The sequence below is a fragment of the Phalacrocorax carbo genome, chromosome 13 (genome assembly GCF_963921805.1).
Source record: "Phalacrocorax carbo chromosome 13, bPhaCar2.1, whole genome shotgun sequence".
NCBI lineage: Eukaryota > Metazoa > Chordata > Aves > Suliformes > Phalacrocoracidae > Phalacrocorax > Phalacrocorax carbo.
Window position 1 is genome coordinate 12516041 of NC_087525.1, and position 576716 is coordinate 13092756.

At 39.0% G+C, this 576716-nt stretch overlaps 1 protein-coding gene across 3 annotated transcripts; it reads right to left on the reverse strand.

Annotated features, from left to right (window-relative positions):
- Positions 1-14717: 14717 nt before the first annotated feature.
- NRG3 (neuregulin 3) lies at positions 14718-432214 on the reverse strand. Of its 3 annotated transcripts, none has more exons than XM_064464849.1 (9): positions 430519-432214; positions 258971-259100; positions 128950-129023; positions 90028-90051; positions 46305-46407; positions 41044-41170; positions 32044-32171; positions 22686-22856; positions 14718-17113 (listed from the first exon to the last, which is right to left on the reverse strand). In XM_064464849.1, exons 1-9 carry the CDS (start codon positions 431204-431206, stop codon positions 16606-16608), a joined length of 1953 nt encoding a protein of 650 aa, XP_064320919.1. In that variant the 5' UTR covers positions 431207-432214; the 3' UTR covers positions 14718-16605. The 3 variants fall into 3 exon arrangements, with proteins under 3 accessions (XP_064320919.1, XP_064320917.1, XP_064320920.1); XM_064464847.1 differs by having other exon boundaries at positions 90028-90054; positions 430519-432213; XM_064464850.1 differs by lacking the exon at positions 90028-90051.
- Positions 432215-576716: the final 144502 nt, after the last annotated feature.

The following is a 576716-nucleotide window of genomic DNA, read 5'->3' on the forward strand; positions in this document are numbered from 1 at the left end:
CATTTTACATTTCTAATAATACAAACAAGATAAATTCAGCCTTTGACATTGTGAATTTTGGCCTCTTGGCAATCTCACGGCCTTCAAACATGCCGTAAGTCATCATCTCATTTTTTCACCATCAACCAGCTAAAGTAAATGGCTTATGATTTCTATCATCTAAAAACAATATCTAACACATACTAATAGCAAACCCTTTCTTCTTCTCAAATAGGCATGTGATTATGAGGGGAGAAAAGAATACTAGCACATTAGGGTATCTTCAGCTGTTGCTCTGATAATGCTTATTGAAATTCCCTCTGTGCACTGTTATTCCTTCCCAGTATTGGTAAGATATTACTGGAAGCAGTAAATTTCAGCAGAAGACTGCTAAACAGAAGGGTTTCAAGTAATACTGGGGTTGTAATTACTTCAGGCTATTGTAGCCATATAAAAATAGTAACTTCTTGAGGAAAAATTAATAGCCCAGTACAGTATTATAATTAGCAATAGCTTTCTAAGAAAGATTAATCCATTTAATTCCTGGAAAGTAAAAGCTGTATGTTAGAGAACTTAATCTGTATTGGCTCAATTAACTAGATAGGAATCAAAGGTTCATTCGATTTGAAATCAAAAATTACATCTTTATATCTTGCTGGTCTACATTTACAGTAAAGGTTGTGACCAGTAAATCTATAAGCACTGCTCAACTCAAACCGAGAAAGCTCCCAGAGCAAGGCATACCCTGTGGCGGCTGAGCCAAGAAGCCGTTACACCCAACGGTGAAATACAGACATTAACAAAGAGCAGCGACCAAAAAGCACCTGATCTCTGCAGCACTCTGGAAAGCTCGCAGGCCAAGCACGGCTCAGAGGGAAAGGCAGGATCTCCCCTGCAGCCAACGCCCCTGCTAGCTGCAGGGCTCCTCAGGCACCTGCATCCGCCTGTGCCCCCCACCTCAGCCACCGCGTGCACTACAGTGGCTTCACGTGTTCCTTACGCTGCTGGTTGTGAAGAGGACTAGTGAGGTCCATAAACTGTCTTTTACCCTAAACTCTTCCCTACCAAAACACAGCTACAACACCAACTCTTGGAACAGCATTGGCTCAGCAGTGATTTCACCGGCGATCTCAGCAGGTGAGTCCCCACACCCCAGCACCTCCCAGGAAGGCCCGCAGAAGTTTGACACCCCTGCACAGATACCTCCACCCAGTGCAGCTTTCTGCTATCAGGACCAACCTTCCACATTTCCTGGAGACTTCGGCAAAAATCAGAACCACTTTTTTTTAAAAAAAAAAACCAAACAACCTCAACATCCTGAATAACTGTCATGTCTGTTATCCCAGGTATAAATCACAGCCTAGAATAGCAGCACTATTTTTAGAAGAATAGCAGCAAACTATCAAGCATGACACAGAAAAAGAACTAGAGCATGATATACCATAGGAGAAACCCTGAGAAGGACAACTAGAGACTTTATATAAAAGATACCAAAAAACAAAGGAGGAGACATACTGCAGCTGTAGGAGAGAAGCCATATTCCCACCAGCCCAAGTCCACTGCATTAGAGGATCCTCTGAATGAAAAGAGAAATAGAAGGGAGAGACTGTTATAAATGAGAGATGCTGGAGTGGAGGAAGTCAGGCATACACAACGCTTGCAGTACTCAATCTGACTGTAGAATCTGTAGTCATCCACCATCCCAGGCTACAGGAAACAAGCTTTTTTAAAAAAAAAGTTTTCAAAACACCCAAAAGGTTCTTTTCCCCCAAGTTAGCCCCTACAATTAAATCCCTGTGACTTTCTCTGGCCTGACTTCAGGAGAAAAAGAATAGATAAACATCTCAAACTGGAAAACTTTTTTTCCTAGCAATAACACTGCTTTTTTTCTCTAGCCACTTTGATTCCTTAAAAAGACATCAGCTCTGCTGGAAAACATCACCTTTATAACAGATTAGTCAATCTACTTCCTCCACTACACCTGGCTCAAGCCATTTGTCAGACTGATGAGTTAGGAGGCACAGCTGTGGGTCAAAAACACCCAGGCACTAAACATCAGAGGCTTTACCTGCAAATCCCCCTCTGGTTTTGCTCACACACGATTGTGCCAAGCAATTTTTATTTCTAGCCACCTCTTTTTCTGGTAGATAAGTGCCAAGGAAAACAAGGACTTCTATTTTCAGAATAGATTCCCCCACCTAGTTTTGCAAAGTAGTTTCCCTTTACTGACCTGGATCTGTCTGGCTGGCTTATATCCATCTGAATACAGAGGAGGTTCACAGAGTGTTATTCTCCAAATCCTTATTAATACTTGGCACACAGTGCTCCCAAAAAATCTGTCTGAGTTTACGTGACACTCACTCTTTCCCCAGGCCTTAGCTTACTCAATTCCTGTGCTGCAAACAGCCAGAGCCTCCCAGAACATCAGCCTTTTACTTGGGTCTTTGCATCTGGGTAAATCTTACTGTAATAATGTAATACAAATAATGTAATTAAAACAAAACAAACAGCTACAAACTCACCAGAAAGAGTAAAATCAGAATTTTGAGTGGTTGCTCTTTTGCTGCCTGCCCACCTATAGTTTCATATCTCGCTGTTCTGAGGGAGAAAGAGAGAAACAAGCTCTTCTACTTAAAAAAGAGTAAGTGAGAAAGCATCCAGAACCCATAGACGTAAATGCAGTATTTCAAGTAGTATTAAATTAGTCACAAACCCTTCATTGTATGGAGCAGCACTACTTCTGAAACAGAATAGCTTCACTATTATCTTTGCTTCTTCAGCTGTGCTAAAGTGGAGACATTCTGCAAGTAACTAAGCACTTCACTGTGATCTGCCCGTGCATATGCTCGCTAAGTCCTGGCAAAAATGGTGCTTACAATGAGACATATTCTTATTTTGCATAGTACCAGTGACACTCCTATAAGGATTTTGCTGGGAAGTAGCTACAGTGTTTGCCATTAGCAGTAGATATAACTTTAAATATAGCTTGAGAGGTACTTGCTAGCATTTTTAACAGCTTGCTATGGATCCGTGAAGAGCGTGAATTAAAGTATTTAAGTGGCTTGAGGAAAGTTTCTTTTTTTTTTTTCCTGCAGACAACTGCCTAAGCAAAGTGGTTTGAATTATTGGGATACAGATTGGCACAGAAATCTTCTGAAGCTGTGTAATAGATGATATAGCTTTGCTTCAGAAAACAGTCATAATTAATGTGTCCTTAACATTGGCAAATGGCACATGAAATTTTAAACAAGTATCAGGCATGACCCTTAATGGGAATGTCATAAGCCACTCTCATTACAGTCTTATTTGTTACATTTTCAGTTGCACCAGTGAAAGTTAGCACAGTTCCTCAACACGCAGGCTGCTTTATTGGGTGGTTGGACAGTATGTAGTGCTTATTGTGGCATAAACCATGCTCTAAATAAGCTCCAGGTTTTCCCATTCTGGAAAACCGCAGACAAGAAACTTGCAATTCGCCCTTGGGTGAAGGGGAAACAAAGGAGATGCTCTCTTACCAAGCAAATACATTTTCAAAACAATCAACCATAGCTGTGAAGAGAGCAAAAGCTTTACGATAAAGCTATATGACTATTGCACTCTAATACCTTAATGCCCGCTCAGTCTAATAAACTCATTCAGTATGCCACAGAACAAATAAAATAACCACTACAGAAAATCCAGCACAAACCAAAGGAGAAATCAGGAGAATGAAAAAACACACCCAACCAACAACAACAAAATATTTCCCTAACACAAACATTTTCTCAGAAATGGCACATTTAGGAAACCAACCTCCTGCTGCCAGAGCCGTACCCCAAGAGCTGCCTCCTCTCAGCAGGACAGGACCCTTCTGGGGAAGGCACACAACGAGGGGAGACCTGAATATGCAGCCACTGGTGGGGAGATAACGGGTGTCCTCAGTGATTTCAGCTGTGACTGCAAACCAGGTGAACAGCTTCATCTAATGCAGGCGTGTGGGTTGCCTGGGGGTGGGAGCCTTACCTGGGGCAGTGTTATACTCCCACTCACGCATCTCCTCAGCCCTGGGCAAAAGGGAAAAAAAAACCCTTCTTATTAGACCAATGGGTTTCAGCATCAAACTCATCCAAGTGCCTGCGCCCAGGAGATGAGGTGCCTGGAAGAGCAGCTTTGAACATAAAACATTTTTCTGCTATTTTGTAAAGTGGGTGCGTTCAAAAGCGCTTGGGCTGACACTGCTAAAGGCAGGCGGGTTTCAAGCAAAAAGCGTGCGTTCCCTTGCCTGGGAGCGGGCTGGGCCGTGGCTGAGATTTAGGGTGCTCGGCGCCCCGTGAGCGGAGCCGGCGGTGGCAGGGAGCTGCGGCGACTCGAGGCTTCGCCTCGGGGCTGCCTGGCGTCAACAAGAGAGGTGTTTTTGGAGGCATTGGAGCAGAAAGCCTCTTTGGGGTTTGGATGAGGAGCAAGCTTGGCGTGGAGAGGTTCAGCACAAACTGCTGGGGATGAGTGTGCAAACACGATGCTGGGCCCGGGGGGAAGGGGAGGGACGTCCACGCATGGAGCGGGGGACTGTGAGGAGGGGTGGGCACCGCGCCCCCAGCGCCTGCCCCAGCTGGGGCACCCTGGGAGGTGCCACCACCCCAGCGCGGTGCCCTGGGCCAGGCGCACGTGAGTGACACAGATTTCACCCCATCCCCACGGCAGCTGCTGGGACACATAGATCTGTTTCGCTGTGTTCAGGTGGAAAGCCACTTTGCAAAGAACGTGTGCTTCTGTTTGCTGGCACTCCAGAGTTCACGATAGCGCCGCCTCTGCCTCTCTCCTCAGCTGATCCTCCCTGCAAATGCATTATTTTGGACATTTCACCCTTTCTACCTGGTTCATTTAGCCAAAAAGTGAGAGGCTTGCAGGAGAGACTGGAAGGATTGACTTCAGCAGCAGAAGACATGGACTTCCCAGGCAGGTGCCGCTGCATGTGCCGCGATGCCAGAGACCCCTGAGCCTTGTGGTCTCAAACTCCGGCTAATCCCAGCTGACCCTCCCGCCAGCGAGGCTGAAGGAAGAAAGCTTTTGTCCTCAGGCGCGTTACTCTCGTCCCTCTTTGCAGCTCTGCTAACACATCAAACCTCTGCTTTAAGAGAGAGATCACTGGCGTTAGCAGGAACACGCCACTTCAGTATGGAAAAAGGACTGAATTCAATAACACACAATACAACTAATTTGTGACACGAAGTAGAGAGATGATACTGTTCAGCTTCGCTTACACATATGGAAGAGCAGTCCAGGTGTTGGGAGTATAAAAACGAGTCAAAATACAGATTGATTCTGAAATCAGTTCTTTTTTATCCTTTAAAACCATGGACAGGAATGTACAGCTCCACAAAAACGGAGGCCAAACATACTGAACCAAAACATTTTCTGGGATGCTGCATGACAGTTTTTCTAAGGTTATTTCCTTTCAACCACACTCAGTCTAAAAACAGCTTCCATTTGCAGTTAAAGTAATCGTGGTACTCATTGCACACTCCTTGAAGCACAATCTTTGTTATAGGCACTATGATTATTTTTCTTCTGTTTTTATTTCTGTTTTCACTGGTGAAAAAATAAACGACAGTTGAAAATAAACTACCTTTTTCCCCCTTCTTCAATGTGTTTAGGCTATGTGGTTAAGTGGATATGCTCTCCATCTATTTCAATGAATAAACTTTAAGTTGAAGCATTCATTTCTGTGTTCTAAAAAAAGTTTGTGTATGTAGTGTTACACATATATATATATTACTCAGAAGCCCCAAATCCAACTCAAGTGTCTATCAGTGATTTTATTGACAGCAGAATCAATTTTGTTGATATATTAGTTGTCTGATTTCAGTGAATGGTTCAAGACTTTCAGCTGCTAAAAAGTTTTCACAAGACTCGCCCTATGCATTGAGACCGCTCAGACTTCATGTCCACATTAGGTGGAGTTTCATGCATATCTACAGATCAGTTTTGGGGTAAACACAATTTTATGTGTTATGGAAAAGATCTAGTGATCAATAAAGGAAAGCACAAAATCAGGTATAGTTCTACAATAAAAGTTAATCTATTTAAATGAAGCCTGATTGACTCTACTCAATTAGTGCTCACCAAGAAGTCTGAAGTATTGGATTTGTGACCGTTAAGACTAGTCCTGGGCACCAGTCATTCAACTTTTACTTTTGGACATCCTGACACCCGTGTTGACTAAATAACGAGGACTGAGAAACTAACCAATAGTTCAGGCACGTGATTTGCAAAGGCAATCCTTCCCTTGCAGTTATTCCAACTATCCCAGCTGGATATTCACAGTGAACAAGCCATGTTTCCATCACCTCCATTCCATCTCTAAGTGCTTTTAGTACAGGGATTTTTCTCCTGGTCGCACTGACAGCCAGAGAGGGAGGAGTGCAGGGCTCTGCCTGGTCTCGTCTCAGCTAACTAAGGAAGGCAGGCAAAGCGCTGCCACCCAGATCCTACCCACGAGGACGGAGAGCTGCCCGTGAGCAACTGGACCTTCATAGAGCACGGGCGTTTGCACAGTGCTGTGTTCTCATTCTCTGAAGCCACCTAGAAACAGCTTGAAATTAATGTAAATGCAAACCTACTCTGCTACTTATTGGAGAAACTGAAAAGAAAATCACAGCTTTGTTGCCCATCTACACAGGGTTACAGAGGAGCCTTATTTTAAAGGACTGTCATTTGTAGTTCTTTTCCAAGTCACCCTTTTGTCTCGGTCCTGGGAGAGTTTTTAATTTCTAGCTTAGGAGGCCTCCCCTACTGTGAGACCTGGTGTCGATTCCTCACCTGACGAAGGGGCCGAGCCCGCAGGATGCTCCCGCACAGCCCAGAGCGCTGCCTGCAAGGCTGAAGGAGGGGCTGGTTTGCCCCGCTTGCGGGAGGGTGATGTGGGGCTCGGTGTGACACCCACACCTCCGGCAACGGGGTGTCACTGCCACCTATGTAACAGAAATGTCTATTAGTCGAATGAACTGAGATGGAAGGTAAGGACGGTGGGAAATGCTGTCCTGAGCGCTCTGAAAGTCCATCCTGAGAAACCACAAACAACGGACAATTTAAAACAGGCTACCCGTTTATCTATATCACAGCCTGCAAATGTACGTGACCAAACCCTACAGAGTCATTTTAACATTACCAGTCTGTGCAAATACTAGTGGAACTAGCTGGAAAGGATTTTGGTGATTAGCCCTTGCTTAGGCTCCTGTCCCCTCTTGAAGAGACAGCGGAGCACATCTCTTGCCTTAACTTTACTTAAAGTTTTAAATGTTTTTAGGTACATTGGCTCTCGGAAGAAAAGAAGTTTCTTAGGAAGAAAGACAGACTAAAAAGCACGCACATGGACAAAACCTGTTCAGAATAACCCTCCCCAGCCAGGGTATCAATTTTTCCTCCGAGGTCAGAATTTTAAAGACTTTGTCTCCTGAGCTTTGGAAAAAACCCTACCATCATTAGCCCAGATGAAAATGCAGACAGGCTGAATTCGCCTTCGCTGCTTCTCTATACAACATACAAAGAAGTGGCATAGAAAATAATATTTCAAAGACAGTTTTGTTAAATAAAATGGATAATATGAAAGATCAGCCTGGGAGCTGATCCATGCTTAGCTCTGAATGCATACAATGGATGCAGAACAAGTATGGAGTGTATGCATGTACATATGCATGATTTTGAACTGCAAGACCCAGCTTTGAGCTGCAGAGTTGGAGGACCTCACGCCACCGTCAGAACTGGAGCCGAGGGATCAAAACCAGTTACTCTGGCAAAGACAAACCAGCAATGACAACTTTAAGGAGACTTTGGAAGCAGCTTCACCTCTGCGATAATCAAGGAGAATATGCAATGAAGTATAAAAAATGAGGTTAGTTGGAATCAAACTGCTTTAATGCTGTTCTGAAGTTACTCTGATGGGCAGAGAGATTTCTGCTCGGATTGCTCCAGCTCAGGTGGTGTGAACTAACGGGTCAGGACATGGAGCTGTTAGAGCAGGTCCAGAGGAGGCCACAAAAATGATCCGAGGGCCGGAGCACCTCTCCTACGAGGACAGGCAGAGAGTTGGGGTTGTTCAGCCTGGAGAAGAGAAGGCTGCGGGGAGACCTTATTGTGGCCTTTCAGTACTTAAATGGGGACTATAGGGAGGATGGGGGCAACCTCTTTAGCAAGGCCTGTTGTGACAGGACAAGGGGTAAGGGTTTTAAACTAAAGGAGGGTAGATTTAGACTCAATATTAGGAGAAAAAATTTATTATGAGGGTGGTGAAGCCCTGGCCCAGGTTGCCCAGGGAAGTGGGAGATGCCCCATCCCTAGAAACATTCAAGGTCAGGCTGGACGGGGCTCTGAGCAACCTGATCTATTGAAGATGTCCCTGCTCACTGCAGGGGGTTTGATTAGATGGGCTCTGAAGGTCCCTTCCAACCCAAACCATTCTATGGGTCTATGATTCTATGAAACCACGAGCCACAGTCTCAGAAAGTGGGATAAGCACCAGTGCTGGAACTCCGTATAACCTGCCAGCAACTGAGAATCAGTCCTGCCAATTTTTAGTTCATATTATTTCATCTGGATTTAATGAGAGGAGCCTTCATGGAAGTCAGTGCCATCACCTGCCTTTTCGTACAGTCACTAGGGGAGGAGCTGCAGGGGCTCGGGGCAGGCCAGCTTTAGAAGGGAGTATAGCTTAGCACTGCAGAAACCTGGGGTGATTTCAGTCAGCTCAACAGCTGGGCCATCATAAATGTCCTCCTCTGCGAGCCTCATTCCCTTCACACTAACTGCGCTCTCAGTGAAGCAGCTGCCGCTTGTCCAACACCAGAATTTGACCTGGAAGTTTTACATAGTCCATTTTTCCTTTGCAAATATATTAGTTTTGTTTACATTCCCACCTAAAACCCAAAGTAGCCATTGATGTGCACAGAAATCTCCAGCATTTCATGGACAATTTCATAAATAAAAGAAATAAAACTAACTTGAACATGCTTCTCAAAGAATGGTTAGAATGGTTTGCGCTAGAAGGGACCTTTAAAGGCCATCTAGTCCAGCCCCCCTGCAGTGAGCAGGGACATCTCCAACTAGATCAGGAAGGAAACATGAAACACATTACCCATGCCCTATTATTGTGATGTAAATTTAAATATTTGTAATTTAGATTTGTAACATCTAATTTTTAAAAAAGTAATTAACATAATAAGAGCATTTCAAGTAAAGGTGATTTAAAAAAATCACAGAAGAAATTTTACTTTTTTTTTTTTTTTCTGAGAAGTTTCTGCTTCCAAAATTCAACACTTTAAAGGATCTCAGAATCTGGAAATCACTACCTTAATAAACAAACTAGTGCTGATAACCACAGTTTCACTGACACGAGAGAGGTCTGAGAACAAAATAAAAGTAAGGCAAGTTTCTCAGATGGCGTGACCTGGCACAACTCGAAATCCATCCCTCCTCACCCATGGAAGAACCTGTGCCATAGCGAGGAGAAGCTCCCTACCCTCTGTAAGAACCAGGAGAAGCTCCCCACTCTCTTCTCCAGGAGAAGCTTGCAGTGTGCATCTTGCTGGGGTGGTGGGGGTGGCAATACTTCTGCTAGCTGCTGTTTCCCCCATCACGAACAGTCAAAATCTCAGCTATTTCTGGAACATTCAAGTTCAGCAGATGGCTCCAACCTTAGTATCAACTGGTAGATTTTGGGGAAAAAAAAGGTCTTTGAGTATTCATACCTCTTTTCCTTTTTTGGGACACTCATTCTTTCCTGGAAGAGATCAGAGATAATCGAAAGCAAACGAGTTTAACTTGAATCAGAAAGCCAAAGTGAAACCTACGCCATATTTCTGTCCTGCTTACGCTGAGGTATGCGACACTCGCCTTGGCTCTGTACAGGGGTAAGTTTTACATTATGAAAGAAACATCACCTTAATGTACTGTCAAGCAAGGGAAACTCTAAGCCTGAATTCCTGAAAAAAAGGTCTTAGACATATTGCTGGCATGACTTATAGAAAGGCTTCACTGAGCCTTCTTTCATTTCACTGATGCATCTCGATAACCTTCAGCTACTACTGTTTATTTCGGAGAAGGCAAGGAACTATCTTTTTGTTTTGGAATATTAGTTATTCTTTGTATTCTTTTCTATTCTTGCATTATTATTTGTATTTTCAGTTTCCAAATATTTGCAGAACTGGGAGATCTCGTTCCATATTCCTTAAAAGCAAGACATACACTGGAACAATAATATTTGCCATATAACTCTTATTTTTATGTACTTTGGCATTATTTATATTACATAATTTAATGCAATGCATGCTAGAGGTCTTAACCTTTGGAGACATTTTAGTATTAAGAAGCAGAAAGTCGCATCTGAAGCTATAGCTCAGGACGCTTCAGATGCTTCTGGTCTTTGGTACTCTGAAAGAGGTCAGAGGCTTCTGCTCTGAAATCTCGCAGTACTTCCCAGGGCTGGGCAGAAGAACCCCAAGAGAGCGGCTGACTGGAAACGCTGATACCGGCAGATATGAAGGAACAGCAGGAAAATGCCTTGCAGCACAGGCTGCATAAATCCTTCTGCAAGGGAGAGATTTCCCGCTAGGCCTACGCAAAGCAGACAAATTTAAGTGTATAAAATTTTGAACATTTTAGGCCTTAAATTTACTCAGCGGACATCCCCGGTGCCCCAAACGTTAGGCTGTAAATTATACTCTTGATTCTGAGGGTAAGGTAAAACTGCATATGAATAAAGATGCTGAACCATTGCAAATTCAGTGATTTCAGTAAAACCAGAGCTGGCATAAGACGGCACAGAAGTCGGCCTTGCAATGCGAAAGCAAGGAATAAGGACAAGAGCACATCAATGCCCGGTCACGGCAGTGATGTGGTACAGGCCCTAGTCACCATTAATGAAAAAATAAATATAAATTGCACGTAGGTCTCCTCCTGATGGTGTTAGAGAATATATTACTAGAAGCTACAGTACCAATACAGGATTTCCATGCCACTTACATACGTTATATCCTATACTTTATTTATATTATTCAGTCATCAATAAGTCCATCTCCGCTACAGCTATAAAATATTATAGCTCCTTACAGGAAAAAAAGAAAAAAATTATAGGTTGTCTTGCAGTATTTTTACTTTATTATTTATCTGGGAACTTTCACAAGAATTGCCACGTGGGGTACTAGGAAATCACTCCTTGTTCACAGAACTGTTAGCCAAAGAAGAGGCTGCTAAATCTCTTCAAGAAAGCAAGGGTCAGTGCAGGCTGCCGGTGTCGTGTGATCGCGCTGTCCCTGCAGCGGACATTGAAAACTGTCCTCTAATAATAAAGAATCAAGACATAGTGACCTTTGTTCCAAGGGACAGTACAAGCATTACGAATTTGGAAATTTCTGCCCCTTTTTCCTCTCTCAAATACTACCAACACAGTCATTAACAAATTCAGGTAGTTTAAGTTTTTGGCAGTTTCAACAGATAAATAGATTGGTTTTTCACTATTGAGCTGAAAGCACTTTTACCCTCCACAGCGTACGCTGTGGGTGACTGTCTCCTCCGCCACTGCGGATTTCCCCAGTTCTGGGCTACGGCGATGGCTTTCCACTGCCATTAATATATTCAGTGATTGTATTTCTTGCAAGAAACTACCAATTTCTATGGCCTAATCCATTACTTGCTAAGTAATAAAAATGAAACCACCCCCCTCACACACACCTTATTAATAGGTTTACTGCTGTTGTAGCTATTTCATTTATATCTATCAATGTTGCTATTTAAAATACAAAACTCCTATTTGAGATGGTGATTTGGAAGAACCAAGTCAAAACCTGGAAACTGGGTGTCGCAGTTGTTTTCATGTGAGCAGAGACCAAGACAAAGGGAGCATAATCTCACCCTGAACTTAGAGTAATAATGTGGTACAAAAAGAATAAAGTTTGCATCACCTTATATTTTCAGCAAGCTAAAGAACTACATTATTCTATGAATCATTCTTAAAAATAATTTAGATAAAATCTTGTTTTCTTTGAGGAAATCTAACAGTCCAGCATCTGGGCCGCAAAAAGGGACAGGGATGGCCTTTAAGACTGTGTGTCAGACAATACAGATAATGGGAACATTGACCTGTCAGGCTACTAAAATAAAATAAAAAAAAATAAATCACAAAAGCTGACAAATCTATACTAAATATTTGCTTTTTCCCAATCTGCTTGAAGATGAGCATTTTAAAATTAATGCCAAGATAATAAATCACTTCATATAAGCTGATTTTTTTCCCAAGTGAAAAACAGTTTATAGGGAAATTTCATTTTCTTGAAAACAATTGATATTTATGCCATTTTCAAACCCAGTTTTTATTCCAGGTCTGCTCCTTCAAGCTTTAGTTTTATTTACTGCAGCTAGGACTCTGAACGAGTTCTTCTTTGGTATTCATTTTCGTAATTCCTTTTAAGAGTAAGAAATGTTCAAGTAATGTCCAAAATTGGGCTAAAGGAAGCTGGGGTTGAATTGGGAAGGAGAATCCAAATTCTTTGCCTACTTACAGGAGAAGTGAACATTTGGATTGAGGAGGACGTCCAGCATGTGCCTGTCATAAGCACGTGCCATCGTCCCCTTGGATTTTTTTTTTTTTTCAAAATTTAAACCTAAAGGTTTAGGATTTTGATGAACAACATTGGAATTAGCCACATGGTGGCAAGTTCATTGCTGTCAGAGCCTGGTCAGTGATATTCAGCCCTTGTAAAAGATAGACCCGACAACCCAATCACTCAGCCAACGAACCTTGCGCTGTAGTGAGGGTGTTCACACACCGATATGATTTTCATAAGCAAAATAAAGGTAGCTCCATAAGTCCGTGTAGAAGTCCTTACGTCACGTGGTAGGCTACTAAGCTTTGTGACACTGCATTGGACAGCGAGCAGAAAAGATTTGGGCCATGATCCTCTATTAATATAAACTGTCATTCCTGCATTGACTACATCAGTTGAGAGCGTGGCTAGATACCAGAAGCATTCTGAAGAGCTCTTTTTTGTGGATGTGTTTGTTGATCTAAACACGATCCAGCAAGAATTGGAATATTTCAACTTTGAGTCATGGGTGTACTGAAGAGTCTTTCAGTGGTTAATGCTAGGAAATGTGCCCATACTCACCTACATTTCCTATTTCAAACCTGGGATGAGTCTACTGACCGGGTTTTCTTAGGGTTATTTTGGATTCTTCTGAAGAAATTCTACACAGGGGAAAAAAAAAATCAGGATACACACCTCTCATAGTACTGCTCCACAGAATTATGCTGAAGAGACACAGGCTTTCTCTCCTCAGTTCAGAGAAAGTTCAATTTATTTAATTAGCTCTTCCCCCAGTTTACTGGAGTGTAATGCTGTGCGTGCGAATTTTCACACCAGACTACACTTGAACTTCATAGGTCAGATATAATTTTTAATTATGCTACAGGTAAACGACTGAGTTCAGAGCCTCTTCTAGGGAGATTACAGTCTTTTTCTGAGGCTGGGAAGAGATGTAATTTTAGGAATGAACTGCATTTTGCACTGACTCGCATCCCTTCTGATCCACTGAGTTCAATGCGTTAGGGTCAGAAGTAAAGCAAAATTTGGCCTACCATTTCGGCTGTTTCAGTACTACTTTCTTTTGTGTCCTCTACATAATTAATCGCCAGACATCAGAGAAAATGTTGTCCCATTCACTGTAAGGTAGGAGGGTCCACAGAGGAAAAAGTTGCATTAGAGAAACACACAAACGACATTAAGGCTACCTAGTTTGATGTTTTCAAACCTTTTTCTTTTCCTCTGCAAAGAAGTTTCAATAGGATCTGAAGCGATACTCTTTGCAAATAATACACTAGTCTGTCATAGGGTTAATATTAACATCTCTCTATTCAAACATGCTGAAAACTGAATAGAACAGTTAACATATAACAGTCACACATCCTTTGCTGAGTACAAGATCGCATCTCTAACATGAACTGAAGATATCCTCACCATTTCAGATCGTCATCTCTCATTCAGTCAAACATTTCATTCTCTTAAATACATTGCTCTTCCCCTCTTTCTGGGGCTTTCAGGGGTGCTGAGCGAACACATTCTCTCCATAAAGGCATTGTTATGATACGGTTCTTTCTTCAACAGGAATCTTGCCGTGTGTTTCCAATACGTTGCCAGAGGTGAATTTGCACAGTTTGGTAGGATTTGGGGGCAAGGCAGCCTTACATCTGGATTGAAAAGATTTAATTTTGAAACATTTATTTGGGCATGATTCTGCACTTTATTGCAGAGAGACCGCCTCTTGATGAAATCAATGTGAGCAATTAATTAATTGTGATCACACTTCAGAAATTATTGAATCAGAGCTTTATCTAGTAGCCATTCTTTTATATCACAGGTATGTTCACGAGGCTTATGGGCAGAGGCAAGCTCACTTTGCTCATGTCCTGAGCTGGCGGGATGTAAACAGCGTTGACAGAAATGTCACACGACTGTAGGGATGCGAAGCTGAGCCCCACCTAATACACCTCTTCTTTCAGAGGGTTTATTTGGCGCGGGCTTGGGGCCGTACCCACCGCCGACAGCTCAGCTCACGCACGGTGAGATTGTGCCCAGCCACAACATACTGTAGGAACACGTCAGGGTGGGACCACTCACGGTGATCGCGCCTTCCTGCTACAACAAAAGCTCTGTGTCTTTGAAGAAGGGAGTCTGAACGAGGCATGCTCCATCCTGGGGCATAAAGCATAGTTTGCCCTCAAATGTATATTTATTGAAAACACACAGCAAAGATTACAGCCATAGAAAGTTCTGTAAACAAGACAATTTCATCAACTTTATCTAAAAAAAGCCATCCAAAAACAAAACCGCAAAAGAAACCCAAAATAAGACTTGCTGAATGAAGACTGTGAATAGTAAATTTTTTTTACTGCCTTAACAAAAAAAATGACATACACCTTCAGCATTTCTTTTCCAAATTTACTTGACAGAGGTTAAAATATTGCTTTATTCTGACTCAACATACAACAGCACTGCTTGATCGATTGTGCTATTTTGGGAAGTCTTGAGACTTGTGAACCGAAACTCTGGGGCACATTAATAAATTTAACAATTAATTTGCTGCAAAGGAATATTTTAATACATTCTGTATATATTGTAATTTTTTTTAATCAATCTTCTGACATTAACCAGGGAAGGCTATTTAGCGATCGTTTATTATAGTTCATTTTCATTTTCCCCACGAATACGCAGATATTTTGATGCTAATAAAGACAGTAATGTGTGTGTCACTGAACCCAATTCATTGCATTATTGGCATATTGTGTTACAATTTATGGGGGGAAGAGGGACTCAAAAGAAAGCAAACGCAAAAAATGCTTATAATGTGACTGGGATACGGCAACCAGGAAATGACATTTCTTCTCTAAGGCCTTGATCCCCTGCAGGGAGCAATTTGGTGGAAACCATCTGCTTTTATATAGCCCCATTAGAATCAGATCTGTGCATGCTTGTGGGTCTGCCCATACTCAACCATCTGCAGGGCTGACGCTTTGAAGTTCACAAGCCTAAGCCACGATTAATTAAAGTGACTGGAGAACTGAAAGCGGGAACAAATCAGGGCAGCGTGGACACTTATCAGCTGGATTTTTATCATATTGGATCTCCCTGACTCTTCTCTGAACAGCCCATAATAAAAAATAAGTTAAAAAAAAAAAATACACACACGCTCAGAAGTCCTCCTTGAGAGCTTACAAATGCCTTCAAAGTATAGCAGTTTAGAAATGTTGAGGGGTTGGCAACGAACAATGGAGTTTATGTTCCCACTCAAAAAAAACGCAAACCAAAAACCAAAACCAAACCTGCCATAATACACGCTTTTGCACTTCCTCTTGTTCTTCCTCACTCTCTGCCAAGGCAGCTCTTACAGGCAAAGCTCAGAAGAAGGAGCAACCGCGGGCTCCTGACCACTGCATCTCTACAGACCCCAATCCCCCTCTACACTTGGCCAAACCCAAAGCTCCTAAATGTTTCCATTGACTTTCCTGGCCTGACTGATGCGTTAAAGTAAGGTCGAGAGTTAAGCATCTGGCTCAGTTTAGGGATTTATTGTCATTCCACAGTAGGTACGAGACCACAGGAGCAGGCGCCTGCGTGCCTGTTTCCACGGTATGAACCTGGAACCAAGAGGAGAGTGGGAGAGGGGCCCAGGTCTATGCTGGGGTGACAGGACTTGCTCCTCAGGGTCTGAATCCCCGGCCAGCAGCTCACTGCAGCGGTGCCCTGAAACCAGAAATGAATCTAAGAATGGTCTTGGCGTTTACTGAAAAAAAGATGCATAGCCTAAGCCTTCGGACAGCCGAACGGGACCATGGTACAATGCTCTGGAACTGAAACTGTATGAGTAATCCTGCCTAGAAAGCACCTGATGTACGCTTCATCCCTCCTGGAACTTTTCCCTTAAAAAAATATTTTGTTAAAAAACACTATGATATGAGGGCGATTGACTATTTGGTTTCTTCTAAGTAGATGCTCTTAAATTAATGCATATAAATAATTTGTATTTAATCTCCTCCCTTCCTGTTTAGCAAAGCATTGAATGCACAGATCTCGTTTCCCCTCCCACAACCCCCACACAAAGTCACTTGGTTAATACCGAGTCTCTTTGCGTCTCGCTTTTTAAGACAAATTGTGCCTCTCGCTCTGACTTGGCCATGGGGCTCATGGGCAGGAAGGCCGTGTTTTCGCTTGCGCTGCTCTCTGCTTCTCCGCTGGCCAGTTCATAGTCCTCCGACCTCCTCGCGTCCGTCAGAATCCGAATCTGCTCCTGCACAGTTTCTAGCAATATTTTCACTTCGTGTTGTTCTGCTATAAGACAATTACTGACTGGGGAACTCACATTGACAAGTTCGGCTGAATAGGAGTTTTTGCACCATTTGATGCCTGTTACTTCAGAAACATTTTGCATCTGCATGCAGGCTTCGTCCAAGCCCACAGACGGGATGATGGGAACGGAGTTGGCCCTTGAAGATGAATAGCCGACCAAGTCCTTCTGATCCACATTATTAAAATAAGGGGTTGTCTCTCTTGAAGGCAGTTGCATATTTATTGAAGTATTCTGAGGAGTTTTTAAACCACTGGGTGAATACCTGGAAAGAGTAAAAAGAAGTTTTTGTTGTACATCAAGCGGGCAGATGCAACCGGCAGCGGGAACACTGTACGAAATTCAGTGAACCGTGCTGAAAATATACATGTCATTTTTCTCTCACGCTAGGAGCACCTGGTAATAGTGTGGCCCTGGGGAAAACAACAGACTCTGGAGACCTGGTTTTGATTCTCAGATCTGCTGGTGGCAAAGCACAGCTTTTCTCTCGGCCTCATTTAGCCCACCAGTGTATGAGGATAGCGACAGTTCCTTTTAAAAAGCTTTCAGGAGTTATACTGTATTATAGTTAATTTTGTTTGAAATTAAATTTGAAATTCCATTCGTACGTTCCCAGCTGGGGAAATAGATTGATGCTTTCTTCAACGTCAGAACTCTCAATGTCAAATGGGTATTTTAGGAAAACACTTTAAAAAGGTTGGCCTGATTTGTTTTCTTAGAACTCATCTGGAAGTAGAGCCAGTGCAGTTGGCTCAAGTGTTTTAAAAAAAAAATAATCCTTTATCCTCCATTAATACTCATCATAGGATGATTTTATGTATTGTGAGGCAACTTTGGTGAATTTTTATTAATATTTTCATTTTGTTTCAAAGTCAAATTCATTATGCTTATCAGCAAGTGTTTTCGCTTACAGGAAATACTTATAAAACAGAAATGGAAAGTATATTGAATATAAAATAAAGGAAACAATGACCAAAAAAAAAAAGATGTTTCCCATCTGAGAAGCAGTTTTACAAGAAGTCTGGTCCTCTAAGAGTTACAATATCTACTAGTCATGATTGCCAAGGACCACAGACATCACCTCGGTACCAGAACCCGTTTTAGTTTTAGTTATAATCAGCTTTGTGGTCATATCGCTATTTAATAAGGCAAGCTAATGGTGAGGTCTAATGTGTTTTGTCCATGGACAAGGAAAGCAACCTTTAGATCTGGTGTGGAAGCTGGTGCTTTGAGCTCTGACTTGAATGGTATTTTTCTGAAAGCTCCATCCTCCTGGCGAGCTGTCAGGCAGGCGAGAGAGGAGGAGATATCTGTAGGCTCGTTTCCAGCAGAGCGCCTCTGACTTGTAATTAACTTGTCTGTGGCGGCACGGTGCTCGTACAACTGCTTGACACATTAACCTGTACCCGAGCACGCGTGCAGCTCTGCGCAGCCCCTGTACAAAAAGTCTCAAAGCATCCCCAAAAGACCACGAAAGGCAGCTGGGAGCTCTGCGATAAGGAGGAGGTGTTGTGATCTTTGCTGCTGTCTGATGGAAAGAGATACTGCTTTGGGAAGTGGGACCCAGGGGAATAATATAGCAAGCGGCTTTTTTGGATAGGTGATAGAACTTCTTGTACATGCTGTACAGCTGCATTTATGTTTTATGTCTGAGCCAGCTGAGACTCAGCTTTTGGTTAATTACATTTGCACTACGCTTCGACACACTTGTAGCCACTTACGGAGGGCCTTTTTAGAACAGTTTTCAAGACTCAGTATGAATGAAATACTGATCAGAGATATTATTCCCGAGGGAGGACAATTAAAAAAAAATAAATGAAAACAAAACAGTGCAGACCTTTGGGTTGTGCCCATTCTTGTTTCCTTTGCTTATTATATAATTGTTCAAACGACTATAGCTGGAGAGATCGCATCAGTTGCATTATTCCCTTTTTTGGTAATTCAGGCCCTAAATATATTCTGGGCTGCACCCTGAAAACAAAGGGAGTGAATGTTTTTAATGAATTTCACATGCAATGGATGTATTATATGGATGATATATATGCAAAACCAAGAAAAGACTGAATTAAGATGGGTTTGGTGAGAAAACAGTAACATTTGCCAATTCCATAATAGAGATTCAATTATTCTTGGTATTTTGAAAACAAATTGGCAGCAACAATAACATGTAATGCAACGCCTGGCACATTTCCATAATATTTTTTGAAGTACAGATAGACACACCGCTTTCATGCCAGAATTACATGTTTCTGCCCTGACCTCACAGGGCTTTCAGAGGAGGACTGGGGAGGAATTAAAGCACATACACTGTGTGCAATAGGCAAAGCATTAAGCTAGTAGGGCTATTACATCTGAACCATGTGAGACCCAGCTTTTGGTTAATTACAAACTGATCCATGCGTCTACTTGTGGCACCAGGCTGCTGCTGTTTCCAATTGACTGAGACTTAGACCAATAACTGCAGAATCTTAATTACATTTTCCTATAATTAACTTTCCTAGAACCATAGTTCCTCCTAAGAAAGATATCTGGTTTTTTATCTGAAAAATTATTTCATTTGAATAAATTAAGTCATGTGTGCGTATTTCAAAGTGCAACCCTCTCTCCACCCTCTTCCTAAAACCAAGCAAAAAAAGAAACTCAAACACCTATAAATATGCAACAGTAATTAGATTATACAGTGCTTGAGAGTAAATTAAAGAATGAAACTGAAAGAAGCATAATAATTTTCTGCCCCCTTAGAACAGATATTAAAGAGAGACAAAAGGGATCGGAACTTGAAGTACCAAATGGTTTTTACCTGGCACAGTAGCAATAGCTTGGCTATAAGCCCTGCCGCTATAGGTGCTCAGTAGCCTTCAGTCAGAGCCTGACATCAAGGTCCATTGAGATAAACGGGAGTCATTCAGTGGCATTGCCAGGCTCTGCCCTGTAAGCACATATACCTACACCTACACACCCTGTTTTCTACCTGTAGATATGAAACATTGGGTCGTATCTATATGCACATTTATATCCGCATATATACACATTCACAGGCTATAAGGCACTCCTAGCCCTTCACACCGCGTCACGCGAACAGCTGTCGCGTGCGATCAAACTGCCGTCCGCTTAAACTGCACGTCGGCTCCTGACACCCTCTGGGACTCGAATCGGTCTCTGAGGTGTGACTGGCATGGTGGCGGTTTGTGTTCCTTCAGCCTCTCACTTCAAGCAGGTTCTTCTACTCCTTCAAGTAGCAAAATCATTAAATAACGGATACTAGCTGGATTTGACTCGAACTCTGCGAACACTAGATCCTGTTGCAAATAATGAGACCTGGTGTTTCTCGAAGGCAGTTTCTTCTCAATGTGGGATGGGAAGAGGAGCACTTTTACAGGACTAGACAAAAGCTAATCAGGTAAATTAGCCTCTTTTCTATCAAATTTAAACATACAAAACCTGACTAAACTTCAGCCAGAGCTGCTGATGGATGAACTTCAGAAGGCCCACAGAACTGGGGAGATAAACTACTTCTTTGATTTGTGCATCCCTGTGGGGAAAGATGGAGGTGAAACGGGAGAAGAAAGGAAGGAGCATAACTTCTGCAGGGAACAAGGGCTGGAAATCTAATGAGAATATCAACATTATGAAACTAGCAGATATTTAGATTGTAAAATGTCATCTGATTTTGGGGAAACCTCTTCCTAAGTTAGAAGAATTCCACATAAAGTAGAATTAGGGGGTTTTTTTGTTCAGAGATAAGATGCATACTTATATTTTGAAGAGATTACTTCATCGCTGCCATACAAAATAACTTGCAAAAAGTTTTGTTACACTCTTAAAAAACTTAACTTTCACAAAAACTATCATCATTAAAACGTTGTAATAAAACAAGATCAAATAATTGCTTTTGTTTCCATGCTTAACATGGACATTTAAAAAATTCATTTCCATGGGTACCAGTTGAAGACTTTTGGTATCATATTTGTGATATACACAAACTGCCGTGACTCCCTGTCACACCACCACCTGCTGATGCACTCAGAGAGTCCTTCAGAGAACGGTCCCATCGTTAGAGTCGGTATTAGGAAGGTCTAATTCTACAGATATCCCTAGCGCAGAAAATATGGATGAAGTGCTTTAGTGGGTTGAGGCCACAAGGCGTCACAGTCTGGTCCCAATGTCAGCCTTTTTCAGAAGTGCAAATTTAAAATATAGGCCAGCACAAGGTGACGCTTGTAATATCACCCGCTGATTTCCTAGAAAAGAGTAAATACAACTACCCAACAAGACAGCTTTGCTGGTTTCAACCTCACTGCTCAACCTAGGAAGAGGATGCAGAGCTCTCCAGAGCCCATGTGGCAAGATACTGCCGCTGAAGAGGGATGGCTGTTAGCCTGCCCTTTTCAGGAAGGGTTGCATTCGCAGTCGCTTGTCCTTACAATTGGAAAATTGCCCTTACAATTTTCGCAAGAAGTCTTACACACGTTATCGTGCAAATGAACAAGCATATATTTACTCAAATGAACAATCATATATCTACTGCAAGAAGTAAAAAGTTTTCCCTTAGAAGCAGCAAACAGTAACAATGAAAGAAGCGTGCAACAAATTTCTACTTTTTAAAAGAAGTCACCAGACACCCAAACCTTTTGCCGCTTTGCTTTCTCCCTTCCTAGGTAAGCCCTCTTCTTGGTCTGCCTTGCCAAGTTACCGTGGCCAACTTTGTTAGGTAGATTCAGCTACAAAACATTCAGTGAGCCCAGTCCCCTCTCGCAGAGTACCCCAGACCGGGCAATCCTGCTGCAGGCTGGGAAGCGTGGCGAGGGAGGCACGGGGGGAACGTGAGCCTGCACGCGTGCCCACCTGTCCAGCCACACACGCGTGTAGCAACCCTTACTCTCCGTCAGCGCTTGTGGCTGTCGTTTCCCTGGACAGAGGGTCAGAATGGATGGTGATAATAGCTCCTTTCTTCCCTGAGGAAAATTAAACACGTAGGTGGCCTCAGTTCTGAACCCCATAAAGCCAGTTCCGACACCAAAACGTACAGCTGCCTTCTCGTGCTGTAACTGTTCGCTTCGCTGCCCTTAGCTGTGACGTACACGTGTCCAAATGAAACTGGTGTTGTTTTATTCTATTCCAGATATTGCTCCTAGTTTCAAACCTAATGTGCTCGTAGTGATTCTGGAGAGCCTTTGGAAATCTATAGGGATATGTAAATATTATGCAAAATATCTCAGCAATTGCAAAAGACTTCAAAGGCAGCTGTAGGTGCTCAGGAGCACTTCTGAAATTCAGACCTTATGTACAGCTGGAGCTCACATTCAATATTCTAATAAGCTGAGTTAACAAGGAAAAATATTGGATTCTCTGTGCATTTTCAAAGACAAACCCATGTGAAGTGATCGGTCATCAGTCTACAGCAAACATACTTCGCAATGTACATAGATTTGTTTAAAATCATGACAAGCTGAACTTCTGAATTATTTTATCTTAGTTGCCCAGTGCTGATGGAAGAAAAAAATTCTATGCAAAAATTACTGGAAGTGCACATCACGGCACCGCTAGAAAAAGCATCATTATGTTACCACATAAAGAGTAACGTTGACGATCACTTGCAGTCCGTTCTGACCACTCCTCCTACCGCCTTTGAAAGGCTTAAAAAGAGCAGCCAGCCAAACAAAAACTTATTTCCTTCAAAGAGCCAGTAGGCTGAAAACATTCTTCTGCTTTCAGGACTATAAACGCGGATCCACAGCACACTACACAAAGCTGGAAGGACTGTAATGGCAAAGCATATTAACCACGTAACGGCAGCCACTCACACACCGGCTCGCTGCAGTTGTGTTATTACTCACCCGTGACAAGGTACTGTGTCCTGGTCTGTGATCCTTGACTCTTCTAGCTGTTGGTATGCTGGTCCTGTAATTCCATTGAACCTACCCCGAGGTAAGGGAGGAGTCCTCCGAAAGGCATTTCTATGTAGCATCCCACTTTTTTGTCCGGGGCTGCAGCATGAAGAGAGACTTCTAGGAACAACACCAAAAGTACAGTAAAGATTATCACAGCAAAAGCGTCAACTTCTGCAAAGTAAATATTCAGGATTAATAACACATGAATTACTCTTTTTATAAACTTTGTGGTGGTGGTCTATGATGTCAGTAGACATGATGGAAATATAGTACTATAATCCACAGTTAGAGGCTGTTTACGCCGTATTTAATACACCACCTCTCTTCTAGGAATGAAAATAATTGTCTGGTATATTAAAAGCTTTCTTGTGCTTGATGAAGGATGCTTCTTTTTTCCCATGCTGTGTACCATAACCCTGCGATACAGAGTCGACTCCTCAGACAGCATAAATAAACAGCACAGCTCCATCGCACCTACAGCTGAGCCCAAAATCAGATCTTAGATTTAGAGCCTATTGTATCATCTATCAGCCTACGGGGTCCTGCTTCCTGATACAACAACATTAAATTGGGAAAAAATATTAAGTGAAGAATATAAGTGAAGCTTATGACCTGCAGCTTGAAGAAATCATCTATGACACAAGTTTTTTCCACGTTGAACAAGATTTCTCTTCTATATTGCTTTACTCTTCTTTTATATACTTTGATTTTCTTCTTTATACATAGATAAATCGTGTGTTGTTTCTTTATGTGATATAATAGAAACTTGAATATGATAAAAACAAGTAATAGTTTTCTACTTATTTTAGAAAATTGCTTTTCTAAACAACATTTTTATACTGTTTCAGAAGAAGAATGGAGTTTTCCCATTTTGTGCAGAAATGAAGAGGTGTCTAGAATCTATAGTTCTGGTATATTAACCATAAATTCAGCTGTTGCTAATGGAGAAATAAGGGAACACAGAATTAAGGCAAGACACAACCTATTTCTACTGTTAACAGGTCACAGCACTGCATGGTGTGACTGGCTATTCATTTTCCAGCTACTCCTATTTCTCTTGGCATAACCTGGGTCTCAGAAATGCATATGTATTACCTAATATACTGTTACATCCCTAATGATGTTTTAATAAAAGTTTTGTAGATGCATTTTAAGAATCATTATTTATTGGTTAAATGCACAGTTTCAACTTCTGATACAATCCAGCTATGGAAAAGACTTTTCATAAGTTTGCTTCTCTTTTCCCATTATAATGTGACTTACAAGCATCCTGCATTTTATAGCTACTGGGAACTTTCTTTATTGTTAGGGCCACATCTACTCCCAAAGTAATCCATGCTTGGACCAAGTATGTTGGCGAGATTCTCTTGGAGCGGACGCTTCCATTAAAACCGACCTTTTCTCCCCAAAGTCAAAACATAAGAAATTCAACAGTCTCTGTCCTACTGCTCAGGCTAGCAGAGTTCCATCACGGTCTCTGCGCTGTTCTCTTCCACACTTTCACTTTCCTGGTGCTTTTTAATCGAAAAGATCAATAACTCATAGCAATAGCACTCCCTCAGGGATTTCTGAAGCGTCCTTAAATAGATCTTTTCCTTAGCTAATAGGGAGGCTGTGAAAAAACTTTTTTAAAAACCTGAAGTACTGGCCTTTCAATTCTGAGGGCTGAGTTCAAGTTGTGAGTTACGGTTCATATTCTGTAAAATAACACTACCAATCACAAAACAATTGACAATTTCTGCTCAGGAGAGCCTGAGATTATTACAGCAGGGGATCTTAAAAGATGCAGCTGAATGAATAATTTGTGATGGATAATGAATTTCAGGGTTTTTTACTGATTGCAGTATATTCATCAATGCACTAGAAAAGTCAACAAACTCATTACCTTAACAGACTTTAGACTGATTGCAAATATTTGAAACTAGACAGGCGTTGTTTAATTGTGGTTGGTTTGATGCCCTTGCCCACCTTCCTTGTTGGACGGGAGCACATGGTCTCCCATCTAAAAACGTGCACATGCAAATTCTCAAAAGCCCTGCGTTTGTAATAGATGTAATTGCAACACGCAGCTGTACCTGCAGTGGCTGGTACAAACCGCAGCAAAGACGCGTGTGAGTGCCCTATCTGCGCTTCAGCTTGCCCTGAAACGCTTGGTGCTACACCTAGCGCTGGGCGCTGCGGGCTGCTGAAGGTGTGCGGGCTGGTTAGCCTGAAGGGGTCCGGCACACGCCAGCGTGCGACCGCAGCAGCTCCAGCACGACGGAGCTTAAGCAACCGATTTGTTGCTAATGGGAGGTTCTTGTGCTTTCAACGTTTCTGACAGTAAAAATGGAGGGGAAAATGGACAAAAATAATTTGTGGGCATTGGACAAGACAAATTCACTCAGAAGGACCAGGAAATATCTACAAACAGTGCAGCTGCAAGCTGCAGGGTAACACGCATTTCTTGAAGGACCAAAAATAAGATAATTTTTGTTAAAAGTGCTATGAAAAAGTAACTCCAGCATAATAAAGTTTTTCCTTTTTCACAAAACTGCTATGAACGTTAGTATACTTTTCCTCAAAAATGTTAATACAGTCCCTCTCAGGCTTCTGCTCTATTACTCACGTGCAGCGTTCCTCTCCCTGAGGCAAACAATGCCTTTCAGATTTCCTCAGGCAATTTATCCTCCTTTAGCCACCATTACGGTTTCCTCCTCCCTGTACTCCAGTCTAACTGGGTGAAAGAAACCAGCCCATGTAACTGAGCTGTTCAATACACAGACCAATAAGGAAAGCTGTAGCAGGTATGTCTTTACAACCTATTAATGAGTTACTACAGAATAACAAAAATCAGAATATGCTTGAACCGGTTCACAGGTATTGCATAAACTAGGGACAGATACAGAGACTGATGAATTTATGGTTTGAAAGAAGTAGTTCAACCATCTCTAAAGTTAGTTAAGAACTTGGGATTCATTGTAGCAAATTGTTTTGTGTGAAATTTTTCTTTAGGTCGAACAACCGAGTGAAAACAAAGTCTGTCTCGGGAGGGGCAGTAATTCTCTTCTCAAGGCGCACACACAACTCCCAGGTGCAGTTAACCACGCTCATGAAGAGGATAAGACTTGCAGTGAACTTACAGTAACTCTGGGAATTCTCCTGTGCTACTTTTTAGTTAATTACTAAACAAAATTGATTATACATCACATTATGAACACATTCAGAAGTAACTTTGTCAACAGGAACATGCAAAAAAATTAACAAGAGGATGACAATGAAAGCGTTAAAACTTTACACGGGACCCCAATCCTTCCCTTCTTGTTTAATAAGCACAATGGAGCTACAGAAATAGTGCTTATAACCATGGTTCTGTACTTATTCTTTTCCCTTTTTTTCATAATTGTAATTCATGAAAAGAAAGATGCAAAGTTGAAAGTTGAGGGAGGAAGGAAAATCTAAAATTAATTGTAAATACTCTGGCTCCGTACCTGCAAAACCTATACAGGGAGGCATATCGCATTACATCCTGTATTACCTACTGATCACGAGATGCAGACATTAGTGTTGAAGGCATGGTTTTTGTCCTTGCAAGAAAGAAACAGTAAATACACACCTCAATGACAGAGCTAGCTCCCAGATAGACAGTGTCTTCTGATGTTCCCTAGGAGCCACATTCTTAGGCTAGGTTAGACAAGCTACTGCTAACCTTTGTACAGATCGACTACTCAGACTTTCAACCACTTTTCGGTTTTAATAAAAAGGACCTGTTATACCTGAGAACATAAGCATCTCAGTAAATACCATGCAACAATAATAACGTTGTACCACAAAGCCCTTTTGTCAGGCTGTTTACAAGGACGAGATGACACACAATGAGCGCGTCTCTGTTGGAGCCTGTGTTACAGATGGCTCCCCAAAGGGAGGAAGTTAACATAATGTTTGGGACTTCAACAAAGCTGTATGTGATTAAAATAATCCTAAAATTGTAAAGAGATTATTATGCCAAAAAGCTGTGGCATAAGAGAACTGAACATAAGAGTTTTACCCTTTTTTCTCTATAGCGTCCTGTATCCCAAGCATTTAAGCATCACTTTTCCTGTGTCTTTGCAAAGTAATCATGTACTGCCTCAGTACATGATCACTATTTAGGAAAACATCTCATCCACAATGGCACGATGACCTGTGTTTCCTAGCTCGTGTTTATGAACCGTTACAGCTGGTCAGGTTCTCAGCCCAGGTGATGGAGCGGGACTGTGGCCTGATGTTTGCAAAACTCTCTTCCCCTTTTGCATAAGCAGGAGAAGCTTTCCGGCAGCCAGCCCATACCTACAAACCTGCTCTTGATTTCTGTAATGGGAGCATTTTCGCTTCCATGATGTATTCACGTATTCAGGAATAGCATGTGCCAGGGCTGATGCGAAACTTTACAACTCTGCATAAATCCTTCAACACTACCTATATCATCTGGTCACCATCCCGGTTCCACCAGACAGATACATACAATAGGGAAAGGGAACAGAGCATTCAAAGGTACCTCAGTGGCACTGAGTTTAATCATCTGTCATAACTTCACCATATACGCCCTGTAGTGCATGGACCAACCTCCATCCTAAAACTACCATGATAACCAGGCTACTACTGCAGATAATTGTTCTATATTGAAAACTTCGAGGCTTCTTTTCAGTTTAGAATTATTTTTGATGAGTATACATCTGTCATATGTGCCACCATACTTCATTTGAACTAGGTCTTTTACTTCTCGTTATGCTTTCTCTGATGTATTTATAGGCAGCAGTCATATACTCTTTTCAGTCTTCTGAATTGAAGGCTGGAATGAGACAGACTCTAACATTTCCTGTGGAACACAGATTATTCATTCCTCATGTTAGCTCACGAATGCAATTGGAGTTCGTAGTAATCAGGAGGCCATTTTAACCAGGTGAGATAACAGTGGTGTATTCTCCTTCTATATTCAAATGAAGTGACAACAGTGTCTCATGAAGCGGTTTTAATGTTTCTGACTTTCTGATGGAAATGCCTTGATTAATACTCCCTCTCGCCCCATTTATCTTTTGCACAGCTGCATCACTTTGTGACTTGGCTATTCTTTGACCAAGTAGCATATACTGAACCTTTTCTCCCTCATTTGTTTCTTGAATTTCGTTATTAGTTCCCAAATGCCTGACCTTAGCACTTAGTACTGCTGAGCTTCAATCCACCTCTGTTATGCCACTCTTCAAAGTTATTCAATTAATATTTGATATTTAGATCTTTATCTGCACCGATCTTTTAACCATTTTTTTCAGTATATTCCAACTTTTTGCACCAAAGTCATGCACAAAGCATTAAACAAAATTTGTCCCCAGTGCTGGCTATTTCTCTGAGAGCCCCATTAGTGCTCCACTGGTGAATGTCTTCAGCCCAGCACTTACCTTCCCAACGTAAGTCCTTACTATGCCCCTTTTCACCAACTCTGTGTATCTGCATTTTAGTTTTTCTGCCTCTCTACTTTCTCCCATTAAAGGCATTAGACACATGTGACAACAAATCACAAACTGACTGAGGCTGTGCAAAGATCTAGCTCACCTACACCAAATACAGAGAAAGTCATCAGTGTAGTGTTGCAGGAACTGCTGCTGGTAAACCTCATGATAATTTTTAGCCTTTTTTATATCTACCCAAAGAATCTGCTTCCCTGCATTTGTCCTAAAGCCTTGATTAGTCTAATTCAATGTAATAGGTCTTCAGTTCCTTTGACAAATTTTTCCTCATCTTAAAGGTTTGACATTTGCCATTCCATCATCACATCGCACAGCTCCCATTTTGATAGATTTTGCTACCAGACTTGACAATTCATGAGCCAATTCTCCTTCCAGACTTCTTTGATCAAGATTAACCAGACCATCTTGACTTGAGGGCTTTGATTTCTGCATTTCACTTCCACTTTGACAATAGTAATGTCTATTTTCATATATTTAATTCTATTTCCAATTCTACCTTTATCCTCAATCATCCAAACTGAAAAATGAAATATATTCATTCAGGATTGCCCTAACTGCTTTACGTATTGTCTCTGTCCTACCATCAGCTTTGCTTCTTCCTCCGTAGTTCTCCTCTTTATACAGCAAGAACAATTGATTGGTTTCAGTATTACCAGTAATTCTTAACTCTCAATGATTCCTGGAAATGTTCACTTCAAGCATGATTTCTTGCCCTCTGTAATACAGTTCGTTTCTTCCCCTACACCCCGTTCTTTTTAGGCATCCTTTTTAGTAAATGTCTCCAGAAAACAATGTTCTTTCCTTGGGAAAATATTGGATTCCTTATACTTTCTTGCTTTCAGGCTTCCTCTGCCCTTACATTCTTAGTTGCTTTGATTTATCAGTACTTGTTCTTTGAAATTCAACAGCCTTATTTACAGAATAACTTTAATTTACTCTTTAATTTAAACTGAATCTATTATATTGGAACATAAAGAGCAAAATGCTTACTAAATAAAAAATATTGTTTTTACTCTGGTTCTCATGGTGTTAAAAGTTAATTAAAATGCAAACACAAATTATTTTAAATTTCAGAGTAAGTTTATCCTATTTCGGCATTTTTGTATGACAATGCAACTGCTCTAGGCTGAAAGCCTCTGCATTTGGCTTTCGTCATGGTGCTCTCTCGAATGAATCCCTCTAAAATCAATGATGACTGAATCAATGAATGAAAGTCAGGATGACTAATTACCAAAAAAACTGCCATTGAAAGGGGTCACAACTCAACCCCCTAATTAATGAAATTCTAATTTGTTTCTATCTGTTAGAAATTCAGACAGTCCAGGTTTTCTTCCTACTAAAATCAACAGAGGATCCAAGATGAATTTTTGAGCGCATTGTATACTTTTTAAGAAGTTTACTGGTCAAACACATTAGTTACTTCCCAGTTCTGATGGCACCAAGTTGTTTTACATATGCAAGCAGACGATGTAAAGTTCTTCTACTGTAATAACAGCACCTAATAGAGGTGAAATATTTTAGGGGTAAGATTCAGTGGAGATTCAAATTTTCAAGCCAATCTCTGCAGTAATTCTTTGCATGCAGCTGAGGTTGGCATAGACAGAAAATTGCTATTACCTAGTAATCTGAGTGAAATAACTAGGTGATGTCTGTCAGTCAATTTTCAACAACCCCAAGTGATTCCCCAACTTGATAATCTTACTGCCAGGCCAAAACTGTATTGGTTTTAGGAACTGGAAACAGGCAGTTCCTGATTCGAAGAAATAACTACCCATTATTAGCGCCCTTGAAAACACCAGCAGAGAAAACAGGTCTGGATGTGGAAGAAAATACTTCCATAGTGAGGAGAAACACAACAATAATATTTAACAGCAGCATAAAAATGAGAACCTGCAGAGCTGCTGTAATTTTTCCAGGCTCATGCCAGGTTTGGAACGGAATGAAGGGATGTTTAGGACAAAATGTATCCCAGGAAAAAAAGGTTTCCTCATTTGGCCACATTTGACCATTTGGCCACATTGAACATTATTTAGAAACTAAAGAAACCGAGTAAATTAGGAAGCTGTCACACGGTGCATAAATTAAGGACAGCCTTAGAAGTATTAAATATTCAAGTCTGTTGCATGTTTTATAAAGCAAAGGCCTTGTAAAATAAATCTTAAGTTATAAAACTACAAAAAGAATTCCACATCTTAAAACTTAATTCTGAAGCAAAGACTCTTAAGACAGTCTGGTGCTTGGCATCTGCAAATAAGATGACTGTTGGGTTGTTTGGTTTTTTTGGTTTTTTTTTTTTTTTTTTGTGGGGGGGGAGTGGTGGGTGGTGGTTTGGTTTTTTGTTGTTGTTGGTTTTTTTTCTTTTTTCCCGGGAAAGAGATTTTGTGTGCAAAAGTGTTAAAATGAGCAATCTGGGATTCTGCGTTAGTTCACTGTAAATTCAGTGTGGCTTATTCTGCAATTTCCCTGTGGAAAACAGGGAGTCCAGAGAGCCATTCAGCTTTTCCTTTAAGTGACGTTCATGAACAGAAGAAATATTTTAATTCCTTAATTTATTTCCACATTTTTAAGCTTAGGTAACGTCATGGCACAGCACCTAAACCATTTCAAACTTGGATATTGCAATCATGTTATTAAAGGTAAGGGAATGCCACTGTTTTTTCTGAACCTCACCTTCTGACTAAATGGAGATAAAATTCCCCCCAGAACCTCAGTGGAAAGCATTCTAGGCAACAGTTCTGTAGTACAGCTATGTTCAGTAAAATTCTTAAGCAGATTTTGAATATCTCTGTGTAATAAGGAAAAAGCCCTAATAAATGGACCTGACACGACAGTTGGCGTTATTTTTTCATGCCAAATTAAAGGCTGAGGTAAGGTAAAAGTAGTTAGGGCCCAAATATCCCTTCCTGGCTCATAGGTTGCACCTTTGTAGGTTAAGCAAATCATTCATTCGAAAGAGAAGGAACACGTAGCTGACTGGGGACTGCAATGAAAGGGCACCAAATGCTGCAGAAGCTAGGTCATAACCTCACGCAGTCCCAGACTTCTTTTTTAGTAATTTTTAAAAATTATCCTTTTAATAAACAAGCCTTCCCCTCCAGATTGCCTAGCTAAAAAAAATCTGAACTCTTTTTTCTCAGCGTGCTCTGGACCAGACATTACCAGTGCCATTCCACCAACACTATTTGCTTACACCAGACACCAGTTTGGTTTCTAGTCCCATAATGAAGCATCTGCACTCTTTTTCATCCAGAAAGACTATAAGCAGAATTCTAATCCAAATGCCATCCAGCGATGGGTGACTTCCCTCTTTTTTTTCCTCTTGGAAACAACCATCCAAACTTTTTAAAGACGAGTTTTCAAAGGCCAACATGTGTTCATAAATAAGTTGTTATTCGTTTCAAGTATTATTTGTTTAAAGAAACAGTGAGAAAGGCTGGAAGTTTGCAACCATGTCTTTCTGCAGCAAATGAGTCATTAACTCCATGAACATCAATAAGGAAAGTCTTGTTTTGAATAGTTTCTCAGACTACAGGATTTTTTCATTCACTGGTCTGTGTCTACAGCTTGGATGGTGTCTTTAAGCGCTGCCTCTAGGACTTCTACAAAGCACAGATAAAGTCGGTGAGCATTGTTATTGCCTTTTATGTCTGCAGCTAAGATGCTTGGACATCTGCTCAATGAGTCGGCTGAGGCTCCGTTGGTAGCACATCATTCAGCATCTCCCCTGGGCACAGCGCACAGTAACCCTGCACACGTATCACTAGTTCAACGACGTCCCTCGGCAGCCCGCCGAGCCCCCCACCACACAGATGTTTGCTTACCTGTGTTGCTTGATGGGCTGGGTTCCTCTGTCAGGAGACAAGGCCTCTGGGAAAGACTGAGGGCCTGAAAAACTAGACTCCATAACTTTGTCCAGGATAGGCCGAGGATGCCTGTCTGTTTTTGAATACTGTGGCACAGAGAATAAAATTAATTAATACACAAAAGGCAAAGTACGCTGTTGAAGCTATTCAATCAGAATTCATATCGGAGTGGGGTAAGAAGTGCTCTGATGCTTTTTTAAATTGAAATTAGGCATCGCAAGTAATACATTCATTCACTTATGTTTACGCAGCGGAAAGCACCGGTACTCACGATCCCCGTTACCTTCCCCGCATCAAAGTGCTGATGTCTGCATTAGGAGCAAAATTACTGACTGCTCTGCCCACAATGATCGGGAACAGCGATCCCTTTGAATAAAAGCCTGGTTTCATGGCTGTCATGCAGAGACTGAGATCATGAAACACATCTCAGAGGACAGTCAGCACCTTCTTGGGTCCTTTGGGGATTTTGGTCAAACACTGCTTTTATCAGCATGTGTAACTACAAAAACGGCACCGAAACAGCATCTGTATCATCAGATAAGTACGGAAGATATTTGAATCGTATCTACAGAGCCAGATATCCCTTCTGAACAAGTCTGAAACTTTTGACCTGGGAGTATCTGTGCTAGTAAGAACAGTGTAAACATAATTCTTCTTGTGACTGTTGTAGGCGTAGGGCAGCCCCTGTGAGACACAAACGTCTGTAAAGCAGGCACCGGACACGAACAAGAACAGATTTTCTTCTGGAAATTCAGCAAAAATTGTGTCTCTAATCCTGAATGAAGCCAGAAATTCAAAGTATAAAAAAAGGTGCATTTTGGCTCAGAAGAAGACTCAATGTTGTTAGTGGTTGCTGGGCGATATCTCCGAGTTACGAGAGGTTAACCCACACTTCCACTCAGGTATGAAAAATACGGCACTCTGCAGATTTTTACATTGCATTACAATGACCTGCACTAAAACTAATTGGTCTATTTTTCTTTAATCCATTTCTTCCTGTATTGAATTTGTATTTTTAGTGTTCGATACCTAGATATCCATGTTATCTTTACAATAAACTGGTATTGCAGAAACTGTTACATGATTAAATGTTTTAGAACGAAAATATAAATTGAAATAATAACAATAATATAAAAAAAATCACAGTGCCAAAAAAATGCCATACAATAGCATAAATATTCGTGGAGAAGACAGTAAGATTTCTTCTAAAGTACAGTTCCTTTCATAAGTATTTTGTTCTCTAAGAAGAGACCAATAACTCCTTAAAAATACAGAATTTTTTTCCGATTCTCACTTATTCTTACCTACATTCCCCCAGACTTCAGCAAAATCAAAAGGGAACGTCATACAAGATTGAGGTCTCTTAAAAATGGGTTATATGCAATTTTAGTCCGTCTACTCAGGCTTCTTATGACTGATTTCTATAAATAAAATAACAGATCTTCAAATTCTTCTCCAATGCTTTTCTCCCTCTTTCTGTTGTGTGAAATACCCACATAAACAGGGCCAAAATCACTCCTTACGTGCTTCGGCAAAGCTACGAGAGTGACAATACGCAAATGTTGCTGCATGCATGGAGTAAACACAACTGAAACAATAAGAAGAAACATATTCCACTTTTATTTCTTTCAGTCACCGCAATCTTAGTTGTCACTTGTAAATGTTGTAGATAAAATATTCAGACAGAAGTATGATTTTTAAGGTACTCACGCCTGTGAAGGTTTTAAACTTTAATAGTTACCCTGCCAGCTGCAGAAATGAAACTATCTTTGATTTCTGACCTGAATAAATCAATTTGAGCTATGTAAAGTATGGGTTGTTAGTGCCAGGAAGTTATTTCTGTCCTTTTTTGTGCTTGTCATGATACTAAATTGAAGGCCTGAATGGCTTATAAGACCCTGAGCATGAAGCGAATCATGAAAGGTAATTAGAGATAATCATAGGATCATTAAATGTCCTTTGGCCACATCCATGGTTAAGGTGGACGTGGGCTGGAGCGATGGTATACAAAGCCTTTCCTCGCCACAGCTGAGGAAAACCAGAACCCCTAGAAGCTGCTCTGATGCTGACTAGCAAACTATACTGAAGGCTCAGCACTCAGCACCACCCAGGCACAGCTTGCAAAGGATATTTTTTCCCCCAACGGAACATTTCTTTTATGCCATTTTCAGACACACCGCGTACCAATTAGCACAGCAGCCATAACATTAATTGCAATGAAAATGTGAATCATAATTTAAATTGAGGGTGTGAATATACAGAGAATTTGAACAATGTAATTGAACTTATTTGGATGTATCACATTATTCATTCATTTTAATATGTTCAAACGCAGTTGGGTTTATTCTCCTTTAGCTTAAGCATTAGTGCCGCATCTCTTCTCTGAGATCATCTCTGGAGAAAAATATCTTCAGATTTCTGTGAGGAGTTTACAGCAGTATCAGTTGGTGCCCCAGAAGTACAATGTAAGTTCAATCCTCATCTGTATCCCAGCAGAATCCATCCCGCTGCTTCCGCAGCCCAGTCCTCACCTGCGCTGAGCTCTGCAGAGCCCTTCTGACTTGTGAGCTGCTGAATACTCAGCCGTGATAGAGAATAAGCTGTGAAACGCTTTTGAAGGACTGTTACAGAAGGTTGAAAGCATCACTGAAAGCTTAGCTGCATTATTTGGTTTTTTAAGGGTTTATTGTCTTCTTGCTTAATTATTTGTGCTTGTTTGAGCAATGACTGAGAAATGTTGATGCATATGGCTAAATAAATTAAAGAATAATGATAGCATATAAAAAGAAACCATTTTGCAAATTTTCAATTTTTCACGGTTTCATGGAGAAAATCATCTGTTATATACCATTACTCAACTCTTTGCCAATAAAATTCCACTCACCGCTAGTTAATGCTAAGTGAGTCTGCGATGGCAGCCTCGGCCAGGAGACAGGAAATCAGCCTCTGCCACTGACCTACTGTACGATCGTGAGCGCGTAATTCCCCTGCTCCATGCCTTGTATTCTTTATTCTAAAATGCAGGATCCATGGATAACAAATGCCACTCAGGCGCCACAGACAGCTTGACACTGTTGCCCTAGTGTTACGCAAAACAAAACACAACACCCATCCCTCTCCCCACTTTTCTTAGCTCTTCCTCCTCTATGATTTTCCCAATATGGTAATAAAAAAGTCCAGAAACGCATGTGGCATTGGAAGAGAGGCAATGTGGGGATCCCATTTCAAAAAGTACTGAGAAGGCAGAGGGATCGGCTTTAAATTACATTCAGAGAGGGTGTCTCAAGGAGTTGAAGAGCCAGTGATGTTCCTGGATGGGCTGACCTTGCACAGAAGTCCGTCAGGCGGTGTATTTAACGTCCCTACAGCTGTTCCCATACACTCTATACGTTTTGTTGCCAACCCTTGCTCTAGACAGAGGCCAGTAAATTCAAGTTTGTCTATTCTGGCAGTTCTTCCTAAGTAGTCATGCGATACAGAAATGGGAAATTCGCTCTTAATCTTGGCTGATAAATCACATTGTAACTCAGGCAAAAGTACACACTAATCTTTTAAAAGATTTAAGTGTATCTGTTGCTCATCATATATTAATTACATTTCTATCACAGGGTCTAAAAAGAATTTGTTTCCTACTACTATCAACCAAAGGCAACAAGACACAGAAAAAGCACTGTTCCCCCTCGTTATAAGAATATCAGAAACCTAGAGCAAGTGATTGCAAGCTATTAGAAACAAGTGTAGTGAGAAGTGAAACCACACACTACAGCATGAAAAGCATGTTAACCACCTCATGGGGAAAGTGATGGGGAATTAATAGATCCACTTAGGACCATGGGAGAGGGTATTAAAATCCACAAGGGTGAAAAAGGCCGCTTTAAATAACCATGACAACGCTCAGAATCACTGAAGGAATGGCAAGGCTGCAGCTGCTTTTCTTTTCTTTTTTTGGTTTGGTTTTTTTTTTTTGCATGACATATTTGTCAAGTTATGAGAATTTAAAAAAACCCTATAGTCAAGGTGGAAAAAGGAGCTCGTAATCAGGAGCACGATTAAGACTCATGAAGACGGCTGAACTACAGAAAAACAGGAGGGCCCCAGCGCGTCCTCCCGCCCTTGCACGGCGTATGAGGGGGCACAGAGCACCTGCCCTTCTAAGAGGGGCAGCTGAGAGTGGCAATTTACTGCCTTTTGCCCACGAGGACATCGGGCCGTTTGCTGCAGTCCTGTGGAACACAGTTGTTAAATATCCCTTGATGAAATAGGTATGAAATATCTCTACTGCAATCTCTTTAGGAGGGGGTAGGTAATACTAGGAAATCCTAAGATTCATGCATTAAGTGAAATAATTCTGATTCTCCTGTGTACCTCAAAGATCCTGCATTAAAACTGCCACATCCATCTCTTCCTGACTGAAGAATTGCAGCAAGGTTACCAGTGCATTAGTATCCAAATCCAAGACGCTAGAAATCCTCGCAAGAAATTAAGTGTGTTGCTGCCAGAGTATTTGGGAAAAGCCGTGGGCTTGAAGGAGATTCAGGAGAAATACTAGGAGCTGTGTTCAAACAGTTATTTATGAATCCTGCTTACAGTATACAGAATTTTTCATCTGATTTGTATCCCTAACAAAATAATGGAATCGATACTGAGAGAACTACACTCGGCACAGGTGAACACAATTACCAGCTCTGAGCAGGAGGAGTTCAGAGAGACTCCAGCTGTCCTGACAAAATCTAACTGGTGTGGGGTTTCTTTTTTCACTTTACAGAATCACAACGGAGCAGAGGAAGGAAGTGGGGGAGATGTAATGCATTTGAGTGTGGGAAAGAAAAGCATATGATACTTCAAAATATTGTCAATGCAAACAAAAAGCTTTATTCCCTGCAATGTAGCATCTGTGTTTTGACTTAGATGCCTAACTCTCCCTGTGTTCTTCCTCAACCTCGGGGCTCGCCAAGGGAGGAGCTGGGATGTAGCGGTTCCTCCTCGCTTGTGTGCACCCTGCTGATCAGAGAGGGCAAAGCCCCAAACGGAGTTCTAAAAAGCCTACATTTTTCAGTTTGTAACCACAGTGATGAAATCAGCCAACCAGGGATGTTGCTATATTATAGGAACATGGAGTGTACGAATCAGTGTATCTGTTGATCTGTATTTTAGTCCCTAGGTAATCATTTATGTGAGCAGAACAACAGACAGCGTGCTTCTGTCAGAAAAGGATGACAAAACACGGTTTCGTGTAGCGGACTGAGAAAACTGGCCAAGACTGCCAAGCTTAAGAGCTAAGAAGGTAAAAGGTAAGTCCGGCAGGGGGAGATCGCGACCACTGACTCCCAGATAACACCACCTACTCAAAAGAGAACAATGGAAAAGGACAACTGAGTCTGCGCAGTGATTTACATATGAAGCGAGGAACTTTGTACCAATCACCAAAGAGAATAATATTGAATATATATGGATAAAAATGAATATGTATATTTTTGATCTATAAATCCCATGAGAAGAGTGTGTAAGGTATGCACACTTGGAGGAGTGATCCCCCGTGCACCCAGCGCTGCAATAAAGGATGCCTGCTCTTTAATACTAAATTGGTGTTAAAGAGTTGTTTCTGATTTTACCGCGTTTTTTGGTAACAAGTTGGCCAGCTCCATTTTTTTCCTGAATAACCTGTTGCTTAACTTGAACGCCCACATCTGCAAGTGCGACCCTACCATGTGGACGTTTTAGTGAACTTGGGTGAACGTCCAACACTTCGAATCCATTTCTTAAACACTGCCCATTGAAATCAGCATTGCTGCGAGGTAACCCGTAGTCTAGGATGCAGCAGGAGAACTCTGATACAAAAAGGAGAATGTTTTAAAAGCAAACATTCAGAGCTTTTAACCTTGTATATGGTTCTCATAACCACGCTATAAAGAAGCTTTAATAGGCATAGAGGTGGGATATCATGGGGACTGGGGTCTGAAGTCCTTTTCTTTTCCTTCTGCAGTAATGCAAAAAACTGCAACTATAATGAGTTAGGCTAGAAAAAAAAGCAAAATTAATTTTAATATTTGTTTCAAAAATGAAATGTGTGGTTTTCCTGTTAACAGCAATTTTCATACGTGCACATGGCTTCTTTCATTTATAAAAAGAGTCAAGACTGGCTTTGAAATTAAGTAACAAAAAAATATTTTTTTTCCTAAAGTCCAGTCAAAGGTAAAAAGGGGGAAAGGAATGATGAGGAGAAAAAGTACTTCACTGAGATTGGTCAAGCTCTTTATAGCCCCAAACCACTTGAAATGGTACCTGCTAAACCCTGGGTCTTGGGAAGTAAGTGAGACCTCTTTCTAGAGCAACACAGCATTTGGAAAGATCCATGCCTTCTTTACTAAATGTACCAACCTCCGAGTCAAAATGTGACGGGCCTTTCAGAATAGAGAGTTTTGGAATAGTCATCAAGAATAAGGAACCTTATGCAACTCTTCTCAGGTCTACACTAATGTATTCTTCTCTATAGAAGAAGAAAAAGCAGGTCAAAAAACCTGAAAGCATCGATTCCATTCAAAATAGGCAGGAGAAAAATATGGGAGAATCTTTTAGGGAAAGAGAGAAAGGTGACATACAAGCAAACCAGCTTCCCCATGTAAGAGGAGCACTTGGAGTGGGAAAAGAAACAGCTTCCAGGATTACCTGAACCAAAATGCCAAGCTGGAGGACTGTCTCCAGAGAAGAACCACCTCATTTATTTAAGGTACTTTATTGGAAATGAAGAGAACTAAGATTTCTACCCAAACCCATGTGGTGGGAGCTGCAGATGGGAGGAGCAGAGAGGTCACATCGGGGCAGTGACCGGCATCCGCAGAGCCGCAGGAGCGAGCAGCGGGGGCTCTCCCTCCCCGCACCACTGCCCATCCCTCTCCCGCCCAGCAGATACGCCCGGGGCAGATACTCTGGTCTCTGTTGGGAGCCACTCGGCCATTCCTACAAAATACCATTTCCAAGCTCTTTTCTGCTGCCTCCCCGTACCCCTGCCCCTTCCTCCCCTCCCCCAAATCCGCCAAGTTTTGTAAACATTTCACGAACTGCCTGCATGCATTCCTGCACTAAACTCTTGCTAACAACAGAAACCGTTATTACCCTTCACTGTTACGCTACATCCTGCACAAGGTCATTCTGCTTTTCTTCCTTGGTATCTTTGCTCCCAAAGGGAAAATGCATTAATGGCAAGGAGAAAACAGCTGCCTGCAAGCAGGTACAAGAACAAGAAAATGGTGTGTTAATTACCAGCTCTGATAATGCCAGTCTGAACAGCATTAAGAGCTGAAAAGCATTAGGAGCTGAAAAGCAAATTTGGATTAAAATACTAAACAATAATAATGGTTTTCAATCTCTAATATCTGGAATCTACAAACTGCTACTTCAGCCATTGTGGCTATTGTTATGGCAAAAGAAAAGACTTAAATAAAGCTTGGTGATGTGTTCCTCAGCTGCTCAGAAGACATTGAATAGTTCATTGTGATGATGGGTTGACAAAATATTGCGCTGGATTACAGTAAGAAAAGGCAAAGGACATATTCTTAGTGTTAACTAAGACCTACTTTATATGTTAGAAGAAAAGGATCACAAGCTCTTTATAACTTTACCTTTTGTTGCCATGATTACAACCCAACAACACTCCCAACAGCTTTTTTTTTTTTCAGGGGCTAATGCAATATGTGACTGAATGAACGGAAAGTGAAACACAGAACTGCACAAGGTTCCCTAAACTGTGATAATGCCAGTTTAGTGGAGCTGCCTTCCTCCTTGAAATAGCATATTTTTCCTGAACCACAAAGCATACCACCGTGGTGGTCCTATAAAACAAAACTTTCAGTGAACACAAGCAACGCTCTGACAACTCCTCAGCCATAGCACGGAGGCTCTGCTTACTCTGGATCGGTTAAAAGGGCTTATACTTATTTCTGCATTAATGGGATGTAAAGCAGGAGTGGAGTCATCTGTGGCTAAGCAGGCTTGAGTGCTCACTTTTGCTAAACTCCCACTATTTTGATGGAATCTGGCAAATAAGATAGTCAGCCTTTAAGCAAAACTAAGGTACCTTTTCTTTAAAAAAAGAGTTAGGCATTTAGAAAGGCTTCAATATATCTTTTATGATTTCCTATTATATTGCTACCAGGATCCTTCTCAGATGTTTCAAAGACTTTGTTCAAAATAAGACAGCACTAAATGTGTATGACCAGGGGGAAGAAAATGACACGCACTGGAAAATACCTTCCAACCCGGCTAAATACATTGGTTGTCTTCAAGTTCCTGAATTCAAATATGCTTTATGTATTTCCTAATTGTGGGATTGCATTAACTTACATATACCTATATACAGAAAATGACTAAAGACATTTAAAATTTAGTTTGAACAAACTAATCTCTCTCTTTCTGGTACCAAAAATCCCTTCAACTCAAAGCCCAGGAAAATGAGACTATCCTCCCTTGGGCACGAGTTTATGTGTGTAAAGTTAGTCCTAGAATTAGAATTTACTCTGAATTAACTGTGGAAAATCTCTACATTTCTTTCATGCAGGTTCATTAACTACTGGAAGACTTGAAATCATTTAAGATCAACGACCCCCATTTCACCTATAAACAATACATATCAGCTAAGGTATCGCTGGAAACTATAATAGCAAAAAGCAAAAAAGTAAAGAATAGTAAAAGAAACTCTAATTTCCACTGCTGGATGCAGAGCTGGGGGCTCAGCGAGGTCTATTACATGAACAAAATGGACCAGGATCCATTGAAATAACTTTAGCAAAAAATCCCTGCTTGGCGTTTTCCATTAACAGGCCTGATAGAAAACATTTTATGAGAGAGGTGCGAATCCTTGTTCCCATTGCTCAGATGCTAACAGCAACGTGGCGATGTGCTGCCATCAGCAGCAGGATCTCAGCCAGGCTAATAAGTGTTGTAGCTGGCAGGATTACTTACGTTTTGCAGCTGGACTCGGCTTTGTGCCATACACTCTGACTTTGCCATCATGCTGGAAGCATTTAGGCTGTAGGTCTTCCTATTCTGTGTTTCTTTCAGCTGTTCATGAATTTGCTTTGTTTGTTTCCTGCAGAGAGAAATAAAATTCATCTAAGGAAGAGCTAGTTTGATCTTCTGCTATAGCCATGATATTTTTATAGCCACGGTTCCCTTTGTTCAAAACTTCACCATATTGGATTAACCAGCTGAGCTAATTCACTATCGTCTAATATTTCAATGCAGTGGTCATTTTCTGGTGAGGCTTAAGGAGGGGAAAAAAAAGCTCTTCTGTTTAAATTATATTCTATTCTCAGATTACTATAATAGCACGCTAGTTGTTTTAGTGCATATTGTAAAATCATCTATTACATATTCAACAGTAGCTTGCAAGTAGGCCTGAATATTAAAAAAGCATTTTGCTCTGATGTGGAACAAAGATTTTGGCAAATACAGCAGGCATTAGCCCCTGTTGGCTATAAAAAGTGTTGAGGAATCAAAGATTTCTGCTAGTGGCTGATTAGACTTGACCTATAACATGGTATCTTGTATAGACCAGCTTTTGCTTACATGCTTAAACCTGGAAAAAAACCTTTAGTACGGTATCTGAGGCTGTGTTTTTGACATATTATGCTATGATCCGCTATGCCAGAGCTAGGAATACCACTCGATGAATCACTTGCAATATTCGGGAGATAACTACGCTGTTAACAAAGGCTTTCTGTTTCTGCCGCGCTATACTGGCCAACTGAGTTTTAAAGTTCTGTACATCATTGAGGATATGAGGCAGCAAACTTTATTTTAAATATTTTTTTTATCTCCTGCAAACAGATGTCTCAGCTGGGCAAAAACTGTTAGCAAAATATATTTAAGGTCTTTTATCAGTCTCCATTCTTTTGATAAACTACATTGTCTGAGAATATCAGTTTTAAAAGATCATGAGAAATAACTCCCCAACGCTATTTTAATTCTGTCTTTCTTCCTGTCTTTCCCTTCTTCCTTTTTCTCCCCAGAAGATGCATCTCCAGCAACGAACCTACAAAGGCCCTGGCAACTGCCCAGCAAGGTCAAGGACTCGTCCTTGTGTGCAGCAGCACTTTGTTATGCCACCAGCAGCTTTTGGCCAGCAATTGGAGTGGAGCCAAGTTTCAGAAGGAAGTGATTTCAGGGAAGTGTCGATAAGAAATAAAGGAAATATAGTCTTTCTATAGCAAAATTTGAAATTTTAGCAAAGAAGCTTCACGAACATTTTGAAAAATTTTCTGGTGATTTTGCTGCTGAAAGCCTTGTGACACCAAGTCTGACAGCATCTTACTTGACTCAGGCTGATGAATTTGACACCAAATGAAATATAAAAGTCATTTTACTGTCTTTCAAGTGCAGTCTATGTCTAGTGCAGGGAAGTGTAAGAAACCAGAGGAAAATTACTGACTGAAGTGATCAAGGGGGGAAATTGTGAGAAAGGACAGGTTCTCTCAAAATGAAAGAAAGCAGGGAGAAGTGTCACAGTTCAGATATTCAATTTTAACAATATCATTTTTAATACATTAAAATGGGATTTCCTCTGCCTTTGAGTCTCTTAGTTCTGATTCAGCATTGCACAATTTAAGCATTTGCTTAAATTGAACAAGCTGTAAGCACCTGCTTAAAGTAGGTATTTGTTATAGCATGTTTCCTGAATACAGGTCATAAACTATAATAAATCTTGGACTCGCTAAGTATCTCTTACGCTTTCTATTTACATCCTATTTTGAAACAGCATGGCAAATGAAAGGGAGTGAATTTACATTGTAAGCGAGTTATGGATATTAGTGGCATGTTTTAAGTATAGCTAGGAGCTCATAATTAGTAAGGTGTATCAATATGAGAGGGTGAGGAAATAATTTCTCAAGCACAAAAACATCTTGAACTCTTAAAATTCTCCCTTAGCCAAAACAACTTGTAAAGTTAATATCAGAATAATCTGACTAGATATATATAATCTGAAGGATTATAGTGTCAAATTAAATTAGTTAGTTGATACTGAAACATCTCTTTCAAAAACATTTTTTGATATCTCTACTCATTTTTGAAACCAATGACATTGAATAATTTAACTTGTAAAACATCAAAATTAACTCTTCAGCTTCTCATAAAATTCCAGGGGAAATTAATAAAAGCAACTCTAGAGTTTGCATGAATAATTATTTTATGACCAGCTAAATTACATAAACTGAGGAAATAAGCATACATAGCTGTGTGTCCTACTGGAAAGCCAGCCACGTGCGTGTTGGTCTCTCCATAATGGTTATGGAACATCCAGTCTGTTTTGATGACTGTTTTTGAGTGGAGATTTCATATAAAGTCTACAACACGACAGCAAAACACCATCACAGCATCAGACTTTGGGAATCTCTCCTATGCATACAATGTTCTTAGAATTTATTCAGGAAAATAACAAAACAAATTAAAAATTTTTGGAACTCTAGTTTATTTAGAAAACCTGAGTTCAGAGTTGTTTCTACATCTATAAACACATGTAAGTAAACTGGAATATTCAGCTCCACTGCTGCAATCTTTAACATTACAACTGAGATTCCTGAAGGTAATTAACTGGGAGAGACAATCTAATAATTAATTTCCTTTTATGATCATGCAACCTACCATTAATATTAGGTTTATGCATATTCATTTTGCCAAACTATAGCTTGCATAATTATAGAACTAGAAATATTAATAATTCAAAGTTACTCACCAATTAATATATTTATTTTATAATTTTTGATTTTAAATCAAATGGGCCTTATGTGTTCTACTTTAGAGATATTTGGCAATAAAGCATTGTTACCTCAGCAAGAAATAAAGTCACTAGCCATCTATAAAATCTAAGCCGTAAAGAGCAGCCCATTACTGTACTCTCCCTCTGTTGCTAACACTTACTGCACTTTCTTGATTACTGTAAGAGGAATAATTGGAAGGGCATAGAGTTTAATTGTAGTTCTAAACTTCCTTAGATTGAATTTACTTTAAAGAAGGACTTTTAATTTAACGGTACATAGGGAAGTACATATTTCTAGCAGCAGGTATCATACCATTGTCCCACTAAGAAAGTCAGGGTCAGTGTCTTCATGGAAACTTTTTTCTTAAAGGGTGCACCATGCAGAGTTGCTGCAGCTGTTAGCAATATTTTGCATTTTTGGTACATCAGATTAAGCCCAAGGATTATCTCCTGTGTAGGAGGAATGCTTTGATAACTCTTAAGCATGATCAAGATACACCTGCCTGATGAAGCTGCTCCTAAAAATCTGTTGACTAAAAGCTAACGTATCATAAGGGTTGAGGCACTTTAAATCTGTTGGGTTTTACACCCTTAAGACACTGGCCAGTGTCACAGTTACGATACTGTTTTATGTGGCCTCTATGCAACCCAGTCTAGACACTCTTATTTACTTCTTGGACAGTTTTCCAAATGGAGCCACAGCCAGGGCGTTAGGGATTGATTAGTATCCTACCATTACTGTGTTTCATATATTTGACAAGACCTCTTGACTGAACTGGAGGTGCTCATTTTCTCATCAGTCTTCAAAATTCTGGCATAAGCACACTGCAACTCTTCCCAGTAACTCCTAACTATCGTATTTCATAATGCGGATAAAAAAACCAAACCCAACACCTCCACCTCCTGCAGAGACATGAAGCGCTATTGCCTTGTGAAGCATTATTTCTACTCATTATTTTTAGACATAGCGCTCTGCACAACCTCATCCAAGTCATAGTATTTGGAAGGCTGTTCCAACCCAGCTCCCCACCACTCCCTACAACAGTGCAAAACCAAGAGGGGCACAGCTGAACAAGAGGGATATTTTATTCACACTATGCTCAGTTGTTGAGTGCACGTTCTTCCAACTGACAGTCCCATTCTGCCTTTTCTGAATCTCTCTTCATCAGCAAAAACTCCAAGCCTTCCCAGGAAGAACAGGAACACCTTATTCTCTCTTTCTTTCTTCTGCAGATCTAAAATGCATGACATTTCTAATGCAGTGGCAAAATGGCTGTCTGTGCTCACAATTTATACTACAACACAGGACTCTGCAGAGAGGCACTCTCCCGCCGCAGCAGCCTCCCAGCTCGCATCGCGGTCATACTCTAGGCCCAAAGAACAATTAAACAAAATCCCTCCACACATTAGAACAGGTAGGAGTGTTTAGCTGAAACATGAGTGAATTCAAATTGTCACTCAAATCACGTTTGGGGGACGAAAAAGATAAGAAAAGATCTGGTGACTTTCCAACTTTTTTTTTTTTTCCTGATAGAAATGTCAAAACATTTTATATCTTTTTAAATAAAGAGTAGTCCTTATCAGGTTTCCTACCCAATTAAATAAATTCTAAAAAGGGGGATTCAGATAAGCATCCAAACTTTTAAAAAGTGCAAACCTACACATTCTTGATAACCAGCCACCGTGACTAACCTCATGCAGGTACTATTTATATTGATATGTGTTCTCTCAGTAGCTCCAGCTGGAACAGGAATGAGGGATGACAACCATACAGAACATATTTATAGATATGGTGGCACTGACAAGCATGTCATGTAATTGCTGTGAGGTTTTTGCAAGTCAAATTACACACATAACAATAAATACTGTAAAATAATGTTTAGCTGGGAAGATACAGAATAGAGTGGAAAGTATTTAACTTGAAAAGAAATTAGTACAGATACCTGCACCGTACCTGGACAGTTCAATGTGCTTATGCATCACAGGTACTCAGGTATGCAACTACATCAGTGGTTTACAACTATTAGCTACCCGTTACGGATATCTGCAGAGAACTTGTCTCTCTATTTCTACCTTTACCTTTGTTCTCAGTGTACAGAAACAAAAGGGACACTCAGGGATATGAAATGAAATTCAAAAAGAAGATGGTATGTTTGACCTTTTATTTTCAAAAGAGGAAAGTGATTATTGCTTTGATAGTAAACAACACAAAATTATTATTGTCAAAAAAAAGAAGTGGAAAGGACACAATCTCTTCTCCCCTGATATCAGAAAATAGAAACAAGAACACATATTACTCCTGTTTACTTTTTCTTTCTTGTTTCACCTAGATAGTGTAGCCACGGGGAACTGTTCTAGCCCGTCCAGAGATAATGACAACTTCAAAAGGAAGGGAGAAATTGAAGAATTGTAAAGCCGTAAAAAGGACAGAAGCTAAATAACAAACACACTAGACGAAGGCTCTTACTTTGTTTTGAAGTAGAACGCTGCACAAAGCATGCCCACTACGACTATGCCAAAGACGATACAGGAAATAGACAGCACCTGGCGCTGGTACACTTCTTCACTCTCTGTGAACAGCAAAATTGAGAATTATGAAAGCATCAGAAAACAATACTTGCGAAAAGTGGATTTCAGCACATCATGGTTTCACTAATGATGGACAGATACAAGAGATACAAGGTCTGGATTGGCTAATTCTTCAACAGGATGGATGCTTCTCTGAACCTCTCATCTCTAGATGTATATAAGGTTCATAGAGTCATGGCCCCTAGGAAAGCTCTAGAAAATGGTTCCAATACACACTGAGAGATACATAGTAATAAAAATCAGGATAGTTTTATATTTCCTCTGCCCAACATGCTATTTTTTAGCTTTTTTAGAAAGCTTCTACTGTCAATAGGATAAAGAGTCCTACAATTGTGGAATTTTTCTGGCTTGAAGGAAGACCCATCAGAGCTCTCACAAGGTCTTCAAGATTCAGAGCTCTTTTTTAGCGACCCAAAAAATGTAAGGTTTTTTTTTTTTATTGAATGGTGATTACAGTGCCTTACTCCGATAGCATTCCCCGTACTTGAAGCTTATGCAAAAGGTACCACAGTAAAAAATTAATTCAACTTGGATGGAAACCAACAACTCCTATGCTACAATGCACCAGATATTGCTTTCATGGGAGTCTATTTTTTAAAAGAAACTTCCTTAATAAATCTTATAATCTTCTAATTAATTTTAAAACAGGAACAGAATGAAAGTTAAAGCGAAAGAAAATAAGCTAAGGGAAAACACTCGTTCGTGAGAGCAGGCAGAAGCTGATAGGCAACTGGGGTTTCACACACTGACTTCATCAACAGCTCCTTAAGTGCTGCATTTTATTTTTACTATTTCAACTACTTTTCTAGTCCAAAGTGCTAATTTGCTAAACAGATTGTTATTTTTTAAGATCAGTTTCTCTAAACATGCAACATATAAACCAGTATATTTATTCATATATTTTAGGTAGACAACCAACGTGTAGGCTTATCAAAGCACAGTACAAGCTCTGCACACTGGTAAACCTACGTTTCTTTTCTAGGTTGGAGATCTTCAGTGCAGACCCACCCACCAATATGAATACCAGACACGTATGTCAAGTAGGTGACAGCAACTCTAAGTTCCAGGTTCATAAGTCTCAGGTTCGTAAGAAGAAAATACTGTATGACATCATCAAGGTGAATCTAGGCAAATATTGAAAAAAATCTACACCTAACTGGAACTTGAGTCAGATACTATCTGGTGTTACAATTACTGAGGACTATGTGCAATATCTTAATCAGTATTCATTATTAATTTCTCAAGAATTAATATCACAGTGCTGTTACTGAACATTTGGAATCTTAAATACAGTTGTCTCTTGTAAAAGTCCCAGTCCCTTTTCATAAGCTATTTCAAATAACATTACAAGTACCAAATCTTTATTTCTTAATTACTTATTTTCTTGCTTGAAGAAATTCGCAGTGATTCAAAAGCCATTTCTGAAGTGCAAAATGTCCTTAGTTACTGTTGACTTTTTTCTCTCATTTAATTTTGAAATTCTAAAAGCTGTACTTTAAAAAATTTATCTTAAAATTAAAAGAAGCAAATACAGTAACTTACACTTTTTACATGTCTAAAATATATCTGGAAAGGTTGTAATTCAATAGGGAATCCTGGTAATGTAGCAGTAAAGGTTATTCCTGTAGAGCTTTAGGCCTGTTCCTCATCGGCACGTTTAAAATGTGGATCTAGACAGCAAATCCTCATTGGCAATGAACTAAAAGTGTGGGAGTTTAATGACTTTTTTTTTGTTTCATTTGTTTTCACTAGCCTTTATCCACCTTCCACTTCCACTGCTGCATAAAAAAGGACTAGTCCTACAAGTTTTGAATTCTTATGCTGAGGTGGATCACACTGCAAATAGTTCAAGAACTGATCAGTTCAGGAATTCTTAATCTATTCCGCTTGAATACCAATTTCAACACCTACTGCCTAAGACTACAACTAAAACATACATCGGAACTGTAATGTCACTCAAACATTGCATGTAATTAAAAAAAATCTATTAAAAGAAATTGATTTAAGTAATGTGTGTAAACAGGCTTAATTTTGCTCTTCTTTCAACCTAAGTCCTCACTAAATGCTTCCTTTCTTTTTTTTCCTTTGGTTTTTGTTTTTTTGTTTTTGTTTTTTTTTTTTGAGAAGCAGTGAGTTTAATGCAGTTATGGTCTTCTGTCAGTCCTGAATAGCTATCACTGTCTTGTTAAAGATGCTTTAGAATACGTCTTACCAAGATAAAAGCACTTCAGAGACTGGACAATATTATCTTGCTCAAACAACTATGTGAAGATTTAAGTCTCTTGTGTAGTCAGATTAATCCCTGTCACTAGCTTTCAACACATGCTGATCAATGCTTTCCTTCCTTTTTGTTTATTTTGCACAATGCATATTTAAAGAACTACTTATTGATTAACTTTACTCCATTTCTTAGACACCTTTGTTCATTTTTTTTTATATCCTTTAAATCTGTATTCATGTATTGGACTCCACCATTTTTTGTCTCCAACATCTTAAAATGTAATCAGTTCAGTGTTCTTCCATTCTCTAATCTTCCACATTGGCATTTCAAAAAAACACAGCTTCTTACTGATAGAAATGTAATCTGTCTCTCTGTGCAAACTTTGAAGGTCTCCTCATTGTTGCCTTGACTTAACCTCACAATTCCCCTAAACACATATGGCACAGCTGAGATCCCCTCTAGCCAAGGTGTACCCTACAGGACCTTTACATAAGGCAGAAGGCTACAGCTGAGTACTGCAAAGCACTTTTGCTCTCACAGAACAGAAAGCTACAGAAATTAAATGTGTAAAAAGGAAAAGAACTGAAAATTCCTTCTCCTCAGTTGAAGATGTGCATCAACCTTTGCATACAAGTATTTACATCCTGAAACAAACTTCCGAAGGTTATGCGAAGTGCGACTGAAATTATGGTAAGTCTCTCTCTATTCACATAGATTCATATTCATATATCCCTTATGAAGTAGATCACCTTAATTACATTCTACTGAAATAAATACTTTAGGGAGAGGATCCCCCATCTAATGAGCAGCCAAGAAAATACTTCTGCTAAAACCCAAAATATAAACTGCCATGGATATTCCTGGATAATCCAGCTGAGGAGTTAAGACTACAGAACATTAATTCCACCCAGCATTCAAATTACACAAACTACATAACCTACACCAACAGAAATACAACCACAGAACTGGAAAATAACATAGTAAACTGTCTAGCTGCAGACTATTTTGTTTAACAAAAATTATGGAAAGAAAGACCTTCCCAGAACACAAAGACGAGACAAACTCACGTGGGACATGAAGCCTGCTGAAAGGCTGGGTTCCCACAGACAAGTCCCCGTTCACTGTGTGTGCTGTTACATGTGTCGTCCATTTTTATTTATGCTAGTGATTCTTTCTTATTCTCATTCCAACTACAAAATTGTCTTTCTCCCTTCCTTTCCGTCACATCGCCCCACTGAACATCAGCATGTCGTGCCTTAAGTAAGTGCTCCTTTTTCTAAGGTTATCTCACACGCTACCATTATGACACATAAAATGACTACTGGTGACCCACAGAAGCAAAGTTTCTTCCAGGACTCACATCACAATCACGTTTCACCTGTCCGTTACTATAAAAAAATGTATGTGCCATATTCCAGGTACTAGGGTCTTAGGTTTTTTAAATGTCTTGCTCTTTAAAATTTACTCTTAAAGGCTGTCATCTGTCTGCTTTATGCATGTGGAAAGACCCACTGAAGCACACGTATAAGTCTTTAGAGGATTAAAAAGTGTAGGGTAGACACTTTTTTTTTTTCATGTTTGTTACTTCTAAAGGATATGGTAAGTTTTGTTGTTTAAATAAGCTGAAACTTGCCTCTGTGACTTTATCAGAAAAGGAAGAACACTGGTACAAGGTCCTTGAGAAACAACCATGTGTGTTTCTATTACTGAGAAAAAATTATTTAGTTAATTAAAACTGATTATGTTAGGCTTTGTTAGCACCTAAATCCACAATATAATTACCAGCCATAATCACTCGATCCTTTAGTTCTATTATGCGTTTTCTGAATTCATTGAAATATCTTTGAAAGGTATTTCAAATATGAAGAGGAGCATTGTGCATGTGGCCTAAGCAAAATGATAACAAAACCAAAAGAGGAGCTTTCCCCCTTGCAGTGCTTATTTCAATGGCTCTTGAATAAAATCTCAATATGGTCACAAGCATCACAGAGCATAATTACTGAATCTTCAAACAGAGCTAGCTGAGAAATTATGACATTTACCATACAAATGCATTACTTAAGCTTTGTTCTGTAAAGAAAAAAAAAAAAAGAATACATGTGCAGATTCATTTTTCTGCTGAAGTTTTTACTCCCAGCGCAAAAAGCACCACAAACCCTAACAGCACTCAGCAGTCCCTTACCTTCCGCACTCCCCTCCCCTAACGGACGTGCTCTGCATTGCTGCGTGTAACAGCATGCTATAGAACAAATACGGAAAGCCCAGTATCTTGTCATTGGTGTGTACGACAATTCCTTCCCACGTGCTTTCTCCCATTGATAAACATCAATGAAAGCTTTATGAAAATAATTTTGTGACTTGTTTTTCACCTGATAATTTAGAGATTTTGTTCTTTACCCTTTTCTCAATCCCTGCCATGAAAGAGTCAGCAGAAGCAGCGTGGCCTAACGGAGACAACATAAAACCAGCTTTTCCTCAATAAATTACAAGACAGCATGAAAGCAGGTTTGCTTTTTGTCCCCGTGCAAAAACTCAGCCGTGCAGGTGTAGCGAAGTGGGCGCTGCCACCTCTGCTGTCACCTCATCGCCACACACATTTTTCATTTCTGTTCGTTCCCGGCCACGCGTTTCCTCCAGGCCTCTTTGCACACCACATTGCCCTGCGACGTCCTGCAGAACCAGAGCCTCGCTGCCGAGACGAACCTCAACAGTCTCATTTGCCACTCACGCTCGTATGTGTGTCCTGCATCCTCAAAGCCCCGTGCACAACAACAGAGGAGGAGTACATGGAAACCCCACACACAACGTCAAAATTTCCAATAAAAGACGGATTCCTCTCAGTTAAAAGGCAAGAAAGTAGTTAAAGTGTATTTCTCAATATACTTAGATTGATGTGTGACAAGTGCTGAACTATATAAGGCATTCTAAATTTAATTCATGAAGAGAATAAAAAAAGCCTGCGTGTTCCACAAAATCTGTGATTGCCTCAGCATCAGACTTCCAACCCTCTCAAGAGTTTTCTCTGTTCTTTCACTTGCAAAAACCCACCGTACAGATTCACTGCCATATGCTGCGGCTTGTGCTGAGGCAGAACGATTTAACAGTTTTGAAATGCTACAAGCCACAGTTCACAAATTTCTTCTTTGACCTTGGGTAAGTCAAGATCCTTGTTCTTTCTGTAACCATGAGGATAATATTGCCTTTTCCACTTCAGCGAGTAACGTGATAATATTTAATATAAACATATTAACCTCAAAAGGAACGAAGTCGATGCAAATACATGAAATAGATAAACCTGTCCCAGATATTTCTGTTCCAACATCTTTAAGAGCATATGCATTACTTCACATAAAATACCACGTTTTATTCTAATTCTCAGCTACCTTTATTAGACACGGAGTTTTCTTCTTTCAGCTTTTGCCTGACTGGGTAGAATTTCCCTTTTACAAGGGCTTCAGAACACTTGGGTTCACAAATTAGGAGGGGAAGTTTGTATCTGCTATCGCTTACAGGAAGGGCAGAGTCAAGGTTAATTGCACAGATCCACATTTCAAACTGGAATCAGAGCAAGCCGACTTCAGCTGGCAAAAGTTCATAAAGCATTTCATAGTTTCGATAGTGATTCTCTCTTGGGAAGAACTGTTCAATGATTCTGATTGTAACGAAGATTAACAAAATACATTTTCCTGTACTTGTGGAACATCCACAGCAGAAGGATCTTAATGAGAGCAAAGTGAAATAAATGTAGCCCATTAATAGATTATAATTGCACAATATTATGCATTGTTTGCCTATTGGTATTTAACACTAGCGAGATTATTTTCTGCGTACACAGAAGGCAGAAAAGGAAGGGATGAGCATTGAATCAGACTGACCTATTTTGAGTACTTGATTCTACAATATTAATGCTGCATTAGCACTGGTTTTGCATGGAATATTAAAAATGGAGCAATGAATTAAGTATAATGTTATAGACTCACCATGAAAAGGCACGCAAAGGTATGTGCTCTGAGCTTTCAACAAGCTATTTTAGGTTGGTAAGTGAAAGGTGAAATATCATTCAAAAATTAATGAACCAAGATCTCCTGAAAAGTTATTTCCAACAAACCCATCCTTAAAAAACCCCACGAAATAAAATAAGCCAAACAGTGGAGAGGTATCTGCAAAAAAAGAAGAATGAGAGGCTAACCTTACACAAGAATGTCTGGGGTTGTCTATGGTTACAATAATTGAAGTGTAATAATCTAAGTTAAGGTGCCAATATTCTTAATAAGTGCTAGTTGTTATGAAGTGAAAATTTGATAAGTACTTTTAAACAGCAAGATCACAATTCTGAGGGTAAATTAATTTTAACGTTGGTTTCCTAAGAAACAATCATTTCCTTTTATCTGCAGGGAACTTGTGTCAGCCACAACCAGAACTCAAAGCTAACAAGCTTTCATAGCCTTAGCTAAGTACATTCAGAGCAACACATTTATTAAATCTTATGCCTGAAATCACTCCATAGGCAGCTAAGTGATGGGAGGTAGATTTTTCCTTTTCAGGAAAAAGTCTGGTTAGGACTTTTTGCGTACTGATAATTTACAAGTAACACACAACCCAATTCTATTCCAATTCTATTACGAACTTTACCTACTTTCATTCTATTTCAAAGATGGATAAGGTCAATCTATCATGAAAATTCATGATGAGAGATAAGTCTCATCAGCCTCTGTGCGCGCGCGCTCATTTCCTTTTTTGAAATATTCAGTTTTAATATATATTAGAGCAATTCTAAGTTTCTCTTAGACCTCCTATGATTGCAAACTCACCCAGAAAGCTAACTGTACTACATTCTTATTATATACTAATAAGAATTAAAATTGCATATAAAACTTGTTTTTATCTTATTTATTTTTGATACAACCTGAATATAAATGTTTTAACTTCAGTTTGCTAAGTATAAGAGAAAAACAAATACGAAGGCCATTCTTCCTCCCTCCCCAACTTAATGTCGAGTGTTACTTGATTAGTAGAGGTTGACAGCTAAAACTCTATGGCAATATTTTAGACAATGAGCACACTGGAAAAAAAAAACTTCTGATAAAAAGGGTAAAGCTGTCTAAAACTGTGATCCCCTGACAGCACCCTCCCTGCCTGATGGCTGCCTGCATTTCTGCTGACGCGTGAAAGGGATGAGCAGCTAAGGAGCTGCCTCCTAAGGAATAGCAGTCCCGAAGGAGAGAAACTTGATATCTGGTGGTGAGAAAAAGAGCCTACTAAAAGATCTGAAACATTTCATTTCTGTTTTGTGTTAGACCATGGTTGAAGGCATTTCTTCTAAAAATGCATCAGGTTGCTGAAGGAACAGTACCGTGGTCATACGCTGTGAAATTCTGGGCAAACCAGCTACATCTAAATGAGATTAACTCTTGCCCTAATCTCATGTGAAAACTTGCAGCTTTGAGATACAAAGCTAAAGACTTACTGAAGTTTTTCCTGGGCGGTAAGGATTGGACGTGGCCCCGTATGCTGCAACTATATTCCTATGCTCCTGCAACTGAGTTACAACTGAAAAAATAAATGAACAGGTCTCGGCAGAAAAGAGCCGGGAAGCAGCAGGCATTTTCAAAGAACTGTGCCCCTTTCCCCTGAAAAAGACTGTGTCATGTCTGAAATGGAGGGGGGTGGGACCCCACAGGGCACCTATTTTTTGTCATCTCCTACTGTTCGGTGCAGAAGGGCACTGACCAACAACAATACTCCAGTCACCAAGCCAAACTCATCCGACTTAGTTATAACTCAATCAGCCATCGGCAATCAGTCCCATAAGCAGCACTCCAGTTACTGGTTTCTGGACACAGAAAGCTCAGCCTTTATTACCACAAATAAAAATAAGAGATTTGAGGATAGCAAGACGAAGTAGACACTGGTGGATAGGAACAGCCAAATCTTAGCAGCACGATGAGGCAGAACAATTTGCCCCCTCAGTCTTTGATTGTGAAGAAAGTTTGGAGCCTGATACCCCCTCTTCGTACGCTTTTTCTTTGCATTCACACTGCACAAGAGAACCGCAGCGGCGATGCTGCGTGAGCGCTGTTCCTGGCACAGTGGATGGCACGGCAGGCAGCACCGACAAGCCGTCAGGGACGGGACAGCACTGCCAGCACAGCAGCGGCAGCTCTCGCAGCCAGCAGAGAGTGAATAGCGATGGAGTGGTACCAAAGAAGCCGGCTACAAAAATACTCTGAAAGAAAATCCCAGAGGGACAGTTGGAGGTTTTTAAACCTTTGCAGTACTCTGCACGTCTAGGCGGTGCAAAACTTCTTCACAGTACGGTTGTTATGCTCGCTAATACCTCAGTACCGAACTGATAGCTAAACCTAATAGCTACTGAACTCACAGCAAAAAACACTTGTGTTTTAGTTACTAAAACCTCTCAGCTAATAGCTAAAACTTCATGATCTAACACCAAGCCTTACTCTCTATGCCACTTCTGCTTACTGAGAATCGTGGCTCCAGGCACTCCAGCTTCTACTGCAAGTCCAAGAGATGCAAATTCAACCCCTTAAACGAGGTCTTTCGCCACCAGACCGCTCTCGGCGGTGGGATCGCACCAAGTCAGCAGGCAAGGAGGGCGTGCAAGTTGCCGATAATTGTTTCACAGCCAAACCCCAACCAAGCAGGTAGTCTGCACGGTTCCAGCTACCTTTGTGTTGACAGCACTGTTGACTCGTTCTCATAGGGTGCTTTTGAAACCGTTTGAAATGTAGGTCAGAAAATCCATATAATACCTTACAGAGCGTGAGTGTTACCTACCGGTCTGCCATTGAACAAAGAAATTTGCAACATTTTCTGCATTGTACAGAAAAGAGCTTCTAGTCTTTCACAGATATGCAAAAATCTTCAAAGCATAAATCACAAAAGCTTAAAGATTGGAAAATATTACAAATATACAGTGATTTTCTTTTTTTAACTCAATAACATTCTTTCCAGAAGGCTTTAGTTTTGGGATTTTTTTTCAGTGATTACGTTTTCATGTATATTCGTACAGGCTACGAATTATTTACTGGGTCCTGGAGACCTTTCACACCATAGATTTCCGCCAGAAGGTACTATGTCCTCGCTCGCTCTGTGACAGAGTACATAAACTCCACAATTCTGTATGAGTCTTAAGTGGGGGGGGGAGGGGGAACAGCATACGATCCTGCTCCAGAACGACTACTCACCCCTTTTTCCTATCTTAATTTTTGGTTGCTTCTTAGCACATCGCTTCATCTTCCCTCTCTGATTTTGTTATCTTCCTTACCTTTTCTTATTTTTTTTTAAAGGAAAATATTATAACCAAACATAGTTCTGCACTTTAAAAATGTCTTTGCTATCATCTTTTTTCCCCTACCATCAGCATGAAAAATCTTCCGAAGTGAAACTTCTGTTCAGCATTCATTCTTCTTGTAACATGACCTTCTATTTCTGCAAAATCCATGCTCAACTGAGCTTTCCAGCTCTCCTGAGGCCCTGGCTCAGCCATACTTTGTGCTGGTAAATGGAGGAAGAAGAGGGAAGGACATTTAGAGACAAGCTTCCTGCATGAGTTATTGTAGAGTGTATCATGGTTTAAGATATATGCATATATAGGAATGAATTCAAAGACTGCTAAGTGCAATAAGCATCGGATCAGATACATAATCATCGTATTTTAAATTGTTTTATATGTAACTCCATAAAGACAGTTTCTGAAAGGTTTATTATATAAAAATATTATGGCTTTATAAAGCAATAGCATTCTTTAATTCTGCCTTAGAAATTTCTTAGCTGATGAGGGTTATTATTCCTAAGATCCTAAGCATGGCTAACATCTAATACAATAATGTCTTAATTTCCCAGCTGATATTTTATTTGATCTCAGACTTGCATTGCTATTATCAACAAAGCCCTGTCACTGGAATTTCTCCCACAGGTGAGCCTTACATATTTTGTATTTTGCTCACTTGCCGGTATTGAGCATTCTACTCAAATCTCAGGCTAACATCAAAGATACCAAAGTATATTTGACAGTTATTGGTGATGGCTACATTGTCAGAAGCTCACAGTAAATCAAGCAATATTATAATTAAGCGCCATCTCTGTTTTGACCACTGCTGTTTTAACCAGGGTGCTTTTTTACAAAATATGGTGGGAGCAGTGACAGGAGAGCCATAGAAAATGACTGTTAATAACATGAAATATTTTTTGCTTTTCTTCTCTATACACTGAAATAGCAATGTGGTGTCCTACCTGGGAAGGCTTTGGAGGGTGAGGGCACGGAGGACAAGGACAAGGGCGTAGTCAGCTGCAGAAAGATGTGCCAAGGGACCCTGCATTGCTACCGAAGTATGACAGTTTCTGAACAAGACTCTGCAGGCACAGGACTATGTTTTTATGCTTTACCTTCTTTTTGTTCCAAGCCCCAACTCCTTGACCTGGCTTCTCACAAGGCAGCGACCCGGGGTGGGTGTGATGACAAGGACAGAGATGGCCCGGAGCCAGAGAGGCGTCCTTCCTCCCAGAGCGCTGTGTCAACCTGTGTTCCCCTTGCAGCCAGCCCCACGCAAAGCTCCCAGATACGTGGAGGATTAGGGGACTCTATACCTGCGCACCTATTAATTCGTCTGCTGATTTTCCCTACCTACTCCATGAGGCCGTGGAAACTGGAGACAAATCTGGTTGGTGTGTGCTGTCCCTCAGCTCTAGAGGTGCACCAGCATCCCCTCACCTTGTCACAAAATATTCATAGAATCATAGAATCGAGAAGGTTGGAAAAGACCCTTAAGATCATCAAGTCCGACCGCTAACCTATCACTGCCAGTCCACCACTGAACCACATCCTCAAGCACCACCAGTCAGGTCCCCACCGCAGCAAGTGCACGTTCGCTGACCATAATGACTACAACGCTCAAGTCTAGGCTGGATAAACGGTCAGAGAGAAAACCAGACTATGCTGGCAGAGAGAGAAAAGCAAATATGGTGACTGCAAGCCTGCAAGCAGCTATACTCTTCCTTTAACCCTCCAGAGGCTTTTTGCCAACATGACGGATAACGCACCCAGTTGCTCACACCGAGCGAAGGCAGATGCTTAGAGCCTACTAATGTGAGTAGCAGTGTTAAGACACGGTTAAGCCCTCAGCCCACAAAACGTCTAGCAGAGCACTCCCTGCGCTCGCCCACGTTGAGGGATCGCTTCGTGTATTTGGCAGTGGCCGCAGGTAGGCAGCAAGCTGCCAGAACCAAGTTGCTCAAGTGCCAGCTTGTACACGTATGTGACTGCTGGGACTGCCGCAGCGCAAGCCTTGTCACATTCCTCTGCTTCAGAAGGACTGAAGAAGGGGATTAAAACCTTTAGCAATCGACATATTGCATGGCATCAATATTACATCCTAACTGTGTTCCTAGTCAAAAGAAGGTTCTTAAAGTAGTTGAGAATAGAGTTTTACTTATTCTTGGAACTCCTTTTCCTGGCCTCCTGACAGATATATACAAAAAGCAATATATAGTCCAATCTCTAGATATGAATATATTTAGGTGGGTTTTAAACACGTGTCAATTGTATCTCCGATGGATGCAAACACACGCTTAAAGATAGGCGTGTACATAAACACAAATACGTTTTTTACTAATAGATTTTTAAATTTCAAAATCCCTTACATATGCTGATTTTTATTTCAAGAGTGAAGCGCATGGAATGTCAGAAAAAAATCCATAACCTTGCCACTTCAAAAAGATGCAAGGCTATTCAAAACCATACAGAGCAATGTAACTTCTTACAATCTACGGAAGAATATGAAACTGAACTCAGCAATAGGAAAAGTATTTTCAGAATGACACACGCAACAAGTTTAAAGTTAAAATTGACTTAAAAAAAATAAAACAAATATCAAATTATCTCTGATCCTGAGGAGGTTATTGGGAGGATGGAGCCAGCGGTGCCTGGCAGGAGGACAAGACGAGACAGACAGTATCTGAAACAAGAGCTTCTCACTGGATATGAGGAAAAACCACTTCCCGTGAGGACAGCGGGGTGGTGGACCAGGCTGCCCAGCGAGTCCGTGCAGTGCCCATCCGTGGAGGCTTGTGGCACCCAGGCGGTTGACTAGGGAGCTCCTGAGGTCCCTCCAAACCTGAACCATTTTATGACCGCAGTGTGCGGCAAGCTGAAGGACATTACACCAGTGTCAAACGTTTTCAGGTGAAGCCTGACTTGGTGGTACCAGTAATAAACGTTTCTACACAGAGTGCCTGGGTGGGTGTTACAAGCCAGGAGCTGTCACACACGATAGCTATGCTGGCAGCACAGGGCAGCTTTTGATGCGCTTTGTAACTTCTCTGGTCATGATTTTTATCTAAAAATTGCAAATGGAAACACTGTGCCAGAAGTAAGGACTACCTGTGGTTCATGACAACGTTTTAGCATAAAGCTTACTTTGCCGAGCAGTCGCGGCAAAGTGTTTTCTGACTCACGCTTCATACGGCAGCCCTTTCTGCACCCCTAAGCTTCACGTCTTTTAAAAATATTCACATTATTTTCTGTGTCAGTCACAATGGACAGCTTATGACTATAGGGTCAAATGGGTGCTGAGCCTTGAACATCGCTGAAACATCACAGCTCTGCGTAGGGCTTAATGAAAAGACTAAGCAGACGTGGAAAGGCTGATCAGAACAGCCCAAACAACGGCAGCTGAATAGCACGCAATAACTTGGCCTACTTGCCTGTGACCCACTTTTATCTTGTGCCTGGGCAAGACATATTTTGAAGAGCTCAGATAGTGCTGAGCACCTGAGGGTGGGCTGATGGGAGGCAGGGGGGTGACAGCTGCTGCATTCCCGTGGCAGGAAAGCGAAAGGTAAAAGAACACAAAAGACTAGACCGCAGAAGACAGTGCCATTTATGATCCCGATGCTGTGCAAGGGGTGTCAGAGTTCGTGGAGATGCCTTTATGATTGCAACTGAAATTCCACACAAAAAGGCTTCCTTGCTGGCTGACCTGCTGCCTGTGGCTCCAAGTCATTGTTCTCTCCCCTACATCTGAAGTTACTCATGTTTTAAAATTATATGCCTTCATATTTCCTAGCAGCTTTAAATAGTTATGATTAATTCTCCTGTCATTAATTCAGGAAAAATCCAGTCTGCAATATTATGTAGAAGGCAGCTAGGTAAAATCTCTGCACATCTTAACTGTCTCTGAATTTTTCCTTTGCTGTCAGGTGTTGCTAAAGCCAAGGAAAACGCATTGCCTTTCCACATTGCTCTTCATACATCCTCTTTGACAACTCCTATCTGTTTTGCTTCTCTGAGCAGGACTAGCGAGGAGATTCCTTCAGATGACCCTTCTTTACTCATCGTCTTAAAGGTATACATCTTATGCCTATTCTGAGGCACAATCAGAAAGCACACCATTCATCAACTTGCCAACATATTGCCATCATCAATTTCAATTTTCAGAATATTGTCAGAGAATGCAGAGGTGGTATGCAAAAATGGTAGTTATGAACCAAGAGAAATGAATTAGATAAATTGTCATTAAAAAGGTAAGGGCTTACAGCTTCCTCAGTTGCTAAGAATAAAGGAGACCTCAAATCTCAGTTTAGATGTCTTTCCTTTAAAACAGCTCTGTTTCTATGTTATATATATAACAAACATATAAATATATATGCTTCTACTATATTAATAGCTGGGAACTAGAATCAAGAACCCGTCAGACTAACATTCCTCAACGCACAACTCTTCTCACTTGAAGCTTTTATGAAATCTTTCTGGGTGCTTCCCCTTGTTTAAACTAATTTTCCAAGTTGGAAACATTTAAGCAGTGTTTTGGATGGATTAATCTGGGAAATCCATCTACTGTGACTCTTGTGCAGAGGAGAGCAAGAATTGCTAGGAATAGTGGGACTGATTCTGGTCTACAAGAAAATTTCACTGCAAGCGTAGAGTCATACTGGTGTAAACCCAGCCCGTGCATGACCTTCCATCACTATAAGTTGGCTGGAACGAGATCTGTCATTCAGATGTGAGCTTTCCTTATTTTGCCTCAAATGGTTCTTATTGAACCAAAAATCCATTTCCAGGTACTCTTAACTGGCACATGGAACATCAAATGTTCCAATAATGCAGAATCAGACCTTAGAAAATACAGATAAGAGAATCAACTACCAGCTACGTGTCCCAATTAAGCAAATCCTTCACTGATCATGCCTCTATTAGGTAATGCCAGATTTCAGCTCATTAAGAATATTTTCACAGATGTAATGGCAATATTTGAAGAAAGCAGATACTTTCTGAGGCAAAGGCTTGTGAATCTTCTGACAAGACGTTTTGAAAGGATTTAGAAGTCCTGCCCAGGATGGTCCCTGAATATATTGTGTATTTATGCTGGCCTGCTTCTTGCTCCTTGTTTTACTGTTAACCATCTCATAATGAAATTACATACTGATTTATTTCTTCACTGAAAACTTGGTTTGTTTTTTAACCTTTTGACAAAAACAGTACAATATCTTACGTGTTCTAAAATCAGCCTAAATTTCATAACGTTATGAGGCAAACTATGTCCTGCAGAGTAACCGTAACACTGCAATGATTTCTGATGTATGTTACTTGAATTTATAGAGAGAAACAAAGCTGACATCTCCATCAAATGTCGTGGATGCCTTCAAACTCATTGAGTCATTGAGGTCATTTATGAGATGCTGAACTTCAGTAAGTGACTGCGTCAAAGTGTCAAAGTGTATACTTTTGCTTCAGTGAATTCACAGGCATAAGCCAGTCAATAGGAAGCAGCTCACAGGTAAACTTCTGTATTTGCACAACACTTGTGGCTTGCTATCAGGTTCATCAGGTGTTTTTTTTTTTTATAAAGACTAGTAACTGGTAGTGTATGAACACTATAGAAATAATCCAGTCTTAGAAGCTTAATGATTTTAATCATCATTGACAAAATTCAGCCTGTGCAATTACTCTCAGTTATATCCGGCTCAAGTACAAAATACTCGGGAAGCCAACTTTCCCTCCGGCAGGCCCCTAATTAAAACACATAAATACAAATCACCTCATACATTAGCCAGGACTCTCCATGTAATTTTTTTTGGGGGGTGTGGGGGTGTGTGTTCAGTAAATCAAGATCTACTAGAGAGTTTAATGAAAAAGTTGCTTTTCTGCAAAAATAATGTTGAAAGTGAACCCCTTTCAAATGCTGGAAAATGTAAAAAATGTACTTCAAATAATCAAAATATTCCATTTTTATAAATAAACCTATTGTGTAAAACCGTTTTTCATATTCTCTTACATTTTAAAAAATAATTTAACATTTCTGTCAAGTGCTCACTGCGAGTCCTGATGAAACAGTACACTAAACCAGTAGGAAACTTCCCACCTACTTGAAATAGATTTTTTTAATTACTCATTGCATATCGCTAGTGATGTCATTGCTTTACCTTGTTAAAACTACCTATGATAACCAAGACCTATTTATGGTAACCAAGGCCAAACCATTGGAAAAACAACAGCAATTATTTTTAGTAGTATTTAGAATTATATGAAACTGCCCTCTTTCCCCCAACAAAGTCCGCAAACAGGATAGAGACAAGCTATTTGCTGATTCTTCTCACAGAAAAATCAGCGTTTTAAATGGTGGACAAAGACGTGGGGTTTGTTTTCAGAAGAGTCCTTAAGTTTTATTCAGATAAAAACTAAACAAACTGCAACGTCATCATTTCTCTATTAGTCAAAGACCCACAATCCAGAAAAGGAACATAGCAGATGCTTTTGAAAGAATTTATCTGCAAAATTAATTTCCAACACTTCATAACTAACATCCAATATCACAAAGATATGTGAAATGCTCTTCAGATGCAAGGTCAAAATCTACCCTGGATCAAAGCCCATCCTTCTACTTTCTCTAGCTTAGCCTTGGCTTGTTATCAGGAGACTGTTCCAGAGTGCCTGGGAAAGGAAAGAGCACAGCGAAATCACCCTCCCAAATCAGCTGAAAATCAGGATGTTTTGAAAATCTGTAAGTTCTGCTGAATCCTACTGGTACCTTCACTATCTTGTGTAAGTCCGTGTGGTCTATGCGTTGCAATTACATACACACGCTAGATTTTCCCCAAAGCTTCCTCGACAGTTAAAAGAAAATACAAATTTTGCTAATTAATCTTTAATATAAAAGGGATTAAAAGTGGAAGAACAGATTTGTGGCCGGCTAGATACAAGTGATATAAAGCCCTCTCCAATGAATAACGGAGCAGAAACATCTGAGATAACGAAAATAAGATCTCAAGGTTTAAATTCCTGTCTAGAGGCGTTTGGTTTTGCTTTTTATTTATTTTCCTGCTTTTTTTTAATTTTTTAATAACACTTCTGGAGCCTAAGAACAAAAATTTCAAATAGCCCATTAAGAGAAGCGTGTAAGCGTTCCTCTAATTTAGGAACTTAGCTAGCATGGGGGTGAAATTATTACAGACAAGGACCAAGGGTTTGAAGAAAATGAGAAACCTTGATTTCCCCGAGCTTCCACCACATTTACCGGTCACTTCTCACATTGCTGAAATGCAACGGACTTTACTGCTTGCATGTTTGTAAATTCAGTAATCGTGTTGCTATCAATGAAGAGAGGCTGATAACATGCACATGACGTATATGATACGGACATACACTAGCTTGTCTTTAAGAAAGGTTGGAGCTACCGAATACTGAGCTTAACACCAGGGTTTTTCCAGTTGGCATTACTAGGTTTTAATATATATATTTTTATATGTGTGTATATATAGACACACACGCGGAGTCCTCTCTATCTGTGTCTTTCTCAAATGCTTTTGCTGCTCTGCACTAAATCTCCTCTGGCAGTATGGCTCCATGACTAATAATTTGACCAAGTTTAGGTGATTAAAGCAAGCACCCGCAATGAAGGCTTGCCCTAGCGCAATCCAAACAAGTACTGCATTTCCTGACAAAAGTCAATAGTCCAAAAAGCCATTGATTTTTTCCAGTGGAACAAAGTATTTCAGTCCAAGTCTTCCTTTGCGTGTTCTGTGAACTTGTCTCATAAAATATTTTCTTTTAGAGGTAATTTTTATTCTCTTAGTTGCGTGAAGAGAGGCTGAACTATCATAATTAAAAAATCATAATGTTAGTTGAAGTGTGGATTGTTTTTTTCTTTCCTGCTCTTCCTAACATGAAAATCATATACATTTCTGTGAAAAAAAAAATTGCACATGTAAATCACATATGATTTTGTGCAACAAAGAAAATATATCATATTTCCATGGCAAACAAAGTTCCCTAGCTATGGCTAGCGCCGTGTTTCCTGTACTTCTGGCACAGTACTATTGTTTGATACGTAGCTCTTAAACTCTGTGGAATATACGAATAGACTCTGTATTTAAGTGAAAACCTGCAGCACTGCCTTACCAGTTGTCATATGACAAACCGAAAAGAAGTAAGAGACATTTATTGTAGCCTTATATTTAATATGCTATAATTACACAGTTATACAGCTTGTACTTACAGTAAGATGAACTCAAACAGCAATGAGATCAACAGTGAATTTATGTGACCTTTTTTTTACAACAATATGTTGGAAGACAAATCTGCCTAAACAAAAATCCTTTAACGTCTTAGAGTAAAAGCAGACATTTCTAAGAAATAATAAAGGAAAAAAAAAATTCTTTTACTGATTGTGTAAATTTTCGCTCCTTCCCATCTGCCGTGGTTCCTGCCGTTCCAGCACTACTTGTAAAGCCTCTTGGGTTCAGCAGAAAGAAAATAAAGGGTGATGCCAGAAATGGCCCTTCAGAAAAAAACCAACTCTTTCTTCTTCTAAATAAACACATGTACGTACGCATTTTAAAGGCATGCACTGATACAACATGGTACCCCAATGTATCTTACTCTATTTGGTTAACATTACACTTGCCTCTCTCCTAAATGACAAACACCCTTGAAGGCAAAGCATCAATAAAGTCAAGTTTTGTATGTAGCCAGGAGGATATCACCTGACTTTTTAATGCCTTCTAAGTCCCCTCATACTAAAATGTCTTATCTACCCAGTTTACAAATCAAAAGACAACTTGCTTTAATACTGCCTACTGCTCTCCAAGGAGCAATGCAGCTCGCTCAGGAATAAGGCAACATTTTATATTGAAGTAGTTTACAAATTTATTTCAACCTCTCTGTACAAGATCTTCACCTGCTGTTAAAATCACCAAACATCTAACTGCACTTCTCACAATATTAGCTGCTTTTTATTTGTACAGAAAAATAGGATGCTAATATCTTATAACAGTTCAATTAATTATGAATTAATTATCAAATTTTTTTTTCTATTTTGGGCAGAACAACAAGACTTTTACCTATTAGACCACAAAGATGCTGCTCTTAAGAGAAACATTAAAAAAAAAAATCTCATAGTTGAATCCCTGTATGTTTCTTTTTAATCCAAACCTGTTTTCTGTGTAAACATCTATTGCCTTTTATAAAAAAAATAAATAAACTGCAATAACTTCTAATATAAGAAGTCAATTCTGATGCTTCCAGCAATCATTATCATTTTAGCTTCCCATTTAAGAATTCAATTAGATATTTTTCCTTGGTTTGCAAGAAAGCTGGACCGTTTCGATATAAAAGAAGTGCCAGGACACAAGAACTTTGCAAGAGCTACAAATTCAACAAGCCCCAGAAACTTTTTTTGAGTTTAGGATTTGCTGCATTTCCTATCATCCATAACCTGTATTTAATATATATTTTAATTCAGTATCAAAATTTTGGCCCTAGAGCAACCAGTTTATATTATGATTCCAGTGAAAAACGCTGGTGCCTGTAGAACTATGTAAGTTCATAAGATCCCTTTAAAGACAAGAAACAATATCGTGTGCTCCTCCCTAATAGGCACAAACCACTCTTTTTATACCATAAAACTAGAGATTATAGAGACATTCAGCAATGCAACCAAATGCAATTGATTTGGTTTTTTGCAAAACAGCATGAAATAGGCTTTTTACATACTCAAAAATATTCAGAGATAAAATGAGGCAAAAGCTTTTTTCTGTTAATCAAATAGCCTAATGTCAGCAATACCTCTGCTATCCAGCAGCTCAGGGAAGCTGCGACGAAGGAAGAGGAAAAATATGCCTGAATAAATCCAATCCTAATAAATTTTACCTCTTCAGCCAAATTGTACCCTGTTAAACTCCCTCTACTGAAACATTTCAAGTCTATGGGAAACTATAAATAGCACCATTAAATAATTTTTTTTTTATCTTTTATATATACATATATATAAAGTAATGCCTAAGCACTGCTCGTGGGACCACTGAATACTCTTATATGTTAAAAAAAAATTCCTCTCCAGAGAAAAACACAGCATCAAAAGAAATATTTCAGAAATTTATGGCCATGCGACATACAAGATGTTATGAAGAAAATTATTTTTTAGCTTAAATTGTAGCAAATCTTATCAGGTAATAAAACACAGCTATCTAAGTGAACTGCCAAGAGAGGAGAACTTTAGAAAAATGCTACAGTAGGGACGTTAGGTTTTGGTGCTATTTCTGTGACATTAACGCATCGATTACAACTTTTTTTACTAATGAGCAGCAATTATCACTAATGAGCAAGTGAAGCTATTTGGGAGATGCAGATAATCAATTTACTTGGTTTACCATGCAACTACTTGGATTGCATTGAATAGCTTTTCCTTCTGTTAATTGAAAAAAGAAAAAAGAGCCCCAATACCAACCTATATACTAACTGAAGAGAGAGTAAAAATTGAGTTCATGTATTTTGCTGAAAACTGTACTTCACATACCTTTAGAGATACTTGTTATCTCATATCCTAATTATTTTTAACTTAACAGTTATTGCACTCCATTCTGGTAAGATGTGCATCTCCTTCCTGGTTTTGTTTTTTTTAAATGCAAATGATCTTTCAAAATTGGGTATTAATTTGTATGACCTTTTCAATATTCCTTGAAGAGCAGGTTGATTAACTAAAATTGTCTCTAAATATTTGACTAAAGAAAGAAGTGAATTAGCTTCAGTCGTATTAATCCCGTTTTGTTTTCCCTGCGAGTACCTACTGCTTGCCTGCACAAACAATTTTCTAGAACTGCTAGTATTTGAAGCAAATTTTAATTTGTTTTCATTTAACTTCCTATGAGATGTACGTTTCATATGGTATGTGATGGAACATGGTAAACACATTTCCAAAAAGCAAAGCACAGAGATCCTGCAGGATCCTTTTGGGGAAGCTGAGAAGCAGCCGAGTGAACCACAGAAAACCCGCTCTTTTAAGAAGAATCCGCCTTCCCAGCTTTAGGGTTTTGGGATACTGAAAAGGAAGCAGTGCCATTTAAATCCCTGCGGCTAACAAAGAAACAGGTTAGAATCCGTCCTGCTACATACCTGCTTCTCTCCCATCTTCTTTGGCACAGAAGTAAAACTCTCAGTCTGGCCCGAGGTCTCCCCCCGTAACAGGTTTCCGTATCTGCCACGCGCAAGGTTCACTCCCCATGCGGGGGGATACTTTAATGGCACACGAGGAATTCCTCTGTACAGCACCCCAGGGATAAACGTCACTAGCTCCCTTTGGCGCCAGGGCACGTGTCCTACCAGAGGGTCCCACCATCTGCTGCTACTCCTTCTGAATCCAGTCAGGAGCTCCTCAGCTGGCCAGCAGGGAAACTTCAGTTCATAACGCAGGGAGCGCTGCTTTATGCTGAGGATTTCAGTTAAGCAGTACTTAAGACACTATTCAGTTGAGTTCAGCTAAGACATCATTCTGGCAGCATGATCAGCGGCATCCGATCAACCCAGTTCAGATATTTTAAACAAAAATCACTGAATTTTTCCTAAGAGCTATTTGTAAGGGTAGCGATACAACAGGAGCAGCAAGCATTTGAGATTAAACATAGAAAACACACACAAAAGGTAATTCTGTTCTACTAAATGTTTGCTCAACTGCTGTTAATGTTAGGAGCAATTTGGACATAGTCAGTGGACACCAATCACTACCAGGGTTAACTCTTCAACTGAATGGCAGATTGTTAGTACCTTTGAGACAGGGAAATGGCTCAAGCTAAATAATCAGTGAAAAACATGCTCTAATTTACGGTACTTTTCAGTACTCCTGGGCTAGCGGGATCGACATTAATTCTCACAGTAACGTGGTTGATAAAGATCACAACAACATTGGAAGCTCTGTGAAAGCAACAGTGAGTTAAAAAGTCAGAACTAATATTTTTCTAAGTTATTGTCCCAAGGTGGGACATGATATTTTCAGTACAAAACTGTAAAGCAAACAGCCGACCTTTCGTCCCCAGAAAATTTAAGATCTCAAACTTCAGTCAAGGCTTCAGAATTAGTACTTTTAACTATTAAAAAAAAAACCAAACATGAATATTCATAGCGATTGTAGTGAGGTTATGAATGACAAGATTCAAACCAAAGGTGCTTTATTCAGCAGCAGAAACTCCAAATTCCACCAATAGGCTTTTTAAAAAATTCCTTATCAACTTCATTTCAAATAATTAAATCCTCTCAGATTCTATTGGGATTCGCTTCCTCCTTCACGAAGCAAACTATTCTCCTTACTGTTTGCAAAGCTAAATATAAGTAGCCTGACTGAGTACATGTGTCAAAGCCACCGAGTATTTTCACAGGCACGTTGCTCCCACCTACGGCTCAGACTCTTCCATGCTGAATAAAAAAAAAACCCACAATAGGAAATAGAATATGAAAGTGAAGTGCAGGTACTGTGCTGGTTCCTGGTTGATCAGATTCCTATGTATAATAACAAACCTGAGAGGAAAATACTGCACCCCTGCTATTACTGGATCAGTCCTGATCTTTTATTTTAGTTTAAGGTGGAGAAAAATATACATCTGTGTGTTTGCAGTGTCAAAAACACATCATCTGAATAGCACCTAACGATTTGCACAACGAACTCTCTGGAGCATTGAACACAGTTGTGTTGTGCCTGATGTCCTGGACTCTCACTGTGGCTCCTACACATTACATAAAGCAAATAAACAGTTATAAGGACCTAAAACATTTGAGGAAAAGCGGCAATAAATTGGTCTCTCCACCTCAAGCTCAGTGGATATTTGTTGCAATGTACTTTGCATAGAGAGGGCTTCAAGTTCAGAGAAAGCTGACTAGAAGATAGAAGGTCCTGATAACCTTCAGAGCTCTGCTCTGTCACTGAAAAATGAAGGTTTCCCACGCAGGTCTCCAATGGATTAGCAGCTTCGTTGTGTGCAAGCCCTCCCCATGGCTTTTCATTATATTTCATAGTCACTTAAGCCTTTTCCTAATAAAAAGACAATGCCAAGGGTGAGATTATGAAATACTCTAAAGTTAAGTTGATAACACTTTAATTAAATGTTGCTCACTAACAACATTTCTGGCATGACTCAGACAATAAAAGGGAGAAATGAATCCTGTAATTGCTTCATTTGCTGTCTTTTCACAATCTTTTGAGACGCTCTTCCCATGACGTTGCCTTTCAGCGCGTGCTGCAGAAGATCCGGTTAAATGTCACGGTTGTTCAATTCAGTTTTACGCTGAGCATGAAGGGTTCATTATGACCCCGGGTTTGGTCCGGACCAGGCGCTGCATGATCAGACTTCTGTCTGCTGCTTTTTAATTAAAGTAAGAGGGGCAGGTCCTCAAAGGGAGCGAGCATGGCTCTACTGAAGCAAGCATTTACCAAGCCTTCTCCCAATATCAATAGCAAAAATCTTCCTGTTAAATTTAAGCTGTGCTTTCCACGGTGATGCACATCTCTGTACAGAGAAGGTTCACGGCACTTCTCATAACCAAGATCCATTCACTTAATAAAGACACTTAATAAATGCACACTTCTTTTGTGCTTTTGTTCCTTTAGATGTCACTTCATTCCTTCAGGCTACAAGTACTGCAGAGTTTGTGCTCTACGCGCCACGTAGCATGCTTTCACCCTACAAGTCACCCATGATGGACAGGCAGATAAATGGTTTCCTTAGTATCTCCTCTATTATGAATTCTCCTACAGCGTTATGTTTCTTATATGCCATATTCTTTCCATATGTAAAACAACTCTGATTCAATGTCAGCTTGGAAATTTTACTTTGAAAAGTAGTTTGGGGTCAGTGCCTGATCATCTGTTGCTGTCGAGTCAGGCAAGTTAGCAATATGTTCCAAAATGTGCATAACTTCATCTATTTTCTGTGGGGACGAGTGATTAAGTTTACATTTTGCCTTAAAACTGGACTGCTCTTATGGCTTTGAATTACATAACACAACAATCTTGTACATTAAAAACCTATATAGGCTTCTAGTAGATGTTCAGCATAATTATCCATTAATAAAGCCCAACAAATAATGATGATGTACTTAGATTGTGTTAAAACTGCAGTACAAGGAGGTATGTAAGAGTTTTACCTGGGCAAACTGGAAATCTAATGAAAAATGCATAACATCAAGGAATTAAAAAAGGGAAAAATATGAGTAGGTTTTCAGTAACAGAAATGCGTATAAAAACATGCACAAGTAAGAAATACTATCTCATGAAAAGCAAAATTAATTAAATCCCAATGTGAAACTTGGCAATGATACATTTACCAGGTACTGTTCAAAGCCACGAACTGCTGGGAGTCAGACGCTCCTACGTCACCTACAGAACAGCCAGAAAAAGTGTCCCTGGTGTTCGCAAAAGCAGAAACTTGCAGAAGTAGCTCAGTGTGCGACAGGTCACCATCCACGCTAGAACAACCTTCATTTGTCTCCTGGTCATTCACATAAATGCATATTTTATTGATTTTTCCCCCCAGATCAGCACTGATTTTCTGACTCAGAAGCAGACTGGCTGGAACACCTACTGAATTTTTTCCTCAGCAAAACTCCAGGCTCCACTTTTGCCACGAGGGCCTTCGTTCCCAGATTTTGCTTTTAGGGTAACAACAGAAAACAAACTGTTTTCCTCTACGACAACAGAACCACGTTTCTCAGGATCACTGCTGCTTTTCCCAGCAGAGCATGCTACCTCCTGACCAACGCTGAAGTGGTTTCTCCTTGTTTTCTTGAAGAGGCGCTGGACTTTCCCCTCTGTTTTTAACTTTACCTTTCCTGCCTACATCAGCTTCTGTCTTAATCGATCTGGCATACAAACACGGGTCAACAGGAGGGATTAAAGCATTTTACAGCCCTGATCCACGGTGCCCCACGCTGAGCAAACAACCCTGGGAAGTAATCCAGCAGACAAGGCTGTTGTTCAGATGCTACTTGTCTCCTCCGTAAAAAGCAGCAATTTAGCACTAGGTGCCGAAAGGCACAGCAGCAAAGAGAAGGGCAGCAGACATATCATCTGCAGTATTTTAGATGACAGAACTTTATTTCTTTGCTGTATTCATAACAAATGCACAACATTAACTGTGTAAACTAAATGGAATGTGCTTATTTTATAAAGGTACCCCTGTGGTTTTGGACACTGCTTCAATTGATTCTTTATCCCTACCTAAGACAAACTAGGCAGATGCTGGGGGATATACGGTCATATAGGAGCGACTGGTGCATCTTCCCTATCAGGAGTTATGGAGATGTATTTTGCTGAGCCAAAAAGTATCTATCAGCAGTTTCACCAGAAGGCTGGCAACTCTTCCTGCGAGCGCTGAACCTACTACGACCATTGAAACCTACCCCCGACGGTACACGTGAACATACCCTGGTACGTGTGGCAAGCGGGCGAGCGGCTCAGCCACCCAGCACAGCACTTGTGCCTCTTTAGGGAGGTGGAGGATTCCAAGCACAGCTGCCAAAGCGGTCCTTACACCACAAACTACATGCGGCAAGAGCTGTGTTTAGCGGGGGGAAGCCGGAGAGCTGCTGGGCATATGCACGCTTCGCCTCAGGAGAGGATGGGGGGCACAAAAAGGCACACCGAAAAGCAGGCGGGTACTGTTATGAAGTAACTGCAAAGCCCTCTAAAAATCAAATGGCATCTCTATATGAGTAGGTTGCTTTCACATCAGCCCCTCCATCCGCAGAGGAGGAAGTAAACTTTAAGTTATGCTTATCCACCACAGCCAAACCTCACAGGCAGTGGGAGGATCAGACTTTCTCTAGTAATGGACTATGTATGACTGGTTCATCTCGGGAGCTGAGGTCTTCTAAATCAACACATTAAAATAATGAACTGCGTAACCTCTTGGTACCTGTGTGCTACTTTAGATCTTTAGAGTAATAACAAACTTATTAATCAAGAACGATTAAATTTAGAGTAAGAAACCATTTACTTTGTAATATTTCCTAGCAGTAGATGGCCTGAAATGGTTCCTTTCTGCTTTCTCTTCAGAGAACACAAACAAGAAGCAGCGCATCTGTAACACGATCATCCATATTAATAACATTCTTAAGGGAAGCAAAATGTACTTTCATAAATTGCTGTAATTGTGCCTGGACAAAACGGGGTGCATCATTAGATGACACACAATTACATCAGCAGGTTAGATTAGAATGACAGTATATAGGGATTTTTCTGTGAGTTTGTGTATAACACAAATGAAAAAAATATGACTTTAATTAAATGTGTGTGTAGGTATGTTAGCAAAAACAGAAATCAGAATAGGCAGACAGAAAACCAGAAGGGATTCCAGAAGATAGAAGAGGAATCTGTACACTAGATAGCTGGTTTAGATATTTCCACAACGAAACATTTATGAGTTCAGTAATTTTCTATTAACAACTATATTTCATTTTACTCGAGTCATATTTTAGTTCATGAAACTTTTCATTTTAGAACTGATTCCTCTGAGATTTTCTGTCAGGAATTAAGCTTTGTCTCATCTAACAGTCGTGTATTTATACATTTAGCCACTTAGCAAATTTTCATAAGATATAGGTGCCTTTGCAGGTTATATCTTTCAACCCCCACCAGTGTAAAAGGAAGCTCTCTTGACAGGTGCAATGATAAAAGACGTGAATGCCAGGTTACACAAACAAAGCACAGTTATATTATTTCTTGGAAAATATTTGTATTACAAGTGTAAGTTAGAGTCTATTGTGGTATCTGGGATACAAAATATGGTTTTGATTATTTTTTTTTAATGATACATTCATTTCAGGGGCAATTCAGTCAGCTGGTGAACCAGAGCACGTTATCTGAGATCACTTTTGCTCACTAACTGTACAAACAGGCTCACACCAGGCTGCAAGCTTGCCACGTTATCGTACCGCACAACGAAACCTCGCGTTCATATCCAGGACCACGGCAGAACCAAATTCTGCAGAGATCGATCTCTTCCTGGTTGAGAAAGTAAAACTGCGGTCAAAATTCTTTATCTGTTTCTTGCCATCTCTCTTGCAACGAATTCATACCCGCCTGCAGTTCTGTTTCTGTTCTTGTCTGTGCTACTGCACCAGCTCACCTTTTCATTAAACCCAGCGGAAACCCTGCCTGCTGGCCGGCAGCCCTCTGCCGTGCAGAGGATCGCTCTGGCTAGATCGCCCCGTGCTGTTCCCACCTAACGGGGCAGGCCAGATATCACAGAAGATAGCAGAGATTTTTACCATCAAATATCTCTAACAAACTGCAGGATAGATTAAAAAAAAAAAAAAAAAGAAACCAAAAAACCACGAAAAAACAAACCCAGCTAAACCCAAAACCTAACATACGTTTACAGTCATTAAAAGAGCAAAAGGTTAAACCTTGGTTTCCAAAATGGAAAGAACTTCTGTGATTAATTTTTTTGGGTGGCTGACTAAGACAGCTCTCACAGTTGCATTCAGACTAATTAGTGAATAAAAGACCTTAATGCGTGATCACTTGCTGAGGAAAATGAAAAATACTATTAATGAAAATGACTATATCCTTTTACATTCAAGTTAAATGACAGGAAAAAAGAATCAATATGATTCTGTCATAAAAGATCAATATGATTCTATGATTCAACAGAATCATATTTTCTGCCTTTTCACTGCATATCATGATTATGAGGAAAACAAAGGGGTTTTTTTAAACTACCAAAATATTTAATAGCATTCTTTTAAATTTAAATTTCCAGTCTTCAAAACTGTTTCCCTTTAGGCAGCTGGAACAGATCTCACAAGTTTCTTATCTTCCATTTACAAAAAAGTATTCTTTTCTTCAGAGCGTACTTATTTCTATAACCTACTCTTACTAAAATAATCTCAAAATAATCATCAGTTTGATACCGGTTCAAACTGTAAGTGCTCAAGACTATCTAGGCCATGTAACCTATAATGTAAATCCTCCCTATGCATTTAGTTAAGAAAGATGCTCACCAACCTCAGCTGCACCAAGCAATAATCATACAGAAGCTACTTTGGAAGAGGCAGGCCATAGCAGTGTTTACAAAGTCTGTGGCAGACAAAAAAGAAATCAAAATGACCCCATGATGATTCAAAAGAGTGTTTAACCTTGAAGACATGGAAATCAAACAATTCTAAAATGGTTTGTAGAACTTCAGGAAAACAAACCAAAACAAATCACCAGCCCCGTGGCAGGGTTAACATGGGCTTATATTTGCATTGTCAGGTCAGCGAGAACAGCACAAATATCTCTGATTAAAACAAAAAGCTTTACAGAAAGGCACTATCCTTACAGAAGGAATTCAGTTGCCTTCTGGATGGACTTGCTACGTAATAGATTTCTTGCAATCAAAAAAAGAAACAAGGAAAAAAAAGCTAAAATGACCAGCAAAAAGAAGTCCCAAAAGATGCTCAAAAGCCCTCACCTTATTCAGAGAATCTACTGGGGTGTAAATGACTTAAAACGTAAATGCCACAGTTTAAGGCAAGAACAGTACTGAGAAATTAATTATGGTAAAAGGAAATGTCTGATTATCCTCCTTCACATCTCAGCTCTAACACTGACGATCTAGATCAGTACCAGCAAACAAGTGCTTTAGAGTGACGCTACGTTGCAACCTGCGGCATCAGTGTAGTGTAAAATCTGGGAAATAAAATCATGGAAGGCAACATAATTCTGTTTGAAATGCTTGCAAATTTCAGTTTTGGGGTTTGTTTTGGTTTGGTTTTTGTTACTCATCTCAGTAAGAGTAAAATCCAATTTTAGGACATTTACGTTTGCTCACGAATTGACTGGACACTTACACGCCGCACTGAAAAACTTTAGTATTTTTTATTTTAAAAATTTTATTTTAGTTTAATCTAATGCTACTTCCACATTTACGTCTTTGAATAAATACACTATTAATGAAAAAACTAATTCAATCAGGTCAGTTTTTTGTACTATTGTACTTTTATCTGCATAAGTTATTACATTATTAATCAATACTAGAGCACATTATGAACTTGTGTTTGCAGTAGCTAAACCACAGCGCAAGGGTGCTGCAGGGTGTTAAAGAAATCAAACTATTGATCAGTTAGACTGCACAATGAGCTAAGAAAAGATTATCAATCACTTCTGCAAAACAGCATTCCTGATTTATATCCCACTTTTAAATTACTGTAGAAATGTGTCCCAAAGCATAAAGCTATCCTCCTGCTACAGTGTGGTTTTGGTAATGCATCGGAGCTGGTATTTCCGATGACTCCCTGACAGTCGCATTAGCCTTTCATTTCATTGGCGGAATGCCGAGTTGCCCACCTGCCCTGTTACAAAAGCCAGAGACGACAACACCATCCTGAACGCAGGCGACAGCAAGTGGTACGAATGGGGAAGCGCGATGGGACGGCATTACTGGGGTTGTTAAGCAGTATCTGTGCAGAATGGCACAGTGATCACTGATAAGGTGATCTCAGGGGGTTTCAGAGGTCAAGATCTGCATCTGCCATATTTCAGTATATTTTAGTTACTACCATTTGATCTCGCAACCTATTTCACTGTGCTAGTAATATCTCAAGCTTACAGCCAACACGCATTCTTAGCTCAGGTTAAAACCATGGATGTTCACCTTCATGAGCATCGGCATATTTTCATGAGCATTATCTGTGCAACATAACCCAGAACCTTGCAATGTTCTCATAGGGGGAGTCAGATCAGCAGCCCAAAGGAGCCAGGTTATATGCTGTCGTCTCACCCAGCTTGACACACTTGGTTACCTCTTGAGTCTACTTGTTTCTTAGGGTAGTGCAGAGCACACATCCATGCCCCTTCTTTTGTTTGAGAAGTGACTAGCACTTTTGGGTGCTACCAGACATTCATAATGAAATAATAATCGTAATTAATAATCAAACTGCCTTTTTACATACTTTTTAAGCATCTACTTTATGAAAAAGTTCTAAAAAGAAGTTTGGCCAATATGTAAGATGATGTAGGGAAAGGAAAAGTTGTCCCTAAAGGGAGATCATTAGTCTTTTCTTCCTTTTGCTGATAGCGTCGTCATAGAAACTCCAGAAAAGAAAGAATAATCTATTAACTTCACTTGGATTTATTGAGTTGCCTGCTCACTGCCACCATTCACCATAAAAATGGAAAAGATGCATCTCAGTCTAGAAGAATGGTGTTGCAACACGTCTCATACAAAGCATTTTCATACTATTACAGTCATACTTGCCATGTAAATATTCACTAAAACACAAAGATGAATAAGATATGAAAGTAGAAATACTATCTAAAGAGACATTTTAATTATTTTAAACGTTATTAAAATTCTCTTAAAGCTCATAGATTTGGAATATGCAATACAATGAAAGCAATTTAAATACAGACAATATTAGAAAGGAAACAGCATAACAGTAATCAAAAAAGAACATATCACAGATTTCCAACACTGAGGCATGAGCCAGTCCTGAATGGAAATCCACCTTTCACCATTATGCTCCTGATTCAGGCTACTGCAGAAGTATACACCTATCAATAAAAGCCCTTATGGAACAGACCGTTTGCTTAAAGCTAGGCCTGTGCTTTAAATATCTTTTCAAGCTTATTTTGATGGCATTCGCTAAAGTTTCTAACTCTTTTGCTAAGGCTCTTTGAAGATAAGACTGCCTTGTTGAAGCTGTTTCAAACAGTTTCTAATTCTGTCGTGCTAGACCCAAAAGATCTTTAAAGAATATGGATAAACTGGTGGTGAGTCCTACTATTCCTGGCACTGTTAAATGGTCTTATATCAGGAATCACAGCAGATTTCTGCAAACTGTCTGTCAATACTGGTAAACTGCTCTGCTCATCTTTGCGGCCATTAGAAATTTCAACATTTCCAGTTAATTCTTTATTTTGCCTAAATACAGAATTTAATGTGACATCAGGTACTAGGTGAGAAATGCTCTACACCACAAACCTACACTACATGGGCAAAGACATCTAAAACAGAGTAACTTCCTAGTTTTTCAGTTATGATGATCTAACCTAAAACAATGTCCTGCAGCTCATCAATTTTAGAACCTGCTTTTGCATAAAGCTGATCAAATATTATACAGTAGGTCTGGATAGTTACAAAGCCACAGAGGGAGCTCAACTTTAGAATTATATCACATACTTTTTCCAGGAGTAAAATGGCAGAAATAAATAAGGACTAGTATAGTTTTGACAGGGCAAGAAAAGAAGGACTACCAAAACTAAGACTAAATACTGTCTCACCTACCAAAAGCACAACATTCTAAATAAGCAGAGAACTGAGTATGAAATATAAAGTATGAAGAGTAAAGAAAAGAGTCTGAAATGTAAAGTATCAAAATATGTAAGTCCAGAATATTTCTACACAAATAATAAATGAAAATGAGACATTTTAACTAGATATAAGGAAAACCTTTCACCGCTAGGACAGTCAAGCATTGGATCAGATTGCCTAAAGAAGCTGTGCAGTCCCTGGTGGCACCTGAGCTGACCTTGCTTTGAGCATCGGGTTGGACTAGAGGTCTTCAGGATCAAACCTGGATTATTCACTGGTTGTGTGACTTCCATTCTACAAATACTCTCTTAAGTAAACAGGAAAACTCAGAGGCACACCAACTAACGCTCTGAAGGACAGAAGTTTCAGACAAGCGGGGAACAGAAACAAAAGAGTACACGAGGGAGAACAACAGGTGGCATAAAGGAAAAGAAAAATTTTTTAATTACCATCCCCTTAAAGCTAAAAAGGCAATACGTATCAAGTCATATTCTCAGATAAAAAGATTAATAATTAAATAAAAGAGATTTGTATGCTAGTAAATAATATGTAATAGCCAGTAAATAATACATTCTAGATCAGGAACTACTTAAATATATTGCACAGAGAGGCTAGTGCATAAAGACAGAGATAGCAAAGAGGGAAGGGACACTAAATTATTTTAACAAGTATGTAGCTCCCTGCACTGCAGTGCTCCTCACGAATAACTAAAAGACAGTTGGGACCTTGGAGATACGCATGAGGTTGGCAAAAAGAACTCTGAAAAAACTGAAGGCTAGCATTTATTATTGAATTGCAAAAGAGGTTTTAAGCTCTAACATAAAAGAAATAAAATAAGTTCTGAATAATAGATTCAGGTGTTCATATACGGACTTATGAATAATGCAGAAAATTTGACTTTACAGACTTCTGGTAAGTTAAAAAAAAAGAACATCAACAGCAGAAGTAATAGCAAAACCAAAATAATCGGGGAATAAGAGATGGCTGCAAACAGGAGTGCCAAACAATGAAAAATAAAAGGAAAAAACACCTGAAGGAAGTAAACAGCTAAACAGCTGTTCTGTCCAGAACAACTTTTGACAGCGACACGAGAGTAACGGCAGCGAGGGACGGACCCTTTGAACAGCAGAAGACCTCGCAAGCAGGTCTATCGGCACAGCTGTGCTATCAACCCAAGCGTCGATATTTTTTAGAACTCCGAGAGCAAAAGAATGAAGGATAAGATGAAGGTATCAAAGAGACTGAGCAAGCAGTAAAGATGACAAAAGGATAAATTAAATGATTGATGGTACAAACCTTGATACCATAAAGAGTATAGAATGGGAGAAAAGAGTAATCTTACATCATGGGATGTATTTATGGGAAGATAATTCCAAGACAATTGAATCATAAACTGGTATTTTCATGAATTTTTATTAGCATACTTTATCGAAGGATGAAACTCTACAAATTTAAATTGAAACTTTAAATTTATAAAAGAATTGGGGAAACTGAGCATGTTTTGGGGGGCAGGGGTAAGGAATGGGTTTCTTAAAAACTGAACTGTTTCCCCCCCACATTCTTCACAGTACCAAAAAGGGGAACACACTATGTCCCCGTTTTTGCTGCATGGGTGAGATGGTAAACTAGCACCACCAGAACGCAGGAACACAGGCTAGACATGCAGCAATGTATCTGGAGCACACTTCAATCCTAAATTCACAAGGCAGTTTGTCACAATAAGAGTTACAGCTACAAACGTAAAGGTGATTCTGAATTTTCTTTGCGCAAGGACTGCTAGATCCTCACTGCACACGAATGAGCAGACTGAACGGGATGATTACTGAACTGATTCATGGCCTACAGATGCTAAATCCAATCCATAAAGGTATTGAGGCAATAAAATGATAAAAATAGCTGATACATGAATACTACCAAGTCATAAAAGATATAGAAGAAATTACAAATCACTTGAAAAAGCAAGCCAACGGCATTACATTACTCACCCCTTGAGCAGAACAACACCTGCTATAAAACCTGAATAAAGCAGCATCAATGACAAGACATGCATTTTAATTGTCTTTCAGCTGTCCTCCATCCACACCGATTGCATCAGAGTCAGTTAAGAAACTTTGACCCAATACTGAGGACTAAGATATTGCCCTTCCAGCACAGGTCTTGCAAATCACTAGTCGTCTGTGGCAAACCGCTCATGAGTAACAGAATTTCCATATTTTCGTTGAGGTTTTCATGAGATAATCTAGTCTTACTGTAGCAAAATCTTGAGTAGCACATGTAGCTTAAAGCAGGTAATCTTGGGAAAAACACATGAATAGCTATTTAACTTCAAAGAAGCAGCATAACGAGACAAGTACATTCACCTTTTTTCTCCGGTTCACGCTTAAGTCACTTCTTGGAATAAATTAATTTGAAATGGCTTGATTTCTTTCCATAGTATTTTTATTATAGGATTCACTCACCTTTTCCCACTAATGTTTAGTCATCTTATTTCAAGACAAGATTCACTACTAATTGAAGGAACGAGACACACTGGTACCACCTTACCTTGAAAAGAGACTCTCCATCAGGCAAGAGAAATTTCAAAAGCACAGTAGAGAGATTTACAAGAAAAAAGAGAAATGACTGAAATAAAACCTTTACTTGTTTTGGTGATTTTTCTCTTCAGCATTCATTAAATGAGCAGTTAACTGAGGACATTTTCCTGTTTTTGTCTTAAGCGCATAACCCAAAGTACAAAAGCATAAAAAAACTTCAGGCAGCACAATTAGGAGGAGTCACAGTGCTATTCTCACTGAGGCAGGTTGTTAATTTGAATTTAATAAAGTCTTACATTTTTATGGTACACATTCTAGCAATGCACTACACGCAACTATTTATAGCTCAACAGTTTTAAAGGTCTACCCTGTAAGTCCACTGTAATACACAAAATTTCTGGCACGGCTGCCTTTATATTCAGTGCATAAACTCTACCTTACAGGCTCAAAGGAAAACGTAGCACAAACGGCATCTGAACTTTTCTCATCAGAAGCAAATTGTCCTTATCCTGAAAACAAATTTAAATTAGTTGAATGCGAGTAACGAGCACAGCGTAGAATAAATACAGAAAACAAAGTAGCTGGTATGTTTTCATTAATATCCCATGCAAGTGTATATTATAGTGATAAATACACATTTTTGTTTTTCTAAAGCTGATTAACTGTATTAACGGTGCTGTATTAATTTTCTGAGCATTCATATTTTATGAGCTGGGCAAGTTAGTGTATATTGCAACTCCCATTTTTCAAATGCTATATCACTTCTGGATACAGGAGGGGACATTACAATTATATACGAGTAAAACTTCAGTGCGTGCTTGTCATACTCTCCATTAAAGGTAAACAGAGCAGTTGTGATACTTAGAAATGATTCCTAGTTACTCCTGTGAACTGCAACACACACTTAGAGTGAGTTACATTGATCAGTACATTTATGAAACTAATGGAAAAGGAAAGTCTGCAGGGGTCTAGAAAAAAGGATGAGATGGGTACAAAAGAGAAAAGGTAGGGAGAAGAAGAATGAAGGTTCAAGAGAGGAAAGGAAGGTACTCCTAGCTTTGCACAGTTACACAAAATTACTTGTACAGGCCAGGTTTTGTAACTACTGTTGAGGGATTTATCTCTTTTTCAGTCTCAGGTGATTTGGAGCCAATCAGGAAAAGGACAAGCTCACTTCACATGTGACTCAGCCACACACTCGATCTTGGTTTGAAGTTCTGTAGATTACATTAGAAATAAAGGAAATTACATTAAAATACCCATTGACTTCCACGTGTTTTAGTCAGAAATCACGAGCAAGACAAAAGTAACTCTAATGAAGTTAAACCATGCAATTCTCTAAATTTCCAGTCAGCTAACACTCTGATAACACCCGAAGTCTTTGTAGGCATCCATTTTAAGCATTCTTGGTGTGCACAGAGATACTGAAGTCTTTACCGCACTGAGGAACTTGGTTCTTATCCCATGCCAGAATGGACTGGCAAGAGAGCTGCAAGTACCAGTGGGCACCGCAAAGGACGGAAGTTGGGCTCAGGCAGGGCAGCGCCCGGCACTGCAGCGTGGAAGTTCTTCCGCCGATTTAACTCCATGCTCCTTTCATGACTTAAAAGCTTGTACTTTTGGAGACTAAGGTCATTATTTCAATGGGAGAAGGAAACAGCTCACAGTCCTAGTCATTAACAGCAATGTGTGGGAAATTACTAGTGGAATCATTAATGCTCTTAATTGCAAATAAACTTTTATCTCAATTTTGTCCCCTCTATAAACTGTTTGCTCTAATTCCTTCTGTCTAGCTCTTCTCTATCTGTTACGTTGAGCGGATTATTTTTTTTTTGTATTTCACTGTCAAAGAGTGAAGATCCTGAATTGTTTCAGTTAATTCAGCTGAGAACTTCAATACTGTCACATCTATGCTCCTCCGTTACCAGGTCATTATTTTCTATTTCCATTTTGATTTGCCTTTCTATTTGAATGTGAAATGCAAAATTACCAAAAGACCTGAAAGAATAACCATAGGGTAATCCTACATTATAACAGAGTTTACTCGCTAACGTAGGCATGGAGTGGTACATAATTAACTTACCAGAAAAACAGAAAAGGATCATATTAATTCATATGAGAATTCCTGGGTAACTGATACAATAAATATAACCTGTGATTAAACTACATGGACATGATCCAAATGGTGTTTTAAAATTCTGAATCCATACTAAATGAAAATACCTCATGGGAATTAATTTTACCGTTACCATATTACCAACTACCAAGAGTCAGCACTAGTAAACAACAGAGCTTGTCTGTCATCTGCATGCAACAGTTTGCAATTCTGTGACTATTTAAGCTGTTGTTAAGAACTGAGCATATAAGAACAACACATGCACGTTAATACTTGTTTTTTCCCCCTCCTTTTCTGCTGCTCAGGCTTGTTTCCCAGATAACCGTTGGGGTGTCTAGTCAGAAGCAAAGACTGATAGACACCCCGGGTAACTGGACAAACAGCGATTTTCAGCACAGACAGGTTAGGTTTTCAATGGGGATAAACTGACGCTGATAGGGACAGGACAATTCTCAATTATTATAAAAACAACTTTATTCAAAGCAATCAGCCAGAGCAGGAATAATATCTCTGCACTCCTCCACGTGCCAATATCCTACAGCTCCTGCAAAAGAAAAGAAAAGGAAGTACATGAAAAAAATAATTCAGTGCTTTACATAGCACACTGTCAATTTTTCCACACTGCTTACCCTTCTCCTCTGCTTCCAGCAATTACTGGCAGGACACTGTCTCTACTCATTCTAGGCACAGAGGACACAGAAAGATTTAGTTCACTGTCAGAAGCATCAATTTTTCTATACAACCATAATATACATTACAAGTGCACCACTGTCATGGAACATTTATTGCGATACTTACCTTCTGCTTTCCGAATCCTTGCATCATTTACTGGATGAGACTTGACATCTACATAACATCTCCAAGTAGGAAAAGGGCAAAGTAACACTGATTAATCGTGGCTGCATAAACAGGGCACAGCTCTGGCATTTGGAGCCTCTTCTCCTGTAGCAAGATAACTTCAGTACATGGTAAACAACCTTCTACTAACAAAAAAACCCCACCCTAGTAGCCTACCAATGGATTCCATGTCCTCATGGGCATATCCAGAGCGTACTTACTACTTTGAAGTCTCCTCCCAGGTCCTCTCACAACTGGAAGTACAAAGCCTCATGGTCAAGTCTTCTGGCAGCTGTCTCTGCCGTCACTTTTAACATGCAGATCTCACCTTTGTCCTGCCAGGACAGCTCCAGTCGCCTACAATGCGAGTCACCGTCTACATATTTTTGCACCTGGTTAAACTGCAACTGAGCCCGAACAAGGCCAAGACTAAAATCTCTACACTGCAAGTCATCTAATTGCATTAGCATACCCTTGTGGTGTCAGTTTTAACAACCCCTCAAGCTCAGCGAAGCATTTACCTAAATACCACATTCAGAGTGCAGGTTATGAGACTGACTGCGTATAAGGTCACATTTAAATACTCAGCTGTCTGTTCGGTGTTGGTGCCACCCAATTACCTGTATGTCATGATAAAAAGTGTTTATCGCTGAGATACACCAGCCATGCAGGAACCTAGGGCACACGCCCAATCCCAAACCAGAGCGTACACGTGATTTGTATGCATAGGGGCATAATACAGCAAAACCCCTCTGTATGCAGGTGAGATGCTGTCCTCACTTGAAATCCAGCCTCAGAGCACCGATCCTTTCTCCCCAAGGTGACAGTCCAGCTCAACTGTTCTTGAAACCAGCACCATGCAGAAGAGGTTTGTACCTGGAACTAGGACTTACACGGAAACTCACCTGGAGGCTGGTACGCAATACCCATTTTTAAGGCTTCACAAATTCTCTTTTCTAACCCACAGGTAACACTTTGACCTTACCAGTACCCCCCAGTCAGCACATGATGATACACATTCACATCAGAAGTGACAGGCAAATGATTATACATAGCAGTACCGCTGACAAACACCCACTTTTACAGACTGACACCCTGCTTAATGAAACTAGCTTCTCCTCCCAACCCAGCCCCAGCAAAACAGAGAAACCCGGACCAATTCTGGCTGTCTAAACTTGTCAACGTCTGGTGTTATGAATTTCCTTTTTTAGTTTCCATAGTTTTCATCACAAATGATTAGTAGCTTCAGTTAGAGAAAGCAGAAGAAACCAAACACAGAGGAAGGTCACCAGAGTAAGTTACATATATTAACATTATTTTACCCATTTTACCCACACAGTTCGCAGCATGACTATTTTGATAAAGCATTACAGGCTATTAACAGCACACACAAGTTAACCACATGGCAAATCTTAGTCTTGCCTTTTGAACATCATGCAAGTTAATCCAACCCAGTTCATTGCCAATACAGAAAACGGACATAAATTGGAAAAATGACATGCTGAGAAAAGTACAGGTGGTAGCACCGAACCAAGATGGTAGCTAGGTCACAAAACATCTAAGGATAAAACTCCCCTCTCCATTAAACCAAAACCAAACCATATCCCCCAAACTGAGCAGAGATGTTGTAAGGCAGTCTGCAACACGTTCACCAGACGCACGTTGGCTTTCATTTTAAGAGGCACGTTTTCCTACAGAGGTACAACCACTGGCAGAGCTTCCTCCAGCCCCTGAGGAGCCTCTGCTTCATCCATTACTCTTACAGCATGCAGACGTCAGCTGTTTCTATAAACTCTCTCTTCTGGTGCTCATCTCTCTCTTCTCCAGAGGTGATAAATGACTCTTCTTCCCAGTTAAAAGAATCCCGTGGAAAGTGCTGAAGATCTAAAGCCGTTTCATGCCTCAGGATACTATTGTTAATTTTGCAGCATACTTAAAAAGGACAGGCATTTCACAAAGCAAACAGAAAGACAAGGTCTCAAGAGCAAATCCTTTACTAAATTGATAAAAGTAAAATCGGCAGAAGGTAATGAAAATTTGGGGCAGGATGAACAAAGGGATTCAAGGAGCGATGACAACAACGGTTGTAAACATTGCAAGTATCCGTGCCTATCAGAATAGCCCCTCCTAGTTCTTCGGGAATTTACTGAAGGAGTACAGGTGAAATATTTTAAATGGTTATGATTAACAATATTACAATGATTAGGCAGATAATCTTCGATAGTACTGGGGGATGATTGCGATCAGAATCTCTAATAATAGATTTTGTGCCAACGGTCAGCGTGCCATATTACCAGAAAAGGATCTACCTGCTTTATATTTTAAAAAAGCAATACAGGGAAAACTGAACTTTATTTTCTAAACTTATGTCCTTTAGAACATGTACATTATTTGCTCATGTAATGGAACATTCATCCTCTCTTCCAGTGAGGACAGGAGCGTTACAGGGTTTTATAACAGATAAGAGCTGCTAAATGGTAACTAAGGCTAGGACCATCCACGCAAACACTGGTTATTTATTTTCATTGTCTGTTTGCTGCTACAAGACATTAGGTTTCAGAGGACAGCTCACCAGCTGCGCATTTTGTGAGCTGTGCAGGAACTAATGAACTTTGCCTTTTTATTCCTCCGCAAACAGGAAAAATACTAAATTGTTGCAGCCTCGCTCATACAGCCCATCAGCAAAACCAGCTTCTGTGGTTCGGAAAAATCAAATCGCGTCTGTCTCGGTCCATGACACAAGGTCACAGAGTCAGTTTAGTTAACTGGATCATGTGTTCCTGGAGTCTTCGGCATACAACCGTCTTCTCGCAATGAGGCGGCAGTGGGAGTCAGCACAGTGCAAATAAAGCATGCACCATCTTCTCCAATATTGAAAACTGAATGCATTTCACATTGTTGTCAGTGCAAGAAGAGATATAAATTTTAATAGGATCCCATTCTTGAGTTACTTTATCGCTCTGCTCAATTAAATGTTATTTAATGATTCACCACTTAAAGGGTATTATATATCATTCTTACTCCGTTGACTTCAGCAAAGCTTCTACTGATAGCTAGTTCTAAGGAAAATATTTATTTCCTGCGTAAGGCCTAAGTATCAGCAAGTTAAAAGTAGTGACTAAATATAGCAACTGCTATATTATTTTGCAGTTCACGCATGGGGAGATTCAGGTTAGCACATCATAACTGTTTACACCATTGAAATTGGTTTAACTGCTAAGCAGCCTAAGGCTGAGAACTGTTTCACGTAATGACTGCATTTCCATCAAAACTGTAGCGACCTGCCTATTGCGCTTTCTTGGGGCGCTTCATTTTCTGCTGTATCCATCGTACATTACTGTTACAGAACAAAAGGTGAATATTCTGGATCACCAGGTTAGGTGGTGTGAGTGAATTGCTGAAGTAGTCATGTTTGTTCATGTATTGTCACAGCTTATTCCAATACTCACTCACCTTCACACTTCATCCCTTAACAGACCTTAACTCTACTCATTCTCAGTGTAAAAAATGAGTAAAACTGATGACTCCTTGTCTCGGGCACTGATTCTTTGCCCAGAACTCTTATTTCCAAAGATCACTCTCAGGCTTTTGCATGTCCTCGTATCTGGCAGTTAAAGCAACGACTTCGCTCTGCAGCTGGGACCCCATGCACAAGGTCAGTCTCCACAGCTTTCAGCCGTTACCTGTTGCACCAAAGTAACCTGATCAGCCATGCTGGCTGTCAGAGATATTTGGCTTCAGCATCAGATTTTCCATCAGACAAAAATAAACCGTTCAGGCCCAAAGTGCGGTTAACCACCTTGGTCAAGAAATGATAATAAGCTGTAGAAATTCATACCCCCATGCTATCTAACGCTAACAATACATCACCTAGTTTCCTCATTGAATAAAAGCTGCTTCTTTCAATTGCTCTTTTTTTACAAACTCGCTGCCTCACGTGAGCATGACCAACAGCCAGCCTGCTTTGAAGTGACATAAAACTGTTAATACGATGAGTAGATTTTCAGTTTGTAGGAACATTGTGGTAGCATTTACTTACCTTTGTGTTGGAAATTTAAATCAAATTGCATGCCTCATCGTTGGTGAGCCACTTTGGGAGCCATGCAGACATCTGCACCAAGCCAGCCCGTGTGCATTGCACTCCTGCGTGAACTGTGTGTTTTCTTCCCAAGCCCCGCGGTGCTCTCTTACGAGGAACCAGGGAGCACAGGCAAGGAGGCAGCAAAGTCTGCACCCTCTTGCAAGGAAGAAATAGTTTCTGTGTTACACACTATGAAAGAGATTCCCCAGAGAGCCAAGGAATCTAAATGCAGAAAGCCTGGCAAAAATTACTGTAACTGAGAATCTAAGGCACAGAGAGATTAAAATACATTGCCCAAAGCTTTTCCGGAAGATCGCATCAGAGATGGAAATTGAATCTAGCTCTCACAAGTGAGTATCAAACACAAGACTTATTTTTTTTCCCTTTGAGGTACTAGAATGTGTAAAGCATTTCCTTATCACCAGATATTTCATAAAGCTTGGCCACTCTGATCACAATACTTAAATTCACATTCTTAAGGACATGTGTCCCTTGAACACATATTTGGCTTTCATGTAATTCAAGGGAAACTGCACGTGCCTACATCAGAACTGTACGTCATTACATTTGCAACGTTTTTAAGCAGATATGCCGCATTAACATGCCTGCATTTACCTCTGCTATCCATACGAAGAAACAGACACTGCAAACCAAGGCCAGCAATAATATTGAAGTATCAGGTATTCATGTTCGGGAACGCACAATATTGAATATTGTACCCTGACAATATCCAAAAGGGGAAGGGGGCATGACAACATGAGAGAGGTTAACACAACCGTCAGTGTGGTGGCTAAACTGAACACATAACTCTTGTTCAATAAGTCCTGCAGGTGAGCACTAAGGATCTGGTAGGAAGCGGATTTCAACAGGTAATGGAAAAGCAATGTGCACAGCCTCTAACTACCGAGCTCTGGAAACGGGTACTACAGGAGCTTGTGGGGGAAGACGACAGCAGCTGGTTCACAGAAGAATATACAGATTCATGGACAAAAGATCCCTAATAGGACAGTGAAAGGACTGTTTTGTCTAGCAAAAAAAAAAGCTATGCTCATCTACTTTCCTTGGCAAATACACATGAATCTAGATGTGTAGTCAGTGTACATTTCATCTGGTCCCTGGGGCACCTGTATAGACAGATGTTCCTGTCTACATAAGATTTTAGCTTTACCTACTGTGGAAGGGGTTCAACCTTCCCTGGGAATCCAGGCTTACACGGTTTTCAAGCAAAATTTCTGGATGATGATGATGGAAATGGAATTCCTAAGGCAACTGAGCACACCCATGCAATGGAAACATTAGAAAGAGCGTGCCCTGGGTCACATACAACCAAGACTAAGCTCTGCAGCATCTACATGTTGGTGTTTTTTATAACTGGAAAATATGCTTCCCACTAATTGCAATTATTTTCCACAGTACAGATTATAGGAGAGGCTTTGCATGAGTGGCCCTAACTGGATGAGCGTATTGTCACTTGATCTCTCCACATACAGGGTGGGATTTGTACTTTGCTACATGTGCAGTAATGTTTCCATATGTGCTTATGTTTCAAGAAGACTGGAGGAGGCTTTAAGAAGCACAAACATTTCACTCTTGTGTACGATTCTGGAACTTGCTTTTTTTCTAGCCCACAGAAAACCACCTCAAGCCTCATTTTAGACTTCTGTCATAATATTTTCGGTCTTGAGACACAAATTTCATTAATTTCTACACTGTCAAGTCTGTTCTAATATTAATTAAGACAATCAGAAAACTACTCATATGAGAAGACTATGAGCCAAGATGTCAGGGCTTGGCTTTATTTCAAGCCTTAAAGAGATGTCAAAAAAAAAAAAAAAAAAAAAAAAGGAAGCTAGAATGCTCAAAATAAAGTTAAAATAATTCAGCTTTGCCTCCTGGGTAACACTTTCCTGCTTCCTGTAGAAAGACTCACTTTAAGAATCCTTATCCCGTTTCTTTTATGTGTATGCTTGTCGTTCAACTCGTATGTCTCAAGATTGCTGCTTAGAAGTTAAGTTAAACAGTAAAACTGGGATATATGCAGAGCCTTTAAAGTAACCATTTCCCAGTTGTGCTTGTCCACTAGGTCTGTGAAAACACTTGCATCAATTCCACTGGTACTTTTAAAGTTTCACATAAAGTGAAATGAAAGACACAACTTCTGGAGATCACAGGATTGTACTCTAGAGAGAACTCTTCTCTAGAGAGGAGGCAGTTCTCTAGGTATGCCAGATAAGTCCAAAAGCAGTAGGAAAAAGTCCCTCAACCCGCTGGCTATCCTCTTGCTAATGCAGCCTGCCATGCAGTTAATACTTATCACCATATTGATTTCATGACAACTTATACTCACCTTGTCAACAAAATCCCCATATCACCACTTACAATCACTAGGCTACCATATTTTTATTTTTAAAATCTAAAATAAATAAGTAAAAGTCAACCTAGGGAAAGGACATGTTAAAAGTAATTTTTTTATGATCTCCATATAAGTTTGCAAGCTTTTTATTACAGTGTTTTCAGTCGTATTTAATGGTTTATGCAAGCTGGTTTTACACAAACGATGCACCAGTCAACTAACTTTGCTATGGACAAACCTCAGCTTCCTCGAGGAAATTACCTATGCTCTCTGCAGACCATTGGCCGAAAGGTAAAGTGGTGACCTGTAAAGCCCATCAGTCCCTCAGGCTATGAATACATTACAGGGCAGCAACTGAGTCAACAGAACACCATCTTTTCCCTTCCAAAATTATAAGAAGCAATTATTCACTCCTGCTTTAGCTTTTTCCTAGCCTGAAGTTAACTTATTTGTCCCTTTTCTTAAAAATATTCTTCTGTCTTGTCTGTTAAAAGCTAATGAAATGGTTCTTATTGAACCTAGTTTGTAATCAACATCAAATTTTGAAAAAGAAAAATATTCTAATTTAAAATTTACTTTCCTTTACATGAAGATAGGCATTAACTCTTCCCTAAAATCTCATATAAAATTCTATTCGTCAAATGTCATGATAGGGCCACATAATCTTTATATCATTTTTCACTGAACACCGATAAAATACCAAAACAAGAGAAAAATGAAATCTCCATATAATTTCAAATGTAATCAGTTAACATAATAGGGGCCCAATCCAAAATCCACCCATGGAGGTCATGGGAATCTTCCCATTAACTTCCATGTGCTTTGGGATAAGGCACCGAGATAAATATTAGCAAGTGAAAGGAAGAGAAATGAAAACTTACCCATGAATTCAATTCCTAAATGGTCTGCTATACCCCAGAAAGCATGTAAAAGAAAAGAGAAAAAAGAGAAGGAAATGTTAGAAATAGACTAAATGTAAATATCACCTTTATCATCACTGGTAGCATTCAATGTTTATACGGCAGAGCTGCAGGATGCAATGCGGGGGTCGGGGGTCCACTGTGTGGGTACTGGTCGAAAGGTAGAGCCCTGCCCTTCCAAGGGCAATCCAAAGGCGGGAATTGAGGGCACTGAGCTGTCACAGAAGGGAACTGTATTTGGGGAAGGACACGAACGACTTCACTCATTATATTTATATTCGACTGAAGTGCCTGAAGCCAGCTACCTTCAGGAATTTCATTTTCTCTTCCTCCTGAAACTCCTCTCTCAACATGCTAACTATTATTAGTTAGACAAGGTTCTTGCTTCCATTTTCTCTGACAGAGAGCAAAACCTAGTGATGAATGGAAGGCTTTTAATAGGAGTTACGTGTAAGTTTCTGTATGATTAAAGAATAACAAACTCTCCATCCTGCAGGGACAGGGCAACAGAAATAATCATAACTGACTTTTCAGAACTGAGCATGTAACAAGTAGTAGCTTCAAGTCCAAACTGAAACTGTGGAAGGCCAGACGTTCAGAAAGGCTGCAAAATGCAATTCTCTTCCACGCCAGGCTTGAAATATTTTGCTTTTCACTGGGAGGTAATAATTTGCATTATAAAGAACAAAGAAGGAGGTTTTTTTCTGAGGAAAATGCAATGTTTCCCTTTAAAATATAATAAAAGCAAAATATTTTAATTGCATTTGTTTTCCTTTCAATTTACAGTCACATTTCCTTAATACAGAATAAATCAATAGATGATTTTGCCGCGGTTCCCAAGAGCAATGTGTGCGGAGAGGAGGGCAGTAGGGACAGAGCGGGAGGGCTACAGGAAAGGCAGAGCAGGGCTGATGCGTCGGCTCACGCTCGGAGCCGGGCGGTACCACTGCGAGCCGCGTGAAACACTCGGCCCCCTTCACTAACGTACTACAACTTTCAAAAGCCCACTTAAGAACTATACAGTGAAGTTAAAAGAAGATTTTCCAACATAAACCAGCAGTAATTTTAAACACTTTATCGTGTGGATTGTCAGCTCTGGTGAACGTGAAATATTTGGGTTTCTGTTGAAAATACTGAGGGTGAATCACCTTTTGCAACCTTCCAGTCCTTCCAGGAGAAGGCATGAGGCATCAGCTTGATCAGTTAACTTGGCATACAAATCTATTTAATAGTTGCTAAACTCTATATTTATCTTCATTCAGAAGAGACAATATGATTCTCAAAAGAAAAGAACATAAGGTAACACTACGTGGTATAAATACCTCGTTGGCACGGCGTTAGGACAGGTGCAAGTCTGGTGACACCCGAACGAATCTTTCTTTTCAGTATAAAATACATCACTCAAAACCATACATATATGTATTCAACATTGCGATCTTCTAATCCATGTGCTTGCACTCACGTACAGCCGTCACACACAAACGTCCCTGGTACATTTGACACAGGGATGTAATTTTTGTAACTGCATGAGATCAGAGATACCAGAAGCGCATTCAGCGTACTACCTGCGCAGAGGTTTGTAACTTGGGTTGTTTCCGCTGATTTTCTGTACCTGTGAAATCTGCAAATATCGTCTGTGTGCAATTCACACCTTGCATCCTTCTGTAAACTAAATCAAGATGCAGCCACGAGCTGCTTACTTTAAAAAATGATAATGGAGATCAAAGCACTGTAATTTGGCCTCCAAGGAGCTAAGGGTATTCGCACACGAAGCGAGATCATGTAACATCACCTTTTTAAGTCTATGTAGAACAGCTGATAAAACAATCCTCCTTTCCCAACTGGGCTATACACATTCTCTACACGTTTTCCATTTGCAGCCTGCAATCTCCTCACTGAGTTCACCAACATGGTTAAAAGCCACTTTCTCCAAAAGCGCATGCAAAATACACCTTTGCTTTAAAAAAAAAAAAAAAAGAAAAGAAAAAAAGGATTTTAGTTCATCTTTGAGTGGCTTATACATAAGTGAGAGTCAAGGGTATCTGTAGCCTTCCTGGGAAATGCGCTCAGTTAGAGGGTGGAAACATGTCAGTTTGTTTATTTTTAATACCTCATGAGCCTGGAAAGCAACTTCAGCAATCAGCGTAATAGATATCGCTGACAAAGCTGATTTACCCAGATTATGATGAAAGGATGTCTAATGGGATAAACCCTTACAGTAAAATATCCAAGCTGCCAATTTATATCATTAAGCATAGTTCAACAAGCTTTGTGAGCAACTCTCTGGGAATAGAAAATAATAAAATCATAATACTTAAGGATTCACACGTGCTGGCACTGGTGCTGCCCTCGCGGCCGTGGCACGCACAATACCAACAGCGCCCAAACCTGGGAGCTGGCCTCTGCCCTCACCCTCGTGTGCGGGGAGCCAGAGCCGGCGGCGGCGGCCGGCAAAGGCAGCTCGGCTGGGAGCCAGGCTAAGCCCGCTGGCTGCACGCCGGGAGACGCCACAGGCGATAGCAGCGCTTCAGGGGCTGCAGACATTGCAACCAAGCCTTCCCTGCCACCAGGAATCACGCAAGCACTGCTCCAATGCAGTAAACACCATGGGTGGTGGTTTGGGTTTTTTTTTTCCCTTTTTTAATCCCTTTCTAAGTGTGAAAAGACAGTCTGTAACACAACCATTCCCTCCTTCCTTCCCCTCATTCCCTGGTCTGAGTGTCAAGCCTCTGTGTCTAAAAAACCAAAAGGCATTCTGACCCCAGAAACAGCAGCGCAACTTGAGCTGCCCTGAGACTTCAGAAGCAAAAAAGAAAAGCCAAACCAAAAACCCTGAAGAGCCTAAACGTACTGACGTTCTTCCCTTCCTTCCCCACCTCGCTGCAGAAACCCAGCTGCACTCGCGAGTTATCAAAACCCGACATTTGAAACTTGTTTTATTTAATACAAATATGGTTCCTGCAGCAACGGCGCCTACCAAAACGTTCAGCATATTGAACAGGGGACACAAGGCAAGGTGCTAGAGGAAATGTCAGCAGTCATGCGTCATATCCGTTGTTTGGCTTTTAATGTTTTTACTATTCTAAGATGTTTACTCCACTATAGTTGCAGGAAAAAACAAAACCAAACCAACAAAACACCACGAAAAAATAAACAAACCCAATCCCCGCATCTTTGCATTTGAAAAACAATCAGGAAAGGGGAGAAAATGACTGCTTCCAGGCCCAAGCCCAGGCCAACGGCTGCCTCCGAGGCGCACACGCACCCTGTCAGAAGGCAGGAGGCAAATGCCGGCTCTCTTGGAGAAAAGCTTTTATGCTGCGGCTTGCCTTTTCCAGCAGAGGAGTGACTGGGCTCTCGTACAGGTAAAAGGGGTGAGAAACCCCCCTTCTGGAAATGCTCCCCCCCGCTGCACCCCGCACACGCTGGCGGCAGGGGAAGGAGGGGTGGGCACGAGCGCGTGGCACAGGTTGCGGTCATCGTCAGGCTGCCCCTTGGTGACCGAGCACCAGTCCAGCCCCACCCTCTCTCGCGCTGCTGCGGTGAAAGCTCCGGCTTTGGGGATGGGTTCCTCCCCCTCTTTAGCAACAGCAAGAAACTCTCCCAGCAGGTCCATGTGAGAGAGGGGCATGGTGCGAGGACCGGCACAGCGGGGGCAGCGGCGAGGGGGAAGCGAGCTGCCGTGGTGGGCCAAGACCGAACCAAGCACAGCAACCTAAGGTGCCGCCCCGACACGCCACAGTGTGACGAAGGACCGTTATATTGCTGTACAGTCGTAATATATCAATGATAAATTGCCCGCAGAGCACTTCCTGGACACAGCGAGTGCAATGCCAAGCAATCCACCATCAAGCAATGCAGTTTCTTTAAGGACTCGGTTCAACAAAAATGTATACGAGAGCTATTAACGTGCTGAAGCGCGGGCGCTGCTCCACAAGATGGGGTCATTAACCAAATAATGTGACTGTATTTTATTTTTGTTGTTGTGATTTCTTCTTTCTTTTTGGTATTGTTATGTTCTTAGGAACTAATATATTACTCAGACAGGAAGATTATTCACTTTTGTATTTTATTTTATGAGTATTTCTGTATTTTGTTGTTGGAGTGGGAAAAATACTGTGCCTCATGGTCCTTGCACTACGTGAATTTGTTGCTAGTATTAAAGCTATTTTAATTTATACTTTATGAATACATACACACCTGGGAGTACTTGATAACAAGCACAAGAGAAGATAAATTCGCACTCACTAATGGATTAATTTATTAGTGGTTCACGCAGAACACGCAGCCTTGTGTCTGGACTGTGGTTTGCTGGGGATTTTTTTCTTAGTCATATTAAGATGGAGATTTTTCGCCAGTTAAAGACAGGTTGCATTATCCCAGCTACATTCTTAGCTACACTATGAATAGAAATACAAACTCGACATGTAAATCTCACTGATTAATAGAGAAAAAATCTTGAACATGAAAATACTCATTGTAGACCACTACATTTTAATCTGTTCTAAGCAGAGGTTGACTTTGGCATGAAGGAGACAGCTTTAGGAAATCGTGCAAAGTATTTTGCTGTGCAAATGAAATTTATCGGTTCCAATAAACTCAGAAGATTTGTTAAATTGTCCTTGGTAGATTATTGTCTTGAACAGAAAACGCAACACGATAATATGCTGCAAGCTACCTTGGGACAGCTCAAGTACTCTGAACAGATTATCTGGCTGGAAGGATCAGGACAAAGTTTAACTCTTAAGTATTAGACCGATTAAACTTGGTCTGAAATGAAGAAAAATCTTTCCATTCAAAAGGCAGCCAGATTAGGATACTACCTAAACGTACAAACTGCTACTCTCTTATCCATTGTGTTTTATGTTTGACAGCACACAGTTGTCAGCCTAATGAAGCTAAAACCATAACTGGTTACATATATGTACATATGAAAGTATATTATTTTTTGAATCCTCAAGCGTATCATTTTTTTGGTGCCTCATTTTGCATGTGAGCACATCAAGTTATGGGGCAAGGGATTCCTCTATTCAGTAGGAAGGGTGCCTTGCTCCCTTTTTCTCCCTGACATCCACAGGAGGTTATCAGCCTTAGCAAACTGGCCAAATGCTCTCAGAAGTTGGCTTGGGTTTTTCTTCCAGTATCAAAAAGAAAAATCACCAGCATGTATTAATGTATTTTACAAATCTCAGTTATTAGAAAACACAACATTTGATTTTGTTGTTTGCTTTAGAGGGAGTCTGGTAATTTGTTTCTGTAATTAATTTACACAAAAGTACTCTTCACAATATTTATTTGGGATGTGGAAGAAATGATTGGGGCAGTTCAGGGGAATCAGAGACATAAAATCAAGCTAGTTCAACTACTGGTTTTTCAGAGCATCTTCGCTGAAAGACATGATAGACATTTCCTTCTGTGGGACATTTAAAAATGGACCAAACTAAACCCGGAGAACGACTTTGACTAGACTAATACCTGGAGCTCCCTTTTACCCTCTTTGACAAAGCGGACCACTAAAAGTTTCCCAGATGTAAAATTTCCCTGGCAATAGGTAGGCTGTTCACTACCCGTTAGCTGGTGTAATAGTAAGTGTACAGAATATATCAGTAATTTTACCCATTATGTCAAGACAGAGTGATGAAAATCACACATACACAGATCCCTTACAAGATACTTGGTCAGTTTTCAATGAAATTATAAATCACAGTTACAGAAATGACAACTTAAAGAAAAAAAAAGAAAAGAAAAAAGGTCATAAATCTATAAAAAACTTCATAATCTCATATATTCTAAGTATAAACAATGAGAGATTTACATTCTCAATTTCTAAAGGTAGGGTTAATTTAATATTAAAGCAAATTAAAATCCTCAATCTGCAAAATTAAATATAGAAGACAACATCTAGAGGTTATTTGCTTATCCATTCCTTTTTAAAGGAAAAATAAAATAAACCTGGACTTGCTGTGAGTATTTGTAGGGCTCTGGAGAAGCTATTTTGTACAGCCTCAGGACAGAACCCCCCCACCCACTACCAATTCCATAACAATGGAACTCCTGAAAAACACCATGCAAAACCTGGTGTTATATAAATAATACACAGTGCTGAAAAATGGCATAAACTATTGATTTTCTTTCTCTCTGAATGACAAAAGCTCGTGGCTGTGGTTTGCATGACCAAAGGTGAAAGTTTGTTTCTAACTTCTAAAAATAAATAACAGGAATGCTCCCGTCTTCACAGGCTCAAAACAAGTTGGAAATTTCAACTACTTACCTCATCTGCAGCTTGCAGGCTCAGGGGATTAAGCTTGTCTCCTTCCTATCATTTTAAGACCTTAAATTATCATCTCTACAGCTAACAGACTAAATTACTTCTCTTTGAGGCCCTATGTTGGATTTTAATGAAAAAATTTAGTCTCATCGAACAATGTAAGCAATCCCTAATGATATCCACAATATTGTACATCAGTACAGATTTTAAACCTAGGTTAATTTTTGCTACTATACCTAGAAATTCAGGTATGAGCAAATGAGAAAATAAACAGGCCTTTAATTTCAAATCTATGAATAGACTATTGAAATTACCCCACTAAACTTACTAAATGCCCAAAGAACGAGTTTAAGAATTTTACCAGATCCAGGACAGACTCTTTAGCGTTAGGTGTCAGCCGACTGCAGCAGTGCTTTATTTTTCTCTGAATGACCCATTGTTTTCATCAATGAGAGGAGAGAGCAGGTGAATGTTAGATGCTGCTGCTGTATGCAGATATATTTTTGCTGATTTCCTTAACATTCGTAAATTGACAGAACTGCTCAACACATACAAGGACTTCAATTCATCCCAGAATATCAGCGTGTAAACACAAGTTTACACAGAACGTTTTGTCTCCAGTCAGACTTGAAGATGCTTTCATATTTTATTTGCTAAAAATGTAACGCTGTTTCAATGGAATCAGTAACTATAGCAAATGAAAATGAAGCTGCCTGTATAAAGCCTCATAGCTCACGGTGACACAGTTATTTACAAAGTTTTCTCTAAATATATGCTGAAAATGATAAACCAATGTGGCCGCTCTGGGATCAACTTCCTCCCCTACTGCAGTGAGACTGCAGTAAACATTGCACAAGATATCCTGGTTACGTGACTACTGACATTGGCATCGACTGTTGTAACCAATGATTTTGCTAGATATTCCTAGAAAAATCAACATTTGCTGATATTCTGCAGTTTTGGCAGATCGGTAAACCCTGTATTAGCATTGTAATTGCAAAACCTGTAAATTTTCTTTTTGTTCTTCTTCATTACTGAAGCCTTTCATCTCCTGTAAAGTTCCTTTTTTTTATCTTGGCACCATACATCACACTTCTTTCATATGGCCACCTAGAAGTCCAACCTCACAGACCAGGATCTCTGACTGTATTAAGGACTACGCAGAGAGAAAACACTGATATTTGACCTACTTTTACAATTCTGAACAGTTTTGCTGGCTCCTGCCGCAACTATGACAATGACCACATGCAGCGGGTGATTATGGCACTGCCGCAGCTGAGGAACCGTCAGGAGCAATATAATCCTCTATCCTTCTCTGTGCCATTAACGCAACGGTTCCTACAGAGCCGAAACTCACACTGTAGGACCGAAACTGGTCCTTTCCCAGCTACGCTGTGGCAAGGTCTCATATAGCTAAATAGGAGAGGGAAGGGGAGCCATATTTTTGTCAAAAAACCCAGAAAAAAGTACAAACCATACCCCAAAAGCATGTCCAGGACTTTAAAAACATACGGTCTGGAAAGTTTTTGGAACCAGGTATGAATTAGATTATTTATCTTGTCATAGGCATGAAAGGTTTCACTTGAGTGCAATGTTCTGTGGGAGAAAAAAATCCTCTTCTGGTTAAACAAATGACACAAAAGGTCTATTAAGGCAGAATAAGTCTATGAGTTTCTTAGAAATTACTGTGGGGATTTTTGCATTATTATTTCCAAATGGGTATTTGATAATATGGGTCTGTAAAATATAACCAGCCTCACAGAAACATTAAAGGAATTGCTAATAGCTCCCTCAACTTAAGAACACGTGACATTTAATAAACATTTCTCGTGCTAAATATTACTTTATTCCTTCCACAGATCATTAAGCTGTCCTTCACTTGCCTGCTACAGGAAAATGTTTCCGATGCAATCGTGTTTACTGCTCTCTAAAGGCACAGAAAATTTTCTAAGTTTTTGTCAATTTCTTAAAACCTAATTACTTTCTTCAACTTCAGGACAAGGAATGTACATCAATTTGTGAAAAAAATTGTAGCTTTATTCCCTAACGCACCAAGTAATTTAGTTTTAGTGCAGTCAAAAAAGCAAGCGCAGTCTGGCAGCAGCAGAGTACAAGTATTTACACCAAGATTTTTACAATATTGACTGGAAGTTTTAATGGCTGTGAATTATACATCTCTATTCTAATGACAAGAAAGATGCGATATTTAGTTATATCCATATTTAGATAACTGGCCTGAGTTTTGCACAAAAGGACTTGTGAGGCTCAAAGATGTGGGATTCTCAGACCTTTTTAGGAAGATGTTGGGTTTTTATCTACCTTGATTTGGGAAACTACATTTCTTTAAACATCCAATTTTGACAGTTGTAACCATATTTGCTATACTCAGAAGACACTTTCTCCTGTTGTTTCATTTTAAATAACACAGACTGTAGCCAGAGAATTACTTGAACTTGCTCTGACTACTCTGTGCACGAGCCTTGCACTTCGTGTAAGCAGCTGCCGTACGCAGCAACATTACTGAGCCTCATTTCCAGCAGTCCTGTGTTTCAGGCTCAGATGATGATAAAAGGGCATAAGCTTTAATCAAAATTTTCCCTGTTTTTGTGGCATTTGCTGCCTTACAGGCTCCCTGGTCTCCTGTGCAATAGGTACTCCTGCGGGTCATACCCACCTTCCTGAACCATCAGAAGTGTATTAACCACCAAGATCTCCAACGTTCTTCCAAATCTTACTGAGAGTCCTTTCTCTAGGAATCCAGGCATGGAAGTCCCTTTACACCTCAGATCCAGCTGCAGGCGAGCAATCCACACATACGTGGTGATCAGAAAGGTTTTATTTAAAAGAAATCGCGCTCACCTACAGATCTCTTCCCTATTCAGTGACGAAGAGGAGAAACATCCCTCCTGTTAGCTATTGCTTTCAATTTCACAGGGCTATATACTTGAAAGCTTTAAAGAACTTACTGCAGTGAACCTTTTCAGAAAACATAGCGTTTGTCCAGCACCCCTTATGATCAATGGAGTTCACAAAAATACTCCCGTTTCTGTGCAGTTCTCCCATGTCTGCAAGAAGGTAACATGTCTAGCACAGGATCAACTCTGAATCTAGGCACACGTCTCCTTTTTTCCAATGCTAACTCCTTCTCTATTAATTTTACAACTCAACTAATAGTTTTGGTTGCTTGTTTGTGTTTTTTTTAAGCTACTGCGGGTTTGTTGGCTGTCATGGTGTGCAAAGCACGCACACGTACAGCATTGCTTGCGTGGCCTTTATGCAGTGTGCGGTAGTAAACATGAGAAGGACAAAACTTCAGGTAATGCTAGAGAAACTAATGACTTTATTTTTAGCTTCTTTTTGTTACCTGGGAAATGTCTATCAAAAAAATTTGTGACTCCACCAGAACATTTGAATAGCTACATTTTGTTTAAAGCTCGTGACTACACAGACTCTTAAGGTGATTATTTTACTCTATAGTGTTTTCAGGTTCAAGGAAAGGCCCCTTGAAGGACAGGAACACTTCAGTACTCTAATTGGAGGGCTCTCTCAAGTCACCTACCAGATGCCTTCCCCAAACCCTGTCCTGTGAGGTTGGCGCACTGTATGAACAGTCTTAATGGAAATATACTGGTAATTGTCAGCTTATTTATGGTATCGCACCACGCAGCAGATGGGAGCAGAAGAGCTCTGTTTTTCTCCAAGTTAAAATCCTTTCTTGACATCTGGGAATAATTTCTTCAAGCTAATCGATACCAAGCCAGGTATGCTGGAGAAGCGCACTGACTTGGACAACAGCTCTGCAGTGTGCAGAGCACTGTGTCTGAATCCCAGGATTTTTGAAGTGAAATAGTGAGATGAGTTATTTGGTGAGATGTGAAAACTAGGGAGTTGAGGTATATTATCAAGGCACCACGGAAACGTGTCTCTTACCCGGAGTTGTAACAGTTCAAATGGTGTTATTTCCATTTGATTGTGGGTGTTGGCACATGTGCCCTGACAACATCAGAACAACTTGCATTTATGATCCCACAGATAGTATAATAAATAAATCCCCATATCACGCAGACAGATACAGTACGTGCAAATGGAATCATGGCTTTTTTCCATGCCTAAGCTGCCTTGATCATGGAAAGGTTATGGAAATATATTCTGCTTAGAAGCCATTAGCTAATAATGTAAACAAACAAGTAGCAGCAAAAATGGACGGCAAAAAAATGACCATCTCATCTTCCTCACAGAGTCTGAGCGTCTTGTGTAATTTTGGATACGCGACATGAATTTATGACTGATATATAGGTAGCAATCTGAAAAATTATTTATTTTTGTGTTTGAATACTGTAGGTGTTCAAATTCTTTACTACTATAAATACATTAAACCAACAGTAACTACTATAAACAGATACAACAAAGGTGGTCTAAAAATGTCAACGTTTGAGATGGATAATATGACTCATCCATGAGATTGGAAACAGACATAGAGGTATGATAAAAAAGAATTATTAGCTACTATCAAAAGCATTAAAAAATAGCATACTGGAACAAAAGCACATGGTGCGCACACGACCCAGAATCACCTACAGCGAGAGCAGCAAAATTAAAGCTGCTGTTTGCCCCCATTTCTGTACGGCGATACACTGCAATTAATTGTTAGGAATAAAATGTGAGAATAGTGCCAAAGGGCCCTGTATATAGAAATATTGAACTCATTGGATGTAATGACCCTGGCAGAGGCATTCAAACAAATGAATAGCTGTGCACAGATGAGATGTAAACCAAAACAACCAGAATAGAACCATACACTTATACCTGCAGCGCTGGTGGTTCGCATCTGGCCCTCAAGCCAACTCACAAATGACTGCAGCACCCCACACCGAGCAGCATATTTTTTTTTTAAAAAAAAAAGTAACAAGAAACAGAATTTGTTCTGTGACCTTCATAAACACGAACCGTTATTTAAAAGTGATGCAAAGAGGTTTGGATGAATGTGGAGCTCATTTGTTAAAAGACTTCACAAAAAGGGCAACAGATTCCTACTGGCGCTCTGTGGGTAAGGTTGGAAGAGCCATCATGGCCTGCCCTCTGTGAGACACCTCAGTGACACTTGTGCTTCAGTGACCAAAAGTGCACTTGTTTTCTTTCTTATTGTTTCTTCTCCATAATACAAACATTCAGGGGCCTCAAAGAATTTAACAGTTACCAACAAATCTGGGAGAATGTTCCCCCATCAAAGGTATTTTGAATTACTCTTTCATTCCATGAAAGATACAACTCTATCCTACATTCAATTAGATGTTAACAATATTAAGGAATTAACAAAGTCCCTTATAACACATTATAACTCAAGAAGTCCCATTAATTCAAGAAGTCCCTTATAACACAGTCCCATTAATTCAAGAAGCCCGTCATAACACAAGTCCCACATTAATTCAAGAAGTCCCTTATAACACATTAAGGCATAAATTATTTTGACAAAAACAGGGCAAAAGGAAGGTCTGGATTCCTTTTCAATGCACACAAACCAGGTATGTTAGTGATTTGTGTAGAGTGGTCTAGAAAATGGAAAATAATGTTATCAACTGCTTACAGTTTGTTTTGTTTAAGTCAACAGACCTTTGCTCAGAGCAAAGCTGTGAGATGAAGCAAAAACTTTTTACTTCTCCGTGGGCTATTTAACTTTCATGAATTATCACCGTGGAAGGGGGGGTGTTGCTTTTCCATGCTTCGCTCCCCCTCTGCACCTTGCTTCGGGACTCGAGCAACTCGCAAGCTCTGCAGAGCTGGTCAGCCACCGCAGCCGGTAACACACTGCTGGGCAGGCACGGCTCCGCAAGTGCTGACCCCGCGCAACTGGGCTCAAGGGGAGGGTAAACAGTTATATACATGCTACAGAGGGTAGGTAAATACCTAGGTGGGATTAAAATGTATTAACTGTTCCTATACTGTCCAAAGCATTTATATATTTCAAAAGTAAATGTAAAGCTAATACAAAAAACATCTGGGTTTTTTTTCCTCTCATCATTGATGAATTAGAGCCAGGAGTATGGAAATCATCCTTTCCATGAGACCTAAATTAATTTTGAACCAAGGTCCGTACATGAGGAATATGAGTGAACACTACTACAGCTTCGACTAATACAGTCTTCAGATAATCTGCTACTCGGATAAAATGGGTTTACCCCCTTGAAGCGTACTAGTCTGAGAAATCAGATGTGTATATGGTCACCAAGTAAGAGCTACTGCATCTCACATGTAAATTCCAATAATATCTCTAGAAAACATTACAAGCAGTTCCAACCAGAAATACAGGACACCTTACTGAAAGGTCTTTGTTTTTCAGCAAGTCATAAACCCAAAGCTTTATATGACCCAACAAGAAGAATATACTTTCAAATTACAAGAGAAATACATAATATATCAGCATTTCAGGAGGAAGGTAAACAATCCTGCTACCTGTTCACATTGCATTTTATTTTTGCTAAATGAAACTGCATCATGAATTCATTCACTTACAAATACAGTTACACTGACCAGAGCAAGGCGGGAAAAGCTCTGGGTTATCAAACGGACTTGCACGTTATCTGCCAATGCAGCCTGCTAAAATGGAGGCACAAATTGGCAGGTGACCCCTCAACTGACAAGACCGTAGCTACTGGGCTGGGAGCCTACACGGACAATTCCTTTTTCGGAGTGGCAATATTACAGAGCAAATAGTTATAAAAGTGTCAGACACACTGTAAAATGTTCACAAAGCTTAATACAGTGAAGGGAAAAAGAGACAAAGGCACTCTTCTATTGTGATTTCCAATATATCTATACCTGAGGGTTGGACATTCAGGTATAGAATGAGACCAGGTAGGAAAATTAACCCGAAGGATGGCGAAAAGGTGCCAAAATTGAGTAGCCCCATTTTCCAGTGCCTGCTCCAAACCCTGCTGAAGTAGAATTGCTGCTGACTTGAGATGAAAACTGTGGTTTCGCAGCAAACTTTGGGAAGCTGAGTCTGTTAAGCTGAGTCTCATCAAAATTGGGTTTTGGGGGTTTTGGGGTTTTAAAATTTATTTTCTTTTAACTGAATACGGTCTCGAAACTGGGAAGTCCAGCTGTCACCTCTTTTTCCTCGAACTGCACATCTGTCTTACTGTCATGTCGGTGGCAGGATTGAGAAGGAGCTTTTAAAGGGGCTATAATCAGCGAGAAAGACAAGCCTCCTTACGATGGCATGAAGATGCCAGACAGCAGTGAAAACGACAGCCTAAGGTTTGTGTTCAGTGAGCGCATCCCACCCACATCGCTCTAACCCAAATTCATTAATCAGATTGTTAAACAAGGTACTTTTTCTTTGGAGCATGTATGTGTCAGCGAACAGCGGAAAGCAGAGGTCTAGAATATGCTTCTGACCCAAATCTACCCTTTTCCATAACATTTAAAGAAGGGAAAATATTTATTTTCGGAGGAGCTGTAAGGCTCCAACAAAATATCAGTATTTTCTGGGACTCTGGCTGCAGATATTTCATATATCACATTTTCCAGAGGCAGTCTTTCTCCCTAGAACACTGTACAGAATAACAATCTCATCCTGGTGTTTCCTCAGTTTACTGCATCAAATGTGGTCTGAAATCTGTGTTACAGAAGGGGCCGTACTGCTGCTTGAGCTGACAGCAGCATCAGAAACAGGTCCTTACATTTCAGAGTAGCTTTACAAAGGAGCAGTAAATATTCTGGAAATAAGCTGATATCAGTGAAATAGTACTTCCTACTATTGCTGTAACACCATTACCTCTATCAGGTATGCAGAGAAAAACAATGGTTTTTTTTCAGACAGGTTTGTGAAGAATTCAGTATTTTGCCTAAATATGAGAGAACACTGTCAGCAGCAGCAATATGGTTTTCCTCAAAGGAAAGCTGCTGTCCACTGCGAACTGTAGTCCCCTCCTTCCTTCAGCAGCTGTGCACTACGTATAACAAACTTTCAAGAATATTTTAAGCTGAAAAAGCAGCTGTCTCTATTTTCCATTCGCCAAATGCACCTGCCATTGAGGATTAGTGATTCCCTTTCCTTAAATAAAACATTAGAGGCTAACACATGGTTCAAAACATATTTAGGCACTGTTGTAAAATACAACACCCACCCCCCCCACACCTTTACCTTTGTAAAGCAAAGCTGAAGTCACTTTCAAAATGGAAACCAGTCATCTTAAGCTCTTCTGAACATTTTATTTCTTTGGGGTAACACCTACACTGTAAGAGAGGTGAGTGGCTCTTGCACCAAGCCTTACATGCGCACGACTCAGCAGCAGGAGGTATACCCGCATGTAGTTAGTGCAGCATGGAAGAACAGCCACACATGAATTATCACGGTCTAGGAACACCTTGTGGTCTTGCAGCTGGTTCTTCCATGACTTTGCTATTTTTGCTTATGCTAAGTAGGTCGGGTTAGCTTGGAGACACCTAGGTTTGCTATGAGGTATCAATTTTGCTGAGACGACTACTCCTGCTTTTGCCGAACAGCTGCATTAGCAGAAAGCTAGCAGGGCAACCACGGCAGGAAAAAGGCAGGGAATCTGAGTCACTTGTACCATCACACTGTTACGCTGGCCAGCTGGGGTCTCAAGCCTCACTTAGGCTCCAAGGCACAGCACCTGATTTTTCTAACGCGTAAGAATTTTCTTTTGATGTTCAGTCTAAATTCACACTGCACCAATTTAACCCCGTTCATTCTTGTGCCAAGATATCTCCCAGCTTCAATCATTCTTATCTTTCCTTTATATTTATCCACTTGACATATTTATAGACCCAACGATATCTCTCTGACATATTTCCCAGGCCATCATTCTATACAGCTGTAATTTCCAGACAGACACCGTAACATCTATCAATTACTGTACTGCATCAGCAATACATTCATTCAAACAATGGCGTTCAAATACTTTGAAAAAACCCTAATCGCTGCCCCTACCGTCACTTCCTACATTCCTACAAAATACAGCTCGTGAAAAGACCAAAAACCACACCGTGTACCTATTGGTGCTGCCAGAATCACTAGAAACAAAACAAAAACACCCCACTAAGCCAATAAAAGAGGTAGAAAGCTTTGACTAGTGCCTTTGAGTCAGACTCCTCAAGGGAAAGGGGAATACAAGATCTGCCACTGCAAGTGCAGCCATTTCATCCCAACAGGTATGTTAAGGACTGTGCTGGCTGGCTGCTCACCCCACTGCTGGTCCAGCTGCGAAAAAACTGTCATAATCGATCTGGAGATGTTCCTTAAATCCCTTTTGCCTAGGAAGGACATTTCTTCGCCACTAACTGGATTTTATCTGGAATTATCAAATGGAGAGAACATTTTTAATAGAAAAAATGCTTTCCCATCATAGTGGTATGACGACATCCAGATAAAATAAATCAGAACAGTTCAGGAAGATCTAGCTCTTTTACCATAACCGAGTTTTGCACCAAGGAAAATTTTTGAGAATAAAAATCTTTTGGTTTTAGAAGGGAATATAAAATTCAAGACAGAGGTCTTAAGACTGCATTTCTAAAAGCAACTTTTACAAAATGATGCTGTGATCATTACGGGTTATGTCTATCTACAGTCATACAAGAAACACAGGCATACGCTGTGCTTTCCTCCGTCTTTTGTGTAGGTGCTAAACACTGGTGCACAAGACTATCATAATATAAATACTTTTTTTCTTTATTTCCTTTATTTATTGTTTTTGCTAATGCTGTTTAGATTGTTTGGACAACTTACAATAGTAATTTTGACATCTTGTTGACTTCTCTTCCCTGTTCAGCGGGCCTTTTAAGCAAGTTTAAATACGCGCAGAGTAATCACAAATGAGTTGTTAAATGCTTGCCTAGCAACTGCCACGGTACCTGGAGAAGAAATGCTTGTTGAAGAATTAATACAAGTTGCGGCCTGCAATATGAACCTTACTTCGGGAAGGTATTCTCAGTCAGTGGCAGAGCCATACGTTAAGCACTGCTATAAGTGGCTGAAGACAGATATGCCAAATGCCATAAAAAGCCAGGCGCACAGCCCCAGCCTGCCTGGGCTGGAGTCAGCGTCACTGTGATGGAGCCTCACGAGCTGCTCTGCAATTGCATTTTCATTTCCTTACAGTCCATTAGGCTGACTTTAACAAAATTAAATATACTCCAGGGCAAAATAACCAAGTAACACAAAACAAAACAAAACAAAACACACTGATACTGTTTATAAACATATTCTTAAAAACTTGCAGTTTTGAGGATAAAGGTTTCTCTCCTGAGCAAACCAGAGACCATTCCTCCCTTTTGGATGAACTGGGATGGAGGAGAGCGGGCGTCTTTTGTTTCTATGAAACACATTCACGAAAAATACATTGCATTTAACTGGGTATTACTAAATAATATCTCCACCAAAATAAGGGAATCAGAACTATAATAATCATAAAAATGATAATACAAAGAAAACTTTACTGTGATGAATAAAATGAATTAGATTAATTAGCACACATCTGAGCTAAGTTAATGTCACAACTACGTATCCTATTCACCACCTTTCATCGGTTGTGCTAATTCCTGCTTTCTCTGCCCATGGCCATTAAATGCAAAGTATGTTAGGTCAAAGAATCAGCAGCAGTGAATGATAAGGAATGAACCACACCTTTTTAACATTATTGTCTTTTAAGCATTCAAGAGGATTACAGAGTAGGTCAGATATTGAATGACATAGATAAGGCTTCCTCATTTGCTCCACCTGCAGCAGACAGGCATAGCTTACATCTGGATTTGATCTTCTACATGTGTTACCAGTAAACGTATGTTTTGTCGAGTCACTGGTACCAATGACAGTTTTCTCTTTTTTCAAAAACAGTGTTTATAAGCAAATTAATTGGTGTGCAGGATGCGCCCCCAGGTCAGGACATTTCATCCATTTTGATGGGTATTTCTAGGCTTTAAAGACACCAGAGCGTACCGTCACGGCGGGATGGAGCACCAGCTGAAGGTGTTACCAAAGCAACTCTGAAAGACGGGGCTCCCCCAGTGCCACGGCACAGCCACCTTGCGGCACAGAGCCCGTCACGTGTGTGATAAACCAGTTTCAAAGAATTCAAACTCCAATTCATGTACTTTTGTCCTCTTCGTAACAAATTTCTCTGACACAGCTAATAAACTTGACTTGAGGGCTTCGTCTATCGTGACCTAACCTGAAATGATGATGGCATTTTTCACAGGCCACTCAACATTTTGAAGTGCATGTGGTCTGGCCAGGATATTTATACTACTCAAAGTATAAATATCTACTACTAAATACTACTACTACAGAATCAGAGTGATGAAAGTTAGAGGTGCCAGCATGGACTGTGCTTAAATCAGCTGGCAGCCAATGTCAAACTGACGTGAAAATCGACATGGAAATAATTTTAATTCTAAATTGTTCCACTGTTTTATAGTGAATTCGTGCAGGAAATCTGGGATCGAAGATCGGACTGTTCAGGCTCTGTTCTCCCTCCTCTCCACCTTCTACTGTTTATTTGCATATAAAAACCCACTGGAGTGTGACTTCCCACTTTTTTACACGTGCTAGTGGGAGAAACGCGGCAGTGGTACCTTAAGCGTCTGCAAAAGTTTCGGCGTCAGGATGCTCTGCCACGAACCCGCTCCTCTGCACAACCAAAGCGGAACAGCAACTGTGCTAAGCATGAAAACGGACACCTCACCTTGTGCCGCCTCTTGTCGGACACTGTCCCACTCTCACTTTGAACGCTGGGAGGGAAAACCCCAGAAGGCACTCAGCAGCGAGCGCAGGCAGATTAAGTTCATCCCGTTTGTACGTGCTGGCCCCTCACTTTCAGGTAGTGTTTAATGTAACTGAAAAAGATGCTTTTGTGATTGTGTCGGAAAGGTAAAATCTTTGCAGTATTTTTGGATCACAGTTTACTGTTAAATTGTGTAGTTAAGTGCATTTTAATCTTAAAAAAGAGTCTGACTGCTTTTTCCCCCGCCTCACGTTATACCATGAAGAAATATGATTTGCCTTTTAATAGAACTGTCAAGGACCCATTCTCTCCAGTTTACTATATAGATTTGTGTGCCCCATACAAAAACGTTATGAGTTTAATTGGAACAGACAGCGTGACAGCATAATTTTATACAACTGTTTACAATTACTACAATGGCAGCTTCCACAGAGCTCTCGGTGATTTTTCAAGAGCATTTGCAAGAATAAAGTGTGTGTTAGAAAAAAAAAAAAATAGTAATTTGCTACAGCTGTGCAAAGTGGATTAAGACAATCTATCAGCAATGACACAGATATTTAGAAATGGAAGATATTTTGCCCATCTGAGCACAACTGTAAGATTTGGTGGTGTTAATAGTTTTTTTTAATGGCTAGATTACATAAAGCATTCTGGTTTAGCCTCAGATATATGGTACGTAAGAAAAAGGCAGACTTACAGGTTAGGAAAGTATTCCGGTTAGTCTTCACTTAAGGAGAGAGAGAGATCGATTAGACAGAACCAAAGACCTCTGGGTCCTCCAAAGCAGAAGAAAGCACACAGTGCACGTGAAGTTTTGGCAAGTTATGCGAGAGAGCAGCAGTAAGACAATTATCAAAGGAGGAGTGTAAAAGGCAGAAAAACACCGAGGATGGGCCTAGGAAAAAGTGGTGGGAAAGGCGCTTCTCTGGCAGCTTTAGTGCTGGAGCTGTGAACAAATTCCTTGTTTCACGTCCCCCCAAAAAAGATAATTTTCTCATTCTTTTGTAAGCATAGCTGCATCAAATATGTCTGTGTATTACCAGCTTGTCTTCCTAACTGCTAATCTCACAGAATCTTCAGTGCTGCCTAAGCCCTTGGGTCAAAACTAATGTTATTATTATGTGCAACAGACATGAAACCTCTATTTCATCAGATGATGCAGAATGGAGACTTACACGGAAGACTAGGAAAACAAGCAAATTTATTTTCTAAAGGGCATGTTGAACACGGGTACTAAAAGGAGCTTTGTGAGCATAAGGGCAATAAGAGAACAGAACACTTTGCTTAATTAGCCAATAATGAAAAAAGCTCATTAGGGAAGTCTAATGCACTAACAGAGAAGTTTATAGAAGACAGCAACCCAGCTCTTTTCCTGAAGTGATTTTATGGTGATAGAAGTTCTTCAGAATCATTACGCTACAGATTTATTCTCTATTTACTTTTGAATATATTCTCAAGACCCAAAAGATCCTTTTTGACCTTGAACTTTGTGCTTTTGCTGTTAGATTTGTCATCCACTCGAACCAGATTAGAATAATGCAGTAATACAGGGAAGAAAACTGGGCTGTGATTAATACACGTAAATTATGTTGAAAAAGGGGCCCATGAGAGTTACTGGGTTGTAGATGGACAAAATTGCTTTTCTTCTTTAGGGAGAGGGGCAGGCAGAGCAGTATTTATGCAGGCAGGCAGATTAATTGGCTTTTGCTCAGCTCTGTGCTGCTGCAGCTAAACTGCTTCCACAACCTGACCTAATTAATTTAGAATTTGCTTGGGTATTTCCTCATTCAGCGACAAGACTAGCGTAGCACGCGGTGCACTGCAGAAATGATCGTGGAAAGTCACACAGCCCCATGCCAAATACATTTCTCGTGAGCAAATTAAATCTTCATAAAAACATTGTTGCAGCACAAAATTATCACTCAAATCAGAAAAGGGTAGATTAAAACTCATATACTGTAGTCAGAAAACTGGCATAGTAATTTAAACGTACTGACAATGGCAATTAGCAAGAAGCTAATAAGCATCTAAGTTACAGGACACTCCATATCCAAGTGCTTCGCAGCATTAGTGACCATCACATTTATATACTAACAGGCCTCATTTTCTCCACCGTACTCATCAGGCTGATTTCTCAGTCCTTGTACGAACAAGCTAGAAAAGCCTGTGAGCTGCTTTGCCATTCACAAGATAACTTTTTTTACAGATTTCTTGCTCCCTGAAGATGGCCAAAAAGAAGCTGCTGCTATTCCCTTGTATCCTGACGGGTTTGATAGCAGAGAAGCCGCACAAAGACAGAATTTCTAGATAGGGGAAACACACTGATTCCATGCCCTTTGTGCCACTTGAGTATAGGAAAGCGATGCTATGAGGTGGAAAAATTCAACTTTTTGTTTCTAGATCAAGCTCCTGCACCTGCGCAGGACATTAGTGAAGGCAGCAGAACAGTGAATAAAGAGCTTATATATATGTGTGTGTATATAAAAATAATCAAATAAATATAGATATTGAAAAATGTGGCCAGGTCTTATGGTTCTACTGAGCATCCTTCTGAAAATTTCAGCTCCAAGAGTCACTATCTCAGCTTTTTGTTTGTGTTTTGGGTTGTTTTTTTTTTTTTGTTAAATACAAACGGTAAACATGTCTATCCTCTGTGAGAGCACAACTCCCAACAATCCAAGAAACGAGCAGAGAAATAAAAGAAAATTCAGATGTATTAGGTTTTCAAAGCGTACTTTAAAGCAGATGCTACGGTTTTTAGTTGGCTCATGTATTGCAAAGGTAAGTTATGAAAAGGTAAGAATAACTTTGTGAAAATAACTGGGTTGATTAACTAAAAGAGAGAAAAGGGCTTTTGCTTAGAGTAAGGGCATAAAGTAATGAACGTCTATGTACCATGCACAAAATTAAATTTATTTTTAAAACGGTAGGTTTAAAAACAGAAAAAGCCTACACTCAGTGTGCTTATCACTGAAACCAGACGGCTTAGAAGCGCCCGGTGCAGTACGAACACATCTCTAACATGTTGCCGCGCTGTCGAGTTTCAGCAGCACGGCGCGATGCCATCACGGACCGGCCTGACCTACGCTACCACTAAACCTTAGCACTCGCTGATCACATTTTATAACTGCAAAGAAGATAAGTTACGACCGTGCCAAGTGGTAGTCCTGCAACTGTCTGTTCATACTGCAGATCTCCTGGGGAAGAATTATAATCAGACAAGTCACATTACTTGACTTTGTACGACAAAACCCACCCAAACAAGCAAAAAGGTGCACACGGAGCCTTTTGTTTCCCAGCTGATGCTCCTCTCCCTCCCCCTCCTCCCTGTTCTGCACTGGTGGTCCTGTGGCTCTTCTCTTTAATGTGATGAGTCAGTGCTGAGTGTCTCTCTGGCTTTCATCCAGCTTCGATGTTGAGAAAGCTAGTAGCAACAGCTATTAATTAACATCACTGATAAGAATTTCCACATCTCCACGCAGAGAGGCTTGTACACCAAACACCTGGGTACCGATTTAGTATCTGTAACAACATCCCGTACGACTACTGAAAACTTGTCACTCCACATACCTAGTGGCACCCTTTCGAAAGGGTTGCTGAGCTCCGGGCTCCAACACCTTTCTATGAGTTGCACTCAGGAACAGTCACAACTTGCACATGAAAGTTAAGGACAGATTCTAGGGAAATTCTTTATAGATTTTTGGGTCAGCTGCTACTCCACAAGCCTGCATATGTCAGTAAGGCCTCCCAGTAACAGCCTCTCTCCTTGTGACAACCAGATGCTGCAAGGAATCACGTACAAAGAGTTGCCATCTCACCCACCAGATCCCCTCCTACCCATTAGCAGTTATCCAGCCCAACGTCTGCTCTCAAATAGCCTAACCGCTCTCAAGCTAACCAAACCGAGGCACGTAATACAAATACCATTTGGGCCACAAAAGAAAGAAAAAAACTAAAATCGCACACAAAAATTTTCATCAACCATTCATTTACTCCCATGTGTTTCAAAGGCATTAAGGAGCTAATTTTCACAGAGCCTAAGTATCATTTCAAAAACGGACAAGACATATAGGTGCCTAAATATTACTAAATGTCCACAGGTGCTGAAATTCCGCTAATAATTTTGCATTCTCTGCCTTTACTTTTTCCTTTCGTGTAAGAGATTTTGCATTCTTACACAGCAGATGTATTGTTTTACATTCAAATAGCGGTGCAGCTGCTAGTACCTAAGGCTCGAGAGATTTATGGATAATAACGGGAGCGCACAATAAACGAACACATTTGGATGCATACCAAACAGAAGCTGCATCACTCAATCAAACTGCTGGACAACTGATCCAAGTTTACAGATAAATGTGAAACAAAACAAAATTGTCCAGTCAGCCCAGCTTCTTCTTCAGAAAAATACGTTATGCGTTTCACGGTACTGACATGGGTCATGTAGTATTTTCCTCTTTAACCAAAGCCTAGTATAGAAATTTGTTTTCTAAGCCAATGAATGTGTTAAAGCAGAAAAGAATTGTCATTCTTCTGCGTTGCCATCTATAAAAAAAACAACACCCGTATCCATCAGTTTGTGTAACAAGATGAAAAATACACGGCGATGTCAGGATCTCGGCACATCCCACTTTGCGCACAAAACAACCGCGCTTCACCTACACGGTAACTGCTGTACTGGGCACACACTGCTTCTGTCCCGGTCACTTCGCTTACCCTGTCACCTAATTTTTGCATTTTTTTCTGGTGTAAATACCACATTCTGAACAAAGGAAAACAGTAAAAACTTCTGTGTATGGTTTTTTCATGAATAAAAGAGACCAAAATAAAGAACCATAGCAGTCCCAATCCAAACTTGACAACTTTATGCAGTTCTTTTTCAGTCTTTATCAACCAAAACCACTGAAATAAAATAATGGTATAGAGAAAAGCTCTGAACTGAGTTCTTGATTGTAAACCTGTACCAAAAGTCAAATGTGTCTGAACACAGCTCTCATGGGGGAAAATGGCATTTTGAGTTGAATGTGCACCAGGGACGAGCAGATATAAATCAGGGCACCGTATGGTCAAAACATAGGGAGACACATTCCTGCTGCGTTGATCAAAGCAGCTGTGTCTATTCTAGTTTTCCTTTCTCTTCTAGCTTTTTATGGCCAGAAATTCAAGACACCTAGAAATCTTTCAGAACATCTCAGTCAGCAGTCTGCCTGACCCCGGAGCCAGACCCTGACCATTGGCCGAAGGCAGCGTTAGCAGGCAGGGCTCCGCGGACCTGAAGTCCAAGTTTGTTCATGCCCATCACCTTGAGAACAACTTCCCACCTGCTCCTCCTGGCCTACCCCCGACTGCTCTGTTGTCTTACACAATTAAACCCCCCCAAAACTCACCTGAAAATGTCTTATTTTTCTTGTATGCACCCCAATTTGGTTTTGTCTTTTCTGACCCAACCACCAACTACTTAAATATTTATCTGCTCCTACCACATATACTGCAATCTGCTGGTAAGGGAATTTGTGTACATGCATACAGAATAAAAAGGGACGTTCTTAGGCAGTAATCGTTAATTCCTTCTCTGATTTTGTATTTTGACAAACTCCCTCCTCTTAAAGAACCTCTTAGTTAATGCCTAGCACACAGATAAGTTTACTGCTTTTTAAACTTTACTATCACTCTTGGCAATATTATTTCCTTTGCTGCTGTTCTTTCTTCTGCTCAGACACGGACCATCTGCCATCCTGCTCACCAGTTGCAACTGCTTGCAGCTTGACAGCTGATGAAAGACAGCATTGTCAGAAGTAATGCACATTGTAAGGAGGAGCTGTAACTATTAAAATTTTTGTTTTACATCAGCACATACATATTAGATGTTAGGAGGAACATTTATATATGAAAGGTCAAGATGGGAAAAACTTTAGAGCTCAGTTGTTCTAAACCACTTGTCCCAGACTCGAAGGGAGGGAAGATCAACCGCCTTTTTACAGCTGTTGACCACTCTAAACTTGAGTAATTCTCAGTTTAGTAATTCTCATTCTCAGTTTAAGCTTAAGTAATTCTTATTTTCAGGACAAACTCATCTGGGAAGTTAAAATATACAGCAGACTTTCCAGGTGTTCTTTTGGGCAAGCAAAGACTCATTGGGAATTCATTTCAGCAAATCTCGCCTCTTGTGCAAAAACTGATTCCACAGAACATTACACTAAAAAACCCCAAACAGAACAAACATTTAAAATACCATTCCTTGGATTTATGTTTTTTTTATTATTAAATAAATCTCATCCACACTGCACCATCTTGCCAGCCCTGTGCAGGGTAGAATAGAAGGATCTGGATATTATGGGCAACACCAGAATGAGAGTGGTTAACTATTAACACCCTGCCAAGATTTAGAAAAAGCCTTTGATTTCACAAGTACTGAGCAGTGTCAACCCAAGAAGCAGGTTGCTGATGTTGCACTATTCCATTCACAGGCACGATATGCCTAAAGTATCCTAAATTAAAATCTAAGGAAGGTCTAGTTCAAGTTACTCCAAGACTACATATATGTTTGGTTTGGTCCCCGCCCTTCCCTTTTCTTTATTAGTCTCCTTTTGTGGTAACTTTTTAATAGGGAGGGGAAAAAAATAGAAAAAAGAAAGATATTTTCAGTTCTGTATGTGCTGAATTCTGGCAGTCAGCTTTACGACGCTGCCAGCTCACTGAGTTCAGCTAAGCATCTCTGGATTTGAGATGCTTTGCTGACTCAGCAGGGTCAACATCTCTGCTCAGCGCAGATCTGCCCTGAATAATTTCCCTCTCTTAAGAAGCAGCCAGACATAGAGCAGCTACGACATCGAGACTTCCACAGATTGTTGTATTAAAGCTCCTTAAATAGTCAGACGAGCTAGTATCCTCTGCATGTCACCTTGTAACATCCAAGTTCGGCTTTTGCCTGATCTGCCATATTCTAATTAGCCTCTGGTGGAGCAGGAGAGAACATCTCTTCCATTAAGTACACAGGGAACTTAAGGTTATCTTAACTCAGACGTCTGCAGTGTGGTATAAAGAACCGTGTAGCGTCTATGCTGCTTTCACAAAATCTGCTGGCACGAGGCTCCTGACTGATGCAGGGTTGAGGAAAGGAGAACTCCTGGAGGGAGAAATGGGGACGTACCTTCAAAGGCACTGAGAGCTCACAAAAGAAGCACCAACTGAAATAGGTCTCCCCAAGCAGATGCATCTCTATATTTAGCAACAAATATTGTAGTTGTTGACACCTTAAGAAAGTGTCCTTGTCACTACCCCAACCGGGCCCGACTTGTTATCTTTCTACTTACAGACCCGTGTAGCAGCATTGTCCCTTAGTCACAGAGGTGGCAGCTATACAGTGCTGTAAATATGCCATACTACTTTTCAAGTAAAGAGCAGGAAGAGAGTTTTCTACAAAACCAAACTGGAGAGCAAATATTGGCTTATACAAAACTGAGTCCAAATTCTGAAAATTCTCCTGCTTGCACGACCCACTGTGACAGACAGTTAGCTAATGGTTTTGCTTTTTTCCAGGTGGCATTTTCTTTTGTCTTTAAGGAATAACTTCTGAAAACAAATGTACAGGTTATAACTCTAGTACTCTATACAGCCCCGCTATGCTCAGCTCAACATACATCCAAATTAGAATTACTCATCACTGCAGAGTCAACAGCTATATGAAAATAAAAGCTTATGAGATTAATACTAGGTCTGATCCATCAAATTTCCCTTATTTCCCCTCAGTGAAAACATGTACCGTGTCAAAAAACTGTGGTCTTCCAGAAAACATCTGCCTTTGTCCATTTATCAGCTTGCTGCCTCACACATTGTCCCTGTTATCTATTTAAAAAACAGTCATTTCATTGTTTAGTTTGGACAGAGAATCAACTGAGCAACCAGGATCTAACAGGACATCTCAGAAGAGCTGACATGGTTTGTACCATGAAGTTTCAGAACACGTGCTTGGCCACATACAAAAGCGAGTTTTGCAGTACTGCATCCAGGCTGTAAAGTACTGGAGATGGGCAAGGATAGACTTTATTTTATAGTAGCCTAACCTTTTTTTTTTGGTGGTTCTGACAACAGGAAACACTTTACATGTTTGACACGTATTAAGGAACAGGTTTTTATTTTCAAAAATAAGCCTCGGCCTCTCTTTGCGTGCAGGGATTTATGTTCTTCCTTTTACAGTAACTGCTACTCTCTTGGATGCTCCCACTTGATAAGCTTAAATCTAGCCTATGTCAGACAAACAAGATTGCACTAATCTGCCAAAACAGGCTGATTACGTACAGATTTTGACACACAGGAAGTAAAGCTTGGTCCAAAGACCTGCTGCTATCTTGTAAAAGAGCCCAGGGGCAGAGAGTCATCTCATGGAGCCCATTCAGCCAGCGGTCCTTGCTTCCACGTGGTACCTGACTCAGAGTAACTTCAGTTAATTCCTTCCATCACTAAGCTATAAGGACTCTTCCTAGAAAGAGCTCTTCCCAGAAAGGTTGGACTAGATGATCCCTGAGGTCCCTTCCAGCCTGGGATTCTGTGATCTGTGACTTTGTTATTTGCCAAACCAAACCAGTTACTGAGCGTAGCCATGTTATAAAGTTATAAAGACTTGCCCCGACGCAACTGCAGGGCCCTGGCCTGCCTTTAGCACACAAGCAGGCAAGTTGCCGCAGAACAGCTAAATCCACTGTAAATCTACACCTTAACTGCAGTAACTTGTTACATAGGCATAACCTAAACTCAAAACTAATTTACCTGCCATCTGCTTTTAAATGTTGCAGCAAAATTTATAACAACATTACAGAACTGGACATGATCTTTCATCTGTGATAGGCAAAAATCTAGATTATTCTAACAGTCTGTTCTAGCTTCCAAAAGAAGTTATGAATTTATATTGACTGGATTTGCCTTAAATACATAAATAGCCAAATATTCCTATATTCCAGTACATTAAGACATTCACTACTATCATACCAGATTGAATCAGTTCATCTGACTTTTTTAGTCACCGTGTTTCCAGAGCCTAGAAAATAAAGAATAATTTTCTGAGAACGAAGCACTGCATCAGTAAGTTGCTTTTCTTCCTTGCAGTTGTTCCGGCATCTATACATATGGCTTAACCAAGCTTCACAACTTTCTTCTGAATCAAGTCATCTTTTCTCTAAAAGTGTAAAGAGAGCATTTTAACACTTACAAAGCACTTAAAACTTGGAGAAGGATAAAGACAGCAAATTAACTTTTGAAGACAACTAAACCAGACCGGAATACTTAAAGCCTTTACGGTAACAACATTACTTTTTGTTTTTATATATTAAGAGATATATACATATTTATAATTACACCTGTTAATCTCCACAGATCAACAAGTTCTTTCAAAATGACACTCTCCCCCCGCTGTCGGCGTACTGAATTGTCCATCGGCTGCAGATGGAGCTGCCCTGGGGGACCTCCTCCACCAGCGCGAGCCAGGCTCCTACCTCAGAGCTGCTCAGCTTCATAGAAAAACTCTTTCCAGAAGGACTCATTTAATCCAGACAATTAAGATATGGCAGACCATCTCACTATAAAGAAAAGTGCAAAGCGGTGAGGTAAACCCCTGATTAATGCAAATAATTCACCTGGATGCTTCAAATGTGCTTGGTACGTTTATATGAGTAGTTTTCCTGAGAAACAATATGCATCAGTACAGTTTTTTTGCAGGATCAAGACTTAGGTCAATATCATATATTTTGTAAACTCCAGCACCTTCTATAATATAGATGAGCATTATGGCAAAATTTTGTTTTGTGCTCTCTCTAAGGTAGGGAAATACTGTAAAAATACAGGTTTTGCTATACCAGAAATGACAAGTCTACCAGTTCACCCCTAGAGCTAGCTAGGAAACGGCAGAAAAAGCCTGGTCTTTCCCTTCCAGAAAAGAAACAAGACAAGACATTGACCCATTCTGTGGTGTGATCTAGGCATTCGTCTGGAAGAGAGGAAAATCAGGTCAAGCAGAACAAGGACTTGAACCTGTGCTTCACCTCTTATGAAGAAATAGTCTGTCCTCTGCTAATCTGGGGCCTCTTTTCCTGTATCAGATCAGAACTGTTTTCTTCTGACCCTGAAAAAGCTTTCCCAATAGAAGTTCTGTCAAGGCACATAAAAAGCTTCAGTGATGAAAATGCAACCTTTTTTTCAAGAAAAAGTCAGTTTTATTAAAAAAGCCCTCCAACAATCCAGGTTAAATTTAGACACTGCCTTTCACAAACAGCCTACACGGTGGCTATTTTCTCCTGATAAGCATCAGGTATTAACCTCTTTCCGTATCTTCAGAGATAATTGGAGCCAACTCCTTGGGAGTCAAAACGGAATGCGAACATCTGTTCCCTGTAAACATTTTTTAAAAAATTTTGGACACTAAATTAAACTGCAAATTGTATTTATTTTATTTTATTATGTGGCAAAAGTAAAAATGATACGTAAGGAAGAAAGGAAAGCCTAAATAAGACAGACCAGACAGCACGTGAATTGCAATTTGTGATGTAGGCATTCATCCGGAAGATGGGGAAACAGGTCAAGCAGAGCAAGGAGCCAGACCTTGGTTTCAGAGAGGGAGTGACGGCCACTGGCAGTGGCAACGTGGGCAGAAATCACAGCAAAGGCACGTGGCAAATATTGAGTGGTAGCAGTGATTAGCAGAGGGTGAAGAGTCACTAACAGAAACGTAAATCAGGTGCTGAAGGGGAAAAGCCCCTCAAATGAGGAAGGAAATGAAGTAGATATGTCAGAATAGAAGGTAGGAGAGAAAAAAAAAAAAAAAGAAGAAACTAGAGAGTGGGAAATCAAGGCAAGTGGGCCAAGAAAGAGAGAACTGGTACCTTAAGCAGCAGAATATGTAGTAGACATGAATCTCTTTCTTTTGATGATAACCCAGCTGAGATGCTAAAATGGTTGGGGAAAATGGAAACAAGACCAAAGAGCAGAACTACTTGCAAAAACCAAACGGGGAATGACTGGAGAGGTTGGCTGTTATGTTCAGCCGTTCAGCAAGTGCAGTTCAGTTTCTTCACACGACTGTTCAGAGATAGACTGTCAAACCTATTACTCAGGCTGTGCACAGAAGTAACAAGAGAAGCTTTCTGTTTCCCAGGCTCCTTCTTAACCTGCGACTGATGATGGCAGCAAACAATTGGACTTTTAGTCTACAGCAAGCTGGTTCTTGCAGCTAGAGCAAAGAGCCAGGAGCCCTGGGAGCAAGGTGCTCTCTGAAGAGGTTGGAAGTGAATCAAGTCCTCCAAGTATAAAACAACTCATCAAGAACTGCCCGTTACAATATGTTCTTTTTTTGCTCCTGGGACAACACTGATCTGGTTTCCCTTTTAAGAAACCATTTCCATGATCAAATTTATCACTGAAGAAAATGAATACATATCCTCACGGCTGGCAGTTTCAACCCCGCAGTGGTCAATACAAAAATCTCTAGCAAAATAGTAGTCATAGGTAGAATAGATGTCACCATAGGACAATGTCACCTTGAAGGAATAATTAATAAAACATTTACTGGTTTCAGTGAGACTAAGATTTTCCCATTGGATCTTTTTGATCCAGGGAATAAGTGTTTCATAAATTGCTGGGTTTGCATAGTAAAATTTTAGCCAGAAACGGATGTTCCCTGTTGCCAAATATGATTATTAAGGAAGGCCTGAGAAATGAGCTTGAAAATGCCTTCAGGAGTCTCAGTACTATCTTTCTCCTTAGAAGAAAATAATTACCTCATAAAACTCCTAGTAATGCTGACCCCTAATGTTTCCAGTAAGACTGCCATTATCCTAGGAAGATACATATATACACACATTACCCCCAAAGCATCTTGGCTTCACAACAACACAAAGCACTTACTGTATGAATATTGAAAGATACGCTTATTCCAGGTTTTCCTTAATCAGCAGAGATTATGAGCTGAATCAACACTGGCACAAAGCTCCATGGGAAGTGAAAAGTCTAACAACAAATAATTGCCTTAATAAGCATCCTTACAGTGGAGTATGGACTTAATGCAAAGAGTGAAGACTAGTGAAGGGCACAGAGGCTCTTACAAAGAATCAGTTTGGGGAAGATGATCAGGACACTCAGCAGAAATCCTTTCACAGGAAACTTGAGCTCTCAAGTCTTTACTCTCAAGATAGTTAGTGTGTGTTGGATTGATCTTGAGCTTTGTGCCTGTAGGAATCAGTGCAGAATTTGTCTTCCTGCTCATTATTACTTACAGTCACATAACTGTACTGCGGGCAAGGCAGCTCAGAGTATCGGGCACCCCACAACTTCGTGATTTATCTGCACACGCACTGCTGCATTTTTTATTAGAATCATTTTAACACAGAACACTCACAGGAGAAGGCAAAACAGCCAGTTCAGACTTAGATTTAATACAGACATATACATTCAAAGGTATAAGACTAGTTGCAATAAGAGACATCCATCTCTTTTCTCCATATATTCTTACTGGCTCCTGCAACAGGTTATGACATCTTTACGAAACCTATACCATACCATCTCAACCAATCCCGAGGCATTTAGCATCAAAAGTGTGACTAAATCACTGAGATGAAGTGCAGTGGTACTGCTGAAGTGAAATGCGATTTGGGCAACCAAGTACCTAAATTACAAAGACAGAACCCAAAGAAAGGAATGCTTTCCAGCTAAATCACTGCCATGTTTTGTGCAATTTTGCTACACGTCATCTCACGATGACCCATCTTTGCTTATACTTTTCTGCCTGAGCATGAAGAACTATGGTTGCTGCACTGCTGAGTTTTCCTCTCAGAAGGCCTCCAAGTGTGATCTGGCAAGTCAAATGACTGAGTGCACCTCGTCCATCTGGGCAAAGGCCTCCTGAATGACAGTGGCAGATTGACACCAGCAGTAACATATCGTCAGTATGAAGAGTATGCAAGACAGAAAAGTTACTCAGCCCAACAGGCTAAATTAGATGCTTCCAGAGTGTCGCAGAACTTATACTGCAAGCTATATTTATACCTATGGTTCTCCAGACACGGGATGGCCAACAGCAGATTTAGGAAATCATAACGTGTTTGTAAGAGGAGCTGATAGGAGGAGTTGATGTTTCAGAGGCTCATCACTTCAGAAGGTGCTTGTTTAGCAAAAGTGCCGCACCGCCTCTCATTCAGGCACCGAGATGAACCCTGCGCTCGTGGCAGAGCAGGCTCGCCAACGGCAGAGCGCGATTCACAACTCCGTCCCTTATATAAGACTGTAACCTCTATTCACAGCCATCTGCTGTGGCTCTTGTGTAACAAGCCCTAGCTGAGTGTTTCTGCCATCATATGGTAAATTTCCTTAAAATACACGTGCAAAAGTTGCTACACAAAGACCTAGAAATTCTTTAACTAGATGCAAGTCCCAGATTTCACAGATGAATGGTAGTTTGGAACGGCAGCCTTCCAACTCCTCTGCATGGGGTGGCTGTAATTTCCTTCTTGATTTCTAGCATCTATGGCTTACAGGAAGATACACCGATTAAAACTTTTGGCTGACTGGGATTTGCATGACTAGATACCTCAATTTTCTGTCTTCCTTGGGATTTAGACTGAGCTTAAATAAAAGGAATTTTCAATTTCATTATTATCCTTCCACACATAAGCAGTTTTTAAAGAAGGAGAAGGAAACAAATGGTTTTGAGGTTTGTTTGTTTTTTTTTTTTCTTGCTGTCAAAGATGTTGCATCTACCAGATTCCAGCTTCTTTCCAAGAATTTCTACAGACATGCGATCTTCACAAGCTGAATTACAGAAGACCACCTATGGCCTAAAAGTCATGGCAAAACCAGATATACTTCAAGACTTTAAATGAAAAGTTCTGAAAATAAAACAATGTTGAGTAGCCAGATGCTAATACATTCTTGTCTTCCAGGAGAAGAGATGAACAGAGAAGAATAAAGACCTGATGTTTCTTCCTTTATAACTAATAAAAGAATTTTGGTCAAATTCAGACTGATTTTTTCTGCTTTTCCAAATGAACCTGTGTGACTTGTTAATTAATGTTATTTTAGCTAATGCTAAATATAGACAGACATGAATTTGGTAAAGGCCGACAATTCATCTAAAACTGAACTACGAAACTGACATAAACTGTAAATCCCCTTCATTCTCTGCAGAAAAAAAGCCCTATGGGGGCGTGTATGTGGATGGAAACCTACGCAAACTCGTTGCTGGTTATTGTTTTAAAGGATTTGGAAGTCAATGAAAATAGGGGAAAAACACTCTGTTATTGCACAGAAAAGTAATTAAAGCAATTTGATTTAATGCTGTTTGGAAACTGCTCTCACACTAGTGGGGTTTTGTTTTTTTTTTTTTTTTAACTCAAGAAGAGCGACACAAACTTAGAATCCTGGAAGTAATTTAAAATTAAATCACTGAATAGCATCTATAATGCACATTTGGTGATTTGGTGTAAGTCACTTTTCGCTTACCTACAGAAACAAATATTACTTCCAGTTTTTTCCTATGCATTTAAATTTTGTTTTTAAGATAGTAAGAAATTATATTATCAAAACTGATAGTGATTTTGAGTGTGATTTTCTTTGCTCACTGCATTAGTAGCAAATTTGTGATTTCACTTAATCCCTCTTGGACTTGAACTTTTCAATATGTTGTGACAAAGAACACATTTGCGCTTCCATTTACCAACGATGAACTATTTTACTAACACTTTGTTCATGTTGCACTTCTGGTTTTAAGCATTTCATTCCAGTTTTGTAGAATAAAGCTTAAATTCCTATTTTAAAGCAAAGGGGAAAAAAAAAATCCCCAAACAAGATGATCCATACTATTCACACTAAGTAAAATTTTACACCATCAGCACAACTCATATTTGAAAACGCCTTTTACAGTTTATATCCTGAGGTATCTACAAACGCTTGATCAAAGAAGAGGGAAAACACGTCCTTCATTCCCCCAAGGATAGCTTTTCTTTCTTATTTCACCTTGCTGAGGTTTCATATTCCCCAGCCTGTGTCTCATGTGATGCATCTTTTCTTGTCTATAGATAAATTCATTAAAACTTTTGAAGTGACTGTGTCGCTTTTCTCCTTTTTTTTGCTATTTCTATTAAGGTAATTCCTTCTTTCCTTCCTTTCAATCTTTAATGCACCAACACTAATCTAGGTTGATTTGTGATGCAGTTGAATTGAATGAACTCTGTTTATATATCCTTATAAAGAAACTGTAGTTAACAGAAATGTTGCACCCACTTGATGGAACTAACAGATCTTATAATGACTTGTCATCGTCAGGGACTTCACTTGACCATTGTCACCACACAGGTCTTATGCTTTTCTTGAATACAAAACAGTCTTAAACAGATGACATAATTACTGCAGAAGGGCTTTAAAAACCTTTTCTTTCTGAGACAAAGTTAAGCCACAAAACTCAGATTTAGATCCAGAGTTCAAAAGGTCTGTCTGGGGTCAAACAAGCCCCATGTGAAATCTGTTTTAGAAGGACTTGCCCTCCCCAAAACTCAGCTAGCCACCTTGAGCTAGGCAGTCCTCCTATTTTCCCTAAGTACTCTTCCACTCATAACTGCCCCTACCTACATCCAACCTTCAAAGTATTTCTCATAGCAATATCTTATTTTCTCCTATGCCTTCTAGAAATCAAAAAAGGAGGAAAAAACAAATTCAGGGACAATATTGACAAATTCAGAAAGGTCAAGTAAGGTTGACAATAAAATTATTCAGGTTCTAGAAAGATCAGTAATTCAGTAAGACTCAGAAGTTTTAGTTCTTTTATGCATCCAAATTATTTGAAAAAATATTCTATAAACGTTTCACAACTGTGATGCATTTTCTTCTAATAACAGTCCCTTTACAGGCTACCTTTGTGGTGTCCAGTGCAGTTAGAAACTTCAAAGTTCACCTTAAAGTAGGAGGCTGAACCTCCAGAGCTCGCCAGACTTCTCTTTTTCAACCTAAATTACCCTATGGTCTTACAAATACAAAATGGGGGCAGGGGTGGGGAGAACAAAAAAAGAGAAAGAAAAAAGAAAAATAAAAAAAGCCCAAGATTTTTGCTTGGCTGTTTTGAGGGTTCTTCTTTTGGAGGAGATGTGGGGGGGTGTTGGGGCTCTGAATACATTTCTGGAAAAACAGTTTTTTCATTTTTATACTATCTGGAGTTGTTTTACTTATTTACAGTCCCAGGCTTCAAGGAGAGGGGTTTTGACCCTTTGCTACATAAAAAGGTAATCTAAGAATGAATAACTGCAGGTTCCAGACATGACACTTGAAGGTTTCTCTTTGATGAGATTCAAAAAGAAACATGATGCATGCTGTGCTGTCACAGGTTAAAGTATTATATGACCAGAGGCTATGGCTAATGCTACAGGAACAAGACTTCTGACATTTGAAAATGCCAGTCTAACAGACGCAAAGCGTAACATGGTGGAAACAGAAAAACTAATAACGTAGAAACAAGGTGCATGTTTTAACAAAGAACATAACTGACAAACCGGGGCTGTGCACAAATTTTAAGCGGAAGCTGAGAACTCTTGAAACCCTCAGAGCAGGGATGATAAAACCCGTTTCTAGTGTGCAGTTCACGCTAATTTTAAGTGGTTTACAAATGAAGTACGATCAGCTTATGGAAGGAATTACACGATGGGGTGGACTGCAACAGCAGGAGCATGGCTTAATGACCTCTAAGCTTTCCATCCTATTTTCCTCCTTTTTGAAAATAATGCATTTATTTTGAAACAGGATCAGATAACATTCCCGATATCTGACAGGGCAACCCTCTTTGCTTAAGCTTCTGAGGTCAAATGGGACAACTCAAATGTTAATATTTCAAATATAAAATTAATACTGCACATTATAAAACTGAAATACACTTTCTGAACAGGAAAGTAGTTTTTGATGCTCAGTTAAGAACAACATAGTTGAAGGTGGAGTTCAATATAATTTGATTAAAAAAGGGTAGTGTGACAAATCCATTCCCAATGCCTCGTTCACCACCTTGGAATAGCTGCTCAGAACAGTCAAAGCTTTACAGGTTATACTTTGCCTCAGTATAAAAACTGATTAAAAAAAAACATCTGGAGCCTACATACAACTTACCTTTCAAGACTCGTTGGGCCAGGCAGGTCTACTCCAGAACACTATAAAGGATAGTACATGAGTGCATTTGTACAATTTATGTCGTATATACGTTCCCAATCCTATAGATACACACAGGACTACACATGCCTGAAAAATTACTTGAACGTAAAGTTATATTAAAGTTGGATTTATAATGTTGAAAATACTATTGCCATGAACTGTATTTATAGAGAAGTTAGCCCAGATGGAGAATGCTGAAGCAACGTTTCAAATATACTCCTATCCTGTCCTTTCAGCATGCCACTGCTATCTCTTTTCTCTTTGTGCCATTAGTACTTCCTCCATGGCTGAAGGAGATAATGACTGAGAGAGAGAGTGCAGGGACTTGTCCTACCCAGAACTAGCAGAGCTGACATGTTCCCTCCTCTGGGCAGTGACCGTGAGCTCGGGTCGCACTGTCATGCAGCCTTTTCCCTTACTGGTGACATCATTAATTTTCTTAGGTTCCCTGTGGCTCCCATGATTTCACCCATACTCCAGGATTAACAAACAACAACTCCAACTACTTGAGTTTGGGTAGGGTTGGGATGGTTTGTTGTTGGGTGGGGTTTTTTCTTTCTTCTCTGTTTTTTTTTTTCTTTTTTTTAAACCATCTTTTACTTATAGGCAGAAAATCTGGTTAAGAGTGGAGACATTAAGGAAAATGGAAGCTTTTAACACCTGTGATGCTTGAAGGTCCAGTAAAGGCCTGTGTCTGGGGTGTTTTGACCTCTTTTTGTGTGTCTTACAACTGTTTTCTTAGGATTTTGATCCTAACTTTGACCTGAAGGAAGGTAGCGGCTGGCAGATCTGACTGCAAGAAGCCACAGATGCCAATTCAGGAACCCTGAAACACCATCAGGTAGTTTCAAGAGGTTTCCTGAAAACAGAATCTTAAATATGTTTAACAGTTCGGTTTAATCAAGCTAAATGGGCATTATTTAGCATGCATTAATCTACGTTAAGTACTACATAATTTGTATTCATATCTGTGATGTAAAGTCAAGACCTGCCTAACATACAGCTAAAATGAGGTAAGAAGCTGGGTTTGGTCTGGTATTATTAGAAATACTGCAGACCCATACCACGTTATTTGCTACTACGCAACCTCAGCTAGTAGTCATGCTGAACAAGCTTGGTTTGTTTTAAAGGGCTATTTTTTTAAAAACGGCTCTTGCACGTGTAAATAACTGACAATTTTAAGGCAATATTGTCGCTATTTTCTGAGTGACTGTGGTCCAGGTTCACTTCCCATTTAATGACAAGTGACAGTTCCAAAAATGTAACCTGCGCTATATCACAGGCAAGGTAAGATTAAAAACATATTGCTTCAGTATTTCATGCTCTTACACTTCAAATGAGCTTATTACTGTTATCAGATGAGTCATTAGCAGTTCTGAACGCATTTACTGCCGAGAACCCTAAGCAATCCCACAAAACTCAAATGAGCTGGACTTGATAAAGCCTGACTGACACCAGTCACTGTTGGCTATGAGCAGCCCAGACAAAAGAGCACTCATCTCGGTGTTCAACTTTTAGAAATTAAGCCTTGCACTTCAAAAATTGCTTTTTTTTTTTTTTCATGAAGCCACATCCAAATTCACCCTTTAGTGCCCTTCAGCAGTTCTCTTCCTTATCCAAACACACATTCAGCCACAAAACAAAGTTTTTGCAAAGCAACACCTTCGGAGATGATCACATTGCACTTCACTACTGAGTCAAGTACTTTTTACACTCCTCAGGTTTGCAAACAGCAAATATTTCTGGCACTGAGTGCTGTGGTATTAATTTTTTTCCTCTCCAGAGGGAAGATAAATACATTACTGATTTAACTCCTGAGCAAAACGTTCACGTTATCACTGTCCAGCTGCAGCAGAAAGTTCCTAATATCTCCCTTTCAGGCTAGCCATGCTTAGAACAAGTGCATATGCGTGTTCATACACAGAGATATATTACATTATACCGACACACAGAAATGTACCTGAACAGAAGCTTCTCCTCTTTTGAATGCAAATGAGGATTAAATAGAAGTTAAATTTCAAAACTGACTGTGAAAGTACCTAACTCACATTAACCTTCTTTATTAAAACTGGAAGGGAGGCCCTTCTTGGGCTATAGGTACGTCCAGTGGATCTACATCAACATCAAGCCAAGGTCCCCTGCTCTTACACACCCTAAATAATGTAATTTTGAAAGCAGGCCTCAATAAAATAAAATAAAATTGCCTTTGTAGTCAGAAGGAGTGAAAAGCCCTTTCCAGCAGAACCTTAGCTTACTGAGCAGGGTCAGGTGGCTGAACAATTCTATGGAAACAATGCAGTCAGAAACCAAAAGAAGCAAATAAGCGTCTCCCAAGTAAAGAGAAACAAGTCTGTGCAACCAACACAGTGCTGCAAAGAAACAACAATACCTTCTGCAGTATATAAATGCTGTAGGGCTTTTGGCCTTGTTAGATGCAGCTTAATCTGGGAGTCTTTTCTGGGCTTGGTATTGAATCTATATGATTTTCACCTCTACTCTTGAGAGATCAAAGCTACAGTTCCCTGTTAAAACCAAGTCAGCCAGGTACCGCTCTGTCCCGTTGTTAACTGATATTTCTTTCCCCCACTTTCAGGATGCAAAGTACCTTTTTCCTTGACATATACCGAACTTCTATGTTTACACATGCACATAAAACTTGGCAGAGGTAAAATCTGCCTATTCATTATAGGCTTTGCAATTTATCATTAAAGGTCAAGCAAAAGGAAAAGCTAAACCAAATACAAAGCAAACTATAATGGGAGCTATACGACACAGAGAACTATAAAACAACAGGTGTCTTTTGCAACAGGCTTTCACACGGAAAAAGCACAAGAAAATAAACAGAAAGCACCAAAAAAGACTAGAAGAACAGGCATTATTCTTCAAGAAACACAAAACGAGCCAAATCAAATTTTAAAGAGCACCCAAAAGCAGAAGACAATGCATTACAGTTTCCAAGTATAAGAACAGAAGCAAGAGATTGGATATGACCCTTTGTTCTTTGTCACTTCATTTAGAAATTTAAAGTGAACACCATTAATTAGTAAATAGATTCACTTCTGTGAAAATCATCCTGGCTAATATTTTAGACATAGTTTTGTTAGTAAACAGAATTTTAAAAGTGCAACAGTGGAGTAGGAGAACGTCTACACAGATGGCATTCCAGCACAAACCGAGCCGTGTAATACATGGCTCCACATCACCACCTGAAAGCAAACCTTTACTCTGCAAATACAGAGCGACTTTGGTTGGAAAAGTGAAAAAAAAAAAAGGTTTTGTGTAAGCTGACATCACATATTTCCACGGAGATTATAATCGCTGCAGTTCCAGGCAATCTGAGATTAATTTTTTTTTTTGAAGGAACCATTTTGCAGCCTTTACTTGGTTTCCTTTTAGATTATGTAATTTTATCTGCTCTTGAGTCAAATGTAGAGAAAAGTGAATATTTTGGCTTTAAGCAGGGACAGTATTATTCCAAACCATAAGGAAACAAGTCCTTTGGTGGCCTGCTGTGCTGCAGCAGAACATGTTTTATAAGAACAGAGACTGGAGAATGTGTTTTTATCCTACCAACAAAAGCACCACCGTTCTCCAGACACAACGGCAGCGGCCCATAATACGCTTTCTGACAATAGGCAAAGGGTCATCTCGCATGGCAGGAACAGCCTCCAGCATGGATTGAAAATATAAGAAAAACATTTGACGTACTTGGATCTGACAAGATTGAGTCGGTTTTCGGCAAAAATTGGTCACAGCGGACTCCTTGGTAGCCCTCTTTGCACCTGAGAAAAAGGGGATAAATGACAAACATACGCATGCGATAGTAAAAGGTTAATTTCAAGGTAGCAAAATCAACTGAAATTCTCCCTGCCAACGCTGCGAGGGACTTGCATATTTACAGTTACTTTGACTACTATGGAAGCAGGGTTATTACTGAAACACAATGGAAGCATGTAAAATCATTTGTATTTCAAAAAACTCCCCTCAACCCATTTTGATTATTTCAGAAACTATGAAAAGAAACATTACTTAAGCACAAACTTTTTTTTTTTTTAATATCAATTCAGTGAAACAATCCAAGAAAAATCCTCCATAAAATAGACATACCCGTAATGAAAAAAAAATCATTAGGTAACAGAAAGCTTTATAAAGCTTCTGCACTGTACAAGGCATCAGATTAACAACTTGTTTATTTTGGCTGTCTGAATAAGTAGGGAACACTTGCCTAGCCATTTATTTTAGACCTAGTTTCTACTGTGCTTAAAAGATAACATGTTTAGGCATGATAGACAATGTCAGGCATTGTTTGTAAACTAACGGTCTTAGATGTCTGTGGGATTAGATTTTAAAGCACAGAAACCAGAATACCCTCCTGCCTTTAAAAAACATGAACTGGCTTTGAGAATCTAATGCTATTATTTATCTTGAATCCTTACTTTGAAGAAATTCCATTTACTGCATTTGAACCATACTCAGAAGTCTCTCTCTCACATTTCAACTAAGTGTATCAGGATCAGGCCTTTAATTATTTATTTGCTAAGCAATTTTTCAGAGAAAAGTGATGGACACTTTAATTATAAATGATAGCAACAGGGACTCCGTATCTCCCAAAGCTCCTCCATATCATACAAACAATATGCTCAAATCAGCATCACCACCTTCATTAGGATTGACAACTGCAGCTTGTATTATGTGATAATGCCAAGAAGAGAGGTTATCTGCTCCTTCACGATGTTTCTACTCAGGCTGCCTCTAAAAGTTGCCTTTTAAAATGCTTTTGGGTTAATAACTTAATGCCTCAGTGAGAAGTACATCTCACCAGCCTTGATTGAGGGATTAGAAAGCCCATTTGTGAGCAAATATGTAAATTACAAAATTGCCATCAGACACAAAAAAGTAGTAAAAAACTACAGTAAGAAGAAGATAAAAAAAAGATACAAATAGAAAAAGAGATATTACTTTAAAACCTCCTTTTTGGCCTTTTTCCATGAAGTATACTGAGTGCTACTTTGGAGATCAGCTTCTTACCAGTACTCGTCTATCTACAAAACGGCTGACTGGGAAAAACTGAATTCAGATCCTATGGTGGTAGTCAGAAGTTATCAGTCAAGGAAAAATGTTCTTCTCTTTTTTTAATGCAGAATGTTCAATTAAAATTGTCCAACAGTCAGAAAAACTGAAGAAGTCTCCATGTGCTCATGCATTTTTTGGCCTCTGATTATGAAATATCAGAAGTTGCCTCACATCAAACAGAAACTCTTCTTTGCAGTCTTGAGAAGAGTTGGTAGACCTCATTTCAAAGCTTAAGAGCAACCTACACGGGCTGGGGATATTGTCGTCTTTGCATTAGCATTTTCTATTAACTTTCTGACACACATTTGCACCTGCCTCGCTTACTATTACGCTATTACAGGCTTAAAACCCTCTGTGCTAAACTGTTGGGTCTGCGAGCCATAGAAGCGTTCATCCCACAGCCTAATTCCACAACTGAAAACTGGTGCTGCGTGTGACGATGAGGAGTCACAGAGCGATAACTCCTGTAAGAGCCGTGCCGAGCGCTCACCAGCTCGCGCGAACACCCGCCAGCCAGAGGCGGGCAGAGCAACGCGACGAGGACCCTCACGCCAGCGGAAGCAGCCCCTTCCCTTCATCTGTGATGGTCACGGGGACACACCTGAGCCAGCAGCTCTTCTGCCTTCCTTTCCTTAGCACTCCATCCCTCACATAACGGAACAGAAACCTTAGACTATCTTCACTTCGCAGCTGAGAAACTGAGTCGGCACCATTCATCCCCTGTCAGATGGTTTAGGTAATGAACTGTCCCTGCCAGAATGGAAGGAGAGAAATTTTGCTGCTGTGAGCTGCTAGGGTAGATTGGGGGGGGGGGGGGGGGTGTCTCTATTCCAATCCTTCCAACTGGGTCATGGTCCAAATCAAACATCAGAAGATATTTTTTTTTTTATATCTTGCAAAAATGGCAGAGGGTGCTGTGGATATTTTCACCTTGCATTTAATGTTATTCACAAGGGTTGCATTTTATCGGTTGCAAATACAGCAGATGCCGATAAAGCAGGTGGCCTCAAAAACAACCTGATGAGAGACTCCTGTAACCAGTAAAGTATCACCCCAGTGCAAGACACTAAGTTAGATACGTTTCCATGTCTTTCTTCTCCTGACTTTGTAAGAGCAATGGGTTGGAGCAGAATATATCACAGAGTCACTTAGATTTACAGCTTGTCCCTTGTAAAACTCAGCATCCCCCGTACCTGACTGCATTCCACTTTGCCATAGCTATGCTGCACAATCTGGAGATAATGATTGGGATGGATTTCTTCTCTTAAAAATGTATTGGCTATCATATCAAACTATTATTTTTACCCTGATTATATCATACATATACTGCTGCTCGTCTCCATCACTGCGAAGCTGGAGCATGCAGCCACCAGCTGGCTGACTGACCTGGATGAGTCTAAAGTAACATTTTCACTTACCTGTACACTTCGATGAACATGCCACAGGAGAAATTTATTTTTGTTACTTTCAAAATTTAGTACAGGGGTGGCTGATATATCAAAGAATAAATATAGTCTTTCAGTGTTATAACACAATCTTACACTAAGATAACGGCTACTATGGCCATACATAGTTTGTTTTTTAAATTATATTAACTTTTTCAACAAAGATAAAATGTAAGTCTCCCAGTTTCATCAACAAATGATTTTTGAAATCCAGAAGACACCAAGTAATAGCAATAACTGCTCTGCTAATATCACACCTGAGTTTAAACTTTCGATATTGTCTTGTGAAATTGAAGTCTTGTAGAATATACATTTGGCAGTGATAACGTTACTGTGTGATAAAAGCTGACTACGTTGTGGCATCCTATAATCGTTGCTAAAGCATCTGCCATCCATTCTAAATGGGCAGATGCGATAATAGTGCCCACAATACCTGACATACTGTCCTGGTTTCAGCTGGGAAACACATGCTGCTAACCGGCATCACAACTCTAAGGTAAAAAAAATCATCACCCCCATGAAAAACCCTATTAAAACAGCACCGTTGTGTCACATACAGAAGTTCAGGGAAGTCCAACTGAGGTCGTTCAATATTGCCATATGCAGTGTGAATGATCACGTCCATATTTACGGATGTATTAAAAGAGCTGTGAGTAATCAGAGAAATCTTGAGAAATGCTTTGATGCAGCTGAATGTTTCAGAAATTATCACTTCATTATATGGCAAGCAAGTATTTATTATATATACTTTTAAGAAAAGAAAAAAAAACGAACTAGGATCAGGAATTGCTCGTAGTGAAGTGAAAGCTCTGGTGTGCGTGTGGCACCCCCGCAGCAAAGGACGGAAAGGGCAGCCGAGGCTCCATCCCAGCACCAGAGATCGCTTCTGCGCTGCGCTGTATGAGCAGGCTCGGGCACGCGCTTAAGCACAGACCATGCTGAAGGGCTTTAATAAATAGTGTTAATTGCAGCCTCCTTGCAAAGTAAAGATGAAAATGGAATTAAGTATGTTGCATTCAGATTTTCACCAAAATAACTGGATCTGTCTAGGCTCTAGACCAAAAATATCAAAAACGTATGAATTGAATGTTTTAAATATTTCAGATTCAATGGTATAAAAAGAATCACAGGTAAAGCTAATCTGCAGCTGCTGAAGCGCTTGCAAACAGTACAACCCCAAATGGCATCTGCTAAAATTAACTAACGTTATTTTATCATGTGTTTTCACATATTTCATTGGTGATGCACTGTCTCTAGGTTATGTTTTGTAAGGTCACCAAAGAGCAGCTGCACTGTGCGCTGCACTTTACAGAGTCACCCATGATGTCCTTTCTGTGAAAACATACATGCAGAAACACATTTCTCATTCTGGTGGGAAGCTTTTTCTTTCTACTCAAGCATATTTGCGCTTAAGTATTACAAAGTAAGCAGAGTATGAGCATTTATTCAACCCTTTTGTCTCCATTTTAATATTAAATAGTATTAATACATGTATATTCTAGCCCAAGAGATCACAGGCAATTTCTCAGAATTGTTTCTTGTGCATTCAAACCTTATGGAGCCAAGGGAGATTTCAGAGAGATGACTGCATCACACGTAGGAATAACACAGCACACAAAACCCCTAGATTTCGGATGGGACACACCCGTAAAAAAGTAAAGGGAATGGGGGGGTGGGGGTGGCTGTGGCAAACTGCACGTTAAGTAAAGCTGAAGAATAAAATGTATCTAAAGCCAGCAGGGGAAAGGGAATATATTACAAAGAACCTACTTAGAAGAGTTAGGGAAGGACATATAAAGCTTACTGTCAAGAAGCCATTACCATCGCAGTTTATATTTTCCCCAAATACTTCCATATAGAGCTCCACATCCCTGTTAAACAAATATTTTAGCTCTCAAGGGACAGTAATGTACAGGAGGCAGGGGAGAGAGCGGCACCAGCAGACTCCAGAGGCTATGAAAGTTGATAATGCCGTGAACCCCCATCTCTTTCCTCTGCCCCTATGATACTGCCTATCCGTTTGAAATGGCATAATTCTTTTTCTTTCTTAAGTGTGGTGACCACATTGCCTTTGACCATGTGAGGAGGCACGCAGAAAATAGCCTGTCTGCACAAAGTCCAGAATTTCACAATCAGAACTTCCTCTGAAATGGAAATTTTAAAAATATGGCATTTGGAACCTCAGAGACAGACTTATGCCAGAAGACAAAGCTCTAATACTGTACGTCAGGAAAATAAGCGTATCCTAGGCCAAAAGTGATTTGTGACATTTAACAGAAATGTCTTAATAGTGCAGTGCCCAAAAGATGAACTTGTATAAACCTATAATCTCATTCTAGCCTCATAAACAAGAGTAATCCTATTTGAAAGATGGAATTAATAGTACCTATGAGAAATGAAAGTTAATTTTTGCGGTGTATCCAGACCAACGCATGCTTCCTTCCACTTGTAAAAGCTACAAAACGACAATCTCAAACCCGCTGTTTATTAGAATGATCCACCTCATAATTTCACTGAATCAGTTACAAATTATTTTCTCACGACACCGTTAGAGCCGTCGTACTGACCATCAGATGCCAACAAGAGTACCCGCTGCATCTCTTACTTACTCTCTAAGGGAGGAATCAGAGATCATGACAAAGAAATATTCCAATGGTCTAAATGTTTTGATCAAATAGTTATTTTCACACAGAGAATGCAATACGCTTTATCCTGGGTTAGAAAGCCAGTTACCCAGTAAACGTACAGTAGCAAGCCATAACATTGTACAGGCCCTTGGGCTGTCCCACAGCCTAGCCTGAAATACGCTGTAAACCATGAAAAATAATTCCTCTGCGTTACAGGTAAGCTAAATACAGACTCCTCTGCTTGCAACTAGAATGACCTTAACTGGAATCAATGGAAATTTGTATTTATTATTGTGACTGTTATTAGGTGAAGATTTTACTCACAAGGGAAGAAAAAAGTAATCTTAACAGAGAGGGTCAGACAGGATGTCTTGTCATTTAACACGTGCAGCATGACACTACGAGCAGAAAACAGGCTCCCTAGATTCAACAGATTAGCCCACTGAATCACTATTTAGAATTTTTCTCAGTGGATACCATGCTCAAAGCCAGACAGAAAATGAACCCTTCTTAAAAACCAATAGCTTGTTGGTCAGGCACTCACTGGAGAAGTAAGAGATTCACATTCAGTTTTTGGTGTGAAAAGGAAGAATGAGAGACTTGAACCCAGGTTTTCCATATCCACAGACATATCCTGATTATTTGATTATTACCTGTTTTAGGAAGGACTGTTCTTATATTGTTCTTGAGAAAAAAAAAATATCAGATTTAATCTCAAAATAAATTAACGGAAAAAAAAAAGCAATGGAAAAGTTTCCACCATGGCTCTAATCATGCGTGAGTGAAACAGCCGCATGTCGAGCCTTGGGCAGAGTATTACTGTTATCAGGCAATTGTTTACACCCAACAGAGTTTGTAGTGAAACACAAGCCAGAAGTAATATATTTATGGCAAATCAGCTAGCGATTATTGGAGACTTTGCAAGAAGTTGCAGGGCTCAGGAGACAAGGTACGTATCGAGCACTACTGGCAGAGATGCCATTGTTCTCTTTGCAAATCTGATTCTGTAGTTTCACAACGGAAAGGTTTTTCCAAGTTGATGTGACTTTTCCAATACTGTTTCATAAAAGGACCATGCGACAACTTACGAGCAAACTGTTAAAGGAAAAGGCTTTCCTTAACCGTGAGAGTGACCGCGGGCGTTGGACCACAGGAGCTCCAACTGCACGCAGTCTGCTGGCAGTAAGCGCGCGGTGCAGGGGGCACGGACGGGAAGAGGAGAATGAGGAAGAGTGACAGCCCCTAACACAAAACCAGTAACAACAACCTACCACAGCAACAGGGAAAACTGCCCTTCATTAATCCCTCCCCTGATCTATTTAACACTCCAAGATACATAACTGCATGAGGCTCAATCTCTTCCTGAAATGAAACACTGGACTTTAAAGCTAGATGAAGAAAAAAGCAGTTTTTCCTCAACTGCTTCCAGGAGGGACGTAGCGCATCTACCTCATTGCACTCCAACCTATTAGAGGGGATCAATTTTAAAAATATGCATTGCACTGGCAGGGTCTATCTGTCGTCCTTGTCCAAAGATGACAAACTGTAGCTATTTTGTAATTGGACTTTGAAAGCGCACCGGTGTGATCTCCCATTATGGATTCACTATCTGACACAGCATCCAGGTCTTGGTTGTGGTAATTTTATTAAAACCCATAATGCAATCGTCTAAGTCATATATGACCACAACAATCCAGTTGCCTCTCCTACTTCATATCAATATAGGAAAGCCATTTCACCAGGCAAACCATCTAGTTACCCAGTATTTACAGACACCGTCAATAAGCAAAGCAGAAAAAGCAACCATGGATTTTTGACCCCCCTTAATAACGTGAAATGCAATGAGCCAGAGGCTTTTAGCACCAGGAAGCAAAAATGATACCTTTTCTGCAAGAAAGTGTAAACAGAACCAGCCATACAAAGGTATGTTTAGACAGTTGGGTCTTTACTTTAAAACACTGTGGATTTATGACTGCAGCAATATGTGCAGCTCTAGGAGCAGCATACTCGCGGGCTCTCCTTGCGTAAAGCTCTAGACCCTACAGTCTATGTTACACACAAAATATAACCTAACTAAAATTAAACTAAAGGCAATATAAGCAGATAAAATCAACTAAATTACAATGAATGCATGCCATTAGAAAGAACAAAACTGGGGACCCAATAAGGAGTTGGGTAAAGACACAGTATTTGTTGAAGACAAACATGAGTGCCTTCAGATGGGAAGACCAGAACACTTACCCAGGATACTCACACCCCTTCTCTTTTTCTTTTAGATTATTTTAGAAAAAAAACAAACAACAACCCACAAAACAGAAAACAAACAAACAAAAAAACACCAAGAAAAAAACAAACCCAAACCGGTCTCCACAACAGAGATGCAACTTAGCGTACAATAAAGATTTCATATCAGGGTTTGAACATACTTTATTTTTTAAAGACCTTGCAATCTATTATGTGATTGACTAAAGATATGTATCTGTATGAATGAAAGAAATGTATCATTTTCTTTTTCTTTTCTTAAAAAAATAAGGTTCACTATTGTGTAAAGAAATAGTACAATTCTTACAGAATAGACAGTATCAACTTTAAGAAAAAAAAAAATCACTTTTCTGTCAGTTTTCTCATAAAATGTCACAGCTGTTGAAAATAAGTAGACCAAGCAACACAAAGGAAACTACATTGAAAAGGCAGCCAAAGAAGGGTAAGAAAGGGGTTTTTTCTATATCATTTGCCCTAGAAGCGGGCTAGCTGAAGCACTCTTAACATCGATAAAGAAATTGAATCAGACTCTTTAAAAATCATACTTATCATGGGTATAATTCACTATATTTTTTCAGGATGTAAATTGCAAGTGCACCTCTCTGAAACAGGGAAGTACTATTATGCTCCTGGTGCAAATGGCACAGAGATTAAAGGTCACAGCTACAAAAACCCGAGTCATTGCTCAGATTTAGATAATACAACTTTCAACTAATTTGTTGACGCCAGTGTTTCAAGTGCCTTTAGCCTTGGAGAAACTAAATGGGGATACTTTAGTAAAATCTGAATTCTGTAAATCCTCTGTAGGAACCATTGAACTAAATGAGGCTTTTAACATTTAAAAAGGAGTTATGTGGATTTGACTTAAATACCTCATCCAAATTTATGCAGGAACTACTGAATTACCATTTCTCTCCTGATCTGGATGGTTTTCCTTCTTTGTCTGTCATAAAGGTAGGTCAGAAAAAGCAACAGAAATTAACAAGAGGTGTTAGCAAAGCCATTCAAGCGGCCCAGACATATGGCAGCACCTAACCTAATAATCATTCCCCTCCCCTCAACAGCAGACCAGGGTTTTTTTATTTGAAGATGTTCCCTTTTTAAAAAAAAAAAGTTTTATATACTTAACCAATGCACACAGCCCATGCAGAATTGTTACAGAGTGGTTCTAGACCACAGTATTCACTTAAAACTCAGGTTGGGTTTTGTAGCCGAAGATACAAGTTGATAATTACTTGGTATCAAATCTAATTGCAGCATATCCACATGCAGGTCAACATTCCACACTAATACACAGGCTTTAGGCTTTTCATGGGATACGAGCTATATTCACTCACTGAGGATAATGAAATCCTTAAGAAATTATTTTTCCCTTTGTTTCCCTAATACATATATCTGGATACAAGTCTTACACGTAACAATTTGAAATGGGAACATACCAACTGACTGTAATTTAGTTTCAACAATCAGAGTCAAGATCAAAAAAAAGCTTTGCATTTAATTTTTTTATCATAGCGAGCATGTGAGAGTTTGAAAAGGGTACAGTCCCACGTCAGCAACAGGTAGCCAGAATACAGTCATGCTTCAAACCCTAGTGAGTGGCGTATAATCACATACGTAGAAGGCACTGGGATCTAGACAGACCTACTTATGCTGCTTGTCCAATCAAAATCAAGGTATTTATTTAAAGCCATATAAAACAGACAGATGCTTAGCTTCAGTGCTGAATGAAGCCTAACTGATGTGAGCTTCCATTTCTGGGCTGTTATGTAGCTTCAGTGAAAAGAATAAAATACACTTGTGATTGAGCTGGGATGAATTCCATGATTTCAAGAGATGACTTCCTCTCCTGTCCTTTATACTTCATTTTCCATTATATATTTTTACAAAAAATTTCCAGTTTTGAAGTCCTTTGTTTTCCGTTCAGCTGAAGAACAGTCTTTAAGTAAGACTGTATTCAGGAACTATCAAACCCAAGCTCATTGGGGTGACTAAAGAACAGACATCACAACGATCTTCTGGCTTGATCAGTCATCAACAGAAATGAAATCTTTCTCTCTCCATTCTTAGCTTAATAATATAAAGCAGTAGTCTATTGTGCTGGAGAAAAAATTCAAAACCGATAGGCCTGCATTACTCTGCTACAAAAAACATTGCTGGAAATTTGAACTCAGCACAGACAGAATTGGGCAGACACAGTTATCAAAAACAGAGGGGCCAAGACTGGCAAGCATTTACATGCCAAAAATAATCCATCTGTAGAAGAAATCTAAGAATCCCTCTGAAGTATTGCCAAATGTTTAGCTCGCGACACATTCCCAGAGACAAGGAAGATGAAAGCAGCAAAGATGCAACACTTCCTTCTGAGATTGAGACTACTATTAAACAACACAATAAAAACCCCAAAACTTTACTAGAGCAGGGTATGGAGGAGCACTTTAACTTCTAGTTTTCACAATAAAAGTGGATTTGGAACAAGACCGGAAAGAGCAATCAAGAACACGCAGTCAATGATGACGAGCACAAGGTCACACTCACCTTATGCTGCATCTTTTAAAATCATGGTCTCAGGAGACTTATCCTTGCTTATAGCAATTAGAAAATCATGCTTAGTATCAGCTCAATTTTTCACAGCTGTGCTTTAGTAAAATAAAATGTTACAAGGTTGACAAGTGCTAACTTTTACTCAAAAGTTCATATGGACTTCTAATTCCATCTGAACAGTGCCTACAGTACTTTTATGACTCTGTCTAGGTCAGACAGCCCTGGACAGGCAAAACAATTTTTTCATGATATAAGTCTTGATCATTAAAAAAAATACTACTCCAAATCAAATAAAATGTCAATACCTGGAAAATTCTTTTTGAAAAGATAGAAATGTGAATAGGTTTAATTAACAGTATTCTTTTGAAGAATTTAAATTTTTCCATGTTTAGCTTTTGTTACTCTATATTAGTGTTGAAATAAGGAAACTTCCAGTCTGTGCTGCATAAATTGAGTCCTGAGTGCCAGTATTAACTCTAAGATCTGCAAATGCTAGATTAAATTCAGCAGAGGTGGGCAAATGTTTAACAGGACCTTTCAGAAGCAACCCTGGAAGTGACTGCACTTCAGAACTGCACTTTCTACATTCTCTTTTGCTTTTTGAAGGAAGTTTTAGTGCTGACCTGTACCAGGAGAAAGTTACCACAGCCTGTTCATGCTAGTAGTTCAACCCAAGTTCATCTCATGTATCCATACCGAGCCAACTTACCTATGGCAGCATTTTGTCAGGTCCCATTGCATGGCAAAATACAATGATACCGCCCCGCCCCGCTGCTTTATTTTTCAAATTTAACTCAATAGGAAGATCAACGCAGACTTTCCTTGTTGTACCATTAAAAAAAAACAAACCAAAAAACCAAACCCTCCTCCTTAACAGCAAAATTCAATCTGTAAACCACAAAAGCATTAGAAACTGTCTTCAAATATCATCTGATAAAATGTTTAACCAACTAACCAAGCAATCATTTCTCTGCTATTCTGGATTTAACCAACCAGAAAAAACTGAAAAGCTTTGATTAGGCTTTCCCACAATATACCTCTGCTGTGTGATAAATGATTTACTATGGATGATAAATGAATATAGTCTTTCATTATGTATGGCATTCATCAGCTATGAGAAAGCTTTTGAATAAATGGAAAGTGATTTCATACCATATTCAAAGCCTCATGAAGCTAAGGCAGAGATGAAAGCCACATTCAATACTTGAAAAAACAAATGCAAATACGACTTTTGCTTTACATTATGTCTGCCCAAGATTACCATCTTTATAAAAGCTCTTCAAAACTCTTCTTGAAAACACCTTTCAGGGACTGGACTTATGTAGGAAAAAAAGATGTCTGAAAATCAATACAGAAAGTACTAAAAGATGTAAGATTTATAGATGCTATCACAGTGTTCGGTAGGAAACTCCCTTACCTTCAAGTGCCTGTTTGTTAAAGATGGCAATTATAACAATAACTGAGGCAATTCTAAAGAGAGGTGCAAAGTCACTAGTAAGTAGTGTGGTAGTCTGGATAGGTTTCTTTTCCCAGTCTCCTCCCCACACATATCACAAGCTCAACAGTAAAGTCTTTAATGGAAGCAACAGCCCTAGACTCTTTAAAAAAAAAAAACACACCACTTTAAAATGTTTTTTCATTTTGTTTCACTGACTATTTCCCTATTCAAAAATAGAGCCAAAAATACTCAGAGAAATTAAATTCTCTGTTTCAAGCCGAAGCTAGAAGTACAATAGATCCTTTGCTTATCAGGAAAAAGACATGTAAGATTTCCAGTCCGGCCCTGCAGATTCAAAAACATTTTTCAAGTTTCAGCAAAACTTTCTAATTGAAATGTTAAAATATGCATAGGAACTCAGATGTTTGTCTAGAAATAATATCTGTATGGAATAACGCTTGTCACAGAGTCCTCTCCTAAACAGCTCAAGGCCCCATCAAGCCAACACTTATCCACAAAGACAGAGGGCTTCTGCCAGATACTCAACCCCCCTCAGCAATTCAGTGAGGTATTTGTTTTGTACCTGTTTTTATACCTGGTTTGGAAAGAATAACTGAAGCCACTCTGGCGGTACCAGTTAAAACATCCTTAACTACTAACAGATGGTCTACACAAATGACGCCCTCTCACTTTACAGCAGGAAATAAACATGCCTCTGCTACTGTATTTTATATGACCAGCATACTTCGCATTTTACAGATAAGAACAATTTGACATGCAATGTAATCGCCTAGCAAAGTTCAAATAGAGCAACATTTTCCAAACTAACTCTTCCTTAGCATATTAAGTATAATTTAGAACCCAGAAAATGAATGGTGTTAAAATTCAAGCAAGCCATTTTCTGGAGATATTTAAAGTTGCTAACTGAAAATCCCCAAACCTTTAAGGTTGCCCCATGCAGAAAGGGATAGTAACAAGTCTTGTGTAGAGTAATTTTTTTTTTTTGAAGAGCCAACTATATGCATTGTAATGACACTATGGCATACGTATCACTATGTAGGTTTAGCATAAAACTAGGAGCTAAAGCTCTCCTGCTAATGGATCAGGAGCTTACCAGTCAACAAAAAGCGTTGGTGCCCGTTGACTGACCCTAGCAAGCTCAGCTCCTACAGAAGGCAGGAAGCTGCAGCCTCCATCGCATTACAGCCCCTACTGCAGCTGGCGGCCCACTGGCTTAAAGCTTCAAAGCATGCCATGATGCTCCAGCCCGAAGCCGTTCTGAGTTTGCTCTCTCCTGAGGTGGCAAAAGAAAAAGTTTGTAGGAGCTAATGTTGGAGCAGCACAAACTTGCAAGAGGAGCAGCACCACCCAAAAGAAAAAACCCCAGTTACGTTATCATTCTTAATTAGTGTCTTGCTTGTGAGTTAAAAGAACCCACATCACTAAAAGGTACCAGTGAGTCCAAGACTTTTGTCCACAAATCCACAGGTTATTAATGTAAGTTTATTAAGTTTTACCAGTCAACTTGTCTGTAATTTAGTAGGGTTTGGATGAGCATGTTTCAGGCTACAGGATGTGTATCAACTGCAAGAAATTCCCTTCGACTACTGACAGTGCCTGACCCATCAGTGACACTATTATTTGTGGAAAATGGAAACTTTTCCAGTGGAAAATAAGGAATGCCAATTAATAACTGTAAATAGCAACACAATTCTAGGTTATGAATTCAGCCAAAGTTCCATTTTTTGCAGATCTGTTCAAGGATCTTTTAAAATTATAATTATTTCATTCCTTCTTGTGAACATGGTTGGTACTTCACCACTGCCCGTCAATTGCGGAGGGTTTGTTTACACGACACCAAGTCTTGTAACAATATACTTGAATGCGGTTACTTTCTACACAGGATAAAAATTCCAAGCTTTTTAAAACGTATATTTTCTTCAGAGTGAAGAACTGAACCATGCCAAAGCCCAAGGCTGTTATGATGTTAATTAAAAAACAAAAAATATATCAGGATAATGTACGTTTGCTCAGCTTGCATTTAAAAATAATAATTCAGTTACCTGGCAAGTCTTGATTAACACAAAAATCGCTGAAATATTTGGAGACATGCCAATGATCACAAGCTATGCATTATTTTGAAGAAACGTACAGCTTAGTTTAAGACTAAGAATGACCCAATACATTAAATATTGTTAATAGAAAACATTTCTAACAGGGCTGGCCAGTGGATTTTTTTTAAAAAAAATATAGCAGAGATGAAAGCATGGTATTTATTTCTGATTCTAATATTTTCAAAGCTATTTTTAATACGTTACCTCCAAGTAGGTTAGCTACCCAAAACACATGATACGCAGCAAGTGGGGCTGAATTGATGTTGTTCTATGTGCATATTAATACTTGCCCCACACGCGAAGCAGCTCGCTGGCGGACACAGTTCTCACTACCGGCTATGTGCTAATGCACAGGAATCCAAAACACGCTATTTCATGGTTACTTGTGAGCAGAAAGTAGCATAACCAGGACATTTTAATTCTCTGGCTTTCCTGCAGCTTTTGTAAGAAGACAGCAGAAACGGAAACATTATTAGAGACAAGGGAACTCCCACGAATTGTGTCAATATTTACACCTGGGTTAACACTACCGAGAGTATTAGGTCCTTCCTAGCAGTTCAGCTCTGCAAAATGCCAAACTCTCTTACACTGAGATATCTAAAGGGTTTAAATTTAAGTAAATAAGTGGAAGCTACATAAAAAATAATCACACTTTGAAGAGAACAGCATTCACAAAAAGACCGGCTACATTCGAGTTGACAATTTGCATCTCCTCCCAATACTTTTTTTAAAAAGTAGGCAGTTGCATGAAAAGTCACTCATGTTCTGCCATCGCCTACCAAACCCAACATAAAAGAACACTGAGAGCTGGAATCTTACTAAATAACGGTAACGCCAACAGGTAGCACTGCTCTGACGTGCCTGGTGCCAGAAAACAGTGGCCGTACGTACAAGACTCTCGCTTGATTCCACTTCAAAATACTGGCAGCTGAGGGCATTAATCGGGAAAGTCGTCATGTCCCAGGTAAGACCATTTTGCAGATCAGGATTAGTCTCTGACAAGACATCCCTATGAAATCTGAGGAATACGTTTGTTGCTCTTGAATTCCTAATCATAAATCAGCTGAACTCAGCGACGTGTTTCTGATAACTCTCTTCCGAACCCAGGTGAGAGGAGAGCAGCACAGCTCATACCGCCTCTAGAAGGCGCTACCAAATTTTTCTCGTCACATCCACACAAAAAGAGCAGAACAGGTCATTCCGATCTTATTCATTCTTATTTCAAAGGAAGTAAATACTAAAGACTAAAGCCTTTATGGGGAAGAAGGCCGAGGATGTCTGCTCCGCAGCGCTGCTCCCGGAGCCATGCTGCTTTACTCCTGCCTGACCTTCAGCCGCTCCCTTAGCAGCGTCACCACTCACGGCGCTTCTCTAATAGCAGCAGAGTAGGAGCAGCAGAGCCTTCCCCTCAGCTGGAACTTGGTGGGGAGAAATTATCAGAAAACACGAAGCAGTGGTGGTAATATAAGCATCAGAGCTATACGGGTAATAGAATAAATATAGCTCTGTCATTTTCTGAAGAAAGCAGAAATCTCGCATTGTCAAGCTCACGCATTCAGTAAGCATGTTTTTCTTCAGAGAAAAAATATTTTTAAAGTTTTTTAAAAATGAAGCTACATTAATTAAACATGCATTAAACATTGGTTATCAGGAAAATTAGGATATTCTAATTTCCTTTTTAAAATTTAACTTCTAAAATATTAATACGCCAAGTAACAACAAAGCAAAGTCTGGCATTCCCATCCACTTTCATGCAGGATATGAGTTCCTTCCTAGAAACAGGATACTTTATATCCTGTCCTCATAATCTGGAGCACAGAACAGTAAGAAGGGAGGAAAGCCTTGACTGAATGACCTCTGAAGGCTGGGTGATGAATGCAGACGTTGGGCATATCAGCTAAACCATACGCATGCCAAGGCCAGCACAGCTATGTTATCTTAGACATGCGTGCCTTTATATGATTCCAGCTTCAGGACTTGTACCATTTTTCCTCCTTTGTTAGGGTCTTCATGTTAGTAGGCCCAAGGAGATTCAGAGGCAAACGGGAGCAACTTTCAGGGGATGCCTGTTGAACAGAGCACCGCAGCAACGTAACCGCAAACAGCGCGGCCCGGGGCCCCTGCAGGCGCGACGGCCAGCTGTACGCTCGGGGTGCCCAAAAGGCACCCTGAAACCAAGGCAGTCCTGTATCTGATCCGGTCTACAACACATCAAAGAGATGGCGCTAGTGCCTTTATAAGTTATAAATCAGTCAGATTTCACTGTCAGGATAACCACCGTGACAACCCACTTCATTCTCATCCTTCTACCTCTCTTGAGACTGTGTTCAATTCTATAATGTCTCAGAAACTGATGAGTTTGTTGTTTGTGTAACATTATACTAATTTATTCAAACACTGTTTACATCATGACCCAGTAGCATACAGCTCATTACAGATTACTACCCACGTATTTACTGAGCTTCTTGGTAGAGTTTGGCAGCCAGAGTTGTGTTCCACGATGCAGCAATTATTTTATTAGGACTAACCGAGTTAGGTAATCTAAGGTTAGCTCGGACATTTCTTCACTCCCTCTGTTACAGACTATTCTAAATAATGTATTGCCATCCTTGATATTTTCACACCATTGTTATTTATTGGTCTTTCTCCCCTTATAACTGCACAACTAAATAACTGCACTTATATGTACATTGATTATTCAGAAGTCAGACAAGCCCTGCAGTGAAACATGTTTATGCCACTTTTGTGCATGGAATGTGTATCTTTTCATATACCGATTATGACATAAGTCATTACTCTGCAAGCTCATCATCATCATAAGTTTACCTATGCCTCTAACGAGGTGGATTTTTTCCCCCAGTGGTATGTATTTAGTAAGTTCCTTTAAACATCAGTACACAGATCAGAAAATAAAAAATGATCAGGCTTGCTTTTTCCAATAATACCACATAGCCTTGTCCTTTTTAGTTGTCTTCACTGCCTTTCAAATTTATTAGAAATGAGATGCTCATTAATTTTATTTATCTTTACTAAGTGTGTTTCTAAACAGAAGAGAACCCCTCTAAAAAATATCCTCATCATGTTGTGCTTATTGCCCAAATATGTTGGCTTTTCCCGTTAGAAGTATCCACCCCTTTATGCCCCTCCACCACCACCATGTAAATGATCTACATGGCAAATTTAATTTGGATTCTGTCCTGTTAAAATTATTTATAATATATTTTGCATACAAAGCAATGCTTATGTTTTGGAAAATTTGGAAATTTGGAAAAAGAATAAAGAAAAAGAATAAAACCAGCTTTAGAGCTATGCTGCTGCCTTTCTACAGAGAAAAGACAAGATTCAGTAACATAATAATGCCTTCTTGTGTCCGCTTGAGGAGCTAAAAACCCCACAGTTCTCCAGCCACAGTATGTTCGTGCCAAGTGCTTAGCGGGGAAGAGAACTTCTCAAAATATTTGACTATGAATAATTTTTTAAAGAAACTGAAAAGACATCCAGCTTAAAGCAAGTGGGGGGATCCACATACTTGCAGTTTAAAAAACTCTTTTAATTTACCTAATAGGAGTTTGATTTCAAGATTTATAAGGCAAGAAAAATCAATTGTGCTTAAACCTGGTGCACCTTTCAATTTGTTTAGTGCTAAACAATCAGCAAGCATTCACATGGGATTTACAGTGAAACGGTTTCATTTGATTTGATATAAAACTAAAAAAGGTACCCTGATGCAACAGAGAGCGATACAGCGGAGTTTCCGACTTAAAGCTTGCAAAAGGATTAATCATTTGAAATAACATTAAGGAAGATACATGCTGCTGTCCTTTCCTTTTATACGCTTAATGAACTTCTGAAAGATGGCACTATTGATTTAAATCCATGTTTTTTAAATCCGTGTTCTCATTAATTTCGTTTGTTTCTAGTGTTCCTCTGGAGTTAGAATAAAACAACATGAATGAAACCAGATATATTGGGGTCAAAAGACAAGTTAAACCAGAGCTAGAGACCAGCATTTTAAAGCCTCATGTTAACATAATCTAATGTGATGCACAAAATTAAGTACTTGGGTTTGTTCTTAGTCATTTTTGCCATGTCAACTCTGACTTCATAATTTAACTTACACAGTCTAATTACAAGATAAATGCTAAAAAAAAAAAAAACAAACAAAGAAACAAATGAAAAACAAGCCAATAAAAAAAACCAAACAACAATAAACCCACCAAAAAACCTAAACCCATCTTGGCTTCTAATACATAAGAAACTGGCATCATTCCCTTAATTTCAGAATACATTTCATGCATTCCAAAGCATATCAGTACTCCATTTCACAAAAATACTATTAATAAGCATATCTGCATTAATTTTAGACATCAGACAGGTAAGGATATTTTTGTGTATTCCAAGTAATTCTTTTCAAGAGTCTTGTCTTTTGATGGTAATCATAAACACAAGAAAATTGTTCACCTATATCATCTACAAAAACATGTTCTTGGTTTCATAAAAAATGGTTTTCCCAGATATGAAATATAGAATTATGCCTTATTTAAACAAACTCAACCTGCAAAGATTTACAACTTAATATAAAGGCTTCTGTCTGTACAGCCATATCATGGAAAATTAAATCCATCAATCCTGAAAAATGTTTTTCTATTTCACTTTACTTCAAATTCCGCCAGAGTCAGGGAAAAAAGTTTCAGGTAATTAGCAGAGTTTTGCATATCTATCAGCGTTAATAACCTGAGCCCCAGAGTGCTATGGAAGGGAATCAATTAAATTAACAAACAATACAGGAGTCACAGGAAAGAACCGCTTCCTCCAGCACCTTCCAGGAGTTTGCTTTTGGATGACCAAGGCCTTTCTGTCTCCTCCTCTCCCTCCAGCTTTCTCTAGTCACCTTTCACCAGTCCTTACGCTTAGGAAGAGAGTATCCCTGGTAGCAGGTTTGGAACTCTTCCCCCCCTACCACTTTCTTTCTTGCAAACTGGATTCATTCTTATCCTCCTCTATTCTACAGGTTTAACAACCTGCCTCAAAAATAATATACTCTCTGAAGCGTCCGATCACCTACACAGCCTAGACTGATCCAGACTTTCAGCTCTCAGAGATGCTCTCTAGGAAGAATACTGCGTACGGAATTTCATTGACAATGTCAACACGGCACAGAAGCAGCTGTATGGTGACTAAAGGATTGACATGAGGGCATGGGGAGGCTGGGAGAGCTGGGATTGTTGAGCTTGACGGTGCCAGAGCAGGGGCACAGGCTGCCCAGGGAGGCTGTGGGGTCCCTTCCCTGGAGACATTCACCCCCCGCCTGGACGCGGCCCTGTGCCCCTGCTCTGGGGGTGCCTGCTCACGCAGGGGTGGGACGGGGTGAGCTCCAGAGGGCCCTGCCAGCCCCTAACATTCTGTGAGTCTGTGAGCTTGAAGACAAAGCTCAAGGGGGTTGTTATCGATGTGCACAAATGCTGAGGGCAGGGAAGACAGAGTCAGACTCTTCTCAGTGATACTCAGTGAAAAGATGAGACAATGGGAACACATTAAAATATAGGAGACTCCACTTAAATATGAAAAAAATTCCTCTGTTTTACTGTGAGGGTGGCAAGACTCTGGAGCAGGTTGCCCAGAGCATTCAGCCTTCGAGGTATTCAAAACTCAAGTAGACAGTCATGAACAACCTGCTGTAGCTGACCCTGCCTGAGAAGGGGTTGGACTAGATGATCTGCAGGTGCCTTCCTACCTTAACGATTCTGTGATAACCAAAAAGATCAGTTCTCTGAGAATTACAAGAGTTCTCATAGTAAAAAAAGAACCAAAACCAAACCAACAAACCCAAACACCCCAAAAAAGCCCCCAGCAAAATCTCCACAAATGCAATCTTTCCTAGTGAAGCAAAACTTACCTGAAGCCCAGCATATTTCCTAAAGCCCAGTAAAAATTTTAACAATTATTCAGCATCATGACAGACAGATGAGAGGAAAACAGATTTCCGTATCTGAAAACAACATTCCCTGCTTTCTAAATGAAGTGCTCATATGAGTCATGGAAATTAATCATACAGTCTTCTTTACTTACTAAAGAAAGGCCTAGGATCTATACATAGACATCGTTTTCTCCTCCCCGTGCCCCAAAGCTTGGGGTCTGGTTTCATCATCTTTACTTTAAAAGTAACTCACCTCACTTAGAGCCATAATACAAAGAATAAATGACATAAATGACATGCCATGTGTGAGCTGATTATATTATAGTTTCATTTTTTCCCTTTTTTATAAAAAAAAAAAAGTGAAGACTTTTGACCTTTTTATCCTATTCTGATTGATACAGTAAATTGCACCCTAAGGAGATAAAAAAGAGGAAGCAAGAGCGAAATCAGAGACAGAGGCAAAGCAAAAGACTGCATACAGCTTGGAGAAAGCATTTTACAGCAAAGCAGTTGGCTGTAAAACACAAGACATTTTTTCTGAAGTCTAGCTGTCGCAGTCTGTACTAATTCACTATTGGAAAGCAACAGTATCAGTACAGTCCAAGTATCTGTAAAACATTGCACCTATTTTTCAATCCCCTCTGTCAGAGGCTTACTGATTTTTTTCCTCAAGAGGCTGATTTCAACAATGACCCCTAACTTCGTTCTGTATGTTCCCGCTATCTCAGTATATGAAGCTGCAGATTTCAGACAGAGGAGAGCTTTTAATGATTCATAGAAGTAAAGCAGCACTAGTTAGATTAGAATGAGAGTAAAGCATAACCAGTTCCAAAGTTCACTGTGTAAAACTGAGCTCTTCCAAGCCTTACATCTTCCTTAGGAAGAAGGAACATGGACACAGGACAAAGGTTTCTCAGAGGAAGTGGAAATTGAACTAAGAATTAGTCATGGGACTTCTATTCCAAAGTAGAGCCTCAATTTTTCCCACCACCACCGTAATGTCCAACCACTATCCAACATTATCTTAATCATACATGGAGAATCGAATTTACTGGATAGCCTTTCTACTGCTCCTGTATTCCCATTAGGAAAGGATACCTATGTACTCTCCGCTGCCCTTCTATTCACAGGTTTTCATATGGAGAGGATATGTGAATAGATGTGGATAGTATGTGACAACGTCCTATCTATGTGATAAAACCTATCTAATATCACACCACAGTGCTCACCTAGCTCCAGCTGGGCTAAAAGGAAACTGGAATAGTTACAGCTCTTGCCTACTAAATGGAAGCTTGCCTAGCAGTCAAACGGTACCATAACGCAAGTCTCCTCACGTTACCTGCAGTGCGTTAAGCACGGTGCCTACGTTTCAGCCACCGCAGCTGATACTACTCGGCAGCTCGGCACAGCCATCAGAACTCTCTAAAGGCTTTCCACACTCTAATCCCCTTCTCAGTCTTGCACCTACTCTTCCCTCCCCAACCCACCAGGGATGGTTAAGTAACCCCCACATGGCCCAATATTTGCCTAATTCAGTTTTAGAAGGACATGTGGTTCTACTTACTGATACAGCCACAAAAGCTGCCATCTGGTGGTGGAATTTCAGTCAATTAAATCAATGTTTCAAGATTTTTGGCCATCTGGTAAGACGATAAAGTTTCCTTGCTATGGCAGAGAGGAAATATACCCAGCTGAGCCCCACATACTTACCAGCACGATGCCTCTTGAGGGAAGCCAGTTCTTCACTCTCAGAGCTTTCTTTACAAGCAGCCCGGCACGACCCTCCCGAGAGGCGGGAGCTCAGGCTGCAGCCGCGCAGGCGGCTCCGAACCAGAATTCACGCTATGGCCGCCTCGACAACTGTATTTAACTTCGAAAGCCTGCAGCTCAAATGGGCAAGTATCTCTGGGTAGAATGAAGTCTAAAGATTAAAGCGTAGTGTGGACCCACACCTCCCATGGGAACATCAAGTTTTTAGTATCCAATAAAAATGCACAGACTGTCACGGATTCAGCAGAGCTATCACCTGATTTTAATACCTCCTCCAGGCCCGTGCACCCTGGTAGGAGGCTAAGCACTTACACCACTCGGAACTCTCTTGTAGATGAGATTAGATTTCCTTACGTGCTGCAGGGTGGATCAGGCTCCTTTCCTCCTTGACGTGAGTCACAGCCCTCTCCATAAACCAAGTAACAAGATTAAGAAAATCAACAACTGGTGAGAGAACAAAAAGCTCCTGATTTTTTTTTTCCTTCTCTTTTCATGCTAGCACTATACTAGTTACTTTGTATTCTATCAGTTTTGCTTGTCCGCTTCTGTGCCTACTTCAGCTCACAGTAAACACAAGTTTCACAACTATAAATAAAACATACATGAAATATGTTGCTCTCTGCAGTTTCATCTCCCGCTGCGTTTCCCTAATCTTCTGTGTTTCACGCACCTACATTCTGTAAGCACAGATCCCATGGCACTTCAACAGACTTCTGGATGCTCTAGCAGAAGAGGAGCATTGTAATTTCTAACACTTTTAAAACTCTGAACAGATGTTAGACTGCACAAGATAACAAATAACTTCAGACGAGTAAGATGAGATGATTTTTCCAAGATATTCATAAAATTCCACTATGCTTTTTTAAAACCCTATAACTGTTCCATGGCTGAAAACTAAATTTTACAATGATGTGGATATTCTATAGTCTATCTGAATTTTTTATGATCCTTTAAATACTCTTCCTTAGTGACAGAACCTACAGAGATTACATAAATAACTTTTTCAATATGCAGTGTCACTGAAGGTCCCAAAATGATGGTTTCAAAACTGTTTATTTAAAACACCACCCCCCCCCCCCCCTTTTAAGCATCTGAATGAGTAGTCCTTACTTTCAGAGCTTAAATGTGTGAAGGTCTAACAGACAATGGAACTGGCACTTGGCCTCAGAGGCTGATCCCGTCAGCCTCTGAGCATATTTCCTTGCTCCAAACAAGCACTTGACCACGTTTAATTTCCAGCGTGAAGTTTCAATAGGAGCACTCACACCCCCAGAGTTGAAGTGATTTTTGGAAAGGTTAGATGGGTAACTTCCCTTGTATTACAAAAAATTTCCCAAATATAAACTCTCCCCCAACCCTCTCATGGACAAAAAAGGCTTCCCCAGGGGAAATAAAAACCAACAAACGAAAACCAAAATCTTCATCAAAGACCAAAGGAATCAACATTTCTGGAAAGGAAATTAAAGCCTTTAAACACACATTTGGGGGGGGGGGGGGGAATAATCACAAAATTCTTAATACTTGATGAAAAAGTGTCCATCATCCATCATTCTTGAGAACTGCATTGTACATATTTATACAGACAGGGAGGTTCCCACTACTTTAGAGAAGACTAATATTAATAATGAAGCCTCAGTACAGTTCAAGTCATAAATCTAGGACTTTGAGTTAATCTAGGACTTAAGCGGACTGTAATCTAAATCTTTAATGTAAGACTGAAGTGGATGGGAGTTCATATCTATTCCCTTACATATTTCTGAATTTTCTTTTGGAAGAATAACAAGAAATAATGTATGATTCTAATACTTGTTACATGTTTTATTTTATATTCAATTTACCTTGCACAAGTAAAACAGTGAATCACTGTCTTTGTAGCCTAACTTCAGCCACTTTCGAGTGTTTAGTCAGTAATCTTTTTTTATATAAATAAAATATACTTTGTCTTTTGCTCCCTTTTTCCAAGACCGTTTTATTTTAAAATACTTTCTCAGAGAAAAACGTCTACAATAAATGTTTTTATATGCCTCACAGTTCTCTTACAAAGTTTTTAAATCAGAAGCCTCAAACTCACAAGTTTCATCGTGGGGAACAACCTCCCCATATTTTCAACCTCTCAATTTTTTCACAGGCCAATTATGAATTTCACTACATTCCTGTCCTAAAAAAAAAATAATGTATCGAGTAATAAAATAAGATACCAGAACACAGGCTGATTTTATGGATTCTTGAAAGCTTGAAGTTATCAATCTGTATAGCAGAAGAGAAAGAAAAGGATTGACTCACTGGAGATGAGAAGCAAATGCTGCCAGCAGCAAGGACTGATGTAGTCGTGAGAATCCCAGACTGGTGGGGGTTGGCAGGGCCCTCTGGAGCTCACCCCGTCCCACCCCCTGCGTGAGCAGGCACCCCCAGAGCAGGGGCACAGGGCCGTGTCCAGGCGGGGGGTGAATGTCTCCAGGGAAGGGACCCCACAGCCTCCCTGGGCAGCCTGTGCCCCTGCTCTGGCACCCGCACAGGGAAGGGGTTTGTCCTCATGTTCAGGGGGAACTTCCCGTGTTCCAGCTTGTGCCCGTGGCCCCTTGGCCTGGCGTTGGGCACCACTGAAAAGAGCCCGGCCCCACCGTCCTGACACCCTCCCTTTAGATATTTATAGGTATTGATGAGGTCCCCCCTCAGCCTTCTCTTTTCCAGGCTGAACAAGCCCAGGTCTCTCAGCCTTTCCTCACAAGGGAGATGCTCCAGCCCCTGATCCCCTTGGCAGCTCTGCGCTGGCCTTGCTCCAGCAGCTCCCTGCCCTTCTTGAACTGGGAAGCCCAGACCTGGACGCAGCCCTGCAGGTGTGGCCTCACTGGGGCAGAGCAGAGGGGGAGGAGAACCTCCCTCGCCCTGCTGGCCACGCTCCTTTGAATGCACCCCAGGACACCGCTGGCCTCCTTGGCCCCAAGGGCCCGGTGCTAGCTCATCATCATATCATCTCTCTCTCCCCCTTTGGTTTTTTTTCTTTTTTTTTTTTTTTTTTTAGTAGTAGCCGTTTTCCTGCTTGAACAACAGTTTTACCTATTTTAGTGATTTCCTTCAGGTTTGGGTTTTTGATTTTGTTTTCTTTTAACTTGTGCGACAGCTAACAGCCCCAATAATTATCTTGTATGTATATAGCGATAGTCAGCGGGATAGCAAGCCAATTATTCAAATGACACAGGTATTTCTATGTAGAGGATAAGGCCATTATATCAATGTAATCTCCAGATGGATGCACAGGCCTTGGAAAGAAATTATGTACCTAACTTCAGCTCCATTCACTTAAGAAAATACCTGGTAGATATGCCCTAAATTCCACCATTAATAAGAGACAGAAAATAAAATGTTGTATTCATACTTGTCTCTGGGCATTTTTAAATTATTATTTGCTTGCTATTTTCAAAGAAATACTTGTACTGTATGAAAAGAAAGTAGAAGTAGGAAGCTTATTTGGGCAAAATTTGATTTCTCTATATATCACTGCACCGTATTTTTTCTGACTAGAGGTAAATTCAAATGAAAACTGGATGCAAATCAAACTGGCAACAGCGGAAGACTGAAAACCAGCAACTGGATGAGAGCTCCCGTTTTTCCAAGAGCTCCCTAGAATTTCACCGCAGACCCAAGGCAGCTAAGGCTCCTGTGGAGTACGGCAGAGCTTTGCGTGCTTGAACATGATGAGAATTATATGGCAATTGTACCAAACACAGATGGGCTGAACCGTTAATATTAAATTGGCATTTTTCCTATGGCAAAAGCAGTACCTTTTTCACCAGCAGTTCTAAGTGAAATTTACAGCTACCTATCATATATATTTATATATATTCACATATATATATACACACACACCCCACATCCCCAAAATACATATTTTTTATATATATCACAAAGATTGGAGGAGGAAAAAAAATCCCTTGTGTAAAGGGCTAAGATGTCTCTGGCTTGCAAGCTGTCAAAGTGGCTGTAAATCATATAAATACTTCTGCTATTTTACAGCAGTGGATAGGTTTACATATGCAAACACCAGGAAAAAAAACAAACAAGAAGGAACTGAGAAATCTTACACTGTCATTTTCTTTAATAAAATGTAAAAATACTTCATCCTGTACTGTATTCTTGTACTTAAAGAAAATATTCATAGGGGATAAGTGCTCATAATTTACTCTGTAAAGCAAAAATGCCAACAACCTCCCCTCTCTAAATTTTATTACAAGAACTATAGGATCAAACAGCAAAACACCTTGACAGAACTGCGCTTAATTGATTTGTCTAAGGCTGGTGGTAGACAGCTAATCACAGTTTACTTATAAGAAAATTAAATTATTGCATTTGGTAGAACGAGCGTTCAATTGAACGCGCTCGTAGCCCTCAGACAGAGGGCAGAGGCTCAGACTTGCTGGCACATAATGGGAGTTTTCTGTCAATCTTAGCCTACCCTGAGGATCGCCTCCTGGTCCCAGTTGCTTTATTATTTGTTTGATTTTCCAAAAGATTATTTTCCGTCAGCTCCCAGAAACATAAAAGAAACAAAAGATTCCATGATGTCAATCACTACACGTAGACTGATTTCATTTTGGCATCTTTGCGACGTGACGCTGATAAAAAGCAACAATGACTTTGGGATAACTATTTAATCCCAAAGAAATGCACGAATACTTCTTTCTTCACTGAGACCACACAGACCCAACAAATTTAGAATTTCCAAAACATTCTCATTTTAAATCCGAAATAAACAGGTGTTTGGCAACGATACATTCAATATAAATATTTGATGGTTTTCCCATTGCTGCTTTTTCCAATATCTATTGATTATCACTTAACAGTATCGATAAAATGCATTGTTGATTTTATGGGGGCTGTTAAACTTTTGTAGCTTTATCATGAAACACTAGCTAAAGCATCACTTCCATATCTGGTACGGTCAGGGGTATAATTAACGCTAACTGAAAATACAACAAGTATTTCAGCTACGCGCAATGAGGTTTTTCTTAGCGCTCAGACTGAATGTTAGCCCCAGCTTCAGGAGCTGGAACTTTCCCTCATTCTGCACATTTTCATAGCTAATGCTGTAGATGTGAAATGGATCCATCTTCCTAACTGCAACAGCATTAGTAGCCAACAGCAATTTGGTGAATTTTGTTCCTCTAGAAAATCTCTCATCCAAGAGAGTGAAAACAAAAACCTGTGTATGGATACCAAAGCATATATATTTTATAAAGTATATACATTTTTTAACAAAACACCTGTTGCTTTCACACAGACTCATCCCTACCCTAGAAAAGTCGCCTTTTTATCAGTGTACAGCAATAAGAAATTAAAATCATGTGTTTGCCACTTTTAAGTCTTAGTTTAAGAGAGGCATAGTATGCACTGTCGCATCGCCATGCCCTCACAGTTTACCCATCGCCTGCCTAGGCACAGGCATTTCATACAACATAAAGGCATCGATGAGCATCAGAATGGGAAGGCCTAGAAGAATCTTACTTCTCTTCACTTCCAGTCACCATTCAGTGCACAAATGGTACTGACCATGAAGTTGCCAAGGCCTAGCAAGTCTTCTACGTGGAATTAGTTAACGCCCTTTCTCCAGCTGGGAACCGGAGCCGTGTATTTTTCTGAACCTCCCACCAAAACCTGCATTAAGAGGGCAGCATGGGTGAACTGAAAGATATAAATCCCCATGGTCAGAAAGTGCTGTAATCACACATAGAATAGATCTGACAGTCAGAGCAACGATATCCCGAAGTGGGAATGAATACCGCATTTGGCTGTTCATGCACTTCATCGGAAAAATAAAAATATTCTCAGATGAAATGAGAATTCAAACTTCTTTGTATTTCAATGATATTAACATAGACTTGGAAGATACATTTCTTGACAGAGGATCCTGCAAGAAGATAATCCCTTTCAATATTACAGATCTATTTAATAAAGGTTATTGTATACCTGGATTTCTGCAAAGTATTTTATGTAATAGCTCCTGACATACTGATTAAAACTTTCATTATGTGGAAGTAACTGCTCATATGTTAGATTAATTAAGAGCTACCTCTCAGACCTTAGTAAGTAAAATTACTCAGGTCTTCTGCCTTGATTGGCTGAGTGGCTCATATTCGTTGAGCTTGTTTGGCAAAAAAAAGGGGTTACTTTAAAAAAAACCACCAAAACACAGCAAAACAATTACAAATAATACCCAAAACTTTAATGATGAAAGATGAGCATGGCAGAATAAAGTAGGTGTCTCAGAAGGAAACTGGAGCTGGGCTAACACGAAATAATAAAATTAAAGTCTGACTGAATAATAATATTTTAATAAATTTCAATTTGGAATAAAATTACATTCCAATTAATAAAGAATAAAAATATTTATAATAATAAAATATTTAGAATAATAACATTCCATTTTGATTAATAAATCCTTTATAGCTATGAAAGAGAAAAGAATAGTAAGAAAATGCCCTTCTCTGTACATTGAAACTTATACTGGAAAAAGAAATAAATCACTTGGATAAAATAATGTAGAAAATGGCAAAACTACAAAGGGAATCAGCCTCTTCTTTCCAGTAACTTCCTCTAAGTTCTCTATTGCACAAACGCTTCATAAAACTGGTACAAGGTTTACAAGACAGAATAATAATTTTACGTTAGAAATGTTGAAAATAATCTACTGCTATGTAAAATACAACAAATCTCACTGCAGTTTAGCTACTATTGTTTACAGTTACACAAATATCTAAAAGACATGTACTTGATGCACCTTCCTCCTGTTCTGGATTGCTCTTCTTGCAGTTGGTTTCCATTCAGGAACCACTGCTGCCGGGAACTTCCAAATCATGCCAGCGAGGAAGTTTCAACTCTCCCTCATCTATCTCTCTCACAAAAAGGCAAATCACAATAAATACATTACATGACCTTATATCAAACGGGGGAGAATAAAAAAAAAAAGGTATTAATGACACTTTTCTCTAAATAGATGATTTAAAGAAGGATAAATGCTCAAGCACCACCAGTTTTCTTTTTTAATGCATGCAGCTGGTGGATTTACACTGTATTTCAGTCAAACGTTTGGCTGTAGTTGCAAGCAGATTTGAACTTATATATCAGTTCAGTGCCTAAGTCTGCTTAAAGTTTGTTTTGATCTTTTAATGAAAAGCCCTTTCTAATGTAGCTTTTTAACACACGCAGGATTTTTAAAACATAAAAGACATGGTTGAAGGATCTCCACAGATAGCCATCTAAAAAAATTAACATGTAATTAATTTGAAAACATTTAACTTTAATAGGCGTTGCTTCGTCTTCTCCTGTAATAAAGACTAAATTAATTCCACACACCAAAAGGCTTTATAAGTTAGACATTTCATCTTGTTTAACTTCAAATACAGAACAGACTTACTAGCTGGGGGTTAGTATTGTAATAAAACCTAACAGACATAAGATGCTACCTTAAAGCTGGTTTTCCCTAATTTAATCTCTAGGAAGAAATACTAACATTATTTATACAGTTTTGGAAATTACTCTTTGGGTGCCGGGACTGTATCACCAGTGACCTTGGGGAAGCCTCATGGCAGAGTGGTAGGATTCGTTGAAACTGGGAGAACAGAGCTTGCTTGGGTTCAGTAGTTCCCTGATTCTCTCCACAGAACTTAACAGCTACACTCACTTTTCCTATCTGTTACTTATTTTCAAACACTATTTAAGAAAGAACTGCTTAGATGGATGTGTTTTTAAAATAAATAAAAAAAATAAAATAAAATTTAAAAAATAGGGAAAAAATGGGTCTTAATCCAACAACATGCCTAAGATTAAGTTAAACTTTAAACAATTAAACAGTTACTTTGGGTAACACTAATCCAAATTTTTCGGCATACTGGATTTAACAGACCCGGGTCTCTATTAGAGACGCTCTTGGCACAGCACTGGACACGGTGGTGTGCAATCAGCAGTTACTGCAAAGGAGAATTATTCCTTCATTCCGGGCTTACAGAAATTGTTGAAGAATAATCAGCTTTTTTAATTATCACACTTCAAGGACATGACAGAACACAAGCACAAAAGGGTTATAATTAAAGTTTTAGTTGTCAATGCCCTTAGACAAGTGTTTTACAGAGACAAAAGCTGTCACCAGCTACCTCTAGAGCAGCTGATTCCAGAAGGAAGGAAATCTTACCCTGAAAGAAAGTGAACTATAATGTGGAGAAATTTCAAGAGCATGAGTCAAAGAACCAAAACCACCTAATTTGTTAATAAGAAAAGCCTGTGATCAGAGCCAATCACTACTGATCTGTCACGTCAGTGAAAGCTGAAAACATACTTCAACAGTGTGAGATAGTCCCATATCCACAAAATAAATTATTTTCCTGGGTGCACATAATTTCAAAGAAAAGATTAATAAAAGATGATTTACTTAAAGATCCTTACGCACATTAATATTTTCTGTATGTTTTTGGTAAATTCAGTTCTGTTAAAATACAGAAGGAAAAGGTTAACGTTCCCATGTCAGCTTTCTGACAGATTAAATCAGCTTTTGCCTCAAATGACAAAAAGAATGGTTCTGTGACATTTTACAATCTGGGGAAGGAAAAGTTGAAATAATCAGCTTCAGTGAGAGTAGGAAAGTCAGAGAGAGGATAGGTTTTGAAGTATGTGCACGTGAGGAGGCACAAACCTTACCAGAGAATAGGGACTGGAAATAAGGGTCTTAATAAAAAGGAGGAAAATTGGTTTTGAATCTCTCTATCAGAGAAATAAAATGAGGTGGTGGAAAATACATACGAAGGAGAAATGAAAGTACAAGGAAATAAAATCTGAACTTCACAGAAAAAAAAGAACAGAAAGGAATCTATTCCTTTTTTTCCTTTTTACTCTCTTTTATTCTATTCTACACGCAGGCAGTAATCAATGAGAAGCCATTTTCCAATATTTGGAACTGCAGATCGACAGAATCCTTTGTTTTAGCTGAGAAGTATCGAGGACCACACTCATTAAAACCAAAAAGAATCATTAAGTTATCTACCTAAGTTCCACAGCTGTGAACTCTGAACACTGAGGCAGTAAAACCTCAGCAAAACCAATCTTTCGTGGAATAGGTTATTCTGCGTTTGGAAATACCCATATTTAGAAATCAATAACAGCACAACTTTTCTGAATGTAGATGGCTCCCACAGCCTACCTTCCTCCACAGGAACACATAAACCCCTTCCGTGCTCAGTGTTTCATCATCAAGTGACTCCACGGACTCATGGTTCTCATTCCCTTCACTGTTATCATGCAAACGAGTTAGGTTTCCAGAGGGTAGGAAATCAATTTTCAAAATACAGAGTTTAAGACCTCCTGTTGCAGGAAAGCTTTTTCCTTCCCACCCATTCCACACAACAGAGCTCCAGATTCTTCTACAAAAATAAGAATAGACTGGCTCCTACCGAGCCCTTGCTGCTGCTTGCCTAACTTTGCTGCAGAGGAATTTCTGAGCCTTTTAAATCCCAGCAGACACAAAAAGATGGACATGTAAGAGAATATGCTTCTGTCTAGGTTTAATTCCCTTCCTACTGACATTCAGAAAAACGAAAGTGACATATACTGGATTAAATATCGCCATTGCTGTTGCACGGCTACGACTATGTTGGATTAAACATGTGTTGTAAAGATATAGCAAAACAAGTCCCATGTAAATGGATCAATCTTAGATTTTATTTTTCTCATGGAAGCTCAAGAAAGTAGTTACATAACATTTAGAAAATACAATTGATAGTTCTCCAAATCTTTCTTATTTACAGTCTCATAACTTGAGTACGTAATACCTTACGGAGCAACACTGCCAATTCTGCTAGGTGCCTTTCTTATTTTTTAGCTCAAACTAATGGAGGCCTCAAAATTGTTGACTGTGCTGTACGACCATTTATAAGTATTTTAATTTCATTCAAAAAGTGCATTTGTGCCACATCACAATGCTTGGATTTTTCTTTTTAAGCTGATACACAAAAGCACATTTTTCACGCGATCGTTTGTTGTCCAAACACATCCGGTATCATCTTTTTACATTTTTTTTCATTATTTAGAATTTTTGAAGAAAAAAATCTATATTAGGTTTTTACAAAATAGCTCTTAAAACACTTCAGTAAAATCCTTTGGGTTTTTTGAGTTACCTACGTGAAAATAATAAACAGATATTAAAAGTCTCTAAAAACTGTCATTAAAAGAACTATGAGATGTGTCTCTTAGCAACAATGCTCCAGGGTTCCAAAACTAAACTTACTCCTTTGGCGTGAAAACAAAACCTGGCAGAGGTCAAAATAAACCCGACTGCAAGTGAGAGTGAAAATGAGACACATGAATTCAGCCCAAACGCAGAGCGGTAGCACAGCTGTAAGTCAGGGCGAGCTCAGGAATCCCAAGGCAAATTTGCCGTCACCCTAATGCTTCTGACACCAAGATCCATTTTGTGTTCAACACTATTGACAGTATTCTCCACAACCTTTCTTTCCATTTCATATTCCTGAGAAAAGCTCTGGTGGCACGAGAGGCTCGCCCTTCCGCCTCCCGCCGGGCTGACGGTCACGGTAACGCGTGGGGAAGGGGCACACCGCACCTGCCCGGCGTCAGCCTCAACCGCCTGCGTTAGCCAGCTCCACCTCGTCCACTTGCTAAAGAAACAAGCACAAAACAATCAGAGAAAGTATTTGGCCGAGCAGTTTTTCAGAGAATTTCAGACGGCGGCGGTGACTGCTGCGAGTACACCACCTGGAATGCAGGGTGGGCGCGCTCCCAGCAGCGCCGCAACGCCACGCTCTGCTCTGGGGGCCTGAAACGGCGGGGGAAGAGGCTGCTGAGGTGACAGGATCCTCACGCATTGGAGCTCTACTATGGCAAGTCTGCTCCGTGGGGGAGCTTCAGCAGAAAACCTACTCTAACAGCATGTTTACAGCAGCCCAGAAGCTCCTCTAAATCCTACTGATATTGCTGACAGGCCTGAGAAAAGGTACTGCACTGTTTAAGCCAGGAATGTGATTTTTTTTTAATAGGACTTCATATAGGCAGTGTTAGAAATCAACCAATATAAGAGACATTATGTGGCTACATGACACACAAAAAATAAATACGCTTTGGTTTTCCAAATTACGATGTTCCTACCTTACTACATCTTTTTTCCACCTTGACTAAAAAAAAATAATAAAAAAACCCCAGCGCTAACTTCTAATTTTGAGATTTCCATCAACTGCCATCATTACTGATTTTATTAACCTCTTACTACGTTCCTGCTGACAAAAATCAAGGCTCATTGATAGCCATGCTGGTGAGTTGCTGGCTCAGTGCAGCCAGGTTATCTTATTTGGTTGATACAATGCGGCTTAATTTTCTAAAAGAGCAATCTTTTATCTTTTTCTTTTAGGAACATTCAATGCTGTTGATCCCATCAGGGCAAAAGAAGAAAAGGTTTTTAACTGAAGATGTGGCAACAGTGACTAGAATAAGGTCAAAATTTAATACAGATTCCATGGCTGTATCACTCCAAAAGGGAAAAGTGAGTTGAGTGAAAACCCATCAAATGCAACTGTACTTAGAGGAACATTTTGTGAATTACTCATCACTTAAGCCCTACTTGTCCCTCAGAAAAGGAGTTACTCCGCAGAATAAATCCACTGCTAACCTTATCCAAATGCAAATATAACCCAGAGGGAACAAGCTGTTAATTGAACAAAAATGTATGTATCCGCGATATACGCGTCACATATAAACACCAGCATCACACACCTGACGCCACCCCCAGCCAACCAAACGAACACAAAATTGAAGCAACCATAGGACTGAAAAGCATGTTGTTTATTTGGCCAATTTGTGAATGAAATAACATAACATTGGCGTCTTTTAGTGTTACCCTACATGACTAAGAACCTGAACTAGCAGCAATGCCAAACAAAACAGAAATTATTTGCTCTGTGAGGGATTTTGTAAAGATTTCAGCCTTGACCTCTCTGTTGTTGAATGAATAAAGGACGGGTCGTTTCAAAATGGAAAGACAAAGTGAATGAAGAAAAAACAAAGTAAATCTTTAATTAAGTCAGTCCTCTTTTGTTGCCTGGGTCAGGCAAAAGCAATAGACCATATGTTTCAAGTGACTAAATCTGCCTTCAGGTTTCTGATGAATACGTCTCTGGGGGGCTGTTTCTGTCAACGACAACATTTTCTTTTTTACAGCTTAGAATTTGCTTACTGGCAGTGACCTGCTAATAACACCGCTATAAATTAGTAAGGTGCTCAGGAGTTTGGACACAGATGAGAAAGTATTTGAGAGGGTGGGCTAAAAAACATCTAGAGACCATAACACCCACTTTAACCCACTACTTTCTTGTTTTGGAAATCATTTCTCTTTAGGACATTCAATTCATCGAACAATGGCTGGAAATGTGAGTTATTTTCACTTCTGTAACGGAGTACTTAGCAAGCCCAATTTCCAATTCCCTTTCCATCACTGCCACACACCCTTTGTTTCAGGCATGCATAGATACTACACCAAATTTTGATCCAATAACTCAGTAGTGAGAATTACTACGAATAGTGGAGGTGCACTCCAACTAGGTCTGCCTCTCCTGATTGAAGTCTCTTTTCACTAGCTCCTGCCAGTTACTACACTTTCAAACCTGTTTTGATTAGTTCAACCTTGCACTTGGCCAGGGAGCAGCACTAACCAAAGGCACCATCACACCACTGTGATTTATTGCTCCTAGTACTCAGTCAGCCAGCACCCTCTCTCAAACCTCTCTCTGCCAGATGGACCTCACCCTGTGCATATGTTTGTGATTTAACTGACTTACCTTGAATCTAAGCATCATTTTTTCACAGAGCAGATATGTTGGCGACCACAAAAAAATGACGAAAAAGAAATGGAAAGACTTGTGGACTATTGAAAGAACACTGGAAAGCCTTGGGTGTTTCACTTTAACAGTATTCAAAGGAACATAATGACTGTCAGTAATGGGCAGCCTCCACACCATTTATCCCTCTCTCCATCACACACATTTCAAAATGTATTTTAAAGATTTAAGTGTCATAAAACTGGTCTTAAGTGACTTTAGTTTGAAAAACAAGTCGTGTGAGGTTCAGCAAGCACCCTTAGATCAATGCTACAGAGTTTCATGTGACAAGTTTTTTCTGTTCTTTTTTCTTGTTATAATCCAAAAGTTTTCTCCACTTGTATTACAGAAATAATGAAAAAAAAAAAAACAAAACCGCCACCTCTTTAAAGTTCAGCAGGAAATGATCTGTTTTTACAGAGCAGATGAAGTATAGCTTATGGAGTCCCTTCCCTGGAGACATTCACCCCCTGCCTGGACGCGGCCCTGTGCCCCTGCTCTGGGGGTGCCTGCTCACGCAGGGGTGGGACGGGGTGAGCTCCAGAGGGCCCTGCCAACCCCTACTGTTCGGTGAGTCTCTGGTAGGGTTTTCAGAGCCACTGACCTCTACACCTGCCCATAATAAGGAGAAATAAACACTGTTTCTGCAGTTTGTATTTTTCTAGTGATTGGGCACAATTTATTTGGGGGGAAGTCAGTGGTTACACCAGCTTATATCCAAGTAAGGCTTATTTCAGCAGGTCAATACTGATGTACGGTGCAGTAACCCTAAAGAGAACGCAGACCACGGCTGTGTGTGAAACAGCCTTCATCCCTGTTCCAGCACCCCTGCTAACAGTATCAGGAGCTCAGAAAAGCCCAGACAAGACTAGTTTCCTAAAACACAGCACCTCAATATTCTAGATGTTACACTTCTACGTACAGTTTATTTTACCTGCTTCTGCCATGAGAACTAATATCTATTTTGAGACCAGTAAACTGCAGCTTGCTGTAGCAAAAAAAAAAAGCTATGTCTTCCACTACCACGTTAGCAAGGAAATGTAGTGCATGCTTCAGTTTGACCTGTTCTGCCTCCACTATAGTGCTACTGCTGCAGACAGATGTCTTGGAGTATTTGTTATTTCCAGAAGGGGTCCTAGAAGCAGCGTCAATTCAATGTGCTCTCACCACTGTGCAGACTAGACTTTCTCTATAATTTTTCTTTACCATTTACTTTGTTTCACTTTTGAAGACTTGACATACCCAAACACATCTGAAAAGAAAACCTCATTTCTCAGAAAACAAGATTTGGGCTACTTTATTTTTAATTTGGGAGAAAGAAATGCACCTTCAGTTACTTTGGCACAATCTTGTCAGAGAAAAGGTAATTTATGATTGACACACAAAGGAGATTGGAGTTAAATATAAGGATAAAAATGGGAATTCCAGCTTACGGAAACACAGATAAACATGTGGGTCAAATTAAATGACTTAACTAAGCTAGCTGTAAATGACCATTTAAGAGCAGTCTTTAAGAAACTGGGATATTTAATCTCAGGCCCTAAGGATTACAAGTATGGTCCAAAGCTCAGGACCCAGACTTGCTTTGATTGAGGCATATTCTACCTGGGAAGTTTCAGGAGGAGTCAGAAACATATCTTCATCTTAACACAACAGCATCTCTCAGAGTCAGAGAGGCAAAAAAAAAGACCTCAAATGCTGAAGTTAGTTTCTATTACAAATTCTTGCACGTGAAGGTTTATTCTTTGCTAATTATTGACTCAACTATGATGATGATGAATTCATTAGTAGTAGTAAAAAATAATATTTCAGTAACACGATATTATTATGGTTCACTTTAACTCAACAGATTAGTAAACAGTGAAAATCGGTGCTAGAGTGTAGGTGGGGTACTTAACTGAAAAGTAAATGAATACAGAAACTTTCTCACTGCAGGACAACACACAGTCTGCTGCATTTGGCTGATCATTATTCTGCAAAATCCCGACATTAACAGCCATGCAAGTGATACCTTAATTACTGTCTCTTTACTGTTTTTCGTATATGATTTCCCTTAAATTGATAAACTGATAAACTGAAGTTACAAATTCTACAGCAACTTTCACCAAGGATGTCAGAGCACTTTACAAAGTGAATTAATCAATTAATCAGAGCACCACAGTGAGGTATTTTATGCAAGGATGTAGCAAAGTACAAATGCAAATCTGGAATACATATAAAAGGAATAAATACAGATGTCATCATAACAGAATTGTACTTTGTAAATGGGGGTAACTGAGCCTGAAAATTGGTGAGTACATAAAAATAGAAGGGTTTGGGATGGGTTATTTTAAATTTTTTTTTAGAATTACTCCTTTTTTAGCAACAATACAAACAGAGAAAAATAAAGGAAAATGAAGCTCTGTGAAAAGTAAATTCCATTCTTTATAGAATCATAGAATCATTTAAGTTGCAAAAGACCTTTAAGATCATCAAGTCCCCCCAGGGATGGTGACCCAACCACCTCCCTGGGCAGGCTGTGCCAATGCCTGACAACCCTTTCGGTGAAGAAATAATTCTTAATATCCAACCTAAACTTCCCCTGGCACAACTTGAGGCCGTTTCCTCTCATCCTATCACTTTTTCCTTGGGAGCAGAGACCAGCCCCCCCCTCACTCCAGCCCCTCTCAGGCAGTTGCAGAGAGTGAGAAGGGCTCCCCTCAGCCCCCTCTTCTCCAGGCTAAACCCCACCTTTACCTCAGACCATATTATCCCATGTCTTAAAGTAATCAGCAAAATCTGTATCTTTAATAAAAAGACTCCTGGGTACTTTGAACTCTGTAGCTGACCATAGACTCTGCTTTACTGTTCACTTGTTTGCCTTTTCTAGATCCTTGCAAGGACCAGCTACGCCTTCGGCTCCCTTATCGCAACCCAAAGCAGGCAGCGCTCCTCCAAAGTCAGTAACATGATGCTTACCTTGGACAGCAGTGGCACTGCGAATCAGCCTTAGTATTTGCCACTCATACTATGATGATTAGCAATCATACAATTAATAAAGACATTACCTATCTCCAGAGGCTTCATGGAGGCTAGCCTTATATACCGATATTCATTTTGCTACATAAAAATTTGTCCAGAAAGATAAAGTGATTTGTCCAAAGTTGAAAAAACAGACCTACCCCCGCTGCAACTGCAGGATACAAGCAGGAGCGTGAGAGACTTCATTGTACTTACAGCACCATAAAATGACAATCATTAATGAAGTTCTCCAATTTTTCTTGAAAGTGTCGACATTTAATATGCAACCCTGCCACAAACACATTCTAGTTCAACAAATTCACAAAACAATAAGGCTTGCTAATTCTCAAGGTTAGCATAATAAATAAAAGAACAAATTCCATTTTTTCCAAGGGTTTTATTAAGAGACTTATGAAAAAGAGTAAATGCATAAGTTTAATATTTTCCAAAAAATTTTGTTCTTAACTAATGCTCTTTTATTAGAGAAGTATATCATGAGAGAATAGTCCTTAGAACAAGTAGTAAAAAAAACCACCCCAAAACCAAAGCCAGGATATTACTGTAAGGAGACAGCAGAAGTCTTCCTTATCAGCAGAAATGAATCAAACTTGAAGGAAACCTATAGATTTTAATTAACTTTCTGTCTCTGCACGTCATTGTCCAGAAGGTTTATGCAGCCGCGCAGGTGACCAAGTAACGGGTTAAAATGTGTGTCACAAAGAAACTTCTACATCAAATTATAAATCAAGACTTTTCTTTTGCTTCTAAGGTAGAGTCTATGGTAGCTCAAAAGCAGCTTGTTTTGCTTGGCAGATTTCCCATGAGAGCTATTAGCATAATATTTATCAAAAGTATTTCAATGTGTGAGGCCCTATTTCAACAAAACCCAGCAAAACAGGTTAACTTCAAGCCTGTGAATTCAAGAGAGCTATTTATTTTATTTAAATGATTTACTTAGATTGGGACCTAAAATCCAAATCCCAGTCCCTAGCCTCAAAATGTACTCAAAATTCAACCAGACTTTCCTTTAACTCTATGCACCATGCATATCGCACACAGATGCCTTTCCAGCCTTTCTTTATCTTGGCTGGAAGCTAACGATCCAAAATATCCCATAAAAAGAGAACGCACAATATTGCTATTCTGGACAAGATGGGATGAAGTGCATATCTCAACACTGCTCCGCGCACCATTGTCTGTTTTAAAAAATGTGTTTAAGCTTCAGAAAGCTCTAATTACCTACTCCCCAAATCAAAACTATTTAGAACCACATTCATCATTCAAATAAGTTTGTCTGTCAGAAGACGATCACACTGTGAGTCACCATGACTCTTTCTTCCTGTTTTTCTAAGCAAGACAAGCTATATCCAAAACATATTTATGCTCTGCTGACCAAAAAAACCCAAATCGGCGATGGAAAGCCATGCAAAAAGTGGCATCTCCTACACTCGGCACCACTCTAAACAAGTAAACATGTTATTTAGAAAGACTTGCAGGCTGACTAGATGTGCTTGCCAAAAAGCCTGCAATAAGAGATAAAATGCTTCATAACAGTAAAGTGAGTTTATAGTTTTCTCTCATTTAGCATCATTTCTGCTCTGCACTGCACGCCAAGGACACGGGGAAAGAGGCATGTTGGCCCTGTCATAGTGATCTACTGTCAGATATGATAATATCTGGTGAAACACCGAGAAGAAAATGTTGGTTGTGGTTCTATTTCACAAACCTTAAAACTGCAGAAATAATTTATTTCTGTTGCACAACTACTACCCACACGTTCCTTCCCGGCTACAAATTTTGGCTGCCACAGAAACCCTGTCTCACCCAGTGCTCTGAAACCCAACAGCGGCACCTAGTGGCTTTATCTTTATCACATCTAAGAACCTACAATATACTAGGGGAGTTTGTGGACCACTTAAAACTAGCCTTCATTTTTGCAAGTGTCTAAAAAGATGTACAAAATTATTCTCATTAAAAAGGCTCTGCTATCTCTGCATACCTAGCTGTATAAAGTTAATTTTCTCATTTCAATTTTCAGTCTTTCAGGTTCTATTCGGCTTTTTTTTTTTTTTAATACGACATCTCCTTTCTAATCAGCTGGGCATTATTCTAACAGCCCTTCTCTGCTCTGTACAATGACAACAGGAGCTGTTGATCAAGGCTTCCCCCCAGTTTAAGTGTATTTCAGATTGGTGTTTTGACTAGAGAAATTTAAACAGAGCGCTAAAAGCTTATTCTATTTTTTATACTAAATAACGTGCTGGATCTTTTCTAGAGCACAAAGTTGAACTCCTGACCCAAGGAGTTCACAGTCAAGGTGGCAAAAGGGTGGATGCTAAAAAGGTATGACAAAAATATATAAACCTGCACAAAGCCAATGTATATGTCACCAGTTTGAGCGTATAAAATTGCATTTATATGTGCATTTGCTCTAGTGTCTAAAATCTTACCATCTTCTTTGAGGTAGATCAAGCTTTACGCTCAGAACCAAACATGCCAGGTGACAACTGTGCACATGTTTAACGTATGAAGGAAAACCTCTTCTGACAGTCTCAGCTCTATACTTACTGTACAAATTTGTATTTATTAGCTCCATATGGAGTTGCCAGGCATGTTTTTGCTTCTCTCCATTGCTAATTCCTTGTAATATCTTGTTATTGTTTTCACAAAACTTTTGCAATGAAGAGATGGTGTAGTAAAATACCTCCTCCTCCTCATCATCTATATTGTAGCAGGACACTGGGGAAGGGCTGCGGAAGGCTGTTGATGAGCTAAGCTGGTGCATGTAGGTGTGTGAGAGCGCGCCCTTTCTTCCCTAAATTTTCCAGAGCATGATTAGCTGCCCACGCTTCCAGCCGCATGTAGTAGTACAGTTCCCTGGGCAAAAGAAACGGGCTGCTTGCAAAATGTAGACAATTCACCTGGCTGTTCTTCGGGAGGTCGAGCGGCCAAAGCCTCTTCCCCCTGGAAGCTGTACTTCACCAGTCCCCGCACATGAGAACACAACATGACGAAGGTTTCCACGGACGTTGGCTAAAATTAAACAGTGTATTGGTGACACCAGCAGTTCTTCACTAGTGAAGATGGCAATTTTTACTGAGCTTTCTCCAACTCGCTCAACCTACTGGCTGAGGTAAGCCCCACACTATCTGGGCAAAGAATTAATAATCTACCATCCATATAAGTAAAAAATTTTTCTTTTCTCATTAAAGGTGCTTCTAAACATTTATAAACAATAAGTAACTCAAACAACATCAATCTGAGTGGTGTCTCATGCAAAGAGGTCTCTAGGCTCGCCGTATTACCACTTCATTACATAAAAGCTAGAGTGAATAGGCAAACCTCATGTCATGCCTTAAGGCCACTAAAATATAGCATAACCGGAGGAAAGAATTCCAGAGCTGATGGCTCTCCATTGAGAAAATTCTGCTTTTAGTCCTTACACATTTTAATTTACAGGCTGCATTGAAAGCAACTCATTTACTTCCAATATGCCAAGCACTGCAATAGTAGGCTTTACAGGTAAAGCTCATCATCACCTTGAGTTGTACCCAGAAGCAATTAAAAGAGAGTGGCACAAGCTCTAATGAGCAGAGGGGAAGCGCGGGGTTTACCATTAGCACTGCCAGCACAGCGCGCACATCCCCAGGTCACGGATCGTCACTGCACGCCAAGTCCCTTCCCTGCAACGCGGCATCCATTTGAGCATTCCCCACAAACATGACCAGTAAGCAAGGTGCGGCAGGTGAGAACATACCATTGTATTCAAAACGTATGTACGGATGCTATAACGACTTGTCATAATATTAAAAATACACATCCATATTTAGGACAGCAGTCTAAGGAAACCCAGAACAAGTGCGGCTTATATAAAAACTGCCAAATGCTTTAGACGTATGGTAAAATATTACGCAAATACCTGTCTGTTTTAAAAGTATTCTCCTGGAAGGAGTTGCCTCTAAATGCATTGTAACCCCTTCAAATGTATCCTACTCTTAATCAGAACCATTACACTAGGTGGAACGCTCCTCACAGGAAAAAACAGCCAGGACCACCAAAACACCAGAAACAAGATATGACACAGAACCTGTGGGCTCAGCAGCTGTTTTCCAAATGCAGTTGTTTTGGAAAATGCTATGTATTTGGAGTAATTATTCCAAATATTCATAGCAGTTCTTTGCTATGGTTATAATGAAAACCTGTGTATCTTTTCTCTACTCCTAGATATTTTTCCTTGAACAAACTACATTACTATCACCTCTTCTAGCATGAAAACAACACTTTATAAACATGTCCCTAAAGTAATCTGACTAGACTCTTAATCCAAAGGAGCTTGACATGCAATTCCCATTGATAGTCAGTGGATTTTTTCTGAAAAGCCCTGTCCTAAACTAGCAGGACCCCATAAATATAATTGCATTTGTAAAGATGCACACACAACCAGGATTTTCTGAAATAATAAGTGTTGACATGACAATCTCATTCAAATTATTGAGTTCATTTTAGCTCTTGCTTTGCACCAAAAGTATATATAAAGAAATCTTCCATCTGCTACTGCAGGAATGACTTCTCTCCCTAAAATACCTTACATGTCCATAGCAAACTAGGCATAAATAACGATTCATTGCTATAGATTAAGCGCACAAAAGGCTGCTTTTGTATCTGCATGTGCTTATTTCAGAACAAGACACTGTGTAATTATTCAAAATACATTAAAAAATCCAGTGTGCATTGATAGGATTCCCAAAGGCATCCCATTGTAAGTGAAATATGCCTCTATTAAAGTACTCCCTTTTCCAATTAGGAATCAAATGCAAAATTCAGTAGGCTTCCAAAAAGTTACAGAGTACAAATACGAGAGCTGTTTTCTATTATGCTGATCAGTAGACGGGTATGCCTTAATCTGCTTGTTAGAAGAGAAATACCTTGCCAAAATTAACAGATCTAATACCTTAATCTGTTGTACCACACGCGTTAGCCTATTAGTGAGTAAATTATGGAGAAATGCAGACAGAGAACCACACACGATAATGTGCTTAGCAAAGACATGCAGTGCCTTCCAGTATCTGCAATTAACTATGAATTACAGAGACCTCAAACACCAACAGCTTGCTCAGTTAAAACCTCATTTTGCTTCCATGCTGGTTTCATTGCATCTCAGAATGACTTGAGCTCTTGAGAATACAGTCCAGCCCAATCTTTCTTAGGCACAGTGTGCACTAGTACTTGCAACAGGTTCAATCCTACTGGATGAAAAGAACCAGATTAAAATCTCGTCAGTAGGGTGAGAAGAAAGTAACCCCAAACCCCTAAAAACTCACGATGCTCTCACCCAGACCTCTGTATCCCCTGAGAAAGTTGCCTCCAAAACATAACAGAGTTTTTTGCATTATTATTAGAATTCTTATTGCTGAAGGAAGCATGGAGAACTAGTACGCAATGTTGTGACAATCGTATGGGTCTACTCTTCTGGATTCCTAGCTACTGTTTCCTCCTGCACTGTGTCCATCACTGGATGGCTGAGGACAGTACCAGCAGCCTCAACAAGTTGCACAGAGCTCTGATCAGCTCCTCCAGTTCGTGTCCTGTTATCAAAAGCGCTATGACAAACAAGCTTCACACAGTAAGACCTCCATCTTCAGAAATGTCAGCGTGACACTTTTGTAAGTACTAAAATTCACTTGCAAAAGTGAAAGTCAAAGGCTCCAGTGATATAACCTCATCTGTTGAAGCTGTTGATTCAATATGATGGAAATGTTTCATACATTTGTATTCATATCATATTCATAATGGTTCCAAAGGAGCTACTTAATGTCAATTAAATGCTATTATAGTGTCAAAGGGAGTTCATTTTCAATATATTTTAGTCTTCCTTAATACTTTGTTGCAGTACTTCTACACTTTTATTTCAATAACAGTACAGCAAAGTTAGCTGACTACAAATGAACTGAAATATGAACAATTTCCTTTTGTTCCTAAAGCAAATTATATTTGCACCTGCCTGTCTGCCTGTCCAGTCTAAGACATGGTCTCTTCTCTTTGTCCTCCAACACTGAACAGCCAAAAGGAGTAACTGCATAAAAAGTGTAATAACATACGAGCTACTGTTTGAGTAGGTCCTCTTCCTCCTCGATATGTTTCTAATGATGTTTGTCTCTTTTCTGGCTTCTACACTTAACTACTGAGGATAAACTCATTCCTTTTTGTCCTTTTCTTTATCAATACTTCATTCTCCCACCCTGCAGCTGGTTTTAGGCTCTCCCTCAGTGTAACCATTTTTCTGGTATCTTCCTAGCAGTTCCCTGCTTTAATTAACAAGTCACAACAGTTTTCCTCTTGGTTACACACAGACACACACACACGCACACACTCCCCATTAATTGGCAGACCACAGTTCTGGCAGTCAAACTCTGGTTTTTGAGCTAATTGTGATGTAATATCTCTTTTGCCCACCCCTCACAATTGACTCTCACACAGATCTGTGCCCTGTATAGATTTATTTAGTTATTATTACGTAACTAAACCTGTGTTTTTCATCAACTTTTTCTTACAGGCAGAACCCGCTGCTATAGACCAGTACTTGTTAACCAGTCCCAATGTGGGGGGGAGTTTCTTTTATTATTTATTTATAAATGCTTTCAGGTTTGTCTCACATCTGTTCCATATGAACTGGCACAGAAATGACTGACCCTGTGGTGCAACAAATCTGATGGAAAAGCATGAAGTTCTTTCCAGGGTACATGTGGTCTGACTGATGAAGGTTAGATTGACGGGGGTGAGAGAACAAGACAGTGAATATTTTTCTCCTACAAGCCCTAGAAAAGACCGGTTAAGTGTGAATTTCACAATTTGCTGCCCACTGTCACTGTTACAAGCCATGTTTCAAATAGCGGGTTTTTTTATCTCTAGTGACATCCTCCTTTCTAATTTTGTGTTTATATCCACCTGCTTCACACAGAAAAGCACTGGTTAGGAGGGCAATAGGGGATCAGTTACTGGCAAAGGGTAGAAAGGGTCAATCTTGCAGCGGAGCACCTCACTCCTGCGGCACAAGACTGTCCGGCACCATCTTGTTTTTTCAGTAGAAATCACCCTCTGTGGCAGGAGAGGAAATTGAAAACTAGGTCCCATCCTGACATACCAGAATACATTTACATTTTAGGTCAATTAGCCCCACTGCTTGCAACTTCTTCTCTCTCCTGTGGCTGAGATACTGCTACTGTTAGCCCTTTTGCCTAAAGAAAGTCACATATTTGAGACATCACCATGTGCTTGGTATAAGGAATTAATGAAGTTCATTCTTTTTAATTTACAAGCAATTATATGAAGTCCAAATTTGCAAGCCTAGCACTTAAGCAGGGCGATCACCCTGTTCACAGTTTCACATCTTTTTCCAGACAACGTTTTGTCCAAAAGCGGCTCACATTTCCAAGAGCCTGTTCTCAGAAGAACAATTTTCCATGGGAGTCAGTGAAGGCTCCGTTGCCTTTGGCCAGCTTTGCGATCCAGAGGTGCACATCCTCCTGGAGCCTCTAACTGCATCTCCAAGACATTTCTTGTCTCTGCTCCTTACCAGCTTTTCTTTTAGTCTAGTACCTTGACTTCTACTTTTATACTAACTTTGTTAACAAAGGGTTTTAATGATGTTTTATGTTGACAAAAGTATAAACGGTTTGCTCAGTATCTTCAAGACGATCTGTGTTTGCCTGAAAACATTCCTACTTTGAGCACCTTCAAACATAATAATGTATAATTTACCGAGATGACCCATTAAACTGTAGCATGGATACATTTATAAACATTAAGTCACAGTAAAACAAAGGCATATTCAACTGAGACAACAATTATACGAAATTACAATGATAGGGTTGTGTAAAGGCAACCATGGAATTTAGTTCTGAATACAAAATTCTGATCAAAAGGAAGTAAATTGGGAGGTCTTTCTTAAATATTCCTACAGGTAGAAATGCCAAAGTAACTTTGTACCTGGGGCTGCAAAGAGAAGGTGCCATTTTCCAGAAGTGATTACTGATGGATACAGAAAGACCATTCATGGTAAAGGACGTAGCTAGGAAGCGTTCAAGATCTGGAATATACAGGATAATACTGAATATTTCAACCAGAATTTCCCTAATTCAACAAATGCCAATATGCTTTACACTCTCTCCTGTTCTCAAGGAGGTAAGGATGTTCCAAGGTGATCTACAAGACCACTTGTCTTTGATCAATTATTCTAAGCATGATGCTGAGTCTCCCAAGCGCGTGCACACAGTAACTTAGGCTCTGTTTCTCAGAAGAGGCTTACTCCAACATTCACACCATGCAGACTTGAACAACTTGGTAAGGCCAGCTGCTTCTTTATCATAAGGCTTACAAAACTCATGGCAGGTATTTTAAATAACAGTAACTGTATTCTGCCATACGCCTTTCAGAGCCTTAGCGTAAGCTTTTCTAAAAACCGGAAAAAAGAGAGGTATTGCAAAAGTTAGTCAACCAAGACAAATATGTAATTTTGAGAACCTTCATAAATACTCTTTGAAAAGTGTTTATTTTATTAAGTTTTTGAATAGTTACTTTGAACGTTCCTTTCTAGTTTCACAATGGATTCCAGAAGCTCTCATTTCAGACACAAGCTATAGCATACCACAAAGGTACAGTAACCTTACCAAGATACTTCTTTCCCAAGTGGAAAAAAACCAACTCCAAACCGGTTTCTGGAGTTAAAGAAACAGTTTTTCTCCTAACAAGTCAGATTTGTATCTCTATAAAGATGCAATGGACACAGTAAGGTTAAGCCACAGTAAAGAAGGATCTCTCATCATCTCCAGCTTTTAAAGTAGCATTTTCTGAGGGTTTTTCTAGCATGCTGTCAGCCATTAGACAACCAAGCACTCCTAATGCTCCCCTGTTCTTCCCATGCCAGTGGCAAAAATGTTCTATTAATATAAAAATGAAACTGGGCGGCAGGGTTTATTTGCTCAGCGCCGTCCAAGGAACAGAAGAGTAGAACGATCTCCCGTACAGTCAGAAACCAGAATAAATAACTAAGAAAAACCTCCCCGAAACAGCTCAAAGTGACTTGCTGAATAAAGACAGCAGTCGTGCTGCTTCCCTGGCATTCTATGAAAAGATGACCTCTCTGAAAATTTCACATCTTTCCTATGAACAAACACAATTGTTCCAAACAGAAAAAGCTCCGAAAATTATGATTGCAAAAAGGGATAAAGACAAAAGATTTTAACTAGTCGAGCCTGTATTTAATGCCTTAAAATATTGATTTAGCAAAAATACCATTATTGCTTTTTGAGTCTTCTCTAGGAAAAAAGCAGTGCATTTCACAGAAAAGCATGCATAGTCACAACACCAAGCTCACTGCAAATAAATCTTTCAGTAAACTCACTGTATGTGTTAAAGCCCATTTCTTAAATGAATTGTGTTACCTTAAAATAGGAATTCTACAAAGTTTGCTTATCTCCCTTTATGCTGAAGGACCCTTCAGACCACACTCTCACTTTTCCTGCTGCCAATCTTTTTGGAAACAGCAAAAATCATACAACTCTGCGTTTAAACATAAGCTTTTCAAGAGTCCCTTTAAGACCCTGCCTACATCGAAGCATATTAGCTAAGTCCTATCAAAGTGGATAAAACTGATGGGATTTGGTACTACAGAACACAGTACTACTATCAAGAAAGTTTATTCTTTTTATTTTTTGTTCCTTTCTCTGAACACATCCAGCACGTCACAGTAAAACACTACACAAGCGTCTCCTCCATTCTGCCCTCTCTTTAGTTAAAACACCAACTCTTTGCATGGTTCTATGCATTTCTGTGATGTAAATACATTAGTTATATCTCTGCCCTACACCTGGGATAAGTAAATGGGTTTTTGTCTGGGTTTTTTTTTTCCCTGACATGTCTATCACTCTGTACCTTTCCTAAGCCTGATACAGGTAATGGAGATGGGTTTAACACTACAGTAATAAATGTCAAAGAAATTTGCTCTTTACAGAGATAAGCAACTCTCTTCAGAAACACTTTCCAGCTATCTGGAGAAACATATACTTCATAATCTCAATTTATCATTGCCTATTAATTTCAAATGCAGAAAAAGCCTATGTATTAAACTCAGGTTTCTGGTATGTGGAATACACATTATTTTCTTTTTAAATTATTACTACTGAATATCTACTGCAATGTTAATATTTTATTGTGATACATGGAGATCTGCAAATCTCTCAGCTCAACATGACTGAGAAGGCTAGAAGGAAAGTGAAAAATAAATACCTCAAGACTCATAGCTAGGGTTTCAGCATCTGTTGATCCACTTGGTTTCCCACGGCAATCTTTCATTACATGACTGCAAATTACTCATGCATATTCTTTCTTCCTAATTATGGGCCCGAATTTTATGAAAGCCTCTAATTCATAACAGGTTACCCTTTTAGATTCAATGCATAACGAATCACCCTTGAAGAATGAATCTCCTGTAGCTCAAATTGGTTTTAGCCATATAATTTGACAGCAATATTAACTCAGGAATATTTCTGGTTTTATTCTTGTGAAAGGCAGTACCAAGGAAAAACCCAAAGAGGCTGACAAGCAGTACATATAATGCACAAGAAAATCTAACACCGAAGAAAACAACTCTGAAGTAGAGAAAGAACTACTGGACTAGACCTGATACATAAGAACATCTCAAAGCTCTTAAAAAAAAAAACTCACTTCCTATGATTTCCACATTGTATGTAGGAGAAAAGTAAAAACAATGGTATCTGCAGAATCTCTCTTCTACTTATTATCCAAAGTGTATTGTTTTGCGTCATTTTAAAGGTTGAGACAGCTGGTCCAGCTCCTTTTGAAATACAAAGGAGAAGGTAGGGCTGTTTGTGCATGTGAAAATGAATCTATGAATAGGATTATTACAGTGAGTCTGGATGGTTGACTTCCCCCCCCCGACTTTATACTGTGCCCATGAAAATAAGGCTTTGATACAAGAATTGACTCCCTAAGGCTATCAAGTGTTAAAAAAGAAATCTAGATTCACATCTGTACAATATATTATATATAACTGCATGACTGAAACTTACAGTAATTCTTCCCTGGAGTTTCTGTTTTAGTACTTTTCTACACTCTGGAGGGCTAACAACTCTGAATCGGTTTACATTATGAGGCAGTAGATGAGTCAGGCACTTAAGAACGAACAAGAGCTCTAGTCCCAACCACGCATCGAAGCCTGCAGAAATGCAGGTCTCTCCACCTGCGTGAGGTTCTAGCTGAAACCAGTTTGCAGGACTGAGCCCAGTGATCGAGTGTACCATTACAGAAGAGAGGCGATATATATGGGTTCAAGTTTTTATTCTTTAAAAAGTTACTGCCTGGTTGCCTGAACCACTTGAATTCTTTTGAAAACCCAAACAGGCATCTATCTGCAAAGACTCCGGGCTTCCCTAAGCCTGCAAGTCATTTCTTCATCTTCACTGGTAAGATTTGAGCAACTTGACTAGCTCAGCCACAGAGACGTTTCCTGAGTATAAACACAGTGACACCGATGAGTATAATGGTGAGACTACGGAGACTAGGTAACTACATTTTTGGTTTTCACATGGATGGATTCTGTCTTCAGGGTGCTGCCTAAATTCAGGGAAAACAAGGTTATTAGAAACGTGGAGCTTGCAGCTCTTCTGCATCTTTGCTTCCTGAGCTTCAAATGGTGCACTGGTTCCTCAGGCATTTTTGTTCTGAACCAGTGAGGAAGCATTTCCAGGGCACTGAAAACACACCAAAGTGCTGACATGAGCTGAGTGCTCCACACTGACATTTAGGGGATTGGAGAGCATCAGGCTAAAGCCCTTCTGTGTCTGGAGAGACTTAATTTCAGCCACGTGGTTGTATCATGTGTTCACCGCATTAGTCCTAGAGAGTTCTTCCAGATGCATTTCTAAAACTGCGAGTGCATTTAAGATAAAGGAAATTAGCTCTGCCAGCAAAAGTAATGAATAATATATTAATCAATTAGAACTTTTATGGGATAGGTAATTACCCAGACCTTTAAGAAGGTACTAGAATATCTAGTATCACCTTCAAATCATTGACATCTGGAGTCACAGATTTCCAAATCCTGACTGGCTACTACAGGTGTACCAAGTTTTAAAGTGCCCTTAATTATGAATCACAAATGGTCTAAAAACCACCCAAGTAGGAAGACTTTTTTTCTTTCATGGAATCACTACACTTTGCCTACAAAGATGATAAATTAATCTGATGAGAACTGAAATAGAATAGAATTTCAGGTGTTTTTTCCAAATAATCTTCCTCCAGTAATCATCTGCTACAATTACGTATAGTTAGAATTATTAAATGCAAATGTGTAATGTCGATGTTTAATTTTGTCTGCTCCTTTTCTAAAACATGCAGAAAAATCAAAATTTTAGAGAACTCATACTAAAGGTACATACCAGAAACACTCTTAAACTGTCAGATTACCTCACAAGAAAATCTGACTCTCATATTCTGGCCTTTTTTCCTTTACACACTTTTTATTTGGATTCAAGTAGCAGTATGATGCTTCTGTTCCACCTACCTGTCATCTTTGAAGCTGATTTTTAAACCGTTAACCTGATTAGTCAAAGTAAGCGGTAGCCTGAATAGTAATTTAAACACAGTGTAATGTAATTTGGAGAATAGGGAATTTATTTTAAATGACAGTGCATAGAAGTGTCTATGTCTGCCATACATACTAAAACAGGCACGGCATTTTAAATTCTAAGGCTAGTTCTATATATTCATTTAGACCTAGTCAGAATTTATTAGGGAAGTTATATTTTTCCAAAAATAGATTTTAAAAAGTAACACCAAAGATGTATTTATGGAATTTTAAAAAGTAACATCTCAAATGTATTACAAATTTAATGATGATTGTTGGCAGACTGTTCTGATTTTGGGGGGAATTTTGCCAGAGACAAAGCAAGTAATGCAAATGCGCAACACCTTCAAGACATCTTTCGCACGATCCTTGGGCAGACACACCATACGCAACCCTGAGGTCCCTGGGATCCTTCTCCAAACCTGAAGGCAAAGTCAGATGGTGACGCACAAGAGGTTGCCTCAATCCTTGAGGAAATGTTGGACTGCAGTGATTTTAAGTTTCCAGCCATAAGGAAGTCAGGATATAAACGAAACTTACGTTAATAGATGTTTTAAGTGAAAAAGTTGCTTTCTTTACAAAATCTAGGCAATGTAAAAAACCTCTTGTTGTCAAGTGTTTTATTTCCAGCAACACTGCTCTCCGCGGCCCCACTCCGCCTATTGTTTGAAATCTCTTCACCCACTGCATAAAGCCTGTGCTCGCATTCTTGACTAGTATGAGGGGTTTATTTTTAAAGCACTCCTACTAGCTGGGGAGATTAGATGCATCAGAAATGAGATATTCGGAGCATTTGCAAAATCTGCTTTGGCAGCCTCATGAACTCTCGAAGCAGAACTAGAAGAACCCAGGACTTGGCTGGGTTCCTCAGCTAAGATTCAAGCGAAAAGGAGCGTTCGCTCAGGTGGACAAGCTCCTCTCCTGGATCCCAGTGCGTGGCCACCCCACTGCCACTTCAGTAAAGACTGAGCTGCAGCTTCCTTTTCACCCTGTGCTATCTGTTTAGACCATGGCCTCCTCTGCAGATTTATATATGGCATATAGAGAAGAATGGTGCAAAATAATTTTATTAACAAGTTCACTACTGCTGCAATAAAAAAAAAAAAAAAGAAGATTTTAACAGTGTCATGCTTTTAGCTGGGACAGAGTTAATTTTCTTCCCTGCAGCTGGCACAGGGCTGTGCTTTGGACTTAGCATGAAAACAATGCTGCTGGTTTAGTTGTTGCTGGGCAGCGCTTGTACTAGGTCAAGGGCTTTTCCAGCTTCCCACGCTCTGCCAGGGGCACAAGAAGCCGGGAGGGGAGGGGGCACAGCCAAGAGAGCGGATCCAAACTGGCCAAAGGGATATTCCATATCACGTAACGTCATGCCCAGTGTGTGACCTGGGAGGGGCTGGCCGGGGGAGGGAGGCAGCAACCGCGGCTCGGGGTCGGGCAGCGTCGGTCGGTGGGTGGTGAGCGGCTGTATCGTTTGTGCTTCTGGTTTTTTCCCTTTTCCTTTTTATTATATTATCATTATTGTTATTACTATAATAATAATCATTATAATCTTATTTTAATTATTAAACTATTCTTATCTCAACCCACAAGTTTTTTTCCCTTCTGCTCTTCCGATTCTCTCCCCCGTCCCACAAGGCTGGGGGGAGTGAGAGAGCAGCTGCGCCGTGTGTAGTTGCGACTGGGGCTGAACCACAACAAACAGATATAAGGCTACAGTCACAAAAAGTTTCCAGAATCATGATACCGGGATAGTCAGTGTATTCATCAAAAATTATTTCATTTCTGCCAACTCATACAGTGATAGAATTGACTCTCTCTTACTTTAAAAATGGGATAGGCCTTTACCCTACAAACCTAATGGCACAGAAATCTGACCACAGACTTGGAGTTCAGGACTTGAATTTGATAGTTGATGCCAAACCTCACCCCACTTCTTTGGCATTTCCGTCATAATACATGGCAATATTTTTCATTATTTAAACAAAGCTTTCCCAATGCAAAGAATGACACCTCTCCTCTTTGGAAAACGAATGAATGAACTGATATTCATAGTCCACAATGGTCAGCACTAGACATACTGGCTCTTGTGCTGCCTAAAGTCTAGATTTTCTGCTACTTTAAGTTCTTTTTAAGGCCTGTTTTCAGGCAGAAAGAACAGGACCTTGCACTGCAAATTATCTCTCCTTGGATCAGGACATTGGCCTAAATACAAGAGGATTTTCTTTTAAAATTAATTTGTTTTAAAGCTGAATTTACAGAACAAACTATGGTGCTAAAATAATCTATTGCTTGTTGCACACCAATTTACAGAGAAAAATTTCTTAGGCTGCATAACTGACATAAATCTTTCAAGTTACTCCACACATAGCAGACCCCATCCCATTCCAAAGAAAACAATGCCTAAATAATTTTCACTTCTGTAACAGCCAGTGACATTTATTAGCAGCAGTTTTATTTTAGTCTTCAGAAATTTGCACTGAGATCCTCCCAGCAGACCTGTACAGTGTTGTCTTCCAAAGAGAAATAAATGAATATCTGGTATATCTGATGTCTCATACATTGTTACGAAACATCAGGTTTCTAAGAAAGATACTTAATTTTGTGTAAAAATTCAACAGTTTTAGCCCTTGGTCTCCGAGGCTTTCATGCAACTGGGATATACTTAACTACATTTCGTGCGACCATAAAAACTCAGAAGTCAGAAATGCTTAGCTAAGCATTTTGAGATTCTTATTTCGATCCTGCAAGAGCTCACAAATTATACCATTTCATTCAAATATGTATGTTATGTCATGCAATGCAAGGTCACTGCGGTAAATTAAAGCAAAAACTCAAGCTTTTAATGGCCAAGGGAAGTAAGACAAAGAATTGCAAGGAATGGCAATTGAGCCAAGATGCAATAAACCAGGAGAATTCTGACAAAAACAGGGAAAAGGTTTTGTATAAAATCTTTCTCTAAGGGTCCTGCAGAGCTGCTCAGATTTTGTAGAAAGATCCTGTGTTAGAGGATTCCTAATCCTTACCATCATCTTTATTAAAAGAGGTAAGAATACTCATCAGGATTCTTCTGTCAAATGGATCTTCAAGTGGTCTGTTTCTTCCAAAGATACCAATTATAAAAACTGTGCGCCGTTTCCTTCCAGCGTAAGATTGCTGGAGTCTTCAGTCTGGATACTTCAAGAGCTCTACTCAATAGATTTAGTTTTGAGTGGTAAGTGGATGAGAAAAGTCAAGTATGTCAGACACAAGATATTTTAAAATCTTAAAAGAAGAAATAGCTCAGAAACAACAGAGGAATTAACTAAATTAATACAACTCTTACACCCTCAAAGTCCTTAGTAGGATGTTGGAGACAATGGCATTTATTCAATAACATCCATTAACATATTCATATTCAATTAATTAAAAATATTTCCCATTAAAGTTTTCAGGGGCATTTCTGGAAGAATGCAAACCTGCAATCCTTAGACAATGCTCGTATGGGATCAAACAAAAAACCAAAAGCTTTATGCTACTTGTTACAGAGCTCAGAAGGGTCACATCTGTGAGCCATCCCACACAGGCTTCCCTTTACTCATCGTGGAAAAGCGCTCGGAATAAACAAGTCTCTACTGACAGGGATGCTACTGGAAAGCACACCTAAATCCATATGAAAATAAGGCCTACGGGAAACTTGTGTGGTTTCAGAAACTGTTCTCATTCCAGCAGGCTGTAACTGATACCTTTCACACCTAGCTGTAACAAAACAGGTAGGAGACTGGAGAGAGCCACCTCACCCTTGCAAAGACCAGAGTGCCGCGATCAGGAGTCCCACCTAGCACCTGCGAGGTGTACGCCACAGGCACTGCCCTGCTCTTCCAGCCTTTTGTGCTACTCAGGGGCTTGAGACTGCTCTTGAGCACACATTTTTGTAACTGAAACAGTTATGATGCCAAATGTGGCTCCAACAATAAGACTTTCACTTCCTGAATGTGAAGAGTTAATTCACATCTCCCCAAATTACTTTTGAGGTGAATCAATCTCTCTCCCTGTTTTAACCTCATCTAGAACCTAAAGAAATTCCTGAAAGAAATATGCTCACAATAAATGCCTACTGCAAAAAAAGTATACATATCTGCCAGATTCATTGAAACATTCCGGTCTAGCCTTTTACTTTCTGCATTCCCAATTCAATAAATCAATTATAAAAGTCACCCAGACAATTTATATAATAGCTCTATGAATCACAGTATTATCGAAGTTAATTTAATTTTATTTATCTTCTCTGTGTTGAAGCCCACATCTCAGGTGTGGAGGACATCCCGCAGAGAGGAATACATCCAATCCGCCTCACAAAGAAAGGTTTGGGTGTGGTGCATTTAAGAAGGTGGTACTTGTGTTTTCAGACCCTACGGAGCAATCCTTCCCATTTCCACGAATCCTTAACAACACTCACATAGCACAGCACTTTTTTGCTTGAGCCCTAACATTTCCTGCTTAGCTGCTCTTTTGCAATGATTACTGTTTATTAGATTTTGTAGGGTATATGTTCGTCTGTACTATTTGTGACCTGTAGCGGATGCACCTATGGTGTCCTGCAATATGTTAGCTGGCTGAAATGATACCGCTTCACTGAATATCACTAATTGATTATAAATGTGATGATCATGAGCTGTCAGACTCTTCCCTCTAGAGGTCTGCCTGATTTAACAACAGAATGATTAGACTACGATATATTAAATTCTTTCATAAGCTGATTAAGAAATCCTATACTATACAGAAAATAGCATCTTCCACAGCAACAGTATGAAAAATGAGAAATATCACTATCTTTAGTTATTTCATAAAGTAAGCACACTATCATTTAAGACATTGTTCTTTTCTAGTTATATGTTTCTGAAATGACAGATTATATGGTTGCACTATTTTAAATACAAATTATTTTTTTACCTATCCAAAAATATCACTGCATAAAATCTTAACAAAAAATGAACAACGAAAAACCAACCTTTAACCAAGCCCAAAATCATACACCACTGCTACTGCTTTTCAGGGAGCTTTGGACTAATGTTAATGTTAACACTAAATAACATTAGAATTACGTAATGCTGACAACCATATTTAATGAACATTTTGTCATTGAAAAAGAGAAAATAATATCATGAAAGAAACAAAAGGAAAAAAAGGAATCTGTGACTAATCACCAGAAATACATTGTTTAGTACCGGAAAAGGATGATGAGCGATCAACCACCTCAATGCTCTGCCTGATATTTAACTAAAAATCTCAAACACGTGATAATTTCCTTATTTTTTTTAGATATTTGGTTTTTTGAAGGTGAATCTTCTCCTAATATCCAAACATCTGAGCTAGTGCCAACAGACAATTTCTTCCCCTCCCACACACAACCTCCTTGGAGAACAATCAATCACTTTACAAGATTATTCTGTATTTTTAAAGTTCTGCTAATATTCTATGGAGTCTTTTATATAAGACAAAACAAATGTAATCCATTAATGTCTCCTTATGTATTACTTTATTTAAGTTGCCAGTTGTTGCTCTTGCTCTTCAGTGGAATCTATTCAACTTAGCAGATTTTTCATTAAAAAAGCGGCTCAAAATCTGGACAAAGCCTTCTAGCTAAATGCAGCCTGGAGTGCTGTTAATATATCCTTGGATGGTAGCTACCTTATTTTCCAAATATCACATTATTAACTTATTTAGGAGAGCCAGACATAAAATATTCAGAACCATTTTACTACTCAGCACTACTTAGAGTTCACCTTCCCAGTTACAATATTTTGCATTTTCATGGACCGTCCTTTCAGTTTGTCAAAACTGTTATTCCTTAACCAAAAACGTTTACAACTCCTTCCACATTAGCATCATTCATAAATGCTAAGCTTCACGATTGCCATTGACAAATATAAATATAAAAATGAAACATTAGAACAAGATCAGAATACTGGTCTTGGTGTAAGAGAAAACTGCTGACGTTTACTCCTTGACATTCATTTTCCAACCAGACGCATCTTTGCTTTATTGTGCTTCATCTTGGCTTCTTAATTTGCTCAAGAAAAGCAGACAGATCCTTACTAAAAGTGAGGTACTGACACACAGGCTCTCCCAAGTTATTCTCTGGAGTACATACTCCAGTACAGAAAAAGAAGTCACTTACCTCCCCAGATATGTTTATTCTATTATCGAATATTTATATAGTAATATAACTTTTATTAAAAAAATATAAAATTAATGTAGATTTTACAGTATAATTGTACCAAAGCCCCTCCAAAAGAGTTGACAGCAATGGCCCTGACATCAGGACTATGCTCAAAGCACAACTTCTCCCCCCACTGGTAAAGAAGTGCTTACGAGCAAACCAGTTTTCAGCATTCATTACACGCGTATGAGCTAGTGCCATTTTTAACAGGGAAAGTAAGTCTGTTAATGCTTAATATAAATGAGATAATACTTCTATTCACCAACCCAAATTCATATGACACAAATATTGGTCATTACCTATATTTTTCAGGAATGGATATTATCTCCAACTATAAACTGGGCAACCTTCATCATCAGCTGAAGGTTATACTTCATTTATTTTGGCTAAAGGTTACGTTTCTGTCAATCAAAGTACGGACAAAGGTGACCCACTGCTTTGGGTGCCAGGGAGGGATACAATGGAGTATCAAGGTATAAATGGAAATAAATGACATTTAGGATGCTTCATTATCCCGTTAAAATATACTTCCCACTTCACCAACAGGGACCCCCATTCAAATTAATTCTTTTAAAAGAATAATCCCCACATGCCTTTACATGCCAGGTTTTTTTTTTTTTTTACTTATCGCTTCTAGCAAAATCTACCAACTGTAATAAAAATGACTAATGTCCTTTTGCCTTGAATTAGTTCACATACCGCATGCGGACAATCAAATCCAGCTCTGGATGGCTGCATAGCTGTGATCATGTCACATAATATAAGAACAAACACGAAGATGAGCAAGGAGGGATAAAACCTCAGAAACCCTTTTTCGTGACTCCACAGTCCTTTCATTAGATAACAAGAAAGTAAAAAGGATGATGTGCTGAGGTGCATTTTAAAATGTTACTGGAATATTTGGTAAGGCTGTTATTCAGTTCAAGCTGCGATCAACAGGCTCTAGCTATCTTTTTTCTACATTCTCCATGAGAACAGATTGGAACACAAACTGCTACAGTGACTTGAATTAAGTATAATTACAGGTTCTTCAGATCTATTTTCACACTTCACAGGATCAATATAAGTGATGGATAAAGCCCCAGCTAAGTTCTTACTCCCACTGCATCAGTTTAGACACAGGACTTACCCGAGAACCAAAATATTAAATAAAGAACATAAACTCTACTGGACTTACAGTTTATCTGCACGGGAGGGCAAAAAGCTCACACTATTATATAGTTACCATCATTAGTTGCTCATCTTGCATTTTTCTGTGCCTCCTCAATGCGTTTCCTGCTTAAAGTGCAGAATCTAGTGGACAAGGTGTCACAAACTTTGTGCAGCTATTTAACAGACTGAGACAGCTTTATAGCGAAATAACAGGCTCTGAACAATCATGAAAAGAATAAAAATTTACATTCATTTTCATCTTCCCCTTATTCTTGATCGAAGTTGTACTTTCTAGACTAGTAACGGAATTGCTAATAGATCTAAATTCTTTGTGTCAATCTGTGGTTATCCAAAGATATGGCACCGACAACAGTCAGTGACAGAATGGCTGTGTGACGACCACCTACCTGACTTTCATTTACCCATGGGGGACAGGCAACAGCAAGTCTGCCGAGACTTGTACTACTGGTACCAAGCCTGCATTTTCTGCTTCCCACCCTCAAAACCAAACGTGAATTTGTGGGGTAGTGAGCCAGGTTCTGCCCTGCCTTAACTGGACCCTGTGCAAGAAGCTGTGAAGGAAGATACAAAGTATGGCACCTGGCATTTTCTCTCCCCCTGGGAAATCCTGCTCAAGGGCACGATCTGCAGACCAGAGCCAGAACAACAGCCTCTGGCCAACCGCGGGACACAACACACCCATCCACAGGTCACCCCGACACATCGCAAACCACATCGTGCAGTCGAGGGATTCTCATACCAAACAATCAAAAACCGCCGCTCGCACTTATGCTTATAGCCTAGCATTTAAAGATGAGTAAGAGTCGCATCAGTTCGCATTAGAAAAGAAAAAGGATCTTAAAGCACATCTATTTTTGAACAGCTTTGCATAGTCTAGGACAAAATGAGCACCTGGCCCTTATGGCTGCAAAATCTGTATCCTCCTGCTGGACACGATCAATTCCAGCCCGAAAATACAGCAACTCTGTAGTGAACAGCCTGCAAAACATTGAAGTCCACCTATGGGTTAGGTCAAAGGAAGAAGAAATGTCTAAATTTAAAGTAAAAATTGTTCCCAACATGCCCAGACCCAGGTCTTTACAGGCTCAGTGATCTAGCTTCTTCTGGGGAAGAATTCCTCCACTTAACAGACCAACTCTATCCACTATCTTCCTGGGTAAGAAGAATTTATGGTTTGTCCTAAAAAATAAAAGAATCCCAGTAGTTGGTAAATTATGCTGGAATATAGTTCTACAAAGTTTCATGAATCACACAGATGCAACTCCTCTACTCAGTTATCTCCATTAAGCTACATTTACTTTCACCAAGAGTATTTCTTCCAAAGCAAAACACTTGATATCCTGATCTCCTAAGCACACACCAGGTGAATGAAAAGTACCGTGCGGCTTGAAAAAGCCTGCATACACCACTTCTTACATATCAATGAGAGATGGGCAGCCTACCAAAACTTCTGAAAACCTCTCCACAGGGAAGGACCATTTTTGTACAAAATTCTAAGATAAAAATAGCAGATTTGGAGTACGTTTATACGACAAAACATACTACTTAACAAGGCCTGTGACTTTACAGAGAAGGTCCACGCTACATCATGGGCTACGTGCAGTATAACTTGGTTCTCCTGTTAAGGTATCCGGTAGCATGAAAAGCAAATGCATTTCCACAACGGGTCTCACAGGCACTGTCATGATGCCTTGAATGTGTCTCTGTACAGTTATATGTAAAAAAAGTTGAGCAATGCCTCCCTGATTCCATGAAATCATTGCTCCAAATTCACGACCTCGACTTGCAGGTCCTAATAAGTATTTGAGAAAGGACGTGGCTGAGTCTGCCTCATACCCTGATACCCTGGGTGTAATAGGGAAAGAGTGAGAGAGCACCATGCACAGAAAGCCGTCTCCTCTCGAGCTGCCCACAGCTTCAAGGGTTTTTTTTACATCAGGAACAATGACTGGATCTAGCCTCACGCTGTCTTAGGCAGGGAAAGGCGTCAGAGAAGAAAAGCAGGGACATAACCTTTTTTACTACGTTCTCTTACACATATTGTAATTAAAAGAAACTCTTTGCTTTTCTTCTCCCCAAAGTTTAAAATTTCAAACGGTGATGCCAACCTAATCTTTGTGATACATTTAAAATGGGAATTCATAATAAGACAAATACCTCAGAATATTTCAAATTTATGCTACAGATTTATGAATAGAAAGAAAATGAATAGTTTCCTTGTCAGCAGCATGAAGCATACTGGATGAAATCAGGATTAAGTCTGTCAAAACCTGCCAACAGCATTTAGAAAGAACCATATTTTTCTGTGTATCATTGCAAATCCAGATAATATCCTCAATGACTGGAGACTAGATTGGGATTTGCATATGATGTCAAAAACTGTTTTGCGGCATGATCATAAGCAAAATAGTTTATAAAGACCTTGCACTTCCTACGTAAGAGCAAATCTCTGCACTGCTTTGTACTCACTAAATTCAGAAATTTATAAAAAATTGGATCGGCAATTAAAACAAAATCCCTTCTATTTCTTCTCTACTGTATGAATCAAAAGCCAATTGCATATAAGAGTACTCATAACTGCGTATAGGATGGAGCATATATCAGCAGCTAATGAACAACATGCCTCGCAATGACGACGAAGATGATACGTAACTGTCTGTCCGTTCTGTAGGACTCAAATCATTCTGATACACAAAAGCAGCTTTCGGAGCACGGCTCTTTGCACAGAATTTCTGTTTTCTCTCAGGAGAATAACACAAGCAGCTTTGAGATGAAATTTTGGGTTCAGATCAGATCATCCAACTTATTCTGCCATTGCCTGCATTGCCTCGGAAGTCGGCTCTGAAACCCTCGGCGTTTATGAGCATTTCAGTAGCTCCAGAAGGACGAACAGCTTGTGTGACCAATGACTAACAATTTTAGCAGGAACGTGAGAGCTTAGCCAAAGAGGATTAACATTAATAGTGAAAACAATTATTTCTATTGTTTCTTTAACAAATAAGAATAAAGTCCTACACACACTACATTGTAAATAGGTGGCAAGTATTTGTCATCCCTTGCCACGACCAGAGTCGGTAGCATCAAGAGACATTTAAAAAACTGCCTGAGCACCTCCCTCCTCAGCATAGGCACTGTCTCTGTTCAGCTCTTTATCCCATCACTTTGTTATCCAAGAGCACACAACGAAGTAAAGACTCCTCTTTGGACTTATGAGAGGTACTTCCCTACTCTGGAGTTACAAGAGGTACTTCCATACTGAGAGGCACTTTTCAACTAAGGAGGGAAAAATTACTATTTTGATGGAGAACACCTCTCTCTCCTGAGGCCAAAGAAAATGCTTTCCTCTGCTGAACGAAAAAGCTGATCTAGGAATACTCAGGCCATTGTCAGTGAGTTAAAGAATCAGTTATTTTGACATAGTTCTATTAACTGAAAAAGCTCAGTTTGGCTCTAACCACGGGAAGGGACACAGAGCAGCACATTTATTGCAGTGCTTATCAGCTGCACGCTTAAGGAAGGATTAATGTTAACTGTGCGTGTTTGTACGTGATCGGGCAAGCGATTACACAGGAGTAACGTCTCAGGCAGAGCGGTATGACAGTTGCAAGCAGAATAAAACAGTCCATGATTTTCATTATTGTTATCGGTCTTGTGTGCTTAAAAGCAATCATACTGCTGGACAGCAGTGATTATATACAAAGGATTTGTTATGCAAGTAAACTGAAGTTTCTGGAAAGTTTTATTTGGGGACAGTTGTTTTCGTGGTCGTTTTTGTTTGTTTGTTTTTAATATATATATATTTCTGCTTTCAACTTGATATAGGAAGACATAATAAGTTTGCCTCTTAACAGAGCAGTGGTAGGTCTTCGATAATCCCGCATACCAGTGAATGAGTTATGAAGGTAAAATTCAGCTGCATTTCCACACCTGAACATCTTCTGAGAGCGCAAGCTGAATAAGCACGGCTAATAAGAGATATGAAAATAGAAGCCTTATGCACTGGCAGCTAACCAATAGGTCACTGCAGGTGAACCAGCAATATCTCAAATCAGAAAGCCTGAGATTTATGCCAATAAACAAGACTGTCTTGACTGACAGTTAGTTTCTTTCCCTAGCAAACCCCGAACCACCTGCACTTCAACATGTGTTTTAGGCAACTTTTTCCTGCATTTCCTTGATTCTGTTTGCAGGAATTAGGTCGCTTGGAAAGAACCAAATGATGATTTCATGTGTAAAAAGCTGTGGAAACCTCAAATTATCTATTTCAGAGACAGTATTTACATGTAAAAGGTGACATTTTCACAGATAGCTGCTCATTTGATACATGGCAACATCTTGTTGCTTGAAAACAAAACCAAAGCCTCTTTCCGCTGCAGAGAGGGGGAAAAAAAACATAACCCAAAACACTTTCCTTAAATAAAGTGCCCTCAATTTTCACCAAAATTCTGAACTGAAGAGAGATTGTGTTTTTCTATATAATAGATTATAACACATAATTCTAAATGATTTAGAAAGCTCCATGCACCTTTAAAATGTATAAATATATGACATACTTATTTCAAGAACTGTTATAACAAGTACTGTTAATTTCTCTATTTTGATTAACAACTGTGAGGAAGATTAAAAGGCTTGCTTTTTTTTCCAGGCACTTTATTCCCAGGCTCAATTCTACTTACTCAAGTAAGCTGTAGCACTTGAATGAAGTGGAGATTGATATTCCAGTTTTCACAAGTTCCAGACATTTTGCGAGAGGAAAAAGTGGAAACGTCTCTCTCACTGCACAGGTTTAGCAGGTTTCATTTCTCCTGGTGCATTCTAAACCATAATTCTGTATGTGTATGAATACATGTATATATATTTCTGAGGATGTATGTCTGTAGAGATACACACATAAATGGGTGTATATATGTGTGTTTGTGTAAGTATGTGTGTATAAAGTATACACATATAAAAATACTTCAAAAAATATATAGAATGCACATCAAGCTTAATTTATACAGAGTAATAAACAATAATCTCGGTTGTAAATAGTACTAAAAGACAGACGCAGGATGCCTGCATACAGAAATGCACGGAAAGAAGACAGTTAAAAGTAATCAGCGATTGTTTTCACCCACTGTTTCCGACGGAGAACATTCTCCATTACAGGCACGCCTGTACACACCCACACCTCCACTTCTGCAGTGGCAAGTGGCCCATTCCAATTCACTCTAATACGCGTCAAGCGGCTTCCAACAAGGAGGCAGCATCCGCAGGGCAAGGGACATGCAGCGCCAGCATCAGACTTGGATGACAGATCGAGATTTTCATGCCAGTCTCACCACTCTGAACCTTTGGGGTTATTTAAATTACATTACTTCGTATTTATTTTGTATTAATTACCTGATAAACCTGATTTTGACTTTTTCGGCTTTTTAGAAATGTTATTTCTATAAGAAGATAGTTGCTGTAGCAACACAGATTGTCACTGCTGTTTATTGTAATTTTACCACTTTATTCATCAGAAGCAAACAAAAATTATGCACAGAAATCCGATCTAGCAACATTACTGTTGTTTATTCTATTGTATAACATTTTTGTATTGTAACTTACTGTAGCATTTCTAGGCACTCCTTTTGCACAAAGGGAATGAAGAGAGAACTCTGGGGCAGAACCTGTCAATTCAACAACTCAACAATATTCAAATTTACTAAGAACCCATTATTTCTGAAGAGATTGCCTGTTTCATCTATTTCACTTTCAACAACGCCTTTGCTTTGAACCATTAAGAAATACATTTTAGTGTCAAAATTCTTCCACTGATCTTTCAGAAATTAATTCCTTTTCAAAATGAAGCAATTAAATTTGAGTTCCATTGTACTATGGTTCAGACTGGGGCACGACAAAGTGGCCTGAACATTCAGTTATGAAACCTCTCCAAATGAAACACACTAAAAACCAGAAAATAAAAACAAAAAAGTCGGACTAATCATTTTCAAATGCAAAGCCAAAATGAAAAATCAACATTCAGTACCTCACAGTGACTGGAAGCCTTATGTGAATAAAACTCCAGGGCATATTTAAAGGACTACTAGAATTAAATTCTTTTTTTTTTTTTTTTTAAACAAATCAAATCTTTTACCTGCTAACATTTTCTCGGTATTTAAGAAGAGCCAGAGAGAACAGAGAAATTCTGCATGATGAATCCCTTTTGGTTTAAACTTTCATCATAAAGAGGGGTTGGTTTCTTTTAATACTTCAGAGTGCACGACACTGCTGCTTTGGTGGACCTGCCATGCATTTGCTTAGCCTTTAATAAGGACAATTGGAAGAAACACTCGTTTTCTATGGCCTTATTGCCACCGTTACCCTATGACACTCCCTCGTCTTCTGTGACCAGAAGTGAATGTTATTTAGCCAGTAACAGAGTAGAACAACATTGCAAATAAAATTATTTTAAGCTGCCAAGCTTGCACAGTCCCTTACTAGAGACAAGTAATATAGGTCATCTGCAAGTGACATGGGTCATCCTCTCAAGAGTGAAAATATGCCGCCTTCTTCCCTTACCAGCAATAATGCTATGGTCTTCTATTCTTCATTCCTTTCACACAAAGCAATTGCTTCACACTTTTTAATGCAGAAGATGACCTCTGATAATGGATGCGCCTCTGGTAATTGTTTCCTCCTCCGTCAACAGCCAGAATGCAAAAGCTAACCCTCTACAAAGATTCAAATGCCAGTCAATTAAAAAAAAATAAATCAGAAATTACTTGAGTGAAGCTAACAGTGCACCACAGTATCATATCTGTTGAATTATTCATCCTGAGATGGTCTTCCTTCACTTTTGTCCCCTCACATCTGTGATGTAAAAAAACAACCCCAATACTATCATTTGATTTCACTAACTTGATCGTGGATTTTTCTTAAAGAACGTTTTGAGTGTTCTTCTATATCTTTTGTGCATTCTCTATTCAGTTTCTCCATAATTTGATCAGTAATAAAATATATAAGATGGAGAAGGGAAAAACTTAGAAAACTAATATGAAACAACGAAGTACGTAACGAACAAGTAGGTGGTTTATTTTTCCCAGAGACTGATAGTCTACAATAAATACTTTCAGGTGAATCGTTAGTTTCAGTGATTTCCAAACCATTTCACTTGTAGTCTTAAAGAAAAAAAAAATAAATCAAAATGCTTTCTTCAGTAACAAACATGACAGAAGATCCAGAATTCAGTAAGGAAACAGCAGAAAACTAGATTACAAACCATTCAGAAATTGTGTGTACAAGAAGGTATTACAATGAGAGACTGGGCATCAAACTCTCAGTACCTGAATCCATGTAATACAGAAGCATAAAATCTACAACCTATTGAAGTCCTATTGTACTGAAAAACTCCAGAAAACTTAACTCTCCAAGAGAATTGGGTTAAGATGCAAGTATTTCATTCAGAAGATGAAGTATTTCAGAAAACTATTCAGAAGTCAGGATTCAAAGGTAATTGTAGAGCAACCCTCCCAAAGTTCTGGAAACATTCATATCGAAAATGAGAGTAGGGTGACCGAAAATAATGGAAAATAATGGAAAAGGGAAAACATTTATGGGCAGCCATCTCACAGGATTCTTTTGAACTCATTTTGTAAAAAGCTAAACTTGTGGGCAGACATGCGCGTACCCCAAGAGATTATTGAAAAAGGTGCTTTGAATTTATAAAGCCCATTTTCTCAGAAGTCCTCATGTTGCTTCACAGCTGAAAACAGAAAACATCAAGAACTGCAGCAGAGTGGGTGGTAAAGCTGTTATCCCTTATCAGGTTGCAAAATGACGGAAAAAATATAACCCTAGTGAAGATTATGACCACAGTATATCTGTACATAAAAGCTTCATTATTCACTCAGCGATGGACTCAGAAAACATCCCACAAGACACGCACTATTCTGGAGAATCACAAAATCCTGTAGGATTCAGGAAGCCTCTTTCTATTAATTTCTTTCTGCCTAACAATAAGAGCACACAGACTAGCTTTTATTAAGCAGAATGTTATAGGATTGCTTCCTTCATTTCAACATTGAGCTCTATAAAAAGCTATTCTGAAACCATATTAAATACAAGTTTATCTGCCTGCTTCATTTCTGTAGTGACATATGAAATAAAGCTTATTGTACCTTGGCTCCTCAACTATCCGTCCAAAAAACAAATATACTGCCCAGTACTACAATATTTATTATTCAATGTCTCATCTTTCCAAACTTAGTGATAGCTGTGCTGCAGCATTAACAAGCAATACACTTCCTAAGGCAATCTTCGGTAACATTCTATCACATCACCAATGGGGGGCTCAGGCCCACACGGCATAATGGAAGTACCTACGACAAGCACGCCTTTATTCACTTGCCTAAACTTTTCAAGGTAGTTTTAAACAGATATCCTCTAAGAACCAATACTTTCAGAAAATTAGAAAAATAAGAATGCTTCTTCTTCCATTAGGACATGGCTTTTGCTTCTAACATATATATAGGTCAAACCAAAACACTGAAATATTATTCAGGATAAAACTTATTTTGAGCAGGTTATTTAAAGGTCTCAGAAATGTCCTATTTTTCTTTCCCCTTCCCATCTCAGAAACCTATATAATTGATGCATGACACCAGAGTCCAATTTTTTACAACAGAAAAAGCATTAAAAAAATAGCAAAAGTAAGACTAAGACTTTTTCAAAGTACTGGAATACTTACAGAAGTTGAGAAGAGTTTTAAACAAAATTGGTCTCAAAGGCAATAGACTGCTGATCAGGACGTAAGGCAAAACTGCCAGAAGCAAGACCTGTCATAAACTTTCTTTTCAATCTCCTTCTCTCTTACATGTCCCAACACTTAACCTTAATGTATTAAGCTGATGGCATACACCTATTTCTTTGGGGAAATGCAACGATGTATTTTCTAGATTTATCACAATAATAAAACAACCCCCGGCTAATTACAACCATAGAAAAGAGGGGATGAACTAGAAGAGGCACTGTATTACAATTAACTGTGATTTATGGTCATTTCTATAAAGTAAAGCAGATAAAGGATGAGCTGACAAAAAGTCATTTTTCAAACCGCTTTATTTTCATGGAAAAATAATGGAAAAGGTATAATGTAAAAATGATAGTGAATAAAATGTTTTGGTTTTACCAGTTCTGCAGAGATAAGGAAGACTACTCCATTCATCTACAGCCTGTGCTACTCTAAATAAACCACAAAATTTAGCTCTTACTCCTTCTGAGATCATGAGCATAGAGTTTTGTTTGATATTGAAGTGATAAAAACAGAAAGCGTTCGGGAGATACTGGAAAACATTTCACACAATAGTGGCTCTAAGCATTTTGACAGTGTGCAAACACAGCCAAGTTAAGCTTCCCATAAGGGTTTCCATGTGTGGAAAGCATTTTCTTGAAGACTAAAACACAGCACTGTATTTGCTGGAAAAGATCCGACAAGTATTCTAGGATTCAAAGAAAAGAAATGACAAGATTTTATTAAAAAAATGGAAGAAGTGGTATTCAAAACTCAGTATTCACAACACAGTCATCTATAACAACAGCTCAAGAATTCAAACAAGGAGTTCTTTGCATAAAGAGGAAAAATTATTCAGATAATTTAACTACAAATCTCTCTATGGATTTGCACTTCCCTCTACAGAAAAGATTTTATTCAAGCCAGGGAACTTTTCTGAACAGCTACTTATGGACTTAGCGAAAACTTGTCCTCTAAAGGCATTACGCAAGCAAATCCAACCACAACCCATCATAACAGGAGTGACATCTATTGTGCACTTCTTCCTGCAGACCCGTTTGAGAAAACTGTCTTTAAGGTGTTTTAGGACATGAAATCATTGATTAAGAACCAAAATAAAACCTGGAAGTACAGCCAGGCCTGGAAAGGAATTGTATTTTTCTAAGTTTGGATGACACAAAATGACTAGGCATATCACCTTTCTGTTCTTGAACGTATTTAAATAGACCTTTTAGGAATGTGTTAATATTTGATAAATGTGGCAGGGAGGTTTGTTTTGGTTTTCTTTTTAAACTTAAAATGGTGTTTTCTTTCCATTCAATTTCCACAAAGCTGCCTGCTGGAGCGCAGCAGTCAGCTACAAGAAGTATTTGGAGTAGTTCAATACTACTATTCCAGAAAACGTTTCAGTCTCATTTATTAAACAAGCAAGCTGAGATGGTTTCCCAAGTTAATTGGTCTGACTAGTAACTGATCGGGTGTTTCATACTTCTGCTCGAGGTGAACATTCTTAATGATGCCCATTGAATGTAAATCCCCCCAAAAATGTAATTTCCGTCAGTAAACGGAATTTCATTTATTCCAGCTACCAGTTTGGACCAAATGTAGTACTCACCCAAATTCTGCACAAGCTGTACAGCAGCTACGGACGCAAAGGCAGCAGGATTGTAATGCTTACTTATATTGCCCTTACTGAAGACTGTATGATACAGAGAGCGGGTCAGATCGCGACTTCTCTTGCTTGTGTACAAAACTGCTTGTGTCCTGACAATATCTAGTTCTTTGGTTTGCAGTCATCCTCTAAACATTAATTGAAATGCAAAAACTAATGTGAATGTTTCACGCTAATAACCTAAGTTACATGGATATTGTTAAATAACTATTCAAAATTAGAATGTATCTTTGCAAACAGGAACTGTACATAACAAGATATCCTCACCACTATAACACCACCAGGTAAGGCTCTTTTCATGTTCAAAGACATCACTTTATCAACCTATGATAGCAAGAAAGTTTGAGTATTTCAATTTTTGTTATTGCCAGTGGTTTTCTTCTCTCCTGCCCTCCTCAAAACAATCTCTTCTTCTCTTGTTCCCCGTCCCATATGTTTACTTGACTACAAGAGACTGGATTATTGGAAAATTGACAAAATGAAAGCTCAAAGTAGAGCCAGAGCTGCTGTGTCACCTTGATCTAACAGAATTGAAGAGTAAAATTCATTTTGTACGTGCCATTCAGAGCTGGAACACGGACGGTACAATGCATATTACACCAAACCTGAGCGCAGTTGAGCTAGGCGGTAGCTGATGCTGCTTGCTCGCTGTTCATTCCAAGGAACAGAGAAGGCAGGCAGAGATCTGGCAGGAAGAGCCAGAGAGAAAGCCGACTTGATTCAAAAAGCCATTCAAATTGCTAGTACAAGCGAACAGCAAATTAGTCCCAAAGCATGAGACAAGCAGGACAGCAATTACGCATCTTCCAGAAGTGACACGTCAGATGTTGCCTTGCACATGGTTCTTTATTCAGGCTTCTCATTAAAAAACATAATCTTTGGCTATCCCTATACCTTTCTTACATTGTTAATGCACTTTTTTTTTAAACATAACCAACTTTCTTCTTTGGGCAAGCCATGTAATATCTCTTTACATCTTTAATTCACTTTTAAAAAATATAGTCAGCTTGTTTTTTACTTTTCCCAGCAATCCACATAATATTGCCTTCACTTCTTCCCTGTCCCTTCTTTCCTACAACAAAAGTCAACATGATTTTATATTGAACAACCTTCCTTCTTTACTCTCTCCTCTTCAAAAAGTCCAGTGCTCCTGAGGGTTTCTCTGAATAAGTCATATGAATACCTCAGCCACCTCTGTGGTTTTATCACATAGCTTTAGCGAAAAGAAACTGATCATAAATTGTTACCTACAGTTTGCCACCAGAAATGATCCCTATAATTCAATGCATAAGAGACAAGCATCATTACCTCAGAGATTATTTAATTAATCCCTAAGTAGAGTTGGTGTTAAGACTCTCCTACTTCCAGTCAGAGTGATATTCTGCATAGATAGGTATCTAAGAGGGATATATTTTCAAAAAACCTTGTATTTCTTCAATTTCTGGTTTACTATCTTTTTTTGATTCTTTTACTTTCCTTCCAGAGCAAGCAACAACACAAATAATGTATATCTAATCTCACACTGAGCCAGTTACCCTGCTGAAAGGCTGTCTAGAAACATTCTCCTTAGCCTTTTTACCTAACTCCACATATTCCCTTTGAGAAATTCTCCAGTGTTTTGACTTACTATATTGCATTAATACCAATTCATGTTTATATGACTATATCCAGAAAAAACCAATATACTACTAATGAATGTCTTCGATGTTCAGAAAAAAAATCCTTTTCCAAAGGAAGAAAATAAGCAAGGGAGAAAAATAAGGAAAATATAAAATACCAAAATAAAATAACTTTGGAAACTACTGCAATAACCATAAATTCAGTCTTAAATATTGGCTAGTCTTCCGTGTGGGACTGAAGATTAATAGCCTGAATATTATCTTAGCAAGTCTCACATAAGCCCATCGACTTCACTGAAGTCATGTGCACCGGAGCAAAAAAGAAGACAGTCAGTCTCATTACAAATACATACTGTAACATGCCCTGAAGTAAAAAGTTATGCTGTGGGAATGCATTAAAAAATAATATAAAACAAAAAAATCTCAAACATGTAAGAAATAAGCATTCAGTAGTCTGTCAGTCTGAACATTTCTTTTCAGTTCTTTTTAAACTACTTCTTTTTGAGTTTTCAGAAAGTCTGAGCAGAAAGCAATTAAAGGCATCCCAGGTGTACACTCTGTAACTGATAATAGAAATAATGATAACTGAAAATGCTGCAGTGAAGGCACCAAAGTCTTATCTTAATTGTTAACAACAGTAATTACAGCAAGCGTTAACAGTAGGTTAAGGATTTGATATTCATGAAGCAGCTACAAGTGAAAAGAATTTCTGACTTATGAAAGTTTACTTTTCCTAGAAGGAGAATCAGATTTAAAATATATATATGTTTCATCTCTGACTTGAGAAAGCCTCTGCACACAGATACCAACACAACCAGCCAAGCTGAATTCTACAAAGTCTTTGCAGGGCAAGGATTTTATTATGGAAACAGATCTGAAATTAAGGAAATGCTTCTAATACAATAACACAGGACAGCAATGAAAGCTTTTTCTGTTTTGAGAGTAGCAGAAAAGATCAAAGCTTAATTCAATGTGGGTGCAGGTGGGAGGAAGAACCATGGAGAGTGGGAAGCACTAGTATGAATTTATAGGCAGCTGAAGCCTTCTGTAAGTCAGGTTTTTGTTTTTGTTTCCCCCCCTGGAACAATATCTATATTGCAGGCAGCATTTATCAAATGGACATTTTACAGATGAGTAAAATAACTGATTCAAAACAGCCTTTATATAATCTTACCAGAATAGTGCTGCTCTGACTCACCTGTCATAGTAAAACTCAAGATGCTTTTCTGTCACCGGAACCCACCCCCTCATCTGCTTCTCCAGACTACCCATTGCCATTCAGCTTCACATCACACACTTAATAAAAATTACCTAACATTAAAATTATGAGCTAATCCTGAGCTGAGTTGATCAAAGCTGAACACAGATTTCTTTCTCAGAACCTGTCTGTAGGCCTGTTTAATCATCTTTTGTCTAACAACAAATAATTTCAGTATCTATTTATAAGTTTTGCATGAAAAGTATGTATGGTTGGCACCTTAATTTTCTAGGTTGAAATTATATAGGGCAGACATGGTGGAACTTCCAACTTGCATCCCTGATTGCAGCATTCTGACAGTAATCACTGGGTTTTCACATGCAAATCAGGATGCCAATCTTACAAACCCGCTTTCCATAGGCATTAAGATCCACGTGGCTACGTTTGGGCACAGCTGTATGGGCCACATGCAAACGGCATGACTGGAACTGAGACACATTAAAAACAACATCACCCACAAGTTTTTAATTATATATGACCATACCCACACGTTTCATATCTATCCTGTTTCCAACATCTTTGTTTCTGTTAACAAGGAGGAAAATAGCCAGAGCTAATGTTCACACATTGCAGTATTCTGAGGGGTTTATTTTGTCATTTCCCTCATCCTCTGTTCCAAAAAGATGTCATAGCACTGAACTATTTTAACAGGATGAGGAAAGTTTACTCTTCAGTTTAATAGAACAAGACATAGGGACAGCCCCAGACTGGATAGCAAGACGATCCTGATACACAGTGGAAATAAAGCAGACATTTTAAACCAAGATAAAATGACTGGATTTTCCTTTCACTGAAAACTTTGAATTCAAAGTTGAACGCTTTCTGAAAGATGTGTTTTAGTCCATTTGCTTTGTTGGGGGAGACCTGCCCGTTTTCACACAAGGTACGCTTTGTTTATTCTGCAGGTGAAAAGAGCTGAAGTGGTGCTTTAAATGGGCGGCCACGTGCCAAACCAACCACCTGCTGCAATTTCAGCCTCAGACCTGTCCACAGACGCTGTCACCATCTTTAGCTCAGTCCAAGAGTTTTCTTGTTCTCAGTAACTGATAAAGCAAGCTCGGATACACGCGATATTTACAAGAAGCTTACAGAGCACCGAGGCATTTGGGAACCAGAAGCAAACGACTTGACTTTATTCCAGTATCGTCTTTCTGTAATTTCCATTCCAAGTTCAACTGCACCACTTAAAGACCGTTCTTAAAGTCAGAATTTAAAATAGCACAATCAGATTAGACACTTTTGAAGTTAATAGCAAGTGCAAAAATTGCAAGGTAATCCAGTTATTATTTCACTTAGTTTTTGCTATATAGCAGAAGTCTACCATTTGTCCTTTATACTCTACCTGATGTTCAATGTATGAGAAAAACAAATATGCAGCCATTATTTCTTACAAACTAAGGGAGAAAATGAGAGTCTCATCCATTTCAGTAACATCTATTGGATTTCTTGATATGTGCTCTAACTAATTTTCTTTTAGACATATACTGACCTGTGAATCCAAAGAGACACCAAGAAACGAAACTGAATGTAACAAGAATAAAGCCTTGGGTGTGTTAACAGATTACAAGGTTGTTCTGACCTTTAATAAAGTATTTCGGGGGAAAAAAAAAGACAGTAATTTTGTTAGCCTTATTTGAGACTTTCAAGTAAGAGTGGGGGATCCCAAAGCACAAGCTAGATTGCTGACAGGTCAAGAACGTTAACCTGATTTCCTCCTCCTGGGCAAGCTTTTGCAGCTCAAAGCTAACTCACTCAGGTGGTGCTTGTACCAGCTATGGAAAACCATGAACATGAGGGGGTTTCATCTGGGCATTTTTTGTAGCTACAACTATGAACACATGGACAGATGTAGCAAAATAATTTGGGTATACTCACACCATCTGTAATTACAAGAACTGGAAAAAGTATCCATCCTGGCAGAAACATCATATACTGACAAACTGGAAAGGCGGTGGGGTGAGCTTAAGGATAACTTCATAGTCACATAAATACCACCGAAAAGAAAATACACTCCTCCTCACTTGATGAATATAATTCTAGGGTATTGCTTTCTAGCCTTAGATGGGTGCTATATAATATTATATCTGAATGAAACTAAGATCACAGAATCCCAGGATGGCAGGGGCTGGCAGGGCCCTCTGGAGCTCACCCCGTCCCACCCCTGCGTGAGCAGGCACCCCCAGAGCAGGGGCACAGGGCCGCGTCCAGGCGGGGGGTGAATGTCTCCAGGGAAGGAGATCTTAAGTACTAGAAGTAGCTTCTGAATTCTATGTTCAGAGTTAAATTTAGCCACGCTGTTATATATATATATAGAAATCTCTCAAAATATTTTGATATATGTATCAACATTGAAATAATAAAAGCATAACATTTTATTTCCATGCGCTTTCAAATACCTTATCAATGGCACTGGTTTTCATGCCTTTACCCGCTCACCACTTTCAGAGCACCAGTGAATATTTCAGTAGGTAAGATAGCTGACAGCCAGGTCACCGCTGGGCATTTTGACTGAAGTCAGAAGTGGTGATTATAGAGTTCGAAAAGATTTCTGTACAGAAATCTGGGTCACCACATAGAAAAGATGATGAACCAAGCTTAAAGCGAGTGCAGCAGTGGACAGAGGAGATGCACACAATAAAGAAACCCCTAGTGTCTGAAGTCAATAGATACTGTAAAATTGCGGCCATACAAATCACACCAGAGCATTATCATAAAGAGGGTATTTCATTAAAAGTTCTGAATAGATTTATACTTTCTAAAAACATTCATTCATTTCCTTTCATGAAACTGTGAATTTCTATTTCCCTTTCAAAACTTTCACACAGAGTGATTTAAATCTTTATATGATGTTTTACGGTTAAATGAGCTCTTCAGAACTATCATGGCAAGTGCTTAGAAAAGCTTATATGAACAATGGCTACAACAGAGAGCCCTACCAGTACCTTTTACAAACACTCTTTACTTGGCCACATACAGTCCGGCTTTGCAACAAAGCCTCTGAATAAATAATTTTAAAAATTAAATCCAATGCTTCTTTGAATTATTTGATCTTTAAAAGTCACCCAAAAATATATATATATATATATGTAAAAAAAAAAAGGAAGTTCAGAATGCCAAGGAAGTTTGGCATATAAAAGTAGCAGACTGAAACCTGGAAGGCAGCAATTAACTAGGATTTCAAAAAGACTTTTCAGGAAATTCAGCGTCCAGGCATAAAAAAAGATTGTCTATCCTTGCCAAGATAATTATCAGTAAAAGACAGTAAACAACCAGTGGGAGCGAATGGTTGGTTCCCACAGCAGAAGGTCTCTAGGATTGGAACTGCACAAAGGTCTGTGCTGGTGCCAGCGATGTTCAGCCCTTTCCTACTGAAAACAAGCTGAATAGTGAGGTTCCAAGTTTGTCTAAGAAGTTATAAGGAAAAAAGATAAAACTCAATCACGAAGCTATGCAGGATGCCGAGTGGTCAATAAAACAACAGATAAACCAAAATCCACTGCAGGCAAACAGAAAGAGGTACAAATGGGGTGTGTGGGGTGTGTGTGTGTGTATGTAATCTTAACACGTCATAACGGTTGAGAAAAGTAAACGAGAAGTTAGGGACTTTCAGGAAAGGAACACGACACCGCAGCACTCCTATTGCTATTGTAGAAACCCATGGTCTGCCTACATCAATGTTGCGCGTCACCTTGGTCCCCTGTCTCAAAAAACGATACAGCAGAACTGAAAATGATTTGGAGAGGGGAAACTTAAGAGGGACAAAGGTAAAAGAATAACTTCTGTGCAAGAAATCACTATGTACAGCAAAGACACTTCAGTCTCTTTCCAGAAAGACAGAGCTGAGGGGAGAAATAAGAAATACCTATAAAAACATGGTCTTCAAGGTCAAGGTGATAAAAATTGATTCTTCGCTCTGTCTTCCAAAATAAGGAGCAGACAGCATCAGCTGAAACTAACAGGAAATTGCTTTGAAACTAGATGAGGTAACTCATCACCCGACAAATAGTTGAGCCGTGAAGCTCCTTGCTAACGGATGTTTAGAAAGGTAAAGGTTATAGTGAGATTTAAGGGAGACTGAACACTTCTGAGTAGGAGAAGGTTGTTAAAGATTAATACATAGAAACCACATCCAGCCCTGAAGCGCTTGATCCAAACAAGGGCTGGAAAGGTATTAAGTAACAGATACTTCAGCCATCTCCTTACAGCGTCACTGTAAGCAGAGTAAGGGATTAATCGGACCTCCAGACTGACCCACTACGGTCACCCTGATGCCACTCCGGATATAAAACTGTAGTATCACAACAAAGGTACAACATCCTTTTGTATAATTAAAGGAAATGTAACAAACAAAAAAATGCTACATTTAATGTGGAACAGATTGGTAACTACACGGCTTGATAAAACTCTGCCTGCAAAAGGATTTTGAAATGTTACATCTTTGCCATGTATTTAAGAATTTTATATTACCCTATTACAGGCACTCTAAATGTAAAATTTTAGGGTCATTTATTTTAGGAAATCTATTTTTTTTTTTTTTTAAGAAGCACAAACAGAATGTTAAATCTAAAATTCACCTAAAATCATTTTGTCATAAAAGCTGAAGTATTTAGGAAAAGACTACAGATTTGCTTCTAATTTTCATAAGCAACATCTGGCCATCTCTCATCACACTTCTGTGTTCTGGGTTTGGGTGGGTTTTTTTGGTGCTGTTTATTTCATTTCTCTGCACAGTAAGATAGAGCAGAATCTATCAGCTACTATTAGATATTGTTGTTTTCTCTCTGATGAAACGTACAGTCTTCACCTAGATCTTACAGACTATCGAGAGGAAGCTACATACAGCTAGATGTTGGGGCGATGGGGTGGACAGGGGAGCTGCAACATTAATTAATGTTTTCAGCGAACTTTCCAAGACCACTCTCTCCCGGACAGATTTCTGCTCTCATTTTTATGGCAAAAATGGATGATCATTATGAAGTACTGACAAAGCCAACCGTTATTTTTCACAGAAACAAAGCAAAATAGATGGAGCATGTCAGAACAACTGGAGGGGTTTTTTATTATTATTTTTTTTTCTTTTATGAGGTACAGAATAAGTTTTGGGCAGAGGAATGAAGGAACACTGAAAAATATCTCCCCCAAATTATGTCTTCTTGCAGAAGATACTAAGAGGCAAACTATCATATCCCATCTACCTGTCCATGCCCCGAGCATTTCACATTTTAGTAACTACAAGACTGCATTCTGAAATATATTCTACAGAAAATGAAGCAACATTTTAATGGCTTTTTCTCATTTTTTGTTGCTATTTTCTTTACCTAACACTATCAAGCATATGACAGCTGGAAACATCACTTTTTAGCTAGGAAGACACATCCTGAAAGCAGCTGGTAAACAAGCTGACTGCAGAATCATAAGAGACTGCTAGAAATAATCATGTCAGCAAAGCTACCTCAGAGCTAGACAAACACAAGAAATATTTTTATTGCAAAGCTCACAACAGAGAACATTTTCTCCACATTACACAGCAGGTCCTACAGCAGTGATAGAACCGAGCCACGTGCACCTACGGTTTTATTTTATTTATTTTAAGCAGACTATGCCTTGGGCAGTCACATGCCTACGGAGCTGAGGAGGAGGGTAGTGTGCAGGATGAGGACTGGATTCAGAGGCCACCTCAGGATCTGTGAAGAGCACAAACGGACATCTCTGGTTTGGAGAAGTCCTGCTCAGGAAAGGACAAGAACTGCTACTGCATGCGGTGCTAAAATGCACCCTGGTTATATGCCACTCCCTGCTCCATCCCCACCTTCATGTATACATGCATCCTCCGTGTAGGAGCAACGGAGCTCTTAGTGCAGTTGTCTTCACAGCCTAAATGCCCCAGACCGCTACAACACATGTGAAGGAATGTTTTGTGCAGACAGGTAGGCTGAGAAACTGAATGTGCTTCACATGCAAATTGTAACGCTCTCCCCTCAGCTGAGAAAAAAAAAGGAAGGACATAATGATGCTTTTAAGAAAGCAGCTGTACATTAAGGTTGAAGCACTCACTACCTATGCTTCTTGTGGCACTTACTGGAATTCTTGGGTACTGATCCTTCCTGTGGCAGAATTATTGATCTTTCTAACCTCAGATCATGTGACAATGGCCAGGATTCTTTCTTCTACAACTCCCCTTTCCTGGTTGGTTCATAATATTTTTTTAGTTTATTCTTTTTTTATAGAATACCACCAACTTCATTATCCAATTTTGGAAAAAAGTACACTTAGAAATAGAGAATATAAAATATTTCACATGGCTTTCTATGTAGTCACATGTCACCTACCAAAAACTCTAAGCCACTGAGGAATATACAGCATGGCAGGCTGTCAGGTTACTCCCGTGTTAAAGTGGAACTAGCTCTCTACTTAAATACTCTCATAACCGCAGCTCACAGCAAATGGGAAAATTCAGACAATGCTTTTCACAGTCCCCCTCAAAGAGATTTGATCTGTGTAGCTCAGAGAAATTAATGACCTGGGTTTTGTAAGCTGGAAATTTATAATTTGGTTAGTGCAACGTTTGCCTATGGATCATTTGTTACAATTATGCTACTTAAGAATGTATTCTAATAGGATTCATCTTCCTAAGGCATCTGAGTTCTTTATAAATAGCCTAGATGACAGGATGACAAATACTACTACATGTTTACAGAAGAAAAAAAATCATTACTTCAGCTCAAAATACCTTACTACAACCTTACTGCAAACTTTCTAAAAAGTCAAAGTGTAACATCACAAAAAATGTTTTATTTAACTTAACCTACATTGGAGGAAGTTTCTGGAGAGATGTTTTCCAATGCCAAAACTATAAACCACTAACTGGACAGGTAAGAGTGTTTTTATCCACCAGCTGCGATAAACCTCAGTTGACAAAACAGAAGAATCAAATCCCAGAAAACCCCTTTTCTCCAAAGATTCAGGGACTTCTCATAACTTGCAAACTGTAAACTAGATCATAAATAAAGGACCTGCTTCTGAAACTACCTTAAACTTCATTCCCCCCCCCCCCCTTTTTTTTTTTTAACATGATGGAAAACAATTTGGGTTTTGACCTACAATGATGACAGATTAAGGTTCCTGTGGTTTTGTTAGTCAATGTGAGAAACACAGAATTTACTTGCAGGGTAAATAAATAAATAAAGAGTAACAGCTAGTAACAGAGACACCTGCAGTATGCTGAATGATTATAAAATATGTAGAAATGCATCAGGCCTGTAAAGCAGGGATGATGTGGATAGCACGGCAGACTGAGACATAAAATAACGTTGTCAGAATCAGTTAATGAAACTGGTGCAACCACAAAGATGAAGAGCAAAACAAAACAAAACACCAAAAAAGAGGCAAGGGAAACCAAGAAAATATTAGCTTACTTTCAAAAACCTAAACAAGCTAACTTTTTTTTTCCCTCTCTTTTTAATTGCATACAGTCGTGGCTATTTTTGACCCAAGTAAAGACCCTGATATACTGAAATTAGTCCAGCTGAGGGCCGCCACATTGTCAGACTGCGACAGCACATCACCTATAAGGCTGGGGGAGCTTAAAAAGTTAAGTTTCAGGGAAAATCCCATTGTTGTCTTCCAACTATGTAGTGAGAGGGTTTAAGTCTGACTCTTCTCCGAGGTGCAGACTGACAGGATGAGAGAGAAGGGACACAAGTTGGAATATGGGGGATTCCAGTCAGATGTATGGAAATTTTGTTCCCCTTGAGGCTGCTAACACACTGGCACGGGTTGCCCAGAGGGGCTGCGGAGCCTTCATCTCTGGAGATATTCAAGACCCTGCTGGAGACAGCCCTTGTAAGTCTTAAGCTTTAAATAACAAAAGAAAGGAAAACCAAAATACCTAGAAGACTGTGATATGTTCTCAAAGATTGAAGTGCTAGACCCCCAGCACCTTAGCTAGCGATCATTAGTTAACAACACAGCGTATTTGGTATTTAATTCCAGCGTATGGTCACACGCTGGAACACAGCGTAGATACAGCTTGCTAGAAAGTAGAGCCCTACTGTCAGTGATGAAAGAGGTGTGTTGATAACACAGTTTAGGTTACTAATTACACTAGACAAGCAGTGACCAAGTAACGCAACTAGTCAATAAATCAAAACAGCTCAAACACCTCTTTCTTACTACACTTTCCTAGGAAACTACTGCCAGCTCTCTCAAAGAGAAAGCTAAGAGACCAAAAGCTTCTTCCTGCTCTTCAGAAAACGAGACGTGATGAATGAATCAATTCCAAAGTCTCTGGAGCCATCTTATGAACTACGACAACGACACCGTTTATCCAAACTCAAGCTCCTGTTCCCACCTAGTCTGTTTTGTCTCAGCACTAGAATCATGCCAGTCGAATCTAGAAAGCCAACGAGCCACAGTATCACACCTGCCCTTTGCTCCACTACATTGGGCGTTGTGTGTATTGGAGTGAAAGCTGCCTACTGGAATGAATAAGAATCCAACGCCAGAACTCCCTCTCTCACAGAAACCTCATACATATGGACCAGTGGTTTCTGAGTACATCACCAATTTCAACAGGATTTCTTAGAAAATAAGGCAAGGAAAAAAATAAAACTACAACTGGGAAGAAATCTATGCAGACACTAATAAAACAGTAGAAAATGTTACGCTGGCTTGTGTTTAAGCAAGAATATTACAATGAACTTTCAGCACCAAATTCAATAAAATACAAGCTCAGATCTTCATTTTTATTAACTCGACTATACTTTTTTCCTTAAAATATGGAAGACAAAGGGAAAACATACTTTTTTTTTTAAAGCAAAGAAACAACTGCCATTTTCATAAGCACTCAAATTACCGAAAATATTTTGCCAAAGAAAATCAAAATACTCATATGAATGAGTTGAATATTGGTTCACATATTTTGATTGCCTTCAGAAAAAAATTATGCCTACTTAGGATGGAAAAATAGATTAGCAGTTATTAGAACAAAATTCTCCCTCAGTACCACCACCACCACCGCCAAACATTAGCACAAACCTCCTTTACTTTACAGAATTCTGTGTCTGCATTAAAAGAAAAAGCGGAAAGAACATCAAAATGCTAATGTTAAACAGTGACCGCAGCACATTCAGGCTAGTAGGTACAGAAATCCTTTAAAGGCTATCTTTTCCTTCCTTTTTACAGTATACGTACAAAATTCAAAGGATGCTTTAGCTTTTATGAGGAATATAAACCAGCAGCTGCTAGTTCCGCATGCTTGTCTAAATGTAAATGTAATGGCATGAGACTATTACTGTTCTCATACATTCAAAGCCATTTGACAAACCGTCCCAACTGCCAAATCAATCATTGTATTATTAATGTCATGTGTGATGTCTTTGAAAAACTAAATGTATCAAAAAGTATAAATTACTCTGTTTTACTGTTCATAACTTTTATTATATGTAATAGGCTTCAAAGCTATTTCTATGTATGAAAGTAAAGCCGTTTTGGGAAAACCAACAAAACAGAGAGTCTCTACATCTAAAGTTACTGGAGTTGATACAAACCATCCATTTTAATACCTATGATAAAAACTAGACACAGCAAAGCAGGAAGGTTAATTCACTGTTACTCAATCCTGCGGCCTCTCTCTGCTAATTCATCTTGAGTTCATTCAAGTACCCAAGACTAAGCAGATATTGAATAGTGTCCAAAGCTGAAAAACCCTTTCCCGTGTGACAACCCCATTCACTCCGTTAGTGTGAAAAAGGACTTTTCCAGTGATTGGGTTAGCCACCCAAAACACAGATACAATTTCAGAAAGGAGAAATATAGTTACTAAACTACAAAGATTTTTTTTGCTAGCTGAATGTCATGAAAGTAATGTATATAAATAAGAAACACAATTCATCAACAGTTTTTCTACCCAAAGCATGATCTGAATAGAATATTCAAAGCTAATTGTTATGCAAAGTCTTTGACAAATCTGCAAGCAGGAACAGCCAACAGAATATTTCATTTTATACACTTAAATCAACAGCGTGGCTTCCATTAAGCGTTTGTTATTTAAATGCTGGGCAAAAGAATCACATAAAACAACTGCACAAAGTTAAGATTTTACTGATGAAAGACATCAGACCTTCCCAGAATAAACGAAGTGAGAAAAATCAGAATACAATTATTCACAAATATTAAAAATATACAAAACCACTAAGTACCAAAACTTCTGAAATCTTGCAAGACTGAACACAACACGGAGATGTTCTGTGGCTTTCATGCTAAAGATCATCCTCTTCTAGCAGCCTGCAAAAGTCCCTTTATAGTGCATCGTCCCTGTGTTTTCCTAACTCCACGATTCCTTCTGGCACAAGTAGAAGAGATGGGGAAACCACCCCAGGAGCGATGGAAGAAGGCAGCTGGCAAACTTCAGACCTGCTGCATCTTCCATCTCTTGGATGCTGACCACAGCTGATGACCAGTCAGATGCTGTTACAGCAGCAGATGTTCCTGCTCTATCTCCAATCTGGTCACATGTGCAAATATCTTCACCACAGACAAGAAAGTATATAATTTTTATTTAGATAATTATTTAAAAGTTATTTTTTTTTTTTAAATATGCTGGAGTGAAATTTGCCCTCCTTGGTTAAAAAAAATAATAGCTATCTCTACTTTTAGAAGAAGCATTGAAAAAATTTACTGATTAAGTGCTATGTTCAAGTAGAGCATTAGGTACCTACATTATTTAGGAAACACCATTTTTGCTGAGAATAGGAAACTTGCTACGAATCTGCTTACTGCCCAGTGTTCTTTCCCGTTAATAGCTGTTCATCTTGTCCTTATTTTTCCACATGTATTTGTGTGATTTGAATTCAGTGACCAACAGAGCTTTGCCTCGCTCTCATTTTGTGGTCAGTAATCATTACTGGAAGGTTGTTATTTCATAATGACTAGCTGTAATATTGTAATTCAATATACTTGAAATACTAATTTGCAGCATTCTGATCCTTACATCTTATTTCTTTTGACCCAAATATACACTTGAAGACTAGTATCAGATATGATAAGTGTATTTTTAAACAGCAGTTATCCATCTCTCATTGCCAAAATCAGGCACTAACTCTGTTAAGAAGATTCAACACATTAAGAGCAAAAATTGACACAAACTTATTCATAAAAAGAAAATAATTGTATGAAGACCTTGGAAAAGAAATGAACAAACTCATCCAATCTTCATACTAGATGAGTCTATCAAACAGAATACTCTGAAGGATTTAAGATAGGACTGACCAAACAGTGTGAGTCCACACTATTAAGCTTACAATTATTCCTAAAGGATTCTTTTCTGCTAAAGACAAAAAACAAAAATATCTAAAGATTGGCAAAACTCTTCACAACACTCAGAAGGTTAAAAAATAAAGAACAAAGTCAGTCAGATTCTTCTTATACGTATTACTGACACCCCACCTCATGGCGTGTCAGATTATTCAGTTCTCAGTGCAGGAAGATTTATGTATAAATATGAATATATATAACAGGAGGAGGTTTTAGTGCAGAGGTGATAAAATCTTTTTTGGATAACCCTAAAGACTTTTAGTTGTTCTTTTTCAGATGTTAGAACTGTTCTTTCTTCCTGAATTCCCCCACAGCCCTGAAGAGGTGCGAAATAGGACCCCACAGCTGATGAACAAATTCAGTGCACTCTGCACAACGAATTAAAACTGACTCACATGATCTTTTGGTCAGATGTATCTGAACACTTCACAGGTAATATTAAAAGGCAAATTATAACGTGAACTTCAAGGGCCTGCTGGGAAAATCTAAAGCTTACTAACATAATCTGTTGTTGCATTACAGTAACATTAAGAGAAACCTGAATGACCAATTACAGGGCAGACAGTAGAAATAAGAACAGGTTCTTAGAAATAACAACCTGGCCAGATTTTAGTTTTTCTCCTTTTTTTTTTTTTTTTTTTTTTTTGAGATAATCTTGTTTTATTTCTTAAATACAATGATATTGTTTAAAATGAAGTTTGATTAGTAAACATTAGTAAACATAAACATTAGTAAAAATGGTTAATTAATTATGCTTGGGTTTGTCAAATATTCTTCTTCTATTTACAGGTCAGAAAGTGACTCTTCAAGCATTTAAATTCTAGTTCTTATCCTAGAAGATGTAGGATCTTATTCCCAACCCACGCCAAGCAAACTTCTGCATGAAGTCTTGTACTGAAAGCTACTCAGCAAGGCTCAGTACATGACAAACAAAAAAACCCACCTTGCTTTTTGGTATCTTTGAATTTTATTAATGAGAATGGTTAATTCTTATTTTATTTACCATTTTATCATAGATTTCTGATCACTTTCGCAACAGAGTAAGCAGAGTAAAAAATGGAATGAATTTTTTAAGTTTATCTAAAACCGACATTTTTATTTTCCATTTACCTCAGGGTAAACTTTCAGATGGCCTAAATTCTGGATACATGTCTCAGATATTTATTCTACGCTTCCTGAAGGGCTTCTGGATTTAACACTGCTGACACAAGCTCCTGTAAGAAGAAAACCTCAAATACTGACAAGCAAGTCAACAATTGTTTCTGTTTATCATCTCGAACACCCAACCCCTTTGAGACTTCCCTTGCACTAAGCAGTTCATTGCCCAGTATAAGGGCTCTGCTTTGTTTTGTTTTCAAGCCCTGCTAGATTATCCCATATGTACACACACCAGTTTAATGAAAGCAACTTGCAAAGATGACACATGCAACAGAAAAGCAGTATTTTAAGTTGTTTCCAACTGCAAAATTCAGAACACTTCCCTTACACTCAGGGACTTCAATTTCCAGTATGTGGGATACACATCTCCTTTTGGAAAGGCACAGCTGGGGAAAGAGGTATAAACTCTATTCTTTTAGACAAGTTACAGATAAATATAGCATACATGGAAACCAGATTACACGGGGAAAACCCGCTTAAGAGAATGTATGTTTACGCCTTTATTAAAAATTAGGAAGTGGCAAAATTGAAGTTGTCTTCAAATTTCAGGCTCCTAATACTGCTCTGGAACACCTTTTTTGTGCCATTTCCCATAAGGAAAAAGAAAAAAATCCCAACTTTTACAGAGTGGCTTAGCACTGCAACAGGCTGTTTAGATCATGTGGTGTTATCTTTGCCCCTCAAAGTCATCAAAGCTCAACTGGAAAAGGTCCTGGGAAACCTGATTCAAACTTTGTATCATCCCTGCTTTGAAGGGGAGGTTGAACAAGATGCCTCCGAATTCAGAATTCTAGGGAAGTTTTCCTAAGTAACCATTAACCACTAATTCCTGATACCCTAAGGACTAAGGCTGACTCACAAACTGCTGTATATCACCCCTCGTAGGGTCAGCATTTTAAGTCAGGCAATCAGGAAATGCATAATTAGGGATTAGAACAGAAAAGTCTGGTATAAGTGATTTTACTAGGACTCGTGGGCACAATGTCACAGAAATGGTGGGGAGGAATTTCAAAGGTCAGCAATCCAGCATGTTCCCCAGCTCATGTCTTTCTACCTTAACGCTCTGTACTCAACCCTTCTCCACCCCCGCCCCACCCCAGTTCAACACCTCTCATTCTCCCAGTCCTTCCTCAAGGAACAGGGAATCTTATTAAAAAAGTATTAGAACATAAATAAGATGTACTAGACATACATATATGTATGGATATGTAATGTGTATATACAATAATCCTGATGAACTAGTGTATCTAGTTAGTCTTTCTTTTGAAAAGAAAGAAATCTCCCCACCAAATGAATATTCCAAAAGTAGAAGAACTTACACTAAAAGGAGTCTCAGTGAAAAGACAATTACTCAAAGCATTTATGTCAAGCTCTACTTCAAGTACAAAAAATACAAGATTTTGACTACAATTCCAGTAAATATCAGTACTTTCCTGTGCTTTGTTTTATACTACAAATTATATTCTAAACCACATTCTATTTGGAATGAAGAGATGTGTCTAATACTCCCTAGAAACACTTTTCAGCCACAAATCTGCTAAATGCCAGCCCTGCCACTCTTACAGAGCTAGCTGTAATTAAATACACAGACAACTTAATAGCTGTACCTATTATACACCAAGCATCCAGTTGGAATTATACCAACAGAAAAAGCAGGACCATATTCTCAAAACTGACCAGAAAACAGAATGTTTTATATTCTGTAATCTCCCAAAGTAATCTATATGTTAACAAAAAAATAAAATAAATGAACTTCCCTCCCAAAATAACCTACGTGCTTAAAAACAAAAAGCCCGGACAAACAAACAAAAACCACTAGTTCCTTCCAACCACTTGAGAAAGGAGACCAACCTCTGATTAAGTCTGCTCTAATTTTTCTCTTAACCTTACCTTCTGGGTATACGCACACATACTTATACTATGAGAACTTGGAAGCAAGTAAGAAGTTGAGAAACATGAACAATATGCTGGCAGCGAAAAAATGATAAAATAAAATGGGGGTGGAGGGTGTTTTTTCAGATTAATCCAGCGAATGTTTGCCATTGCAGAACACATCCCTTTTACAAGGTATCACAGTTACTATTGGACTTTCCTTGCTCTACTTGATAAAAAAAAAATAAAAAAATCCATATTCCTCTGCTTAATTGGCCTTAGGCGTAGGTTAAAGGATCTGGAAGTTAGGAGAATTTGCTTAAGGTTTCAGTAAGACTCCCACCTCAACATTCTGTGCAAGTACCAAGAGATTCATTGGTACCAGTGCTGTGTGTGAGACAGTTCTGCTCCAGAAACGCAGCCCCAGATTACAACAAAACTGTTCTGGATCTAATAAAGCCCTACTGAGTAAAGCTGAGGATGTAGGTAAGGGTAAACAGACAATTCTTTTGCCACTTTAAGCAAAAAGGAGCTTATTCACTCCTTGTTACCTGGGCATTAGCTACTCAGTGGGAAAGTACACCCAACTCTTCTGTTCATCGAGGACAGCAGACATGTTCCTTCGGTCTCCAATCCTGCCCTTTTAGTAGTACTTCAGGAAGTAACAGGTTCCATTAATTTTACTTTGGTACCTCTAAAACATAAACATACCTTTTTCACTAAATCTGTCTGCTGAAAGTGAACTAGCCTCTTGGCCTGTCAGTGACCTTTGGTAAAAAAAATTATAGTAATAGCTTATGTGTCTTTCAGAATCAGAGAATTTGTGTCTTTGGTATTTAATTTTCTTAACATACATTTTTATATAAATATTACATACCTAGATATTTCCTATTCAGGCAAAAAAAACCCTATTACTACTTTTTTTTTTTTTTTTTTTTAAAAAAAGAGGGCAAATGAAACTTGCCAAAAGCTGGTGAGCCAACAGACTCGGAGTGCTCTTTCTCCTCAGGTTGGTGCTGCAGGACATTAGCTCTGCTGGTCACTTTGTACCTGTATTTATATTCTCCCGTCACAGAGAGGATTATCTGGCAGTGTCTTACCAAGCAAAACACACTATTACAAGCAATGCATTCCCCATCAGGAATTACAGCATCACTTATTTTTAAGTTCCTCTATCAGCAAAGCAGCATTGAATTTCTAATTAGAAGGCAACTATAAAGCAAAGTGATATTTCACTAAAAGGATCCAAAAAGGCCACCTCATGTCACTAGACGGTACAAAATTGAAGTGCTGCTTTGCCAACTAGCACATATAACTGCCAGGGTTTCAACTGGCTAGTGCCACTCAGCCGGTAGCCACAGGCCCCCACTGGTTTTTGTTTTCTCAGAGACCACCTACTGCTCAAAATCAGACTACTTTACAAAGATTTTTTTTTTGTTCATTATCTTAAATTTATGATTAGTATTTTACCCCCACCTGAGGAACTCCAACACAATTTATTCCCTTTCAGTGAAGCTGTATTTGGTCCTAGCCCTATGCCTATCGTGAAATCTATGAAACACAACCCAACTGGTACAAGTAAGCAGAGCTCTGCTGAGATTAACAAAAAAAAATCCTGATGGTGCTTACAACGTATATTTTTAAATTATATGAAAATTGCTTGAAATGGCTGAAAAATTGAAAAAACTAGTCTTTATAAAAATGAAAGAAAATTAAAAACACTGTAATTGGAAGGAAATTGAAGTAGCAGGCATCTAACTGAAATTTATATTTTTATCTTCTAGCAAAGGAAAAGAGTTCCTGGTTATTTGTTTTGTTCAGTGCAGAGTTACACCAAGGTGTCGTTACAATGAACCTTAATGGTAACTCAACTTTCTTTAAACATAAACCCAAGAACCCCCCCCAAACAGTAATGTTACCCCTTCCACGAGGATAAATAAATGCATGGTACTCAAGTTCTCCTCAGTAAACACTGCTCAAGGGCATACTGCTGGACATATCCGCAATCCCACGTAAGGCGGACAGAGAAGGATAACAACGACCTGAATGAAATCGATTTCTCATGAAGGATCAAAGACAGCTTCATAACTGAAGCCTCAAGATTAAGCAACGTGAGCCACACTCAAGCTAGTCTTTTCAGGTTTTACGTTCCCTGTTCAGAGAAACCAGCGGAGCACAGCATACTGACTCCCAGGCAAGCCGACAGCAAATAATTCCAGGTGTGGAAGGCCTGCGTTAGCCAGCACCGCACTTCAGCTGATCAGACTTCAAAAGGTTGAATATCCGCTGAACCCGATTCTCTAGGAGAATTCCCTTCTGTGTGTGGAATCTACACCTTCTTTCTTTAATTCCAGCTCAGAAGTCTGGCACTTCCCAAACATGCTCAGAATCGCAATGACCTCCTCTTTCTTTCCCAAATCAAGACATCCGTGAAGTCCTCTGTATTGTCATCATCTCTGGTGCACTGTACTGTAAACTCCCTCAAAAACTAAATGTAGTCCCAACAGCCCTGTAAAGAAAAATTACCCCCATATAGGGACATCGTGTCCAATTGTGTACACTACAGCCCCAGAAGCATCCGCCAGAACACTACTGCCATATGTAGCATCAAAATATATACGCTATTAGCCAATTTTTCCAATTTAACTTCACCATCATCTTAATTTTAGATTTAATTTATACACTACCGAATAATTCAGCTGCAGCAAGCATTACACATTAAGTAACATGAAGTAACTCACAAATGTCTCCAGAGGTCAGATAACTTGAAAGAAGGCTCGGTATGATTTTATTTTTATGATATATGGAATATGATATGGACTATCTGCAGAGACCTGTACATCCAAAAAGTGTAAATGTTTTGCTAGAATGTGGATCAGAAAAAGGTTTGAAATAATAAAGGAAAGGACAACATTACTTGCAAGAGCAATTTATGAAGAAGGTATCTTTACAGCCCCCTGGTTAGAGGCTCTGACGGCCCTAGCTAATCTTTAACTCTCAAAGCTATACAAGAATAAAATTTCACTAAGCTTTCAACTGCAAATAGATACTATCTTTCTTTTTTCTCGTGTGGCTGTAGGATACCTTAGGCAGGTTAGAGTCTAAAATATTTTATGTTTGCAGTAGCAGATGGGCTCTGTCTCTTGGTGAGTTTGGATGAGAGAATGTGTAAACCTGGAACAGCGCACACTCATCTAAATGTAAAAATGCACAACGACCCTTTATGTGTGTCATGACTGCACAAAACACTGTCAAAGCTGTTTATCAAAGATGATGCAGAGTAGAGGGACTAGATTAAAAAGTATAAGCAAACTGAAGACACTTTTTTCTCTTAATAGCTCATAGAAGACACGCACATTCATTTTGAGATTATGTATCCACAGCAAGAGCTAACCTGGGGCGTAAACCTTATATGAAAATTCACTTAGTGATTCACTTAGAAAATTACTACAGTGATTTACATCAATTTAAAATGTGGCTAATAATGCATGAGGTTTGAAAAATCATGTACTTTTTTTTTAAAAAAAGTCGAATTAATACTGCAAATGAATATGAATTGTATGAGTGAATACAACTCTTCTAGTATGCTAATAAAAATAATTTGAAACTCTGCTCAAGAAGGAAGAATAGCCAATAAAACTTATTACCAAATTGTATCACCTGCGAATAACTGATCTCTATACAAAGGACCATTGCCTACATGCTCTTACTTTTCCTCATGTGGCATGAGGACAGCTTCCAGGCTGTAGAGGTGTCAAAAATTTCAGATCATATAGTTTTACCTGTGGTTGAAAAACTATGAATAAATTAGTTCCTGAAGAGGCTGTGGAGAAGATGTACAGTCTGTAAATGAGAGTGGCAAAACAGTGGCTGTTAAACACGACAAAATTCCTGTTTTTAATGGAACTATCCTGCACACTGGAAAAGTTCAGGAGTGCTGCCTATCACGTCATGCTTCCCTGTCCTCTACTTCTTTCCTCCCTGTCACCGATAGTCAAATGGGGCTCTACGACAAATCAAACTGCTTGTTATTCACAAGCTAAAATAAAATAAAATAAAAATCTCCACAATGACTGGCAACGCTAAAGCAACAAGAAACAAACGCCCCCCAGAGCAAGCAAGTCACAGCTGATTTATTTTTTACCAGCACAGAATAAGCTAATGGTGCCTAAAACTAAACCAAAGGTCCACCAGGACTGCTGGTTTCAGCAGATGGATGTGCTCACCTCCACAGCCTGGACAGCTACTTCCGAGACAGTGAATTTCAACCGACGTCAGCATGTAGAAGCCTGATTTTAATCCATTACAAAATGAAAGGCTGTAACATGACAGCGGCACTATTCTTGCCGTGTGGTTCATCAGAGAAATATACTGATTCCATTTTGAGAAGAAAAGACCAAGTATATCCCTAAATTGTAACTTTTACTTTCCATGTATTGTTTAACATGCCTTATTCTTGAGGCAAAAGTGTTTTAGCTTTGAGGTAGTGGTGTGTTCAGTAAAATTTCAACAGGATACCTTTGACTCTGTAGGAATTTGAGTCAGGCATTCCTCACTCAACACTTTATTCAGATTTCAGTAAAAATGTGACCACATGGACCACTGTCTCCCAGTAACACTCGACCACAGGGTGGACAGTGCTCCAGCTCACATTTCTAATGAAACTCCCCCACTCTCTTCATGCAGTTGTCTGATAAGTCAGCTAACTTTGCTACATTCACCCTCAGTAATCTCAAGCTAGCTCGGCTGATTTTGAACTGATCAGTGTTTTCACACAATCCTCCACAACATCTCAATAATCACAGCTTCCAAACAAGGTGGTCTTTCACTTCAGATGTGTTCAAAACATCTGTATGATCAAGACCTAGATAACTGAGAAAGAATAAAAATCAAATTGCACACTCATTCTTCTCTTAAAGATAATGACACTTTCCTCCATTCCTCTCTCATTTTTCATTTTCACGTGCACCTTGCTTCTAGGTTTTAGGTCCCACCAGCGGCACAGCTGTCAATAATACTCCCGGTTCCTCTGGAGGCTCTTATGGCTCAATTGTAAATACAAGAATGAGCTGATATAATTTGTTAGCTCCATTTTTTCAGGCTTAACTCTGCAGATTCAAAAGGTAGGGAAAAAAAGCAATAAAGTTGTAGTCCACCTAAGGACCCCAAAACAGACAGGGAGATGGAGTTAGATGTTCACTGAACTGTAATCTGGAGCAGTAACTGTAACTCAGCAGCTCAAACTCCACGCACTCATAACCCAAGGTGATGGTAAGTCCTCTGACAGTCACAGTTAAACACATAATACAGAAGGGAAGAAGATTTGCTCCCCGTGACTTGAACAAAATGCAGACACTGGAATAGAGTAGTTATTTGAAATATTTCAGCATAAGAAACATCACACAGTCAAATCAGAGTTAAAAATCTCAGAGAGAAGGCCATGCTGCTATGATGAAGCTCTGCAGTTTTGCTCTGCAAGGCAAGGAGAAGACGACAGTCCCAGTGTCACTGCTTGAATCCGTTTATGGGCTTTCAGTTGTATGACACCAGTAATTCAAACTGAAGGCAAGAAATGTCAGCTCGTAAAAGTCATACAGAACAGGCAAGTGCTGGCTCAGTGTTGCTAATGAAGCTGGGTGTTGATCCCTCCCTTAAGTATGCAGAAAAAATCAATATAACTGAATTCAGTAGCTGATTCGTGTGCTCTCAGCAATGAATCTGGTTGTGCTAGAGGCTTTCACACGGGGGATTACTAGAATTAGAACAGAAAGCTTTTATTCATGAGATAAGTGGATAAATGTTGAAATTATAACAGAATCCTTCAAGGTTGAGGCTTCCTAGTATGTCCAGAAGGAGCCTTTATCTTTTACAGTGGGAAGTAAGTCTAAATTAAAATGCGATTCTATAGTTTAGGCAGCTCAAATCTAGCACCAAAGAGAATTGATTCCTCCTACTTCTAGCAATAACTCAGATCAATGCCACGGGATAAAAGCCCAAACATCCCTTCTACAGATTAAGGCACCGTGTGCCAGGCTGATTGAAACGCATCATTGCTGACTTCGGGTCCACACCTCAGCCTCTGATAAAAGGGTAGGTTCTTGCAGAGGATACTCTCTTGAACCTTGACACCGTTTGTGCAGGGCTGAAAATACAAGGCATATAGCCTATTATTTCTTCTTCCTATTTGTATATGTGCACTGAAAGAGAGGCAGGCACCTACCCAGCAGCGGCAAATTATGAGGCACCAGTAGACAGAACACAGCCCAGAACCCTACAGAGAAAATAATGGATTTAGGTCTAAAAACCTCAGAAGACCACGCCAGGGTTTTGCATCAAAGAACGGCAGCAGGAAACTGAACTTCTGATTGCCAGAGGAAGCTGGCAGCTAGGTTACAAATTATACTTTTACAGCAATTTTTCAAAATTTGCTTATAAAATAATGGATGTAAATTCTTACGCCCTCCTGCTTTTCCATATACCAGATTGAGGCTCAGCCCTTGTAAACGATGCCATTTGATTCTCTTAGACAGTACGTATAACACAGGCTGGAAGACGGTGCAGAGGTATTACAGGGATTAAAGCAAGCCTCTGATCTTCAAACATAGCTCGTGCCCACCATGGGGGACAATTTGTTAGTTATGTTGATAAGGGAACACAGATGGGCGTTCTGATAAAACGTGGTGTGCATCGGTAAGCTGCCAATACAGAAACGAGTGCATCACACGCGTGCGTAACACAAGAGTGAAGCCTTCCAACATGGAATTCTTCAAGTGTGTCACTGCTTGCAGCTTCAGAAGGGTTTGGAAATTATTATTTAATAGAAGAAACACAAACAAAACCCACACGTGCAACACACATCATTAAAATATATGACTGGTTTCTCATTTTTTTATTGCGGGTGCATCTACTGCTGTCCTAACAGAAAAGTCACAGCTTGACCATCCAGGAACACGTGTTTGCCATTAATGAGGCTGAAAGGTTTCTTTCAGACAGTTAAGTATAAATATAAAGATAAAATATGCATCAGATCATACACATATTAGTTGCGTTGTATACAGGAATGTAAAAAATCAGAACTGGATTCAGAAGTAGATTAAGATGACAAACTTCAGCAAAGGAAATTATCCATGTTATTTTCTCATTACATTTTCACGTATTTGACTTCTTTCAATAGTTCACCCAATCAAGAACTCTTTGTGCAATAACAAGTGTGTTCAGAATTCAGGTACAGGTTCATAATTGACACCTGAGGTCCCTTTTCAATGTACATTTTACAAAAGTTAAAAGGAAAAAAGGTCAAAGAAATCCTTCCTGTGAAAATCCTCAGTACTATGTGTAATGGCAACACACCTGTTTATCATATATAGCATGATCAACAAGGTTGGGTTTTTTTTTAAAAAAAAAAAAAAAAACACAAAAAAACCCCACCAAACAACCAAAAAACACTCCACCACTGAACCAGGAAATAAAACGCGAGAGGAAAAAAGAATTTTAAGAAATACGTGGGAGTATTTTCCATGCTAAAAGGCCTCACTCCTGGATTATGTCATACAGTGCGATGCCTAACTAAATTTACAAAAGTCAATTCTAGGGAGAAACAAAGAAAATATTTTGCTGTAAATAAAGCTCCTAACACACATTTTAAAAGGTTTTTGCTAAACACACTCTAGAAGACAGACAGCGGTCAGATTAAGATCATTACAATTGCCAGAATGACATGGCAAACCAACGGCATGAAAACACTGAGCTCACACGCGGTGTACTCAACATGAACTGTTCTCTTAGATCTGATCTGCAGCAAAATGGAAGAGATGTGAAAATATCCAGCCCTGCTACACACATGGGAAAAAAGCCACAATGAAATTGTGGAGCATTTGGGAACTGAGACTGTCACCTGTTGTCGCTGGAGTACATAAATACACTCACAAACGCCAAGTTAAATCCTACAACTTATCTGAGACAACCTAGAAAAAGAACTGACTTCTTTAACACACTTAACTTCACAACTAAATGTTTTAAAATATACCATGTGGTAATGCCTCTGCCACAAATGCAAAGATACTTCAGAAAAAAACCAAAAACTCAAAATTACAAACAAATTGAAATCATAAATCCACTTTATGAAGCCTATGTGTTCTTCCCACAGTATATCTGATTAGATGTGTAACTGCAACTGCCATTGCCAGAGAGCATAATCCACCTTTTAAAAAAAATTATTTGCAATGTTTTTAAATCTACACCCTGTCTGATGAACAAGTAAGTCACTTCTCTTTAATGAATGACACTGTTACTAACAGGAGAGAGGTGAGGTTTCCTTAACCAAACATAGTCCCTTCCAAGGTTGCTGCCACAGCTCTTGCCGAACGCAGCTGTCCTTCCAATGCAAGCGCAAGACAGCGAGCGCCAGAACAGGCAGAGGTTCGTTTTTCCCAAGCAACCGTTGCTCCTTTATGAGTCCCCTCTGGGAGATTCAACTGATCAGAGACACCCAAATCACGTGCAATGGAACTGAGCAGCAAGGCAGGCACTTTGTATTAATGCTCCCTTTATTCTTTCTAAAAAGGCTGGGTAGGATGTGACAATCAGTATCTCTTAGATAGTGATTCTCTTCCTTTTATCTTTTCAGTGAATATTATAACTAACATTGACTTTTGTATAAATATGCAGCTGCTCTGGACGTTCTCTGCACCAGAGTGGCCATATATATTTGCCTCTGTTGACTCAGAGGAGATCTAACTTTCGCCAGATGTGATCAAAACACATTTATAATCCTATCTACTTCTTTCAAAAAAATAAAAAAATTGTAAAAAAAAAAGAAATATCCAACACCAAAAATAACAAAAGAGCTTTGGCAAAGTGGTGAGAGGTTATGGACCTGCACCCTTCTTCAACCCTTGACTCTTTCGCTTCTCCTGATACTTCTTCCATCATATAAGTAAAGGAAGTAATCAAACTTAATCCAATCAGGTAATAGAAGTGCTATGTTTTCTTAAAATACCTTACCCTGAAAGGATTTTATTGGACAAGGTGAGTAAACACCCTTTTCGGCAAAATAATGTATTTAGTATAAAACCAACAAAAGTAGGCAACCATAGAGAGCTCTGAGAAATCCTCTTTTTCACGTGAATAGCATCAGGGGGCTGGACGCTGCCTGCCTTAACAAACAACTCTCCAATACCCCAAAGGACTGTCACAACTCTGGGAGGGCTTCCGATTCAATTAAGTACCTAAGCGTACAACTCCCTTTAAACAGACCAAGTGTTTTCAGTGATGTGAGACAAGCCATGTCTAGGAATGTATATAAATAATCAAATTACTTGCAATTTCCGTTTTCCTTGAATACTTACTGTGTAAATGTCAGATGCTCTCGCATACCATACTGACACATCTTAAGTAGGCTTAATAATTTCTGGATTATGGAACGGAAATTTTAAAAATTAATTCTAGACTATGAATACTTTGAACACTTAAAGCAATGCTGTTTGTCCTTAAATTTACTAACATTTCATTCTGTTTCCTTTTTGAAGCCCCAGTATTACTTTACAAAGAGAGTAATAGAAAGAGGTTAAATTAGCAATAAAGACTACATTTCTTCAGGAACTAGAGCGGGAAATAAAACCCAGGAGTCCTATGTGCTCATCGCTAGTCAATGGGTCTGGCTGCTAGAAGAATAACAAGGGAAAAATAAAAGAAAATTAAATATAAATTACTGTGTCTCAAATTAGATACATACACTGCAATTTTCCAAAAAAGGAAAGCGAAAAACTAGAGGTTTTTTTTCCCAAGAAACGAAACCTATTACCTCTGGATGAAATTATCCCACTTGTACTCTTTCTCTCCACAAATATTTTGCACAGAGATAGAACTGCATTATATGTCAGAAATAACAGCTGCATATACCGCCAAACCTTTGAAGTCATAGTTTTCTCTCTTTCACTTCATACTATACAATGATATGCCTAACATACGCAAATATATGCTCAGAAAACTGTCTTATGTAAGTACTTTTTAATCTTATATCAAACAATAACATAAAAATATCACATTAATAGAGGCTTTGTATTCCTTTAGGTTCAGAGAGGAATTTGTTCCATCTTAAAATGCTGACATATTTTACAATACTGCTCTATCATGAGCACAAGAGTCCTAGTTCTCATTCTTTCTCCTCACTTGCTGGTTTCCCTGAACAAAACTTATCATTATTAATTTGACCATGAGAACCTGAAGCTATTCTTAATATTTTATATGTCAAGCTCCTGAACAAGACTTTTTCCCCCACTTTTAAACCTTTAGAGTTAAAATTAGGCAAATTATAATTTATTAATACTAATTGTGTCCCTTTTTGTTGTTAACAATAGTTTATCATAACCAAGAAGCTTATCCAGGATTCTTTTGACCTGAAAATCATAGATTAAATAGCTCATAGCTGAAATCAGTTTAGAAGCTATGCATCTACCTTACTAACTGACAACGACCTGGATTAGAGATTGAAAATGCTGCGGTGAAATCCAATGTTATCCTCTCAGAGCATTTGGCTTTAAAGTCAGATTACCTGATGTGTATCTAAGGAAACAACACTGATACTAATCTGTCTATTTAAAAGGTTTATTTATGTTTTCTGGTGAGAATCAGGTAGGGCTGTTCAGTAAACAGAGTTGGAAGCATCAAAGCAGTATGAGTTTGGAACCATAGATTAAAAAAGGAAAAAAAAAAAAACCACACCACCATAATTTACACAGAAGAGTGATTTAATTTTACAAACATAACCAGAGGTCAGTAGGAAAAGGACCATCTACCTCTTTAAATCTCCATCCTCCCAGATTCCCGAGTCTCCTTAGGCATAGGGAGAGCTTATTTGGCTGCAGAAGAAGGGGCAGAGCAGGCAGTACCAGTTGCCCAGGAATCACAGACAGCCCAGAAAAACTGCTGCCACAGAAAAGCTGTAAACTGTTTTGGACACCTCATAACGTTTCCTTTGTACCTCTGCTTCTTCTTTCAACAACGGACATTTCCAATCTGTAGCCATACACCACACTATAAAGACGGGGTCAGTCTCATTCTCATCGCAATTTTCCTACCCCAGACTAGAAACCTGCTGCAGCTGCAGAGGGCAGTACCAGCTCTGCTGCAGCGTTAGGGAAAATGCAGCCTTTTCTTTTACTGTTTTTAGGGGAATACCACAACATGCTCTTGCCCTGAGCGGCGCGAACTTTTTGCAAACACACAAGCACACAGAGACTAGTCGTTGGTTACGACCCGACACTTCAGGTTACTGTAACTTCACCTTCCTTATGAAGACAATAAATGCTTTTTGAAACTACCAGCTGACAGTGAAAGTGCCATTACTTCCATGTAGAAACAACGTTCTAATGGAAGTTAGAAAAATAGAGCAGAGAACGAGTTCATCCAATGTGGAACACACCCTACCTCTCCCGTTCTTCCCCCGCCTATTTTTGTTAAGCTTTCCCTGCCTCAGTTAGGCTAGAATGCAGAACGAACTGATGCTGCATCTGAGGAGAGGTTTCACCAGAGTATTCTCACTAGTATTCACATTACGCATGAACACTCGCTAGCTGTGTCAATTGTTAAGATAAAGTCTGAGAGATATAAACAGAAAAGGATGTAAAATATCTGTCTATAAAACATATTCATGCCCAACCTCCCAATATCTTGACTAAAATGATATGCAATTTCCACCTCCATCTCTTTTCCCTTCTTAAAGACAAGCATGAAGTTCATCCTCTTCTAAAGTTCAGCATATCCATGAGTTCACAAAGGTAATTCCCAATGGACCTGAAATTTTATTAGCAGCTGTTTAAGTACTTACTCAACCAACTGAATACATTTAACTTACTGAAGTGTTCTCTAACCGGAGACTGAATTCTTGTCCCTCACTATTAATTGCAGCAGATTCACTGCAGTTGACCTTATTTATAAAGATTAATGAAAAAAGGGGTTTGGAAACTTGTTGGCATCATGCATACATGGTTGCACCCTGAGCCTTAGAAACCATCTGACAAGGTGAGATAACGAAAGGTGCCATATATGGGACACAAGAAGGCTGTTTGAGAAGGTTAGTAAAATCACGTAAGGTTTGCCAGTAGCATCTTCAACACTACAAATAAGTTTGCATAATTAGTGGCCTTTCCTAATTTTTTTTAGCCAACTACATTTTATAAGATTTTTCTGTAGCAGCTCTAAAGCAGAGTGCATCAACCGACGTGCAAAACCTGATGTGTTGTTCTGACAGAATGTACAATTTCTGTTAGAATAATACCACTTTTATACTCAATACTTTTTTTTTTAAAGTTTATATTTGGGTGGAGTTTTTTTGTCATAGAGAGTGGCTTTGGAAATAGGTCAAAGTAGCAAGCCTATTTCACACCCAACATACATCTTCCTTGCCTCTTTTGTACTAGGAATGGAAATTACCAAGGGGGTCTGCTCCTGCGGTACCCCCAGGTGCAGGCAGAGAGCAGGCTCCCTGCTCTGCCAGGCTCCGCGCTCATCTGCTGCCTTCCCGGTCTCCATTTCCTTCAGGCCGGGCTGCTCTCCTCAGCAGAGAGGTTCAAAGTCTCTTCCCACTTCTAGATCCTCCTCAGCAAAGAAGCAAATATAAAATAGGCTTTTCCATTCTCTACACCTGGAATGGAATCTCCTGGAATTTTCATTTTTATTTATTTGGGGGGTGGGGGGGGGTGGGCTGGGAGGAAAAAAAAAAAAAAAAGAGTGGTCTGAACCTTCCACGATTGTTAATACCATTCAAAAAGAAAAATGGAATACTTTTCAATAGATTAAAAATGGGGGGGAAAAGCCACATCAGAAACCTGAAAGCTATTTCCATACATATAAACACAGCAGCTGAGGTGGACTCCTCACTTCCCCTTGTTTAATGAATAGAATGAATGAATTAGTATCCGTATTTCTCTCTCAGTCATAAGGATCTGTTTTTCTCAAGTGCAGCAAGCTGAAGTCAAAACAAAAAAATCTTCAAACTTACACCTTGACCCTTTCTATATCGTGTAATGGAGGAAAAAGAAGATAGCTTTTCCAGCACAAGCAGCTTGGGTGTTGAACTGTAATCCACCTCCTTAATTATTCTCAACACTAAAAACAATTTTAAAAGATTAGACAGTTCCCCCTTTTTTTTCCTGCTTCTTTGTTTACACTTCTATGAAATATGAAAGGATATAACAAGGTATATACACAAGCTTTTAAATTAATTTTCTAAACACTTAGTATCTGGGATTGTCGGCCTGAGTTTTGGACATATTTTTTCAAGCGTCTGCGTACAACCAGCCGTGATGGGCCACGTACAATTTATGTCCCTATTACCCATTCTAATGACAGGTAATTACAGATTAGAATGACTGGTAAATACAGAAAAAAATACCTTAAAACCCCTTATTAATTAAAAAGCATGTAAGAGCACAGAGTAACCCTTGTAATTTCTGCACCGCTAAGTGGGGAAATTTAACAAAATAACTCTCATGAGCTTAATATTTTACCACAAAAATAGCCATAAATAGAGACATTATTTAAAAAAATATATATAAGCCTATACAAAATGTACACATTAACGCAGTTATTTAATAATCCCACTTTATAACACGGCTACTACTCTAGATTTTCTTATGTAAAAATATCAAACTAATGTGTTACAAAGTGAGATTAGCACACGTGTACTGCTTAATAAGAATGTCATGCACTACACGGGAGAAATCTGACCTTTCCCAAGGGCAAATCAGGACTCAACCAAACCAATCTACATCATACGTTAGAATTTACATGAACAATCCTGAACTTGCTGTTGGAAATTAGAAGTAAATAGATAAATCTCTCTGTGTAGTATCTATTTTTATTAAGGTGTAATAACCTCTTTAGTCATACAAAGATTTAAGCAGTTTGCAAAACGTAGCTACAAAATTTACGTGCTTTGGTGTTTGTAGTACATCACTGGTATTTTTCTAAGTCCAAATACTAAAATCTAAAACACTAAATAGCATTCCAAATACTAAAAGTTACAAAGAAACAAAACTAAACGGGCACCAAATAAAATAGGAAAGAAATTATTTTCATTATTTCAAATTCGGTTTCTAAAAGTCTCTTTCACTATAATTTAACATTCTATTCCTTTTAAAATATTCGATTCCTATCACAACAAAACCCAAGCTACCTGGTAAATGTACAAGACTACCTTTCCCGTGTCTTTTACCAATTTGCTATCAATATCCACATCAAATGTAAACACAAATTTAAAAATATATAAAATAAAATGCATTTCAGGGTTTTTAAACTCCTCTGTAAAATTTTAAATTTGTTTCACTAGTAATTACTTGGTCTTTATTTTCACAAACAACACACACAGGAAAGAATAATCTTGTTTTCTCCTAGCAAGGAAGGTGGGGAGAATTACCAAAATAAATTACATACTGGGATTATCAATTTGTGTTAACTGGGCAGAAAGCACCTCTTATGATAGAAAACCAAAAGATTTATTCTGCTATACAAAGATACCATTTTCAAATCAAGTACATGAAGTCCTCTCAAGGACTTTCTTCATGACAGAGGAAAGAAGTTACCTACCAGCGTATGATCCCATTATAGGTAGATATCTACCTTGTGAAACCTGATAATGAAGCTCCGTGCATTTTTGTCACTTGGCTTCAAGTTTTGTTACAAAGTCAGGAAGAGACACGCTGAACTGCTCAGTGAGTTTATGACTGATTTGTTTTATTTGGACACATTTGTGTCTCAGAAAAGAAATTATGGTAACTCCTTAGTTGGATAGAATTGCTGCAAAAATCAGATGAATGGAAATAACTTGCATTTATTTTCATTTGAATCTGAAATTCAACAAAAAATTCATACCGATGAGTTGCTCTATATAAATAACCACACAGTACAAAACCTAGCACCAGATTTCACAAAGCACTGTTTACCTAAACCATTTCACTAAGACACCCTAGTACTGCTAAACCACCCAGCCACCCCAGCCGCACCCTCCCGGGCACTGCTTGCGTCTGCCCTTCGGGGTCCTGCACCCATACCACAAATGCTTCTCACCGGATCAACATGAGCAGAAAACTACTGATTACATCACTCCATTGAACTTTCGTCCCTCGACTGAATAACCCGGCAGGGCTTGATTCTGTGGAAAATATGGCAAACACCAAGTACATATGATCACTGATGGTGACCCTGGGCTTCCCCGTATCAGTTGTCCTTCCCCTGATTTTAGTTAGAAGCTGGATACGGTCCATGGGTCCTGCTTAACCCCAAAGTGACAGCACCTGCGATTTGAAAAGTTTTGTCTTCTTTTCTTGGGTTTTATGCCTCTATGAGTATTTTGAAAATGGAATTTATGAGGCGAGCAAATAATCTGAAACAGGGTTTTCATTTCTAACACACACAGACATCCCGCACAGCTTCAGGGCTCTGCAGTTGTGGTCTAGAAATTAAATTATTTCTAGTCAAAACCAAACACAAATGTACTGGGTGCTTAGAGAAGCCTTTCAATATAAGCCGAGTGATTAAAAGACTTCAAACTATGTGCTATCTGTAGGCACAGGCAAAAGCAATACAAACTTATCCAACGCCGTCCTAAAAATGGGTTTCAAAGCTGATCAAAGGTATCAATGGATTAGATTTTCAAGCTCCCTTACTTTCCCGTTCAAACTGAAAAGCAATCATATTTTACTGTAACAGGGCTACCCTCTCAAAAGAAATAGTCTGCTTAACTTGTTTAAATGGACATGGAAGACCATCATAAAGGAATAGCTTCTGGCAACAATCAACCATGAATACTTTTAAAACTGTAACCTCCAGCAAAACTGTCTGAGCTCCTCAATTTCCCTCTTCAGTATCCTCTGGCCAGCATCAGTCCGACACCTGCTCCAGTTACACTGGACACATTTTTCAAATGTTTACCAGAGCTGCAAACTTCAAACCAAAACAAGCGCATCCGACGCCATCCTGTATGCTTTAAAGCTGGCTGTCAAAAAGCTTTGTAGAACTGTTAAATCTAAACTAAATAAATGAAGAAAGCTGCTTTATTTTGGGAGCAGATATTCCTGATCATGAACAGATAAGTACCAATTATACAGAACCAATGTACTCTGTATTGCTATTCTCGAAAACACCCATGAGAGATTTATGGATAGCTGTTGTATTCACTTTTGTCCTGCAATAAACATCTGTGTGCAGGTCATGTTTTACTGCTTCAGAGATATCTCTTTCTGTATTGATTGAAAATTAAAATGGCAATCTGTGTCCTGCGCTTCCATACTGGACCACTGCAATGTTTTATTTTATTGATTTCCTGGTGGTTCTTTGCATACACTTAACAGCTTACGTGAAGCCCTGACAGCAAGGTCATTTCAAACAAGCCTTTCCCAGCTCCCCTCCCTCCACCTCCCCACCACAGCAAATTGTTAGCTTCTAATTAAATCTTGCACATTTGGGGCTTTTTTGATCTATAAAGGTTCTTAAATATTATGTCAAAATTTCTCTTTGTCCTCTGGTGTGTGCCCCGTTTCCCTCATATACTCAAGCCCAGCAAAGCTTTTCTTTAAAGGGCTTTGCTATTGATTGAGTGGGTTTTTTTTTTTTACCCCTTCTAAGCTTTTAGCTGCTGTTAACCTTGTATGTCAGATCAACAGTTTGTTACAATTAGGCTGACAAACTTTCAGCTTTTAACTCCAGTCTCAGAGCTCATTTACTTGATCTACTGTAAGCTTAATTACCTGAGTTGCTAATTCTGTTTAAAAAAAACAAACCTGAAATGTTGTACCTGGCATTAAAAATCTCCCAAAATTACACTTTGATAGCCTGATAATTGACAAGGCTTTGATTCTTCTGAGCATGTACTGACTCAAAGGACCAAGATTCAATGATGATCCTTTTAATAGCATAGCGGGTGCTTGCAGGGCCCACCCCTGGCAAACGGCTGGGACAAAAACACCTACTAAAGTAAGAGCATTGCTGTAAATAGCACATGTGACTGAATACACAGAATCGTCCGCAGGGTGTTCGCCTAAAACTGACCATGTCCAAAGAGGCTATGTTGAGACCCTGCGTTTATAAAGCAGCTGTTACACATAAACGCACACACAGACATTGCACTTCACAAGCAACCTTCCACATCTGATTTAGCATCTTTCCTACCATTAAGAAAAAAGTAAAAGATTAAGACATTCACCATATACAAGTGAGAAATTAAACAAGTGCAAAACCTAATCTGCTTTCCTCAAGTTCAGATATTCAGCAATTACTAAAACTAGGAGTATGTTGTCACTGGTCTATAGCGTTCATAGTCTGCAATTCAGGAATTAGTTTTCATACAAGGAACTCTCGCAGAAAAAGTGTGATAAAAAAAGAATAATTAGATCAATTTTGGATGGTAATGGGATTATTGAGTGAAATTTTCTCCCACATATTAGATATTGTTGCTGCTCCACACATGTACTTCACAAAAGCGAAATGTTTGGTAGGCAATATATGGGTATATCACTTTAATTTTATTTTACCATCTTATGCTCCACATTACCACCATCATTATGGATGCCATGCTCAGCTAGAGTAAACTTGCAAAGCGACCGTTTTAACCGCGCTCTGCTGACTTCCACCAGCTGCGGAACTGCCCAGTGAACACAGCGGAGGTGGCAATGGGTGCACTGAAAAACTCACAGCAACAGATTTCATGCACGTTCAGTATTTGTGATTATAATTTGTTTTAAAATTACCTATTGACAACACACAAGTCAAAGCACTGAAAATTTGTTTGAGAACAAGGCTACATTCAGCGTCCACCATGAGGACATAAAGATAAAAGAGATCCCCAAGCCCCCCTCCAGTAAAGGCTGAATTCCCACTGCTGATGGCTATTGGAACGTGACATGGAAAATTGTACACCAACTACATAAAGATCTAAATGTGACACATGCTCATGGAATACTTTTATGCAAGGAAGATGGTTTTCATTGGCTATTCCTTGTTTATCAGATTCATATCATAGTTAAAAATGAGATTGGTTTATTTAAAACACACTTTAAATAATTAACATATTTCATGTGTTTACACAATAGCATGTACAGAAAAAGAATATAGGAATATCTAGCCCATCAAGGAAAAATATCTCAGGCTACTGATGTTTATCACTGCATTTACTAAAAGAGTGATTAATCTTTAATTAACTAGATGCCTCAGGACATGCATGACTAATCCACAACTGTTCCACAAAAGAAAATGGAACATAAGACAAAGTTTTGTGGTCCTTTTAAGAAATTCTTAGGGCTTCTTAGAAATACAATTTCACAAGATGAAACGGAATCTTAATTTCCTTTTTTGACACCCTTTGGTCTGCACAGAGAATGACAGAACTACTCACATTTGAAAGGAGCTCAGAAGGTCACCTAGTCCAACATCTGCTCAGAACAGGATCACCGCTAAATTCAGACAATGTTGTCTTGAGCTCTCTCCAGTCAAGTTTTGAACACCTTCAAGAACAGAGATCGCACATCCTCCCTAGATGGGTCTTTCAATTCTTAATTATCTTCAGAGTGATCTTTGGTTTAATTACAATGAAAAACAAAAAGCCCATCTTGAAAAGACTGCAAATAATGAGCAGTTTCAATGATAATTACTAAGTGTTGACAACTGTAGAAAACAAGTATTTCATAAATATTAGTTTATGCTGGTTTATGTGGTCGATCTTATAAAGACGCCAACATTCATAGTTACTGTTAGAACTATTCATGATAGCTAAGCAAAGCAATTAACCATGACTACAGAATTACACCTTAAATACCATGCATAAGGTGAGACATGCCACGCTGACTACTTGCAAACATGGGCTTGAAACCCTACCCCACCATCCTGGTGCTTAAGCAGAAGCAAGCATTCATGCACTTGGTGTAGAAGAGCCGAGTGGGACTAAATAGAATACAAGTCTGAGGATGTTCTCAGTATTACTGACCTGGGACCAGCCAGCACTGCTGTGCAAAACATTCACAGACCAACAAATGTATATTGCAGGGGCTGCCCTCAATTAAAACAAACAAAAAAAACCCGACAGAAAACCCCACAAGCTCCTAAGAGGCTGTATAAAACCTGTTACTATGTTGATTAACCCGAACTTTTCAAGCTGAGAAAACAAGTAAGCCTGTTTTCATTTGTTTCTGAGACCAGATCCTGAAAGAGACAAGTCAAAAAGCAGAAAATTGATTTGGTGTTTGGTTTTGAACATCATCTATTTATGCATAAAGTACCCTCTCCCTGCCTGATTATATCTAAAACAACAAAATTTCAATCACAAAGGATTCAATTCCAGCAGGAGCTGAAAAAAAAGATAATACCTACAGTAAACTATCTATAAAGTCTGAAGTCAAGAGACAATGCAGGCTTCAGTCATGAATATTTACATCTGACCTTGTTAGGTTCAATAGACTGGTTTATAATACAAGGAAAAGGAAAAGAGCAGATAAACGGGAACAGGCTAAAAGAACAACTCCCAAAATATTAGTGTCTGAGAAAAGAGAGCAGACAAAAGAATCCAGCAAGTGATACATAAGCATGTAGACTTTTCATTCCATTAAAAGCCACTTCTTGTTATTTATTTAGCTACTGCTGTGATTAAATAGTATTTAAGACACCAAACAGGCTCAGCTTAATTAATTTTAGTTTCAGAGGAAACTAAAATAATTGCAGCAATCCACAGTGCAGCATGCGCCTTCCACGTCGAACCGTACGGCAGCAGAGACCAGACAGCTCCCCAATTAGAGTTGCGCGTGCATCAGTCCTTAGTAATCAGCAGCGAGCTAATTGCAAAACAAAGACCTGCCTGATAATGATTTATCAGGTTAAACTAGAGATCATCAGTCTGGCTTTCAAAAGTATATTAGGTAACTCCATCTAGTTTTGCCCATTAGACAGAAGTCTAACGCATAATCAATTTCAAATGCAATTAATAAGCCCACTTCACGCAGCCACTGAAGTTGTGCATTTGAGAGGTAACAGTACAAAATACTCTATATTGAAAGGAAGGTGTTATGGCAAAAATGTATTTTAGGCACACAGAGAAACCAAGGATGGGTTGAGGGTACCTGGAAGTCTCAGACTGTGGCACTGTTGATCTACAAGTCCCATGAGATCAAGGCCTCCCTATTGCAAGTGCAAACTTCTTCTAGAAAGGACTCAAAGTCCCAGATTTACTGCAGTCGAAATACCAGGACAGGCAAAAAGGCAAAGACAAAATGACTTTTCCGAATGAACTTTGACTGTCTATTCAAAAAACAGGACAGGCAAGCAAGTATAAGTGTCGCCTGGTCAATAAACATTAGAGGTTAAAAGCTGTAGCCCATTTTATGCCTGAAAAGTTCGAAATTAAGTCACTCCTGAAAAGAAGGAACCAAAATAATGAGCTTTAATGCATAGCACAGATTCTTCCATCTGATACCCCAGGAACGTGCCTCTGGATCTAGACAGAAGAGCAAAAGTTCTCTACCAAAATGAAACGCAGCATAAATGTCAACTCCAACAAATGCCTTGTAAGATGATGGATATGTTTTAATTTTTATACTTGTACACCTTTGAAGGAAAAATAATAATCTAGTACTTAATTATTATAAAGGATAATACACAGCTCCTATTAGCTACACATAAACTGCCTAATCATTTTAGGAATCAAAATTGTAAATCTTTAATCTGTTTATTAGACCTCCCTGTTATTCCAGCTGAGTATAAATTCAGAGGAGAACAGGGCTTGCATACTCAAACTTTAGAGACGATAGAGATATTTATTGCTACCGTTGTTTAACAAAAATATAATACAAACTAACAGCTATGCTGTAAGGATGAATCTAAAGAAAAATATATCAATCTCCTTATTCTCCTCAAAACACTAAGAAAGCATTAAGGTCACAAAGGCTGCAGTTACCAAATTTTCTCAGGGTGACGAGACGCGGAAAAGCTTACAACTGTCAGTAATTAATATGAAAACAAAAATGGTAAAGAATAATGCAATCTTTTAAGTGACTGAGGACCCATTCAGCTAAGTTTTTCAACAGTTAGCTTGTATGGTACTCAGTCTATAAATGCCATATTTTTTATTTTATTTACAGAGGGGAACAAAATTACATTTCTTTTTCAAGCATTTCTTGCCTGTTTTCTGAGATGTCAACAGATTAAGTTAGTGAAAACAGCTGATGGGTACTACATTTTACTGTTTTTTCCTCTAGAAAATACCAGAGTTTCAGTGCTGATGTATTGGAAAAGCTTGTCTTCAATTTTGGCCGCTTACAGACATTAGGGGACTTCTCCTGGTTAGCCTGTAAACATTTTTCAAGCAGTAAAAGGCTGAGATTTTAGGTTTTATCTTCCACTACATAGTTGTATTACTCTGTTCCTGTTGCGAACAATGATTCATTAAGCATGAATCCATGTTTTCTCCCAGATGATACAAGTTCATGCTGTCATGTAATGCTGTAGTTCTCTCTGTATCTGTTCCACTATTAGCATGGTTACTTTTTTAAGGTTACACCGCTTAATCCCTAAGTAAAAATAAATTATAGCAGTACCAGGAGACAATTTAAGAGAAAAGCCCTTTACCATCCCACTTGATCACAGTCACTTTTTATCCATTCCTACTTTCCTCTGTAATTAATGCTTGTGAACTACTGGGTCCTTTCAGTAACTATCCACAGAACAACAGATTTTAAAATAATTTGGAATTACAAAGGAGGCAGACAGAATTTGCAGGGGAAAAAAACAGAAAGGAGGCTTGGATGTCATGGTTTAACCCAGTGGGGTGGGGTGAGGGGCAGGAAAGGCCTTGGCTCTGTGCAAGCCCTGCTCAGCAGGAACACAAACACCCCTGGGTTATCAACGCTGATTTCAGCCCAAATCCAAACCACAGCCCCGTACTAGCTACTGTGAAGACAATTAACTCTACCCCAGCCAAAACCAGCACACCGGATAAATAAATAGTCCCTCAAAGTTTCCAGAAAGAAAATACAATGTTATCTAGCTTTCCTTAACATCACCACTAAGAAATTTTCTATATAAGAAGAGCCTGACACTCGGAAGAGCCACAGGTACTTGTAAATCTGCCTGTGAGCACTGTATTCTTGGGCGCAAGGCTTAGCATTAGAATCTTTTTAAGAATTTAGACCCTGTACATAATTTACTTCTCTGCTAACTAATAATGAGTTTTCCAATTTGTTGCCACTCGAAAAGTCTTGTATTTGTTACGGATCACTGAAACACTGGGACTGACCCTTCTGATAAATATGGATATATACACATATACATACATACATGTGCGTCTACATACATACAATTTTTGTACATTAAAAATATAAAATATTTACTCCTTGACACTGTATTGTCTTGAGTTACTAAATATTTTTCTCGGTTATTGGCTTTCTGATTATTTCTTCAGGGAACCTAAACATTTCAGAAAAAGATCAGCAGATCAGCAGAAAAAGATCAGCAGCTAACCTCCAGTGTAATTTCGTAATTATGGAGACCAGTAAATAATTAAGCAATATAACCCCTACCTAAGAATTTATGTCAGATTGCAATTATTATGCTTTTTAATGTTACCTTTCTCATGCTTGGACAGTCTGTTAGTCTGACAGGAAATTATCAGGATTTAGAAGTGAAGAATAGGAAAAGGGTGACAACATATTCCTGCATATTCCAGGTATTTTATTGGAAAATTACAAGTCACTTCTCTAATCCTGTCTGGTTTTAAAATACTTTGACTGGCTTCACACTTTCACATTTCCATGAACAAAAAAGTTTGCCTTCACAAATCCTGATTCTGAAAATGTTTGTATAAGCAGGATTCTGCCATTCCTGGCAAACATGCTCGGGAGAACCCAGCTTTTCCGCCAATAGAGCTTCGACCCTCACCCGGTGAAGACACAGCTGAGAATAAGGCATCAAAACCTGCCCCTCCCAGCTCTTTACTCCAGGCTACCCCCCCCAAGGTTCTACTCCTAGGACAATTCATTTACACCTCTCAGGTGATTCAATGCAATTTTCTCAAAGATTTTTTCTCTCTTTTTTTTTTTTTTTTTTTTCTCTGTGGGACTAATGCTGATTAATCTTCTTTGTGGGGAAAAAAAGGCTTTTGCCCGATGAGTACATTCACCAAGATAGGAGCATAGCACACGTCTCCCGATGTGCAGCATAAACTCAATAAGTATGGGGGTGAAACTGCTATGTCGGGGATACAGTGCCCATTTTCGCTTCAGACCCTGGGAACACTATGGCTCTAAGGATGCACTGCCAGGTTCTAGTTCGGAAAGGGATTTAACTGAACAAGTAATTAAAAGATTAAGAGCAACTCGGTACTGTGGTGAGCCTGAGATTAATACTAGAAACCTATGAAAAAAAAAACCACAAAACTAATAAGCCAAAATTAATATTTAAACAGGAGGAGAGCACTTCAGACTAGAGAGACTGTGATCTCTTTGGTTTCACCAAACATTCAGTGCAATTATCGATTATTGCTTGAAAATAACTGGAGGAGGGGGACCAAAACAGTTAAACTTATGCTTCAAAACTATGACAAAATTACCAAATGCAGCTGTAGACACAGCCGTGTTTTCCTTCTATCAAACCCAACAAACGACAACATTTAGAATAATTCTGCAACAATATCCAAACAAATTCATTAATTCAATTTCTGTCAATATGCAACATCTTGTTTTCTGATTTACGTTTACAACATCAACAAATGAAACTACACAAGGGAAGTAAGTGCAACAAAGTCCCTCTGGAGAAGAGCATGAGTACCTAGATGCCCAAAATTCAGCATATAATAAGGTTTACTGGGAACTTAATCCCTGCAAATATTATCGTTACCCATCATACATAATGAATTAACACTGCACTTCATTTAAAATTCAGGCAGCCTGTTTCTCACTAACACGGTGCATGTTTCACCGCCACCTCATCTGTTTTCTTGTATTCGGGAACATTCTACTGTGCGCCCCTCATAACAAAGGGCTACAAATGAAAATCTTCATCGTGCAGTGTACTAACCATTTCCACTGCTGTAAAAGTCCTTACCTCTCCAAGACAGAGTGCTCAGGTTTTTACAGGAGCAAGCATTTGAAAAAAACTGCTATGAGAACTTCATAGCTCTTTACAGAAAACAGTATCTTTGCTTCTTGCTTTGTGATGGTTTTTATTTTACCTGTATACACAGAAAAATCACATCACATTCTAGTTGTTGCCGCTGTTCCCTGAATGTTCTTTCATCCCATTTACTTAGCCCCACCTTGCAATCACAAACACGTGCCTTTCCTTAACCAGTTACTTCTCCTCAATTTAAGGAGACATCACCACAAAGGATCATTGAATATAATCAATTAGCTTTTGTCCTTCATAAAGTTGCAAACTATTACAGCAGAAAGTACAGTCCTTGCATGGTGCCATCGTACTTTCTTCCTTCGAGAAAGTTACTTTTTACTCTTCTTTGTGTTGAACTTCTTACTCTTCCTAGCTTAACAAGTTTGTATATCATATTTTTAAAGTATGTGTTTCCTGTAAGTTTTGAATTAAGTCATCACCACAGCTCGCACTCACAAGCAGAATGCATCCTTTTGCACATTAGTGTGTTCTAGCAAGTGCTTGCACACTCCATAGCTATTCCTAGACGTTGAGTTCCAAATGAGACCTTTGTTTTCAGTATTTTCCTCCCAATGGATTAATGATTAATCCCAGTAGAGATTTCATCAAAGGGCTAGCACCATATTTTTTTGGCTTTAAGGATAACAAAAGCAAAATTTAGACAAAGACACACACCCCTACATATTATGTCTTTTCATGGCATTGATTTTGTCCTGAGGGGAGGTGACATACGAATTTTCATGTGGTTACCCCTAGCTCTAGCTTCTATCACAATGACTATATAGACACCAGGCTGCATATAGCTTTAATTTGGAGACAGACATAAATCAAAATATTTTCAACTTGACTGAGATGTTTTAGAAAGTTATAGATTAGAATAACTAATTATTATTGCCAAATTAGCATACTTTGTTTCTGACTTCTAAAGCATAAGGCAAAATGATTGTGCCTAAAAAAGCTAATCCACGAAAATCTACCAAAGCCAAAGAACTGAGTGTTAATTATAGGTTGATGTCAGATGCTGACCACATTGCTCATGCAGCAACAGCAGCCAGCCACCACCAGACTGCCTGCCTGCTGTCAGCTTTTGACATGAATTCAAGTTTTTCAAGGAAGTTGAGCTTAAATTACTGTTAAAACTAAGTAACAGCATATCTGGTCATATCACCTGTAATATCACCCCCTCAAAATTATAAAAAATTAGAGGACAAAGGGGTTTGAAAAGAACCATTCTTGCTTGACATGGAATTTTTAATCTGGGTTATCAATCTGAAACATGTGAACTGCATAAGGAACTACTGCAAAGACCGCGAACGTGCTAAGATCTATTTATAAGGAATTCTTCTACTCAGAAATAGTTTATAAACTGCTGTAACAGCTTTCAAAATACATACAGCAAACTGATCTTTTAAATAAGGACTGTAATCACACTCTTGGACATAATGCAACAGGTATGGCACAGTCATTCCTATCAGACTAAGAACTCTCTTTTTAAACTTTCATCCCTACTGAATAAAAGAACAGAAAGAGAGCTGTGAACAAAGATGATCCTTCGCAAGGAACACAACAGTTAGGTCAAAGAGAGCTCCTATAGTCAGGTGTTCTTGGTGGAGGAGGAGATGGGACGGAGTGGATAAGACACAGGATGAACGTACTTAAGCATAGCATCAGATCAGTTTACTTTTCACTTTTATTTCCAAATCTTTAATTGTAAACTAACTCTGTATAAGTTTGGGGTGCAAAGGATTTTGCAAAATTGAGTTAGCAGATGTAAGGCACAGATGCAAGAGACCTGAAAAAAAAAGATATGCAGGTGCTGGATCTACTAGACATACACCCAATTCAGTTTCACAGGTTATTATATGACTATTCCAAGTAGGAAATAGCTCTTGCATTTATGAAAAGTGTTAGCTCCCTTACAGTGATGCATTTCTCTAAAGTCAGGATTAAAATATGGGAAAGACGCACCCGCACGTAGCTACTTGGATATACAGCAGCTAGGGGAAAGGAGATATTTGCCTTCTTGCTCAATCACTGATAAACCAGAACATGCTGTTACAGTTAGTTACTCTAGAGGACCCCATATAATTCACAGGTTTTGTCTCAAAAAAAGGACTTAATTTAGTTTTTATTAATAGTTTTAATTTGATATTTAACAGCATTTGGTTTGTAAATAATTTTTTTATGTATGCATTTAATGTTTACATCAAAGGGAAATGTTAAGAAATTGCTCATGCAAAATGTCTAAGAACCCACGTAGCTGTGTTTCCTTCTTGCTTTTGAAAAGCTCTCTTGACTTTTATTTAGGCGTCTTTTCCCTACAAGACAGCAGGGACAATTTCTGTCTCTCACACATCATGGTGGCTTTTTTTGAATTCTGACCTAAAAGCAAGAAAATCCCACAGTGCTCAATGTTAAAAAGATTAACATCATTACTTAGATTAAGTTTGGTCATCGCCTTAGGAGATGACTGACACCAGCATGACCCAAAGAAAAGGCTTGGCATATTTACCACTCGCAAATTTCTTCCCACCAGCAGCTGGGTACTGTCTTTTTTTTCCCCAAGTCCGGTATTACATCAGTCTGTAAAGGATTAATCACAAGCGTTCACTTGTCATGAATTTCCCAGAGAACTTCCATCACTGACTTCTACTTCAGAACTAGCAACAATAAAATATCAGTAATCAATAGCTCTACATTTACTCAGATTCATTTTTCTAGACCAGCTGACAAGCTGTGTAAACTGAAACACTAACTATTCTTCACAAGTAATGCAGAGTGCCGAATAACTTAACTATCTTTGAAATGATGAAGAAAAATGAAGCTGCACTGGTCTGCAACGTAGAAACCAGTGAGTTCTACTGCAGATACAGGACTCTCAAGGTTGCCCTCCTCTGTTAAATATAAAAGCACGGTCTCTAATGGCAGTTGTGGGTGGCTTTGCTTGGCCTTTTGATTCACCCCTATCGGATGGTGGCCGATGTTTGCCCTCTTCCCTCTGAAGCAAGGTGGTCCTCGTTACCTGACGGGAAGGCAGTTAGTCAGGTAACGATTCATTAGTCACCTCAAGAATTCATTTCTTTGAAAAGAGCAGCAGATCTCAGAATAAAACAGTGATTTGTTCATAGTTATGAGAACATCCACTACAAGCTTACTCTTCTCAGAAACAACATACTAACTTTAAGGTATTTTAGAACAGATTTATGTTTTTGCCACTCTTGTGGGAGCTTCTTTTTTCATCATCACAAGTCACATATAAATCCTGTTTCTGTCCTTAAATAGGAAGCCACCAAGCTACTGCACAAAAAATAAATATTACAGTAATAACTTGTCTTCAGTTTTAAGTGCCTGCCTTTATCAAGCCACTCATTTATTCTATTTCCTTTTTTTTTCTTGTTTCTTTTTTATTTTACTTTTCAACAGGACAGATTAATATGCTAAAAGGAGCCATCTTCCTTAACTATTTGGCGGTCTTCTCCAGCAGGTTCCTCACTGTGTAAATTCAAGCTGGCAAAAACTACACAGTGCAGAACCTGGAAGAGCAGATGCTACAGTAGCTGGGCAAGGAAGCTAATGACAAACACAACCCAGAGGGCTGGTCAGCCTTAGCCAAAATGTGGGGGGGTCCTGCCCTGTGGGATGTGCCAGTCAGAATCAACGGGTCAAGGATCCAGGAGCTTTTGTGAGGGAAGGAGGGAAAAGCAACCAGAAGCCCTCCACAACTATTCAGAAAAGACTGTTTCTATCAGTTTAGCAGAATTTTTGAAGAACATGAGGTGTTTTAAATAAAACATTTGGGTTCAGGAAATCAATGTGTCAAGAGGATGGGCCGGACCCTTTTCAGCGGTGCCCAACGCCAGGCCAAGGGGCCACGGGCACAAGCTGGAACACGGGAAGTTCCCCCTGAACATGAGGACAAACCCCTTCCCTGTGCGGGTGCCAGAGCAGGGGCACAGGCTGCCCAGGGAGTCTGTGGGGTCCCTTCCCTGGAGACATTCACCCCCCGCCTGGACGCGGCCCTGTGCCCCTGCTCTGGGGGTGCCTGCTCACGCAGGGGTGGGACGGGGTGAGCTCCAGAGGGCCCTGCCAGCCCCCACCGTTCTGCAGTCTGCGATTCTGTTTTCTGACAGAAGTTTGTTTTGCTAAGTTAGCAACCCCTGGTTCCAGAAGAGTGGGCAGTTCTCAGGCTTCACTATACAGATCTAAACTCTCAGCCCCACTCCAAATGCAGTAACAGCAAAATAATAAATTATAATAATAGAACCCCAAGTATTCAGCTACCGGCTCTACAGACACCCCCAATGAGTCACACACCTCTTTCCTGAATGGAATGATCAAAATGGTCAAAGTAATGCAGAAAAGGAAAACCCTCAAGCTTTCCCCTCCCCAGTACCACTACCCTTTTTTATAACATCTTGTATAATTTGAACCAATACTCCAATACGGCGATAACGCTCCTTCTCTGAGCCCATTTTAGTAAAGCTTTTCTCTATCCCACTAGATCAATATCTCATTGATACATACTCTGTCAGACCAGCTACAATGTCGTTCTTTCTGCTGCTCAGTAATATGAACTGATTTAGTGCATGTAGCTGAAAGCTTTTGCAACACGCTCAATGATTTATAAAACAAATGGACCACTGTTCTAATAAGACAAAAATTATGTAGACCCTGGACAATGCAGCAACATGAAGTTCCAATGATTTCTGCACTGTTTTTTGGTCAGCGAGCCGTGCTGACACAGAAGCAATTCAGCATGAAAGTAGCACCACAGATTTACTGACAACATTCCCTTATGTGTAATTTTCTTAGCAAATGAAAACTTCGATGGTGCTTGAATACAAAAAATTCTATATTTAGGCAGTTCAGCTTATTTAATTGTTGCTGGCTTATTAATTCACCACATTCTAATTTTTGTTTCTCACGTTGTCTGTATACTAACTCATCAAATTCTCATTCTCCATCTCTTCCTCTGGAGTCCTCAAAGATGATCAGCATATATTCACGCTGCTGCCCTAATCATGTCCTTCAGCCAGCAACCGCAGTCTTTGCTGGTAGCGTTGCTTACATTTTCTTATTATTTTGGCAAGACAAGGTTTGAAGTGAACTTTTCCCATTGGAGAGGGTGGGGGGATGGAAACCTGTTTCAGGCTTTTGCTGGTGTTTTCCTAACAAGATTACAGAAAACCTAATTTTTATGATTTGGACATCATTATGAGCTCTATTGGGAGCCTCCGTCACAGTGAGAAGTCTAAGCACAAACTTGAAAATCCCCCCAGAAGGCAGTCCAGTAGCAATGCTCCAGCCAGGACAGTCATCGTATGTGCACTTCACACCGCTCTCCTCCAGACTTCTAAAACAGTAGTAGACCCAGAAAACCAGAACCTCGCTACTGCCTGAATGGTACCAGAAGGGACTTAAAGATACAAGAAGAATGGGAAGAAAGGGACACAAAGAAGGGCAGAAGTAAAGGGGCAGCGTGACTCGAGTGCAGACCCTGCGCAAAGTTCCATTCTGCAGCATCAAAGAGTCTGCCAGAGCGAGCGCATCAACTCCAGCCCCCTAAGCTTCACTTTAATTATAGTATTTGTTACTCTAGCTTTTACTTTTCAATATCAAAATAACATAAGGAAAGGATGGAAGAAAAGGCCTCACATATTTTTGTACGAAATGAGGCCAAAGGAATGTGGCCTGTCTGCAGGGACCTTCCTGAGGCCAGTAAGATCAAACTGAGGCTTCACTCCATTTCTAAATTTCTCCCCTTGTCCTCAATAAACTTTTTAGAAAACCAACCAACCAAAACATATTATTTTCCCTTTTTTTGTCAAGATGCATTTAAAAAATGAAATTGCCCCATGGAGTTGGGATGAAGCATCGTAGGATAGGAAAGGGGCAGACAAAATGCCTGTTGCAAAGACCTCATACATTCACTAAAAAGACCAAGTCCTACTGTTCTCGAAGAAATTTGCAGTACCTGATGGAAAGCAGCTACCGTCTCTTCAGCTGTTCCAGTCAGCTAGTACTTTAGTTATAAGGCATTTATCTGCTCAAGTTTGAAAAGTGTATTTGGTTTCCATGATACTACTGAGATTTATTCAGTCACCAAAGTACGGAACTCCAAGCAAGACGCTTCCTGTGAAAGAACTAGCAAGCACATCATCTAAAAAAAGATACTGTACTGAGAATTCAGTTGCCTCATGAAGAGATAATGAGGCAAGCTTAGAGTTTAAACTCAAGAGTTAGAAAAAGGGGTTTCAGTGAGTTTTAAACTTAAATCACAACGATGATAAATTCTGTCACATGCATATAAACTTAGCTTTCATCAAAACACGAAGGCTTTTAAGACAGATCATGCTTCATTAAAAATAAAACACAGTCCCACATGGCTTGGAGAACACATCCAGTACGTCTTATAATTTATCTTGCAGAATGTTCTTTTTCTTTGTTCCAACTATACATTACAGGCAGTCTTCTTTCTTGATATCGTTTCTTTAACAGCAATCTACTTCTTTCATATGACAGCTCAGACTTCAAATTTGTATTCAAGCAAAGAACACAAACTACAGGCTTGACTAGAATATCCAATACAAAATGAAATTCAAAATTATTCCTTGAATACGCTGAGATGTTTAAGTTATCTGCATTTCAGGACCTTTCTTTAAGGAAATTTTAATATTGTTTAACCTTCATTGTTTCACTGTATTTTGACCCAAAAGCAAAAAACTGTTCCCATGAAAACTATATATTGTGATTGGAGATATTGAGTTTTCATGTACTGATTTTAATATTTTTAATATGTATTTTCTATCTTTTTACAAAAATATTTATAAAAAGGCAAAAAAATATACAAAATTTATAAATTTCGTATTTCCTTGCAATTAATCACAGTGTTGTCATTTCCAGTCAAGGTGTAAAGGCTAATTAAAATCATGAAATTTCAGCTTGTAAAAAGAAATCCAGTGACTTATTGTGTACTCAAAGTTTATGATTTACTAGACATTTTTAATTTTTCTCCTATCACTGTATTATTGCTGTTCAGCATGGAGTCAGAAGGTCTTGATCAGGACTACTGAAATCAGCTGAATACTGCAGAAAAATGGCACAGCCCTCCTAAACCATGCAGGCTCTGCACTTTCAGGGAAGGAACTGCAGCATTTGCAGGTCCTTGCCCGGAGAATAAAGGATATCAAGAAATACAGACTCACAGGTATGCAGAAAGCAACATACATCAGCAAGTTGATGAGGTCAGGACAGATTTCCTTTCAGATCTAACAAGGGCAGATGACAATAATTAAAAATGCAATAATCTGTGCAGAGACGTTGAATTTTCTCTTTGCATTTATTTCAAAGCTAAAACAGCGTTAAGTACCGTAACTCAGAAAGTCCAAATTTTTGTTTGTCTTTGGTCATCTTTCTAGAAGAACATCGTGATTTAACAAACAATCTAGTTAATATCCAATGCTTCCTTTGCGCCTTCCAACAAGAGGAAAATAAATAAGCCAACATTAAGTGATATGTTTAAAGGCAGCACTTTAAAGCTAAATTTCATATTCAACAATCATTGCTGATAAAAGAGAAGGCATAATTTAAATTAATTTGATTGTGGTACCCTTCAGAGATTTAAAATATAGTTGTTAAATAAAATATTATGCTCTATTCAGAATTAAAGTTCTGCTTAAAGTCACCCAACTAAAGCTCTGCTGAGTGTTATGGTGCTTTTCAGCAGACATAGTCACGACCTTACACTGTAAGGATTTTCTGACAAGCCTTAAACATCCATAGTCTATACACTGACCTATTTGCAGGGTTTTTTGTTCTAACTTGCTCAGTTACAAGGTTTGGTACATGATCTAGCACATTCACAGATCACAAGCAGCATGCCAAGCTACATGACAGAAAATAGGATGCTAGGATACACAGGGATCCTCGGGTTTGCTTCCAAGAGGAATTGATTCTGTGTTAATGGGGATTTAAAGTACAACAGGAGGCTACACCCCTACCCTAGGGATGATCACCTTGGAAAGCAAAAGATGAGCAACATATGTAGCACTAAGATCACAGCAGGTCATCTCTGGGGCTAATACGACTCGCTAACGGCATGCGCATGCGGAAGAACTCAACTTGCCCAGCAGGCAAAAACCAGGTTTGAAAGTTTGATGTTTTAGAGCTCCTTCATAAAAATACAGTCACTGGTATTACAGTCACCACTGAGTTTTAAGTAACAGTCACAATGCTGTTGGTTCTCCTTCTACAAAAGAAAAAAAAAAAATTGGTTAAAAAACCAAAACAAACAACCTTGAGAAAAGGAGGCTCAGAGGGGATCTCATCACCATGTACCAGTACCCTTTTTACACGGAGTTCCATGGAGAGGACAAGGGGGAATGGACACAAGTTGCTCTTGGGGAGATTCCGACTGGACACCAGAGGGAAATATTTCACAGTGAGGACAGTCACCACTGGAATAATCTCCCCAAGGAAGGGGGTGTCTCGGCCACGTTGGACACCTTTAAGAGTCGTCTGGACAGGTGCTGGGCCATCTTGTCTAGCCTGGGCTCCTCCTAGAAAGGTTGGACTAGATGGTCCCTGAGGTCCCTTCCAGCCTGGGATTCTGTGATTCTGTGAAACTGGCAGGCAAGAACCAAACAAAAAAGCCTGTTCAATATGCAGAAGTTGGAATTGATTAAATAAGCTCAAAATTGTCACTGAAGGCAATTTCATTTGAGAAAATAAAACCGATTCCTCAAGAGTTTTTGAAGAAAATATTCTGAAGCTTTTTATTGCTTGCAGTCCTTCTTTACCCCATTCTTTATTATTTTTAACATTCCAATTTGAAATATTTTGGAGAATGCAAACATTTTTTTCCCCTATTAATAAACATTTTTATGCAGGCTAGCCATCTGAGTGACTCTGAAAGCATCGGCTGACCCTACACTGCACAGGCAGAGTTAGTTCAAAGTAAGCTTTGGGGTGTGGCTCCAAAGTTAGGGCACCTGAAATCGGAAAGCAACTGTAACAGCTACGCGGCCAGTCCGCATGGATGCGGCCAACAGCTACTAAGATTGAATCAGTCTTCGTCTTCTGCCTCAGAAGTGATATAAACTCCTCTGTAAAACCATTCTCAGGAGTTAAGCTTAAACTTTGTAGACCAAATATTCAAGATCTGAAAAGCGTCACTTTTGAGGTAACACTGGAAAAGTTAGCCTCCAGAAAGGCATTGAGCAAATGATAAATTTAAACAAGGTGTAAAAAGAAGTTACAAAGAAAGTGGTAGTGTTTCCATGGTGAACAGAACAATAGGCTGAACATCTCCTAAAAAAGCATTAGACTGGACCTCACAAAAATCCTTCCAATGGAAAGACAAAAGATCACCCAAATGTATTGCCTGGGAAGAGTATAAAATCTCCAATCTGAGAGGTCTTTCAGAAGAGATCAAACAAACATCTGTCAGAAGTTCACTGCCTTCACATGACCACGAATGACACCCCCAGATCCTTTCTGAGCCCAGTTTTCTAAGAATCTATTAGACATCTACTAAAGATGACAGAACTCTAAAGAGAAGAAAATTCCCATTAATAGTGATGGCTAAAAATAAGACTTTAAAAAAACCCATAACAAATGTACACTGTAAAGACCATTTTTTGTTGGCTCTATTCGTTAGGTACATACTACATGTATGGCTTTTTTACATCTGTCATCAATTAATTTTAAACACCAAAGTGATTCTAATAACATGACAATCCCCTCATTGAAACTGCAGATTCAGTATCAATCAGGTTACTGCAGACAAATGTCTGTTGTAATGTCTACTGTCAAGACATGTTCTCATAGTGCTCATCTTCAAGATCCCTCCTCTGGTTCAAGGCACATGCACATTCATAATATATCGTAGCACCAATAGCCATGATTTTCAATAAATGCATAATAAAAATAGGAATTCACATTTGGAGTCAAATAGCCTGAGACACTCAAAGGGTCCCATCGTACCCAGAGAGGCCTTAAAGACACCAAAAATCTTGAGCGTTTCTGGCCATGTTTTCATTACTCAGTAATTTGTAACTTTCTCAAAGTACTTACATAAAAGACCTACAAATCTTGACAAATCCGAAATTTATTTCATACCATAAATTAAGAGTTAGCTCTGCTCTTGGTTATTTTCCTCTTTTTTCTCTATTCCTCTATGCAGAAATATGGTCCTCCATGGTTTACAGATTCAAAGAAACCAAAAGCCTTGGGGTTTGGGTTTTGGATTTGGTTTGTTCAGTTTTGTTTTTTTGGGTTTAGGGGTGGGTCTTTTGTGTGTGCGTGTGGTGGCAGGGTTTTTTTTGGTGTTGTTTTTTTTGTTTGTTTGTTTGTTTTTTTTTTTAAAGAGGACAAAATAACAAGCTTCTGCCTTTGAATTTCCCACAGGACAACTTTTAATTTGACAGCAAAAATTAAAAGAAAGCTGGGGGGGGGAACAAGGACAACATGTAGAGAAACAGAAAAAGTCTAGGTATTTAAAAATAATCTGATTCCATCCTGCAAATACAAGAACAAAAACCATATAGCATAATCAAGAACATATCAAACCTCTGTACCTTGCTTCTATTTTCTGCAATTCAAAGTAAAAAATTTCTGAGATAAGTTCACTCCAAGTCCCCGCTTCCCTAAAATCACTAGTACTCTTTTCTTTGCCTTCATGTTGGACAACTTTAATATAAAATTTTTAACTTTCAGGGCATAAGGCAGCAAGAGATGCCAAGTGATCACTTCAAATCTAATTATTCTAGCTACTGTTTTTCAAGTTGCTCCTTTAAATGTGAAATGAAGAACACACAGAGAAGAAGGAAGAATGGGTGGCTACACATAACCAGACACGCAGAAGTCACTCATAACTAAGATTGCCATGACTGAGGAGAACAGAGAAGTGCAGGAAAAGGAAAGTGTAGGCATTTGTAACATCTATCAGTTTGTTTAAACTACTTATCCAAAATATATTCTAACACACAACGGAAATTTCAAATTTCATTCAACTCTGGTATTACTGCTGAAATCAGTCTGGGGCATAATTAAGTACATGTAAGACCAGTTATGAAAGTTTAACTTCTAGAAGTGACCAGAATCTTACTTTCAGATAACAACAAACTCTATTTAAAAGTTATTCTGATAATTACCACAGTGAGGTATAAACTATAAAATCATATACACAGACATACCACGGCCTAAAATAAATCTTCCTTGTCCAACAGCCATGACATTACATTAAACGACACACATCAGAAGTTTGTTTTCTGCAATATTCCATGATTTATGATGTGTGTCTCTGTTTTCCCAATATGCAAAGTCCTTTAAATACTTAATTTCATACAGTGAGTGCCTGGCAAGGCATTAGAAATATAAATTATATATTTATATTTTAAATATATTAAAATATATAAATTTATAACTATCCCCTTAACAACATTCTGCCCTAGACCATAGCAGACACTGTATCTGAAAGATACGTAATTGAAAAGTCTCTGAACAAAGATAAATTTAATGCTTTTTTTGTCTCTAGATTGGCTACTATGGATTGAGCTTGCCTGAATAATATAAAGATTTAAGGAAAAAAAAAAGATTTAAGGAAAAGTTTTATATAGCCTTAGTCATTTACAGCAGAGGCTTGCCCTTCAGAAGTAGCTCCAGAGGTAATCTCTGGTTTTTACATTCCGCTGTCATATATCCTTTATATCTGAGAAATGCAATTAATGAGATATCATTGGCACATCATAACGATCTTAAGCAGCCTGGAGTTTGGCCTCAGATTTGTATGCTTATTCAAGTAGGAGTCAAGTTATTACTCTAGGCTTCTGACACTAGCCTTCTTCAACAGCATAATTCTTGTAAAAATTGCACTTTGCTACCTAACAAAGTGGCTGATAAGGCACAAATACAGCCCCAAAGATGTTTCTTTACAACCTTCTGGAGATCTCTCTGAATACACTTTATATAAATCTGCTTCTCCTGAGATACTGTTGGCAGGTTGCTTGAAGAGTTCATTCCTGTCTGCACTGGACTAACTTCAGGCACTTGTTTCAAATCCAAACCATCCATTCACTCCTAGACACTACAGTAATGGGTACAGGGTAAGAACCAGAATATTCCTCCCTCTAATGTAACTCTCCTAAGACAGTTTACCTGACTGTCTAATCTTATGATACCTCAGTTTTTGCAACAATACAGAATCCGCACATTTTCACCTCACTTCCCTTCTCCCTATCCGAGATAGTCGGAAGGGCTTCCTCTGCAGAGCGAGGGAGAGAGGAAACGGGTGGGTTGGTTTGTTCTTCTCGTTTAGATTAATTCACCAGAGTACTGGTGGATTAAAGTTTTGGTAGTTAGCATTTTGATATAGTTGGCATTTGTTTCTATTTAAATGACTCAATTGTCCAGAGTTTATATCTTCTCCTAGCAAGACGTTTTCCAGCAGATCTTCTGGGAGAACGTCTGCAGACAGGATTAGATTGGAAATGCTATTGCTTTCAGTGTACTTAAGACACTGGCAAGGATAAGAATTTAAATGAGAGATTTCAGATGTCTGCATTACGCACTTCACAAATTCCTTCTTGCCTAAGGGAGGTAAGAACAACAACAACAAAAACCCTAACTCATTTCCAAGTTAATTTAAAAGCAGAGGTTGATGGCACAATGTTTGCATGCATTAGCTTCAAGACAGATGCAATATGCGCCATCAACAGTTGCACCCATACTTTTGAGGGTTTTTCTTTTCTACAAATATTTTGTGTCTACTATAAAAGCTATACAATCCTTTTTTCACTGGCAGGTTTCGGGGCAAAACCCCATTCTTAGAAACTGAAGAAATATTTTTTTTGCAGGGGAAGGATTTTATCGTTTTGTATTTTTCCACTTTTCAGAATATATCTCTTCACCTTGTATTTAGTTTCAGACAGCGTGTACTGAGCAATAGTTTTCTGTAGGTCACATAACTTTATTTTCCTTTCAAACTGGGAAACAGGAGGCAATTTAGAGGCAGTTTCTTCCATTAACAGATGAACTTTCTTCATGGGAGTTTGTATTTTATATAGAATGGATTTGAGTCATGTCTACCAGAGGAGATGCGCTATACAATCAAGATGCCTTGGTAACCTATAATGACAAGATACAGCTTTAGAAAAATGTGTAGGCACAAAAAAAAGGTGGTGATCATTTAAAGGATCCACCAGCTTTAAGTGTTCTTCCTAGTGAGACGTGAAAATAAATGCTAGCGCAGCATTGCTTCCTAGTCTCCCACTGAGGTGCCAAATCAAGAAATCCAAGAATTATTAGCTTTTTCTTGAGGCTGTTATCGTGGCTGCTGAGCCGGCAACTACATTTCTCACCTCTCCCTACTGAAATTCCAGGTTCTAGCCCATCTCTTACTTCAGCCAACGGAAGCGACCTTGCCAAATGCAAGGGGAGCTGAACCGGGTCTCTCCCAGCCCTCCAGAACCAGAGGATAGCTTACTGGAAGCTTCCAGAAATAGTTTTGTTTCACTCACATTACTGGTTGTTCTAAGAAATGAGACTCCTCTTACCTTTGGGAAATAACTGTACATAAAGGAAAGAATTAACACTGTTTGATTTGACAGCTGTTATCTGTGAATTACACACGTGTGGCTTAAAAAAAAAAAGAAGGTAGGGGGGACTTGCTAAGCCTGTTACTATGTTTTCCCACACTTTATGTTAGCTGGAAATGGATTTTCATTAGTCTTTTAGTATTCTGGGAAAGAGAAACAAATTTCACAGTTTTTCAGCCCTCTATACTGACATAAGTTTAAAATATCTACATTCTCTTAAGCTTCAACATTAACTTTGGATGCATTGCTATGCAACTTCTCCTTTATTTCTTCTTCCTCAAAATCTTTCCAAAATATTAATTTGAATAAGCATTTCAAACAAGATGAAATGGACTATGATTTTTTATTTTTATGGATGTTTGCTTAAACCAAGTGAATCACAAGTGAATTAAGTTAAATTAGTGTGTAATTGAAATATCCAGGCATGCATTTTGTGTACTGTATTGTGGCTTTTACCTTATTGCTCTGACTGGAAAAGTGCATCTTTATCATAACCTGAAGCAGGAGTGTAAACTTCATGGCTTCAAAAGACAAATGTGGAACCAGAAAATTCTACTGTTTAGTAATGACAATTTTTTAAAGACAAATAATTAGAAAATCTGGCCTGTTTAAGGTGCTCAGCAGAAGGCAAATAAAACCTGAAATACTATGAATACAGACCACAGCATCTCAACAGAATCTTAAAACTATCACTAAATACATAGCTTTATTTTATTCTGTATTCTTCTTACCATGAAATTAAGTTATCCTCCCCCAAATAAGACAACTAACACAAATTTGTTTTCAGAAAATGTTTAAGAGGGATAAATGGATAATAGATGTTTTGCCAGTGACTTCTCTGGTGCATAGAGCTCGCTTGAAGGAATGATACTATGCAAACGGCAACAACAGTAATAAACACGGATTTATTGCAATACTCAAAAACTTAAGCATGTGCTGAAGGGTGAGTTTTTGTAAACACATCAAGGGAAACGTCTGTCGTGATGCTTGAAATATGGACTGTTACACTGCTGCAGTAAAACACCCAGTTTTGTAGATATTGGAAAGTAACTGAACTTTGGAAGGCATTTCATTTGCATATACTTTTTTCCAAGTTAAAAGTGTTTTCTACTGCAAAAGTTAAAGATTGAAGAAGGTAAGTATCTGCTAAATGCAATAATCTAGGGGAAAACCTGTAAATAAAAAACACTGTGAAGTAGAGTGTTGAGACTGTGAAAATTAATAATTAAAGTACTTTGACATGAAGCTTTCTTGAGAGCCTCTATCTTCTGAATGCTGAATTATGAAAGCATGAATCAGGTGTTATTGAATACAGCCGTGTTTAGTGTGCATATCACATAATATCTTCTTGCACTGTTTCACCAGGGGAGGATGCTAAAAGGCTCAATCTTCAAAATTGAAAACCATTTGTTATTTATTGAATGCTTATACCATAACATCAGACTTGAAGGGTTTTAATTTTAGAGAACTATTACCAAGAGTACGGATAGCTGAGAAAGTACTGGTTTTATGCAGGTGAAGTTTAGTATTTAGACAAAATAATTTAGTTTTGATTCTGATTAACTGATTCTAATTACATGAGCGTAAATCTCATGTGTTGATTACAGAAAATTTCAGACTAAATGGTAAAAATCATGTAAGTTTAGGTAATACCGAAAAAGTTACAATACCTAGGTAACAAGTCCTACAGACGCCTTGGGTTTTAGACCATTTCATTTTGAGGTTTAGAAACCATTTTTCTTCATGGTTTGTATCTAAAAAGGTTTAAAAGGATAAAACAGGTATGTGACAGCAAAGCTATGCAACATCTTTCTGTAATTTCAAGGGGTGGGAGCTTGAAAGAGAATGCACGGAAGTAGTTTGGTTTTTGGGGTTGTTTTTAGTATGAAGGAAAAGTAACATCTAAAACTAGAGAAGAAAAACATGAGGTTTTCCAATTAAAAAGGGAAGAGCAGTCAAACTGAATATTTGTTATTAATATTAAAGAAATAAGGGCTTTTACTTATTTGTTGTTTTCTAGCATTGTCTTAAGCATATGAATGTAACCAAGATGATTCTACCCTTGGGATGCACAGTCCGTGTGAGACACCTCTTGGCCAGAATTTCTGCCCCCTGACTTCCTACAGGCCTGAGTTTTGAAGAGCATCACAACCACAATGCTTTAGGCACACGGGCTATTTCATTTGAGCCAACAGAAATAGCCACATTGCTGAAGGCAACCGCAAGTTGTAAAAGCACCGCTGAATAAGCGGGTAATGTAATAAAAATGCAATGGGATACCTATATTAAAATATGGTTGCTCAACAACGGCTTCAAGCTACCTAATGTGGTATTTCAAGTTCACCCCAGCTTTTCTAAAGTAACCATGAAAGTAAAAATGGCGGCATTTCCAGCTAATGCTGTGGGCGACTGTGCAAATACAGTCTAGAAATGTGCCACAGCTATGCTCATAAGCCAAGAATTTTCACAACAGGAGGTCTGTTGATTGCCCTTGACATGGAAAGTATCCTAAATATTAAGCACAGCTTTCTTCCTCCTTTAGATCTTGTAGCTGTATGTTACCTTGTCAGCTTAATGCAATGGATTATTTTTTTGATGAAACTAACCTTGTAATACTTACCATCGATGAAATGTTTTCGTTATTCAATAGCGAATAATTTTCTGGGTTTTGCTTCACTTACGTGTTAGAAGCATACTGGAAAAGTGTCACTAATACAAGATGGGGGAACACATGAAATGGAGTAGTTCATATTTTAAAACATCTAGGTAAAAGACTAGATAACAAGCCACGTATCTAAACCAGGGAAATTGTATTCTTATCTTTTTAGACTTTTTACCTTCTGGTATCATGTGCCATGCTCAGAGCTGTTCTGAAGTCCGACCTGTTCGATCCCTTTCTCCTGCTTTCACTGACAGCAAGGGCCATGCCTGGATTACCGTTACTACTGTGCAAAAGGCTCAAAATAAAACCTGACAGTATATACACATTTATCCAAATTAGACTTTCACTAAAAGGAAATTCAATCCTTCTGGCCTCATGACAGATTTTAAACAAAGCTGAGCAATGCTGGTATCATTTTTTATCAACTAAGTGTAAAAATAGAAATGTTTATGCATAAACATGAGCAAGATCATCGAGCTCAATATCCATCAGAACGAGATGAATGCATCAAAAGTAGATTGTCCTATGAAATCTGAAAACTCTGGGACAGTCACCACAGCAGTGCTCTTTGGATGCATGCGCACAACCTGCTGCAATTTGGTTAACTGGGAGTGATGTTTTGTTTACTGGGCATCTGTGAGTCTATTCCTCTGCTCTCTGTTGTTAGAAAACTTATTCAGGTTTTACACTGCTTGCTTCGTGAAGGAAATATGAAGGACAGGTACAAAGGACAAAAGGAATATCTCACCCAACACACTCACACCTGTGAAGAGTACATTAGAGTTCATTGCAACTGCCAGGATTTCCAGTGCGCACACAATAGTCTTAACAGCTTCTTTCAGAGGAGAAATTTAACAGTGCAATCCTCTTCTCCCCTCAAAAGTTTTAGCAACTCATTCATCCAGTGTTTTCCAGTCCTAAATGGGTAATCAGAAGAAAATAAAGGGACTAAAAAGAAAAAAAAAAGTAGGATTCATGCCAAAAAAACCCCAACCCCAAAAATCCAGAGCGACTTGAGATACAGTCTTCAATATAAAATTGTAGAGAAAACCTACGACTTTTTTTTAAAGCCTACATTATGTAATACCCAGTTAAATGCCAATGTGTCAATGTTGACTATGTGCTTGATTTGTTTTGTGTAAATAACAAATAAAAGCACCCTCACCACTCAGCTTAAACTCTCAAGAAAGCCATAGGGGAAAAAAAAATTCAGCATATGGAGAAGCTAAATATGAAGTTTCTCTACTGTTGACCTACCCTATTCTTAACACAAGCTCGTGTTAAACCATTCACGAAAATAAATACTAAAGTCACACCTTCAAAATAGCACAAAACATCCAGTATATCTGGTTTGTTACCTAACCACATGGGAGAACTCCACCAGTTTACATCCCCAGGCAAATTTTCACCAAGAGACAATGAGTAAAATGTAGAAGTTCAAATAAAAATGGAATTATAGAATTTGAAACTATAACCATTCTTGTATTTTTAACTCCAGTTGTCAACTACGCCAAAAAAAAACAACAAAACCCCCACGACTTCAGGACGCCTCCTGTGTAGGTGGATAAGAATGAATGAACGATGCATGAGCAGGGTTGCTTCAGACCTCCTCATTTACTGTATTCCCAGTAGTGTCCCGCAACACGGCCTCCCTCTTGCCCTTTGCCAAGGATGCACGGTAGCCCCACTCTCCACAATTACAGGTTCAAACTAGATGATGCCTGTATCTCCCAAAACAAAGGTATAGAGCCAGTGCTCTCCAACATCCAGCTGCCAATGACACTGCTGACTGCTGGAGTTCGGCACGTGCTCATCACTTCCCACTGTCCAACAAGGCACGATAAGTTTTGTCAACTCTGAAAGGTGCCGAACTGCCGGTTGAGACTGTTTGCATTGACAGTACGGCTCATGAGGACAGAAGAGAGGTCCAGGATAGAACTCAAATATTTACTAATTGCTATCAAATTTTTATTTTTTTTTTTTGCTTTAACGGTCATTAGCATATTTGACTTGAATCATGTACACACAACATGCACAACTGCCTAAGCGTACCATCTACTAACACTCTTCAAACCTGACAAAGTGGGACGAAAAGTTTTTTTTGCTACATCAAGGTCTTCTATCTGCAGCTGTTCCACATGGCAAATGCCCATTTCAGTAAATTGGTGCTCTGTTCCCAGAACAGATGCAAAATCAAACTCCCAATGAGAAAACACAATGCCGCTTGATTCTAGGAACAAAGTATAATTTCAGTCTCTAAGTCTTCGTAATTCTGTATTTAAACAATTCTTTTAATTGCAATGGGAATTCCATAACCCTTTCATTCTCAGGGAAAATGACTTTTTCCCAGTTAGAGGACAAACACAGTACATCAATATTGTATTTTTCTATATGTACGTTCTAGCTGCTATTTCAGAGCACGGTTCAAGGCTACAGATGGAAAAACACTGCATCCCACCCACTACAGCACTGGCACTGTCAGAGAGACATATTCTGTTACCAAGGTAGAGATACAGAATTTGAAGGTCAAATTAAAAGGTTCCTCTTTGTTAATGACATATGTATCAGTATCATAAAAGTGATTCTGAACAAGCTGTTGCTTTCAGTGTTGAAGGTCCTTATACAATAAAACAAAGCATCGTAACTAGTTTAATCACCTTTTAAATATTAAAAGGTGTCTTCCTGTGCTATATGAATTTTTATTGCCTTCTACATGTCTTTTTGCATTGCACACTTCAAAGTACTCACTGAAATAAGAGGTTTAATTCCCAGAGAACGTGTCAGTGTCTCAAACTCGTACAAGCAATGCACACGGGAGCTAACAGACCCACAAATGACACCTGTATTTCCCTATGGAAGAATAACACATGAGAAGGTGATGAAAAAATTTCACGCTGCTGGAAAGAATGAAAACTCAACACTGGCTTGTTTAGTGAAGGGGAAAAGCTTGGATGGAAAAGCTTCTAACCATTAGTCCGACGGAGGCATTAGAATCACAGCAAATAAACAAGAATTTGGCAAAGGCAGACAACAGGAAAGATCTTGAAAGTCAAACAAAAGAAGGAAAAATAAAAAGACAGCTCTAAGACATACTCCTGCGATGTTTAAAAGTTTAATCCATTCCATTTACCAAAACGGCCTTACCAGCCCAACTGAAAATTCTCATATATCCATTTCTCCCTGCTTTTAATTTGTATCAGTTTTATCCAGTTTGAATATTCTGACAAGGAAAAATGCTGAAGCGTGAGTGATACAATTCCCTTGTTAACAGCTCCTGACACTTCCAAGAAAGACTGAAAATCACACACTTGCTTTGAGAAAAAAAATACCTGTAAAGTTCTATGATGGAAGTTGAAGAGTCATCATTTTTTCATGATTAATGACTCATAATATTTTATTTAAGACGCATGCCATAAGAAAACATAAAATAAAAAAGGGAAATGAATGGTCACTGAAGCCTATAAAACTGAATGGGAAAAAATTACTAGCACAGTATTAAAAAAAAAAAATCTTAGGAATACTCTTCTGATGATAAGTACATTTACTTACATCAATCTTTAAATCCATATTTTCCCACTTCGAGGCCAGGCACATATGATCCTGTGACTTCTTTCCTGTACTTTCAGTGGGATTTAAGCAGCTTAAGTCCCAAAACATTCAGGAAAGATTCTGAGTATCTTAGGTGCTTTTTATTATTTATATTAGAGATATCTACATGTTTAGATGTTTTGTTTAGAATTTGGGCAGGTATTGTCTTAGATGTATCTTCCCTACACCATATACAATATCTTGATGTTTCAGATTTACTTTTTTTTAGTTTTAGTATGTTTAAATTTAATTTGTTTAATTAGAGTAACTGAAAACATCACAAGTATAGGTTTTCATTTTGGACCTCTTCTATTTAAAAGATTGTTTCAGTAATTCAGGTTTTATTTTGCTCTTATCTTCAGGAAGGCGTTACAGTATTGCTTCTGCACATCACTCCCTTTTACTGGCCAATAAGTACAGAAAAATTATATTTGGTGACGTGGTTTTCTTTTCTGATATTCTTTAAAATACATTCAAGATGGCCATAGACATTAACAGAAGTTCAGGACTCTAAAACCGTACAACCGCTGTCTAGCAGGCTCAGGTGGCTATTACAGTCCATTTTATCTTTCAGCCATTAAACCTAAGAAACATTAAACCTTAAAACTACTAACTGAACTCTTCCTCTCTCTCAACGAACAGGGCATGCAGCTGGGGTCAAAGCTCTGCTTTGAGTACTCAAAGCAAAGGAACGCTTCAGGTATGTAGAGGAGCATAAGTTATTAATATGTAAACACCAAAACAAAACATTAATCCTTACTTGCTTATTTGATTAGAAAATAGAATATTGAATATTTTTCTTACCTATAAAAGTAATCAAAGTGTTGCTTTTTATATTTCCATTTTTGCATTTACAAATATTACAGACTAATAAAAACCAAACCAACCATCAACTGTGAGGGATGCAATCCAACTGGAGGCAAACTCCACTGCTTTATAACATTCTAAGTCTGATGTTTATTTTTTCCAAGGCTATCTCCCTTGGACAGAAGACTTTTTTTGCAACTTCTTTGCAAATGACTTACCGGCAGTGTTTATGCGATCCTGTTAAGGTTTCAATCACAAAGCATTCCCCTTCGTTGAGACAATATGCAAGATCCTTGTCTTTGCATGGCTTAAAGTGCTCAGATCGCTCAGTGGAATACGTTGTAGTATCTATGGAGAAAGCAAAAAAAAAAAGGAAAGAAATGCTGTAAGGCTAAATATTGAAATTTCTTAAAGTATGTGTTAAATAAATTTGATCAAATTGGTCTCAGTAACAACAACTGATCAAGACATACTAATTAACAGAAACCAGAAGCACAGGGCAAGCGAATTTCAATGTGACTGCAACATATTTGCAATCAAGCTTCCTAAAAAGATTCATAAAAGGAATCTTATATTTGGAAATATTAGCAGAAAAACAAACTAGACTGCAGCAAAGTTGCGTATAATTTCAACCACTTCCCACTTCCAAAGTATCCCTCTGAAATGTAAAGACTATTTTGTATTCTTTAACCAGAACAATATTTTCATATTAATACACTGAAATATGGTTTTACATAAGATACACAACTTTTTTCATGAAAAATGAGTAAAAGCAGTTAATATAGTAACAGCCTAAAAAAAATAAAAATAAAACCCACAAGATGAAAGAAAAAACAAAGCCAGAAACCTAAGGGCAATGCCAATTTGATTCATCAGTCACAAAAACCGGCCTAGAACTTCAACACAAGCAATGCACCATAGATTGTATCATTTCAGGTACAGCATCTGTAGGTTTCTATAGGTCCCATCTGAATATCCCTCAACACAGTTCAAAAACTTGATTAGAGCTTGGGCTGTTGGCTGTAACTTCGGTATATGTAGTTAGATAACGACATTTGGAATAGGCTGACAGTACGTCAGGGTGAGCTACCATTCCTGCCTTCTAATAGGTCTCTAACTTTTCAAGTCCAGTTAGATTAATCAACAATAAAGTGAAATTTTCAGCAGAAGACGTCTGACTGACAGATACTTTAATTTTCTTCACTAAGTTAAGGAATTTTCTAATGAAGTATGATTTTCAAAGTAGACAATGATTTCCATAGAGCCACAGCTCAGCCTTCATATACAGTCTTAATTCTCAGAGTTAACATTCCTACTGACTTTGCAGGGACAACGACCTGGTTCTAACACACTAATATATATTACATTATAAGAGAACATTTCATTATGTACCACAGGCTATCACACAATATGCTGGTGCCTGCTGTCAGAGAAATGAAGCTGTGCTCAGTGCACGTGGAACTTTGCAAACTCAAAATTATATAAACACATTAACTGGCTTTTTGTTCATAACTCGAGACAAAGTAAATATCTGCCAAGCTAATAGCAAAGTTGAAAACCAAAACACTGAAATATAAGACACATGTAAGCACGGCCTGCAAGAATTCAGATATTCCAAAAAATCTTTTAAAGTAACTCTTTCATTCTTAGTGTATTTTAAATAAAACAGTGCTAACAAGTTTTCCTTGTCATCCAGACTAAGTGAAGGAAAATTAATACATTTGAAAACAATAAGAAAATCCACACCTTAATCTTTGTATACACACTTTCTCCCACCAGTGAGAAAATATTTTAGTTCAAAGTTTTCAGTGGAGAGAAAAAAATCCTGGGAATAAACTCCAACAGCCTCGCTTCAAATGGTTTTGTATATTCAGTATGAAAGGTCCTGCTGGTTTCCCCAATAGCAGCACTTACTAAAAAGGTGCAGGCGATATAAAAACTACTGTGTCTATAATGACCACAAGCAACCCTGAAATGAAATGTATCAAATTCAATTTTGGAAACAATACAAGACGTCTGTAAATGCAAACAGACACTAGCACATCACTGTTGACATTTCAAGAATGATCAAGTTTTGTGTAACAAAAATACCTTCAGGTAGAAAAAAAAAAGGTAGCCCAGTTATCCTTTAAGGTCAATTTTACACAGGAGCACTTAGATAACCATTTAAAATTTGCTTAGGGTTAAAAAAATATAAACAAGAGTAATCAGATATGAGATTTCTATCCTTTTTAGATAAGGAAAACTGAAGATAATAGTATTTGAAAGCACTTGTGATAATTACAAAAGGTAACAAAAACTGTTGGATGAGCAGCAAGTCAACTCGATACGGCTTTGGAGAACAGAACACTTCTCTTTGCCAGCCTGCTCTGAAGAAACAATCCATGCAATTACCTTTATGAAGGTAGTCGCATTACATAGACCAAAGGAACCTGAGATGTCCCTGAAGGACAAGAGGAAATCTGAGGAGACCAGCAGCATCGCAAAGCGTGTCTTTGCAGCAGGGACCCACCTAATTCTCAGAGCACAGCGTCTGACAGGATACTCCTCTTCTACCATAATTAACTCAAAAATACCTTGCCAAGGTCAGCATTTTAAAGTTTTAGATTAAATATATGCATCAGAGGTTTTGTTCTGTTTTATTTTAATCATTTCTCTGTTCAATATTATTCAAGATTAAATGAAGTCCACAGCATAGCTTAATTTGAGTACTCATGGAAATTGCACAAGTAACTGGACGTCTCTGCCGATATGAATGGTTAAACGCCGGCCAGCCGCTGCAGCAAGCCAGCCTTCCACAACTGGGGCTCCTGACACTGCCAGAGGAGTGGTGTGGTGCTCTGCCCACGAGAGCGATGCGGGGCTGGAGTCCAAACACTCCCCTCATCGCCCTGTTTTATTTATAAACAGGCATAAGCTGTGATACTTCACGTTCTGCACTTGGACATGATTTCAAGATTTACTCCCATTGTTTCCAACTCTGTCTCCCATCTTTCAAACTAACCACAAGAGTTGTAGGTAATGATGCTGACGGCTTCCTACCACCGCCCTGGAAAGCACTCCTTGTGTTGAAAAGTACACAGTAATTGGTAACTTTTTTTGTGTGTGTTTTAAACTAATACAGTCTCATTAAAAGTCAGTTTTAAGTTATAGCCTTTTCTGTCTTGGAAATAACTGTTCAAGTCTAACCAGTTGATGCACATGGAAACATCTGCCTATGTACAGCTGATCTCCAGTCTGCCAAGATCAGATGTCTCAGCTACAAAGTTCATTCACCAACATTCAAAAGCTCAAAAGCTGTGTTAATTGATATCCTACATATGCCTAGAGCTGCTTGGTATTTGCTGCTGGACATACTCACATAGAGAATATACAGTTTCCTGAAAGGTTACAATTCTGCTGTCACCTCATGTTGTGCTCACGACGAAACAAACTCTGTTACAGCTTCATTAAATATTGAAAAAAACAAAATCTAAGAACTTCCCGTGAACAGAACTACAGAAAGAACAAAACAACAGAAAACACTGTAGAGACTCCATAGCTTTCTTGATTCTTTTTCTAATAAATAATAAATCCTATTGTTTTATTTGTGTCATGTTCCCCTCCCTCCATTTTTTCTCCAGACTCCTAACTAAATGCTGAATTGACTTTTCCACAGAGGAATTGTCCTTCACAGCTTCAGAGGCCTGCTAAGGATATACCATTCTATTTTAAAGTTTGATTATTTTTAATAATTGATAAAACCCAGGCATTCACAAAATTACTGGTACAGCCCATTAATTTATTTCTAGCCTTTGAACATGGGTAACAGCGCCAAACATTTATAGGTAACAAAAGGGAACGTCCGTAAGCATTCAGACGTCCTTGAATTGAGTACCTAAATGGCAATAATCCATATTCCCTTAAGGTCTTCTTTTTCTTTTTTTTTTTTTTTTTTTTTTAATTGCCAAGTGTCCAGGTGTTTCATGCGAAAGCAGCAGGGGCTATTGATTTCTGCTGGAATCTTTCCGGAATAAAGAATTTCTAGGCACTTTTGCTCTATTTTTCTTGCCTCAATTTATCAGCAAAGCCTTATGCATGATTCCCATACTCCAAAAATGGATATATTGTTGCCAAGTGTTGGAAATCACTGTTTAATCAAATGAACAAGGATTCAGTTCACATTTCAAAGACAGGCTTCAAAATCTATTATTTAGAACCATGGAGGTGGTCAAAAAAACACAGTCTTTTGGAACATTGGAAAAAAATCAGCAGGAAGTTTTCAAACGTTATTTTATTTTGCTAAGGTCTAAAGAGGTGTTAGTGACTTTGTATTCTTGCCTCGTTAATCTATTTCATCAAGTTTATACCAGCACAGGATGGCTCATTATAGCTAATTTATTGAATGATCTTCAAGGCATAATATGGATACTATAAATACTACCTCCTTCAAGGCTACCAGATTCATTGTTTCCAGTACTATGCTCTGATATTAACAGACCTGTAATTGCAAAGGACAAACACAGGAAAAGCTAGAATCCAAGATTTAAAATATCCTGAGAAAGTGGCGTTCGCAGCAGCTGTTTCCACGCAGACTGCAGCGGCCACTCCCACGCAGCCCCATCTGTCTGGCAGCACTCCCGCTTTCGAAACAGATTTTACTGGACACTTCTCAAATAAAAAAGTTTTCCGTGCTAGCTTTAAACGATACCCTGCTGCAAGCTCATTGTACTGCATTGCACCTCGTTGGTAACTGCCTTAGCTGCTAGAGAGAGAGTGAAAAGAATGATCTAAGAGATTAAAAGATCCTGCTTAACTTGTCTGAAGTCACTAGTGGACAAGGACCCAAATTTTGTAGCTCCACAGTAACATTCACTTGTTAACCTCGGTATGCATTACCAGGGAGGAATATTTAAGACACCATATCTGGGTTAATGCCACAGCTCACACACCGAAAGAGATTTTATAAAATACTGCACATTGTGACTACCATTGGGTATTACCAGCTTTACAGATTCAGTATCAACATGCCAATTAGCTCTTTCTTTATCTTGTCATCCATTTATAACTGATCATTTCTCTGAGAACCACTGACCTACTGAAGCATCAAAAAAAATGAGATGCTTATTTTAAATCACTGCTCCCTTTTTAAAATGTGCTACAAAAAAAGTAGAGCCAATTACAAACCGGACTTCCTCTGACAATGCAACTCCAGTTGCTAAATAACAACCTTCTCAAAAAAGCCTAACATTTTTTTTCAATATATTTTTATATCATTATTGCATTCTATAAAGAAGGTAACATTAAAGGTCATTTAATAGCACACAGAGTAACATTTTATGTTCAGTGAAATCAATGGCAAAATATTTACGATGACTCCATATAACCAGGGTTCTCTGTAGTTCTTATAGGATCATGTAGTGCTTCACTCCTGATATTTTAGAATTATGTAGTAGCTCTACTAGGAAGGGCCTTGTAAAAAAATGAAGATTGCACACAGAATAGTTTATATATGACTTTGTTGACTCAGAACACCCTGAATCTTAAAAAAACCTATAACTCAAAATTTTTATTCCTGTGCTTTTAGAAGTAAACAAAGGGTGGGTAGGGGGAGAAGATACTGAGCCCTAATGAGATATTAATTAAGTGAGAAGGAGTAGAAAACTTAAATATTACTTGCAAGTGTTTGTTATGATCTACCCTTAGCTGGGGGTAACTCTTTCCTAAGTTGTCAATATTTGCAAAGTAAGCGTTCAAGACATACTAATTTTTAATGCAAAGCAGAGATCTTCCTTTATCAGTGGTAACTGAACTCTAGTTGGTGCTAGCCACGGGAGGCTGCTGGGATAGGTGAGTTTAAAAATTCTAGTAAAGAATTATGAGCAAAACCCTAAAGATATCTAGAAACTAAAACTCTATTTTTTAAAATAGTAACAAGTATCTTGTTCTAAACTTACTTGAACTGTTTGCATACAGTTATCTATGATTTAAAAGCTTAATGAAAGTATGAAAATATTTGATTGCATTTACAGAGACAGTTTTGTTTTAACTAGCTATCAAGTTCTGAATGCTGATTATTCAAGAAGCTACCCCTTCACTGTTTCGTGCCAGACAAAACCTTATTTAATCCAGTAACACTTTAAAAGCTTTGATTGCGTCGTGATATAAAGCAAAGCTGTGCTATAGATATGGGAGTACTTAGAGCTTTCCTATTATCCCTCAGATTCAAATGAACAAATCAGTATAATATAGCAACAAACTGATAAAGCAGCAGATGCATCAAAACATTCCCACTTACACTAGCTGGCTTCTGGCTTCCCAGCCAGGTTGTGGAGGTGGCTGAAACTGTTATCAGTGAGAGACAGTCTGAATGGTTTCCCTTTGTATTTAATTCCGAGGATCATGTAAGAAAGCTCAGGTGATCTTAACTCAACAAGCACACTCCTGCAGACCATTTCACTGGGGGTACAATCAAGCACATCCTTGAACAGCCTGCTTTTCTCCATGCACCGCCAGAACGCAGCATCACATCTACCACTGCATAGAAACAACAGCTTAAGCTCCAGAAACATACAAGAAATCAAAGAGAGACGGTCACCTCTCCAAAAATCAGCACACGCTCCCCATCAGTGACACCAAAATTAATTCTTAAAGCATGACCTTGTTCCAGAAATAAGTGTTGTTCACGTTTTCCAAATGCTTTATCAGTTTGAAATCACAATACACTGGTACTAATCCATATCTTGAAACATACACTGAAGGGTTTTCAAGCTACTAGTGCATTATTGGCAAAATATCATGTGCTATTAGAGAACTGCTTGCTTGCTGCAAAACACTCACATATTAGTGTATGTCTTTGCTTTCATGACTTAAAAAAACAAACTAAGCAAACGCTATTTCTAAAAACAATATACAAAAAAATACCCACCTAATGATATCCTGCAGCTGAAACTCAAGAGCAGAAAAGCAAATCAAGCTAGCATCATTTCAGAACGCATTATCTGATCTTATCTGTCAGAACTTAAATACTGAACCCTGAATACCAATGAAATTCCTCTGCGCATGCAGAATTCCACATCAGAGGCTGCATCAGCTCAAACTGAAATCAGTGAAAGCTGAACAAACGGGAGGTGACTCAGGAGAGAGCCCTGGGAGACACAAAAGGCCAGGATTTTTCAGAAGTTCAACACCTAGGAGCTAAAGGAACAGGAGCGACTAAAACTCTAAAAGGTTTTACCATTTAATGCGAAGAGTTATTTTGAAAAGTGAGTCATGACAGAGGTGATGGGCACGCTAGGTGCAGAGTGCTTTTGCCAATCAGACAGGTATTCAGGTGTCCTTTGGTAGAACTCATTAATTGATCAAAAAGAAATTCATAGAGGAATTCAGTGAAAAAGCAGTGTACTCAAGGTTATGCCAGAAGTGGATCCACACCCCCACCAGTGCTTCTCTCTCCTTTGGCCCCTAGCAGTGTCTCCCCTCTCAGTATACCGACATCGCTGGGGCCACCAAAAGCCCTTGAGACTGGATGGCACCATTGCACCAAAAGGAAATACCCTGCTGGGGATGTGGAAATAGCTCTAGGAAATAGTCTCCAATAGACTGAGAAACTGAAATACAGTTAACTTATATTACTACGCAGCACAAAAGCAAAATAGTAAATTAAAAAAAAAAAAAAGAAAGAAAAAAAGACAGCTTTCAGGGGTACAATCAAAACCGGAAGAGGGGGGATGGACCCAGAACAGTACTCCATAGATTAGAAGATGCTAAAAGAAAGCAAGCATAACACGCTAGATCTGTGATGCCTGCAACCACCAGTGCTCTACAATGGGGGGGAAAAAACCACAAACAAAACCAAAAAAACTCACAAAACCAAAACAACCAACTTCAAACAAAACCTAGTGTATCAAATCTAGAGTAGAGTGCATCAGAAAATTTGTGATTAAACACTTTTGGCTCAGTTTAGCTACTATTAAAAAAATGTTAGTTTGGAGCAACGATTAATCATTATTTATCAAAAACAGTAATAAATATAAAGTTGCCTTAAACAAATCAAAACCATTTTCCTTTATTTTTCACGCACAGCTTCAAGTGATCTCAGGAGGATGCAAATCTCATTGCTTAGGGGAGACTGTTACTTTAACTGGATTTGGTTGGAGTTCCTTGTAAATAAGTTAAAGAGTTTCAGAACTTTGCACTTTCAAATCTGACATATTTGGAAATATAAAGAAGAGGAAATTTAAGAAAATACAAGAGAAATGCAATGACCTAAATAACTCAGTATTGCTACAGAAGAAATATAAAAGTGGTGTTACAATCATTATTACATGTAGTTAAAAAACCCCAATTAACAGTCCTCCAATCTTTTTCTTCCTTAGATCACAGATGTGTTCTCTCTCCTCCTACCTGTGAAGCACAGTGTGGGGGTGGGACTTTAGATGTAAGGACCAGGGGAGAGAAAGATGACGATAGAAACCTGGGATTCTGCAGGTAGTTCCTCCTGCACCCTCCTGTGCTCAGAGGTAACAGCACTGGAATGAGCTGTAGCCTAATTCCAGCAGACCCCACATGCAGCTCTGTCTGGTCCCGTGTTCCCTGATTCTCATCACAAGTCACATCAACAACCTAGTTTCTTTATCTTTTACACATATGGGTCATCATAACCCAGCAATAAACCTTCAGCTGTTCATTCTACAAACCCCAGTAACAAACCAGATGTATTGGGTTTGCATGGCAAGGGTTTGGTAGCAGGGGGGCTGCAGGGGTGGCTTCTGTGAGAAGCTGCTAGAAGCTGCCCCCATGTCCGATACAGCCAGCGCCAGCCGGCTCCAAGATGACCTACCACTGGCCAAGGCCGAGCCCATCAGTGACGGTGGGAGCACCTCTGGGGTGACGTATTTTAAGAAGGGGGAAAAAACAAAAACAAAAACATGTGCAGCTGCAGCTGGAGAGAGGAGCGAGAATGTGTGAGAGGAGCAGCCCTGCAGACACCCAGGTCAGTGAGGAAGGAGGGGAAGAGACGCTCCAGGTGTCGGAGCAGAGATTCCCCTGCAGCCCGTGGGGAAGACCCCAGTGAGGCAGGCTGTGCCCTGCAGCCCATGGAGGTTAGCCGTGGGGCAGAGATACACCTGCAGCCCGTGGGGACCCCACACCAGAGCAGGTGGGTGCCCGAAGGAGGCTGTGACCCCAAGGGAAGCCTGCGCTGGAGCCGGCTCCTGGCAGGGCCTGTGGCCCCGTGGGGAGAGGAGCCCGCGCTGGAGCAGGTTTGCTGGCAGGACTTGTGACCCCGTGGGGGACCCACGCCGGAGCAGCCTGTCCTGAAGGATGCACCCTGTGGAAGGGACCCACGCTGGAGCAGCTCATGGAGGGCTGTCTCCTGTGGGAGGGACCCCATGCTGGAGCAGGGGAGGAGTGTGAGGAGTCCTCCCCCTGAGGAGGAAGGAGCAGCAGAGACAGTGTATGATGAACTGACCACAACCCCCATTCCCCCTCCCCCTGAGCAGCGGTGCAGGGGGATGAGGGAGAGAAAATCAGGAGTGATGTTGAGCCAGGAAGAAGGGAGAGGTGGGGGAAGGTGTTTTAAGATTTGGTTTTATTCCTTATTACCACACTCTAATTTGATGGGTAATAAATTAAACTGATTTCCCCAAGTTGAGCCTGTTTTGCCCATTACAGTAACTGCTCAGTGATCTCTCCCCATCCTTATCTCGACCTGTGAGCCTTTCATTATATTTTCTCTCCCTTGTTCAGCTGCAGAGGGGAGTGATGGAGCAGCTTTTGGTGCACACCTGGCATCCAGCCTGGGTCAGCCCACCACACCAGATTAGTTAGACTCCACGGACTCTTCACTTTTATGTGAAAAATCTGTAATAGTTAACTATGAAAAACATTTGTGCAATGGACAGATACTGGTAAACAAGAACAATTACCTTGTATTTTAGATTTATTTCAACATCAATCACAGAATCCCAGGCTGGAAGGGACCTCAGGGACCATCTAGTCCAACCTTTCTAGGAGGAGCCCAGGCTAGACAAGACAGCCCAGCACCTGTCCAGCTGAGACCTGAAAGTGTCCAATGTGGCCGAGTCAACCCCTTCCCTGGGGAGATTATTCCAGTGGTGGCTGTCCTCACTGTGAAATATTTCCCTCTGGTGTCCAATCGGAATCTCCCCAAGAGCAACTTGTGTCCATCCCACCTTGTCCTCTCCATGGGACTCCATGTAAAAAGGGAGTCTCCATCTGCTCTGTAGCTGCCCCTTAAGTACTGGTACATGGGGATGAGATCCCCTCTGAGCCTCCTTTTCTCAAGGCTGAACAAACCCAGCTCTCCCAGCCTACCCTCGTATGGCAGCTTCCCAGTCCTCTGATCATCTTGGTGGCCCCTCTCTGGACCCCTTCCAGCCTGTCCACATCTCTCTCGTATGGCGGGGACCAGAACTGTGCACAGTGCTCCAGGTGTGGCCTGACAAGTGCTGAGTAGATTGGGAGCAAGAGCTGAGTAGAGTGGGAAAGTGAAAGCTTAATAAATCACATTTTCTTCTTTTGGATGAAGATATTAAGATTTCCTCATTTATCAGCATATCAAATAACCCTTTTCCTTGGCACATGGTGAGGACAGAGGGGAGAATAAAAGTTTCTGTAGGTCTCAGGGAGTAGGTGGGTGCCCTGTTCTGGTGCCCCTTTCCCAGCCTGCTTCACCCTTCCTTACCTCAGGAAAGCTGGGAATCATGCATAAAAATCTGGGACAGCTCTCATTCCTAGTTGAAAGGTCCTGAACAGGGATTGTCTCAGCTCCTGGACCTTAACTGACCTGACCTTTGTCACCCCCTGTGTCCTGCCACCCAGCAGTTGCTCTGCTGCTGCTATCACCAAGTCAAATTATGCTGCAACAGCTGAGAAACCTTCAACTCACTCTAAGGCACATAACTGCCACTTGAGAGTTTTACAGACGAAAAAAAAAAGTACAAAAAAGTAAAAATTAATTACTGCTGATATTTCTGCAGACCAAGCTGTTGCCCACCTGTTTTGTCCACAAAATGATAAATAATTTAAATTGGAAGGTATCTCATCAGACCTCCTGCTCAAAGTACGGTTAACTTTAAGATCAGGATGCTATAGGATTTTTTAGAATCTCCAAGGACAGAGATTCTATGACCCCTTATAGCCACCTGTTGCACTGCACAGTCACTCTCATTCACAGTTTTTTTTGCCTCCTTATACCAGACTCTGAGACTAGATACGGCAATACTCTGGAGCTGATTAATGAAAACAAGCCAAACGGAAAGCTACACAACTGAAATAGTTTTATTGATGTATGAAACAGTTCCTTAGAGGAGTTTTTTAGTAGAAATTAAAAGTTCAATATATGCCAAATAAAGGATAGGAACTGTTTTGTTTTATCATTTTATTTTTTCTGACTTTAATACCTTCAAAGAGCTTTCCAAAGTGATGAGAAAATGAACTATAACATGTAAGATTGAAGTTATGCCTAAACCACTTCCCAGAAGAGCAAAGGATTTTATTGCTTAGTATAAAAGGACTCTATGCTATTATCAGCAATGGGCATAGTGTGAATTCTGCTTTCAAAATCTGTCAAACTAATAATGATGAATGCTTGAGCAGCCATTTACTCATATTAATGACTCTTGACTGCTCGGGCCTCTCCAATACTTTGTGTCCTTACAGAGTAATCATAAAATAGTTGAAACTTCTTTGTTTGGCTTCTTACTATCAGAAAATAGACAGCCTTGGTGTACTAAAATTTACATGTGCAAGTCTTGCTAACTGTGAACCAAGGAGCAAAGGGAAGAGATGACACGGAGTTTGCAACTATAAGGAAAGATGCTTTCGTAGAGACACAGCATAACGCGCTCTGAAATCTGCCGTGGGACCATGGCCACTACGAACAACATTCAGTCAGGGCTCCTGTTTTTCACTTCAGTTCCCACAGGCCACAGCGCTCTGTAAAGCTGCATCTGGAACCATGCTCTCTACATCCACTGTGCTCTATCATTCTAATTTTATAAGCTGTCAGCTTACCCACCCGGAGCAAAGTCGCACAGTCCTTATTTCTTAACAACTCAGCGCTTGATTAGCAAGATTCATGAGATGTAATTATTAGGTAAAATCTGCACTTCCCGTTGCAGTGGGTTTAATTCATTAATTTTAAAGTTACATTAAAAGTTAATATATATTTTCTTCCTAAAATGCAGGTGGTTTACAGCACAGCTGACTGGCAGGCGAAAAAAATATGCACACAGCTCTTTTATATAATGCTACTTAGAAGATTATAAAGTATCAGAAACTCAATTAATACAGAAGCTAGCTACCTAAAGGTAGTCTAACTTATTTGCCTACCACATTTAGTAATCTCTACGGCAGCTATATCATGCCACAATCATCAAGAGAGGAAATTTAATTCAATCTTTCGACAGTGACAACAAGCTAGTAAAGTAGTAAGTCATCATCATTATCACTCTTCCCGGCATCTTTCAAGTTCTGCTAGCTCCTTCTGAGACCTAAGCACCAGAAGCACACAAAGCACTCAAGCATTAGAGTCTAATTTTATTCAGTGGATTTAGAAAAAGCTAACGCACTATCATCTGCTCCTTTGTAGTAATTCCTTACTTATGTACGCACACAGAGATTATAACATTGTATATGCACATATAGGCAAAAAAAAAAAAAAAAAGGCATCGGCTGCCACAGGGGTCTGATTACCATTAGCTACAGAACTTATATTTCACTTCCAGGCACCCATGGTGTAAGAGCCTGGCACCCTGGTTTGCTGGTAGCATCACCTCAAACCGTCAATTCCAGCTGCCAGAGCATTTTGAGGTTGCCGTTATTTCTGGGCAACGTATCTTTCATCCTTAATCAGTTTGGAGCAAAAGAATTATTATTGCAGGCAAGCATAGTGCTATGCAGTAAATCCAACTTTCTCTCGGCTTTTTACTGTGTAATGTGCTTCTTTTGGTATGAGTTATTATTTTCTGGTTTTAGACAACCTTGTCAGCCTTTACAGTGCACCCTTCAACAAAATAGTTGTGAAAGCTATGATTAAGAGCATTCCAGTAATTATTAAACTCCACTGAAGATCATGAAGAAAAAAATGCCCTTGAGAATTAATACCAAGTAGAATTTTAAAATTCTTAAAAACATTCAGGTTAATTTTCTATTCATTAATGACTAAATAAGTTTTGTAGGTCTTATCCTGTCCCCTTACCCCCCCCCCTTTTTTTTTTAAGGAAAAATATTATGTATTCTTTACAGCTTAAAAAACCAACAACTCTAATTTCATGTACCTCATAAGGCAACATCACTGAGGGAAAATAAATGAAATAGGCAGTTTTCCCCGCCAATGTTATACAAATTCAGAAAACGCGAGGTCAGCAGGGTAGGCTTCTAGCAGGTAAATGCCAATGCTACACAAACCCCAAATCTTCGTTCACACTTAAGTTACAATGAAAACAGCACAACGGAACAAACTGACCACTACTTGCATGTCAAAAAGGGTAAAGTCGATGTCAAAATTGCATCAACAAATTTGCACTGTTGTGGTATTTTATGAAATTCACTATTTTCCCCTATTCCATATTAGGAAAGAAGAAGAATTAAAGATCTGTATCAGCTTCTCTTCTCGCTCCAAGGAGCATTAAGATGCAGCCCTTCAGTTCTCTCTACTCTGCAATTAATTGGTTTAGATAATACAGACTAAGCACAATTGTAGAAAGCATCTTTCAGTAAAAATGCCTTTGCAAGAAACTAGCATTGAAATAGAAAACAAAAGTATTCCTTAGCCCTCCTGCACTCCTGAATCAAATAGATGTTAACCTAGGCATCTACCAGTGTTAGCTAGCACAGAACATGACATTTCACATATTGAAGTTGCATCCTTGTTTTCTTACTCACATTAATTCAGTATATAATTGAAATTTAAATGATATCTCCTACCTTTACCCATGAGAAATTTGGGCACGATCTTAAGCACTTTGTGTCTCACTGTACCAGTTTGATGGTTGCAAAGCAGTCGGCTTTCCGCTGCTAAACAGAATAGCTCGAGGTTCAACAAATCAGCACTGTTGGCATCTGATACAGCTAAAGTAAGGGGGAGGAGAGGAGTTGAAGTTGTCAGTGCCATCTCGCATTTCCACTTCTGTGCAAATTAAATGTAGGCTGGGGCACAGAAATGGAACATAATTAGACATAAAAAGTAGGACTGCAGGCTCTGGTTGACTGAAGATATTAGTACAGTGAAGAAACAGTCAATTAAACCAGGAGTTTAACTTACAAACTGCAGCATTAATAATGCTCATAGAACTACAAGACAATAGCAACAGAAGTCCAGTTGTGGAAATGCAACACTGAACACCACTAATGGTAGCCTAATTCCATTTTACAACCCCTCCATTTGAAAATGCATCTTATTCACTCCTCTAGTGCCACAACATCGGAGCAAAACATATATAGAGGTTAAAACAGCTGTGATCACTGAAATATAAGAGTACAATATGAGCAATTAACAGCTGAGTAATAAAAGATAACAGAAAAAGTGCATCATCTTCTTTTGATGGTTTCTAATTCTTCTTTAATGCTAATATATACAACACATGTAGCCACAACTGAATGACTGTTCCAACCTATATCACTTACACATCTTTCAACATGCTAACCAGAAAAATAAGCACAATATTTCACAATCATCTATTGTGTTAGGCTATTTTTAATGACATTTTATAACTAGTAGGAGATTTATTGTCTGCTCAGAAGGTGCCCAATAGGCAGCGAACATATCATTGCTGCAGCTGTCTCCGAATTTGTCATGTTACAAAGCTGACTCAGACAGCTATTTTGTGCCAGAAGATTTTTGGCGGCAGTAGCAAAAATCCTAGTAATATTCCTCTGGAGAGCACAACTGCTACCCTTGGAAGTGTGGAAAAGGCCAAGAAAAAAAAATAAATCAGCTGACAGAACAAATAAGCTGGTTCCAAAATGCTTCAGTAATCATTGTCAGCAGCTCGCGGGAGATGAACCCTAACGCTAATCAATTCTGCTAACAGCATCCCATTTCAGGTTTGTGGAAAGAAGTCCAGACACAAATACTTGCTCATTGCAGTACTTCTGTCCCTCCTCTTCCAATGAATGATTAATTTTTTACTTTGTTTCCCCAGCCATGTTGTTTTTTTAAATAATTCTCGTGTAAAGCTGCCGAGTCACACCCAGAAACGCTTAAATAACAGGGAAAGGGGGATTCAAACAGTGGTTCTTTACAGCAATGTATCACCGAGCTCATACAGGTTCATGTTTAGTGCTCAACTGGGAGAGACAAGGAGACAAATGCCTGCCCTAACCAAGATGCATTTGCTTCTCAGCCATTCCCAAGGAAACATGAAGATCATTTTCTTTACAAACCACCTGCCCTACTGTTCTCCCATGGAAATCTTCCCAAGGCAAAGATTGTTTTATCTGTACGACTTCTGACCAAGGGTAACAGGAATAGGTGTGGAATGAGAGGGCCAGGGAGACACAAAAGGAAGAAGGAACAAAAATTTTTAAAAATCAGATGCTAATGCATAATTTCTCCAAATCTATATGACATAGGGTAGCAGGTTTTAAAAGCAACATAAAATAGGAGGAAAAAAGAAAGCAAGGGAAAAGCCTAACAAAAAATAGTGAAAATTCAGGGTCCCCAAAGAAAACCTGCTCACATGAACAGATAACAGGAAAGGAGCACTGAGAATTACAAAAAAAACCCCACGTAACACCTCTGTGTAAGCCTACATTTTACATAACAGAGGTGCAACTTGGATTACCTCAAGACTGCAAAAGTCTAAATCCTTAAGTAGCAGACTACAATAAGTTTTTAAATAGCAGGTATATATTTAGGAACTGAATATGTATCAATATATATCTATACACAAATATAGTTTCATAAATCAGTTGAAGCTTCCACTTATACCCCAGTTTAAGGCAGGTTAAGCGTACCACGGCTTTCTCTCTGATTAGACTTGCCTATGAAACCAATTCATTATGAAACCAAGGTTACTAACATCACTTGTTAGAACGGACAGTCCATAGCCTAAGGTGAACCTAAAGTGGTTCATCTTGAACCTGGGATTTTATCGATATATATATATTTCTTTTAAAGGAGTTATTTTTGCATTGCCCAAGTGCCCAGTTTCTTTTTGCAACGATAAATTCAGACTGAATGCACTCAAAAGCAGCAGAGGACGTGTGACCGTTTGGACCTCATTAAAACCTGAGCAAAAGCTTGGAAAACTTGGGGGTGTGGGGAATCAAAGTACACCATCAGAAGTTCTCTGGCATATAGGCAAGTGAAAATCTTTGGCTTCAATAGTGCCTTGGATTGAATTAGCCATCTTTTGCGTAGGAAAAAGCTTTGTTAGTGCAAAAGTTGTTTAAACAGATCCCATGCCAGCCTCCTTGAACAGCCACTGGTATGTATGAGACACACATATCCACGTCTAGGAGAAGGATAGAGTCAGAATTTCTTTCTTCCAAGCTGGTCTCAGTTTAGGTGCAACAGCCTCTGCAGGGCACTGGAAGTTGGAGTAAGCTAGAACAATTTTCAGACTATCTAGGTTGCATGAGCAATGTGGCTGGCCTCTGGTGGCTCTGAGAAGAAATTTTTCTTTTTTTTTTTTTTTTTTTTTTTTAAGAAAAAAAAAGAAATCAATCCTGAGATGGTGGAATTAATGTTTCAATGTCCCTTTTGGCACCTTGTATCTCTCTCCATTTGCCAGCTACTCTATTTTCTTTTTATATTCTCCGGTGGAGTATGTTTCATGGTTCTTCAGTAGATTTATGTATTTTCTTATGCTATTGCCTTAGTACTGTCAAACACTCAAGATGATAGTTTCTGCTAGCTAATTCTCTTCCTACTAGATGACAAGGACTTCAAAGACAAAACGATCATCATGCCTTTTTATTATGCAACTTTCCCACTTGCGCATACGCTGCATGTGGAGTTTGAGGTGGCAACTTGATAGCAAAGACGCAGAGCGCAGCAGTACCTGCAAATCCTGCCAATGCAGACGAGCTGTCGGAACTCAGCAGCAAACAAAAGGAGCGGTAGGCCCTGCCGTGCACTTAATCATAAGGCTAGTAGACTTATCTATGAGTACACATGAGATATAGATATTACTGATATACCACTAAAATGTGTAGAGATTTTCAAAGTTCAAATGAGAATGCAGCGGCTTTTGAGTACCAAGATGTAAACAGCACCTGAACTGACTATTTAAAAATGAAAAAAATTACAGAATCACCAAAAGCCAGTATGGAAGAAAATTGGGATTTTCAGCCATCCTCCATGGATGGACAAAGTCTCAGCAAGGATCAGAAAAGCCCACAGATCTGTCTGTCCATGTTGTACAGACCATGGCTACATAGTGAGATCAATATCTGAGCATTGGTAATATTTGCAGTGTTCCAAGAAACATTTTAAAAATCTCTGCATCCATAATTAGCTTAACATGGCCAGTTAGTGTTGCCAACGATTGTTTCAGAAAATAAAAAGAACAGTGACGCTGCATTTTTCCACGCCAGCACAACTGCACGCGCATCATGGGAGCGTGGGTCTAAGAAATCTCACTTCATACAGCACTTCTCGGTTCAGAACCTGCAGCAACGCAATCTAACAACTTCTGGAGATTTTCCTAGGCTCACGCTTCACCACGGCATTATCAAGCAGATGCAAGATTTCTGAGGACAGCAAACAACCAGGCCAACAGCTGAAAGCTTGTACGTTTATAAAATTTTGGCTGAACGTCAGCCTTCTAACAGCTGCAGCCACACTAATGACATTTGGAAAAAATCTGAACTTCAGTCCTACAAAGATTTGCTTTTGTGTGCAACTTTTTGCTGCCCTATTTTAGGACTCAGAAAGGACTCATCACTTCACAGCTCGCTCTCTCCCAGGGTGAAGCTTAATTTTTAATGAATTGTAATTAAGAACTGAAGCACCACCCTCTGTCCACCCCCGCATGGCTAACCACTCCAGCAACCATCTCTTCACTATTCCCCTTCCTCCCTCTTCAGCACTGGAGGCATAATGTACATAGTGTAGGACCCTCCCATCTCTTCATAGATTTAGACAGATGAATAAACTGGGGCCAAATCAGGAAGCAATTCAGATTATGGCATTATTTCATAAGCTGTGTACTTTGAACATTCCTTGAAGTGCCAGCAGAAATCTGAAGATCAGTAATTTTACCAGTTTTCATATCTGGGACATATTTTACATAGCAAGAGCTTTCAAGGGTTGAGGGTTTAGCATTCTGAGCTATCCTAAAAACCAGAGTATAGCAAAATCCAGGAAAGAATGGATTCTAAAACCAAGAACCAATTAGAAGTCTCACATTGTAAATCTTAATGTTCTCCATATTGCTGTGAGCTATATTTGATGTTATTTGTCTAGCGCCAGAGCTATGCAAAATTCTTCACAAAATACAGGAAATCAAGATTTACTCCTAGGAAATTTGACTCTCCAGCTTCAGGAAAAAAAATGTAACACCATGTAGAGGTTCACAAACTGTAGGGGACTACTTAGGCAGTGTTCCACTCTCATTATTATTTGAGTTGTCCTTACAGGTGGCCTTTAACAAAGGATTTATAATTGAATAATTATATATGCAGTCATTTCAAACATCTAAGCTTTAAGTACCGTATTCATAATTGTGACATATCAATGAAAAAACACATCCTCATTTTTTCCTGCAGCCTCACAGAAGTCCCATGGCTGAGGGGAACCTCATGAAATTCAACAAAAGCAAGTACAAGTTCCCACACCTGGGGAGGAACAACCCCATGCACCAGTACAGGTGGGGGCTGAACTACTGGAAACCGGCTCTGTTGAGAAGGCCCTGGCAGTGCTGGGGGGCAGCGAGGTGACCCTGAGCCAGCACCAGGCCCTTGGGGCCAAGGAGGCCAGCGGTGTCCCGGGGTGCATTCAAAGGAGCGTGGCCAGCAGGGCGAGGGAGGTTCTCCTCCCCCTCTGCTCTGCCCCAGTGAGGCCACACCTGCAGGGCTGCGTCCAGGTCTGGGCTTCCCAGTTTAAGAAGGGCAGGGAACTGCTGGAGCAAGGCCAGCGCAGAGCTGCCAAGGGGATCAGGGGCTGGAGCATCTCCCTTGTGAGGAAAGGCTGAGAGACCTGGGCTTGTTCAGCCTGGAGAAGAGAAGGCGGAGGGGGGATCTCATCGATACTTACAAATATCTGAAGGGCGGGTGTCAAGAGGACAATGAGGCCGGACTCTTTTCTGCGGTGCCCAGCGCCAGGCCAAGGGGCCACGGGCACAAGCTGGAACACGGGAAGTTCCCCCTGAACATGAGGACAAACCCCTTCCCTGTGCGGGTGCCAGAGCAGGGGCACAGGCTGCCCAGGGAGGCTGTGGGGTCCCTTCCCTGGAGACATTCACCCCCCGCCTGGACGCGGCCCTGTGCCCCTGCTCTGGGGGTGCCTGCTCACACAGGGGTGGGACGGGGTGAGCTCCAGAGCGCCCTGCCAGCCCCTAACATTCAGTGATTCTGTGAAAAGAATGTATAATCTCTCCCATTTTAGGCTTTAATTTCGCTACTGCCACGCTCACCGACAGACACACCCACACTTCCCAATTCCATTCGAACTGCAGGTGTCTTATTTCACAAGTTATGCTTCATTGGTTTACATTTGTTATTGAGTCTCCTCCTCATAAAATTATGGTATACAGAAATCCATACATACACAAACACTGTTGCACAGTAGTTTCACTAGAACAGATGATAGAGCTGATATTATATATTGGTTGTTTGCCGCAGTGTGAAAATCCAGGCTGGTGGGTGCTCTTATCTGCTTCTTATTGTTTATGGAGCCAGACAGATGCCATCAGTAATAACTTTTGACAGTCATTTCCAAGATTTGTGCTTGATAAACTAAAGTTATAAATCTGATTATCTTATAATTCACTTGGTTTCTAATCAAATTTCAGTCACACGCATGTATGCGTGCACACAGCTACGTATGCGCACTCTCGGCTCGCTTGCTTAGGAACACGTCAGTTGCTTGGGATAAGATTTATGGGGTGGATCGCTAACAACTTTGGCATCTCATTTCAGTTTTAGCTGGGGAGAGGCAGTAACATGAGAAAGACTAAAAAGAACTATTCTGTACTGCAGCTAGTATTTTAAAACTATAATATACACCACCTCCCCCACCCCAGAGCCTTAGATGCCTCTGGCAATGTTAGCATTTCAAGAACTACAAGTTCACTTAGATAGAGATACTCAAAAAAACAGCAAAAAGCTACTTCATGGACTTTCAGTCCCAACAATAAACATGGTATGTAAAAGGCATCAGCACATCAAGTAATGATCTTAAACCTTTCTAATGACATGAAAGATTTTGAGATCCACTGTCCTAGATAGAATGTTCTGAGTTTATTTGCTATAATCTAAACTTTCATATTCAAGCAATGTTTGTAAAACAATGTTGACAAATTAAAACAAGCCTAGCATGTTAACTACTAACTAGAGAAGGCAAACCTCTGTATAGATAGCACTACAGAAAATGTTATTCCACTAGGCGCAAGTTTAGTTAGAGGTTCACAGGGGAAAAACCAGCTTGAATAAATCTCCATACCATCAGAGCTCCTTGGCCTCATTGACTGATACACTACAGGACTATGAAGGGCGTGGAGAGAATACAAAAAGAAAAATCACCCTTTTCAGGCCACATCTGTTTAGAAAGGTATGAATTTAAGTAGCATCATTTTCCTGCCTTCTCCATCTTTTTTTTTTGCCCTTAGTTTTATGCCTTCAAAACGTTAAATATAGATTTTGATCTTTGAACACATCTTTTACAGAGACTTCTAGCTCTACAAACTCAAAACCAAACTTCGGCCATCCCAGGCGCATGAAAAGGCAATGGAATCAAAGTGTCAATACTGTGCATGACACAAAGCAGCCCACAATTCGGGGATGGGGGGGGGGAAGGAAATGAAAGCTTAGCCTATTTTGGAAGAACAGCTTTCCAAAAGTGCCCTTTTTGCTCAAACAGGATCACTTTTGAATGGCATGTTGCAGCCAAACTCATGCCTGGACTACTCCAAGCACAGCAGCGACAGCAGCTTCTGGCAACCCCCAGCACAATTAAGAGGGAATCACAATAAGTTATCCCCCCCAGCCCCTCAAGAAAGTATGAAGAGACAGACCTTGTCCTGGAAAAAAAAGTAATCTAAATCAAAATAGAGAGGTAAAAAGTATCATTATTAACCTTCAACAGAGATATGAGTAAGTAAGATGAGTAAGAGTCACAGAGAAACGCAAAAATTCACTGGACGTGGCACACTGTTCACAGCAGAGCTAGGAAATAAACCAAGAATATATACCTATTCTAGATCTGCTGTCTTATAAACTTATTATTCTTTTTCAACAAAGCTTTAGTAAACGAGAACATGCATCCCAAACGCCAGACCTTCATAAAATTAAGTGTAGTTACAAGCTCTTCAAAATGCAAAAGTAATCATCAAGAGATCTGTAAAAGGTACTGGGAATTAATCAGCTATTTCTCACCCTAAACCACAGAAAACAAAGTTATACAATCATCAAAGCTGGAAAGAACCTTGGGAGGTTAGCTTCCAGCATCCCACTCACAGCTGGGTCAAACACTGAATTTAGATGGGGATGCTCAAGGCTTTGTCCTGAACAGTCTTGAAAACCTCCAAAGAATTGTGTATTTAAAATGAAGATTAAATATATGAATATTTATATCTATATAAATATATCAAGGAGAAAGTATCCTGAAGAGGTATCCTATTAAACATCTTTTGAAGGAAGCAGGCATGTTCATTCTCATCATAGATGATACTATTTCACATTGCCTCTTTAAAATAGTTGACCAGGCTTGGCTGGGCAGCAAATGAGGGCAACAGAGGCCAAAAAGGCAACACAGAACATCAAATTATAAACCCAACCTGTCTGCCTTGAGGTATCATTTTTCTTTTAATTTGAATTTAGCATAATGGCAAAAACTGTGTTTAAATTACAAACCCAACCTCAGCCCCAAACCAAAAAGGCTTGTATAAGCTAGATTTTTCAGCAGAGTGTGTGTGTGTGAATACACATATGTGCACCCCTAAACATGGTTTCTCCCAAACACGGGACATCAGAGCCATACAACATAAGGTTTTCCAACCATTCAGTTTGGAAGCATCTGGAGAAGCAACAACTAGGGCACAGAGTACTATGAGGAAAAAACTATGAAATAGTAGTTGATTTAAGATAAGTGAGCACAGATAGCCTTAATATATTCAAGATCATGTATTTTGTAGTATTTTGGGTGGCAAAGTTTTTCTACTAGGAGAGCTGTATTGTTATTCTTTCTTCCCCTTCTATTAAAAAAAAAAAAAACAACCGAAAACCAAAAAGGATTGTTTTAAACAATAACATAAATCAATACTTTAAGAAAAGCTTCTTTCCCAGGAAGTACGTTCTTGAGATAACCCAATGTAATGGTGGTGAACTGTAAATCTTAAAACAAATTACACATTGACTTTGGAGAATACTCTCTAGCAATCATTGTCATTTATGTTTTTTAAAGAGCACACGATGTTGCCCATGTAAACATTATTTTGTACCTCTGATTGGTTTCAATAAAGTAATTTTTTCCCAGGCAGAACATCTAAATTACCACATATTGAAAAGCGTAACGTCTTACACCCATCTGGTTTGGATTTGTGAAGTGGATTGTTGTTCATACATTTTCACCTGCGTGGAATAGAACTATGTTGATGAAGCAGTAAATATTTATTAGACACAATGAAAGATGAATTGTGAGCACAGGCCACCGTTAATTACTACAGGTACTCTGCCAAATATTTACTTAAAAAAAAACAAACATCAAACCAACGAGACAAAACAGAACACACTTGCATAGTGACCCATGGGCTCAAGCACACAGCCCGGCATCTCACCGCACATCAGCTGCCTTTTTGGTTACCATCTGCAGCTGAAATACCCTCTTGGTTTTTGACCTCTCTTAGGCTACCTTTCATGCACCTGAAATGAAATCTATTCCTCTCTTCCTTCTGATATGCTGGAGAGCTATGGACACATATTGGGGTCCCAAATTTACGGAGTTGCAAAATAGCTCTGCCAAATCCCTGGATAAGTGCTTTGTAATTCAGTTAAAAAAAACAAAACAAAACAAATAAAACACAAACACAATCCACCCCAAAAATCCAGCCAGTAAAGCCCACTCACCCACAAAACCTACCCCCCAGCTCAAGAGAAATACAAGAAATTTAATGAGAAGATATGCAACAAGGTTACATGGTAATAAAAGAGTTGGGTGAAAAAAGTAGTAAGAAAACCTCCAACTCTCATATTCTTTTCACTAAACCGAAAAAGGAATATTCTCATTCTCCTCCTCTTAGCCAGCTGGCATGCAATCGCCTCCAAACAATGCAGAAGCCCTTGTTTCCCTTTTTGTACAGAGGTACAAAAGGTTATCTATCTTTACATGCGTATCACAGAGATCAGAATCTCCAACAGAGAATGCCCCCGCTGCTGAGCTTTCAAAGATTGCTGAACATCAGCCTAGTCTTGATTTAAGATGCTGATTAATGAGGATGTGCTTAATTCAAGGCATCTAGAAATGACAGTGAACTACAAAAAGCAATTAACTTTATGCATCTAGTCAGGAAATCTTACAGTCCAATCGTTAGTTAAGGATCATGCTAAGGATTAGGTTACCTGCATGAAGAATACTGTTGGTTTCACATACCTAAAGTTAGAACTACCTTTGCAACTCGGGGTTTAGGTGTCGTTTTTAGGACAGACTTTTACAATACACTAGACTGTGCAGTACATACGGCACAGAGATGCCCAGCACTTCGGTAATAGCAGGCAAGCGTGTTACCGTGTCCTCTGCTTTCCTGGACTTCAGAGGATGCAAGTCCCTTGGAAACCCACAGCAAGAGCACCCTGAGCGTCCGCTCAAGTTAAGGGAACAAATACTTTGAGAACTATCCACTGTCTGAAAAATGTTCGCACGGAAAGCTGATGCCTTGCACATCTGAAACAGAGGTTATTATTTAGGAACTTTGGTTTGCACATGTTCATTTAAACGCTCTTATTTTAAAAATAAAATCACATGACATTCTATTCCAGTGCATCTGTACAGTCAGTGACTCAGCTAATCAGTTTGCTCTTGTGCAGTCTGATTTACTAAGTAGCTGCAAGCATAAGTACCTCTTAAATTATTTTACTGAATTATTCCATGGCGGTTACATGAGGATGAGCTGCAATTTAGCCCTTGTCCGAAGGCAGAACTCCTGAAAGCATCACTTCTGTTGGGCCATGCCCTAACTTTCATTGCCGTACCATCAGCACAGGAACCTTAACCCTGAAAGGTCTCTGGATTTGGGGAACAGGACTGTCTTTTCAGTGTGTTAATACTGGTTCTGTGGATAAGGGGTGAAGAAAAAGCCACATCAGTGCTCCTAAAATTAGCTAGTCCTGATCTAGCATTCTGGCCTTCATGTGACGGATATTCAGAGAAGTTTTTTGAAGGACAAAAACAGTATAATTAAGTCATATTAGTATTCATATTCAGATTGCATTTACTGCTATTGTTGCTCCTTGATACTGGCACCTCTTCATCAGTTTGCTGCCTGCGGATCTCCGCATTGAAGGTAGGCTAACCCAGGGCTCTCTGCACCAGTCTCCACCACAGACCATTCACAGGTTTGAAGATCCACGGGAAGACCGTGGAACCGATTACTCTGCTACAGGGGCTGAGCCCAGCCTCCAGACGCCGCCTCTGGCTCTGCGCGCTTACGCCGCAGCCACTGCGAGGAGTTCTAAACCGATTAGTACACGTTCTGCCGGCAACGTACGCTCGCAGAAGCATAAAGCTCTGGACAACTGAGCATGAAAATGTTTACTCAGTTCTCAGGTTACTGCAGCATGTGATGAGCTGCTGTGGTTACGAGCAAACTCTATATGCGAACTCGCTGAATTCATTGCTGCTCTCATCTGCTGTGAGAAGATAGCAAGACTGATTTCAATCAGCATTTTTTAGATGCAAATTGTTTACATTACATCCCTACCGTTTCTAATGACAATCAAGAAGCATTTTAGCGTACAACCTTCTTTCCCTCCTCCTCAAGAGTTTTAATCTAGAAGAGATTAAAAAGAGCCGGCACTGTGCAAGGTTTGTGACTTGTTCAAGGCCGCGGAGCAAATCCGCGAGAACTGCAGTTATCTCGCCTGACACCCAGCCCAGCACGCAACCAGCGTACGCTGGTTTGAACGAGCAGAGGTAAGATCCCATGTTTCAGCACGGTATCTGCTCATTGATTACGTTCTTTACATTTGTTTGGAAACATTAAGGGAAAACCAAATCATCACTGTCCAAAAAAAAAAAAATAATTAAGTATCAGGACATGGAGTAGCATAAATATTTATGTCCATGCTAATGTGTCTCATTCATAGGGACTTGTTAGTGCAGTTATTATATTGTACCAACACGGCTCTGAGTTAGAACTAGTCTGGAGTAAAGACAGAGTTAGTGTACATCTATACAACAGTACGGGTACCCTTCCCACTGTAATTAGGAGTCAGTTTGTGATACACAATATATTGTTCATCATTTTATGAGATTATCTAGTGAGCTTTAGAGGAATAATTGTATTCTGAGATAATAAGAAGTTTAATTGAAATACAGTGTTTTCTGCTCCTTAGTACTTAGTAGCCTGGCGTACAGATCCTTTAAATATAGTTCTAACAGTTGTTGTCTTAAAGCGGTTGTGTTAGGAGTACACAGAGAAGTGTGGTATAAAACACACTGTGTTGCCCCTAGCCGTCAGTTAGAGCCAGCATGATTTTTGAGGGCCAAAGTCATCTGAATAGCTTGACACTTAATACTTTTTAGTCTAGCTAGAGTTTGAATGGCAAGTAAATAGTAGGGCTTGCCCTTATTTTTATGAAACAATTATGTAATGGAGATCTTTCAACTTCACATTCTTCAACAAGAAAACAACCATGGATTTTTATATTCATAACCGAAGAAATTTTATGTATAATATTTAAGAACTCACTGTTCCAGAAATTAAATCACTCTTCATGAAATAAAAGCAATAAACTGGTATCACCCGACATTTAATGAGATGTGAGACAATTGCATCAGTCAGTAACAGAAGCGTGTGTCTGCAGGCAAGTGATACTCGGTTCATACTTGCTGGTTTAGCATAATATCCTAACAAAACGCTATGCGTCAAGATCACCGATTTGGTGGTTTTGACATTGGTTTGTTTGGGTTTTTCACAGGTTCAGATTTTAGAACTATTTTTGTACTTTATTTTATATTTGAGTAATTGGGATAAACAATCACCCTCCCTATGAAAGCAACACTTAAAAATAGGATACAGAAATGACCTATTCCATGAACACTAGACACCAACCGAGATAACATTCTCTGAAATAAATAAGGCCCGTTCACATAATGTTAACGTTTCCTTGCCAGTCAATATCCAAACGGTAGGTTTGGAAAAGCACTCAGTATGCCTAAAGTACATTTCCACTAGTCAAAAGAATTCCCCCCCGCCCCCCCGGAAGAAGCTAAAATGTTCTTTCTGAAACCCCTGGCCCAAGTCTCTGTTATTAGGCAGGTAAATTTAGAAGTTAATCCCTCTCACGACATGATTGAATTTTAAGTAGTTTTTAAGGATCAAAAACTTGGGCAAAAAAAGCACTCAGGTGTATATGCTTAATGGTTGAACAGGCACCTCATAATGATCGTCCCCGCCAGGGGCTGCACACATGGCTGAAAACAAAACAGAATCCTCTACTGTCTACTCAGAAACAGTAAAAGTCAGAGTAGCTCCTTCATATTAGACACATGATGAAGCAAGCCTCTCCCAGAAAGGTAGTGCATTGAGCTGAAAGTCTCCCAAGCTTTTCTTGAACTTATTTAGACTGCAACCCATTTTATAGGTAAGATTTAAGTTTCAGCCAGCCAAACCTGAACATCTGTATTTGTGATCCAGAAATTCATTACGGGTGTTGTGGTTCAGCCCCAGTTGCAACTAAACACGGCGCAGCCGCTTGCTCACTGCCCCCAGCCTTGTGGAACGGGGGAGAGAATGGGACGAGCAAAAGCAAGAAAACTGGTGGGTTGAGATAAGAACAGTATAATAATTAAAATAAAATAATAACAATAATATGATAATAATAACAATAATAATAAAAAGGAAAAGGGAAAAAAGAAAAAAAAAAAACCAGGAACAAAAGATACAGCCGCTCACCACCTGCCGACCGACGCTGCCCGACCCCGAGCCGCGGTTGCTGCCTCCCTCCCCCGGCCAGCCCCTCCCAGGTCACATACTGGGCATGACGTTACGTGATATGGAATATCCCTCTGGCCAGTTTGGATCCGCTCTCTTGGCTGTGCCCCCTCCCCTCCCGGCTTCTTGTGCCCCGGCAGAGTGTGGGAAGCTGGAAAAGCCCTTGACTAGTACAAGCGCTGCCCAGCAACAGCCAAACCATCAGTGTGTTATCAGCATTGTTTTCATGCTAAGCCCAAAGCACAGCCCTGTGCCAGCTGCAGGGAAGAAAATTAACTCTGTCCCAGCTAAAACCTTGACACGGGAATTCCTAACAGAAGTCAGTAACTTCAACTGGCTAGCAGCATGACACAGCCCTGACTTCACCGCATCGTGACAGGAGGGTCACGAGCACTATTTTCCCGACAGCCTGAGGATGCCTGGCTATCACGACAGTCCATCTTTACGCACACCTTTGGCCTCAGGCCATTACACGGCGCATCTGCGGCTCCTCACCATGCAAGATCAATCCTGTGCGCATTCAGCAGCGCCTCTGAAGGTACACGGATGTTTTGATCATGGAGCACCACAGTGCTCTTTGCTAAGCAAAGCATAACGGTGTGAATTAAATTAGGAATCTTGAAGTGAGAAGTTCCATGGAACTCCAGGCATTATCTGTAGCCTTAAATGCCCATTTAAGGGCATAGCACGGGTGTTGCTGTAATTCTATAACTCTTAAGAAAATACATATATATGCACAAGTACTCCCATTGACTTAATTCTGAACATTCATCTGAATGCTTCTTCGTATGAATAAGATCCGAATAAATATATAAGGCCATAAATAAATTCAGCATAAAATATAACTAAGATACACATCGCATTAGTCATATAGCTTCACTGGGGTTTAAGATTCACTGTTTGGATCTCTTGCTGTCAGACCTCTTGTAACTCTAGTTAAAAGTCATGTATAAATCAGCTAGGAAAGTAGCTGTGTCATTAAGGAAAAGCTAGTCTGATGTTGTCTTCAAAGAAGCTTAAATCTTTATAAAAGCAAATTTGTGGGGGAAGAGTTATAGCTTCCTGATGTGTATTATTACCAAAAAAAAAAAAAAAAAAGGCAAACAAAAAACCCAAACAAAGCCCAAACAGTCAAATTCAAAGAAACCAAGAAATTGCTGAAAAGTTAGGCAAAAATATAGGCTATAATATTCACACACAAAAAAATTTGGTGACCAGACATCTATTTGACATTACTTAACTGGTTGGGTTAGGGAGAAAAAAAGGTAGAAGGCTGGTTAAAGAAATTCCGAGTCTATTTTAAAAGGAAAGATTAATTTCTTTCCCAGAGTTTTCCCACTTGTAAAATCAAAACGGTATACTTAGTTTGAGGTCACTTTGTCCCAGATTCCGCTACTTCACTGTGCTATTCCAAATATATCAGATCACTGTAAAGATCTGTCTGTTTGCAAAACACTTGTCTAGATGTTTTACAGCCCCCTCTCCTCCTCAGGACCTGCGCCTCTTTACTCAACATCTCCTTTGATCAGAGGCATCCACTCGACAACTGCTTATCCGCCTCGTAGCTCTGCATCCTTTGCCTTCCCTCAACGCCTTCAGAAGTTGAAGGAGATAAACTTGCAGGCGATACCCTTTCCTGCTGAGGGCTGCTTAGTAGACCATTTCTTATCTTCTGTTACAAATGCCCGGCCTCAATGATCCATGCACCCAGACACCGCTACTGAGCTCTGTTTATTCGGGAGCTCAGCCAGGCAGCTGAAGAGGCAGAAGGAAAAAAACCACAACCATCAGCTGGCGCAAAACACAGCCGCTATTTGCTCAGCAACACAGGTTGTTCTAAAACCAGCGCAATTCTTCTGTTGCAAAGCAGGTCTTCACTCGAGCAGTGAATCAGAGCCTGCCTCTGACTTTTCCATACCCTGCAGAGACCTACCCAGAGGTAGCAGCACAATTGCCTCTCCAGCCACTGTGCTGATTTCCCAGCACTCCGCCAGAACAACGAACAAGTAACCCAACTGCAGGAGACTGAGGAGAAAGGTCACGTGAAAGTGTTCATTAGGTACAAACATAATGACATAATAATGGGGGGCGGGGGAAACGATGGTTAAATTAATTCCTTGGACTTAGCTTCTCTACATCACCCACAGACAAGAAAAGAACCTGACACTTTAATTTATAAAAGCGGTCAGAGTATCATTGCACATATACTTAATTTGTGAAAAGAAATTGATAGCTTTGAAGGCAAAACAGAGCCGCAGCTAAGGGCGTAAGAAAGCATGCACTTGTGTCTCTGGATTAGAGACTTTAATCATCAGGGTTGAGTGCTCTTGGGAGGTCCAACGTCCTGCTTAAACAGGGACTCCATCAAACTTAACCAGGTTGCAGGTTCCTCAGCGCTTGTTCTGAGCACATCTCAGAAACATCCAGCAAGAGAGAACCCACAACCTCCCTGACAACCTGTTCCAATGCTTCGTTACTTTCAAAGTAAGGATATTTTCCTTGTAGTCCATCACAGCCCTCCTGTTAACATTTCTGACCCCTATACCTTGTTCTCCTGCTGTGCGCATCGACCAGGGGTTAGTCCACCCCAAACACAGGGCTTTGCATTCTTCCTCACTGAATTCCATGAGACTCCTGTTGGCCCACTCCTTCAGCCAGTCTAGGTCCCAGTCAAGGAACAGTGACAAAGGTAATTTCTGAGCATACAGATAGCAACATAAATAAGATCTAGAGAAGAATCTAGACAACTTCAGAATACAGTCTTTGAAGGACCAACTTAATGGCTAAGTAGTATGACTTTTCATAAATATAAAAGGATATTCAAGAATTAAGAAGCTTATATTACAGCTAGACATTAGGGGAAAAACTTTGTAATGACAAGGACAGCCTACTGGAACAAATTACTCAAGGAGGAGGCAATGACACTTTCATCAGCCTAGATGATCTCTTGATTGCTACATTATTCTATTATTTAAATAAGTGCATATAAAATAATTATAGGAATAGGAAAAATAGTGTATTTTGCTTTATAAAGGAATGGGAGTAATCAAAACCACCAGAAATGCTTTCTAAATGAAATTGCTGGAGGTTTTTGTCAGTTTTGGTTTGGGTTTGGTTGGTTGGTTTGGTCCCCCCCAATGGTTTGCAATGAGTTTGCCCTCTTACCTCATCAGAGCGATAACCTCTGGATAGAACATCTGAAATAAGCATGTATGTGGCAGGGTTGCTTCACAGTACTACTGTTGCTAGTTTAACTGAATAATAATAATTGAAAAAAATTACTTTCAAAAATTTTGCCTATTTACTTTACATTCCAAACAAAGTACAATGAAGATCTAATAACACTTTTTAATATACACATTTTGATAATTTGAATGGGATACTATTTATTTTCCAACCTATTCTCTTTAAATAAGGTCTTTATTGATTTTTTTAGCAATGAGAAAATCCATCAGCAAACTCCTTCAAACTCAGAAGTGAACTAAAAACAAGTCTAAATGTGTTTTTAAATACTCCTCAAATTATTTTTTCCAGATGCTACAGACAGTATAAATACTTGCCTATATTTTTACTTCTATCCTATATAATGACATATATATTATTTCTTTTGTACAATTTATGAAGCAAAAAAATAAATCTGCATGGAAGCTCAGAAAACATGCAGAGATAATCAGTGAGCTGTGTGTGACCAATGGTCAGCTTGTGGAAGCTGCAGTCTGACAGCATATATTTTAGCAGACCTGCAGGTATTCTTTGAGCTATACTGTGTTTACCTAGAAAGAACCCATCCAAAACCAGGAAATTCTTAGCTTTTGAAATTGTACTGAGGCCAAAAAGTAGCCTTTCATTTGCCTTTCATCCAAGCTAACACTGGCATAAGAATTACAAGTAGGAGGAAAACTTTTCGTTCTCGCTTCCATAGGAAACTAACTAATGCTGCCCTCAGATGTACAGCAAATACGGCAAACTGCGCTGCTCTTTCTGAACTCATTTTTTAACAACATAGTGTGTGGCAGGATGAATCCACGTGTCCTTGAACACCAGCAAGCATCACATGTGGTTTGACAAGCAAGTTTGGCCAACGTGCCGTACAAGGCACAGTGACTTCAACAAACCTGACAAAATTGGCATGGCGTGATTTACCTGCTGGCCCTGTTCAGCTGCAATTAGGCCTTCTGGAGAGCACATCTCTGGAGACAGTGATTCGCAAATGTGTCTGTCTGGATAATGTCTAAAATTATTATTTCTCCATCATTTTGTTCTCTTGCCTCACCAGTCTATAGATGGGGATAATAAAAAATTTTAATCTTGCAATGATTTTCCTATTTAAATTTAACTTTGATTACACTGAAATTTTATACCTAAAATTTTGGGTTACCTTTTTACCATTGCAAAATAAACAGACCAGATATAATTTCATTCTCAACTGCAACACCGTACTTGTTCTTTGTACATTCAGAAAATATTAAATATAGAGAAAAATTACAGGTTTAGAGTAGTTACTCCCTTATTTCTTCTAATGTAATCTCTGGATTTATTTCGGCCAGTTTCATAACACATAAGCACATCGAACTTTTTAAAATAAGGTAAATTCACATGCACTAAGAAAGCCTATTTTATAAAAACTACATACAGTCTACCTAAACTAACAATAACGTATTAGTACTATAACTGGAGATATTTCAGGAAATATTTATTATCATGGATTTCCTACAAGTGCTCTTGTAGCTCTGCAACGGCAGGTAGCCTGTGTGATGCCAATGGCTTGCTGAGCCATGTTTGGAGCCTACAGGCGAATTGAGCTCCCTGAAATGGGTTTCCCTTTCTCCATTTACACATATTGAACCTTCCGTGAAAGATACCATATAATAAGGGCAAAGCATTCTGGAGAATATCAATGAACTATCTCCGAGACAGAGAGGGCAGATAGCCATCCTGTAACTGGAATAACTTAAAGGAAATATGAACAAAGTGAGTCTGTATTTAAAAAGAAAGTGATACTCGTATCTTTCAGTAGCTAATCTTTAGCTTTAAATATTAGACACGGATTTATTGCTGAATGAGAGTTTACAGGCTTGCTTTTGTTCTTATTTTTCTACTCCTCTCTACTACAACTGCAGTTACAGTACAGGAGTAATCTTCAGGACAGCAAAGCAAAAACTACAATTAAAAAAGTACTCCCCCTGTCCCCTACACACACATATGCACACTTAGAACTACTTTTTCCTCAGCAAGAAGTGGGGAGCTGACAGCTGCCCTCACCGTCAACCAAGAAAGCACGGTTACTGCTCTGAAATCCATGACAGCAGCTAAAATACCTGTTGCTGAGCCTTCTGAAATTATGCCACCTTCTTAAATAATCCCCCATCTTCCTCTTTCTTCCAGAAAATTCCCAACAATACAAGCTGAAGCAGCACGTAGGGCTTCAGTCATCAGTGAGCATCTAAGATTCTAGGAATGACCATAAGTACCCAACTTTCAAATCCCAAATCACACAACAAAGAAATCAGAACTGCATATTCATACTCTTAAATTCTACAGATACCAGAACAACGCATTCTAGCCTCTCAGGTACTTGAGGGTCCCACCGCAGTAGTGCCATCATTTTCATTTTATTTATTATTACAACACCTCTATGAATACAGTAAGTCCTTTCTTCCCCCACTCCTTCATTTAAAAAAAATGGAAGGGCAGCTTTGTGTCTTGCCCAAGGTCCTGAAGGCAGTTTCTGAAAAGGTCTGCTGCTCTGTCCAAATACCTTCTTTCCCTTTAATTTCTGTAGATTTCATCCCCAAAATAAGGCAAACACCACATATATTAATTGTGGCTTGAAACAGGCTATGGGACAGGCACTAAAATTTATTCTGAAAAGAGGAAAGGAAAAATGTAATCATACAATTAAAGAACATGTCAAGCAGTACACTGATCTATTCATTTAATATCACTCAGAGAAATAAAACAATTTAACATAGCACTCAAACATCTGCTTAACAAAGTCACTGCCTCCTGTAAAGCCCATCTGGACCACTGTGGGGATGATCGTGTTTCAAGATGGTGGTCCCTATCGTTAAAGCAGCTATTAAGAAAAGTGTATTAGCCTTCCTGCTTTCATGATGAAGACCTCATTAAGTCTCCTGTGATATTCTTCTGGCTTGTTTCTAACCTTCACAAATGTAATCAGAGCTGCACCTGAATCTGCTGTGGGCTGCAGAATTGAGTACCATGTCTAGAAAAAAAACATGCGCTACCCACATCTCTCCTGCAGCTCATTATCTTGAGAAAGTAAAAATCTGACTTACACAATGAAATATAACCATTTTTATGTGGCAGAAAGAAATATTAAATCTATCATTACTGTTACAATGAGAAAAAACCCTATGGTGATACACTACAAACAAAACTAGTCATCTTTCAGAAAATTTTAGTGTGTTAAAAGGCAACACATCTAAAAAGACTGGAAAGTAAATTCCCTTATTCATCCGCAAAAAAAAAATCTACACCACAAGAACTGTAGCTGTCAGTCAAGATAGTACCTTTACTTAAAGAAGGCATTTATATGTATAAGCAATGAGGAGAACGTTATAAGCAACAGCGATATAGATTGCACACAGGTTACTGAACAAAGCTACGGTAATGAAGCACAGAGGCTGAACAGTTTGCCCTATACCTGGTGTGCCTGCCAATCTCTGCAAGTATCAGAGGTAACAGGGAAAATTTAAAATAGGTAAATTTAATAGGTAAAATATTTGTCGTATCACTTCAGTGATTCTATTAACTCTCGCAACTTCTCAATGCTGGAGTTTTCAGAAAAAGGGAAAATAAGTACACATACTGAGTAGCAAGCAACTACTGAAAAGCCTCTTCATTTTCCATCCTAACATTTTCTCTCACATATATACACCATGCAGGGTGAGGTATGTATAATCCTGCACACTTTGAAGTGTTCTGGAAAGAATTAATGGCCATTACTAGAAGTATTTACTTGTGTTGAAGTACTTGCCTTCATTAGGAACATCAGCTGCTAAAATAAGAATTCACTAATTCTTTGCCTTATGCCAAATTCTCAGTTTTAACACCAAAGCTTCTCTGATGACCTGAAATGCTTCGGTGTTTGACTTAATTCATGATTATGAGTTTCGTACATAAACGGTTCAATGACTGATAACTCACGTGCAGAAAACACAATGCTAGACTGTTGGGTTGTCTGCAAGAATTGCACATAAAGATTTAACACTTCTTTTCTAAGGCTTCCAAGAGAAGGGACTCCCAAACACCCCACTGTTTGATGTGGATCCTGAAGGCACCAATTTTAATTTTGTTTCCTAAAATATCTAGAAAGGAATTGCATATTGATTCCCTCCTTTCCAGGGCAGAAGAGATCTGCCACAGGTAGCTGCAGATGCTTCCATGGGATTGTGATCAATATAAACCACCACATGACTAACTAAGAACAGCTCTGGGACAGGCATCCTCATTTCAAGATGCTGGAGCTGTGTTATCAAAACATCTAAAAGCTCTCTGCCGTGCTCTGACTATTCTGACCTTGGCAAAGGAAGCAGTGGCAAGCACACATCCACCCCCACCCCCTTTTGCAACTGCCCGTTCCACGTAATTGACTTTTACCACATACATGATCAGAACACCACCTGTCAATCTTTCTACACATTTCATGTACATCTGATGCAAGAGGTTAATTAATGTTAATTATATGATATTGAACAACGGAATACACATCAGAAACCATATAAATACTTAATCTGAAGAAATACTGAGAAAGTACATTTCTGCAGTAGTAAATAATTAATCCTCTCTGATCATTACAGAAAATAAGAGCACTGAAACCATCAACATCCACTATTTTAAAGTTGGCTTTTTTTTTTTTTTTTGATGCAGTTATCTTCTTTGCTTACTGTAAACTTAATCCAACAGGTACAGAAAATCTCATGTTTTGGAATGTTAAAACAATCTAATGTTTGTTATAACCGATGTTTCCAGAACTTCTGCGACTTGCCAAAATCTCCCAGTAAGTTCTCCACTATTTATGCAGCCCCTTATGTCCTGGGGTAGTATTCTCTGTTCCTATACATTCCCTAGGATTTAGAAGGAACAACTTTGCATTTTTGGTAACATGCCACAAAATGGGCATTTTTCTTTTTATTCCTGAATTGTGCAGAGCAGTCTCTTAGGCTGGCGCCTTACTGATGATAATTTTTCCTTGCAACAAATAAGATACACACAGCAAACTCCTTCAGCCCTAATGAAAACAAAACCAAGAAATCTCACCATTAAAACGGCATTTATCAGTAGTCAGACTCATATGTGAAACATTTAGTCCAGGAAACAAAGTTAGTATTTCAAAGACCAGTCTATGCAAATCGAGAATAGTTTTAGTCCCCTCACTGTGCTTTTTCTGTAAATACGAATTTAGCTGCTGGAACTATACAGCAACAAAACGTGCAGTTCAACTACAGCTTTTCTCATAAAGTTTGCATAAACATACCAGCAAACTAAATATAAAAGGTAAGTCTATTATTACTTTTAGTCTTTAAAACAAAATAATTCCTTTAATTTTCCCTTGAACGTATTTGTGTATCTGAAGAATGGTTTCATCCTACTCCAGCTGAGTTTAAGAACTTTCAAACTGCGGTTGCTGCAGTGCACATATAGAAAGTGATCAATTCCAGCATATACAAAGGAGAGAGAACTTAAGATCTGAAGTTGAATAAGAGGAGTTAGCGTATAGGGAAAGCAAAGCAGTAGGATTTCATTTTAATAGTTAAACCATTTTTAAAAAAAATTCTGAAAATTCTTGGTCTGTTTGGAGATCTCACCGTCACGGTCTCATTGTGCGAGTTCCCATTCCTCCGTTACCAAATGAAGGGCTTATAATCCCACAAAAATTTAAACACGGGTTTAACATTAGTTTGGTGTACAAAGGAAACAAAAGGCAGTGCCACGTGCCCATACTACGTACCCAAGGCACTTCAAGATCCGGTATTACATTTACATTTGAAGATTAGCAGCTAGTCCAGCAATACCCTGACACTTGAGGATACTGAGACAGTCAATAAGTAAACATATTTTAAAGGGAAAAATAGCAAAAATCAAGCCTTATTCAAATCTTGAACATATTATAGAATACTTTTAAAGGGAAGAAACCAATAGGTATATAATATAGCTTTATTATACAAGGAAGTTTTAATTAATTGCTGTATGTTACCAGAAGTCATACATGATCTTTATGGGATAGTCTTTGGACTTGCCCACATTGACAATCAGACCAAAAATTATTCCGAAGCAATCTAAAACAGGAATTTGAAGGGAACTACCATGTTATAGCTAGGTACTTTGATACAGTGACACAATCCACATACTTTTAAAAGTGGAAAATAAATCCAAGATGACAATCAACCACAAAAAAAAACCAACAGGTTACCGAGATAAAGGTCTGGAATGTGGCAAAAGTTCCCCAAAGTACAAGTGGGTATGAAAACAAAATGGGCAATGGACAGAAGCAGCTCCCAGTGAAAATTTGCCTTCACATGTTTACACTTACTTGCAAGTTCTCCTTATAAAACAACCACAAAAATCTCATAAATCATTACGTAGAGTTTCTCATACATAGAGTCCTTAATTCAGTTTAATTCACCAAACTAAATTACAGCCATTTTGATTCAAGTAAACTTTGAAATGGACTAGCTAAACTGCAGCAAAGCCTCGTTTAAAACTTGAAGAACCTGACTCCATATGCATTGCTGTGTACAAATTGCGCAAGTGTTGCACAGAGTTCATTTCTGTTTACAGTCATTGTGCAGAAGAACAATTCCAAAGTATATCGCACACGTAAGTCAAAAGCACAGAAACAAGCATCCTTCATTAATTATATGTGGCCATTGAAGAGTCACTTGGATTTTGGTAACATATCTGCCCTCATATTATTTTTCTGAAGATGTAAGCAACAAGATAAAAATGAATAATTAAAAAGTCATTCAATATTGCGATGTCTTATAAGTTTGCAGCATATTCTGACTGACCACTTACTGATCAGGAGAAAAATCTATCATCAATCTTGCTTGATAAGATCATAACTTTACTGGTTAAAAATCAAAATGAAGCAGTTAGATTCAGCTATGAGATTTACAAGCATTTAGGGTCAAATCTATGCACAGCCTGATCGTCTACCAAAAAAAAAGTTGCAAAGAATCAAATGATTCTCTGACAGGTTTAAGCACATCTTTGTAAAAGCAGACTGTGTGTGAAACGGGAATCCCAGCAGTGTTCATATTCTTCACAGTGAGAATTAACATAGAAGTTTTAATAAAAGCTAACGCAATCATTTTTGAAAGTGAAGGAACATACTAAGTTAATAAAGTAGAAAAACTATGGATGATATTCAAATTACGGAGCAAGGGAAAATGAAATATTAATACAACCTTGCCTTTAATTGATATATTACTAGAGCAATAAAATCATTCCACCCCAGCAAAACTCTTTGTATCACGAATACGCTATTACGGTCCCAAGCGTTTATTTAAGTCTATCCTTCAGATCAGTTTCAACTCTGATTTCACACACGCACTTTCAGGATGGGCCTCCACTTCACAAAATTTCTGCTAGAGTTCAAAAAGCACACGATACCAAGGCACTAGCTTTTTCTTTAATGATGAGAACTTTTGAACATCAATAACTTTCATTATCTTTTTGTAAAAAAAAAAGCATTCTTAGCTCGTCTAATAATTATTACAATTCTCTTCTGAACATACCGACATTTTGACTGGAGGAGAAAAAACCCAACATCTGTTAAGGCAAAGGTTGTACTGCTCTGTGTGTGGAACATCATAGGAGATGACCACTAAGCTACACAGCTGCATTTGCCATCACACACCCTTATGGAGATGTAATGTTCACACAGCGCAGAGAGCAATGACATATTTGCAAAGTAACCAACTCCAGAGATGTCAATGGTAAAGTACAGAATTTCAGCACAGACTCCTCTGCAAAACAATTAAACAGACAAGTAGAAAAATTGGCTTTAAATAGTAATGGATTGAAAACAGGCAGGTTGGCATGTGTGTATCTGAATTGCAGCACACTGCAAGCACGGCTTATTTTTGAACTGAAATTTAGGTGCTGTGTTACAATGGTGTGAGCAGAATAATAACATGAGATGCTGAAGATCACAGAGCATTCTCTGAAGCAGGATGGTCATGAGTACGTGGGAGCTGATGGACTGACAAGCACCACCAGATATTTTCATCCTTTTGTTACCAATACCAGCGCCAAAGGAGGGGGGGCTCGAGATTGGTAGGATTTGGATCCTCTTGTCAATCAAGGCTATGAAGGGCAGCTTTAACCTTTCTCCAGAGTGTCTTTTACTATGGTTTTTGATCAGCAAATCTACAAAAATAAGGTTTGGGATCCTATACTAGGTTCATTGGCACAGTGTGTGAAATACAGCTAATCCAGGCACACCTGAGATAAACACTGCGATGCTTCCTCCTCTAAAGGCTATAGCGCAAAAGAAGAAAAACAAAATCCCCCACAAAAAAAACCCCACCACCCGAACAAAAAACCAAAACAAAACCCAAACATCTCAAATGAAAGTATTGTCTTCAGTTGAAGGGCAACAGATCATCCCCAAGGTTTCACAATGGAACACCCTCTTCCCTCAGAGAAAAAACCCAACCATTCCACTCTCCAGTACCTGCTTTCTTCCTGCGTATTTCCCCCTCCTCCGGCAGTACAAGGGACTCTACTTGTTTTTCACTGCTGCTGTTCATATAAATGAAACAAAAAAACAACAACAAAAAACCAACAAAAAAAAAAAACCAAAATACACCATCTAGCACTGTCAGTTATAGAGGTTACTAATTAATTAATGCTATGCTCATGCTATATTCTTTGTTTCCAGTATTTTTGTGCAGCTCTGCTTATTTTTTGAACTCATTTATCTACAGTTACTGTTAATTTGAGGCAGGAAAAGGTTCAGCCTCCCTGCTCTGCAGTTTTTCCGATTTACTATTTTTGTGGTTGCTGCAGGGATTCAGAGCCGTCACCCTGTTGACTCTGAAGTTCTGACATGGCGATGTTGAAGAAGCAGAAGAGGAGCATGTATGCAAAAGAGAGGCAGCAGGGCAGGGATTGAAACACAGTCACATTTTGCCTTTAGTGGTCTGGGAGAAAGCGCGGCATACCGCAGGTGATAAATGAGACGAGTCTAGTGCTGCCAGCGTAATCCAAGACACATCTGTTAAAAACACAAAACGCAGCAGGAGTGGTGTTGTCTGAGATACACACCTCCTTCAGAAAAAGGTCAATAGTGATGAGGACTGAGATACGGTGGCTGTACAATACAGGTATATCTGGATTTACCTTATCAAATAGCACTGAGAAATCTGACAGAAGCCAGTGAAGAGCAACTTTATCAAAAGCAGACAGACTGATGCAAAATCACTCAAAATGATTTTTTTTTTTTCTAAGCTAACAATGTTGTTATGTTCTCTGAAGTGATTGCTAGGACATCGGTGCTTTTACTGCACTGCTGAATTGAAAACAATTAAAAGTGCTTTTAATGTAGCCAATCTGCAATAGAAAGCACTAACTTAGGGTTTAAAACCCATTTAAAAAAAATATCTAGGTGTAAAAGAAGCGCTACACAATGTTAAAATAAAAACTTCCTTAGGTAAACAGCCAAGGGAAAAGGCTAACGAGGGCTGAAATATTCAAATCTGGGTCTCGCTGCAAGATTCAGAAATTTCATTAAAATTGAATCTCACCAAATGTAGGAAACATACCCATTCGATCTGTTTAAGCGATTACTTTTGTATTTTCAAGTATGTGCTAACAAAAATAAAATAACTAAAAATCTATTAGCATTACTAAATTGCAACTCTTCCCAGGCAATTTGTTACAGCAATGTAATAAACGTTAAAATACAACTCAGGAATACATATTTCCTTCTCTTCCATAGGCCTGCCCGCAGTGTGGTCGGGTTGTCACAGATAACCACAAGCTGAAAGGATTCCTGCCAAATTTTTTCATCAAGAAACAGACCTGGAAGGAAGCTCAGGAGGACAATTAATCCACCCTTTCCCCAAGAAGTTCAACAATATCCACATTATTTCTGATAAACGCTTGCCTAGATTTTTTTCTTTTTCTTTAAAAACAGGCTTCAGCATTAATGATGTTATTCTGGCGCTGTTATCATTCTAAACTGCCAAACTTTCTGCAGAGCTGCTGCCGATCTTGCTTCTCTCCAGCCTCTACTGAAGACAGTTACCCTGAACACACAACTTCGCATTTGTCCTTCGCGCTTGGTTTCTCTGCAGCCATTCCTGCAAGTTGCCAGAACTGTTTTGGATTGCGGTCCCGCCTTCTACAACGCACCGTCCTGCCCAGTTATTAGGTGTAATATGTACATGTAATGTATATGTATATGTAATAAACAGACTCCCTATTCCCCCATTCAGATTGCTGATGAAAATATTGAATAACACTGGAACCAGGTTAGATCTCTAATTTTAATACACCTCTAATTTTGATAACAAACCTAAGAATTATCCTACAGTATTTTTCTAATCAGTCGCATACCCATCTGCAAGTCATCCCACCTATACTGTATTTTACTACTTTGGTTTCTGGGACTAGAATACCCTCTCCAAACAGAAGAGGAGAAAAGGATGACTTCAAAAAAAAAAAAATTACTTTGACCCAGTACAGAGTCAGATGGATTTGTTAAGAAATTACTGCGTTAAAGGCAAACAGGTTGATAAAGATTGGGTGCATGATGTTTCTTGGCCTACTTACTCTAGCATTTTGATCTGTGTGTGTTTGGTTTTTATGACATAAAAACCATGAGCACTTTCTTGAGTTTAAAAGGTAGTCAAGAAATCAAAACCTTTTCTAGAACAATCTTATTTCCTATACTGACAAGGTGAGCGTGTAGAAATAGTCTTGATGACAAGAATAGCGAGGTCATCTTTTAATGTATATTTTGACTTCTGTTTGCATCTGTGTACTCATTTAGTATTTTATGCTTTTTCTTTGACTACTGTTTTATTTTTTAAGTATGAAATTCCTATTAACTGCTTGTGTCTGAGAGGTAGAGCTTCAAATTCTGCAAGAGTATTTGCATATAATCGAGCAGGATAAAGTTGGCAAGGAACACTGCAAACACTTGCCCTCAATCAAGGCAACAGCAGAATACTGCGGTACAATGATGCTGTGAATACCTCCAGGGAACAGATGATATTTCTCCCTTCCTGAACTGAAGGATAGGCCTTCCACAACTCCATGTGCCAAGCGAGACTTTTAATTAAAGGCTTGTGTTATTAAATAGTCAACAGGACCTTTTGCCTCTGAAAGTCCATTCCATTGACCCTCCAAGTCTCATCTTGAGTCTCGCATCTTCTCCTCCATTCAGTTTGAATTTCTGGGAACTATTGGAAATCTAGCTGAAAGAGGAAAGGTGTTTTTTCCCCATATCAAAAAGGCTATGCTGCTGTGCTTGCATGGGTCTCTCGAATAATAGAGGTGCCACATTCATTCTAATCATATTAGTCTATCACTCCGTATGCTCCTTTGATAAAGCCAAAGCAAAGCAAAGCAATGTCGTCCTGCTGAAAAAGAATAACCTTTTATTTTTCATACAACACAATGCTGTGCTTTTGTCATTATAAGGCTGGAGCCCATTTTATCAGCTATCATTTTATCAGCTATTCCTAGTGTATTTCTTTGCAGTGGTGTTCTGTGCTGTACAGATACTCCATTTGTTTCTCTGCATCAACTGGAAATTCAGGGCAAATTTGCCCAAATAGACAAACACATTAAAGAAATGCAGGTGAGTATTTTAGCCCTGGAGTTCAAATCTTATTTTTCTAGTGCTTCCTCTGTTCATAATTTTTATTTTTTTAAAAAGTAAATAGACTGTTTTCTATGAAAATAGCAGTTAATCTTGTATATCAGTCAGAAGGCAGCACTTCTATATAGGAGCACCAAGTTTGTCCTCTGTTGACATAACTTCTTTATAGCCATAAATGACATCAGATATGTGATTTTGCCACAAATGCACCATTTGGCCTTGAGTGAGATTTTAATACTTCTGTCTCCGTGCCACCTCTCCAGCAGAGCCGAGAGAGGAAGTAAACTTGGAAATGAATGGCTCAAAACCAAGATATTAAATACCGCGACATACAGGCTAACAAAACCAATAGGCGGTTATTACTGCTGAAATATAACCACATCATTTAAGATCGAAAAGAATGCAGAAAACAGGAAAGTATCAAGTTCTATGAGCTCTAGTGGGAATGAATCTGTGACTCTGAGAACGCATTACACAGTGCTAGTATGTAAAGGAGGATGGGGCATCTTATCTGCAACATTAATATTTTAATGTTATTTGTATAAAGTGAAATAACAGAAATTGCTCTGCAGATTCCTTTGAAAGTAATCATTAGTGCTAAGAACAAAATGTAGAAGTGTGAAAATCCTTCCCAAAGATACCTAGAAAACCAGATATTCCGAGAGAAACCATTGCAAGTGGCCTAATAAAGCATTCCATTTCAATGGTAACTTTTTATATAACACAGAACACCAAAATGAAGAGTTGTGTCAAAAAAAGAGAAATATCCAAAATTCTTTACAAAAATGCTGATATATGGCCTTTTAAAGCTTTTTAAAAGATGTTCTCCATTGTCCTTCCAACTCTATCAGAAACTAGTAGAATTTCAGGACACATTAAGACTCTAAAGGAACAGCTTTCTCCAGGTGTAACAGCAGTACAATTTGCATCCAGCTCTAACAATAGACAGCAATCCATTCCCTACTGTTGGCACTGTAACAGCAACGACGCAAGACACGGCTGTTGTAACCAGACAGCAAATACAACTCGTCAAAAATTCTGCTTCTCCATCTCCTTTTCAAAGAGGCATTAGCTTTTGCTGCTGTCCCTTATCTCATCCAAAATGACCACAAATCACCTGTTATTACAAAAATTAAGTGCTTGTTTGGTCAAAAAGATGCTCTCCTCGACACACCAAGTGTGCTGTTGTTATTCCTGCTCCTGTTGTACCGTATCTAGACTCACCCGCATTTACATCAAGAGTAAACTTCAGCACAGTGCAAAAATCACTATAGTGACAGCTGACGGTTAACGGCACTGTTTGCACATGAGTTCAGAAATACGTATCCAGCATTTGTCACGGTTTACATAACTATATTATCTTTACACAAAGACTTCCAGCAGAAAGCGTGATCAAGTAAGATGACAAGTAAATTAACATCTAAATTCACTGCACAGATCACATTTTATGAAAGCAGAAAAACCTTGGGAGGTCAGAAAAATTAATGTAGCACCCAGAGTCTGGCAAGCAAAGCTGTACGATGCCGAGAGCGCCTCACCTCAACAGCCTGTCTGAGCAGACTTCGACTCTCAGCTAACGTAAAGAGAAGATGAAATCAGATTAATTGTTACAGAACAGTAAAATTCTGGACTAATATAGAACAGCATCACTCCTAGTGAGGGATCTGGGAAGAATATTTGTGTTCCCTGTTGTATACATTTAGAGGATCCAACATAAAATCTTTCAGGCTGTATTATTTATTACTTTGCACCACACAGAATACTTCTATCAGACACAGGGAAAGGAACAGACCGCCTGTTTTCCCTTTATCTCTAAGTTTCCTCACCACTGCAGAGAAGCTCTCAGACAAGGACTCTATTACACTTTTGAACAAAACTGTAAGGGTTTGGGTAAGAACTGTAGACAACCTAAACCTAACTTCATTATTTAAAGAAGCTCATCAAGTGAAAACAAACCAGATACCAATTTCACAGGTGATCCAAAATAGCGGGGAGTCTCACCAATGCCAACAGAAAAGAATGTACAACAAAAATTGAGGCTAAAAATAAATCCCCCTGCAAAAAGGGAACTGGACTGCAAGAAAACAGTCTTACTAAAGGGCAAAACTGGAGGACAGGATAAAAAGAACATATTAGAGTTAACAGCTAGAGACACAGAAAAGATGTCTATGACCATGTTGGTAACACAGCTTAACAAGGCTAAAACACATCTCAGCTGTACACGGAGACACGTCTGCCTCTTAAGGCAGACAACATCCCTTCTGCGTGGTTCTTGGTGCTGTGGCACTGTTAAAAAAGCCTGGACAGCTGAATGGAGAAAAAAAAAGATTGAGAAGATAATCTGTTTTTTTAAGGCCAGTTCCTTCAGTCGATACTCAGTTCAAGGGCCTAACTAAGCCTAACTGAAAAGAAACAGTGAAGTGCTCTACCCACAATAATTTTTATGAGCTTTTCAGCAGCAGATTAGCAACATAACCGAGAACTAGGAACAGAAGTAAGACCAGGAAGGTGGCTGAGTAACCTATGCCCAAGCAACTACTGATGTCAACCATTTCTGCTGTGTTCTGAGACAGAAGTCCAGTAACTGATATATTTGCATTTAGACAGTTAAATGCTTGTGTGCTTTAATAAAGAATTTGGAAGAAAGATGGACTGCTTTGAAGAGTTTTCCTTAACCAATACTCTCCTTTAAAAATTTCATATCTATGGCAAGGGGGCATCGGATTTTTTTCGCCACAAGTGTCTCGCATAACTTGTAGGTAAACCAATCCATTTTAATACATATTATTCAACTCCATGTCTTGCAGTGGTTGAGAAAATTCACTATCATTACATAAAATCCATTGACAGCTGTTCATATGACGAGACAGATTGAAAGATTATGATAAAACATCACTGCCATCACAGCAAACAACATAAAGAACCCTGTACAAGTCATTTAGTAAGCGACCAAAAAAGTAAAGATCTGAAGGCAAATCTAAAATATCCCATTATATTAATTCCTATGACATTTCATCTATCATAAAACAGTATTGGTGGCCAGACTCTAGCAGTTACTATTGTAGTTTAACACACACACACGAGACACATATACAAACAAGGGAAAAAAAGAAAATCAGTACCGGCAAAAAAATGGAAGCAAATTTCTACCTTACAAATGGTTTTTAAAAAATTGCCTGAACTCAAACCTTCCCAGCAAAGAGCACTGAAAGACATTACTTCAGATGCAAAAGCCATGCCTATCGCACCATTTTAACATGTACCGTGTGCTACACCTCGCTGATGATAGTACCCAAACCTGTTCCAACTACTTCATATCATTGTTCTCCTGCATGAGTCAAGAAAGAATTATTTGATAATTGTGTGGGACAAGTAAATTTCCAGTTAAGCTGGGATTGAAACAAAAGGTCTGTAAGTTATCATTAAACAATGACCTTGCTCACTTCTAGAATGGGTTCCCTGTAATTTTACATCTCTGCTAAGCCAAATGAACTCCAAGTGTGGGGAGGAAAGGGAAGAGCAAAGACCACTAGTTTGGCCTGCAAATAACAGAGGGGAAAAAAAACCAAGACAAAACAGTAATTTTACATGTGTATACAGTAATAGCAAAATACAGAACCGTAGCTGGTACAGTGCTGTGTTTTGGACTTAGTATGAAAACAACATTGATAGCAACAACTAAAACATGAGTGCGTTATGCAGTGCTTACACTAGTCAAGGCCTTTTCCAGCTTCCCACACTCTGCCAGGGGCCCAAGCAGCCAGGAGGGGAGGGGGCACAGCCAAGAGAGCAGCTCCAAACTGGCCAGAGGGATATTCCATATCACGTGACATCATGCCCAGTATATTAACTGGGGGGAGCTGGCCGGGGTGGGCAGCGATCACAGCTCAGGGACCTGTGGCATCAGTGAGTGGGTGCTGAGCAATTGCATCACTTGTTCTTTGGGTTTTTTCCTTCCTCCCAAGGTTTCACCTCTCTCTCTCGTTATTTTCTTTTTCATTATATTACTATTATTAATGTTTTATTTTAATTATTTAACTGTTCTTATCTCAACCCACAAGTTTTCTTGCTTTTGCTCTTCCGATTCTCTCCCCCATCCCACAGGGGTGGGGGGAGTGAGCAAGCGCCTACATGGTGATGAGTTGCCAACTGGTGCTAAACCACGACAAGCACTCATAACTCCTTTTATATCCAAAAGCTTATAAAGGATTTGAAGCACTGTGAGCATGTAAAATAATTTAGAATCACTGAAAAGTTTCAGATTTTCCTACCCAGAGAGTCAGGAGAGCAACTTCTCCCAAAAGGAAAGGGGAGGGGAAAAGAAGAAAAAAGAAGAGCAAAAAAACCCCAAACATTGTTAGTTGGAAAGAATACCATACACCTCATTTCAGCAACTGTTCCACGTGGGTTTGATTTCTTTCTTTATGTTTCCCTACAGAGACTATAACAATAAACACCAATGAAACAATAAAAAACAAAAATTCACACGGGGAGCCATCAACATAGAAAGCCACTCAGGCCCCAGCAATGCTTAATCCCTGAAGCTCTCACCGTCGTTAATGGGGTACACTGCCGCCTGAACTCATGGGTTAGAAGGAAAAAAAAATCCCACAAACCAACCCACCAGATCCCTTAGTCAAGTGTCCCACTAGGGATTCAGGAGTCTCCACCTAGGCACACTGGCTTGAGATTGTCACATCAAGGAAGATATTTTATGCGTTTGCAATGAAAGTACAAGGTTGAATACACAAAGGCCAATTCTGACAAGCTCGGGAATTACGGCCGAGTGTGACAGCTGTGTTTGTACTCCTGGTCTGCAGCTAAAGCATGTCCTGTTTTGATGCTCAAGAATTTCCCTGAAAGTTTGCAACACATTCTTAGCAGTTCCCTGGATTTCTTGTGTTTCTTTTTTCCTTCACTTTTGCTGCCTTTTTTATATCACTTTTATTCTTCCGCACACTTTAATTAAACTCACTGAGCTTTTGAAGTTGGCTGTTAAATAAAAGCATATCTTGCACACCAGGTGGGCAATTACAAGCACTCACTGCTCTGGTCGGCTGGTGAATTTTTCAAATTAACACGCCTAGCTCTTATAAGAGGAGGAACACATCATTAGACAGCATTCACATTCAAAGCAGGCATTAGGAAAAGTGCATTTCACTTATTTTTAAGATGTAAACAAAACTGATGATACAGCCACTTACAAGTTATCAAGTAAAAGAGGTGAATGCCAATAAGATATGTGGAGGAAGTTTTCGGGACTGCAGTGTTTTGACTATCATATTTAAAGACCCAGTTATTGCTTTCCCCTGTTTCTGCCAGAACTTTTTGGCAACAGTAGTAGACTTTATGGAGTCAAATGAGATACCTACCAAAAGCAGATAACTCAAATGAAACCACTATTTTGGTTTAGATTTTTTAAGTTCTGCATATTATGAAAGCATTTATCTAGTATTTCATGCCTAATAACTAAGGTTAAAATCAACCAAAAATTAGCAAATTTTGTATAGTATCAGTAATTCATTGGGCCAACATGACAGGGCCTTTCTGCCAAGACAGGCAGAAAATTCAGCTTGAATAGACCTCACTGGACAAAATCAAGCAGCAAGCTGTTTATGTATTGTTTGTCCAAGCAAAAGAAAGGATGCCAGCATCTCACTCGGCATTTTTCTTGGATGTCCTCCTAAACCAAACATCCAGCTATAGGTACCGAGCATTGGCTGATACACAGGTGACGTAACTTCAGGAAGAAACAGAAAATTCATGGCAATTCATATGAGCAGAGTCTTTTAATCTCAGCTTCTGTAGCCCTGTCAGATTGATCATACCGTGTATAAAGCTGTTAGAAAGAGGGCATAGAAGTCCAGAGCTGTGGCGATCAACACCGCTGGACAACCAGCCAAAATGTTGACAGGGAAGTGGTAAATGCTGACATTTATGTAAACTTGTTCCAGCTCTTGGGACCTACAATCCTGCACGGATGTGCATTTCTGTTGAGGCTGGTCATGAACACATGACATCTCAGAGAGGCAACAAGACTGTTAGCTGCTCTGAAAAACTATTTTTAAACTGAAATGAAAATACACTTTGCAAGGATACGTGGAATACAAGGATATCTGAATAAAGGTAATTCAGCAAAAGAAAAAAAGACAGGAAAAATAATAAATTAACCACACCTGGAGCACTGTGCACAGTTCTGGTCCCCGCCATACAAGAGAGATGTGGACAGGCTGGAAGGGGTCCAGAGAGGGGCCACCAAGATGATCAGAGGACTGGGAAGCTGCCGTACAAGGATAGGCTGGGAGAGCTGGGTTTGTTCAGCCTTGAGAAAAGGAGGCTCAGAGGGGATCTCATCACCGTGTACCAGTACTTAAGGGGCAGCTACAGAGCAGATGGAGACTCCCTTTTTACATGGAGTCCCATGGAGAGGAAAAGGGGGGAAGGACACAAGTTGCTCTTGGGGAGATTCCGATTGGACACCAGAGGGAAATATTTCACAGTGAGGACAGTCACCACTGGAATAATCTCCCCAGGGAAGGGGTTGACTCGGCCACATTGGGCTCTTACAAGACTCAGCTGGACAGGGTGCTGGGCCATCTTGTCTAGCCTGGGCTCTTCCAAGAAAATTTGGACTAGATGATCCCTGAAGCCCCTTCCAGCCTGGGATGCTGTGAACCACCCAGCTGCAAAAACCTTAAGAAGCAGGAGATGACAGAGACGATAAAGCAGTGATGGCACTACTTTCAGGCTCTGTGCTTTAATCTGTGTGGCTGTGCAGTGCACATGCCCACCAGCATCTCTGCAGACTGTGCTCAGCCTTGTTACTAGCTGGACCTACAAACGGCAACAGCACAAGGACCAACTCTGTGCAAATCACAGAATCTAGCCATACTGCCCAAAGACCTGTACCTGGAAACAACTCCAAATAGGAAGGGAAGCCAAAAGGCTCTGCCACGCTATTGCCTTCAGAGGTTGCATAATCGATAAAATATGAGGATCGACACTGATTGCAACTGTGAAATTGGCTTTTAGTGGCAATAAGGGACTCTGAAATCAATCTGAGTTATAACCAACTGCTCTAAATTAAGCAGTGTGACAGAGTACAGCTGAAGTTTCTCTGCACACAACCAACTTGTATTAGCAATGTTATTATATCCTTAAGTAGAGAGCAGCCTCTCCCAGGCTACTGCTGTAATTATAAATGCCTCTCATACTGTGAGCAAATTTACTTACCCATACTCTCAAAGAAGTTCTCTAAATCTTAAAAATATGTCACTGAATTAAGCGGTCATTCAAGCCGCTTATCTCATTAACCATGAGGAGGAAAAGATCTTATGATTTTCAAGACAAAACCAAAACTAATTTTCTCTCAGAGGCCAGAACAACTCACTTGAACATCCTTAAAGAAAACATAAGAATGACACAGTTTATAATGGCTTCGGACAAACCTACTGGGGTTTGAATGTTGATTGCATTTGGATTATGTGACCGCATTTTTTTCTTTTCAAAACCTCTCTGCATTGGATAATTAAGGAACAAGTCTTGTCAAAGACTTGAGTGTTTTGTGGCCCTTCTGGTCTACAGCTCTCCTATGCTACCTTTTTTTTTTTAAAGCACGTCTAAACATTTAAAAAAACCACAATTTTATAGGAAATCTGGCTGAACTTATTTGGGCCTAGTCAGTCTATGTAGGCAACATCACAAATGACCAACAAGATAAAGTCTACAAGACTATAACTCATATGAGAGCTGTGTGTAGCCTCGCCATTACATCATCTTTTCAGCTATATTGTTTAATCTTGAAGGATGCTTCTCACGAACTTGCTTGCAAGCAATTCCTGTCTTTCTATATGGTCTCACTGGATTTCCTAGTCGCTGAATTTATTGCTGAAAAAATAAAGTACATGTATTGCTGAAGTGTGATAGTATCTAATCAGTTTGTCAAGGAATATGATTCCTATAGTCCAACTGTTATTTATAGAGCAATTTTTGTATAGATCTTCTATATGGAAGTCTTGTTGAATCTCATGGAAATATAAGTTCCAAAAATAGATGAAAGGTCCAAAAATCTACTTACAAATCATTCCATACCTACTAAGATTTTGCTGGTGGAGACTTCCCCCAGAGTTAAATTCTAAAAATATATGTTACCTGTTTAGGACACGTTAAAGATAAGAAAACATTCTACATGACTGAATTCTGTTTTAAGAGAAACATGATGATGTTCAAAACACCTTTTCTTTTTCTCTGCCATTTAGACTATCTTCAATATCTACCCTGATACATTTCAAAGAAAGTTAATTTGCCTTTGCTGCATACCCTCATCCAAGCCAAACAGCAAAGCTAATAGAATGGAGTTAATTTAATAAGCACAATAGAATCTCATAAGCCAGTGCTAATTGGGATATAGATGATCCCATAGCACTATATTACACTCTCTATCACAGGTGATTTACCCCAAATATTTCTAATGTAAAATGGATTTAAACATTATTTTCTTAACATTTGTCCCCTTGAAAGGCTTCATAGAGATGGCAACAGCAATTAACATTTTATATTATTCTGCATAATAGTAATAAAGGTCTTCTAAACTAACAGATATAGAAAAATCAAAATTGCATATTGCTTTTGAAAAGAGAGTTTAAAAAGGTAAGTCACACGCTATTTGTTGAATAGGCACATTGATAAAATTTGGTTTTAAACTACTTCCAGCCCAGCTGTGGCTGCCTGTTACAACAGGTTAATTTGCCCTTTTCGGACCACCAGGCTTCTACCATTTTTTTCTATCAGGTTTTTCGTAAGTCAGTTGCCCTATATGCTCTGCTGAACTTGTTCATTCCTACGCTTAGTGACTTCAAAGTGAGTGATGTAAACTGCTCCCATGGGAACTTTTGGAAGCTACACTATGATACATGCTGAATTGACCCAAATGACAACGGGTGGCGAGTCACCTCAGCACTAATCCTAAATCACTGAGGTATATCAAGTGTCCTCCAAATAAGGGTTAGGCAACACATGTGCACTATGCGATCCCACAGAGCTGGGCTGAATTTCTATCGAACAGCGAGATTTGCGTGTGTATACCTGTGGGTGCGCACACATATACCCACGGAAAAGGTTGACCTGCTTGTGTTAGCACAGAAGTGTGCTTTCTACAGTGTTTCTAACTATATTTAGAGAGTCAAATTTGATTTGATTCACAAAAGCAGCAAGGAACACATGGATCATGCCAAAAGCTAAAGGTTTGGTTTATTTCTAATCAGCTTTACTGAGACCCTGAGCCTATGGAAGCGGAATACAGACTTCGGGCTGGTTTGAGTTTTTTCCTCTACATAGGTAAAATTTTCAGACCTGACATTCAGAAGTAACATGCATTGCTTAAGGTGAACATTAAAAAAGACAGCCTTATAAAGTGGCTAAAACTTCAGCTTGGTACTCGTACTCTTCTCATTAAAAGGTTGTCAGTTTTTCTAGTGATAAATGAGAATAGTTATAAAAAAATCTATATAATTATCCATTTGAAATAATTATTTTCTGCTTGATTTTCTAAAGGTTTTGGTCAGCATAAACATTAGTGCTGCATTCTTCATTTCAGTTCTAATCCTTTTTTCTCTATTTCACATTTAAAAGTATGTGCAAATATAATTTTAGCATTGTTTTTCTAATGATTGTAGCCACTGATTACAAAGGAGGATTAAATTAACTAAGTCCTTCTACGCTTACTTGTATTTTAGCTATAGACTTTATCTGAGAAAACTACTGGGAAATATTTTTCCTTGAAATTTACTTCATACATTCTGAGATCTATATTTATTTTCAACCCTTACCCATTACATCAAAACACAACAAATCTGATATTGTCGTGATGTTTCTTACAGTGACCAAGAGAAGCACTTAGGTGAAATATATGGAGTTATGAACTCAGAACCAACACACTTTAAGGGACAACGAAGTGTGAAAAATATACAGCCTTTTACAACTACAAACCCTCCTCAGTGGGACTTGATTTTGGGGGGGTCTCACTGGTGTGACAAGATCGACGGTAGAAAGTACTCCAAGGCAAGATAGGATAGAGAGGTCATTTAGTCTTGAAGACATCTTTGTACAAAGTTTTGCAGCTTCACAAATTAAGACCATAGCAAAATAATTCTGGAAACAAAGGGTGTATTTGATTGTCACTAAATAAACAAAGCACTGCTGAAATGAGTTCTCATCGGGACGTAACACAGAACAAATCACTCCTCAAAATTTTCTCCAGCTCCTATTTTTAATGGATTTCAAAAAAGAATCAAAATAAGCATATCTAAAAATAAGTCAAACCGTACTTGGAAGCAGCTCAGAGGTCTCTCACAGACAGCACGCAAAAGGTCACAGAAAACCCTTTGCCTCATATTTACTGCAGAATTTGGAAGCTTAAAGTACTTACGCTGCTTTTATGAAGCATGTAACACCAAACTTTCATCCAGCTCTAGTCTTTAGGCTACACACTGTGATAAGATTGAAGGAAAGGTGGTCTGGACGAAAATCGATTCTTTTTGCTTGCAGCCAAATTTACTATAGTGAATGAAAGCTAGAACATATTGACATTTCTGGCAGAAAGTTAAAAAAAAAAAGCTGAAGAAAATAGAGACTTTTCTTTCTATTATGAGCTGAGCAGCTGAAGACAGCACATATAGAAACAAGAAATCACTACTAAAAGAGAACATAGTGGAAGCAATTTTAAGATATTAATTTTGCACCAAAACAATGTTTTCAGTGCAAGGAATCCAAGGTGGTCTTGTTCCTTCCCTTGCTTAAGAAGATAAACAAGATCCTGCAAATTAATGAAGCAAGCTGTAATAGATCAGAGTCTGACACCATGTGAAGGACTTCGTCGTAATTACATGGAAGCAAATAACTATCTGACCCTGCTAGGAAAGAGGGCTCATGGTTTTACAGGCTACATACCTTGAAAACTACAATATAAATCGAAACTGATTCTTCCTCAGTTAAATATCATCAGTTCTATTTCTTTTCAACAAATGAGCTCTCTTGCAATACAGGTTATGTGAAACTATAGGACTAGGTTATGTACTGAAAAGGCAGCACACTCAACTGTACTAATGTACTGCTAATGTAATTGAAAATTCAGCAATACTGTACAGAGTAATTGAAAGACTCAAACAGCTTTGATCTAATATTGCCGTTATCTAATATTGCAAACATCAATCTCTGAATCACACACACAGTAGTATGAGTTGCTTTAAGATCATAAAAACAATTAAAATATAATTATAATGAATGTTCAAGTCTTCTAATTTAATTAGCCTACACCTGGTTTTACTGCATCAAATTTATTTTAATGTTTTATATATTAAAAGCAATTATGAATTTACAAGCAATACAGTTTGGGGAAAAATCTTTTACCAGAAACAAATTTTATTTGTTTAGAAGTCTTCTTACAGTAACAACAGTTATAATACTTACATTGAGCAACACCCACCTTTGCCAACTTTTAGGCTAAGCATAATGACTTTCGGCAGATAAGAACGGGAGAGAGACAATGGTCATGGAATATTTTGAAGACTGAGAACCTACATTACAAGCCCTCAAACTGGGCACAAAGAAGGTAACAGCAAAGCTGTAGGGTAAGACGTCCTTGGCCACAAAAGCCGCAAGAAACAGCTCTGCTCATCAGCTCCGACATGCAGGTGAGGGGTGACATGGGCACTGGAGAGAAACACACAGTGATAGGCTGCAATGTGCTTTGTAACCAAACTATATATAATTCAAGGCATAAACTTTATCCAGCATTAAAAAATTTCCTTGGTCCAAGAGGGATTACGGTGGAAAAAGACAAGGAGATCTAGTGCCCACGAATGCGGAACACCTGAGTCCACCTCCAGCTGCTCTGGAACGGCCCCGGCCATCGCTCCAGCTTTGCCACCAGGCTGTTTTCTTTCACACCTTTGTGTGACATGGCCAAGGGCCCTTTAACCTCATCTCCCACTTTCAGATATCTTGTCTTCTGACTTATGCCTGTCCACTCTTGCAGCTGAGGCGATTTCTCTCTGCACATACACCCTTCCGGCAAACACCGAGCTCTTTGGCTGAACAGCTCCATCGCAGTCCATACGTACCACCAGCAACGGGGACAAAATGAGACCGAGCCTTCCGTTTGCTTTAACCTCCTTCCCCACCCATGCGATGCCACAGTGCCACATGTCCCCTGGCATGGTGTAAACCACATCCAGGAGACAGATCAACATGCTCTCCATTCTACACCAGCTATCCTCCTGGGGCCATTCTTACCTCAGGCAATCAGGATTTTGGCAGGCTGATTATCCTGTGCCCAGGACTGACACGCAAGGTGGTCCCAAGCTGCACTAGTACTGCCAAAGCACAGTAGGCAATGTGATCCTACTGGCAAGTCCGTGTGGCTTCTATGTTGATGACCTACAAGTAAAATTCAAGCTGCAATGGATTTAACAGCCACTTAAAACTTAGGCTGCTAAGATCCTCAACACTTTCTATTTTAAAATAGATATTAAATGATGTGAAGGAAGTTTCGTGAAGAGCCTGCCTAGAGTGAATCTGTCATTGAAGCATAAATTTATGAATCATTTTAAGTGATATGCTACCAACAAACCGCCAGCTGGAGTGAAAAAAATCTTTCAGCTTCATGATAGAGAACAGGTAGTTAAACTAGAGCTCCCAATAAAAGTATTTCCATAAAAATATAAAAATGTATTGCACAGGATTTTCAAAGGGCAAAAATCCAGAAGACCAACAGCTTGATAAAAGTAGTATGAAAAAATACCTGTACAATGATTCCAAATTAATATCCTGGTAAGATAAAGAAAACAAAGACAATGTACTAGAAGTATTGTTGATCAGCTATTGACATGTGGGTCTTTTTTCAGTATCACTTAAAAAGCATTGTTCCGTATGCCAGTAAACACTGACTACTTATACTTGGAGTCTGGCCATAACAGATTTTGTACAAACTAACGTCAGGCTTTGAAGCCAGAAGAAATAATTCCCCAACTGCTTGAGCAGGCTGTTGGAGATGACAGGTGGCTTCACCATCAGAGGGGGACAAAGGAGCACATTTCCTTAACTAAAAGGCATGGTCACTGTGCAAGAAAGAACCCAATGACAGGCATTGTCACCAGCTGTAGAGGCTTTGAGGAAAATCGGAATGGAAAAATCAACAAGAGGAAAATGTAAGAGGCCAATGTATTACTTCCCTGATCCTTTCCTCTCCCTCCCTCTGTTCCCCCAATAAAACATGCACACGTCAATACTGGGAAAAGTTACCTCTACATTTGTTTCTTTCATCGGTCTGGCACATGCTGTAAGATAATAAGGAAAATAACTATGTCCTCCTCTTTCCAGATGTGATCTGGAGTCAGAAACACCTCAGCTACAAATAAGTTCTACCAACTCTGCAGGAATCCTTTACTTAAGTCACTTAAAAATAAAATAATCTGAAAGTTATTTGCATGCACAAATTTTCAATCACTGAATGGTTGGAGGCTAATTAGAAAATTACCTTTCCAGCAGGGAAGTATTCACACTTATTTTGCATTGGCAGGTTCTGCTCACTGTTTAAGTAACGTTTGCATATTTGTTCTAACAGAGCATATTAATAATGCATGGATTTTGAAAAAGAAGATAAAAACCCGTGGAAACAGAAATCCATCCACCAATGCACTTACATCCTGATGGCACCAGATCCTTCCAGTCAAAGAGCTGGACACATTCAATTTGCCATGCCTACAAATAACCCTGCCCTTCTCCAGAATCTTCAGATAAATGCAGACCTGAAGATTTGTAAACATTCTTTCTTAGATTTGTCAGACAAACATTTTTGTTCTTTGAAAACGTTCTCTTATTACTTACTCATATTGGCACAATTTTTGCCTCTTTGATTAAAACTTCATGAGGATACTATGCTGTGGTTTCTAAGTCACCTGATTTGTCAGAATAAACAAGAATTCCAGCCCAAAAAACTTTAGCTCCATCTAAGCTTCAGCAGAAACCAGAACAGCTGCAAGATCTTTCCCTGTTTGCATTGTCTACCCAAATTCCCACTAAGGTAACTTAGCCAAGTCTTCATTTTCCAGAACATGTGGATCAGCTCCTCTACAAAGCTCCCTATTCTGGGCAGTTACAGCTCAAATCAGAGAAGATATTTAACCTTCACTTTCTAGCAAAGTTTTCCAGTACTCTATGCAACTCGAGTTACAAGGACAAATTATATTCTAAGTTTTGTAGATGCTTTTGATGTCTCCAATATAAATCAATCCAGTTCTTGTCTACTACTCATTTATTTAGACAAGGCAGTTCATAAAGGCCAGCTTGTAGCACACACCACAATTTTCAGAAGTGATGTTACCGCACGGTTCAGCGGGGGTCAAGAAAGCTTGAGACTTCAAAATAAAACTGTCTGTAGCAAACAGGATCAAGCGTTCTTTCCCATTGCTGTGCTATTCTCTATCCCCCTTCAAAATGAGGTGGAGAAACAACCCGAACATGATTTCAACATTAAACAGACTTACCAAATAGAACTTAGTTGCAAACTAGAACATAAACTTTTTGGAAAACAAAACAAACAAACAAAAAAAAGTATTTTGGTGCTGACAAAATGTTGCTGAAGTTTTGATGATACCATTCCATCAAAACTGACCTTTTCCACAAGTATCCTGGGGGGTAAAAAAAAAAAAAGCAATCTAACATTCTATTATAAAAGGGAGGGGAAAAAAAAAAAAGGCAAGGAGGCCCTATGAGATTCTCTAAATGACTGGCAAGTTTTCAGAGTGCATTGGCACCTTGTTTGCCCAGGGCACTTTTGCAAATCTCCAGTTCCTAACATGACAGCCACAGTTTAATTGCAATACCGTGGAATTTGCTACGGCCGCAAAGTTTCTCACCTAAGTCTTGGGTGGGTTTTGCCACTACACAGAGAGCTTGGAACCGCGCTATGCAAAGTTGTTATTGAAACCCGAGCTAGGTTATGTTTGCCCACATAAAGGGCTCTCAGCAGCAGCATAGACAGACCTCAAGATCTCATTAGCCGTTGCATTTCAACACCACAAACAGAATTGCATTCTCCCAACAAAATAAAAACCAAAACCCCACAAGATAATGTATTATTCTGTAACATCCTCAGACTTTGAAGATGCTAACTCAGAAAAGGACTCAATTTTATCTTTTGAGAGAGATCAGTTCAGAGAGCTTAGTTTCACTATCCGCCCAAGCAAAAGAGCCGTATGTGATCTAAGACAGCGTATTCTAAAAGGAAAAACTGCCAGAAGGGTGAACATGAACATAAATGAGGAGTGGGACTAAAATGGCATTAACTTAACTTCCCTTACAAATGTGGATCACAAATTATGAGGAGGTTGATCACATTGGGGAGCTGAAAGATTTTAAACAGGATAACACCAGTAGCATATAGCAAAAAGAAAAGAAATATATAAAAACATGGAACAGCTTTAAGAGAGCACAAGGAAAAAGCTTGATAATGACAAAGTCTTAGAACATAACGATGAGGGGAGTGGTTGTGCTGTATTTGTCTGAAGTTAAAGCTATTAGTAGCATCATTAATTGTATTAGAACACCACTTTCAGGTCTAATGTCACACTGCATTAATTCGTATAAACTCAAGGCAAAGTCTTGAGCCCCCACTAGACAAAAGGAGAGGTGTATTAAGAGCTGAACGCAGTGGATATCTCATTGCTTTGGACACATGGGAGAGCTGGTAGATTTGCTATCCTTCCTTTGTACTGGACTATAAGAAAATATCCAGAACATCTCAAATGTTAGGCACACACTGCAAGTATGCAGAGACTTACAAAAGCTTTGTGCAACCTCTCTAGCAAGAATCACCCTGTCTACAAGAAGCAGACTTGCAAATAAGCAGTGAAACGTCACAAATATTCTCATATTGTCATTCAATTAATGCTTCCAGTAACACAATATTACAAAAGAAAACTCTACATGTACGGTGATATCAATATTAGTCATTAGGAACTTTACATCAGCACTTTTACAGCTAGACTCATGCAATAAATATATCAATCTCCAAGTACTGTTGCATCTACCTGATCTCTTGATGTCATTATCTGAATTAAAGATTACACCTGATTATGTAGAAAAAAATAATGAATGATCAAAAGGAGTGAAACTGCAGGCAAGGACTTTGTACTTCTCAAATTTAGCACGGCACATATTTCAGAGGACTAGAGACAAGAAGATGAATGAACTCACTTCGTGCTAATCGCAGTGGTAGCCCATAACTCAGTGACTTGCTACAGCACTTGCACCAGCCCCCTGCAACCTCACCATACGGCGTACTTTTTACCAACAGCCAAAGAGCAGGTGTCCCTGTTTTCATATATGCTTCTTCAGTAATCATTAAATGGAAATATCTAGCTTATACTAACACGATGAAACTACCTTGTTTTTCATGGATGCTATGTGCTAATAGCTAAGCAGTTTAATATAGATGGACAAACCAAAATTCGAAGTGATTTCTAAATGTTATCTGTTAGACTACATAGAAACCCTTTAAAGTTCTAAAACCAAGAAAAAAATATTTAAGAGCTTCCCTTTAGAGTCAGAAATTCACAGCAAAGTGAATTCTCAGTTATACAATGGGTTAAAACATTTTTTAGTAATTTTAATCATATTCACCACATTTCTATTGAGTTTAGAAAGAAATAGATGTGCCATGGTTTCTATTGTAAAATGAAAAAATATCAGTTTATCTGTTTGCCATATACATGAAAATAAGCCAATGTTAATGAGTCCTAAAGGCTACTGCCTATTTTCTGCTTTACTACAAAAGCCCTTAGAAATTAGCAGGTTCCATAAATTACTGAGCTATTCTGTCTCTCTTGTGCACTGCACTCATAATTTCTTGCCTCCCTTTGGGCCTAAGGTAAGAATCTCTTCATTGCTGATAATACTTTGCAGAGGTTACAAGCATGAGACTGTGCGAGACAAAAACACAGATGGTAAAAAGCAAAATTCTCTTCCCTTCAGCCTATATTTCCTCGTTGTCTAAAGCTGGTAACGCTATTTATTCATTCCTTGCTTTTATGAAATCAGAGACATCAGAAAAAGAAAAGAGTAGATTTTCCTGAAGGTGTGTATAATTTTTTCAGAGTACGGATCAAAGCTGGAGTAAATTTCTATAAATACTTCTCATTATTTTTGCAGCAAATACCAACTCTTTCAAGCACGCTGGGGATTTCAAATTGGCCAGTAGGAGATGTCAGTGGATCCAATTCTATGGTTTCACAGACCAATTTACCTTTTTTTTTGTTTCCTTTCAGGTAAACAATTACACAGCAGTCGTCCACCACCAGCCCCCACTCCCCATTTTTCCACTGTAAAACCATACAGTGCAAACTGATAATGACCGAAGGCGCTTTGCTTTGAGCTGATCACACTGCAGCACAAATAAACATTCAAAGAGTCTAAATGCCGGCCAGTACTTCCCTAATATGCACTCCCATAGCCTGCTGTTCGGCAGCTTCATTCCCGTTAGGTGAGGCCACAGGAGAGAAAGACATCAAGTTGCAGGGGAAAGTTCAACAGTCGAAGGGATCAAACTCCAATTAAATGTCCTTGCAGTGCTCATTGCACATTTTATGGACATTTTACAACAGTGAAAGCTATGACGGTACATCTCAGGTTACTGGAACGAGTTTGTACATAAGCCATTTTCCTTTTTTCATTTATAAATAAAGCTAGACACAATATTCTCAATAAACAATCTTGTGTGTGTCTCCCTTCTACACAAAATCAAAAATAGTGAGAGAGAGAGAAGAGAATGCAGAACAGTCATTTAGGTAAAATGTCTCTGCACAAAAAGAAGCTGCATTCGGAGGCCCAATTAACTTCTTCAAACAAGGCAGCTGATTGTAACTTCAGAAAGCACTGCCAAGTGGCTAACATTGAAGATCAAAGCACTATAACGTCTGCCTTGAGAAGATTACAGCGTTAGAGTAAAAGTGATACAAAGACTGATGCACGATGAATCAATTTTCTCTTGGAACTGAGCAGTTTGGACATTAAAGTATTTGGGCAATTTTACATCAGAAGTCCACATCAGGCCTGGCAGTCTCAGTTCTAACATTTAAGGTCCTTCCTCTGCTTAGTTCAGAAAAATACATCTAAGTCAACGTATATAGTATTATTACATAGCCGAAAATAAAGTTGTAGCAGAACTCCTTCCTCAGCTGCTCTTTGCACTGTTATACCAATATCTCTGGACTCACAGGGGTGAACCAAATTCTCTCTCCTGTTCCAATACAAAACATAGGCATATTATAGCCTATCGGTTGAGGTTTGCACCTCTTTGCCTAAGAAATGAAGGACTGGATAACGTACTACAATAGAATCAGGTTTGTCACATCTGTGAAGAGAAAACCCTTACTCTGACCTCAGAAAATTGGCCGGTTCAACTGTACTACAAGAAACACTGCACGCGCTGGTACTTGCACGTGTTTATAACAAAAGCATAGAATCACAGAACATCCCGAGTTGGAAGGGACCCGCAAGGATTATCAAGTCCAGCTCCTGACCCTGCACAGGACAATCCCGAAATTCACACCATGTGAACAGAAGCATAAAAGCTGCAAAAAGGAAGTGGATAAGGCTCTCTAAACAGGAGCCAGGCAGCACAGGCCTTCCAGAAAGATGGCCAGCTAAGCAGGGAAGCGGAGAGGTTGCTGCAGTTTCACATCAAAAGCATTGAAAGACGGGAAAGATAACTGGAGAACATGAAATTGCCCAGAGCCTTCCAAAGTAAGATGCTCATCACCTGTTCTCTCACCTCTGGCAGGTTGAAGATGCACACATCCTTATGTAAGTTCATTCATAAGTGTCAATAATATTCTTGACCTCCTTTTTTCCAAAGTTCAACTGTAAATATTTGTGTGCTCCATCGTAAGCACTGTGATGAAATGAGACCTTACACAGAAGGTAACAATATTCTCGCTCCATAAAACATGATTTTGAAACTATGCTGAAGGAGCTTCTGTACACGCTTGCAGGCTGCCTATTCTAACCAACTAAAGAGCACAATTCACACGTAATTGCCTAGTTCATTACATCAAATCTTGTAAATATTTTATTACAGTGCTTTACAGAAAATGCTTTCTGAATCTGCCACTGCCGCATATTCTGCACTACTCAGCTATTACGCTCAACAGAGGTGAGTGCCATCATCCACAGCCGAAAACACGGCATCAGAAGCAATACAGCAAGAGCAAGTAACTACAGAGAATTTATCCTGGATAGTTTCTCTGCATGGCAGCCTAAGGGTATAAGCATGTCTCGTTTGACATTTGGTTGTCAGTGGTTCATTCCTTCAGCAGCACCCCTGTCCTGCAACAGGAGGTCTAAAAAACAGGCAACAGAAATAGCATGAAAGCAGCTATAACAGAAATCAGCTACATAAGCTATATATTTTAGATGGAAAAATAATACTATATTGGGATTTTGCCTAACCATTCCAGCACTTCTATTCTACAGAGTAAATAATGCTCTTCGCTTCCTTGGTCCCGACGTCTCCTATGGAAAGCAATCAACAAATCAGGCATGCCCAGAAATGCTTAATATTTTTGCATTCAGTTCCAGTCTGCTTCTCCTGACTAGAGCATCACACAGTCAGAATTTATACAAGACTACCCTTCCACGCTTCCCTCACAACCCTCGTTCATTAGCTTGTCTTCTCCCTCTCTTTTTCCCAGTTGGCTAAAAAGCTATTAAAAATTTATGGCTAAAAATGATTAAGGTGCTCCCTTTCTATGTACATTGATTGATGCAGTATATTGGAAAAAGACAGGTATCAAGTTTGATTAGGAACAGTTGGCTGTATAGCTATGCTTTTGTTAAATAGAAATGGCAGATAAAGGCAGCAAGATTTCAGGTTTCATTTGCTTTTACTAACAGTTTTCTTGGACTGCTTACATATAAAATGCTACTGTAATTGTCACATGAATGTTTTCAGTGTAGAACTGGTCTTTACAAATGAGAATTTGTGAAAAAGATTAAAACTAATAAATAGTTGTGATAGTTGAAATAAGGACTGAGCTATGAAACTGAAATCAATGATTTAAGCATCCATATTAGTTACAAGCACAATTTTTCAGTTAAGGAATAAGATGCAGCCCTGTAAAGAAAAGTCATACATTAAACCACTAAACCCCTTAAAAATACATATGTTAACTATTCAATCATTACTGCTCGCAGGATGAAGAGTCTACAAGCAGAAATGCTTTGTTACATCCTCACTTATTACTGGAAAGGAGACTGGTCTTGGGTTTACTAAGCCAGTAACAGTGGGTTGTACAACAAGACACGGCATATTTAATAAGACAATTTCTGAATATACGACATAAAAACTCCCATTTGTCTTAGTTGGCACTTAGCCCCTAAAAAACACTGGTATACTTCCAGTGAGCCAGTATCTCACCTGTTCTCTCAGGCTAGGCTTATCGATGGGAATAATACTCGGGGAAAAAAAAATTGTGACCAGCAGAAATATCCAAACAGCTGGTGGAGTTTGAAAGACAGAAAGGCAGAGCTGTTACAACTAAATTCAAGCAAAATCCCAAAGCACACATTCTGTACCATTGCATGAGTATTTGCTAAGATTGGATTGTCTTGCATTTAGATTTTTATGGTTTTGGGACTGTACTGTGACCATGTGTTCAGTATCACTATTTTCTGTGGCACAGAAATCCTGTTTACAGCAGATATTCATTTACTTTACTATTGCTATGACTGATGGTTCACCCACTACATGTGATCACTTCCCATCACCCAACTGGTGGTGAACAGGACTCGGAAAACTCCTCTTACCCTTCTCATAATCTCTCCGTAGGTTTTTCTAAATATGCACCTTGGTAACTAATGGAACAGCCAGTCAACACGTTTACTAGAAAAACACAAGCCTGCTAAAGCAAGCTGCAGCAATACTGAGCTACGTCCCATAAAGTTAAAAGTTCTTGCAAAACTAGAACGACTTCTCACGTCACCACCTCCACCTGGATGTTATAAGCAGCTATAGAGGCATTCAGAGGCTAGGAGTAAATGCCCTTGTAGTCCCAATTACAGAATTAAAGTGCTTACAATATTCCTTGATTTCTGAAGCCAGATCCTTACAGCTTTTAATATAAAACATACAAGATACATTGTGGAGTAACCGACTTCAGTCCAATTATTTTTGCCTACATAGCCTAAACATTCTGCATGTGCTGTTACAGCAGCTACATGATACGTACTGTTAGAGTTGTGATAGCAACAGCTAGACAAGAACAGCAAAGTCAGAGTCTGGAAAGTTTAAGTTGAAAAGAATACTGAAAACCTGGATTATGGAAGTCAATAGCCAAATTTATGACGTGACCTTTGCTACCTAAGAAAGATGTTTTGAACTGGGAATATTAACTGTTAGAGGTTTGATGCTGACTTAACTGTATAATTACAAAACATGAACATTTAAAGACTACCCACTTATTTCACCCAGCACTATAGTGTCTTCCTTCTTTAGGGTCAGGAACAAAAACCTCCTTTATCTTCTACAGTCCCTTGTAACAGGCCATTTACATCCACGTGTATATTCTCATAAGCACTTCGGGGTACTTTTAAGCCTATTTTAAATACAGGAAGGATTATTTTAAACAATGAAAGCATAGGTGCATCTATGAAGCTCAGAAACATGTATGGCAAAACCAGCTGAACTCTCGGTGAGGATACAGAGGGTATGTACATAAACTTCAGCAGCATGAATCAAGGTCCAAACTATTTTGACGAAAAATTAATTTTAAACAAAAAGCACAACTTGTTCTAATTGCTTGGTAATGACAGCTTCTTGTCAGTGATATAAGCCACTGCAGGTTTGTTTTTTTTTTTAATTAATGCAAGACAAAGTTGGATGACTTTTCTTACCTGGACCCTTGTATCTAAACTGTCACCCAAGCAGTTCCCTTGTTCTCCAGTTACCAGAGAAAACCCTCTTAAAGTCACTCTAATCTGAACCACCACTTAAGCACAGGCGAGTGCTGGAGAACATCATTCATTTCACACAGGCAGTGACTCAGATTTCTGTCTATATCAGTACTGACATGCGATCTACATACAGCAACTTGGTCTGAAAACCTTGTTAGAATCAAGTTAAAAGGTACCCATTTTCAAGTGCATGTTAGTATCAAGTTAACTGTTAGTTGCTCGCGATTTCCAGAGACAGGCATGCCTCCTACAGGATGCGCTCAATAAAGCAGATATTACACGAGATTATTATTAAATGTCTCCATCATAAACAAGAAGTAACATTAACAGGTGCTTGTTAGGACTGAATCACATCTCTTTATTGCAATGTTTCTCTTTACTGCAATATAGTTTTAATTAGCACTTACAAGACAGGCCTGTGAGATCTAGTGAATGGGCCACACAAGGTGGGTTCTTAAGGCATCCATTTCTGTCTATTTAATAATTATGGTGATATACCAAACACTATGCAGGATATTAGACACATTCATTCACTTATTATCTTTGCTCTCCAGGAGGGATCTTATTTTTTCATATTGCTTAAATATATGCTGTAGAGTTAGCTGATTTTAAATACTCATAAAAACAGGGAAGATTATGTTTAATCTGTGTTTGCATTTCTTTAACTTGCACTGTTTGAAAAACTTCGAACTTTAGATAAAACCCCATGCTTTTCACTCATGATCTCTGTCCTTAATCCCCAGAATCTAGCAAAAGAGCAATAAATAGAAAACTATTTTTCTACTTGTCCGAGGGCTGGGAGGGGCAGGGGGGAAGTCCCTATATATCTGCATTTCATATGTAAACTTTGAATCCCAGGGAACGAATACGGAAACACCAGTAGTTCTCTATCACTACAGGGCAGACAATAAAAGCAGATCTTATAAAGTCTGTTTCTGGCAGGAGAAGCTCCCTAATCTATTCCCAGCAGTAATCTGATTTAGCCAACCTCAAATGAAACAAGAAGCTGAGAAGAAATTACAACTCTCATGTTTTTCTCCAAGTGTTCCCCAGGATTCCTCTGTTCAACTACCCTTGCTGAAGATTGTACCTTACACCATGAACTAGCCCTTAATTTGCAAGTTTGATCCTTTATAGCCTTTCCAAGTGCTCATTTCCCCTGACTTCTCAGGTATCATGTATGAGTTGAGAGTGCTGGATAGAGCTGGGGGGCATGGGAGGAATTCAGCTTGTAAAACCTACTTTCACAAAACGTGAACATTAGTACAGGTTTGTATCAGCCATGTTTCACGATTTTCTCATTCACCTAGAAGCTTTTACCTTGAAGTGTTTCAGAAACAGATTTATAAAGAATATTTGTAAATATATCTTCTTGATCAATTTTTCCGCTTCATTCCTCAAGTCATGCATATTTTTATGGTAGACTATTCAGAGTAGGGCAAGTCTTGAGTCACATAGTAGAGTGAATCTTGTATTACAAAAGCTTTTCCGGATTTAAGTTGTCAGTTAAGGAAAATAAGTTTTACATTCACACTCTGATGATGTAGAAAAAAAGAGCATGACCAAACAACTTGGTTGAGCCTCATATTTTTCCTTACAAGCATGGGTGATTTGTTCTGCTCTGCATTAAAAGCATACCTGAGAAATTTTCACATCTGAGCAGGTTACCTTGAGAAGACAAATGGAAGGACACAAACTTCATATAGGGAAATGTAAACACATTTTATTTTCTCTCTTAAACCAAAAAACATTGGAACCTTACTGGCTTTGTACAAAGCACAGCTCTTCTCTAGCATTCAATTCCAGTGAAGCTACAATTTTATCCCTCTTACACAGCTTTTTGTTTAGAAATGGCCATTTTTAGAACTCAGAAAAATCAGCAGAGAATAAGCTGCAGCTCAAAAATAAAACATGTATCTCCGTTTCCCAGGATTACTCCATTCCAAGTACCTTAGCTGAGGCTTGTACATTAGCTCAGAAGCCAGCCCTTAATTTCCAAGGTTGATGCAAGCCTTTCCATTTACTTCTTTTCCCCAACTTCCAGGTACCAGCTGACAAAATTGTATCCCTGATCCAAGCACAAGAGAGTTTACTCCTTCTACGAGTTACTTAACGTTAGATTTGAAATATGCGTTACGAAGCTACGCTGAATCAGGAAGCTTTATCCACAGCCACAGAAGGTGGCACCTATGCGTCTGAGCACGTAAGGCAACAGTGGTCACACATCTCTACTTTCCCAGATCATGTTTAAGGTGAAGCACATTGTGGCTGGGCAGAAGTTGAAGGGAGACTCTCAGTAATGGAAGACTTGTCCATAAAAGCTAAAGCAGCTGCACAGCTTTCACCAATAACGCTTCTAGATTCAGGCTCTGTACAGTAAATCTCTTCACCACCTTAGGTACTGTGAAGAGGGATACTATGGTAATATTTTAATATTTATGAAGAAATCAACACAATAGAGAGATTAAAATATTTTCCTAGCAGTTTACTAGGTTTTAGACATATCAACACCCACTAGTTTCTATATTTTACAGACATCACTATTTACCCAGCATCATGAGAATAATTCAGTGCTAGTGATCTCCTGAGCTGCATTTAGCTGATGTTACACAAGCTATAATAAACCCTCTACATCACCACCTGGCAGGACATATTAGGTCCCAGATTTTCCTAACCTGCTCTCAGAAGTAACTCCGCAGTAGCAGTGCAGCATACCTTCAGTCACGTTTGGCATTTTAACAAGCTGTCTCCTACAGGCACATCACGCTAGAGCAATGGGACTAGTAAGAAGGCAGAACACAACCATCGGTCTTCATTATACTTCAAGCATCGGTAGCAAAGGCAGAGGTAGCAGCGTCCTCTACTCAGACACAGCACACAGATACCCACGGTAGACTTTCTCCTTGCTGCTACTGCCAGGGACGACTGTTTCTGGGACAATCCACAGGTTTTAAACGACAGTGGATTTCGTGACTTGCACCAAATACTTTCTCCTGCTATCATCTCTCTTGCACTGTAACCCCCTCCAGGCATAGGGCCATATTCACATTTACCACGTTACATGTGAGGAATGAACACCTACTGCCACTGCCACAACAATTCATCCAGACCTCACTTCAGCATAAAAGATCTGCAAGGAAAGAGGGCTGAAGGACAAAGAAAATGTCATAAAACATAGCCTGTGGGTCACTGCATGAGCACAGCTATAACAAGAGAATAAATGACAGCACCACAACACAAAATAACCCTTACTTACAACAGGATCCACAGGCTGCTCTTCTTTCACACTCAAATTGCAATGTAAGCCTCTGCCAGGGCTGCTGTGGCAGCTCTAACACCATCAGTAATGCCTCTGAGGGTGAAAGATGTCTCCAAATCCACAAGTCATGTTGCCCATCCTGGTCAGGGCTCCAGCTCACCAACACCCTTAGTCATCCAAGTTTTAATTTTTCCTTAAGAGAGGCCAAAAGCCCCTGCTGTCTTTCTCTGGCAGGTTTCCTACAGGGGCAGGTCAGGAGCAGTGCTCCCAGCCGACCCTGCTCCCAGGTGTTCCCAGTCTCCCTCTGCACAGCTCTCAGGCCAGCCAGCAGGTAATAAAGGTCATCAACGACTTCACCTGGGCTGTTCTGGCAACACGTAGAGCAGGCCTTCCTCTACAAATAGTCAAATATTTAAACACACCACTAGCACACCTGGGTAGCGAGGTCAGTAATCGTCTGAGACTAAAGCACTGGCTATCAAGGTGCAGAGGAGAAAATGCTTTCATCCTGAAGACAGCGATTTTGATTTTGAACAGGTGACTTATCCTTCAAGGTTATACATCACAGTTATAGTGCAAACAGGAAGGAAACATATCTTCATAATTATAGAATCATTAAGGTTGGAAAAGACTCTAGGATCAAGTCCAACCACCAACCCAACACCACCATGTCTCCTAAACCATGCCCTGAATTGCCACGTCTACACATCTTTTAAATACCCCCAGGGATGGCGACTCCCCCACCTCTCTGGGCAGCCTGTGCCAGTGCCTGACCACTCTTGCAACACAGAAATATTTCCTAATATCCAATTTAAACCTCCCCTTACGCAGCTTGAGGCCATTTCCTCTTATCCTATCACTAGTAACTTGGGAGAAGAGACAAAACACCCACCTTGCTACAACCTCCGTTCAGGCAGTTGCAGAGAGCGAGAAGGGCTCCCCTCAGCCCCCTCTTCTCCAGGCTAAACCCCACCAGCCCCCTCAGCCGCTTCTCATAAGACCTGCTCTCCAGACCCTATCTTAATAATGGCATTAACCGAGACATATCAAAGCCTTCTTTCACAGAGACTCGGTATATCCTTACACACCCAAGGCCGCAGGAAAAGCTGTCTCTGTGAGGAGAAGGTACTAGATATGCTCAGCCCTCTTTCACCAAAAACTAAATTGGGTTATATGAAAACCTTCATCTCACTAGACATCCTGGAAAAGAAACTACAGAGCAAAACTTTGCTAAATTTCACTGATTGCTTGTATTTTTAGCAAACTTTGGATGTAAAAGCAACTCCCTGAAGACCTGTTCAGAGCAAAAGTATAGGAAACAATAACGAGCGAGAATCTATCTGCTGACTTTAGTGATTAATCACACCTGTGAGTAATGCAGGGCATCTGCTGGGGCTGACACTTCAGGGCAGGTTATTCTTACGCAACAACGTCCTCACTAAGCCTGGGGAGAGCACAGAAGTTCTTACCATTTACTGTCCTATCTACTCCACTCCTAATTAGAGCGAACCCTACCAGCTGCATGGGGTTCACTCATAGAAAATAAATAAATAAATAATGGTATAAATAAATACATAATTAAAACCAATACACTCAGACCCAACTGTGGATGATTTAGTATATAATTTTACAAATACCTAAAACATTTTCATCAAAACAACCTCAATATAAGCTTACATTTTAAATCACACAATTCCACTACATCTATGAAGTTGGGGACAAATTTCAAAGGGAATATATGTACCTATAGGCACCATTTTTTTTTCCTCTTTATTATTAAGCAATTCACAAAGTTGATCTATTCCTTGCCTCTGAATTCATACCCATGAATTTAAATTATGTATTTAAGATAAGTCTTGCTCCTCAGAAACAAGCAGGGTTAAAAGATTTTTACTGCAGATAAAGCAACATGAAATTCAAACAAATCATCATGTTATTTTTATAAATATTGTGGGTTTTTTTAAATTTATACACAAATATTTGTCCAAAGAAAAGAGATTAAACCCAAATCTCACTGATTTTCTGACATGATGGAGATTGCCATGCAAAAGTTTGTTACAAAACCCGCCTCTTCCCCAGGCAGATTTTATTAATGGCTACGCACAGCTCTGACATCTGCTCTGCCATGGATAAATTTAAAAAGCACTCCCACAGAGCACTCCAGAAATTAGCATAGAAAGGCCAGCCTAACGGTAACTTCTTCCATAGGAAAGAGACATTGCATGTAACTGCAGTGTTTCTTAAGAACATACAGCTTTATATCACATTTACTTGCACTTGCATCAATTATTATGCAAAATTTTCACATATGGCTTTATCCATCTAAGTAGAAAAGCCTTCAATCAAATGCGTGACGCCAGCTGTATATCGAAGCAGAGACTTCCTTGATGCAGACAGAAGCCTGTTGTTTAAATACAAGCTTTGCCATAAGCAATCGTTATGATCTGAGGCATGACAGAGAGGGACCAGAGCAAAACATAGATTATCCTGTTATACAAAACCGTTTTCATTTAACTTCAGCTTTTAGCGCCCCAAAATCAAGCCCCACCAGATGGAGGTGGGGTGGAAAAAATCCTCCATTGTGCTCAGGTTATTAAAAGGAGCAGCACAGAACCCTTTGGTTTAGGCTTCCTCAAGACTCAAGAGATTTTATAAAAATTACTGGTGGTTTTATAGGTAAAATGGCCTATCTGATCATTTTCCAGATGTTCGGAATACCAAAGCTGCAAATGCACAATAACGTTTTGTTGGGTTTGCACATGAAAGGAAAAATGATAAAACCATTCCTGAGCCTTCACATTACTGTTCTGACCTGCCTGGTCTCAGAAATCGTACTACCTTCAAAGATTTTTAGAATGACTTTTTTTTTTTCTTACTGCCTATCATATATTTTACAGAGTATGGTATCTGGGGACTTTAATGCTACTACACCCTTCAATCCTTTAAAAAATAGGATTAATTAATTTTTAAAGTTCCAGTAAAGGACATTTTTGGCACAATCTGCAAAAGAACTTGCTTCCTGCTTCCCAGTTCAAGCCACCAGATCACACCACCCACCACAGGACAGAGAAGGTTGGAAGCACAAGCAAATCCAGTATAAAAAAATAATTCTAAAAAAATATGAGGAATTTAAGATACTGCCCTAGTAATGAGTCTGTTATGTTCTGTAAACTTGGGAGTTTCTTACAGGAAATTCTGCCACTGAGTTTGCTGGAGTAAGGGATTTCTTTTTTGTTTTCCTACTCTTTACCTTGATGATTAATAAGATTCAACAATTAACAACTATTTCTGTGCTGCCCGTCAAAAATGTTACATGGATCAAAGATGAGCAAATATTTCATACACGAAAGCTGCACAACAGAGATGGCAGAAGGAAGTAAAGGAACGAGGAGCAGAGATATCACCGTGTAGGCAAACTATCATCATCATTTGGGATTAATTTATTTACGTACTCAAACTTCAGTTGCACCAGAATTCCAGAAAATTATACTTTAAAAACGCACACTGACATCTTGGCTGTAGCCATAACTCAATCTTCAAAAATTAATAAAAATTTCAAATTGTTGTTCATCTCTTCAGACTTTAAATATACACAGAAGTATTGGAATGCACTTGTTCTTCATAGCTGTCCTAATATTTGACCAATTGTTAACATGAGTTGATTCATTCTGGCACAGCAGTTTTCAAGTGGGCTGATTTCACTCAAAGTCGTTAGCGTTACTTATATGGCTGACCTGTGTTTATCATGTACACAACAGTTAACGTTGCAAATAGTGCAATGGAACATTACTGACGTGACTGGTTACAACATCTGTAGGACAAGTAGCCTTTATATATTTTAAAGCCATTAAGCATTCCCACATTGAAACTAGCTGGTACCGTTTATCAGCTAAATGGCTCTTTCGTCTGTACCTCCCATGTTAGCTCAGTAAATTAATGCTTTCAGGGCAATTTAAAATGTAAATTAATCTGGAAGCACAAAGTCCTGCTGAAAATGCAGTAATACATTAAATGGATGTTTTGTTCTCTGAAGAATCTGCTGTTTTGAGGAAGTTCAGGCAACAATTTTTTGTCACTTCTGACAGAATAAACAAACATAGCCACGCTTTTCAGAAATTATTTTCCAGAATTTGGTGTTTACATGGACCCCCCGATAAAGAGTTAGGGAAACATTAGGTGAGCACTGAAACGGCTAATGATACATATCAGTGTTATACTAAGTTTTTTGCATGTTTTTTCTATCACATAAGAGCGCAGAAAGCCCATTCTTGTCAGAAGACGAGAATGTTAAACAAGTCATGCTTTTCTTTATAAAAATATGCACTATTTAACAAAATAATAGATGTAAAGTACAGCATTTGCTTCATATAGTAACTCTACCTAAAATCTGGAAACACTGAGATGTAATACACACACAGAAATAGAACTTCTGTGATTATCTTTGTCATAGTTATTAGTTTAAAAGAATGAGCTGAAGCAGAGAGAAGCTACGTATGGGCGCAGTGATGTTTAGGATGCATTAAACATACGGACTCAGCAGTCGTAATAGGCAAGGTAGGGTTTTCAAACCTCTTCTGATTTGAGACACGACTCTGCTCCCAAGTTAGAATGAAGGAGAAATGCGAACCTACGCTCTTACAATATCCATATGCAATACACTCTTTGTTGATAGTGGTGTACACGAAGTTGTACAGCTAGTAAATACTCCATTCTAGCAGCACAGGAAGAGACAGCATCTGCATACCCATAACAATCTTTCAAATCACAGAATTTTTTTCTGCCCAAAGTCAATGGGTTCACATTCACCTGTGTCTGTAATGAATGCATAAATTTGAAGTTTCAACTCTCAAAAACAGGAGAATATTTTAAAAAGTAATTTAGGTTACCTTAACAGGACAAGTTATAGAATGTTTCACCATGTAGAAGACTTGCCAAAAAAATAAGTGAGCAGAGACACGTGAAAGTGCTTTGCTTTCAATGTTACTTTTCATAACAAGAGCTGCAATTACTAATCAAAGGACATCAAAGACAAAATGCATACACTCCCAGAGTTTACATGTAAATTACTCTTTCAAAAAGCCACAGCTTCATGCAATGTAATTAGATTCCTACCAATTATAGCATTACAAGCATAACAGTAAAATACAACACATAAGTAGGAATAGGAACACACAGGACACAACAGGAACTTGTGTTTTGCTCTTTTTCAAAAATTCCCTTCCCTATTTTGATTTACCTTATCAGTTAACAGACAGGCAGAAAATGAGGGCAAGCCAGGGCTATAAGACCAAGATTTTTGTCTTCATTTCTTCTCTTTGGTTTTGTGCTGTTATCTTCTCAACGCCAACACCTCTTCCTTGAGGCTGTTCTCTTCCAGCCCTCGCTCTTCCTCAGACCCATCTTCCTAACTAGATCTGCCTCTTTATCTAGCCCAGAAATCCTTCCTTAAATTAAACAGTGGTGTTTGGCTTATGTGTGACATGCTCTTTGCCGCAGATTTTACAGTTTCAAAAAAACCACAGAGGGAATCCTGACAGAACTTTCCTTTAGTGGGTATGGGAGAGAACGGGCTAAAATGAATACAAACAAATGAAGCCCAAGACTTAGGAGCCTCTATTACAATATTTCTTCTATTCATGGATCAAATGTAAGACAACTTTGATTAATGATTTTTCTTCTGCATCTATCACATTAAACTTCCCTTCAGTTAAAGGTAGGTTTTGAAGTTCGTGGCTTGACGGCACAGTAAATCTGGCTTTAAAGCTGACAGTGCTGGATCAAAATCAATACAGTCATACAAGATAAAGTGCTGATCCAGCACAGGCTCAGCCTGCCCATTCAAATTCATTCTGAAGTGTTCATGGAGTAGTTTTATACTAACCACCTTTCTGCTGAATAAGATGTTTCAGTAACACTTTTCTACAAGGCGACATCACAGAATGAATCTCACCACTAACCAACGAGACATAAACTCCACATCATGTATCCCTTGTTTTATAATCTGCCAGACAGATGATTTCATTTCCCCATCACACCTAGATCAACTTGGTACATTAGCGCACTATTAAATTACGTGGAGTAGCCTGTCCCCAGGTTAGACAGAAACACAGATGCTTCTTGGGTAAGAAAGCAGCAGCCAGGTCTTCAGGACCAGGAGTGCAAAGGAGCTGTGGCTGTGGGCTAGAAGTGCAGCCAGTTACAGGTACTGGATGAACTGCTGATGTCTTTGATTACGGACAGCTCCCTGGTTAGGTAAACACCTGTTACCAGCACATTCTCCATTCCCTGCCCTGGAGGAGCTGAGCCGCTGCTATCAAAACCAAATCTCAGCATGCCTGTGGAGGTGGGCTGAACAGTTGCGCGCTTCCAAGTCTCAGGAGGACAAATGAGCCAAATGATTGTTGTTCTTTGTACAAGTTTGAGAAATATCAAACTAAAAGCTGTATCTCTAAAGACCCCAAGAGGACAGTGGGTTTACATTGCCCCAGAAAGAAAGGAGAGAGAGAAAAGAGTCCCAGTCTGCACACAGCATCTGTGGGATCCAGTAGGCTCCAGGTGCCCTTGGTCACCCGCTGCTGCAACAGCAGCACCTTTTGGGAGTAATGAAAAAATCCTGGAGGGCTCCAAGAGCAGGACAAGGCTGCTGATAAGCTCCTTGCCTGAAGCTGAGCTATCTACCTAGGTGTGAGAAACGCCTGGATGCGAGGGGAGCCCGTCCCAGGCAGCAGGCCCCAGGAGTGCACGTCCCTGCTCACAGTGCAGACTCAGCCTCAAAAGCTGCCACTGCAATACTGTTGTCTTCTCTGGAGCTATTCACTAGTGTCCACTGTGGAAAAATGTTACTAAGTACAGTCAGCTGAAAATATTCACAAGCAGGTCCACAAAAATAAACAAGAAACCCAGTAGCAACCTAAAAATCATGTTTATCTGGGAAAGAATGTGAATTAAACTTTAAGTGTCAGAATATGCAATGTCACCTTGAGATTGACAACAGTGTGGAAACTGAAGATTGTAAGAAGTATGAATTTTGCTTTTAAATTGTTTCCTACTGTCTCAGTTTATAGACATAGAGAGCCTACAGCTTGGCAACGTAATTCAGTTTTATCTAATATGTTTTTTCCCATCATCTATCTCCAATTAAATACCACGAATAATGTGTAAGCATTTTACCTAGAATAAAAGTCTGTAATAGTTCTACAACATAACAGTGGCATTCAGTAAATGCAGCCATAAAACAGAATGTGATTCAGTAAGAATTAATATCCTAAATTGATGCACAATGAAAACACATTTTCCATCAAACCTATTTAATGCAGCTTGTTTCTTCCAGTGCACCAAGGCAGCAGAGCTAGCTGGGATCCTGTGGGAAAGAGCCTACAGAGCTGTTACAGATTTCTTGCCTATCCATATTCTGGCATAAGGAATTAAAAATATTCACATCACTTTGTCCCTTGATTTTTTTTTTTTTAATTCTTAGATTATAAAGTTGGTCAGATGCCTTTAATACTTCCACCCTCTCCCCTGACTAGGCAGAAGACAGACGATGGCCTCAGAAGCAGGATAGACCTGGGGAAGGGCTGGTAGGGGTTTTGAATTGGTGAAATGCAACAGGCTCTCCAAATATTCAGGTTTGACCAGTGGGAAGTCCCAGTGTATAATTAGGGAGCTTTAGTCCCTCTTTCTAGCTTAGATATGTGGAGAAAAAAAAAAAGAAAAAAAAAAAAAGACTTTGAAGAGCCATTTTGCATTTAGTGTCAATGAAGTGATGGTTTTGTTCTAGGACAGAGACCAGACCCTTCACCAATTTTTAAACAGAGATAAGTAAAGAAGCAAAACTCTAGATTATCAAACCCTTGTGGAGTTGGTGTTAAGATCCAGCCTTTGCAGAAAATTCACACATGGATTTCAGAAATTGCTAGTTTGGGGTTTAGGCCTCTCTTTAATCCCTGTACCTTATCACTTGTATCCTATAGATTACACTGAATATATGCCAAGAATAAAAACAACAAAAATTTTTATAACTCTCACACCATTCTATTTCTTTCTTAACTTTATGTGGATAAAAATGCTTTGTGTCATAAATGCTATATATTTAATAAAACAAATGGAAAGAACCTTTGAAAATCAGGTATAAGATCAGCCATATTTCACTGAAAACTTCAAAGGAGTGAAGAAATTACTCTTAACAAGCTAGTAATAAACCTGACTTTCAAAGAAAAAGGGCTGAATTTTTTGAATTAAACGTTTAGAAAATTTTATATAATACATCCATTTTTATTAATCGGTTGCCTGCGCTACACATACTGCCTGCTGACTTCTGCTCTGCTGAAGACAATGCTCAAGAAATAAAGTGCCAAAGGTGAGCATTCTCCCTCTGCCTCCTACGTACCATTTAGAACCAGCAGAGCAGCACTACAAAAACCCTCCCAAACAGCAAGATAATCTAATCTATATGCTGCCAAGAAAAGAATCCAATAGAGCAAGTACACGGGGAGCTCCTTATGGGTTCTCCTACGTATGTCAGGGCGTTGGGGATGGGATTGTGGCACAGTCACTTGTGTCTTCTGGCAGCCTGGGGAAAAGTTGTCACAACATCAACAGATCCCAGAACTGTCAGTAAGAAATTTTTTGTTAGGGTGGGTGGGCGGAGCCTGCCTTAACCTATTCTCTAACATCACCCTCAAAATCCCCATCATTTACACAGCATCCCACCTTAGAGTATCCATTTGGAAAGGTCAGTCACAGTATGATTTACTTCTGTATTTAATAGGTGGAATATGATTCTGAGCCCCACTCTACATAGCATTAGGCGTGAAAACAAAAAGTGTAGATCAGGAGCTGTTACGTGGCCCAGAAACATGCTAACATGCATTTCCTTCCAGCCCACCATTTTGTGTTTTACATATATTTTAGACAAGGAAATTGAAGATATGGAAAGTTTCTCTCTCCCTTTCCCTTCTGCAATTTTATCTGGATGGCATTCACTTTTATCTATTTTATAACATAAAAATGTATCAGGTGAGACCAAAAGTTTATTGATCCCACTAGTTTGCTTCAGCGGTGGTAAAGAGCCAATGTCTGAAAAGTGTAACAAATATAATGCAATAGCAGTGATATACGATACAGCCTCCTTTATGCAAAACATTGTGGATGGAGGAAAAAGTTTGCTTCAGCCTCCTTGGCTGTAGCCTTGATAAAGCTTTTGTCAGAGTGGGAATTCAGGCCTCTGAAATGCAGATGTCTACGTCTAAACCTGTTGTACAGATACTCTTTCCAGTCAATCAGAGAAACTGGCACGTACAACGGATGACCTATTTTGGGTGTCTGAAGAAAAAAACCCAAATAACTGAAGTTTGTAACAATCAATAGCGACAACTAAACCCTCCAAACATCTTTAGTGACCATTTTAAGACACTTTTTTTTACTGTGTCTAATAATGTTTTGTAACAGAAAAGGAATGTGGGAAAAACTGAAACTAAAAATTTGTTAATAACTGATTTTATGTAAAAACGTAGACCAAATTCTAAATTATTTGCTTATTAAACATAAAAAATATTAAAATTCAAAGCCCAAAGTGATTTTAAGCGGTATCTTTCCTGAATTTTCCCCTCTTCCCCATAAAAGCAGTGTGTGCTTTTTCCACCCAAAGGCAACTACCTATCACACTTTCAAAAAATGCTCATTGGGAAGAACAAATTGGTGGACAATGTTTTAGTTAGTACGCTATGACAGGGCCAGATTCTGAGTCTAGGATCTGGAACTCAGCTAGCCCAATTCTTCCTCATCAGCACTTTGGATTCATTCTAGGGACAGAGTGCCAATACTCTTACCAAAACTCAGACCAAAACAGCTAGGTAAGAGAATTTGGAATAATGTATTTGAACCTCACACATACGAAACATCTTTTAAATTACTCCACTGGAGAATCTGATGGCTAATTCTGGAAAATATAGTACTGTGAGGTGACCCACAGTGCTAAAGCATTTGAATAATTTCATTCCTCTTCAAGAAAGCACATAAACATATGTTTAACTTTAATCATAGATCGTCTTACTGCTTTCATCTGGACCTAATCATTAACCATAAACACGTGCTTAAATGCTTCACTGGAAAAGGATTAGATTACTCACACTCTTCCAGTTAATTGTATGCTTAGATATTATAGTGGCCTCTTGGCAGGCTGCACTGTGTGCTGTGACTGTTCAAAGCAGGAGTAAGCTGTCATGCCCTGCAGCAAAGATTGTGATTGCGCCCTTCTTTCCTACTCCTCAATAAGTTGTGTGGGATAGGTTATATAGGACAGTCTCTGCATGGAGTTCTCCAGTGAGACTTGGCCAAAAAAGCCCTGTAAAAAACGTACATCTAGTGAATTGATCTAATTCCAACAAATTTTCTAACACTGAAAATTACTTCTTTCCCAGTAAGAACACTGATTAAAGTTAATAGTTATTATCAAGTCCACTTGTTAGACTCTAAGATTAAAGCCTAGTTATTAACTAGCCTAATCAGCTATTGTGAAGGCTGCAAAACCATGCTTTTCGTATATATACAAAGATTATCTTCTGTACAACATCAAGCTTATTTTTCCATAGAGCCTCAAGCCATTGTATTGGAGATGCAGCCTGTGTGTCAACTCTCCCTCTCTTCTCTTAACATACCACGTTTACGGCCCTTATGACTGCAATGTCTAACTGCCTTCCCAGAAATTGGAAGATAAAAGTAAACCAGACAGAGCTCATAGCAGCAAGCTGAAATTCATTTCCAGGGAATTAATTTCAGTTCAAAACATGCATCAAATATCAAGTCCTTCTTCTTGGAATAAAAACTATGTTACAAAAGGACCAAGCAAATTTCTTCTAAACCTCCCATGATTTCATATTCAGTCATGTCAAATTGCTTTATCCAGTAAAAGGCTGGTAACCAGCACAGGGATAGACAAACAAGTATATGAGCACTTTAAGAAGAAAATAGGATCTGTAAAACTAATAGAGATCAACACCATAACACAGCTGTTTGGTTTGTAGCCACTCACGGAGCACTGCATTTAGCATATAAGCCACTTGTCATAGCTGTTCGTGCACACAGTGAAGTATTCCTCCTAACTGGATTGCTGTACTGTAATGCAACGCTATGCTGACTGTCATGATTTTTTTACATCTGGGCAAGTAAATAGCCTTTGATAAATGCTACCACTTGTTATGAAAACAAACATCACATGTCCCAGGGAGCAATAACACTGGACTATGTCCATCACTTGGAAAAGATTTCAGCCTGCTGTCTGCCACTCCTCAGTCTCAGCTCCTGAAAAATCAATTACCTGCCTCATAATACTTCTGCAATTAAAGCGCCTTTCATTTTACCATCTCAAAGCAAAAAAAAGATAATTTTAAGCGTGCACTTTAAAAAGCAATGCATTTTGAGTAGCTATTTTACTAAACTGACAATATTTTGTAGCATCTACATTGACAGGAGTGGTTTTGTTCCTGTAGGTAACCTCATTTCCAAAATCAATTATACTTCTTACAGGCCAGACTAACTTGAAATGGGATATTCAGGTTAAAACAAGGTAGTAATCCAGAATTAGTCTTCTGTTTGTCATTTGGTTGTCTCTCGGCATTTAAGAGGTATACAAAGTCTGCCTGCCAGTTTTCATCTGTGCAATTCTCTAGACAGCTCAATTCCAGCCTGGCTTACAAAGCAAAAATTTAGACTTCCGCATTGTTAAACATTTTTTTTTTTCCCAGCTAAACCCTGCAGTAAAGATTTTGGTAAGAGTAAAACCAGTAAGTGATACCAGTTAAATATTTTTAGATAAACTTTGGCTCGTAATATGTGAGGAAGAAAACATTCGGTGAGAATGAGAGGGTATAACACAAACCAATCAAGCTGGGGGAGCAAACAAAACAACACCCAACCACTGCAGCTCCAAAATTTAAGACAGTAATACAATAGATTTGAGGTCCTAAAGCTGAGAAAAGCATTTAATCTCTATGGCAGGCACTATACTGTCTATATTTAAACTTGGTTTAAAAATACCTGCATAGGTTCACCCATGCCACAACATTACTATTTTCTTAATTTGAAGTTGCAGTGGTTGCTTCCGTGTGTCAGCCTCTTTGGCAATCCCAGAAGGGAGGATGAACAATGGATAAACACAAGCAGAACCTGCAACATCTTTTTGGATCTTCTACATCTAAGACTTTTAAGGAACATTAGCCTCATGGTGAGTGAAAGCCTGAATTGCCTGTAGCTTTATCGTAGTTAGCACAGTAGTTGTTTGTAAATAGGATCTCAGGGGAGAAAGCAATGTGTTAGGTTCTAAAAATAAAGGAACAACTTAATTGAGGAAGGGGGAGCGCTATCTCTTTGAATGGTTGCAGGGCACAAAAAGGATGGAGTACAATTTAAGCGCAGAGGTGGACTCTTGCCAGGGGGTAACTGCTAGTAAAAAAAGTCTGATGACTGGAGACGAATACAGAATAATAATTACTTCGATTCTGTCTGAAATGAGAGCAGAAGCCGTGCGTGGCATCGTGAGCCAAAACGTGGGCTCAGACATTGCCATGCTGTTGTCACCCACTGGGAGACACGTGTGGCTTGGAGGTGATCAAAGCAGACAGTACTGCCAGGATCTTTAGGGCTAGCATCTAGCATAAACCTCTTAAAACTGTATTCCACTCGACTCTCAAATTAATGCAGTTTTCTAAACACACAAACAAGTAATTTCCAGCAAACCACTGCTCCCATGAGGGGGGAAAAAATAAGATTGTGACCACAGAACATAAATCAAGCTGATGTAATCTACCTTGACAAATTTTACCCTGCTCAAAAGAGATAAAAAAATCCACGACCTTAATTATTTTTTTCAGATTAGTCTGCCTGTGAAGGGAGAGCTGTGGCACAGCTTCCCAAGCAGCACTTTCCAAGATATCATAGCAAGGGTAAAAAGCATACTATCCAAAATTCCTTCTTGCTGATTCTTCTGTGAAAGAAGTTCTTGGTTCATAGAGAAGTGAAGATGCCTTAATCTACCTAAAAATCCTTAAAATTACTTTATTCTGAAATAGCATTATTATTTGCAAAAACTGTAGGGATTGAGACTTCAAAAAGTAAAGAAAAGAACTAATTTTCTGAAATAAATGGTTCAGATCTACTGACAAGGAGGTGAATTACTAATTGTAAATTTTAAGGTATACAATTAATCTAATATAATTTGTCACTATCAAATGTGTTAAACCTGTGAGAAACAAAACGTACATTTTTTCCACTGAGTTCATGAAACAAAAAGATTTGTTAGTCTTTTGAGTTTAGGTAACCATCATTTATTTAGATAAATAAGTATTGCCAGCAGCATAAAAACAACAGTCCTTCAACCAGCCAGCCCTGTCAGCTCCCAGCTTGGGCCCAAAATAAAACACATATATAGATTCACTAGCATAAAGCGACAACTCTGTGACTCCAGGCTCACTTGGGAGATTTTAAAGCCTTAAACTGAAATGCACTTCTTGAATTTAATTTAGTCACTTATAATTCAAACAAATGTCTTAGATGGGATCACATGAATTATGTAAGTCCAAATTTGATTCCCAATAATACCTCAAATCAAAATGTTATTGATAGATGATTGATAAAGCTTAGATTGATCGTCATGAAAATTAAATGCAGTTTACTTTGACTAGCATCACAAGCTCCTATAAATTTCTTTTACAGATCTCTACTTTTCTAAATAAATGTACTGTATTTGCTGGCATACAAACAACGCACATTTCATTTTAAAATATACAGGTTCCTCTAGATCTGTCCAAAATTCTTTCTAAAAGCTACTAAAAATTTATGTAAGACACACTAAAGGCTGGTTTATAAAGCTAAAAATCCAGAAAAGAGCCCATCTCTACTTATTCACCTCTTCTAAGTGGAAAGCTAGGTCCTGGTTGTCCCCCTGCTGCTAAGTCTTTGTTTCCTGTTAGGGTTTTTTACCTTAATAACAACGATAAGTAAACATAAATGTACCACAGGAGCAAGGCACAACTGAATTACACGCACGAATGTTGGAAAGGAACATGACAACTCAGCATTCCTGTGACAATTCAAATCAAACTCCACGTAATATTAATTCAGTTCTGAATCAGCCTTAGATGGGAAAGGGAATCTATAGTTTTGTTTTAAACATCTCCTTATATCCATTCCAGACAAAAAGAACAAGGCTGAAAAATTAGTTCTGTTTCACAAATTTAAAAAACTGAATAAAAGTATTTAGAGAAATAAAAAATAATTTTTTAAAAAGCTGGAACTGAACAGCAAGAAAAAAAAAGACTTTGATGGGGGTAGGGAACTAATTGGAAATTACTGGAAGTTTGGACAGAGGGAAGGGAAACACCCAGCATAAAAACAAACTTAACATTTCATAATGGGTGCACTTTGGAAAAAGGCAATATTCACACTTGTTTTCTATAACATCTATACCTTTCCTTTATACAACAGCATACACACCACCCGTCCACAGGAATACTACCCACAACGCATGGCTCGCTCTGGTTTCTGCTGTATTACAGCTTAAGGTTTAGTAGGCTTATTGCTCCATGTCATCTCCTGTATTTCTGAACAAAGTACACAGATCCTTACGGAATACTGATAGCATTTGCTGTGCACATCTGTTTTTAAGAGACAAAGAAGCCATCTATTTTTATAAGTCACACCGCATCTGCCTGGTATCACCATTCACAATACCTGTTATTTCCAAATGCTTTGCTCGTGTTTTCTTTTTTCCTGGTGTTTAAAACTGCAAGTGAAGAGGCAGCTCTTCCACATTTCAGCCATCTCTGCAAGCCCAATGGGACAGCAAAGCGCATGTCTGTTAATGAGGACGATCCCAAACGGACTGAAGCTCCAGGTTCAGGTAAGATGCTTTTGTAGCACTTATACGTAATAACTGTATCACCAGGATCCTTCGCTTCAGCTGCTACAGTCAAACAAAGAAGCTCTTTTTGACACGTAAGATAAAAGCCTTGCTCTAGTCCTTTGGCCTTTCTTACCAAGTAATCAAGAAAGTGAGGACCTGAAGTATTCACCAGAATAATTACTCAAATCTGCCTGACTTTGCTGAGCAGTGAAATTCAAACTTCTAGATAAAATCTATTATGTTCCTTTAGTTTAACTCCAACTTTTCACTCTGCCTGCCGGCGCAGGCCCTCTGTTTACTTGCCAAGTAGCGCTGAGTCCCTGAAAGACGTCAGCCGTTTGTAGGCCCGCTGCAGGCCCTATGGGATGTTTTTATTCATTCTTCAGTAATACCACTGAACAAGAGTTAGAGCTGTCTTGATTTAGATCCTATATAAACACAATATTTAATATAAACAATTGTAGGAAAGAAAGGCAGGCAGGCAGGCAGGGAGGAAGGAAAGAAAGAGAGACTTGTAACATCTGAGATGCAGGGAAACTGCCAGTGAAGTGAGAGCTACAACCTTCATTTTCCTCTGGGCATTTGCCCTATGTTGACCCTCAAGCCGTGTTTCAAACACAAGACGCTATGTACACAAGCACATATGGTGATGATCAGGTCAAAAAGGAAAAGCATGCTCAGTTCTTGAAGAAATCAATCTACCTCCAAACCTCCTTTCTATCACGTAACAGCTACAAAGAGAGAAATGTTGGTACTTATCATCAAGAGCTTGTCTCTAATGCACATATGTGGGAGAAGACTAGAAAGCACACTGTACCGGGGGACAGAAGAATGGCTCCATGAAGCCTTACCAGCCAAGCAGCTTCGTAGGAAGGAGGCTGCTGGTGCTAGTAGAGGACGTACCAGCAGCTACGTGGGACCGATGCCCCAGGAGGGAAGCTCCTGGGTGCAGATTCTGCCTGCCTGCAGCAGAAGCCTCTGCAGCTGCTCCGGGCCTCTCTCAGGAGCACAGTGCCATCGACCTACTTCCATGCCATCTGAGCAAGGGAATTTTTTGCTTTGGGAGAAAAAAGACAAAGTTGTAAGTCCAAATACAGAAATAAAATAATTAATCTGCTTGGCTTTTAACTTTTTTTCCCCCTTTATAGCTAAGCACAGACAACTGTGTAGGACAAATGCATTCACACAAATCTTCATAGGCATACAACAATACCTAATTTGCACTCAACCATTAATATTTGTGAATAAAAATAAGGCTGCACACAATGACCATAAAATACTCTGCAGCCTCCTCTCTTATATTCTAATTTTTTTTCCCAAAGCAGAGTGACGCAGCCAGCTGCTGACACCTTCCTGCCTCCCATTTTCATAAACAAACTCTTTCCAAAAATTGTGGTTTGTTTTCAAATTAGATACCACATTCTTGCTAATTAGTTATTTACTCAGCTCATGCTTTGTGTGTGAGATAGATACTCACAAACCAAGCTAGGAAGATGAAGATTCTTGTACAGGGTAAGAATAAAAAAGAGAGACTTTGATCTCCAGCTCTAGTCACAAGCATCAGACCAAGTCTGCATGGATAGCAATTACTCAGAAGCAGGTGGTATCAAGCTCTGTTGTTTCTCTAAATAAAAGCCTTCATGGGTGGAATCAGCAAACTGCCAACTGATAAACAGGACACAAATAGTTCTTCCTGAAATACCTTTATAGTCCAAACAATTCCTGGAGAAATTAACAGCCAGCCTTTATAAAAAAGCAAAGCCTACATAAAAGCAGTGATGATTATTTTTCCTTACGTTTGAATTCCTTCATCTTTAAAACAAAGAAAAGATTAAAAACATTATGTAAGTAAGTTTATGCTGGCTGAAACAGTTTATACAAAATGCAAACAGCTAAAGAAAATATAACAAGCCTGTCAAAATCTTAAAAGCAGGTAAAAGAATGATTACTTACACAGAAGAAAGCTCAAATTTTTGTACTTATCTGGGGATAAAAAAATGGAATTATACTAATAATCTTATACTTTTTCTAATATAAAAATTGGTGCCTGGCTTCTAACAGTTTTTCTCCTCTAAGGGAAGGAAGCTGCAGAGCAGGGCAGGCTGAGACAGTGCAGGCACCGGTGCTGCCTCCCCCACCGCCGGCACAGGCCCCCGCTTAACCGCTGAGCTCCACCTAGCAGCCCTGGGGGCTGCAACAGCAGACGGACAAACAACTAGGAAAAGTAAACTAATGGAGTAAAAATGGTTTCACAGGGACCGAACATCCATTTTCCCACGATACAGGGAATTATAACGATTCCCTATTGGGTCAGGGAACATATGACTCCAACGGCAGTTGGACTAGATGATCACTGTAGGTCCCTTCTGACTGAAATAGTCTTTTCTATTCTAAGTGTTTCCCACTTGGGGAAAAAGGTTAGAAGGATAATTCTATCAGAAGGCTAATTCATGTGAACTCCTTAAGTAGGAGCCCAATACCTCATTGTTTACATGGAAGATTGGAACCATGTAAAACAACTTATGAGAGCCTACTTTTAGTTACATCTTTAAAAGGTACGAGCTGATTAGAATAATGCAATTGGTTTAAGAAATTAAAAAGGAGGTAAATCGGATAAACCGGTAAAACACCTATTTCCTCCAGAGCTGATAATTAGCTATAAATAGCTTCCTTTGGTTAAATAATGGCAAGAAAACAAAACAACAACAACAAAAAAACCCACACAATAACCAAGAGAACACACGTGTAACTTTCAGGTGCAGAAACGGGCAGATAAGGTGGTGTGACACCACAAATCTCAGGAAAATCATAATTTACTCGTTGTCTCTATGATTCCAGGCAGAGCTTTTGAACACGAACATAATTTTTCAACAGGTTTGCAAATCTCTGAAAAGTTATTCAACTACAGGGAAAGGCTATGTAAATCTCTCACATCAACTCTATTTGATAAGTTGTTGCTCTTGTTCATTTAATATGGTAAATTGTACTCAGCACAATGATCTGTTTTAGAATTAGTTTCTTTTAGCATAAATTGAATTTTCTGTGTTACATTGTACAGTGCACAACACAGGAAATGCAGCCAAAATTCAGGTCTCTGAATGAATTTCTCACGTAAGAACATCTTTCAGCTCAGGTGATTGGGAACGCAATTATGCGCTCTCCATCTCTTTGCTGTACTAAGCATTCATCTTTTATGCTGGTGTCAGCACGAGGGCAGTTTTACTGCTTTCCTATTTCTTTTGTATGTAAATCTCCAGAATAATGAACTAGAAGCTATCACATTGTTTGAAAAAATCGCCACCAGATATGAACTGTGCTTGTCCTGACTAGCCATGATTTATCAAGACTTGGAAGGTGGCAGGTACTGCCTTAAAAGTTTTGACTAAAAACTCAGATTGCTTTAAAACAGATGCCACTTCATAAGCGTTGTCCTATGCCAGACGTTGCAGAGCGTATCAGACAAATCTATCCTATACAATGCAACACCTTGACTGAAGAGATATTTTTCTCGAAACCGTGAGTTGCCAGTCCAATATTATAGTTTGATTATAAATGTCTGCGCTTGTTCATCAAGACTGACCTGGTAATACGCACCTTTGCTTGCACACAGGCATTTCCCCCCTGCCCACAAGTAGATAATGTCCCATTGTTGCGTTAATGAATTTTTGAAATTGGTGGCCCGCTTCTAGATTTAAAGTATTTTTTGGCTTGCCTCTTCAGCGCCTACTTCTGCGCATGGACAGGTGAGACGCTACCGTTCTGTGGAAGTGAACTGAGCAAGCACGCAGTATTACCTCAAATGCGTTTGGCAAGCTGTACAGATCCTTCTTGTTCCACTTCTACTAATACATCACAGTTTATTTAAATACCTACTTATTTAAATACTGCCACTGCTCACACTGAAATCAAGCTCATGTTAACACAACATTTTTCCTTCCCCCAGATCATTATGGCACCCTGTGCAACCCATACACTCCTCCTCAGCTACTCCTGACTGCATTCATTCCCAAAGTGTTTACAAGCGGGTTTACAAGGCATGCATGGGAATTGCTAACCCACCACTGAAATGCAAAAATCTCTCAGGTGAAACAAAGCAATTACTTAGGAATGCCCCACTCACTCAATTTATCAAAGCTAATTATTTGAGGTATTAACTGATGTTTCACAAGGTAATTCATAGTTCCTTCAGAGGTGTAATTAAAACTGTAACTCTGGGCTGAGTTAGAGTATCAGGGCCATGCCCTGCCCTTGTCTATATGCTTTCTTGACAAGCAAACAGGCGTATTTAAATGCACACAGCACACTGAATCTACTTAATGTATTTTCTGGAGGCTGGATCGATAGACTGTTGCATCCATTTGTCGTTTGCTTATCCCAAAGAAAATTAGATACTGTTAGAAAAATAACAGCAAATTTTCAGCCTATTTATTTAAACACTAAGAGGTCATTCCTAGGAAGGTTTCCATAGCAACCACCACTGTCAAAAATTGAAGAGAAAGGTGTTGGTTGTGCTCCCTCCCCAAAGAACTGGAATTAGCCACCCTCCCCTTCCCAGCAGAAGGCTGCTCAGCCCCTGTTCGCTTCATTATTGATGCATCTGCTGAGACCCTGCCTGGAAACGCACCTAAAAGGAGAACTGCAACCTCGTGAGCACATACAAATATGAATTCACTAAAATTAATTTCTTCTTGCTGTGGAGAAGGCTTATCCTGATGGTAAAGAATGATCAACAACCAAGTACTAGACTGAGAATCCATAGCTGATCTGAGCAGAAAGCAAGAGATTAGAGTAGTGCTTAATATTTCCCAGCTGGAATGGGGTATTATACACATTAGCTCTTTTCGTTCAATACTACTAAGGCCCATGCAGCATAATATTATTTCTGATTTGTTGTATCTAAGCTTGAACTCAGTCCCTGATAATAAAAGGACAAGTCATTAATCCTTTGCATCGCACAATTGCTATCACCTGACAATTTTATATTCATACTTTATTGATTCCTGTGAAAAAAAAATATTCTCTGCTGATTTTTAAATTACATACATACAAGAAATGGTTCAGCCTTATCTCAGCCTTTGGCTCGATACAACAAAGCTATGAAATTATTTTTTTTTAAAGGATGATAGTACAAAGCAGTGCGCTGACAACGTGATTTAGATCTGCTTAAAACCTGAGTAAAACCAGAGAGTAAATCCAGTTCATGACAAAGTTGAAGTAATAAGTTCATCTTATCCACTAGAATAAAGAGGGAGTGGGAGAATAATCACGTTACTGGCAGGATGCGGTTTGGAGAATGACACAACATCTTATTTAAGATTTTATTCTTTCTGAAAGACATACATGTTTTCTTCTGTCATCAACACAAAAGCTCCAAAAAAGTCAAGCTTCTATATTGAGTGTGTGCGTGTGTAACAAAGGAAACAAAAAGCAGGAGAAGCTACCTATGAAGTACTAACTTCTGTTACAAAAGCACTATGTGAGTCATCGGGAGTAGTAGCACTGAACTGTTTGACTCGTCACAGAGAAGAGAATCCAGCCTTATGACATACAGTGTTTTTTCCAGAGAAAAACACCTGGTCCTGCAAAGTGTCCTGTAGATGGCCTGTATCTTTGCTAGCATCTCCATATCTCCTGGAGGTTAAATTTCAAACCACTCTTCAGTACCACAACAGTCAGCTTCTGAATAGGCTTATAAGTAAAGTATCCAGAATTTTAAAAACCCTGAGCACCCCAGCTGCTTTCCATCAGAGCGCTGGAAAATATTGTACAAATCTGCCCTAACATAGCTTTAAACATCAGCTGACAGCTCCTCATGAACCTTCTCTTGAAACTCCTTTCATTTGTTCTTCTGACAGAAACGAGCAAAACATCCTCGCAACGCACAAACACTTCCAGTACTGCTAAAGGTTTCAGCCCCATCAACCTTCCTCTATGCTTATATTACAAATGTCTCCTTTCACCATTATGCAGAGATCAAGCACTCCAAGGAACAACCCTCTTACTAGGGGTCATACATGAATAGCTGGATCCTGTTCTAATTACCGTGATGGTAACCCAATGTGTAATTCATACAGCGAAGAAACAAGAGTCTGGCCAAGGCAGCAGTACCAGCTCCCTTCCTGATTCATGACTACCTCCAGAGCGGTTCTTTCATTTGTGCTCATCAAGAGTAAGGGAAGTTCAGGGCCAAATCAATAAAAACCATGTCCTCCCTTTACAGCCTGGGCAGAAATAGCCACATCAATAAAGAAAATCAATTCTTTTTTTCTGCAGTTACATAGGATTAGCACCAAGGAAGACTAGACACATTTGAATTTTAAAATAAGCTTAGAAAAGGCCCAAAGAACCACCTATAAATCTGACTTTTATGAAAAATATTAGCATGTCTCCACTCAGAGGTAAGTTTTTGAAAGTACTAGAAAAATTCCATTTTTAGTGATCCTGTACTTGAAAATCTCAGACCTCTTTACCCTTGTTATTTTGACATATTTTTATTACTACAACCATATAAAAGGCAAAATTCTTTCTATGCCAGCATTGTTTACTGAAAGCAACTGCAGCCAATGGCTTTCCATGTTTTAGCCATTCAACTCAATCTTCTTTCCCAGCCAAACAAAATTCAAAGTAGCATTCACAGAAGATAAATCACCTTCTACGATCTGATCCGAACGCAAGACGCCATGCGTAAGCGAAGTCCATATCCTTTCAGAGAAGGCGGCTGAGAAGCGTGCCTGCTGCCGGTACAGAGGCTTCCAGTTCATTAGTCGCCACTCGCCAGCGCGCTGAAAGGCTGTAACTTCTGAGGCATGAACTTCCAGGTGAGTTATGAAGTCCCTCCTGTCACAAAGTCTGCTGTTCATAGCTCTGTGTTTCTAGAGGATGTCTCGGTAGCATTGCTTAAGCAGGAGAGAGAAAGCTGGAAGTTTTCCAATGGAAACAGGTAAACAGTGGAACTACTTTTAATATATCAGTATTAAAAAAAGCAATGTTCTCTCTAAATTAAGCACTCCTGCTCATCTGGCTAGAAAACGCTAAGGAGAATTTTTGGCATAGCAAGGAAAATCAATAGTGGAAGAAAAAAAAAATTCTTGAGTTGAAATGTCACCGTTCCAGCAAGAAGTTCTTAATTTTACTCAACTCAATTCTTTACAGAGAAGTAGCTACACAGTGTAACGTTATATCTTGAAGAAAGCTTACATGGTAATTAAAGAACAAGAAACGTATTGCAATGAGGCTTAAATGACTTTAAAAAAAGATGCATTTTATCTTGCAGACACTGGCCTGTGGCCAACACAAATGGCCTGGACTTGCTGAGCAGATGCACAGCACAAACTATGCGGTGCATCACTAGGGCAGAGACAAGGATCTCCCCATCTAGGCTTCCTCCTAATTATCTAAATGACCACTGAATTGACTGCTGTGGAACATCACACTTCAATTAGCTTCCACGTCTTGTTTTTTTGGGGTTTCTTTTTCCTCCCCAGAAAATTTACAAGATCCTTCATCTTTCTTATTCCCACCACATTCCCACCTCAGTTTGAAATTTTCCCTCTGGGGATTTCTCACACACACAACTCCCCACCCATCCACATAGTCCTTCCACAAGCAGATTATTTTAATTAATATTTAAGCAGGTGGATATTTTATATTTTATATTACGCACCCTGTAGTCATCCTGTAGAGCGTATATTTTGTGAACATGAATGGAAAAGCATGCATATTTGTGAACTGGAAGATCTTCATTAGCACCGCTCTCTAGAGGGACGCTATCAAGCACTAACAGTCCAAAGATGCGAACAGCATGCATCGTCAGCAGTTGCCGCCAAAACCCTCTATTTCTGGAAATTTTGATTGATGGTATTTTAAAGTATCTGAATGTTATACGTACATAACCATTGGAACATAAAAGTTAAACCACATAGGGATGTCACTAGAAAGTATGCTATAGTTCTAATTTGAAGTGATAGCAAAATATATATAATTTGACCCAATGTATTTTACTGCACCTGGACAAGTGATTTATTACATAATTTGAGATATGTTGGCCATAAGCAAAATGCTGCTTTTGATGCACACTAATCTGATGAGTTTCCTTCATTGCAAGTGTTGCATACAATTAAAAAAAACCCCCAAACAGCAATATTGGGGTTAAAAATTCCTAACAGTGTTTGCAGAATGTCACAAGTTTCATCATACTGTACTGCAATGGCAGATATTGTTATTTAGACATATTGCAGCTCCCAGAATAACCTGGTCATATGTTTGCTAAGCAAGAAGAAGAGGCAAAGCAGACCTTGTAACACAGCACATGTTCTTTCCTTTAACTGAATTCACCAATAACATGAACTAGATTGAGCCAGCCAGATGACGGCAATAAATGGAGGAAAATGTGAAGAGACTCAGCTGGCTATGGTGGACGTTGACTGGACAGGGTAAAAATTAGTTTAACCCAGGAGCCTATAATATTGATGGAATCAAGGGAGAGAAGAGAAAACAAAAGAGATGGTCCTGACCTAAAGACAACAAGGACAGAAGGAAACACCACAGCACACGACTTAAGATCTGATTGGATCTCAGTTAAGTTTTGCTTATTTGTAGCGGGCGTTTGTTAATTTAAGTATTCTGCAGTTGTTGATGATCAAGTCATACATTAGGTGACTTGGTGCCACAGTGTTTGAAGTGTCACAGTAAGCTGGAATAGCACTTTGCCCTCTCGGTAGTGATTTTCTTGCCCACATCCTTAAAACCAGGTAGTGAGTAGACTGAAAGCATTTTGACGGGTGGCTGGCCAGACTGACAACTGCAACAGCCCCCAGCTGATGCGCGATGTGTAAATTCCCATACATCACGGTGTCGTGCGCCGACTGGACAAAGCCACTCTGGTTCACAGCAAGCAACGCATCGCAAAATATAGACAACACAGGTTTGTATGCTACAATATTTTCAGCTAGGTTCTTCCCTAGATTCAACCCTGGGATTGATCATCAGAGAATATAAAAGGACAAACTTCCAAGTCAGCCAGTATAGCTTGGCTGAAATAAACCCGAAGACCTCATTCTGAACATTTACAACAAAATTGCACCAGAAACACCAGCGAAAGGTATTCTATCATCATCCTCCACTTAAAGAAAAATAACAGAAATTATAGACTTGTAACACTCATAGTAGGAAAGCAAGAATTGCATTTTTAGCAGTGGGAAATAAAACACAACTATTCATTCATTTTTAGCAGTGGGAAATAAAACACATCTATTCATCGCTCCTTTTACATTTTTAAAGAAACTATTTAACAGCCATGTCTTTTCTTCAGCTTTCTTCTTACTCGCTCACAGCATCTTTCACTTCAAACAAGAGCGAAGTTCAGCAACCCATAGGCAACTATTTCCAACAATTTTGTAACAATTTTTGAAAGTGTTATAGGATGTTCATGAAGCAGAGAATTCACAGAACACCTTTCACACAAGTTTCCTCTAATTTATAAGTGGAATCAACAGAATTCGGATTCATTCATATTTACTGCAGTGTTTTGTTTATCGAAGAAACAACTCTAAGCTCCTCATCTCATTATTCTCAGAAAGGGCTTGTAGCCTCAATATTTAATGTTAGGGAGAAAGAGATGGAGTTATAAAATAACCACCACTTCATTACTCATTCCGTGAGTATATGAGATGAAGACGTAGCGATGTACATGGTAAATTATGAACAGAACAACTGGTACTGCATTCCCTGCCTTAAAATGGTTCTTGCTGTAAAAACAATTTAGTTTTCACCTCTGGCAATCACACTTCAAACCTGGTTGGGATCAAAGACAAAACTGAATATAGCAGTGATATCTAGTCTTCCCATTCTCCCAGGACAAATACTAAACCTTTTTAATATTTTCATTTTTATAGGAATAAAATAATAGGCCTCAAAAACCTTACCATGTTGTTAAAAAAAAGCAATAAATAAAAAAGGAAAAAGCACAAGTATGGGTTCCAGGTTAAATACTTAGAAATATTAAAGCAGCAGATCGTAACATTTCCTATTTTAAGTAGTTTACCTTTTTGACAGGCTGATATCTTACAAATGAATGCTGAAGGTTTCTTGGAAAGGCTACAGGTGCTCCAGGGGCTATGAGGGAAAAAGACCACTGCATTCCACACAGCCATTGATGCATTACGGTCAAACCAGCAAACATGTCATGCTCCTACAGCTCTCAATGAACAGAAGTCACAGCAACTCTTCTAAGGAAACTACGTTCATTTTTTTCTTTGATGATTTTTGCAATTATTATTGAATTTGTTATTATTAGCGTGCCATAGCCCAAGAGAGCTCTAGGAAGGCCAGTATGGTAGCCTGACCTGCATATCCTTTTTAGCCACGTTTTACCACATCGGTGAGAACCTTTCGAAATGCCATGACACTGAGGTCTGATGCGTACGACAACGGGGCGGACTCAAATCATGGTTTAGGCATGGAGCACAGGGCCTAATTATTTCTGTGTTAATCCCACCAAAAATCAGGCCATCCACCCTTGTACAGATGAAGATGCACAAAGTCAAATCATTCTTCACAGAAATTTTACAATGTGGGAAAACAATTGACCGTAGGCGGGGTGGATCAGCTAAGCAAAATGGCTTCAAGAATAACAATATTTATTTAGATTGATAGGAGTAGGCTTGAAAGGTATATGGTCCAATTACTACCCACTCAATTTATGCAGCTATGGCTCTTACCCACATTTTACTCAGCACATGCAAAATCCAAAATTCAGTGTTTTCACTGAATTTTACCAGATGGTCACTTAATCAAATGTATTTGCTTGCTAATACAGAAACTTTGCAACTACTAGCACATTTTTATAACATCGACATATTTATAAATCTAAAAGCTGTTTCAGCTCTTTTTATAAAGTCAAATACTGTACAATAAATACTGCAACAGAATTCTCAGTTTCAAAGAGAGTAGTTCTAATACATTTTGCTTTAGAACTTTTCCCTCTACGCTTAAGGATTTGCAAGTTTGAGTACATAAGAAAAAATTATTTTCAATCTATTATCTTTGGAACACACTAAGAACATAACCCTTGTCTGCAGGCTTAATTTCGCTATACAGAGCTTGAAGCGCATGAAGACACCTACAGAACTTTTATGCTGGAGGACAGCGCATCAGAGGCTATACCTGCAAACAACAACCTGCCAGCCGTAAGGCCTGCTGCTTACTGCTGTTTTACACCACAGTCAACTTCCATGCTAAAAAATCTCAAGTGTAGGAGTGGAAATTAATTTTTAGGGGAATACTCCAGATGGACCAGTTCAGACAGGCTGATCCAGCCAAAACTGAACTCATCCATCACGCTAGGTTTGTATTAGGACTACTGACATATTAGAATAATTTGGTATTATATAACATCAAACTAACTATTATTTTAATTGTTACGTCTCATACCGAGACATTGGAAAGCTGACACACGTAAGACTCATCGCAGAACTTACCAGACCAAGACAAAGGATTTTCCATGGCCAAACACATCCATTCACTTATTATAGCTTTTCAGAGTCTTTAAAGTGATTTTCTTCTCTACATAGCCCAGAATCATCATAAACTCGAAAGACAAGAATAGTCTATCAACAAAATTACTTTGATGCATATTATCAGTGCATAATGTTTTCTGGGTTTTGGTTGGGGTTTTTTGTTTGATTTTTGCAAGTTTTAGCTTTTTTTTTGTTTGTGTGTTTGTTTTTAAAGGTAGGATTCTCTGTGCACTGTGATTAATTAAATGGAGTTAAGTTCTAGTCTCCATTTAAAAAAGTGTGACTTCATATGATGGACATGTATCAATATATCTGTCCCGCCAGAATAATATTTGTCCTATTATTTTTGTCATCGACTCCATCTTTAGTCACTGAGAAATAAGCTCAGAAAAAAAGGGGTTTAGAAACCCCTGAAAAGATTATTTCCATCCTGGACCAGGTAAGGCTAATCATACAGATGGGTATAAGCAGCATCACTCGGACCCTTTGTGTCAGCTCAAGAAGACATAGCTCAGAAAAAACAGGAACAAAACAGCCACCCAGCAACAAAAACAACCAAAAAGCATTAATGCTCTTTCTAACAGCGCCAGCAGGTTTCAGCTCATGGTTTGAAAGAATGAAACCCACGTTAAAAGGAATTTGTACACTTGCCTGCCGCAACAGTCCCAAGTTAACATCGAACACACTTTTTACAGTGATCTGGGAAGGAAATCTGATTTTCCATTTTAGTCTGCATACCAATACCATCTTCCTGTGGTAAGCCTAGCTCTCTTATTCTCATGCCATATGGCAAATCAAATTCACAACTGAAAGTCAGGCAATCGCAATCAACTGACTGTAGGCAGACTTTAAAATAGGAAAGTCCTGTTCTCCTATATAGCCCTCTGCATTATCTCTCTTAAAATATTTATTAATTTTAGCTAATATTAATTATTAATTTAGCTCCAAATGCGTTCCTTTTCTGGCAACAGTATAGCTTCAGCTTAAAGTGTATTCAGTAAATGTTTTATTGATCAAATACCAGTTCTCTTTAGAAACATCCTCAGTGATATGACAGAAAGAAAACTTCAGAAAATCCTTTAGGATGCAAAAATTTGAAGCCACTTCTTTTAACTACTTCTTTTCAGCATGATGCCTGAAGTGAGAATACAGAAAGATTTTACAGGAGCATCGAGCCAAGGAAATGGTTCTCCTCAACATCTGAATTTGAAGCCAAATTATAATATTCAAGACAGACTCTTTGAGTGCCCTTGCTTTGCCTTTATTTAAAATTGTATATAAAAAAGGAGAGCAGGCACGTTTTACTGTTCTGTTTTGTGCCATCATTCCTTCTCTTCCATGGAGGCACAGAAGCAGTGTAAACTCCAGGAACTTAACAGGCAGCAAATGTTTCTTTCATCTTTACACTCCTCTGTCTGCTCTCTCCTCACATCCTTTGTATGCCAATATATATTTGTACTCTTTTTTTTCTTAATGAATCAGATAAACAGAATTCACTGGAGGATGTGTAAATATTTTTTGTGGGTGTCAATATTTACTACCATCATTAAATTATATTGTTTACCACATTACATACAAAGATTATTTCCAATTAAAAGTATTTAATCTTAAGGAAGTCTTAAGTGGTGTAAAAAACAGGTATTTTAATTTCTCAGGAAGACATTCCAGGAGTCTTCCCTTCATCAAGTTTTTCTTGACATTCAGCCCATATTTTTCCACTTTTTTTAGTAATTAGTGGTAGTTTTTTACTAGTATCATTATATCATTATATTGTTATATTATTATACTAGTATCATTTTGATGCTTATATTCTTCTACTACTCACAGAATGTTACGGCTCCCTAACTCCCAGACATCACTACTATTATTCTTATTATTTATACCAACGTAGAACTAGAGAGATTTCTGGTATGGATCCAAAATATTTTGGTACGGCTTTACAAAAACTTAAGTCAAAATATTATCATTTACGATATGAATATGTGCAATAAAGACATAGCTTTAATCATTCATTCTAGGTTAAATCCCTCTATTCTCCTACAATTATTTCCCTCTGAATGCCTTTCAATTTGCCAATATAGCACGACAGTCAGATATAACATAGCAGTTCGAAAGGCCTTCAGGCTTCTAGGCGCAGTGGGATCACTTGCACACAGACTGTTGTCGTCTTCTTCAGAGCAGACAGAAACCAGAGTGCATAAATTCCTGCCCAGAAGGTGCACACCCACATGACAGAGTCCACTGCCATGAGGTCAAATGTAATTTTTCCATTGATATATTGATTTGTATTTTTGAAAGCAGTCTCTCAATTTGTTATGTTATGCCAATATTTCAAAGCTCACTATTTTTCCCTGATGATGCAGAATTATAGTCAAACATCTCTCACTATCAATTTTATTCCAGTGATATGTCTGTGGTCATACAAAGCAATCACTCTGGTTTCCTCAGAGCTGTTTCCAACACTTTTTTATCTTTACAGCGTACCCAAGGTTAAATGCTGTGTTCACCAAATGCTAATATGGAAGTGAGAGAGGGAACCTGCCACAGCTGAAAGGGAACACCAGTATTAAAGTCTGATGATTCTGTGCAGGAAGCTAAATCATTAGGCCTTAAGATTTAGTGGCCTTAGGAACACAAAACAGCTTATATATGTATTAAAGATGCAATATATTTACATTTTTCCTCTTTTGAGTTTTTTGACGACTTCCTGTCCTGCACTTTGTCTCCCTTACGGTCTGTATAAAATGGACACGCTCTTCATGTTTTGGTAAATATAATAAAATAAATACTACAGCAAGAAAAAACCACCTACATAATTTGGTTGTACAGAAAATCTGAACTTGACAAATTGGTTAAAAACTATTTTTATCCAAAATCCTTTTTTTTTTTAAACTACATCTAAAAAGCTGAAGCAGTATTATGCTGAGCTACCCTTTCTTCCTACAAACGTTTCAAATGTCTCAAAATGCAATGCAAAATGATGGCCTGCTTTGTCATCTTTTTCCATGACCTTTTTTGGATCAGCAAAATGCAACTTTTTTCAGCATTCTTTCTCAAAGCTGGCTTTTATTATGCAGTGCTCTGATGGCAGAGGCAGGGCCAAAGGCTTTCGAAGTACCACGCTATTTCAGTGATGAGTTATTAATGCACTTACAATAACTATAAATGCAAATGTGAAGGCAATCATTGTACAACCACAGAATTCACCATGGTGGTGTTCAAAATGACATGCTACCCACATATAACAGACAAGAAATTCACCTGGATTCTAGTCAGCTATATTTACTGCTGCTTCTCTAGATCATGCTTAGCCATTTAAAAAAACAGTATTCTCACACACAACAGCATTATCCATTACCTTTAAACAGTGTCACAACTGAAAGTGGTGGTATTCAAGAAAGTGTTATAGGTTAATCTAAGGACTTGTGTGAGATGAAGCTCTATTTTTCTTCCGTGGGCTTAAAGCACTGTCTGACGTCACTATATTTTATTTCATTAACGTATCATCGCTGGAAAATAAAGCATTAAGTACAAAAATACATGGCTATCTAAAGTTAAAACAGAATGACACTGAACGGAAGAGCTAATACCTTCCCCAAATGCATTTAAACCAGCTACAATTGCACTAGCAGATTCAGGGAGGTTGTAGTAAAAAAAATTTATCATCGTTATCTAATCACATCACCAGAAATTTTCTGAGGACTCCACTTTACGTATGTTCAACAGGATAGACTGCAGGAGAAATGGAAAGTTACAATAACTGTTCTATAATGATTTCCTTTTAGCCCACTATTCCAGCTGCTCAAAGCTTTCTAGAATTTCAGCTTTCTAGATGTAATTTCAATAAACTGGAAGCAAAGAACAAACAGATCTAGTGTCTGACATCTGACTACAAGTAGAGCTAAAAATGAAAAAAAAAAAAAGAAAGGAGGAAAACGCAATTCTCTCCCATGTTCATTTTGAAGAGGAGATGACAATCTTCCCAGTGCTTTAAGAAGTCTGGAGATCTTAATATGAACGGTTATGTTATATAACACTATGTAGGAAGAAAGTTTTGGAGAAAAATGGCTATTTAGACAATAGCATGACTTCTGATCTGAAAACTCTGAGCAAATTTTCAAAACATTATTTGCCATGTTCCCAATACAACCAACTTTAACGATACTATTACAGCTTCTGAAGTTGGATACCTTTATAGATAACTGAAAGTGATAGAGGTTCAGCAGTGAACGGAGAGATGATCATTGTTTTTGAAGGACATTGCGTCGTATCTCAAGGAGGTAAAGTAAGGGCTCCTGGCAGCTGGTGAAAGAAATACAAATATATTGTGGCAAGGGGAAAAGCCTCTCAGGGGAGAGTTGCAGAGCTGCAGCTGCTCCGCTATACAACTGATGAAAAATCAAGTTATTCACCAAGATGAAAGCAGGTGAACACCCTGCTAGCTAACAAATCCCTACCTTGCACTTCAACACAGAATTCCAGAGCTTTATCTTTTCACAGTTAAAGAACCTCAAATTACTGAATATGTCCTTAGTTCAGTTACTCTCCTGACATAAGACAAAGTTATAGAAGCAGAAGATGCGCTCAAGTCCCTTTGCACCTCCCCTGTGTCACGCTGGAGTTCCCAACTGTGATTCTTCTTTGCGTAAGGCAAACTGTAATTGTTTTCTTTTCCATTTCAGTGGGAACAGAATTAAACCCCACGCTGCTCAGTTATAAATGTTGCCCATGCCTCACTTCCGCTAACCATTTGTGATGACCTACCAGTCTGCAAGTGCCCCACTTGTGCCTGAAGTATTTTCAAATCCTATGAACCCCACATAGCAACAGCTTAAGACTTGCAAGCGAAAGCTTGCCATCTGCATGATTTTAACTTTGCCATGAAAGAGGTGACATAGCAGGTAGATCTTGTAATGATTCTGCAGGCAGCTAAAGGGTGTATCTCCCTCAATATAACAGGCCTGAGCTTCTAGCAAAAAATCACTTTTTTTATGCAAAATATGACTGTAGAATCCTTTTTTTTTTCTTTTTTTTTTTTACTAGAAGTCTGTCTCTGAAAAGTCCTATTACTTGTTTCACTGTTGGCAACAGAGCAGAAAGTCCATTATGAGAGGTTTCCAAAATGCTGTTAACGAGACTGGAGAATAATTCATGCAAATAATTTTAATTTCTGAAAATATTTTTACTCCACTAAGGAAATTTTCCCATTTAGTTTCACTGATGGTAAAAGCCACCAGTAAGAGATGAAACCAATTAAGGAAGAAGCAATTGCTTTTCTACTGCTGATCAGACAACAAGCTGGAGCCAGTCAAGCTTCCGCTGAAGCATCAGACTGCTGAATTAAAGAACAGCACTCTTAACTGCTGATTCTTGTCAATCATGTGGCAACTTTTTCCAAAAAAAGTGTTTAAGGCTTCACTTTCCTAAGCTGCAGAGATGCTACAGTAGTATTTTGAAACACTGCACAACGTTAGGCTTGAAATTATATACATATTCATTTTTGTCTGAAATACATAACTGAACAGACCACGATGAAAGAATCAAATTTCATGGCTAATAGGTTCACTGATTACTATGAATTGTTGGTATTTAATTAAAATACTTTTATTCAGCCAAGAAGGTCATTATTTTCTAATGGAAGTTGGAATATTCCGTTGCACACTCTCAGTCGTCGTCACATCTCTGGCACGCTAATTATTTCTCTCAATCCAACTACACTTGCATTGGAGTTCTGCTGTGAATGTAAACATAATTAGAAAATTTCCAAACGTGTTAAACCTGCATGACTCAGTTCTGGTATTTAAATGCAATAGGCTTAATGGGGGGGGACACAGACAAGTAGCGTGTCTTATTTTAAAGTTACACAGAGTTACACTTGAAAAAGAGCAAGAATATTTTTTTTAACAGTTTGTTTAAGCACAGCTAATGGTCTACCTACGCAAGCTGGAACAATACCCAAAACGATAGTTACACATGCATATCAGATAGCTGAACATCTCATCTGGGACTTCTAAAGTTGCCTCAGAAATCCGGCTGTCTGGTTACACAAATATATGGTAATTGAGTGTTCAAACACCCAGGTACAGATGAATTATTGGTGGATCTGTGAGGAAAAAGCTGGGCTTTAAGTGACTGTAGAGCAAGCACTCCGCTGCCAGGGCCGACATTAACCGCGCACCTCGGGAGCGGCAGAGTCGGCAGCCCACCCTGAGCTGCCGGCTTCCCCTCGTGCCCCTCGCCCGAGCAACGTGCTCCTTGCCCAAGGGCAGCCTGGCACCTCGGCACCCGCGCAGCGCCGCCGCCGCTCCCGGGGAAGGGTTGAAAGGCAGAAGCACGGGGAGAGCTCCGAGACCAGTTTGGGGGACACTGGGCGCACAGAGTAACTCGCAACAAAGGAGGATCTAGAAAAAGCCGGTGTTTGCACTTGCTCCCTGTGACCCTGACACAGGATCTTTGCAGCACTTAAACCTGTTGGACCTCAATCCGTGAAACTGCCCTCGATGTTCAGTACCTGAACGAATGATTCCTTGAATCACAGCGTATATATGTGATAAATCATAACACAAGACTCTCCTCAAAGCACCCACATCACCACTCTGCTGTAGTTCTCATACATTCAGCAAGGACAATACGTAGTAAAGAAAAAGTGGAAATTTTAAGAAACTGACGCTTCCTTAAAAACCTCACCTTTCCCAAACAGGCTGTGCCTGGCAGCGGACGGTGTCTGGCAGAGAGGCATCATTTTTTAAACAGCACCTGCTGCCTGATTCTTCCAATAAGTTTCAAACAAATGCACAGCTAATAGAAAACACTGGCATCTGCACAAATCATATAGAAAACTACTCTAGAATAGCAATTTTGTTATTAAACATTTATATCTCTCTGGAACATCTATGCTTACTGGGTTTATCAGATGGCAGCGCTAAACACTAAGAAACTGAAGATGGGATAAAAATCTTTGGTTTAAGTACAAAAATTCCCAGAGGCAGCAAGTTAGTACGATTGGCATTTATATAAAAATAATTTTAAAAATATTATTTTTAGCTTTTTTTTTTTTTTTCCTAACAGCAGCAACTGAGAAATTCCAAATGCTATCCATTAGAATCGTTAAGAAGTGACAGATACCAGGCCAGGTTGTACAGTATTAACCCTGACACTGCTTTCCAGAAAGTACCTGCTATAAAACCATCCAGACTTTTCGATTGCCTGTCCAGCTAACATGGAGTGGAGAACAAAGATGATTTCTCCTCTGGTATGATTTAACACTAATAAATGTGTGCACTGGCATGAGAAAGCTGTATTTCAAATACCATGCTGTAAAACAATAAAGTAGAAATTTCTGCTCCAGTAACACTGGCAAAAATCAGTTTTCTGGCTTTCATTACTGTTGTCAGAGGATTTACCTGTTTGCAGATCAGTACTGCTAATAAGATTTATCTCTAACCTGGTTTAAGGTCACAGTGGCTGACAATACTGCAAAGTAGCCATCATTCATTTCTGGATCCAAGCTGCTTGCCTTCTCTCTTTCAATCTGAAATAAACCAGCTGAATCGAACATAAACATCCTTGGCCACAATTTCTTTTCTAAAAGAGATTAAATCTGTGACTGGAATTGAGGATTTCATACTGTAAAATAGCAGGTGATCAATGCCTGAAGTCCATGTGACAGAAAGATACAGCACTGAAAGAGCACTGGGATTTGAAGGATGCGTAGAATGAAAAAGGCACAAAGCTTTCCTCCACATGCCACATAATCCTCATAAATCACAGAATCATTAAGGTTGGAAAAGACCTCTAGGATCACATGTCCAACCCCCAACCCAACACCCCCAGGCCTCCCAAACCATGTCCCCAAGTGCCACGTCTACATGTTTTTTGAACACCCCCAGGGATGGCGACTCCCCCACCTCTCTGGGCAGCCTGTGCCGGTGCCTGACCACTCCTGCAGTAAAGATGTTCTTCCTAATACCCAATCTAAACCTCCCCTGATGCAGCTTGAGGCCGTTTCCTCCTGTCCTATCGCTTGTTACTTGGGAGCAGAGACCAGCCCCCCCCTCACTCCAGCCCCTCTCAGGCAGCTGCAGAGAGCGAGAAGGGCTCCCCTCAGCCTCCTCTTCTCCAGGCTAAACCCCCCCAGCTCCCTCCGCCGCTCCTCATATGACTTGTCACACCTTGCTGGTGGCTCTCCTGTGTACGTTGACAGACAAAATCTCCAGAAGTATCCAGCCCAGCTTCAGATACAAAATTTGTACATACTTCAATGGCTTTCAAATGGAATCATCTATTGCATTAAGATGGCTTAATAATATGACTAAATTGATAGTTAAAAGGGTTCAATCACCCTTTTTTTTTTTTGTGCATTTGATTATAAAAAACATGGGGAACGTAAAAAACAGATTAGGAGGCTACACTAACTGATCATAGAATCTGTGAGAATTACACTTTTCTAATCCAAACTAGGCTACCTTTCATTTAAATAACTCTGTAGGATCAGGGATGAGAGCGATTAGAACATCCTTTCTAAACATTTACAGACTGGCTGCAGATGGGGATTGTGTTTTGGATTCACACTGCCACACTGGGGGGAAAAAAATACAAAAAACCCAAACACTTTTACACTGTTGTAGTAACTCCTGAACATTTGTCTGTTTGCTTTATTAAGTTAGAAGTTACTGTCTGTGATATAACCAAACAAATAGATACCGAAGTTGGAACAGCTCTTTCAATTAGCATCGTCACACAAACAAGACCATTTGCGCTGTGAATGAGTAAGTGGCTGGTACAGGCAAGAAGAGCGACTGCTGCCTGGGGGAGACTGAAGAACGACTGCGACGTTCGGATGCGATCGCTCATGCCAGCTCCCCCCACTCACGCGCATCCCTTTCCAAGACTGCATTGCGTACGCGCTCTCAAATCAGCCAAACGTTATCAGTCGGAAGATGGGGAAGTATGACTGACATAGCGCAAATGGCTGGCTCCCTTCCCTCTCTGCAGCGGGAGCAATCCACAGCATCAGATCTCGAGCAGGGGAAGGTGGAGCTGGAGCGGCTGAACACGCTCACGCCGCAGCGCGGCGGAGAGGAGACCCCGCAACACACTGCCCCGCGCCTCCTGCGCGCCCGTCAGCCAGCCCGCCCTACGCAAGGGGCCCCAGCACTCCTCCCTCTCACCAGCACGGCCCTTGCACTGGGACGTCCCATGTGTCCAGTCCCTTCCCGTGGAGACGAGGAGAAAGGCCACAACGTTAGCCCGGTACTGGGGAGGGGAAGCACCCTAAGGGGCCTTCGCAGGAAGACCAGCCTCTGAGGGCTCCCCAGTGCTAGGGCATGCCAGGAAACCACCGACCGAGACGACCAGCGCACCTGGCACACAGAGAAAGCTGTGGCACCGGGTGGCAGCTACATCCAGCACCCAGCTGTTGCAAGGACTGCCTTGTGGGATGCGTGCCTGGGACTCCCAAACCTGCTGGAGGTTTTAGATAATCAGTCAGTGGGAAGGCAGGGTATTTATTCTTGAGAGGTGAGTACAGTCTTCTCTTCCTCCTCCTCCCTGTCCTAAAGTGACAAGCACACACACAAAAAACCCACCCAAATCTTAATGGAAAATCATAAGGTATTTCCTAAAAGTGTTCACCTTTCCTAAAGGTGAGAGCGGCCCAATGGCAATAAGGCATATCAGAGAAAATGAGTGGAAGGAGAGCACGAGGGGAAGGCAAATGGAGCCTGTAGAGCAGGAAGGCAGAAAAGAGCTTAAGATGTCAATAGTCATGTGCTCAATTAGAATAAGAAAGTCTTGTTCCCAACCCTAAAATTACAGCATGCAAAAGAAATAAAGTAGTAACATCTATCTTTGTCCTTCTGATTCTCAATGTGTCCTGACAGACCAAACAGAAATTACCTCCAATGGTACTGAGGCACTGGACTAGCCAGATTATCCCTCCCAACCTGCACAAACGCATCAACAGGCTGGACCAAAGAGTCTTTATTCAGGCGGCCAATATCTGGCTCACTGTAAGCACTTAGATGCTTAAATGTTTAAACTTTGAATTGAAATGATCAAATTTTTAGACATACCTAACTTGTTCAGATTGAAAGGTATGCCATGTTATGAGAGTGGGTTTAACGAAGACTTAATTATATCACCTATTCTATTTTAGTGACCTTTAAGCTCCGTGACAAACCACTCTGTTGTTAGAATTGATAGGACTGGTTTGGCTTTGCTTTAGATGAAAATGAGGCCAGGTCAGTGCCTGATTAAAGAGAGGGGCAGCAGACACCACTGTACCTTCCCATTAAAAGTGGAGCAGCGTATCTGACAAGTATGCAGGCGCTAGGGTCAGCTCCTCTCTGAATACTTAGCAAAACTCAAACGGAGTCAACTGAGTTGCTAATCAAAGGGGAAACTGGGAGGGCGGGAATCACGTAATATTTAGAGGAAAAAATGTTGTTATAAATAAATGCATTAAGCCCCTCCTAGTAGTTACCATACCTATTGGCAGCAGGTAAGGACTGTCTTGTCAGATGTCACAGAAATTTATGCTTTTATAGAGTACAAAATATAAAACCTCTCAAACTAAGGATATTATCTCAATGCAATACATTTACTACTTTGATCTTTCACACAGGTTATGATATTTTTGGTACGTAATTGCTGTTATTAATTTAATTTATTAAAAACTATTCTCCTACTTTATCAGGTTATTCTTGTGCCACTGTAAATCTTATCTGAGGGTGTACTGATCAAAGCGTCTTCAACATAGATTTAAAGCTGCCTGTAAATTGGAATGCTAAACCTACTGTTAACGCACCCAGGGAAACAGCCTCAATAATTACATTACTTAATTATTTATGATGGGTCAAATCTGAAGTTAGCATAATTTAGTATTTCTCTGAAGAGCTCCCAGCTAGGATACTTTAGTTGACTTAGTGAGTAAATGAAACCAGATCTGATTGATGAGGTAGTAACATTGGAGATGTTCAGGCTTTGCAAGAATGGTGTTTTCTAACGCCATGCCTCACAGCACTCTGTAGAAATAATGAGATCGCATTTTCACTTCTTATTGTCTGCACTGCCTTCATGCTGGGATAGCCACTGGTATGACTTAAGGACAGTGCTATAGATTAGAAGTGCCCATTCCCTCCTCTGTAATTACCTCAGCATGTCTCTCCCAATAAACAACAGAAATGGGAATTGTTACTATGAATAACGGGCTTGGATTCAACGCTGAGGAGGAAACATAAGCAGGCACAATTTAGGAAACACTGACAAACCTGAAAGCAGAAGATATTGGCTTCCCCGCCCTTCTTTTAAGATAGAATAGGACAGGCCTCACTCTACAGTCACATTTGCATTTACCACGTAAACACATCTTGCCTCTATCTCAGCAGCAGTCAATATGTTAATAACTGTAACTGTAAAAAAAAAAATAATCAAGCTTTAAATTACAGTAACTTCTATGACCCTCCAGTAAACAATTCAGCCTTTTGTATAATACTGCTGTCTGTCGGTGAACAGTACCTAACATTTACTTCCAGTTTGACAGACCCAGTTAGCTTTGTTTGTTTGACTCGGGAAGTTTTTCAAAAATATCACAGAGCAGAAGCTATTTTTCCAGGAGAACTATACAATACTGTGTGTTACCTGTCAACATAAGAAGAGATCACACAATTACACTTGTGTGTACTATACTGACCGACCTCAGTACAATGTGTTTGGTAGGGAAAGATGCAGGTGGAGATAGAGTCGATTAGTACAGGACTACAGAACAAATTAGGCTGGAAGAGATCTTTGCAGGCCATCTGGTCCATCCCCTGCTAGCACGGCTAATGCCAGGTTAGGTACGGGTGTTCAGGGACTTGTCCAGCCAAGTTTTGAATACCTTCAAGGGTGCTGATCCCACAGACCTGGGTTCTTGTCCACAGACTGCTCTGCTCATTTTTAAGACAGCAAATACAAAGAAATCTTCCATGAGATCCTGCGATTATTGAGTTGCTTATTAAAGCCTACATTCACAGCATAAATTGGTACAACTAGTTCACCTCAATGAATTTTGTTCTATTCTGATTTGTATCCAATACTTCTTATTGAGACAGAGATCTTTTAACGGACAAGCAAAGTAGTTTTCTACCCAGACAACTTTACTGTAAGTTTTTACACTGCTGTTTTCCCTTGAATTCCCAAATAAACTCAGCAGAAACCAACCCTCCTAAGTAGCCTGTGAAGGAACCAAGACCATTATACCCATAAGATTAGAAGCTTGATAAACCTCAAACAAAAACACATCAACTTGTTCGCTTTATTCCGTTTTCAATTCCTTTTGTCTTTTTCTTGTTGGCAGCAATCAGAAAAATACCAGATACAGCATGTGCAAATGTTATTTTCTTAGACTAGAGTCTAGCATTGCCTTGTAAGACTGAACAGGGAACTATCCTAAATCGGCTTTTCTGAGAGGAAATGAATATATTTACCACAGAAAATGCAATTCAATGTCTTTCTTTAAGTCTTGGGGCTATTTTCCTATAACATCTTGTTTGTCGGCAACACACTCCAGTGGCACAGCTTTGAATCTCTTTGTAAATAATGACACTGAGAAAAAGCAACTATGTTTAGTTTTAACCAAATGAGATTTGGTTTGTCATAGAGGAAAAAAAAAGGGATCAAGTTTTTGTTCCTCTTATTACACATATAAATTGATTAGAAAGCTATACAAGCAAATGTTTATGTTACATGGTGCAAATACAGAGGCAGATTTCATTAGCGTGGTTGTATCCCTCGCTATGGAAAGCAACATTGCCGTTTAAGAAATGCCAATTTGTGTCGTTCAGTGGGGACTGTAAAAAGCCTACATGGCATCTGCCCACTGCTCTGCCCTTTCTCTGACTTCTGAAATATTGCGAAGCATCGTCCTGGAACTGCCTGCTGAAATAAGCACACATTCATCAGATTTAGCACCAACTTCCACCTCTTTAGTGAACTGTGGAGCGTAAAACGACACAGCACCAATTAGTGACAACAGATGTGACTAGAATTTCATAAAAGCTTTCAAGAAGTGACCTTTAAATAATAAAAATATCCCATAGTTTGAAATATCTGAGTCAGATATAACAGATGAGATGACTCTTCTGTACCCCTTTTTCCTGCCTACTTCTGGATACGCACTAATGAACTGAACATAACTGCCATCATGAATTCAATTTATAAATTTATACACACAAGAACACAAGCAAAAATCCTAGCAATTAACAAATAAAGCATCATGATTAACTTCCCCCAGGTTATCATAGAATCATAAATCATAAATCATAGAATCATTAAGGTTGGAAAAGACCTCTAGGACCATCAAGTCCAACCACCAACCCAACACCCCCAGGCCTCCTAAACCATGCCCTGCAGTGCCACGTCTACACGTCTTTTAAATACCCCCCGAGACGGTGACTCCCCCACCTCTCTGGGCAGCCTGTGCCAGTGCCTGACCACTCTTGCAGTGAAGAAGTTTTTTCTAATACCCAACCTAAACCTCCCCTGATGCAGCTTAAGGCCGTTTCCTTTCATCGTATCACTAGTAACTTGGGAGAAGAGACCAACTCCCTCCTTTCAGGTAGTTGCAGAGAGCGATACAGTCTCCTCTTCTGCTCTTATCTACCCACATTTCCCTATCTTTCCATTAAAAAAAAAAAAAAGATCCTTCTAATAATTCCATATTCCATTGGTATGTGGTAATTTTAGTGGTAGCGACCTAAAGAAATTAGCAAGGCAAGGTGCTTTTTAGATTAGCACTTCTAAATCATCAAATATAAATGAAGAAATGCAAACACACAAACCTTGCTTCTCTTATTACTATCGTTAGCAAGTTGCTTCAAGATGTGAAAATTTCCCACTAAAAATGTCAAATTACATGTGTTCTGCCTAAGTCTAGTTTTCGTTTTATAGACCTGCTGCAACATTCACAACGTCTAGCACTGTCCCCCAAATCACCAGTGCTACGGTGCTGGCATGCATCAAAACCTTGCAGCGGGGTTGGTGCATGCCATATTAAATGGCATTTCAAATAATATTGTGACATGTGCAATCCCTGGGAACGTCATCATTGATTTTTGGACCTGAAGTCCTCCAACAAGGTGTTACAAGTATACATCATGTTCTCAAGTGATACATTCAGCATTTAAGTATCTGATTTAAAGAAGAATTAAGGAAAATTGCCAGCACTTTATTACCCATCCCCTACATATCTGAGCTGCTCAAGAGCTCAAGTCTTCCTTCCACATGCCAACAGAGAAATTACTTTAGAGCATATCCTTTGGTATCAGTTTGTCCTGCCTACAAAGATATTCTTGTGCTTTCAATAAAAAAAGTTCCAGTGGATTTTCAAATCAGGCACCTAATGGACACACATAGAAAGTAGATTCTGCAAGGCATGGAACAGACTCATCCTTGTCCACCACATCCTCCCCCATTAGACACTACTGGTAATGGGATAAGTAGACCTCTAGATGCAAACCACAAGAAATAGCACGTTCTCACTTTGGCAGTACATATACCTGGGTCTCCCCTAATAACGAGGTTGATTTAATTCTGCCTGTACAGCTGCAGTTGGTTAGCTTTATCTGCAAATATGCGTACTGGCTGGAACAGTCTCGTCTAGAGGAAGAAAAACCCTTTATTGTATCTTCACCTAACCTGGTTCTTCTGCCAAAGTATTGCACTCAGGGTATTTGCAGACAGGTGGGAAAGAAATTACAGAGATACCTAGTCTATTTTTGCTTCTTTTTTCTCCTCAAAATTTAGCCATTTCAGAAACCAAAGGAAAGGCTTGGAACAAGTAATATCCTGGGCTTCAAAACACATCTCATTTTCTCTATCAGTAACACAGAAGTTGTAAGAAATCTGGTGCCACTCAAGAATAGCAACAGATAAAATTATAATTTTTGCCACATTTTATTCCATCATTATTGCTTTTTCAAGAATGACAAGAAGAAAGGGATTTCCTTCTGGTTTGTCAGAATATTGCTTCTCGCAGCCTGTAGAAACTCAGCACAGATATTTTGTTAAAAACATTTGGTGCAGAGGAGACCCGAGGACCATAGGGTTTACTGCAAGAGACTTCTCTCTACAGCTCTGACACGTCCTCCCCAAACGTCGATCTCGTTAGTCTGTGGCAGGGGCCAATAACCCCAATGTGGAGGGAGCTATCCTCCCAGCGAGGCCCAAGGGCTTCAGAATCTGTGATTAGTTGCAGCAGGAACAAGAACTGGACAAAGTAAGTTGCCCCAGCAAATCTGGAATCCAAGAGTGAAAACTCACCAGGAAGTAGCTGATGGTCTTGTAACTGAAGCTCGCAGCAGCGGCTGCTGAACGGAGACACTGCAGGGTGCCGCCACCTCCACAGAGCTACACGTGCCACAACTGTGAAACATCTGTCAGTTCTTCCTGCTGGCCACCAGCCGGATTTTAAACACTCCTCGTGTTTTTGGCATGTTTAAAGGACAGGAAAAACACCCCTTTGGCACGCTTTACATCAAGTGATTCTTTTGTTTCAGTCACAAAACAAATCGCAGTTCAAAAACAAAAATCAGGCTACTCCCAAACCAAGAGGACAGACCTCACAAGAAGTTTCTGAACCTGAAAATGTGACATCTGTAGCTCTGTTACATACTTGATAACCCTAAAGTGGACACAACTGCTGTATTACGAGGAGAGATGATTCTTCTACTTACGCCTGTCTTACTTGACATGAAGATTATCTTTAGATCTTTAGTTTTATTTGCTTACTTGCAAATAAGGATAGGGTAATTCCAAGCACCGCAAGTATATAGTGAATTGACAATTAAACTCTTAACTGCAAATCCCAAATACTTCCAACCGTTTCAGACGTCAGCTTCCCTTCTCAGCCTACAGAGCCTGAGTCTCCTGGAAGTATGATATTTCTTCTTTATGCATTTCTTAACAAACATTTTGCACTAGGAAGAGTTACTCTGATTAAATGAACTCCATTTATGGTATAAGGTTGATTTGGTAAGTAGCCTGCTTCTACATTTTGAAAGTAAAGCTAGCTCAAATGAATTCTCAAGTTAATACAAACTTCAAAGCCTGTTACATTTTAAGGAAAAAAGTTTAAGTTTAAATAAGAAATATGAAATACATATTCACAACACACATGCTAACCATAATCATTAATTTTTCTTTATAATGTTCAGGGACATAAATTTTTGAGAGTTGACTCTTCATGACAATAAAATTTCCTGAAACACTGAAAATTCACGTGAACTGAGAATGCCATTTCTTACTCAATTCATATCAATAGATATTAACATTGAAATACAATCACCATTGTCATATACATGTGAATGTTAATCTTTGTGGCTGGTTATAGGTATAAACATTTGAATCCTTACCTTCCTCAGTGCCTCTGAAAGGCTGTCCTTGTCCAGGTTTACAACTCTATCAATCTGAAATGATACCGCCTATATTTAACATCCACTATTAGCCTGTATTGTCTACCTCTATTTCCTCCATAACAGTTCAATGAAAAATGAGTGCTTTGTGAAGGCATCACTTTACTCACATTGGTATTGGAAAAACAACAACAACAAAAAAAACCCCAAACCAACTAACACCAACAACAAAATCCACCCCAGCAATGTAACCTCACTGGTTTTCCTGTGAAAACACTTACCACGGTTGGTTCTTTCAGCAATCAAAAGTCATGAACAGATGAAGAAAGTCCTATAAATTACTTTGAAGTTGTCAGAGATTTAGATTTCAATCTAATCAATTATTTCTGTATTGTACACATTGAATCAGCTTTGGCTTATAAAAGTACCTTGCATAAATGTTGCACATGCTACGATACACAAATTTAATAAAATAGGCGTGAAACATATTAACAGGAGCATGACAATATCAGCATTATCCCACCTTCTGCAGGACGCGTTCGCAGAATTCCATAATGGATATTAACAGCAAAAGTTTGACCCAAAGATGTTTATCCTCATTCTTGGCTATCACAACATCAATCCTTTAAAAAGCAATTTAGAAATACAAGGAGTTCATGTACATCTAGGCACTTATTTCATTACCTGCCACGAAGAAAGGCAGGGATGGGAGAGACACGACCTCCTTTCCTCCTCTACAGCTTGCCCAGAAAGGCACTAAGCTGTTCTGCAGCTGTCCTGCCACGTGTCACCATGTGTTTGGGAAGGACCAGGCAGCACCTCTTTAAAGACAGCTGACCAGATGCCTCCCAGAGGAGGCTGATTAGTCTCCTGCAAACACCAGCAAAAAACTCAGCCGTACTTGAGTGCAAGCCAGAGCCCAGCATAAACCCCAGAGCACAGGGAAGGAAGACAGGTCTCTTCAGACCTGCATATTGAATTAGCTTTGTTATATCTTTAAATAATAAAATGAGCCCTGAAAATTACCTAATTCCATCTCTTGGTTAATATCCTCCTCAATTTGTCTTGTGAATGAAATGAGACAGTTTCTCTCTCGAACATAAAGAACACAAAGCAATTCCTGCTCTAGCATTACACCATGCTTATGGCCCTTAAAACCCCCCGGTACTCAACAATTATTGTCTCCTAGATCAGTGAGACACATGGAAATGATATAGCGATGTCCTCTGCAATACTTCCTTTACTCGACAATCATGTTATACCAAACTGTTTTACACCAAGGTTACTAAATAAGTAAATCAATACCTAGTCTAAACAAAAACAGACACATAAAAATATTCAAGAATACTATTATTAAAAAATAAATTTTAAAATACCCCCTACCTCCACTCCTCTGTCTCCACACTGCACAGAGTTGGTGAAGCACTCACAAGGAATGCAGGATGGCCTCACTAACCTTGAGAAATTTAGAAAAGAAATTTGCCTGCCCAAGCAAGTGCTTGACATTCAAAAATAACTTCCTGAAACATACCCAGCGTGCAAGAGTTCAGCCAACTAATGGGTTTTAACTAGGCAAAATCGGTACATTTTTATGACGAAATTGACAGCTTTGGCTCTACACTTCATCTTTTAAATGCCACGTACACCTGAGCTAGAGCACATCAATAGTACCATTGATTTTTGTTCACTTCAGTGAAATTACTCATTTTCTGAAGTTGCAATGATACTGCAAAATTAAAGCAGCTATTTAGCTACTTGAGACCATTAGCTCAGCCCTCTTTAAGGTATGTGCCTTGACGGCATAAGGCTAAAGCTTTAATGATACCTCTTCACAGTTCCTTTCCTTGTCACCTACTGAAACTCTCACTCAAAAATCCCAATGCGCCAAATAATAAAGATATGCTTTACAGATTGAAGAGAACTTGGAGGAAAAATGTAATAAGGATCAGGCTTCATGCTGGGTTTTCCTCCTCACTGTTGACCATAATCTCAAACATTACCCACATTATTACTAGACAGGTTTTGTGCTTCCGCTGCTCCAAACTTGCTTCTTCCATAGCCTAAAAATCTTTTTAACTGCAAGTATATTATGGAAACTTAGTTTTGACCTAACATTCATGCCTGAATCCTATACGTTCTCTGGCCTTCACTTGGTAATTGTATTCTGTTAATAATGGCCTAATGATGTCCACAGGACATCCTACCTAAACACAAAACCTTCTTCATGAGCCGAAGTCTGCAATGGTGTTGGCTGTCCCCTTTCACTTCTTTCCTCTCGTTTGGATCTCACCCCATAAGTGAGGTGTTAGAAGCTGCTACTTCATCATCTATTTTCCAACCTTTCAGTGCTGTCCATATACGTTGCATTATGATCTTAAGAAAACGTGGGATTTCAAACAGGAGATGGCGAGAACACACAGACGATGCCTAAAAGTTCAACAGGACTGAGTGTCTCAGGGTTATAAAGCAGGGATGTGTTTTTAATTGAATACATCACTCTCCTGCAACAGTGAAAGGGAATTCGTTATTACCTAAATGAAGTTAGAGATTTTCTTTTTTTTTAATAAATTGCTAGATGCTAACTGAAACAGAGGTACAGTTACCTTACAAATACGCTAATTAATTTTAAATGCATGCTTTGCATTGTTCAGAAGTCTAAAACTGTTGCAATAATTAAGCATGAAACCAGTATTTTCTCCATTCATAGTGCATAGAATGAATAATAATTACCAAAAAATAATGTTTATATTTCATTATTTACATACAGGTAGGTATTTTAGGGTACATAAAGGTAAATATGTGGGATGGAATCCATAAAATTTCACATCAAATTTTATTTCCCAGTTTCTAGGTCATTCTTAACAATCAGACTTTCTTTTAAATGTCATTCCTCAAAAGGTCACCACTCCCTCCCCACTTCACACCACACACAGCTGCTATAACAGTTAGTGAAATTTATTGGATTTGCCTTTTCCCCCCTGCATTTCTTTTCTGAATCTTTTCTTTAAACAGTAGGGAAAACACTGGACACAAGGAAATAGGTGGGGTTTTTAAGTTAATTTTGTTTGCCCATTTAAAAGTTAGACTGGAACCTCAAGGACATTTCGTAAAGCCCAGCTCGTATCAGTACAACTGTTTCTTGTGTGCTTTTGTGTGTTCATAATGAAGTTTCATAACACAGGCAAAATAAGCTTTAAATTATTTCTTCTTCAGTCTTACTAGGTGACAGGAATCTCTAAACCATATTTACAACAGAAAGTAACAACTTAGATTTTTAATATTAGCAATGTTATCTTAGGATTAATCCTTATCTTACACAGAATGCTTAATTACTAAAGTATGACTGATCCCTAACAACTACATCTGCGTTAAATTCAATTCTCCTATGATCAACAGGCCACGCTCACTTCTGCCTTTTCTTTCAAGAGGAAATAAAATTGCCAGTCCTTATAATCACAATAACATTTGGACTCCGATCTCAAGTCTTCTGTAGGCTTTTCATGGTATTTTTCATGAATTAGACTTTGTAGACAGGCCTAATTTTACACAGGAGAAAAATACTGATAATGGGCAGAATTAATTAGCAGATAGTATCATACTAAGAAGGTTTTTAGTGTACACACTAAAGAACATATGCCCTAGCAACATCCGCTGAAACATCACGTTCACTTACATTTCATTGGAAAAAAAACCCAAACAAACATTGTTTTGTTTGTTTTTACAAGGTGCATGAAAGTTGTATTCCTTAGAACATCTTCTACGTTCACATTCTTTCCTAATCAGCAGTACTTTAGATCAATGTCAAAACAAAAATAGACATTTATTAAATGCAAGCAGGCCACAGAACTAGCCAGAACGTTCTGGGAAGGGGGTGGGGAAAGGGGATGGGAAATGCATCAAGCTGCTACACAGAATCTCATTGCAGTCGGTGGGTTCATCAGCACCCAAAGCAACTGCAAACAAGCAGCTTTCTAACATGTATGGTCTGAAAAAGAAAATTCATTTATTATGGCACTATGTTTTGAACATTTTTTTATATGGAACAAAATTTCCTCCCTAAAGCTAGCAGTTACAGTTTAAAGTGAATTACAGAATATGATAAAAGCCTTAAAATCACAGGGAGTTTTTCAAATTATTATGCTGGCTTTGGAAAAAATACCTCGTGCAGATAATTACTTGCAGCTTGAATACCTCAAGTTCATGTAGCTTTTAAAAAAATTCCCATCTATTCATTTTGCTTGTATCACTATCACAGAGTCACAGAATCCCAGACTGGCAGGGGCTGGCAGGGCCCTCTGGAGCTCACCCCGTCCCACCCCCTGCGTGAGCAGGCACCCCCAGAGCAGGGGCACAGGGCCGCGTCCAGGCGGGGGGTGAATGTCTCCAGGGAAGGGACCCCACAGCCTCTCTGGGCAGCCTGTGCCCCTGCTCTGGCACCCGCACAGGGAAGGGGTTTGTCCTCATGTTCAGGGGGAACTTCCCGTGTTCTGCCTTGTGCCCGTGGCCCCTTGGCCTGGCGTTGGGCACCGCTGAAAAGAGCCCGGCCCATCCTCCTGACACCCTCCCTTTAGATATTTATAGGTACTGATGAGGTCCCCCCTCAGCCTTCTCTTGTCCAGGCTGAACAAACTCAAGTCTCTCAGCCTTTCCTTGTAAGGGAGATGCTCCAGTCCCCACTCATCTTCGTAGCTCTGTACTGGAGTTCCCTGTCCTTCTTAAACTGGGGGGCCCAAAACTGGACACAGCACTCCAATACTCAACATCCTGATAACGTTCCTACTTTCTTAGGTCCACAGAAACAGACCTCACTCAGCGACACAGCACATGCTCTCTCCCACAGGGAGAGCAATTCTGCTGGAGGACTAGTAGTTGCCGCCTCCTCCAGAGCAGACGGAGGTGTCAGATCCGTCCTCTCTCTGACCTGACCTCTACTTTGAGGAACACTTTTAAGACTGTATTGCTACTAACATAAGGAGTTCTGTCATTCCTTTGAAATTTGTCTTAAACTCTGTATGTTGAAAAATGAACTAATAATAATCTAGTATAACAACTCTTACTTGATTTCAACCGCTCCTTTCAAAAGAAAATTGTACGCCTGACTGATTTCAGTATGAGGCTTTTTATTTTCAATACTTCCACCCAGAAACTTCTCCTTATTCGACTGTTTGTCCCAACTGTTAATTGTTTATAGTTCAGCTGCACTGAATGCATCCTCCCCTGTATGCTCCCACCCCAGCACTGAGACAAGCTGCACCAAAATCTTTATAGACCTTACAGATGTTTCACAGTTATTCACACGGTGCAGAGGTAGTTATTTAGATTAGTCAGGAGACAAACAAATTGCTAGCTATATACATAGAGATTCCTATCTGTCTGTATGAATACAAGGGATTTGTGTGCTCCAAAAGCTTCCAAATTTTGATTACCCTGACTCTGCCATAAAGGCTGGACACGTGTGAGGATTTGTCGTCAATCCTTACTGAACGCGAAGCTAACTAAAGCAGCTTAGAAGAGATCTTTTAGTTTATGGCAGAGAACTAATCTTGGATGCAGTACAATGTGTACAATCTCAAATCACTATAGAGATTTTATCACCCTACTCTTTTCATCATCTACGCATTATAATTGCAGCCAGACTATAACCCCATACCCCTAGGCTGCAGCGTCCCAGCAATTTACAGTACCCAGAGCCAGCACCACTGTTTGAAAAAGGCACGGTCAGATCTCTCACTCATCTGTGTCTCAAATAAAGCTGTGGAAATCATCCATCTAAATCCTCTCTGATCGCCTTGCCGTGATCTCGCTTCCAGAGCTGTTCAAACATATGGCCAGCTATCAGGCCGTATCTGACCTCACATTCACCAGAAATGTTCAGAACAGCTCAGCGTCCTCTCTTTGTCTGTAAATTCAATTTATACATATGTCATTCCCTTCAGACATTATTACCCACTGGAGTGGAAAATCATATCTGTACACATGAGAAAAATAACACTGCTACAGAAAATGTGAAAACTATTGCATGATAAATCCTCCGTGCTGCCTGCAAGAAAAACCACAACTCATAAAACGGACGAAGTCCTTATAAATGCACATCCTGTAAACTTCGTAAGCCAAGGTTCCTCATACATCAAATCATAGCAAAAAGGTGCAGGAATGACTGTGAATTTTTGCCTGTTATTTCAAAACCAGGTCTGTTGAGCTATGTGCTTATTGGAGGAGTTTAGCTTCCACAATGGCTAGAAAACCTCAGTTTCATGAAGTCAGACGGGAATCTGATGAATCTGATTCTTGGGGAAAAAACCCAAACAAACAAAGAAAAAAGAAAAACAAACTTTACCTGTGCAATGGTAAAGGATTGTTACACCTCACTGTCCTATCCGAAGAAAATGGAAATATATTACCTTGACACAAGAAAATATCTGTAACATGATAAGGGAGGTTCTCAAATTTCAGGTGTTTTCATTAGGAAGCTATATTAAATGAACTAACCAGATATATAACATTTTTAAACCATCTGAGAAATTTTTGCTTTATAATCGAGATACTTGAAACTACATTTAACAAAAAATACTTTGCAGAGAAGCAAATTGATGATTTGGTGGCTTCTAGAAGCTGCAGCCCTTGTTCCAGCTGACTTCCACTAGCTTTCCTGCCAGCCAGTGAGAACTGTGTGACAGAATTTGTAGAGAAAACAACGATGCCGAGGGGCTGGAGTAATTAGAGACTGAAACCATGTTAGGCTGGGTATGCTTATGCTCTGACTATTCCAGCTCCAGGAGTATTTACAGAGGAACTCTAACAGAGAATAAATGTATATATGGAATAATTATTGCTGTATTTCCTGGTGAATGAATACATGAAATACTGAAGCATGGATTCCATACACAAGGAAAGCTTCTGAGAGAGCAACAACTTCAAAGGAATAGAACAGAAATGATAAAGTTTATTTGTTACAGTAAAAGTCAAGATTGCATGCAGGATAGCCTAGAGCCGCTACTTATTTCCTGATTTTGTTTGGACACGCTACTACTGGCTAAAGGTAACGTGAGCACAAAGCCTGATCTGGACCTGGGCTTTAACGACCTTATTAGAAAAGAGCTAAAAAATATTTCTAGGAAGAAAAGAATTTTGTTACCTTCGCTGAAATGTGTACAAATACACATACATATAAAAATAAAATATACAGAAAAGTATACATACCTACAGTTTAAATACATATACTTGTATTTATATCTCTGTATAAGCAGACTATAAAATTCATAAAAATTATGGCCAAATATAAAAACATTCAGACATTTCTTTTGTATTATGTATCTGAATATATATAGGCTTATGTATATATAATGAAAAGTTAGTGCTGATAAGCAGTTTTATTTATGATTTTATGTCAACTACTAGGCTAACTTCAATTACAGCTCAAGCGTTAATACAACCATAAAACATATAGCAGCAAACACAGTGAAGATGATTTTAGGCAAAACCAATTTAAGTACTCTGATTTATCCGAGTAACGCTGCACCCACTGTCCCACCACCAGGGCAATTTGTTTGTGAGGTATTTGTGGACTCCTCATTAGACATTTCTGAGTTTAGGAAAATACGGGATAGAGAAAAGCTGGAGCAGAAGATCTGCAAAAGCCTACCTGGACCTTCTGAATGAAGATCAAAATCATTCTTTTTGTACTGCAGATTCCATTTCCTCTTACTGCTTACAAGTTCTAGTTTCTAAGAGCATATAAATTAACACTGCATTTCCTATCTTAATACTGGTAGAAATTGCCAAGGTAACCTTATCTGGTTTACAATTTTTAATATTCATATTTCCAGAGTAATATGACAACTTTTATGTATTTTCAAATTGCATATTGTTTTCTATATCTTATCTGCATGTGTGATACACCTTCATTTTATCTTTCATACTGAAGCAATATAAACTTGCCTTCCTCGTATACGTGGATTCTCCAGGAACAGAGGCAAGATGCCAACAGCATCATTAAATCCTGCTGTTTTACCAAGAGCAGATGTTCAGACCACAAGGACCTCAAACGTCAGGTTTTGTTTCTTTGTCAAAAAATGCATTTTATCATCCTCAAATTGCAAAATGAGGTATAAACTGCTAAAGGTTTCAAACACCAAGAGCTAAAGAGTTCAAGGTACCCACCGGGAAATGTACCCTCTCGTTTCTCATCATTGGTTGCAATATCTCTAATCACGCTATGTATGTATGCCTTAATTGGATTCAGCAAAATCACTCGAGCTTTTTGTGTTCTGAAAGCCTGAACAAATGGATTAGCATACCGAAATCTGCACCTAAAAAAAGATAAAGGAAGTATTTTTATTTCCCTTTGCTTAGCCCAATGAGGGAATTAAAATTATATTTGGAAACTAGAATTATAGCAGGATCCCAGGCAGCTAACTCTGAGAACATACAGTCTCAAAAGAATATTCCAAACAAACAAGAAGTTATAAAATAAACATATTCCCTCTAGCTACATAGGAAGAACATATGCAACGTGCTCTGCATCAGCTCTGGTTCTATCAAAATTACTTCCATGTCACAACTTTCTGCAGATATTCTAATTTAAATATGTTAAAAACAAACGAAAAAAATGCCACTGAGTTTTGTGCCCTACTGAAAACTTTTCGTAAAAAAAATATAACGTCTAGACTTTTTATCATACAATTTGTATAACTAATAATTCCTTGAAACTTGGTGTGAGAATAAAAGCTTGAGTGAAATCCTAGGCCTGGAAATACTAATTTTTAATTTCATACTAAGTCAGCGAACCAGAAACCAATAAAGTTTACTCTAACTAAACAGAAGAAATGGAAGCGGCACCTCTGCCAAACTGCTTTGGCTAACGCGTGAGATACTCCAAGCACCCCATCAGCTCAACCAGGTACGGGTAACCGCGCCTTCATGCGGGAGGTGTGTACCTGAACCCCTGCCAGCAACCCTACGCAGCTGAGCGCAAGCTGCACCGTGAGGCGCTACCTAGGGGGAAAACGTCTTAGGCGTGCTTATGTGTTTCAAGTCAAGATGCAGTCATAGCTTCTGCATTTTATTTGTCAGAGTTAATGCTGATTATCAAATAACAGCTCTTTAACTGCCAGCTGGAGGGAAATACAGACCGATTTGGAATAAAGTAATTGACACAGATCTAAAAACATCGCTTTGCCACGCACAAGAGAAATGATGTTTGCTTATTTTTCTACGCATTGAAGGGCAGCTTGAATGATTCATCCTTAAATGAGTAAACAAAAGGGGAGGGGGCGCCTCTGGATTGAATTGCACCACAGTTTCCTTTAAAAACTTGCTGTGGACATAGAGCTACGCTGTGCTGTGACAATGAATGCGAGCAGGACAAACACCACACGCACGCAGTCAAAGTATAAATGCATAGGACTAGACTTTGATATTGAAGATGGGGAAAAGCGCAAGCAAGAATTTCTGGTTTCACAGTATCATCTATTTTGAAAGTATAATTGCTTTGCAGCATCGACGGTGGACTCCCTCCAGCCATGCTCAAGACTTCTTCAGTAATTCACAAAGTGATTTTGTTCTCAATTTAGAAAAATGTATGGTAGCAGTTTGGTATAATTTCTATTTTAGGACTAAACCATGTTCAGCGCACATTTGCACATCGTATAGCTCATTCAGTGTTTAAAAGCCATATTGCAGGGAGGAAAAATAGCTAATTTATTCAGTCCTTTTAGAATTAGATTTCATATTGAAAACTTCTGAGAAGCACTAAACACCTCCAGCTCCCATAGGCTTCAGTGATGCCTGAAATGCAGGAGGACTGAAATCATCTGCAGAACCTAACAGGCACAGATTAAGATCCTCATATTTGAACTTTTTCATGCAGATAAATGAAGAGGCTCTGTATGAACTAAGGCTCATAAAAGGAAAACCTTCAAAATTAGTGTTTATTCAGCAAGAAAAATAAATGTTATATCTACCTCGAGCAAAGGAATAAATCTACTTAAGTCAATAAGCACTAATGAAATGAATGGAACTAACATTGATTTCAGGGCAACCAGGACTTCACGCAATGTATTTACTCTGAACAAAACCATATAAACATATTAATTGACTGTAAGGTTAGGGATTTAGAAAGATACAATATAAATTCCACTGACATTTTTTTAAACCAATACTTTTGACTGAAGCCTTATTGTTATTTGAACTAATTTTCTCTTTAAGTCCTACATGCTGAATCGAATCAATAAACTATTACTACCAAGTTTATTTCTATGAAAACCAAACCATACTTTATTCAATAAAAACATAGGTGCTTTCAGTTTATTCACAGCACATGACCAGCCATGAATACTGGTCAGATGTGGAACTTTTTTCCATTCAACATACTTTGAGTTTCCATTTTATTACTCTGAACAGTTATTTTGTAACCTGATTTTTCTTAAACTACTTAACACTTACCAATAAACGTATAACTCAGAGAATTATTTGTAAATTATATCAAATCTAGGCTTAGGAAAAAAGAAAGATGCAGAATTACCACTTCTAAAAAGAGTGAAAAAAATGTGATGAAGTGCAGCACGAATAGCAGTGGCAGACTTCTTCCTAACTTGAGACTCTACATAAAATAGACATTGTAAGTTTTGAGGCAATACAAGTCAATCTCACATCCAAGAACTGTAACGAGAGAAGAAATGTATCAATCATTGATACATAAAGAAGTGTCACCACAGTTAACTACTTAAGCTGAAATGTAAATATAAAGTACATATGTTCAAATGTATTAAAATTATCTCTATGTATAGGGAAAGTAGTCAATAAAAAACTTTGGCTATAGTATAAGTTTAATGACAGCCATATATGTACATATCTAAAATTTAAGAACTAATAATATTTATTTTTAAATTTATTGAAATAAAGGATCTGGGATGACCTCAGGAAATGATTCTCAGCCATTTTTAGCCATGGTGCCAATGGGATCAACAATATTCAAAGTCCATTTAATAAACTTACATATGTGTGTCAGGGACCAGAGAGACTCTGCTCTAAGACACCTCAGTACAGATGTCTCCCTTGCTTTTGTTCATGTACCTTACACACACTAGGAATTCCCTGTAAGCACACAGGAAGAGTTCTAGGAGTTCACCCCAGTTTTAGAACTACAAAAGCCTTTCACCAGTAGAAGAGCCAACATTTCATCACTTCAGCTAGACAACTGTTAAGCATCACAGCCCAAATGGGGCAGAGAAGCATCTTCTTTCAGTTCTCACTGTGGTGGGTTTCATCCCTCAAAAGACAGCACTGGAACTTCAGTGTTTTTATTAGAGGTACTTTTATTATTTGAATTCAAAAAGTAGAGATGACTTCATAAGAAAAAATAACAAAAACCACTTATTTTTGTTGCTTGCAACAGGTATGATAGTATTAAGGTAAAGGCAAATACATGCATTGGTGTCAATCAATGCAAACTCATTATCAAGTGAACAAGTCCCATCGGATCTAAATAAATAAAAATAATAAAACCCCCTACCTTATAAACCATATGGGGACCACGATTCTGTTACAATGAGTGACTGGATTATTTTATACACGACATTACAAAAAAGTAACTGCAGTACTCATGGTCATTGCATACATAAGCTCACAGACTGCTTTGTAAGGTTCATTATGCTGGTTAGTTTTAGATGTGAAAACACATTCCAGCTATATGAGAAATGCAAGGGATTACTAATTCAGCTAGAGTCAGCAAAATGGATGTGTTGCACGACCAAGCTGCACCCTACGGGAACTGGGAAGACACGTGAGGCATTCTGCTTTGTTAAAAGCCCAGGTGGCACTGTACCCACGTAGGCTGGCTGAATTTTATTCCTATCTATAAAAATACTACTTGTAGTCTACTGGATTGGATTTCAATAAATGTTCTTAATTATTACATGAAAGATATTACAGAAAATTAAGCTAGTTACCCTATGTCCCTTTAAAGTCTGCAGTATAACATTTAGATTTTTAATCTCCTTTTATTTTTTTAATAATAGAAAATATACACTTGCCTGGTATGCTTAAACTTAAATAATTCTCCTAGCAATCAGGGTTCGAAGGAATATTAAAGTAATTCATGAGCATATTACTTAATGAAGCTGCATGCATGACAATTAAAGCCGTTTCTACGAAGGTAGTTCATTCTTCCTAGAATCACGGAAAGGGCAATCAATTCTTCCCAATTTTGTGAAATACTTTTACCCTTCCAAATTATTAAATGCTTAATTATGAAATCCAGATTATTAAATGTTATCAAAATATGAAGATATTGTACTTAACATTCAAAGCCGTGTGCTGCAGCTGTATCCTAACGATGTGCAGCAGCCTTGTGAATAGATCAGGCAGAACGTGAGGAAGGGAACGCTATTGTTCCATCATACAGACCAGACAGGAGACTTTATTGTTTTATTGACATTTATTTATTTATTACCGAAATTACCAGCAACTGATCTGCTACCACTGACAGACAGGTATGGGTTTGAGTTTGATGGTTACTGCACCTGAACCACTGAAACTCTTGTCTAGAAAATGGAAAGCATGAAGGCACGGAGCAGCTACCAAGTATGAATGGGGCTCTTTGAATGACTCCACCTGACACTGCCACTCCCCTCTCCCTGCAGAAGCGTGATGTAAGAATAAGGTGAACATGAGAAAGAACGGAGTTAAATGTTTCTGTGGGAGCCTGGAAAGAAAACATACAGATCATTACAATGATTTTACTTATTGAATAGTTTCAGCATAATTACAGCGATATTAAGACTGTCATAGTGAGGCATCAACAGTGCCATCACGATGCCTACATAAAAGGTGACTCATCAGAGCCCCGAAATTCAAGTGAAACACTTACTGTCACTTAAAAGGGTTTAGGAAATGAAAGCCAATTTATGCAGCCTAACAGACTAACTTACAATGCCATTTTAATTATTTTTCATTCAGACAGGTTTATCTTGGCACATAGAACTAATGCAACAAGATGTTTCTTTTGAAAACCATGTAGCAAGATGGGAGCTATTAAGGACACAAGAGTAAAAACAGAAAAGAAGAGAAAAAGGAAAAAAAGGAGAGATGTCATCTAAGATGCTACATATTAAAGCTCAGATTTACAGAAAGAGGAACAAGGGAAAGAATTAAGAGAGCCTGCAGGCCTTTAAATTTATACATAGTCACTTAATGAATTGACATATTTTGCTGGAAAATGCACTGGAACTGTGAGACAACAGTTATTCCTACGGCTGTAAGTAAATTTATAAGCCATTCAGAAAAGTGCGTCATATTCCAACAGTTATTTAGTGTCCCAAAAACATAAGATCTGGACAAAAAAAAACCAACAACCCATTTTTTTAATATAATGCAGAACTTCATATATGTCATGTCTCTCAACATCCAGCGATCTGAGAGAGTAACACAGTGATGCCAACTCGCTGGGACATGACTCTTCCAGTGGCCCATCTCCAGCTCAACAGATGAGCCCCGGCACCGCTCTGGGAAAGCAATGGTAGCCGTTCTGGTGATTTTGCCTTCCTTGTTCTCCTACAGGCTGAGAGCATTTTCAGCTATGGAACTGTATGCAAATGTTATAGCAGGAAAGCACAGGCACAGTGTCTTAGAACTGACCAAAAAAAAAATAATTAAAAAGGCTTTTTTAACAAAAAAAGGAGTACTGTAACAATCCTGTGCAGAGCCTATTACAAACTGTCTTAATTGCTGGATAAGGTATATCTTAAAAACTCTTTTGAGGTACAGGAAATTCATCTTCCTAGACCTAGAGTAGGTGGGATTGGCTAATCTAGCTCGAAAGAGATTCAATCTTAAATGCATATATTTAGATATTGTTTCAGTTTTGATACAGCCTAACAACAGAACAAGCTAGAGAACTGTATTAAGTTTTTGTGAATTGCATTTTGACAGCACAAAAAGCATTATGGGAAAGTCTACGAAAACCGGTGAGCTTCGGGCAAATACATACATCTGTTACTGGCTCTCTGCATCATGTTTAAATATCAATGAAAACACTGTTTCAACAAAGGAGAAAGTTCTTCCAGTTCTTCTTGTACTTTTTAAAAATGGTATAAAATTTAATCAGTAAAGTTATACTGCCTAAGTATAGACATAACAAAGCCAAATGTTCCATTAAACACCATAAAAATGGGCCATTTGCTTTCAGTGAAATTCTGGAAAAAATATTAAACTTCAGAGTAACGGACTGATTTCAATAGGAATTTCCATTTTCCAATGAGTTCTCAATAACATATTTCTATGGCATTATCATACACTAGAGCTTATTCTCTTTCACAAAACCTAATATTTTTGGTCTAAAGTTATAATATTCAATAAATGTAATTAATATGCTTAATGGTTTGTCAAGGTCAGCAACACACTACCTCCTCAGGTGCTTTTGGAAATTACTCCTCACAATCCATGCATTATGAAAAACTACAAGGGAAAATAACTGGCTGAAAATTACAACGCATATTGAATAACCGAGATGCTACAGGCTGTCAAGTTGCTTATTTCAGAAATATTAAGATAAATTGTACTGAAATTAAGTATCTGCTAGAAGTAGCAGAGATACGAGACAAATACTGGAGACCAATCTCCTGGCTAGAGCAGAGATTTTCAATGGAAAGTTTAATAATAAAGTATGTTACTGAGCGCTCGGTCCCTGTGAGTGGTTCACTCTTAGAAGTGTTGGCGCAGGGCAGACAGTACATACCCGCTTCCGCTTGGATGGGAACAAAGCATGAAGCTACATCTGCGTAGGAAAACTAACCGTAGACCAAGTATTCTTTGCCTGGGGTAGTAAGGTACCTTCAGATAGAAGTTTCTTTAAAAAGTGTTAGATTCTGGTTCCAGTTACGTTATGTAATGTAACACAGGAGTGTAACCTACACAGGAACTGCCTCAAGCACAGCGCCCTTCCAAGCGACACCCCAGGATTTGATTGCTCTAGCCTACTCTAACAATAAAGTCACCTGTCATGTGGCATTGCACCAGCGATGAGTAATCTCTGTGCTTCCATCTCCAGCTTTCAACTAACATGGCAGTTTTGAATACCAGTCTTTTCCTCAGCAGAAAATAAAATAGATATTAAGCGAGAACAAGCCCAGCAAAACCGCTTGCATTGCATTAAGGTCGCTGTATGACGACACCAAAGTGTACTTCCATGGGGCTGCACATACCCATTCCTATTGTAAAGTACCGTGAAGAGATTTTTTTTATGTTATGTAACAAGAACCCAAAATAAAGCATTCGCACACTCGCTTGGCTTGTAAAAGCACAAAAAGCTTCAAGCAAAAATAGCATAGAGCTGTTAATTAGTTTTCAAGGGTTAGAATCTGCCACCATAAAATGGGACAGAAACTGGGAAGACGGAAAGGCAGAATTCTCTCCAGAGGACTGCAAGGGTCTGAACAGAAATTTAGTCTCCAGATCTCATGCTCTGCTTCTTGTACTCAAACATTCTCCTAAAAGGAAGTACACGGTGATAAAAAGAAATCATCTCGACTGATTAAAATGAAGGCATAAAACAGAAAAATTGGTATTTTACCAATTATAATAATAGATATAGTAGATAAAGGATGAGCAAAGAAACGAAATATTTTATAAAGTACACATACACTGAACTTCCAGGACAAAATGACAGTATGGGCCAGGGAAATTTTCTTCACTGATTGTGGCTTAGATCTTTTTTGTGCCTTCACGAGTTATGGAAATCTGTGAGGACTTTATCAGTTGAAGCTAGAATTAACTCCTTTGGTGTTTTTCTCTACATACAAAGCAGAGGAGACATCTCTGAATACATACTGAGGGGCGGACAGATTACTGAAGACTGTTTTTTAAAAGGCAATTGCTGCTTTATGCCCCTAGAACCCCCCTCTGAAAACCACCTTCAGCCCAAAGGATATTTTCTGGAACTCCACAAAGTATCTGATTTTTACCAGGGAAGAGCGTGTTGATTTGCTAAATAAAGTGTTTTTCAATTTTAACTCAAGGAAGGTTTTTCCTTTTTCCTTAATCACTCATACAAACAGAAACACACACACCTTAGAGTGAACAATCAAGTTCACCAGCACAAAGGTCATTTTTCGTTAGCTAAGCCTTCAAGAGTAGCATGAATTATTTTCTTCTGTCAACAATGAGGAAAAACCCCATGCTCTCTATTACAAATCCACATGTACCAATATAACTCACCAATAAACAAATAAACTTCTTGATGCAAAATATTCCTTGGTGTCTGTGAGATTTATTCACACCTTTACTCTAGCTGAAAAAAAGGCAACCAGAAACCAGGCAACTTCCTACTGGAGCACATTTAGCAGAAATTATGAACTCAAAAATCATTTTCAATACTGACATGAAGAGCAAACTGACCTATGGCACGCTACCTCAGACTTGCATCACAAACCACACCAGCTGCCACGAGCAGCTTCAACTGGCACAATTTACACCTCTGTGGCTGGTAACTCAAGCTAACACTGGCTGTAGCAGCACTGCAAGGGCTACCTCTAAGAAAGGATGAGTTAAGTGTTTATCATATGTCAGCTATTATACCCAAACTTGTCTTTTCAGAAAAGAACGAACTTCATGACAATCGACAGCCAGCCTATCTGGAATACAGCTTTTGTATGATCCTCACAAAAATGAGACCTAAAAGAATAGAAATTCAATATTATAATGTTATGAATAATTCCTGAAAATCTATGAAGTGTACTCTAGCTTCTTTTTGCATATATTACAAATGAGTTTATAGAGGTAGAAATTACATCATGTGAGAGAAAACAAGCCAGAGCTGCACCTGTTTCCTTCTCCTCTTTCTGAGGAGAAGCTGACCGCTTCTCTCTTGAAAAGCAACAGCAACCACTAACTTCATCTGTGCAAGAAAACACAGCGTTTCAGAAGCAGAAAGGACTTTTGTAAAATTGTAAGCTGTAAGTCTCCTTTGAAGTTATATAAACAAAAAAAGAAACATAGCTTTTAGTAATCTAAAACATTTCCCCTGTTGTTTGAAGGCAACAAGGCAAAACAAAAAAGGTCAAAAAACCCATTTCAGATTCTGGAATCAAAGCCATATGCTGTAACAGCCAGGGTCAGAGAAGATGGGCAGACATATTAACCCAGGGAGCCTATGATGACAAAGGGAGAATAATCAAGAAGATTATTGTCTGTCTCACCTCTGAAACTAAGTCTGAAATGGGATATTTTTACATGGAAAGACTCCAGTCAAGGATATGATGGACATTACCCCAGAAGGCCTGAAGATACCTTGGAAAACCAGAAAGGCTCAAACGTCAGCATTTCTACGTTACAAATGTAATGAGGAAACAGAAGCCTTCTTTAATCTAATAACCTGCTGTCTAGCACATTAAAGAGTTACTAAATCAATAAATAGTAAAGGCGCGGTAAAGAAATGTTTCATAAGAAGCCAAAGGACAGTGGATAAATCGCTGACTTTTTACCTCTGCTACCACAAATCAAGAACTGAAGAACTTGTACTTATAAGGTTGAAAAAACATAACCTCGAACTATCACACATCACCCAGCAAAGTCTGGCAGAATTAACACACTATTAAGAGAAAACAAGTAGACTGACACGCTACAGACAGAGGATAGATTTGTTTGTTTGGGGGTTTTGGGTTTGGTTTTTATTTTGGGGTGTTGTTTTTGTTGTTTGTTTGGCCTCTTAATTTTTAACTTTCCATTTCTGCTTCTCATCTACTTGGGGCTATTATTTATGAGAAAATGGGCGACTCTTTCAGTGAAAGCTAAATTCAACTACTAATTTTAATATTTATATCCAGAATTAACTCATTCTTATCCTCAATACTTACAGGCTACTGGGATCACTTCCAGCACAATGTGTTGAAATTCCTAAGCAAGCTAGCTAATGGATTTTCCACTGCCTTCTGAAATAATAGATACATTTTTGCCAAGAAGTTTGCAAATATTTTTAATACGTTTAGCAAACAAACAAACAGCAACAACAAAATCAAAGAAAAAAAAAACCCAAATCATTTAAACCTCCAGGACAGAAAATTTGAGAACATGAATTCACAATTCTTTAGGCCTGACATGTCAATGATTGGCAGCTCATCAGATCATCAACAAACTGACCACTGCTTGGCACAATTGATTTAAGGGGTTTATGCATTCAGATTACGAAGAAACTAAAGCATCCCAAATGACGCAAAACAGCCCTCTGCCTCATCCCTCACCTTCTAGTTACCTGCCACTAGTTTATCTGTGCCTCACACACACAGGATTTGCTTCTGAGCTGGAGCTAAGATTTGTAAGAGAAAAAGGGCATGAGATTCCTCTATCCAACACCTACTGTGTACACAGCTGCGTCTAAACTAGCCTACTACGCTGTCGTTGTTGTCGGTGAAGGGACCTAGGAGCAGGCATGCAATAATTCATCTAAACTTTTAGACAGAGATGAAATAAAATGTTTGAGATGGAGATGAGATGTAATGAGGCATATCAAAACTATAGTTGTCACACATTCCGCGTACCTCAGCTCCCTCTCTTAGTTCCTTCCCCAGAATGTGAGGTAGTCTAACGCTACCTCAAGTTCAGTCTAACATTGAACTTCTCAAAGTTATATATTTACAGGCACTTTGCCACAGTACATCCTAGACAGCTTGATGCAGGAAAACACCTTCCACTAAGTAAACTATTAAGGGCCAAAGGAAAACGATCATTTTCTTGAAACGTAGGTCTCGGCTGACCAGCATCCAAATTCCCTTCTCTCAGAATTACGGAAATAAATCATACTCTACATGTCATTAAACTACAAAGCCATCTTTACATATGGTGGCTTCCAAATGCGCTCTGCCAAAGCGGAAGCGGCTTATGCACCTCAGTGTCCGGCAGTCACCACGGTCAGTGACCAGAAAGTATTATCACGTGTCTGTGGTGCCATCCCCACACCGCTTAAATTGTCGGATTTCTTCTGGGTTCTTGGATCTTGAAGGTCATGCTACACAATGTATGCCTTCTGACAAAACTTTAGAAGTCTGACACAAAGAGACAGCGAACGGCAAGCTTTACAGCGATTGACCTTAAACATTCTAAAGTTATTCCAGATTTAAACCGATTGTATCCTATAATATTTAGGGACACACTGTATGAAGCTGTATTGTTTTTTCTTCCATTTCATCTACACAAGCACATTTTCAAAACAAATCTGGTTTTTTTCTGACATATTACAGTAAACATTTCATTCCCTGAATACCTTAGGGTTAGAAAAAAAAAAACCCATCCTTTTCCAAAGTTGCTAAAGATCACTGAAATGTAACCTTTATGATAGGTCAGTAAGCTTCAGATCAGTAAACATAAACATGCCTTTGCCTCCAGTGACTATATTCCATTTTAAGAGCTGTGCTCATCCCATCTACACAAATACAATTTGGTGTAAGCAGTCACATTTTATTTTCTCACTTTAAAGATGCCCAGAGAGCAGCTCTAATGTTTACTCTTCGATTTGCTTGAATAAAAGGCTATTTGAAATTTTTGGTTGGTGTAAATAAAAAAAGTTGGATATAAACATTTCCTGCAATTCTGAAATAAACACTGAAATCGTAGTAGAGTTGGATACCTGATGCATCAAATTATGATGACTGGAAACCCATTAAATAGGAAAAACCTCTTATATTGCACTTTTCTTTAAACAAAATTAATTTCTAATCTACACAGTTAGAATTAACCACCGACCAAGTCGCAGCTGCAATTAGCTTGCACTTCACTACCTGTATCACTGATTGTATCTGGAGAGGTGCAGGGAATAATAGCACTTGTCTGGCTTTTTCTCTACCCCGTGGTTGTTCACTACAGAGGCAGCTCTCACGATTAGAGGCTGCCATTCCTTTCGTGTTCGCAAATAAGCGGCTCTTCTAGCCCTCAAATTACCTGCTATGTGATTTTACTCTATTAGCTTAAGCATTCTTGTAACAATCTACAGCTGTATTCTGAACATAATACCATCTTGAGAGAACTACAAGGCATGTTTTCAAACAATAAATTAAGCGTGCGGCACACGGGACAGCCTGATACAACAGGGGGCACGTGCAGTAAGGTGAAAAAGTTGGTGGTTCCAAGTAGAGATTTTTTTCTGCACAACAGAAACACAACAGTTCAACAGTTTGTCTAATATGTTGACAGTCCTTGAGAATTACTAGACCACTCCAGAAAACGATAAAAATAGGTATTGTTCTGGTATTTCTTCTCCATTAAGACTTAGGAAATATTCTCAGAGCTGTGATTCCAGGATTTTAGACTGTTTAAGACAGACAAGATTATAAGAAGGACGTGAGGCACTTTATTGGCGCTGAGGATGTAAAGCTGGAGGCGGAGAGCTGCACTGGTATTTCAGAAGCCTGGGACAGACTGAGAAAGTGTCCATGAACAGACCACTTAGAAGTGCTTAAAACGTTCAAGCATTTTGCCAGCCACGCTTATAGACTCAGAAGTTGCACAAAGTTGCCGGTTCTGATTCGCCTCTTGCGGAGACCAGCTGATGCCGCAGAGTCGCGTAACGCGTGTGAAGTACGGCGCAGCTCGGTGACATACGCAGGCAAGGCCAGAAACAGCCATCTCGTCTAGTTGGGTACGAACTTCTCAAGAGAAGCAGGTAAAGTAGCAGCTACATTGTTTCAAGCAGCACTTGAAAGCCGCACAAAGGGATCAGTGAAGCGCAAGGCGACCGGGAGAGCAGCCTTGCGTTCACAACTGGCATGGGAGCACGAGCACGACTAACGCATCGGCGGTTGAGGCAATACTGCTGTCGATTACTGGTGCTGGTGGTCTGTGCTGATTCATGAAGAGAAAAGGGCCAGATGACTTTCATCTGACTCTGTGATTCTTGGCAAAAGGGGTACGAGTGTGCGTGCGCAGGCACCGCTGTAACAAAACAGAGCATCCGGCGCAACCCTCGCATATGCTTAGATAATCTGGAATAAGAGAAAAAATCTATTCTACATGGAAAACATTAAAAACCTTTCAAAACGTATTCTTAAAAACAAAAACCACTCCATCCTACGAAAAAAGAAACTTGAAAGACCTGAAATTGTGAGGAAATTCGTAACAAGATTCGAAAGCCTTTTCGTTGTGATTCCAAAAACATCAGAACTTTCTCACTGCACCACTTTGGAGTGTGCTGTATCTAGCACTTCAGCTGGGCAGAGCGCTTGGGGTTGAAAACCGAGGACTGCATGAGAAACAGGTAATCATTTTGGGATTATCCTTAATTTTCCCAACAATCATTGCCAGAGAGAGAAATGCAGGTAATGGCTTTTTTTTTTATTCTCATTACAAACTCTGTCTTTCCGAAGCAATATCAGAATTTTAATGACTCATATATTCTGCGAATGAGCATAATGAACACTACCACTCTGACACTTTCAATGTTCTGTAATTTGATTTGTTGGCAATTCCTATTCTCTCCTGTTTACAACCTGCAGGAAAGAGGTGAAATATCTAGCCAGTCAAAATAGAGAATATTTATAAGACTCAACTTTATGGATTCATTTTAACTCTCCAGTAAAGTGGAGAGCTTTACCTTATTATACATCTTGAAAAACCAATATGCACATACCCGGGCAATAGCAATTTTTCCGAGAGCAGCCATATTATGAGTTTAAATAGCTTCAGGGGAGAACTTAGCCATATGTTTAGCAAGCCTCCCAAAAGTTAGAATTATTCTCCTTAATAAAGTAGATACACAAATGCTAATGCCCCTTTCTTGGTACAGAGCTAAGATGAATTTTTAAATTTGCCATCTCTAGCTGTTGTCTCAAGGACGCGAGGAGAAAGCAAGGTGATGCTCCCAGGCTGCGGGCTGACTGGCTGACACAGGGACCGTGCCCAGCAGCGAGTCGTATGGCAGAGACACCGGTCCGTCTCATTTCCAAACTGGTTCAGTGTGCCGCCACCCACGGCCCCCCTTGTCAGCCTGGTACCACTGCCAGGATGACCCTGCTGTCCCCCAGATAAGGGCTAACAGCCTCTCCTTTCACGGTACGTGATGCTCCCTACATAAATCAGACCTGACACCTGCTTGGTTACGATAGCTTGGATTACTTGTCTCTTCCATCAGTTACCTCAGCTGTGCCCAACACAACCCTTTGCACTGCCCGAAAATGAGGGAGACCTTTGTTAAATGTTCCCTGAATTAGAATCATTAATAAGGTTTTGTGAAAAAAAAAACCAAAACATTTTAGGGTTCTTAATTTACTTTTTTAATGGATTAGACAGAAAAGCTTCTAATTTTGTAACAAATACACCCAGCATGTCTCCATATGTTTATCGTCTAAGCTTTCAGCAGATAAACAGACACTTGTCACACCCCTAGTTTAGGAAGTTTACAGTCACCGTGTGTGGCACAATTATTATCTTAGCACTACTGCTCATGCAACGTGCTGCACGGACAGCAGTGCAGAGGAGCCCTCTAGTCCCTCCACCGAGCAGGAAGCAGCAACAGGAGGTTTCCTCAACATCTCTCTTCATTCTGAATCGGAAAAAATAAGAAATAGAAACTGCTGGGGAGGGTGGTTTAATCTTTTTCCTCCAGTCTTCTTTACTGTAAATGCTGATTTGTGCCTAATTTGATATTTCCTCCTCTCCACTAGTTTACAGTGATATCCACCTGTCCACTTTTCACCTACTGGGGGATGGAAATCTTTATTGAAAAGCTTGTTTTCCTTCATCTGTATTCAGACCTCCAAAACCAGTCATATTTGACATTTCAGATTTTCACGACTAACTTTGGTATGAAAAGCTTTTTTACGGCCTGATGTCTTGGACTAAATATTGTTTTAAAAATTAAGTAATTTTTCTTTATCTTTTAGATACTTAGGAAACAATTAGAACCTTCTTTTCTGAAGAAGACTTCTTTATAAATCTTAATAGCTGTTTCAAACTATTTCTTAATGCTCTCTCCAAATTGCCCAACACCGTAAACACCACAGCAGTTTAAAATTTCCTTTGTAATATTTTTTAAAATTCTGTTTGAAACAACAGAAAATACCTCAGCAAGGAATGAGATGCAAGCACCAGCATTAATGATGAAATCCCATTTCATATCGACAAAAAATTAACGCAAGATGAATGGGAACACTGAGTGAATTGCTTTTTGCACAGACACTTGCCATAGTTCTGGCTGATGACGGAAGTCTGTAACAAAATTAAGTAACAACCTTGTAGAGTATATTAATGTATCAGGGAATAAAAGACAACAGCTTTCAGACAAAAAAATACCTCACCTATGATGAACATGAGAATGATGAATGCAAGTAGATTTTACTGTAAAATACTATAACCTGATTCAATGGTTTAAACAGAAAATCTCCTAACTTTTCTAGTATTCACATTGAAAAAAAAAAAAACATAAATAAGGGTTCCTCATTGTATTTTGCTCAATGTGCACAAAGAATGAAACAGCGTTCCCTTAAAATGCAGTCATTTAATCCAATTTTAAGAATTAAAAGATAAATGCTTTATTGATCAATTCCACTGCTCTCAAAGCGCTTTTGTAAACTAAAATAATTTTCAAAATTTTCCTTAATACACATTTCAAGCTTTCTGAGCTATTCCCTTAGCGTGTGTATGACATGCTGTGGCCCAAGGAGATTAAGCACATCTCAGAACCAGCTAAAGAATTCAGAATAGGAGTCCTCCTCTTCATCTGCTTTCCACATAAATAAATAAACAAAGCAAGCAAGCAAGCAAGCATAGTTCACAAGAAAATTTCCAGCATTTGTGTGCTTTGCTTTTGCAGTACTCATCAGCTTGACAGAAGAGAGAGGAAAACTGATTAGATACTCGGCTTCCACAGCACCTTTCGTTCTATTTGACGGACAGGAGCTCCAGCCACAATACTACTTTTCAGTGCCAAAATCTTTGTTTTAGAGTCATTCTGCCCTACTTACCCAGCATCTGCTGTGCCTCTACTCCCAGAATACATCATTTTCTTACAACCTTTTCTCATCCTTCAACCGTTGCTGCTTTCCCATGGCAGGATGCGTACTTCCAGCGTTCTAATTACTCCGAACTGACCCCCTCCTAGCATGCAAGAGGAGAGCTTCTGAGCAGGGTAGGTTATGTGGCCCCTGTTCCAGTGAAGCACCATGCTATCTGAAGCATACTAGAAGTGTTTACATAAGGAACTCATGCTGGTTTACTACCTTCTATCTGGGCTTGACTTTTCAGCCCTTGAAATGTCAGCCAACTCCAGGGAAGACTGCATCAATTTCCTGACTCATTATTTGGGGGTTTGAAGGCTACTCCTAGGGAAGCAATACATGGAAATGAAAATTTTGCATCATAAGCTTTTGGCAAATCTCACAGATGAACCTGCAATGAAACAGCTGAAAAACTTGAAACAGCAAGTGAAAGCACAGCTGTGATGTCAAGAATTTGAAAAGCAAGAATTTGAAGGTATGACAAACCTCTCCCTGGTTATTTCACAGGTAAATATGCACGTAGAGTGGGATTAAACCGTTTAGAAAGACTTAAAAACAATAGATGATATATTATTAACTCAATGATACCTACACACACCGTAAAGGAACAAGAAACCTGACAAACTCTGCCAGAAATGCAGACAAATCCCCTGAAGCCCCAGCCACATATCAGTCCCAGGTTTTTCTTTGCTAGACCCAAGCGACTGAAACAGCCTCTCTCTCCTGATGTCTAGGTCCTACAGCAAATCCTCTCCTGAAAGAGCAGCAGTTGCTCCCTGAAAGCTGAGAGCAGACAGGGAAGTGCAGGGGAGAAGCAGGCTGAAAGCACAGAGGAGGAGGAGGAGGAGGAACAGGGAGCACAAGCGTAAGGTTACCAGCCGGCTGCAGGGGGAAATATTACTGCCCCTCAGCAGGGAGGGCATCCAAAACCCTGAGAGGAGAAAGGAAAAAAGATCAGCTCTTTAGAAGGGATGAAGAGGATGCAAGCTAAGACAGAAAGAATTGCTAGGCAGGAAAAATCTCACCTTTGATAGAATATAACATACAAATTTTCCGCTCAACAGAAGCATCCACTAAAACTATAGAATAGTTCATTACTATCACCAGCAAGTTTCCTTTGGAAAGATTTCCCCGATTGCAAGTACATTCTTCTAAACCTGACCTATACCAGCAATGTTGATTAAAATGAATAGTTAAAATATGGACATCTTGAAGAAAAAAAGAAAAAAAAAAAAAGACATGTTTACCAATATTAAATACGCCCTGGTTTTGAAAAATAAATCCTACTTACAGGCTTAATTCACACCAATATTAATATAATGCAAAAAAAAGAAAAACCACAAAATATTGAAATCTTTATTATTTAGCCTCCTAATACAGTCATTCTCCAAAGCTGTATCAAAGCAAGTTTGCAAGTGGAAAGCACTGCAACCTTCTGGCACGTTCAAGGATACTGTTGCAAGAAAAGTCTGGATGTTTATTAGTTTGGGGCTTTTTCCCCACACGTTTCGATACAGTTTCCTTTTTCAAAGGCTATTGCACAATGGTTTTCTAACATTCCCTGAGAACGCAGCTACACATTCCAACAGCCTCCCAGAGCAATACGCCAACACTGCCTGTCATAGGTCTTTCTCTCAACATATCGATACATAGTAATAAAGTGTTAAACAGATTATTTTCTTTTACGCATTTCTGGGTTTCATCCTCATCTGAGTAGAAGCTGCTCCCGGTGCAACAACTACAAGCTTATCAACCAGGGAATGACAGCCAGCAGACTTTCGTTCTGTCAGAGGAGAGCCAAGCTGTTGCTGTGGTTTTATCAGAAGACCCTTAGTTCCGATAATGTGATTAAAATATCAATTTTCTTAAAGAGCCATTCTCCATTAGATAGATCTGATGAAATTTGCATCGCTTAAGTATGAGAATTAAAATTACTTGAAATTGAGATAAACTAGGCTTGAAATTATACACACGCTGTTTGCACAAGTGCCTGAACAACCATCTCTTCAGAGCCACGACTATCAGACTATTGGTGTGGCATTTACGCAACGCCTCACATGGGCTCCAGCAGCCCAAGCAAGGCTACCACCCTGCCAAAACAGTCTTCACAAAGTAGGTACCCCAGGAGGAGGACAGAAGGGGTGTAACAGTCAAACCTGTGGGAATTACAATCCATAATTCTGTAACGTACACTGTATAACACAGGGAGCACTTCACATGGACAGCAATGGTGCTATACAAGTGTCACAGAAGCAAGAGAAGGCTTTAAAGTCAAGACAAGAGCCTGAATGAAAATCGCTGATCTATTAAAGAAACACATTAGAGACAAAGAGCAAGTTATTCCAGCACTCCCTGGATGGAGGCAGAGGCTGATCCAAAAGACAGCCATAGCAGCCACACGCCGCAGGGTAAGCAGAGCGGAGAGCACTCGCTCCTTGGGTTCATGGTCTAAATATCAGGGGACCAATGTCTTGGTCCAGTCATAAACCTGGCAGGGGGCAGATGGCCCCAGCCGAGGCTGAGGATGCGAGGCTGAAGACAATCTTCTCTTTTAAAAGGGCACATCTTTTTCATTGCCGAAATGAAAACAACAGTGTCATGAAACAAGAACAGCTCAAATCCTAATGTGAGTAGACTTTGATCTCCATTTTGACAGCTGGCTGAATCCAGCCCCCCTCTGAGGGCGCAGCACCCACATTTACATCGCAGAAGACCATCGCAAGATAAAAAAATGAATTGCATTGGATGTATCTGGATGTACTTGGCCAAACTCCATTATGTACAGAGTTCTGATTGCAAAGAGAGTCAGGTTAGAAGAACCCTCCCCTTCCCGTTTTACACCCTCAAGTTTAGAAAACATTCCAGAATCCAGAACTACTCTCTATGACAGCACAACACAGCGAGCCATTAAGGAACAGAAGTGCCTTACTGACTGTTCTTTTCTGATGACTAATGGGATAAGCACAGGCAAACAAACACCTACTGAAAGGCCAATATTCAGTTGCTCCTTGCAATAGTTAAAATGCTACTCAAAAACACTCATTTTTGTCATTTAAAAAAATTATATATATATACTCCAATATATATATTTATATTATACATATTATATATATCACCTCACAGATACATAAACATGTATATGTATTTGTGTATATATATCAGTTCCAGGTCGAAATGAGGCACCATTACACACTTATTGGCAGGGAAAATAGTGCTTTCCCCCTGGAGCTCAAGAACTCATATCCTAGATCCATTACAACTCAGCAGAAATGTGTCATATGTTAAAGAAGTAACTGAAAATAAATATTATACTTATTTGAAATTACAAACTACTTCACACTATTAATTACTTCAGCAAGCTGTGTATTTTTACACTTGTAATCACTCAGAGATACGATTACTGCTAAGCAGACTCAAAATAAATATACACACCAGTAGCTGTTTAAAAAAAAAAACTGAAAAGAACATGTTCCACAAACATCTTGAAAATGCTGATTTTTGCCTATGCTTGCTGAGAATTCCTGTCCTTTCTATTCCTGTAGCGATGATCTAGAGCAGCCATTCACAAATCAGAAAATGACCAATCCATAGCCCCCCCTTACAGCTACCAGCTCATAAAAGGTTTCACTGCATTACGGAATCAGTGTTTCCTGTAAGACAGAACGACAGAGCAGCTCCCATTAGAGGGGACCTCCCTGGAGGTCATCTACTCCAAGACCCTGCCCAGGGCAAGTTTAATCAGATCAGGTTGCTCAAGGACGCGATCACCAGGTAGCCTGGAGGAAAAAGAAAGAAAAAGAAAGCAGCTCCCCTAAACTTCTGTGATTAGTAAAGAGTAATTTAGCATGCAAAGAAACAGAATAAAAGCTATAAGAGAATATTGGAAAAATGTTTTATTTTAAAAAATACAAGAAAAACTAAATGTAACTGCAAGAACAAAATGGCTAGCAACAGTCTTTAAATAATGGCACATATAATGGGACAGTTTGATTATTGCATGATTAAAATGGGTCATTATCAAACAAAATTTCCCCATAACTTATTAAAGATAGCCAGCCTTTTCCCAGAATTGAATAAAACAAAAATAAACATCTCAGGGATGCATTCTCACTGAGCTTCCTAAGAGGGTCTTTCTTTAAGTAAGACTAGAATAACATCTTCAGGTCTATTTAAGATGACACAAAAGGAGGCTTTTATGAAGTCGAGTGGGCACCTTTTTATACATTTACACAACCCCCGGCACACAAAATCTTTAACTCAAGATTACAGGTAATACGGCTAAAAGCAACTTGGCGACCTTTGCAATCAGGGCCTGATTGACACCAAAAGTGTTCTTGCAGTTAAAACCACAAGTTTCCCAGAAGTTAGTAGGATTTATGGGCTAAGTGATTTGGTTGTCTTTGGAAAACTTTTATAGTATGGCTTGTATAAAGTATGTATTTTGATCCAGTAAGAACAAATTACAGGATGATTTTCTGTGCCTCTCTAGACCAGAGGCCAGAAGAGATCATGAAGATTTCAGGTGATTTTAAAGCTACACATTTATAAATAGGGTTTTGTTAATCCAATTTAATATTTTTCACCAGAGTTGCCTTCCCTAACAGCAACTCAACTCAGCAGATTCTCTAACTACTCATGTTTTTTATAGCACTTGATGATGAAGTGTTAACATTTATGTGTTAACCTCATTTAAAGTTTATAAATCTTAAACTGCTTAGCTCTTCTGTAGCTATTTCTCTATTTGAAAGAGGGGAAAAAAATTCATTTACTTGACTATGGTTACCATGATAACAACTGACTCCAGAAACAAGAAAAAAAAAAGAAAAAAATTAAAAAGGAGAAAGACTAGATTTTCAAATAAAAAGAACAACACAGGAGCCCTGAAAGAAGTACTGAGTACCAGATAAATCAGGATGAAATAATGAAAATTGGCAACACAGAGCAGGTTAGTTCAGTCTTCTCAGAACCTCTGCTGAATGTAAATCAGGAGATGCAGACACAGGCAAACATAAAGCCGGATTTCACTATATCTACGGGAGTGCCACTGTGGATCAATTTCTTTTCTTCAGTTTCTAATCTCCTAAAACAATATATCTTTGCTTTAATGTTCTAAAGACCTCAATACCACGTTCCTGGTGCAGGACGTGGAGCTACAGAGAATATTCCTTTTTAATCCTGAGCAGACTCCTCGTCTCCTGGCAAAGCAGTACTACACCTATCCCTCTGATTTCTCATGCCAGTCACAGAGAGGTGACCTATATATTCTACCAAGGTCTCCAGGGTAAAAAGTGCAGAGAACATGCTGCTGTTATTGCCATTCTAGCTAGACTATTCTGCAGCTTTTTTACCTCTAACTCAGTGGGTGTTTGAATGAGTACTCAAGTAAAGAGGTTTTCAGAATATGTAAAGCCTTTACCCTTTAAAATGTGTGACAGATGAGCACTGGTTTAGCTGTAATAGTCAACTAATATTTCCATGCATGTCTAGCTCTTTAGTGAGCCAAGAAAGCTTTCAGCTTTGACCTTAAAATTTAAAAATACTTCCATTGTTTGTTCGTTTTTCCCAACTGAATAAAGTAACATCTTACATGGGAGGTCAAAAAGAATGTGACACCTGTTTCACTGTTTCAGAAGCTAACCACATTACTCATTAAGCACATAAAGTAACGACCTTGGATATGGTTGATGCCAACTTTTTCACAGTGTCCAGTGACCCAACTTCCTGTTCATTATTTTCCTCACAGTCATTTTTTTAATTAAAACAAATTCCTCAACAGGGAAAATCGCAATGAACTTTCCTTTGTTATCAAAGCTAATCATACAGGCTAATTTTTGTGTGTGTTAAATTTGCTGAAAATTCTGTTGCAATGTTCAGAGAATGAAATGTTAAGAGAAAAAATATTAATGTTTATATAAAGCCTGCACAGAGCAGTCCCTCTTTATACACTGAAGGGGATTCTATGAAAAATGAACTTTGTATTAGCTGTTTGATAAAAAAAGCCAAAAACCCAGTTGTTTCAGCCCACAGATTGTAAAATAATCATCTTGGAACAATTATTATTGCACATCTTGACACTGAGTGAAAAATGAGGCGCTTATACTGGGCACTGCATCAATAACCATCACCCCTCCTCCAAGCTCCACAGCAGCACTTCCTACCCCTATTTACACGTCTATGTCAGATATGGTAACAGCCAACAGCAACAGCCTACTACTACTGCAGAGCAGACTACAAGCAATGCCCAAGTCACCTCGTGGGCAAGGGACCTGCAGGTTCATTTATACTTGAATAAATTACATTATAAACCAACTGTAAGTAATGCTCTTTCAGTGCCAACAAACTTTGCTAAGAAAATGATGCTATGATGTTGGAAATATAACATTATATAAACTCAATTTGAAGTGCTAGTGTCCTTTTATTTTTTCCTTTTAATATTAACACTGGCTACCAATGGCAAGAGAACAAGGAGAAACAAACTCCAAGAAGCTCTCCTGACATCAGCAGATACTTGAACATCAGAATTTTCTATTATTTGTTCTGGGCTTTAAGGACGTTACTCATTTAGAAATTCTCACTGAAATATATTATCTTTGCTTTCATTAAATTATTATCCAATTTCAGAAGTTGGAGCTTAAATCAGTAGGGCAGATACCAAAGTTTGCAATACTGTCATATACTAACCCACAGGCGTTTTGACTCAAATTCTGCCTGTTTTTATACAAGACAGGTATTTCTGAAGAATCCGAGTCCAGTCTCTGATTTAGGAGTTGGGATTCTCCAGAGCAATGTGACTGCTGGATCCCCGGCCACATTCACCCCCTTCTCTGTGCTCGGCTGACACTCACAGCGCAGGTAAGGCCAGAGAGGAGCAGCGGGCACAGAGCAAACAAGGAGAAATATCTCACTAGTGACACAAGGATAAGTTTGTTGTGGTCATACTGCTCCCAAATTTATCCCAGAAAACCAATTTGCATTTGTGGTTTTGTAAACAAAACCGGCTCTGTGATCTACATACTGATCACCCTCCAGAAGTTAACTCAGCTATGACTTAGTTTCTCCATCCATAAAATGGATGTATTATAGCAGAGATCTCAGACGGAAACAGACCTAATGGACCACCTGATAAATGACAAATACCAGAAAGTTGTGGCTCAAAGACTGATGGAGAAGCAGACAAAAAGTTTGTTGAGGATATGGCAATACCGAAGATTTTATAGGAGTTTTGTACCTTGCCTGCAAGCCTCCGGCGAAACACACACCAGGAAAGGTAAGTTATGGAAAAGTGAAATTCCAGTGCCTAATATTTGTATTGTACCTATCACGTATCATACATATCCCATCACAATCATCTATCCCTGTGAGCGCAACTCCTCCGTTTCTGACCCTAGCCTGAAACCACAGTTGAGCAACTGAGGTTTATCACACGTCATTCTCCAGACAGAAGAAGAGATTCCAGCTAGAGGTTCCTGCATCTTCCTTATTCAGTTTAAAAGACTTCCCAGTAGGGCCAAACCTGCTCCTTTTGCAGAGTTCCCAGCACTTCCCGACTTGCAGGCCCAGGTAACAAACACAGCGCTTGGCAATGACTCCATCTTGAAATTTATTCAAAATTTGTTCTTTTGAGAAATTAATGATCTAAAAAAGGAAGTTTTAAAAGATAGTCTAGCAAAGTATTTTAAGCAATTCCTGTGTGGGAGCACCCCACTATGTGGGGAATCCAGCTCAAAGTATTAACATATACCTGGGGGGAAAAAGGCAAGCAAGAAGCACAGGGACAAAGTCATCAATGCGTTAAGCCAGATTTCTGCATTTCATTGCTCTTGTTAGGAACACTCACTTCAGTTCGAATGAGGTAGGGCTGAGCTGGAGGCCTACCTCCAGCTGAATAGCTGCTCCTGACATGGCAGGCCAGAGGTCTGCCCCCTGAGCAGGAGCATTGGTATTTGAAAGAAGTTCTACTGACTGAATCGAATCCAAAAGGACACTTAAAAGGGATGTGCAAAGTGCTATTTCTAAATCAGGTTTAAACCAGTAATCTACTATGAACCCCAGTTATGCACAGCTGCAAAGTTCCACCGCACCACACCCTGCTTGGCTTGCCTTGGCATCTAAAAAGTGACAGATTTTGCAGCATTTTCTGCTAATTACAGGAAAATTATTAATTATTCCTTAACATTTCCCCCCAGGACTGGTAATATTCAGGTGCTAACTAATAAATGAATCATTCTGGTAAGTTGAAACATCTCAATTGTTCATTCCAGCTTGGAGAGCTGAGCATTACCACTGATACACAAGAAAGCCCTGGAAAATTTCAACAAGGAGGCAAACAGCAATTACATGTATATCAGACAGATGCACGCTCGACATGTAATTAAGTCATACAATGAGGAAGTCCCAGCTATCTGTATTTCCTCTAGAATATTCTAACAGACTGACTGCAGTACTCTTTAAATTACTACTGATTTGTGTAACCCCTCGGTGGGTACATATAACGCTGTTTTGAATTAGAGGCTCGTATGTTTCAACTATCTTGTCTAAAATTACACACACTCGCCTAACATTTCTTGCTCTCGCGGCACACGCATCAGGCAGGGACACAGCGCAGAAGAATGTCCCACATTGCCACGAGGACTAAGCACTCGGTTGCAGGAGCGATTTGCAGGGAGCTCGGATCGATAAAGGAGCAGCACGCTCTTATCGTGTGCTCCTGTGGTAGCAACCGAACAGAACTGACATATCAACTGCACACAGACCACGCTTCCAGCTGAAGCACCACGCTCCCTGCTTCTGTTATCGACTCACCACTCTTAAAGCAATCTACATAAAGAAACAGAAGGTTCTGCTTAGTGCAGTACAAGAGGGATAACATGATTGTTCTGTACGAGTGCAATACCGCTTTGAGATATTAAAGAACTAAGGGTGGGTGGTGCATGGCTTGTACGTATTTCCCTTCACTGTAAAGGGCACGGCTTTGGTTTGGTCCATGTTGATTACCACCAAAAATCAAAATTTAAGATAATCAGCAACATTGATGGTAAGATGCATGTTGCAATGATAATAAGGACCAGCAGAAATGCATATAATGGGATGTAAGTGAAGAGCTAATTCCTTCCGAAGTGCACATTTGATTTATTTTTGTTATTTTATTTTATATAGAGAAAACGCATTTTAATAGTAGAAACGCAATTTCGACTGACTGTACCAGATATCAGCACAGCTTTTACTCCAGAAGTTATCCTGTAGATTCTTTTGGTATCATTTGTCACGCCCATTGCCTCAAGATAAGGAAAAAATGGTATAAAAAATGTTGAGCAAGGTTTGCATTAAAAAATTCAACTCAACACTAAGCACAATTAAAAATCTTCAGCCATTACAGTCACCTGCAAAATAGCGAAGTGCAATATGCAGCATAAGATTTTTAATTTTACCTTTAAAGATATATTTTAATTCCCTTTTATTTCCTATATTATACAGTGATAGAGTTGTGAAGAATAGAAAAAGATGCATGTATCTTCAATACATACTTAAAATATTAATTGTAAAGCACAACGTATTCGGCAACTCCTTCACTGCTATTTCCACTCAAGTGTAAAGCAACTTTAGTGTGAATTCTGATGTGCCACAGCTTCCACCTCAGGCAATGATCTTATACCTCATTAGTAAGTAGGTCTGAGCGGGATCAGAACTGAAAATGTGCAAAGAGGTCAAGATTCAAAGCTGGAGGATATTTGTACGTGAGAAGAATTCAAGCACACAAATATAACATTCATCCGAGCATCTCTAATCCCCTCATTAGATACAAGGACCTGCACCTTCTTTCATACGCCAGAGCAAGCAGCATGCTGAGACTGTTCCCCCAAGACCTTGTACAGATCAATTGTTCTGGTTTTTATTTTTTGGTCTATTTAACACGATTTTACGTAATACACAAATCCATTGATTTTGCGTACCAGTTGTTCCCTCGAAAGCACCATCTCCCTTCTTCTGCAATGCCGTGTGATGAAATTAAGTGAATGATGCAAAGGCAAAGGCGTAAATCAGCCAGACTTGGGATTCTCTGAGTATTATAAATTAGACAAGACTTCCTCTCCGCTACTAAATCAGATTACCGCTAAGCAACTACCATCTCTTTCCCATATTAGCTTTACCATGATCCTGTCCAGAACGGCTGTCAGTTTACCTCACCTTTACTTATCCTAGTCATCACATTTATGGGTTTTAAATATTAGTCATCATTCACAAGACTTTTTGACCCTATGTAGGATACCTTAATTGATTAAAATTCTGCACTAGTCATTCAGAAAGCTCCTTACCCAGAGGTGGAATATTCCTTTTTGGTGTAAGCTACCTAGACCTGCAGTTCAAAGTTTTTTAACCCTATACCAAATCATTCAACGCATTAGTTAGTTACTTCTGAAAATGAAGAGTATGTCGTTATCTCTGTGTGACATACAGCTTCTCTCTTCTCAAGTATTTTTGAAAAATTATATTTTTAGCCTTGCTTCCACTGTTCTTTAGCAAACCCAGCTATGATTAGACCTATGCCATTTTTAGAATTTCATTGCTGCTGAATAGTTTGTGAAGAGATCTATGATAATTTGTATTTCTTTTTTAGCTACGCTCTGATATCATTTAGCACTTGCCCATTTCCTAACATGCAGTGCTCTCAGCTTTTCCATTTTTATCTATTCATTGTTCATCCTTATTACTCCCTTGTTGATTAACTTCCCTTTTAATCACATTTTTTTTTAATCCAAAGAAGTTCTCTTTCATGATTAATGAGTTGTACTTTTTGGCACCTAATGAATAGACTTGCACAGTTCCCAATTATCACTGGTATTCTTATGTTTCGGTATTACCTCCCACTCCAATCGCTCCTAACTGCTTTCAATTTCACATACATATATTCATATATTAAACTGGCGAGTATGCCATGTTTACTCTGTAACATCGACTATACTGTTTCTACATATCAAACAAAATTATCATAATCACTTCAGCTCAGTGATCGGTGATTTAGATTAATGGTAGCACAGCAGAACGACAGTCTTCTGTGTCATCTACCGTAGCTGTAGAGTTTTGCATAAAACACTACCTAAAGAATTCATAGGATGCTATTACCTGTGACAACATGAGTCCCTTCCTCATTACCAAAAGGGATACAGAAAAAGGAATCAGTATGTGAAGAAGCGTGCTACATTTATTCTATTCGTCTTCCAAGGTAGGATATGGGGGAGCGGAAAATCCTGTGGTCCGCGAGGAATAGTGCCTAACTTGAAAGGCAGGCTGAGGAAACAAGGGTCCCCAGGAACCAACTACTGAGCTGAACTAGAAACAGCTTTTCAAGTTTTGAGACTTGAGACACAATCATAGAAATATTCTTCTTGGATACTCCCCAAACACAAATGCATGCTCTAGGTCAAAAGAAGTTTGGACTCTTATCAAAGAATTCTCTCAGCTTATTTTCCTTTCCATACTGGGCGGGGGGGGAGGGGGAGAACCAACAACAACAGCAGCAAACCCACTAGACAGGAAAGTTTTACTACATGTACTTGTCCATTACACTTTCATAAAGGCACAGGTACACTGAATATATTTCAAGGGGCCTTTTTTTGATTTGCATTGAGGAAAACTGTAGTATTCCTGAACTAAGTTTCCTGGTTTATCTTAGGTTCTGTATTCCTCAGCTGTTACATCCCGTTTTGCATGTAGTTAAAATATAAGTGTATGTTCTGTCAACAGAGGCTGCACCTCAGTAATGAAGACAGCAAAGTGTGTGTGTATGCACGTGTATCAGTAATCAATTGGTCAATTTTACAAACATTAAGCTGAAAGGGGATATGCCTTAACACCAAAATCATTCACACACACTTAGGAGCCCCTTCTAGGGCTAAGGCTTCTAAGTGTCTAAATCACTACTGAAAAGAAAATTGGGTACCCTTGACAAACGTTACTGCATATATGGTAATAATAGTGCTTTTCCAAAAGTTGATAATATAAGGATTTAATTATGCAAGTACTTGTACATCAGTAACTTGCATGTGAGTAAGCCCTCTGCATAATAATATACATACATAATATACATCGATAATACACAATTATAATTGAATGCTTGTAATTATTTTCAGGATCAAAGCCCTTATTAAAAATTCAAATTAAAGCCTTATAATGGTAGTAGTCATGACAGAGTTACATGCAGCTATAATGAAATTAAGTCCTATAATAAGTGGTATGTTTTGCATATACAATTAGATAATCTTAAAAATGATCAGTGTAGGACTGACAATTGCTAAAAGGAAACAGATGGAATTGTGACGTTATTACTAACATTTATGAGGCAAATAAGAAAAATAACACAACGCCAGAAACAGTTTTCCTTAGGAGACAAGGTGAACCCACCAAATTACCGAAGTGATGGGAAACCTGAAGGGATGGGATGTCTGGTCTCTGGGCTAATGACCTGAAACTAATCTCTGGGTAATGACCAACATCGAGGGACTGCAGGAAGAGAGAGCATCGAGTCCGCTGCCTCCAAGCTGTGTTAGCAATAGCAAGGCTGAGCTCTTCCCGGGAAAGCAGGAAGAGTTACAGGGCACAACCATGCAGCAGCGGCAGCCGTACAAGGACCTTTGGTGACAGGATTTTAAAAAGCATACCAAGAGCAGAGAAACACCATCTCTGTACTGCCTGTTAATGCACTGGACACTGGTCAGGAAAGAGCCCCCTCCTTCCCAGGTCTTCCAAGACTGCAGACTGACAGGCGGCAAGGCAGGCAGAAAGCTGAAATTTTATACCAGAGTGAGCGCTCAGTGAAGGATTATCTGGAAAGGTATGTGAACGTGAACTGCAAATACAGTTTGGTTTTTTTTTTTTAGTGCTTTTGATTTTGTTAAAGCATTTATAGAAGTGACTAGCAACTTCATGACCTACTAAAAGTTGAATCAAAAAAAGACAGCTATCTGGGGTGAGAGTCAAACCTTACCATCATTATAAATTTGAAGAGCTGTGTGATTGATTTCTTTAGAAATTATGGACTGTGTTTACATTGCATTAGAAATAAATTATGAACTCAAATGTCACTATTTTCAGGAGAAAAATGTAAAAATAAAAATTAGATACTGAGTACAAATACTTAGTTTAAACTGAATTACACTTCTTGAATTAGGGTAGATTTATAAAGCGTGGTTTACAGCTCACACATGATTTCAAATAAAAACAATCAGCAAAAGGTTGAACTTTCAAGTAAGAGCTGAGAAACAGTTTTTTCCAGAGATGGCATCCAAAGATGCTGTATTTCAGGGAACACTCCAGTCTGACTAAAGACTTGCTTGGGAGAGTAGGCTCAAAGGGTAACACAAATACTTCTGAAAACTCTCATTCCCAAGCAGACACTTTTACTACTGGAACATCACACACAGCCATCAGCTCTGCAATGACATTTTCAGCATGGTCTGACACTGAAGCCCAAACTTTGTTCTTTACGTGTATCTGTCTACATCACCGACGGCTACCGGGAGTGCCATAGAAATCTACCACAAAGCTCTAAAAAAGGGTTTGCAATTGAAGCACAAGTTTTGCTCGTTACATGTATCCCTACTACAAGCCATCAAAAGTTAGCAGTAGTGTAAACACTACTGCTAACACTGATGTAGAAATTTACAGATTGTCTCAAAGTTGATAAACATTACTGAAAACAGTTATCTCTAAATATTTGTTTTAAAGGCTGCTGAGGAGGAGTTTTGTACACTACCAAATACTACAGCCACAAGCCCTTGCTGGCAAATATCTGTGTACGGCTGGGAAAACTCTTTCCAGTCAGAACACTCAGACTTTCAGCCTCCACTCTTGCATAATGTTTTCACTTTGTCTGCTACACTGAAGAATCTTTTGCTACCAAAAATTTCAGCCACAACAGGGGAAGTCCCTTCCTCAGCTGCTTTAAAAACTAATCGTCTTAACAGCGACAAAATAAGAAACAGAAAATCAAGGTGATACCCTATGCGGTGGAGCAGGCTGGCAGCCCAGCTCTCACAGCCCTCCAGGCTAACCTGCACCCTCTTCTGCAAGACGAAACCAAACGGTGCTGTAAGGTGAACTTCCCCTGGCTCGACTGAAACATGCTACCTAAGAGGAAATGTCTGTTCATCCGCCCTTCATTCTGCAGGTTTTTCAGTTTGGTGTGATACTCAGAAGATTAAACCCAAGTTTTTGCTTCAACATGCTAGGTCAGCATTAAGATCATGGAGTAAGTAGGGCTCTGTGGCAACAGGGGTGTGCTTGTTAAAATATATTGCCAGTGTAGAAGATTGAGACTAACAAACACTTTCAAGTGATGAATTAGAGAAATTCTGCAAGGGAAGCTATACACAGCCTGAATTCAGTGTCTCAAACTCACGAAGGCAAAAATATGCCAGAGCATGTGAGCTGTGGTATCACCAACATGCTGCACGCTCCGTTAAGAAGCTTCCATATCCCACTTATATCACACGCCTTTAGGTAGCAGGGCTCTCCGACTGGCTAGGGCACCTAAATTTAAAGACTACTCTCTAAAGAAGCTCCAGACATGTTTCTCTGTTGTTAGGGATAAAGTAACACTTCCCAAACTCTTATTTTGTTTTAACTGAGATGGCAACGATGCCTAGGTTGTGCATAAAGCCAAATATCCTCGTACTACTAATAATAGATTAACAATTCAATGGCTTTTAAAATAATAAACTATTTCTAGCAGTAACATGTTCATATAAGCCGTCTGCCATCAGCAGGACCACAGGTGGAATGGCAACAGCAGAGAGATCTTCAGGTGATATTACAGATTTTAGTTTGCGCTTGATGCTCGGGGCGGGCCGGTGCTGCGGCGAGCCCTGGGCACGTCAGCAGGCATCGCAAACCCGGGAGCACCGCCCAGGCTGCAGGGGTCAAAAGACAGGCATGGAGAGCACCACGCTGGTCTTCCACATTAGAAACTGAGTAATAGTTTTGCAATCTGGTACTCTAAGAAGTTGCAGGAACACAGGTAAGTAACTGCTCGGGCAAATACCACCAAAGGCAGGGAAGACTTACGTTTACCTTTGTTTTTCTGGCTTAGTAAGGATTAATATTGGCTTTTGTGGAAAACAAAGGTTAAGGACACTTACAGCTACCATTTGGGTATAACCAGTTTGCTTAAGAAGATTATATAGTGTAATTTCGTTTACAATTTTAAGCCTATATTAGAACATAAACCTGTAAACTAAACTGGGTCCACCAGAGAAAATTATTTCTCAACAAGAAGATACACATTCTAATGTTCACTCCGAATGTATGTTTGCTAGCTAGTTCATGATGCATTTCAAAGTGAATCCACTGTCGGTATTAGGAAACAAATTAAAGTACAAATCAAACGGCATCATAAAAACTATAAAAATAATTGCAAAATCCAACCCTGTTTCTACAACAATTTGTCAGGTGCAGCACTGCTAACACTGTGTCACAGCTGCATCCTTCAAAGGCATGGCAGGACGGGAAACATTTCTTGCAACAGCAGCAGCCTAGAGGCTTTTGTTTGGTTACAAAGTAAAGCTCTTGATCATTATTACTCAAAGCAAAATTTCAAAAGTGTAAAATGTATTATTTTTGTAGTATAAAATGGCTTATTTTGTAGCTTCCTGTAATAGCTCGCCCATGCATTAGTTTCTTGAGTTTATAAAAGTGGCATCTAGATCACTTTTCCTGTAGCTTTCTCTTAAATATTATTCACTCAACATACACATTTAGTTTCTTCATAAGTTTCTTACCAAAACCCTTTTTTCTTAGTTCTGCTTACTGCAGAGCAATAGCTCCATAGCTAGTTCCTTCTAAGAAAAAAAAATAAAATAAAAAAGTCATTTTTATTGGACTCTTCCCAGATGTATTGGATTCTTTTTTCCACCTTTAAAAAGTGAAGGCATAGAATAAATAGATAAATAAATAAATGCTTGTTTCTACATAAATGGTGAAAATATTGCAGCTGAAATATTGGATTGTATTCATTCCACGTCAGTAACTTTTAAAGGGAAGAACTGTCCCCAGTCAATATTCAACAGATATGACAGCTAAAGTTAAGCAGCAAAGTGCTTAAAGTAGATTACAACTATGGGGATACTAGTAGATCCAAAACAAGGGCTGTGGCTTCCACACAAAAAGTCCTGCCTGGCAGTTACACAGTGTTTTTCACCTCCTTTTATCAATCTTTAAAAATAAAGCCATTTTATACCATGTTCGCTATTTCTATGATGACACTGGAAATGTGCTTTGGGAGTCCCAGCTACTAGTAGAGTCCAAGGCAACTACTAGTTTTAAGTTCAAATAGCAAAATGAGAACAGATTAGGGAAAAACAAATACAAAAATCAGCATAACTACAGTTTATTTTGCGCACAGGGAGGGCAGGAAACGTGAGGAAAAGAGGGTTCCTTCAGGCTCTATTTATCCAGGCATCAATGAGCATGCGTTCTGTCTGCTCAGACATGCCGGGAACACTTTCCCTCACATTCTGCAGTCAAGAAGGGAATTACTGAAGAAGAATTTGAGGATTAATCAGCGTGTTAATTGAGGTTATCTAGATCATGATAGATGGGGACAACATATTAAGCAAGTTACTATGGCAGCCAAACTCATCTGTTAAAATTAAAATTAATGGATAAACAAACTTAAATTCACTTTCTCATTGATTTTTATCCAGCTGCAGTGGACTATAAAAGAGCTATCAGGGAGAGCTATTCATTAGCTGTCAACTCAGAATGCCTTAAGAAGTAATTGCTAATCCTGCAATGATATCTCACTAAATCCTAATCTCTACAAATTGTTCTTGGAAGAAGAATTAAACTAGTCATCAAACCAGGTCTTTAATGCTTCTTAGAGTTAGCCAACCTGTAAACCATCAGAGATCATACGAGGTACTAAAACTTTTAAATCCAGTTAAAATAAATCAGTCAGGCAGATATTGTCACCAGCAGGTATACACAGCTTCCTGTGTTTCGTCTGCTGTGAAAAGAAAAACAGCACAGGAAAATGGACCATTATAATAAAAAAAAAAAACCCAACCTATTAATAGTCATAAAAATTAAGAGACTACTGTTGTGTTTCAATATTGCTTTGCAATATGATCTATTATAAAAGTGTATAAAACACTCTTATTAAGTGGTAGAGATAGAGTCATTAAAAATTCAGTGCTCATATCATTCCAAACAATAAAATAAAAAGACATCCTTTTTCTCACCATGTTAAAATCTTGTTTGTCTCACTTAGAATTACATGAAATGCAACCACTAAAATGAGTACAGCTAAACAAGTATGAAGCTGATATGAATAATAAGGTTCTAAGACTAATTTTGCATTTTAGGAAAGGAGAAAACAGTGACAGATCTTGAAAAAAATATAGAATAGGGATATTCATTTCATGGAGTAACTGTAAAAAGATTAATACCTCCTTCATATGTTGTCAAAGGAAACAATTCTTTTTGCTTCCCAGTGCCATAGAAACAGTTCACTTGAAGACTTTCAATTAGAGTTCTGGTGAGAGCAAAGAGGTAAAAATTACTGATTGCAGATAATGACCTAGAAAACTCACAGATTTTCGATTGGGACAAATGCAAAATATGATGCTTAAACAGAAATGATCAACCACACAGCACAGAAAACAAATGGCTAACAAATCATAAAAACAGTGAGACAACCAAAAAATTAAAAAAAAAAAGAAACAAGAAAGGATGCCAAAGTGACGCAAAGGGCAGGAAACGGCCTCGAGCTGCATCAGGGGAGGTTTAGGTTGGATATTAGGAAAAATTTCTTTACTGACAGAGCGGTCAGGCCCTGGCACAGGCTGCCCAGAGAGGTGGTGGAGTCACCATCCCTGGGGGTATTTAAAAGACGTGTAGTTGTGACACTTCAGGGCATGGTTTAGGAGGCCTCGGGGTGTTGGGTTGATGGTTGGACTGATGATCCCTAGAGGTCTTTTCCATCTTTATGATTCTGTGATCTATTCTACCTCTGCACCTCAGAAAGAACAACAAAAGTTGTGTCACATTAGACTTTAGAAAAACTTTCCAAAGGTAACGATTGCAAAACACTGGAATAAAAATGTCTTTGTGGAAGCTCAAAAACTGGCTAACAGGGTGTTACAAATCCTGACTGTAAGTGATCCTGCCCTGAAGAGGAAACTGAGAAGACAAGGGAAGGGACTAGTTAGTAGGTTCTGCTTTTGTGATTGCATGAATTCACAAATACTGATCTCCAAAATAGAAAGGGAGAAATATTGGGGGGGGGGGGGGGGGGGAACCAACACCCACACACACTAGAAAACTTACAAATATTTTGGCAAAAAAAATTGCAGTGGTATGACTGAAGTGAATCGATGAGGTTAGAGAAGATAAAACAAAAGTTGAAGGCTATGCACGGCCGTATGAAATGCACAGCATGGAAACTGCAAGCTTCCATCAGAGTAACTCAGAAAATAACATTTTTAGCCTAAGAAAAGCAATTGAATATAAAGCTTACACAGTAAAATAATCAAGTAGGCATACAAATTGGTTGACAAAAATAATTTTTCAACAGGCAAATAATAATAGACCCACATTTATCAAATTAGATAAACGTATTACTAGTATTCTGCATTTTCAGAGACCATTTTGGGCAAATTATTAAAGATGTTTTGAAATGAGTATACTAAAGCTTATGATGTCACAGAACCCTTTATAAATCTGTAACTACAGTTTTTAAGTTGCACCTGCTATTTGGTGAAATACATCAAGAAGCAAAGATAGGCCAATGTTTCAAATAAAGAGGAGGAATGGAGACTAAGTCCAGATGACATTTTTAACAGCGAAGATTGGTGTTGAATAGCTGGGGCTAAATACAAAAGGAATCGCTGTTTGTTCAGAATTTTTTAACAGGTTAGAACACGTCTTTAAATAAACTAATCCTGTACTTTCTATGCCTCCATTTTAACACTGTTCTGACTCATGCCCTGACATCTAAGGGACTATTTTACTTGATAGATGCTTACATTGAGTTCTCCAGAACCACTGTTAAGGCTGTATATGGCTTGTGGTGATACGTTACAACTGCATGACCATGACCAAGGAAAGTAGTCAAGTACAGGATGAAACAGAGCTTAGCTGAGTTCTCTCACCAATGTACAGTAGAAGTTTTACTGCACGTGATCTCCGAAAGCACAAATGCACTCATACAAACTGGAACACCTTACACATCTGCAAATAAAAAAGGACCCCACTATCATATTAAACAGAATATGGTGCTACCTAATATGCAATAAAATGTTCTCTTTTTAATATTCCATATTGTCCTTTTAAATACAATATTGCTCTTTCTTCTTCTAAATGTTGAGGAATGTGAACAAAGTGTAAAAAGCTTTTTCTTTCAAAAATGATGTTATTCTTCACTCAATTACCTGCTCAGGAGAAAAATAGAGCCACTACGAATTTACTGATCACAATAAAGCTTAGTTAGTACCACGTCTAAGGAATAAAGCCAGCCTATTGTATTTCTTAAAGTTCTGTTCTTAGCACATTGAAATATTCACTTAAAACATAATTTCTGGAAAACAGCACAAACATTAAATGCAGAAGTGGAAAGTGTCAAAAAGGCTTGAAATTATAAAAAAAAGTTTATATTTTCTGGGAAGTTTAAATTATTCCTTGGGAAGCAGAAATGAATCATAAAGCCCAGACAACTTATTTTTAAGTGGAAAATGGACCCCTTTTAAAATGATGGAATAACATTTTTGAAGACATCTGTCATTCAGAATACACATCCTCTCCACTCACATTTAATATTATATTAGAATTTAATAGTACCAGATAATGATCTAAAGTGAACAAAGGTCACTAAACAATTTTGCTGGATAACCATTAAAAAGTAATAACTTTTTTCTCTATTAAAGTTAGAGACCTACACCCACAAACACAAATGTCCAAAGTAAAAGTGTAGCAGTACATATATCCAAAAGAAGTTATACACAACCAAGAAGCAGTTACAGGTAAATTAAGACAGAAACGACCCCATATGTCGAGGAGAGGATAAAATGATTTAGCTTGCTATCTCAGCGATGTATTTGGTCCTCAGAAGAAAAAGCCAGTAGTCGTATACCCCATAAATTGGAAAGGAAAGGAAGGGCAGGAGGGGCAAATCCCAGGAAACCATATCAAAGCATCCTTGGAATTCGCTCCAAATGAGGATCTTGTCTTCTGAAGGAAGAAACCAACGAGAAAGTGATCCTTCATCAGAGTCAGGCTGCTCTAACTGCTGCTCAGTCAACAAATCATTCACGTAACTGGAATTACAGCTCTCAGACGTCAGGCAGAGAGATGCAAAAAAACCCCAGAAGTATCCACAGCCACCTGTGAACTGGCAGCGAGCGTGAAGGATAAGGACTTGCTTATTGGAAGGGCTGACTGCATGAATCCATCTCCTCGAGCACTGCTCGTGCAATGCTTAGGAAAATGCTGTGCTTATGCAGTACATTCATACCAAGAATGCAATTTAAGGAATCACAACACAGAATTTGGAAGATAGATCTATATTGCTATAAGAAAACATTAATTTCTGGGAGTCGTTTTATCCCCGTGTGTAACAGAAAGTACACTCTCAACGTGTAAAGATAATATAAAAATTACTCAAACACAATGATCACGTGAAAACTCTGGCAGGCACGAACTTGAACATTGTTAAAAGCTGAAAAAAAGTCTTCAAACCCTTCCTCATGAAATAAGATAAGGATAGACTCAGGGGACAGTAGATAACTTGACAACTTTCTACTGATGGATGCAAGCAAATAGAGAAAATTCTACCCCACTGTGGCCGCTTAAAAGATCACAGAACACAGTAAACAGGGAAATGGGATTGTGTTCTTATAGTCTATTATTTTGTTATTTCTAGAAGCAAATCTTCAGCAAGTTAAACACCTGTTTCTTGGAACAGCAAGAAAAAGATATCAAGCGGTCAGTTTTGACTCAGTTCTCAGAGAAAAACAGAAGCTCATTCAAAACATGATGACAGTATGATGCATCTCAGTTATGACAGAGAAGGGGGATGACAAGGAAGACAACAGCCATTACAAATAATAGGTAAAGCTTTTCAAAAGAGTCGGGAAGCTGGAAAAAAGAAAAAGGAAAGAAATTAAATGGAAGGCGGGAAAGTCTGAGAATATAAAATATAAGAATTTCAGATAACATTGTAATCTAATCCAGGGAGGTATGGAATTCTTCCTCCCCCAGAGAGAGAGAGCACAGCAAGGGAAGACAGCAAGGTAAATGACAACACAGCCTTTCAAAAGTCAAATCTAGCCCAAGCAAATTATTCAGGAAACCAAGAGAATTTTAAAAGCTATTAGGTGAAGGGAATAAATAAGGCATTTAGGTGTATCAGTCACAGGAAGGCTATGAAAGAATCAAATGTTCCACTAAAAGATCAGGCATCGATTATGGATACTGCAGCTAAAATAAATTACTTCTGTGCATTGACCTTTACCACACAACATGATGGAGAAACATCTCCTACAAACGTCATATTTCCAGTAGGAAACACTTACAGAGAAAATGAAGCACTTACACAAAAGCATCAGGAAAAGGTTCTAGAAGATGGCTTTCCAAAGCTCATTGCCCATTTCAGGGCATTTGCAGAAAAATAAAATGTAATCTGATTAAAAAAAAAAAAAAACAAAAACAAAAACAAACGCCAAACCAACCCACCAGAACAAACAGGTATCAAACTATGCCTTTGACTCCCACAAAGGTGGGCCAAGATATTCCAAATATTTCTCTCTCCGAGGAATTTCAGAAGGATTTTTTTAGACTAGAAAAGATGCATAATTCTCAAAATTAAGTACGTTTTGAATACAGAAGAGTTATTCTCTGCTTAACTGGAAGCAAGGATCAAATTAATGTGTTTCAGTTGCCTGCATCAGTATTTTTGACTCTAATACAGCAAGCGGCAGAGGAATGGAAACTGAGGCGAGACGGACGGTGCAGGGAGGGCAAGAAACAAGCAAGACACAATGCCATCATTGGACTTCCATAGTAATTACACAAGACAATGAATCCAGAATTCTTTTCTTATTAGTCAGGATTTTGAGAGACATGGCTGCCCTTTGCGATATATATTTTGAAAACTAGTATTTTGGACAAGATGATACTAAAAGAATAATAAGAATCTTGTGAGCACCATTAGGGTGAACGCCATCTCTTGGGGCACGATTCTCTGTTATTGAGACTTGTGGCAGCTTTTCAACAAGGTTCACAGGTGGTGAAGCACAGCGCGCTCAGGTGATGCTGACAATAATTGTTCATTGAACCCAAAGTGGAGAGGTAGCATGGACAAAACAAGAGGTTCAGCTGGCTAGGAAATCTTTCTATTGGGGAGATTGAAAAGATCCACCAAAATGGTTCACAATATGTAGAACTGTTTCTCTAGTTCGTATTACTTCTTTCTCTTTGGTAGTGCCACCCATCCCAGGAGAACCCCTGGGAGAAATACTCCAGGATCCTGCTGGAGAGCACAACAGGAATTGATCCCAGACTGCATCACCCGATTGTGGGCACAGCGCACCATCCTGGGGCGCTTCCCTTTTTAGCTCTTCAACAATTCACCTACTGGCAGGAGTTTTAGAATAATAAATCAGGTGTATGAGAGAGCATGCTAAATCTTCACAACACGCACAATTCCACTGGCTCTTCTGATCTCGTGAGCTTCTACATCTGTCTCTCTCACTCCCTCTGAGCACGAGACCTCTGCCCCTACCTGTACTGTCCTGTTCTCTCCAGGTATTTCTGGAAAAGCTTAACCAAACAGCAACAATGGAAGAATCGGTGCAGAACACTGAAAACAGCATTCACAGTTTCACTGCATCAGTAAAGCACAGGCAGCATAGCATGTATCAAAAGAATGAGATGAGTAAAGACAGCTTGTTAGGTTTATTGTGAACATGTCCTCCACATAACACATCACTTGGGAATAACTGTTACATGTCCCTATTTAAAAGATCCTACAGAAGCCATCAATGAAATTTCTATATAATTATTACAGTCTATGCTTTGAGAAGCAAATATAGCAGAATATATTAGATTTCATGCCTATTACAAGATTAAGCCCAAAACTACAATTAATTTTTAAAATGTGCAGTACTAAATCCTCCTTGGGTCAGATCTGGGTTTCATATAAAAATTCCAAATACGCTGAGTGAATTTTTTTTTAAGGTGTGTTTACAAAATCATCAAAAAAAAAAAAAATCACACTTTCCGCGATGCATTTCACAGTGACGGTGCACACTAGTTACACAATCAACTGCTCGTCTCTACGAGAAGTCGGTCATTTGGTAGAGTTTCATGTGGTTTACAGAGAAAGTAGCCAGGACTTTGGAGAACTGTGGGGTTTTTTTTTCCTCCTAAACTGTTTAATAAAGAGTTTGATACTTCTACCTTTTTAAATGTAAATCTTTATTAAACAATGACCTTGAAGCCTCTGGAAGTTCAGTTCTTGTAGAACTGTTTCAACCTGAAGGTGCAAAACTGTAGGACTTGGCTTTCTGAAAAACAGACACTTGTCTTGAATGGAGACTTCTGAAGGGAAATTCTAACCACCCACATCTCTCACACAATGCTCACAAAAAAATACCAGACACAAGCAGGATTGTTTGGGATACCAGGAGTTTTCCTACATTAGCTATTTGCTTCCTACTAGAGTAAGCATTGGGTCAGAATAGTCACTGAGGAGGTCTTCAGCTCTCCAGGATTAGTGCAGTAGTTGCTTAGATTGTAACTGCTGTCTTAACTTACAAAATGTGGAAATATTATCTTACTTCAACAATTTATCTCACAAACTTAATTTTTTACACTCTTTAAGACCTGAAGTTTACAGTGCAGCTTTCTTTACAAATGTCAAACGTCATTAACAAAGCTGCACTCGCAGATCCCCAAGGAAATTCCAAGACAAGGCAACCACTTCCAACTGAAATCCCCACAAAAATAATTTAGTTTCTCCTAATGGTTATCTGACTGCCAGATTGGGGTTGTCCAGTGTAGGGACCGGAGTTGGACTCGATGATCCCTGTGGGTCCCTTCCAATTCAGGACATTCTCTGATTCTATGATTCGGCCAACCAAGCACCCTGCCACATGACCACAAACTGAAATACGTGGAAAGGAAGGGGGCACACCGCTTGGAAACTTTTTTAACTTTTATGTTATTTTTAAAGCAAAGCCATCTGAAACCACAAACTTTTTTAGTGCTTTGATGTTCATGTAATGAGATTACGACATAAGTGTTACAAATCAAGATTGACAGAACCACTAAGAGTCATGCAGAATATAAAAACCCTGTCAAAAACCTTCCACACAGACACTAGCCCACTGTTCAGTTAAATGGGTGTTCCAGTCGGGCATGACTGTGCCAGACAGAGCGTGGACGTGTCCCGCATCAGGTCACATGCAGACCTTGCACTGACTTCAGTAGTAACCAACGAAGACCCACAGGTTTAATCTGCTACTATTAAAATTAACATAGCTTTAGTACTGCTTCAGCAGGGACAGGATCAGTCCCAGACAGACTACTACCTGCAGTCAACCCCATGATTGTCTGGGGAAAAGACGTCCCACCTTAGGTGCCATACACCATATACTTAGGTCATAAATAGGATGCCAAGCCCAAGCTGGTTGTTAATAGCACAGCTCCACTCATTTACTACTCCTCCTTGTTTTCAATCCATTTCATTATCCTATTTGCAACCAAAATATTCCCAGCCCTCCATTCGAAACAGCAGATTATGCCACTTGATGGCAATTAAATGTCCTAAAGGCATTAAAAAGGCTATTACCAAAACATATTTTCAAGCACCAGTATAAATCATTTCATATAGGCTTTGAAATTCGTAACGAGTGAGCCTTCAATGCGAACGTCTATGGTGGGGTCATACACCTAGGTGTTAACAAAATACTGATCTTCAGTAATAACTAATGATACTAAAACTTTCTCAAAACTACTAAGACAATCCAAATATATGAGAGTTTTAAGATGATAAACAGTTTCTCACCCACATTCAGTAAGTTTCTCCGATAGTGACATTGTTTTAAAACCCCCAAACCTAACAGCAGGATAAATAAGAAAATAGGACAGCACTTAGCAAGCTTTACACTTACCTATTTGCACTTCAAAGCTAAGCATATCAGTTCAAGTTATGAAAAACATTTTCAGTTAATTAGTTAATTAGAAAGGGGAAAAAAAAAACTTTGTTGATGTTAGAACCCTACTAATGGAAGGAGGTTGAAAAGTGAAAGGGAAATCAGTTACGTCACCTCACCAGAGACACAGAAAATGCAATTTCCAACTTCTCTCCAATTGTATTAGTTGATCTACTAGAATACCTCTCCTACAAACCTTGTCTCATTCTCCATCTGAGATCCTCTCTACTAAATATATTATTATTGTTGTTGTTAGAATAATATAATTTTTTTCCTTGGAGATCAGAATAGCTGCAGTTAATAAAAATCACCTATGAGCAAATGCAGAACAACAGACTAGGCTAAGCAAGTCACTCCATTGTAACTGTTTATTTTAAATGTTAGCTAGAGCCCACTTATTCTCACTTATCTCATTGGGTTTGGATTTGGCTAAGAATCCCACCTACTCAGAGAGCATTTTGACTCTATCTATAGAAGACTACACCATCCTGAAAGTGTTTCTTCCTTTTGATGTGAGATACGGCAACAATAACACTTCAGTTCTAAAATATAACAAGGCAGCAATATAAAACATAGTAGTTACTAAAATTCCTGATGACAACTGACTATAAAGTTAAGCTAAAAAGATTTAAATGGGGTTGTCATTATGGCAGTTTTTGGCCTAATGAATGTCCCAAATTCAAGCCTGATTCAGCTCACTGCAGGACAAAAATAAAGAATTGTGAACCAGAGTCAGTGGCTCGTTATGGTGTCGCACATAGAGCCCTGCCCTGCTCTCAGACACACCCCGTTGTTCGGGGCGGTACCTTGGCTATATTTGGAGATATGCTTTTAAATCACCTAAAAAATAAAAGCTTCCATCCCTTCCTCTTTAATACTAAAGTCTAATAGATTTCACTGTCAGAAAATTATTGAAAACGATCACACACAGAACCAATGGCACAATCAGGGATAGCAGGTACTTTCTGAAATTTAAAATAAGACTCGTTAAGTGTATTTCCATATTATTTTTGAACATTCATTATAACACCTCTCACTTCTCATCTGCGACTCTTCACCATGTCATTATTTCATAAATAAGAAAACCTGAGCTTGAGGAGAAGTGACCACTGCTGGGCTCCTAACACCCAGTAACTGCTAATCTATGGTCTGTTACCTTCACTGAGGTTCGAACAAGTTTGTGGGATGAACTGAAGGCTAATAAGCAAGCTCAAATTGTGAAAAAGAAGTCATTCTATAGCAATTGTCTACTCTAACAGCTCTACACTGTCAAAGTCATCCTTTTTCTGGTGGAAGCGGAAAGTCAAGGTAATGTCATTCAGTTGTAACAACAAAGAGCAGAGCTCCAAAGATGATGGTGCAGCACAGAAATTTATTCAAGCCTGACCACCGTCTTCACACAAAGTATCTCCATCTATGCACCGTAGGATATCCTTTTTCAATACCTAGTGGGAAAAGTTATTTTGTTCTGTAATGTAGGAAATGATTATACAAAGTAGCTAACAAAGAGGTGAAATGATGTTGAATCTCTGACACACTGTTTGGGGTTTGTTGCAGTTTTTTTTTAACATCAACTTATTTTCCATAACCCCTACTGAAATTGCATATCACATATTTAATCTAACATCCTCCTATTCCCTTTATTTATGTGTTTTGGATATCCCAACCCTCCTTTATGCAGAGCTGAAGTGAACTTAGAAGCTTTTAATTACCTCCTTGCCAATGCAGAGTTGGACCGAAATCTGGTGATAATTAGAAGAGCTTCATTATGTTTGGACTCTAAATTCTTTAACAAGCTTTAATTATTAGTTCTCAAGTAAAACATTCAGTCTAGTGCTGTCTGGGGTCTATCCTGCATCTTGCTGTGATTATTACAAAACTGCAGAGCAGCCTACAGCTCCCACTGAATACCTGGCTACATATGAGATACATTCCTCAGATTCTAACTCTACTTCATGACACAAAATATATTAAATTTATTTTTAAGTACTATTTATTAAGGAAAAAGTCCAAGAGTCTATGCTGTCATATAGATTGCATTAATAAACAGGATTACAAACCTGAAAATATTAAGACAGCGTTAGAATGTTAAGGGATGGTTGAAAAATAATCTCTAAATAATTCAAATGTAATATATTTAATTAATTAGATATAATCTTACAGTATCTTCTTAAAAGCATTTTAAAAAATAAGCTCCCTAATAAACACACACTGCTTTTAAACAGACAAAACTCTTCACAGTATGCAAATAAAACATCTCACAAGAATTACTAATCTTTTTATCACCTAGCATGCCTCATCCTCACCGTAGGACTCTACCCACAATAATCCCTTTCAGTAAGGACTTTTAGTTTAGGTCTGTCCAATACACCTCGCTTTCCACAGGTCTATAACTCACCAGCCAGGTTCATTGTTAGAATCAGGGATAAATGTATTCTTATTATTCTAAAACTTGAATAAATACCTGCTTATGCTTCCAAAATCGGCCCTGTAAACAAACCAGGAACGAGGAGCCATTACTCGGTAGCTCCACAAACTGCGTATGTCCACGTTTACATACGCACCTTGCAGCAGCCAAGCTGTGGCTGGCTACAAATCCCTTACACCTGCCAAGGCAGCAGAGGATAGCTTTCCAAATGTATGCAAACACAAGGTGTAACCAAGCCCTGTCGCGTACCCAGTTACTGAAATTCAGTAGATGCAAGTGATCTCTTTAATCTCCTATAAAATAACAATTACAGTATCAGACTCCTCTTTCTTCCCCTCTTAAACATACCACACGCTAACATTTCAGCTTCATGCATTCAGATTAAATCCAGCCATCCAAGAACTAAAACCTGTAAGAATTCCCTATTGCAGGCAGATATTTCTAAAGCCAATTTAAAATATTAAGTTACTATTCTCGCTTTTCATTTAGGACTAAGTAAGCCTCTGTAATGAATGTGCTCCAGATATGAAAAGGTATTAGAAACACTTCTTTCCCTCTGTGCTTTTGTAGAGGACAAGGCAGGCTAGTTAATGCTGACAGAGCCAAGGCAAAGGCTGTGTCTTCCCAGATCAGGCTGAACCACACTGAAGGAGCATCTTGTGCAGAAGCGCGGGACGGGTACAGCCCACCCCGCCATCTCCACCGCCCGCCCGCCACCCTTCTTCTCTAAGGCGAGGCGACATCGGTCACCAAGCGGCAAATGTTCACTTTCCCCGGTACAGATGAGCCTTCGGACTGTAAATCCTGTGACACTCGAAGTATCCTGTGAACGCTGCATTTTCTGTGTCGTTTTTAGCGTCGTTATTAGTTTCAAGGTCATAATCTTCCCAGCTAGAAGGTAATTAGTTGAGACAAAGGCGCAGCCTCCTAACAGAGCAGCTTTTGTAGGAAGAGAGCCTATGTGCACTATGGAAACCCTTTGCAGAAGAACACGGTCTAAGTTGAGTAGCAGACTGCATCATGTTTACATTGCTTTGAGATAACCAGTGAATTTAGAAGTGTGTATGTTACAAACAGCATCTAATGAGTATTTCCCCCTGTTGGATACTACAGTTTATAAATTGGTTTAGTTTGCAAGCTGTATTTTTCTAACATTTTTGACTGATAGAGACTAATTACAATCAACTTTATTACACTGAGATACGGTCTTATAAATAAGCAGCTGACCCTGTGAAATGTATCATATGCACTATTAATGTAAGTTATAAAATAAAGATTGAAATCTAAAGCCAAAAGAAAACCAAACTGCATGAGGAAAAAAAAAATCATTGCTGTATGCATTTATGCATGGCATTTTGGCTTTTTTGTTATTAAAAAAAAAAAAAAAAAAGAGGAGAGCGTTGAACTTTAACACTATGACCCTTATATAGCTGGGTCAGATTTCAGGCTAGAGACTAATGTGGTTTAGCTACTTATGAAACAATTATAAAAGTACCTCTACCCTTCTAAATCAGGAGCACTGACACTCATCAGAATAATCCCCTCAGTTCCTGAATCCCCTTCCCACTGAACCTTGGCAGTGCAAAGCCTTCATATTTCATACTGCTAAACGGCAGGAAAATCACCATACCGTTTCAGTGCAGCTTATCTCCAGGTTTCAAAGAAAAACCCTGCTTCTCTTTTGTAAATTCACCAACAGATTGAACAAGAAAATTAATTTCCTCTCCACACAACACTACTCTTTAAAAAAACACTAACAAAGCACGCCCCTTTGGAAGACAATTAATAGGTTGTTTTCAGCAAGCGTTACACAAACAATCCCAAGTCAAAACTTCTGGGATAGCTTAGTACTATTTTAATGATAACCCTCTGACCTCTCATACTGTCATTCACGGCAGGGGGATGAGGAAACAAGGACTCCCTCCATCTTTTTTTAATATTCAACAGTATTACACAGCCCCTGGGAAGGTTGGCTAGCTACAGCTCTCAGCCTCTCTGGGCACACTATTGGAAATGCTGTGTTACTATGCATTAAACTGGGAGACATAAGTAAACATTAGCATTGCACGGCGCAGAACAATCTTGCTGGTTAGCAACACTTTTTGATACAAGTTTTTTGGTTTTGTTAGAATCCTGATTATGTTTAGAAGCAGCACAGCAACTGCAGGCTAGACTGTAGGTTTTCTGCCTCCTTTGCCAACCTCGCTAGAAAAAAACCCTAGTCACTGCAGTAAAAACAGACCACCAAAGCCCTTCCAAGAGAATAACCCCATCTTATCTCAAATGCTTGCTTTACAAGTTCTGACATCAGTGAGAATAATCAGATCTGGAGAAGAGGCTATTTGCTATTAATACTAATTTAATGGTTTGCTGTTACACAGCGCTATAGCCCCTCTATCTGGTAACAAGCAGCAATCAAGGCTCAGTTTCTACCGAACTAAAATCTTGAACTTTAACAGTAATGATGCTGGGAAATTAACAATGTGAAGGTAATTTCATAGTTTTGGTTTCAGAAAATAACTAAATCTTAAAATACAACCTGCCATGTCTAATGCTTTAGAAACATTTTCTATCTATAAGCTTTAGGAAAAACTCAGTGTTGGCATATAGCTAGCTGAGGAAGTAATAGAGAGAAAAACTGTACAAAACCAGAAGTATTATTTTCTGAAATAATTAAAAAAAAATAAATGTAAAAGTCAGGCAAGGAAATAAAAGTAATGTGCAAAAAAATTCACGACCCACGTGTCTTGTGACAGTCTACAGCTAAGCAACCACAGTCCCCCAGAACATGAAGATTTTACTACAGAACATACTCCAGGCAAAGAATAAACAGGATAATGGTCTATTTTTCATGGTAGTGCTAAACACCCACAAAAGAGAAAATGCACTAATGGAAACTCTGTTCTCCTGAGCACATTTAAATAATGTTAACAACTTCTAAAAAGCAGCACTTTAAAGCTGATGTACGTTTATTTACACAGGCATGTTTTGTAAGCATTCACACTGCGATCTGAGACAGTAACAGATTTAGTCACACAGATGTTCACATAAATTGACCCTGATCCTGCAGATGCGTAACTCCATAGAAGAGAAAAGGCATCACCTGCCCACCCTAAACTCGGCCTGTATGTTTGCAACGTTGGGCCATAGAGCAATCTCATTACAAAAATATACGACTCTGAACTAATTAATTTTGCACAACCTCTACATGGAATATTATCAGGGTATTTTTTCCTCAATTCTTTGCTAACAAAGTTACAAAGTGCCTCAGGGAAAGGTCTTTCCATACAGATTAAAACACTAATTTGTTCTTCTAGAAAAGCACCTAGCACATCGCCAACAGATATGCCTTGGCAACGTGCATCTTCCCTACGAGCATAAAATAGGAGTGGGGTGGCAGGGATGGGACACGACTGTAGGGCCCTTAGAATTGGCAAGAGGTAATTCAAATTTTAAAAGGAAAAGAAATGCCATAAAACCAGCAAGTAGCAAACAAAAGGCAGATGATAAAGCAAGAAGAGGAGACTTGGCAAGCTGTTGCAAGTTTCACTTTATCTTTTTACCCAGTGAGCCTCTCTCATTTATCTGAGTTTTTCCCAAAGGTTTAATTCTTGCAGAAATACAAAAATCAAACTACTCTGAGGGAAAAAGCCTAAATCAGATTTGGACTCAAAAATCGGTTGCTAAACATGATATGAAGTGAATTATCTTCGAAGCTGACAAGTTTTTCCTCCTACAGCCAGCAGTCATCAGAACTATTCCACAAAAAAAGAAAAAAATCAGGAGTAATACGTTGCACAGAGGACCCAGAAGTCATGCACCCCTCTGTTTACACGCTATATGAGAAACACAGCTTTGGAAATGCAAAATACTGCCCTTGGAGGACAGAAAAGATGGAAGACTGGAAGAATTTTGTAGGTTTTACTTATTAAATGTCACTAGAGTAATATTGAGCATATTGATAAGGTTTCGGAAACAAACATTAAACAACTAGCGACAAGCATTTAGTAAATGTACTTTTCCCTGGCTATCACCAAATTTCACCAGCAAGAGTTGATGCAATTAGGTATTGCTTCTGTGAAAAGGACACTGAAACTTATAAATGCAGTTGCTATTTTAATTTTCCTCGTGACTGCTTTATTCATTTTTCTCCTCTTGAATGCATTTTACCAAGAGGCCCCAGAAAAAAATGTGCGATAAAAAGTAAAAACCCAGTCAAAAAGCACTGGTCCACCTCTGTGCATTTACTTTCCCTGTGTGATACCTAGAAGCCATTTGAATGCTCATCCCCTGGCTTGTCCCGGTCAGAAGTGGCCTCGCCTGGCAAGCCTGTCTGCTCAGCCCTCACAGGGAGCTACTTTCTTCTGCTGAAGATGTACTTTACTCATTGGAGTGCCTTGAGATTAGGTATGAAGGGGAAGGTAAAAATACAAAAGCAGGTTTAAGAGCTGTCCGCATTGGACATTGGAAATTTAGTTCCAAGCAATAAGAGCACACAGCCACCTTTTTAAATGACACTTCTAACCTTCACAGTATCGATCCAAGAACTAAGACCCTTAAAGTAAGAAATCATCTCCATAACACAAAGTATCTTCCTGTTCTTCCTGTGTTTTGTCTGCTCTTGTAATACAAAAAAAGGAATGTACCTATGCTTAATAGTAACAGTGATAACACATCCCTTCTGCACAGCAGAACCTGAAAGCGACTCTCAAATCAAAAGAGATGCATTTTACCTTGGCATTCAGTCCAGTCAGCTACAATGAAACCTCTGGTTTCTTTTCTGAACTACGTGGTGAGGACAAGCACCACAACCAAAGCAGCTGTCTCGCTTAGCAAAGACTGGTCCTGAACTTACTACAGGCTTTGAGGTCCAGATCCCCCTCGAAAACAGGTACTGTGCAAATACCTGTTCCTGTTTTGCATGTGTGTGCATACACACGTGCGCACAGTTAAGATGGGGATGCTGCAAACTTTTTCAAACCACAAAGAATCTCAAAAAGAAATCACCAAGCTCAGAGCCATCCAAAAGCCTCTGGGGTTTATTTATTTAGATATCTTACCGGGTACCTTCCCCTGTGCAGTTTCCAAACAAAGTCACGAGAGAAATCAGCAAAACCAAACACTAGCATGCTTTAGGTACTTCCTGAAAGCCACATGAGCTACAGAATTGAAAGATAAAGTCAAAGCCAAATCCATACCAATCCGTGTATTTACCAGGCTTTGCAGGAGGTTTCAAAGCAATGAGTCAGATGATAAATGCACTGCAACACTAGACACAATACTGTAGATAGAGACAGGTCTTTTGCTTTAATTTTTAATTTCCATTTTCTGTGGGTTTAGACAAACCACTGACATTACTTTAGCATAATACTTTACAATGAATCAATACTTTAATTTAATAATGGTATTCTGTTGTCAACATATAATATATCACATAATGTCCTTGTCTAGATGCTAAAAAAATACGCCAAATAAAATGCAAGGCTTTGCTTTTACCAGTGATCACAGGTTAAATCAATGTAATAAGAATCCTTACAGCCCCCAAAAGAATCTTCTTCAGGGTGAAAAGGCAGCATGGAGTAATTTCAGCCGTATCCCTTCCTCTCATCGTACCAGTGCTGAGAGAGCCCCCCTAGGCTACAGGATTCCAACAAACACCTCCATAAAAGGAACACAGAGGAAATATACCTGAACAGAATCAATGTACATATCTGGGAGTGGGACTTGGGTATAAACATTCCACCTCCTACTGAACTCAGCGATAACTGCGCTAGTTCCTGCAGATTACAGATGGGAAATGGGATTAACTCCAGTCATCCACCTTTATTGCAACAGATGAAGCAAGTTAAAGCTGTAAAATATGAAAAAGAAAATAACAATAACTTCCACTTTAGTGGTGTGACTAAAATTCTGTATTTATTATCTTGACAGTAGCCTTCCTGTTGACAAGTATTTAAGATGGAAAACACAAACCTAATCATGTCTGTGGTACGTTGACTCATAGTATGTGAATAGAAAGTAAGTGGGAATGAGGAAGGAGCAAATGCTTTTAGAACTCCCAGTTGTTCGCCTCAGTGTGGTTTTTTTTTTCCAATTCAACAGCTTTTGATGCATTACAAATTGATAAATAACTGACATGAATCTTAGTCAATGCTAACGGCACGTGCTTTACAGTCATACGTGCTTTACAGTCATGCGTGCTCCCCTCGATTTCAATGACAGCTCATGATCATAGTGCGGAGTGTTCACAGATACATGTCATTTGTTGGCAGAACGTTTCAGAGCTCTGGGAAGAGTAGGTCTGGTTTTACTACGGTTTGGCACCTCCCACAACACCCTCCAGTTGGTGAAAACCCCGCAGTTCCATCTAAAGTGTCATCCTTAATGTGAAAAAGATATTTGAGTCAGTGCAAAATAAAACAAACAGCTTTTACCAAAATGTCAGTGTTGGTAACAGTTCAGCTGCCAGATGCTTGTTACTTGAACCCATGCCGTGCATAACAACCGGCAGAGATATGACGAGGATAAACGACTGGACCAGAAAATCTTTAGCAGGAAATCAAAGTATACTCAGGCTGCAGCCCGGAGTCATAAAAAAAAGGTCACAATTGGACTTCACGAGCTATATCGATTAAGAGTTCTGTAACATCTCTTTCCTTGGTTACTATGCATTAGTTGAGCCCCACCTGCCTGACCTCAGTTCTCTGCATTAGCCTTCGGTCATATGAGCACAAGAGAAACCACGGTGCTATTTCATAGCCGAATTCACACAGGAATTCTTATAAGTACAGTATCTCAATTTAAAGATAATAACATTACTGAAGAACCCAGAACACCATGAAAAATGCATATTGGAAAAATCAGGGCATGACTCTTTAGAAATGAAACCAATGGCTTGATAAAAATAAAACCTCACTGCTGTGTTCCAGTCAGTTGGTTGATTTTTCTGATCTACAGGCTGGACTATCCTTCTAAATCAATGACTGATTTTTATGTTGAGCACTGGATAAAAAGGTTCACACTGAGAAGCCACAGTCCGTGCATAATCCTGAGAAACACATGCAGGCACAAGGCACAGAGCGAGGCTTGATGAGTAAGTGGCTTTTGCTTAGTCAGAACCTGAAGGATCTTCATCAAGAACTTTCAAAACAGCTAACAGATAGCTTGACTTTGAGTGAAACACAACCAAGAATTATTGTCATTATGCACACCCACAAAAAAGTGAGAGATTTCACAACATCTCCTCAGATGAATACACACACAGAGAAAAGGCTTTACCAGCGTTTACTTCAGGTGGGCAATCATCCGGCTTTCTGGAGAGATAGCTCCTGATTTGCCTTCCATTTCCCCAAGCCATATTTTGAGCCCATTTTACCGTGTTAAAACAATTAAATAAGCTGCAGCATGAACCACTAGAAATAAAGAGGGCTGCTTCTTTTCTTAAAAGCTGTGAAACGCTACACGACCTATGACTCCTGCCCACGTACGCGCCTTGCTGAGCCAGGGGATTGCACAAGGGTGGGCACTCTTTTGAAACCCGGGGCATCAGATCGGTCGTGTCTGATTTGTATTCACATGGTACAATGGGATCCATGACTTTCATTTCAATAGCAGCTGGAGCAACGGGCACAGAAGGAACATGCAGCTCAACCTGGGAAAGGAGGATGAATTTGTTTTTAAAAAAATCCCTTCCTTCCTAAGAGCTGTTAGCGGCAGATGCAGGCACTTGCTTTGGGGTCACACCACGTCAGCAGTTTGTGGCAGGATTGCATTCCTTCTCCCTCTCCCCTCCAGCGGATACTGCAGCCTCAGAGAATTTTACATGTATCCTCAGAGATGCTCAGATGTATCAGGGAAATACAGCTGTAGGCTTGAAAAAAAAATTTCCACTTGCCCTACAAATTCAAATCCTTTTTTATGTAATCTATTTAATCTCCCATTAACGATAATCTCTGCTATCAATGTGCCCAAAGAGGGTCAATTTCTGCTGGATTTGCACTTCTTGCATTTCATCCTATAACAGAGCTGTATTTAATGAGGGGAAACACCCTGCTGTAAAAGGTATTAGCAGTCTCCCTAAAACAAATAATAGTTACGAGACTCCGCAGCTGACAGGAACATTTCAAGATCGTGGGTTTTCTTCTTCCTTTGTGTGTCTTGCATGGAGTAGAGACCTGCCAGCCGAACATTATTTATTAATCAGGATATTCTTGCCTTCTATACCTTGTAAGAAGACGGCACAGAGGGGCGGAAATTGCTGTGGATTTCTCTTACATACCCAAAAGGACAGAAAGAGGAGAAAGGAAGAGATTGCAAGGGAGCATTTAGACCCCGACAGACCCCAGCTGGCAAGCCCAGGCAGCGTTTCAGACACACACGGGTCACAGCAGTTTGAAACACCATGTAACATATCTGGTTCACACACAGCTTGAAAAGAGAGACACAGGTTGAAAATCAGGCTCCCAACGCTATTTTGTTTTTAAGAAGTGCCCTCTACTGCTCCTTCCACCTAACTCAAATGGGTAGGGTTCAGCTCCACAAGGGATTTTTCCTTCTGGTACCATCTGACTTCCCCTTAGGCTGTACCTCCAGAGCCAGCAGGCTCAGACACACCTGTAAGGGACGGTTCTCTCTCAATTACTGCAGCAGACGCTGAGGAAGCGAGTTACTGCCTTGTTTGCTCTTCTGATTTAGCGATAGTTTTATTCGTAATCATTCCCAGCCACCCACCACCTGCACACCCACCCACCCACCCAGACATGTCCAATTTGCTGCTCTTCTCCCGATGTTGTCAATTCACAAGATCAGTCCGCTCTGCCTACGCTCCCTGCCCCAGGGCTCATCAGCAAATAGATTTAATAGACAAAATAAAGTTCAAATGACTCTCTAACAAAATCCGCTAGCGGAATAGCCACACATTAGCATGCAAAAGGGGAGCTGCGGGCTGTAAAAGCAATTCAGGTGGTAGATTTCAACTGAATCGATGTTCCTAGCAGAAGCAACTAAGAGTTAATGGAGGACACACGGCTTCTCGGTTCCTACACTGCATCCAAGAAAACGCAGATGACTATAATACAGTATAATTGAGCCTTTCACTAAATAGCACCGCACAGAAGTTCGTTTGGCACGGATTGCATTTGTCCTAGATAACCTTTACGAGAAGCTAAAAGTTGATGCACCCAGACTAAATAAATTGTCGGGTTTAGCCCGAATCCTTCGGTTTGTCCCCGGGAGGGTGGGAAGAGCCAGCCACCGAGCATCAATCGGGGAACTAGCCCCCTCCTCTGCTTTAAAAAAAAATAGTCGGTGACGGCAAGACGGTACTGTGGCTACACACGGGAGCCGGGAAAGCGCTTGGCTGCGGCCGCCTGTTCGCGGGGTGCCCTGTGCTCCTTCCCGGGGGAGCTGGCGGCGGCTCCGCCGGGAGCATCCTCCCGGAGCCCGCTCCCGCCTGTGTGGAAAGGCAGGCTCCCTGCCGGCGGAGGGACAGGGACGGCACGGCAGAGCCCCGCGCCTCCCGAGGACCGCTGTCCCCGCCGCCCGGGGGGGACATCGCTGCTCCCTCTCCCTCAGCCACCTCCAGCACCTCCCAAATCCCTCCCGCGGGCCAGCCGGGATGGGGAAGGTCCTGCATCTTTCCTAAACACCACAGCGAAAGCTGGTCACCTCAAATGGCTGCTCCTACCTCACCACCCATGGCAGAAGCGGGGAACTTGCCTGGGGGGCGGGACGGGGGGAGAAGTGCAAACTTCGGAGCCCTCCGGCCTCCCGCAGGGGAGCGCCGCGTCCCCCCGAGAGGCGGTGGCGGGCTCCGAGCGGGGCATCGCCCCGGGCCAACACCGGGATGTGACGGGGGGGGACCGGGGCGGGCGACCCGAGGGCGCGGGGCGGCTGCCTTCACTTACGGGTTTTGGGGGTCGTGCTGGCCTCCGGCGTGGTGGTGGTGGACTCCTGGAAGGGAGACAAGGTCCAGGACGGCGCCGAGTCGTGGACGTAGATCTTGTAGGAGGAGGTAGCGTGTGCCGCAGTGGGCCAGGCGGGCGGCGGCGGGGTGCTGGGGGCGGCGGGCGGCGGCCGGGCGGTGCCGGGGGGGCCGCTGGCGGGCGGCGCCGTGGGGGGGGCGCCGGGGTGCCGCGCCGCCGTGGGCCGCGGGCCGCTCCGCGCCGGTCCGCGGGTGCCGGGGGGCCGCGGGGGGGCCCGGCTCATCGTGGTGAGGCGGGGGCTGACGCGGCTGGGCGGCCGCGGCGTGGCGGCGGCGGTGGTCTCGGCGCCGCGGGGGGGGGCGGTGGGCTTGGAGAGGAAGAAGGGGTCCTGCCCCACGCCCTTGGCGTCCATCAGCTCGGTGGGGACGTACTCCTTGACGGAGCCCACCACGATCCACTTGAGCAGCATGAGGCTGAGCCCCAGGCCGATGAAGCCGATGAAGAGGGGTACGACGCACAGCCACGTCTGCTGCCGGTTCCAGACGATGCAGTCGCTGCAGCGCAGCTCCCGCGGCGGCCCCCCGGCCCCATCCCCGCCCGGGCCCCCCGCCGCCGCCGCCGCTCCCTCCGCCGCCCCGGGCGCCGCGGCGCCGGCAGCCCCCTCGCTCATCCTCGGGGCCGTCCGTCCGCAGCGCCGCCGCGGCCCCGGGGCATCAGCGCGCCGCGGCTGCCGGCGGCATGCGGCGAGGAGGAGGAGGAGGAGGAGGAGAGGGGAGCGCGGAGGAGCGGCGCGGAGCGGGCGGCGGGAGCGCCCCGCTCAGTCACGCCGCCGGCATGGCATGCCCCGCGCCTCCCCGCGCAGCCTCCCGCGGCCGCGCAGTCAGCGGGACGGCCGCGCCAGCCGCCGGGCGCCCTCCTCTTGCGCCGCCCGCTTCAGCCTCTTCGCTCTCCTTCTCCCTCCGCTCTCAGGTTTTTCTCTTTTTTTTTTTTTTTATTTTCCGGGTAATAAGTCGCAAGAATCAGCCTCCTCGATTTTTTTTTTTTTTTATCCCAAGCGTGCGGCTCCGGCGGCGGGCAGGCACATTCCTTCACATTGACGCTCCTTCTCGCCTCTCCTCTTTTTCCTCTCCCCTCGGGGCTGGGGGGGAAGCTTTTCTTTCCGTCTTTCCTTCCTTCCTTCCTCCCCTGCGCGCCCTCCCCCGCCCGCCCGGCCCCCGCCTAAGCCCGGCCGCGGCGCAGCAGCATCCCCCGGCCGCTCGGCGGGGAGGAGGAGGAGGAGGATGAGGAGGCGGCGGCGGGGCGCAGCGCACCCCCCGCTCCGCGGCCCCGCCGCCAACCCGCCGCCGGCGCCGGGCCAGGGAGGCCGAGCCGCGGGCGGGGCGCCGGGGGCAGGAGGCACGGCTCCGCGCAGCCCCTCCGCGCTAAGTCCGGCCCGGCATCAAAACTCCAGCGAGGGCTCCGGGGAAAAAAAAATTAAAAAAAAAAATTCCACAGACGCACAAAAAAAAAACAACCCGGAGGGGGGGGCGGCAATGACCCAGTCGGCCAAAAAAATACGGATCCGGCAAATAAATAGGCACGCAGAAAGCAGCTCCTGCCAAGCTTGCAGCTTCTGTTCGATTGTGTATTCCTATCGCAGCGCAAGGGAGGCGGGCGAGCGCGCAGAAAGTGAGGCGCCTCCCACCAAAGCCTAATGGTGGTTTCTTAATGCGCACAAGATAAATAAATGATCCAGGCAAACCCCTCGGGAGGGTGTGCGCTACGGCAAGCCGAGCCCAGGAAAGGAAAGGGAAGGAAGGGAAAGACAAGTAACGAGCCGATAGGCTGCTCTGCTCTGTGTCAAAAAAGCCATGTGTGGAGGGGGTGGCGGGGGGCGAGTGCGGGAGGGACGTGGAGAGAGCTTCGGAGAGCATTGCCGGCGAGAGGCCAGGCCTCTGGACGAGGAGGTGTTTTCCCGAGCTGATGCTATCGGATAACTAAGAGGCTGGGGAGCAGCTCTGCAGGGACCTGGGGGCTCTGGTCCATGGCAAGCTGAACACGAGCCCCCAGCGTGCCCCGGCAGCCCCGAGGGCCAGCCGTGCCCTGGGGGGCACCGAGCCCTGCATCGCAGCCGGGCGAGGGGGGGATTGTCCGGCTCTGCCCCGCGCCGGGGCGGCCTCGCCTCCAGTGCTGGGTGTAGGTTTGGGCGCTGCAGGACATCAACGATATAAAGCTACTGGAGAGTGTCCAGAGACGGGCCATGAAGTTGGGGAAGGGTTTAGAGGAGAAACCGTATGAGGAGCGCTGAAGTCCCTTGGTTTGTTCAGCCTAGAGCAGAGGAGGCTGAGGGCAGCCCTCACGGTGCTTTGCAGCTTCCTCCCGAGGGGAGGAGGAGGCGCTGATCTCTCTGGTGACCAACGCCAGGGCCCGAGGGAATGGCAGGGAGATGTGCCAGGGGAGGGTTAGGCTGGGCATTAGGAGAAGGCTTTTCCCCCAGAGGGTGGCGGAGCCCTGGAACAGGCTCCCCAGGGAGGCATCACGGCACCAGCCTGGCGATATTCAAGAAGCACTTGGACAATGCCCTCAAACACATGGTGTGAATTTGGGGCGTCCTGTGCAGGGACAGGAGCTGGACTCGATGATCCTTCTGTGTCTCTTCCAACTCACGACATTCTATGCTTCATTCTGTGATTAACTAATGATAAGCAGCATTGCAATGATGATGTTTTCTGAAAAGGATTCCCTGAGGAGAACAAAACCCACCAGGACAGCCACAACAAAAGGACAGTCCCTTTCCAGCAGCGGGGGGCAGCTGATGGCACAGGCACATACTGAGGTTGCAGCCCTCAGGATGTTGGCCAACAAGTTTTGATATTGAAACTACTCCAGCTTTTTTATCTACTCCAGAGTTGAACTCCATGTTCAATGTGGTCAACAGCGTGTGCTTTCCGTTCACTCACAGGACAAAACAGTTAAACAGCTGTGGTGGTCACTGAAGGGTTAACAGCAGTGAACCGAAGGGTGGCTTTATCACCGTTTTCAAAATTTCAGAAAATAGTCTATAAAATTATATATGTACAGATGTTTTTAACCTTTTCTCCTGAACCATTACCCCTCGTTGGTGTCGTGTGCTGGTATTGACACATAAGTATAATTTCCTTTGTCACGTATTTCAAAGTGTGTCAATATTGATACAGAATAATTGAGCAGAAAAGTTGGAAACAAACAGTGAAAAACATTCATCCTGTATATACACAAATATAGAAAATAAAATATTGCAACTGCAACATATCTGGTTGAATTCTCTTCAGAATGATTGTTAATAGCATTTATAGTAGAATATCAAAGTGACACTAACTAGACATCTAGACTACTGTCACTTCAAGCCATCCAGCTGCAGTTTGGAAGCCTCTCTAAGATAGGTCTATGCTAACAGCTATCAGGAAAATCTGTGGAAGTGGCTTATCAGGTCACGGTACTGTTTGAACACTTTCTCATAGAAGAGCACTTGGACGTTGGAGAACATGAATGTATGGGTTTCTAATCCTGTGGTGAAGAGGCAAAAGGATTGGGAGAAAGCATTTAGAAACAGCCACAGGAGCATTGCCCAGTACAGAAATGGATGCGCAGGAAAGCAAGCAAATGAGCAAGACAGGGAAGTCTTGCGAATCCAGGGAGGATCTGTCACTCCTTTCATGGAATCCAGGCTTTCTTATGGAAATCTAGAACCAGGTGGTTTCAGTCGTGAGTGCCTGTCCTGCACAGTCCTCACCTTCATTGCAAACTGTGAATACCTTTGTCCTGCTCCGGGCTTTGTGTGGACCATACAAATGTCCTTCAGCTCTGGCCTCTTCCACAGCCATACTGCTGTTCACTGAGCTCGGTACGAACTGTTCTTTGTATTCATCCTCAAACAATTTGTACACGCTTCCTGGGAGAACAATACACAACCAAAATGTTTTACAACACTCCCAAGACAGAGCGCTTTTATTTTTGTCACCGCTATGTCCTGAAGTCTTTCAGTGTTTCGTCCATCTCAGCGGCACTTCTGCCCCCAGTAAGATTTTCAGGCCGTCAGCTCCTAAACTCTGTAATGGTTCTAATGGAAGACATCAGGATGTGATACCATTAAGATGACTCAAGTGTAGCCATTTCACTGTTTAATATTGAAAGGCTTCCTGTCTTACGAGTAAAGATTTTCAGGCTTGTTTTCTTACAATTTCCCATTCTTATCATTGAAATTGATTGTGGAATGCTTTCAGTATGCCTTACGTGAATTACTTAAAAACAGGTATTCCCCTGATCAGTTAATGAAGATCTTACCATTAACTATTATCCTCTCGGAAGAAAGTTCTTTGGTCTAAAAATATGAAATGGCATGGATCTTGATACAGGAAGCTCAAAGCAGCTTTCCCTTAACACCACAGTAAATGCAGATGGATTTCAAGTAGGTTATTCTTCAGTTCAAAAGTGGAAAATGCCATGCACCGAGACAGACACCCGAGCGCGGGCAACGTGTGGAAACCTCTTCCTGTGGTAAGGAAGGTGTGAGTTAAAATGTTACAATGTGTAACAACACAGTTCCTGAATGCTTCTGGATTATTTCTGTCCTCAAAAATTAATATTCAACTAATAATCAGTTTCTCAAATCAGCCGACTCTTGTTAAACTGAACCTGTTTAGTGCATTAATTGTCATTTACGTAGGTGTCTGGTGAACTTCACTCACATTTCTTCCTACTCATTCTGTATCATAACCCAGCTCCTTACTTTTTCTGGAAATATGTTTATCATGATCAGAAAGCAACATGTAATTTATTTTTCTTGACTTACTTTTCTTCATAATATGCAAAGGAATCCTTAGTATCTCCTTGAGGACATCTGTGACTGGGATGGAATAACATTATTTATCTACGGTAGAGTCAGAAGTGGTATTTTCTTGATGCCTGGTGTGACACGCATATAACAGACACACTGTTCATGCATCTATTGCTGTGTTTGTCCCTGGGGGTTACATTTTGGCTGTGCAGTAGGTATGCCACAGCTAACAGGGCTGTTGCCAGGGTGCCGTTCCTGACCGGCTTCACACATGCCTCCATACAGCAGACCCACGTACAGCCACATGGTCTTCAAATAGTGAAATAAAATAAATGAGTTAAAGGAGCTAGATTTGCTTTAACAGTTATCATGGAATCGGCCCTAGAAATCTCAGGATAACTATCCTTGGAATGGACAGCAAAAAAACAAGTTCAGAATTGGAAAATAAGACCCCTCTGGAGCCATGTCCCTTTCAGCACCAAACCAATATGCATGTGAGATGCCAATGTTCCAGTCCCACATACACACACAGGTAGAAGCCTTTCTTTCCTCCCCAACTTTACAAAAAATTCTGAAGACATCAATTGTTAATTCATGTAAATATTATCTGAAGCTGTAAGCAACAAAACCTCTATGGTTACTTTGCGTTTTGGTGCAATCAGCCACTGATAGAGTAAACGGTCTCTCAAAACTGTGAGTGCCTCCAGCACCCACCTCATTTGCTGTGTTCCAGCAGTTCGGCAACTGGATGTGGCACACAAACCAGAATTTCACAAAGGATGCTGGAGTTGGGGCTGGTTCTATCAATAGGTGTTACCCTGCGGGGGTATCTTCCCAGACCAGGGCATTTGAATATTCTTTACTTCATTCTTCCTCTTAGCTTTCACCCCCGGCTCAGCTACAACATACATGTCCCTGACGGTTGGTTCACAGTCAGGGAAAACCTTGCTTTCTGTCTGCAGTCGGCATGTAACTCTATTCCTTCTTCCATGTGAAACATATACATAGCGTTCCGCTGATCCCATTAACCAGTGCTTAGAAGTAAAGTACTCTCTCCCGCTCTGATTGCTAAAATAACCATTAGGCAAGACAAACAGGCTAAGCTTTATTCAGCTAACACATTGTCAAGAGACTCGAGCTGTATACCTCCGTGTAATGCAGAGCCCAAAGTATTCCCCCTTGGACTTTTACACAATGTTATGAACGCTGCTAGTACCCAGGAGGAATGGCGCAAGGCGCGACGAGTGAGAAATCCACCACGGAGTTCAAAAGCATGGCAGCCATTTGAGACGTTAGCGAGCTGCCAGTTAGCATTACGTCAGTCTCGGACAGGTGTGAGAAGAGTGACAGTTGATTTTGGAATAAGGAGAAGAGTCTGCTCTCTCTCACTGCAATATAAACTCTGAATGAAAATCCCATGGCTAAATTAGTTGGATAAAATACACCGAATCCTTTCACATGGTGCAGGTATGCTGACTCCTCCTCAACAGTCAGCATGTCCTCAGTTTTTCAGATCATGTGTAGTCTATTTGCAAGTGCCAGGGCTGCCACTATTTAGAATTACACTTGAATGTACGCCAATGAATATATACAATATATACAATTCAAGTACTTATCTTGGCATGGTTCGTAATGATAAACTGAAATAAGTCATTGCTTAGCAAAAAGATCTCACACCCCAAATCCTACAAAACATGTTTCAATCAGGAAATATTAGTAAACTGAATGCTTTCCTTGGAGGAATTTATTACTAAATAACTGGAATCCTGAAGGCCTGACTCGCTTTTTATCAAGCCAAATTCTCAATATTCTCCACTTTTAGCTGACTGTAAATTCTAAGGATTTCAGTGGGAGAAATTCTGTTTGGCATGAGTAAAATCAAAGTAATTTTTTAATTCTGATTTTAGTGGTATTGTACCAGTCCCTTAAGAACACACCTAATAATGATTTCAGACTGAGAAATATAGTGACTAGTCTTAACAATGCCCTTGCGATATACTGAAGCCACTGCAACATAGCAGAAATGCATATATTATTCTTCAAGCCTTTGCAACCCCTGAGATTTTTATCAGGAACATAAATTTAGGATGCCAGAGGAAGAAATATTTGAAAGCAAATATGGGAAATGTCGTCAAAAGGGTTTGCTCCAAAGCACGATGAAGTCAGCAGAAATCTGTCAGTATACGGCACTCTACCTTGGACTAAGCCCTAAACCAGAAGTCAAATCTTTCCAGGATTTAGGACAAAATGATGACAGCAGCAAGTGAGAAAGCCTATGAGGCAATCAGTCATCAGCAGACAGGAAAGTTAAAATTATTTACTATTATGACTCACTTCCAATTTTTTCTTCTGAAAATCTACACTTTTCCCATACCAATTAGTACACCCGATCCCAATGAATCAGGCAGAAAGGGAATATATACTGTATTTCAGACTTTGGCATCTTTCCTTTGTCTTTTCAAAACTGTTTGCCATCCCATATAACCTCTGCCCACTGCAGTGGGCGCTGCCGCCGGGTGTTGCTTGGGGAATGATCTGGCTGTGGATATTGTCACGTGACGTAAGACTGGGTACATTTTGGAAATGCTTGCACTTTTACCAGTCTGTCACAAGGAACGATGAATAAAGATTTAAATACCTTTAGTTCTGCTGCCCATTGCAGAAGCTTCAGTCTTTGCAGGGAGGTGACAAAGAAGCTATTGTTACTGCAGTGATTTCCATATGCTACCAAAGGGGCAAAGGGGTAAGTTATAAACTCTTAAAATGTACCTGAGAGAAAGGCGGGTGCTTATCTGGGTTCTCCTCTCTCCGACAGCCTCAGGGGTGGGCAGGGATGGGTGCCAGCAGCCTCCAGGTGACAGGAGCTCCAGGAGTAGCTCTGCTGCAGAGGCACCACCCTGGAAACTCCTCCACTTGCAGGCCTGAAGCATCCAACATCCTCTTCTGGAGCTTCCCCTGGAAATTAACCCAAAGTAACAGAGACTGTCAAATGTAAGGAGAGTGTGAGGCATCCACACACTGAGTTAGTTTTGCCTATTTGAGTTTCAGAGATGAATGCTCTTTAAAGTGGTAAATCTGCAAGGGCAACAACGCAGGGCAAACACTGCACCTCCGGATGACTTTGAACTAAGCCTTAAATAATTGCCTTCTCTAAAACTGCAATTATTTACTAATACTGATTTTTTTTTTCAGTCTTGATTAGTTTTGATGGTAAATAAAATTATCTTCTATCACAGTCTTTGGATAAATAGTACATTCATCATAGATGTTACATCAAAAAAGAGAGATTTTATGTTTAAATGAATTATTTCAATTATTTTGTAAAGTTATTACAGTGATCAAAGACAAAGCAGAGCTATAGAAGCATCGGAAATCTATATTAGAGGGAGGAATAAAATAGCAATGGAAAAAGTAGAACTTAAAATAAATGTAATGCTCTCGTGAAGTCCAAACTTGATAGGAGCAGAGATAGATTAAAACACCCTTAGCAGTCCCAGCAATTAAATTACATCCAAAAGGACTGGCTTCTCTACCAAGAATGACCAAATAAATGTCCAATCAAGCCAAATATTGCTGCCGATCTTAACACATAGAAAAAGAGTGACAAGAGAAACTGCTATGAGCAATTAACTTAATTTTGTGTAGATCCTAGAGAAATTAACTTGGAATTATTATTTTCTTCATATGATTAGCATTCATCCAGAAATGTGTTTTTACCAGAATGTTTTATTGTAGTACAGACCAGGTGCCAAGACTGAGTAAGCCAGTTCAGCTATGGATTTGCTTTTAAGTCTTGGATAAGTTCTTTTACCACAATTTCCTTACATTCAGAACAGCATTTCCTTACTACTTCGTTGTTGTGAGGTCCTTCATTTCATTTTGATAAAGCTCTGTAATGGTGCTTTTTGTAGCTCTATTACCAGTGTTCCCTTTGGGCTGCTGTTAGGGGGAGTGGGTCGTATTCAGCCTGCGTGAGTTCGACCTGAAAGAGTGCTTCTTGATCCAAAATGTCAAAATTAGCCATTGACATTCAAATCTCTTGTAACAAGTTTGGAAATTCATGTTTTTAACCTTGAATTATTCAAAGGTAGCAATGCTGAACACCGCTGACCCATATTTTCCCTGCTGTAACAGGCCGGCTCTCCCACGGCCAACAGAGCTGGTCTCAAATGTTCCAGGACAGAATCCCTCCCATGGAGGCCAGATTTCCATACCCAAATGTGCCTGTTAAGCAGCATTTATTCCTGATATGACCTAATTGATATCAAATGTAAGGCGATTGCCTGGGAGAATGATATGAAAAGTAATGAGTGCTATTAATGTGATTTTGGTTGTCAGACTCCTTCTACTTAGGAGGATCAGTGGCTTAGCAGGTGCCTCTTTAAAAGCTGCCCTGAATATCCAGAACAGCAACATGTAGAACAAGCCAAGGGGAACAGTCTCCTTATCCTTCCACATAGCACAAAAGGAATTTGTTCTATCAGACTTCATGGAAATAGTTTTGTGGCACCCGTCCTCAGAGTTATATCTGAATGACCCTTTGAAGTAGAAAAAGCCCACAGCATCTCGTCATTCTCATAGCTTAATCAGGAAAAAAAGCCAGATCTTTCATCTTTAAAGCTTTGAGACATCCATGAAATCGCTCAAATTTTCTAAGCATTTCACCTCTTGGTAGATTTCAACTATGTAGAAAAAAACGCCCGTTTCTCTTTTTTTTTTTAAGATCAACACAGGAGTCAGAATAAACTGTTTCTTAGCACCCCTATGTAACTGTGAGGAGCTTTTCTCTACCTAGCCTAAAACAGCGTAAAGAGTTATGAAAAATAAAGCAGATGAGAATCCTGTTTTTATCACTGTTGTGTATTTCAATTTAACTGCGAACAGAGAGACACTAGGGAGGGACAATAAGAAGTAAAACAATGCCTAGAGCAAGATAGCTGCTGAATAAATATTGGAAAGAGAACAAGAGATGGAATGTTAATTGATAAATACCTGCCTGATATTTTTATATAGAGAATCTATTGTATTAAAAGCTGCGATTAAAAAAATGAGGAAAAAAGGAAGAATGTACTCTGAAAAGCAGTAGATTTTGAAAGCAACAGAATTACCAATGATTAGCCCAACTGTCAACCCCAGAGATTTAAAAACAGTAGACTTTTTTTAAAAAAAAAAAAAGATGATTCAACCTTAAACTAATTAAGTACTGATGTACAAGGCTCTGTTTTCACTTATGGACACTGTAGCTGTTACAATTTATTTGTCCAATGGAAAACTAGAGATTAATTAGTTAATCTAAAATCCCCGTTAGTAATTCTGAATTGTAATACTGTATTTCTTTGTGTATACTATGAATACAGCAGTTCACAGCTCTCCTCATGGTAGTTATTCTCTACAGTTCAATAATCAGGGATTTAATATTTAATAAACAATATTATACCAATAACAACATACCTTGCATACTCTGATGTTTTAATAATAGTAAGCATGGTAAACAAAGAGATGTAAGGTTTATCGAAAGAGGTTTTTTTCTTTTGTTTTGTTATGTTTTATTTCTTCACTAGACCAGCCAAGCTGGTTGGCTAAAGAAGACAAGCTTTCAGTCACTCAAAGCTTTATTTTAAACTCTTTCTTTCCCTACAAAATTACATTTTGAAAGTCACTAGCAGATCTAAAGGGAGAGTGGCAAAGCTTTTGTAAGTATATATCATGCATGTATATAAATGTATATATACATTCAAGGAGGAAGATGTTTAGAAGAATAGGTACCGTGGCTGTGGAAGAAACCTCTATGACTTTGTCCCATTTGGTACCAGAGCAGCCACCAATCAGCTGCTGAAAAGTCGCACAGCTCAGTTTTGCATACAAATGCACCCGTGCAAATCTTCCTGCTTTTAGACACAATACAATACAGAACCACTTTGTTGAATCATCTTCTAAGGCCAAATTACACACCATGACCCACCGGGCTATTCTGGCAATCAGAAATGGAAGCAAGTCTCTCACCATCAGCTGGGATGCACAGGGGGGGAATCCCTAAACAAGACAGCTATAAAATGGGTTTTTCAAGAACAAAATCATGTAAGCTCCCAATCGCAAAGCAGGGTTAGAATTTCTGCATCACTTTTCTGTGCAAAGTGAAGATCTTTATTTAAAACAGCTGTCAGCAAAGGCTAAGTGGCTTCATACACTGCTCGGCTATTCATTCGTTCTACAGCCATCCACACTTCCTTTCATCTCTTTTGGGAAACGGAACCTATTTTAAGGGGAAACCTCTCCAGCCAACATGTCTATAATCAGGGGATCAAGCTCAGCAGAATGGTAGATCTGCACTCAGAAATCAGAAGCCGGAAATGAGGATTTCAAAATTTGTTGCTCTAGCTCCCTGATCATCCAAACCTGTGGTCAGGGAATCATGACTGTCCCCGAGGTCTCTGCATAAGCTTCTACTGCTATTTCTTTACTTCCTGTATTTCTACACTAGGACATAGTACAAAAACCCAACATCCACAGTGCAGCATAATATTGTTCAAACCTCAGTGCTTTAAACCTTCATTTTCAATGTTTATTTGGACAATCTCATATAAAGCACCAGGATCAAAAGTGCTACAGATCATCTGCTTCCGGTAAAATCACCAGTCAGTTGCATGAATTCCATATAAACCTAACTTTCACAGATTTAGGTGCCCGAAAGTAAAGGTTAACTGAATTTCCATCATTTTAGAAGTCAGGATGTATTGTTATCCTTGAGCTTTTTCGTACCCTACATACTGCATTCTTGTATATACTTTGAGCCAAAACCAGATGTGTGATCAGGAGGCAGAGGCATGCTTTAGCTGATAAACCCCAGTTTAGCTTTTGGCATGAAGAGGAAGCAGGCACAATGCACGGCATAACTTTACCTTATATAATGGTGTTCATGCCATGAATGAAGAAGATCCTGTACTGCAGATGTTGCTGCCCTGCCTCTAAAGGCAGGGAAATATCAGCTTATAGATTTTATTACTTTGGCACTCTTGAGAATTTGCCCTAGATTCAGCTGTTCTAAAACGAGTCCTCAAATTCAGCCTCCATTTCTCAGCCCTGCTGTGCAACAGGCCAAGCTGTACTAGCGTCTACAGGAAACCTTCCTCTAGCAGCTTGTGACAAACAGCTTTTTAAATGAAAACTGCCCTTAAAAAATAAATATGCTGTATATAAATTTAAGAAGCTGCAGAGGCATGTATACAAAGAACAGAAAACCTATAACCTTTGGTCTCAGAAAACCTATTGCATCTCACAAAGGTTAGTATATCATGGTGGTTGTAAATCCGTCCTTCAGAGTCACTATCCTCATTGGTTTTGCCAAACTGTCCTTAAATACTGAGCTGCCTTTCTATTCTAAAACAAGGAAGCTTTTAATGATTAAGCATTCTTTTGATAAAGCAGTGATATAATTTTAATTACTTCCCCAGTAATGGTCTCACCATTAATTCTTAGGAGTTAATGCACAGAAGGGTATCTTGCCTCTGGTCCTTGCTTCATCTCCTACTTGTTCATCCTAAAAGCTTCTTTTGATTAAGTTAGAAGAAAATCAAGCAGGCAAATGTGTACATATAGCTAATAACATACACACAGTCCGACTTCCTCCTCAGCACATTGCTTACATACACAAGTGAGATAAAAATTACTGCAAAGATGAAAAGCACTTTTCATCTTAAGACCCCATTTCCTATTGCATAAAACTTTCTAAAAATATGTTCCTTTCGAGATATATATTTGCAATTTCAACGCCAGCAATGCCAGACAAAGTGGGAACTTTGAAGGAAATGTTAAGCTCAGTCAGTTCAATCATTAAAGTTATGCAAATGGAAAAACACATTCCTTCTTTTTAAACATTGCTACATTTTAGTTGCAATCAGAAGATTCAAGAAGTGAGGATGGCATATAAATGTCAAAAAACTTGACAGCATCATAAGGTGAAATCCAGTCCCAGCTGTGGTCAATAGCAGAGCTTCTCTGTATTTCAACAGGAACATGATTTTACTTACAATCTTCACAGAGCAACTGAGAGCTGACTCAAGCTTACAACTGAAACTGTTGAGATCACTTGTCTGTGGGAAGAGAGAGCAAATCTGCACTGCGTGCTACTAGCCCAGGAAGATCTGAAGCAAAATGCACTAAACCAAAAGAGCGATAGTAGGACAGACTTGTACTGCACAGCATACGATGTCATTGTTGTTACATGTTGACAGGACTCACTGTCTTGCAGAAAGGAAGCAGCACAAATGTCACGTTTCTTGTCATGAGACCATGGTGGTGAGCAGCACTCTCCAAGAGGAAAGGTTTTCCTCTGAGGCTGGTGGTGCTTGCTGTTCAGCAGCTATCATTGTCCACCCCTTTCAAATATATGAAAAATAACTTGTATAAACAGTGAGGAAATCTGCTTCCTCTTCCCTTGTCCAGGATACGCGCTGGAAGATATCTCCCCAAAAGCCAGCAGAAGTGTTCCCTGCCTAAGCAGAGTACTTCTCTGAGCGGTGGCTTGGGGGTTTCCTTCCCTGCAGCATTCCATGCCTTTACTTACTGAATCAAAGAGATTTTTAATTAGAAATTACTTTCTTCATTAAAAGCCAGTAAGATAAGGAGAAAAAAATGTTTAATGAAATGTATTCCTCTTGTCCTGCCATCTTCCTTATTACAATAAGATTTTTGGTTTGGCAGTCACCTTTGAAAGTGAGCTGTGCAGCAGATGCTTGCCTTTGCCACAGGGTCTTCTTTATTCCTCAAAGCCAACACAAACAAGCCAAACCAAACCCTTTTGTACTAATTCTAAACAGAAAAATTCCAAATAACAGTTCAAAAATATCATCTATGGCAGTGCAGTAATTTAGAGTCAGACGTTTCATACTGAGTCTGTTGAATTCAAGAGATCTTTCTTACTAATATAGAATATTCTGCATTCTTCTTATCAAACTTCTGTGAAGTTTACAATTTAGGCAAGCAAATCAGATAAAAGCCAGATGTGCTGTAAGAGCCAAATGTTGACATTCCTACACAATTTGAATTACCCGTTAGCTCACAAGTGGCCATGTTCACTGTTTTTAGAAAATAACGAGAAACTTCGATTGCCCAGTTCTAAATGTATTGTAAAGTCCTCGTCTCTCTGAGAATCTTGAGAAACATTAAGAAGATTTATCTATGGCCAAGGTAGCTGGAAATAAAAAAAAAAAATTAAACAAACAAACAAAACCCAAACCCAAAAAACCCCAAAACCCAAAACAAAGCAGAAAGGTAGTTGGAAAAAAATAAAGAGAAGATTCAAACTGAGGGCAGGAAGAATTGCGAGCTCTTCTTTCTTCTGAAGCTATGAAGGTCAAATTTGTATTCCAATAATGTATAATATAGTGGGGTATAAAGAGTTTGCATTTTTATTCTAATTTGTTTTTCTTTCAAGTTCAGAATCACCAGCAAAGAAAATTACTCTAATTGCAATGCTTTGCATACAAATAGTGATTACGGCTTAGTGGATTGTTAGGACATGACACCGCACAACTTACTAGATCAAATTGAGTGACGCCTACACCATACCAATCTTTTCAGTGTAGATAAATCAAGTTAAGCTCTCTCAGAAAACCTAAATATTTATGACCAAAAAATTATGGGTGTCAGACCTGCTAGGCACCAGTTACGTGGTCCTTGATTCAGAGCCACAAAATAACCATAGGAAAACGCAGTCATAACGTAGGATTAGCATTAAAAACCAACAGCAGCAAAATCAATTTTAATTAGTTCCCAGAGAATGAATATGTAGAGACCAAAAACCTTTCTTCAATGTATTAATGCAGCTTATTTTTTACTTGGTTAGTTTTACGGAATTCATCAACGGGATGCTGAGTGACTGAAAAGGTGCACATGAAAGCACTGAAATAGTGAATTGCAGGCAGAGATATTTCTACATTCCCAGAAATGTTTGGGGTTTTTTTTTCATATTCTTTTCTAGGGTTAAATACAAATATCTGGAGGATGGAACAACCCTCTAAGGTTGTACGTTCAGAATGAAGTATTTGAACATACTATTTATGGCCAAATTAAAATTGTACATAGGAAAAAATAATGGCCACTTTAGGTACTAGAAATTGCAGTTTTTAAACTTTTGATTGGATCCTACTTATAGTGGATATATTTTGGATAGTGTTTTACAGATATATGGTATCATAGCAGAAATTAGCTGAGTTCTGGCCCATCATTTGAATCCAAGCACCATTTTGCTAAAGCTAAATAGCAGTGCCTGTTTTTTCCTGAGGAGCAGAACACAAATCTAGCTAGTGGCAGAGATTTTAAGTTATGCATTTTTATTGTGTTTCCTCTAAAGTTTAAATTTCTGGCTTTTAATAAAAAAATGATACTCTGTTGTTTTATGCCAGTGATGGCAGGATAATGGATTAGGTCAGGCACGGCCTGTGTATGAGTGGGTGAGACAAGGAGAGGCAAGTAATCTCTTCCAACGCTTTTGCATTTCTTGTATCCTGTAAAGCAGTTTCTTTAGTCTTAAATATTTTCTCGTTTGTAGACTACGGGTATTATATATAGTGCTTTGTTCATATACCTTTACCATCATTTATTAATAATTCCTGTCAGGAATAAAAGACTCCGGGGGTTAACACTTGAGTAGTTTTAAGTGAGATGCAGCTGAAAAGCATTTTAGATACTTTCTAACAGTCATGCCTTTCTTGACAAGTTCTGTTTTACCGCACAGATGCTGCTTGGATGCTTCTATGGCCCACTCGTACTACATGTCCGGCCCAAGGCAAGCAAGCCTGCAAAATTAGCATTTTGATATCTGTGCAACTAGTGGAAAACTCAGGTTTCCAATAGCATTGTAGGATGTGTAGTGTGTTTTAAGGAAAGGTGGAAGTAGGTGGATGGAACTAGTGCCTTTTTGAGGGGTAATGGATTTAAAAAAGAATTCTGTAACATTCTCTCACCATCTGGTATATCAAATGGTATTTTTTCTATAAAAATGCTCGTGATGGAACTGTAATATCTAGTCAACTGAATTTCAGCCTTCAACAGACACTGAGTTAAATCAGTATTTCTGCGGTGTTTGTATGACATACTAACCCTAAAAGCAGTACTGCTGATAAACACATCATGGGTGCTCTAAGCAATGCTACTAAAACAAAAGACAAATGAAACTGTAGCACGTTGAGGGCAAGAATACCTTATGATCAATGATTTTTAAACCATTACTTTACTGGTTTATTAATGCTGTTCAGCTGACTTTTTCTTGATAGAAAAAGTAAATGTGTAGATTAATTAGGGTTCCAATGATCCTCTGTACAGATGACATAGGAATCCCCCTCATCAAAGCTCACGGGTGTGCTATTAATACACCTGCAGAAGCCATACAGCTCAACTACAACTGCAGCAGACCGAGAGCCCCCAGATTAGCAGAGGGAGGCTTTAGCCATTTACAGAGGACTAGCGATCAGTAGAAGAGAAAAATTAAAGAAAGAAAACCTAGTGATAGAAGAATACTCTGATAGACAGTAGCGGTTATTACCGAGATGGAATACTGCTCAATTGATCTCTTGGCTTCCACAGTAGACTGATACCTTTTGAAAAAAAGAAAGGCATAGTAGGACAAGAAGTTGATGACAAATTTCATTTGAGTTTCCTATTCTTTTACAGTTTGCTCTTGGCATAGTATTGCTAAAATTATGATTAATAACACTTCTTTTTTGCCTTTTACCAAAAACTCCCTCATAATGGTAGTAAATGAGAGACATGTTTCTTTGGAAAAAACACAGCCAAATAATAGGGCTGCAGAAACTCTTTTGTCTACAACCCAACAGGAGTTAGGGAAATCTAGATGAGGTGCTTTTCCCACTAACGTGCAAAAGTCAGTCTGGTAGCATCAGGTGCCAGGACACTGAAGAGTCTGTCCTAGTGCATATTATTTAAGGAGCTGTGATGGGCTTTGCATCAGAAAACCCTGCCACAGACATACACGGTGTTACTGCAGTGCTGTTTGTAGAATACTTCCAGGGCTGGGCAGTGACTAGAATTTAACGTGGATACAGTTTTCTTGATTTCTTTGTAATTGGTCCCACGCTTAAAATTAAACTCAAGCTTATGTACTTAATTTACCTAATTGCCTTGCTGTATGAGGTCTCTGTACTTAAACTGTTAGCATATCATACTGACAGGCTGTAAACTATATTTTTATATCAGTGCATAAATGTAAAAGTATTGATGTACAGTCTGCCACCATGGGACATTGCATAATTTACACATCCATTACGCAGCCACAAACACATAGATCCTTATCATCCTGAGCAGCCATATCCAAGCTGCCTAGATTTTCTGCCTGCAGCCTTTTAACCCCTCAGACAAGTAGGATTTTGCCATGTAATTGTAATCCCAGTGCCCAAGTGAAATGCTGTTGTAACAATCTGGAAAACATTGCTATCCTATACGTCTAGAGAGAGCTTCCAATGCTCCCATGGAATCAGGGGTAAGGCACCTCTGCACTCAGGAAGCAGCTCATGAACCCTCTACCCAAAACCACAGCTCCAACGCAAGCCCAAATGATGACCTCGGGGCAGAGCGGTACTGCAATCTGTTTGGCCTGTTAGCAGTCCCCCCACTTGCTAAAGATTTAGCCGTGCACAGGCACAGACCAAAATGCAGGGGGAATAAGTAATGTGTGCGTGCAGGAGCACGTCATTATACATGGCTTCATCACACGTTGCGCTCAGCGGCGACTAAAGGAGTTTCCCTGCTTGACTCTTCAGCGAGGAGTGCGCTTTCAAGAGGTGGTGCCAAGTACAGCTCTGCTGTTTGTGTGTGAGTTGTGTCAGAGTGCTATGAAATGCAAAGATAACTTTTCTTGCAGGTTTTGCAGTATGCCTATCAGACCTGTAATGTTACTTCTTGTACGCTGCCAACACATTTTTTAATACGGTGTCAAATACCTACCTGTCAGGTTGTATCTAACACTGAAGGCTGTTGTTTGGCAGAGACTCAGGCTCTTCGGAAGGCATTTACCGTTTTCCTTCCTCACCCTCTCTTTTCCCCTTCCCTTTCAGCTTTTTTTATTTCTTTGGTTTTTTAAGCGTCTGGCCTGCAGTGTGCTCTACAGAACAGATCAACTCCTTGGACGGATTGAATATTGGTGGATTACCAAGGATCCCTCACAGGGTTTGTTTGACCATTTTGCCATAGATGGTACAAATGTAAAATTGTCTGTTGCTATTCGATTTGTAAGCTTTGTTCTGGTCACTGTGTGTGTCTGCAATTGCACGTCTCTAAGATCCTCCTCTCAGAATTAACCTTTTTCTGTCCTCAGTGCCAATTCTACTCCTATTACAGGCCTCTAACAGGAAGTCTAAGATTCAGGAAGTGACTTTCTAATCGCAGACAATGAACAAACGAAAAGGATTAAACGGAAAACTCATTATTTGTCCTGAAGAGAAAGAAAGTTTCATCTACTTTGAATTAAAATTGAAAAGTAAATTTGATCCAAAAGGAGGAATTTTATCATAGTTTGAGTACAGTCTAATTTCATTCTTTGGCAAGGCCTTTTACTTGCAGGACTGGTAATAGTTTCCCTGCAGTGGTGCTGGCTCAGCAACTTCCCAGCTTTTACCCTGAGATTCTCTGTCTCCAGGCAACTTCGTTCAACATGGCCAGGGCCAAGACACGAGCCAGCCAAGGCGTGGTGTCCATGACAAAGCTTAACCCCCAGGCAGAAATATTGCAGACTTCAGTTTAGAGCTCAGCTCTCTGCTCGCTTCCGCGTTTCCTATGTGAAATGTCGTGACGTCTCCGAGGCCGAGCTGCGTAACGGAAAGAGCAAGCGCCATCACGGCTCCTTTTCCATTTTGTTAGCACAGGTCACGAAGGCCTCAGGGTGAAACTGTGTTGCACACAAACCGTCCCTGCACAATCAGTTGTCTATCTGGGCCGGACCTTCAGGCTTTTCTGTAACATGAATAACTACTGAGAGCTTATTTACTAGAACAGTATTAGAAGTAAGACAGAGACTGTTCTCCAGTCACCAGATGAATCAGGATAGCATTACTGCAGTTAGTGAAATATATTACTGCATTTGATAAGATTCTTAGACCCATTTTCCCCCCAATTTTATAGAAAACTCAGACTTGTTAAGTGGGGGTTTTTTTGTGTTGTTGTTTGTTGTTTGTTTTTTTTTTCTTTACCCTTGCTACGCTTCTTTTCAGGATTGTAATAGGTCTTGGCTAGGAGTTTGGGAACCTCTTAAATCTTATTCTTGCTTTGTCACAGAAAAGACAGCAGTAACCTAAATCCATGTATGATTTCTTTTTTAAAAGCAGTAGGTGTAAGACAGTGAACATAATTTCAATATAATTTCAGCAGGGCAGTATCCATCCTTAAATGTTCTTCTAGTAGCTAACTTCTGCTTTGATGACATGATTATTGTTTAAATGTAGAAGAAAGCAAGAGAGTTCATATACAGTGTGGGTGTTTTCACCTGCTGTATGTAAAAAAAAAAAAAAAGCCCACAGCTTGAAACACATCAGAGTAGCGGTGGTAATTAGGTATTGGCATATCATGCAAGAAAAAAAGCTTGAAAAATGATACAGCTTAATGAAGTTTTAGTATCCTAAAGCTACACAAAAAGATCTCAAAGGGAAATGTAAATTGTGAATGGGGAACAGTTTCAATAGTAAATACAGGGAATAAGGACAAATTATACCATTTAAGTCTGTGTAAGGAGGTAGCCAGATAGCTGTTTACAAATACCAATTGCCATATCACACACGGCACCTTCCTGTAGAAGTTACTGTAACTATTAATAACACCGAATATACACTTGCAGTGACAGCATCTACCAGGAAATTTGCACTCAACAAAAACGAGAATCCTCAATGAATATTTTTCTCTGAATCCATTCAAGACCCCAAAACATTCTGGACCAAATTTTTCATTGGAACAAGTCTAAAATTTTCACATGCCGCCTTTCACATGCTTTATAGCCAATACTTCCAAAATATAACGTAACTGTGTTACTAATCATAACAAGAGCCAGTAAAGCATTTCAGATAGACAAAATGCATCTAAAATCTTAGAAGACTGTGGTAACCACAGGCATTTAATATATTTGGTTCCTGAAATGAACTGATGGTTCAACTGAAGGAAAAGTCAGGGTAAACCACATCAGAATCCACGTATTCACACAGAAATCTGGAAAGATCAGGAAGAGATTTAGAACACTCTGTGCTAGCTGAGACTTGGTCTCATGCCTATTAGAGTCAACAACGAACACTCACAGGGTCAGCTAGAGCTGAGCAGAACTTAGATCAGACACACCGGCAGGCAGCAGGCTTTCGCTTGCTCCTATTCTTAGAGCCAGCTGCTCTGAGCTACCTCACCTGCAGACACGTAGGTATTTTTGGAGCCTGGAATTTCCAGCCTTTTGGCTTCTGTGTTCAAGTACAGCCTCACCCTACAGTTCTCATGGGGCCCGGTAGAAAATGTTAAGATTTGAGCATTTGTTTTGAATTGGAAGGCAACCAAATTTTTGAAAGCTTCCTTAAAATGGAATTGCTTTTCTTTACCGAGAGAGATATGCTAGATGAAATGTTAAAGAGAAATATCAAATTAGCCCTCCTAAGCCCGATTTTTTTATTCGTTAGGTGTTTTCTACTCATTTGTTTGGCTTTTTCCCTTCTTCAACAACAATTATTTCCAGATTAGGACATTATATAAGAATATTTCCTTTATGGACAATATTGTCCTCTGCTTCACCCTCCTTGATATTTCTCAGTAGCGAGATACAGGGAGTCAGTGAAACAGAAGTTTGCATTCTGCAGCTGAATTACGTTACAACAACACAGATGGAAATTTAGATGTAAAGCCGTATTTTTAGCCAAAGCACAGTTGAAGAGGTGTCATCCAATGTAGTTAGAGACATATACAAAGACACTTGCCGTAATACACATTGATCACTTTTAGTGAATGGCTGATACAGAACCCTGTGTACCCTGTCTTTGAGAAGTACTAGCACTTAGAATATATTTTTCTTCCTTTAATAGGAGAGAATGGAGTATTTTATTCCCCATATGTAGCCTTCTACTACTGCTTCAGTTGGCTAGCACTCAAACTATTCCTCCAGTTTTCCCTTTGTGAATACCTGTGTGAAAACTCATATTTTCATGGGTGCTTGTGTAATTGCTGCAGGGTGAAACATTTGCCATTTCTGTCAGAGAAAGCAGATATTCATTGTAAGAATTGTGAAATTCCACCTCCAGAGCACAGGTGTGAATTTCCATACATTTGCAATTGTCAGAGGGAATGTTCAATGTTTTAATGGTAAAATGATAATTCCAACAGCAAAATCCCCTCATTTCATGAAGGATTTGAGGGAGGATGAGAACAATTTACCTTTATCACAAAGTATTGCTGTGATTTTTCTGTAGTACGGAGAGGTTTTATTATTTATGGCATATTGCATATCTGAGCTTAAAAACTAGAAAAAAAATCTTAATAAAAGAGGAATTTAAAAGCACTAAGAAAGGCATGGGCTTAGGTACAGTCCTCTGCACAGACCCATACTCTCAGTTCTCTGTTCTGGGCTTTGATGTCCCATACAGGCACATCAGTGAGGTTCTGGGCAGAACTTTCTGGAACGGTGAAGATACACCCTTCCAACAATTTGATCAAGGAATAGCTTGTGAATAATCATAAGGGCAGCAGTAGCCCCTTGTCACTGTAGATTGTCACTAGCTTTAAAAGCTTAAAAACCCATGGGAAGCAACTGTTCACCAAGTCCTTCCCCATAAAGAACATTACTTTTACAGCTCTGTGAGCAGTAAAGAAAGATCTAAAAGATCTATTAAATGTTGGAGGTTTTGGAGCCTCTTCTGGAAAAATGTTGGAGTTTGTACTGCTTTATATTTCTGGTAAAAAGGATGCAGATCTTGGGAACAGATAGGGAGAAGTATTCCTAGTAAAAAAAGGCTTAAAAAGAGAATTAGCCAAGGAGGGAGCATGGGAGGGAACAGGCTGCTTCTAGGAAAGCCTGTTGCTAGTAGTAAGGAAAACACTGGTTTTCCAAAGAAAAGATGCCATGAATAGCTGAAGGATGCTGCTTTTGACCTTAATGGCAATAAGCAGCCACCACAAGCTAGTCAGTGTTTCCTGAGACATTTAATGTTTAAGGAGATAAAAACATGAATTTCTTTCCTCTGGAAAGTTTAATACTTCATAGTGAGGAGTCTTCAATAGTATTATATAAACTTATAAAGCAAAGAAAGTCAGAAACAGCTTTTTGAAGGCTGTTTTTCTTGCCTTCCTCCCCCGTGGGAAATAAGAAAAGGGTAGATAGCAGCACACAAGACTGGAGAGCGTGGGTGGTCAGAGTGCAAAGTGTTAGGTAACCCAGCAGTTTAGTTGGCTCTGTTATGCATCTGTGACTACACCTTGAGTCCTCCCCAAAAACAGTGTTTAATTAATCTCAGAAAAACAAAAATAATTAATTATTGAATAAATGATAGAGCCCCACCTACTGCTGCTTTACTATACACTTTTCTAGATATAGATACCCATTTAATGCAAATATAATTCATTAGTGTACAGACGGGTATTTCTTTTATAGGACTCCTAATTATGGATTATAATACCACAGTGCATATGTTTTGCATACACAGACACAACTGCTTAACTTGCAGTTAAAATCTAGAAATATATGTGGATTTCTTTTCATCGGTCTGTGATTCAGGCTTTCCTGGTTAATATGGGCATACACACATCCAAAAAGACCCCCAGAGAAAGATTAAACTTTTTCAAAAAGCCCTGACAATCTTTTTGGTCAGCAGCTGGCAGAATGAGTACCCATTTCACTAGCAGCACTGGGGGTTGACAGTCACAGAGGTTCCATCACCTGTTACCACCCTTACCAGATTATGACGTGGTTTTCCACCCAGACTCTCTCTGCTCGCGTGTAAAGGAGAACAAAGTATTCCAGCATTGTGAATATCCTTTGAAATGGCAGAAGTTTTGCAGTCCAAATAGAAAAGATTAAATGTAACTTGTGTGGAAGATAGGATATACATTATTCCCCTTCTGAGTAAGTTGAACCACGGCAGTCAGGTACCCTCCAGACAATTAAATGCCTTGTCCTGGCCAACCCCTATCCAATACATCCCCTGCTCATAAAGAATGCACCACAGAAGTTAACTTCCAGCACACACATGAGGCTTTTAAAAATGCCTGTTTCACCTGTCTCCTTGTTGTTTGCTTTGCTTTCACTTTAGATTCACGTGAACTCGAATTCCCATTTCCCAAAGGGAATTCTTGAAAGAACTTCTCTGAAATCCCATGTCCAAAGTGGGAGGCATATTTTGAAAACACCAAAACGCATTCTTGTAACCTGTTGCAATAATAAATCAGTATCACAATTTGCAGGTAACATCTTGTCTTTCAAACGTTACCAGTTACTACAAGTTCGCAATTTGGTGCGATTTTAAAATAGCAGCAGAACCGTGTCAAAACTACAAGGAAAACAGACCTCGTGCAAGCAAAGTGAATTGAAATAACTAATAAAATGTGACAGCTGGAGAAAAGGACCAATTCATGTATCGCATTGAGAATGGCAACAAGCTTCAAAAACCTGTTGTTAGCTGGCAGCAATTGTTCTGTTCTGTCAGTTTAATAGGTGATAAGCCAAAAAGGTGGAAGGAAACCCTCTCTATTATAACTACACTTATTTCCACAATTTCACGGTAGTGTTTTGATAATGCTTTTAAACAAAGCTCTCCAAAATATGGTTGCCAGGGTCTCAATAAAGCTAAATAGAAATTAATTTATTACTTCCTATTTGAGTATTAATTTCTTCAAATGAAGTACAGACATCTGCCTAGCCTGACCTTCTACCCTTTTTTTGCTCAGTTGTAATACTTGCTGACAGCAGCTGGTATGGTTTTACTTGCCCTCCAAAAGATACTGGAACATTTGAGACTAGTCAAGTAAAGATCATGGTCATACATATTGACTGTTTGTTGTTTAAGTTATGCAAAATATTTGGTGATGGTGTGCTGAAATTATTCTTTTAATTTTGGCAAAACTTTGAGAAATAGCTTTAGCTGAAAATTCTGACATTTTCTAAACAACATATTCAAACACTGAATATGTGATGGTATTTTCAAAACCTGAATGTGTACAAATTAGTAAGCATTGATAACTCATGAGAGAGAACACCTTATTCTTGGTTCTGCAAAGCACTCTACACCAACCTCAAAATATATGAATTTTCACAAATGCACAAAGATAATCTATGTTATTTTAGCTTTAAATGATTTTGGTTTGTTTTCTGTTTGGCCACTAAATGGAAAAAAGAAATTCTGAACTTTCCAGTTCTCAATACCGAAGGGTTGAATAGATTCATACGATTCTCTGCAAACAAAGAAAAGACATCTTGTAAGTCTGTGCAAGAAATAAAACCTGTCCTTTGTAGCATCCCTGAGGGAAACAGACCCAGAATGCAGGACAGGGAAGAAGCACCAGAAATTGGAAAATAAGCAAACTTGATTCATCACTATGTGCCTGAAAAATGAAAATCAAAGTGGGTGGGTAGAACATTCTTTTGAACTTTCTCCTCTCCTCCTGCTCCTCTCGCCACCATTAAAATCTGAGGTGTAGCTGTGCTCCCGCCTGTCTTCAAAGTCACCCGCTGTGCTTGCCCACATGTATACATCAGTTGATTAAGAAAGATGTGCACTATTACATGCATCAGAACGTCTTGGATAAGAACACGCTTCTGCTGCCTTGAGAACAAATTTTCAGATCTTAAAAGCATGTACAAGTATTGGATATAGTGTGCCAACATTTGAGTTTAAACTATATATATGATAGGTTTATTATATCCATTTAAAACTTGGGGTTTTTATAGTATAATGTTTAGTATTTATGTGACACTTACTACTGCCTTATCAGAATCAATAGAGGATTAGGAACACAGTTTTGAAAAACATGTTTAAGAAGAGACAAGTTGCTTCCTAGTATTTGGAGCATATCCTTGAACAGCACGTCATTATGCACAGACAAAAAGTCTAACATTTCTAAGTTCTTCTGCAGAAGTAGATATTTTTAAGGATGAGCCACACAATGCCTTTGAAGTTTGCATGATACTGGGACAAGAGTGCATTAAACAGTCTATTTTTTCCCTCAGGGACATCACTGCAAAGCTGTGGGAGCAAAAAATACTCTGTTAAATACAAGTGCCAAAATCCAATGGCAAAAAGAGACAGGAACATAAAATGGTGCAAAACACTTCTGGCAAGTTAATATCAGTACATTTGATTGTTGTCCATAACACCAGGAGGTCAGACCAGAAAATCTGTGGACTTTCTTTAGCACTGGCTCTATGAATTTATGACACGCCGTTGTTATTAAATTACTAAAATAACTTATTCTGGGGAAAAAAAAAAGTCTGATATTTAATGCAATAATTTGCTAAATAGTTGAAAGTTTTACTAGGGTGCTGAATAAATCAGTATTGAAATCCTCCTCTGATTTCTAGATCTGCTTTTAAAGCATAACCCCTCCTCTGAACATACAGCCTGTGGTTTTGTTGGCCAACATCTATAGATTTGACAATCTCAGCTGGGCTCCTATTCCATCTTGTTCTCTAAAATGACAGGGTTTCCTGAGAGTGAATATAGCTAGGAGGTAGGAGAGAAAGCATTATTTGGAGCTAGGATGAACTGGAGATAGCATGTCATAGATAGTTTCTGACAAACTAAATATGAAATGAGAAATGTGAGTTCACCTGCCACAGTTTTCCAGAATGCTCACCATTCTGTCCTTAGAAATACACCCAGGTTGAGTACACTCCAAGAGATATCAAAGTCTTGTGAAGCATAACTATTTTTTAAACTTCCATACTGCTAAGTATACAACCCACAGAATCCTCATTACCAGTTAGGTTCTTGTGTGAATATCAATTTTCACATCACATGGGAGTGTGAAAAATGGAATTTTCTCTAGGACAGATGAAATGACTGGGATTAAATGTGAAGGGCCCGACTTTTGGAAAAACTTCATTGACTTTTCAGACTTAGGCAGCTTTACACCACGTGAGAGTCTGGCCTAAGGTACATACTAATCTGTTTAAAGTATTTCAAAGATTCTAGTAGTAACTGCTAATAGCAGCTTTAAAAATGTGTTACAGAGCTCAGACTCATAGATATAACAGACTCAAAGGAGAAAAAAAAATTAAGAATATCTGAGTTACTGTAACTGCAAATTCACATTCCAACCCTGGTACTACCTTACAGATATCAAGAAGAAGGAAGCTTTCCGATAATACTCACATGAACTTCAACTTAAGTCATAGAAAAGCAGTTTTGACTATCACACATTCAGAAGAGTCAAATTGATTACCACAGCAAGGTGTAAAGTGAAATTGGAGGCTGCAAATAAAAGGCACAGAGGTTCAAGAGGCATTTTTTTTACAGTTTATTTAGAATGAAAAAAGTTTTAGAAAGTTAAATATATCTATACCAACCGGCTCCACCTATTTCTCTCATGTATAAAATGTTCTGAACCACAAAGATTTTGCCGCCAGCTTCAAGTAGAATTGAGTAGTATGAGAAAGGCAACTCCTAATGGCAAGTTCAATGCAATTTAATGGTGTGTGAATTTTAAATAAAGCAAAGTGAGACAATATCAGCTCAGCTTAATGTTACAGACTGTGGGAACAGATTTGTGGTTGTACTTTTGTCTGCATCTTTATTTTCCAGGTATACCAGCCACATCAGTGCAAAAGATTTCACAGAATATAATAGAATCATTAAGGTTGGAAAAGGCCTCGAGGATCATCAAGTCCAACCATCAACCCAACACCCCCAGGCCTCCTAAACCATGCCCTGAAGTGCCACGTCTACACATCTTTTAAATACCTCCAGGGATGGTGACTCCCCCACCTCTCTGGGCAGCCTGTGCCAGTGCCTGACCACTCTTGCAGGGAAGAAACTTTTCTTAATACCCAGTCTAAACCTCCCCTGATGCAGCTTCAGGCCATTTCCTCTCGTCCTATCGCTTGTTACTTTGGAGAAGAGACCAACCCCCTCCTCACTACAACCTCCTTTCAGGCAGTTGCAGAGAGCGAGAAGGTCTCCTCTCTCCTCAGCCTCCTCCAGGCTAAACCCCCCCCAGCTCCCCCAGCTGCCCCTCATAAGGGCTGCTTTCCAGACCCTTCCCCAGCTTCGTTGCCCTTCTCTGGACACGCTCCAGCAACTTGATGTTCTCCTTGTCCCCAGGGGCCTAAAACTGAATACAGTATATCACATTGGCCTACATATTTTCCAAGCCCAATAAGGAAGGTTGCAAACTCCCAGGGAAAGCTCTTACCACACTCTGGTGTCCTTTATCTTCCTATACGTTAGCACTTTAACCATGACCTAGCAAGATTATATAACAGCAACTAGCAAAACAACTCCCTCTTTTTCCCTCTCTACTGCCTCTTGTAAAGATACCCATATCCTTTTAACTTACCTGGCTATATAGATCAATATTGCTACAGAGGCATATGGGTTGGCATAGCTGCAAAACCTCCTTGAAAAGCTACATAAATTCTCAGCTGCCAGCCTGCGGTGAGCTCCTGGAGTAGCTGGGCTAACCTGGTAAAATCTGTCTGCAGTGACTGCTGAGTAGACATGCCGTGTGTCATTACAGACAGGATGGAAGTATGAAGAACATATGGACCATAAATGCAATGGTGGAACTTTATAAATGACCTAAAGATGCTGTTACTCATTGATCATTCTGAAGAGGCAGAATAAGTTAGGTTTCCAAATTCCAATAAAAACTAAAAGAAGCTGGGTAGCTACTACTCCTTCAAATTCCTATTTCTGAATTTTTTACAGAATGATTAAGTAGCTCAAAGATGTGAGAACAATGTAAATCTTGAAGATAACTGGAGAAATTTCTACCAAATCTCACCTTCATCAGCAGGACTGTTGTGTGCCAAAAGGAAGAAAAACTGGGGATGGCTTTATATTTACTGTTGTTACCACTTTGTTAGAATCCTCCACCCCCAATAAAGAGTATTCTGGACATAATTACATATACTAATGTGCACTGCCGCTTCACCGAGCCCTCCTGGCCCTTGTCTGAGTGTAGTTCAGTTTGAGCCCTAACTTCCCATCTAACTCTGGATGATGGATTTTCCCTGATTTAACGTCATGTTGCTTCACCTGACATTTAATTACATTTACAAAAAATAAATAAGAACCACCACCTGTTCATAATGCATATCCTTCTTTTGTCTTTTATCTCCAGTAGCAAATAGTCCAATTATATTGGACCCTCTAATTGTTCTTAGATTTATTTATCTACATTTTTCATCAATGAAAACATGAAGTACATTTCTGAAAAGTCTTTATCCATCAAGTCATTTCTCTCCACTGGCACACACTTGACTATCATACACCCGAACAGTGAATGGCTGACTCAAGTGAATAGGTTAGAGCTGAAATAAGCTTCCATGAAATATTCAGCTACTACATAGTTTCAGCCATAACTGCTACAAATTTGCAGATTTGTAAGTATCTGAAAACATGGAACTTTAAACTATCCTGTAATGAATCCAAACTTCTTTTTCATAGCAACAGGCGTATCAACCTTGATGTTCTACTCTACGATTTAATAAATCATATATGGTTTACCAGAGTCTAGTTTCACTTCCTCTGTGGAACTATCATGCTGTAATTAGGTGAGCTCCTATGACATAACTGAATATAGTATGCGGATTGACCTTACATAATTTAAAAAATGTTCAGATTGCTAAATTTTATATGAAAATGCTATTATAGGTTCAGGTTGATTAATAAATCGACACATAAATCCTTCTCAGCTTAGCAGTCAGAATTCTTTCAAAGCAATAAAATGCTTATTTCACTTGTATTATTTTTGAAAATTATGTATTTTCCATATTCTTTTTTTGCTATTAAATCTTTTGCAACTTCCCAACTGTAACATTGCCTTTCCTCTCTCTGTGCTTAGCAATTTATTATTCCGCATTCTCCTTGATGTCAGATGGGACTACTAATATAGTAGGCACTCATTCCTGACTATAGCACAATTCTGTGTTTAGAAAATCCAATATAAAAGGGGGGAAAAGGGAATAATATAAGGACTTATATTTTCTCATTTTATATTGAAAAAGTACAGCTTGGCCTTCTACTGTTTCTGCTGAAAACATAGAAATTATCTTTGGTTATTTTCCTCAACATATTTTTTCCACAATGATTTCTCAGTGATCACTGAAAAACAAATCTTTACAACAACATTACAACAATATTAGAAAAAAAGCAAAAAGCAAGAAATATAAAACCTTTCCAACCATCAAGAAAGCTCTAATCATGAAATGAAAAGCTTTCAATACGTCTCAGAAAACAATTTTGTACACAAACACAAATGCCAGGCTTCTGCACAAAGAGATTTTCATGTTGATTCTGTTTCCAAAATACGAGTATAACACTAATTTTATCTTTCAAGACAGAAACATGAATATTTTGTACAAAAAGCTGTGTGGTCATTGCAAGTGTCAGTAAACATTCTGAAACACTGATTTAGAAAAACTCTTATTTAGTATAAGTTCCTCATTGATAAAGGACATTTATTTTGTATTTAGAAATCTTCAAAGTCATTTCAACAGAAACATGCAGGATGCACGAACATTTATCTTTGTGATGTTGCCACTCTGTAAGGAAAAGCATGTGGAAAAGGCCAAGTTCTCAACCTTGATGGGCAAAAGTAATACTTCTTTTTCCTTTCTTTTCTTTTCCTGCAAAAATGCATAGCACTCTCTGTACTAGTGAGTATATACTCACTGAATTCTATTCAAAGTATTATCTTTTTCCATTTCATCATTACCTTATTAATGTTTCTTTAGTTTTAAGAAACAATGAGTTTGAAACAGGGTAAAATCCATGCTGTAATTCTACGTAATATTGTGCAACTTAATCCTACTCGGACAGAACTTGAAATAGAAAAAATGGTCCAATTCTGTTCAAGCAAATTTTAATTTTAAGAGTTAAGATAGAATTGCATTAATTTTAATAGTTTAACGGCATAATACAGAATAATTAGTGAAGAATGAGTCCATAACGTGCCTCCACAAAACCGAAAATAGCTTTAACACCTTTTTGAAGGCATGAAAATAATTTTAATTTTTGTTTATTTGTTTCTATGTTTTAACCCACAGGAGATGCTAAAATATTTCCTCCCATGAGCAGGAAAAGAAATGACATATTTTACAATTCTTTATTATTTCTGCCTGTAAATGGGTTGCTCAGTATAGCTTATTTGCTTGTTCCTTAACAGCAATTTCAGAAAAGGGATTTAATGAGCCAAAGAAAATCCAAGACCAAAGTAACTTAAAACTAGTTTGTTCAATTTCTGTTTCCTCACTTAGCAGATTTAATCCATGCTGTCTCGGTGTCACTTAAGCAGTGTGATATCAGGGGAGAAATCAACTCAGATTTCATAGAAAGTGTTTTCATGGTAAGGGAAGGAATAGGAGGGGGACCCCACCCCCTTTTGCTCATAAAGCTAACTATTTAGGAGACGGAAGATATCAACACTATAAATATTAAAGGCATAATTATGGTTCATAGTTGTTCTCTCCATTACCAGGAAAGAGAGGAAAAAAATCAAAAGGCAGGGCATGTGAGGCTTGTTACAAAACTACATCAGCTCTACAGAAAACGGGATCCCACTGACAGCAGCCAAAACACCTACAGGCGATGTAATTCGCATTTACTTTTGCATAATTTTTTAAAAAAAATTCAAAGGTAGTGAGTGCACAGTTAGCTTTTGCTTGTCACGTTCAACCACAGCTGGCTGTTTAACTACTGACCAGCAACAGCAATTTGTCCTTTCCTAACCTGCAAGCCCGCGGACTTCGCTGGTCATGGCGTGGCGTTTTGCGACACGCGGCAGCCTGACTCAAAGGGCTTTCCTGGCACCTCGCAGCGGCTTCTGGCACCAGCGTCAGGAAGGCTGCACTATGCAAGGGAGAAGATGGGGAATACACAGAAGTTTACAGTTTAACCCCTTTCTCAGTCAAAATAGTAAAAACTCATCCCCACACAATATTATTAAGGCACAAAGTGAGTTTAGAGCAAGCAAATTTATCCCTGCCTGTATTCTCTTGTCCTGCAAGGAAAGTAACTGAGATACCTGTACTGATGAGCTCAGCATTAAAAATGCTGCTTATGGAAAACAATTCATTATTTTTGCAGAAATCCTAGTCAAGTACTTATTCTAGGAGATATCCCGATTAAGCCACAACAGCAGGAAATGGATTTGCTCCAGGAAAGAAGGAACAAGTTTCAGCAACAAGAGGCAGCAAAAAGATGGGAAGAGTGTGTATGGGGGGGAGGAGGAGTACAGGGACAGGGGAGAAGGGCTCATTTCCTTGCCTTGCAGGACAGCAGAGTGGGAATTGAATCATCAGGGGAAAAAAGGATCTAAAAAAAGGTACCCCTCTAGCAGGAAGAAGTCATGTCATTTAACAAACATCAGCTTCATTCTACAGTTGTTACCCATTTCTTTACAGCAACACCGTCAAGATGTGTGTATTTTCTGAGGACAAATATCCTTCTTCCCTTCCCCCAAAAATAATGAATTTGCAAAAGAACTTTAATGCAAATCAAGACTGATTTTTTCCCTGTTTCAGGAACTATTTTTTCTTTTTCAAAATAAACTCTACTGAAGACAACAGAAAACAATAAATTGAATATGCCAGTTTTCTTGTAAGCACAGAGTGCTTTTAAAGCTGGAAATCCAGAACATGGCATATAAAAGTATTTTAGTCCGCAATCAATCTATCGTGGCAGCCTACTTTTAGGCAAATGTGTTAAGGAAAAAGAAAAGAAAATGAAAGCAAGCTAAAAGTGACAGAGTGTAATAGCTTGCAGTGTGTGAATAGTCCAACCAATGAACTTTCTAGACCTACACAGAAAATGAAAAAGGTGAGCTTGTAGGAAAATGTTTCATTTATATTCCTGGTAACGAATCACACTGGTGTACCACACATAGCTGCAGACTGCCTTTCTACTTTGAGCAACAAAACAAAATGTTCTTAGGAAAGGTGAATGGAAAATTCCTCTTCTGTAAATAGATTTCACAGGTGAGATAATATAAAAAGAGATAGATTTCCCATAAAGAGCAAGCATACTGCAGCTTTAACTAAGACTGTCTAGCCTCTGCAGGATCCCAGCAGTGGCACACTGAGAAAATCCCTATCAGCAATTTTTATTCACCTTCCACCCCCTACCAGCTCTAATAACACCTGCTAAATTTATTTGCATGCTTTGCTATAGGAAATAAAAACTGCTGTTCTGAATGAGGCTTTTTAAATATCATCTGGAATGCAATATCCTTTGCGACAGAACAAAGTGCAATACCCTTTCAAGGCAGTCACAATGTTAACGATTAGCACAGAGGTCCCATTCTTTGTCACAAGTGATGTAAGAGCATCTCCTCGCCGTACCCTGTATTTGTGCTGTTCACAGGCATATAACTGCTTTATGGATCCTCTCTAGTTCCCCATGAGCCTCAGGGTCCCGCCCTTTTCTGTCCTCCCCTTCCACTTGGTTTCCATCATGACGTGTTTCTTCTTGAACTGTAGTGCCTCTTCCTTGCTCATTTCCCCAGTTTATGAAAACTGTTCATATTGTTCAAAGGTACAGGAGAAAAGAAGAAAAAAAAAAACCCAATCCCTCCAAAGCCTGAGATACTGTAGCTGCAAAAGAGTGCTGGAAAAGCAAAGAGACAGCTACCTTAGGGACAGAGCTTCATGAATGTGAAGAGGATTCTCAATGGATTGGCATTCCGGGTCACCACAGAATTGTCCTTTGCCCTTACTCCTTGTCGTACCACATCCTACCCAGACTGCTTTGAATCAGAAGCTTTCCAGTGGGAATACTTAGATCAGTTCAAAAAACATATCAATGGAATTCAGTTAACTGCCAGAGACAGATTTTTGGCAAGAGGTGAAGTTGGGTGGCTATTACTCATCACAATTAGAGAATCTAAAATTACCATATTAGTAATCAGCCAACTGCTTATTTGTCACTCCATCCCTGAAATTACATATCTTACACACATTGTGCCATTTCAGGAAATGACATCAAAAGCATGTAGGCCTTCTTATATAATTAGGATGTCCTTAGTAGAGCGCAGCATCTGCCCCAGCAATAACTACTTGTGTGTCCTACATTCATGAGTACCCACCTTTCTGTAAGCATATACCCAGCCTGGATTTATAACAATTTATAACATCATTTAAAATGTTATATATACACAGTGATTTTTTGCAATACCAGAGCATGGAAGTTAAAGGAGAGTGCCTGAGAGCTGACATGTTTTGTTACATTTTGTTTACATTTACTTGCAAATCCTGATTTCCTGCATGCCTGATATGTTAGACAAGAGTAGAGAGGTAGGACAAATCCTCATGACAAGACAAATAGTAAGCTTGAGGGGAGAAATACTAACTTAAAGAAAACACTACAGGCCTTTGAATCAGCATCCTTCCACTATTGCTGCCATAAATTAAAGGTTGGGACAATTGCTTGTAAGGTAGCCTTATTTCACTGCAGCTTTTTCAAGCATGAGCAGCTAAGGTACTATGAACAGAAAATCTGTTCAGGGCTGACGGATGTGTGGTTCCTTCTGGTATGTGCTGAGATACATCCTAGAAAAGAAACTTCAGTTTCAGCATATCTGAATATTCTGGACCCAAGCCCACTGATAAATCCCTCTGTTTGTAAGGCAGTTAAAGATATTAAGTCTTTCTTTTACATCTGCTGAAAAGCGTTGGTCTCGTACATCACAGAACAATCCTGTGCATGTCTATACAGACACCCTAAGAATTTGGTTAGCCTTTATGTAGACCTGAAAAGACACTAGTGATCACCCACCAGCTGATTCACCTCACACAGAGACATTTAAATGAAGTTTTCTCCTCCCTTTATGTAATAATTAAAAAAAAAAATTCAGAGAGACTTTAATATCCTTAAGACTTTAAAGAATGTAAAGATGTCTTTTGTAATGGAACACAACACAAGCAATGGGTTGATTGACTACACACAGTTTGCACAGGATTGGCAACACGGGCTGTAAAAGATTAGTTGATCCGATAATCGATAAACAAACAATACGTAACCACCGAAACGCCTCATAGAAACCAAAGTCCATTGCAGAACAAACACACACACCACAACCCCCACAATTTGTGTTTAATTGTGTGGATCTTTAAAATCCTGATGGAAAAATCCATTTAGCTCGTAAAATCCATATAGCTTATCCTTAATAAATGTTTACACAGGGTTTAAATATAGTGCACTCACCTAGATGAAAAAAGATATTTTACCTCTCTGGAAAAGACACAATAGATAGCTGAAAAAAAATCCGAAACCCAGGAAATAGATATTAAAATTATTGTAGCTGGAGGATGACTTTAGGTGTTTTGGATGAGCACTTAGTTTCTATAATAATTATGCTCTAGGCAGCAAGGAGGAAATGCAGCATCAGCCTTACACTATTCTTTTGTTACTTGGAAAGCCAAAACCCACACATTTTTGTATGGTGTTTAACTACAAGGTAGTATTATCTATACATTTATTTATATCCTGTTTAGCTAATTTGGTAACCCAACAGTCGGTATTTCGTATTCTTCTTTCTGATTCTTTGTAATACGGCATTTCCATATCCATATGCTTTAAGACAATGCTGATGGAAGCTTCATTAGGAACTAGATCCTGGGTGAGGAGGCCCCTATCTATTCAGTGAGATAAACAAATCAGTGAGTTTGCTTCCTTGAATATGTCCTAAAAATCTTGTTCACCGACTACAAGAAGCATGGACTGAGTAGCTCCTTGGAGAGCAGATGCTCTGGCTGCAGCAATGCTGATAAATAAATGTGAGCTACAGAGAAAGTCAAGTACTGGACCTCTTGTCATTTACACTGCTTAACTGTTGGTTTAGCTCTCATGCCTATTTGGGACAGCTAAAGCTGTCTCCAAGACGATATCCTAGGCAAACTTTGAGGGATACCCAAGTATTTATATTTAGTGTTATTTCTGCTTCCTGTGTGAGATCATCCCGGTCCAAGGCCTGCATTTGCAATTGCAAGCAGTCTGCTCGAGTTGTATGGCTGTTGGTCAGTTTGCACAGCCTGCCTTGGAGCCAGAGCTCACTTTCCAACCATTTTTTATTTAACATTAAAGATTAAAGCACGCTCCTGGAAGATGTAAAAAAAACCAGCGAGAATCAAAGCCCAAAATCCATTCCCTGATGATATCAGCCTACATCACAGCAGATTTTGAAGCTAGTGTATCTCAGAGGTATTCACATCCTTTGCATTCGTATTTGTATTAACAGGTATTAATCTGTTCTGAATCTGAGCAAATATCTCCAAATTCTTAATGTTTCAAGGCAGTGCTGATTTATTATTTCCTTTTTCTGTTAAACTGAACCCCAGTCCCAAAAGTTGCTTAAAAATTTTAAACCCCCAGCATTAGAAATGGTGCAATTTAACCTTGTAGCATTTCAGAACCTAATAAACGTCTGTCAGTTACAGGGACCAAAAATTAAATGCACTAAACTCTCAGAACTGTTCTAGGAAACGCATAGGCTGCAGCGTTTCTGAGTGAATGCACCCGGGGCATAAACCCACATGACTGCTCGAAGCTCCGTGAGGCCTTGTGCGTCTTCACATTTTCCTGTCTCTCTCTTCTCTTACCCTTTTTTCCTTTTCTGGACATTGACCCACAGATGAAAATGCTGAAGCTGAAAAAATTTGATTTTGATAAGAAAAAACACAACAGACTGAACTGCCTTGTTTGGAGCAAGAGATGATTACAAGGGACTATGCTGCGCAGTTCTTCCCCCCAAAAACTGCGTGGCTTGAGCTCCTGAACCAGCCAGTCACAGAACTAGAGAGATTCGTGGCATATGATTTGATTTCAAATGCTGTCAAGTAAAACTATTTTGGAGGAAAGGCGACTGGGAAGTGGAGAACTTCTGAAATGCTTCCTTCTGCCTTGCTCCCACCATTCCAGACATCAATTTTGCTTCCTTTTATCTTTGATCTAAATAAAAAACAACAACAAAACTCCATTTTTGGAAGACAAACACACTCTCAGCTGGATTTTACTTGTCCGTCTGTCCATAATGACATGGCCAGCAGCAATATTTATATTTATGAAGCTCTAGCCCACCAAAAGGCGCAACACAGAGCGTATCAAAGGCACCCAAGAGCAAAAATAAATTAGCATATTTGGACTAAACCATTGTCTGTTTTTCACTTGGAGCATTTGTTTCAATCTACAGTTGCATAGTATTCCTCAGAAGCTTACTGAAAATTTTTGTATGAATTGATAGGGCTACAGAGTTTCTCATAAATACCAAGATACCCAGATTCTGTAAACCAATCTTACTGGTAATTTTGAAATTGTCCTAAAACCAGAAATAGATATAACCAATTTTAGGGTTTTTTTCCTTCTTCTTGGAAAGAGTAGGAAAAAAATAACTCTGTAAAAAGCTGGGTTTGTGCTAAATCTTAAAGCAGAAGACAAGCAGCTTGCAACAGCGAGGCACATAGAAAACCATCATGGTAAGTATATGTCACATCCTCACGACACGTTGATATCATCTTCATTCAGCATCAGAACTGAAACTCCCTCTAGCATATATTCTGTATCCAGGGATTATATTTACTAAAGCTCATTTAAACATATACAGCTTTACCACAGACCCTACAAACTTGTAACTAAAATAGTGGATCCAAAACATGCCTTCTAAGTTGTCATATTTCTTTTCATCAGCTGTCACTTTTTTTCCTGGCTATCATATTTATGTCACTTGAGTTCAGGCTTTCACTTCAAGAGCCCTGAGATCAGATACCCTAGACAGTCCATACATCCAGATTGCTACATACCAAATTAATCCATATTTACCCCTTTGAGTTTCCTTCTATGTTAGCCAACCCATTTCCTTGTGGTAGCTTATCCAAAATGTAAATCTCTCTCATCAGACATGAATTACAGACATCAAGGAAAAGGCTCAGAAATTAATCCAAAACAGCTAACTCTTGCTATCTTGTAAGTACTTATCCAAATATTGTATTACTTTATGCAGTAGTGTTTGCTCTCTTTTATTCCTATGAAATGGTTGACTCCCTCCAAACAATTTCCTCAACTTACGTTTAAAGTGTGTTTCATTCACAGAATGATTGCATTTAAGTGGTGCTACATATCATTCAACATAAAGTCATTTTTGTCTCAGGTGCAATAGTCCTTTCTTTATATGTCTCATATAAAAAAAGGAAAATAATAAAAAGTAGTCGAAGAGAGCCATATCATCAAGAAAAAAGGGTTAGTCAAAGAGTCTGCAGTATTAACTCTCTAAGGTTTGTCTATTCTTTTCTCTGTCAAATACAGAAATAACGACTGCCTGAATACTACATGCAACCAACTTGTGATTTCCTTTACAATTACATGTGAAGCTCTATGATATCCTAATAAGGCACAATATAACTATTTTGCATAGTGTAAAAATGATATCCCAGAGTGCTTTAAGCTAAATGATACAATGGGTGGTGAAAAACTAAGTGAAAGCAAAAAGAAAGGAGAATATTTAAGACGACAGAGGAAGCATATATTTTCAGGGGATTTCCAAAGGCTGAGAGATGTCATAAAGTTATTCCAGATGCCAGGGATTCTCACAGCAGCAACTGCAAGGTGGGAAAATAGGAAAACAGCTAAATATCGGTAGGAAATGACCAGGCAAAACAGGGGTAAGAGCCGAGACAGCTGTTCCCAAAAACCTCGGTGCTGTATTTTGACATGCAGAGTAAAGAAACTTGCACTAAACATACGCACATAGCCCTTCACTAATATTCTTAACATTACTGAATATTTAGAAAGCTCATATTTTTTTCAAAATATTGACGTTTGAACTCAGAAGTGCATTGTATCATTTCTGTGTATGTGGACTCGCAGGGAACGATAAACTGATGAAGAAGGTTAATGCTGATCACCAAAATAAGCTTTTGTAAACTGCAGCAGGGAAGGTCTTGGTACCGGGAAACCAACACACGCAGCCATACATATACACAAAAGCACAGCACAGCGGACAAAAATGAAACCACTGTAAAGAAAGAAATCTCAATGTATCTTAGAAAGTGGCATGGCGCTAAAGGCTGTACCGAAGTCAGTGAGAATGAGGAAGAAGTGAAAGCATTCATGGGTAGGAGGGAAGATGCTAGCAGCACAGAGCAGAGTGAATTCTTTTCTTGGACATATTGAGCCATTATTGACAATGGTCAAGCTTATTGCTAAATAAGTGGTGTCTGAAGGGAGAGAGACAGCTACTGTGTTTACCTAACATAAGAGGGCATAACATACGCCTCTGCCATCTGCTCTGCCCCTATTTGCAGCTGAAGTCAGCTCCTTACGCATTATCAATGTTGTAATCAATCATCTATCTCTAATTTCAATCTCTTCTTGGGCAGAGTAGACAGAATGCTGTACTGCCTTGGTACTGCTTTTCCTAACAGTTACATGCAACTACTATGGATTTTAAAAATGTACATTATTGCAACACTGCTCCCAGAGAAGATTCTGTAAGGCTGTCAGTATCTCAGGGCTCGGCAAACAGAGGGGAAGCTTGAACTCAGTGTAAGCAGCTATTCCGCAAATGTCAGCACTCAGGATATCACGTGAAGTCACTGTATCACGCACAGGGAGGCACAGTTCTGCATCTGCTGAGAACCACGCGTTTATTAATTTTCATAATATTATGCATAGCATTTTACCAAGGGTTTTCAAAAGTCCAAGGGTCTTTTGTCAAGCATTTTAGCAACCTGAAACCAGGAAGGCCGTTTGAATATGTAATAGGAGCATGCAGAAGAAAGGAAAAACAAGTAATGCACACCAGAGTAGCCCAAAAGTACTCTGTCAGTCACAAGAAATTAGAAAAACGAGGCTAGCGCATTCCAGACTAGAACTTGCCTGTGATCCTATCTTTTCCATAATAGGAAGAAAGATGGTACAGAGGCAGGAACAGGAGGAACCAGTAACGTCTTAGATAAGAGGCATGAAAGGCACTGGAGGCCAAACGAGAGATTTGGCTTAACGTAAGAAGAGGGAGCTACCTGCGATATGGCATTCCCGAAGATAGCGTTATGCGTAACTATTATGTATATTGTAATAATGTTGTTGTTCTCACTTTGTATAACTTTGTTACTGCAAAAGGACATTATTTTATCCTTTAACCTTGTTTGTCTAGTGGCAACACTGTCTGTGAATGCCCTGGCACATAGAAGGGCACGCTCTGCTTTTGCTGACCACGCGCACTGGCACGCTGGCGCAGACTGGCGCTAGAGGTGCTCTCACGGACGAAGGAAACAAAGCGTCAGCTGGTTGCTAGTACCAGTCATGGCATCTCTCTGGCATGTTGCAAAATACTGTGGATTATACCTGGATACTGAGGATCTCCAGATAAGTCCTGTGTGTGATAACTGCAATTAAGACTCCATATTAATCATGAGAAAATAGGTAGAAATCAAGATTTGCAAAAGTTTTCTCATTTGGTAATTGATGCAATATATAGGGATGGTAAAAATCTTTGGAAACTCAAATTTATATCTCATGGTTATGAATGTATAGTATTTAAGCTACTTAATTTTTCAGTGTTAGAATTATTAATCGTATCAGCAACTCCTTGTCAACACCTTTGAGCTGAATCAGTATTTCTGTACTTACGCTATAATATTAAATTAAGTACTAAATATCTTTTTAAAACTACAAACGAAAACAGTGTGTATGTAGGCCTAACAATACAAAATCAAAATTATACTCTGCCGGGGACATTATAGTATTTATACATAAAACATTTTAACACCAAAAAAATGTATCAAAATGTTACTTTGTGAATCAAGCATCAGATGCCTTATTTCAGTGTATAATTTGTTTTTAAGAAACTTTCAGAAAAATGTGCGTTAAACATACAAACTATTTGCAATAGAGAAAGTCTGTAATTTGGGCAAAGACAAATTCCGCAATACCTGCAGGGTGTTAGTCTTGATTTATGCGATATGTAGAAATGGGCAGAAATTATGCAAATGCATTTATGACCCAGTTGTCAGTGTTTCTGCAGAAGAATGGAAGTATTGAATACCTGCAAATAATACTTAGAAGGCAAAATGATTTATCTGAGATATATCGATTTTCTTTGCATGTGAGATAAAAATTACCATAACTTGTAAAGCTGTGCATGCTAGTAATCATTTCCCATTCTAACTCACTCTTCACGTTAACTTTCTTATAGGTGCTATTTTTCTTATGTATGCATTTATGGAAATAAGATAGTAGCTGCATTTCTTTTTAACTCAAGAATCAATTAAAATTTAAACACACTCAGGATACCACACTATTTCATTAATCTATCATCATTGCTCTAGTACAAGGTTTGAAAATGTGACTGTTGAGTTGCTTGCTTTAATAAGGGGGAAGGACACCAGAACCCAAACCAAACCCAGACCTCAGAACCAGACCCAGACCCAGTTTATCTAAACTGGAGGGATGGAAATAGGAAAAAATGAGAGAGACCTTTACGAGATCCAAGGAATGCATGATGAATAAGAAACACAGGTGGGAAAAATTAACATGGAAATTAAAAAAAAAAAAAATAAAAAACCAAATATCCAAATTCACCTCTCCTTGCTAGGAGTTAGAGAATTTGGGGTTGTGAAAGTGAAGTTTTTTGCCCCAACATTTTCTGCACTTGAGGATCATGATTTTTCCTCAGGTTAAAAAGAGGAAAATCTACATTGAAATAAAAAGGATGAAAAAGTTTCCAGTTTATTCATCTGCCAAGGAGAAAAGTCTCAAATGATAAAATGGTAACTTGCCACTTAAATCAACAGTTATGCAAGCACCACAGAGCTGAAGGAATTGCTGGTGTTATCACGCGGCAGCACTGCAGCCGTATTAAGATTGTGAGTGTAACTTCAAAGAAAGCTGGGACATAGTCACCGTACTCTTGTGAAATTCTCCTGCCCATATTTGCCACCATCTCTGAACTTGCAAAACTGTTCATGAATGGTTTTGCTCCTTTTCTCTTCCCTTATTCTCATGGAAAGTCCCAAAGATGGGATGTTTCCCAGTATTGCAGCTGCTCCCAGAGACCTCACTGATATCTCATCTGGGATTTAGTTATCATGGGGGGAGGAGAAGATTACTTTTTGTACAAATGTCCATAACTTCCCGAAGAATCCAAGGGCCACTTACCCCTATGAAATTTAACAGAGCACTCATGAGCAAAAAGTCTCGAGTCTGGATGTAGGCAAAATTTCAAGCCTAAGAATGCTTTTAAATGGAATGACTTTGTAATTTGGCACTGGGAATTACGGGTCTCCTGCTTTACCTTAAAATGGTACAACTGTATATCCTCACAGGACAGATGACAGTTAACTTCTAGGGGCCTCGAATAAGGTGGGACCTTTACTAGTTCAATGCTTACATACTCCCAAAGGAGTAAATATTATCCTGTCTGAGGAATATGAAGAGGAGGCAGAAGAGTTGTGAAAAAGCACACGTTACAGACGCTGCTTGTTCTACAGCTGAACGCAGAGAAACTAGATGTGTTTTGCAGACTTCTGAGTGGCAGTGGAAAACCTCAATTGATAAGTTATTCTGTCACTTATATCAGCTAACAGATTGTGTAGATATCTCGATGTATAACTCTACCGATACGAACAAACTGCAGCATTAAGCCAGCGTTGAACAAAGCAGAAAAGGGGGGGAGGCGGGTGTTAATGAACCTCCTTCTTGTGCTTCACAGCATCTCTGTCTTACCTGGAGGGCTTCTATATAGATGCTGGCCCAGTCAAACTCTGCTTAGCTAATAAAAATCAAGCAAGACAACAGCCTTAGGTGATATTGCCGTAGGCCATTTAGATGCTTTACAAAAACCTGATACTGAAAATTTTATAGTCAATTTTATTTGAGCGACAACAGTGAAGAATCTGAACAAAACACTGAATCAACTACAGAAAAGCATGAAGCGTTTCAGAAAAACTGAAGCCAAAGAAACAGAAAGTGTGGGTTGATGGAATGGAAAAAATGGGCAAGTAGAGAAAAGGTGTTAACAAGTGAATACCTCAAAAAATTACTAAAATTTAACTTTCCTTCCATCCTTCCCCATTAAGGAAGAAAAAGTATTGTATAAAGAAGTGGCTGTTTTTCAAGTACATCAGAAATAAGCCCCGTCGCAGTTTTTCTAGTCATAATTAGCATTTTACAAACTTCTGACCCTATTGAAATTAGTGGACTGTTAAAAATAAAATTATCTTTTCAATGAGGATTAAATTATTTGAATTTATTTTTTTATTAATTAATTTATAGAAATATATTATAAATAATTATACTTTAAAAAATTAAAATAATTTTAATGTGTCACATATAATTTAAAACATATACATAATTTTGTAACTTTTTTTGGATAAGGACCTATACGAAATATAAACATGCTAATTGTTAACTGTGCTTTCACATTGATGGAGTATGCAGAATTTATTAAATATTTTGTAAAATATCAGACTAAAATTATATGTGTGTGTACATATTTATAATCAAGACATTATTACCGTGAATATTTTGATTTTTGAACAATGTCTGTCATGATACCTTCAATACTTTCCAATATTCCCTTTCTAGTTCTGCTGTAATCGTAATATACGTATCTACTGGTATGTAAGTATAAATAAAAATTTATAATTACAAGTTATTTAAAATTCAATAGAAGTATGAAATTAAAAAAAATCTGTTTTACATACAAACGCCTCTCCAACAGAACAGATGGCATATCTCATTCCATTGTATTTTATTCCAGATCTAAAAATAAAACCATGAAAGTTCATATCATCCAAAAGTAATTTTTTTTTCGTTAAGGCTGGTCAACAAATTCCCTCTGCCCCTCAACAGGTCACACCAGACAGTTATTTACCTGGGTCTACATCTATTGCCATTCCCATTACTTTAAATCTGACATTGAAAAGAATGTAATTAAATCCAGTCCCTCTGTGCTAATTGGGCAAAATAATTATAGCCATGTTTAATATTATGAATTTAATTTAGACACCTGACAGCTGAAGGAAGAGGCAAGGCCTGTGTTGCTTTAAGAAAGGGACAGCGAGCATTGGTTTGGCCCATGCAAACAGTTCACTTTTTTCATTAAAAAGGAGACAGAAAGAGGAACAATTTTCCCCTAATAAGTTCACAAGTTCCCATACTGCAAATCAATAGCAAACAGGTCATGAATGCGCTGAATGTCATTTTGTGTGGTAAGGTGGGGGGACAGGCTCCAAGGAAATATGATGTTCTATAAACTGCGAGCTGACAAAGACTTCCTTCTTAGCTATTAGGATTTAGATGTAAAAACGCACAGGTTCTGCAGTTTTCAAAGCTATGATTCAAGGACAGTGTAGGAGAAAGGCAACAAGTTATGTACAGAGCTGAAAGAAATCACGTCTGTATCTTAAAGCTTTAAAATTCAAAGTTATCCCATTGCTTTTAAATTACAGCACACACACCCCCCCGACTAGTCCTCACTTTATTGTAACTTTCTATTTTCACACTTTTAAGTCCTCTATAATGTTTCAATTCTTGCTATTGTCCCCAAAGGACTTTCATCAGATTATTAGAGCCGCGCTTGAACTAGAGCTCTGCAAACAGTAACTGCGGTAAAGCTGAGATAGGGGCACTGTCACTAACTCCCAGGTACATATAGCTCAGGGAGCCATGGCTGTATTTGAAAGAGAAATAATAAAATGCAGTTATGGTCACGACAGTGGTATGTTTTCCTACACAGTCAAGTAAAATTTTAATAGAAAACTATACAATTAAATGATGTCATTTTATAGTGTACAAGGTGATTTGGGTTAATGATTCGGGGAACAGCAAGACTCTACACAACGGCTTGAGTTTCTTTCCTATTAAATGAAAATGTCCCTTTTCCTTTCTCTGTATCGCTGTTTGTAATTTTTATCATCTTGCAGAGTGCTGTTTTGCTTTTACCAGGGGGCTAATTGGTGAAAGTTCCTTTTAAGCCAGATGGCACAGCCCCTACCTCTTGGGTGTCAAAATGATAAAAACGTATATGTAGATTCATGATTTTTTTTTATTCCTGTAATTTGGCTGTGCAAACATTTTTAATTTCTTGCTATGTTTTCCCTTCCACTTTCTTATTGCAACCATATTTTTATGCCCTTTTACTCCAGGCCAGGTCAGAAAGAAAAAGAAATGACACTAGAAGATCTTTTTAAAGAAACTACTTACAGCCTACAAGATTTACAAGGCAGCAGCTAGTTACAAAAGATACATATTTCTGTCACATTTAGAGACCAGCGAGCGGAAAACCCTGATAGGGTGGACTTTTATTACGCTCTACCCATATCTGTGGTATGGCTTCTAACCTGATAGAAGCTCTTTTTCTAGAAACTGGATACTGAAAGCTCCTTTTGAAGGCTGGGAATAGAAACATCTGGGAGTGGGGGTGTGTGTGTGTAGCAAAACTAGACATTTGAGAAGATTCTGCTTAAACTACACACTCATTTGGACTGAATCACAGGTATCCAACACCTGGCGAGCAGCTAAACTATCCAATAGTTCTCTCTGTAGATAGTTTTAAGACACTAGGACTGCGTGAGCTAAGCAGGCCATCAGGCAGGAAACTCAGGGGGTAGAGCCTTATCATTTGAACTGGGATGTGAAAAGCATGGGAAATTCCAGGTGATCACAATTACCCTGACTGTCCTTATTGCCTTGTTACAAAAACCACCTTTCTCAGTGACTAAATACGGGCAACCATGTCATTTGGCTGGCCACAGCATCTCCGGTTTATTGGTAGAGCAGCTATTTTAATGCATGGCAATAGCTTGTCATTGAATCTTGAAGAAAAGAGTAACTTAGACTTGTTATTCTGGTGATGAATGACTGTGTTCCTAGTTATTCTGAGAACACATCTTTGTCCAGGCATGACCTTTCAGTTACAAGAGCGAAAGGAATTAGAGAAGTCTTTACATGAATGCTAGTTTTACTTCACGTGAATATTAAGACTTTTAACAAGAAGTTTTATTAATGTGTAGTAAATTTCATATTAAATATCCCAATCAGCTTCAGGCTGATAAACTAAGAGAATAAAATGCCATCTATTTTTAAAGCTGATTTAGAATGATAAAGTTGGGGTGTGTGTGTTTGTATTTTTAACCTTACTAATTCCAGAACATCCTCTCAAAACCAGGTTACACTATTAACCCCATGTATTGGATTTTTAAAAAAATAATAGATCCTTCAGTGTTTCTTTTTCATTCTAATTTCTGTATGTCACAGAAAATAAGGGACATTACTATGAGTATAAGACATTCTCTTTTTAAAAATAGGGAAAATTAGTTTTCCTTCGATGTCTTTTAATGACCTTCACTTCTCCTAATGATCTTAAGTACTACTTCTAATAACAGCAAAATTGTGGTAGAATAAGAAATTAAGAAAAATTTTCACTTACAGTCCTTCTAACAGAGTAAAATTTTTCAATATTACTAGTTTAGGATACAATTTGGCTTCCTCAGTGGTTTTCTTTCACTTGATTTTCTACTTGAAATCTTGAATTATATTTCTCATTTTAAAAAACCAGGAAATTTCTCTCACTTTTGCAAAAGTTTTGCAGAACAGCATATGGAACTCTACTTTTAATTTTTTTCTGACAATGTCTCTTGTTTTGTTTTCACAGCTTTGGGGTGGGTTCATGTTATTTCTGTACAATAAATTTTTTCTACAACACTGTTAAAACATCCATAAAGATGTACACATCTTCTGGGTTTTGCTAAAAAGTCCAAGATATGTGCACATGTTTTTCTAGAGAGTTAGGAGGACACGAGTGCTTTTCCTGAGGCTCAGAGGAAGACAAATTCAGGGCCATGTCCTCTCTAAGAGCTAAAACGTGACAAAATAGAACTGGCAACCTTTTGAATGTAATCAAAATGTTCCTGCCTCATCTTTCAAAGTCGTTACTGTGATTCTAAGACAATAAAAAAGTATTTTTTCCTTCTGGAAATAGAAGAGAAATAAGGTATTCATATTTACTCTGAAAAGCAAGATTGATCTTTAATTCTGAAGGCCCAACTGTATTAAAAAAAGCAAAAGCTGGTTGAAAATGACAGCCTCTACCCAAGCAAACTATTTTCTTTCCTCAAGAAAGAAAAAAAGGCATTTTCATTCCTCCCTCCCCATTTTCAGCTCCCTGCATAAGTATTGGTATAATCAGAAATAGAAACCACATAATCAAGATACCATATAAAAGCCCATTCTTTTGATGTTTCCATTGTGACAAAGCTGAAGGATGCTAGTAACTTGGAAAAATGAAATTCTGTGAGATTCACAGTGACTTTAAACCTATAGAAGACCAACACCCAAGAAAAAAGTGGAGGGGAATTAGCAAACTTACAAGTTATTTATTTACAATGAATTTACAAGATGGGTAAATTCCTGTACTTCAATGTCCTTTTCAGTAAAATGGGGATTATAAAAAGATATAGATTTAACACTTGCTTAGGAAAGCAGGAGAATTCATGGCAAGACTGTTATATTAAATGTTGACAATTCTGTAGCGCTGGCGGTTACAGTCAAACGCCCCAGGCTTTAACCTGAGTAGTGAATTCAGAAGGCAGGTTAGCAAAGTATTTTCGTTTAAAAAAGTCTTTTCTTACAAACAGCATATTCCCAACACTTCACCCCCACCTCAGAGAATCCTCTCTTCGTGTTTCCTTAGAAAAGCATATTATGGTCAATTCAGTGTGGGGTATTGCTGTTGTTCAGTACTTTTTGTACAATAACTACAGTCATTGCTGAAGTTCTGCAGCTGTGCTTGAATGCATAAGCAGCTTAAAATTTGTTTAGCAATCCATTCAACCTTTAAGAACGTAGAAAGCTCTTTCTGTTTCTCTCATACCTTCTAAATAGCATGCCATAAACGACATGTCTTACCAACAGTATCACCACAGGATAAAAATGGTAAAACTTTTTATGTCGCTTACATAAATTTCAAGCAAATTCTCAGGTTTCCATGGCAAAACACATTCATCTGGTGCTTTTCACAATATTTATTAATTTATTCAAAATCCCTATCTGAAATTCTATGCACATGCACACACAAAATTCTCACAGATGTAAATGTACTAAACTCCCATAAATACCATCTTATATCACCACCATCTTGACACACTCCTATGCAAATCTCAGGAATAATTATCTCAACAGAAGAGCTTAAAAGATGAGTGACCCACCCTGCTTGCTTTAAGGCCAATGAACAGATTTGAATAATATGGGTAGAACAGATATCAAGCAAGTTCATTATTCAGTGTTTTCCTGCAAGAGCCTCTCATTTATTTTCCCAGAGCGACTTTAGATTTTAGTCTACAAAGTTGTTTAGGGAGGGAGATTTCAGATACTATAAACTTATCTATTGCATTTAACATGGGGACACAGCCAGCAGGACTGTAAACCTTACTGCTAGGTACGTGCCACTGTAAAGAATGGAATTAAATTGTACCATACTAGGGACCAGTTGCAATTGCAGCTAACCATTGATCAACCCCGTCCAGGTCTGTTACAAGAAAGAATGAATCGCATTTCTTTGGAACAGATTATGCTGCTTTGTTGGAATCATCTTCAAGGTGGGGGAAGAAGGAAGAAAGCCCCCTGTTCTTTGAGTGCAGCATGCTTAAGCAGATGGGACTATACATATGGGTGAAATAATTAAGATTCGATATATAAAACGCACTACAGATTCTGCCCTCCCTGCAATTAAGAGATTTTACTTTAGGCTACGGAAGCATACTCCTACAAAAGCCGACCCAAAATAACTACAAAGAACTTTCTATATGTTAAGCTAAAAAAAACACTCTAAAGAGGAAAGTAAGGCATGAAATGCCATAACTGTTTTTCAGCACAGTAATAGCAGAAACATAAAGGTGTTACTCCAAAACAGGATTTATGAATTAGTTTCACTCATGTTTATATTTTGATCTATATATTTTGTAACACTCTACCTTCAATTAAAACACTCATTTTAAATTTTCTTTTAAAAGGAACTATCTTACAAGAGTAGATAGTTATTCAAGGAAACTCAAGTAACAGAAATTAGAACACCAGCTGGGCTGCACCACATTTTCTGGAGGAAAAGCAAAATGGTGATCTTTAATATTTTCAACTATGTTAATGACACTCAAGGGCTTGCTGACAAATGTTAAAGAGTGAATTTAACCTTTAACCCAAGCACAGTCATTAAAATCACATTCTGAAAGCTTCCAAATACATCGTTTTCCCACACCACCACTCTGCACCTTAATTATGCAGTAGCTATTGTAGTTGATCTTCTATTTGCCTCACCTTATAATAAAGACTAATCATATTTTAGTTGCTACTTCACCTTAACTGAGATTTCCAATCACTTGTGTTTGCCTGTAAGTGAAATATTTTGTCTGAACTACAGATTTGGTGTTGGCACATTTAATTATGACTCTAAATTATGGCTTCTTTTGAGCAGAGTCCCCTGAGACCTTCAAAAACCAGGATGAAAACATATTTTTCATCATCTGTGATAGTGTTAAATGACCGATATACGTTGCTAAAGCTTCTCGAGCCTTGCTAGAGCCTCATTCACAATCTAGGTTTTCTGCAGCCACAAAACCAAAAGAAAAGACAGACACATTCTTGAAAAGCCAAAAGCATTTTTGTAGAGATTTTACAATCCATTATTGGAACTTTATAACTGACTGTGGAGTTTAAGAAAAAAGTAATTAAATATGCAATTTTATAAGCTTAAAATATATCCTATTATATGACAGTAGCTAATTACATATCAGTATTTGTTTTGACAACAACAGGAAAATATATTTCTTTACCTACAGCCAAATCAACAAGTAACACTTAAGAACTCCTGAGGCACCACTAGCTCTGATTCTGCTGAGAAAAAGGATTCAATAAACCTGTTAAATGCAAACGAGATGCAGGTTTCTGAAATCCAGCCTTATTCTAAAAGTTTTCCTTTTGCTCTTAGTCAGTCAGAAATTACAAATCTACTTACTGTAAATTACCTCCATCGTTTCAAGTTAATATACATCTAATGGACAATAAAGATTCAATCCGAACAGATGTCTGAGGTTCTGTTCCTGTTTCTTCTTCTGGAAAACATGTATTTGATTTGACTATGCATTTAAAAGTTGATCTATCATCTGTCACTCATCCTGCCAGCCCTTCACTGATATCCCCTGTTCTGAGATTAATAAAAACTCTGCAGGCTCCTTATCCCCAGAGTGAAGACAGAGATATGGAAATAGACTCGGCTGGCTGACATCAGAAAATTCCTTGGGTGTCCTTGCTAAAATGGAAACCAAAGATTTTCACATGAACAGCTCAAAGAAAAGCACTGTCTTACTCCAGAAAAGGTAACAGTTTTTGCATAATTTTAAAAATCAGATCAGCAATTTCCAATCTGATCTTCCGTTAAAAAGGTGTTAGCAACCGTATTCTCTCTATCATGGTATACGATGAACTGTCACATTTCTAAGAAAATGTCATGACGTAATTAGACAGGTTAAACACTAATTAAAGGACAATGTAGAAAATGTTTAGAATGATGATGATTTAAAAATCTGATCTGTCTCTTTGATACCACTCAAAACACAGCAAGCTGCTGGTGGTTACATCATTTCTCGCTCTCTAGTAGTCCAACAGTTGCATCTGCTGAGAGATGGAGAAGGTGTGGCAATTAGGGCCAGAATTTTGTGCGGTCCAGTGGTGTGTGCAAGCATTTGGGCTGTGAGTAGAGCCAGTTCATGCATAATCAGCTGCTTCACTGGGAGATCTTGGAGATATCTTGCCCGGATTACTGTGCATCATGGCAATTTAGACACTATTTTAGGGTATGAGAGAACAAGAAATGCCATCAAGCAAAGGAAAGAGTTTAGCCTCATAGAACATAAAAATATTGTAGCCACTAACATTTTGAATAAAGTTTAGGTAAAACTTCAACCTTAAAAGATATTTTTTTGAAGGAAAGACTTTCTTCCTCTGCATCCAGGTCCACAAGAGGGTTCAGGGCTTTGAGTCAAGTCAGATCAGTATGAATTCCTTGGGAAAGAGCACGTAACACTAAACATTTGGTTTGTGCACTGGTTTGTGCAGATCCCAGACATAAGGGTCTAACATTACTCTGTGTATGTTGAAAAAACCTTAAATATATAGTTTTGCTAGTGACAGTTATGGCCTTATAAGTTTCCATTTTGAATCTAGTTTACCATTATGCTTAGTTTGCGTTCTTCTTTTAGAGGACAACGCTTTTATTCACATATTTTAGAAAAGCTATTAAAAATTACTTATTAAAATAGCTGGTAAAGTGATAACCTTTAAGAGCTGACTAAAGTATTTTCAGCAAAAGGTTTTTAAACTGAATAACACTTTTTCAGCCAAACAGAAAAGTGCCGTAAAGCAATATCAATTTAACTGGTCTTTTTTTAAATTGATATACGGGGAGACCTAAGTTGAAATCAAACTTTTTCAATTAATTAAATTTCAGGTACATGGAAACTTTCAGAATGTTTTGTTTTCACTTTATCATGGAAGAAAAAGACCCAGATACCTCAATGCTCTCACCAAATAAATTGTTTTGCCTTGACCAGCTTCTCTAGTTACTAGTCAATGCAGTGCTGTAGCTTTGCAAGATTACTTGTGAAGAGGATGCCAAAACAGGTGCTGTCTGGGTCAGCTTGTAATGATGATGTCATTATATCTGAAGCTGTACCATGTTTTCAACTGTTTGGTAATTGCCTCCAGGAAGTGGAGGAGGAACATGGGATTTAAGAATTATTATAATAGTTAAAGATGGAAGGAAGATATTTCAAAATCTCAAATGGGAGTTGGATACTTACACTTCCTTTCAAACTCACCATGAAGACTTCTGTGAATTTTATATATTTTTAAATAATTTGCAAGGACACTCCATTTATTTAGCTGCATTTCCTTTTGTTTGTATACCTACATAGCCTTTGGAGACAGATAAGGAGAATCTAACCTCAACAGCATGAAAGAACTTATTCAACTTGGAAGTTTTAAACTCAGATGACAATAATATCCAGAGTGCTCAGTATGAACATGCACAGGGATCAGACTGACTGGTCCGAGGCAGGTTCTGAAGTGTATTTATATCCCATGGGAATGCGCATCAGTCATATGCACAGCCCTATTTGAAACTACATAAAGAGGAATGAAAAATAGGATATGACAGCTGACTCCGAGGGACTGTGTCAGTGTCATCACACTCTGTCACTGGGGTGGGAGCAATAAGGAGGATTCTTACTAGAATGGTGATGATCATGATAAGCAATTTCTGCACGGATAATGGTGCACAGGTGACCTCTCGTTACGTGAATGAACCAGGAATCCACTGTGGGCCGTCTGACAACACTACACTTTTAGGTGATAATTTGTGTGAACATGAACAAACCAAAACCCCCCAAGAATTTAAAAAAAAAATAGGAAAATAAAAATCTGATGTCACATAAATGGTTCCTAATCTCCCATGAGATCTCACTCACAAAATGTTTCAAACATTTAGCATAATTGAATGTAGAGCCTTTTGTGCTCTGGTTGCACTTCTCCCTACAAAACCAGAAATTCAGCAGGCTTGATATAGCAGCAACAAGATTCAGATACGCAGAAAAATGAGGCATCAGGACTAATGTAAAGTCACCTGCTTCATGGGAACAGTTTATATCAAAACATTACAAATGCGTGGGAGTCCATGGACGTGCAAATAAAGAATAAATCAGATTTTGAAGGTTAATGTGTCCTTTATATAAATAGCAGAATTTGGGTGATCTCTTCTGGTTTGCACTGATGGTGATATCTCACAGTTACGATGATAGATAAGCATGCTAAGAGAGCAATCATCCATGTAAATTTGTCTGACATCAACAAGGCTCGAGAACAGGGAGGCAAAGCAAGCTTCTACTTTCAATAAAAAATAAATAAGGTGTTAGAGTAGTGCATTTGTCAATACTCAGGCACAGAGAGTGTAAGATTTAAAAACTCAAAACACTAAATGCAGCAGTCCTTCATCACGCAGCAATCCTGCTGAGGACAATGCAAGTCTTGCTCGATGAAAGGCTGACAAAATTGTCCCAGAGACATGATAGAACAAATAGTGGTTATTTCTGCTTGTTTCATATTGTCATACTTAAACATAAATGGGTGAATTTCAAGCACAGCAGGACAGCAACAGAAAAACCATGGCTTCAGCAAATTGCTAAGCAACATTTCAGTACCTGCAAGTCTCACTTACAAGCCCCTGCCACACCAACAAATAAAGGACTACTGGAGAAGAGTTCTTGAAAGCCACCAAAAAAGTGGAGATGTTCATAAATCTATAAATTGGAATACAAGACAACAAGTTTATTGGCACCACTGAGTCAGAGACTTCTTTAAATAGCTTTCTCCAGCTTGAACCACTGAGAGACCTAGAAACTATAATGCTTGTAATACAAGTCATACAGTATTAATGGTACAAGCAATACCATAAATATTACTTGTATTAATAATGCAGGTAACAGGATATTATTGCCTCTTTACTTTACAATACAAGCATTACTTGAGACCCTTCAGCGGAGAGTTAAGATGATGACAGCTGAGTTTCTCTAATTTTTGAGTTTTAAACCAGCAGTATGAAGATTTGTTTCCCGAAATTAACCTGCTTTTAGACATACCATGAACTTAACAGGTAGTTTTAAGACTAAAGGTTTTCCTGATTTTGCTTTCTGCTGCCAAATCATGCATATTGTTAGGCTTAAGATGTGAATTCTTGGTAGGATTCTTTTTTAACTGAAATTCCTAAAGGAATTACTGAGTTAAGTAATTTACATACAAAACTCAACTTTCAATAAGAATGTGTCCAGGTACTACTTTAGAGTCACCTATCAACTTTACATCTTACTACCTCAAACATGATTAATACATATTTTCTTAAACTACTATTTGAAATAGAAAAGCAACATTTCCAGTTTCAGATGCAAAACTGCAGTGGTGGGAACCAAATGGCTTGTCCAAGGCCACACAGAAAGTGTGTGGCACAAGCAGGGAAGTCCTGACTTCCAGTCTAGTGCCTTCAAGATAGCGTCCTCCTTCCTTCCAGCAAAAGAAGGAGAGAAACCTCCAGATCCACTTCTGAGAGCACAAGCATACTGATGCAGTTGGGTGCAAAGCTGGAAGTTTTGCTAATCTTTTTAAACCCAGAAGCATAACGTCAGGTATCACATCAGAGGTGCACTTTATTACATTCAAATCTAGTGACAGTAACAAATCCTAATAATTTCTATGGCTCCCATTGAAATAATTACACATGGCTATCAAAATAATTCCAAAGTCTGGTCAAACAGTGTTTCTCTATCAACAAATGCACATTTAATATACTGCAAATCTTACTACTACCATCTTTCATCGTAGCACGTGCCTTGGTCAAAAGCAGGCCTAAGATCAAGTCCGGATCCATGTGCTCTAATTTCTAGGTTTCATACTTCTCCAGCTAGAAGAGAAATATTCCTTATGACTAGATTCCATAACACTTCATTATAAATCCTGACAAACTCTTCAGTCACCTTTTCTTCAAGTGCCTTTATTCCAATGGCTCAACAATTACTACTTTTGCTCTTTCGCATGATATGTACAAACCACAAGGGCAATGTTGTCTCTCGAATAACCACATAAATTACTTTTCTAAGTGCAAAAATATTTTTTCTCTGGGTGTTCTTGAAAGCTTCTAAAATGCAACAGAAACCCCTTTTAGGACACTTAAGGATTTAAAGCTGCATCATATTTCATCTTAGGACCTCTTTTCTTCACTCCTAACTACATACCAAAACGATCAGAGGAAAATTCAGGTTGGACATGACCTCAGGACGTCATCTAGCGCTGCCTCCTGCTGAAAGCGGGGTCAGCTGTGAGGAGCTCGTCAGTGACAAGGTGCCTCCTCTCACTTTCAAAGGTGTCATGAGCAAACAAAACAGTTGGAGGCCTCACAGATGAACTTAACTCCTTTTGTACCATCAGCAACTACATTTTTTGCAAACATCTAAAAATCTTGCATTTACCTGATGTATCTGTCAGTCTAAAACACTGAATATATAGGCACTGAATAAACTAAGGGTAAGTACAGATGAAAAAAGGTTTTAATGTTAGTTTCTGCAGACTTTTCAATTATAAAATTTGTTTATCTTTGGTAGCAGATTAGTTTTTATTCCATAGCAGAACTGCATATAGTGAAGTGCAGACAAGGCTCCATCTATTTGTATGCCTGTTACATTATAAAAATCCCCATGTTGTCTGAAAGGGTGGTTGTGAGTGTGGACACTGTAAACATATGGAAAAAAAATTGTAATTACTTTGAAAAGAATTTTAAATGCTATTTTAAACAGTATTTAGATGCTATTTTGACAAACACTACTTCCTTTTAGATTAATGGTACATTTGTATGATATCTGGAATTTGTGAATCATATATAATAATGGGAAAGGATTATTTGACTTCTCTGATACGTATTTCTCTTTAGTCAGCAAGAAACGATTCAGATGTTAAATGATGAATGACTGCTCTGTCTGCAGTCCCATGCTCTGTTACAGACTCCTTCAGCAGCTAATATTTCTGAAATTCCTAAAACACTTTTACAACAGTTTTTATGGCTGGTAGTTGGTATTGCTGCATTGTCCTTCTGGAATCATCTTTCATTTGATAACCCTTTCTCTTTTTAAACTCAGTTTTGAATGAAAGAAAGAAGCATGCCTTCCACACAAGACTAACCACATTTCACCTTCATGGTCAGTAAGACAACCACACTTATCATATTTAATGTTCTCTGTATAACTGTCATGTAGCTTTACATACCTTTATATAGATTAAACAGAATGGGTGGATTACCTGATTCTGACCTCCAAGGACCAGTTAACTTGAGTTACAGTAAATAAAATGATATTTAAACTCTCCAAGAAAGATTAGCATCATCTGCAGTAACTCCTGTTTATGATACCAAACATGTCCCATACTAGGCTTCCCTACATCAGACTAGTAACTTTAATCTTAAATTGTTCAAGTTAATCCTCAGATTTTATCAATGTTTACCATATGCAATACTTTGCCAAAGTGTCCTAGTCAAACTTGACATAGTTTTAAATATCATTCTGTTTTGAAAGTAACTACTGTCGGATAACTACAGTGAAGCATTGTTCCTAATTTGGTAGCATAACATGCTGAAAAACGGTGACTCTCACTTAAAAAAAAAGTTTGATGGGTTATATATTTTCAGAGCTTTTCAAGGAAGGAAAAGGGGAAAAAAATAAAAAGAAATCGCTGAATAAGTTAGAGACTGTGCCCAAGGTAGAAAGACAGCAGTAGTGAGAATGAACACAGAGAGCAGGAAAATCTGTACCAAAGAAGACTTCGTGAAAAATCTAAGCTGGTCTCAGAATGCTGTTGGTACATTTAGAAAACCCATTCTTTAGAAGTAACGTGATAGTATCATCCCATATACATTTTTGCTCTATTGAGCATTATATCCTGCCAAGCTGACTTGCAGTAATATAATGAAGAAAAAGGCTGGTAGCAGGCTGTCCACCATTTTTGCTCATCCCTGGCCTCTCTGAAAGCCATTGGTATCAATTAAAGCACTAGTCTAAGAGGAATGAATACTTAATTCACCTTAATTAAGCTCAGAACAAGCCCTGAAGAGTATCTTGGTGAGTGACCATGGAAGATGTACAGTAAAAGCTACATGTCTCTTCAGGTGTTACTTTGGTTCATGTGGTATCTGAAGCACTAATCCTAAGGATGTTAAAAAATACACTTGTCTCTCAAAAGTGACATTATTTCTTTTCCATTTTACTTTGATGAATCTTTTTGTTATTACAATTTCAAAATTTTTAATTTAAAGGCATTAATATTTAATGATTTCAGACCAACACTTATAAATGAACAAAGCTCCACTGAAGTTATTAGAAGTGTGCCAATTTCCATAGATTATGGCCATAACCTCAGAAAATAATCAATAACTTGCAACCTGCTACTACTCCCACAGAAGCAAACAGGAACTGTGTCACTAATTTCAATGGTAATTAGACACAACCTTTGCCAAGCAAGGCCAGTAAGTTGCTTAGCTCTTATGTAAAGGAAAAGGAAGGAAGGAAAGGAAGAAAATGGGTGACAGACAGACATATATATTCTTGTCTTCTACATCAGGGACAGCCTAAACTTTCTCCTGTAGGCAAGGGCAGGTGAGACTGGAAACGTGCAGCCACTGTCACTGTGTGGTGCAGGAAGGACAGCTCTGGGGGAGCATCAAGAAAAGTTCCAAGGCACGAAACAAGTCCTGTATCAACTTCTTCCTGGACATATAAAATGGTAATCCATGGACTTCCATACCTCTATGCAGGACTGAAGAAAACGTGCTGTTATTCACTCTCACAAGTGAACTTTGGAGCATGAACAAGGGACTCGTTGCCTAAAAAGCATTGGTCTTCCTATGAGAATGCTGATTTTCCTATAAGGAGCTCTGTGCTATTTGTGGATAAATATTCTTAGTTTGTGAAAACCTAGCCTCCAGCTGTTGTCTTAGACCCCCTCTCAGGTTTGTCTTCCCTCCTTTGCTGCCTTCTGGTTGAAATTAGATTCAAGTGTCTCCATAAGAAAGCACAAGGAGACATAAAAAGCACAATCACAGAAGCTTTGTTTTCAGAAGTAAGAAGGACCCAAACCTCTTTTTATTAATGAAATGTGCACTGAGAGTGATTAAACTGCTACAGCACTAGAATCTTCTCTACGTCTCTAATCTGCGTGTTCACTGGGAAAGCCATTAACAGATCTCAGAGAAGATACTGACAGGCTAGTGCCAGCTGAACTGATATAGCCACACAAGGCAGCACAAGGATAGCTGCAAACATCCTAGAAGCAGCATAACCAGATGTATTAGAAGTGCACTTACTCTTGGCAATACTCATTACCTGTGGATGGCCAATGTGGCTATACTACCTTTAATTCCTTCAGTATGTTTAGAACACCAGTTTTGAGCTTTATTGTGTGACATGACCATAGTAAAAATTCCTTTTAATTACCTGTTTTAACTGGAGACAATAACCTACTTTGTCCTTGCAAATCTCCAGGTGATAAATTAGTGGAAAATAGTTTAATCGAGCTAAAATCCAGATCATAAGCATAGGTATAAAAACAAAAATTTTAAATACTCATCCATAACTAAAATAGATTAAAAACCCACCGTGATGGGACTTGACAGTGTTAGGTTTACGGTTGGACTGGATCTTACAGGTCTTTTCCAACCTAAATGATTCTATGATGTTATTTTATATAAGTAATCTTTCAATTTCTCTGCCCTTAAATTGGTGGTGCCTAAGTTTCGGTGTTTGGCAGTTGGAGGATTTTATTTTAAACCCGGTTGCAGTATCAAGTTAATGGTACTGGGGTGACATTTAGAAGTTTGTGACATGGGCAAGACTGGATGAACTCTTCATACTTCCAAAGGGTACAGAACAGTTAAATAAATATTTGACTGGATACACAAAAATGTTTTTCCTTTAACTCCTCAGTATAAAAGCATTTTATCATGTTATGCTGGCACAAAGTATTAAGCCAAGATTATTTATTTCCCAGTCGACTTTTAATATTACTCTTCTAACTCAAAATGATGGTCAGGAAAGGATAATTGAAATGCAGCCTCATGTTTAAGTTTTACTTATAGTTGCCTCTATTTTGGGGTTATTTGCGTCCGCTCTTTGCCCATAAAACTGTTCATGAATCCATTCTTAACTCTGTTTACTTTGTTTCATAAGACAGTATTCTCTTTGTATTCTTCTTGGCCAGGTGAGTTATTGTTTTCCAGAAATTTGTGTCTTAAGATAGCCGTTTGTGTGTCATTATATTTCCCACAAAGGTGTGTTGTTTCTCCCCTTTAATAAGAATTTGTGGGACAAGATAAACCACCTTAGCAATTGAGGTATATTTTCTTTTTCATGGAAAGGACTTTTCAAGAAGTGTGCATTATTAAGGGGAACAAAACTAACAAGTTGCATGTAAAGTCCACTTTAGAAATAAAGAAAATGTTTTACAAAGCATAAAGATCACCAGCATAATTGCATGGCAATACAGCTGAATGGCCTTCGGATTGTTTCTCAGTCTATTATTTAAAGGGAATTCTCAAACAGAAGGCCCACAAAAAGGGTTGTGCATACCCTGAGACTGACTCACTTTTTCTCATGGTCCATTTCCATATTGTGACTAAAAATACACAGTTCAATTCATCAACTGTATCCTGAACTAAGCATCCTGAGGCCCTTCATTGCTTTACAAAATCCTGATTTCAGAGGTGAGTTTCTGCATACCTTCTTGCCAGTGAAACAAACATTTCCAGATCCAATTAAGAACTGGACTATGAGTTTAACAAATTCAGGTTCTGAATTCATTTTAGAATAGTGGATATCATCCTTTATATATTACAAAAGACAGACCCAATTGGAAGCAAAAGTTAAAGGTAAACTAATTGCAGAGTACATTAAAAATTTTGAGAATTGGATTTCATAGGTTGAGTGGTCTGTGAAATTCCTAAAACGTTCTGGTGGATTGACCTCGGCTGGAAGCCAGGTGCCCACCAAAGCTGCTCTATCTATCACCCTCCTCTCTTCAGCTGGACAAGGGAAAGAAAATATAACAAAAAGCTTATTCACCAATTGCCATCACAGGTAAAAAGGACTCAACTTGAGGAACTGAGCTTCATTTCTTACCATCAAACCAAAATAGGGTAATGAGAAATAAAACCAAATGCTAAAACCTTCCCTCCACCCCTCCCTTCTTCCTCAGCTTAACTTTACTGCCAATTTCCTTTATCTTCTCAGTTCATCACATTTCTGCCGCTCCTTCCTCCTCAGGGGGAGGACTCCTCACACTCCTCCCCTGCTCCAGCATGGGGTCCCTCCCACAGGAGACAGCCCTCCATGAGCTGCTCCAGCGTGGGTCCCTTCCACAGGGTGCATCCTTCAGGACAGGCTGCTCCGGCGTGGGTCCCCCACGGGGTCACAAGTCCTGCCAGCAAACCTGCTCCAGCACGGGCTCCTCTCCCCACGGGGCCACAGGCCCTGCCAGGAGCCGGCTCCAGCGCAGGCTTCCCTTGGGGTCACAGCCTCCTTCGGGCACCCACCTGCTCTGGTGTGGGGTCCCCACGGGCTGCAGGTGTATCTCTGCCCCACGGCTAACCTCCATGGGCTGCAGGGGAATCTCTGCTCCGGCACCTGGAGCGCCTCCTCCCCTCCTTCCTCACTGACCTGGGTGTCTGCAGGGCTGCTCCTCTCACACATTCTCGCTCCTCTCTCCAGCTGCAGTTGCACATGTTTTTGTTTTTGTTTTTTCCCCCTTCTTAAAATACGTCGCCCCAGAGGTGCTCCCACCGTCACTGATGGGCTCGGCCTTGGCCAGTGGTAGGTCATCTTGGAGCCGGCTGGCGCTGGCTGTATCGGACATGGGGGCAGCTTCTAGCAGCTTCTCACAGAAGCCACCCCTGCAGCCCCCCCACTGCCAAACCCTTGCCACATAAAGCCAGTACAAACCTGATGGTTTAAATTAGACTGTACTAGATTTTGCAACCACAAGTTACAAAACCCCTCTCTTTCTCTGAATCAATGAACATACTTAGCTTTCAAGTTTTAAAGTTTGTCTTTGGTTGAGCTCTCATAGTATGTGGGAAGGGAAGCTTCATCTTGGCTAATTAGTCTTTCTTTTTTACTATTTTGAATAAAATGATCATGAAAACTCCTACAGAAAGAGAAAGGAAAGCCTGGGAAACCACCTGAAGAAATAATTTCTAACCACTTGTGCTGGTAATTGTTTTATAGTAATAAGTCCAAAAATATTTCAGTTAAAGAAGACTTGCCAGAAAAGACACAAAGAGGATCTGAACTGCTGAGGCAAAATAACACTGGAAGTTTGCCCTCTGTAACTGCCTCTTCTAATGGTCTCATACTGCAAAATACCGTATAAATAAAATAAATAATGGGAGAAAAGGGAAAATATTTTATATGGCATTGCTCAGCCCAAACAACTCAGGCACCACCCATGACAGCAAAACCATCCTTACTATTCTGCTTTTTAAAACAATTTGCAGAAGTCTGCTATGGATCATCTGAGCAACTCTCCTGAATTAACATATTTTTGTTGTTTCTTTAAGGGCCATATATACCAACATACCTGTTGAAACAGTGCTTGCCTTTGTCTGCAAAAGTCTTAGTAGTTCCTTTGCCTGTCACAAGTTCATTCTGCAACTTACAGAACCTTCACTTGAAAAAAAACCAAACCAGCCCAACACAAACCCAAGAAACCAAATCCAGTACCACAATGTAATACATTGTAAAGACAAGATTAAACAACACTGGCTTTTCGTCTCTTCATTGTGCTGTACCTTTCTTATGAAATGAATCAATTGTCCATACTGCTTTATGAGGAACACGAGAAAAAGCACATGTCTGTTGTTACAATGGTATCTGGTTATGGATTACCTGACGATGTACTTAATCTTTAGTTCTCCACATACTTTTCACACTGTCAATAGAATAATGGAGGTTATGTCAGCTGGCTTACTAGCTCTTTCTACCTAAGGTTTACAATATGCTTAAATAAGACAGTAAGCTGGACAGTTTGTATTTGTAATACTCTTTTCTCAAGTTTTTGATCTTCGCAAACAGTAATAAACAAATGTTTTTTAAAAATGCTGACTTTGCTGTAGAAATTTTCAATTTAAATAATGTTTTAATGCAGTCATATGGATACTATATCAAATGATGCCTTTCAAATAGCAAAAAGTAAACAAGGGACAAGAAGTCACTATCATAGTGCCCAGTCAACTGTAAACTGTAAAAAATAGCTATTAAAAACCATCACCAGTTATTCAAATATAGGAGTTAAGCTAGGTACCAGCATGTTTTACTTCAACTTATTCCACCCACAGGGCTTGAGTTATACAGGGCATTCCCTAAAATTAATTTTCTAGGACTTTCTTAGTATAGACATTCCTCCTCTGACTTGAGGAAGCCTTGGCCCAAGATTCATAATTTATAGGGGTGGCCTGAGACAGTTACAGGCTTCTTATGCACACTGACAGAGTAGTTGCTGGTGCCAGAAAAAGTCAGAGGTGCCAGAAGTGTCAGTGGAGAAGAACCACCAGGCAAGATAGCAACAAAAGCAAGAACTTGCAAGAAATTCTACAATAACCCCTCAATTCTCCTCTCAACGGAAATCACATGATCTCAAGATTTGCTCTCATCCTTTTTCTATATTGGCTGAAAAAGTTTATTGTGTTATTTTTTCTCTAAGTGGAAAAATAACATTGGAATTCCAAATTGCAAAACGTTGTATGACATTTTTTTGATGAAAACCACTTTCTTATTTCAGTATGGAATTGCTTCTGCTGGCTAAGCAGTTCGTGTTGGAAAGCAGGCACAGGTCTTACCTTTTAATTCACCACTACTCATACCTAAGACGATTCATGACACCCATACTACTGGCAGGATTTGAACTATGAGAAACTTTAGTCAGTTATGCTGGCATTAATCAGCTAAATCTGGCTTTGAACACTGCCTAAAGAAGCACAGTAGGAGTGCAATGAGGGCTGGAATGTGTCTGACACTAAACAGAGGCCACTGCCTGCGGAGGGTGTTTGTCACTCTGTCACTGCCTTTTGACGGTGCTTGCTGTGATTTGCGCTACAGCAGTCATTTTCCTCTCTGGATAAAAATACCCCAAACACAAAGAATCCAAAGTTATTTGTAAAACACCAGATAAGACCTCTCATTCCAGCTGCTTTCCAAAGCAGCTCCTCTGAAGTTTACTCACATATATTACTGCCTGCAGGTGCCACAGGTCCCCAAGACAGTAAGAGGATACATACAGAGGATATAGGACAGTCTATGTTCTGTTTATAATCCAATGAATAAGGAAATAATGTGACACAAGAAGAAAAGAGAATAATCGGTTGACACTTTTTAAATACATGGATGCCATGGTTACCCCCAAAGAGTGGTGTGATATGTCTAGTTGTCATTATGTAAGAGCAGAGATTTGAATTTATAGGGAGATTTGATTTTAATCTTATTAAAAAAACCAAAACAAACCATCAACCCCACCCCCTCAAATAAAAAAAGATTCCAGACCTTATCCAAATTAGACAAATTTCATATATTACAATAACTTAACAAAATATTCAATATAGCGATCATCTAGTCTCTAGGACTAATGCACAGAGAATTAAACTAGACAATTAAAACAGAGCATACAGCTAAATGATAAACTCAAAAAAAACCGTAGTAGTGTAATTACAAAAATAGTTAGCTATTCATTGCACAGCAAAACTGATATTTGTCCACTGAGTATATTTTAGCTCAGAGTTCCTAGGACAGAACAGAATCTCAGAGTGTACAGCATTCATTTCACAATCATACTTCTAATTTGGCATACAAGCAGATGAAATATATCTAAAAATTATTCAATCTGTTTAAACTGCAGGAAAAAACACATTCCATTACCCTAAGAACTAGCAAACGACAAAGGAAAAAGATGCACGTTAATGGCAGAAAGTGACCATGTTACTCTGTAATAATGTTTTGTGCTGACTGTTCATTTCAACAGGTTTAAACCAAACTGGAAGAAAATGCACGTGCAATTCCACATCTATATATATACACCTTCGCAAGTCCCGGAACATATTTAGCTCACTTTGTATTCATTTTAAGATATTTGATTTCAAGTAAAATTATTTTTTATTTTAGCATGCTGAATTTCAAAGTCCTGAAAACATTTGTTTCAGAACTAACTTTCTAACTTGCCTTCGATATCTCTGCTAGGTACAGAACAAACAAAGCTTGAATGAATTAGCCATTATTTTTCTAATGATGAATGTTCAAAACTGCCAATTTTGGTTATATCTGCATACTCATCCTGCTGTTGGACCCCAGGGATTCTGTGTTCCCATCTGCGTTAGGCCTGGTTTAGGACTGAGATGTTACACACAAAAAATATGTCTGAACGCAAACAACTTCCATCTTGTGAATAGCACTGTTATAGCAGCCCAAAGGCATAACCTGGGCTAAAGAGTAATTTATGTTGTTGGGAACAGGATCATCTTTTCCACTGTGGGCCCATTGATAGATGAGGTCAGCACAGGAGATACACACAGGAACCGCTACTCAGCCATTATGGAGACTAATGGGGTAGATATAATGTGATAAATGGACAAACAGGTTACATTAATTTCTGCATTCATACATACATAAACTATAGTGCATGACGCAAACTGAAGAAAGAATGCTTAGAAATTAAAAATAGATTTTGCTAAGAAGAACCTTAAGGCATATTAGGAAGAATATGATGATAGAAAAAGGAAAATTAATGAGAGCTAAATAACTTACTGATTACTGTTCTTTTAATCATATTCTGCTGGATATTCAAAGACAGGTTTGGTTGCATGATACTTATTTTGAATGCATGGTCTGAGAGATAGAATAACTTGTTTTTACATTACAAATATTTGGCTCAGTAAAATATTAATTATCATGTCGGTTCATTTGATTTTCAATAATCTTACCTGGCACAGCCTATAAACTAATTCAAAGAGAACAACCACTGCCAGTAAGCCCAAGCTCACTCAGGTAAGTCCAAGCTCCCTGACATTAGCCACATACTGTCGTATGCTGCTGGAACTGTATTGGGTTTTATGGGTTTAGTCTCAACTCTGATGACTGAACTAGGCAGACTTGGGCTTTGTGCTTCCAAAGTTATGAAAATTGCTCCCAAGCTTTTCAGGGCATAGGTTATTTTTTTTGCAGGAAAATATAAAGGAGAAAACCCCAAACAATTGTTTATCCAATGTAAAGTTTTGCCTTTGTTTGCAGAAGTAGGCTCCAGGATGTTTTCCTTTCTGAAGTATTACATCTTTATGGCAAAAAAACCCCAGAAACAAAATAAAGTTTAAAATGTTGTTACTATCCAAATGAATATGAAATTTCATAAATATTATGGCTTGTGCTATAACACTTCAAAGATACTTTAAACAGATGGACCAGTAAGACTGCCATTCGTGTTTTACCAGTCAAGAGGCATGTTTAAACTGCTGGCTGAAACACACAGTATGAAGTACCTTCCACATATAGTGTGAGAATAAATGCCTTGTTTGCTAAGAAATGACACAGGAAAAATGGTAAGTGAATCAATGGCATATATTTTATATATTTGTAATTTCTTGGGAAGAGATCAGTGGTCAGAGGAAAAGATCACTGTTATACTGTAGAGGTAGAAGAAGTGAAAAAGAAAAAAATCTTGGTTTCTTTGCACAAAGTATCACAGGATTTTCCAAACTATCTGGATGAAAGTTGAAAATTTCATAAACCGCCCTATACCAGAAAAGCACAATAACATTGTAAAAACCAACCATGGGGACAAAATTTGTCTTCAATGACAGTGGTTTAATGGAGATAAAGGAGGAGGATAAGAATCTTAATCCATATTTTAATAAAGACAAACAAGATGGATAAAGGAGGAGAAGGAGAAATGTGTTCTGTATCTTGCACTATAAGTTGAGATAGTCTCTTACAGAAAGGGCATTAGTTACTAAGAACGGTCACACTCCAAAATTTCACTATATACAAATTCCAGTGAGCTCTATCCATCATAAGCCACTCTAAGATTTCACCTTTTAAGTGCCTGAAAATTAATCATGTAAAAATATCCTGTAAGTCAATTTGATTCTCTGATGAACATTTCTGTTCCTTCATAGGCTCTGCAATGACTAAACATGTGGTAGTAATAAAATATTATAGGGAAAAGCTTTATTTTTTTCTTTTATATAATTATACAGAATTCAGTATTACTTTTAACTCTCAAATATACAGGAATTCTGTTGCATGGGACACAGAACTATCCTTCTACTGGATAAAGTAGGAAATAGAAGAGGCATAGCTGCCTCACAGAAGGAAAAACTAGTGTTGGGAACTACTTTCTGCCTTTCTAAACACTAAGCATATTGTCACTTCTTAAATTCCCAGAAACAGAGAAAGTCAAGCTCACATGTTGTTACTTGAAACCCCATAGAGATAAGGAGTCATGAAGTTATAGCCTTACACTCTACCTATCTACAGAACAGTAGAAACTGAACTCAGATAATGTCTCCCACACTACCTTGTAATCATTCCTGTTCGGGTCCATTATCTGAGAGGGAAAACACATCTCTTCAGTCTTAATATCACGAAAAATAGCTTGAAGTCAGATTCTAATCTTATGGATTGGCATTCATGAGTCTTAACTGATGGTTCTTGGACACAAGTACAGTCATTGGCTATGCAACTCACTTTTTTGTTGACTCAAAACAGGTTGAAGTCAATACATCTCTGCCAGCTGCATCTGGAAAGACTGAGAGGAACTTGAAGCATTTGAATTTGCTTTCACCTTTCCACATCTGATCTTTGTTCTGTAATAGAATGATAAAAGAAATAAAAACCAGAAAATTACCATCAGTTATTATAAAGTAACCTCAGTTCAACTTAGATAATGAATTTAACGAAGACAGCCAATACCAATTATTCTAGAAACAAACTAACAGAGAAAATACAAGTGACTTGTCAGCATGTTAGGCAGGAGGCCACACAGTGTTACTCTCAGTCCTTTATTTAAGTTACTTCCCACATTTGTAGGAAATTATTTCATCAAATCTTTCTGGGATTTATTGCTACTTTTATAGGCTTTTGCTAAACCAATCTTTGGCATTACTGTTTTCCCAGTTCTCACTGTTGAAAAGTTTTTCATGTCAAAATGAAGCTATTTCTTACCTAGCTGCCAACAGCAGTAACAGCCGCACAAACTGGCCCCTGGCACTGTAAAAGGATCCGCAGACATCTCGTTCACCCAGTGTCTCTGTCACCTTTACTGTTACCCCAAGCTAACAAGATCAAAACCTCATCTATATACCTGTAGTGGCGTCCAGCTGGATACGTTAGCTGCAATGCTGACATAATGTCATGGTTTAACCCCTGCTGACAGCTCAACCCCACCCAGCCACTCGCTCGCTCACTCCCCCCACAGCAGGATGGGGGAAGAGAATCAGAAGAGTAAAAGCGAAGAAAACTCTTACGTTGAGATAAAGACAGTTTAACAGGTAAAGCAAAAGCCACACACACAAGCAAGGCACAACAAGGAATTCGTGCACCCCTTCCCACGGGCAGGCGGGCGCTCAGCCATCCCCAGGGCAGCAGGGCTCCATCACATGTAACAGTGACTGGGGAAAGCAAATGCCCTCGCTCTGAACATCCCCCCCTTCCTCCTCCTCCCCCCAGCTCTATATGCTGAGCATGACGCCGTGTGGTGTGGGACATCCCTGGGGTCAGCTGGGGTCACTGTCCCCACCGTGTCCCCTCCCAACCCCTTGTGCCCCCCCAGCCCCTCGCGGGTGGGGTGGGGTGAGAGGCAGGAAAGGCCTTGGCTCTGTGCAAGCCCTGCTCAGCAGGAACGAAACACTCCTGGGTTATCAATGCTGTTTCCGGCACAAATCCAAACCACAGCCCCGTACTAGCCACTGTGAAGAAAATGAACTCTATCCCAGCCAAAACCAACACGTGTATGTTTTAAAGCTCCTTGGTTCTACTGTGTTTTGCATACCTGCCCTCATCAGCACCCAGTAAACTTCTGTCAGTCATATTTTTCTGTTCGTGAATGAAGTCTGAGACACAAATCCTCAGAAGCTGCTGAATATCTGCAGTGATGCAGGCCAGCCCAACTCATTTAAACTAATAATAGACTTTCTCTTGACGTTGGCAGACTTTGAATCAAGATAATAGACAAGAATAAAACCAATAAACCATTTTTTTCTTGAATGGGAGCTGTGAAAAGTGGCAGACTTGTGGATATAGAAGTAAAGCCAGCCTTATAAAAGGTTTTATTACTTACTCTTTAGGAAAGAAAATAACGCATATCTCTGCTGTATAGAGACTCATTAAGGTCCTTCCTCCAAGTATTAACCTGAATGTGCTCCCCAGTGGATTTTGGTCCATTTGTGTAATAAAGATCATTTATAGCACCAGAAGTTTTGTGGACAATTTTAGAAATTAAGCACCCCTTCTTAATAATACTGAGGGGCTGATGAAGACAGCAATTCTTCCTCTCTTTCTTTTTCTAATTGTAGAAATGAATTATATTTGTTTTACTTAATATATCTGATGAAGTTATAAAACTGAATACTTATTTTAGATTAATTTAATTACTTCCAAATTACAATGCAAAATACAAAATATGTTTGATTCTACACAGAATATGGAGTTTCCCTATTGTTTGGAAAGAAACAAAAATAATAAATTTCAGACAAATTAGGCTTAATTAATGTGTTTAAATAGAAAAAAAAATCCTTTCTTGTGTTACAAAGTTTTAATTTCATCAGAGAAAATATTCCACAGCTGTCAAGCCTGACATCTCTATGTAAGTCTGAGGCTGAGTAACACAGGCCATCTCCAGAGACATAATAATTTTAACTGTAATCACAAACAAAAATAGTTCTTATCAGAAGCACCAATACACAGATCCAAACTACTATTCAAACCTACTGAACACTTGGGAAGAACAGGAGAACATTAAGCGTATGAGCAGAAACAAAGGGCTAGGGTGCCATAACTGCTAACAAAATACATCTTATTGGAAGTCTAAGGGCTGCTTGCAGCGTCCCAGCTGGTCTAAATCACTGGGCCACCTGGCATGAGCTCAGATGGCCAAGATGATTTTTCAGAAGTTCACAGAATGTAAGAGGAGGAAGGCAGCAGAGGCTTATTTAACCACCCTTCTGTGGCTTAATTTCTGGAGGACAGCCTTCACTACTTCTTGAAACTCAGGAGTTTGAAAGAGCTGGAAACCCCAAATCTCTTGTTACCACCCTCGCCCCCCCAAAAAATTTGGTATAGTATCAGATGCTCTCTTGGTTAGATTATTAAACATATTGTCAGTGGAGGAAAGGAAAATATTACTCCTGAGATATCTATCTGGGAAAAATTAGAAAAATATACAAATCAGTGCTTTTGGTGATTGAAATGTGTTTTGGTAAATGAGATTCCACTTATAAACAGTAAAAAGAAGACACCTTGTGAAATTCAGACATTCAGGTTTCAACAGTAAGGAATTGAATTTTAAAATGTTTATTGTTTTCATGTTATAGACTCATCTGACATATTTTGGTATTTTACAATAATCTGCAAACACTTAGCCAGAAAACATCAGTGATTTCTAGTGTCCATTGTGGGTGCAAACTAAGGCTCTAATCTTTCAGAATCACTAGTGATCTGCAAGTCATTTTCCTTCTCACACACCACCCAAGGGACTACTTGGAAGTTGCCAATGTTTTTAGGCAACAGCTAGGTAAGTGGCAATACTTGAACTCCAACACAGAATTGAGGTATTGAATATATTGTCATTTACTGCAGAAAGACTGAAGGAATTACACTCGGGCCTGCTGCCCGTACTATGCTATGCCGCCTCTATGAACAAGATCATCTGGGGGTATGAGATAAAAATCTGTGAAAATACCTGTGAAAGAGATGGATCAGAGCTAGGTTTGGGATTATTTTTAATTTTAAACCACACTTTTACTACCATAGATCACATACATGAGTTCGTCCCCTTTTCCCCAAGCCCAATATGCTGGGATCTCTGTAGTAATCACTGAAGTGCAGCAGTTATCTTCCCACTAGGGACTATGCAGGAATATCATAAGGAGAAGAATTATATTAAACACTAGAAATTAAAAAAAAAAAATAAATTTCTAACTTCCAAATATTAAGACTGACGTGGAACAAGGCTGGACCATGCAGGCGGAGGGATAGTAGCAGCCATAACTCTAACTTTGCTGCCATTAATGTTTATGTTGCACATAAAGTGGTTTACCAACATGCTGACGGACTGGCAAAATGTGCAAGCATACAATTTATTCCTCCTTGCAGCAGCTATTGGAGATCACAACCACAAATGCATGTTTCATTAGAGACTATTTTAAAATAGAGAGCGTTATTTTGACAAGCAGAGAACTGCAATAAAAGATTTATTATTCAGTGGAATAATTGGTGAATGCATTATCCTGTCAACATTTAACTATTATAATCAACTTAAACAATCAAAGCTGCCCTAGAGTTTTTATTGTTTTACATTAATTTGAAAATAATTTATTCTATTATACTCACATTTGCATTAATGTAAATGAAACTAATAAGTTAAAACTCAAAGTTATGTAAAATGAGAAACCTAACACATGTTAACCTTCATATGCCTGTTCTGCAGGTCATACATTCTCATACATGCTGCACGTCAAACCAGCAGCTGACACCAAAATGCTTTGGTGTGCTACCTATGCTATACGTGCCCACAATGAAAATGTGATAACGATTTTGCTAATTAGGATATGCTTCCAGCAATCCTTGGTCCTTTTCCCACCTGAAGTTGCTCTAGGAAGTGGCTGGCTCTGACTGACTCGCTCACCTCTTTGCAGACGTGTTATTAACATCTTACTGAGACCTATCTAACTCTCTATGCTTCGTTAGTCTGCTTGCTCCAGTCAGGCACAAACTGCTGATTTTTGGATTAGCTGTTTTTGTCTGTTAATCTGCCCTTGTCTCGTAGACTGAAACGTTTTGGCAGTAGGATAAATATTTTGAAACACTTCAACAGTCGTTTCTGGACCACTTACTGACTGACCGACTTTAGAGAAGACTGCCTGTCATGCCAAGACCTGGGGGTATTCGTAGACTCTCTGCGTGTAAACCAAGTATATAGTACATATAAATGTAATGCTTAGGTACAGGAAAATTTAGCCTAACATGGTGGTATCAGATACTCATTTAGATCTCAAGTTGAAAGCAGTACCATGAGAACTTTTGACTCTTTACATCGTAAAGCTCTAGCTGCAGATCATCAGAATTCACTGCATAAAGCTGTATCAAAAAAGGCGTACCAAAGCAGTGATATGTTAGACAAGCTTTTACATTGTTTTTAATAAGTTCTAGCTTTAGCTTGTAGGGTATTCTGTCTTGCTTCTCCTTTGACTAACGAGGCCATTCAACAGCGTCCAAGAACCTAGCAAAATAAGGTTTAGCCACATATTTAATTGCAGAAAGATGGGGAAATTAGCATGTAGAATGGTGAAGACAAGAGCATGCTACTTACACTGTAATTTTGATGCCAGTCAAGCCAGTGGCATCTGCATCATTATTGTTAGACAGAGAACAAGAATCTGTGTAAGTCTGAAGGCTCCCTAGAGGCACATACTTCCAGCCGTACATTTAATGTGTGCGCGACACAGCTACTGGGACAACTACGTGTAGCTCAACAAAGGCAGTCACGTAATGTGGCACGTCCTCAATGACAGACCACACAAATTTAGAAAAACACAAAGGGTTTGCCTGGTTACTATTGACAGTTTGATTCATTCTTTGCTTTATGTCAGGATATCCAAGCGGGAGAGAAAAATATACATTTAAAAATATTGCTGATAGTTTAACTGCTGAAACTTGCTACTCCATCACTGTTCAGTTGTAATAATGATCAGGGCATGGAGCATTACTTGAAGAATTAATTACCACCTGAGGTTAACAGCCCACAGCTAAGCCTTGAGCCTTCAGCTTTCTCAGACAGTCATTAATCCCAAGGAATTGTCCTGTGCCTCCATCATTACTTATAATATAAAATGTGAATTTTCTCCTTTTAATTTTCTTTCCATAAAATGAAAGTACTCAATTAGACTTTGTCATTAAATCACATCTGCATTGATTACCTAGGAAAAAATAATGACAGCAAAATTAAATTTGCCTGTTTAATCATTGAATCCTGATTAAATATTTGTTATAAACATTTCATTCCAATTAAGGTTGCATAAAAACCCTACAACAGGCAAAGAAGAGTATACAATTCAAAGCTGTAGCATGTCCTGACATGCTGCTGGTTTTTTTCCCTTCTTTGCTCCTTGCTGAACAATATGTCACATTTGTGAGAAACTTCACTATTTAGATTCAGTATCAGTATCACTGGACTGGTAAAATACAGCAGTAGCTGGGGAAATACACAAATGTTTCAGTGATCTGATAGTGGAATCAATATAAATCACAGTGATAAAGACACTCTTGAAAGAACCAAGTTATCGCAGAATTACTTTCTTTTTTTAAAGCTAAAACAAAGACTAAAAGAAAATATCTAGATAAGACTTTGGCCAGTGATCCAAATTCTTTTACTCTAGAAGCTTGCAGTTGTCATCTGAAGAAAAAGTTACATGTTTATCCATGCACTGCTCTCTGGTGTAATCCCATGGGATTCCCTATGCATCAAGAGATGTACAGCACTAGGATTAAATTAGTCTATGGCTCAGTCCATTAGTAGCCACAGAGAGGACATTAGACTTTACAGCAACGTGTGCTGACATATCAGGTTCTGAATTAAAGTGAAATAGGCTGATTGAAACTATGATTTTATAACGAACCTAAGTGGGAAGGTCCAAAGCTAGTTTACACTGATCTTTGTCAACTTGGCGCTCTCTGCTACTGAAAGGCACCTGCTATCCTGACACATGGATATATTAACAGAGGGCTAATCCTCAGTTTTGAATGATCACAGTGTACGTGTTTTTTCCCAGCTACATTCCTCATTTGCATCAAGTTTGTGCTCGTGTCGACACAGGTGTGGACAACCGAGCTGGTCTACGCACAGAGTTGGAGAATTGAGTCTGAAAATCAGACTGTGACCCACAAGCGAAGGTCACTGTCTGCTGTAATTCATGTGTAAGTAATCTAATTTTCTGCGAGAGAGTTTCAATTCTCCCTCCCCACTATACTCCCAACATTTTCCCATGTCCCCTTCACCACCTGTCACAATACTCTCAATTTCCTCCAAGTCCCATCTCCTCAACCACTGGACTAAGCAAACAGGTCTGTGCATTGAACCTGAAGCGAAGAAAAAAACATTTGATAAGTTTTCTCACCTTTGTATAGAAACTTATCTATGTTCTTTTTTTCATTTTTCAATTATTTTTCAAAGTTTCGTATATTTATGAGTTTCCATTCAAAATATTTGCCTGTAAACTCATGACTTGGTATAATCGGAGCACACAAATGTTCATAGAAATTAATCAGTATACAAACGTGCTTGAGCAAATCAGTATCAATAAACTTTTAAAGATTTTTTTTGTCCCCCCTCCCTGTCTCATTTCAGCTTGTCTAATACGGGAGCAGATGGAGCAGCATAAAACCAACAACATCTGATCCTAAAACAATACCTAAAAATTTTCAGGTTTCTGAATGTTTTATTGCTCCTTCCAAGCCTTTTCCAAAAGCTTGCTGCTTGGTTTTTTGGTGTCTATATTTAGACTGTAGAAACCATACCAAAGGTCTCATCTTTTTAGCACCTTTTCTTTAATCACAACAATAATATGAATGACTTTGTTAAGAAGGCTGATATATTTGCTCACTTTCATGGTTCTGCTATCAAATCAAGGATCTCAAAATTATTTCAATGGTAACATTCTGAAAGAAATTGCATATATTCTGCATGTTGTCAATAAATCAACCATGAAAAGTATTTTAACCATGGCATACTGGATGGTGTTAGTGAAGTAGCAGGAAGGTTACCTGCAGATAGTCGGCTATTTTTTTTTCCTTCTTGCAGCTGCCAGATGGTGTTGAACAGAAAAAATGTCTATGCAGAGTAGCTGAATTTTTACCAGGTAAGTGTGCCATTTATACACAGTGTTTTTATCTATTCAGATGCCTTAGGGGAATGATATGTGCATATTTGATCCAATAAAAAAAGGAAAATATTGAATAATCAGCATGTTCTTTGTGTTGTCTTTCACAAACTAAATTATACGGATAGAAACATCTTTCTATCAAAAAATCCCCATCCGATCAAAGCAACAAACCCTACTGGAAAAAAATGAAACAAAAATACCTTTACGTAGGCTGCCATAACTTAAAATGTAACAAAAGCTATTGCATGGCCTACATGTATTTAATAAGAACAATAAAAGACAGAACTGCTTACTATTCTTAAAGAAATAAAATAATTTTGTAGACTGAATTATGTATTCCAGTTCCATTTTACAGTACTGCACACATATTAAGGATACAATTTAATGGACCTCACGTGGCAAAACACTAATCAGGACTTTGGGTTTGTTCATTTTTTTTAAATAAAGAAATGGCTACCGTAATTAGAATTACAGGAGTCATTTTTAGATGCAGTAGGCAGAATGAAATGAACTAAGGCAAAACAAAATTCCAAACCTCCGAATCTTACTCTTGAAGAGAGAACGGGGGAAACTTTCATGGCCACATATGGTGTCATCTGAAAAAGCACTTCCCACACTAACTTCCCACTAGTACTTTATGAAACATTGGTTCAAAACTGATTCAAAAGAAGGATGACCTAGTGAGTCACCAGTATCATTTAAGGAAACAGAAGAAATGCCTTCAAGAACTCTTGCCCTGCTATTTGATCTTATCCTATTTATAAGAGCACTGTCTGAGATTGCATATGTTTATTCAAATATTTGAATAGGTTTTTAAAATATTTTCTGTATGGAAAGCACTCTCTCCACATTTATTATGGAAGCAGAGGAGAACTCTTGTTCTCCAGTACTTTACAAGTAAAATGATAGTAATAATTTCTGGGCCTGTCACTGACACCTTCTGAAACACTGAAATGCTAGTCCTATAAATTCATTAAAAATACCATATCCTATTTTAAATTACTAACATAGCAAGGGTTTACTCCAAATAGAGTGCCTCCTTGTTAAAACCAAGTTTACTAACCTCTGCGTGTTTTTAGCTTTTATTACAGGGCCAGGATTGGGTGCAGATCTTCTAATTCAGCATGCTGAGCCATTTTGTGAAGGATACCTATTTTTTAAACTTCACCATTAAAGTGTTATTCTGTAAATAGGTTAGGACCTAGGCACATTTAAAACGAAATTTACATGTTAAACAACTCAAGATGGTCTTTCATTTCTTCAAGAAATTAATTCACTGCTAATGAAGGGTGAAAGACTGAATCAGTCATTAATTTCCCTCTTGATAAGATCAGCTGAGCTACTACTTCTCACTTACAAGGCTATGCAGGGGAACAAATCATTTTATAACAACTCAGTGAAATGTATAAGCATGGTAGTATTTACAAAATGCATTAGCTAACAATTTACTGAGCCACCTTCAGGTTATTAGAACAACTGATTAATGCGCCTTCCTAATACCATATGGGCATCATCCAAAACATCATAAAGATTGGAGTTTAAAACCATTTTAACAATTAGAACTTCTAAAAATGACCACATGTAGATTCTGCTTTTCAAAAGGAAATACAAGAGCTCTTAGCAGGCCTAACCTATCTAAATAAAGCGGTATGTAGATGAGTTCCTTGTACAAGGTTTTGGATAAAAGAAAAACCCAACAAACTCAGAGTAATGTGATAATCAATTCAATACCAGCCTAACCGGAAAAAAAAAATAATGAAGCAACAGTAGGAGAATAAATAAAACACTTAAAAGATTTAGCGGTATTTTCCAGGACAGACCAGTTTACTGAATGTTTGTGTGTCAAAAGATAGACTGAAGATTAGATTTTTGTCTTCTGTGGAACTTTGCAAGACTACGCTGGAAGGCAGCTTTATTGCGTGCTTTACTAGCAACTGAGTTCCCAGTAAGCACAGTACTGTCAGGAACACTATTATTTGTTCAGATAATTTGGTGTGCGCAACTACAGGAAGGAAAAATGTCCTTACAAATCAATATCATCTCAGGCTAAAGCAAAAACCACCTGAACCCAAACCACGGAATCAAGTGATAGTCATAACCTTCCTGCTGAACAGTATCCCAACGTTGCAGATAATCTTTCAGCATTCTACCTATAACATCTATTCTGAAATATTCAAACTATGTATCGGGATGGTAGTTATAAAGCCAGCACGCAAACCTGGGGAAAAAAAGGAAAGGAGTTCTATGGAAGAAAGCATGCTTGAGAGTGTTGATGCTTTTCAGTCCTACTGTCCAAACCTGAATGAACAAAAATTGGGCAAAACTTATTTAGACTTTGGCTTATTGTTCTTACTGAATCCAAGAATTCAAAAAATAAACAAATCTTCACATTTACTAATGCACTAATCTAAGTTTTAGACATTCAGCCTACATTTTATACTAAAATCTAAGAGTCTTTATCAAATACCAGACAAATATGTGATCTTTTTGTAGACATAACAAGTAACTTAATAAAATATAGCAATACTCCACAAATATGTATTTGTACAAAAAAAAAAAAGTTGTGTTCAAATAGCAGCCTAGAGCTCCCAGTGTATATTATTTACATGTATTTATTATGGTAGAAGGCGATATAATTAAAAGTCTTCCTCATACCTTTGGGATTTTAGTAATTTTGCATCTGTGGTGATGGCCTACACCTTTGCCTAAATGCTAGTCTGGTGAAGAACACATCTGAAATACGATATTTTCAAAGAGACTCTATACATTTTTTTTCAATATTGAAAGATATGTTTGAATTGATTTTCGGTATTTTTTCTTTCCTTAACTACTGTTTTTGCCTTCAGGTAATACATGTAAATATAAACATCTATTAAAAAACCCGCCCAGGAAGCAACAGCATATACCTTTCACCAGCAAGTACTAGATTATTCTTAATAACCTCTGGAAATAAAGTCTTCTCGTGTTCTTTATTTAAAGTGTCTTGATTTTATCTAATAGTAACATTGCATCAAATCAGGGACAGAAAGGCATAGATATCTACAGCAACGGATAGAAATGAATTCCAGTTATAAGCAGCCCTGGAACACTCGTTTTGCTAATATTGGTCCCAAAAGAGGACAATTGGAAAGGACGGCACCCCAGCTCATTTTTATGATAGAGCCACAAGTTTATTGGACACTTTTACCAGAAGTCTAAATGCACTCAGATTTATGTAGAACAGTCATGCAGCCAGTTGCAGTTTATTCTAAATGGAAATACATCTGTTGTATACAGCCACTTGGAAGAACTGCCAAATCCAAATCAGATATTACAGCCATCTGGTCAGAATTACCTTCTTAACTTTCTTACTATAGAAGTAGGGAAGAAATATAAAGGAAATAATAATGAAGAAAGACAGAGAGATTTGTCACAAAGATCTACGTTAAGATTACATTAACACCAGATAAGAATTTTGTAATTTTTATTATTAAGGACTGAAGTTCAATGCTGGTTTTAAACTGTTTCATTAGAATACTATGGATTGCCACCTGAGAAAACGACACGAAATCATAAGTTAGGTTCTTCGTAGTTCTACTGTACACGGAAAAAAAGAAAAACATGCTAATTTTAAGCCAGCTGGTTAAACTGTTAATAACCTTATAATTACTTGTGTAGATCATTTATAATATCTACACATTTATTCACAACCATATAAAATCTACTGCTGGTGTAAGATAGGACAAAATAGCTCACTGTTAGTTACTGCCACAGAGCTCATTTCCATCCTTAGACAGGTTCTGGATCTTTGTTCCTTCTTTAGTGACTCCCTCAATGTTGGGGTGAGGGGGTGTTTGTCTTTTTGTAAAAGATAAAATTAACCCCATTCATCTCAATACTTTAAGATCAGCAATTGTTCAAATGCTTCACTCCTAGGATTTAAGTGAAGAAAAAGCAATCTCAGTTTACTTCCTGCTGGTGTGTACATAAACAACATTTATCACAATAAGCACTAACTTGCCCACATACTCAGCTGGCTATCTCAGCTCATCTTCTTTAGATTCTTGGTGAACTCCTTTCATACTCTGATTTCATTGAAATAAGATTTATTCTCCTCTTGGTTTTCCTTACTCAGTTTTTTCCTAACATATTTACATGTCTTGTTTGCCTTCCTCTGGTGTGTTTCTGCAAATTTTTGAGTAACACTTAGTGCACCAGTCCAGCATGTTAAAGGAGGAAAACGAAAACCAAAAGGTATGCAAGCAACTACAGAGGAACAAACCAGTAAGGGTTATTGGTTTTACCTGATTCTGGCTTGACTGAAGTATGCCAGTTCCACGCTGACTTACACTGCTGATGAGGGACCCGAGCTTGCGTTGAGCATGGGGCCAATGGGGCCCTGGTGACTTTGCACAGCTTTAAGGGAAGTTAATGGAAAGTGCTGGGTATTCAGCACTTCAGGGGGTAAAACATCACTTTATTGGCTGCCTAAATATGGATTTAAGAGCTCAACTTTGGTCATTTTTTAATAGTGTGTCTGCCCATAGTGTTCAGTACCATGCACACGGAAAAATCTGTTTTCTTCCTTTCATCTCCCTCTTTTACCACAAGATTTGTCATAAGACCTCCAAGCAGGATTATTAATATCCAAAACCACTTCACTGAGCACTGTGTGAGAGCTTCCTACAACATAATTTTACCCCGTTATTTAGTAATCTCAGTTCTCATAACAGATGTCTGAGCATGTCACCGCCACTGGTTGCACTCACAATGCCTATAATTCTGTCTACTCATGTAACTTTAAAAGTACATGCAAATGCAAAGTATATTTAGTGGGTTTTCAGTGCCATTCAGCTAGAGCATTATACGGCCACAAGTCCCAGTCCGCCCAGCTTTACCGTAAGGTGAGTTAACTTTGGAGCACAGCCAGGGTCTACTTGCTGGAAAAACAGCACACAGGCACCAACAATACTATTGCTCCAATTAGTGTCAAATTTAAATACAATACTTTTTTTTCTATGCCTTGGAGCTAAGTTTACCCAAAAGTAAAATGGGACCCAGAATATTTTTTTCCACTTCTGTCATGATATACCAAGAAAGTTTAGTGCAACAAGACAGCCATCTCTGGGATATTCTTCAGCTTTCCAACAGCAGGCTTCTGCCATTATTCTAACTGTAATTTTGTCTACAGTACATGAAAAATACAAAGGTAAAGAATCTAAATAACTTGGCTACACCATTCTGTTGTTCCATTCTTGCCTTTGGTACAATTCATAGTGCAAACACTTTCATATCAAAGCCATATTGAAATGACTCTGCAGGTTGCCTGAAAACTATGCCTAGTCTTGCAAATTGAGAGATTCCAGTCTTGTAGAAGTTTGCATGCCACAATACTAAATTAAACAAAGTATACTATTAGTCAGCCAAAGTATTTATCACTGCATATATATGTGTGTCTAGTATGCAGGCATGAAATCACAGGTGGGATTAGCTCTAAAAAGTTCAGGTTCACTGAAAGAAACAAAGGTCTGGTAGCGAGGCTGTGGGTGTAGCAATGATCCACGTAACACAGAAGACATTGCTGTTAAAAGAAGCCGATATTATAACAGTCATCTGGAATTCCAGAATGGAAAATAAAATAGCAGACACAAGCAGAAAACCTGGACCTGGAATTAGTGAAAATTATTCCTTCTTTCTCTTTACTATTGTAGCATTCTTCAAGGCATGCATAACTCTAATATAAAAATAAACACTTATCAGAAGTAAAAGCTGTGAAGAGGTTCACAGTGTGGCAGCCTCCACATTCATATCCTAACAACATGGGATAGCGCTGGAACATCGTAACGCGGTACTGACACCCGGTACGTGCAATTACTGAAAATCTGCTACAACAGCAGCCCTTGTGGTCTGTACCATCCCAAGATGATGAGAAATCAGCTATGATCAAGATGGAATAATGGCCACAATTGATAACCCACAGGAGATCATTGATCACTCTTGGCAGGACAGTCTCCGTACTGTGAACTAACACCGAGCCAGATCGGAGCCAATCCAAAAAACTGCCAGCCTGGAAAATAAAGAGCCTCTGGCTCTCAGCAACATCCTGCGTGAACAAACATGAGCTAGTAACTGCTATTGATGTGAATGATGGGACCATGAATGAAGGGTCTTTCCCAAAGCCGGGCTGAACACTGCTGATAGGGGGAAAACTCAATTTTCCCTCTCCAAAAGAGGCTCTCCCCTGTAGGCCAAGGCAGGCGGTGCCCCTGTAGCTTGTGCAGCCCGTGCTGTGCCTGACTGGCCCTGCAGCTTGCCTGCTTCCAAAGCTGGTGGCCGTTATTGCAAAGGCAGGCAAAAGCAGGCTTTGAAACCGGTAACCAGCACAGGCAACTAAAACCATGAAACTGTCTTATCAGCTGACAAGAGCCTTTACAGGAGAGATTATATTCTTTCATGGAAAGGAACCAACAAATAAATTTTGATCAGTGACATTTTAGCTTTACCTTAGCTTAACAGTTCCTGCAGCTTCTAATAGTGGTTCAGCTGTATCAGAGGTAAAAATATTGGAACTGGTGCTGAAGACAGGCTGCCTAACTCATTAAAGTTTTTTAAAGCCGAGATCTACTAGCCTGTTCCAAACCAGCTTGCATAATGTGGGTATGTAACTGCTGAAGATGTGGAAAATGGTTTATCTCCTCAATTTTTTTTACATACTTCAAAATTATGCCTTCCCTCAGTCTCCTTCACACCAATTTCTGCAGCCTCTCCTTACAAGTCCAGCTTTCTGTAATTGTTTTCATTGGTTTGCAATTGCTTCACTTTTTGTAAACTTGCCACAATTTTCCAACAGAGAATTTACAAGGGTTAAACAGCTGTATTATTTAATATTTTACCAATTACACTTTTGGTTGTGCATTTCAGGATGAATTTGGTCGTCTTTTTCTCAGTGAGAAATCATGGCTGACGCATAATCAGACCTTTATCTTTAGAAAAATTACCCAGTCAGTCATACAAATTTTATATTTGTGCAGTTGGCTATTGCTAAGTCTGTAACTTCATATTCACCACCACAAAATTGCCTAATTTTTTTTTAAAGCATTTCTTGACTTTGTCAAGCCTTGGGCATTGTCTGTAGTTTTAAAAGCCGTTCCCTCCTGTATCATTGAAGGAAAATTTTGGACCCTAGCAGGATTCCTGCTGAATCTCTCTCAATATGCTCTTCAAGTCTGGTAGAGAGCTACTGAGAGCAATTCTGATTTGTCAGGCTTCTAAATGTTCCCATCATAGCAATATGTCCCATATCCCTAACTGATATATTTTTTTTTTCAGTTGCAAGATCTGGTTTTTTTAGCTTGGGAAATCCTACTTTACTTAGTTTTCCCTCACACAGATGCCATTCCGTATACTTGACAGACCTTGTCATCCTTCTCTACTCTTCTGTCCAAGCTTTTATATAGATTTTTTTTGAGTTGAAAACAATAACCCTATGCAGCACGCAAGGTGTGGTCACACCATGAATTTACTAAGTAAAACAATAATGAGATCTATTTTATTCCATATTGGAAATCCTAATAGACATTGGGAATTCCCAGTATTTAATTCGGTTATAATTTAACGACTACTAAGATGTGAGCAAATATTTTCACAGAACTGTCTGTGAAAGACTTGAGATCTTTTATCTAATGTTAATAGTCATCTCAGAACTTATCCTTTTATATGCGAAGTTAGTATTAATCTTCCCCCATGTGCATTGTCTAAAGGGAGCTTCAGCTGAATGATTTCAGACTTCTTGGGAGATTTTCTGTAGGCTTTGATGGTGTTGGACACCTGGGGTTCCCCTTATGCTGGTTATAGGAGCAAAACTGGAAAAAAAATGTACTGATAAGTACATTTAGGCACATGATAAGTGCCTAATATAGATGTCGAAGAACCTTTAGGAGCCACAGTCCAAATGCAACACCAGATTATATTCCAACTCCATCTCATCAATTTCTGGACTTGTCAGAATGCAAATTTTTTGCCCCAGAAGGGAAAAGATGCAGAAGAAAGCACACAAAAAAGAGATAAAGGTAAATTTTTAAAAGTAATTAGGTACAGATGGATAAAAATAGGTTTTTTGTAGAAGTTACGAGAGGAGTTTTGAAAATTCTCCTAGATATTTTCAACCTTTTCAAAATCATATCCTAAATACCTGAGACCACAGTGAAAATGTAACATTAACCAGACTTTCCTCCAGTCCTAGCCTCACGCTCCACATAGTGCTTCTTCCTGAGCATATGACTAGCAGAAACTATTCTGCCTTTAAGGACAACATATTGTATTCCTCTACATTATTTTACATATTCAGATGGGAAGTAAAAGAATTATGGCCAAATTAGGTCGGAAAAGCCAGAACTTTAGTATCTGTCAGCATGAAGATATCATATATGATTATGTTATTTTTAGGAGTCTACATCCTCCTGTAAAACTGCACAGCTTGCCTGCTTCAGCATATTAAGGCCTGAGGGAAGTAAAGTGCAATAGTCATCGTTTAAAATCAAAGAGGGTTTAACAAGATTGTTAAGGGAATTTTCTCAACATGCCCTCAATAGCTGCATGGGCAACTGGTCAGCTAGTGAGCCGTGTTCATGTTTTTACATTTCCTGCCCCAATCATCACTATCCTACCCAACCTATGCACTTAATACTTGATATGCTTTCCCTTTCAGCAGCATGTGAACAGATCACATAACATCAGCCTGGCCCTGTAAACCTCTGTACCCAGCCCTGCATTATCCGATTTCACTGAGGTGAAAGTGAGATCAAAACTGGTTTTTGGTTTTGTTTTTATTTTTCTTATAGAAGCATCAAAAAAGAATTGTGGAAAAAAGAAATAAAGTATAATGCTTTAAAATACTTGTTCAGTATTTCAGTTGATTGGCTGCCATTGCAGAAACATGTTACAATATCAACAAGGAAAAAACCCAGCAAGAGACAAAATTCTCTGCAAAGCAGAATCCAGTCTGTAATTTCAAGTCAAGGAAGACTGCAGAATATGAAGAGGAAAAGGTATGTCAGGTTTGTTTTTTGAGCTGACGTCCCTCCCTGGCTTATCCTCATTGTCATTTTGAAAAGAATTTCTTTCTCCCTTTCCCTGCATGGAATCTGATATTCTCAAGAAGGAAGTTCAGAATAGATGTATTAAAAGATAAAGGCATTATATGTGTACAATAGAAGAGTCAAATTAAACCATAAAATAAGAGTGTTACATAAAAGAGACAGAAAGGAAATTAGGCAGTTACCTAAGATTAAAAATAATAACGCAGCTGTGCAAATGCTTACTGCTACAGCAAACAGTTATCACTGTTTCCAGAACTTTTTTAACCGGCGTCCTGTAGGTATATTAAAGACTGTGGTTAGACACAGACGGGTCAGTGCTTGCCTACCTGAAATTTGCACTGCCTGCCATATGCCGCTGCAGTGAAATTGCAATGCTATATCAACTTCACCTTGCTTACAGTGCATTAGAGGCGTTTGCTGTGTCTGCTAGTGCCACCTAGAGTGCGCTGATGGCAGCTATGGTGTTTCTGATTCTCCCTTTAGTTCCACAGCACTGATTTGAACAAGCAAGCAAGAATAGCTACCTGAAACGCATCAAAAATGTATTTAAAACCAGCAAACCCCCCCCTCTTTCATTATACAGACAAATTGGCATAGCAAATGAAAACAATACTATTCAGAAAAAGAAGCAGGCAGGCAAGCAAGCAGATAAAAGCAGAGGGAGAAAGATCAATAAGTAGTCAGACAGAGATTAGCCTAGTAAGCAAAAGGCAAGCCAGATCATCTGACTTTTGCTAATAGATATGCAAACAAAAAATAGATCATTCAGTTGTAGAGAGAGACAGACCACAGATGGATAAGATGAAAATATATTTGTAACTTTGAAATGAGACCATTTTTTTAAAAATTCTATTTCCAATACAATAAGACCATGGCTTTTGTTTTTTTCTGTGTTATCCCTTTCTGCATGTATTTGATAGATGGCAAATAGTATGATCAACAGAAAAATACGAAAGGGAAATTCAGCAGCAGGAGTATCAAACAGATGTATGTTTGGCAATGAAGAAGACATTGGGGGATCTAGGGACAACTCATATCTTTGTCATAGACTTATTTATACAGCCTCTGAACATGTCTCAATAGCTCACCAGAGAGTAGCGCAGAGTCTTAAACTAGAATGCCCAAATCAAGTATGCAGCAAATTCCAGTTCCTGTGTCCAATACAGAAAATCTGTATTACAGCGTCTACCTCAGCAGAACTAATGATCTAACCCATGCCAGTGTTACAGGGCTCAGTCAGTGGCAATTTAAGGCTGTTCGAACTACTCTCAGTGGTAAAGTGAAGTACTGTCTACATCATTACCTTAGATCTGTTCATGTTTCTCTTCCCACTCACAAGGCAAGATAACATTTCTTGCTTCCCCTCATTGCTTATGTTTTTCTGTTCAGCCTGATTAGACTCTGGGGCACAAATGATACCTTTCTGGAAGGATGTTTTGTCCAGTACCTATGCAGCAGTGTCTTGATCGCAGCTTGCTTCAGCTGGGGCTTTTAAAATACAGCTTTAAAAAGAAATGCCAACAGAAAAGAGCAGCATAGATCTTAAAATTATGAGTGAAAATATGTGAAAATATTAAAGGTGGGTGGAGTCGCCTTTCTCTGCTTAGGTCTGCTAGCAAGATGCCCTCATTTCCAGTTATGATTTTCATATATATCTATATATCACATAGCTATTAGGTAGCAAAAGTTGGGGTTTGCAGCATCACAGATGATTACACAGAGTTTGGAAAGCCAGTATGTAATGGTAAATTTCATCCAGGTAGCGTAATCCTAACACTGGCTACTCACAGCCTTTATCTTCGCCCTACAATATTGATGCTGTCCTTCCAAGAACTAATTCATCCTTTATTTCAGAAACTAAATAATAAAGACAGTGGGTACATGTGAAGAACTGAGGGTGTTATCATTCTCACTTTCTTAAGGTTCTGTTGCTCTTCTAAACACAAAAGACCACTCTGCTCCAAGATCCTGAATTCAAGATAAAAATCTTTGCACGTGCATGTTATTGTTGTTAAATGATGCTAATCGTCATGGAAGATAAGTTTCCAGTACAAAAACCAACCTCTATGAGTCCTAACACTTCCATTGGAAAGGTGACAGGGCACCTACCATAAAGCATGCCATTAGAATGTTGCTAACTAAAATTAAAGGTAATCCACAGAACAAATGTCAAGAAGCACAAAGGGAAGGTTAAGATCCTCACCACCCGTGTTGTGTGGTGTTTGTGGCACTTCAAATCAAGTTACATTATTGCTCTCTAAAGATCCTGATTTTATTTTTGGTAAATACTGTGGAATTTGTGAAAAAGGAGGATTACGTGAAACACTGTTGGAAGTTGTACTTCACTTAATGAAGAACCCCTGATGAAAATATGTAAATTGGAAACTGCTGCTATAGAAGTGAGAGCTGAACCCACTATCTAGTTCACTACTTACGCACCGAGAGGCCCCAGCTGAAAAGTACCTCATACTGTGCAGAAACCAGAAGGAAGACAAGGTCCCAAAGAGTTTATCGTTTGAATAAACTAAGAAAGCATGTGACATTCACAAGATTATCATCCTCATTTCAAGGAAATGCAAAACAGAGGACATAATTTGTTACATCAAAATAAAAATAACAAATGCCAACAAAAGGTTCATATAACAGTTCCCAGGCCTGGAGGAGGTGGATAGACATCGCTCTCGCTATTGAGCGGGGCACGACAGAGTATACACTGGCAGCTATGTGTATTGAACAACTTAAGACAGTGACAGGGAAATAAAGACCAATTGATTTGATGGAAAATAAGTGATTATACCAATATTTATGTGGTTACAGAGTCAGTCAGAATTGTATATATCCAAATATGGAGAAAGGCTGTATTTTTACCAACCTTTGCAGTCTACTTATTAAAGCTTTTCATGCAAGTAATCAACACGTAATCCAAAATCCTCAGTCTTTCCTAAATCACTTCGCTCACACTGAAGTCAGAAGATGATTCAGAATGGAATGTTCTGTGATGATATCTCATACTAATACCTCTTAATATGCTGGAAATCCCTCAGGCAAAACTGAACCAGCAGACATCATTAAATTACCATCAGTTTTAGGCATTAAGCAGCTTTTGTTTGCACTATTAGGAGTCCAGAACAATACACTTTCTGAGACAGAAGTACCTAACCTTGTAAAGGAACTTCATAATTTCTCTCATTTTATAGCATTACCTTTTGGCCTAAACAGCATTTTATAAAAGCTATTAAAACAATATTAGCTATTATGCTAATAATTAAACAGAAATTCTTAAAACAGATTCAAATTTACAAGAATTCAAATTCATCTTAAAACAGAAGTGTGCACCTTAAAGAGGGAATTACTAGATGTGCACGAGTGTCTTTTTCTAATTTGGCGCAGTGATCTTATGGTAAGTTATTTTTTAAAGTGCCTTTAAAAAAACATGTACCACCTTGCAGTTGAAGATCTTTCGACAAGGTACTACATTAGCAATTTTCCTCTTAAACTTTCCCTCTTTTGCCTGCATTCAACAAATTGAATTAGAAGAGAAGGTGAAATGCTGTTCCTTCTAGAAAAAGGCCTTCTGGTGCTTCACTTTAGATAAAGAGAGAGAAGAAATGGGATATATGTATGCTAATAGCTGAACAAAAGAGAATTTTGATCATACCAATTTGAGCAAAGCAGGTGTACAGTACCCTTTGGTTACCGAACAACAGCCAGTGTATCAAAGCCTTCTAGTGTGGCAATCAATACGTATTCCTGCAGGAATATTTTTGTGAAGCATTGTGGCTGTGTGTAGGAAAAACTATGATGCATGAAAAACCACAGGAAAGGGCTTTGGTTTGTCTGGTATTCTTTTAAACTTGGAGGATGGAATAGGATGTGATCACAGTGATAATGGATAAGGGTAACAAGTAAGAACTTTACCAATAAATCCCAACCTAGTCTAACAGGTTGGACTGGCTGAGTGATAAAGCAGAGTGGAGGATAATCGCAACGGCAGATGCACGTACGCAATCTGCCTGTGAAGTCAAAGCAACAATAAATCAACCATAAGCTAGGTTTGAAAGGATTTTGTGTTGAATTGATTTATCTATTTATATTATACTTTCTACTAGTCAACAAAGCTTATATGATGTATATGGGAATACTTAATTTCCTTTTTGATTTCTTAACATGGTGATTGTCTACAGAAGCTCATGTTAGAGCAACTGTCCTTCAAGAGCTAGACTGTTGTTTTGACTCATACAGTATAAACAGACAAATGAGGTATATTAGCTTTTATACTGACTATATGCGTACTCTGTAATTGTTGCACACCATATAACTATCTTGTCAATAAGATTGACGTTTATTTCACAATGTAAAGCTATTCACTTCTCCTCCACTATGTACATACATTTTTTATCCATACAAATTCTCTATGTTGTACAGCGATCCAGAAATACATGGATTTGCTCAAGTAAAAGCGCACAACCAACTTAACACGTCAGCTCTGCATATCAGCTATCCTGGGAGTATGTATACAGCGCAGATTCTGCAGCACAGCATAAAAGGAATGACTTATCTCTTGAAAATTCTGTTGACTCTCTATCTCGGGTTGCATCAAATGCAAAACTACCTTCCTCACATATAAAGATTTGTGCATAAGCCTTTTCCATCACACAAATGCTTTTGCTTTCGGTTCCACCTCAACTTTCTGCAAGTTTCCCGCGTTAATGTTTTAGACTTTCTTAAGCCTTTTCTCTTCTTCAGATATTTTGTCTTAGCTTTGTCAGACTAGCTCCCCACACTTGGAATGCTTTCATTGCCTTCATCTGCCAAGAATTCTTTCCCTGTCCCAAGCCATTAGTGCCAGGACTCTTCTTCCCTTCAGTGCCTCCTAAATTATAGAATCATAGAATTATTAAGGTTGGAAAAGACCGCTAGGATCATCAAGTCCAACCATCAAACCAACAGCCCCAGGCCTCCTAAACCACGGCCTGAAGTGCCACAGCTTCAGGGATGGTGACTCCTCCACCTCTCTGGGCAGCCTGTGCCAGTGTCTGACCACTCTTGCAGTGAAGAAATTTTTCTTAATACCCAGTCAAAACCTCCCCTGATGCAGCTTCAGGCCATTTCCTCTCATTCTATCCCTTGTTACTCTGGAGCAGAGACCAATCCCCACACACACACACACACTACAGCCCCTCTCAGGCAGCTGCAGAGAGCGAGAAGGTCTCCCCTCAGCCTCCTCTTCTCCAGGCTAAACCCCTCCAGCTCCCTCCGCCACCCCCCGGCACACTTGTGCTCCAGACCCTGCCCCAGCCCCGCTGCCCTTCTCTGGACACGCTCCAGCCCCTCCAGGCCCTTCTTGTCCCGAGGGGCCCAAACCTGAGCCCAGCATTCGAGGTGGGGCCTCCCCAGTGCCGAGCACAGGGGCCCCATCCCTGCCCGGCTCCTGCTGGCCACACCAGGGCTGACACAAGCCCGGGGGCTGGTGGCCTCCTTGGCCACCCGGGCACTGCTGGCTCATGCCCAGCCGGCTGTACCAGCACCCCCAGGGCCTTCTCCGCCGGGCACTTCCCAGCCCCTCTGCCCCAGGCCTGGGGCGTTGCCTGGGGTTGGTGTGACCCAAGGGCAGGACCCGGCGCTTGGCCTAACACACTCTTGCATTTCCCAAATACTTCTCCTGAGCCTCAGCATTTGTCTTGGCTAATACAGATCCCAAGCATCTTGAGGCAAAGAACACGTTTTACCCATCTAAAAAGCCGTGCAAGTTTACAGCTTCTGTAAACGTTTGTTCATAATAATAGCTGTAATATACACTATAGCTGTAATATACGCTATGTCGTACACACATGCCTTAAAGATCAGTTAGCCAAACAAAACCAAATGCTTAATTGTAAACTTTCGCCTGTGCAAAACAGAAACTAGTAAATGAAAGATTAAAAAGTTTAGGACTTAAAGAACCAGATTTCTGTAGGGGAAAGTAAAGACAACCCACCCACACACACCCCCCACGCCCCCCACCCCCCCAAAAAAAAAAAAAGAACAAACAACAAAAACAACCAAAAACCAAGCCAAGTTAGAATAAGGCTAAACTGAGGGGAGGGATACAAGTGTCTAGCGATTCTGAAAAACTCAGAGGACAACTTATTTCTGCACTTAGAGCTTGATACATCACATTAGTCAAAACACTAATACAGAGTTTATAACACTAAGTTGCTCACACAACACCTGTGCTAAGGACTTTGGGAACAGCGGGATCTATGAGAGAAACTGATAGCAGGTGGGCAGAATAGCATACAGAAAGACATGCAAGGGCATATCTATAAGAAGCCCAATGCATCTGAGGGTCTGAGAGAAGTGGATGTTCCCAAATTAATTAACGGCTTCTCTCTAGACCCTAAAATCTGACTGTTGCTTTGGGTGTTAGCAACTGGGTCTGCGCGCTCAGGAGTAGCAGTTGTTAGAAACAGAGCGTTCGCATTTATTTCAATATGCAAAACCACACATAACATTTGCACTTTTCCACACAATCCTGCAAACATATCCACGACGTAAGGCGCTGCATTAAGTATCACGGACTTTTCCTTTCTCCCCTATAACACACTTCCCACCCCCGCAGGTAAGTAAATGACTACTTGCCATTCTTCCAAAAGCATCTTGTATCTTAAATAAAATGCTCTATTTAAATACACAAATTCCCATATGTTTTCATTTCTTATCTTTCCTAGTAAAACAAATTACTAAATAAGTATCTGATAACTTATGGTAACATACTTATTTTTAATCCAAATGCATTTTTCTTCTAATAGAAAAACAGTTAGCAGTTGTTTTTCACTTGAAAAAACATAATGGAAAAAAATTGAGAAAGAGGTGTATGAACGTTGTATGAAGTTAAACTTTTTTCTTTCCAAAAAATGTTTGGTTTTCCAAGCAAAGAAAGTTTATTTTTCAGCTGAACCTGGGGCTAGTACCTATGAAAGAGGACTGACAGTTTTGTATTTTAAGAACAGTAGTTGTCTTCCAAATTTGGTATTACTTAATGTTATAGTACCAGAGAATGATTCTTCCCAATACTGGACTGCAAGGTGATCTGCAAGTATTTAAAGCTACAACAACTATGTTTGCGAGTCTTTCACTCTTACCTGTGATTTTCCACTTAAGCCTCTCTACCACTTCAAAGACAGAATTCATTTCCTAAAACATGTAGCTCAGGCTTCAACCACATCAGTGTGGAGGAGGGGAAGGACCAGACATACTAACGTTTTGGAAGTATTTTAGGATTCTATACTAAAATCCACTGAACTTTAGAAAAGAAAACCTAGGACGCTTTTTGCAGAGATTTATATCTGTATTCTGCAGTATGGTCACATCACTTAGATAAAATTGCTACTATTATTCATGTGGTGTTTGCTAAATTAGGTGTGCATTTCTATAAGTGCTGTTTTTCCCAGTGATGCTCCATATACATCCCTGACTGCCAGTTACAGTGCCTCTTGAGAGAGATGAAGTTATGAGTAACAGAGAAGAACAGAGTGGAAAGGGGCATAAACTGAAAATAAACGTTAGTAATCTGTAACCTCACACTGATTCATTGACTCACACAAAAAAGGACTCTGGGATATGGTCCCTGTTACAGAGAAGGAAATTGTGGTGTTAAGACTTTAATCATCGAGGCACTTAAGCATTACCTTTAGCAGTAACATTTGAGTAAGACCACAGAACTGAGCGGGCAACTCATGCACCAAAGCATTATTATGTACCTGAGGCTGGGCATTTGAAGTGGGCACGTTGTGCGGTGCTGTCATGCTACTGTTGCTCATTCCCACTGCTTAAGTTTAAAGACTTTGGAAAGTTTGAGGAGGAGAGAAGTCTCCATTAAACAAAGCAACCTTCCATTTAGCCAAGAAAGGGAATAGTACTGGAGTAGAAGCTGGGGAAAAGGCAGGGAAGTCACCACTTTTTGAGTGTCATCCAGATAAGAGAGTCCAGAGAGCTGAAAGCGGGAACTTAATGCAGAGGCTGCCGTCCGTATTGGCCACCGGGAAAAATATTATGAGAAGACAATATACCACTTAATCCATTCCTAACAGTAAAGTTTGGAATTGCTTAATGGTGGCTACTGGATCCCGTTATTTTCGTATCCTGCAGCTCTCCCACTGTTTCAAACAGCTCTGTCTTGGATTCCAGATCTATGAGACAATAAGGGGTTATTACTGCTTTGGCCTTTCTATTGCTGTATAATATACAGGTTCGTCATAATATTTTAAACTCCCTAGTTACCTGGCTTAGTTTCTATGTACTTATCCACGCCATGTTTTTTGAATGTTGTTTGGAAACAGAAGAATGGATTTTTTTTTTCTTCTGTGTAGCTGCTATCAAAATTTTAATTGCAGTTAAAAAAGAAGAAACATTTATTTCCACACAGCCGATGTACTTACCCGTGTGATTTAAAACCATTTCTCTAGAAACAAATGCCACGCTACTATTGTTTAGTCCCTCTGGCTTTAGCTTTGTTCATGGGCTTCAGCATTATAGGAAAGTATTTTTCTCACTATTATTTTTAGAGGCCTCCCATTCTTTATAGCAGATTTTCTGCAGTGCAGTTCATTCAAATCAATTTTCCCCTGAAAAAATCTCAGCTTCCAAAATTCAACACTTCAGTGATGAAACACTTAGAAATACTCAGTCTTTAGACAGTATGATATCAATTAAGAGACCAGTAACAGCAGTTCAGAGCCTTTATATACTGCTGAGAAGCAATTGGTAAGATGAATGTATTTTTACTTACTACACCTAGCCACTCATACTTTACAAATATTTTTTGGTAACACCTTAAGTGGAAGATAAAATAAGTCTAAAAATTATATTTATTTTATAAGCAAGACAATAAAGACATGAGTAAGCTTTGATTTGGGGTCTTAAATAAGAGCCTAAACACCATGTTAAGGCTGAGCTTTGAGGAACATGAAAATGATATTTAATGGATTAGCTGGATCAAAAATAATTCAGTAAAAAATGTGTACGGCCAGAAAATAATTACTTCAATTCCTTGCAAAAAAGTTTTTCGGAAAAAATATAATATGATTGTAAATTTTGAAGTCACATGATTCTTGGACTCTTACAGTAACGTCCATTTTAAAAGATTCCTAAATATCAGGTCAGATACATAGTTATATTTTAGGCTGAATAAAGTGCAAAACACTGACACTGGATAGCAGAAGGGATTTAGTTTTGTATTAAAAAGCATCTGGAAATAGTTTAAATGTTCTGGATTTCAAGTCCAGCCTCTGAATCCAAAATGGACTGTGGCAACAACAGTTTTCTGGAAAGGTTTTCTTCTTCATAGTGCTAATATGGAATCCCCCCCAGAATGACTGACATAATTTAAAATTAGTCAGTTCTATATTTTCTTTTAGAATTAGTTAATTAAGGAAAGAGGTGAGGCAATTTCAGTCTCTTTCCAAAGTTAAGTCCTTCCATTTCAGTGTTTAATAACTACTGTGTATTTCATGTGCAGACAGTTAATCCATTTACTATTGTCTATAGTAATAAACTCTAGACCAGACCATTGCCCACACTATATATACAAGACAATTTATCTGAAATACCTGAACACACCAATCCTTGTAAAATGTCCCTAAAGACATTCCCCCCGTTCTGGCAGCACGAGGAAGCCCCTTGGGAGAAGGGCACTCAGAGTGAGGCAGCAACATTTGGGGCAGTTGCAGCAGCTGCCAGATCCTGCCAGAGACGCTGCTGCCATTTTAGGCCAGGAGGAAACTGGATTTGGCCGAGAGACTGGCTGGGGCAACAGAGAGAAGTACTTTGGATAAAAGGTTTATTTCAAAATTGATGCCTTAGCTGTTTTAGAAGACGCTTGATCTCACTCCACAATAAACTAGACAGCAGATTTGATGCACACCACATTTTAGAAAATAATACAGAATTATGAAATTCAAAAGTTCTATGTTGTCAATAACAAGAGTTAAAGTCCTTTCTTCCCACCCATTATTAATGTACATATTGATGCTTTTACTGTTTATTATTATATTTTGAACCCTTTAATTTCTTTCTGAAATGTCTCATGAAAAATATTATTTACTAAGAGAAACATCTATTTTTAGTGCATTAATTTCATGCATAGACATTTATGGCTATAGATAGGCATTTATGATTTAGACATTCTAATCCCTCCATATCAGAATAGCACTTTGAGGCTTATGTTCTTAAACATAAGCTGGGGAGGGGGGCAGCTAGAGAAAACAACCCACAGATACTGCTTTCTGCCATTTTGTGATGAATTTTAAATAAAGCCTCTCTCCAATTTTCCAAAGCTGTCTCTCTATATAGTATGTCATATAAATATATAAAAACTTGTAAAATATGGAATAATACATGTATAAAAATATGCAATATGTGCCATAATGCACATTTATAGTAAACTTTATAGCAGAAACTTTAACCTCTAAGGCTATTCTATTCATTTATAATCAGTTTAGGAGTTGGTGTCTACATCCATTATCTGCATGATAGTCTGTAACCACAGAGATTAGCGTACTGGTCATTGCAGTAAAAGTCAAAATAATACTTTTATTTTTTTACCATCACTCTACATATCATTGAAATGCACACAATGCTAAGAAGGGAGAGGTAATGGATGATATGTAGCTATGACAAATTCTACTTCATCCTAAATAACTGGAAATGCAACCTGCAACGAACAGGAAGGTCAGAAGAATTGCATCTGTTGTATGAAATAGATATCACCGAAGCCATATTTTTAAAGCTATGATTTCTCTGCTTTTCTAAGGGAGGTGTGTCGACTTTAGATTCATAAAAAATTTAGCCACTGATCCAGGTGGGGTTTGCTCACGAACAGCCACATTCTCCCTGCCATAGCTTCCCACCTAAGCGTAGAAATCCAAAATGAGAAAGGACCTTTCTCTCCTTCTGATCACACTTACATAAATAAAGAGGAATATTACGCAGAACAACAAATAACACCCATTTAGGTAAGCAAAGGCCACAGACTCCCATAAAGTTTTAATTGCAGAGTTGATTTTGTTTGTGTACCATTAATATTCTAAATATATCACAGCATTTGGCTTCAATACGGACTGCAAAAATAGGAAAGGCCAACAAGACAGACGACAGCTTAGCGTCAGAATTGCCAGGGAAAAAATAAAGGAGGAGGAAAGAAAGTAAAATTCGGGTGTTCTGAACACCCTTTAAAAGGTTATTGCTTTCAATTAGAATTTTTCCATACAAAACATATTGGAGACTGTGACCAAGAAATCCTAAAAGGCCCAGGGAACAGAAGTTAAATTTAGAAGGTCTGTGATCCGCCGAAACTTTTACATATAAGTACAATAAGTAAGGATACCTTTGAAGAAGCAAGATGTAAACAAAATTAAAAAAAATTCAATTAGCATAGAATGTGGTTAGCGGGTCTTTAGTCAGAACCTGCGTGTATTTCTGGAGAGTAATGACAGGGGCTCGGAAAGCCTTGGGCCACAACTACAGCTTTTATCCAGCCCACTTTATACATCAGTGCAACAGCAGAGCTTTATACAATTGTGTTTATGCAGAAGGTCAGCTGGATCTCTCCCAGCCCTTAGGGCAGAGCTGATGACAGCTCTTAATGCACTGCAAGGTTCTCTGATGGAAACAAAATAAAAAAAGGAACCCTTTTTCTCTGGAGTAACCACCATCTGCACTACTAGGGATTTTTAACTCAGAGCGCTGTGCTATTCATGTTATATACCTGCTGTGTTGAACTCATAGGCCATTACAGGCTCCAGCTCACGCTTTTTTGGCAGTAGGTCCTGTATTTTTAATTGGCAGTACTGGCAGACATCTGTGTCTCCTTTATTTCGCCTCCCTTCCTGCTATGTTCGTTTTAGCTAGCATAACATTCATTAAAGTAACCACTAATAAATAGTTGACTGGGACTTGCCTGAATACACCAACAAAATTATAACTTGCACAAAAGGGAAGTTAAGGCTCATCAAGGAAAAGCAAAAGAAAAAACCTCAAAGTTACTTTCAAACTCTCTCTATCATAGAAATCCCACGAGAGGTCGACTGGAAAGCACATTTCCTGAAAGCTGTTGCAGGTCCAGATTTCCTGAGTTTGGTTCTAGAATTCATTCCAGGCGATCCCACTAATTTTGATGGATTTACTCTAGGTTTGCTGATAGCGCCTTGAAGACATGATCTCATGGCTGGTTTACAGTCATCGAAGTCCACAAGTGTCATTGAAAGGGACAGTCCTGCCTTCAGTTTTACCTCCTGAGGGCTGGCCAAAAAACTCATCCCTCTCTTCTCCCCACCCACCCAGCTACCCTGAGCCAAATTCCCACTCATCTTTACAAGCCACACTCTGGATATTAGTCAGAAGTACCCACATCAACTAAGGCACTTCAGGAGCCACCAGGTGAAGCTCCTCGCAACATGGGGATTTAGTCATCTTCGAAACATTTTAAATGATAAAATTTGGTCTTCGTTTCCACTGAGCAGTACTAGCTACCCATCCTAGGTCTTTAGGCGAAAGGGGAATGACAAAGTCTGATAATATCTTCCTGTTATCTTAAGCCTCATTCTTTGAAGTAGGGTATTGTAATACTTACCAGGACTTCATTATTACTTCTCTTTATTATTACTCATAATAATAACAATAAGTCATTAAATTAATTTCAGTTCAGTTTAAACCATAAGTAATTTCTTCTCATACTGCTCTGCATTTTCTTCCATATCAGATATGATAATGTTACAAATTGTTTGATGTCATGCTAAAAACTCACAAAGCATTCTTTTAATTTGAAAACTACAAATCCCTAAAATAGTACTATATATTTTGTGCAAAGTACAAAGCAGTGGAAAGGACAGGTTTGGGGGATTTTTATTTTATTTTGATTGCTGTTCTCAGCTATTTACTTCACAGACCATGAGACAACAGACATTGGCCATAATTACTTTGGTCTGGATTTGATAATAATGACCTCATGATTAAATGTTTCCCACTCTATAGCCACTAAATTGTCTTAGTGCTTGGCTAATGGTTTATTAAAAATAACAAAATAACTCTACCAACACTATTACTTAGAAGTACTCCTTGCACAGGTAGCTTTTAATGAAAGTATATTACAATTCAGAGAGAAATCTGGGAAAATTTTAATGAACTTCTTGGTAAATTTATGAATTTGAGTTAAATCTGACTGTTTTTTATCAAAAGGGTAAAAACTAAGGGGGGAAAATGAAAGAGTGGTTTTTGAAACTTCTATTTAATTGGGAGCCCAAAAGGAATCCCTGGGCAAAGCAAGTCTGACACCAGCTCCACCCTCCCCCTGAAGCACTGTAAGCCTCTCTCTTCATTGTGCCTCTGACACTCTGGTCATAAATTGAGCAAGACAAAAGGTTTTATACCCTAACACATTCACCTGCAACATAGGGCACAGAACCTCCAGATCTTCTTCTGGGAAAAGGCTATTACTTCCAAAAGCAGGCAGAGAATCTGCAGGAGACTGACCGAGAGCAGCTGGAACCACAGCAAAGGAGCAAGATGTTCTTTTGAGAAGTGAGAACTGAAGCCAGCATCCTACATCTTGTGCTGTGTAAACAATATTACTTCAACCATTTAAAACGCAAACACTATTCTGAGTCTTCCTCTTCCAGCAGATTTGTGAATGAGACTCCATTTATTTCACTTTTATTTTGAGTACAAGACAAAATGTCCCACTTCCTTTCTTTCCTTTTCTTTTTTTTTTTTTCTTTTAAAGCAGAATGATCCATTCCATTCCCAAATTACTGTTTTGGTATGAAGTACATGAGCTTTTTCCCTAGCTAGAAATTATATTTGTATTATTGTAGGTATTATTAGCGTGCCAAACTGACAGTCAATTATTTGCATAGCCTTACTTCCAAGTTTGTCAACAGCCTGGGGTGAGTTTGTATTTGTTGTTCCAGAAATAACCTGTGTAATTGCTAAGAATGCAGAGAAGGCTATCTACTGAAGCATACTTGATGACTGCAGAATAGTTACACTGAAGTTGTAGCAAACCCTGTAGCTGCAAAAAGCCTTTTCAGAGCATCACTGCCAGTTCAGATGTGCTTAAGACATTTGAGTCACAGGAAGATCTCTCATCAGCATGTGCTGGTTTCACACAGGAGCATTCTTTTACCTTTCAATTAATACAGCTTACTGTCAGCCTCAGTCTTGAGAAAATATTGCCTTTTAAGGATGGAATTTTAAAGAGGGAAAGAAAATGAAGAGAAAAACAATTGAGACAAAAATAGTCTTGTTGCTGCCTTTTATAATTTAGTTGCTGAAATCAAACTCCCTCTTGATTAACAAGTTAAGGTCTTAATGTATATATTTTGAGAGGAAAAAAGTCCAATAACAATAGTAATATTGGATCCTTGTGATTATTATAAACAACCAATGCTAATTTTATGCCCATTCCATGACAGCCAGTAATTAAAAATCTCTTGACTTCATGGATTCCTTGATCAAGACTAATATAATTGATTTTTGGCATACCCTTAATCAATTCAGCATTGCATTTGTTCACAGACCAATAAATTCCTTTTCACAGCTATTTTCCCTAAATCACTTTTGCCCTGAGACCACAAGATTGATTTTCATGTAAATTCCATTTCTGTATAAGAAACTTGAACAAAGCCTAGGACAAATGAGAAGAAAGGTTTTACTCTATTCTTAATAGAGTGATTTTAATATATTAGGAAAATCAGAAATACCATCCCAATAATGACAATAAACGATCTGCATTTTCAACTGTGAAGTGGAAATTCATTGTTGCAAAGAATATTCTAAAGAAAAGGAATGCACAATAATGGATTAGAGTGTGGTTGGCTTTACTCATTCCCCCAGCTGCACTAATACCTCAAGGTAAGCCATTTTACTCTTTTGGGATAACAAGAAGAATGCAGAGCTTATGAGAGTGACGTGGTAGCAGCAACTGACATGCTGCAACCCCAATAACGAGATTTGCTAAGCATCACTAGTTAGAACAGATATGCAAGTAGTCCATTTGGGAAGGGTGGAAGTTTAGGAAAATTAATCTTATAGAAGGTATTAATATCTGGATTAAAAAAAATAATTAAAAAAATGCATCAGAAATAAGGACAAACTTGGGAATTTTCTTAGAGTCCAATTCTCAAGTCAGGTAACAGAGGGTGTGCTCCTTCACTTTCATGGTTTCATTCTGTAGTATGCTATTTAATTTTGCAAGCAGATAAACTGACTTGTTTTGTCTCCTAAAGGTATGCAGAAGCAGATAAATTTGATATTACTCCACACAAAACTAGATAAGCTTGATTTACTTGCATATACTGTTGACTACACCACTGTATTTACTAACTCTCTACTAGCTGCAGGCTGGTTTGCTCAGTTCACAACTGAAACTGCTGGATTCCAGATGTTTCTTACTGCTACTGTCCTGTTTGCTTGCATAAGTTTCTAGAAATTTACCTGCAGTAGTTCAAAAAGCCACGATACTACTCCTATGGTAGGTGCTATGCATAATTTTAGTTTTATAACTTCATAAATCAGAAAACAAGATGCAGTGCAAGAGCAGTCATAGCAGAACCCTCTTCTAATAGATCCAGTCCCCATCTAGTCGGATAACCCTTTTGAAACAGCTGTATGGGTTGGATGTCCAACATTTTAGTTACCTGTTTGAACTTCTGACTAAACTCAGTTTTATGCCATCTAGGTTTTTCATGAGCAGTTTCTCTTTTTGCCTGTCAACGGCTGCCTGCTCCAGGTTCTTTATCAGTGCACAAGCTGTTAGGCACAAAAACATTGCTGTAACACATCGCTTTATAAAACTAAAAATATTTGGCTAGGGAAGGACTCATTTGGTTTCTTTTAAGTGATACAGAATTTGCTTAGCAATGCTACTATCCAGGTGCTTTCAAAAAGCTTAAATAGTTTTCCATCAGGTTTAATGTATATTTAATTAGAAAATAATTGCTTCCTTGCACAAATGTCAGCTCAAAACTGAAGCTAAGTTATTTGCAGACAAATAAAGAGATAATGCCATGGAAAAAAAATCTAGAACATGCAAAGAAAACTCAGACAAGCATCAGCAAGTGGGTGATGTGATGATTGGAGGCCGTCTTGGGCACAGCCATCATGAAATGACAGAGTTTTCGATTCTCAGAGAAGTAAGGAGGGTCAGCAGAACTGCCACCTTGGCCTTCCGGAGGCAGACTTGGGTCTCTTTAGGAAAAGGATCGACAGAGCCCCCTGGGAGGCACCCCTAAAGGGTAAAGGAGTCCAGGAAGGCTGGACGTTCTTCAGGGAGGAAACCTTAAAGGCACAAGACCAGGCTGCCCCATGTGCCGAAAGACAAGCCAGCGGGGAAAACCACCGGCATGGCTGAACAGAGAGCTTTGGCTAGAGCTCAGGAAGAAAAGGAGAGTTTCTGAGCTTTGGTTGATGGGGCTGGCAACTCAGGAGGACTACAAATGTGTAGTGAGGTTATGCAGGGAGAAAATTAGGAGGGCCAAGCCCAGCTAGAGCTTAATGTGGATAGTGCCGTAAAAGACAATGTGCACAGAGGGAAAATATATGGCTACGCTTGCAAAAGATACTGACTGGCTTCTGACACGTTTCGAGTATAACAAGAAAAGCAGTTTGAAAGCAGGCTGTGTATTTTGTTGCCTACATTCATACAGGCATTCTTTGCTATAGTAATTAATATTAATTGACATTACTGAAAATTGTCAGTCAAGGGAGCATATTCTCTCATCTATGTACAGAACACAGCAGGCCAGGTGTCCACTGGCACGGAGCAGCCGACTCCAGGGAAAGCAGCAGATACATTTCTGGATACAAAACAGAAGTCAGTTCTCCCTGGAATTTGACAGAAGCCACCGTGATGGGAGGGAGCACTGTTTGAGCACTGCCAGAACCGCTACCTTGTTCTATGGACAGCCGCACTGATTGGAAACACCAATCTACATGGAAGATATTCAGAGAATTTATTAACTTTTAATGAGATTTATAGCGTGTGCTGCTGTTTAAATGGTTATCCTTTTCTGAATAAACAATTAATTCTCTTCAAAACTATGTTTGTGTAAATCTTACGTCCTCTGGGGACTCTATTATCCAAGGTGTTATTGCAGTACCTGACACAAATAAACTATCATCAATAAATAAAATATAATTTTACTAATATTTCAACTTGGATTTCTCTGATGGCTGTTTAAACTAATTTATATTCCAGACAGAATTCATAAATATTTCTATAATTTTTCTTGTTGTAATTCCAAACATTTCAAATAAATTAATTAATGTTAATTCCACAATAGTGTCTCCCAGATACATTATTTTCATTTTGCATATGCTAAGTTGGGGTGCCAAGATTAAGAAATATGACCAAAGCCTAAATCTATTGAAGAAGAAATATCATAATCCGTATCTCCCAAATTCCAGGCTAAAGGTTCAATTGAATAGTGGTTTTTTATTTGGTTTTGTATATTTTTGAATGTAGGGTAGAAGATCCCTAATCAGATGCTTAAACTCAAACTCTTTGGGTGTCAGACTGATTATCTTCCAGCACACGTTACTTGTAATATCTTTGTATTCCCTGGAAAAAGGCAAAATCTGTTTGTACAAATATTCATCAGGTTACATCATATAAATATCCAGCAATTAGTTAAATTCCAATCTGTTATATCTCAATATTTTAACATCATAATAATTAACTAAAATGACTCATATTAAAAAAATCAGAACAATAGGTTTACATTAGTGTTACTCTTTCTACCACTTCACTGAATGAATTATACCCACAACCTTGCTGCTGTTATGGACCTGTCAAAAGTTTCAGGAGGCAAAGCAAATTTTATTTTTGAATAATAAAAAATCTCAAATCTCTTAAGTTCCAACAGTAATCGCAGTTGTATAAGAGAGGTAAACACTACTTTTCTGAATTGGATGCGTATATCACCATCAGCCAGATATTTCACAGTACATTGGTCCGGACAGTCGGTACCTCGCGGTACAGGGGGTAGGGGAGAGCCGAGCCCCCGCCGCAGACACAAGCCTAACACACTCTCCTGGACAGAGGAGATACAGCGCTGCCTCCAGGGTACTATGTCAGAGAAACACCATTTATGCACTTTTTGTTCATGTGTCCTCTAGGAGAGTATTAGAAAGAAATTCTAAGTTTGAGACTTTGATGTGAAGCTAAGTCACTTCCAACTATGGAAATCCCCATTAAAAAGAGACATGAGACATTGGGACCATTCCCCATGCTTACAGAGCTCAGCGCAGAAAATTGTGGGATTCATAGGATTGGCTTTGCTGACCCGTTTGACAGAAAACAAAATCCTGACACCCCTCCCTGGAAGTACTTTTGCGAAGGCACTGCTGTTTGAGTTTGTTTCTTCAGGAGAGAATGCTTTAGCCCAAAGTAATTATGTACTTTTACAGGTTGCTGTGGTTTAGGTCAAAAATAGTTCTCTTGTAATCTACTCTTTAATTTAGAGCACATGAACAATCACGTGCTTGTGTGCAGTGATAGGGTAATTAATGCATATCATAATTAAACAGGCATTTGCCATATAAGAGAAACCTTTACATGATACGCACACTGTAACTAAGCGTGCTTGGAAAAATTCCATAATGTTTGTTAGACTTGATCTCTCATTTAGGGAATCCAGCCTCGCTCGCCTTAATTAAATCACAGCTCTCCTGACAGTTTCCTATTTGTCTGGTTACTCTTTCTAACGCATATTACTACACTGGGTGCAAAACTCAGTCCATAGATTCTACAATTTTCCTGCTGCCACCATATTTAGTTGTCATCATCTTTCTTTCAGCTTCTCCTTAGATTTCATTTTGTTCAGCAGAGTAACCGTGATAACTGTTAAACTTTGAAGAACAGTCTGTGTTTCCAGCTTAAAGAATATGAGATTATAACGGGCTATTAAGCCATTTCATGGTCTCCATAAAGATACTGAAGCACTTCCCTATCCCTCTGGCCACTTCCTTCAAAACTCAGATAGCTATCACTCTTAACCTTGGCACTTTGCCAGCTGATTCCTTAACTGCTTGTTTTGCCATGAGCTAGATGCTCTCTGAATGCTATCCTTTCTCCTGGGAAATTTGTTTCTTATTGGCATTAGTTGCTGTCTCCTCAGAAAGCAGCTGGGGAAAAAATTCATCAACATTTCTTCAATATTCACCTCCTACCTAAAACAAACAAAGATCTATTTCAACTTTTCGGCTGTTGTCATAATCAACCTTTTACTCGTCAGACATGCTCTTACAATTTCTGTTAAATCACCCTTTTTCTTTAGGCTACTTCACTGCAAAATTTACAGGCTGCCTTGCCTATGACTTTGTACAGTTCTTTTGTACCCCTGAACATTTTTGTCTTTGTTTCCAGTATTTTTCCACTACTAGGTTTGGTGCAGTTGTTACCAGCCTTTTGAATAAGCTCTATATTTCGTGACTGAATTTCCCAAATTTGTCTCATATGTATACTGCTAAACAAGGATTTAATCTTGCTCTTTCACTTTTGGCTCCAGGCTACATTTTGATTTCACATAAGCCATGATTTCCTAAGTCAGTTGAATTATTGTTCCTTTTACTTAAAATGCTTGGAAGCACTTAGTGGAGATAAATTCATTCCAGTTTTCAAAGCAAAAGTTCTACTGCATTTAAGGAAAATATAATGGAGTGACCCCAGTGCAGTTTACCCGTGTGATGTACTACTGCATTCAGAGTGCCTGCAGCCTGAACAGGTTGGCATTTTGCATTGTTTGCAGTAGCCTTGGTTTGTAAAGCACATACCCTTCTAGAAACAATGTACTGTAATCTGTTCTTCCCCATCTGCAGCCTGCTGTTCTGGAACCAAATGTTCTGATCAGATGCACCTCTTTACTAGAAACACGCTCCTAGGGTTGCAATGATGATACAGCGATGTCCTTGGTTAGCACCGGTCTTTCCTGTGAACCTCGTGAATAGCTCCTGCAGTCTCACCTGATGGATGGCTAATGTTGTGCTGTAAGCAAAGTCGCTGCCAGTAGAACATATGGCTTTTGAATCTTTCTAAAATTTGTTTGTCCTGAAGTACTGTGAGCATTTTAGAATTTTCAGTTGGTTTTAAACTAGTAGTTCCAGTTAAAACTAGTTTTTGGTTTTTTGTTTTTTTTTTTAACATTAAAATTTTTCTTTTTTAAAAAATTAATTTTAAAAGTTTAAAAGTTTGGGGAGGGTGCCACTTTTTTTTTTTTAAAAACATATTTAATTCTTAAACTAGTAGTGGTCCCGAGATATAGGACTTGCTTGGAATTTTACCTACTTGCAGCAAGAGAATTTGGCCTTTTCTCAGGTGAAATTCTGTTCGAGATTGCTATATCTTGTTTATACTCCAGGGAAGAATTTAACTGTGTGGATTAGAAGGGGTTAAGAAGCCAGTCTCATTTCTTAATTCAAATCATTGGCACTTCAGATTGAAATGTAGTTTGCAAAGAAGTTGGACACCGTGTATGTTTTAAGATTCTGCCTTGGTGTTTTTTGTTAGGTTCCTCACTGGTGTTTTTCATCAGAGTAGTATAAATGTAGAGTTGTTGCGCTTTACCCAGATTTATGGGAACGTCACTGAGCTCAACTTTTTCCAATTAACATTCCAATTACATTTCTAGATGTATTTTAGAAAGGCCATTTAGAAATGCTTTGACAGAGATTTGATGCACAGCTCACTACTACAGCAAATCACACTTGGAAAGACAGTTTGGAATTGTACCCACTTTGAATCTTGTGTAGTGATTTTGGCTGAACAGTCACAATGGTTACCTTCCAGAAAGTTCAAGCACAAATTATCAACGTATGCTCCACCAGCTTTCTCCCTCTCTGTTTGGAAAATACAGCTCAGCCAAAAGCGGCACCTATAAAATTGTACTCACATGCACTTCAACGACACAGCAATCTCCACTGATATACTCTCCTTACACAGCTCATTTGCAGCCTTGATTGAAAATAATGAAGAACTAACATACACGAAATGCGTTAGAATATTCTATACCTTATCCTTTATGCTGGGCACTTAAATTTGATCTACTGACTATTATACTTAATTAAGTCTCTTTAGCTCAACAGACGGTGACCCACGTGGAACCGCATCACTGAATTGAGCTATGCGTTTGGCTCAGTGCTGGTGCCGCGCCCTCCTGCTGGAGAAAGCAGCCGGGTAACTGGAGGCAGTGGCTGAGATAGCGCTGTGGAGGGACGGTGGAAGCTGCGGCCTGAGGCTAAGGCAGAAGGGGTGCCTCATGCCTTGGGCTGTGGGTGACAGAGACCCCACCTGCGGGGAGCGTGCACCCGTTGACAGGCAAAAGGTTTACAGGAGAAAGCGAGCAGATCATAGCGTTGGGAAGGATGAACAGGAGAGCGACGTGGGTTTAGATCTCGCAAGAAACCAATGATGCAAGGAAGGGGGAATAGCTGGAAACTGCACTTGAATGAGTAGCGGTAACAGCTCCCAAGATGGGGAGGCTGGAATCTTGCGACTTCTGGTAGCAGGAGAAATTCCCCCGCTCTGCACAGGATCAGTGCAGTACTTGGCAGTTAACAGCCAAGGAAAGGGAGAGGAACAAATTTCACAAAGGGAGGCTTCAGAGACTTCTCAGTCTGAACTGAGCACCAGGAACCCCCTCTTCTCAAACATCACTTGAACCTCCAGCTCCAACATTCAGCATTTTGCCAGCTGCCCCCTTTACTGAGCTGTCAACATATTTTTTTTTTTCAGTTAGGAGCTAAACTCCAAAACCCCTGCATAATTTTACACAGTCTAGTAACATTACGTTATTGATCACAGAACACCTGGGAAATCCTTCTTATACCCACCTCTTTCCAGATCTGAGTTTCCAGGCTGTCCCAGCTGCTCAGCCATGACAGCTGGACCTCCCTCCTGGGTAGCAAAATTCAGTGTATTTGCTGCCTATTTGGTACTTTCCACGCATGCCTCTGATGATCACCTTTGCTACAGCTCTGGTTTTGTTTAGCTCCCATGTTTCAGCAAACTGTGCTTTTAGCAAAAACTTATAATTCACGTCAAAGGATTTTAGCAAGTCTCCCTAATTTATCTTAAAGGCAACACTTAATTGGAGTCATATCAAATTACGTTAGGCCTTTTATATAAACATATGCCTGACATGCCTGAATCATTTCCTCCTTTTGGAGTTTATTCTTGGCTGGCATAAGCGAGTTAGTGCCACTGAATTTAACAGCACTATGCCAATTTCCAAAAATCCATCCAGTCCTTTAATGATGCATAAGTTAAAGATAATACAGTCGTCTACTTAAGGCAACACAAACTACTGAATGGTTGTCCAGACTGAGTATATTTTATCTTATTCCACTATAAGCTGGGATTCACAGACTCTTTATTGGCCAGGATCTTAAAATTTAAGTAGCTTATCTCCCCTTACCTCATCACATTATATACGTGGATCCAAGGAAGAATCTATTCTCACGCATTAATGGAAAGTCTGAATGGATGTAAATATTACATGATACAGACAGTACTCGCTTTGAAAGCAGGATGTATTTGAGGTGAAATGCCATTCACAAAGACTTTCTAATTGCCTTAGAGAGTCAAGAGATTACCATGGTGATTTTCCCACCAGAAACATTTGAGTATTTCCTATGATCAGCTATTTGATATCAATTTATTCATAACGAAACTTAAGAATACTTAAGAAAGATCAGTATCAGAATTAGCTTTAAAATAGACAATAATAGAACAAGACAGAGCTGTTCACTGTATTTAACCTCAACCTGTTAGTTTTACTGCATGGTCAAGAAAAAGCACCTCCATGCTGTTGGATGTGACCATGCTCCTGAAAGCATCGCATTGTGTCCTCTAGCCTTTGCACCACACCAGGATGGAACCTTTATCTTTCCCATTACTTTTATCCAACTTTCATATTTGTAATGATATAAAAGATAGTAAAGCTTTGTTCCCAGCCACTCTGTCATATTGTGAAGTGACACCTTAAGCATGCTACTCCCCCTATCCTCTTGTGGCCTTACTTCCATGAGCTATTTCACTGCCTGCCACAGCCGCTGCAGGTCCCACACCCTGGGTCTGCCGTAGGAGATGGCTAGAAGCCCTGCTGAAATCAGTGGCAAAATTATTCTTTCATATGAAGCTCCATATGGTAATATCCAACTGATTACCGAAAAAATAAATTATGAACAACTACTAACAACTTTTTCTTTCATCAATTTTTTTCTTCAAGTTTGAATACCTTGCTTTATTTCTTTTGGAGCTCTTCATCAAACCATAATGATACCAAAAGTTAAAGTCAAAATCCATAAAGATAAAACATCACATAGGTAATTATACTCTCCTTAGAAACTGAGATTCAGAAATAAACATAATTGGAATGAAGCAGTGAGAAGGAAAGGCATCTTTGATTAATCTATTTATTTTTAGAAGTCTATGACTGATGTGTTATTTTTCGAATGTCAAAACTTTTTTTATATTAAGGTGAAAATACATGCATATACAAGCAGCATTCATTATCTCTAGATAATCAGCACAGGAAGAGACCCTGAATGTCAAACTCAGCTGGGAAATTAAGAGAGAAAGTCCCACAGAGCGAGCAAAACAAATCAGATATGACAGAGCATGACTGACACCTGATCATGTACTGATGGGTATATTTCTGAGCAGCAAAAATGTGATAAAGAAGCAGCACAATGTGGAAAGTAATAGAAAAACTTTGTGTGTTGTGCTAATGACAACAAATAATCTTTCTAATGCAGAGCCCAGAGAGAAATGGATTGAGTCATCCATTATTCAAACAACAACAAGCCTAGTCTTCTTAGGAATGACTTTATGAATACACCAAAAATGTCTGTGTCACTCGTGGTTTTCTTGAAGTACAACTTTCCGTAAGTTCTAGTACATGCTAGGAATGTTGCGACCCGCAATTAGAGCTCTAGTTCTAATAATAATGACATAGGAGATTTAGTAAAAATGCTTAGAAAAAATCTCATAGAAACTGAAGTCCATTGGACTGTCAGTATGAAAAAACATCAGGAAGTTACCTTAACATCTAAAACAATATCAGCACATACACTAGAGAAATAACAATCTTAGCTTAAGCCATGTGTTTTTACAGGTTTGCAATTTAACCTGAGAAAAATCAAACAAAACTCACATCAATATTGTTTGTAAACTGTTTCTTAAAAAATGTACCCCTGTAACCATTAAAATAAAATTCTAATTCAGTTATTATAGATTTAATAATGAGGTAATAAAGTTTTATCTGTACTTATTGAAATTAATTACTTACTAAGAATGTATATATCACAGTCCTTAAATAGGTACCGAAGAACAATATTACTCTATGATCAGTATTTGGTCTGTGATATTAGGATTTTGGGGTTCTGAGTGATGGAATTTGTTTTTTATTAAGCTCTACATAGCCACAGTATAACAGCAAGCGTATAGTTCGCAAAAGAGACAGTTATAAATAAGTTTTTCCATATAAAAACTTCATGAAGAATCTGAAAAATGCCTGTAAATACTGTACCACCTAATTGCAAATCTCCTAGAAGTTATAAGCTAAATCAATGTTTATTTGTTTGTATCTCAGAACAAATGCACTTACACCACCATCTTTTTCATGTCTACAAGGCAGGCAAATAAAGACTCAGGAAAGAAAACGTGCTAATCCTTTCATATTATCACATGTGAACAACAGTAATCACAATCAGAATAAAAATCCAAATGCATAATGCATGCTCAACATCACAGCAGAGCATCAGCAAAATCCAACAGTATAAATTAATTTACTACATTATGCTGCTTCATTATGCACTAACAAATGAATTTTTAAAAGCCATATAACTGAATAGTTTTCCCTGCTAAAAAAAATATTAAAACCCCCCAAAACCCAACCAAACAAAAAAAACAGAACAAAAAACCCAAACCAAACCCAAACCCACAAAATAAACCACCAAACATAAAAAAGTTGAAATTTTTGTCTGAAGGTTGTTCTGTTCTTACCCTATACTAAAAACTGTAGGAAGTGACATTTTAAAATAAGTCCTCACAGACAGAGAAAAATAAACACGTGAATGAATGGGGGGGCAGGGACAAGAAAGGGAAATGGATCCCAGCAAATCACTCCGAAGTCTTTAAATAAGCATGAAGCCTCATGGAAAACAAGGTAAATAAAGCTTAGCTCAAACCCTATATAACCCTTGAACGTCCTCCTCCATTCAAAAGCTAAATCTGATTTCAAAAATATCATTTTGGAGAGAATGCAACAACACAGACACAAACAAAATAGTGATATTCAGTAATGAGAACCTGTATAATATTCAAATGGAACACATGATGCAATTTGGCTTGTCTAAGTCTAAAGGCGATGTTAGAGTCTAATTCTGAAGATTTTTATACCAGAAAGACATCAAAGAAAAGCATAGTACATTTCTGTGGGTTGCCAACGCTATATCATTCCACCTTGAAATGCAAAAGTAACGTATTATATCCTTTCCATTTATCCTCATAGTGATCAATAAATTGTTACACTCCTCTGTATATTCTTTTTCTCTTATGCATACTTGCAGAAATTTGAAAAAGCTTTGAGAGCAACTTCTAGCGGATGGATATTCCTAATGATATCGAGACAGATCATTTACATATTTTAACGAAAACTTTAAACAAACTCTTTAATGCCAATTTGACCTAGGTAAATGCACAGATCTGTAAAAGGAAGTTAGGCACAAAAACTTCACCTGAGTTTGGAATAAGTGCAGTCTTGGAAATCCTTCCTCTCCTGTAAACTAACCTGGGTGCCCACAGAACTTGTATTTTAATTGTCAAAATTCCATAGAATCTGTCTTCTATGTTCTACGTGTTTTTCCTGTTCATCATGCAGAGCTATGAATGCACATCATACAATATTACGCATTATATTGTATAAGGATTTCAGGACTGGCAAATACTTAGTAGAGCAACAAACAGTCCTTGTTAATTTTCAGAGGTTTGCACAATGCAGGAAACATGGGCACAGTGAGATGTTATTTCTATTAGTGAATTTATAATGTTATAATACTATTGTTTCTAAAGAAGCACCATGCTGTCGAGTGTTCCCATTTTTAAGCAGTTAGAATTAAATAGACTCTCCAAACTCACGTCTAACAAATTAGTCTTCAATCACTCTTGGAAAGCAACTGTTCGCTTAGAAAGTGCTGATGAAATGTCTCACAAAAGCCTCACGTATACGCGCAAGTAGATTAAACTGAAGGAGAAGAAAAATATGTGACAACGGCAATACCTTATATGCTGGGAAGCAGCAGAAGAGCAGAAATTTAGCTGAATGGTGTTTGTTTTCTCATCAGATGAAAATTTGTACTTTTAGAGAGCGTTAGCTATGAACACAGTTCAAAGCATGCTATTCTGTTTTTGTTACAGTCACAGTAAATAGATGTTAAACAAACTGAGGCTGCTTAGAGATATTACAAACAGCTTCTACAATTCTTTTAATATCCCTAACATTATCTCAATGCTGACTACTACCGCATTTTCCTGGTGTTTGGATGGGTCTATTTTACACTGTGTTCATTTGACCCAAAAGAAACTGTTCCGTGCATTCAGAAAAGCTGTGATGTAACAACTAAGAGATTCAGATCTTTTTCCTTTCATCTTTTAAATAGACACTTAGCTTTCATTTCATGTGTATTATGGTACATAAGCTCACTATTCTCTATTTCCATGCAGTTAAGTGTAAGCAGACAGCAAAGAAAATAATAATTTAAAAAAAAGAAATTAAAAGAAAGAAATGAAATTCTTTGCCATATTTAGTAAAAATTGCTGCTGTGGGCGAGTAGGCAAGATCTCAGTTCCCTGCTTAAGACAAGAATGGTCACTACAGCCTAAATTTTTACTTAAGTTTGACCATCAAATTTCACCTATGGGTTCTGAAGTAGACATGCAAGCACTGCCGGCTGTTAACTAGAACTTCACTGAGAATTTAATACTTAAACGAAACTGATTTAAAGATTTCACATGATGAGAAATTTCATTCTTCCCTTGGAAATCTGCTTTGGGTGTTACTCACTGTCACTTTAAAAAAATTGCATTGTATTTTCTCTTTTCTACTTTAAATTTGATACTGTGGGATCTTGTATTTCTGCCTTCTAGGTCAATAAGTTCTCTAAAATCAAATCTGTTTTCTCTCCACAAGTGTGTATTTCTAGACTATGAACAAGATGCCAGTCCTATTAACTCCTTGAGCCTGATCTTGAAATATATTTGTATTTCTTTCTTAAGACACCTTTCCTGCAATCCACAATGCTATCAATGAATGGCCAGAACTAAAAACATTATTCCAGTAACAACCACCTTTGCTGTATAGAGAACATTGTGTTCAACAGTCCTTTCTTTCTACACACCTAAGGCTTCTATTTACTTTTTTCGCTCAGTCCTAAAATATGAAGCATTCATTTGCCCAGATGAAACTTTTTCAGCTGCTTTTTCCCAAACCATCTTCTCCACCATGAAAGCGTGGCCTACATTTCTCTTAGATGTACGCACTTAACATTTCCCTGGATTAAAGTATAGTTAGTTCTTTAATTAAATAATTCTTTCCCAGATGGCTGAAGTCATATCAAGGGGATAGTTAGAGCCCAAAACACACAGCAGCAGCTCTGCTCTAGCAAAGGAAAAATTCTCATGTGAAAAGATCCCCCCCAAATACAATCAGAGCACAAAGAGCTGTTCCAAATTCCACTGATTTCAGCACAATATGGCTTCAGCCCAGGAGACCTAAAAGAACAACACAATTTCAATTCTCTGGGTATCATAAGGCAATGGGGTAAAGTACTGCTAACAATAGTGTGGGAGTACAGTGATTGTTTCCACAACTATCAAATCAAAATGCACTACAATTATCTTTCAAACTGGGAAAAGCCTGAAACTGTAACACAGAAAAAATGAGGTTTAATTTTATATACCCAGGTCTTATCAAAACAACAGGGAAAAATTCTGAAGATGGAAACTCTAACTAGTCTGGGACCAAAAAATCCCTTCAAAAAATTTGAACTGATGGTTTTCATGGTGGAAATGGGCCTTTGAGTTTATTACTATTCTGTGATGATGTCCTGGCTATGACATAAATTTTTTTGTATGCAGCATAGCAAATCCTCTAGATTACCCGCATGTAAGTTAATATCCTGGATAATTTTATTACCTGCATATTCATTTTCTCTATGAGCCTTTGAAACACACCCCTTCACTTTGTTTCATTGTTTTTATAAGAAGTTACAGTTATACAAAGGCAAAAATGGTGGAACACCATGCTCAAACTGCGCCTGTTGTTTCCAAAACTGCTTGGCCGGGTGCTTTGGTCTAATACAACCTTCTTCCTTTGTCAATTCCTTTTCCGCTTTGCAGTCTAAGAAACTGTAAAAGCATTGAAAAAATGCTGGTGTGCAGCTACTGTTTACCACCATTTCTTTTAAAGACAGAATAGGAATTTAAAATAGTATCTTGAAATCATAATGCAATAATATGTAATTAGTTACAGCAAGAACACAACCTTTAAAAATGTTGTAGACACAAGAATATCTTGGGTTGGGTATAATGGGACATGGCTGAGGCAGATCTATACATCTCCAAAACTGATTTGTAACACTGTATAATAGAAACCAGCTCTATTTTCCTTGAAACTTTCTAAAAAATATCCCCATAAACCACTTCCTAGTGATCACCCTGTCATAGGTCCAGAAGTATTGACAAAACACCAGCCGCAAGGAATTACTCTTACTGTAAAACCAAGCAAAAAAAATAACTCTTATACTTTCATCCTCCCTCAATCAAAATAAAAATAAATCTCCAGGGGTTTAATTTGGAGTAAGTCCATCCTCTAGCCCAAATCAAACACAACTTAAAAGGCAAACAGCTTCACCCTACCCATACCCAGTACAAGGTTCCCTTTTTAATAATTATCCATCTCATGACAGGTTAACAGCATGCATGCTTGCAGGTGATCTTTCTGTACTTTAGGAGTTTAATTCTGTTCACAGTCAGAACAACCACCACAGCAACCCCGCTGACTGAGCAAAGGACAGATCCTACCCATGCTCATTCTGCAGTCCATGGTATCTCCAATCCTTTAAAACGTGGGAGGTTCTAACAGACTCTGAAATCTCTGTGCAAGAGAATGGTTTTTCTAAGGGCTGCTAGATCGTTATCATGGATATGAGAGTGCCAAATACCAATTTGCTACACAGTGAGAGATGTTTTCTGAAGAGGCAAAGAGACCAGGTATTCCTCAGCTCCAAATCTGGTCAAATAATATTTCCTCAGCATTGGCAAATCACTCCCTGCGCACCCGCCTATCTGTGGAGCAGAGAAAGAGCTACTCATTGTACACAGGTATTTAAAGAAATACAGCTGGTGAACTTAATCCGTCTCTCATGGAACTCCACTGAGTTCTAGGATGAGGTACGGCCAATTGCAGAATCATGCTTGGTAATGAAAAAGGCTGCCATTCTTAAGCGCTATTTCCCAAACTGACAGCAGTGCTCACTAATTCAGAACAATTCCTGGTAGACAGAGGTATCTGAGAAATAGCCATGAGCAATATGTGGAAAATAAGGAGCTCCTTGTTAGGGCTGTTCTTAGCGGTAAAGGTGAAGTAGTTAAAATATCGAACCACCCATTCATAACAAAAAATATTTTCTCCCTCAGTGAGGATGAAAATTGGATTCAATAGCAAAGCAATTTAAAGCAAATTTCCCACTCTGCAAAGTTGATATGCCATCCGACAGATTAACTTCTGTCTGCAGGTACAACAATTAAATCCGGTGAATAAAATTAAACTATTTGGAGTATGCATATGAGTTCTGTTGCTATTTCTCCACCAATATATTTAATGAGGAATTGTGTCCAGTGTTGTGAGAACAAAGGATATTTTTGCATTCTTGTCAGCCTTTTTGTTTGATAGACTTTTCCTCATCACTCTGTGGATTTATAGGATTTATTATAATGAATAAAAGAACTGAGTTATTAAGTCTGATATCCAAACCACTGGAGTGACTGCTACAGGAATTATTTACTCTGTAATATCAGGGAAATTATTTATTCCCTGAAGCATGATTTTTTTTTAATGTTTAAAAATCCCTTTTCAATGTAATTGTGAATTACTATGTGAGGTAGTTAGAATTTAAAAGATTTTTTTGAGAGAACTTTTAGATAGATGTGGAAATAACACATCTGTTTTAACATTGAAAATAAAAATTGAAGGAAAAGTAAAAAAAAAAAAATTTTAAAAAATTCCAGTTCGGAAATAATCTAAAAGAGACATCTTTCTTTTTCAGAATTTTCTTTTCTCCTAGGAGAACTGGTTCATGGAATTAAGCATTAGAACAAATTAAATCCTAAAAATCCAGGGGAAAAAAAAGTTCAGCTCAAATATACTGTCAAGGACTGCAGCAGGTACCAGCTCAGTCCTACAGCTTGTTTTGGTTTTTTGCTTAGAATCCTAATTTTAATAATTTGAGCTACATTTTGGGTCAATGGAGTGAAAGACTGTTCTGGCGTTCCATAAGACTTAAATACTAAGTCCCAAATTAAAATGAAGTGTGAAATCTACTGTTCCGTATCTCCCCTTTTCTCCTCATATGCTGGATCTATCTGTCTTTTCTGATCCGTGTTCTCTTCTGCAAGTCAGCCTCTGATTTGAATCTAAAATGGAACACTTACGGAAAGAATAATAAAAACTGCCTAATGCTGGGAGCCTTCATTCAATAGTTACACTGAAGAAATTATTTCTACACATGGAGTCATTTGAATTTAAGATTTCAATGAAAAGAGGCGATTTCTTGAATTTTAATAAACAACAGAACAATTTGCTTTTAATATATGTCTTCCAAGTAAATTCAGAAAATGCTGCAGAATTGAAACACAGAGTACTTTGGAAATCTGGGGATCACAGTACAGGTTTTCTTCCTTTTCGCCTTTTCATCATAAAATTTTTGAATGGGTGATTGAAAGATGCAAATAAGTGCCTGTTCTCTGTTCTGTTGAAAGAAATTAGAGGAAAGCGAACAATGCAGTAACAAAAGGAAGGAGAAATGTCTCACTCTTGCCATGATGAAACATACAACCGTTCATCTTTTGCGCAGCTATGCACCGTAAGAACCCAGGGCCCTGTTAGCGGTGACATCTTTTGGCTCCCCTTGGGGCAAGAAGCAGCAGATGAGGCTGGTTACAACTCTGCAACACCTAGTACTTCAGCATGGGAATGGTTAGGGACAATGAAAAAACACTTTAACTTTTAGTTAGCGGCAGAGAATCAGCTTATTGGAAGAAATAAAAGTGTAATGAGCATAGAGTCGGAAAGTCAGAGGCATGCAAATGATGCTGTAGGTAGCAGACCACCCCCACAGGCACAGAATATCATCTATGATCCAATATTATTATAACATTATGATTTCACTAACAGAAGTAACATCTCACTGTGCCCATGTGTTTCCTGCGTTGTGCAAATCTCTGAAAAGTAACAAGGACAGTTTGTTCGTTATAATTGGAAAGTGCTTAGTAGAGAAAGTTCCTGGAATATTACATCATGGTTTCAACTTTGATTCAGTAAGCAATATGTCTGTTAAGTTTTATATATCTGTAAACAAATATAGACTTGAGGGAGAAAAGATAAACAGTGAGCATCTAAAAGAAGAAAAACATGTATTCTGCCTGGCTAAGCAAAAATCACCTGTAAATTGTTTAAAATGCAAATTCTATTCATATTACTCAAAAACCTGTTCTTACTAAAGTCAGCTTAATCTAAATAAAAAAATAAGCCAAACTGTTATATAGAATGTAGTGTTTGAAAGAAATTAATTTCCACTCCCCTATTCCCAACACACACATTTTAAATTCTTTTCAAAAATGTTTTTGTCAGATTAAAGATTTTTCTTTTTTCCAAAGTTGTATTTCATATTTTTAACAATGTTTTACAAGCCAAGTAAATATTTTACAGTCTTGACAGTGTCAATGATACTTGTATATAATTACACTGTACAAAAAAGTGTTTCTTTGGCACACTGTACGACTTTCAATATACCAGAGACACTGCAGAGGAAATGTAGCCGACATTATTTAATTAGTTGCATTCAAATAAAGCTTTGCAGAGCAAACATATGAAAATATGGAACTTCTTAGCGCCTCTGCACTTTACAGAGGGACTATAACAGATTCAGAAAATTATTTTTACTTATTGATTTATTATGACAAGTAGAAAACCAAACGTTACTGAGACCTTTGCAATACAGATGGCTATATATAGACAGAAGATTTTAATAATATATTCATGAAAATGACAATAAAGTAGACAGAAGAAGAATCAGTTGCTTCGCTCTTGTACTCTCATCGCTAGGCCAGATTCAGCTGTAATTTTTACTTATTTTTAACGTTATATTTTGTTAATCAATACAGCCATGCTTACTTATAGTATTTTTTTATGCCTAATTCTGGTATATTTTGAGCAAACGGATGAAATAAACATCCCTCATTTCACAATAGCACTGCCTATAGGAGCAAAATGTGGCACTGAAGCCGCATAGGAATATACTGCCTGATCCTGCATCTATTGAAGTTAATAGCAAGATTCCCACTGGATTTTCACAGAGACAGGATTTTACTCCAAAGTTCCTGGCATGTAGTCAAACTGCTTGAATTAACAGGTCTATTCTCTTAGGGAAACTCACTGGGGTTTTGGAGCTCACTTCGTGAACTGCATGCTTGCAGTTGCTCTTTGGGTAACATAAACTGTTCGTTCAAAAACTCCATGAGCAAACTTCTTCGTACAGACTGCAGCTCTACCCGCATACAGAAAGGTTGCTGTAACTGCATGTGCACAAACGCTCTGCATTATGATACTATGATAATTATTTGTAACAAGTGCAGAAAATTACTCCATCTAAATGCAGAAAGTATTTAATGCAAATCTATGTTACTCCAAAGTTGGGCTTATTCACTCATTTTCACTTAAGTTGAAAATTAAAAAAATAGCAATTTGCTCATCCTCTCTGTTCAGTACAGTTTTTATCAGTGAAGTTCCTAACACTAAAAAACTCTGTTTTCAAGGAGGTACTAATCTGCAACATAAATACTAGAGATGAGTCACCACTATATCACGTCACTGCATATATATGCGCAACATTGAGAGGTGCTAACAGAAAGGCTATAGCCCTTTACCTCCCTTCCCCCACAACATCCACAGTAGAATTTCTGATCCAGTATTTGCCACATATATAAAATTCTTCACTTTCAAAGGAGTATAACCTATTGGTGGTAACATATCTCTCCCAGAGGTTTCACTTCTATGGATATTTGCAGAAAAATAAGGATTTTCTTCAATTCTGGAAAATATCAATATTAGAAAAGTGCACAAAAAAAAACCCCCAAAGACAGATTTGGCTATCAGTGCTCGGATAGTGTTTACAAGCGTCCTTGTATGCTCTCACCTCATTATCAGTTGTTTGACATGCTTGTAGTGGGGTTGCTGGGACAACTGAGGAGAATGAGGATTCTTCTTGTTGGTAAGGTTCGTAGAGTTTTAACGTTTTCTTGTGTGACAACTGGAGAAGGTGAAAAGGCAGGTTTCAATTCTAATTCTAACTCAGCCCAAACAAGGTACTAACATGAGGAAAGTGACCTCCTATCTGACTTCGAGTAGCTATATGTTCTATTGCTGCACAATACACCAAAATGAGTAATACCATAGTCACCCACTAAGTGCATATGCTCCTGTAAAGATTAACAGGCTAGTGTGCCTCATTCTTCATGTCACTATGGAAGAAAATAGCTGAAAGAGGTAAAAAGGACGGCAGTTTCCTGTAGTAAAAGTTTTATATATTTTTTCCATTAATAAATCATAAGAGCATAATGGATTAAAAGGTGCACCACCCTGTACTTCAGGGGATTATAGCAAAACTATTATTCCTTGATCAGCAGGGGCTCTGCTCTCTAGACTATTTTATGAAAGGTCTTTCTCAGTAGATGTCAAAGGAATTTAAGGCAGTAAAATTCCTCTTTAAAAGTTGACAAAAAAATAAACTTTGTAACTGCCCCCTCAAAACAGGTAACTGCTCCCTTTTCCACAAAAAGAGGATTCCTTTTTCTCAGCACTTCTGTGTTTATTAATCATGTTACCATAGCTGTCTGACATCAGCCAAGTAATTATACTTATAAACTTGACCTAGCTGTTCCATAGCCAAGAGTTTAAGGTCAAATCTTGACATGGAGGTGGTTTACCTCTGCTTACCCAGGCTATTTGACCAGGTTCCTTAGGTGAAGAAACTGACTTCATTTCTTCTATGGTTTATAAGAGAACAACAACTCATATTTTTTGGCCCTGTTTCCTCCCAGCTTGGTTTTTTTTTTTTTTTTTCTTTTTTTTTTTTCCAGTCTTTTTCTTCCCCCTGCAGAGGTGACTTCCTGGTGCTCCATTTCCTGCCAAGTGCTCACATATTAGATAATTCCAGTATTTTTGCCATATGCAGCTTTAAGTCTCCCTGTACAAGGTCACTCCATGAGATCTAAAAAACTTCCTCCTTTGCTATTCACATTTGACACTGCTGCGGGGGAAGACCAAAAAAACCCAACAGACTTTGTTTCGGATGGTGGGATTTGACTTTGAAGAGTAGAGAAGGCAATGGTTCCCAGTGCATATACTTGACAGCTGGAGGGGTTTCTACTCCGGCGTGGTTCTGGGTGACAGGCAAACATTTCCGCCAATGCAGTGCAGAGCCCAGGGGAGAGAGGATATACTTAGATACTACAGCTTGTGTGCGACTTCTGCTACAGCACAAGAACCTAAAGTTTACTTAAAAGTAGCAGGTACCAGTACAGAGTACACACACCCCATGATCTCAACTCCAACATTAAAGTCTCCCACCCGCCTAAAAAATCTTCTTTAAGGTAGCTCTACGCTGCAAACAGCTAAGTATTGTGCAAACATAGCTGAATGATCTAACTTGTCATAGTTCTTGATTTTAAAATTGCAGGTGTTTAAAACCAACACTGCAAAACTCTCCACAGCCTGATGACAAAAAATTTAGGAAGCTCAATTCTGATGCCACAGTTGTGATTACCTGTACAAAGTTTAGTCTAATGCTTAGTTAATTCTATCTACTTCAGTAGGGTTGAGTTCAGCTTCTTCCAGCCATAGATTTTAACAAACAGAAAACAACAAACCGCAAATTCCACGCCAAAAACAAGATGGGGGGAATGAAGTAACCTTGTTTCATGTTAGATGCTGTACGTGAGCATGATGAGCAGCTGCGGGATGGAGGTATGCAAAAATCCACTGTGTAAGTTTCTCAGATATAATTTAGGCATGTGTTTTTAAAAAAAATCACTTGGAATAGCTGTATTTAAGAACAGTAAGAAATGGGTACAAGCAATACAGCGACAATTTAAAACAAATTAAAACCATTATTCCCATGAAAGATATGGAGGTAAAAGAAAGATATAACAAATGCTGTGTAAGTTATTAAAAATAGATACAATATTAGATTAGCACCCCCTCTTTCTCTTTGAAAAGGTAACTGATTATGAGACAAATTTTATGAGACGGAATTTCAGTACTCTTGTATGATTGCACACAATTACTGGTTATGCTGGAGGAGGAGTAGTTTTGAAGAAGTGTTGGTAAAGTATTATTTAATGAAAAGATGGCAATGGGTAGAGCTAAAAGAAACTATCAGACAGCAGGGAGGTTTTTCAGTTCTTGAAGGACTAAAATGCAGATTGATATTATGTCCTATTTACATTAGCTAACACGAAGTAGGAAAGCATTAATGACAGTCTGCTGACATGAAACTATGCGGCATTTTAAGAACAAAGGTGGATTAGTACTTCACAAAGGAAGCCTGATTGGCCTTAAGAAGAGACAAAACAGAAATGGGATTAATATAATCATATGAAGGGCAGGGACTAATTCCTGCTATTAAGTGGGAAGCTCATCATTGGAGGATGATGGGGGAGGAAAACCTCACACATGGTAGTTGGTAAAGAGAGTCAAAACAACACAAGTTTGAAAAGAGAAGACATTAAGCAGCGGAAAAAGTCTACAGCATTGGTGAAATTGCATCTGCAATATTGCATAAAATATAAGATATGTTCAAGAGACATGAATTCAGATGGGTGGAAGAAAAAAGTGCCAAGGATCCACATACCTCCAGCAAGAAATTGCAGGAACTATCAAATCAGAGGAGAAGAGTTTAACCTGCTTTGTATAGTAACATAACACCTAAGAGTAGATGAAATTTCTGCCTATAAATAAATCAGACGTGTAAACTCTGGGGGAGGCAGAATTGGGGAAAGCACTATTTTATATTTACTGACAAACTGGCACAGAAATAAATGATGTGGTACAAAACATCGTAACATTGAGCTTAATGTTTAAGAAAGGGATACTGTTAAACAGCCACAGAAGACACTCTTGTGTCTCCAGTTATATGAAACAAGGGACAAAACTGAAATTCATTGCAGTATTATTAATTAGTGAATGTACATACACAATCCTACATGGGCAATTTAATTGGTCATCACTCTTCAAATACATGCAGTGAATATTAATTCTTACATAAAATTGCCCAGCCTGAACCTCTCCTATAGGGAAAGCGTATGGTGGATTTCTAACTTCAAGGGGATATGAGAAGAGAGTTTAGAAACAATAATGTTCTGAGTACTAAGTAAATTTATTTTCAAATTACTGAAAGTAGAGCCCAGAAAGTCACAATAATGCTATCTGAGTATTAATCATAGTTCCTCATTACATACATTGAGAAATTTGACTGTTTCTCACATAGAAGGTACTCAGGCAACACAGATTTAAACAGGCAAGAAACTTAATAAGCATTTTTTTTCTTATTTTCTTGTCAAAACAAAGTGGCAATTAAAAAGCATGTTCATAATGTTTCAACTACTTCTGTTGCCTCTGTATTGAGTCATCTGGTGTTTATGCAACAAGAACTAGAAAAAAAACCATCTGATAAAACCCAGATCCAAATAATTATGCTTCTCTACTATACCCAAATGTTCTAGTTCTAGTCATATCAATATGACTGATCCAATTGCTTTCTGGTAGATGACAAAATACAAAAAAACGTGTTGACACCAGGGGAGGATGCAGCTTTTTAAAGGAATAAGCATGTATCTCCTATACAGTGAAGTTTTCCTCAGGAGATTAAAGATTAAGATATTTTGTACAATAATGAAAACTATTTTTGCTCTATGATTTTGATGGAAGCTGGGGCACTAGCTAATTACTGTTTATAAAGAAATCAATGAATGTTTTTATCTAATTGATGCAGGTAATCCCAAAACTTCAGTGATGGTGAAAGCTAGTTCTAGTTGGTTTCTCCCTTATAAATTAAAATAGCTAAAGAATGAACAAATATAATTGATTCTGTTAAGTTGTATTAAATTCAAAGTCCAAAGGGAACTTGTAAATGAGCTTCTCCAAATCATAGTTCTTCAAATTTCCATCTATGTTTATCCACCCTAGAACTATCTAAAAGTATAGTTTGATTTCATCTTACATACAGAGTTTAAATCTTGAAGGCCTTGTATGAAGACCAGTCAAGAACCTCAATATGTGTAGTAACCTGAAGAGTAAATAATGAAAAGCTCAGGCCTATCCTTTCAACAAAAAATCTTTGACATCTGCACTGCCTCATGAATGGGCTGGTTTAGAGAGACTGACATAATTTGAAAGAGCAAGTTATATCCAAATGCTAGCAAGTTTTTCTTTCAAGCACTGGTGTTGACCTACTACTACTTACATTTGACCATCAGTGGTATTTTCTTGTAGTGCAATATATTGGCAACTTGTTAATTTATAATAACCAACACAAGAACTGCCTGATCTGGAAAAATCTGAACTTGTGTCAAAGATCAATAATGGAAAAGACAGAAGTCATTATGCTTACCTCTTTTTTCCTCCCCACCCCTGACCTTTCCTTCCAATGAGTGAATCAAGAAATACTTAATGATTACAAAATATTACGGGATCATAACATTCTTCCTGTTACCTATTGGTGATAAACTCTTCTTGATCTAAAAAAGTTATCCAGCCTCCAACCCCAAAAGAAATTGGATCTGGCCATAATATTTAACAAACAGATATTATTAAGATACTCAGCTGGTTCTGGGACTATAAGGTATTAATTCTGAGACCAATTCACTACTGCTTTATGTAAAGACTCGCATGCTGAGCCACTCAGGAAAAACAGCAACTGCCACAAAACTTGCCTAGGGGCACACAAAAACTGGGCAAGTATTTCTGCACCCTGTGCTGCTGCTCAGAAAGGCTGTAGATTTGTTGTGTCAGATGCATATGCCATGAAAACAGCCGAAAGGAGTCTGTAATGCACAGAGTGCATGATGCAGATGGAGAAACGTGGACAGTTGTGCCTTTGGAGGCAAAAATGTACTTCTATGGCTCTGCCCATCTATGCTGTTGATGACGGCCTTACATTTCCAGCAATGCTCAGGCTGTGGGGCTGATCGTTTAACGTGACCCAGGCTTCTCATGTTTTACTTTAGCGACAGAGCTTATCCAACACTCCTCTAGCAGAGAAATTAGTGCAGCTATCGCCGAAACGTTTGTGGCACCAACCTTCCCATATTGCTGCTGGCCTTTGACAAAACATTTATTTTCAGAACCTGACTGCTAGGTTAGCGAACATAGTTAAATTTATACCTCCCATTCCAAAAGTATTTCTATTTTTAGTATATTGGCATTTTTTAATCTCTGTTAGTAGGTTTTGAAACATAATGTCTCATTTGAATACATTAGCATATCAGTACCACAAGGTCATTACAGAATGCAGGAGATGAAAGCAGTTACATACTATTATTTCCCAAGAAAAGTAGGAGAAGCAAGAGAGTAAATTGCCTACTATTTTGTAAAAAAGAAAAAAAAAAAAAAAAAGAGAAAAAAACAAATCCCACAAAAAACCCAAAAAATTACATCAGAAAGAATTCATTCAGGAGGAATTTATTTGACACATCTCATGGATAGCTCTGGTCTAAACAGTTATGGATCCCTTTGCCCTTGTTGATTTTAAAAATATCCAATATTATTTTTCATATGCAAACATCACAAGATAGCTATGATGAAAAAAAATATCAACATTAAAAGGAAACAGTATTTTACTCATTGTTGCTAAGCAACTCTGCATTTATATCCCATTACATTTCTGATCAGCACGAGTAGTAGAGCAACAAAAAAATAATTCACCTGTTTAGCGGTACTGCTTGCCAGCTAGTGTGACCCAGTTACTGTTCTTTGACAATTCATTATACTCTAATGTCAGAAACATCTTTTAACCAACAACTTTACCCTGGCAGAGATAATCACACTTTCCCATTCAACCCGAAACATCTAATGGTCTACTATAGAAAAGCTCTCGTAAACATGATACTTTCATTAAAACATCCAGTTTAACATTTTTCTGCAGTAAATACGCACACCTGAAATTACTGGAACCTATACATTGCATATACTCGTACTGTCATATGAAACAAACTCATGATAGTATTTCATATGGCAGCTATGCAATAAATTAAATTCAACTGAATTTAACAACTAGAGGCATCATAAAATGAATTCTGAATCTATGTTTTGCTCATCAGGGAAACACTAACTTTAAAATAGCTAAGAAATTTGGTTTTGAGCTTGCTCACTCTCACTGTGCATCCAGATCCATGGCTGTAGTTTGGATCCATCCATCCCAAGTATGTTTGAGAACATTCAATCCTGAACAGGAAACTGACCAGTAGTAAAGAGAAAGGTCAGCATCAAATTATAATTCTTTTTGATGTTATTCAATTGCTTCATCTTTCATTTGCTTTCATTATTCTTCAAAGAGACTTAAAAAGAATACTCCTCCCTTTTTGATCAAGTACAGCAATCAGAAAGACCACAAGTTAATAATTTTCCACTAATACATTGAGAAATGAAGGTGGAAATTAATTTAGGAAGTATAAGGGTTTTCTTAACTTATGGGATATTTCTCAGGGTACTTACAGTGCTTCTTGAACTTTTGAATTTTCAGACTGATAGACTGAGTAAAAAAGCTTCTATTTGCATTTTATAGGGCATTGATGTATCCAATTAAGATGTAGGAAAGGCTACAGAATGTGTGAAAGAATCCGAGGAGATGATTTGAGGATGTAAAAGAAGTTTTATTTCTTTAAAGATTCTTCAGGGAAGTAGAAACGCATTAGTGTATACTTTAAACATTTTAGATCCATTAAAGTACAAAGCCTAATGTTTTGGGTTTTTAAGCTGTTTTTCATTCCTCCATACCACTAGGTATACCCTACTCCTTTTCACAGTGAGAAGACTTGCTTTCCAGAATTCCGTCAAGACATTGCTGAACGCCCCAAAGACATGGAAAGCGGCCAACACCGTATTAGCACGTCGGGTGATTCTGTTGCGTGCAGAAGAGCGCGGCAGCTCTGCATGGAGACTGCCAGACATGCAGGAGGCACTGGAGGTGCTGCTTCTGTACCTGCCAGCAAGGGCAGTTCTGAGAATGGCAGCCGTGTAGCAGGACAGTTTAAAATCTTAACTTTGCTTTAGTCTTTGGTAAGCGACACATGTAGTTCTATTAACACAATAAAAATAACCCCAAACCCAACACACAGAGACAAGTAAATCTAACCCATGAAAATTCTCAGAACTGGCGAAGTTGAGCACGTAGTAATAATACAAGGTAGGAAATCCACTGAAAATAATGGGGTCACGCATAAAAAAATGTGTTAATGCACACATGTACCCCTAGCTCAACTTCAAAACTTCAAGAGATAGTTGCAGTCCAGAGAAAGAGTTTTCCTTCCAACCTGCCTTCCAGTGGGTTGCAACTAACATATCTGATTTGGTTAGATATTAATCTAGCAGGGGAAAAGGGAAAAAGGAATATACCCACAGTTAAACATACCCACTATTTAAAACCCAAGGAAAAAGCAAGCCTCAAGGTACAAGATGGCACAGCCTGGAAAAGTATTCTAAGGAAATATTAATTTATGTTTGTCTGTTTTTACACCCTTTTGCAGGAATCTGTTAATGGCTTCTGGGATCCTGAATTAGCTGAATCTGTATCAAATCTAATGTACCCATGCTTATTTACTTAGGGGATTATTTTTATTTATGTTAACAATCTGTACTTTAAAAACTGACTCACTTTAGTCATGATTTCCATAAGAAATTATAGAAAAAAAATAATCACTTAGTCTATTTACAGAAAAATATACAACCAAAGTCCATATAACATGCTGTACCCACCACCCATGCCCTTAAAGGGCATTTAGCAGCATTCTTGGAAAATACAAACCTAAATTGGATTTGCAAAAAGAAATAAAAGGGGAAAAAAAAACCAAACCAAAAAACCAACTGTCATTATGTGAGGCCTGTACCTCCATGTAGGATTAACATAGAATTGAATCCAAGCAGCCGAGTTAGGGGTAGGAGCGTTCATTTTTTAGAATTAGGGCAAGTTCTCCAGCCCTCAACCACCCTGGTGGCCCTCCACTCACTCTGGTTTATTTATCTTTTTCTTTTTTTTGTAACAGAGAGCCCAAAATAGGACACAGTATCCAAATGTCATCTCAAGCCTGCTAAGCAGAGGGGAATATCCTCTTCCCTTGCTCTACTGGTCATGCTCCTGTTCATACAGCCCAAGATGCTGCTCGCCAACTTTGCTGCCATGGCACCTTCCTCACCCATGTCCCTCTTGCTGTCCACCAGGACCCAGGGCCTTTTCCACAGAGCTGTTCCCTGGCCAGTCAGTGCCCAGCCTCGCCTGCTGGCAGGGGCTCTTCCTTCCTGGGGCAGGACTTGGCACTTGTCCCGTTGAGTTTCATACACTTGCCATTAGCCCGACCTGTCTAGGTCTGCACAGCAGCCCTGCTCTTGAGCAGATCAGCAGATCACCAGTTTGGTGTCACCTGCAAACTGGATGAGCAAGATCTCCATCACCTCATCCACATCTCTTACAAAAAAGTCAGGCAGGATGGGCCCCAGACTAGACCTGTGTTCCTGCACCTCTTACTGGCATCCAGGTAGAATACAGTCCTCCTCTGGATTTGATCATCCACTCTTTTTTAGTCATCTGATTGAAAATCCCAGTAACATTTTTTTTTTTTAAAGCTCGTGGCCTTACCCTCTGAGCACTGAGATACGCTACAGGTTCACAATTAACTAATTATTTTTATTTCTGTTTGTGTTTTTCTACTCCTACCAGCTCTAAATAATTTTATGCTCGTGTATACAGCAATTACTTCTCTCTCACAAGGAAGAAAAATTAACTTCAGAAAGTTAATAACCAGTAAGGCTGTTTGAGCTACTATGACTGCAGCAAATTAGCAGAAATGAAACACCGTAAAATATGAATTTGACTTATTTTTAAGAAGTAAAGATTATTTATTTGAACGAGGTAGAATTTATTAACGACTACCTTTTATCTGACAGTGTGCGTGACTCTAATCTATTAATGTTGTTAGAAAAAGACATCTCTTGTTACTATTTTGGTAATGAATGGAGACATCTCAGCATAGCCAGTTATCATCTTATGCTCCAGATCCACAAATAGGTTACTTACAAAACCTTTAATTTAGAAAAGGCAGGCAATTCACAAACTTTTTAATGGTAATTTTCATATCAGCAACTTTCAGAAAAGTAAAAGAATATTTTTTTTTTTTTGGTCAAAAGCTAAAAGGCACTTGTCCAGAAGCAAAGTGTTGGCAGCAATTATTTAAATAAGGAATTACTGATAAAGTTATATACAATATTCTGAAGGGAAATACAAACTCATAATACATTATTTTAAAGTAAGTTTTAATGTGTTTATTAGAACTAGAATTTAGGTGCTTAAGTATGGAGCACTGAAATCATTACCAACCTACGCAGTTATTACTAGAACTATAGACAAAGAACACAAAATTACAGGATACTAAAATTGAATTAACATGTTCATAAAAGTCCATGTCCCCAGAATTCCACTAGAAATTACATGTCAAAGCTGAATACTACATTACAGAAAGATTGAAGGAAGTATAATGATGATAAAAAAGATTGGTGTCAGGAAATACTGGCATCAGGAAATATTTCCTCAGTATCTAAACAGAAGGCATGAGAAATTTCTGCTCCATTTTGTACTCAAAGAGAACATTGTTGCTGTTCTATAGTTCTTGAGTAACTTGACTGAATTCAATATATCTTCTGCTGGGAAGGTGTTTTACAGTGTAATGGTGGCAAAAAATCTAACCCATAATCAGCTATATAAATCCAGTATTTAATGTTTCCAACTCAGCTGAGCTAAGAAAAGAGGAATAGTCAAGTGCTTCAACAACATTATGACATTAAGTGGATTCTGTTCCCAGTTTAACTTTTTCTGCTGTCACAAAAATATCAGAAAATGATAATTTGGGAAAAAATACACTGGGTTAATCTTTTCACAGCTTTCTGTAGCCAAACAGCCATCTCAAAATAGACAACAGAGTTCCTTATGTTTCAAACCATACCATATAGTTGGTTTGGGGTGTGGTTTTTGTTTGTTTGTTTGCTTTTTTTTTTTAAATAAAAAGAGAAAGTTATAAACAAAAGTGCATAATCAGCACTGGAAAATATTAGCAGGAATTTCAATATTTTAGTAAGCAAATTGTTTGGTGAGCACAGCTTTAAAAATCTAAAAATCTCAATTCATCTGAAAATGTGTAGTTGAAGTTAGAAAATAGACCTCTGTTCTCTTATCTATACCCATAATGATACAATGTACGCATTAACTCTCCTAGTGTGTAGGACTATTGTCACACACACGTACACTATTTCAGCATGGCATTTACTTCCAAAGTTTAAACGCCTCTTACTGTCTCTGAATTGAGAATTATTAATTCCTATGACATTACTCACCACAGCATCTCAAAGTGTTTTGTAAGTGTCATTTGACAGATGGGGAAGCTGAGACACAGAATCATGAAGTAGCTTGCGCAAGGTCACGCAGCAAGACTCTGGTAAAACCATGAACAAATGTCATGGTCTTACAGTCTACCTGTGAGACAGAGAGGTGTACAAATATTACATCCTCCGTCTTTCCTCCTACCTTATATTTAGAAGCAAAGATTTTTTTAATCAGATTTCTAGGTTTACCTTCACCTTATATGGATTTTATAATCCTTCCTATAATAAGGAATAAGTTTATCCTGCCTTTCAGTTTTGTTCTGAATTAAACATTACAGAAAATATTACCCATTTTGTTCTTGTGGCTTGGAAAAGCAGGCTCAGGGAACTGGGACTGAAACCTACAAACTGATCCAAAACACAGGTCCTTACATCAGATCTCAGGCAGTCACAGGCGATTATTCAGCAGCCTAACACATACAGCTTAAAGCAAAATGGACCAAAGGCAGAGACAGAAAGGACAGTATATAGTCCTGAGTAACCATTGCTATTTTGCAGAAGACATTTCTAGGCGTCTGACTGCCTGTAACCTTGCTCCTGCAAGAACTTACAGGAAGGTACATAAAAGAACAAAACTAACTCAAGCATGCCAGCTTATTTTATGGCTTCTGTTTATATTACTTCTCTTCCTTGCGTTTATTTGCAACCCATGGTCACCAAGTCTCTAAGAGGAGCAATGATAGGTGTCTCTTGAATTTCTGCGTACAAGCACTAAAGTGGACCACTATAGTTTTACCATTGGACTCCCTTAGAGGAGATTTGATCCTTAAGCACAAATCCCACTAGCATGTATCACTCTTGTCTGGATCTTTATAGCTTTTCCTGGGGAATTTATCCCATTAGTGATCTTTCAACATTTGATATAGCTTCTCTAAGAATTCACAGCACTAGCGATTTCAAATAATTCTCTCTTTTTGGCAGTATCTCTACCACCTCTTAAGGCATATTCATCTCATCTCCTTGGCAAGCATGTTTTTCCCATAGCTTCTAGATGGTGGGCCAGGCTTCTTACTTTTCCAGTAACTCCATATAGGAATGAGACACACGGTAATAGGTTACTTAACTATTAGACTTATCGTTAGTCTGGTATACTCTTGAGCAAACTGTGGAAAAGGGAATTTTAGAAACTCCTGTCTAATTCAGTTTTACTTCTTATGGGTCACTAATTACCAAATATTTCTGTATTTTCAGTGCTGTATAAGCAAACTGATTTTTTTTTTGAAAACAAGTTATAGAAGTCTGTCATATAACCCAGAGTTAGTAGGCCCCCATGACAAATAATTTTGACATCATTTTACAAAGGCCAGTTTACAAAATGTGCATGTCTCTCTGCTTGATGCCCTACCTATCCAATCTTTGATATATATGAGTATATTCAATCAAGCCTGAGGAGCTTCTTTCCTTCGGTGCAAGTTCCTTAACTGCAGCACCCATAAATTCTGCTGATATAACCAGGTTCAGATTCCATTCAAATAATTCAATTTCACTTCATCTAGGAATACACTAGAACAAAATACAGTAGAACAAAGAAGGGAGAGGAACTTGGGGAAATACAACTACAAATATAGTCCTCCAAGAAGCTAAAAATAAATGCAACTTGCAGGGACAAACTGGGACTTGCCTTATGGTAAGCACAAAGCAGACCAAGGTTATAGAAACTGTTGTTCTCAGACATAGACATCCCCTTTTCTTTATGCCAGCAAGACTCTTGTTATGTGATATCTCAAAGACACAGCATGAAAACCTGAGTGAAAGACTAGTTTCCAAACTCAGCCACAAGTGCATATAGATTCCCAAGCGGGCAAGTATCACAGTGTCTTTGAACAGCCCTGTGAGCCACAGGCACTCCCTTGTTTACAACCAAGCTGATTAATTTTAAGCAGAGAAGAAGTTTCCAATACTTCTAAGATAAAATGTAACAGTAATGATTGGTTGCATATCTAGCAGTTTTAAAGTATGAGGTTGATTACATTTTTAAGTCTCTCTCAGTTCCAAGGTATTTAATTTATGAATATAGTCATATGAAAAGTCAAATGGTCAAAAAAAATCCCACCCCACAAAGTGATGACTTACCATTGAATTACATATTCTGCTACAGTACAATAAGTAATTTCCAACTGCACTGGACCCTAAAGGGATTGAAATATTTGGAGATTTATGTAGTGGCAGAGTTAGATGAAGTATTTTGTAGTGAATGATTCAATTATCTTGAAAAAGGTTCCCAGAATTGAATGGTTTGAATAATTACCTTTTTTAATGCAGTTTTAGAGATACTATTAAAATCTTGTTTAAAAAAAAGAAAAAGAAAAAAAAGACTACTATGATAAGGCAAAGCCCCCATCATGGTGTGGATTTGTTTTGATGCAAATATTTTGTAATGAGTATTTGTAAAGCTGAGATAAATTACACTTTGTTCTTCATAGAATATTCTAGTGCATGAGCAGATTTAACATATTTACATGTTTAATATAATCTCCTCTGCTCCTCACTTCAATACATTCTGATATGGCAATTATTATTAACCACCTCTGCAAACTACATTTACCTTCCTCCCGCCCCCGGAGAGTCATGAAAGGACTAAAGCTTTTGAAGCTTTCTGAATTTCTGCGCAGTCATTGTATCTTCATAACATCTGCCACACATATGAATTGTTTTCATTTTTTTAAAGAGTTTTTGATTTTTAAGGATTTTCATCAAGCAGAATGACGAAAAGTAAGAGAAAAAAAAAATAAAGTCCCAAAGAACGTTAAGTATTTATAGAATAGCACTAAACTACAATCATATGTTCTTGCTTTGATAGATGCTTAAGTTTTATAGATGTTTTATGGCAACCAAGAGAACAAAGGTGAACAGAGTGCACACCAAAGTGTGCTTAAGTGCTCAAAGCACACTTCAGAATAAGCTGAATTTCCTTGAAAACACGTGTAAAAGCTAAAAAGCCCTTTTTAGATAAAGCACTGATTCAAATCAGATACAGGCTGGTTTGATAACCTTTTAATGACCTTATACAGATTCTTATTACCTGGTTAGTTAGCACTGGTTATGTATCCTTATTAGAAGAAAACGAGCATAGTATTCTGAGGACTAATTCTGTCCCAGTTTTAAACCTGATTTGCCAGCAAGGTCACAGATGGGAGGCTACTTTCTGAGAGAGAATGATGAATGGAGCAGCCACAGTAGAAATAAGTAAAATAAAATAATAGTTTTGATTAGAATCAACAAGGTATAAAATGCTGTGAGTGGTAGTTACCTTAATGTGTGTGACAATGCATATTTTTGTATCCTCACCTTTACAGTAAGGATAACATCACATAGAACTTTGTAATTTAATAATTAAAGTACGCACAAGTTCTTGTAAGATATCTAAACTATAACGTGCATAGGTGGAGAAGGAAAACATTTCTCAATTACAAATGAGCACGACTTCAACGCTAAAAAAGGCAACAAAATAGAAATCAGAATGTGGGATTGTACTCTCTCCCCGCCATTTTTGCCCAGACAGTTCTAATGTTAAGCAGGTTTCACACACATCCACTTGCCAGAGAGTCACTATGGACAGATACATGTTCCCCATTGCACTGGTTTACACTAGGTATTATGATCAAAGAGTGCCAACAGGAATGTTCTCTCCCACCAGATCCTCTCTGCAAACACGAAGGAGCCAGATAAGAGCCGTCTGTTATTTTACCAGTACAGATGTTAGTTTGTTTTAGAAGACCTTTCCTGCACATCCACTTGAGGTGGAATAAACATCACATGCTTTGTACTGGGAACAAGGAGCAATGCATGAGTTCTGAAAGGCAAACAGCTCTAACGGAACTATAACTTTTTACAGTGACAGCAAGTAGTTTCCAAAAGCAATACTAAAAATAACAGCCAGTCAATAAATGAAAGTTGCTGAAAATTGTATCACTTTTGCTAAGAATTTGATTAAATGTTTGCTTGAAACCTTGGTTTGTTAAACCTTTTAATATAGCTTAACTAGCAAGAATATTTGGGGGATCTCTCAGCTACAAGGATATTCCTTTTGTTTCTGTTTTCTTGTTTCTCTTTCTATTATCTTTTCTTAAAATTATTTTTTCAGTGCAAGTCTTAGACCTCCTCTTCTCCTTGTTGTAGACTGACCCAATCATCATCCTTATTTTTACCAAGTTTTATACCTTGACTCATACCTTTGTGCTATGAAATCTATTCTATTGCAGTGTCACACAGAAATTTTTTGTCTTCACTGCAGTTTCACCATTTGTTAATCTCTCCTTTGTCAGAATTGTGCTCTCCCAAAAGAAAAACAGCACCCAAAGTCCCACCTATAAAAAGTAGAACAATCTGTCAGTCCCTAATCTCTCAAACATGAGTAACTAGTGTTATGACTTGGTCTCAGTAGTAAAATTAGGATAAATGCTAATATGCCTAATATGCTAATAAGAGCCTAAAATAGGTATATATTTTTGCATGAACAAACTTCTTTTGCCTGTTACCCAAGTCAACTGGCACAATTTTAAGCATACAAATACCAGTCTGAGCATTTGACTTTTATATATTATTAATTCTAAATCACTCTAGATGCACATATGTTCAATTTTCCTGACTTTCTGGAAGCAAGTAGCCTGGCCTACACACCCGTTCATGGCAACTCTACAACTAAATCAAGATAATTAAAAAGGGACAAATTAATCCCAGACCTAGTTATATTTTAATGGAAAATTAACAGATATAAAATCTGCCTAGTGTTTCAAGTAACTATAATTTACTTGTGAACGTATTTACATTTCTAATTATTTTTTTTTACTCCATGCCCAAATTTTTAAAATAATAGGACAAGTTTTGTGGCCTTAATTTCAGAAAGATATGAAGAACGAACAGTACTTGGGAAACTTCAGCTTGCTCTGTCTTAGGACAGAGATCACGATGCACCATTTCATTTTACACACTTCCAAACTCTGTCGTTATTTTATTCTTGCAAGTGGGCAGATGCACAACCCAGCAGTAGGTGTTGCTCTGGATACATAGCAGTCCTCTGCAACAACCATTCCTCCCATCCCAAAACGTCATTTGCCTTCTTTCATCATATGCATATCTAAGTTTTAAGTCCAGTGACACGAGTGCCAGACTTCACTTTCATGGCTCACAGGCTTTTCCTTCGTATTCTGGTACCCAAAAATGAAACTTACAGTTTAGCTACAGTAGACTTACAGGACAGTTCAAGATTCAGGGGTAAAGAGAAATTTAACCGTTGGAATACTGTCTAAACATTAAAAATAAGTGTTCTCCAGTAGACCGTACTTACATATGGTACACATACACACACTTTTAATGTCCAGGAAGGACGCTAAAAGTTGATGGAATGAAAGTGCTTTACCTAAAGTAAAAGCAAGACACTTCAAAAACAGTAAGCATATTGTAAACATAAATATTTGAGGTGAGAGAACACCACCAGACCTTCATCTGCAAATAACACAGGAGTTTCCATCCCTTGAACTGACCAATGGATCTGTTTTGTAGTTTAAACGGTAAGTTAGAAACAAATGTCTCTAACATAGCAGTGGTAGCTGTTTCTATATAAATACATGTTAGAGACTCATGCTATTGTACATGGTGTGGTTTTATGGATTTTATCTAGCAATTTACAGTAAGAAACAGCTGTTATCAAATGAGGAGGGGAAAAGGAAAAGAAAAAAGTATAACTATCATTAAACTGTTTTATCTTCCTTCCTGGCACAGTTTGGTATGCCTTTCTACAGAAGTACTAGTGTTATGATAGTCACTGATTGTCTGCTGAATCTGTGTCTAACAAAAGAAAACTTTGTCACCATACGTTTTCTCAACATTTAATGCAATAGTTTGCTCTAAAAATGATACCCATTATTACTAAATATTGTAACAATATCTTAATATCAATTCTGATTAAATGTCTAATTTTCTACAGTCACACCTAGACTTGTGTTTCATAGCATGGCATAAAGGTCTACAGAAAGTTAAAGCTGTGTTGTTTAAAGCTTGTCTTAAAATATTGCTGAGTATGCCTCACTTAACAAGCTTGTTTTGAAATTATATTTTAAAAAAAATTTATAAAGTCTTATTTACTGAATACTTGAAAGTGCCAGAGTAATTGTGTTTGCATGTTTCCTTACCCTGCAGCAAGTACAAGGTGAATTGAAATTCTTCACTCCTCAGGGATAGAGACAGAATATAACTCATACTCAACTCAGTGGCATCATGGAGTAAGAAGGTCTAACAGATGGTTATGGAGCAGAAGATCATAACCCTGGTCTGTTACCCCATGTCCTACTCACATGCCAAAACCCCCTTCCAACAATACCCCCAAATCATGGCAAATTCCACTTTGGAGGAGTTCCTTTAGTCTCCCTTAGTTATCTTTCTACTCAACTACACCTAGGTTTTCATAGGTAGTTTTGGATGGATCTCAGCTGAATGATTACACCGGGTGATAACTGCTCTGCTTTTCTGTCTGTCTGCTGGGCTGGATTCTCCCAGAAGTGATGGTCAACCGAGATAGGACTGTTCAGTGACAATATGCATCTTTTTACCTTCACATGGCAGAAGACACTCAAAACAGGCAGCACTTTTGGAAAAAAACAATAGCAACAGACAGCAAGTTTGCTCAAGGTTGTTTTGGATCCGTAACTTCTATAACTGTCACTGGGATATGTACAGTTAGCAAATATGTTGTAGTAGGAGTCCTCAAGAGGTAGACAAGAAAAACATATTTGTGGGTCAGTTGACATATACTCCAACACTTTCAACTTTGAAAAGCTGAAAGAATCTATTAGTTTGGGTTTGGTTGTTTTTTTTGTTGTTTGGTTGGGGTTTTTTTTTAATCAATTCCTACTGAAAGAGCTGCCCATGACAGTTTCCATTTATTACATAGGTAGGTTCTGGAAATTTTGAGCTCTAGGTATAAGAAGTTAATACTGTTCAACTGTTAGTTAGTGTAAACCCACCAACTTTGCTCCTTTCTTTACTGCAGGTGGAAATGCATACAAAGTCACAGAATCAAGATGATGTTTGAGTAGAGTGCACCCCTATGTTTTCATACTACTAGCATAATGCAAGCTCTTTTAAGTAGACTATTAGGAAGCCGTATCTTGAAAACAATTACTAATAGGCACAATCCTTATTAAAATCCCACTTACATGGGATTTAAGTTCTTAAATACTTTTAGTCATTTGACAAATAGACACTATGGCCAGAAGAATCACATCACATCATCAAGATACATGCCCATCTATGCAGAGTTTGTCTATAGGGGGCACATTTCAGTTCTGAGCCTCAATGTTTACACACCATGTTACTCCCCTAAATATACAACTTCATTTTACTTTGCTATCAGCTGATAGCATGCAGTGCAAATAGAGTGCACATCTGACACTGCTTTGAGATTCAGAGGCTAAAGTCTCATGTCTGACTTGATTCTCAAAGCAGAAAAAAGGATTTTTTTCCCCTCATAATATTTAAGTTGCCATCAGTCTTCTATCTCCTTCCTTGCATAGTTTCATAGCCCGCTAGTCAGGAGCTCTCATGCTGGTTGATTGTGAGACTAATCAACAGTCCAGCTGAGTTTCTCTGCCAGATGCCTACAGAAGAATCTTTATTTGAGCTGAGACTTAAATCTCTTTCTTTGTGGTTTCTTTAGTCCATCATAGATCAATCTCACAGACTCAGAAGTCTTCAGGAGACTCTTTAGAATGAAGGTTTCACACACCATGAAGCCTTTCCTTTTAAATTACTATTAATGCTGCTTCAAAGTTCCTGTTTTTCAGACAACAAACTTATCTGCTACTACAGAAGTCTTGGCAACACACCAGTTTTCATTACATCAACTAGAGGCAATTATTGCACATGCCTAAGAACATTACATGCTACATCACCTTTGCTATTTCTTATGTCTAACCAAGCGAAAAAGCAATATGTAACCACAAAATACTCAGGTCAGAACATCAGTAATCTAAAGACACTTTACTAAGTGCCATATTTTCTCTTTCCAATTGGGCAGATTGATACACAGAGTTTTTCATTCGATGGAAAAAATCTGCTCTGTATTAGATATAGCTCCTGCTCGATATTATCACACTGTGTAAGACCTCCTCTATACCAGTTATGGAAGCATAAGCTTAATTTTTGGTGACAGTGAAATAATGAAATGTGAATCAGACATATTCTAACCATTATATTATTTTAATTTTCCTGCAGTGTCCACCTTGGAAGTAATGCAGTACATTTTGAAAGTTACATGAAAGATCAGTTGTCAAATTAATACACTTACACGTTAGTAGCTTTTGAAAAATACATCTCTTCTGCCTGTTTTTAAAGTGTTGAAAATAATTAGCTGATACTGACTAGATGTAGCAACTTCAGGACCTCAGACATATAACTTTGCAACTCAGCCATCTATAAATACAGGCATTAAAAGAAAGTAATTACTCCTGAATGACTGGTAGCCATTTAAGGCTTTGAAACCCCAGAAAGACAGAAAGATCTAGTTTATACAAATGCCTAGTCCAAATGTATTTTAAACACAGTGTTTTCTCTGACATAATTACAAGTGCAAGACATTAATGATATTTGTTATTCCAGTTGATGTATCTGGTGTCTGATAAAATAAATTGGGGGCTAATAAAAGCACCAATTGCAAAACATTCTTTTCTGGAAGGAAAAAAAACCCAGAAACAAAAAACAGAGGAAGCTGGGAGGTCATTCAGATTTTATATGTATTTCTCTGTGCTACCAGAGCTCACCAGCAACTATGCCCATACTCCCAGTTCTTTTGGGATTGCATTTATTGAACTATTGGGTCTGCTCTACTGCCAGCCTGCTGAGAGATTCTCACAGAAAAGTGCATTAATTAACTTTGCTGTCTTGCAGAGATCATCTAGTATGCACCTCAGTCCAGAAAAAGGGGACAAGAATGACAAGTCAAGAACCAACATCATCCCCCAGTATTTAGGTTAGAGGGAAAAGTCCTTGATTTAAAGCACTTCTTCCAATACTGTAAAGATATATAGCTAATTACAAATACAAGCTGTCTATGTGACATAGCTCTTTTGTTATTAAGGATGCTTCAGCTTATCAGAAAAACAGAAAAGATTCTAGTTCCCTTTTCACTTCCTCTGAATTTTTCTCTGCTCAGAAGATAAAAACAAAGCAGCATCTGTAAGAATACTCCTAGTTTTGTTCTTTGGGGGGGGCTTCTTTTACCCACAGAGTGGTACTTGCCCCATTTGCTAAAGAAACTGTACACACAAAGGCAGACTATCTAAACGACACTTGACTAAGGTCCACTCCACTCTTGTGCAGCACATCAGCACATACCTATTGCAGTAAGGATCAATGAAGTTCAACAGACAGTCACGAGAACATCCTCCGAAAATTATAAAAAGCGCTAAGTTTTACACTTGCACACTTTCTCCTTTCTGGGGGTATATCTGCACTTTTCTGATAGTTTTCTGGTTCATTATTTTCTTATGGAGACAAGTAGGAAAGAGACAGTTTTCTGCCTTCAGAAACTCCTGTACTTGTACAATGGAAGTGAGTATCCTTTACAGTTACATCTGCTAACTGAGTAGGCATATAGGGTGATGGCCTCACGTTTTTTTCCTCTCATTAAGGGGAAAAGATGGTTTGCTGAAGCTGAGAGATGGCTTTGGTAACGAGTTCAAGAAACAGAGCACTGCATAACTTCAGAAACAAAGAATGATGACTTTTCATACCAAAAAAGTGCAAGTTTAATTTCTAATGGAAAATTAAGTTAATGTTTCCATTTGCTGAAGAAAGTTGGCAGTGGTAGAAATTATGAACAAGGACGATGAATTAATGGTCCAAAATAAGTCTGGCACATGATCTAAGTCCTTGTCATTCTACAACACTAAGCCTTTAAGATTTTGTATTTTTCAGTCTTTCATGCTACTTCTATTTTCATTTCCAGATATTGGTAAATAAAACTGTGCATCTCTAATATTTTAATAAGTTCTAAAGATACCTTGCTATTAATCCATCCTAGGTTAATAAACTAAAATTTATGCAGTTACATAATATTACTTAGTATTATGGGTATCCTGAGATGGGGAATTTTATGTGTTGAGAAGACTAGGTAAACTGAAGTGATCAAAGACAGTATATGCTCATTTACATTTCAGTCTCTACTGCAAGTTCTTTTGTATGTGTACTTGGTAATTCATGGGCCACCTCTGGGGATAGGATCTCATTTCCACAGCAGGATTGGCAGCAGTACAACTGGTGTTACAAACAACACTTATATCAACAATATACCAGAAATTATTAGAAACAAGTACGGACATGCCTTACAGTATTTCTGCATTTTTTTATTACATCCTCTAACACGAGCAAAGAATCTTAAGTCAGATGACAAATCTAAGGAGTCAGAAAACAGATGATACGTGACCTCTGATTAGTGTTTAGTGGGCACATGAATATCCTATAAAGAGATTATGTTAGCATTACTGAATAGCACTCCTGAGAGGGAAAAAAGACAATGTAGCTAGGATCTATTACATTTGTAGTGACATCTGAACATGCACAGAACAGAGCACACCAGTTTCTGTTCATCACTAGACAATTGCAAAAGTAGTAAAGCAAAGTACTGTTGAACATCTTTGTACAAGCAGACTGCATGATGTGCTTTTTTAAAATTATATGTGAAAAAATTTGCTGACTATCTTTCATAGCTGTTCAGACATGTATATAATATATAATATATGCATTATAAAATATACATGAAATATGAATCTTCTGAACAAAAAAGTGCAAACAATCCACAGAAGTCCTTATTTCTTAATATTTGTGTCTCCAGGAGTACACTGCAAAACCCACCCTCTTTGTATTTACCAGGAAATCTCTAGCTATTCCTACAAAATACTCAATAACCACTCAAACATCAAGAGCCAAATGCTTCAGATATTCATAGAATGCATTCTAAGGATTCAATGAAGTGATTCTTTATTTACCTTTTTTTTTTTTTTTTTTTTAGGGTAAATGCTAGTGTTTATCTGTTGGGTTTTTTTTAAACTGGCTCTAGCCTGCTTTAAGAGCATTCAGCAGTTTGCAGATTAATTCAGAAGGTGCTAAGGGGAAGCAGAAATTTACATCAGCAAGAGCAAGCATAATATTTAGACATATTCAATAAAACTAATGCCATTGAAAAATCTCATCCAATACACGATTCCTTCAAGCCAACATGATTTTGGTTTGTTTAAATGCCTTTTGATGACTGAAAGACTAAAGGTTGATTGCTTCTTCCATGAGAGAATATATTATATGTGATCCTCTTTTATTGTTAGCAAGAAAAAAACAAACCCCAGAATACCCAAACAAAAGATGGATCGCTCTAGTGTCTTCAGCAAGGCCATATCTCTCAATGTTGCCTAGTTTAATATAAGGAACAGTCAAAAAAACTAAAGCTCTTCTCCCAGCTGTAGTACTGATCTGTTGAGTATTGTCAAGAAGTGAATTCACAATATTCCTGCATCTTTTTACCTCTTTGCCTTTATGTAGATTACGGATTGCTTGAAGTGGATATTGTCTCTCCCTGTACCTAACGCACTGGTTTGGATGGTGACTCTATGCACTTCTACAACGTAAGCAATACAGACAAAACACAACAAGTAGTGTTTGAGTGTACTGTGTGTAACTCGATTATTTTTAAATTGAGGCCCCTTAGTTATTTACATCATCCAATGATACAGCTGTCAGAATGACTTTTTAAACCTAGGTCAGTTCTATTTACAACCACCACCACTTTGCATCACAGGAATATCTATTAAATTAAACAGAATTAGTGACAGTAGAATATGATTGTCATATGGAAATCAGATCCTCGGCCTATAAGATTATCAGCAGAACCGGGATTCTAAGTTCTTTGTGCATTTCAGTTCATTTTTCATTTCTTCCCAGGATGAATTAATTATTAATGAGGAATCTGTATGAATACGCTGTTCTAGGTCAGCCTAATAAGATACGTCAAAATGGTTTGTTAAATATTAAAAAAGCACTCAAAGCTCTATTCATTTTAGGACTATTGGTATACAGCCTTGCTGGTTTTGTGTTATTTCTATTTTTAAAGGCTGTTACTGACTTTTGCCAGTTACTGTAGCAAGCTATTTATATACCATATTAAATATCTAGAAACTAGAACTGCAGTATCATGAAACAGAAAGACAGACTAGAGGACAAAGACAAATGCTATCGAAGCCCCATGTACGTTGATTTTTATTATACACACAGAGGCAAATAATGCTACCAGTTGGTACTTTTCCACTCATACAAAATTAAGGAAGCAAAGTACTTACTGAAACAGTGGCAACCATCTCACAGACAGGAGAACTGTGGTCTCCACAGGTCTGGTTTCACAGTTCTCTGGTCTGGAAAATGCTTGAGCTTGCTGAGGACTGAACTGGACTTTCAAATATTTTTTGACAAGTCACACTCAACGGCTGTGGCATGTCACCTCTCTATACCCATGTGTACACCTGTTATTCACCAAACTCCACAGAAAGAGGTCTCCATATCATATAAAGCTTTTTAAAAAAAAAAAATTCAGAATCATCATAGGCTTCTGCACTACCTTTGCATGTAGCATATTCCACAACCAGCATCCTCATGCTGCACCACATCTCCACTACGTAGCACCTCCGTATCGCACAACCTGACTCCATATGGAATATCCCTTTGATTCCAGAAGGCTTCTTCCACTTAACACAGTAGCAAGAATGATAAGAACTTCATAGGATTCTGTACCGTGATCTTTTCCTAAGTAACATCAAACTCTGTGTTCTTTCTTGCGCCACCTCCATCCTGTAGCACAACAATTCTTCCTCCATATGCTGACATCCAGAAATTTTTACTCCAATATACATATAACTAAGGAAGTGTAACCACCAAGATCACTCACTGCTTTGACCCAGGTACCCCTTCAGCTGGACTGGTTCTCTCTTTGTAAGATCTGTAAAAGCACTTCTTTGCTATGTTATGTAGAGAATATAAAGGCATCCGCTTTTGCCACTGTTCTATGTTATGCCATCTTGAATATTTATTAAAAAATAATTAACCTAGCAGGTAAGGAGTGACATGCGAGAAAGTGCTCTGTTATTTACAACATATTTAGGATATATATGTGCAAAAAAACCCCATCCTATTCTCTTCCTTCAAGTCTAAATAGAACTTCTCTGCTATATACCTACAGAAAAGTGTAACAGCTGGACATTAGATTTTCTGGAGGACTGTGGTGCTATTTTTCATTGTTTTCTTTTAGTTACTTCTTTGGCTTTTATTGTTAGTTGTATAAAGAAGAAAGACCCCAGCCAACCAAACAAAAAACCCTCCCGTAAGGCTTACATAAAATATTTAAGCTTTTGAGCAGTGCCCAATACAAGAGTGGGCAACAACCAACCTATAGGAAACACCATAGTACTAAGAGGAATGGGAACAAGGGATATCATTGACCCTGCTGACATCAAAATAACAGAACAGGTTACAGGGTAAGAAAAAACTATTCTGCTGGCACTGCCATAAGTATAATCTTTAAGTATGGCAAGAGATATTAAGCAGGTGATGTTTTCCAGCATTAGCAAACGACTGCTTTAGCCACTCTATTTAGGAACATTTCAGACTGGCTTTACTTTGCCTGTACAATCAAGAACAAGGTGATTCAAACTACTCATATCCATTTTAGGACAAGTGAGCCCATCAGCTACCTCCTACCTGAAATAAAACAGTCTTTCTTTACTTACTGGTTAGTCTTCAGAGAAAAATTGGTTTGGGTCTGTCTTGAATTAAGTGCTTGCTCTGGTGTTATTTTCTAAAAACTTAGGCCAAGATTATTTCTGTGCCTCTTAAGCTCATATAGAATGTGATATGCAGCACATAAGGACTCATTGTTCAGAATAAGAAAATATAGATGTACAGTTTTGCCGGACACGCTGAGTAAATAGAAACCAACATTGCAAAAACCATTCTTCACCTGACATGTCTATACTTACTGCTACACTATCTTGTGCCATCTACCAGCTTCTGGGTACTCCAAAAGATCCTCTGCTAAGAAGTAATTACAAACGGCATCTTTTAAAGAGGGTAGACTCATTGAACAGTTGTAAGTTTTAACAACTTCATTTTTGTACATAGAACATGAGCAGAGTCTTGGGCCCAATGAGGCAATAAGGAGTGAGAAAAAGTATGAAAAAGCGGCACTAAGTCAGCCATGAAATGGAAACTCTTAGGGAGCCGAGGACAGCTAGAAGTGGCTGGCTGAGTTTATTCCCCTATAGATTATGCAACATGGAAAGGTTGTATTCTAAACAACAAAGTGTGAGGAGGACCAAGTGACTCCCAGATAGCAGAAAAGTAGTAAACCAGCTATGTCAACAGACGAGAGCGTTGAGTTGTTCAACCAAGAGTTTATTATATCAGAGGGAAATGAGGTAGGAACTGTTGAAAATTAAAATCAGTTCTATTTTTTTTCCCCGCCTTGCTTTAAGAATGTGTAAATCATGGTACAGCAACTCTTCGTATTTGCAAAGATCCCATAAATAGTACATTGACACTATGCCTGGGCCTGTAGATTTCTGGAACACTCATTTAAAAAATAATTTCAGCAAGTGGATATCAGGAAGATGGAAGAACACACAGATCCAAACCCCAGGTTTTTCAAGTAGAGTTTTAACTGCATTCCTAGTAAACCTGTTGGTAACTTGGTTTGGTTATTTTTTGTTATCTAATTTTTTATTTTATAATATTTAAGTATTTAAATACACAATATATTTTCTATAAATAAAATAAATATAAAAACTAATTTTAATAAATCAGTATTGTTGGTTACCTGACAGTAAATCTCTGGTAACTTTTATTGGGAAAGCTAGTGGTGGGAGGCAGGCAGAAGAGGGGTGAGACAAAACTGTTTCTTTGCAGTCAGACAGTGTGTCCTTCTGTAACTGGCCAGCCCGTTTCCTGGGTTTTTACTGGGGAACAAAAAATTTGAGATGGGAGACTACTTCCAGTTACAATCAAACCGTGCTGAGTCACTGGCTTTCCTCAATATTGTTAGCTGAATAGAAGGTAACAGAGAATGCCTGCTTCTCTAAGGAGAGAATGACCTCAGCACTGACGCAGTTATTTGTTCATGATGTAGAGTACACAGTTTAGCAGCCAGCAAACGCTTCTTTCTTATGGTATCAGAATTAAAGCAATGATCTTGCACTGTACTTCAAGAATACAATGCAAAATTTTAAGAGCTACAAACTCATCAAGTCACATTTTAACTTAATTTGCATTGGAATATGAAAAATATATCCAATGCTAGGACTAAAAGCTTTTGAAGTACTGTGTTGCCTCTGATGTAATTCATAATACCAAGTGAGAAACAGGTTTTTGGACACATGCACCTGTGAATCTGCTACATAATTACTTCATACGAAAATACTAATATTCAAGCACCTTCTACTTTAAACAAACAAATCTAGTTGTGCCCAGGCTAGATTTGTGAAAGTAACCAGAATATGAAGCCTAGTATTTCTAAATCTGTCCTATAGCAGCAAGAAGCTTACTGACCATAGCCAGCATTACAATGTATTTGCGTAAAAGAAATGGTTTTTGCTTCTCATTTCTATATACTTGTAAGTGATTAACTTTTTGGTAGCAGAAACAGGGACTGAAATTTGAAACTTTACCTTTCTATAGGACTTGTACCGATTTTTCACTGGGAAAGCTACACATTCCAAAACACCACACACTTATTTTGAAGGAGAGCACTGAAGTAGTTCTCATACTTTTTTTTAAAAACTAAAGTCTAAGGCAAAACCTTTTTATACAACACTTCATTCTATGCAGAGGTTCGTTTTTACAGGTTATCAAATCATTGTCAGTTCCCAGAAGATGTTGTATGCAATACAGACACAATATACTGTCAATGTTAATAAAACGGGTGAATATTTCAGATTTTGACAGTATATCTGACACACAGTAGTTAAGCTCAAATTAAAATATTTTCTCCATAATTTCTGTGGCTTATCCTACTGTTAGGATATTGGGAAAGTTACAAATTATGGTCAATTATTATTCTAATGATCTCTGAAATTCATGTATTTAACACAGTATAGAGATGGATGAACACTAAAGTGAACTTACAGCATATGGCTGTTCTTTCAGTGTCTTAGCATATGTGAATAAGGAAAGGTAACATAAGGAAGAATCCCTTATGTGTTGGATTAATTTTTTTTCTAGAAGCCAGTGCTCAAGATATACGTATTTTTCTAAATCCTACCTAAGCCCCAAGATCAAACTCGATGCATAGACCTTCCTTATGCATAGACCTTCTCCTGCTCATCTTTTTTACATAGGGTGAAACTTCAAATACATGCAAGGCAGGCATTAAAAAGGGAAGTAAAAGGTAAAACAAACCCTGCAGTTTATATGAATTTATATGGTTTAACTGTTTCCCGTACTTGCCTTTTTTCTGCTTGCCCCAAAAATTAGGGGAGGGGGAAGTCTTTCCCATCCAAACTGAGAACATGGCATTTTTTCAACTGTTCATTTAAATTAACTTTTAAGCCAGAACTTTGGAAAACTCCAGCCAATGTAAAAAACTTAAAATAGTAAAAAGGCATTTTTCATGAAGATCAAGTTTCTATTCAAAATTCTAAAATAGACTCAGTAAGGGGAGCTGTAGTGAGGATGCCAGGCTGACAGATGAAAGTGTACTGTGACAATTTGTCCTGGCCATGAGAGGCAGCTCGGTACTTCTCAAGCCTGATATTTAAAAACTCAGCAATCTCCTGCCAAAGATAGAGAGTTTAAGAGTCTCAATTTAAACTGAAGCTGTGAAAATGAAGCTGAAAGTTTTAGTATCAGCGGTAGGGAAAATATATGGCACAGGTCAAAAAATCACCCACCTCCTCTCAGTTTTCTGGATAATGCTGTACCTGCTTTCTTCTCAGGACTATCACCTCTAGTATTACATTTTCCTCATCCTGTATCCTGCTCACTGAGTCCCCAGCTTCCTTCAATATCCAACAGGTATAATTTTTCATCATCATCATACATTACTTTATTTAAAACATTATAAGCACTTTTCAAATGGAAACCAGGGAAAAAAAAACCAAACCCACTCTTCCCCACCAAAAAAACCTTCCCAATTCCATTATATATAGTTCTGGTTTCTACAAAAGAGTCTTCCCTTCTACGTACCACAGAATTTTATCCTAGCAAAGCCAACATACAAGAACAGAGTAACTATTTGAACACTTAAGCAATGTTGAGAACTCATTTTAAAGACAGTAGCTACTCCACAGTAGCTAAGAGCTTCCCAATTTTCCATTGCAGAGGCTTGGACTACATGTGCACTGAACTTGTGCACTAATACTTGCTGAAGTGGGCCCTCTTGCCCTCTTCAATTTTTTTCAGTGAAGCCTTTTATTCACTTACTTATTGCTTCTGAAGAACACAAATTAAATTTATAATTTATATACTGCAACATTAAAGCATTTGATTTCACTTTACCAATGTTATCTGAGTGATAAATGGAATGTAATGTCAAGACATCTTAAAGGCCTGTAAGCACCCTTGGGGAATCACTTAGTTACGTTCTTTCCCTAAAGAAGCAATAATGATTGACTTGTTATAAAAACATTTGAAAGAATTTTTTTCATCCATTTTGGCAGTGTTATTTTTTGTCTTTTTCCCTCTCTCATTTACATTCTGCTTTTTTTCCTCTCCTCCTTTTCCACAACTCTTTCTCTTTCTCCAATCCTATCTATACTTTTCACTCTTTCCCTCACATTTACCCCCATCATTTACTCTAACAAAACATACACATTTTCTTCTCTTTACCAAAATTGTTAGATCTGCATTCTTAAAATGTTTAAAAAGATATAGGATTGATTTTAGTGATTAGGGGCACATAACACCAACAATAAAACTTGTCTAAATCAATACACTTCCACATATCAGAACAGCATGTGGCAGTACAGCATTATGAAATTTGTAATTGCATCAAACCCATGATTTCCCAATAGCTCTACCTCTATAATAACTAATTTTAAGCAGAAAGTCCCACTGGTAACCTACAAAAGAAAGGAAGGAAATGGGACATTTCTCTGAGTAATGCTAAGCTGATGCTGCAAGGGCTACAGTCCACATTGCATCATGATTTATTGTACTTTTTTGTCACCACAACCGAGATTAATGACTTAAAAATCATTTGCAATGGCTGCCTTTTCCAGACAATTTGAAGAGGGCTCTTGTTATTTCTATCATTTACCAAAAAAGTCCCAGTCCTTGCAGCCTGATATGCAGAATGGAGCAGAGAACAGAAGAGGGTAAAATATTACAAGGGTCAAATTCAATATTTAAAGATATATAATTGTTTGATACCCTGGGACTTCTATACATGCATTTAAGACTTGAGCACAGGATGTTTTAGTTTTCAAGGCTGCTGCAGAGTTTAATCTGAAATGCACAAGGAGGATAAAAGGTTCCATAACGAATACCTGCTCTAAATAATTGTCATGTTTCCTCCTGTCGAGAGAAAAATGTACAGTCATAAAGAGAAAGTTGGGATCATTTCTGACAGCTATAAGAATAAGAAAATACATGGTTAAACCTTTCCATTCAGTATTCTGAATCACAAGATTAAATTACTTAGAGGAAAAACCTTTCAAGACTATTTGGTTGTAGAAAAATCGTTCACACTGCGTTTTATCACGTCACCTGACTGCCTAATATAAAACAGATGAAATATATTACATTGTCATTGTATAACATCATATATTGTAGCTACCTCTTATAATTATAATCATGTGTGACCAGCCTCCAGGAAAAAACTATCACAACACGTGGATTGTGCCCCCCCGCCCTATTATGTGAAAGCCACCTCCCCATGACCGCCACAGCACACTGGCAGCAGGGGGAGGGCTGTGGCTGCAGGAGGAAGCCCCCGGACCCCAGTCCCCAGGACCCCACAGAGCAGTGCCTGGACTCCAGAACTCCCTAGTCAGGCCCTGGGCCAGGCTGGCCACAGGAAAAAATACAACTTTATGCCCTCTTATCACTGGCTCAACAGCAGCATGAGGTACAAGAGCCCTGTTATTAAATGAAAAGATAACTTTGGGCTCGTCATCTTCTGTACAAACTTATTTCAGCCCAATTAAAAGAAACATAGAAAAATCTCTTATTTCTCTTACCTTTCTTGCAACAAGAGGAAAACATAGTACGGCGATTATCTTGAGTGCTCTCTAAAACACTTAAAGATAGCAGCTTCGTTTTCAGTTGTGATATCTGCTATCTTCATTTGCTTTATAAATATGTGGGTATTCAATGGCACATCAGTCCAAGGTCTCTGACTGGGAAAAGGCCTGGACTGATAATCCAGCTTTACTTGATCTGACTAAATCATGCATTGGCAGGAAAGCTAGTGCACCAGCAGCTGCCTTGATGAAGGATCCTCTTATTCCCAGGGTTGACTTTGATCTCAAACTCCAGAAAAACTAGTCATCAGCAATTTTAGCAGACACCCCACAGGCCTCAGAAGCCGCCATTCCTAAGTGCATTCACCCTACGGAATAACTCCCTGTAGGCAGGTGTAGAAATTATGTTGATTTATACACCACCAGCACTTTGCCACTACTAACCACAGCAAGCCCCAAGGGTTTGACCTCTGCTGAAATCAAAAGCACATGCCAGCAACGTGGGCTCCTAAGCTCTTTGTCACAGGACCATTAATGGAATTCCTAAAAGCAGGTAACATTTTTCTGCTTCCCAAGTGTTTAGCACCAAAGTTGGAGATACGACACTACTTTTAGAGTACAAGTCACCGTATAACCTTAATTTTGCCAAAAGCCCAAGGGTACACTTACTTCCTAATGCAAAACATTCACGTTATACAAGGGAAAATGAAGAAAAAAGTTTTATAGGTTGAGTAGAAGAGAGACATTAAACCAGCTCCATTGCAGCTTAAATTTTGAATCTCTTTCATAATCTATGAAAGTACTCATTCACTCCCATTACCAGGAGGAACCAGGTTTGCTTTCATGTCAAAGCATTACACAAAAAGCTCCTATTCCTGTAATATTTCCCTCCCACATATTTATGTTTCTATTAAAAGCATCGCTAATTATTTGCTATTAAGGATGAGCTAATTAGATCTTGCACTGCATGAAAGAGATACAAAGTACGTAACTCATGTTCCATTACAATAGCCGCAAACAAATGAAAAACTAAATTAAGGGTTCCATGAAAAATGGAAGAGCTGACAATGACAAACCAACTGTGCTTTGGTTACCTTGGATGACAAGCTAATTTACAAACCTACGTAAGGCATACATACAAACAACA

Excerpts from the sequence above, each read along its gene's own strand:
- NRG3 (XM_064464847.1), bottom strand. The coding sequence starts at position 431,206 with ATGAGCGAGGGGGCTGCCGGCGCCGCGGCGCCCGGGGCGGCGGAGGGA. Across the intron at positions 129,024-258,970 it reads GGATCGCATAAACACTGCCG|GTGCAAAGAGGGCTACCAAG; the intron begins GTAAGTCATTTG and ends CCTTTTTCTCAG. Across the intron at positions 22,857-32,043 it reads CAGCCCATCAAGCAACACAG|AAGTCTCTCTTCATGCTGCA; the intron begins GTAAGCAAACAT and ends TGTTGTTCCTAG.